This window comes from Manacus candei, unplaced genomic scaffold (genome assembly GCF_025592945.1).
Source record: "Manacus candei isolate 608988 ecotype Guabito, Panama unplaced genomic scaffold, ASM2559294v1 h1tg000018l, whole genome shotgun sequence".
NCBI classification, from domain to species: Eukaryota; Metazoa; Chordata; class Aves; order Passeriformes; family Pipridae; genus Manacus; species Manacus candei.
The window spans coordinates 7,740,402-8,157,481 of record NW_026138066.1 but is presented as its reverse complement, the minus strand read 5'-3'; the positions used below and the strand labels follow the sequence as shown (position 1 = coordinate 8,157,481).

General features: G+C 44.8%; 15 protein-coding genes and 2 long non-coding RNA genes across 48 annotated transcripts; 6 read left to right on the top strand and 11 right to left on the bottom strand.

The window, feature by feature from the left end:
* Positions 1–16,004: 16,004 nt before the first annotated feature.
* MYH9 (myosin heavy chain 9) lies at positions 16,005–88,262 on the bottom strand. Its single transcript, XM_051784565.1, has 41 exons — positions 88,096–88,262; positions 72,431–72,783; positions 67,101–67,257; positions 56,745–56,772; positions 56,068–56,161; positions 50,985–51,077; positions 50,240–50,303; positions 49,608–49,706; positions 48,597–48,740; positions 45,192–45,287; positions 44,000–44,118; positions 42,767–42,919; positions 41,409–41,582; positions 40,441–40,614; positions 39,706–39,820; positions 37,124–37,317; positions 36,668–36,789; positions 36,224–36,293; positions 35,114–35,274; positions 34,289–34,397; positions 32,062–32,193; positions 31,202–31,408; positions 30,573–30,710; positions 29,951–30,074; positions 28,957–29,128; positions 28,156–28,368; positions 27,578–27,722; positions 26,875–27,081; positions 25,801–25,905; positions 24,434–24,586; positions 23,838–24,086; positions 23,131–23,343; positions 22,240–22,452; positions 21,725–21,886; positions 20,914–21,042; positions 20,482–20,570; positions 20,152–20,275; positions 18,855–19,063; positions 18,262–18,370; positions 17,780–17,952; positions 16,005–17,591 (listed from the first exon to the last, which is right to left on the bottom strand). The coding sequence occupies exons 2-41, from the start codon at positions 72,761–72,763 to the stop codon at positions 17,474–17,476; spliced, it is 5,883 nt and encodes a 1,960-aa protein (XP_051640525.1). The 5' UTR covers positions 72,764–72,783; positions 88,096–88,262; the 3' UTR covers positions 16,005–17,473.
* Positions 88,263–96,323: 8,061 nt separating this feature from the next.
* On the top strand, positions 96,324–105,753 carry LOC127469827 (uncharacterized). Of its 2 annotated transcripts, XR_007904091.1 has the most exons (4): positions 96,324–96,578; positions 96,874–96,935; positions 99,209–99,537; positions 105,556–105,753. It is a non-coding gene; the product is annotated as an uncharacterized LOC127469827 (long non-coding RNA). The 2 variants fall into 2 exon arrangements; XR_007904090.1 differs by lacking the exon at positions 105,556–105,753 and having other exon boundaries at positions 99,209–99,810.
* Positions 105,754–112,113: 6,360 nt separating this feature from the next.
* On the bottom strand, positions 112,114–119,927 carry TXN2 (thioredoxin 2). Its single transcript, XM_051784643.1, has 4 exons — positions 119,841–119,927; positions 119,196–119,380; positions 117,114–117,237; positions 112,114–112,262 (listed from the first exon to the last, which is right to left on the bottom strand). The coding sequence occupies exons 2-4, from the start codon at positions 119,378–119,380 to the stop codon at positions 112,146–112,148; spliced, it is 426 nt and encodes a 141-aa protein (XP_051640603.1). The 5' UTR covers positions 119,841–119,927; the 3' UTR covers positions 112,114–112,145.
* Positions 119,928–121,525: 1,598 nt separating this feature from the next.
* Positions 121,526–130,440, bottom strand: FOXRED2 (FAD dependent oxidoreductase domain containing 2). Of its 2 annotated transcripts, none has more exons than XM_051784581.1 (9): positions 130,310–130,440; positions 129,268–129,798; positions 127,511–127,762; positions 126,743–127,012; positions 125,876–126,042; positions 125,059–125,224; positions 124,317–124,558; positions 123,279–123,449; positions 121,526–122,544 (listed from the first exon to the last, which is right to left on the bottom strand). In XM_051784581.1, exons 2-9 carry the CDS (start codon positions 129,774–129,776, stop codon positions 122,279–122,281), a joined length of 2,043 nt encoding a protein of 680 aa, XP_051640541.1. In that variant the 5' UTR covers positions 129,777–129,798; positions 130,310–130,440; the 3' UTR covers positions 121,526–122,278. The 2 variants fall into 2 exon arrangements, with proteins under 2 accessions (XP_051640541.1, XP_051640540.1); XM_051784580.1 differs by lacking the exon at positions 130,310–130,440 and adding an exon at positions 130,088–130,195.
* Positions 130,441–130,620: 180 nt separating this feature from the next.
* Positions 130,621–138,149, bottom strand: EIF3D (eukaryotic translation initiation factor 3 subunit D). 3 transcript variants are annotated; one of them, XM_051784590.1, is made up of 15 exons: positions 138,020–138,149; positions 137,577–137,710; positions 137,231–137,276; positions 136,711–136,847; positions 136,517–136,602; positions 135,949–136,021; positions 135,697–135,812; positions 135,347–135,479; positions 134,627–134,774; positions 134,245–134,375; positions 133,709–133,794; positions 133,352–133,481; positions 132,874–133,016; positions 131,775–132,055; positions 130,621–130,751 (listed from the first exon to the last, which is right to left on the bottom strand). In XM_051784590.1, exons 2-15 carry the CDS (start codon positions 137,697–137,699, stop codon positions 130,738–130,740), a joined length of 1,647 nt encoding a protein of 548 aa, XP_051640550.1. In that variant the 5' UTR covers positions 137,700–137,710; positions 138,020–138,149; the 3' UTR covers positions 130,621–130,737. The 3 variants fall into 3 exon arrangements, with proteins under 3 accessions (XP_051640550.1, XP_051640552.1, XP_051640551.1); XM_051784592.1 differs by having other exon boundaries at positions 135,697–135,809; XM_051784591.1 differs by having other exon boundaries at positions 137,577–137,707; positions 138,020–138,141.
* A 14,494-nt stretch (positions 138,150–152,643) lies between these two features.
* CACNG2 (calcium voltage-gated channel auxiliary subunit gamma 2) lies at positions 152,644–205,338 on the bottom strand. 2 transcript variants are annotated; one of them, XM_051784637.1, is made up of 5 exons: positions 205,032–205,338; positions 204,345–204,490; positions 157,884–157,967; positions 154,196–154,336; positions 152,644–153,713 (listed from the first exon to the last, which is right to left on the bottom strand). In XM_051784637.1, the coding sequence occupies exons 2-5, from the start codon at positions 204,484–204,486 to the stop codon at positions 153,178–153,180; spliced, it is 903 nt and encodes a 300-aa protein (XP_051640597.1). In that variant the 5' UTR covers positions 204,487–204,490; positions 205,032–205,338; the 3' UTR covers positions 152,644–153,177. The 2 variants fall into 2 exon arrangements, with proteins under 2 accessions (XP_051640597.1, XP_051640596.1); XM_051784636.1 differs by having other exon boundaries at positions 204,345–205,338.
* NCF4 (neutrophil cytosolic factor 4) lies at positions 205,228–285,663 on the top strand. 9 transcript variants are annotated; one of them, XM_051784624.1, is made up of 12 exons: positions 229,418–229,600; positions 232,096–232,218; positions 276,892–276,976; positions 278,150–278,303; positions 278,603–278,673; positions 280,052–280,179; positions 281,164–281,221; positions 282,753–282,851; positions 283,590–283,720; positions 283,814–283,879; positions 284,676–284,900; positions 285,277–285,663. In XM_051784624.1, the coding sequence occupies exons 1-12, from the start codon at positions 229,560–229,562 to the stop codon at positions 285,284–285,286; spliced, it is 1,191 nt and encodes a 396-aa protein (XP_051640584.1). In that variant the 5' UTR covers positions 229,418–229,559; the 3' UTR covers positions 285,287–285,663. The 9 variants fall into 9 exon arrangements, with proteins under 9 accessions (XP_051640590.1, XP_051640584.1, XP_051640592.1 ...); XM_051784632.1 differs by having other exon boundaries at positions 229,430–229,638; positions 232,092–232,218; XM_051784626.1 differs by having other exon boundaries at positions 229,507–229,600; positions 231,996–232,218.
* Positions 222,319–229,420, bottom strand: IFT27 (intraflagellar transport 27). The gene is made up of 7 exons (XM_051784641.1): positions 229,286–229,420; positions 225,946–226,025; positions 224,829–224,888; positions 224,099–224,158; positions 223,035–223,152; positions 222,624–222,733; positions 222,319–222,424 (listed from the first exon to the last, which is right to left on the bottom strand). Exons 1-7 carry the CDS (start codon positions 229,317–229,319, stop codon positions 222,326–222,328), a joined length of 561 nt encoding a protein of 186 aa, XP_051640601.1. The 5' UTR covers positions 229,320–229,420; the 3' UTR covers positions 222,319–222,325.
* PVALB (parvalbumin) lies at positions 240,481–252,499 on the bottom strand. 2 transcript variants are annotated; one of them, XM_051784646.1, is made up of 5 exons: positions 252,389–252,499; positions 248,731–248,798; positions 246,626–246,758; positions 246,051–246,160; positions 240,481–240,698 (listed from the first exon to the last, which is right to left on the bottom strand). In XM_051784646.1, the coding sequence occupies exons 2-5, from the start codon at positions 248,789–248,791 to the stop codon at positions 240,670–240,672; spliced, it is 333 nt and encodes a 110-aa protein (XP_051640606.1). In that variant the 5' UTR covers positions 248,792–248,798; positions 252,389–252,499; the 3' UTR covers positions 240,481–240,669. The 2 variants fall into 2 exon arrangements, with proteins under 2 accessions (XP_051640606.1, XP_051640604.1); XM_051784644.1 differs by lacking the exon at positions 252,389–252,499 and having other exon boundaries at positions 248,731–248,816.
* A 1,258-nt stretch (positions 285,664–286,921) lies between the features above and the next one.
* Positions 286,922–301,972, top strand: CSF2RB (colony stimulating factor 2 receptor subunit beta). 4 transcript variants are annotated; one of them, XM_051784115.1, is made up of 14 exons: positions 287,042–287,325; positions 288,022–288,292; positions 289,739–289,868; positions 291,859–292,043; positions 292,373–292,521; positions 293,575–293,746; positions 293,831–293,963; positions 294,065–294,225; positions 295,109–295,254; positions 295,356–295,530; positions 296,557–296,647; positions 296,931–297,000; positions 298,140–298,243; positions 298,519–301,972. In XM_051784115.1, exons 2-14 carry the CDS (start codon positions 288,223–288,225, stop codon positions 299,702–299,704), a joined length of 2,772 nt encoding a protein of 923 aa, XP_051640075.1. In that variant the 5' UTR covers positions 287,042–287,325; positions 288,022–288,222; the 3' UTR covers positions 299,705–301,972. The 4 variants fall into 4 exon arrangements, with proteins under 4 accessions (XP_051640073.1, XP_051640074.1, XP_051640072.1 ...); XM_051784113.1 differs by having other exon boundaries at positions 286,922–287,325; positions 288,162–288,292; positions 293,575–293,963; XM_051784114.1 differs by having other exon boundaries at positions 286,922–287,325; positions 288,159–288,292; positions 293,575–293,963.
* A 20,722-nt stretch (positions 301,973–322,694) lies between these two features.
* On the bottom strand, positions 322,695–338,320 carry LOC127470039 (thiosulfate sulfurtransferase). Of its 3 annotated transcripts, none has more exons than XM_051785100.1 (6): positions 337,623–338,320; positions 326,113–328,648; positions 324,870–325,197; positions 324,436–324,583; positions 323,072–323,182; positions 322,695–322,863 (listed from the first exon to the last, which is right to left on the bottom strand). In XM_051785100.1, the coding sequence occupies exons 1-2, from the start codon at positions 338,206–338,208 to the stop codon at positions 328,350–328,352; spliced, it is 885 nt and encodes a 294-aa protein (XP_051641060.1). In that variant the 5' UTR covers positions 338,209–338,320; the 3' UTR covers positions 322,695–322,863; positions 323,072–323,182; positions 324,436–324,583; positions 324,870–325,197; positions 326,113–328,349. The 3 variants fall into 3 exon arrangements, with proteins under 3 accessions (XP_051641060.1, XP_051641059.1, XP_051641058.1); XM_051785099.1 differs by lacking the exon at positions 324,870–325,197 and having other exon boundaries at positions 326,113–326,301; positions 327,815–328,648; XM_051785098.1 differs by lacking the exon at positions 324,870–325,197.
* MPST (mercaptopyruvate sulfurtransferase) lies at positions 336,146–341,096 on the top strand. 6 transcript variants are annotated; one of them, XM_051785085.1, is made up of 5 exons: positions 336,146–336,530; positions 336,925–337,003; positions 337,414–337,487; positions 338,854–339,506; positions 340,083–341,096. In XM_051785085.1, exons 3-5 carry the CDS (start codon positions 337,447–337,449, stop codon positions 340,379–340,381), a joined length of 993 nt encoding a protein of 330 aa, XP_051641045.1. In that variant the 5' UTR covers positions 336,146–336,530; positions 336,925–337,003; positions 337,414–337,446; the 3' UTR covers positions 340,382–341,096. The 6 variants fall into 6 exon arrangements, with proteins under 6 accessions (XP_051641045.1, XP_051641046.1, XP_051641047.1 ...); XM_051785086.1 differs by lacking the exon at positions 336,146–336,530 and adding an exon at positions 336,546–336,661; XM_051785087.1 differs by lacking the exon at positions 336,146–336,530 and having other exon boundaries at positions 336,880–337,003.
* Positions 341,097–341,208: 112 nt separating this feature from the next.
* KCTD17 (potassium channel tetramerization domain containing 17) lies at positions 341,209–354,461 on the top strand. Of its 6 annotated transcripts, none has more exons than XM_051785097.1 (7): positions 341,209–342,591; positions 348,139–348,247; positions 349,935–350,026; positions 350,941–351,036; positions 351,393–351,518; positions 352,571–352,867; positions 353,782–354,461. In XM_051785097.1, the coding sequence occupies exons 2-6, from the start codon at positions 348,235–348,237 to the stop codon at positions 352,832–352,834; spliced, it is 591 nt and encodes a 196-aa protein (XP_051641057.1). In that variant the 5' UTR covers positions 341,209–342,591; positions 348,139–348,234; the 3' UTR covers positions 352,835–352,867; positions 353,782–354,461. The 6 variants fall into 6 exon arrangements, with proteins under 6 accessions (XP_051641057.1, XP_051641052.1, XP_051641053.1 ...); XM_051785092.1 differs by lacking the exon at positions 341,209–342,591 and adding an exon at positions 346,643–347,529; XM_051785093.1 differs by lacking the exon at positions 341,209–342,591 and adding an exon at positions 346,646–347,529 and having other exon boundaries at positions 352,571–352,794.
* Positions 354,462–354,853: 392 nt separating this feature from the next.
* On the bottom strand, positions 354,854–373,732 carry TMPRSS6 (transmembrane serine protease 6). 2 transcript variants are annotated; one of them, XM_051785081.1, is made up of 18 exons: positions 372,927–373,732; positions 371,208–371,364; positions 370,896–371,038; positions 370,639–370,706; positions 369,222–369,406; positions 366,511–366,552; positions 365,436–365,640; positions 364,958–365,094; positions 364,287–364,399; positions 363,711–363,820; positions 362,601–362,746; positions 361,558–361,656; positions 359,467–359,580; positions 359,064–359,180; positions 358,180–358,348; positions 357,505–357,776; positions 356,678–356,814; positions 354,854–355,987 (listed from the first exon to the last, which is right to left on the bottom strand). In XM_051785081.1, exons 1-18 carry the CDS (start codon positions 372,987–372,989, stop codon positions 355,829–355,831), a joined length of 2,436 nt encoding a protein of 811 aa, XP_051641041.1. In that variant the 5' UTR covers positions 372,990–373,732; the 3' UTR covers positions 354,854–355,828. The 2 variants fall into 2 exon arrangements, with proteins under 2 accessions (XP_051641041.1, XP_051641042.1); XM_051785082.1 differs by having other exon boundaries at positions 373,026–373,732.
* Positions 373,733–375,085: 1,353 nt separating this feature from the next.
* On the bottom strand, positions 375,086–412,008 carry IL2RB (interleukin 2 receptor subunit beta). Of its 2 annotated transcripts, none has more exons than XM_051785083.1 (10): positions 411,967–412,008; positions 389,987–390,084; positions 389,533–389,659; positions 387,907–388,042; positions 386,607–386,715; positions 385,483–385,631; positions 384,875–385,061; positions 383,006–383,102; positions 381,141–381,225; positions 375,086–379,763 (listed from the first exon to the last, which is right to left on the bottom strand). In XM_051785083.1, exons 2-10 carry the CDS (start codon positions 390,066–390,068, stop codon positions 378,942–378,944), a joined length of 1,794 nt encoding a protein of 597 aa, XP_051641043.1. In that variant the 5' UTR covers positions 390,069–390,084; positions 411,967–412,008; the 3' UTR covers positions 375,086–378,941. The 2 variants fall into 2 exon arrangements, with proteins under 2 accessions (XP_051641043.1, XP_051641044.1); XM_051785084.1 differs by lacking the exon at positions 411,967–412,008 and adding an exon at positions 391,339–391,609 and having other exon boundaries at positions 387,907–388,018.
* On the top strand, positions 384,184–386,751 carry LOC127470040 (uncharacterized). Its single transcript, XR_007904146.1, has 3 exons — positions 384,184–384,369; positions 385,234–385,327; positions 386,643–386,751. It is a non-coding gene; the product is annotated as an uncharacterized LOC127470040 (long non-coding RNA).
* C1QTNF6 (C1q and TNF related 6) lies at positions 403,421–408,956 on the bottom strand. Its single transcript, XM_051785091.1, is given in 4 exon segments — positions 403,421–406,451; positions 407,833–408,070; positions 408,749–408,805; positions 408,808–408,956. Coding segments are annotated over 4 exon segments (969 nt in total). The 5' UTR covers positions 408,934–408,956; the 3' UTR covers positions 403,421–405,903.
* Positions 412,009–417,080: the final 5,072 nt, after the last annotated feature.

The following is a 417,080-nucleotide window of genomic DNA, read 5'->3' as shown; positions in this document are numbered from 1 at the left end:
GGCCGCCGAGCACCGCGACCCCCGCTCGGAAACCTTCGGCGGCGGCGGGCGGGGCGGGGCGGGCGCCGGGCGGGGCGCGGGCGGAGCGCCGGGCGGGGCGGGGCGGGGCGGGGCCGCCGTGGGGCTCTGGCCGCCCGCGCCCGCCGCCGCTGCGGAGCCGCACGGGGCGGGAAATGGCCGCCCGGGCCCGGCCGCCTCATCCCCACGGCCCGGCTGTTTGCGGCGGGGCTGGGCCAGAGGCGCTGCGGTTCGGGCCAGTGCCGCCCTGTGAGGGCCCGCGGTGGGTGCGGGACCGCCCGGCGGGGATGGGGTGGCCACCTCGGCCGCAGGAGCGTGGGGCACCCTCCCCTCGGGCACAGCCGGGACTCCCGTCACGGGTTCGCTTGGTCCTGGCCCCCGCTGGCGCGGGGCTGCTCTTTGGGGTGAGGTTTTCGCAGCTCTTCCAGTAAGGAAGTGGTACTGAAGTGAGGTGAATCTGGGGTGAGGGGTACTGGCTAGACCCCCAGCTTTAGGAGCATCCATCGTCGAGGCATATGCTGCCCAGCTCCACTCAGTCCAGGCTCACATTAATCAGTGCATGTGTTCTTCACAGCCTTTTCCAGGCCTCCTTACTGCTGTTCTGGGCACATCAGCCCAGGCCTCATCCCACAGCCCCAGACTGCATCTGATCCCTTGAGAAAGGGGCTGCTCTGCTTTCCTGTTCCTAATAGCCTCCATGGGTTTCTCCTGCATTTTTATATATACATCTCCTCGTTTGTTCTGCTTCAGATGACTTCCAGTGAGATGGAGACACCAGTCTTCAAAAACCCTGTTCATCAGCCCTCTTGTATGTCTCCACATTTTTGATCTTGAGAAAAAAATTCGGGATCCTCAGTGGAAACATAAAGTTGGTTTTATTACACAGCTGTTGTCTGGTAGCACCAAGGACGATGCCTGCTCTAGGGAGCGTGTACCGTCCTGAAAGTAGTCTGGAAGCCATGGCAACTTGATGGGGAACTAACCTGTGGATCATAACACAAATCCGCAGTTGGCTTTATTACAGGATGGGAATGTCACTCTTCCTGCAAACGATTTGGAGAAAAAGGAAGAAACTAAAAGTGGAGGTGGGCATTGTGAGTCAATGCTCATAGGAGGAAGCCCTTCCTGAGTTCTCGAATCTCACCATGTGTGAGCCTGGGGACCAGTTAGATTATCTTGGTGTCCCATATCCCCCGTGCATGCTACATCTGACAATCTTCATGAAATGATAGAGCCTTTGGTTTTGAGTGACGGTTACAATACATGACTCCAGTCTTCCCTTACACCACTTTTTTTGTCATCCAAAAATAGTTTTCAAGGCCACATTAAAAGCTATTTTAAGTGGTATGTTTTGTGCTGAGGTGCCAGCTTGTCTCCTCCAGTGACAAGGGAAAGTCTCTTTTTTCAAAATGATTACAAATCCCCACGGAATGGCAGGCACCCAGAGGACAATTACATGCAGCTTTTGTCTGCTCGCCCACCAAGGGTAAACACGTATTTCATTCATCTTGACTGGGTTTGATAAAATGAGCCAGACTGTCAAAAAACATTGAAGGAACGTATTCAGTCCACTCTTGGCTTGAAGAGAAGCTGAGATTCTTGTGACTGGGATGCTGCTCATAGAGAGAAAAGCAGCATTTCTGTGTTTGTCTTCCCTCTAATTTTGATGAGGGGTTCTAGATGAAGGGTACAGGAAAAGTTATTGCCTGTGAGGAGCTGCAGAGGCTTCAACCTTCGGACAAGCTTGGAGTAAACAGTCTGGAGACAAATCTCTGTACACTGGGAGCGCTCCTCTCACTGCGGTCTAGGTGTCTGTCTGACACTCCCCTTGAGAGATATCAAAGGAAGGAGTTGCTCTACAGAACCCAGCCTCCACTTTTCTCTTCACCTCCCCCTAACCCCATTTCCACCACCTCCTGCCATGTGGGTGCCAAAGCCGCTGCCAGCTCTCCCTTGCATCCTGCGTGCACATGGTCTGTGCTGCAGAGCAGCTCCTGGAAGAGCTGGCAGTGCCATAGGTATGTCCCTTGGCGAGGCATTTTTGGCTGGCTGTGGTCTGCAGCCTGCCAGGGGAGCAGCCAGGACCACTGCAGAGCACAGAGCACCCTCAGTTATGGTGCAGGTGAAAAGAGCTGAGGTACTGCTCCCTTCCTACCAGTGACCTGCAGCTGCCACTGCCATGGGCTGTGGCATTGTGTGCTTGCTGACATTACTGCCGGGCAACTATGTATTATTATTTCTCTAGCTCTTTCCTTTTCCTCTTAAAAAAAAGATTAATTAATTAATCTTCATGGTGTGTTCGGGGGATAGGTATTATTTCAATTTAACAGATGGGGTATGAGGCATTCCTGAAGTCACAAAAAAGCTTTTGAGCTGGGACCACAATCTTAATCCATTGATTTCCTTTCACACAACCCAGCTGCCTTTTAGGTATTTGTATGTGACATCTGAGACATACTAAAGAGACAGCTGACTCCTCTGTTAACCCTTCCACTGCTGCACAGCGCGCTTGCCAAAGGCCCCTACATGCTGTGATTTTATGGACAAGTTTGCAGAGTGCTCTGTATTTAACAGATCAATGAGAGGAACTCTAAAAAATGTTATCCTACCAGAGAGCTCCCAGAAGCTGGAATGCAGAATATATCCTTCCTGAACAGATTAATATCATTTTAGAGTAAAGTTGTGAGGTTTTTTCTCCCCTCCAAAAGACACCCTCTGAAGAGATTCCTTGAAGAAACGTGTGCTGGTGCTCCCACTGGGCTGGAGATCAGGTGGCATTGGGATGCTGGGTATGAAACATCGATGGAAGTACAAAGGGCTGGGTCCCAGAATGTGCTCGGATTAAGCAGAGGCAATGACTCATGCAGGTTCTAAGGCACAGGCGTGAAGAGAGGCACAAGCTCAGCTATTAGTCTTTGGCCTGAAGGCATAGAAATCATTAGGAGACAGTTCAAAGCAAATCTCTCCTCTCCACCACCACAACTGAACTGTTTCTTGCTGCTTCCATCATCCACACACAATGTCTCATCCTGCTGACCAGCTCCCTCTTGCCCTTGCAGCCTCACACAGCTTTGTCCCTGGCACCTTCACAGTGTATTTGGTCTCTCTGCTAAGCAGATCAGGGGAGGTTTAGCGGCTTGCCCAACCCAGCTCATTCCTGCTATTTCTATCCTGCCAGACAAACCTCCAGAGCCAAATGCTCTTCCTTCTCACAGCAGTGCACCCCCAGGTAATGAAGTTCCGCCAAGGTAAAGTTTCAGCCTGGACTTTGGTCCTGGTTTCACAGGAAGCGGCGATGGAGCTTTCCGTAGCAACGAGTGTGGGTAAATGTTTCTTCTTGCTTATCTCCAGCCAGCTCTTTGCTACAAAATGTTATTAACAGAAGCTGCCTTTTCTTGTCACCAATTAGCACACAGCCAAAAATACATAACCTAAGTCAACAAAATCCAAAGACCTTGTCACCTGACTCAAACTGTCTGCCGGAAGGATGCCAGTCCCCAAGCAGAGGCAGGAGGCCAACATCGATATGTCACTGTGGCGCAAGGGTGCTGGCACCTGTCAGTCACTGGGTCAACACCCACAGTGCACCCAGTGTGTTCCCAGTGCCACCTCTTGCAATGAGGGCATCTGGCGTCAGCAAGTGCCACAAAGCACCTAAGCGCTGCAGCATGGTAGCAGCTGGGAATCAACCAGAGAGCTCAGAGCAAAACTTTCCTGACTTGTTTTCCTGCTTCCTTCAAACATCACTGCAGCACATTCATCATTGCTGTTTACCTGCTCTGTGGTTCTGTGGGGTATCAGCGTGTACAGCAGTTGTGGCTTTTCAGGTGTAACAGTGCTGCTAAAGCAGGACGGCACCTGCAGTGCAGATGCAGTTACCTGCATGTGTGCAATTAGCATAAAAATGCCATCTGCCTGCCTGCTTATGCCTGGGGGGATGGGAAATAAAGTAGGTCCTTCAGCACTTCTAATATGAAAGAGCATCCCACTATATCCCCAAAATGTATAATAGCAGAAAACTGTGAGAGAAGCATACCTGGGAGATGAAAGGTCTTTTGTTTTCCTGTTGAGACAGCAGGGCTCAAGATAGTGTGAGCCATGGGGGTGCCACAGGGACCTGTGGTACCTCCCTGCATGGGGACGCAGACCAGAAGGAAAAAAAACACATTGACTCTCCACTATCCTCTGGGTGCCAGAAATCAAGAAGGGGGGAAATGCCTGGCATTTATTCCCCTCAGCTGCCTGTCATGAGTGAACCAGAAGTAGTTGAAGGCTGGAGTTCACATCAAAGGGCCAGCAATGGCAGCTGTTGATGCAGTCCTCTGGTAGCCTGGCTACATGTCCCTGGCTGTGTCTCTGAAGTACCTCATGGCTGTACCACCCTCTCCTCTCTCAGACATGAGTCTGTAGCAGCTGAGTGGCCATGACATTATTATTCAGCTTACAGGGGCACACAGACAAACAGACAGCATGAATCATTATTTACAACTGCTCATTTCCAAATAGGCTGGAGGCCGCACAGCTCGAGAAGGGCAATGCCCCGCCAGAGGCAACGTTCATTCCTGGTGTAACAGGCAGATGGAGCAAAGGACAAAGCAAAACACCCACTGTGGTGGCTGCGCATATCATACAAACAGAATGGGTGTTATCATGTAACTCCTGTTCATTTTCAGTGAAGCACCCTGTTTATTAGGGCCCTTTAGCTGCAACTCAATTTACTACATGGCTGATCTCTGGAGTTGAGGCTGATTTTTCCTCCCTAATGGGTTTATTGAAAAGCATCTGAAAGTGCATTCTTATACACAAAATGCCAAACTAAGCTGGCCCTTAACAGGACTCAATAAGTGAGAGAAGCCATCTCACAGGGCAGAGAATAGCCTGCAGATATTTTCTGCAGCAATCTTGGTATCACCTTTCACTTCTGTGACTGATTCAGGGATAAAGAAAGGGTGTGCGGTTGAAGCTGGCCCACACCCTGATGTTTCCCAGCTGTTCAAGCCTTCCCTTGAGACATCCGCCATCTGTGCAAATTACAACAGCATGAATTACGCCTCGGGATCCAAGCCACAGAAGTGTTTCCAGGATTGCTCCAGCTTTTTGCTATTCCAAACATTTTGCAGGTCCCTCCTCTTTTTCTGCTAAAGTTTTAGCTCTTTGTGTCCTCCACACTCGTGGCATTTTCCAGTTCCATTCCTTATATTTTCCTTGGTCTCAGCTTCCAACTGAAATTTCCACGTGTCCAGTCGTACTTATTCAACTTTTTGGAGCACAGCACATCCATTACGGATGACTCCACCTGCTGGCTATCCAGCAGTTCGGCATTTGCATCGCAGGGGCTGTGAGACACAGTACTACCTACTCATATAAACATGACCATAAAATCGTGCACTTAGATTGTACGTTTGCTACAAACGACGACTGGTTTTCCTTTGTGCAGAAAAGTGCTCTGTGAATTTATAATAATATCACACCAATAAGCACTTGCAATCTGATTTTACCCTTTCACAATGTTATTTGTTGCTGATACAGCACAGATTTCAAATAAGATTTGAAAACATACTTCTTCTTTTTTTTTTTTTTAATGATTTCTCCTCTCTAAAAATAGTTACCGCCTCTTTGGCTTCAGATCCAATTTAGAAACGGCGATAAAGCACAATAAATACTCTACATAGGAGCCAAGAGGGTATCTTCAAAGTAAGCCAACCCCCAGTTTGTAAGAGAATCCCCCCTACATGCTACATCTTCTTAAATACTAAGAGTTCAGATAAAATCCCGATGCGTGCACGAACACGGAGCCAGCTAGGTCAAGAGAACTGACTCTGTGAGAGAGCGAAGAAATCCTTTGCTTGTGATTCAGTGTGACATTTAAGCACTTGCTTAACTTTAAGCATGAGAAATATCATTGTAATCAATGAGGTTATTGACGTGCTTCTGGACAAGGCAAGTTCCCCAGTGCCCGTGCCTTGCGCACACGGCCAGAGCGGCTCTGCAAGTGGCAGGCGGGGAAGCTGCCTACATCTGTCTCTGAACATGTCCGTCTGCCCTGCCAATTGCCAGTGCTCTCTTATCTCCAAGAAGATGAAATTATTTCAAATGCAATTTGTAGCCCCTCCGTGAAAAAAAAAAAAAAGCTAATCCTCTCTCCCGGAATCATCCGAAGTCCAGACAACATATAATCCACTACAGGAAATATAAACGCCTAATGCAATTTTATAGGCAGCTGGAGGGTGCCAAGTTTGCTAGCCCACACAATAGGTTGCAGATTTCTCTGTGGAAAACAAAAAAATAACAGAAGAAGAAGAAAAAAAAGGCGGGGGGAGGAATGGACTATAGCTCTCCTCAGTGTTCCTCAAACCTTGGGAACTTCAGCTGTGGCTGCTGGCAAGAAGGGGCCGCTAATCCCGCAGTCTGTAGCAATCAGAAACACAGCCATATTTAGTCATGTTTTCCAGCCCCTTCTCCTATTCCTGCCTGCTGAACAGCCGTTTGGAAGGTGATCAGGGCTACAGATTCAAACCAAAATGAAATGTTACCAGCCCATGCAAAATTCAGAAGGGGATATCCACAGCCCTGCAAAGCTGATGATAAAACCATGGTGGAAACCCCTGTCTGAGTGACACTGGAGCTGGCCGGGGATACCAGCCCCATGCCGTAGGGTCTGGCTGACACAGAAGTCAGCTGAATGACTCAGGATTACCATTGTTGTGCAGGCCCCACTCCCTCCAGACACTTGCTTCCCACTTTGTTAATACCGCTTTTCTTCATACACCTTGCACTCAGCGTTTAGGTGGTTTGGGTAACATGGGTTAAATGCGGAAAGGGGAAATCACCATAGTCTCTCAAATAAGTGCTATAAATTCCAGCAATTTAGAACAGAAGGGAAAGCTGGAAGCAGTCTGAGTGCATTCTTCAGAAGTGAGAATGCACAGGTAGGGCAACCAAATAAATGTAATTGCGGTACCAGGTTATAACCGTGTCATTCTGGAGGAGTCACTTCAGTTTTATCTCCTGGAACCTGCTTATACTGATTTTTAAAGTCACAGTATATCTTTTTCTCCTCTTGTTATCCATTCTCCAGCCATCAGCCTGTTTGGGTGCCTTAGCTGTACAGCTCTTACCTCATACACTTACCAAATACACTTTGTATTTGACTCCCACACTGAGTTTCCTCAGTTTGCAGTATGTATTTAGAGGTTAATTACAAAATCCATGTGACAGACTTTACGCTGGATAACATCTATGTTCTACTTAATGCAGACCTACATACATATGTCAGTTTATGCCCATATGTAAGCTTATCTATGCACGTGTGCTCACACACAAACACCCATGTGCACACACATACACGTAAGGGTTTAAGAAAGCCTCAGCACTGCTCTTTGCTCCTTCAGGGGCTGCTTCATGCATGCAGGCTACTCATCCCTCACTGGTGCCTCTCCCTGGGCCTCCATCTCTTCCAGCTGCTTGTCTTGCCCAGAGGGGGATGCTCTGGCCGCCCACTGCCAGATACAGTCTCAAGGCAGCCCCTGGGTTCCTGTGGTTAGAAGGTCGCTGGGGATTTGGGGACACATCCTCGACTTGCACCCTCCTGTGCAGCTCCCTGCTGGCCTAGGCCAATGGGAACCCAAGCCTGGATGGGGGGGGCAGGCAGGGGGTGTCTGTCCCCACTGCCACTCCCTCTCCAGCATCCCTGCATCTGCTCCAGCAGGCCAGCCCCTTGGGGTTGCTTCCCCCACTGCATCCCTCAGCCCTCTGTTTTTGTGGTTTGTCTTTTCATCCCCCTTACTGCAGCAGGAACTTTCCCCTGGGAGCCATTAGTAGGGGAAGGGAGATGAGGAGAAATGAGAGCCAGAGGTTCAGATTGTGAGCAGGATTGTACTCATCCCTCTGCTGCCAAAACCTCATTGAAGGCTCTGGAGCTACCAGGAGTGTGAGCCTACAAGGGCTCACTGCCCTGCCTCAGGCTCAGCCTTCTTCTTCCCTAGAACCCACTGAGGTCTCTGCAGTGTGCCCAAAATCCCTGCTTGGGCTGCCTGTGACCATCCTGTGTCACTGAGCCCAGAGCTCTGCTAGCACAGACATCATGCCAGGTAATCCGTTCCATAAATTGCTCGAGCTCTAACTAAAACCACTCTTAAAGCAGTTTTCAACTCCTCCACATCTGTGGGGCGGCCTCTTTAAAATTAACTTATAGCACAGATCTCCATTTAATATAAAGCTATTACCAAGCTGTTGCTTTGTTTTAAAGAAGGACATCTCATGCTATCGGCTCTGTGCTGTGACAAAGTGCCAGCTTAGGTGTCAAGGCACCAAACCGGTCAGAAACAGGCTGAAAAAAAAATTACCAGCTGAAATAAACTTCCCCCAAGTGCTTTAGCACTCACAGGCTACCTGAGAGGCGTGGGATCCCCAACCCTCAGACCCCAAGCCCCTGCTGCAGTGTGCAGCCAGTAATCACATTTCATCCTGGCACAGACAAATTCCTTTTGCACTTCCTCCCTGCCGCCGAGCGCAGCATGCTCGCCCTGGAGAGCGGATTATAATCAAGCTCAGCAGGGCTCATAATCAACACAGGTAAGTACACATCGCGTCTCGCTGTGCTTCGGAAATAAATAAGGCAGCCCCTTTCACCTGAAGTATCGTTGATAATTCATCTCCTTCCTCCAGTTTTTGACCCACGAGAAATTTCTTCAGCTGAAACCATTCTTCATTAGTTTTCGGAGATACCTAATTTTTAAATGCATCCCAGTCCATTAGCCACAGCTGGTATTCTCCATCCGCAATTTCCACGTTATCCTCTAAGGCTGTAATTTAGCAGTAGGACCCTACCAGATGCTCATGTCCCCAAATTTTACCCAACAGCTTCTGCATAAGCCTATGCCCAGCTGTGACAAGGGTGTGAGTACTTGCAAAAGACAGATTTATATTTTCATCACTGGTCTTTCTCCCATCAATATTTGTCTCTCTTTTTTTTTTTTTTCTTAAGAGGACAGAAGTTTAAATTGCAGAGCAGGATTTGCCATGAGCACTTCCTATTTTCTGTGAAATGTTGTACTGTGACTGACTCTTTCATCAAAGGATTTGCTGGGTAGTTCAGAAAAGAGAGAAGAAAAAAGAAAGAAAAAAAGTAGAAAAGACAGTAAATATTTTATCTATTCACTGCTCAACAGAACCAGAAAGCAGTAGCAACAAAACCACATGAGAACTGTCACCATCCTGATGCAGTAGCTGCTCAGGTTAGCAAGAAGGGCTGTGCCAGTTGCATCCAGGGAGAAAAAAACAACAGCATCCAAAAGCTAAGCAGGTAAAGGGAACAAATGTCAGAACAAAATTTTTTTGTCTGGGCAACCCATCTCTGCTGCTTGGTTCACTCTACCCAGTGACTTGAACACGACAGGTGAGCCCTGCACCTTCCAGAGGTGGACACAGGGCTGGTAAACCTGAGAATAGGTGGCTGTGATCATCCCTGGCAAAGGTACTTGGGTGGTGGCAATCAAGCCTTTACCCCCAGCCTAAACAAGAGCCTAAGTGCCTTGTTTTTAGTGATGGTAGGGGGGTTACCTGCCCACAGAGTTGCAGGGTCCCTCTTGGGCAGGCAGAAGGGTTGCTGGGTTCAGCTCGAGGGTTCTCAGGGAGTCTCTGACCTATGCTGGAGGAAACTGAGTGTAGAAGGGAGCTGTTGGCTCTTCTGCCTGGCCCCGGGGTGGATTAAAATCCTACCAGCCCACTACAGTTCACAGGGAGCGCTCTCTGCCCTGGTGGGATGGGGCTGTTCAGAGCTCAGCCTGAGCCCAGAGAAAGCACGCGAGCCGGGCGCAGGCACAGCCCGTGGGGCTGCTGGCGCTGGGAGTGACCCGGCTGTGCTTTGCCTGGTGCAGGGAATATCGGGAAGCGTGGCTGTAGTCGTGTCACACCCTTTGCAGCGTTATGTGCCTGACACTGCGAGAGCCAGGCAGGAGGGTTTCCTGCTTCTGAAATACCCCTGCCCCAGAGACACCAGCACAGGGCTCAACCCCGTGCCCCAGCGAGCTGGACTGTGGCCAAGAGCTGCACCATGGGCTCCCACCCAGGCACCTCTCACCCTTCTGCAGCACAGCCGTGGCTCTGCCAGGGCCAGGAGGAGAGCGCTGGCATTTCCAGTCCCAGCTCTTCCTGCCTCGGTGCCTGCTGCGAGGTGTTTCCTTCCTCCACCCCAGTGGTCAGGAAAAGGCTTTGTTGGACAGGGGATAACGGAGCCAGCTGCCCGCAGCAGTGCTGCTGCCCACACACCGCTTGCCGATGGAGAAGTGGGTCTGGGGAGCCTCCTGCCAGCGTCGCTTGAGCGCCTCCCAGGACACGTTCCTTGCCTGCAAACACAGATTAACTTTCCTGGGAAACGAAGGAATCCAGCTCGTGTTTTTTGTTTGGAACGAATGTCCCATGACAGTTTATTTTAATCATGCTGCTTTTAATAGTTCGCGGCAGAGTTGTGAGGCAGCCTCTCCTGCTGGGCAAACCATAGGTACTGCGGCTGTGCGAGCGTAGCTCTAGCTATGCTCTAGCTGTGCTCTGGTTGTGCTCTGGCTCCAGCATAGCTCACAGAGGTGCCAGGGGAGTGCAGAGGGAAGATTTTGGGGGACTGATCTGCCAGATCGTAGACAGCAGAGCAGGGAACAACTGCTCTGTCTGCCTAAGGGGCAAAGACCAGGCTTGGCTCATCCTCAGTGTCCCCCTAAAGCTACGCCCTATGAGAGGATGGTCAGTCCTGCAGGCCATGCTGCACGTGGTGCCAACATCCTCAGCCACTGGAGTGCCTATGCAGATCCCATCTGTGTCCTGAGACCCATGGGTGGCAGTGGGGAGTGTGCCCTGCACCAGTCAGCCCCACAAATTCAGGTGCTGGGCCCTAGCCAGTCCACTGGCTTTTCTGCTCGAGCAGCTCCAGTTTTCTTACCTTCTGCTCCAGGGAAGCGGCACAGGCCAGTGACCTCTGAGGTAGGTGAGGTTTAGGTTGGTGTAGATTTCCTCCTGTGCTGTAGAGATACTGGATGTTACCCTCCAGTGGAACAAGCCTGCTGGCTGTCTCTCCTCTGAACCAAACTCCTTGGCTGCAGTAGAGAGGGGAGCACTTCCCTTAGCAAAGGAAAGGGGGTGGGGTGCAGATAAACCCCCTTCAGCCTCACAACAAGGGTCCAAGTAAACATGGACAGCACAAACCTGGGATCTTTCCTTGTGTTGGGTGACACTGCAGTTAAAGTGTGGACCTGTGCTGGAGCATAAGCCATGTCCTTGAAGTTGCCTCCCAGAAACTTTCCAGGTGAGAGGGAAATGGTGAGCTGAGCTTCAGGCAGAAGCTGATCAAGGGGTTTATCCGTGCCTTACCCACAAGGGCACATCAGGGCAAGACAGCTGGGTGCCTCGTGCTTCTGAAAATGATGAGCTGGTGAGCTGTGCACCACACAATTACATCAACAGCAGAAAGGATCAAAAGCCTGCACAGCAAATTGGGCTGTGTGTTACCTCATTAAAACCTGTTTTGGCTGTGCCGATACCTCAGCTTCAAAGCCTACTGCAGTTCCTAGCGACAACACGAACACTCAGGCAAGCACAGAGACTCCTCTGAGTCTGGAGCCAGTCCCTCCTCCAGAGATGAGCTGCTTGCACCTGCACCGGCCACAGGGGAAGCTTTGGGAGGCAGAAACACAGTCTGAAAGAGCCAGTTCCAGCCCAGGATGGACTTGGCAGCACGGACATGGTGCATGCAGACCCCATATGTCCCTCACAGCCCCCAGTGGGGAAGTGCTGAGAAGGAAACGAAACAAGTTTTCAACACATGCCCACAGGCTGTGGGGCAGCCTGTGGAGGCTGCATTCGTCCAGCAACTTACAGGGGCTGGAAGTTTTACCAGAGTCCTCTGTGGAGAACCCCAGGGACAGCCCAGGATTGAGGAAAGCCTTCCAGGAGGGAAGAGCCTGGCCTAGGTGGAAGGATGCTTCCCATTCTGCTACACTAGGAGAACTCAGTGCCAGGAGTTTGGGGGAGGAAAAGTGAAAGGTGGGCTCAGCTCTGGTTCGATGCTGTTTCTTTATAAGGCAACACAGGGAGACGTTTCCCTGGATACAATGGGAATGAAGAGCAGAAAGTAAGTTTCTTTGATCACAGCTCCAATGGTTTGCCTTTTTTTTTTTTTTTCCTCCTTTTCTTTTCTTCATCAAGTTGTCACTTCACCCACAAAGCTGGGTAGGCTGCCCTACAAGGCCAGCTGCTCAGCACATCTCTTGGCTGTACGGTTCAGCACCTTCCCTCTCATGGCTGGTACCACCACTCTCTGCCACTAGTACTTCATGCCTAGGGAGACTTTTTCTGGCCACAGAGCCCTGCTTCAGCCTCAGTCTTACATGAGGTCAGGGATTTGAATGATGGCTCCTCTCCTAAGAAGGAGCCTAAGCAAGCAATACATTTATCCAGAGTGATACACCCTGCCACAACACCCACTTCCATGAGATCCCACACAATTTCCATCAGAAGTCACTTAGGGTTGCAGTGAATTAAGCCATCCACAGTATAATTCCAGCTTAATTAGCAGCAAGCAACCACATTATGAGTAACACAGCACTGTGAGGCCAACCACTCCATCATCATCAGTTCTCCACTTCCTCCCTCATTCTTCCTTAGGGCTCGAGCGCTGAGCAATAGTGAAACCTCCAAGGCAGACCTCTCCCGCAGGGCACGTGTGCACCAGGCAGCACCGAGTCCCACAGATCTCTGCTGCCTGCACGTGCCCTCAGCCGCTGGAGGTGAGTGGAGAAGGCAGCCTGGCCTGCCTAAAATGCTCCTCATGCACAACTGAGCCATCGCCCAGTCCAAAAAGCAACTGTACTTTTGCCTAATCAACATCTAAGTGTCCTCTGCAGGTTTTACCCAAATTGAAAGTCTTGGTGAGGGAGGCTGCCCTAGCACAGGGAGACAGCTTGAAAAGAGACTCCAGCACCTCTTCTCTCGTGTGCCAGACCATCATGCCTCAAGACATTTCACATTTTTCTTTTCCTCTCGCTGCGTGGCCACTCAGCTGTTTGTTTTGCTCAGCCACACTGGCTCAAAATGGTAGTGAGGATGGAAGAGTCACAAATTTAGGACAGAAGGTTTTTTTGGTTTCTGTTTGGTTTTTTTTCTAACCTTTTCCTTCTGCTTTCACTCCCACTGCTAGAGCATTGGGAAAAGGCAAAATGAAGTCCAAAAAGATAGCATGCAGTTATCTACAAGCATTAACTCTCTGTCCTGAAACTGGGAACAGTCTCCAGCTGCACTTGAAGACAAGGTTTAAAACTACGTGCCCCCAGCAAAGTTCAGATCTAAGCTCTTCAGGGAAAGCAACACAGCTGGGATCTTGCCAGCAGGGTGGTGACAAAGCATCTCCAGAACAGGCTGAGCTGCCTGATTTCTAGTTGGGCTGCAGCAGCCTGCATTTTATTTTCAGATCACTCAAACCACTGTCCTGAGAACTCTCTCACCACACAGGCAGGGCAGGCTGCACATTTCCAGCATAGCTCTCCCACTCCGGTGCCTGTCACCGAGGAGTCCCACTCCACAGCCATTGCATCTGCACTGTCATTCTCTGTTTACATTAAGTGGTACTTGATTTCAGTTTGTGAGAGAAATGGAAGAGGGCTAAATCCTAAACCCGTCAGGTTTAAGTTCCTGCTGTGCCCAGGAACCCAGAAGGAACTGGCTCTAATAGCCACTGTTCTTGCTCTGCCCTGGGGGAAGCTGTAGCAGGAACAAGCTCAGCTGCTCTCCACAGGGGAAGGCTCCTGGCAGCAGGATGATGCTGCAGGTTGAGCGATTTACCTTCGTTTCCCAGAGGCTGTGAAGGGGCTGGTGGCTCTGCCTCTCAGCTGCACTGGCCCCATGAGGGCCACACTGTAACCTGCATCAGTGTATTTTCTTTTTTTTTTTTTTAGCCAGGTTTATTACATTTAATGATCTGGTTTGCAGATCCTTTGTGCCAGCAGAACTGCTTGGTGCAGGGACAGGAATGTTTGAAATCAACATCATCACTTGCATTTCCTCAAACTATCTCTATGCCCTCCCTCTCATTCAGGCACTTCCAACACTGGCTGGAATCAGCCCTGAGGCTGGAAGGTGCAGACAACAGAGCTCCAGCACCAACTTCCAGGAACTATTTTCTTGTAGGGCCCACAGATCAGGTCCCAGCTCAATATCTTTTGCACCATTATTACAGCCTTTGTAACCACTCACCTACTCATACTGTTCCCAAAATCCTGGGAAAACCTCTATGAAGCACTTAGCAGCTCTGGAAATCTACAGAAGAGCAACTAACCTGGAGCCACAAGAACTTCCTAGCTCAAGGTTGCATTCTGCAAAGTGGTAAATGCTGTAGGAGGCAAATTTTGTCCCTTCCATGAGGATGCACAAAGAAGTGCTAAGTTGAAGGAAAATACTGTGCCAGTGGAAATAAAAAGGACACAACTCTCATTTTGCACAGGGGAGAGCAGCAGCAAAGGACCGGCTAACGCATCACAGTGCAAAGGACACAAAAAGCAGCCTGAGCTTAAAAGGGTTCTGCTCTGTACCACATCAGTGCCTGGCCAGCGGTGTCATTTCAAGTTGATCCTATGATGGGAAGGCAATTTTAATGCAATTTAGAGGGCACACTGGTCACAGAGATACCCTGCAAGTTCCTGGTAAACACTTCGGAAAAAGATTGAAGTAGCTGAACCAGTAACCTCCCTGATGACAGTAAGTCCAGTCCTGTTTTTAACAGTGTATGTGCAGGACATCAGCACAGCAGTGCCTGTATTCCACACGCCATGAACCCTCTCCAGCCCTTCATGCCTTAATCCCTATCAAAGCTTTCAAAACCTGTAGCTCATGTAACACAACTTCAAAAGTAGCTCATGCTTACACTGACCCCTTAATGGGACTGCACCCACTCATGCAGCAGTGCGTGGTGAATCTTCATGCCCCCCCCTGGCTGCACCCCCCTTGGATTTTTTAACTTCTACTTACACTTATATTTCTTAATGAGAAGACTTTTTTCCCCTCCCAACATTTGTTTAGACAGAAATCCCACCCTTTGGGAGCAGCAGACACATGTGCTCCCCTGGGAAGGAGTTTACTGTAAGCTGCACCCTCCCTGCTCCTCGTTTGCCAGCACTGACCTTGGCAGCAGCACTTGCTGGCTGCACCAAGCCCTTCATGGTGAGTGCCAGCACTTCCTTCCCCATCACTGCCTGTCCCAGCCCTGACCACAACTTGTAACTCAGACTTTCTCATCAAGGTTTAAATCTCTGCCAACACAGGGAGGGGACAAGGTTAGAGTTAGGAGATGCTGGTGTCGCATGCCAGCTTTTCATGCTGTGGCTGTAGGACCAGAATACACCTGTGGCACTTCAACGGGCCAGAAAGACCAGAACACCAGCGCATTCTTCTTCACATTTCTTCTCCATTTCTAGTGAAAATGCAACAAAAAGGAGATTTTCTGGGGACAAGCTCAAAGATGAGTGAAAGGCAGTTTTGACAATCCATTCATTAAAATAGACTTCCAGACATATCTACTGCCTCCTCCATTATCCTTACCTTCCAGCGAGCAACTCCAGAGATTGGAAATAGGAGCAAAGCAGAGTCTGTTTGCATGTTGTTAGTTACAGACTCAGAAATACCATCTTCAGGCCAAGAACAGAGCTGGCTCAGCTTAAATTCACAGCCTTGTGTTTTGAACTGGAAACCCTCAGAAAGCGCACGAACAAGGTGCATCATCTCCTCCAAAATGCCCCGTGCTGGGCACTGCCAGCTGCCCTGGTGGTACACCCAGGGTGCTGTAACAGCCCAGTTCAGCTACAGAAGGTCACTCGGTGTCAGGGGGGGTCTGCAGTGCTGTGACAGGACAGGCCAACGCTCCGACACCAGACACCACCTCCGGAGGTGACGCACAGGGTCGTCACCACACCCAGGAAAGGAGAGAAGGGCAACACACGCACAATGACTGCAGCACATGGATAATCTTTATTGGTAACATCAGTGGAGCACCAGTAAACCATTACTGACTGTAGTGGTGACACACAGCTGAGGCACATGCTAAGGCACTTTTATTATATAAAAAAATTTTAAATTCTTCTGTGACAGCAATTGGGACACGAGGCTCCCGCATTAGAGAGCTTCAGGCATACAGTATGGTGCTTCATATTTAATTATTTTTACTTTGCTCATAAGTAGGTCTAAATGCAGCATATACAATATGGTTAAGAATACAGGTAAATCCAGCAACCAGTGTACGGTGTAGAAAAGTAAAGACTATCTATATATAACCATGGTCCCGAGAGAAAGGCAGTGATAAAGACCTTTATTTTTTTTCTTAATTACTTATTACAAGAGATACAAAGGCCTTACATATATCTGTGCAGATTAAAGGGTTTTTAATATACTCTTAGTCAATGGTGCACAATAACTAATCCCAACCCCTGGTTACAGAGCAGGTGCAAGAGGCTTGGACATGTCAATAAGAGGAATTTCCCTCCCCTTATCCCCACCCTCTGCCCACTACCCTATTAAATTCCTCTAGATTCTGTCTATTACCATTAAATATATTTGGTCCCCCAGAGATTCTTGGACAAGCACAAGGACATTGTTCTGCTTCCCCAGCCTGTCATTAACTACTGGTCCACACTCAGATGGAACCGCTCAGAGGCAGAGACACTAACAGGACATCATTGCACTTAAGAGATCTGACCAGACAGGAAAAATAAGAAGAGGGAAAAATGACGAAAAAATAAAAAGAAAAAAAAACAAAGGAAAAAAACAAAGGAAAAAAAAAAAGAAAAAAAAGAAAAAAAAAGAAGAAAAGACAACTTTGGCAAGTCCTCTAGGTAACTGGTCCCGAGAGGAGCTTCCCTCTTCACCCCTCCCTGGAAACACGTGAAAGTAGAAAGGGCAAATTGCCATGGCCAAAGCACACCGTTTTTCCTGAAACTGCTCCCAAACCATGTGGGTGGGCAGATTAAAAGAGGCAGAAGTCTGAGGTCACTGAACATGATTGCCGAAAGCAAACAAAGAGGGAGGGGAAAAAATACAGGAAGGAGCTTCCCTGCAGCTAGAATTGAAGACAAAAGGAGATTTACAGCAAAAATAATCTTTCCCTAAGCCCACTCCCTCCAAACTGTGTAAGGATGTACCAGCAGACATGGCACAGACAGTTCTACAGGCCTTTGTAGTAGCCAAACTGCTGGTCAGATTTCAGAACCCTGACTCTTTGGCATTAAATACAAAGAGGATTAGAAACTGGAAAGAGGAGAAAACTAGGAACACAGATGCCTGATGGCTCCAGATACACAAATCTGGGCTTGCTCTGCAGATCCCCAGCCAATTTAGGAGAGGGTTTGCCGAAAGTCCAATGGAAGAGGGGAGGGGGATTGAATGGGTCACTCCCTCACGTGTAACCTGGGTCAAATGGGAGGACTTATTCAGTAGCTTTGGCTTCACCAGCATCTGCCTTGCCGTCCACTTCCTCATCGGAGCACTCTCCCGCACCCTTCCTGACAATACGACGAGTCACGACAAATGGCAGGTCCCCGCGCCTGGGGAAGGACAGACAGCATGTCAGCAACACAAGGGTTCACTGAACTCACCACACAGGGCAGCCTCTGGATAGAGGTAAGGAAGCACCTGGCATGCTGTTTGCTGCAGGCAGCTGCCACCGGGAGCAGCTGCAGCAAGACTTCGCTGGACTGGCTGCCAAGGAATGGCCCAAAATGCTCTGCCTTACCTGAGTTTGCTCTTCAGGGAGCTGACTTCTCTATTCATTGCATCGGCTGTTTCGGTGGCATCCTCCAGCTCACGCTGGAGCTTCCTACGGGATGCATTGGCTCGCTGGGCCTCCTCTTCTGCTTCCTCAAGCTGGCGTTTCAGCTGCTTCAAGCGCATGTTTGCCTTGTCCGCCTGAGTGTGTACAGAGAAAAAAAAAATAAGAAATCAATGTTTCTCCAGAGTTACAGCACAGTAGTTAAAGCAGCAAAAAGCAGAGTTTCCAAAGCCCTCTCTTCCCTTTCTGAAGGGAGCTGCCTAGGACTTGAGAGGTCTTTTCCTTAAAAGCATTACATTTTCATCTGTCTCATCTTGCAATTATTACAGTGACAGAAAAGAAGAGAAATCCGTAGGATGGTTAATGCTAGACCTCTGTTACACGCAGACAATGCCTCAGTCATAGCAGGGAAATCCTTCCCCCATGCTGCAGGTCACTATACCCACCTGATCTTTGAATTGCTCAGCATTACGCCTCTCATCATCCACCTGCAGCAAGATATCTTTCAGCTTCTTCTCGGCACGGCGCACTTGCTTGCTGGCAGCCTGGCGCTCCCTACACACAAACACAGGGATGCTCAGACAACACCGCCCATTGCCCCCAACAAATGACCTGACTTTGACAAGTTAGAAACAAGAAGATAGCAAAACCTTCCTTAATTCAGGAAAAAAAGGGATGGGAAGCAATGTTTCTCAGAAATGACCAAAAGACACTGATGTCACACAGATATGAGCCTTCCTGAAGCTACAGAGGGGCAGCAAGCGTATCACAGCTGCAGTTTTAGGAGTGGTTAAGTCAACAACAAGTTGTAAGTCTCTACTGTGAAAAACAAGGAAGGTTTGCCAAGATCTTATTTCTGTATTACTCAGTATACCTAGGATGAAGCTCTCACTCAGACAAATCAAAATTTTTTCAAAAGAGCCTAAAATTCCAGAGTGGGCAGAAGCCGGTAAAACAGAGTTTCTACTAGAACATACTTTGTAAAACAGAGTTTCTACTAGAACATACTTTGTAAAACAGAGTTTCTACTAGAACATACTTTGTCTCCATGTCCAACTGCTCTTCCAGCTGTGCTATCTTTGCTTCCAAGGCCGTGATGGTAGCCTTGTACTTGGACTTCACAGCACTCTCCATCTCCTGCAGTTTCAGCTTGAGCTCCTTGTTCTGGCGCTCCATCTGCTGGCGAGCGTTCTCGTTCTTCTGCGCGTTGCTGCGCTCGGCGTTCAGGTCGGCGTTCATCTGATCGATCTGCAGAGAGAGGTAAAGGACTCAGCACAGCCAGTGCTCCAGCCTGAAAGGCTGATTTATTTCTCAGACTTGCAAAGAAAAAGAACCCTCAGGGTGAGCTGAATACTTGGAATAACTGATGCAGAGGGAGCTGTCTGCAGGCAGGGCACTTCTCAAAGTATCTTAGTTTACCCAGATTTTCAAAATAATTCCTTGAATAACAGGTTTATCAACCTCCTCTTAGGGCTAACTAAACTTGCCAATCACGTACACTGCTCTCTGGAGCGAAGACCATGGTCTCACACTTCAGTCTTTAAATTACAGTCTGAATTACAGTCTCTGAATTACAAAAATCCTGAAGCAAGTGGATCCAATACATGTGCTTTACTAATTTATCATTTATTTGCTGTCTGTCTACTTCCACTACAAAGAAGCAGCTTAAAAATACTGACTTGCAACAGTGAAAGGGCAAGAACTCGGTCTACTTCCAAGCCAGGGCTCTGGCTCTCCTCTATCAGAGCAAATGAGCCACTTGGAAAACCATCAGCCTCCTTGGCTTTGGAGCACTAAGAAAACAACGTACTTGACTCTCAAAGTTGGGCAGACAAAATATGGCAGAGAACAGGCAGATTAAGATCATGGTTTCTATAGCAGCCTAACAAATTTCATATGGTTAGTCCATTTGAAATAGCATAGAACTGGCAGAAAAGTAATTTTCCAAACACATTGTGGCATTGTTCAGCATGTCAAGCTGGAGCAACATGCAATGGATCCTCTTTCTCAATACCCCTTAGTAGAGAAAAAAGGGACTGGGAAGGGTTTTTTGGGTGGGGTTTGTTTGGTTGGTTTGTTGTTTTTCTTTTTAAATAAACTTGGGAGACTATTCCAGATACCTAATGATTTAAAATTATCAAAACCAGTGAGTTAACATCAGTTTTGGCTGCTAATTTCTGTATCATGGTATTCAGCAGTTTCACCTTGCTCACACCTCTGGACTTCTGAGGGCCTGTACTGTACAAAAAGCAGCAGCTGGCATTACTCAGAGTGTGGTTTGGCAATTTACACAGACTGGAGAACCCCTACTGGCATGGTGCAGCCTGAACAGGTACCTGAAGATTTGCCTTCTTGAGCCGGTCATTGATTATCTCTGTGTTGCCCTGTTCTTCTTCTAACTCCTCCTCCAGCTGAGCTATCCGTGCCTCCAAGCGTCTCTTCTCCTCCATGGCCAGTGCTCTATAGGACACAGAATCATGAAAGCATTAAAGCAGCACTGATGGCATCAATGCCTTGGGGAAAATTCACCACTTGTATACAAAATAAGCTCAGTCTTTCCAGAGCAGAGGGGATAGAGTGTGTGCTGCAGTCTACACAAAAATAACAGCCTGCAAAGTATTTTCTCAAAGCAGCTCCTCCTCCTTTAAATGGGGAACATTACTCACCCTTTACCGCTGTTGTTGGCAATCTCATCAGCCAGCTCATCCCTTTCTTGCTGGGCCTGGCGCTTGGCACGCTCAGCAGCTGCAAGTTCCTGGAATGGAAACGAGACGGTCAGTGATCCAATAGGAAGCTACCAATTAATGCAGCATAGGAAAAAGTAGTTACTGGTAATGGCTGGTATGGTCTCTAGCAAGATCCAAAGTTAATTATATGACACAGTCTGTCCCTTCTCCACCCCACAGCTTCCTTTGCTTTGCACACTCCTACCACAGCTGTCAGGAACAGGCCAAATTTTGCATTTTGAAGTGGACCTCATATTTGAGCAGAGCAAAAAGCACAGAAGAAAGGAAATAAAACACAAGCTTAGACCGCTACATATACTTCTTGGCCAAAGAAAACAAACCAACCCTTGACTTGTATGCATATTCCATTACCTCCTGCAACTGGATCATCTCTGCCTCCATGCTCTTCAGCTTCTTCTCATTTTCTTTGGCCTGTGCCAGGATCTCTTCTCTGGAAGTACGTGTGTCCTCCAGTTCCCGCATGTAATCCTTCATTTGTGCCTGAAAAGGGAAAATAGAAATGGATGAATTTTAGAGCATTCACATTAACAACTTGGGTTTATTTGTCTTATGGGAAACATGGATGGAAAACGGAAATACAGATTCATTGCTCTTCAGCCACCAAAAAGGCTGCTGTAAAAACAAAAGGAATCATACTTTTCACTTTTCACAGGTAACAAGGATAAATATAAATGGAAGCAAACAGGACTGCTTATTTGCAGGGAAAAAAGTTTTCTCAGATAAAGGGAGAGAGGAAGGGAGGTACAGGAAGCTTTCTAGCAAAGCAACGGAATGGCCATTTTAGGGAGGATTTAGGGTTCCAACAACAGATCAACAACTGCCTGCAGAAATTAAAGAAAGCACAACAGAACTGTCTTGGGGCAGGTTCTAAATGTTATTTATAGTCTTCTAGCTTTGCAGCTCTGTAATCCTTTCCAAAAACACTGACCTGAGGCAAGCACTAGAGCGGACTTTGCCTACAGCTTGTCTCCCAGGGAGTTAAAACAGGCAGATTGGGATTAGAAGGATGTTTGAAATGCCAATAAATATTTTGTGGTAAATTGCTACAAGGTTCTGCTGCTCTTGTGACACTGATGCATGGTTCTCGTGAGGTGAAATCCTGTACCCTGTTTCCCCAGGTAAATGCTCTACGCTGACAGTTAAAGCCGTTGCAGTGTCTCACCTGCAGTTTGCGGAGCTGCTTGATGGCTTCTTCACGATTCTTGTTAGCAGTGTCTATATGGCTTTCCAAGTCCTTCAGGTCCAGCTCTAACTTCTTCCTGGCAGCCACAGCCATGGATCGCTGTTTTCGTTCATCTTCCAATTCCGCCTCCATCTCCCGAACCTGTGTGAAGAAACACAGGCATCAGCATTTCAGCTCCTTCATTTCCCAACACCCACTTTTCACATCCCCCTTTCAAACGCTACATAAGTGCAAGCATGTGACTTGTCTTCATTCTTCCTGGCAGGGGGATGGGGCTAACATTCCTCACTAATAAAGCCTCACGGGTTCCTTTGATAGACAAAGGCTGTTTCAACAATCACACACACAAGGGAGAAAGTCTCTCACAGCTTTGCAGTGCTGCCTGGAGTGTTACCATTAACAACACTCTGGATTGGCACTGTCTGTCTAATCATCTTTGGACACAAGTGCTTCTATGTACAGAACACTTTCAGGATTTACAGAGCAATTCTTACCTGTCTGATCAGCTGTTTCTTCTTCTCTTCATTCTGTTCATCACGTCCCTGGAGATCCCGGTCAAACTGTGCCTTCATAGCCTGTTGGTTCACTTCTAGCCGCAGTTTGGCATCCTCTGTGGCCTGCAGTTCATCCTCCAGCTCTTCCAGCTGTGTCTTCATCTCCTCCACCTGCTGCTCCAGGGCTCTCTTAGCTTTCTCCAGCTCATGGACCTACAGCACAGTACCACACCACATGAGGTTTCCTCAAAGAGTGCAGACAATTTAATCTACCCTAACAGCAAAAAAGACTAAGAACAGCCACCCACATCACACAGAATACCAGAACACTGCATCTGTCCCTTGTATTAGGGCAGGTGCGAGCTGCCAGTCTGAATCACAATTACTGTTAGTTCTGGTCATGTATATGTGGTGGTGGGGAGAAAGAGAAAAGCATCTGTCAGCCCAGTCCTGATTTACTGCAGACTTATCAGAGCCAGACACCTCCAGTTCTGAAAGAATTCAAGAAAATACTTCTTGGTCTCTGATTTTGTTCTTTTCCTTCCATACACATAAGGTTTTTTGTCTTGAAATATTGGGGTTAATGTCTTCCACTGCCTGGCTAATCACTGTATTTTACTTATCAGGATCACAGCATAGGGATATCTGCACAAGGATACCAGTTAATTTTCAGTTTGTCAGTACCTCATTTGGGCCATTTCCAGGCTCTTCTAACCCATTTTTCCCCCTTATTAATGTAATACAAACATAACACTCACAAACTCACAATGTATCCGGTGTTCTCTACAACATCCCTCTGTGTTACCACGAGAATAAGCTTTTTACAGTGTTAAAGTAACAGTATCACCTGTGTGACATTTCCTGCCCAAATAAATTTAGCTTCATACTTACACTTTTCCCAACATCATCCTTTGAACTCATCAGATCTTCCATCTCCGCGCGGAACTGCTTATTGACTCGCTCCAGCTCAGCCTTCTGCTCTATGGCTTCTTCCAGGGCTCTGGCCAAGGAGAGGGCCTTAGTCTCCTTCTCACGGGCTTCTGCCTCAGCGCGGTCCCGTTCTTCTGCATACTTGGCAGAGATGGTCTTCTCCTCTGCCAACAGCTACAAGAGCACAGCATCAGTATTCTGAGAAATTACTGATAATTTTCTAACAAGGTAAACATGCATCTTTTCATCAGAGCCTTCTTAATAGTCTTCTTCTACAGATAGAAGGAATCAAGAAAATGCAGCTTCACAGAATGAGGCATGGACCCCATTTTTAACAACTGTGATGACCCCAAGTAAACAACTCCTGATTCCCTAGGCCTCCAACCTATTATTTCCAACTTTCTCTCAGAGATGATCTGCAAACAATGCTTCAAACTCAATCTTGGTTTTGATATAAATGTTATCCCTTTGGGAAAAGGAACGTTACTAAGCTTCCTATGCATAGAACAGAACTGATTTACTTCTATTAAAGTTTGTTTCTCCACTCTACGTACTCTGCCTTAGTTCAGAAATAAATAAGCATTCTCCAAGCCGTATTGCTTTAATATTTTTAAAGAAGACCTGTCAATAAGATCCACCTACTGAATACCCAGTGACTGAAGCCATACCTGATCAAACTTCTTCTGCTTCTTCTCTAGGTTGGAAACGATCTGCCGCTGATGATCCAAGTCCACAGCGAGGTCATCCAGCTCTTGCTGCAGGCGGGTCTTTGTTTTTTCCAACTTGTCATATGCAGCTATCTTCTCATCATAACGCTGGCTCAAGCCCTCCAAGTCCTTCTGCAGCTTCTTCCTGGCTTCCTCTGCTGACTCAAGGCAGCCCAGACCATCATCCATCTTCTTCTTTGCATCTATTGCCTAAAGGACAAAGATTGTTCATGAAACCAACACCACGAGTAACGCTATGTGCAGTTTACTGTCACCAGAAGTTTAGGATGTAAGTCTGCTCATTTCTGAAGGTACTACTACCCCCTCACATAATACTGTATGATTGAATGCCCAAAGGAGTTTCTGAAGAGAAATCTACAACCAATTCATATGATTATCATCAGAGATCTCCTAATTTCTTCTTTCACCCAAATCAGCAGGATCACCCTTTCCCAGGAAAGGTTGTGTTATTAGAAGCCAAGTCTGCATTTAGATTTTACTTCCCTCAAGACACTTCTACTTCTTCTCAAAAATCACTGGTTTATGGGATTCTGTACCTGTTGCTGAAGAACAGAGATCTGCTTCTCCAGGTTTCTCTTTGCCTCCTCTTCTTCTTCCAGCTGCTCCTTGAAAGCATTCTTCTCATCCTCCATTTGCTTCAGCTTAGTGCTGAGACTCAGTTTTAGGCGAGTCTCCTCCTGCAGCAGCTCCTATAAAGCAAACACATCAGTGGAATTCAGCACCACTCCTTGGCTTTAAAGGCTCACAATCCTCATCCACTCTCTCCAGAATGAGTACTTCTTAAGTTGAGTTTAAGTATGCAACTTAATTCACAGATAAGACAACCGAAGGCAGAATTTAAATAATTGTCTTCCAGTGATATAGTATAGAAATAAAATATTCAGAAGGGTCTTATTGTCTCCTACAGTCAAATCATTAAAGTATACTCATTACCACACAAACCTTTCCACAGTCCTTTCTCAAGTCCTCCAAGTAGCACACAAAGTATTAAAACCTTTCCCAACAATAGCAAAACTGTACTCTGCTATGTGTCTTTCTCATATTCCAGTACCAAAGGAACAGACAACAGGCCAAAGTGCTCTAGCATGGTCAAAACCAACACCGGTATTAGCAGAAGTGTACAGCACTGGTCATTTACCAGCTTAGGGCACAACAACATTGACTGACTTATGCTGCCAGTGCTTGAGCTGAATGAATCTTTATACTAGTGCAGAATCTTTATATTGTGCCCTATCTTTGAGTCTGTTTTTTAAAAAAGAGTAGTAAGTAGACAGAACATCAAGGACTGTTTGAGGTCACTTAGTATCTGAAGTTTGATGCTCCTCCTTTCCCTTCCAACCTGCTTAGTACTCCATGCTTTACCGAAAGTGTCATGCTCTACTAACTGTAAATGGCTGCTTCAATCTCAAAGTCTAAGGATTATTTATTTCCTGAAAAAATACCAAGTTATTTGAATCTATCACTTCCCCAACATCCACTGAGAATTAAAAAAAATTCTGCTTGACAAATTTACTGGAAATCACACACACATGCACGCACAAAAAACCCTGTCAAATACTTGACTACGAAGACCTCAAACAAGAACCTAGCATTCCAGTCAGTTCTAGCACTAAAGAGCTCTCAGGCAGAAAGGTGATAGAAGAGGACTTCTAAATCCAAGATGGGGAAAAGTCACACATGTTGCACATACTGAGGAAGCAGAAGGAAGATAAACAGCTTGTTTCTGTACAAGTGCTCCTAATACCACGTAATATAACCCCTAAGCAAAAAAAATCCAGACTCAAAGCTTTGAATTGCTGTATATCCAGTACTTAATGGTGTCCAGAGTGATTTCTCACTTTAACAATTTGTAATGGATACTGGCTGCACCACACACAGTTGCCTTGGTTTCCAAAGCTCTCACCTGTGTATCCTGAAGCTGTGATTCCAGAGCAGAGAAATCTTTTGCTAATTTGATTGATTTGCTGTCAGATTGGTTCAGAAGACCTGTGACATTGTCCAACTCAACCTGAAGGAGAGATCAGAGTATCAGTTACTGAATGCATCAGCAAAAACAAAGACAGGAACGGATGAGCAGCTACGAGACCCAAAAGTGAAAACTGAGGCACCTCTCAACAGTAAGGCATGTGTACATAATCTCTCAAGGAATGAATACAAAACTTCCAAAATCCCAGGAATTAAATATGAGAAGTTGAAAAGAGAACTTTACTTGGGATCACCTCTGTTGCAACAGCCTTCTGGTTTTGGTTGTTTTGGGTTTTTTTAAGGCCTATATGGGATTTTAGACAGCCTGGTAAGCAATTGTAAAAGCTTCTATTTAACTAACTCTCTTCTATTTTAACTGCTTCAGGATTGTATCTAGAGTCTCAAAATTACATTTTCACACTCCAAAAGATAGTGCATACACTGCAATGCTCAACTTTTAATGACAACTCTCCATAAAGGAGAAGGCCAAAGACAACATTTTATGTGACTCAAAGGGATTTGTTGTTCCTTTGAAGAAAGGAGGAGAAACCCTAAGTTTCCACATCACCCTTGAGCCACTCCTCAACACCATCAACCACATTACAAAGCTTCAAGACACTGTCTTCCAGGTGAGTTGCACGATCACCAGTGTGTCTGTGCCACTCTAGGTCCCCAAGCAGCTGAACACTCACAGAACTGTGCTGTGCAAACCACTGCACACTGAAGGGGTGCAGACACGCTGACTCTTTCAGGCTTACAAAACTCAAATGGCAACTGGTTATTTCACCTTCTCAGGGCTGCTCAAGGTAAGTGACATCAATCCAAATATCCTGCTCTGGCAGTGAGTTAAGGAATTTGCATAGTCCTTGGGAAGCAAACTGTGGATTTGCTTTTTGTAGGAACCTTATCCTCAGGAGGAACAAGATTTGTCAAATAGTTATGAGGAGGTACCACCCTACAATCTTTTCTCTCCAGCCCTGGGCTGAAGCTAAGGAAAACCCAAGCCACTCACCTGCAGTTTGTTCACCCTCTCAGCCAGTTCAGTCTTCACTCTTTCGCCTTCTGTGAATTTCACCTGCAGTTCCTGGAGCTGAGCATCGACTTTTTTCCGCTTGTGCTCAGCATCCCCTTTGCCCTGCAGAAGAGCCTTCACCTCATTGGACAGTTCAACCTTCTCACTTTCCAGAGCTTGTTTTGCTTTTTCAAGATTTGCTTTCACCTGAAGAGGAAAACAAAAAGCAGCAAAACCCCTCAGACTTTAGATATGGCAGGATCCTTCCACTGAGTACATGTTTTTTCCAACAAGCAAGCTAAAGTTCAATGTTTAGCAGCTAATTGGTAGACTGTTTATTCGGAAAAAAACAATTTGAACAGCCTGCTACTGATAAGTAGGAAACAATCTAATACTCAGAGAAGACAACAATACAGAAGAAAGTCTTGCACCATCAGATTTCCTAATTAAAGGTGGTACAAGTCAACAAGTGCTAGCAGTGAAAAGAATGTCTTGGCTGTGTAGCATAACATGCCTGATGGTGTAAAAAAGAATGAATGCAACTATTTAAAACAGCTTTATATATGCTTCATAGCAAAAAATGATCTAGCAAGGGAAGAATACATGCATCAGAGGCCTAGTATCATGAACACTTCATGCTCTTCTGCAGCTCTCATTTCAGGGAGGTTGACTGCTTTGGCCTTGTGTTTTCTGTTTCACATACCCGTTTGGTTTGTTCTAACTGCTCTGCCAGCTCTTCAATAGCTTGTGAATGCTTCTGCCTCATCTCTTGGATTTGAGCCTCATGAGTCTTTGCCTCATCTTCAAGAGTTTTCTTCAAAACCGTTACTTCTTGTTCTCTCTTTGACCTGAAAAATTCACAAATTCCACTTAGATGCCAAGGAAGGAATCAAGCACAAGTGTATATCCACCAACAGTACCTCTAATGCAGGAAAGTGCCATGGTCTGTTTAGCCCTACAGGCTATAAAGACACTTTTCAAAGTCAGCACTTAGCATTGCATCCTTCCTAAGCACAAGCTGGCAGCATTACTTTCAGCCTGAAAGTATGAATGTTTCCAGGGTACCACTAACACTTTGGTTAGGAAGCAAATCAACTTTCTTACATCAGGTGAGGTAACGCAGTCTGGACTACAGCTTGCACACTAGTCCGAGGCTGCCAACCAGCCTACCCTGACAAAGGCAAAGACTTGCTATGGTAAGAGACTGAATGCACCAGCATTTATTAAAAACAGTCAAAACCAAACCCAAATAAAGATAACACAGCTCCATGTTGGAGTTACCTCAGCTCTTGCTGAGCAGCTGTAGAATCTAGTGTGTCTTCTAGCTCTGTTTTCAACGCTTCCAGCTCTTCTCCCAGATCCCGCTTCTGTTTTTCAGCTTTATTCCTGGATGCTCTCTCTGACTCCAGGTCTTCCTGCAATTCAGTGATCTGGGATTCAAGTTCCCTGATCTTTTTCAGGGCCATGTTCTTCTGAGCTGCCTCTTCTTCCACTCTGTGTTCAACACAAGGTTTTGGTCAGAGCCAGACTTAAACCATACACAAATTAAAACGACCTGTCTTACCAAGAATAATCAAGAAAAAAAGCTGGTTTTGGTCAGCTCTACAATATTACATTCGGACTTTGATCCATATATGATCTACAAACTCTAAGCTCTATTTCCCAATACTTGAGAGAGCACAATTTCTTACGTCAAAGAAGGGGACAGAGAGAGACTGATAACAGAAGAAAGCAGAAGAAAAAGTACCATTTTACATTGGAAATTGGACACTTAACTGAACAGATGAATACAGCAAGTACCAGAGAGACAGTGTGTTGACACTACTTTTTAACCCCATCTGAAATATTACTGCTCCAGTGAAATGCATGCAGTGCCCATTACATTCATAGTCTAGTTCTGTATGGAGAATGTGGCAGTGAGCAGCAGCCAGAGAACTCTAATGTTGAGGACATGGATCTTTAACAGTGCACAGGCTAAAATACAACATCCACAGACTGCATTTAGTCCCTATTCCAAGTGACACAAGACAAGAAATACTTCCCAACCTGGTGGTCCCTGAACCCCACAGGTCAGGTTCTCACCTAGCTAAGGCTGCCTGCAGCTCCTCTTCCTTCTTGGCCAGCTGCATTTTGAGTTCTGCAATCTGAGCCTGCAGCTCAGCAATCTGGTCATGCAGATCACTGGAGTCCCCTTCAAGCTTCCGACGAGTCTTTTCCAATTCCTGCCTCTGCTTTTCTTCGCGTCGCAGGCGTTCTGATGAAGATGGGGACATGTTTAGTTACACGGATGACACATACTCAAAGAACATTGTAGGAACAGAGAAAAATAGATCTATTTAAGCAATAGTTTCTTTCCTAATAATACAACTGTCCAAACTGTAGCTGGAGTGCATTGTTCTGTCAGGACCTGTACATGCAACTACCCCCATATTTTGCTCTCAAACCACATCTGGGCAATTCCCTTCCCCTCACCTTACAGCCAAGCCTCCTTCTCCCTTTTTGCTGTAAGATTGGCAGCACAATGCCAGTCTCACACCACACAGGCATAAGCACTCATCGAGTGATGCTGAACACAAGGTCTACTCCCCCTTTACTGAAGCTAAAGAGGCTGGCTCCTGCTTTATTAACCTGGGCAGTCTCCAGATGAAGAGCCTCCTAGAACTCTGAAGAACTTGTGCAAACAGGCTATCAGAAACAGCACTAACCCTGACAGACTGATGCTGCTGGAAGTAGAAAAGTGGAGACACTTCCACAGCAGGAGAAGAAAGAGAACCAGCCTCTCTTCTCCATTGGCCTGCTGCATTAGAGAGGATTTTTATTTAGATCAAGGGCTCAGCTGACAAGCCACATAACCTTCAGCTGGCCAGTGCACAGCTCTATCAAATCAATCGATAGCTTACACACTATGGACTGATTTTTAACCCCTCAGAAACTGGGGAAAACTAAAACTCTAGAAATGAAACTGAAGTTCAACAAATTTTAACAACACCTAAAACTAATTAGACAAGGTCTTTGCAGAATCTGTCTTTAATCTTAAAAGAAAAAGAAAACCCAAACCAAAAAAACCCCAAATCACCTTCAAGGTCTGTGATCATGGCCTCATGCTTATTCTTGAGTTTGGCTAAACTCTTAGATTTCTCCTCTTCCTCTGTCAGGTTTGTTGTAAATTCAGACATTCTGTCTTCCAACAGTTTCTTTTCCTGCAAAATTGAGAGAGCAGTGTCAAAGCAGTAGCTGGAATTACAGGATATTTTGCCAGAGCTGACTGTGCATAGAGATGTCAATGTCATGAGTGCCTACTCCTGCTACAAACTCAGAAAGAAAAAAATCCTTTCAGGATCACAGACAGTATTCAAATAAATTTGAATTTAAATTAAAGATTTGTATTTGATGGTCCTTTCAAAATTGAAAGGGAAGTCTGTTAATGAAATAACTTGATACTGCTTGGCATAACAATGTATCAGAAAATGTTTGCTCATGGATCATTATTTAGTCAAGGCTACTTAAATATCACACAATAGTGACTGTCAAGAATACAACCAGGCAGGTAATTTCAAAAATTCAGGTCAGAATTCTCAAAGACAACACTGAATTAATTAATAAAATTCCCTGTAAGAGGGGAAAGGTCAGCTTTTGGAGGGTGGCTCCAAAAATACTTGTGTATTTTTAGCTTGTGGAAGAAGCTGCAGGAGTCTTACCTTAGCCAATTTGAGATTCTGATCTTCCAGAACTAGCACATCTTCTTCCAGTTTCTTCAATTTGGCCTCTGTGGTCACTTTTTCTAGCTGCAGCTTCTGCCTTGCACTTTCCTCTTCTTCGAGCTGCTCCTCTAGTTCCTTCACAACACACACAGAAAAGCAAGGTGTTGGTCAGTGCTGCTCACCTACCCATGTAACAGCACAGGGGCAATACTAAAACAGGTTTCTTCACCCTTCCTTCAAGGTTTTATTAGTAGCTCCTAGAGTGACATCTCTGTCATGACATAATGCAACATACTGCATCCTAACCAACAAGTTTTCTAGCAGAATAGACAATGCTATATTTTGCAAAGAGCACTACCTTTCCTAAAACAAAGCAAAGACTCCTCTAATTATTTGAGAAGTGGTCATCATCTTCAGGAACGGAACGGCTCGTTCCAGATGACTGACTGAACGCCTCAGGCTCAGCACCAGAATCGCTGCATTCTGTTGCTGTTTCCACTGATAGATTTTTCTATGCCTTTTTTTCCCCCTGCTCTCTTTCATTTCCCTCCAAGTTGAGACAAAAGAACCACTCTAACATTTACTAACCTCTTTACTGACAAGAGATAGCATTCCTAAGGCATTACCTGGATGTTCTGCTGCATTTTCTTCTTTTCAGCCTGAAGATGTTGACACCGTTCTTCCTCTTCCTCCACCCTTGCTTCCAGGTCATGACATATCTCCTCCAGTTCTTGTTTCTTGGCTGTCAGGCGGGCTCTTATCTCCTCAGCTTCAGCACAGAGTTCGGTTTCTGCTTGCAACTGTTCCTGCAGCTGCATCTTCTCTGCCATTAGCTACATTGGATGCAAAGCCACAAGTAAGACAAGCTCCAACTTACCAAAGCACTTAGCAATCTGTGTTAAGTGAAGTTATGTGCTCCTGTGTTCCACGGTTACAGTTTTAAACACTGCAGCACTCGCCTGCTCCTAATCAAAAGCTAAATATCAAATCACAGTTTCAAGTGTTGGTTCTCCTTCACAAACCACACGATGCAACCCCATATCATGTTAGCCTTCACAAATTTTTCAAGACCATATCCATTTGAAATAAGGATATTGTCTATTTCCCCCTGCAAAAGTAATGAATAATTAACAGCCCTACAGAAAAACAATTCTGCTTCCACCTTCTGTGTTCCAAACAGAAAGGATTCCATTAAAGATGAGACTGAATTCAACCAGCTTGCTACAAAACATACCCAAAGGAGACTTTTCCTCACATAATGTCTCTAGAAGAGCAATAGGTGGTCACTGTACAAAATGACCTGCTGGAGGAACTAAGCTGGGAAGAGGGGCAAAGCAAATTGACCAAGATGGCAGCCAAGTCCCATGTTTCAGCAAGCTGCAATCCTGCAGCTTGTCCATCAGACCAAGAAAGCAAAAGAGGTGTTCTCAAGCAGTTAGACAAGTATAGAGAGAACAACTTTTACACATCATATTTTCAAACTCACTTGAGCCTGGAAGGTCTCCATCTCAGTCAGTCTATTTTCTGCAGCTATCTGCTTCTCCTTGACCTTTATTAGTTCTTCTTCCTTGGCCATCATCTCCTCTTCCTGTCTGCTTACTTGCAGAAGGGGCTTCACCTGAAAGGGAAACCAAGGGAATGAGATGTATATAAGGAAAAAAGGGAAACATAAAGAAATGCTCTTGCACTTGATAAGCATTGAATAAAAAACCATTTTACATAAGTGTCATACTTGAAGGACTGACCAGTTCTTTTTTGTGAACATCAGGGGAATCAGAGGACTAGATATCATCTACTCTGTCAACAGCACACTTTCTGCCTGTCCATCTATTCCTCCGGAATGGGATGCATAAGGAAAGGGTTCAGTAATTTCCAGACCCTCAAGGGTTAAGCAGTAATAGGAAGAGAATAAAAAAGTTGCAGTACAGGGGGGAAATTTACATCCAAGTCAATGTCATATACATGGACTTCTGTAAGGCCTTTGACACAGTCCCCCACAACATCCTTCTCTCTAAATTGAAGAGATATGGATTTGATGGGTGGAGTGCTTGGTGGATCAGGAACAGGCTGTGTGGTTGAATCCAGAGGGTAGTAGTCACCAGTTCAATGTCCAGATGGAGACTGGTGACAAGCGGTTCCCTCAGAAATCCTTACTGGGACCAGTGTTATTTAATATCTTCGTTAATGACAGACGAAGGGATCCAGTGCACCCTCAGTAAATTTGCAAATAACACCAAGCTAAGCAGTGCCACTGATGCACCAGATGCCAACCAGAGGGACCTGGACAAGCCTGAGAAGTGGGCCCATGGGAATCTCATGAGGTTCAATGAGGCCAAGTGTAAGGTCCTGCACCTAGGTCATGGCAATCCCCTGTTATCAGTATAGGCTGAGAGGTGAAGGGATTGAGAACATCCCTGTGGAGAAGGACATAGAGGTTTCTGGTAGATGAAAAACTGGACATGAGCTGGTAACATGTGCTTACAGCCCAGAAATTGTGTCCTGGGCTGCATCAAAAGCAGTGTGGTCAGCAAGTCAAGGGAGTGGATTCTGCCCCTCTAATCTGGTGAGATCCCACCTGGAGTAGTGACTGTGTCCAGGTCTGGGGTACTCAGCCTGCTGGAGTGGGTACAGAGGAGTGTCACAAAAAATACCATAGGGAGCACCTCTCCTATGAAGACAGGCTGAGAGAGTTGGAGTTTTTCAGCCTGGAGAAGAGAAGGCTACAGGGAGACCTTACAGCACCTTCCAGTACTTAAACAGGGTTTCTAAAAATGATGGGGCCAAACTTTTTAGGAAGCCTGTTGTGATAGGACAAGGAATAATAGCATTAAACTATCAGAGGATAGATTTAGACGACATATAAGGAAAGAATTTTTTACAACAAGGCTGGTGAAACACTGGAACAGGTTTTTTTAGAGGTGGTGGATGGATGCCCCATCCATGGAAACTCACAGTCAAGTTGGATGGGGCTCTAAGCAAACTGATCTAGTTGAAGATGTCCCTAGTTATTGCAAGGGGGTTGGATTAGATGATGTTTAAAGATCCCTTGCAACCCAAACTACTTGATAATTCTATAAAAAGACAAACAACACCCATCTCTGTGCCTACCCCATAAAACCCCTTAGAAGTAATTTTATAGGAAGAAGAAAAGTTTAAACTCTGCTCTCAACTCTCATTTAGCTGCAAAGGCTCAAGGCTAAAAAGTAAGAAATCCCATGGATTTAGAAAAGAGACCATTTCTTCATGTGTTCATTGTCTTTATAAAGGTAAAATATCTAGAAGTATTACAGCAAGATCAGACCTCAGTGCTTTTCCTTTGCTCTTACAACCCTGGACAAAGAGATGGCAAGCCACCCCCATAATAATAATTTTTGCCTAGCTAAATTGACTAGTCACATGGCAAGTGACTCTCTGAAGTGCCACACCATCAAAGCAAGTGATCCCCTTACTGTTCTTAGGCATAAAACATTAAAAGATGACTTCTGCTTTTCCACAACATTACTTGGATATGGCCTTGTATCCGATTTATGCATAGATATGCATGTGACATATTGCATAGCTATAAAATGTACTATGATATGCTCTGCCTGAACAAATCAAGGTGTAGTTTCAAGCCAGCCCAATTGCAGAGGGAGTGCTTTTTGTGCTCTGGTTCAACCTGAGAAGCTGAAATTGCAACCAAACTGTCGAAATTGCAAAGGGAAAAATATTACCTTGGTGAACAACCTCCACCACTGCCAGTTCCGCAGTTTCAAATAGGCAGCACAGTTTCTCTGAAGCACTTTCATAGCTGTCAATTGCTGCTGGCGCTTGGCAAATGCTCTGCAAAGTAAGGGCAAGTCAGACAAAGGAACACACAGCAGCACACAATTCTCATCACCAAGCCCTTTCCAAGATACTTCTATGTTTTTTCTTTAGAAGGTTCTCTCCTAAAAAAACAGCAAAGTTTTCAGTGAACTTTCTCTCTTTTCAAGTTTTTTTCTGCTCAGGTAAGAGTGGCTATTCTTTCCTTTGTTCAATTTCCTATCTAATAATTTTTTCCCTAATGTCTTCTAATCTGAAAAGCCTCACTATTTTCACTTCCAGAAAGGGAGATCTGGAACAGAGGTGTGTTTTCCCACCAAACTGACAGGTACTACTTTTGTTTTTACAACTGTACCATTTACAGCCCTGCCTAGTAGCTTATGAGAAATCCTACACCTCCTGGATCAGTACTGTATTAAGACCTTTTCATTTTCACCTTTGCAATTTGCAACACTTTTGTCAAAAACCTGGTCTGCTGCATAGTACTCTTATAAAGAGGAACAGACTTCATTGCTCAGGTAGTTTCTGGGATAGCAGCACACAGAGATTCCGGCAGGTGCCAGAAGTCTGGCCTTACAGAGATGAAAAAGCCCTAAAAGACCACAAAGTGTTAATTATACACAAAAAATAAATCATGACCTTTCTGGCAAAAAATAATTTCTAGCTACCTTTTACTGAAGATAAACTTGCACATGAATAGGAGAAATATGTACTTGAAAAATTATGGTACTTACTTTCTGGCCAGGTAGCCTCTGCAGCATGCCTGGAAGCCAATAATGACATCTGTGATCTTCAGGTCTCTCTCTTCTTCAAGATGAGCAAGGACTCCAGCTCTGAAAAACACTTTACTCTGCCCAATTCTGTAAAGGTTGGAATCCAGCTCCAATGCTTTGATCTAAAATGAGAGAGGGAAGAACTCAATGTCCTGCAAAGGCTGCTTCATGTGAAACATCACAAAACATATTTGTGTCCCACGACTGTATGACATCCCTTCCCTACAATGAGCTGCTCAGGCCAACCAAAGTTGCTAACTCCCAATAAAGTCCTGCTCTGTCCTAATTAAGAGGAGTTTGAGCTCAACCAAGCACAGCATGAAATGGAGGTAAGCACAGACAGAAAATATGACAGAAAACACTGTTCTATACAACATCACATCAAGCACCCAGAATACAAGGAAGCTGTGACGAACATGTCTAGTCCCTAGAGTCCTCTTCCTTTCCTAGAGGAAACACATCTGTTGATCCTTCCTAATCACTTTTCCCAGCCCTAACCTATGTCAAAAAAAGACACCCCAACCCAACCTTCCTTCAAAGGATTTGCTGTCAAGGCTTATAATGGTTAAGAATAATAAGCTATACTCCCTTCAGACAGAAAAAAAGGGAATCCCTTACAGTCAAATTCAATTCAGTCTCCCCTAATCATCAAGCTAGAGCCAAAGCTTTTCCTTTGAAGCAGGTAATTCTGCGGAAATTAATTGGAGCCTTCACTGAAAGCATTTGTCAACAGCAGGCCATTACAAAAATTTTATTGAAACTTATACTTTAAGAATGTGCTAAAGATAACATTAATGCTTCTAAGCATTTGGATTCTATGAACACTGCTGGCATCTTAAAGTGTATGCACCTGTGGAAACAGAAAGATCCTCTTTGCCTAAGATTACTGAACCTCATGCTAGCCAAAAGCCTCCATCCATGAAGCCAAGAGAAGGCTTTTTGCACCCCTCTCTCAGACAAAACATTTGACTTTGGAATTTTGGTCTGATATATTTAGCATTCACAACTCCAACTTTTAAACCACACTCCTAAAGCTTATTCTATTCAAGTAGAGTTTCTGGGATGTCTTACCATCAGCACGCAAGCCTGCTTTCCGTCCATAAATCCTTTGGGAATTGCATTTGGAGTTAAGATTTCATATCTGAAAACGAGAAAGCATCAGACCAAATATACACAAGTATATTTTAAAACAACAACAAACAAAATAAATCAGTATGCATTCCTATGTCATTATGAGTTTGGCAGTTCAGAGAAAAAAATTCTATGAATTCTCTCTATTCAACAGAGTATGAAGCAGCAGTCTCGGATGGAGTCCTCTACACCTCACCTTAACCACATGCTTACTAGAGAAGTCAAAGATGCTTTTGGAAGGTTTAGTGCCAGGGAATACCAAGATACAGATGTGCTGCCTTTGAAAAATTGGTGATCTAGTTGCAATAAAATACTTCAATTTTTGTACTTATGTCTAAACTTTGCCAGGGCAAAGACTGCTTTGGATTCTTTTCTAGGGCTCACCTTTGTCTGAATTCCTGGAATACAACTCTGTTGGGGAAACCTTGACGACAAATACGGATTCCCTCCAGCACTCCATTACAGCGAAGCTGGTCGAGGACCAAGTGGGGATCTAGTTTTCCAGCCTAGTGAGGAAAATGTATATTTTATAAATACCACAAAGCTTTTACAAAAGGGGCTTACCCCCTTGCCTCTCTCTCTTTTTTTGTAAAGCAGTCAGTTCTCTCTTTTCCAGTTAGAAACAACTGAAAGCTTTTATGCTACCTTATGAAGAACTGCAAAGATCAGTCTCCAAAATTTTAGTAAGTATACAGTTATTTAGAACAACCTTAAAAAGATACCCTGAGAAAACAGGACCTCTTCAAGATCTTTTGCCAAACCTGACAAAAGATAACAACCCAGCCACATGCCCCAGGAAGCCCAGGTAAGACTGCCTGGGCTGTGCTGTTTTGACTGTACCTTTTTCTCATGGTTGGGGATAATGCAACGGACGAAGTTGGGGTTGGTGTTCCTCAAGGTAGCCATCAGTTTAGCCAGCTGTTCTTTATAGAGCTGTCCCACTGTTCGGAACATACCCTTCCTGGTTTTAAAGGCCCCTGGCAATGCTGTATCTGACATACCAGCTACCTGATCCAGCCCAACAATACGGTCAACTAGAGAGAGCACAAGAAAGAGTGTTAAAATTCAGCCACAAACAAAGGAAGCACTGGAACATACAAAGAACATCTGGGTAGAACAGGATCAATGAGAGGAGCTGCAGGATCCTTTTTGCTTCATCTCTACACAGATGTCGACTCCTGTACAGAAGTTGTGCAGGGATAGGAGCAGGAAGGAAAAGAAAGCATCAGCTCACTACAGGAAGTTTGAGTGATGGAGTTAAACTTACTCCCAAACATATTCCACTGATGCCCTGGATGGCAGCTCTGGAAGAGCAATCCAGAAATGAGTTTTGGATGCTTCTACTTGCTTAGCTTACAATGTAAGACAACAAACCAAAAGTTCTAGCTGCTAGCCCAGCAGAGTCAACTATTAGTTAACTCTGATCCAGAAATGGCCACAGACAGAGAAAAAGCCCAGCTTCACTCTCGCATTACAGGCAGGACTGGTGATCAGAAAAGCCGCATCCACTTGTAAACTGAACAAACATGGTCAAAGGCATGACAGAAACCAAACCTGAAGATACCACTGTTTGAGTTGGTTTTGGAGTACAAGTATTCTATGAAAGACATGAACAATACCACTAGGAGAGAGTCAGAACTCTCTGCCCCAACAGTTTCTCCACTATGTCACAGTGACATGCAAGCACTAATAAAGTCATCACCTTGATGGATGGACTCCACAGATCCTTTTCTTTTTTTTTTTGCCTTAACAGAAGCCAGCTAAATCTGATAGTAGCAGGGGCAAAAAGAAACGAAAGCATTACTTTTTCCCATTGCTTTTCTACATGGAGAAAAAAATTCACCCATCCAACAAAAGCTAACTGTATCACTATAAATTTCCATACCCCCAGTACATTTTTATTAAGTGCTTCAAGCTACTTTTCACTATCTTGGTTGGTTGATGCCTACACTCAGGCTCCCAATCTTCACTTCAGAAAACACACCAGCTTGTGTTCAACTGTCTTCTGATTAAAAAAAACCCCCACAACTGCTAAGAGACATTCCTACAAAAGAAAAAACAAGAAAGAATATTCTGATTTACAGTTAATATTAATTTAGAACTGCTCACTTTTAGAGCAGTTGTTAGAATAGGGTCAAGGTTGCCTTATCAGAAAGAAAAGAAGGTTATGTTACTAGATGACATCACAGGGAAATCCACAGAAGTGTGTCCCAGATTGTGGCTTTAACAATCCTCTCAAAAATCTTGAGCCCTGCCATCTACATCAAGATAGCAAAAAGGACAGTCATTGCAACAGGAGATCCAGCAAAGAACAATAAATGAAAACTGATAAGCTGTAGTCAGTTGACATTTCAAGTCCAAAAGGAGCATCACACAGCAAAGGCCTTGAGAGGCACAACTTGGTGACAGTCATTTTTGATCCAGTAAAAGTTCCCTTCCCAAACTAACTTTCTCTTAAATGATCAGCTGCTGAAGTTAAATTCCAATTCTAAAACTAATGTTAAACTGGATTTCAGTTTATATGCAGTCTTGAAAATCTTCCTTTCAAATCTTGCAAGAAATACAGCCTTGCTAACTCTACATTCAAACAGTTGTCAGGAACTTGCCTTTAGCTATTCCTATCCAAGTCTTGCAAGAGCAACTTTTAGCACCTCAATATATTCCTATTTTTCTTGTATTCACTTGTAAGGTCAGTTTTACTTTTGTTTTAAAATCCATGAGGAGCTACTAGCACAAAGCAGAGGAAATGAACAAGAAAGACAGGCAGGTATGACAAAGGGACAAAGAGAAGTTAACGGAAGCATTTCTTGCATGGCTCTAGGATGCATCACACACATGACACGACAGCTGGGTTTCTCAGTCACCTGGTTCTAGATGAAGAATAGGAAAGTGTTGATAGAAATAGGCTCTCTGAACCTTCTGCATCTCTGCAACAGACAGAGACGTCAAAGAAAACCTACCACAGAAAGTGACAGTAACAGTAAGACTCAAAAGCAGATAAACCCAGAGAAGATAAGAGTAAAATACTGAACAACACTGCAGAAAGAGCACACTAGTTGCAGGATTGAAAACACAGGTTTGACCTCAGATCTTGAGTTTGAGTGCTGCAGCTATGCAAGCTGCTGGGACGTAATGGCACATTCATATTTTATCCCGGCATTCTTGATTTTGAGAAATAATTGCGATATATATTCAGGAAGTTTAATGTATGTTGATGGAAGTGAGCCTTTCTCTTGAGTTACAGCAAAGTTTTAATGAAATACCATAATCTAAGCAAAGGATGTTCCAGACAATGCTCATGTTGGCGGTTTAGTCTTCAGAGGAAAAAAAAGCAACACAGCTCATCATAGACTTTTGATGATCAAACAAACTCTTCTACATAAAACAAGAGAAAACAAATTAAATTAAGGTTAATTACATACCATCTTTCCACAGCTCAGACACAAACTTATCCGACGACTGGTGGAGAAGAGTAGCGATATTATCATTCAGTGGATCCATGTTCTTCATCAGCCATTCATCCGCCTTATAATCCACCTGGAGAAGACAAACACATCAAGAAAACTGGAGGGCAATTTTCTGCACCCTAAGATGCATCAACATCTGGTGCAGTCAGTAAAAGTAGCTGAGGTTTGCACAATCAACAACAGATTACCTCACCATTCTTGGATTTGCCATCTAAGTAAGCATACCTACGGATTTCAAACCCTTACAAACAGCTGCATGTTCTGTTCTGTCAGTAAAGGGAATGGATTTGCAATGCTAGTTTGCACCACCCAGAGTGTGACACAAAACAACTGCATTATCATTTTTGCTGAAGAAGCCTTGATGCAGGTTTCTGAAAAGCACCTCCAATCTCACCAAATCACAGAGAACAAATTTAAATTGCTGTCAGTTTGACATGTCTTGAACTATAGATATATATTTCAAGTTTGAGATTACAGATAGATAGATAGATAGATAGATAGATAGATATAAACTTGCAGGTAAATCCCCTTAGGCACTGTAAGGTCCATAGCAATGGAACAATTTCATGGAATCTTCCAATGGTTTCTCATAGGCAACCATTTTGGTGAGTAGCCATTTCTAAGAAGCAGTGGTTATACATTACAAAATACAGTAGACATTCCAGTGGTCACATTGTAGCTATTCTTTACCTTGCCAGCATAATGTATGATACAGAAGTCAGCTTTGTCTTTCAGTTGTTTTGGCTTCTGAAATTTGGGGTGGGTGCCTTGTTCTTGCACAACTTTTTCCACAAAGCTTTTGTCTGTCGCTTTTGGGAACCAGCACTCTTCATCCAGCAGGGCCAGTATACCAGGAGGCCCAGCCTTAAAGAAGGGAAACATCACAACATCATTAATACATGACTACACCAATAACTAACACCTTTAGATGGCTAGAGGAGAAAAAAAAAGGATTCCTAAGCCTGATCCACATCAAATTCACCTGTTGTGTGGTATCAGTTTAACTACTTCCTTAATAATAGAAATTGTTAATAATTCTTCAATATCCTCATCTGAATTCTGACCACTTTTATGAGAAAGTCTCTTCTGTGACATTTGTCTAGGTTGTTTTTTGGGGGAAAAAAAAAATCTTTTTTTAATAAAAGAAACATTATCACACTGTTCTCTAAATATATCCAGGTGTCTAAATGCAGAATGCCATAGGAGAAAATTTTACAAACTAGTTCTTACTATTCTAACATCTATTAGGAAATTTATAAATTTTCAAGTTTCATTAGAGCAGAATGAAAGCAACAGTGATTCACAGCTTCTCATCACACCTGTAGTTAAGTAACTTTACACTATTTATGGTAAGCTACACATACATCTAGTACTATGCAGATATACACAAATGAAGACAATTTAGTGAGAGGAAAAAGTGGCTGACTATATCTATTTTCATGCAGTATTTCCTACAGAACTGATACTAACAGCTCTATTGGTAACAGACTTTCAGACAAAGAAGAAACTGTTCATTTCTGCTTCTAATCATCACAGTATCAGTAGAAAATCACAAAAGCTAGAAGGTCAGTTTCCAGTCTACAGGTAGAGGTGATGTCCTCAGTGACAAAATCAGTGCAGCCATTTCTTGCTGCTCCATGGTAGAACAACAAGCTTACCGGTTTCTCTATGAGGTCAATGCAGGGCTGCAGATCCAGGCCAAAGTCAATGAAATTCCACTCAATGCCCTCCCTCTGGTACTCCTCTTGCTCCAGAATGAACATGGTGTGGTTAAAGAGCTGCTGCAACTTTTCATTTGTGTAGTTAATACACAACTGCTCAAAGGAGTTCAGCTAATGAAGAAAAAGGCAGAAAGATGTTTGAACAATTGCTTTTGTAGACACACCTACTATTCTCTTAGCACAAAAGATTGTATCTGTAGTTGAGGAATTTAAGCCAGTGTTGTGTGTGGGGCAGACAGTCCATTGTCAATAACCTCTTTGGTTATGAACTGCCTGTACTGTCACGTGCCACTGCATCACTGCTGCAATCCCTAGGGAAGTTCATACACTTTGTTCCTCAGACTTTGCAAAAGAATGTTTAGTTGTAAACAGCAGAAGAATTACTGCAGCTGCTTAACCCAGGAACAGAAAAGACTCTGGTTTTCTCACAAATGCAGAGCTGACAAATCCTCTTCATACGAAGAGGAAGCAACAGAAGTCTGAAGACAAATTCCAAAAAGCGTAGGGACTGGAAAGTCCCTTTTTAATCCTCATATATAAAATCAGAGCAAGGAAAGTGAGAGAAATTTCTTCAAAATTTCTAAAATTCTTCAAACAGTAAGGACAAGATAAATAACCTACAGTGCATTTTTATGTTAGACCACACAAAAGATAACATAGTTTCTAAAGAGAATGTCCAGTTCTACTTTCTCCATATTTCAGTAATTCCTAACCATGTTATTTCTGCTCTTCTCCAATTTATGAGATCCACCAACCATGAAACCAAAGGTACACCAATCAGAGAGGGGGAAGGAAACAAAATAAACAAACAAACAACAACAACAAAAAAAGTAGAAAAAAAAAAATCAACTTTTCTGTGCCCTAGTTTTCCATTTCATGAATAAATGGTGCAATTGCACGTGAACTAGATCCAGCATAACACAGGTTGACAGGAGCTGCCTGGCTGGGATAACAGCAGAATACTTCTTTTCTGATGGTAGTCTGTGGTTGCTTCAGATTAAGTATAATGCAAAGTCACATTCTAAAATTGTTTCATAGAATCTGATAAAGGTTTGACCTAACAGTTCACTGTCACCTGTAGAAGGAGCTCCCACTTCCCCTCTCTCTCATCTCTTCCTCAACTTTCCTTCAGCTCTTCCTCTCCTGCACTTATCCTTCAAGAGATTTTATGCTTTTTTTGTGGAATACACATCCTTTCCCAAACTATGTTATTTTCCAGTTTTAAAATTATTTCCTTCAGTGGTCTTTGCTCCATATTAAACTGTACTGAGTGCAAGGACCTGACATCTCCTTACCTCAAAAATCTCAAAGCCAGCAATGTCAAGGATTCCAATGAAGGATGCACCCTGTCGCTTGGTCTTATCCAATGCTTTGTTGATCCGCATAACCAGCCACCGGAACATACGTTCGTAAGTGGCTTTAGCCAGCGCTTCAATGGCAAAATCAGCCTAAGGAGCAAAAAGATGAACATCAGGAGTTACATTATAAACCAAAGAAAGGCACAGAGTACACTGTTTCAGGACCTAACAGCCCAACTGTAGTCTGAGATTTTTCTCTCCACCACCAAATTCAGCAAACAAGGCTTATTTCAGAGGTTATTCCCAATGAAAAGCAGATGGCATACAGCCCCATATAGGAGAGTAAAGAATTTGTCTCTAAATTAGCATGTCAAAACAAAATTTCAGGATCCTGACTGTTGGAGAAACCAAGAGCTGGAATTAAAGAAAGAAAAGCTAATCACCTCCAAAAGACACCATGTAATAACATGGTGTTTCACAAGCCCAAAGAAAAGAATTTAAATTCTTTTGTAACTTTGGATTTGTGAAGCCAAATCCCTCCCTGACACCACCCTACCTGTGTTTGACATAAATACCATGTGTACTAAGAAATTAAACATCAAAATGCAAAGGCAGTATGGAAAGGCAATCTGTGACTGTTTCTAGCCTTCAATCTCTTCCCAATCCCTTCCATGTTATGGGGGCATGTTTCATTACTTAAAGAATAAGGATGTGTTCATAAGGAAGCTGGGCAGTGAGTAAGCACAGGGGCTTTGCTCCATTCAAGCAGCCACTAGCTCCTAGGTCAGGCTTCATTTAGAGAACAACCAGACTCAAGAGCATTACAAAATTTCCAATCAATTTCAAGGGTGAGAAGCAAATTTTTCCATCCTTGTAGCTGACCTACTCGAAGACAGTGCTTTTTGTATTACACCAACTCAAAAATGTCACCCTTGCACACCACACTGAAAGAACTTATTCCCTACAGACAGCCAGTCACCAAAATTAGGGGACTTGGGTTTTTTTTGTTGTTTTTTTTTTTTTAAGACAAGAAAAAGTGCTATAGGGGCAGGGTGATTTCTATCTTTACACAGATCAAATGAGCAAATACTAGAAAAAATATATATGCTACATTATTATGTGTAGTCATAAAGACGGTTAATAAACACTACAGAAACCTCTAATACATTCATTAGCTTTGTGGTGGTAAGATTAGACCAAAGTACTCGTTCATTTTTAGAGAACACATACCTGCTCTTTGGTCTGAGCTTTCTGCACATAATCTCGTCCAACTTTGATGCGAGGAGTCAGGATGCCTCTAGTGAAATCTGTCACATTGATACCCAAAAGGTGAGACACTTTCTGAGCCGCTGAAGATGAGAAGAGGAAACAAAGAGATTAATATTATTTTGTTTTTCTCACAGAAAACAAGAGAAAAAGAAAAACATTCAGGGAAAAAGAAATTTAGAAAAGCTAAGAAACAGCTTACAAAAAAATGTTAAATGAAGAACAGGTTGCTGAGACAAAGTATCTTCCTAATCAAAAAAATCCAAGAAAACTCTCTTGCCCATTCTACAGGTTACTGATTTTCTCGAGAATCCACAAGAGCAAATTTGAAGCAATAGATTCATAACACTAAATCATAACACAGAAGATTTAGAAAATTAGTCTGTAATCAATTTAAAAATACATCACATAATAGATTTCTTAATCAAGATAATTGTTCTGTCCTCATCCACTCATTAGTCTTTGAGGCAACTCTGTATTTCAGATTCAAGATCCAAAACCCAAACGGTTTACTCTCCTCTGCAAAATGGCAGTTAGAGCATATTTTCAGTAATATAGCCAAAAAAATAAACAGTGATAAATTAGCACTTTTTCTATTTCTGCATTACATCTACAATGAAGGTCTAAGAGTTAAATCTTCCAACAGATAGTCTTCTATCATATGAAACACGGTACTATTTACACATGCAACAACGGGCAGTGCAATTAAAATACGTACACATACTTTATATCCACCACAAAACTATTCACCACTTCACTCTTACAGTTACAAGACTACTACTGTCAGCAAAGAACATTCCTTAAAGTCTGATAATATAAGTTTGAAGGAGCAATTATTCCAGCTTGGTTAAAACACACAAGCACTCAACATACTCCAGTAGAGTAATCCTTTTCATCTGGTCATCACATGTACTTCCTGCCTAGCCCTGACACAAGAACAGTGCCACATTCCTGCCCGTGGGTGGCTGCAAACACACGCCTGCCAAACAGTGTGTATTTGTATGGAGCATGCCAGTTCCTTTGGCAAATAATTCACCTTATAGAAAAACAGGATTTCAGCATTCCATACATACTGTAATACATTCTCCTACTTGCAAGAACTTCCTGTAGGCTTTTTTCTGCACTTTTCTTTGGTGGGGAAGAGGAGATTGGTTACCTGTATTGTCTGGCATAGAGGCTTGGTCTGTATTACGCTCCTTCTTGAAGACTATGTTGCCAAGTTGAAGAACACCTGAGATAACCTTCAGCAGACCTTTTAAAATAATAATAATAACTCAGTGTCAGACATCACCGAAAGCCCTGATATGACCCAGTTACCTTTCCTGACATGGTTAAGAGGCCCTCCTCAACATCCCAAAGATCCTTCTGAAAAAAAACACTACAGGCAATTCCTTTACATGACTCCCATTCAGGACACAGAACTTGCCTTATCTTTTCTGTGCAAGATTACACAGCCTAAAAATTTACCCATTCTCAACATCACTATAGAACAGTGAGAGATGAAACTGAGGGCAATGAGGCACCTAAATCACATGCATTTTTTGATAAAACATTTGTTCTCAGTTAGAGGGTCAAAACTCACTCAATGAATACAATACTCAATTTTCCTCAATGATTACTGTTAAACATAGGAAAGAGATAGTTAAGAGCACAAACCAATTAAAGAAGAATTTTTTCTTTAACCCTGTTACACTTTCAGCTCCCTGACCAAGATCTGTAGTCCTTAGAGACATACAATATAACATATGGAAGGCAGCAGGATGTAGGAGAAAGTGCCCATACTGTAAGTATTATTAATTACATGCTGAAGCACCCCACCCTATTGCTAGTGATATATTCATACTCTTCAAATGGTGCACGTCATAAAAGCAATACCAGGTGCCAGGACAGGAAAGACATTTTTTGATGCCACAGTCTCAATTCAATTTTGACCGTGTCTCAATCAAAGCTCACAAGGCTTCTAGTTGCCTTGAGCAAAATAAACTGCCAGTCACTTGCAAACGGGATCTTATACCAAAGATTTTTTTATCCCCCAATTTCTACCTGTTTGTGCTGGTTTTGGGTGAGATAGAATTAATTTTCTTCACAGTAGCTGTTCAGGGGGTGTGTTCTGGATTTGTGCTGGAAACAGCATTCATGACACAGGGATGTTTTAGTTACTGCTGAGCAGTGTTACATAGAGTCAAGGCCTTTTCTGCTTTCCAGTGAGGAGGCTGGGGGTGCACAAGAAGTTGGGAGAGGACAGAGCAGGTTCACGTGACCCCAGCTGAAACAAGGGGTCCCTACAAAATGACATCACGCTCAACATTTAAAGCTGAGGAAAGAAGATGGAAGGGGGGGAACGCTGGGAGTGATGGTGTTTGTCTTCCCAAGTCACTGTTATGCATGATGGAGCCCTGCTTTCCTGGGGATGGCTAAACACCTGCCTGCCCATGGGAAGTGGTGAATGAATTCCTTGTTTGGTCTTGCTTCGCTTGCATGTGCAGCTTTTGCTTTACCTGTTAAACTGTCCTTACCATGACCCACAAGTTTTCTCCCTTCTACTCTTTTCATTCTCTCCCCCATCCCACTGGGGGAGAGTGAGTGAGTAGTTGCTGGTTGGAGTTAAACCACAACACTATTACTGAAAGATTTGTTTTAAAACAAATATCCTTTTGTAAGAGAGCAGACAAAGGTTCCATATGTGCTACATTAGGAGTAAACATATATGTTTGTGATTGCCCTGCTCTACTCTGCACTCATGGAGCCTCACCTCAAGTCCTGTGTGCAGTTTTGGGTGCTACAATAAAAGAAAGATATAAAGCTATTATGGAGTGTCCAAAGAAAGGCTATGAAGATAGTTAAGAGCCTTGAGGGGAAGCTGGAGGAGGAGTGGCCGAGGTCACTTGGCTTGTTTACCTTGGAGGAGACTGAGGGGAGACCTCATTGCAGCCTACAGTTCCTTTACAAGGGGAAGTGGAGGGGCAGGCACTACACTTCTCTTTGGTGACCAGTGAAGGACCCAAAGGAATGGCCTGAAGCTATGTCAGGGAAGGTTTATGCTGGATCTTAGGAAAAGAGCATTGGAACAGGCTCCCCAGGGAAGCAGTCACAGCACCAAGGCCATCAGAGTTGAAGTGTTTAGAAAATGCTTTCAGGCACATGGTGTGATTCTTGGGGTGGCCCTGTGCAGAGCCAGGATGCTGATCTTCAATGACTCTTCTGAGTTCCCTCTAACTCAGGATATTACATGATTCTATGTTCCTAGAGGCATGTTATGAAATTCAGTGGTTTGACGGCTGCATCTGGAGTCCTAGCACCTGAACAGACATCTTATTTTGATATGGTCTTATAAATAAAGATAGTGTTTAGATTTTACATCTACCACGCAGCTAGGCAGCTCTTCCAAGCCTTTAAGGAACATTAAGGCACTTGACCCTTTGAACAGCAAGTACAAAACACTAAAGCTATTTTTGCTGTAGTGGCTGGAACCAATAGCTCATCTATGTGACAGCAAAGACATGCCCTAGAGCATACATTAAAAAACTCAACTCAAAAAACTGAGCATAGGAGGACATCCTGACAATGAATTAGGCTGCCAATTTTTTTATTTGGTTTAAGCAAGTTTCTCTTCACGGCCATACAGCAGTTTCAGCCTCAGATGATCCAGAATATCAAGAAGGCTATTAAACTGTGGATAACAACAGCATGGATTTTTAGTAGGCTGGACTGTGAAGAGCAATATTTAAGGCAGAGGCACATATTCCCTACAGCCACAAGAGCTGCAACCTCCAGCAGAGGAGGTGGTGACCTCAAACCACCACAGATGCTTGCTTGCTTCAGCATAGAGAATAATAGTCCTAGTTTTAGAAGACCATATACATTTGGAAAGTGAGATTTTACAGAACACTGATTCTGAAACAGTGAGGCAGATCATGAAAGAGAGCACAGAGCGCTGGTGAATACATATCACTGCACTTTGTGCTGGCTGAATGCAATTCCATCTTCCCTGTCATGGAACTGTGCTCCCAGTATCAGACAATATTAATTTCTGATCAGCAGTTCAGTGTTAAGCTGAAAAGAAAGGCACTATGACCAGCCCATTCTCAAAGGACTAATCCAGCAGTGGTTGGATTAGATACTTCAAAGCCACTGCTTAGGGATAAGGGGGAGCACACAAGCCTTGCATTGCACAAGAGAATTGAGGGGATTCTTGTATCTTGGATGTGTCATTCATAAACTGGGTATACAGTCCTCAGACTGGGAACAAAAACAGCAAGAAGCATGTTTTCATTAGCTGCTTGACTCCTATAGTGAACTGTATAAACTGAAACTGTGCTGGTAGATCCAGAGGTGGGTCACTCCAAAGCCACTAAATTTTATTACTTGCACACTGTTCACTTGGAGCACAGGGGGCAGGAATGAACACAAGCAAAACTAAACAAAAAAAAAATCTAAACAAAAAGCAAACAAACAAACTAAAAAAAAAAACAAACCCAAATCAAAATAAAAAAAGAACCTCAGAACAAAAAAGCTCCAGAGACATGATCTGTTCCCTCTTTTGTTCCTTGCATATTCATACCTATCTGCTCTTCATCTGGGATGCCCATGATCTTCATTGCCTCCATGGTCTCCAGAAACATGTCTTTGTCTTGCTGGCCTGGGATCGTAACATGCCCATTGGAAAGGAAGCGGTATTTGTTGTAAGGCTCCAGCAGCAGATCATCTTAGGAAAGAGTTGAGAAAGAAGTTACTATGTTTTTGTTTGTTTTAACAGACAACAAGCTACCACAAAGAAAAATTTCTGACTCTCATATACTACCAGGCACTGGATGAATATGGGATTAAGCCCAGTTTTACTGTGGGTTGAACATTTAATGTATTTTAGATAAAATCAGAGTTTTTCTGTCTCATTTTTTTCTATTCCTTCCTCTGGACTACTCCACCAAAGCAGTGTCAATCATCATTATGCCCTAAGTCTATAAGAAGCAGGGATTAATTTGAAAGTAAATTTGCCTTTAATTTCAGATACCTCATTTGTTTCAAGTTAGATAAAAGTTAATATATAGCTCTTGAAACAGTAGCTACTATGAGAAAGTCCTCTCCTTGTGTCCTTCCCTCCAGATCAATTTGCAGCTCTTGCATAACACAGACCCTGGTTACTAGGCTGACGTATTAAAGCTAGGTGTACTAGGATCTCAGACTGGTAGAGCTGCTTAGCTGCTTGCAGATTTGCTCCACTCAGTTAAACACTGAGTACATCCCTGTAGGACCATTCCTGCACTAGAATAGTTTACATCATGCAAGACTAGACTAAACATGGGACAGTGATTTAGATAAGGAAGGGCGTAGAGTCATTGCTGGCACAGAGACAAGTGCAGGAAGGAACCAGAGAAGCAAGTTTTCAGGAACTGAGAAGTGCGGGGGGAGGGCAGATAGATGTATGAGTGCATGAAAGAAGTGGAGGAGAGCTGACCATATCTAAAAGGCCAAGACAAGGAATTGTGAAGGAACAGGTCCTAGTCTACAAGTGTTTTGAACCCTCTGTTGTTGTAATTATGGGATTCATTCATCACAACACAACCATACTTACTCTTCAAATGCTCCCCTGCCCCAGAGAGCAGGTAGTAAAAGATGTGGAAGGTTCTCTCCTCTTTGGCCTGGCGAATTGCACGTGACTTCTCCAGTAGATCTTCAGAGAGTCAAGGCATATGACAGGACATACAAATCACTTCCTATTCTATGGTAGGAGAAAAAACTCATATTGCCTGACATTCTCCTCATGCCAGTTGACAGGGGTATTGACTTAGCAATCATTATCAGTCAACAACCCCCTGTGCTTCTGGTCTTAGTTTTACTAGCCTCTGAATGATGACTGTGGTAAGAGAGACTTAACTGATAAAAACCAGAAAAACAGTGGCCATCCATCCCCACTTGCCTTAGACAGAAACAAGAATGACTTATTCCAAACCTATTCATATTACTGCAGTTTATGCTTGCATTTCAGTCCCCTAAGATTAGAATTCATTCATTCAGAAAATACCCCACCATGATCACAAAGGTCACAAACGACTATATGAGGAAACAGGAGATTACAACAGTGATCTTGTTAGCATGAATTTAGAGTGCTTCCTATTGCTTTCTCAAACAGGTAAAGTCGAGAGTGCTAGGTGCCATTATCACGTGCCTTTAACTTCTTCTTTCAAGTGGTTACAGAAAGGATACAGGTCTCAATATTGGCTCCAACAATGTAGCCATTGACATCAAAGTTGATTCTGATGAATTTGCCCTAAGAGGAAAATAATAGCATTAAAATTAGTATTCATTCTATCTGGTAACACCAATAAACAAAAAAAGTAAACCTCCTGTTTTTAATCCAGGAAAGGAAACTCAGAACAGGTCAGACAGGTTTTGGGCAAAACCTAAGGTCAGCCAATAGGCAATGCCTGCTGATCACAACAGCGATTTAACAAGACACCAAACACCTCCAGACATCTCTGACGTTCCGGCAGTCTACAGTTCAAACTCACTATGTTTCCACCTAGATTTCCTACAACCAGGGTCCCTTCAGTTTCACATGTTATCTAGACAGTTCCACCTCCTTCAGTGTTAGCTTCAACCATTTTCAGTTAGCTCCAGCTCCCCCACCTGCCCTCTCAGATGTTGCCCACTGCTGTCCAGAGCAAGCAAAATAAGGAACAGTATTTGCTCTCCAGGATAAAACTGACTAATTACTTACAATAAAAATCAGCATAAGTGATCCTGGCATAGGCTCTCGTTTCTTCATTCTAGAGACCTAACTGATCTATTCTGGATAATTGACTGAATGAAACTGACTTCCCAGATTAATTTGAAGGAATCACTCACAGTCAGTTATCCTGTCCCTGACAGCAATTCATCAAAAAGCAGAACAAGTCTTCCCTCTGGAAAGTACAGAATACGGGCACTCATGACAGACAGTAATACTCACGAATCTTGAGGAGTTGTCGTTCTTGACTGTCTTGGCATTTCCAAAGGCCTCCAGGATGGGATTAGCCTGGAGCAACTGTCTCTCCAGTTCTCCCTGGAGAAAAATCCAAAATTAATAAAGTAGGTAGCAGTTCATTGCATTAACCTTGGGTCAAACCAGCGCTGCAGTTTCAATTCACACTAGTTGGCATCTGCTGTAGAGAAGCCATATTAAACCTTAGGAGATGATCACTTAAACCTTCAAAGGAGACTCATTAGTTATCTGGGTGAAGCAGAAACAGTCACAAATATGGCCTTATTCCCTTCCTCAACACAAGCACATCGCAGTGCTGTCCTTCTGTTAACAAGAAGCCCTTCAAAGCCATTTGCTGTAACATCCCGCAGACTTCCCAGGATTAAAGTGAAACACCATACCATCCAAGACCAGGCCCTCATCCCAGAAGTGTACTGCCATATAGGCTGGAAGAGTGAGGAAAATCCTGTCTTGCTACTTAAAGACAGCTCTGAATGCTGCTAGTAATAGTTAGCCTGAAAAGGTCTAATGTTTTATAAAAACCAAACAGAAGGCAAAAATGCTTGCACTTTTGTAAGAGTCTACATCTTCCAAAATACAAACAAGGAAAAACCTCCTTTGTAAAGAGGCACACACAAAAAAGAGAATTAGTGGTATCCCACAAACTGCATGATTGCTTGCATTCCGCTGCCATATTCACACACTCCTCCCCTCAAGGAACACAAAATGCTGGAATTGTAGAAAAAGAAATTCAGAACCTTTATCCCTGCCAAGTACTAGACCACTGCAGCATATTCACCTTTCCCTGCAGGCTCTAGATGTATCCCTGGCTGTTGTAAAAATTACTTGTCCTCTGTGCTAAAAGCATGGAGTTCTATATATTTCAAGATCACCTAAAAAGCCTCTGGAGACAGAAAATTACAGTTTAGATTAATGTTTCTCTTTTTAGCAGTTATCAGTAAGTACTCAAGACTGCCTGTGCATAACAGATGGAAATGAAGTTTGATTTGTGAGAGCTGGAATTTATGGGAAAACTATTTAAGGTTATTTCTAAAGGAAAATTGTTCCCATTTGTTCTCAAAGAGATTAGTTCTTACACAGTGTCTCTCAAAATACATGCAATAAAAAAAGGTGGAAGATATATGAGAAACTGTACAATGAACTACAAGTCTTTACTTTTTACTTCCGCAATCATTTCACTTCATGCTTGCAAAGTGCAGAGCCAAACAAGACCCTCACCCCCTACAGAACTGCACAAGTACAGAAGGGGCGGCTGCTACAAACACCTTCATTCACTGTCAAGTATCTACAACTAGGGGCTTAGCCCTGGTAAGGGAACCTGAGCTGGACATCAGCACAGACCCAGAATGTGGCACTGTGAGGAGAAAACCTTGAAACTAGGATTCAGTCCTTGAAACTAGGGTTCAGTCCTTGAAACTAGGGTTCAGTCCTTGAAACTAGGGTTCAGTCCTTGAAACTGTGTGGCAGTCACATTTCCCCTTGTGTTCTGGCACATGTATTGAAGTTGGAGTGCTCTTCCCTCACCCCATTCCTCTTCCCCATCCTGCAGTGAAGTCCTAGACCTTTGTTTGTGACTGCAATCTATTATCATTCAAGTGAGAGATGACAGCAACATAGCATTTAAACCCAACTATGGAACAAGAAAGGAAGAGAAATCAGGCTTTGATAACAGATCTATTTTAATTATTTGGCTAAAAATAAAACCAAGGTCATACTTAGCTACACAAAGATCAGAAGTTTATGGAAATCCATACTATAGTGCCTCCTGTTATTTAGTACCTCAGGAAAAAGTGTCACTGGTTTCAAGGTGGTGTTGATAAACTGTGGGCTAGAGGTGCTTATGTCTCTTTAACACCAAGGTAGCAATAGGCATAGAGAATGACAGCTCAGGCTCACAACAATACCAGGCTACAGGGAGAGGAAAAGGTTGAAGAGTTGGTTAAATCAGTAAGCCCTCCTGACCTGCCATAGCACCATGATACAGTGGGAAAAATCGAGTTCTTAGCATGCCACAGCAATGGCACATAAGATTAAGTGTCTACAATTACCGTATCCATTCCTCACTAGCACGCTTTGTTTAAAAGTCAATTTCATTATGTTTAAAATTTAAAAGAGGTTTTTGGGTGGAGTTTGTTGGGTGTTTTTACCTTAAATTTTGATGGCTACCTTCCACTGATGGAAGATACTTCATTGTTATTTATATAACGGGTATTTTGTAAAGCAAAACCTGTACAACACAGACCTGTCCATCACAAGCTTTCTAGAAATTCTAAGGTTCCTATCATTAAGATGCTGCCAATTTTCTTGCACCTGTAATTGCCATTCCTTGACCTGAAACAAATTTGTTTAATACTTGGCGTGCATTTGAAGTATGTACTATATTCCTCATGAAAACAGAAGCTGTAAAAGCTATCGGATCTGTTACCCTGTGGCTGGGCAGTGTCCAACACTCTTCTATTTCTACTGCTCTGAAGTTACAACACCAATTTAAAGCAAATAAAATCCTTGACATCTACCTTGTACTCTGAATTTTTTGCATCTCATACACTTTCTGGAAAATTTTGTATGCAAGGTAGAACTTCTGCCAGTCATTTATTCTTCAGAAAGTATAGAGAAAGGCATCCAGAAATCACAGCTACCTGTAACAGCATGCAATTTAAAAAAAACATATGGGTGAGGGTGTTTGGGCTATTTGTTTGGTTTGTTGGAGTTTTTTGTTGCTTTGTTTTTTACACTTCAGGGATTTGCTTTTGTATTCTTCTCCACAGTCATGGGAGAGATTATCAAATAACTGAATCCCAACAACAGTGGCTGGACATGGAAAGGAGAAAGGTCATCAGTAACTTAACCTTTGTTACAAATATTTAAATAGATTTAGTACACCCCCAAAGGAGCCTTAATGTGCTTAGTAGTCACACCATGCAGGTAGAAGCTATTTAGCTGAATATACTAATGCACTGGAAAAGAATGGTGGAATGCATCACTACCTCCAAAATGAGTGAGCTAGAGCTGAAGAATATGCTTTATAAATCTGATTTTGTTCTGATACTTGGAAAAACAGGGGTTTACATCCCAAACTTCTATAGGTGACAATCAAGAAACCTTCATGGTAAATAAAGCACCACTACTCTCTATAATATCATTGTTTATGTTTCATGGCTAGTCTTGCAGCATAAAGGTTCAACATTATCATATCCTAATTAAAGACAAAGAATCTGCCATGACCAGTATACCTGAGATCATCAAAAAATTAAACGTATTCAATTTCATGAACTCTTATACTCTGGTTCCAAGTTTGCTTTGTAAAGAGTTTTTGCAGAGAGCACTCTACCGATTAACATTCAAAGACTCCAGCTCTAAATCCCCTCTGCTAAGGCCAGTTTAGTCACAAAGCTGGAACAAACTGTGAGCTGCAAGACTTTTTGGAAAAAATCAAAACTTACGGGAAAAAATTAAATATCAAACTTGGGCAAATCACCAACCAGTCCAACTGGTCCTGTCCTGCTTCGGTGGTTCAAATTTTGCTCAAGGACAAGCAGTGGAAGAATACTTAACTCAACCCCATGATTCTATTTTCCACACTTAAAAAAAAGAAAAAAGGAGAATGTTTCTAAATACAGCTACTGACAGACCATGGAAAAAGCCTTCATATGTCTGAAAGTTTGGCACATGGAACGTTTTTTTTTGGTTGGATTCCAGAAGTTAGTTACTACTGTGTGCGTGCGCACACACAGTGTGCCTGCATGCAGAGATGCCTTCTTATTTATATACTCTACACACATAAGACATGCCAACACTTTAGGCTACTATGGGAAAACTCTTATGTAGAGATATAGTGGACACACTTGGCACCTGGCTTTCATTACACAGCTCACCAGTGAACATTTCCAGTGTGTTCAGCTCTGGCTAACAAGCCCACAGTCCTGGAACACCCTGTCTGCAGAGCAGCCTTCCCTGTGACCTTTCTTTGCAACCCACAGCCACAACTCACTGCAAGGAATAGAAAGTTAAATACTTCAACTACATTAATCTTACTAGGAACACACACACATTGTATGCTTCAGGTTCTAGTAAAGCCTTGTCCAGTCCTATTGTCCTGGATGAACACTTCTCAAATGGTATATCTCAGAAAACCCTGCAAGAAAAACTTTAAATGCAAACTAGTATTGAGCACACAAGTATTCTTGATATCACTATAGTCTCCAATTGAACATCCTTACAAAAAAATTACTGTGCACCACACAAAAAAAAATAAAAATTGTGAATTGTCTATGGATTTGTTTTAGCTGCAGAAAGTGATATTGGTGTGGAGTGAAAAGCTGCTCAAAAAAATCACACAATGGGACAGAAAATGCATTCCTGGTGCAGAACGTGCAGTAAACGTGCAGCTCACCTACGAGGATACAACTGAAGAATTCGGCAATAGTCCATCGGGGGAGAGGGAGGGGAAAAAAATATAAGTGAGACATCTTTAAAGTCCTCCCACCATCATCACCACCCTCCTTTCATGTGCTGCTAACACTTGGCTGTTTTCCCCCCTTCTAATGTTTTTGTAAAATTTCTAAGTTTTCAGTTGATGTCCACTAGCCTATCACTGTATTCTCCAGTTTTGAGACAGTATATATAATAGCCAGACCTAATCTTTGATGGTACAGAAGAAAGGAGACAAATCCTCCATGGACAAATCAGTTTTAAACTGCCTAGACTGGTTATAAGCAATACATCCATGTGAAAAGATCAGTACAGGTGATGTTTCACTTACAGCAGCTCTTGCCAATGCACTGGCCCATGAATCCAAGAGGTTGTGGATGAGCTTATCCCCACTGTAGCTCCATTGAATCAAAGGAATTATGACTTTGAACAGTTTTCCCTAGCTTGCCATTTTTTACAAACTTTTATTGTTTCACAGTTCACTGTCCTCCTCAGTTCCCTGATAGATGTTAAAACCTAAGCTTCTACAGAGCAATATGGCTTTTACCAGCATCAGCCAACACATACTTATTGTCCAAAGTCAGCACAGCAATAAAATGTCAGTAAACCTAGGTCTTACCTGGTCTTTTTTAGACTTGTGTGAGGAAGCAACATGAGCCAGATACTGAATGACCTTCTTGGTGTTCTCTGTTTTACCAGCTCCTGATTCACCTCTGTAAAGAAAATATGCAGTTCATTCAGAAACAAGAGGTAGGGGGACATATTTATACTTCTAACCCCAAAAGGGTTACAGACATTTTTAACTGCATTCTGGCCATTGCAGCACCTCCCTCAAAAGGAGAAAAAGCTGGACTGCAGTTGTACCCTCAGCCAGTTTGCAGCTGGGTGCAGGTTCCACATGTAAGCAGGACTGAGGGCCAATCAATTTTACTGTGTCTAGAAGAGAAATTGCTGTATCAAGAGTATCTGTTACTCTATCAGCCTCAGCAGTATGAATGAACTGAAACATTACAGCTGCATCAAATCTGAAGGACCACTCGAAGCCTTTTCCATTGACAAAGCTGTATTACTTCAGTAGTTTGAGCACAGGGGCTGTTTCAAAACCATCCTTCTTCCACTTATTTTGCAGAAAGAATTATATATTGGAGGAACTGTAGTGGGACCCTCCCTGACTCTCCATTATTACCTGATTTTGTAAGCCTACTACCAGCACTCAAAATTAAGAGAGTCCTTCAACCAAGAACATAAAAACACAAGCTTTGACATGCAGACAAGCTGGCAACTGTAAATACTCACGTGCAAAGGATGGACTGATCCTCTCGATCTAGAATAAAATATAAAAAAGTAGTCAGACTAGGACTCTAAAACTGAATTTCTCTGACAGAATGAAATCAATATCAAAGACAAAACCAGGAACTAGTAAACACTGACAAGTATCTTTAGAAACATGGCCAGGTAACCTCCTCTCTGGTAGAAGACCCCAACCTCCTACCATATGCCAAAGGATAATGGCACCACAGCAGTTTAGTTTTCTTCATCCAGAAAGATTATTTGCATTACAATTTTTCTACAAACAATACAGAAGTCTCCCATTGAATGTTTCTTTACCACAGAGCTACAGTTTGATGTGCATCTCCTTGTTCTTCAGCTGCCTCGCCCTTATTATACTGGGCCCATACTGACTTACCAAAGTTATCAGCAGAGCAGTGAAAATGGAAGGGGGAGAGGGGAAGCGGGACAGCAACTGTTACAAATCCTAAAGTGCCAAAGACTCATATCAAACAGAAGCTTTCACTCCAAAACAAACACTGGAAGTTCAGTGAGAAATATTCGTTACTTATTTTGTACAGAATGGACTCAAAAACTACGACACTAAGCGGCAGCTTACATCCTGTACAGCTGATTGTTTGTGGCACCAACCCCTATTGTATTAACACAGCAGCTGGTAACAGCAGAAACCTTTTCTTCTTCATGTTTACATACCACCACACATACTAATGCCTGTGTTCAGTTCCCATCTGTGGATGATATCTTTCCAGTTACAGAACTTAACTCACCCAGCCTATTCACCACTATCTTTTCCCACATCTTTTAATCTCCTTTCAGCTTCCACCTATGATTCCACTTCCTTATGCACACTCCTGACTAGTCCTTCCACCATGCCTTCATTCCACAGCTCCTGCACCATTTCTTTGTGAACACACTCCCCTGATTCTGCCTTGTTTCACCTTTCATTTACCCCTCTACCCTGTGCCCGCTTGGGCCCCCAGGTTGCATCCCATTCCTTCTCCACAGCACCAGGAACGAGCTGGGAGCACTGGGCAGACTGGAGAGTGCCAATACCTATACCAGAACAGCCTTAGTGGCTTGTAGTGATCACAAGGGCAGCAAGACCTGTTCAAACATGGAACAAACAGGCACAGCAAGTCATTCACTGACAGTCCACAAGAGCCATTGGGGCACTCACAGAACACACTGTGCCACTAAACTCAAAATCCCCACTAGGCTGTGGCTTTTTTTGTTTTGTTTCATTTTAGGTGTTTGTCTGTTTTAAAATCAAGACTGGAGGACTGTCAGATCATCCAGTTTGAGAAGCTCAGTAATACAGCAGTGGTCAGATTTCATTCACTTATCTCCACTTTTCTTTTTCCGCCAAGTCCCAATTTTGCATTGGGTTGAGGTCTAATTTGTGAAGAAAGAAAAAGCAAGCTTTAAACATCCCTAAGTATACAATTCACTGCTCTAATACATTATTTCAGCAATTGGTAACCTTTGTCAGTTATGTTGATGTTTGTGACTGTCTCCACATTTTAGCTACTGGTTCTTTCTAATCCTTTTTCCCATAGCTTAGAGAAATCAAGTGCACTCATTATTCTTCCCACCACAGAGTACTTAGACGATATAATTAAGTCACCATTCAAGTTGTTTTGTGCAAGATAAAGAGATTGAGCTGTAATTAGGGAAGGTTTTCTAGTGTGATAGATTTCAAGTACCTGAAACCACTTTCTATACCCTTAAATACCGCTGCTGCAAGTGAATTTAGCATTTCAGTTTTAACATCAAGAATGCCATATTCATCAAGAAAAATCTTCTAAAAACTCAGTTTATAAAGAGAGGAGTATAGTTAGCCTGTGGACATATTTTTATGGAATAAGGAAAGCTGATAAACCTGCCAAATTTGCGATTCCATCTTCTCTTAAATTATTCTGAAACCAATAATGAAAGCATTAGGTTCACGTGCTACAGATACACAACTCCTGCTCTTAAGCTTCTTTACTGGAAACTGATTGTATGTAGATAAGCAAAAAAAAATGAGAGAAAAATAATCAGCTCTTTTCCTGCTAATACTCAGAATGTTACCTGTCATTACCCTGCTAATGTTCTCAGAAAGAGCTGATCAGCCCCAAGTCTGGAAGAAAGTAAGCAGAAGAAAATCACTACTCAAACGGTTTTGGCCTGGCAAATTCTTAAGCCTTCAAAGCTAGATGCTGCTGCTTTACTTGCATTGCATATTCATTTTTTCAAGTGTTGAATTTAATTCACTGTCTTTGAGACATGTACCCCTTTTGCTGAGGGACAGGGCAAGAGTAGAGGTTAGCCAGCTTCAAAAGCCCCACACATTCAAGGTTCCCAGTGGGTCAAGGGCTCAGAAGGCGCATGCCAGCCCTCTGCATGACTGGGCACTTTGAGGGTGGATCAGGGGAATAACTAATGACTCATTTATGGATTGCCTAAGGAAATGTATTCTTGGGTAGTGCAACACCTAGGTACAATCCTCCATTGCAAAGCAGCTATGTGAAAGGACAAGACTGTGCCTCTGAATAACATTTGACTTTCAAAAGCTTGACTATAAACAAGCAGTCCACTTGTCTGAGAAAATATACTTGCATTCAGGTACTAGAGGTTTTTCTAAGAAGTCAATTTGAGAGAAAGAAAAAAAAAACATTCAAAAAGATAACTCTAAGGAAGGTGCTCCTTACTCCTGGTAGCCAGCTCTGATCCTGGAATATGAGCTGGGGCTTCTTAAACAGGCAGTGGAGCCTCAAGCACTTGAATAGCACATGCCTTCCCATTCCCTCTCCTCCAGATGATCCAGTAAAAGAGTACTGGTAGGCAGACAGATAAACTGACTGCCCAACAGAAAAAGAGATGATCAACATCGAATGAAACCAAGAAGCTCTTTGGCACTGAACACTTCTTGATCATGCCAAGTTTTGTTATACTTAGTTGAGAAGTTCTTTCAAGCCTCATTCCAGTGAGGCAAGGTAACAACAGCACCCTGAAGTGATCCTAGGAAGTCTCAAAGGGGCGAGTACAGGATTTTTCCCTGCCTTAACACAGAGCAAGGTGTTGAAAGGTGCTCAGGCAGGAAAAGTCACAGACAGTGTTCAAAATCCTCTTGGCACAGTATTCCTCCCCCAACATACCTTCCTGGTGGCCCACTGCAGCTGCCTTAGTCACCTCTGCTTTAAGTCAGCAGGAACGTACCTGCGAGTGCAGGCAAGTCACCGGGAGCGTGCAGACACTGCCATAAAAGGCAACATTCCTGTTTGCAATCCGGGGGAAATTCTTTCCCAGGACTGCAAAGCAGCAGTCATTGGGATAGCTGGAATTCTTCTAATTGTGTACAGACAGACAACTCAAATAATGTGTTGAGCAACAGGAAACTAGAGCCGACCAAAGGGCCAAAGAGCTAATGCATACAAAGCATAACTCTCAGATACAATTTCAGTTAAGAATCGTTTAAAATGCCAATAATCATTCTCCATACCATGCTGACTTGAGCCATCATGAATCAGAATTCAGTTGTCCAGGCAAGAGGCCACCTCCACCTCATTTAAAAAAAAAAAAAAAAAGCCAAGCATTCAACATGGGCGTTCTGCACAACTTCAGTCAGCACTTGCCTGTATTTTACTGTCAGTTGTGCAAGCAACCTACTCAGCAAAAGAGAATGTGCTGGGTACAATAAACTCAGTTGCTTATAATAACACAATCAAGAAATGCCTGATTAAAAGAAATCTGCATCTGCTTTTCAATCCTAAACAGAGTTACTTATTAAAAATAATCCAGAATAACAACTCATTAGTTAATTATAGCAACAGTTCTGTATTTCAAACCAGCTGACAAGGAAAGCTTTTTATCTAGGCTCTTCTTCAGCTCTCATCACCATAGTATTCAAGTGATCATAAGATGCAGCAGCCTCAAGCATCCAGAAATTCAAGAAGTAAAACATCCTTTAATTTTAAACTGTACAGCAGTATTGTATAATAAGATCAGTAGTTTAATTTTACTATGTAAAAAACCCCATAATATCTAACTCATTCTTGACTTTCTTTAGTCCAAGAATAAAAGACTGCATCTTAGACAGGTGACTGCTTCAGCATATACTAAAAACTTAATTAAACCAAAATTTGTTTTCACAAGAGGAAAGGAACTTCTTGTACAAAGAAAGTCCTCAACCAAATATTCTAGTGCAAAACAACAAGTCTGAATGAATGCTGAATTGCTGTGGTCGAATATATTGGCATAACTGATAAATTAATGCAGCTCCAAACTCCTGACTTCTGTTTTTAAATGTTTGGGGATGGGAGAAGAAAAAGGTTGGAAGGCTAGAAGAGAATATGCAATTTAAGCTCTCCATCTCAGTTACAGAACATCCTACCAGGCTTTTATCACCCACTTCCTCTGCATGAGTGACTCCCGTTTCAGGCCTGTTCATCTCCATAAAAGGAGAAGTATATAGCATTCACACAATGGTGACATCATCTCTCCAGCTAAGAGGAAGTGGAGCTGAAAGGCAAAGGCTTGGCTTGCAGTCCCCTGCCTATAGCTGACTCATTAAGGCTAAAAGCTTAACCATAGCTCGATGGTAACACCCACCTCCTAACCACGGAGCATCTGGCAGGATGGAGCAGTCTGGCCCTCCTAATTCCTGCTACTACACTGCTCCGCCAGCATCCTGGGGAATGCCTGCAGCCCAACTTAGCCAAATGGCTGGCCAACCAACTTATAGAGTTGACCTAAAGCAAGAATTTGTCTTAAATGCATCTAAGTGCTTCAATCATACAGTATTTTCAGCTTCTTATTGCCTCCTCAAATTTCCCTTCCAACATCAACATAATTTTACAACCCATGTCCTTTCCTTGGGGCTCTTGACACAGGAGGAACCCCAGGCCCCTAACACACTGTGCTACACAGAACAACCCCACTGGCATCAGATCTAATCAAATGTGTTCATTGTGGTGCTTTAACCTATATGTTGGTTTGAGCAAGATCAAAAACACTCCAGGGGAACACCAGAGCAGAGCCTGAGAGCCTGTTTTTGCATTATCATTTAAGGAATGCATTATAGAGAGCTTTCAAAATGCTAATAAGCTATCATCAAGCACAAAAAGAAAAAAAAAAAGAGAAAAGAAAAATCAAATGAAGGACAAACACAGCATATTCATGATAGCTCTCAACAACAGAAAAGATGTTAAAAAAAAAGATGGTTAAAAAAAAAGAGAGAAAAAAACCCACTTGAGTTGGCAGGAACTCTGCAGCGCCAAGATCCAGCTCTGCATTAGCTGAAGTCTGAGGACAGCCACAAGGAGAAAAATAAGTTTCATTTGAAAAATGAAATATATCCTACTGGGTCAAATGCAAATATTTATTCCCCCAAGATATATTTGGACTAGAGCCCATATCCCTTTCTCTAGCACTCCTTAACTGAATCTGGAGATGGCAGAAAACAAGTTAGGCTGTAATTTTAGGTTACACAAATGTTTATGAAGTTCTGACAGAAAAGAAAAACTGGTATACAGCCTGCAAAAGCTCAGGCAGCTCATGATACTAAAACAGTGAACTGCAGGGAGACTGACAGCAGGGGTTGGACCATTACATAAGTGACTGCCAGGGAGCTCCTGCTCTGGTTTACAGGAATGAACTGAAAAGGGTGTGGTAGCTACTAAAAAACAAGTGGGCAACGGATTCATTTTTAGCTCCTTGTTCTATTGGAAACCACATTTTGAGACACAGATTTTGAGAGCTGTATTTAGAAATCTCAAGTAATTCAAAGCACGTAAAACATTTCTTAAGAAAATGAGAAACTACGTACGTATTTTCTCGCTATTTGTATCCAGACACCATCAAAATTAATATTCTCCGCAATTAGTATCCAAATTTAATGTTGCCCTTTGCATCAGAAATGTGGACAAATCTTGGAAACAAACTAGTGACACTACAGTCTGTATTCTTTTGCGTTTAGTGAAAACAGAACTAGACCTTTACATGCAACTTGAAAGAGACATCTGTGCCTCTGCATAATCTGAGCAGGTCTGAATTGATGAGCACTCACAGAATCTCATACAGAAGAGAAAGATGCACTTTGAGACAGTGTATTATGCAGTGTAGCACAGCAGACCAGTGCTAAGAAGTAACCTGAGAAATTACTTGGCAGCAAGCAAGTTAAAACAGAAGTGTTCTGCTAGCTCAGAAACTTAAACAGATATGCAAACATTTAAGAATTACAAACAAAACTCTTGAAGGTCTCTGTTCTATAGAAGCAGATCTACAGGACTGCCTGTAGTGAAAATCACAACTGGTCCCGAGGTGCATGAGGATCTACAGTGGCAAGCGATTTGTCTTAAAACACTTCACACTGTGTTTCGTCCCTTAGTATAACAAGGCACCAAAAAATGAGGTTACTGTGCTTCAGGATTTTTTCTTTTAAACACCAAACCCAGAGACTACCTAACACCAAAGTGAACACCAGCAAGGTGCTGGCTGCACAGTCTCCTTTGCAGACTAATCCATCAAGGTCAAGGAGGGTCTGTACAATGATTTTCAGAGGTTTGTTAGGTGAAATGTTAGGAGCTCCCCAAAAAATGTGGAGAAAACTGGGTAAAAAAACCCCAGAGTATGTTCATTAGCTATGTACTGCCTATTCCCTCTCCTACTTATCTCTTCATTGAACAGGATGAGCTTTGTAGACCAGAATAACCATACTGACCTAATCTATTACAGAAGTTTCAGATACTTTTCAGGGCATTAAAACCAAAACCACGCTCCAGATACCAATGACATTTCTAGCTTCTATCACTATTTGACACAGAAAATTCCCTGCATGGGTTCCAAACAGACAAATGGGTGCTGTTTAACAGTTTTAAAGTATGTTTTTCTAAATTGAGGCCCTGGAGACTATGAAATGAGGTAAAGGATGTACCTCTTCAGTATACATCTGCTGCCTTAAAATAACGATTTATTTGCTCAAGACATCTCTCCACTTACAGGCACCGTGCTTCAATTATCAGCATCAGAAGACTAACTCTTCTGAAAGCAGATTTGAGGTTTCTGGCATCCAGGTTACCCAGGGAGCAGAAACATTAAGACAAATGGTTGTTTTCTCTAAAAGCAAAAATGTTATGCTTTTTTCAGAGTTCTGCTCTTGAAGCACAGTCTCTCCAAGTACCATGCAGCAAAGTAATGTTCTCACCTCATTTCTGAGAGTCAAAGTCTTGGGTCAGAGAAAAAAAACAAAACCAACAACAAACAACCTACTTTGAACAAATTCTCCTCCATTTTATTGCTTCAAGAAAGTACTTCTGGGAAAATTAACAAAAGCAATATAATCTCTTAGAATATCTAAGTGACACATGACACTTCTGTCAGTGGAGTAACCAGCAGACACAAAAAGAGGACCAAGCTCACCCACAGTGTATCAGCACAGATGCCTGAAAAGGGTTAAATAGTTTCTGGATTAGCAGAGGCTGGAACAAAGCTCTCATCTTCCTCTCCCCTTCCCAATTCCTTTCCTGATGAACCAGCCCTTTGAAAGGCCTGCTTACTCGAATACCATAAACTGACTGAAAACCAACAACAACAAAAAAAAATCAGAGTCCAAATCAATTAACAAAAAAAGCTTTTGCACTCTGTCAGCTTAAGAGATAACTATACCCCATGTGGACAGAAGTCAGAGCCAACAGCCTGCTATCCTTCTTCAGGCCACAAAGGATGCCCAGTCTTCAGGGTTCTGAAAGTAACCTAGGGAAGGCAGCCTAATCCTAAATGCCTCTGGCTCATGTGGAGCACCCGACCCTTTCATCTTCTATTCTCTGTACAGATTCCTGCCATACCACCGGCTGCTGCACCAAACCTCCCCCACCGCTGAGCAAAATGAGAAAGTGGAATAGGAATGCTGCTTTCCACTGCCCTAGAGGCTGGCCAGGACCAGAGACATACTGCAACAACATACTCTCCGTCACCCCCAGTAGCAGACATTGGAATGCTACTGTTACCCTTTGCAACAAGAAAATAAGGCAGCAAATAACCCTAAAATAATCTCTAGGAGTCTTGTTAGCACACATAGGCTACACATAGCACACATGTGAAGCCACACAGAAAAATCCTTCCAAACCTAGTTAAAAAGGTCAAAGTAGGTTAGTTCAAAAGCTAACTGGGAATGATATTCACAACAAGCATTCCAAAAAGTCAGCAACGAGGTATCTCAAACTAGGCAAAGAAGAGCTGGGGTAAACCTCTTGACTATCAATACTGGTGAGAATACTGCATAGTTAGAATTGTTCTGGGAAAGGCAAACACTCCAGTAGAGCTCATAGCAACTTTCCCATACTTGGAACACAGAGGTAGGGCTGCCATTCTTCTGCTTTGTACAATAAAGCAAGTCAAGTCTGGGATTTCCAAATTTTAGACATGGTTCAAGCAGTGGTCTGATGGAGACATCTTCTCTTTTCAACAGCAAAGAAAGCATCCATGTAGCTTAATCACTAGCTCTGAACCACCATTAGACCAGGGAAGGTCACCCATCCCTTGTTGCAGAATTGCACTGCTTGGATATCTTCTGCCACATAATGATATACCTGGCAGAGACAAAGGACAAGATGCATGCACAGGCAGTTTCAAATGGTTTGACTGTTGTCTGTAAAAGAAAAGGACTTCTTCAGTCTCCTTACAACAATGCCAAAGAAACCATTTCTGATTCTATATAGAAAAGATTTCTTTTTAGAGAACAATAACTTTGGTACAATTAAGTCAATAGCTTGTTTAAGAAAAATGCAAGTTAGTACTTGAGCTGACAATGAGAGGGCAAGAGAGAGAAGGAAGCAATAAGGGATGATGTTTATGGACAACATTCTGCCATGTGTAGTACAGGTGGAGCTTCTCTTCTTGTCCTTCATGGCAGACCCAGTCTTTCTCTGAGGGAAATGAGGTCCTATATAGGTCCAGGTTCACAGGTTTTTTTCTTCTGGATACAGCACTCATTTCACAGTAACACACCAGCAGTATAGCTGTATTTTGTCAAGACCTGCCACATCTTCAACAAATCACCATCAATACTGTGCCACCAGGCCACTGCAGCACGTCTGTATGCTCATCCCTCCCCACCTCGGGCTTTTACAAATACAGATTTACTGATCTGTCTTGTTAGCTCAGCCCTGTGCTCTGCTCTGCATGGCACCATGCTTTAGCAACCTTTCATAGCCTTCTCCACACAAAGTTTGTTTGAAGCCACTAGCACAGGTAGGATGGAGATTTTCTTGTCCCCTTCCCACTCTGCGAACCTATATTACTACAGTCCTCCTGTGCTTGGTGGTGCAAGTGGTAGTGAGGGCAGGTGAAAAGCAGAACTCGAAAACTGAGTCTAATGAGAATTTTAAAGCATAATTTTATTATATCTGGCCGCTGTTGAAAAAGGTGAAGCTAATGACAAGACCTAGGAGAGAAAAACACCTTAATCACTTCTAGTCATCAAAAATTAAAGGAGTACTTACATTCATACAAGTCACGACAAATCAAACTGTCCATTACACCCTTTAAACCCTACAAAGCATGCTTCTTCATAAAACCCATCGACAAACAGGAAGAAAAGCACAAAATACCCCCACACCTGAACACTCTCCAAGCATGCAAACACAAGCACTGACTCTGTAAAAGACCTCCTCTCAGAATGAGGGATATGCACAGGATATTCAGAGCTCCATATTTAAAAGTTCTCAAGTGACAAACAAGCTGCAGATACTATATACGGTTCTCTAATTCTCAGCTGTATATGTGAGGGTGGGGGTGAAATAGGTCAATCTGCTTGCTGTCTTTTATTCCATGAAAAGCCAACGGATGTACTTAATATTTCCTGATGGGAAGTTTTATTTTTACCAGAATAAGAATGTAACCAAACAACTCTCAATCAGTAAAGCTACCACTGACCATCACACCTAAAAATATTAAGCTTGTTTCGCCCAACTAGATTGTACAATTGGATTTTAAGGTGGTTTTTGCTAAAAGCCTCTATCAATCAATACATCTGCCTGCCCACCTATAGCTATCTTGATCTATAAGCTCATCACCAAGAGGGAAAATTTGCTACCTCAGTTCTGCTTGCTTCTCTGAACGTTGTGCATTCACACCAACTTGTTCTTCATGTCAAATTTAGCTCTAACCAGACTCTTTGTAAGGTTCTTCAATCCATTAGAGCAGGAGAAAGGTATTCACCTGAACACAAAAGGTGGTACCAAGTAGGTGTCAGGTGTCTGTAAACAAGGACAGAGTGGGCGACAATGTCTTTTGATAGCAGTGAGTTGTTGTTCTTCTACAGTGTTCTGACTGCAACCTTGATTTGGGATTTCAACAAGAGTCATTATCTCAGTCAGCACTTACCTTGCATCATACTCCTGTAGGCTGTGTCTGTGATGGCATAGATATGAGGGGGCATCTCATGTCTCTTTTTGCCTTTGTACATCTCCACTATTTCTTCTGAGTATATGGGCAGGTTCTTGTAAGGGTTGATTACCACACAGAACAGGCCTGAGTAGGTCTGGAAAGAAAACGCCCCAGCAAATAAAGACAAGAATTAAATGTTGTATAGTTGCATATTTTAACAGTATATTGCTTGAAAAAACAAACAAACTGAACAGTGCTTTTTTAAATACTTCTTCCAGTGATGCCACGTGGGATGCTTCCCACTACGCAATATTAGAATCTGAGCAACACCTAAAGTCATATCAACTTGACCAGTACTCAACTTTTCCAAGTATGCACAGAGCATCAACTGACACATTAGTCACACTGATGTGACTGGCCTGCTCCTTGGCTAACTAATAGTCCACTAGGACTGGCTTTTCTTCCTTTCAAGGTTCCTATATTCAGGTCAAGTGCCATTTTATTGTATAAGGTAGGTGCTCAGCTCCTAGAAGCACACATTTTATTATGTTCTGCCTCATGTTTGCTATGGATTTATCTAGTAATTGATCAACTACAACACAATAACACTTCAAGCCAAAATAGTTACTAAAATTAAAATTAGACCAGTGTACTCCTGAAAGGTTTAAGTCCACTGGACTAGGCCAAATTCAGTGCTACCCTGTTCTGAACAGGAAGCTGGATTAGATGGCCTCCTGAAGACTCTTCCAGCCTGAACACTTTCCTCATTTACAATGTAATGAGTATGACTCAAACTAGATTCAAACCATTAGGTCATTAATGTCGTATAGTCAGCAACATTTACTGAAGTTTACTTCTAATTAATTTCAAATGGTTAATTCATTGATCTATGACAGCAAACCTCGATTTCCCAATTGGTTTCCATTGGCTTAAATTATACAATTCTAATGGAATACAACTGACAAAATACTTCCAGTGAAAATATTAAGCTTTTTTTAAAAACAGGAAAAAACCAAAACTCTGAGATTTGAATACCTGAAAGAAAAAGCCCAACCAACTTTGTACTCACAAAGGAAATAGGAGAAGCAGAGACTTCTTGGATATCTCCTAGATATTCTAAGAATAGCATTCCAAGCCTTGCTCCTGGGATTTAGAGCTATCCTACTTCCCTGTCAACTTCAGAAGCAGCTGTTTGAAACATCTGGAGATGAACAGTTTTCTACAGCAACTTGCACTGCTACCAGAAGAGAGTACCTTTGGCGCTTTTTATTTCTACTGTCAACATCTCTTCTATTGTTTGCTCAATGAAGAAAGAGTGCTTTGGAGTGGTAAAGAGTTCTCCACAAGGAGCACAGAGAGTACTTAATCAGATTTAGCTCCTTAGCTAGATAAAGGTAAGGATTAGACTGCACTGATCAGAAGGGTGAAAATAGCATCTACCACACAGTTTATGGTCTTATATCTGAAGTTTCTACATGATGGCTTCATGTTAAGTAACTAGTTCACTCTTCTATGCAGCAGATTCAGATATAGTTTTCACTCAAAATTTTTTATAGATAGTTAAGGTTCCTTTTCCATACCCCAAAATAAACTATCAGGATGTTTCCAGACCTACTCTTTTTCTTTTTCCTCTTTTTTCACTCATTTTTTTTAAAAAATATTTGAGCAACATTTGAATGGCTTACAGAAAATACTAAATCTCTTTCCAAAGTGGAAAACCATGAAAGTTGGCTAAAAACCTAAAAGTTCCAGAAGCTAAACTTCCATGAGACATTCTAGTCAGGTTAGGTTTCAGGTAGTGCTGGAAGGGAACAGTTTAAGGGATTTACAGAACCAACCTGGCAATTCTAGTTCCTTTTGCCTCAGCCTTAGCTCTCCATCAAGTCCAACGGTACTCGTACAGTACAGAGTATCAGCTGAAAGTCTGGGTCATACTTTCCTGACCTTTGACTTGTGGAAGACAGAGCAGCGCCAAGAGGTAGAAAGGAGTCAAGGCAAGAGCAGCATGTTCACAGTACACACAATACAAGTCCACAAGGAACAGTAAGTTTTCTTGTCTGTATTTGTGTGACCCTTCACAGCTGTGTTTGCTGACAAATCAGAACTGCTGCTTTTCAGGTAAGTACAGTGCAAAGGTCTGAAGCAATCTTACGGATGAGAGTAACAGTTTAGAAAACGGAAGACATTCATTTCACTTAAGAGTGATGAAGCCATGAAGCAATTATGCAGGAAGAAGCCACCACTCTCTTCCAGCATTCTGGCTGCCAGGAGAAATACCTAAGGGAAGTTTCCACGCAGCATAATGATCTCAGATGTATGAGGTGATATTTTTGTTTAATAAAGAGAAACAACTAATCATGGCTGGGATAGGGAACTGAGTGAGACCACCATGTCACAACTGCTGGTCAAGCCCATTGACAGAGTTTTATAGGAAGCAAGTTGAGCTGTATGGAGCAGAAGCTGCCAGCCCTACCACAGAAATGACAAGAGTCATCTTCATCCTGCTGAAGTAACGACTTATATGCATAAATCCCTGAATTGAACCCAAGGTTCCAGTTTAAAGGCTCACCTATCATAAGCATAGCTGGTTTGGAAATCCGTACTTTGTCTCAAACATTGCTATCTAAAAATAGAATTCTGGCATTACTTTTCACTAACTATTTCAAATGACACACAGGCCAAACTGGAATTAGTTTCATTTCTCTAATGGCTAAACTAGCTCTGAAGAGTTGAAAGGACCATCTACAGCACAACACAAAGTTGACAGCATTAGAAAGTTTATTTTCCAGCAACTGTTAATTTGAATAAAATAACTGGAACGTGTAAGGTTGAGTTTTGAGTTTCACACTGAATACAAACAGGGCAGTTCAGGTAAGCAACACAAAAGCTGACAATGACCTTCTGATAAAGGATTCCAAATAGAAAGGGTTAATAGAAAGCCAGTCTACTAGCAAATCACCTCAGTGCAGAACCAATCTACACACAGAAACAGCACATTGGTGTCAGACTCAAGCTCTTAGTTCTTGAACTGTTTGATGCTCCTTGCCTGCACCAACGATAAGATTTCTCCCTTCCTTTTACAGGATGGGAAGACAGAAAAATAAAGTTTAAAAAAAAATCTGACATGTAGCCCTGATGGCAAATGAGAGAGAAAGGACAAGAGCAGAACTAAATTATGCTTATGATCCTCCCAGAGACATTTATGCTAGAGGTGCATTGTGTGTACTCCCTTTCTTTAGGCGGATTAATGATCAACTAACAGCCACTCCAATGAAAGTATTTTAAGCCTTCACATTAATCTCCTGACTTGCTGAGAACTGCTGACAGGTGAGATCAGTCCATTTCACAAGTGCACAGAAACACAGTTTTGGCAGGACTAAGATTCTGTAATAGGGAATTACTATGCTAGGTTTTCTTGGGTGAAGGGTGTGGGGATTTTTGAATACTTCTTACAATCCAGTTAGAAGAACTCACTTTATTACAGTCACAGACTACGTCAGAAATCTCACGATATCTTGCAAGATATGTGAAACAGCCCATTGCACAGTGTGCAGCAGACTGAGATACTGCTGAATTATTTTCAACAACTTACTATATAAACTAGCAATGTTTCCTATTCTAAAAATGTTACACATGATCTTACACATCACATTTCATCTCAATACCAAGATTATTCCCTCTGAGAACAGATTTTGACCAATAATAGGAGGTGTTAACCACAAGAATAATTACATGCATTAACCTCCAATCACATTAGCTCTCAAATTCTGACATCAGACAGTGGGAGTCAGACTAAATTTATATCAGCCCTGCATCTTTTAGATGTTCTTTGATAATTTCTGCAAGAGTCAACTCTATGCCTTCATGCCACTCCAGAAGAGCAGTGGTCACAGAACTAGTCAGTCATGAGTTTCTCACTTGTGTTCATACTCCTCAACTTGGAAGGTAACAGTCCACAAAGGTTCCTACCCAAGATGTACAGCTAGAGTGAATTCCTGCTATGTGGTGTCTTAGATAACATCAGTCCCTATTAGGGCAGAAGAGAACATCTACAGATTCTACATAAGATGACTACATGAAAGACTATAGCTCTAAGGGGATGATAAAGCAGTAAGCATTCAAAAGAACCATCCCAAACATACAAAAAGATATTGCAGAGTTTTTACTTATGTTGTCTTCTCCATATGACAAGAGAATCAGCTTTTAAGTTTTGGAAGCACAAGAAGTGGTGGGGGGGAACCTAGACAAAATTTCTTTGAGGATCTTATTAATATACATGTTTACATGCGAAATTTACTCTTTAGTACAATGTATTTTACTAGATCTTCTAATATACTGTGAAGATGATTTCATACTGCCTAAAAATACTGAACATCCAGTACTTCTCACAATTCCATCTCAAGAAGTCCTATTTCAATCCTGTAAGCAGAGGCTAGTGTGAAAATGAACAAACCAAGGTACACTAATTCCTGTTTTAACCAGTCACTGCACCCAAATTTTACATTACCACTGGGTTTAATAATTCATTCTATGACTGTAGAGTATTAATAAAGATTATCACAACCAACATCTGTTGGTTAAACATAGGCAACAGGAAGAGAAAAATCAGAAGGGAACTGAAGAACCAGATCAAGGTTCCAAAGTCTCCTTCCCCACCTTTCCCTGTTTATTGCCGTCGGTATTCAGTGAAGTGTTGCTGCCTGCTTCATCGGGTATAACCGTTGCTCCCATAAATGGTACCTTTGTCATTTACAGAGCAGTAAGAAGCAGGAATCTCTGCTCTTGTCCATTTGGGGGCAGAAGGAAAATGAAACATTTCCTATCTGTAAGCACATGCAAGCACATATGTTCCATCTCTGACAAGACAATCTGAGATCCAGAATTTTTATAACACAAAGCTTGGCATTAGCATTCTTCCCCACTGAAGCTCCAGATATGGAAAACACAATTCAAACACTGGGTGTATTAGAACTGTGTTTTTATTATTATTTAGTTCAGTTCAGATCAGACTCCCTGTCTACCACTATCCAACTGCTCTTGCTTCTTGCTAAAAGAAAGTTCAAAGGCATTCAAAACACCCTGCAAACGAAGACATTAAAACATTAAAGGTAAATTTACCATAGTATTCCTTGAAAGCTTCAATATTAATAGCGAGGGGTTGGCACAGTTTAGTAAAAAATTGTAAGTAGAGGGAAGAAGCTAAGTCACACAGGAGTTGCGATAGGGGCAATGAAAGGTTAACACACATATTTAGGAGTAAAGTGATTACAGTAAGTTCACACAGTATGTAATCAAGAACTCTCACCCCAATACACAAGATTACTTACATAGATCAGTCCTGAGTAGTATCTCTCCTTCAAGTTGTGAAGCACAGAAGCTTCATTCAGGCACGTCAGCTCTGCCATATCTTCTACTTTAGAGAATTTCGGGGGGTTCATCTTCTGGATGTCATCCTTATTTACTTTCACTTTCTTCCCATTCTCTGCCAGTTCCACGATAGCTTCATCTCCTACTTCTTCCTTCAGGCTAGCTGCCTCAAACCCATTCTTCTCTGAAGGAACCCATACCAGCTTCTTAGCTGCCCAGTCAGCCTGAGTCAAGGGGTTATTAATGATGTTTTTGTCCACATAAAGGTACTTATCTGCATCTCTTTGCGCCATTGTGGTTTACAACTGGGGACCTGTGAAGAGAAGGGAAAAAAAAAAGGATATTTTTAAAGCCTCAAGTTGCCTTGCAAATTCCTAGTGGCAGATAGGCACATGCTAAGTACTCTGAATCGCTGGTCATCAGAGCATGCCTCCCCCTCCTTTAGTTTCATGTTAGTAAGCACTGCTAAAGTTGTCAAACTTCCAATAAGGTCAAGGTTTTGCTTGCCAAGAGGATGAAAAAAACCCAACTAGCAAGCAGTTTTAAAAAAAACCCCTACAACACAACACTGACCGTTAAGCATTTGGAAGCCATTATTTGGCAGAAAAGAGAAAGCACATTAAAGTGCCAAGTACCAAACAATTTGTGCCAATCCTCATAGCATCAGACACTATGTCAGTAACATTCAGGTCAAGATTAGCCCTTCACTGCTCTACTTGGTAGAGATACTAGCTCAGAAATATAATCATAAATGTTTAATCAACACTTTTACTTTGTATCTCCTTCTTCTGATAAGCTATAAATCAAATACCATAACTTGTTAGAAATGCCAACTACCAGTCTAGACAATGAGGCACACTTCGCTTCTAAAAGATAGCAATAATTTGAGGACACCAGTTAAGACTGATGTTAGATACTTTCCACCACCAGCTTAGTAGTAATACCCAGCCCACCAGTTTCTTTCTTTTTTTTCTACATAACGTTCAGTAGGAAAACCCTTCAAGAGAGTAACAGAATAAATCTGTGTTCAGGAAATTTTACAGTTGAAAATCCTCTAATGGGAGCCTTCTATGAAGCTGTGGTCAGACAGAGGAGAGACTTCCACCCATATAAGAGGGAGACAGGCAGCATGCTCGAAAAATGGCACCCCAGATTCAGTGTTTCATCAAAACCAGAACACTACTGCCAGGGATTTTCCAGTTTATAAAGCAGCAATTTTATTAGTGCCATTCAGGAATTCTTTCAATCAGAAAAGGGCTGCACGCGTCAAGGCTCATTAACCATGTAACAGCAGCCTCTTTACAAGATCCCATAAACATAACTTCTTGGAGCCTTCCTCACAAAGATGCCAGTGTCCTCAATATATGTTTTTCATAACTTGGATAGAAACTAGAGCTCTTTACCACCTAAAGAACAGGAAATGAAAATATCAATACTCATGTCATAGAAGGCCATCAGGATCTAAAGGGTAACTTTTCTACTGAACATACCCATACATACAAACAATCCAGCAAATCAAATAAGTGAAGTTTCACTGGAGGTACTGCAGACAAAAAAGTATTGAAAGCAGGACAGAAGCAGCTCAATTCCCAAAATATGCATGAGAGCAACAATAGATGTTGAGTCCCAGCATTAGTAAGCAGTGAATGAAGCCAGAAAAACATCAGCTATAATAGTGATGGGCACAAATGCCCGCACCAGCCATTTGTAAGCATGTAGGGAAATTCCTTTCAACAAATGTATTACCGTAGGTGGGATGTAACTTTGTGTCAGAGACTGTATGGTTAGCTGTATATTCACAGTCAAAAATTCTTTAGCAAATAAAAAGAAAATTACTCTATAAATAATCATTTCCTTTAGCTTGAGTTTAAAATCTGATCTAAGCCTTACAGGATATGCCAAACAGCTATCCCACACTTTACCTTGTCTTTCCTTGCCCACAGGGTCCCTGACACTTCCACCTCAATCACCACAATGGTCATTCTCAGAGCAACTCCTCCCCGGCTTTTCATATTTTCCCTGAAAAACTAGATTTTAATGGGTACATGATGAAGAGATTTGTTGCAGAGCTAAGATGTAGCAACCTGGAGGCTGCCATTAAAAACTGCAGCTGTCAGGAGAGCTTCAAGACCACCCTACAACAGCAAGCCTGACAGACTATATAGGAAGTAGAGAAGACTAACAATGCAATAGAAGATATTAGGACTTCATGACACTGCAGAGTATCATCTGCAGGTTGTGGTCAAAGGGTTAAAAAAAAGGGAGTGGAGGGAAGGAGGGGGAAAAGAAAAAAAAAAGAAATAAATATTCAGTTGTGTCCAGAGTTGTATCAGGTTTGGCAAGGCAACAGCTGTGCTCTACCCTCCATTACACAGTTTCCTGCCTATGCAACTCCCAGAATCTAACCAGTTGCCTTTTTTGGCTATAATCAGGCAGGACAGAGGCAGTATGCTTCAGCTAAATTCAGTTTCATCATTTCCTGAGGAATCCTAAGTAACCAGCCATCTGAAGTGTCCTACATTACACTGAAACATATTCCTCACTTCCTTACTGCTAGAGTAAATGCATTCACTATATCTTGGAGATACATTCCAGGACAGAGTAATTCTTTTTGGCTAAGAAATATATAAGATTACAAGAAATCTTTCCAGACGTAGCCCCAGCCAGTTCTAGATCTGAAGAGAAGTAAGGAAAGAAGATAGTTACAGAGACAGTAGTTGAATTCCTTACAGTAGGAGAACCCCAAATTATCTCGCATACAAAAGGACTGTATTCTTCAACCAGTAAGGGATCATTCTATCCATTTTTATTTTCAGGACTGAAAACAACTAACATAATACCTAACACAGCTATTCTAAAATCTCACCAAACACTAAGCTTTTGAAGCTACCAATTAGTAGTGAGGAGATTCAAAGAGAGCCTGCACCCCAAACTTGAAACAGACTTGAAAACTACCCTATTGCATGGCAGTAGCAGTCTTTTTATCACCATCTTTAATTAGTCTTCATATGCTCCAGAACAGAATCATCATGTACTAGAAGTAAAACACTGGAGGCTCATGGTAAGATAACATGGCATTAGTGCTATTCTCGAGGCTGACTTCTAACCCACAGGGCGTCTAAACTAGCAATACCACAAACCAACCATTAATTTGTCTTCTCCATAAGAACAGTACCAGAGGAATCAGATTCAGCAAGTTCCATCTTACAGGCTCCTAAACTTATCTCCCTACCTTATGCTGCATTTCACTGGGCATTTCTAAAAATCCCTTAAGTGGTCAAGGAAGGAAGCAAGCCCAGTAAGTTCTTGCAGCCTTACAGCCACTCACAATGAATGCAAATCATTGCCATTTTAGGAACAAATTAGGAAGCAATTTGTTTGCCTGGTAGTTTGCATTTGGGGTGTAGATAATTGTGCAGGGCAAGGACATTTATCTTTACATGGCTATTGTGCAACTGTCGGATGGGAATACCGTTAACAATATTCTTTTTGATGCAACACCAGTCTACAGGCAAGACGACCAAAAAATACAGAAGGAAGACAGACCATCCTTGTTTTGAGTTTAAATGCCTCCTTCCTAGTATTGTTTCCAAAAATGACATACTACAGTCACTTCCCTGTTAACCCAGTATGTTCCCTTATTGTGGTTTGTCGCAGCCTGAGGAAGAGGCTGGTCAAACTTTGTTTGTTTTCCATTATTTCAGGAACCAAAAGACATTCTTTGCCATATAACTAACTACATAGTTGCCATAAAGATGCCATACAGTTACAGATAGAGACAAACACATCTCTACAGTTATGAACAGGACAGGACCAAGACATAACAATATGTAGTCCCACCTTAAAAAAAAAAAAAAAAAATCAACCCTCACCCCCCTTTTACATACATATTTTCCAAGAGATTCTTTTGAGAGGAATAAGTTAAACACTGGTTTTAAGATGACCTGCATTCCCTTTGAACTAGGTAGAATTACCCAAAACCCTCACTGGAATACAATCTTTTGCCTTAGTCTTCTGCAATTTCACAGCCCTAAGGCTTAGGTTATAAGACACTTCACACACTCCCTACATAAACCTGGAAACGAACACGTTATCTAGCTTGGAAAGCTGCCTCTGCTGTAAGGTCCAGTGTTTTGCAACTGCTAGAAGCAAACATTACCTGTTTGCAATTTCATTTTCCAGAACTATTTGTATTATTACATCCCCCCCTCCCAACGTTTACTCTGTCAGCAGCCACAGTATTGTTCTAGGACTGAGCCACTGCTCAGTAAGACGAGCTTGGGCTCTGCTAAACTCTGGAGGTAACAGCTGAAGTAGAAATAGGATCAATATATTCAGAAGAGTATTAATGGCAACAGTTAAAGCATCATGCTTACTACTGGCTAGAAAAGAGAACACTTCCAGTTTGAGTTACCTGAAACACCACTAAAGTAGGGATCTCCACATTGTTCTTTTTCAGTTTCAGGCTCATTCTTAGCAAAGATGCATTACTACATTGCAACAGACAGCTTTAATCACACACTATTTTCCTATTTTAATGAATTATGAGAAGTTTGTGAAATTGTCTGTTTCATATCCACCATTAAGGTACTGTTATAAACTTCATGTGATTTCACATAAAATGGTCCCCCCACATGGTTTGTCTAGTGGCCTTTCTGCTAGCACTGCAAGAGGAACAACCCTGAAGATCAGTGTGACAAAAAGAATGAACAATAAATAGCAAACATTTTTAGACTACAACACATTAATTTCCCTTTTTTCACAGGGTTCACATTTCAAAAGTATTTCAGGAACACAATTCTCACACCACTTTCCCAACTGGTTTACCTGAGGATGCAATATGAGACAAAACACCCTTTCGCAGAACAAAAGGAATGTACACCATTTCTATAGGCAAGACAAGACTTTTACACTAGAAAATTGCAGCACTTCTGGTCACTTACCGCCCCACTTCAGTTACAACTCAATTGCACTCAGTGAAAAAATTTAATTCTTTGTTAATACACAGCATTTAAAAAATAATCTGACTTCGAGAAGCTACTAATAATTCAAACTCAGTTTGGTCATTAACATTCATATGATAGGAATCCTTGCTAAGTGTATGATCTGAACAGCTAATACTTGCATTATTTTTGCAAACTTAACTATTTCATGTCCCCCAGCCAGCTGAATACAGTTCATCAAATCAACAGATTTAAGAGCAGCTAGAAAACTAAAGTAGTCTAAGGTAGACTTTACTGGCCAGGTTACCTCCAGTGAGCATGAACTGACAACATAAAAACCCTAACCCACCAAGAAAAACTTGCTATAATTCCCTTGTATTCACTAAGAAATTGTTCAGATTTGTTTAGAACATAGTAGACTGACACTTCGCAGCCCCATGTCCCAGTATGTTTATGGGAAAGAAAACTGCAAAGTTTGTTAGCCCAAACTGCTCCAATTTGTAAGTAACACCTACATAAAAACTGAAGTCTGAACCACTAAGGGCAAGAAATGAATCACAAGTGGGAGGCGGAGAAGAAGGGAAGGCAAAAATCTGGCAGGAAGCTGAACTGATGGACTGGTTATAGCTGCTTATTTCTCAAGTTCAGTACATTGTGACACACCAGTGCTTGATGCTTCAGACTGAACTCAAGAATCACGAATTTCGGTTTTCCCACTAGAGAATATATCAGGCAAGTACGTGAGTTGGCAATTAACACTCCCTCACAGATAGCCCTGGAGCTGAAGGCACTGAGCTACCCTTTTCCTTCAGAATGCGGTGCTGCCATGCAGACTCATTTTTTCTAGTTCAGCTTTATTTAGGATTCATAATGAGTGCTATCAGGCTTACTGGAGTTCACTGCTTTCCTCTCCAGTCACCGTCTGACGCACACAATACATTGTTGAAAGACTTATTTCACAACTGGAATGCAGATTGCTGGCAATTATTGTTGCATATTCAGTTTGACTGTAGTGCTGCCCAGACTTGCCAGCTACCCTGTTTATTACTGTAAATTAAACTCAAGGTAGAGCACAAAAGTGCCCTCTCTGTATGCAAGGGGCTCTAAGAATCAAGAAGAAGGAATCTAATTATCTAATGTATAAACGATACCTGTATTGCACAAAAGTGACCTACTGGCCAGACTACATGTAAGACAAAAGAAGTTGAAGGGAATTCTGTATCTTCCAGGTGGCCTAAAGGCACCTGACACACATCCTCAGAACACTGAACGTGGGATAAATGTTTCTCAGTTTCTGTGTGTCCATCTCTCCTCATCAGCTGCCAAGCACCACTCTGGTATGTGTGAAGCAGCACTTGCATATATTCCACTGTAACAGCTGACAGAGGAGATTTGCTCTGGTAGCTGGGACTTCCCATGGCGAAGTGCAAAGGCCACAAAGCCCTGTGCAAGTAAGACATTGCCCTCACGTGCTAGTCACTTTTTCTCTTCACTGGGTTCAAATACGGCAAGACTGTGAGAACAGAAGCTACAAGCACATGTACATGTAACATAAACCAATACCAACCTGAAGAGGCTACTTTTGGGTACCAAAGAGTGAAAACAGGGTAGTACAGGCTTCACCACAGGCTATAGAAACACAGAAACAATCTTGAGCAACCACAGTGCATACCATAAAGTAATTAACCACTGTAGGTCATGGGCAAATAAGGCCTAACTTCCTTAAGTTAATGCTAGGGAGTGTATGCTTGCCCCTATTTTAATTGTACCTTCTGAGTTCAGTGAGACACCAAGATACACTACTGTGTAGATGGCACCAATACAGTTAATCAGCTCTATGAAGCTTGTGCACATTGTTTAAACACACCAAACACTGATTTAGGAAGGGGGAGGGTAGCCTTCTGTTGATTTCAAATCCAGTCTTTAGCATGACAAAGCTAGGCTGGCTGCCACCCAACCCCATTCACTTCGAATAAATATTCAAAGTTTACAATCCTGCATAATACACTTTCTGCAACTGTTGTTTCTCATTAGTGCAAGTACAGTACATGCCTTCTCAGCAGAGGAGAGAATTCCTCTTACAGAGACAGTGTGCCCACAAGGAAAACATTCCAGGGGGAGAACACATTCTTTGTGACCACTCAGCAAAGTAATCCCACTTAAGGAGACAGCTGTAGTTCAGAAAACTGCAGCCCATCCCTGCTGTTCAAGTTGTTTTGCTGGAAGACTTGTTTTCAGGAGGCATAATGGCCTGCAAAAGTTCTGATCAGGCATGCAGAATTCCCTAGGGACATCGCATGAGAGAGGGAGGAAGAGCTTGGAAAGTTTCAGCCTGTCCTTGTTACCTCAGGGTCACTTTTCATCTCTTCCCTAATATTCTGATTTAAGGCTAAAAAAGTATCTACCAAGAACTCTGAGGTGCTATGTGAGGTAGCTCTACATACTTCTATATCAGTTAGCACTCCCTCTCATCTTTGTCAGTGCCAGGTTTCAATTCATTGCAATAGGAAACAAGGAATAAAACAATTACACCTAAACACAGAGAAGAAAAACATGGTTCTGGTTCACTCTTTTAGATGCATGTAGCATGTATGTGGCTAAGACAAAGTCATCTCACAGGAACAATTACTCTTGCTTACATTAACCAACAAATTGCTTTGATCCCAGCATCAATACTACTAATCTTTTTCCATACTGGAAAGAACCAAGAGTCGGTGCAAATACATCTGCTTAGTAATTTTTGAAAATATTACATTTACATTGCAGCAGAAGGTTTTCTAGACACTTACGGCTCAACCTACCGTGCCAAACTAGGTCTGTGTACAAACAGCTTTCTGCTACATCTCACGTTTTCATTTTTGTTTCAAATAGCTCTGCTCCACTATTAACAGGAGCTATGGGAACGGTAGGCAAAAACCCTGGCAGAGAGAAATCTACCACCTTTACAGGGTCCAAGTTTGATTCTCAACTTTTCCAGCTGTACCTGAGGGTTTATTAAGAAGACCTACCTCTCTGTTTATGACGGTGATCTTGGAGGTGAAGGGCTGGAAAAGAGTGACTCTTTCTGGACATGAGAACAACAATAACTCCTGCACTGAAGAAAAACTTACATAGCCTTTAAGTTCCAGGATGTATAAGGAGGCCAGATTGAAAATATTTATTGATTTTTTATTTTATTATTTATAGAGCATAAATATCACCTTCAAGATAGTCTGAAAAACTTCATAACATTCAGACTGTGACATTTCCCTATTGCATTCAAGGTCTTGCATAGCTCCATGACTCCTTGCTTAGCTCTCCATCATAACCGATATTCCAGAGAAAGCTCCAGTGCAGCAGAGCGCGTGAGGAACACTTGTCTGGTCTGTACACTTCAGCCTCCCACTTGTCCTCTGGTTAGCTTGTTGCTTTCCTGACCTGTGCTTTCTTCCCTAAATGTCAAATATATCACTCTTTAGAAAGGAACAGCATTAGCAATCTCTAATTTTAGTAGTCACCCAACCGTGCCCGCCTGTCTGGATCTGCTGAAGCACTGATTTCTGTGTTAGAAGAGAATAAAGGACTCATCTTTTAATGTCAAATGAGTGGTAAGAAGGGCACCTGAAGTAGGAACTTAGTTTGAGCTGTTATAATCATGGCTATATGGCTTATAAAATTCTCTCTATTCTAGCATTACAAGAAGAGACTTCTTTGGAAAAAAAAAGAAAATTATCTCCTTCTGACAGGAGACTGACATACTATGACATTCCATGGTTCCAGTATGAGGAAGCAAATAAAATTTGAAAGTTTCCAACAAAGTTTTGCTTTCTGGTCTAATAAGATAAAAAACAATATCAGGAAATGCTGACCATGGAATAACAAAACTGCTTCATGTGTTTCCACCACAGTTAATAACTTTGTTCACAGCCATATACACTACAGTGCTGTGGCGGTGAGGCACTGGAACAGGTTGTCCAGAGAAGCTGTGGATGCCTCATCCCTGGAAGTGTTCAAGGCCAGGCTGGATGGGGCTCTGAGCAACCTGGTCTAGTGGAAGGTGATCTTTAAGGTCCCTTCCAACTCAAACCATCCTATGACTGATTCTCTGATATTCTTCCCCTTATCTACATGAGCAAGAGGTGAACCATACAAGATGCTGATATTTATCAGTTAAATCTACATCAAGGTTTTTTAGTATTAAAGAACTAAAATCTACCTATATAATCCTGCCCATTACAAAAAAAAAATTAAGATTTTGTCACATAGAAGATTACCTCCCACTGTGTGGAGGAAGAAGATAAACTGATCATGCACACATATATGCCTGTGCTATGCAGACAATACATAGGTAATTTTTAGAAGTTACAGCAGTTTGTCTAAAACTGGCGATCCTTTTTTTGCAGAAAAATTATGACTAATACATCTTCCTCGTCACATTTGTGTTGTTCTCATTTTACTTTTCCCATCATATACTGCATTAAACTTGGGAAGGGCCATTAAACCAATTCATAATAATTTACTGCATAATGAAATGTCAAAGATTTTAGTATCTGCTATAAAGATTCATACTGCAACATAACCAGACAATAAAAGCTAAGTGAGCTGGTTTAAGTCACAAATCTTAAATCACAGTTTAAAGAGAATCTTTCTGCTTGTAGAGAAATCTTACTTGGTATTCATGCTTCCCTAAGAAAGAAAATTCCCTTTGTCAGTAAGCAGACACGTCCATTTGAAACACAGCAGTTTCAAGTATCCAACTATTTGATTATTTTACATAGTCAACTATATATGTGCATCCATACTCCCATTTATTTAAACAATTCTGTACGGTCTGAATACATTTTATTTGATGTCAAAAAGAGACAAAACCCATCACTATCTCTGAACAACAGAGAAAAAAAGACATCTGAACTACAGCTATGAGGAACAAAACATATTAAGTGGTATTCTGCTGAAAAAAAATAGATTCCACTAATACAAAAAAAATATATTTCTTGAACTACTTCAGATGCATTTATAAGCAAAAAGTAATTAAAATTGTTTTCTAGATGGTTACCTGTAATGAGGAATTTATTAATTAAACTGCCTGTTTCTGGATAACTTCATCTCAATTTCCCCCCTTCTGAGCTGTTTCACTAGCTGGTAAACACACAGCTACTCATCCTCACAACCACCCAAAAAAAACCCCAAAGAAAAACATCAGTATCTTTCTCTACATTTAAACTATAACTGACATAGCCGAAAAAGAAGCCAGAGAATATTTTTCTTCATCACATTTAAAAAAACCCAAACCTGTCAAAAATCAATTTACCTCATCAACCAACTAGTTCCAAGTGCTTAGCCAGAAATTCTCTAATCCAGTTCACTGGTTTGACTTCAGATTTACATTCGGTATTTGTTGTGAAGTTCTTACATTTAAACACCATATATTTGTTCTATATCCTAAGATGGGCTATCAATTTAAGAAAAAGAAACCCTATCAATGAAAACTAATTTGTACTCAGGTGTTTCAAAATAATTGATTTTATCAATTCTGACACAGAAAGACTGGAATCTCTTGCACTAAACGCTAAGCAGGCCTACAGGTTAACAGTCCCTGCCAAAAAGAGCTTACTCACTAACAATTTACCTACTACAGATGTTTTAAGTCAGTCACACCTGGAGAAAAAGAAGCAACTGAAATTATTTTTTTCATTGACATTTGGCTGTAGGTTTCCTTTTTTTTTTCTGGAATATTTAAAACCACTCTGTCACTGAAACGATGGGTTGGTTGCTGGCCACGACCAACTTTAACCAAAGTCAAATCCAACACAGATTAAAAGAGTCTAAATTCAAGTGAACTGGTGAAGTCTTAAGTTGAAAAGAAAAAGTCTTCAGCTGAAAAGAAAAACATAGGTGAATGTTCTCTCATCACTACAAACAATAAAAAGGGAAGTAAACTATCACAAGAGCATGCTTTAAGTCTTAGATTTTAAACAGGAAGCTGCCCAACAGTAAAAAAAGACCCAACTCTGACTGCACAGAACTGTCAAAATTGAGTTGTAAAATTTCCCTAAACCTCTTTTCTTACAAGTCTGAACGCCCACTTGGCTTTCAAGCAAATCAGAACTCCAGTTGTGTGTTGAGGCATATATCACAATGGATTTCCTGCCGAGACCCATTAAAATGGTAGTTCTTGATGAATAGGAGTATTCATCAGTTAAGGAAACTTTATGATACAGATTTCCAAGTTACATTTCCCTCAATATATTAATTATTAGCTTATTAGCTTTACTGAAATCGCTCATACATGTGGTTTTATTTACTACTGTCAGTAGAGTCAGCATTAAGAGAAATTTAAATTTCTAGTCATGAAGACAAGCAGAATCCAAACCCCATGTACAAAACTCTAGAGGCACAAATTTCATAAAGAGGTCACCGAGTCAAACCACAGTATGCAGAGTTACATTTCATTATACCTCTCCGCAACCAGCAGCAATACATTTGTAGGACTTGTACAAGAAATAATTTGCAGTAGACAAGTATGTTAGATCAATTTTACATTTTCCACTTTGCTATGTTTAAAAAGGGCAGGATTTAGCAGTACTAGCTCCAGAAGTATCATACAACGAAATCAGTCACAGTGCCATCACCAGAAAATTGTAGACACTACTAATTCTTTAGACTTTTTAGGATGCTCAGAAAGGCAACATCTTGTGATGAACAGTAATAGGTCAAAGGATCATTAACTGAAAACACGGACTAGTCCATTACACTGAACACGACTGGGCTGGAGTGAGGTCCGAAGGTGTTAAGCCACTACAGTGGCTTAGAACTGCAAGACAAATTGGTGTTGAGATTATTACTTCAAGTACTCAGAACAAGTTCTCACAGTCACTGAAGAAAAAAGTGAAGCGAATAAACCATAATTAAGATGAACTTGTAAACTGATGCATTTCATGTAGTTGGACAACACCCATTTGCATTAGCTTCCAGGGCAGAAGTTGCATTTGTGTTTCTTGTCTCATCATACTCTATGAAAATCAGATTGCTAGTTTCCATCTCTTTCTATGCTAGAAAACTCAATTAGAACCATGGTGTGTTTAAACTGAAAAGAAATTTAAGGTACAAGGTCACCAAGCCACCATTAAGCTAGAGCAACTGCCAGCAAAAACAATGCTGCTGTAGGCAATCCTCTGCTATTATAGTTCTGTTCCAACCCACAGAAGACTTAACGTCAGGCATACAATTTCTCTACTTAACATGCAAACAGCTCTGCCTCAATTACAAACTAAGAAAACAAAGACTAATAAGATATTTATACAAGAAATCAAAGACAAAAAATGTATGTTAGAGGGCACCGAGTGCACTACTGAGTCAAACCAACAAAAATATATTAAATCACACACTGAAGATTAAAGTTTTGGACAGTTTTAGTAGATGTGCACACTAACTCTGAGCCTCTAAAATGCAGTGTAGTCATCAGTTAACTTCAACACGTTACCCAATAACCCGAAACTACCACACAAAGAAGTAGATGTAGTACACAGAGGTGGGGGATAAGATGACCTTAGCTTTTTTTTCGGTAAACCCTGCATTAACTAGATGGGTTCCTGTACCTCCCATGGGTCCACTTATAATCTCACCCTATTAGAGCCACACCAATCCACAAGTGACATAAATCTAGGCAAGACACAGGCCTAGGGATGGGGGTGGAAGCAGAAAACTAAGTAGAATCAGCTCAGAAATCACAATACCTCTGACACGTGTCCAGTCTCCTCTGTTCCGTACCCTGGAGATTAACAGAACAAAACCTGAAATTTTGGGTATGAACAGACTAATCTCCCAGTAGAACTGAAGTATATTTTCACATAGTAGTTGATATACATGCACTCCCTTGTACCTATATGTGAATAGTCTAACAGAAGACTCAGTTGTGAACTATTAATTGCAAACATTTAGTACATTATTGTTAAAGGCTTTCCAAGATAATAATGGTTCACATTTTCAAGATAGTTTGTTGCAGCAGTAAATGCAAGTCTCACATTTGCAGCAGATACATTTGCAGTGCCATGTACTGTTGAAAAAAGATTTAAGCACCTGTGGCATCTGACTCCACCACAGTTTTTAACTCAAAGAAGAGTAGTAGAGCTACCACCCGCTACAGTTTGAACACTCTCCAACATTTTGCATAATACCAAAATAATGTGCCAGACAACACAGATTATTTCAGCCTCCTAAGTGAGAAATTCTTCTAATTTCTTTCCTACAACTTTACTGACAAGTATTTTTTCATTATTATTACCATTACTTATTAATTAGATTCACTTAAATTATTGTGGTGCAGCTCTCACAAGCTATTTGCCAACTTAAAATGTTCTGAGGCACATCAAAATCTACCTAGAGGAAATAATGAAAAAAAGCTTACTCTTTATCTCTTCAGATGAAAGTCTCATCCTGGCAACTTTTTTCCAACAAACACTTGAAAGAAAAAAAAAACAACCCAACCCAGAACCATGGTAGAAATATCCTAACAATCTATGCAAAGCTGAATAAAAGGTCTTCAGTTTCTACACTCATTCTTCTGGGGCAGACCGAACTTGACTATTAAGTCTTCCTGTTTACACAGAAACAGACACAGGGCTACCCAGCATAGCTAACACTGAGGTCGAAGAGCCTTCTCCAGAGATCTTCCAAATTCAGATCTTGTCTATACAAGTCAAGCAATCAAGAGATGACACCATATTCCAAAAAGAATCACATAACTCACCAGCTTGGTGCCAGTCATACTCACTTTGACATTTCAGGTCAGAAAACATGAGAAGTCCTAATCCCCCATTCCCAGCCACTGCTACCAATTTTGCAGCTACCTTAGAGTTACAGAAAATTTTGCCTGTCCATCTCTGGAAAGACAGTGTACACACTACGAATAAGTGCAATTAATAGAGCTATAGAGAAGAAGAACAAATCAACTTAAACACTTCCACCTGACATGGAGCATCACAGAACTGCTGCATGATTTCATTCTAGTTATTTTTATAACGTCAGATTAGTACACTATCTTGTGTTTACAGAGTTTTGTTAATTGTGATTAGCAACTTGAAAACCTTTCTGTGCTAAATGCAGTCCCACTTACATTTATCAGTTGCTTTCCCCTCACTATAACTTCCTAGTTTACAAAATACTCGTTTATCTCATTTAAACTTTGAGAGCACCACAGTTGCAGACAGTGCATTTATGGGTCAACACGTATCTGCACCATGATTTGCTATTTTCACTGGAATGCCATCGATAAGTGAACTTAGTCACATGTGACCTAGTGACTAATTTCAAAAGCATTTTACAGAAGCAGTAACTGATTAGAGGGCTGTTACTTTGGAGTTAAAACTTTACCATAGCTAGCCTTACAGACAGGAGATGTATACAAGAGCTAAGAATGTGTAATTTAATCTTCCAATCCATGGTTCAACAGCCTCCACGTAAGTTACCTTGTATTTCCTCCCAGCGAAGGGCAGAGGCAGAAAAATCATAGATGGACTTTGACCTGCAGACTACTACAATATCTTTACAAGCACAAATATCTTTGAAGCAAAGGTTTTTTATGCATTACTTGAGAGATTTTTTTTTTTTAGTAAGACCTGCTCACTTCGAAAAAAAGTTTAGGTTCTTAGCTCGCTCTGATGGAGTTTGGTTCAGGACATCATGATGTAGGATACAGAAGAAAAACCTATGGAAGAACAAAGGTGAAGAGCACAAACAGAGCTTCAAGAGGGAAAAAGAAAGAAAGAAAAGGAGGAAAAAGAGGAAAGGGAGGAAAAGAAAATGGAATTTAACAGTCACTGCATGCAGTGCTTGCTAATCAATGAAGTTTACTTCTGAAAAATTCCCCTCTATTACTAGAAGTGTGTTATTCCTTTAAAATTCATTTCACCCTGCGTTTAGGCAAATTAGGAGCAATGCTCATTAAACCCACTGGGCAGGCGCCACCCTCGGGGGCTATGAAACTTGTTACTTTCCACACCTACGGGAGGACAGGCAGGTAAAAGATACCACTAAAAGCCGGAGAACTTTTACTCCTCGCTTGGAGGTGATGCCTGAAAGCACAAGCTATCTGCAAGAGCTCTCAGTGCAAGCTTCATCTTGCCCTGTCACTCCCTCCCTCCCTTCCTCCCTCCCTCCCTCTCTCCCGGCCCAAACCGAACGAGGAAGTGGGGCCGGGCGGGCGGAAGCCAAGCCCATGGCGGTGTCTGAGGAGGGCTGTCAGCCCGTGACTCAGGCTGCTGCCCTGACAGCTGCCCCGCCGGCCCCGGCCCGCTGCCTCCGCGGCGCGGGCACCGGGGCACACGCACCGGGGGAGGCGGGCAGGGCACAGGGGTCGGTCCGGGGAAAAAGAGCGCCAACTACCCGCCCCACCCCAGCCCAGCCCACCCCACCCCACCTGCGGGAGGCCGGTTCGCAGGGAGCGGAGGGAGAGCGGTAACTCCTCAGGCACAACGCGACCGGCACGCACGGCCCCGGAGGAGAGGGGGGACACGGGGAGCACCCCGGGCACGGCAGGTCCCGCGGGGACGGGGCAGGAAAGAGGCGGGACAGCAGAGCCCTCTCGCCCGGCCGGACAAAGAGGCGCCAAACCCGGCGAGAGAGGGAAGGAGGGAGGAAAGCGCGGCGCCAGGGGCGACAAACCGGAGCCACCCGCGCCCACCGCCCCGCCCGATCAGCTTCACCTGAGCCCGGCTACGGCGGAGGGAGGGAAACGCCGCGGCGGTGGCGGCTGCGCTCCTCGCGGCGAGAGTGCGGCGTCCTCCGGCTGCGGCTCCTCCCGCGGCACCGCGACCGCCGCTCGCTCACCGGCACTGCCGAGCCGCCCGCCCGCCCGGGCGGGGCCGCCCCGCCTCCCGCGCCGCCGACAGCCAATGGCCCCGCCGCCCCCCGCAGAGTGACGGCCGCGGCGGCCAATCAGAGCAGGACCGCGGGGGCCGAGGAGGCCGTTGATGAGCCGTTAGCAACGCCCGAGCGCGCGCCCCGCCCAGCCCCGCCCCGCCGCCGCCCGGGCGGGGAGCGGCGGCGGCCTCGGGGGCTCGGGAGGGGTGGGCAATGCGTCCGGGGCTCCCCCCGCCGGCCGCCGGGCTGGGCTCCCCTGCTCCGCTCTGCCCGGGCTGAGCCGTGCCGAGCGGTCCCCACAACACCCCGCGCCGTGCCAGGCCGGGCCCACAATGCCCCGCGCCGGCCTCTGCTGCTGCCGAGGGCAGCGGGTGTGCCCGCGCTGTGAGCGGAGAATGCGGGTCAGCGGGGCGATGGGTTCGGCCCCGGCCTCCGGAGGCCATGCCAGAAGTCCTCGGAAATGGGGGCTGCGGGGGTGTCCCGGTGAAGAGATTCCCACTCGACTCTGTTGTCTTGTAGTGCAAAATATCCGCAATAGGAAGGTGCCAGTCACAATTTAATTTCCTTGAATCAGTTGGCTTGGAAAAGGCCTCCAAGATCATCGAGCCCAACCTGTGACCGAACGTTAGCATGTCGGCTAGACCATGGCACTAAGTACCACGTCCAGTCTTTCCTTACACACCCCCAGGAACAGTGACTCCACCACCTCCCTGGGCAGCCCATTCCAACGTCTAACTACCCTTTCTGTGAAGAAATTCCTCCTAATGTTCAGCCTAAACCTCCCCTGGCTCAGCTTGAGACCATGTCCTCTCATCCTGTTGCTGGATGCCTGGGAGAAGAGGCTGACCCTGACCTGGCTACAACCTCCTTTCAGGCAGTTGTAAAGAGCAATGAGGTCCCCCCGAGACTCCTCCAGGCATAACAACCCCAGCTCCTTCAGCCACTTCTCTTAAGACTTGTGCTCCAGGTCTTTCACAGCTCCATTGCCCTTCTCTGTACTCTAAGGAACAGAACCAAGGCAAGCAGAAGCACGGACATAAGCAGCCCCTGATGCTGCTGAGGTGTTTGAACAACCAGTGTATATGTTTGTGGAGGCCTGAAATGTATTTAAAAAGGCATGCTGAAACACAGAGGTTTGAAAAGACAGAAGCAGTGCAGTTCTGCCTCCTTGCATTTACTGAAACTTCAGGATGAGCAAAAGGAGGAAGCAGTAGCCAAGATGACAGACCAAAGTCCTTCTGAAAAGGGTACAACATATCTAAGTCCAGATGTCAGAACCAGCCACACAGATAAGGTTTACTGCACATTTTACAAGTATGCAGAAATACAAGGCTCCTTCCCTCTGTGACTTCTTACTTTGGTACAAAGAGGGCAGATTTGCAGATGTAGCTGCCATTGACAGAAAATGCAAGGTCAAGTTTACCTACAAGTAGAAGAGGCAAATGAAGTTAAAGAAGCTTGAATAAAGAGGGAACTTAGTGGAGAAGTACCTAAAGTAAACATTTCTTGTCCAAGTGAAACACTTCAGGCTTAGAAATATTCATGGCAGCAGTTTGGAAACAAACCTTTGTATTTCAAGACACAAATGGCAGAAATCACTGAAAGGTTGTACAGCTGAGTATTAGGGACACAGAGGTGTCACTGTTAGAGGCATCATCATGCTTAGGCTTCGCAAACGAAGATTTGGGAAGGGCTCTACCCACGTTTGTTACAAGCGCACTGGTGGCTAAAAAGGCCAATACAGGCTAGACAAGTCCGGTTGCAAAAGGCACAGCAGAAAGACTCCTTAGGTGGTATATTCTGCAAGACATGATTCTTTCTGCATTATCTTTTCTCCTCGAGAGCGATCCTGCGTGCTTTCTCAAAAGCATCCGCAGTGTTATAGATGGTGTGTCTCCAGGCCTCCCGATTGGAGGCCAGAGTAGACCAGTTATGATGATCAATATGGCCAAGGCTGAGATGTTGTTTCAGAGAGTCCTTGTATCTTCTCTTTGGGGCTCCTCTCTCTTGCAGCCGGTGGCAAGTTCACCATAAAGCAAGATCTTAGGGAGGCGGTGGTCCTTCATCCTGGAGATGTGTCCTGCCCAACGCAGCTGTGTTCTCAGCAACATGGCCTCAATACTTGTAATATAGAGGCATAGGTGAGAAACATAAATACAGGTTCAAAATAGAAATTAGAATTTAATTTGGCAGTGAGAAGGGAACATACAGGGTAGGTCTTCCCTAGTACTTCATGGCAGAAAATGAAAGGAAGCTAGAATTGTGACTGCCAGTTACCTACATAACCAGATACCTTTGGATTTACTGTGAGGGTGGTGAGGCACTGGCAAAGGTTGCCCAGAGAAGCTGTGGATGCTCCATCCCTGGAAGTGTTCAAGGACAGGGTGGATGAAGCTCTGAGTATCCTGGTCTAGTGGAAGGTGTCCCTGTCCATGGCAGAGGGGTTGGAACTGGATGATCTTTAAGGTCCTTTCCAACCCAAACCATTCCGTGATTCTATGGTCAAACGATCCAGTGATTCATATTGAACCATGAAAAAAGTGACCAACATATGGAAAGGATATTTACTGGCTGAACAACAGAGTTTTAAATTCTCCCACCAAAATGAAGCAGAATAAAAATAGCGAAGGTAACTACATATATCAAAAGCTTTTTAAGAACATCAGAGGCTGCATCATCAGCCAAAGTGGCTGAGAAAGGAAAGGTAAATGAAGGAAAGCAGTCAGTATCAAGTCTAAAGAGAGCTTTTAAAGGAGGAAAAGTAGGACATCTTAGCTGGAAAAGCAAATACAAAAGGCAGAATGAACTGACAGCAAATAGTAATATTGGAAATAAAAGATAATGACTGCAAGCATGAAATGCAGACATAAAAAGGCTGCCACAAAGTCATTTTTGAAGAGCATATGATACTGGACATTTAAATTTTTTTTATTCTTTTCTGACTCTCACACTTGCATATGTACTCTGGTCTTCCCAATGCTAAGATTTGAGGCTAAGGTTAGGCTAGACTGCCTTCTTAAGGTTTGGCGTTTTTTTTTCTATATAAATTTGAGAACTTGGTCCCACTCATGTTTAATTGGTATCAAAACTTTCTTCATGGCTTCAGCAGTAAAGCATCAGTTCAGAACAAAGATTGGTGCAGGTTTACATCATCCTTCCCCCTCACAAAAAGTGTATCCCACCTCTTTAGAAAACTCTGTGTATTTCCCTAATGGTCAGATTTGTAGATGTGCCATAGTTGAGGCAAGTCAGATTTTAAATGTCTATTTTCCACAGCTTAATTACTTTGAAAATAGGTTTTTGTTGGCAGGAAGTTACCCAGGAAAGGGGACACACCTCAGAGAGAAACAAGTATGACCAAAAAAGCTATCACACTGATTTTATACATCTGTTACTTTCTACAATTTCACATGATGTTTATATGAAACCTTCTGATCAACTTCACTCACATTTTCCGTCAGTGTTTGCAAGCCAACATCCTTTGGAAGAACACACCTGTAATGGTCACTGAATTCTGAAAAAACAACAGCACAGAGATTTACCAGTTTGATGGGAGTAAATTAATGGTACTGTAATAGAGGGAAACAAATCTATTAAACAGAGAGCATCCAGAGATACCTCTTCAGTTTGCAGCCTTAACTACACACCAGACAAATGGCCACTTTGCTGAACTACAGTGTTTTCCCCTACACTGATCTAATACAAGACCAGTTTGGTCTTAAGTGTGTTGCAAACAAACTTTGCTTAAGTTTGTTGGCAAATAGCAACCCCTGGGAGAAGCCTGACCTTCTGTGATCAATAATAAATGCAGGGAGATTTGATTTCTGTATCTGACAAAGAGATAAAGTGGTTAAATTCATTTTGGTGAGTAATTTCCAATGCTTTGCAGGGCAGAAAAAATCTTTTCCAAAACTAGTTACTTACTGACAAGCTTGAGAGAGTGAAACAAGAAGAGTGACAGAGATGAAAAGGTGTTTACTTCATTGGAGAAGTCACATTGCTAAATGCTAACCACAGTGGCCTTAGACAGAAACCGCACATGTACAGATCTGGAGAATGTCACAATCTGGTATTGCTAAGAAGCCTCAGCTCTGCTTTTGCAAAGGCTTGAAACATTAGTCGATTCAGTGCACATTCATAATTGGAATTTTAAGAAAGCAGCTCTGGAGTGGCTTTAATGTGTACACCCATACAAAGCAGCAGCTATAAATGCAGATGAGAACTTGGAGGGTTTTCAAGTATTGTAGCAAAAGGAAATGGCTCTTTGGAGGTGGGTCTGTAGAAGAAAGCCACGTATGTCTGTCGACTTCATGCCTCCAAGCAACCTGAAATTTGTCTGCAATTTAAGCACCATCTATTAGCACATAACTTCCTTTTCCCTTTAAACCAGTTCCTTATTGTTCTGCTCTGGTAACAAATGCCACATCCAAACTGTGAGACTGTGGAAGGTGGAAAACCATCTCAAGAGATGCGGAAGGAGTGAAAGCAAGTGATGTTTCCCCTGGTGGGGGCTGGTGATCAGAGAAGCAGTAGGGAAATGTGGCCCAGTAAGCTGTCTCAGAAGCAGCCAGGAGCAGATTTTAGGAAGAGAATAGCCCCTTTTCTTACACAATGATGTTACCCTCAGCAGGACTACCCACCTTCTGGCATGGCTGTGGAAAAGATATGGCTTAATAGTCTCACTTTCATATGTCAGGGTGTGAGTCCATCATGCCTTCTTCATCAGCAAAGCTGGTTTAAGGTGTTGTCTATTCTCCCACTAGCCACTTGTTTTTAGTGCTGTGTCACAGCTTACCACTGCTCCAGTGGTGCTGATGAAGATGTTTAGAAAGTCATATTGTGTGCTGGATCACTGCAGAACAGTTAAAAAAGAAGGTCAAGAAAAAAGATCAGTTCACTGATCTAGTTTATAGGCCCACAGAGAGATACATCACCACAACTGAAGGGATTAAACTCAGGCACTGTGACGGGAGTCTTTTAAATTGACTTTGCTGATGGAGAAAATTTAAGAGGGAAATATATGTGCGCCCCAAGACTGGGGAGGAAGGGAGGAGCCGTACCTGGCGTACTCTAGCATTTAAAACAGTTATTCTATTTTTCACCTCTCCCCAGCCCTCCACCCACGCAGTCCCATGTGAACAACCTGCTGAGGTCCTGCTCCCTCTTTGTGGTTCTTGCTTCAGCTTCAGTAAAAGAGGAACATGTTTTTACTTTCTTAACACATTAATGACAAGATCTGCAGCTGAAAAATAAAGCATTAACATACAGCATCTCTGGTCATTTGGGATACCATTAGAGACACACATCTCTACCCTTCGGTTAAGTAGTGCAGTGAGTATATCTATCACATGCCAGAGTCCCTCCTTTCAATAAAATGGGAGTGACACCATCTTGTAGAAGGGACCTTTATTGGGGAAGCAGGTTATCAAACAGCTGTGCTCTGACTGAAGTCATGGAAGTATCCTCAAAAACACTCCTAGGCAGGAGAAAACTCTTCTTGGAGCTTGTGAGTTCATCCAGTCCCTGAGATGAGATTACAACTCCATGTGGTGTGGTTACAGATACCACATTCCTGATCTGACATACTAATAATAATGGCCCAGAGCTCTTTATCTCCAAGAGATACCTCTGACATTTACATGGAAGCACAATGCTAAGCAACAGACAGTTTTCAGTTCATTATATCCCCTTCCAAACCTTGTTTCCTCTAGCCCTGTTCTCTTGCTGCTCACTATGTTCTGTTCAGCTTTAAATTCAGAAAAGCTGGCATCCAACACCATTATACAAAATGGCCAACAGGAATACAAGCCATCCCTCAAAAGTATCTTTGTCCCAAAACTGAGATTTGGAATGTGAGTTTCCTGCCTTGGACCTACCCTGACTCATACAATATGCCAGCAGAAAACATCCTGTTACCTTCCTTTGAGAAGTATGGTAACTTTTTTTTTTCCTGCAGAAAACAATTGTTTTCACACCTTAGGTTCTTCAGCAAGTACAATGCCTGCAATTTTAGGCTTGTCTGCCCTGGCCTCACAGCTCCCTAGTTCAACAATTGCTAAGGAGCTTTTATTAACATCTCAAATACCTCCTTTCCCTTCTCCCTTTCTCAGAGGGGGTAAGAAATGCTTCAGATTCCTGAGTTTAGAAGAGCTTGGGGGCATTCTTCTTAGCAGAAGATAAGCTGAAAGGAGAACCGAATCCCTCCCCAGCCCCTCTGTCACCGTGCACCTGTCAGGCTTATGACTTGCCAGGTTTGGGTGAGGTACTGATAAAGCAAACATACTTTAAAGAGACTGACAAATCCATCTAAATGCTGTTTAATTCATCTTGATAAGGAAGGGCTATGGAGAGCTTTATGCCACCTTTGCTTCTCTTTTCCTTCTGTAGTTCTCAGGCTGTGCCATGTTTTCACAAAACCAAGATTTCAGTAGCAGAGTGACTGTACTATTTGAAAAACAGGACTAAGTTCGGAGAATACATAAAAGTGATAGCATTTAACTACTTCACATTTTTTATTCACTGTTTTAATTGCTTTTCAGCATCAGTCACCGTTAACAGACCCCTAAACAAAAGGCATCTAAATGGATGTTCACTTCCCTCTTCCTCTCCCGGTAGGAATTTAGTCTCCCATTTTTTCCCCCCCTCCTTACAAAAAACCATGAGAGCCCCCTTACATTCATCTTGCTGCCTTTCCTGAGGTTACTGTGTGAGCTTTTTCTCCACTAATGGTGCCTCTCAGCTTACCCCATGTTCGCTGTTTGTTTTTGGGCTCAGCCTGCAATAGTAATCAAGGCCAAATATTTGCTCAAATGAAGTGGCTCTGTGGTTCTCATTCCAGGAAGCTGGCTGAGGACAAAGTGAAACTAACTTGAAATACTCCAGTATGCCCAAGAGATGCTAGGAGCAAGGGATTTTTCCAGTGCTGTAGAAAGTCATCCAGATTCTCATTGTAGCTTTGTTGTGGGAACTGCAGGGGAACTAACTCATTTATAGCCTGCCCCAATGAAAGACACCACTTTTATCTGCCAGAAACCAAAGTCAGTCCAGTTAAAGCCAAACTTTAAGACCGTTCTGTTGGGCTACAACCAGAAAGAAGACCCAGTGTGAAGTCACGCAAGCATTCATTCTCCCTGTTCTGCAAGGCTAAAGCCCACATTTTTCTGATAAGAGGAGGCTATATCCTTTGTGCTTGCAAGTCAGTGGCAGGTCTTATAAACACACCCACAGATTCTCAGCCTAACATATTGCAAGCTCTGTGCATCTGGAGCCAGTGCATGCTTTGCTCAACAACCCCCCTTTCATTTCTGCCAAGATTCCCTCCCACATTTGGGACTTTTTTCCTGCTCCCTTGAGAGCCTCCTCAATTCTCCCAGCTCCTCCAACCTCCCACTGTCAGAGTGGACTGTTCTGTACAGCTTTCCTGGTCTGCTCTGCCTTTGGGAACATATGGACCAGTGCAGGAAGCTGGGCACAAAAATCTGTGCATTACCCTTATTCTCAGCCCTGTGTTTGGGTCAGGTGGATGGACCAGAAGACTGAACTGACAGTGCTGACACAGAAAGCAGAAAATCTCCAGGACCTACTGGGGCATTAGCTTTGTAGGATGTGAGAAGTTACCAACAGAGATACATGACGTGCCATCACTGTGGGAAGCCACCTTTTAGATGAGGTGCAGACAAGCTCCATTTAACACAGTCACATTCTTTCCCATTTATCAGACCATCGTTTCCTGGGAATATTCTGGAACAAGGAAAGCAATTCACTGGGCATCCTGTGTGTTTTCATAACACACCACCAATTCCTGTCAAAAATCAATAGCTCACTGAGGAGCAGCAGACTACTGAGCTGCCCAGGCTAGCACCTGCTCTGCAATATTTCTCAGCTACCAAGAGGCAGGAAAGCATTAGAGGAATCAAACCCACAGCACAGAGGTGCTCAGGGCCTTAAGAACTCCTGAAATTCCTCCATGTGAGGTAGCAACTTGTTTTAGTCCAGGGCGTAAGGAGTTCCTGCAAGCAGTGCTGCCTTCTTGAACTGGTTCAAGGACAAAAAAAAAAAGGAAGTTAAAAGATTTTCTGTGGAATAGAATATTTGGACTTTGAGTTACAAACATAAGCATGACACAGATCATAAAACATGAAATAACGTAGCTCTGCTCTCTTCTACGCAGTGGGGCAAGGCATTTAACCTGTCGTAAATCCTGTCCACTCCCTCCTTGTCTTTTCTGTTTATACATGGAGTTAAAGCATCCTTAAGCCTCTTACTACTCTACCACTCTCCTGATTACAGCCGCATCTAACACTGAACTTGAAGCACACACCTGTAGGTAAGTTTGCGGCTAATTGCGAGAGAGTGCAGAGGCCTATAATTCTTTGACTCTTTATAGAGGAATGTACATGTATAAAAGCCTTTTGAATTTTCATAAGCCGGCCCTTAGATGTGGGACAGCAAAATACAAAAAGATGAAAACAAGATGCTCACCCGATGATTCAGCTTTCCTGCAAAGTTTCTCCTACCAGCCATCGTAACCCTGAAAATAATCATCCCAGCCCCTTTTTTCCTGTGGGCTACAAACACATCAGCAATGGGGATAATAATTTAAGGTTTTTTGTTCCTACTAGGAATTCATGAGAAAAAACTTTGCATTACATGGAAAAAAAAGAGTCATATGCAGAAAAGGAAGGTATGCATATGTTTCGTTTTCTTGCCTTTTGGTTTTTGGAGGTTTTTGGTTTTGGTTTTTTTTTTTCGGTGGTTGTTGTTGTTTAAGGAATGCTAAATCTTTGCTAGGGGACATACCAGCTGTCTCCAAGCTCTTTTTATGACGATCTCTCTTGTACCTTAATTGAGAAAGCAGGGCGTGGAAGTTTCAACAAAGGCTGCCCTTTGTAGTGTGTTAATTAGGCACAGGAGTTAACAAAACCCCTCAGTTATAAACAATTACCTTTCCCCAGGCTTACCTTCATTTTCATGCTATTGCATTTTTACTAATTTTCTGTTAGATTTCCAAAGTGGACAAGACTAATTTCTAAAATTAGTCTCATAATTAGCAAAGAAAAGAAAAAAAAAAAACAAGCAGGAAAATATGTAAAGCAGGAGGGGAAAAAAAAGGTATAATTAGAAACACTTAAAGATGCCTTTTTTTTTGTGCTTCTTCAGGATATAGGAGACCAAGGTCTTTTAAGTTCACTGTAAAGTCCCCTTTAAAAATCTAGATTATGGTCCCCTGGAATTGACTCCTGGGTGTAAATGCCTGGGGATGGGAAAGAATGTGGTTAGGGTTTGTGTGCCCTGAAATGATTGCTACCCTCACCCCCACAGGAGGAGAAAACAGAGGAAAGCGAGAGAGGCTGTAATTCCTCCAGACCTCTCCATCCATTTCATTTGCAAAGCAAAGTTTGCTTTAAAAAGATGGCCCTGCTTGGCCCATAGGACATCTTGCCTGCTGGTATCCTGGCTGGCTGCTCAGCATGTGCTCAGACTCTGAGACACACAACAGCTGGGAAGGGAGCGGCCTCTGCCCTCCTCCCTGCCAACATTTGGTCCTGATGGCTGTGACCTCACCTCTTGGCACCAAGCTGTCCCTGGCACTGGCTTCCCTCCTCCTCCCTCTGCCTCCTGGCAAGGGAAGGAGGAAACCCAGGGGCTTGGGGCAGCCCTTCTGCCTCAAAAAGAGGCAATCCCCATGATGGAAAACTGTACTATAAGGACAACTGCCATCTTAATGCTAAACATTTTCCACCCTGCATTACCATGAAACCTTTCACACTGCTGCTCTCTAACCTTGTTTTCCAATGAATTTCTGGAGAAAGGTCAAGGAAGGCCCTTGAACTCAAGGTATTGGGAGAAGCACATTATGATTCAGTCTCCGGTCAGCGTCACACTTCTCTTGTCACCTGTGATAGTGCTGTTTGCCCAAGACCTTTACAATGTAGATGGCCCCAGATATTCAAGCATAAGTTGCCTTTGTGTCCAAGGAGCTGCCCAGAAAGCAGGGGAGCAACATCTCTGCGGGACTGGGGAGATAGTAGTTCAAGCTACATTCCCAATGGGGGCTGTGTCTCCCAGCCGGCCAGCAGACCTGGAAAAGACTGTCTAGGGGAAAACTCATAATTCTTAATGGCAGCTTCCCAAGCATAGCATTCTTATTGGGAAATTGCCTCTTCTCTCTGGAAGAGACTGCGGATAACCTAGTAAAGATAGGCATTCCCCCCTTATTACTGCACGTCAAACCACAGTCCTCCTTTCTCGCTGTGTTGCAGTAGCACAGACTGATTCTGAAGCCAAGATCAGCTCCTGCTACTTTCTCCAAAGAGTTTTCAAGCTCCAACAGACCAGATAAACTCATTGTGAGAGAGCAATCAGAGATGAAGAAAGGCTGAGGCTGGCCTCAATGCCTGCAGCCGGTCCCAGGCAGGAGACAGGTACAGGTACTACTGTGACTGACCAGGCAAGTCAGGAAACCGAGGACCCCATGGCAGCACAGAGCTACTGCACGTAAGATGGAAAATTTTTAAACTGCTGTAGATGGGGCCCACAGGAAACTTTTGGGAAGCGTGTGCTGGGTCTAAGACAGGAACCAAGAGAGTCAGTGTTTAAAACATGCATTGACAATGAATTGCTTCATTACTTAGAGAAAAATTGAGAAGGGGGAAGGAGCAAAACTCAACCACATCAGGAAACAGGCAAATAATTGTCTGATGGATACACCACATCTGATTGCTGGTCTTGGGCTTTGCTGCTGCTCAGCCCACTCCTCATGATAAGCTTCTCCTTCCAGGACACAGCAAGGTCTGCCCTACATTTAGGTACAGATCTTACACTCTGGAAAAGAAGCAAACAGAAACATCTTGCATAGGGCTGCTTGCTGTCTCTGCTAGTGTCTCATTTTGCCCTGCTTTACTGTTTTGCTTTCTCCTCCAACACCTTTCCTTGTCCATACACTTTCAATTGAAGAAGGAAAGTGCTACCCTTCAAACTGAAGAAAGTTTTGGCCCATGAGCTGCTGAAGAAAGACACATAGATGTGTGAACTTCAACCCCTCTCCTGCAGCACTTTGTGAAGCAAGTGAGCAGTCCCAGGCAGGAGGAGGCTTTCTGCATTTTGAACAGGCCAAGGTGAGGAGTCGTGCAGGGCAGAGCACCCTGAGAAATTGGACCTCATGACCTGGACTTGCACATCCATGAGCAGAGACATGGGAAATGCTGCCTTTCTGGAGCTGAAGTGGGGAGGGGAGTGCTGGAAGCTGCAGACAGGAAGAGCCTGACTTGGGAAAAGCGAAGCAGGTAACAATCATACAACTATTTATGGCTCTTTTTCCTTGTGACAACTGCAGCCTTATAAGGGCAAGAGCGCTTTACTCGGGGCAGAGCTGCGGAGGTGGAGCCTCCAGGGGCACTCCTGATGCTTGCTCCCAGGCTATCTGCCTGCACAAGCCGCTGACCTCCTTCCCGGGAAAAACCCTGGGAACCCTCGCTGAATCCAGCTGTTCAAATTTCAAATTACAAAACGCCTCGGCTCCCCTCCCCTTCTCCCCATACCTCCTACTAGCTGGAGCTGTGGTGAAGCAGAAATGTCTGCATTTGTAATGTTGTGGGTATCTGGGAGCAGTGGGTTGGAGAGCCCCCCGCAGCTGACGTGGGAAACCTATTCCCATCTGGTTGTGATAGTACTGAGAACTGGAAGAAACAAGAAAGGAAAAACAAACAACCCTCCCCTCGAACCACCCCCCCCAGTGTTGCTTGTCGGCCACTAGCAAGTGTGTGAAAGGCTACAGCTGGCAAATCTGGCGCACAAACTCTGTTGCAGATCCTTCTGCCTATGGTTGTGGTTCGGAGCCCCCCACTAACTGGCGGAGCTTCCAGTGTGTGTGTGTTGGGTTCTTACACATTTCAACCCTGTCCAATCCACCCAGCTGAACTATGCTGGAAATGGGTTGCAAATAAAACTAAACATAAACATGCTAAAAATGTCACTGTCATCAGATAAGGTTGCTATGTACATAAAATTCCTGACACGAGTTCATTAGACCAAGGACATGAAAAGTTAAGCTACATGCATATGTTGGCTGGGATGGGGAGGAGGGTATGGTGAGGAAGGATTCAGCCTGAAGCTTTATTTTTTTTGGCCTTCTAACAACCCATAGCCATCACCCAGTGTGTGTGACTCAATTTCTCGCAATAGGAAGGGAAAAAGGGAAAAAAAAAATAACAAATGTTACAGCACCCACTTCCTTCTGTGAACACAGGTGTGATTTGGGAAGGAGCAGGAGGCAGGGTTAGCCATGTCACTTGTGAGCTGTGGAAGGTTGGCTTTCCAGAGGACAAAGCATATGCTGACAAAGTCTTTACTCAGCAGTCTTTACCAAAACCAGTCATTTTTAGCACTGCAGGAGGCATTTATCTCTGCATTATAAGAGGGGAAACAGGCACCAAGAGCTTCCTCTATGATAAACTTCTTGTAGTTGTGGCTATGTTCAACTTGCAGAAACATGGGATTGCCTGGGCTAGGTGCTCCCACATGGACTTACCAGTCCTCGGACACTCAGGTTTGCAGAAGTGCCTGAATGGAATGACCTTCCCTACCACGTACTGAGTTGTTATAATTCTCAAGCCACATATTTTAAGAGAGGGGTAAGAGCTGTGAGAGGGATTTCAGGTGATCCCCCCCCTCTCCCGAGCTTACCACAACAGCCACCCTTTGGCTGCTTGCAGGCTGGCTGTGGCTCAAGAAGGAGAAACTGTGCACCCTTCGCCCCAGGATGAGCAACGTGGGTTAGATTAACCTGCAAAGGTGTAACATCATGTCCTCCTCAGCCTCACAAAGGTCAGGGTTGGGGCTTCACGGCTATGTGAAACCAGCACAAGTCTGAGCAGCCTCTGAAGGAGGGCTGTTCTCCTTCCTCCTCTGATATTCATACTACCACTGCTAGTCTCGTATGACAGCCAGCTGATCCAGCTGGAAACAACCTTGAAACTAAAGAAAGGCAGATGTTTCCAGTTTGATAATTTCTTTGATCCATTTGACTACCTGGTTGCTACACAGGTGCTGAAAATGTACAGTCATGGGAAGCCAGACACAAGCTGCTCAGAAACTATGAGGGAATTGAAGCTCAGGAGAGGCCAGAAAGCCTCCTTTCCAGAAATATCATGAATGAGTGGAATTCAGATGTGTGGCTGGTCACAGGGGTTCTTTTAGCATCACACAGGCAAATGCTTGCAATCAGTATCTGAATTAAGGGATAAATTAAGGGATGTCTATTACCAAAAAAGTAGAATTACCAAAATCACAGCATCATTTAGCATAGACGGTAATTTTGAGGTCTCCAGATCAACATCCTGCTTGGAGCAGGACCAGCATTAATGTTGGATCAAAGTGCTCAGGGCCAAATCTCTGAGGATGGCACATCCACTATCTCTGTTCTTGCCTCTTGTCCTTTCACTGAGCACCTCTGGCAATCTGGCTTTACCTTTCAAATAACCCCCATTTGGGTGGTAGAAGCCAGCTGTTACATAGTCCCCCTCCCAAGCCTGCGTGTCCCTTTGCAAACCAACCCACCTCCCTCAGCCCTGCTCATGTGTCAGGTGGTCCAGCCCCCTTAGTCAGCTTTGTGCTCCTCCCCAGAGTTGCTGCAGTTTGTTAGTGTCCCTCCTGCAAAATATAAAGGATCCTCCTGAAGGAGCCTGAGGAATGGTCCATCTCACTTTCTGGAGGAGAGCAGGTGTCTCTGTCTACCTGTAGAAACTCGAGTCTTTGCGAGTGTGTTTGTTGGGGTGTGCATGCACAGAACCAGCATCTGTCAGTGCGTGTGCACAGTGCCACACAGGGAGGCCATGCATCCGCCTCTCGGGTAAATAGTGATTCAGAAGTTTAGGTCATAAAAATGGGTGCAAATTCACTCAAGTCCCTGGAGCTGTGGTTCCTGTGAGCAGAGCTATACTGCAGGTATGCTGTGTGAGTGCCATCTGTATTGATTTCCAGGGACGTCTGTGCACTGTCCTTCTCCTTCAGCATCTCTGCACCTTAGCAGGCACAGATTCTCCTTCCCATTGTCATTGGCAAAAATGTTTACAATCAGGTGTAAATCTGGTCAGGTAGCTTCTTGATTACTCACTTCTCAGCTATTACTCTGCTTCAGTAACCCTGAAGCTCAGGAGACAGGGTGTACCAGGCAGTAGCTAGGACTGGAAGACAACAGAAATCACGTTCTGCTCTGGTGAAGTTGCTGGAGGGCAGTGCATCACTGCTGTGATGTCATGAGCATGAGGCACGGCCTTCAGAGCATAAAAAAAGAATTCCCTTTACTCAGTGGGCCGACAGGTGATTTCAAAAGATGCAAGTGAAAAGTGAGACATCAAAACTTTTACCTGCTTGCTGTCCTGAGGATATGGTGGGTAAAATGATGTGTAACTGTGAATCAGCGGTGCTTTTTGCAATATCAGGATTGTGGCATGATGAGCAATCCCTCTGAAGTCTTTGTAAGCCTCTTGCTTATGGTGCAGATGGACTGGGCAGGGTAGAGCCCAGGGTAGAGCCAATGCTGGACCAGTGGCTGCCCCAAGCTACAGAGGCAGCAGCAGGAGAAAGCCCCAGGGTGCTGGTTCTCAGTTGGTCACACCCACTCCTCATTTTACTGCAAGAACTGCCATCAAGCCTCTGTCATAAGGAGTTTTGTCCTGCAGCCCAGGATGCTTGGATGCCTGGCACATAAGGACAAGAGGTGCTGGGTAAAGACCCAGTTTTACTCAGTTAGTGTTAAGCTCAAGGCTAGAGCTGTGGTCTTACAAAGAAGAGGAAGCAAAGCAATGTAATCTGCTATAGGGAACAGAGATGTAGATCTGGGTTAACACAGAGTGAGGTGCTCAAAGGTCTGATCCAGATCACAGTCAGGCAAAGTTTACTCCCCAGCTATAGAAAATTATTACAGAAATGCAATAAAAGAAGGTTTTACTACAAGCCAAGGACAAGAATCACCAGCTGCTCATGTCACCCAGCTCCTTTATTCTGAAACAAACAATTTAGGGACTGCCTTATGCGGCACAAGGAAAAGGCCTTCAGGACACGTTTGAAAGACAGAGTTTGTTCCAGCAGTCAACATCTCCTTTTGAGTCCCTTTCATAAATCCCAAAAGCAAGGTGGAGAGGTAAAATGCAAACTCAGCTGATCTTCCTCATCGGTTCCACCTCTGGTGGAACTGGTCCCAGCTAGGATCCTATGGGATGTGTTGGGACAAGAAGTGGTGTGTGCACCAACACTGCTGCTAGATATAGGTTGAAGGGCCCAAAATACATGTGCAGCCACCATAAGCCATGGGACCTTGTCCGCTGCCCAGGGCAGGGTGGCCAGTCTCATTTAGCTCGGCAGCCTGGCATACCTTACCAGGCTTATTTGGTCGTGTGCCCTTCTCCCTCCTCAGCCGTACCCACAGGGCCCGGTTTTCCTGCTTCACCCCAAACACTTATTTTTCTTATTTTAGAACAAGCAGAGTTGTGTGTGTTTTGATTTCTAGAAAAAGGTCAGAGGGAGGTCAGAGCTGACATCTGGGCTGGAGATAACATTCCCGTCTAATTAGCAAACCCTGGATAATGAGGGCCTTCCTGTCCCATCCCCTTGCCCTGGTGTGGGAGAGGGGAGACCCAGTGGAGGCTGGGGCAGAAATGAGGCAGGAGAATACCCTGTAAGGCAGCATTCCATTTTCTGGTGTCCCCAGCCCAAGCTCATGGGCTGCTGATAGGTGCCTGTGGGCAACGGCTGGAGGCTGCCCCTCCTTCATCTTTGTGTGAGGACACCATCTGCAGGCACCCAGCCTCTGCAGGCTCTTTTTCCAAGGCACTGGCCATGTCTTTCCAAAGTGCCGATGGTGCTGCCAGTCCCCTCCAAACCTATTACCTGGGGAGAGCTCATTTGCCCTTTCTGCAAAGCAGGGATTATGGATTTATACCCAGGTGCTACAGGTCCTACCCGTGCTGCTGTGTGAGCGGCAAGAGGAGACACCAGCAGATATGATGTTGGAGACACAGATGAGATGCACAGCGAGGTCTGCGGGCTATCTGCTGCCCTCCCCTCAGCCGAGGGAGCTGTACATTGGCAGTTCCATCCCTGCTCTCCGGAATCGGGTCATTTACCAGGGCAGCACAGCCCGCCGGGCTGACACGATGCAGCTGGTTGTGTGCAGCAGTACCACAAAGAGGAGACAGCCACGGCTGGAGTCAGCTTTGGCTGGAATGCTGAGCTGGGGGAGCAAAGGGCCAGAAGTGCTGAGGAGACCCAGTTTGTGAGGGTTCCTGCAAATTCTAGACATGTACCCCTGCAGCAGGACATGGAGGTGCTGGAATAAAGCCTCACTCAGCTGGTAGAGAGGCTCCCTGACTGAATCACCTCCAGCTCTGTGCTTTCCCTGCAGCTCCCCTGCTGTGGGCTGACTCTGTGCTTGCAAAACCCCATGAGATCAGGGGCGCAGGCAAGCGAGGCGGGGGCTGAACTGCAGCCAGGCACTCTCCAGGTGAGATTAAAACAGCAGGCACATCCTGTCCATGGAAAACCCCGGCTGACACCCCTCAGCAGAGCCGGTGACACACCAGGCTCTTGCCTTGTCAGCTCCATGGCAGGGGGATTTGCTGCCAGCAGCCTCAGATGCGTGTCCGCCCTCACCGGAAATGCCACAGCCTGTTGATTCCTTGGAGGGGACGTGACCATCATTCCTGACCTCAGTATAAAACCCCAGGGAGGGAAGGAAAAAAAGAAGGCAGGGAAACAAGGCTCGGCATGTAACGCTGGCAGAGCTCAGCCATCATGACCCCGGCTGCAAGCTGGAGAAGATGAAGCTGGGAACCGTGCCCTTGGGTCAGTCATGTGCTGCTGGTCACCACGGGCTGGGTACAATGTCACAGGGAGGCACAGCATTGTGGGGGAGCAGCAGAACAGGGAGATGACAGCAGCCTAAGGAGTTTGCTTGTGGACATGGCCACATGCTCCCAGCTTCCTTGCTGCAGGCTCCAGTGAGACCAGCAGTGACGGGTCCCTCATGTTCCCACATCCTTTTGTCTCAAGGGTGCTGCCAGCTTCTGCCTTCTGTGCAATGCCAGACAGATTAAGAAAACCTTAAATGTGCTTCCTCCTGAGAGTTGTCAACAAACTGAGAGCAGAACTTGAGCCCAAGGCCAGGGAAAGGGCCCAGACAGGAACAAGGGGGTTGGTGTGCTGGGCAACTGCACAGTTTAGCATTAAAAATGCAATGGCAGGCATGACAGCAACAACCTTTAATATTGCCTGAGCTCTATGAAAAGTTTCTATGCTTCTTCCAGGATCTTAGGGTGAAGCCCATGGGACCTGGCCCAGATGGGAAGTGGAAGCTGGATCTTCTCAGGTGGTGAGCTTAGCTGAAATAGCTAGGCTGAAGGATCAGCCCCTTGGGAGCAGACCGGGCGAGCAAGAAAGAAGAATGTGAGGGTTTTGTCTTGTAGCTTCCTGCCAAAAACTGGCATGGCTGTAAACACAAGTGCAGAACAATAAGGTCTCCTGTCCCAGCAGCTGCTAAAGCCGTCACCTGGGAAGCTTCCTGCAATCAGCCACTGGAAGGACAAAAAGGAGCTCCCACATGCTTTCCTGCAATTTGTCATATGTCTGATCTCTGCTCTGCTCAGTCTCTATCATCCTCCCTTCCCCCAAACCCTGTCTCACGCTCCAACAAGAGGATGTGGTTATGAAGGCCAACCTCTGGTTAGGAGGAGCAGTCTCATTGTTCAACCTTGCTTCTCCAAGCAGCAAGAAGTGCTTTTCTTTATGACTTCTGAGTCACCCTATAGTTTCTCCACAGAAAGTATTTCCCCTGGGCTGGTTCTGCAGGCACTGGGTGAACTTCCCTGGTGCCTCAGAGAGTTCCATAGCACTCTGCAGATCCTCTCTGCCTGCCACGTGTTGCAGCTTCAGGGCTTACAGTGACCAGAGTTGGCACAATGCTGCCACCGGCTTCTTTTTCAGACCACTGCACCTTTCCAAGGCGTTAATCTCTGGGTCTGAACACTGCCATGCTGGATCTCTCCTCCCGGGTAAGTATTTTTAGAAAGTTTGAGCTCAGACCATGCAGTCACTCCTGAACTATGCCAGGATGAAAAGAAAACAACCACTTCTGCCTGAACAATAGCAGCGTGGAACAAAAAGCCACTGTACGAGGGGTTTTTCGGCATCACTCAAAACTAGCCAAGCTTTGAAAGATGAAACTCGCAGTCAAAAAAAAAAAAAAGAAAAAGGTTCCTAGTGAACAAGTGAACAGAAAGGGCTTTGACAGTTTACTTAAAAAAGCCAGATTAAAGCAAAATGATGTTATATAAATACGTGGGCGTGCTGGAGCTTGCATGCAGTACAGCACTCCATCGCCATCTCTGCCACTGCCCTGGCCAGACCCAGGGCTGGGTTTGTCACCTGCTGCTACCTGTGCCACAGCCCTGCAGGTAAAGCCACCTGCAAGTAAAGGAGCCGTGCAGTCCCTGCGCCCACGGCTACGGGCCCTGTGGGGAAGTGTTATTGCCTCATGATGGAGCCAGAAAGCAACCTCAGGGGATGCAGATCCTCTCCTTCCTGAGGCCATGAAGCTACGAGTGCAGAGCCAGCTAGGAAAAACACCCTCTCGCTGCCAGCTGTGTGAGACCTGTGTGAGACCAGCATGGAGGAGCGGGAGCCAAGCGGGTGACCGGAGGTCACCATCTCTGGAAAACACCGAAATCTCTGGTGCATTTTGTACCCTCTGGATGACTTAAAGTCAGTGTTTCTGAGGGCTCTCACTGAAAAATTTCCTGTTTTTCAGGAAATTGCTCAACCACTTGTCCACTCCGAGAGGAGAGATGGTGCTGGGGTGCCTTTAGCAGCAGAGGGATGAGGAGTCTGTAGTAGCTGAGAAGGGTACTGGGAGCTCAGCCTTCCCTTGGGTGGGAGAGCCAGCAGGCTGGCTCCTGTCCTCTTCTGTCAGCAGCTACAGCTGCTGGGGACATCTGTGAGACCCAGAAGCTCCTGGCACTCTCCACAGCAGACAACAAGAGTACGTGAGTGGATAAAGATGTATATATACGTACAGGGACCTTACTTCACAGAAGCTGCAGACCATGGAGAAAACCCGTCAATTTTAGTGCATTTTTATTGTGACTGTTTGGATTATGAGGGCCTAGGAAGTCAATGCAAGCAGATGGGAAGTTGGGTGCTGCCCTGTTGCCTGCAGCTGCCAGCTGTCCTTCACTCACACAACATGAGCAGCTTCAGTGTCCCACTCTAGCCTCTCCTTATAGGATCAGTTCCCTTCACTACCCATCAGGGACCCCTTGCCACCAGGAAGGCAGCCACAGGGTTTCTCCTCCCTCCGTTCCCACTGGGCTGTGGGCTCACACATTTTTAAGCTCTCCCTGGAGGCCTCCATTTTCCACCCATTTGGCTCCTCTGGGTGAAAGAAATTAGGGATTTCCCCTGCTGTTCCTGCCTCTATCCTTCCCTGGGTGGTAGAATTGAGGAAAAAAGCAACCAGGCACAGCTCAGCACAGCAGCCCCCTCTGACACCACATTCAGCCTCTGGCTACCACTCTCCTGAGAGTTGTAATCTTTGGTTTTTGCCTGAAAAAGGTTTTAAGAGGAAAAGTGTTGCTGAAATTACAGAGCTGCAGAGGCAGAGAAACCACAAAGCTCACAAGTGCACCCCATGTCCTTGACAAGGGTGGCAGGACATGGCAGGACACCACCCATGTGTGGTGATGGACTTTGGCCTTGGTTTTGACTGTAACTGGGTTAATTTTCTTCCTAGTAGCCAGTACAGTGCTGTGTGTTGGATTTGGTATGAGAATAATGTTGATAACACGCCAATGTTGTAGTTGTTGCTAAGTAGTACTTACTTTAAATCAATGACTTTTCAGTTTCCTGTACTCTGACAGTGAAGAGCTGCAAAAGACACGGGGAAGGAGTGTGGCCAGGACAGCTGATCCAAAATGGCCAAGGAGATATTCCATGTCATAGAACACCATGCCCAATATATAAACTGGGGAGTTACCTGGAAGGGGTCAATCACTGCTCAGGGATGGGCTGGGCATCGGTCAATGTGTGGTGAGCAACTGGGTTGTGCATCACTTGTTTCTCTGGGGTTTTCTTCCTCTTTTTGTTGTTTCCCTTTTCATTAGCAAGTATTGCTATATTATTCTTTTATTTTAATTCCCTGTTCTTATCTCAACCCACAGCTTTTACCTTTTTTTAATCCTGATTTTTCTCCCCATCCCACCAGGAGAGGGGTGAGCAAGCGGCTCCATGGTACTTAGTTGTCAGCTGGGGTTAAACCACAACTTGAGCTTGGGTGTGTTGCAGGGGCAGGTAAGGAGGACGAGAGTGTGTAATAGGTGATCTAGTTTGGTTTTAGTCTGGAAGTAAAGCCTATGGTAGTTTTTATCTTATCTTTTTATTGCCTAGGATATTGCAGCTGTTACTCTTTAACTTGCAGGAAACTCACAGCAAGCACTTGCCACCATTCAGCAACACTGAATAACACTGAGCTTAATGTTGCTAACAGCCTTGCAGAGCTGGAGAATTTAATTGCTGATTCTGTCTGAATCCTATAATTACTTGGATGGGAAAAACGAGGTGTGTGAGGGAAAGCTCAAAGTGATTAACAAACTGTTAGGGTAAACAGCCTGGCCGGGCTGGTGAAAGGCCCTGCCTAGGGCTGGTCAGTGTCCTGTTGACATCGAGCTGGTCTTTGTTTTGTTCTTTGCATAGAAGGAACCATATTTGTTGATAAAGCAAAGGATTTACTGGCTGGGCTGTTGAGGTCAGACTTCCCTGGAACCAAACTGGCCAAAACTGTCCCCTTCAAAGGGCCACATATACACAACCCTTTCTGTGCTGCAAGCCAGGCAACCTGAATTTTTCATCTACCAACTCTTGAAGTTGGTCCTGGCATAGCCCCTCTAGCAGAGAAGATAGCACAGCTCTCCCTCCTTCCTTGCAGATCTTCACTATGACCCGGAGCAGCTGAAGATTAACTTGGAGTTCAGCAGGCAGGCACAAACATCTTTGGGAAAGGAGCAGCTATGTTAGAGCTTGATTCAAGTGTAAAGCCTACAGAAACAAATGGAAAACCTATGCTTGCCTGGAATCAGTCACCTTGGACAAGACTCTGAGGACAGGGGCACTGTGCCTGACTTTGGGGGAATCTTGGTGCTAGGTTCAAAACATACATGGGGAGGAGAAGTGGGTTTAGCTGAGCTTTGCTCCCCTTGGGAAGGCACTGATCCCCACGTCCTCTTAAAATACAACAAGGAACATTAAGAGCTGAGAAAGCTACTGTAAAATATAGACAGGCTTGGGCGGGAGAAAGCAAATGCTTAACAGATCAGAGCAGCATTGGATGTGCTTAACTCCAAAAGGGAAAACAAACTGTATCCTTGCTGGACTGAGCTGAGAGGAAACATTTTCCCAGCTGACAAAGAAAAACAGCTACTGCTGAGGAATTACCCATTGCTTCAGCTCTCTTCAGTCGGGAAAGACCAACATCACATCCAGGTGGCATGAAAATTGCTTTTAACCACTACATAAATACACTGCTTGTAGTGCTTTCCACTTGCACCTCCTCTGTTATTAACACTGCTGTGGGAATCCCTGAAGCCTCCCCTAGCCGTTGGCAAACAGGGAGCTGAATTAAGAACCTGGCACAGAAAACATCCTTGTGCTCTGAGTCCTGTCCTGTGGTGAAAACCTTGCAAAGTGCTTGGGGAATCTCAAGCTGTTCCCAAAACTCTTTTCCTCCTGTCCACCTGTTACATTGTTCTGATGGATTCCCACAGGGCACCACGTACATGGATCTTCAGCATTTATCTCAAAGAAACAGTTGTGGCTTTCATATAATGCACTCTGAAGTGTGCTGGCACTTTAATAGCTGAATACACTTTAGCTTTTCCTTAAAAGGAAGTGATAAAATAACTAATTTATACTGCCCCGTAATTACACAATGCAAAGTCACTGTGTTTTTTCCTGTTCTGTGGGATGGTAAGGCAAAAAAGTTAACTATTGTCGGGTATGTGACGCTGTTCCCCTACTTTTCCTGCTCATGCAGGAAAATGGAGAGCCTTTACTAGAAGTGTTTACCAAGCAGGAACACCGAAACTGCAGGGGAAATTGCCCACCCTGAAACACGAGGAGGACAGGAGCAGCATAGCTTCTGTGATCTCCAAAATAAAATGAAATGCCAGGTTTTATTGATCATAACTGACCAACAGTTCTTTACCAAATTACACCCAAGTGACATCACCTCTAGCAGCATGCCAGGGGTGAGATCAGCCCAGCCTGGATGGGGAGGCACCCATCTCAGGGGACCAGCACCACCTCATGCTGCTGCCCAGGCCCCAGGGGTGACAGAAGGAGGTGGGAGCAGTGACACCAGCAGCACTGCAATTGCAGCAGGACTTGGATCACCACTCCCCTGGCTCCTGCAAAGGTCATAAATCGTCATTGCAAAGGTGCAGAAAAAAAAATTTCCTCACTGCTCATAGCAACCTATGCCAGGGAGGTGAAATGGAGCAGAGCCAGAGCAGATTTAAGAGTGACTGAAGGAAACAGAAGCTGTGAAGAAAAAAAAAAGCAGCTTGTACATGGTTATTAAGCACTTACAATGTTCTCATGCAGCTTAGATAAGCGAACTGGAATTAAACATTACAGTAAGCATCAGTGCTGGTGCTGTACTCTGCCTACAAGCACAAGAGAAGGCTGGGAGCATTCAGAAGCCAGGCTGGCTGGAAACAGGTGTATATGAAGAGGAGGAAGAGGTGGGAAGGGCTGAAGGCTCTTGCAATAGGAGCACAAAACTGGCACCCATAGTCCAAAGGTCAGGGCAGTTGAAGTCAAGATCAAGACTGCCTTCTGGCAGGGCTCACCTGCATGAGCAGACTTAATAATACACAAAAGGGAAAGGGAGGCTCTCAGGCTCCACAGGCAGGAAAGGAGTGAGAAAAGCACAGGGGGAGCGAGCACAGCTCAGGTTCCTTGTGCACAATGAGCAGCTGCTCCTCTGCACATGGGAGGCAAGTCCTCCCTCTGGCGCCCTGGATCCAGCAGCACACAAAGGAGGTCCTAGAAGCTCCACCAAAAGCCCTGAAAGTAATCCCCTACTTTGTTTTTCAGCACATTACCTTTTAGTAGAGATCAAGTCATAGCCTGCACTCTCCCGACCCATCAGCCCACTGTGCTGCTGATACTCCCTCTCACCTCTCTGGACAGACAAGGGACTTCCCTGTGATTTCTGAGACTCAAGTTTTATTCTCCAGCCAGACAGCAGTGACTGATAAAGTTCTCTATTGCAGGCATACAAAAGGAGATCCATAAAATACTTCTTTATATTTTCTCTTATAAAATTATGATGGGAGCCTATGGATTTGTGGAGGAGTTGTACCTGTCCCCGCAACATAAGGGCAGAGAAACAAAGAGACAGGTTTCACAGGCAAGGCAGAGGCATTCTCAGCTTTAAATGAACCCACCCAGGGCAGGTATGTACCATCATCTTGTAGGGAGCAGCTGCCCTCTGCTCTGGGCTATCAGATGTGAGGCAAAGAGGAAAACATTCCTCCTCTTAACTCAGCAGCAGCAGCTCTGCACGTCAGCTCTTGGCTGATAAACACAGGCTCCTAATTCCAGCCACATTCCCCATTTTGAGAATAAGCAGCCCTGCTCCTCAGCGCCCTTTACAACTACTGCTGCTCACGAGAAGGGGGAGAGGGAGGGAAGGGTTACAACACTGTCCATCTCCTAAAATCACCAAACCAGAAGGAACCCCCAGGTTGTAAAGGGCAGGGAGTTGACCTGCCCTCAGCTCTCCCAGGCAAGGAATGCACAACATGGACATGTCCAGAGGAGAGGTACAAGCCACCCTTTTACTTCAGGCTCCAATGAGTTTCTTGAGGAATGCCTCCAGCTGATCCTCGTCCTTTATGCCCACGAACTTATCCACAACGTCTCCATTCTTCATAGCCAGCACAGTTGGCACTGCTGACACCTGGGGGCAAGAGAAACAGGGAGACACAGGTTGAGCAGAGGCTGTGGGGAGCCCAGCTGCACTGAGTCCCCAAATGGAACTCTACAGAAGTGGTTACAAGGGAGCAGAGCATACACTGCTCTAGGGTAAGATGTCCACTTGCCAAACAGGCCAGCTGAGCTCCATGTTCCTCCTCTCCCTGTGGCCTCATCTCTGCACTGACTTACAGCACACTGCTTAAGTCAAGGCTGAGCTGCTTTTTGAGTTTAAATTTTTAAAGACTATGCCAAACCTAATATAAAAATGAGGCAAGGCTGTTCCCACCTCTCCAGTACAAATTCCTCTTCTCCTTCCCTTTTGTCCTATCATAAGCGAACAAATCCAGGACACCTCTCAGACATGATGACCTTTGGACATTTTGTAGCCAGGGCAGCATCAGACTGGACCTGTGTTCTTCTCCAGACAAGACTGGAACTGGAAGATGGTCCCGCCCCATCACTGCACTGGTAGATTTCCTGCTCCATCATATCATGGTAAAGACAATTACCAACCCATCTTTCCGTTTCCACTCCTGTTTTCAGTGGTTTCTCTGGTCACACATCAGTGGCCACCCACTGCAGATCCCTGACAATTAAGTAAGAAGTGAAGAAGTCCCTCTGACCAGAGCCAGCAGGCAGCTGTGCTGCTCTGGGCACTGCTTTTTTAGCTCAGAACAAAGTTTTCTGGGAATTATTCAAGAGAACAGTGTTGAAAATGACAACATTCCCCAAGGACTTGCTGGTTGACTGGTGACAGCAGAGACCCCAGGGACACGACTGAGAGAAGGAACAATCAGAGTTGGGAGAGCTGCAGCACTAGAAGATCTGGTCACATTTCTGACCCTACAGCTTCAATACCCTTATCTCTGCAAAGTCTCCCCCCCAAAACATGTCCTGTCCTTATCTCACCCGCTGGCTCTCCTCCAGCCTGCAGGGCCTTCCCATTTGCACTGCCAGCCTTGCTGCCAAAAAGAATCTGCAAATCCCTCCTCTGGGAACCCACCAGAGGGCTGGCTTTTCTCCCATTGGGAGCCCAAGATGAAAGGGACATTTTGTCTTCTTCCCTTCCCACCCAGACTCTGCAGTCTGTTCTTCAGGGCTTTGCAGTCTCATCTGAAGCGACGGGAGCGCCGGGGCTGCTGCAAAGCAGGATCTTCAGCTCCTCCTAGTGACTGGAGGGAGCACATCCACAGGGCTTGGGCCCCAGCGCTGGCGATGGTGCCATCAACATGTTCCCCTGTGGTTTTAGGTGCGAGAAAGGACAGTACCAGCATGGCACTCAACTGGTTGCTCCCTTCCTGAGAAGGGCAAACCTCCATTGAGCCTCCCTCTGCTTTGCACAGTGGGTTAATGTCGAGCAGAGTTGCCCCAGCTCCATCCAAAAAAACCAGCAATGGCAAGCATCAGGCCATTAGGGCCTGGGTGAGGAACAGGCGAATCTTGGAAGCACTACAGAGAAGCAGCCAACCAGAGCACCCATGAGCTTCACACAGCCTCAATCTCTCCATCTCTTTCCCTCTTCGTGCTGGTGAGCAAACCCCGAGGAAGAGTGGATGGTCTGTGCCTGATGCTGCAGAGCCAGGCAAGAACCAGGGGCATGGAGCAACTTGCCTCTGCCCAGAAAACACGATGGTTTTGTCAGCTTTCTTCCTGCCAGCTGCAGCAAGGGCAGCCCATTAATGGAGCATGCACTTTGTTTTGCTGGTTGAGAAGCAAATGTCATGAGAATTTTAGAATGCAAAGTTGAGGGTGTTTTTTTATTTTTTTTCCCTTCTTTTTTTGGGTCCCATCTGCACTGAACCTAAACAAACTTTCTTCCTCCCTCAAGAGCATTTCTACAGAAAAAGTCAGTCTGCTTTTGATTAGTGCTGACCACACAAATAAACAAACATGGACATCCAGGTTATTCCTGGCACCACCCGCACCAAGGAAATTCTCTCCCATCTAAAACTGGGGCTTTCATACAAACTTGGATGCCACACAACAGAGCAGAGAGGATTTCACCCAGGCCTACAAATGAGGTGGTAACACAGGATGGAGCTCTGTTGATGAACGACCGTCTCTGTACCCAGCAGCTCTTCTGAGCTGCCCACCCACAGTGGCTGGAGAAGGGGCTGCCCTTTCCCAGTGGCCACACACAGAGGCAACTGGCCAAGGCAAGAGATGAATCTAAAGAATTTTAAGAGACTGAAGATAAACAAAAGTATTTCTTCCCCCTTTCTGCTCTCGAGGTGAGAGGTCAGGAGCAGGCTGGAGCAGTGGAGACAGGCCCCAACCAGAGATGAAAGGTGTTAGATACAAGGAGGAGTCCCCAGAGAAAGAACTTTTGTGCTGGGCATAACTGGATGGGGAAGGGCACTGGAGACATTACTAGTGGCAGGAAATGCATCCGTGGTGCTTCGTGCTAAGCCAGGATGGCTGGGAGCCAAGGGCAGCCGGCCACTTGTGTAGAGGAATGCGCTAGCATTCCTCGGCTCTTCCACAGGGTCTCCCCCTCATCCTGCCTCCCCCTGTACCAAGGAGGCTGCTGACGAGGACATTGTGCAATCAGGCAGCAAGATGGGGGCTGTGTGTGTACGTGGGCAAGGGAATAAACATGGATGGAAGGAGACTTCCTGGGAGCTAGTGAAGGAGTTGTGGGGGTGGCATGGACACTGAAAACCCCCAAAACAAAAATTTTCGCCTGCAGACATCTGATCTGCAATGGAATGGCTTTAAAACAAATGTTTGCTGATCCCTCCTAAATATCACCTTTGGTTTTCCTGATCTCTCCCAAACACTATCTTTGGTCCCTCTTTGATGTCGACTTGGTGTCTTCCCATCAGCCCTTACACCCACATCTTTTTAAGTGGCAACTTCCCAAAAGATGAAGCAAAACCAAGCACGTGCTCAGCACATGAACCAAACTTCTGCCTTGGAAAGGATGCCCCAAACTAGGAATATCAAAGCAAAAATTTCTCCATTACCCCTGCCTGTTTGCAGCTTCCTACTCACAGACACTGCCTAGGGTTGGGGCTTTAGCCATGGGGATAATGGCCCAGACAAGACATACGCATCACCCCGAAAGCAGAGGAGGCAGCGATAATCCCCAGGCCCTCTTACAAGACAAAATCTTCATCATGTTTGTATATAAGGCTCCAGAATGAACTGCTAGAAGCTGACCCTTCCCTGCAGCCTCAGTCCTGCCTGCCCCCCTCCCCCAGGGCTGCCAGACAGGCAGACCCTGCACACAAACACGTGCACACAGCAGACAGTGCAGCTGCTCACTCACCACCCTGTGGGAGAGCACACGCAGCGTGTCATCAAACCTGCACAACTTGGGACTTTCAGCCTCTTTTCACAGAACTTCCTTCATATGCCCACACCCTGCTTGCCATTTTCCACTCACCTGAGATTATCCTCTTGTAATCCCAGCTAATTCGATCTACTGGAAGGCTTGGAACAATACAAGACTTGAGATAATAATCTCTATTCTCTTCTTAGCATGGCCGCTACCAGAGCCTTGCCTGCATCTGTTAGGATTTACACACTTCTTGACCACCACTAAAAACACCTCTCCCTCTTCAACTCCTCACCAGGACTCTTCTGCTACACAGCCTACGGGCTTGCAGTAGCCAGCCCTGCTCAGGAGCCAGTAGCCACCTTCCTTGGCCTGGGGCGTATCTGCCAGCATGTGTCCACCAACGAGAACACCAGAGGCTCTTGTGCTCAGCCTATGGGAGCTGCAAGTCATGACTGTAGGCACCAGCTGTGTGGACACACCACCACAGCACAGGCAAAAACATCTCCCTCAGGAAAGAGTGGGAGGGAACAAGCTGTTTCCACTTCCGTCTCCTTCTGGCTTGGCAGGGTGTGGGAATGGCATACAGTGTCTTCTCCAGGCTCAGCAAAATGACAGCTTGCTCAAGAGATGGTTCACACTTTGCAGGGCAGCTTGAGGAGCTTCCTGAGCTAGCATCCACCCTGGGAGCAGGACTTCATCTGCAGAGGGGGAGCAGATCCATCTGCGTGACACTTAATTAAGCACTTTCTTCCCCGTAAAAGACAACTGCAAGATGCCCCAACTCCACAGACAGAGTTGTTATTTACAAGGAGAGAAAACAGAAGTGAGCACAGTAGTCAGAGAAGCTTTTGTATTTTTTAAACTACCTAATCACTGACACAGGGAAAAAAATAACTAAATCGTGTAAACCTAAAGCCTTCTCCAGTTGTTCTCTCCTTCCTTGGAGAAAGGCAGCACAGGGAACACATCCAGCAGTGGTGTTAACACACTAGTGTAAGCACCAAGGTCCCTCCTCTCAAGAGCAGGATGCATGCTCCTGTTGTTTATGTGTGTTTCCTGACCTGGCTTCTACCTGTCCAAACAAAACTCACGGTGTCTCTTTGTGCTATAACTCAAGGATGGGATGTTATGACCCAGCTACAGATCCTGAACAAGGAAGGGAAAGAGAAGATGGGCCAGTGGCACAAAGAACCACTTTCAGTAGCAGAGCAGATTGGGGATTGTTACTTTACATTCTTGCCCTGCACTTGAGCAGCCCAGGCTCACAGCAAAACGCCGCATGCGCTTCAGGCTCCTCAAGGCCAGGCAAGTGACAGATGCCTGCAAGGCCTAGAAGACACCTTTGTGCAGAATCAGAGGGGGGGATGCTGAGCATGACCAGCAGAGCTGGAGAAGAGTCAAGCAGCAAAATCCACCTACTAACAAGAGATCCAGTAGGCACTGGGCTTCCCCTCCCCTCCAATGCTGCTGCCATGCAGGCACAGCTTTCCACAGGGAGGGACATTCTTGGTGCTGCCAGCCAAAGGAAGTCTGTGCTCTTCCACCTCCTACCTCGTACTCGATAGCAAGGTCTGTGTGATCATCAATGTCCACCTTGGCCATCACCACCTTCCCCTCCTGCTTGGCCACCATCTTCTCTAATCTGGGGCCTAGGATCTTGCAGGGACCACACCACCTGATGGAGCAAGAAAAGAGAGGGGACATTAGAGGAGGCAAGCACAGCAACAGCCATGGAGGATGTGCTGGTATGCCGGTGCTGCTCCATTCGGGAGCCAGCCTGGAAACACCATTCCTGAACCACAGCTTTGAAAAACACTCCTCTCACAAAGGAGCTGCCAAAGGCATTAAGGAAGCTTCATGTTCAACCATCCAGAAGCCACTCTGGCAGTCACACTCGAACCACCTGAGCTGGGACCGAGGCCCCTTCACAGCTACACACCCCACACTCGCACTCAGACCAGGTTTCCTTGCTGGCTCAACCCCAGGTTTCCCACAGCAGTGCCTCAGATGTCCCCATCCTTAAAACAAACAGATGAAGCTGGTGCCTTTGAGGAAGAACCCTGAACAATGGAACCCTTGGGCTTTTATCCTCTCACAGTCTAAGCCCAGGACAGGCAGCTCCTGCTGTGTCTCTGAGTGTCAGGTCACCTGGCTGGGCCACATGTCTCAAGGCCCTTTGTTGTGTAAAGGGTCAGCAGTTCACGGCCTCTTGCCTGGGGCTTCCAGAGGTCAACCTGCAGCTCCCCTGCAACTGCACCCTGAGAGACACCTGCACTGAATGTATTCCTCAACCAAGGGTTTTTTCTGTGTGTGTGGTGGAGGGGCTGAGTGTGAGAAGAGGTCACCATCCAGCATTTGTGGTGCTTTAGATGTCATTTCGATCACACCGCAGTCTGCTTTGCCAGCCTTGTTGGTTCTCCTGCCCTCTTCTTGTTCACCCCCACCGGGCTTTACATCCACATGCAGAGCTGTGATCCTGCTGCCCTGGAGCCAGTGTTGCTGCTGGGCACTAGGCTTGCTGACCACACCCAAATCAGTTTATGCCAATCACCAAATCACAGATTTCCCCTCCATGCTCATTGCAGGGTTTACAGAGACCCCCTTTAGCTGCAAAACTTGCAGAGGCATTGCATCTGTTCAAAGGGAGACCATCTAATCCAGACCCAGGTGCAGCAGTAGCAGGCTCTGTGAGGCCCTGGACACTCCCTGCATGCTCTAACTGCATCAGCTAGGATACTATGAACTTAGTTCAAGCAAAACATGAGTTAAAGCTCTAAGTGCCCTTTTTTTATAGAATTGAAGCTCTGGTGAACTTTGCTCCTCCTCAGCCTCCCTCCCTATCAAGTTTCACTCTTTCAGTTATTTGTCCTCTCCTCCCTGGATGATCCCAGCTAAACTTCACTTTGCTTTGCCAGCTCGGTCTGTTTAGAGCAGAAGTTTTTGGGCTGTTTCATACTCTGTTTGCCCTCAATCAGCCATAACAGGCTCATGTGACAGCACTGCAGGACTACATGAAAACACATGAAAAAAATAATCAGTGTCGTTAATCCAGCAGATAACATCTAGGAATATTTTTACTGGCAAGAGGATGACAACATTTTTGTTGATGACAAATGCTGCTGTTAGTGTCACAGGGCTGTTATTAACACAAAGGCACTTGCTGTCAAGAGCCTCAAGAGCAAGCAGCCTTAGGAAACCTGGAAAGACACAACGTGGCAGTGCTGGGGCAGAGCAAGTGCAGAGCTCCTCCACGGCTGTTAACAACATTTAATGCTTCTAAGAGGACATTTCATCCCAAAAGCTAAATAGGGGAGAGATCAGAATTTTTTCCTGAGGTATCTTTTGCAAGATGATGCAAGGCCGGGGGTGGGGTGACACCTGAGTGCTTGGGAGGTGCAAGTACGCCACCCTGGGGAAAGCCTTCCTGGCACTGCTGTTTGACACCGCTGCAGGGCACAGCTGTGAGTGAAATCTTTACGGACTGAGCTCCATGGGCAAAATCACCCTGTAACACCAGACCCCACAGCCTGGGAAGCCCTCGGCCCTGCTCCTCCCTGGTGTGCCCGGAGTGCCACCGTGCCAGGAAAGTCAGGGCACACCTGCACATGTGACGGTGGAGAGGGGGGAACTTACTGTGCATGGAAATCCACCACCACGGGTTTGGGGCTGTTCACCACCCGGTCCTGGAAGTCGCTGCCGTCCTGCACATTGAAGGTGCTCCTGCGGCCCGCCGAGGTGCCAAAGGCCCTGCCGGGGGGTGCCGGGGGACCCCGCGGGGTGAGGGACAGCAGCCGCCGCAGCGCCAGCCTCTGGGCCATCTGTGGGGACAGCGGGAGGTTCGTGGGGTGGGGGGCCCTCCACGGCTGGTCCCACTGCGGCAGAGCCCCGAGCCGAGTGCGCTGGGCAGGGCAGCCCCCAGGGCAGGAGGTGCCCGGGAGAGACACTGATGGGATATCACACGGGAGCGCTCCCTGCCCCTGTGCTCAGCCCGACAACCCCTGCAGCTCCGGCCCCACGGCCACGGGGCCTCCACCGGGATCCCAGCTCCAGGCGCAGGGCGCCGTTTCCCCGAGTCCCCCCGCCACAGTACGTGCCTTCCCACCCCCAGGGCAGCCCCGGTACCGCGGGGCTCCTCCAGCCGGTGGGTCCCGGCAGCTCTCGCAGTGACAGGGCCCCGAGCCCCCCAGCCCGGTGAGGGAGGACAGTCCCCCTCTGGCCCCTGAGGACAGGTCGCCTCAGCCCGGAGTGTTCCCCCGGTCCCCCCCGATCCCCTCGCACCTTCCCGGCCCGGAGGTGACCCGCGCCCAGCCGCACTTCCGCCCGCCGCCCCGCCCACCTGCGCGCTTATTGGCCGCAGCCACCGGATGGCTGCGAAAGACGGCACCACCGCCCCCTCAGCCGATTGGCCGCCGCCCCAAGGGCCGGCCATCTCTGACTGGTCGCCGTGCCCGTCCTTCAAGCCGCTTCGCTCCGCCCCCGTGGGCGCCGGCGGGCTGCTTCACGCGGGGCAAACTCCGAGCGCTGATTGGCGGCGGAGCCCTCCAATGGGCGCCGCCCTCCGCACGTGCCCCCATTCCCGGTCACGGCCCTGCGCGGCGGCCCCGGCCGGCGGCTCTCTTCAGGTCGGAGCTGGGCAAAGGGCTTTCCTTGAAGTGCACAGCCCTGCAACCCCCCACACAGCCATCAGCTCCCTTCCAGAACGCACCCTGCCCCCGCGGGTGACACAAAGCAGCGTTTGTAACCACGGTCCCTGATGGAAAACAATTCAGAGCCAAGGCTCCACTCCCTGCCACCTCCAGCACTGGGGGGAGCCCAACCGGAACAAGGCTGAGAGGGCAACACTCATTTGGCAGCACCCAAAGCAAGGAGACTTGGATCCCGGCTCCCCAAGTCCAATTGGAAGTGAGTGGCAGCAAAACCTCTGGGGTTTGAGTCACCAGATCAAACCCTGGAGACATGCAGAGCATGCTGGAAGAGTTGGTAGGTGCTGGTTTTTTAGACCATCACTTTTCTAAAGGAAATCACAATGTAAGGCAACATGTACACTGTGAATGTACAGATTCACGTTTTCCTGAGGGAATTTGAGGATGGAAGAGGAAACAACTGCAGAATGTGCATGTGTGTAGGTACAACAGGGATGCACTCTGTGTCAGCACCCACAGAGAACAAATGAAACAGGCTCTTGGGGACAGCTGGTCAACCCAATTCAGCCACAGGCCCTTTTCTTCCCCTGGACAATTCCAAAATAAAATGCCCATGGTGCCAAGGATGTTGCAAGTAGTAACATCACCCAGGCAACTACAGGCCACGAGAGCCATTCCTGGTCTGGCCTTGGAGCTGCGGCAATGGGATGTAAAACCCATAGAAGGATGCTGATTGATGCCAACTGAGGTGATTGTTTCCCCTCTCCAGTTGCACATGAACAGGTGAGATCTTCCAGAAGCAGCAGCATTGCTAGCACAGCTCAGTGCTCCCAAAGAGTGCAAGAAATCCTTTGACATGTCCTTCACCTCTTCTGCTCCCCAGCCTCTCCAAGAAACTGGGGTTTTACAGAAACAGTAACTGAATTCAAAGGATTGGGAGAGCTTTAGGTACATGTAAAGTACAGCCCCCTCCAGTCTGGAAGCACAAGTGTATATTTTTCGAGAGGCTAAGGCGTTGGAAAACATGTGTGGAGGTAAACGCCTGTTCCCTCTCACCTCTCCTCTATTTCCTAGAAATCACAGGGATATCATAAGGTCAAGCTGAAAACTGCTTTTGCTTTGCCACTCCAGGGTCATGGAAGAAGCCCACAGGGAGGAGACAGGCAAGTGCATGTGGCTGACAGGGGGAGCAGCAAAGTGCAGCCAGCCTCCCAGACACTCCCTGTAGGATCTCAAGGTGACTCAATGGGAATAAATTAGAGAAGGAGCATTTTAACAACGTCAAACTTTCTTGATGGGACATAGTGCAAACAGCAGAAATATTGGTCATGCTTTATAAAAGACAAAGGGCTAACCTTCCAGGCTGCCTGGTGTGGGAGAAGAAAAACATGAGGACAGCATAGCTGAAGTCAGTGTCAGTCTCTGTGTCCCAGGCATTCCAGGCAAGCTACTCATCCACTGTGGAGGGAAGGGTCCCTTGTAGTGCTCTCTGGGAAATGACAAATTATCTGACCTATATGGTAACTAAAAAAAAACCCTCCCCACTGAAGCTACACAACTGCCCTAACTCAAATGCAAGAAAAATACTGGAAGTTTGCCCAGAGTACCACTTCGGGACCCGATGCAGGAGCAAATCTTCAAGTATACACAGGGTATAGCATCCAGGGACCAGAGAGCCTGCACCAGGCTCCACAGGGTGCAAGCAGGTCACCTCCAAAGGGGAACATGACATTTTAAGTTTCCCAGGTGTTCCTGAACTCTCTTCTGTGACCTCTGTACGTCACTGCAGATACTGGTCAGTCAGATAAACACAAACACCACTTTCAGGCAACTCTGAGCTCTGCAAGGACAACGCAGGAGCCTCAGCATCACTGGATTTTGGCCCGTTGCTCATTATTCAAAAGATGTTGGTCCTCTTCGTAACAGCAAGATCTGAGCAGGTCTTTGGCAACTCATGATTAGGGGAAGGCATGAGGATGGAAAAAGGGCACAGGAAAAGGGCAGAATCCTGCTGTGGATCTCTGTTACAGTGCTGTCACAACAGCTCTAGGTTTCAGTGTAGAGCAAGAAAGGTTAAAGCTCATCCTTGGCCTTGACAAGATGTTGCAGTGGACGAACTGGAATGACTTGATCTCTCAGCAACTGGTCCCTTGACCTGTCATGGCTGTCAGGGGGTCTGTCACCCGAAAAGTCTGTGAGAGTGTAATCCTGCAGTAGTCCAGCTTGCACCGCGTGGCGCCGGAGCCCCTCGCTGCCCACAAGCCCCTGCATCCTCACGTATCCCTGCTGGCAGAAGGGGGGCAGCTTCTGATGGGTGAAGGCAAACAGGAAACAGGACTCTGCAGGGGAAAGGATCGAAAATCAGATTCAGCAGAGATACCCTGTAGGGAAAAATTCCCATAAAGTATCAAGGACTCATTCAAAACAAAAGGCAGAGAGGACGAGGGAAGACGACTGCAGCACAGCAATTGAGTTAATTCTGCAGAGCTCAGGAGATGCAGAGAGGGATCTCCAGTCTGCAGTCTGAGAGAAAAAGGATCTGGATTTGAGGTTGTGTCCATCTGGCATCCTCTTTGTACCACAGGATTGCTTCTCTCTGTTGCCATGTGGGCTTCCTGCAGGAGGTTCCTCGACCAGTCTTCAGACCAGGAAGGGAGGCAGCAGAGGCTGTCTTCAGCTTTCACACCACAGCACTCCCATTTCCCATGGGAAAGCAATCCCATCATCAGTACATAAGATCTAGTACCCAATAGTACAAAGAAATGTTCAGATAATGGAGAAGGGAAGCTGCAGCTAGAAAAGGGATTGAACCCAACCTGATATACCTTTCCCTAAATCCTGGCATGCCTGGGCCAGTCTCTTTCTAATGGTGAGCAAGAGCAAAGGCTCTTTGGGAACATACACATACAGAACGGCACTTTTTACTGTCTGGGGATTGTGCTGAGGTGTGACTGATGGTGAGACAAGCAACTCACCACAGGAAGATCTCAGCTATCTGCAGAAGAGATCCTTCCTGTCTTTTGTACCTCACATTCCTCCTCCTCCTGCCACCTGGACTCTGTGCTCAAATTACCTGCAAAGAAACTGCGCAGGTCGGTGCTGAGGCAGTTCTCCAAAAAGCGCCTCAGTGGCAGGATGTGAGCATTTGGGGCTGTCCAGTCTGTCAGAAAGTCCTCCACAATGTGATGGATGGCATCTGGATGAGGGAGAGGCCACTCTGGCGGCCGGAGTTTCATCTCACGCTCTGCCAAGAGAACATTAAGGGAGTCTCTTAGAAGCAAAATGGCATTAAAAAGAGCTTGAGGAATGGAAAGCAGCTGTGACAGCTGTTTCAGCTTTTGTCCTGACCTTTTAATCCCTACCTTACTTTCATTTGCAATCCCCTCTGCTAGCTCTGTCCTCAACAGCCCTGCCACTGCACCAGCTGCCCTCTGTCCCCACTCACAGCATTCCTGTCATTTCACTCCTGTTCCCCCTGGGCAGGGACTGCCAGACGGCCTAAGCTGTGTTTAATGCTGCTACACATCATGCTTATTTCCGTGCAAGGCAGGCTGGACCATGACCCTAGGTTTCTGGGGATGAAGACTCAACACACTCACTTCCCAAGGAAATCTATTCTGATCATGTTTGCTTGCTGGATATAACACTCCTCTTCAAACCCTTGCCTTTGGCTGCCTCTATGGCTGTGTGACCTCTCAGACCAGGGTCAGCCACATAGAGAAGCTTTCTTTTGGCAGCAGCACTGCCAAACAACAACAGCCCAGCCTCATCTGCCAGGCTCTGCAAAACACACACAGGGTGCCAGCCAAAGGGAAGCAGTGTTCCTCTTTTTGGGAATGGTGAAATTTCCAGCACATCTATTTGCTCCTATTTTCAAATGTGAGGTCTCTGGTACCAACCTCCTATCCCCCGTACTGACCGATGGAAATTTCTTGCCAACTGCCAGCTTCTTTTTCAGCTCATGCAGTGGTGGGCGGGTGTCTCAAAGGATGGACATGAGGGAAATGGAGAAGGGGGAACAATGCCTTCAGGTACCGCCCCTCCTCTGGCTCTGAACTATCTTCATCCCTCTCTGTTTCGCTTGTATCACATAGCTAGCAGGAAAACTCACCTGTTGGGAGGCGTTTGTAATAGTAAATAACAGGGTGTAGAAAGTTGGACTGCCAGGCATGCTGTGCTTCTCCCACGGCACGGTTGTAGTAGAAGACATCCTTGTCAGCCCCAGAGAAATTCCTCCCATACTCCATGATGATGACAAAGAGCCCATTGGGAGCCTTTCTCCCAGTCTGCATTTCCAGCTCTGCTAGGACTCCAGTGGGGTACTCTTCCAGGTATTCAAATGCTGTGGCATTCCTGTGAATTGCAACCACACCATCAGACTTTCCCACCAGACAAAGCCAGCTGGGATCCAACCCACCCTCAGCTGGGTGAAGATAAGGCCAAAAAGCCATCAGATAGTAATTTTTTTTTCTGGTCATTACAGATCTGGGCTGGACTTGATGCAGAGCTTATGAAGGCTGCAGATATTGTTACAAGACTCCATTATTTTCCTGGATTATGGGACTCTTCTTTACATTAGAACTGCTCAAGGAAACTCTTTTCCTGGGGACAGTAAAAGAGTATTCCATTGCTGAGCCTGGAGGGAAGGTCTGTACCATTCCAGCCCTTTAAGAAAGGGAAGTAAGGGGCAGAAGTAACTGGCACCAGTTGTGGCAGTGGTACAGGTCTGGGGTGGCTGCCTACACGACTTAGGCAGCAATCTGTGTGGTGTCACCATGGGAAGCAATGGTAAAGAAAGAGAAACAAAATGATGGAGTGCAGTGCTGGGAATAATTACTCACTCACTCACTCACTCTCTCAGCAGAATGATGTCAGCCAGGACACTGAACATCTGGTAGAGGCCTGAGGCCTCGTTCACCCGCTTGATGATGGAATTGGTCAGCTGTGTAATAGGGTAGACTGTGGATGGCCAGGGGACACCATGGTGACGGTTTTCCAATAGGCGATGGACCGCGCGAGCTAAGACATCGAGAGAAACAAAGACAGCTTAGTTAAAAATCCAATCTTACGCTTTTAAGAAATCCAATCACTCTGCTGCGGCACAGGACTCAATAAATAAGCTTTACAGCTCCTCTGTGCTCAGGATCTCCCACCCCAATCGCTGGTAACTGCAGTGGAGACGCCCTCTGAAAGCTGATGTGATGCTAAGTGGTGGGGGAGGGGATGGTGGGGTCCTCAGGTATATTTCTTTACTTCTGGAAAGTCCTTTAATGATAAGGATGGGCAAACACACATAAAGAAGGAAATTTTCTCTACTGCCCACAGCTGCTGGGTTTTAACTCCACAGCACAGACCTCTCACCCACAGCCAGTCACGAGGCAGAGCATCTGGCAGGAAGAAATCTATTGTGTTACATAAATAACAGACAACAGGCAAGAGAGACACAAGACAAAACAAAGACAGACAACCAAAAACTTCAGATATGACCCCAAGTCACTTCTCCTCCACTTCAGACAATGCAGATGCAGCTGCAGCTTGACTGTGTTTTGTCATTGTTATTGCCAGAACAAGACTAAGGGTGATCTCTTTCCAGCAGTAAGCTATGGACTGTTCCTTTGAAGAGAGGAACAATTTCCACCTCTGCCCTTTCTGTACACCCCAGTTACTCACTTGTATACCGGAATCCATGGATGAAGCCCCCAGCAGATTTCCTGAAGTCAACAGAATGGCTAGCAGTGCCGAGAACAAAGAGCCCCTGAGTGCCTCTGGACTCATAGCTGGGTTTGATCTGAGGATACTTTTTAATATTCCCTTTTCCTGGCATCATTCTAAGGGATCTGATGTGCAAAAGAGAAGAGCAGGCTGTCAGGAACGATGGGGGTAGCAAATAAAAAGGGTTTCTGATACACATTATATTGCAGCCACTGCAAGACTTTGCTTCATACCCCTGCTGCCCTCAGTGGGGTTTACTACTAAAATGAGGATCTTCAGAAGACAAGGGTGCTCATCCCAAGGTAGCTCTGGACAAGATCCAATTCCAGGCTGAGCCACCGACAGTGAATTCCGGAAGACAGTGAAGTTAGCAGTGTAATTTTCAACCGCAGGATGCACCAAGGTGGAGTGAAGGTTGCATCCTCAAGGAAATTTGTTTTCCCCAGAAAAAACCTTCCTGTAGTGATCTGCACCTGTACCATCGTCATTTCAAAAAAACCCCAAAACATTGCTAGCCTTCTCCATGTGATCTGACAGGTCAGGATGTTAAGTTCTAAAGGCACAAGTTTTTCTGTGTCACTCGGTCCCAGCACTGCCATCTGCTCAGCCTTAGAGTCTGTTGGTCAGAGGGCAGCAACAAACACATTCCCACTGAGACACAGCCTTACTTGCAGGGTAAACAGAAGACTGTGCAGCACCAGGTAGCTCAGAGCACATGGAGGTCCAAACAATGCTGCCAGGAGAGGACCTGCCCTTCCTTTCCCCCCCTACTCAGGCCCTTCAGTCTAAATACCTTCTTCCCTGGAGATCCTGGTTCCCCCTCACCTGTTATAGATGGAGAAGTCAAATTTCCAGCCCAGGCAGCGGATGACACGGTCGTAAGGTGCCCGGGTGGCAAAATTGTCCAGTTCATCCTGCGGGAGGGTGATGGAATCGATGCCTGCGCTGATGTTCCCGTTCTCCAGGTAGAACCGGAGTGTGATGTGCAGCTTTCCTTTTTTGTCCTTGACAATAGCCAGATCTTCCAGGTCACCCTCCAGAAGCCCATCCAGAGATTTCAGCTGGTAGGTGTCCAGCAGTCCATTGTTAATTGCTCTATGAAAAACAGGAGAACATAAGAAGGGCTAAAAGAAGGGAGGTTCTGTCTTAGCTGCTGAAAATGGGATCAATTGTCAGGCATCCCAACTCCTCTTCAGTGTAAAGGTTATCCCCAGAGCCTCAGGGCTCAAAGGAAAGGCACAGGTAACACAGCCTCACTGCCCCTGCAGGGTGTAGCCAACCTCTCAGCTTTCCTCTGTGATTGCAAGCAAAGGAACAACTTGAGAGCCAGCACTTTTTAATGATACAGTTTCCAAGTGGACATGTTTCTATCTCACACAGCTCCCAAAAAGCTCTCATCATGCTTCTGTGTTCAGCAACTGCAACCTGGATTGTTTTAAACCACGGATCTACAGAAGGCCCCACGTTTCCCCTGTGCCTCTCAGGACCACAGCAGCACTACCTGCACAGTCCAGCCTGTCACCTGGGAAAGAAGTGATTCTCCTTGTTTGTACTTCAGCTGCATCACAAAGAGGAACAGAAGCAGTTTCCTACCTCAGATCCCCGACGTAGTGGGTGGCCCAGGAGAGGCGCACGCGGGACCGGCTCACCATGTGGATGAAGTTCGTGACCCCCAGAATGTTCTCTGCCGTCTCAAAGGCTGAGTTCCCGCGTCCCAAAATCAACACGGTCTGGCCAGCAAAATCCTCCGGGTTGATGGACACAGTCTCGTAACCCTCAACATATTCTGAGCCAGGGAAGTTTACCACATTGGGGACCCACGTCCCAGTGGCAACCAACAAAGAGCTGTAAAAACAGGGATAGCACTAGGGAATGCTGGAATTAGAGGAATGGGGCTCCATCTCAGCACTCCTTCCTCCTCCCGCTGTGAAAGATGGATGTGATGTGCCCCCCACAGTGATGCTGGATCATTGGCACAAGCCATGGTTTCAAAAGAAACCTCTACCCAGTTCCACCTAATGATCTGCTCCTCTCGTCCCTCTCCTCAGGACAACTAGGCATGTTCTTATATATAGCAAAAGTCAGTGTGGATGCTGTACATACACATCTTACTCCATTGTTCATGAACGCAAGCTCTGCTCATATGTATTCACTAACTATATATATAATGCTAAAGTTCCACACATTGGTTATATGATGCATAAAAAATGACTTTGATTTAAAATTTGAGTTGCCTTTTAGTAGAGCAGGACAGAAGTAATTTTTAAGGAGACAGGATATGGTTTTGATATTTTGAAATGTAACTCCCAGCCATAAAAACATGTTAGCAACGTCACTAATTGTTAACACCAAAAATGAGTACAGTGATCTTTTTATATCTCTGCGTAAGAGCTTTTGCTTGATTCTTGGGGAAATGTTTGTGACTTAGATGGAAACGCCAGGCAGCTGAGGCGAGCAGCACTGTCTGCTGTCCCAGCCTTGATTACACAGCTCCAAAAAGCAACTTGCTTGCAGTACGTGGGTGTCCGGGATTGCCTTCTGTCCCCCCTGAGCCTGCCAGCAGCACACCGGCAAGTGACAGCCAGCACGACCTGCTGTCATAGAGCTGAGGTTCTCAGGAGAGGTGGGAAATACACTCCATATGTTCACATGAGTAACTTCTAGGTTTTTAGGAACGTAGCTCAATGACAGTGCAGGATATACATGCGTAAATATGATGAGGGGAAGGGGAGTTCAGGGACCAGCAGTGTTGAGGGTTATTTCTTATAGTCAGCCCCACTTTCCTCTGGTTCCCCTCTGTGTTCCAGCTCTGTCAGCTCACGGCTCAGCTTGGCTGGGACACAGTTCTGAGCTGAGACCTAGGAGTGAGGTGTCACTGCACTGACTCACTCTCATTTTCAATAAATGAAGTGGTGGCTACAAGTACAACTGTGTTACTTTTTTCACAGACAGCAGTTATCTAGTGATAAAACAGAAGTGATTTCAAGTTTACCTATCAAGGATGGACCCTGCCATGATGGCCAGTGCAGCCTGTTCATATCTGCTCTGCCCTCAGCTGCTCAAGGCAAAAAACATTGCTCATGGAAGGCAGTGTCTTCCCAGGAGCACTTATTCCACTCATCCACCCACTGACCCCACAAAATGTTTTTCCCTGTGATGGTGGTTAAGGCTCTAGGAGGCTGTGAAACCTCCATCACTGGAGATATACTCATGCCTCAACAGGGCAAGGCTTTGAGCAACCCAACAAAATGGCCTTCATGGGCCTCTTCCAACTTAACTTATCCTGTGATTTTATGACCTCGAAGATGACCATGTAGAGCCGCACGACAAGCCCCAGGTTTGCCCATTACCTGCACTTGTAGTTCTTCCTGTCCTGGTCAGTCAGGAGGAAGTAGTGGCCATTCCAGGCCTGCTCGTTTCTCTCCAGTGTCACGTGGATGATGGCTGTGTTGTACTGAACCCGCAGCTCCAGCAGGGATGCAAAGTCCTCCAGGTAACGCACCATCGTGTCAGCGTGAGGGAAGAAGTCACGCGAGTAGTGTCGGAAAAGCAGCCGCCTGTCATGGCTGAGGAGCGAATTCCAGTCGTGGCGGAGGTTGAACTCGCTGTTGGATTTGCCCGTGTACTGCTTGTTGATGCTGATGAGCTTGCGGTGGCGAGGGTAGAGGGCGAAGAAGCTGCCAGGTGCATGGCTCCGCTCGAAGACAACGTAGTCCCGCCCGGCTTGCTGGAGGAAATAGGCTGCCTGCAGGCCCGCGGGGCCGGCCCCGATGACACAGTAGTCGTGGTAGAGGAAAGTGGTGCTGCTCAGTGCACACAGGGCCAGCCCCAGGAGCGTCCCACAGACCAACGTGGCCATGGCAGGGCTGGCACCGCCACCCCTGCGGGGAAGAGCACCATGGAAGCGTCACCTTGGGGACTACAGCCTCCATGCAAGAGACACCTGATCCCATCAGTGCCCACCTGCCCCTGCCCAGAGACCCCCGGCCCCGCCAGAGCCCACCGGCCCCTGCCCCGGCCCAGCCGCCATGACGTCCCCGCCCAGGGCAGGGGTGCTGAGGCGGGGCCCTGCCCCCTGCCAGCCAATAGCAAAAGGGGCCCCAGGTTCCCCAGCCAATGGGCGCACAGCGCCCCCGGTGGCAGCGTACAGGTGGGAAGGTGGGGCAGCACCTGTGGATTAATGGCCGCGAGCGCCTCTGCGCCCCAACAGCCAATGGGAGAGGGCGGCCCAAGCCCACCAACCAATGGGCGGCGGGGCGCCCCGCGCTGCCCTCGCTGCCCCGCCAATACGGCCCGGCCCCGGTGTCCCCGCCCCCGCCAATGGCGCGCGAGGCGCACGTGACGCGCGGGGCCGCCGCCGGCCGCGCAGACCCGTCCGGCCCGCGGCCGCACCTGCGCCACGGAGCCCCCGCCGCTCCGCTGCTCCCGCTCCGGGCTCCTCCCGCTCCGCTCCCTCCTCTCTTCCGCGCCGCCCGGGCGGGGCGGGGCGGGCACGGCGCCGCCTCCCGCGCGCTGCGGGGGCGAGCGAGGGGGGCGGCGCGGGCCCCGCGCGTCACGTGACGCGACCGCCGCCGCTTCCCGCCGCCGGCACCGCCGCGCGCGCACCACGTGTCCGGGGGCGGACCGCGCTTAAAGGGGCAGCGCGGGAAGGGGGGCCGGGGCACATCCACACACACACACACACACACAGAGCGCGGCCTCACTCCGCAAAATCAACTTTATTTCGATCGCCCCCCCGGTTCTCATCGATGTGCAGCCATTGCCCGCCTGCAAGGACGGGGCTGCCTGTCACTGCTGCCCCTCGGTGCTGGCTGCAGCATTCAGCTCTCTTCCTCTGAAACAGAAGACAAATAGCAGTGAAACGAATGCACCAGGGGAAAGAAAACCACCCAAAACCCCAGAATAAACCATGTCTGTCAAGGAAATGCCACAAGGAACATGAAAAACCAAGGCTGTCACTTCAGGGAGATTTATCCCACCTCTGACTGCCTGTCCCTCCCTCACCCCACCTTCCCAACAAACCTGTCCATCAGCCAAGACCACACACACGTAATTTGGAATTACACAATTTACATTCCTGAGTAAATTACACAGAGACCTAACTAACATTTCCATAATAAAATCCAGAGCAGCCATGCCAAGTTTACAGCCTAAGAAGCTGGGAGATACTTTTATTATCACAAAAGCAGGAGCCCTAGGATAAATGGTGTCCCACTGACTGAACAAAGCATACAGAGATCTTGTATCAGGGATCGCAGATGGTTTTAGGCAGTGAAGCAAAACCAGCTGTTGTCCACAGGGCACCACCAATCCTCCAAAACTCTCATCCTGACTAGCCAGCGATTGCTCTGCTTCAACAGTCACTTCAGGAAAGCCTTCACGGAGTTACCTCAATTGTGCTCCATCACCACGCATTTTAAATGTGTCATCTGATAGTCACTGCCATTTCTAAAACTGTAGTCAAAAAATATCCCAGTACCAACAGAAATCAGCACCCACCCACTCCCGCAAATCTTGGGGCTGCTGAATGAAGGCCTTGGCAGGCTTCATTTTCCCAGCCAGTGTTCTGGATCTGGGACCTCTCTCCCCTACCCCTGGTAAAATCAGTCCTCATTAAGTATCTGTACAGAAGCACAACATCTACATTTCCAATTCTCTGTTCTTTTTGCTTCCAACTGAGTACTCCCAATGTCACCCACACCTTTCCTTGCAACCACATGTTCTCTGGCCTTGCTCTTCTCCTGCCACTGCACTGGTCAGATCTCATCCTCTGGCTCTGGTCTTTACCACAGGTCACCCCTTTTTATCCAGACCAGTACATCACTTAGAAGCATAAATCCCCAAGTACGCTACAAACCTTCCTCTTCCTCTTCTTCCTCTTCATCCTCCTCATCTTCATCAGAGCTGAAGGTGCCATCAGGCAAACTGTAGATGCGGATCACCTGCTTGTTGGGGTCCTTGAGGATGAGATACTTCCCCTCATCCAGCTTCATGCAGATGTCAATGACACATCGCAGGATGCCCCAGGCATTCTCTATGCTCAGATTAATCTGGCTGGCAAACTCATTTGGCTTGAACTGCTGCGTGCCCAGGATCACATGGCGGGCAGAGTCCTTCACGTGGTAACGGGATACGTACCTAGGGGGGCAAGAAGAAACCAGAGGGGTATCAGGAAATTAAGCTCCGACAGCAGAAGAATGGCAGCAAGAAAAGCACTGTGATCATCTTAGTTTTGTTTTCTGGGCTGAAAAATCCTAATACTCCAACACTGAAAGCTAAGAGGATCTCCTGGCTACAAACTGTCAATCAGTAATGCACCTGGAAATCCCCAAATCGGATGGAGTGGTACAAAAGATACAGAAGAATTAGTCGCATAGATAAAAATTAAGCAATAGCATGATTAGCTGGGAGTTTGGAATTAAGCATATGCAAAAGTATCAGTCCTGTGTCTGAGGGTGTAACCTAGGATTGCAGAACCACTAGAAAAGAGTCAGCAGATGCCTCCCGTTCATTACCCACAGCACAGACTCAAATGATTTTAAGCTGACAGTTCAAAAAGGGCTGTGGCCATACCCTCCCCCACTACCCAATTTCTCAGTAACAGGGCACTGAGGAGGATGTCGATCGGATTCCTGACAGGCAGCACACTCGCTGCGTTTATTTTCCTTGCTGGTGACCTCCGCAAACAGGCCGACAGCCACAGAGGCCACCTGCCCTTCACATGTGTGGGGTCTCACGAGGTCAGCCACAGCAAGGGCACATCAGCCTGATGCTGATGGGTAGCAGCTCACACCAAGGCTGGTGTGCTCATCACGAGCTTTCCCTTCTTGGCTACTCCAGCGTTTGGTTGTTTTATGATTACTCATTCTATAAATGCTTCATTTAGACACATATAAACTGCGTTTAATCATGGAAAATGCACCTTGAAGACGTTTGGTGTGAAAACCCCACCTTACCCAAGTTTAAGATACTCTGATCCAGCCAGCAGCGCACAGCATGTCCAGCGGGCTAATTTGTAGCTGTTATTTTTCAGCTCCGTGGCAATCACAGCTCCTCGCTGGGAGTCCAACTTCTGGCGCCAGTCCACTCCATTGCAATACTGAGAGGAGAATCAAAACTAGTGTCAGTCTGACAAGCTGGGATTGCCCAACTGGTTAGAAAGGGTAGTTTGTGAGGGAAGAATTCACGAGGGAAGCATGGGAACAGACTGGCCACTGTGCTGAACCCCTGGAGACAAGAGTGTTAAAACCAGCTACATCTCATCTGGGGGAGAATCCCATCAGCACTGCTTGTCCACCAAAGTTATACTCCTTTGGTGGAACATAACACACAGGGGACACCGCCAGATGTTTGTCTTATCTTCTCTGCTGTACCTGGCACGTCAGGCAGCAGTGAAGCAGTTAGAGCTAGCTTTGGAATCCCATTCTTCCTCACCCTGGAATCCCACTCGTTCAGTGTTTTGATGTTGATGAATGACACTTCTCCATTAGCTCCTGTCATCACTCCATCATGTTCACAGCGGACAATGAGATCTATATCATCTCCCAGCTTCCACCTTCGGTATCTGCCAACAAACAATCCAGCCGGTTATTCTGACCTTTATTCTCTTCCAGATCCATGCAAGCACTCAGCAGAATCTTTTCCTCCTCTATCTGTTCCCTGTGAAGTTATCCACAAATCCCTCTCAAGGTAAAGCTCCTATCAGTAACACTCCTAATTTGTTTTGCCTCCGTATCACACAGACCTCCTGCCTCCTTGCCAAACCTTGGCATCAGAGCAGTATCAACATACCTGTATGCAACAGAGGCTACTTCGTTTTTATCCATGTCATCCTCCACAAAGGGGTTTGGGTTAGGAAACTTATATTTCTCCTTTCCCTGCAGATGAAAACAGAAGGGCATGTTAGGAGAAAAAGCCTGAGACAGCTCTCCCCTACCAGAAAAATATTCTTTTACGGCAACAGTTTTTCCCTTATATAGAAAAACACCAAAACATAAAACAGCTGATGAGAAGCTTCATGTTCATGTTAGTCACAGTGCTATAAGCAGTACTTGTAATGGCACTTCAGCTTCAGTAAGTGTACTCAGAAGCCTGTCTGCATCACCAAGGGCAGTGAGATGATTTCTCTGTGAAATAAGGATGAAAATTTTTCTACAACAAAGTCACACTGCTCACCAGAAGTAATCCCACCTCCTTCAAAACTGGAAGAACATCAGTGTAATATAACTGTCAATTAAAATCCTTCTGTGCTGTATTAAAGCAGCCTTAATGAAGTTTCAAGACTCTCTGAAACACAGGCCCTACTATTTAGCACTGCTCCACCTTACCATCCTCAGACACTGCTGGGAGAAGTTATGATTGATGTAGGTAGCTTCCATGGCAAGGTTGCGTGGAGAATTAAAGGAGTTGCCCTCTTCCTGTGGTGGTTCATTGGCTGTTTCACTCACTGTCAGGAGGTCTGAGAAGAAAACCAGACACAAGTGGTTATACTTGGGGGAGAAACTATGTCAGCTTCAGTGAGTCTCTAGCCACACAGTGGAGCAGATCAATACTGAAGTTCCCCCCACAGCTATCAAGTGTACTGCAGTAATCAGATTGTTCAGTGCTCTTAGTCTGGACACTGAGACACAGAATAAACTCAAGTAAGCATAAAGAAAATTAGACCCTTTAGCTACTGCAACAGAAATTTCTTTCAGGACTTTTCCTCACCAAAATCTGAGTTGTCCCTCTTGTCAAAGAAAAGCTTGGATCCAACTCTCTGGACAATGATGTCCCAAGAATAGACAGAGCGAGTGCAGCTCATCAGTGTGGCCAGGATGGCATCTGTGGCAAACACATTCCCTTGTGTCTTGGCCAGCTATGGATACAAGAGGAGGAGAAAACTGTTTCAGCAATAAGAACAGATACCCCTTCCCTAGCCAGAATGAGAAGTGCTAGCAAACCAGATCCCTGATTTCTTCTCCCATTCTGAGGAAGCTGGACCAGTAAGTACCCCACTGACTATTAGACAAAGCATGAGGTACTACCCAGCAATCCTGGCCCACCCTCATCCACACAAGTGGAAAGCAAGAAACCACTATGAAATGTGTGTTGGAAAATGCACAGCTCTTTATTGCCAGTGAGGTCACAAGAAAGAAATCTTTGAGCCTTCCTCACCTCCAAAAGCAGAACCCTCAAGAATCACATCTCTTGACATAAGAGTTTCCTTCCCAACAAGTACCAGTCTGCCTGACCCCCCAGAATTAAAGCTTTTCCTTGGCCAGTGTTCTTAACTTTGCATTAATCTAGCTCTGCCTTGGACCTAAGAAAAATGATGATACCAGCTAACACTTCTTTATTTTTGCCCTTTGGTGTGACAGTGACAGCTGGTCTCCAACAACAGCACACACTGAGAAACACACTACTGGGTTTACAAACCAGCAAACACACCTTTCGGATAACTGGGTCGTCTGTAGTGGTGACGGTATGGAAGATGCGCTTAATGCTCCTCAGGAGCTTCTCATTCCTTGTTGTAATGCGGTCAAAGGCTTTGTCATAGTACTCCAGGGCTCCACAGCACTCTCTGCAGAGGCAAGAGAACCATCTTGACATCCCTCCTAGGGATAACACCACCCATGAACTGCACACGACTGAAGAGCCTGTTGGGTGTTCCATTACCTCCCTGTGCTTTGGGTACCTCAATGAGAACACTGGGACCAGGCCAGGAGACCCTTGCCCTCCTGCTTTCCAAAAATCTGGTCACTTCAGGAAGCAAACAAATGGCTTTTTTAGGAACTCACATGTCCTGTGGCTCTGACACCTCCAGATAGCGCATTTTCATCAGCCGAGGGAAATCCATCTCCTCCTTCACCTCCCAGTCACTGCGAACTTCAACAGAGGAGTCACGAGGTTTCTGCTGTGCGGCCAGAGGTAGCACAGATAAAGAGAGAAATGGAGACACAGCACATCAGGATTTGTGCAAGAGGAGCTGCCCCATGAGTGCAGCCAGCAAAACCAAACCCTCACCGGTGGCACAAAGCTTGTCAGTTTACCTGTGATTTTTGGTCCCACTTCTGCCTCACTCCAAACTGTTTTTGAAACTTCTTTTGTAGGCGCAAACGATCTCTAAAATGACAAACGTGAGAAAAGTCACGAAGAGAAGTTCTCTATTCCTATATGCCACAACCATTCCTCCACTTCCAAACTACCACCTGAGGAGCAGTGCTTTCAGGCACTGAGCCGCTGAAACATTTGCTGAGCCATCTGTTGATCAAGATGCCCAAAGCATTAAAAAGTCTCTTCTTTGCTCTGAGGAGCTCTTTACATAGTTTTGTATCTAAAGACTGCAACGTACTTTTCAGAAAAGATATTCTCTGTTTGGAATGCCATGTTTACTTTCTAAATACGACTCAAAAATTCCCCTAAATTCTCAGATAGCTGTTTGAAATCCAGTTGTATGTACTGCTGACACCAGCAGAACATCGGACTTGAAACATCCTGAAATTCTCCTCTGATGACTGTTTGCTCCAGCAGGTTCTGTTACAGTAAGTTTGCAAATTTACCAATGGTATGTTCGTGCATTCCAACCAAAGCTTGGTACACTCGTCTCTGCAGCCTCACCTCTCCTTCTGCTTGGCACTCTTTGGCAGTGTCTGCATGCTGAACTGCAGCATGTTCCGACGGTCCTTGTCTCTCCGAAGATTCCTCTGTGGAAATGATGGAAAGGAAAAACAAAAAAAGGAAGACATTTTACTCATGAAATACTTCTGTGCTACCGAAGGTCTCCTCTGAGCCTGTCTCTGAGAACACGGTACCTGTGCGAATCGCATGCGGTTCCTCTGGTATGCCGTTTTCTGCGTCCGTGCTGTATCCACCAGCTGGAAGCTGGTCTCATCCTCCTCATGGAAATACGCATATTGGCTACCGCCACCAAACTGCGAGGAGTACTTGTCTGGAAACAAAACAGAGCATCTTGACACCAAGCTTCCAAGAAAAAAAACTCTGATACTTCGCCCCTTTCTCTCTCAACTGCCTTCACCTAAGCCTGATGCCTCGGTTGGGTCTCTTGCCTTACACCTGCATGTTTTTCCCTCTGCAAGTCTCCCTCGGGAGCCCTGGTCATCAGACAGTACAAAAATCCAGAGTAAGCCCCAAGGACAGGGAGAGCCCCACAGAGCTCTCCCAAGGGTGAAGCACACTTCCTAAATTAAGATGCCTGTCTTGCTGAGGTGTGCAGTAATCACAGGGTGGGTGTGAGACATGAAAGCAGGAATGACGCTTGAAGAGAACTTTGTAGAAAATAAACCACAGCAGCAGCCGCCAGACAACACGTACTTGTGTATCTTTTATCCTGATACGTGGCTCCTGTCCAATCAGCCACCTAAGGACAAACAGAAACAGTCAAAGTAAGTGAGTGCTAACATAACATTTCCCCCCAACTCCGACTTTGTACACGCAGGACTCCAAGCAGAAGAAGAAGTGCTCTCCAGAACTAATCCTTCTGACTCCCACCTCTGCTTGCCAGCCCTGCCAGCTGTTCACAGCCATGCCCTGTGTTAGGAGGCACTGAAAAGGGTGCCAGAGGAGCAGCCGCGGTGACAAGCAGCAAACACCAGCGGCAGCGTGCAGGGGTGGCAGGCCAGAGGGCACACAGAGCTGCGGCCCAGCACGGCCGAGGTACCTTGCCCAGGCGGTCCCCTTTGCTGAACGGCTGGTAGGGCATGTCCTTGAACTGCTCGGGCACAGCACACGGGCCCCATCCGGAGGGGTTGTCCTGGATCACGGGTGTCACAAACTTCGCCATTTTTTAGTCTTCTGGAAGGGAGAGAAAATAAAAAACCCCAAACCTCTCAGCAGCCGCACGGCGAGGCACTGAGGCCCGCGGCCTTGCCCCGCACAGGCCTCGGCGAAGGGAAGGCGCCTCCGGCGGCTGGGCCCAGGTCGGGTCGGGGGGTCCCAGTGGGGGCTGCGAGTGCCAGGGCGGGGCGGGGCGGGAACGCGGCCCCACCGGAACCGGCGGCAGCGGCAGGGCGGGGCTGGGGGGTCCCGGTACGCGCGGGCGGGTGTCGGCGGGGCAGGAGACCCGCCCTGGGGCGGCTCCGGCGCCCCCCGCGCCCCCCTCACCTGCGCGGCCACGGCGCGGTCCCGATGGCGGCGGATCCAGCGGCGGATCCGGCAGCGGATCCGGCGGCGGCGGGCTGGGAAAGGGCCGCGCGCAGCCCCGGCGCGCCCTTCTGGCGTCAGCGCCGTGCGACGGAAGTGCCGCCGTCGTAAAAGTTAAAAAAAAACCCAACAAGCCAACCAACAACTAAAACCCCACACCAACTCCCCCCAAACCCAAACAAACCCCAAACCAACAAACCCACAAAAAAGCAAAGAAGCGGAGTGTGGCTGCCTTAAAGCATCAGTGTTGTTTCAAAACGTGAAATATTTAAAAATATTAATAAAGGATGTTCTTTGATATCTGATCTTTGTGCACTTTCAAGTCTAATCGAAAAGAAAGGAGATTTAATCCGTGAAACAGAGAGCAGCTAACAAGCTCTAACTGATGTCCAGGTGTTAGAAAGACGAATCACTTGTCTGTAGAATTACCTTGTTACGGTTTCGGGCTCGTGTTTCAGATCTCAGACCTAGGGGGAGGTTAACAAAGCTTGGGGAAAAGGATGTACCACTGACAGGGGACACAAAGAATGTAGAATTAACGGGCACCCAGGTCATTAGGCAGAACCCCCAAGATAAGGAAGAAACTAAGACAACTCAGCAACTGTGTTGAATCAGCTCTGACTGGGTAAAAGGTAATTCTGGCAGGGGGAGATCATGACCACCGACCCAAAAAACCCACTGACTTTAAAAAGGAGAAAGACTGAGCAAGAAGACTAATTGGTATGAGAAGTGAGACAATTGTTAACCAATAGGAGATAAAATATTGATTAATAAGAGAACTAGGAAACTTGTAGCCAAGGAACATTAATGGCTTTGTTTGCTAAAATGTATAAACAGTGAGTTTTGGTAGTAGTTGTGCTGGCTTTGTGGATTTCCTCCCAGCACCCCTTTCTGCACAGAATTGTAAATAAATCAAATACATCGACTGTGTGTGTGGATTGGCCTATTGCACACCATGTGAAAGAACCTATTTTGGGACGACAGTGTCATTTACTGAAATTTTGCTCCTGCTTAATCGCCGCTTAATAAGAAAAATGTGTGGGAGTGGGAAGAGAGTGACATTAATGATAGTAAATTTGCCCAATGGATTAAAAAGCTCGAGTTTGGCTTTTAAGTGTAAAAACCAGGGATGACACAAAACAAATCCATTTTGGGTTGTACCTAGATGTCATAAAGAGGATGAAAACATGGTTTTCTGTGTCTGCTGATGGCTCAGCAGAACACAGCAGCTCAGACAGCAGTGGTGTCAGAAACATCTCCAGTGCTAATGATGATTACACTTCCTGCAAATGTGGAACTTTTGGCAGAAGTATTTATCCTATGGTAGGTAAATGCCTGCTGGAAATGGTTTTGGTGAAAATGACTCGCCTGCTAGCAGCTGGGTGGGATAGGCTGCCTAACAAACTTCCTCTATTCTCTGTCTATCCTCTATTCTCATGAAGATAACTTGAGCTTTACGACCACACAAAGGCCTGCCCAACCTCGAGATTTTTTTTCTTTTTTCATTTTGGAGAAACATGAGTTCAATGTACCTTACAAATCATGTATTGAAAGATTACTGTTCCTCAGTTTAGTCAAATGTCAGCTACTGGTGTGCAGTTCCTGTGTGGTTGTGCCAGGTTGATTTACAGACATGAGATGGAGTTACTGTGAAGTCTGGTAGGTAAATTCCTGTTTTCACAGATAAAAATGGAGGTAGAAGTTAATAGATGACTTTGATAGAGAACAGTATTACAGGGCTCTGAACAAGAAGTATATCCATAAAGTCAGGTACCAGGACAGGAAATGCGACTTAATGCTGTGCCTCTTCGTTTCCTCACACACACAGCTTCTTAAAATAAAAATATATTCCAAACTCTGCAAAGGTTTTGTAGAAAATTGAGTACTTTTTGGTTGTAGTTGTATGATCATTCAACTGACTTTGTTTTGCAAGGTGTTACAAAACACTTGATTTTGAGAGTTAAAGATGTGTGAAGAATGGGAATTGCAGTTGCTCTTGCTGTATTTATAGTGTAATATTCAAGTTTTTGCATTGTCCCTGATGTCTTCCCTGGACCTGCTAGAGGGGAGACCTTGGGCTGGAAATGAGGATGCAGCCTCTCTAGGAGACCATGAACCAGTGATTTAATACAGCATGTGCCTCAGGTCCCTGTCTGTGTAATTGGGAGAGTATTTCTTCTCAGGAAGTGAGGGCAATAAATCATTAAATCCCAGATGTTCCCGTGCCAGAGTGATTGAAATTTTCTCTACACCTAAAAAGAGCAGGATCTGATTTATAAATCTCTTTAGCTCACAGGCTAAAATCTAACTCTTTAGAGAATTTTACTGGGTATCTTTTACCCAGGAAGAATCCAGATCAATATTTTCTGGGCAGAGAGGTGTGCATTTTCTTCTTTGTTTACCACTTGTAATTCCTCCTCGAGGAAAAACCAGAGCTGCAGCAGTCTTTGCTTTGACAAGACACCCTGCCATTAATCAGAAGTGGGATTATTAAAGTGCCTTTCCCCGCTAGCGAAAAAAATCCACTTATAGAAATACAGTTTATAAAATACAATCTGTAACCGTCTCACCTAAACAGCCTTTTTGGAGACAAACATCATTGGTGCTGGAACTGCCTTGCCAGTCGCTTGCAGTGTCTCAGTGTGATACCAGCTCCATGCAACGCCCATAGCACCCGGCCCTCACACCCCCCCCAGCTGGGGCAGTGGGCCGAATGGGCTCAGAGAGACTGACAGCTTAGGAGGTGGTGATGAAAAGAGCAAGAAGTTCTGAAAAGAGAAATAGATTAAGGAATGAATGAAGAGAAATAGACTGATAAACCACAATCCCTTGCTTTCCAAGGCTTCCTCTTCACTCCTGAGCCTACGTGAGATGCACACAAGAGAATGTAGTGCTGCTGCTGCCTACCAGATACAGCAGATCATGTTCAGCTTGGGTTTAGCCCATCAAACTTCCTATTCTGGTGTCAGAGTTGGGTATAGTTGTGGGTCAGAGGAGAGAGCATGCAAAGGGAGTGGCTGGTGTGGGCCATGGATCCCCTGGGCACAGATCTAACCTTCCATTTTCTTAGCAAGGCAAAGAAGACTTCTAAGAAAAAAAATTCAGTCTTAATCAGGTGAGGTTTGCTGCCACACTTAGAATCATAGAATGTTAAGGGTTGGAAGGGATCTTAAAGATCATCTAGTTCCAATCCACGCTGCCATGGCCAGGGATACCTCCCACTAGATCAGGTTGCCCAAGACCTTATTCAACCTGGCCTTGAACACTGCCAGGGTTGGGGCACCCGCAGCCTCTCTGGCTACCTGTTCCAGTATCTCACCACTCACACAGTAAAGAATTTCTTCCTAATGTCTAGCCTAAATTTCTCCTCTTTCAATTTGTACCCATTACTCCTTGTCCTATCACTACAGTTCCTGACAAAGAGTCCTTCTCTGGGTTTCCTGTAGGCCCTCTTCAGATACTGGAATGTTGCTATGAAGTCACCTTGCAACCTTCTCTTCTCCTGGCTGAATAGCCCCAATTTTCTCAGCTTCTTTTAGGTCAAATTTACTAGAAGAGGGAGTGGATCTGTCTTGCTTCATACCAGGCACTGCACCTCCTGTATCCTGTGCCATGCTGTGGCTGGGACCCTGCAGCTCCGTGCATCTCTTGTCCTATCTTGGTGACCCCACACACTGCTGCCACAAATAGTTTGCCACCTGACCTCTGGCTTTCATTAAAGACACGTGAAATACATAATTTCCTGGAAAAGTACTCAAAATACACTTGCTTGCAATCATTTGATCCTCGATCCATAATTTCAGTTCATCAGTTAATTAATCATTTAATCAGTTAATAAGACTAATCATTCTTCCCTGGAAGATGCTCATGAGAACAGCCAGGATAAATTGCTCCCATCTGTTTTTTCATTCTTGTCTCCCACTTCTCTGGTTTTGTGCTCTGTGTTGGTGTTAGCAGATCTGTAAAAAAGGGGCTTCTTCCAGCACTGTAGCTGTTCCAGTCCAAATCCTTCACTGCCATCCTCCTCCCCTGCAGTTTGGGGCCTGTTGGAGAGCTGTCGCCCTGTGAGTTGTCGCTGTGTTGAGCTGCAACCTCCTCCTGCTGAGCTCGGACAATATACAGCTCAGGCAGTGTTACCAGGCATTTGATAGGTTTAAAGGGAGGAGAGCAAGCCCAAGCACCCAACCCGTCAGGGGCCTTTCCTAGAAAACAGATCATCTCTGCCTTGAAAATGCCTAGGAAAGCCTTAAGACAGGGGCTGCTTTCCAGCTTGCATGACTGTACTTCCACTCAAAGAGGCAGCTGAGGATTGGAAGACTAATGTTCACATTAAAACACTATTTTCCAGTAGTTCCTTTTATCATTCCTATAATAAATGCATCAAAAATAGACATTTGGGTTCCTTTTCCTCACCAAACACCCAACACCCTGTGTACCTGTGCCATATGCTTAGTCTCCACTTCTCTGTACTTTTTGACAAACCCAGAAACCAAGGGAAATAGTCCTCAGCCTTAACGCCTTCCCACTGCAGAGAACTCTGATGTTTACACACACCTCTTCAGGTCAGGCTCTTCTTCTGCAGTCACTGTCATCATCTTTAAAGCAGCAAAACTCATTGCTGGCTCCAGGGCTTTTGTTGCAACCAACCTTGGCCGTGTATGAGCTGGCTCCTGCCACAGGCTGATGTTTACAGGCTGGGAAGCCCTCCATCCTTCCCTGTCCCTCTCCTTTGCATCCTGTCTTTCCCATGGCACTTCTATCTGCCTTCTCAGACTGTTTTTCTCTCAGTCCGGGAACTTTGCTGCAATGCATGGCCTCCTTTCCGGCACCTTCATCCCTCTCCCTGGTGCTCTGGAGGCTGAACTGCCCTCCTCACGTGGCAGTTGCTCACCAGCTTTTTCAGGGAAATGCTTGATCGGATTTTCAGGAACCCTGGAAAAATGGCCATAAAACAATTTTACTGTGTACATGATGTGAATCTGATTTTTAATTTGCTGCTTGTATGATCTAGTGAGGCTGGGAGCAGGTGGCACCTGGCAGATTCGCTGCACGTGTTCAGACCAGCCATGTCCATTCAGTAAGGTCCACACAAGGAATGTGCTGAGTTTATTGTTCTTGGTAGCAGATAGTGCTTTCACTGTAAGGTTTTTTTTCCCTCTTCGTCCTCCTGCCATTTTGAGCTCTCGCTGGCTGCTGGGTGGACCATCTTGCCCTCATGGACAGATAGAAACTGGGCAAGGGCAGGCTTACCCTTCTTAAACCATGCTACTTTCATAGGCTGGGCTCAGAAAGCATTGTCTACTCCTTTCATGCTACCAGGAAAAGCAACAAATTTTTGGTGCACCCAAAAATTGTCTTTCTCTGAATTAGTGCTGTCTCCTGCCTGGTTTTGACTCTTTTTACCACCAGTGTCAGAGCTTTTTCAAAGTTGCTATAGCTTTGATCATCAGGGCCTGGACCACATGTATCATCAAAGAGGTAGTGTGTGTCACACTGCATCCACACCCTTGGCTGCTGAATACTGCCCTTTTCAGAGCTGTAGAAGGAGTCCAGGTCCAGCTGCCTCCCCGCAAACTGTCAGCAAGATTGCCTCCTTTGATCTGCACTCAGCGCTGGATTTTATCCCAGCAGCCAACAGGCTAATTCCACAAGTTTATTCTACAAAGCTCAGTTAGAGCAGTTGGTGCCAGCAGCATCCCTGCTGGCTACAAGCCTGCATCAGGAGATGAAGGCTGGTGCAGTGGCTGGAGTATGAGCTTGGGAGTCCACAGGCTCAGCTGTAAATCACTGCTCTGTGGCTGTTTTCTAGGCCACACCAGTAAGCTTCTGCAGTGGGAACTTGTGACCTCCATGTTGCACAGGGAGGGACAACATTTTCCTGCCTCACCAGAGGAGAAATGCAGTGGAGACAGAAGCTATTGTGAAGATGGGGAACCACATCAACAGAGGTAGAAGCAGGCAATGGCTGCTGCAGCTGGGAAATGCTGCATAGATCCAGCTGGACCTGCAGAAGGCAAGAGGATGGGGCCCTGGGTGATGGAAGGTTCAAGGCACACCATGCCTTCTCAGCACTTAGTGGTTTGCTTTTCAGCTGCAGGAGCCCTGCAGTTATCCAATGCCTGCATTACATGCAAAACTGCCCTCAGAAGTGATGCAGATGTGAGCAGAGCTATGAGCAACACAGGCTTTCTTTACAAGGGCCCTTGCCCAGCACAGAAATGCCCACGGTTATTTCCTTCAACATCATCAGTGTTAGAGTAACTTCTGTGAAAAATCAGAATCTTCTGGGCTAAGCACGCTGTGCAAATGCTCCTGCCTGGCTGGTCCCTCTTCTACTAAGTTTAATGTTTATGCCAGCCAGGAAAAGGGGTCTAAGGAGAATATCAGGAGGCAGGAAGAGAGTCCAAGCAATTTCTGCTAGGGAGCAGAGTCAAATCCCATTTGCACAAGACCTGATTATTGTGGCAGTAAGGAGTGAAAAGCAGATGCTACCTATATATAATATACTGTTCCCCTCCCAAGGACTCTCAGGAAGGTCCTCACAAAAGAGAACAGCAGCAAGGGACATGCAGCAGTCCAACATGTCTGTGGTTGCCATTCCCTTCCCTGCTTCTTGGTAAGTCAGAGACAGGGCTGGCCGACACGCTTGGCCGCGGACAAATGTGCCTCTTGGGGTACGGGGAGTGCGGAGAGTACAGGGAGTGCGGAGCCTCAGGGCCATTCCTTTCTCTCCTCTTGAGCAGATTTCAGCGCCATCTGCTCTCTTCTGTCTTTGGAGGAGTCAGCCGGGTGCTTTTGTCCCTTCTGGCAAAGCTGTGCTGCGTATGTCCCCCATCGGGCGTCAGGTACCCTGAGGCAGCTGGGAAGGATGCACACTCTCAGCCTTGCTCCAGAAAGCTCCCACTGCAGCAGCCCAAGGTCTTTCTTTCTCTCCTTTTCCCTATCTGCAGCCTGTTCCTCTGGATGAGGCACTTCCCAAGGTCGCAACTGATTCCCAAGGTCAGGCCCAGGCTTTGCTTGTAGCCCCTACAGGAGGGGATGAGAAGGGGTTTAGGCTGGGAATCGACCCCTCTGTTCATCGCTTACTCCCCAGAAGGGCCCATGAGCAGTGCCAGGTACTTGGGGGAGAGTAATAGGGGAGAAGGAGACATGGGGCAGCCATGGGGCTCACTGACCTGGGAACTGCGCTATGGGATTGGTCTTTACTCTGCATGTGTAAAGTATCACTTCACTAAACACTCCTGGATGATCCCTGGTAGGCATCAGTCAGAGCTGCAGAGTTTAGGGTAGGAGAGGTGGGTGGACTTGCTGATGACATGTGGCTTGCTGGGACATGCTGCCTCGAACCTCATGACCACACCAATCTCACAGTAAGAGCTTTGTTGTCTGCTCTCCCCTCCGAAAATCATACCTACCTGTCCCAAGTGGGACTAAGCTGAACCCCCAGGTAAATTACATCATTATGTCCTCTCTGAGCTGCTGGAAGGAGAGGGGAGGGAATGAGGGAAAGCTGGTAAAAGTGAGGAGCCCTGGCAGAGTAGAAAAGGCCACTGGTCACCCCTGTGCATCAGGGGACAGCGGGCAAGGGTCCCAGTGCTGCATCTCCTGTGGGAGCTGTGGGGCTGCTCCAGCTCCCACACAGTGCGGCTGTGAGGCTCCGCTGCTGTGCCGAGTTCGTCCCACGGGATGGCACTGCCTGCTCAGGAACAGGCAGCCCGGCCAGCGCTCCTGGCAGGCATAAATGCAGCAAATTAAACGGTGCTGGCAGATTCTGATTGACAGGTCCCTAGAGAGCAAAGTCCCTTGTTTTTTCCATCCCTGAGGGGATCAGGAGCAGCAGGAGGAGCAGCAGCAGAGAAAACCCTTTCCCAAGCCCAGTGCTTTGCCCTTGCGGATCTGTTTCTGGGACTCAGCCCATAGCCGTGTATCTTGACCCCTTTGCTGAAGCTGCCGGTATCGGGCCAGCCAGCTCCTTCACTGCGGACTTTCCGCAATGTCAGGGGCTGACCGCTGCAGAGGATGCTGAGGCTGCCTCATCTGAGCCCTTGTTGCATCCATGAGCCATGGCACCCTTGTCGCTCCATGCCCGGAGTGCAAGGCCTGGAGGTTTCAATAAAGGGCAAGCAAAATGAGGCCAGCAGTGTTTGGCGTCATTCGCACGTTACTCCTCTCCACGGTGTAAAACAGGCACAAATGACAACGCTCTGCCAGAATGGTTCATGTCTGCGTTGGCTCTACCAGAGCCAGGTCAAAGCTGGGATTTGAAGCCAGGAGGATGAAGGCAGTCACTCACCTCCTGCTGCTCCAGTAGTGGGAAGCAGCTTGGCCCGTTGGGGTCCTAGGTCCTCTGTAAGGGTCCTCATTGCAGCTCCATGTCCGAGAGGTCCTCAGCACCCCTTACCAGCCAGTGGTTGGTGGCTTTAGAATGGAGTAGCCACTATAGACACTGAGACATCATAGATGCCCTGCCTACCCTTTTGGGCATAGATCCCCAGTTAAAGGTCTTTTTACAACCTGTCCCAAGTCCTGGGGGCTGGTCCCTGTCCCCTCTCTCAGGCTGGAGGGGAGTTCCTCATCTTCATGGGGCATTTTGGCTGCACAGCTGCTCTAGAGCTCTGTAGAGCCACGAAAGTGTGGTACAGGTATGCTCGGTTTGATCAGGACTCCTTGTAAATGCCCCAGCTGAGTGAGGAGCTGCACACTGTTCAGCAGCCCACACATGGTCCAGCTCCATGCTTCAGTTTAGCAAGAGGGATGACTTGTTCCACATTCTTGGAGGTAAAACTCAGGGTGGTGGCATTTAATTCACCTCTGCTTAATCTGTATAGGCCCTACTCAAATTTTACCCTTCACCTGCCTTCCTTCCCTACCGAAACTCTTCTTTCTATCTCTCTGGAAGGTGTCCAGAAGAGCCTAGGGAGATGAGGGGAGAAGCTTCCAGCAGCTGGAAGGTACTTGGGAAGGGGATGCCAAGTTTTCTGGAGCCATGGGGATACTTCCATTCAGATAGCCTGTCCTTTGCCATCCTTGCTCACCTAGCAGCTTTTGCTATGTTGACTGTACCTCTTCACAGACACCCTTTCTTCATTAGCTCTCATTCTCAAACCTTTCTCTGTCCTTGGCCTCAGTGCTTGGCTTTTAAAAGGTAAGATATGGAGCTGTCTTCTTTCCTCATGGCAGTCCTTGCACACAAGCAAGACAGCAGGCTTCTGTGTCTGATGCTTGGCCTCTCTCTGTAGTCATCTGGCACTAAAAATTATCTGCAGAGAAAAATACTGGGCTCCATACCTGGGTCTTAATATCCTCCTTACCAAACCATAATTGCTAATTACCACTCCTAGGTGTTTAAACCATTTCAATGATGCTATTAAATGCCCAACGTTCATTTAATAGCCAAGTATCTGGGTTTCCCCACAGAGGAGCTCTCAGAGCATCTCCCACAAAAGCAAAACCCAGCCAGCCCTGGCTGTGGTCCATAAGAGAGAGGCAGCAGAGGAGCGGCAAGCGCATGTTGACAGCAGTTCCACACATGTGAGGACCTGGGCATTACTCAGTAGCAAGTGCTCCCTTGTCCCATACCATTCCCCAAAGGATCCCCCTCTTCAGCCATGCTCTGCCTCTGTGTGATGAAGACCTGGCACCCCTGCCAGTGCAGGCCAGCATCCCCTGGGGAGTGCCTGTCCTCTCAGATCTTTTACCAGAGCCATCCTTGCAGATTGCTCTGAGTAGGGCAACACTCTTCCTGGCAGATGCCCTGCCTGCCTTCTACCCATCCCTTGCCAGCATTTCAGAGCATGTCCTCAGATTTGGAGGGGGGCTGTCAGAAAGCAGCCCCATGCAGGGCAGGCACTGCATTCCTCTGGTACCTGAAAGCAGGGAATGACCATTGGCCCCAAATAGGTCCTGAGGCTGGAGTCTGATGGGGATGTAGCTGAAAGGCAGCAGACCGGACTTTGCTTGCTCTGCCTCCACTCCTGCTGTCCTGCAAGGGGCCTGCTGTCTGGGGCTTGGGACTGGGGCAGGAACTTTTCCAACACAAATATTTTAACTGACCTCTCAGTCACGAGTCTCTGGCATCCACAGGACCTCAGTGGCTCAGTGCTGTGGTGGAGAAGATCCTGGTGCCCTGCTCACCTCTGGCATACCAGAGCACACAGTCAGAGCCTGCCAGAGCACACCTTCCACTGGGAGAGGCAAGCAAGTGACGGGGGGAGCACTGAGACCTAGAGGGAGCACAGGATAACATTTTAGGGTCTCTCACCTACCCAAGCATTAATGTGCTTTGGGAGAGATGGGGAATGAGGGCTTCTGCCCACGCACAAGTTGTTTGCTTTCAATGTTGCCCCTCTAAGACATCACTTAATATGACATTAATTAGTGTTTGCAAAGTGCTTTGAACATGAAAAGGGCTGTGTAAGTGCTGAATATTAGTATTAATTATTATGGCATGGAGGCTGGCCCTGTCTGAGGAGCATTCCCCATACCTAATTTCAGGCTGGTGCTGTTTCCCTGCCTCTCCTACTCTGTTGCCTCATCCACAAAAGCCAGATAGAGAAGGGCAGAAGCATGTGTACAGTACGAGGAAGGAACCCCTCGTGGAGTGGTGCAGGAGGGCTGAGCCATACACTCCCTTCACTCCAGGCAGGACACTGTGTGGGAAATGTAACCACATCTCTGCACTGCCCCCCTGTCACGAGGGAGGATGAGCGAGCACCCTCTTGACCCAGGCTCTGCAACAGGCAAGGATTGGAAACATTACAGGAAGGATGGAGAAGATGCAGGGGGATTCCTCCAGCTCATCCTACCCATGCCTGAGTGGAAGCATCCAGCACTGGTGGAGGTTTCAGACCCAGGCAAGGGGATGAGGAGGGGGGTGAGAAGGTTTTGGGGTCTCTGAGCTAGATGTGGTAGGAGGGTGGCTGCATCCTAGACGTGCACGTGGCAGGGCTGGGAGCTCCCTGATGTCCCCCAGACAGGCGCCTGGCCTGCTTTGCTGCCTCTCCCCTCCTTGTGCCCTCCTTCTTGGTGAGGTTGCTCATGGGAAGGGTCCCTGGAGGAGGAGCAGAAGTGGGTCGTTGGGTTGCTCCAATTACCTTGGCAGTGAAGTGTCCTGCCAGCGGGCCCATGAAATGTACAGGGCAAGTGTTAGGTGCTACCAGGGGCCCAGAGAAGAACGGTGAACTGGGGGAGGTTGTCCTGGAGAGGTCCAGGGAGGGCCTGAGTGGGGACCCACATGTGCTGGCCAGTGGATACAGATGCTGAGCACCAGTATCAACCTGTGTGAGGTGCATTGGGTGGTGGGTAGGACCGTGGTGCTGTGATTGCACTGCAACACATCAGTGTCTGATGGGACACCTGGAGCCACATGTGCCTTCACCCTGCTGCCCCCCTGCTGCTGACAAATTAACTCCCCTGGTCCCACCTGCTCATTCAGCCTGTGGTCTTACTTGCCTACCATGGGTCCGACCCTGGCCACACTTCAGAGAAGCTTTGTCACTCAGGTGGCTGTCCTTCTGTGTCACCCCTCTGAGTTAGTGGTCACAGAGTCTAATGGGGATTCCGGTCTGCTTCAGAAGGCCACGGAGGGTCTCATGCAAGTGAGAGCCCAGCACAGGGTGAGGGGATCTCAGCTGGTTGGTGGCATCCCTGGGGCTGATGGTGAGCGAGAGGTGAGGGGACATGCCAGGAACCTAGTCCCTTTTGTGGGGATCTCACCTCCCTGTGCTGCTGCCACCTCACCCATTTCTGGGTCTGCACCTCCAACTGTAAGTAATCCCCCTGCTCCGGGCTCCTGCGCTGAGCATTTCTGCCAGACAGCCACTTCCCAACTACTGAGGACATTGCCAGAAATCCCATGAATGGCTGAACAAAACCTCAAAACAATGCTAGGCTCACTTTCTTTTTCCCTTTTGAGCCCTCCAGCCTGTGTGAATTCTCAGCTTGCCGGTAATCCTTGGCTTGCTGCCATAGATCCACTGTCTTCCAGTGGGAGTTGGGGCATCAACCCCTGTGGTATCTCAACTCTGAGAAGAATGGAACAAGAGGGAAGATACTGGAAGCTAAACAGGGGCTGGAGCAGATGTTTTGGAGGGCAGCAGGGAAAGACCACATGTGTGACTTGAGTTTACCCACACTTACTTCAAAAAAAGTTGTGGCAAAGCCCTCTCCTCTTGCTTTGTCCGTTCTCCTTGTATCTTGAAGGCCATCTTGAAGCAAGACTATCCACTGAATTGCCAATGAGGACAAAATTATCCACAATAGTTGATTTTCTTGCTTGGTTTTGAAGTACTCTTCTGGCACAGTGAGACAATAGATGCCCCCAATAAATCCACATAAACAAGGACCAAGTTATAAAAAAAAAAATCTTTATTTCATGTACCAGGATTTTTTTTTTGTTATTTTCTCTTTTTAAAATTTTTTTTCTTTTTAACAGTCTGAAAAAAACCACGAGATAAAGAAAATGGAGGTTGGTTTCTTGTACTGGTTTGAGCTGGACATGAGCAACATCCCGGGGAAAAATCTTCCCCTCCAGCTCTTACCTCCTGCACACACTCTTCCGGCGCACTCCCTCACTCTCTCTTTCCCATCTGGCCCTGGGGGCGTACTCAGCCCTGTGAATGCTCCCCAGCTCCATTCAGTGTTGGGTGGGTGAGGGTCGCTGGGGATGGAAACCCCAACACTGCCTTCCCTCTACATTGGGTTCTGGGGAACTGGCTTTAATTTATTCCACAGGGGGCATTGGAGGGGGTGGGATGTCCCCTCTGAGTCTTTTTTAAAGGATTGGAGGGCCATGGGGGGGGATGTCAGTGGTGCTGGGGGGGGTCTGAACACCCAGCCAAGGGGCTCCCATCCAGCTCTTGCCCTGTGATGCTGTTTTTGGGGGTGATCCTGTCCTGCTGCTGCCCCCTGCCATAGCCCAGAGCAGGGAAGGGGAGTTAAAGTATCAGTGGGTCGGTGGGAAGCAGGGAAGATCTGGCTGCTTTAAAGCAGAAACCCCACTGGGATCTGAAGTGAGGACTGTGCAGCTCCTAAAACTGGAGCAGCAGGAATGGGGACGGAAAAAAAGTCGAAAAGTGGGTCTGAGTTGCCGAAGGGCTCGGTGGACCCATCCTGCAATCCCTTGGCTTTGTGCCTGCCCAGAGCACTGCCACTTTTGGGTAGCAGCCCTAAAGGGGGCCTGTCCTTGCTCTGGGCTGGCCAGTGTCTCAGGGGGTGTCACAGGGGTCCCCCCACTCTCCCCTGCTGCCACCTCCCCTCCTGCCTCTGTCAGCAGCGACTATTGTGGGGGGAGCTGGATTAAAAGCTGGCACCCCTGTGCCCTGTTCCCCCATCATGGCAGGGACAGAGGGGGCGGCAGCCAGGCCAAAGATCCCAGGGCAGAATGGTGGGGACCCAGTTTGCCTTGCTGCTGTGGGGGAGACCATGGCAGCCATGGACCATCAGGAGAGGGGTGGGGAGAACGACAAAACTCAGCAGGCATGGAAACACCCGATGGCTCCGCACCTCTCCCTGGCATGGAGACTGGGACGTGGGGGGCTCAGGCCCGGAGCAGGGCACTCTCTGGGATGGGGACTGGGAGGCTACATGAATCAAGGCCAAGCAGTCTGCAGCTGACATTGGCTCAGGGTCGGCTGGCTTTGCCCAGGGGAGGACAGGAGCTATTTCAGGGGTCTGCTGGGTGGGCCTCACCACATCCCCACATGGCTGCAGCCCCACTGGTGGGACGTAAGGGGGATCTGGAAAGATTTGGGCAGTGCATGGCCACCCTGGGGAGCCTCTGGAGCATTCACAGGAGAGCACGTGCACACCAGGGCACAAGTGTGTGAGCATGGGCACACATGTGTGTGCGTGCTGCCCCCCCCCCCCCAGCATCCCATGTGTGTCCCCCCAGCATCAACATCCTGAAGGGATGAGAGCCCTGATTCCCATCCACCAGCCCCCCCCTCTACCTGTGCCTCCCACACAGCTCCCCATTGCCTCTTTTCCTTTTTTTTTTCACAGTTTAAAGCTGAAGAAAACAAAAATGAAAAGAAAAAATACTATCTGTTCTTCTTGCAAGTAAATCCACTTATTATATTTACATTTATTTATAGCTGTTTTTTCATTAAAAAAATTGCCACTTTTTTTAAGAAACCTTTTTTGTCCTTTTTTTTTTTTTGTCTCTGTGTATGTCTTTATTTACTGTGTCTGTTTGCTTTTTGCACTGTCACCATTGACCCCGGGGTCCCCAGGGCTGGGGAAGTGGAGACCCCCCTGGGGACACTGCGGAAGGGTGACTCAGCATCAGCTCCTGCACTCCCTAGGGGCAGGAGTCACTCTAAACCCCTACAGACCTGTGGAGGACAAGCAGATCCCCACGGATCCCAGGGGAATGGATTGGATCCCCATGGATCTTGGGGGGGCAGAGTGAGTCATGGTTGATTCTGGCATCCAGGATCCTCCATAACTGGCCCAAGGACACCGAAGTCGTCGATGGCTGAGCCCTATGCTCTGTCCCCCAAGGAGCCTGTGATGGGTTAAGGGTAAGTGGGAAACAAACGATAAAATTAAAGAATAAAACCCCCCAAAATTCAAAAAGCTGCCTCCTCCTCCTCTTCCTCCCACTTGATTTATTGTCATTTGTTATTTCTTGGTTCCCTTTTATTTTTTTAATCTGTTTTTATTAAATGTTAAAATAATGGTACATGGGAAATCATGCATTTTCTTTTAAATTTATTTCTATTTTTTAAATCTCTTTCTCTCAGTTTTAAAGTTTTTCTTTTTTTTCCTTTTTTCTTTTGCTTTTTTTTTAAGAATTTTTTTCACTGTTGTCTCTTTCCTCATGTTTCCTTTTCATTTGTCTGTTTTTTTTGTTCACTCGCTTGTTTGTCTGCTTGTTCGTTCGTTGTTTTTTTATATTCTTTTTTTGTCAGTTTTTTGTTTGCTTTTGTTGTTTTTTTTTCTGGATTTTTTTTTTTTTTTTTTTGCATTGAGAAGGTCCCCACCCCACCAAGGGGCGCTTCCACCTCCTCCTTCCCACCCACCTGCTGCCCCCTGCCCCTTTCCACCCTCCCCACCCTGCAGCCCACCCCATCTCCTCCTGCCCATTCCTGCCCCATTTTCAGCTCCTGGCGACGGCTTCATACCGGGGTGGTCCGGCGGTTGGCTGTGTTGGTGTGGATAGAGTCCTTGTTCTCTTTCTGGATACAGTTGTGAACCTGGAGGAAACTGTTATCCCTGTCAGAGTTGTAGGTGGCGGTGGGGGTGGTGCTTGCCTTCAGCGGGTCCCTGGTGAGGGTATACATCGAGATCTCTGTTGATGGGAGGGTGTTGAACCCTTTGATCCCGACGGGAGAGGCATCCCTGGAGTGTGAAGGCTCAGTGGAGCGGGAGCTGGAGCGACTGCGTCTCTGATAGCGGTACCGGTAGCTGGGGATGCGGGTGATGGCGGAGGACTGGAGGTAGTCCGTGGCACGAGCATTGGCGCGCAGCTGTTTGTGCCGGTCTATGAACATGTGGACAGCCAGCACTCCCACCATCTCGGCTATAATGAAGGACAGGGCCCCAAAATAGAAGGACCAGCCGTAGGAGTAGCTGTTCTTCTTGGAGTCACTCTTAGAGGGGTCTCCAGCGTTGGCTGATATGTATACAATGATGCCAATTATATTACTCAAACCTGCAGGGGAGAGAGAATGAGATGCCAGGAGGGTCACACAGGGCAGTGGCGGAGGCATCGGGTTGAATCCCTGCTCCTGAGAGGCAGGGATGGGAGGCGCCCCAGTCACCCATCCCCTCCCAGGGGGCAGCTTTCCTTGGGAAAGTCAGGTAAAACTCTCCTCCTGTGCCTGCTGCATCCCCGGACTGCACTCCCGGCTGGTCCCTGAGAGATGTCAGATGTAGGGAAACACACCCTCCATCAGCTCCCAAGCAGTTGGAAAGCCCCTGCCTGCAGGGCACTGCTGCCTGCCTCTGCTAGACAAGCAGGGTGGGTGGCGAGGCATCCTTGGGAGGCTGCTTTCACCCTGAATAAGGCTCATCAGGGCTGGGAAATACACACACTTCTGCCTAGGCAACTGTACTCCGGCGGATACCCCAGCTAGGCAGCCCCCCATTCCCTGGAGCCCACCTCTGGGGCATTCAGCCTCTGCATCCCTTTACCTGCAGACACGAAGAAGATGCCGGCACTAAGGATGATGTTGTGTCGGGTTTTGTAGAACTCGCTGGCTGCAATGCAGAGTCCACCCATGAAAAGCAGAATCACACTCAGGATCGGGAAAATACTAGAGGCTCTAACAGCCCCTGCAGAGGACAGAGGGAGGAGGGGAGGGGCAGAAAGAACAGCAAGTACGTTTTGTGAGTGGGGGTGAAGAGGAGAGACAGAGGGTAATGTGCGGTAGAGGAGTAATTTAAGGAGAGATGAAGGCATTGAGGGAGGGAGGGAGAGAGAAACAAAGTGTGTCAGAAAAAGAGAGTGGTCCACAGCAACTTTCCCCTGCCCCGGCCACTGCTGCTGCTGTGAAGCCAGTGGCCTGGCACGGGGAGGCAGAAGGGGCTGTGAGACTGGTGGCTGAGCTGGGAGCCCAACTGTGCTGTCTGTTCCCCTTCACACTGTCTTTTCCTCTGCTTTTGAGGGGACTGGAGGGGAAGCCCAGGCACCATTCAGCTTCTATTCCTGCGGGGTGCTGCTGCTCGAGCCTGCTCTTCAAAGAACAGCAACCCAAATGCTTCCTACAGAGCTGCTCAATCTCGAATCCTCCTGAAAGGGCATGAGCATCTCAAGGAGAGGTTTTTTTTCAGTACTGAGGAGCTCCTGGTGCTGTACACTGCTCTGCAGCTGCAGAGAGGACTGAAAAGTGAAAGTCCCAGCCCTGTGCACTGAAACGCGAGGCTTATCCTAGTGATTAAATGACTGGGATCCTTCCAGAGGGCAGTGATGGGTTTGGATGTGCCAGCTCCCACACACGCACACTCTCCATCGGTCGATACGGGAAGAGCTCAGCCAGCAGAGGGCAATGGCATAGACGCATGTATATTCTCATATGTGCATGCAAAACATGCCCCAAAGCTTCTGGGGGGCCTCACTCATATTCACGCAGTGAAAGGCCAGGACTGCGTGTGCGCACACCCACGCACACATGCACACATGCACACACTGCTCATGGGCAGTTCAGGGGGAGCCAACGGTCTGCTGGAGCTTGTGTTGTGAATATTCGTGGTTTTTTTTAACTAGGAAGGCCTTCTCTCCTCCCTTCACAAGAGAAAATAAGCTGTTAAAGTGTGAAATGAAGCCTTGCTTGATAAAGGAATGTATCAGACGGGCTGGTGCAATTCTGCTTGTGGAGCAAAGATCTGTAAAGGGGGATGAAAGCTAATCCTTCCTTGCCTGCAAGAATGAACCCTACTGAAGCAAACACAGGACTTTTTCCTAAGGGGTCAGTGACCATGCTTCAAAGACCCTGTTGGCTCTGGATCCTACCAGGCTCTTTGAGGGGGGCCTAGCCCACTCCCTGTGCATGGGGAATGCAGAAGGCAGGGACAAACCTCTCTTGTCTGGCTGTGTGTCAGGGAACAGGATAGCAGAAATAACTATTTTAACAGCTTCTGGAATGTAAGGTGGGATTTGACAATGGGAAGCTTAAATGGCAGGAAGCTAACATCAAGCCGACACCCACCGTTCAGAGGGTTTCTAGAGGATTGGTTGCTCAGTCCTGCAGCCTGATCCTGACTAGGTCAGTTTCATCTGTCTTAATTCTAAAATTCACCCTTGTTGAGAGAACACAAGGTTGCTGACTGACATGGGGAGCTGCGGGTGTTATATGACAGGGGAGAACAGAAGCCTTACTCAGCCCCTCAGGAGAGGGGCCAGTAAGAGAGGGGTAGAATCTCCTCCAGTCTTCCTGGAGCCTGTAGCCTGAAGAGAAGGGGATGGTGTTCGTATGGTCTCTTACATCATCTGTGTCTTCTAGCGAAGAAATGCAGAGATGCTTCTGCTTCCTCTCTGACAACAGGCATTTGATTTCAAAAAGCCCAAGACACTTTATGTGGATGGCTAGCAGAAGTAAAGTCTAAGCCCTTCTAGCCAGGCCATGGACACTGCCCCATAATTGTCCTTGTCCCCTGAATGAGGGAACTGCCTAGTCCGATATTGTTCCTGCCAGTGCCACCAGGCATCGCCCATGCAGAGCACCCAGGGACTTTGGTTTGGCAGAAGTTCTGGGAAGAAGCTGTTCAGTGGGGTCCTTCTCCAAGCACGTCTAAGCCAGAAGAAATCCCACTTCCCTCAGGAATGACCCAAGTAGTCCTTAATTGACTTGCCAAATCCCTCTTTGAACCTGGTTCTTTCTGAAAGAGGGCTCTACCCTGGGGACAATGTCAGGTCCTGATGCTGGGCCAGTTTTTGTCTTCAGATCTTGTTCTCTCCGAGGGAACAGACCCATCCTTCTTGAGATGTTTGGCCCCTTCCCCCAGCTCTTTTTTTCTGAAGTGCAGCTGATGCTGCAAGCACCTTCCTCGCTCCCAAACAGCTCTGCAAGGGCTGGTTTGCCCCCGGAGGCAGCCTGCACAGTCGCTGTGCCAAACTGGATCAAACGCCTGTCTTCAGCTCTGCCGTTCAGGGGCCGTGCAGCAATTAAGAGACCAGTGCTGCAGAAAGGCAGCTGAAAGAAGCAATCTCCCTGTGTTATTTACAGTTTACAGTGGATGGAGAACTGTTTGAGAAACCAAGAGGAAGCAGCATAAGATCTGCCTCTTTTCACATACAAATGAGCCTCACAGATCCTAAATTATCTCTCTCCTCCCTGCCGCAGGGCTGGGTCTCCACATCTGGCTTGGAGCACGCCCAGATGACAAGGAGCTATTCTGAAAGACTCCTGGTCTTTGGAAGCCTTTGATGCTTAACCTTGAGAGGTCAAAAACACTTATCTCAGATTTCTGAAGAAAGAAGTTCTCATGATGTCAAAAGATGCTGGGCTTGTGAAGAGAGGGCAGGATAGCAAGGTGGGAGGAGGAGTGTTCCCTGTTCAGCTGCACTGAAGGAAGAGTAAGCTCCTGCCTCTGGGGTGGGTGGAAATGCTGGTTGGGGAGGGCAACCAGGGAGGGCAATATATGATGTGGATCTGCTCTGCTAGTCAGGATGCCGCTGTGCAAAGCAATGTGAGATTCCCTCACTCATAGGCTGGACTTGGAGCTCAGGCAACATTTCCTTACAGACATGCCATATGCCTGGGATATAGCACCTCTCTCAAGGGCTCTGGGTGAGCACCAGGTCTTTTCTTCAAAGGGCTCTGACTGTCCTTATTCCTACTCCTTGCTCCCATCACTAAAATCTCTTAAACCAGCAAAGATCAGATCTGCAGCCTCTATAGGGAAGTGGTATTTGGTGAAAAGTGGAGACAGCAATAGGTGCTCCTCAGACACAACCCAGCCAATTTGTTCAGTCTGATGCCACTGGAGTATCAGTATAAGAAAATATAAACTTTCTCTGCTTTAGGAGGACACACACACTCACACACACATTGGCCCCGCTAGCCCAGTCTGACCTCATGCCCACTCAGCAGCTTTTCAATGGATTTGAATTCAGACTTTGAATTTATATCACAATTAATTGCTGTTAATTAAAAAAAGCCACGGTTCGTTACTCTGAGTTTGAAACTTGCACTGTCTCATGGGCAGGACCCAGGGAGGTGAGAGTGGAGCCATTTTTAGTGGGTGAAAAGGCTCTGGGGTCACCTCCTCTGTCCTGGTGAGCCTCACAGGTCCCAGTGTCTTCACCACCCTATCTTTAGAAAACAAAAGGCACCCGACGCTAGCACCTATGAGCCATGGCAAGAAGAGCCTGCGGACTTACGGAGGAAATATTCTGCTGTATCGGCTTCATAATCTGCATCCTCAGGGAAGTGATCGATTTGCTTACACAGACCTTTAAAATTCCCTAGGGAACAAGAAAAAAAAAGAACAAATGAGAACACCAAAGCCTGCCTTGCAGGAACAGCTGCCCTCTCCATCACCCTTTGTGCCCACCCTACCTTCCTTCCAGGAAGCATACCCACTCGTGTGTGGATGCCCATTAAATGCCCAGGTCCTCTCCTTGCACACTCACACATATATCTCCTTATTTACACAGGAATATGGGGTTTGCTGTCTGGATCCAGCCTGATGCCCACCTAGTCCAGCACCCCCTCGCTTGATGGAGAGAGCACCAGAAGCTCTGTGACTCCTGCTGCAGATAGGCAGGAGAGCACTGCCCACCTCTGAGGGAGGTGGGACAGGAAAAGGAGCCAGAGTCTGAGTCACACTGCAAAGTATAAGTGTCAGGGTCCCCTCCCTCAGCATTGACTGGTGTAACTGTGGGTGTTTCTGTTTCACCTGGAGTGGCCTCAGTAGATTCCAGCAGTGCTGTGTACATCAGGGTGATCTGTTTTGGGTACAAAAGTGTTTGTTTCTTTCAGCTGTGACTTTGCTGCCTTTTCACGTGGTGGGCAGCATACGTCTCTTTGTTCCAGTGTGGTGGGGGAACAAAAGTTCTTAATCTACTTTCTCCATATGTATGCGTACCTTTGCCAGGCCTCCTCTTGTTACCTGTCACAGACAAAGGCTACAAGAAGCTTGGTGCGAGTGTATATATGCAGCTCAGCAGCAAAACATCCTTTGCATTGGGGGAGCAAAATCTTCCACCAGAAGTGGGGTAAACTGGACTGGACACACTCATTTCCATCAGGCTGGTGTATGTACAGGGCCTTCTGCTAGCTTTAGTCATGGGGCACCCTTTTTCACACACTCCATGGCCAATAAAGCCATTCCAGCAGGAAGCCAGTGACATCTTCCAAGTCTTTTGCTATCTGGGATGTCTATCAGATTCTTACTTTCATCATTCGTGTCTCCTCTTGACATCAGGTATACCACTCCAGAGAGGTACTCCTCAAGCCACATCGTAATTTTCATCATGACCACTGCTTGGTTAGTGTCTCAAACGATCAGGTTGTCCATGCATGTACGGGACTGACCGCATGAAAGGCAGTTTCAGTATACTTCCTGGGGTTCCCCCAAACTTTTTCTTCTACCTTCTATTCCATTTCCCTCTGGACACTTGCACTGACTGGCCATTAACACAGAACTGATAGACACATTCTGTTCAGAAAGGAGAAATATGGTGTCTGCATGATGTGCAGATCCCATGGGCCTCCTCACCAGAGGTCAACTACCAAAGTAGCTCGGGCTGATTGATCCCTCAGCAGAAGCATTCGGAGCCTGAGTCTGGAGAATGGCAAATGCTGTGGCAACCTGGGAAAGCCTCCTGCCACCCTGATCCTGAGCCCAGCTGCTGAACCAGCTGGGTGTGTGCAGGGTGAGGGGAGAGTGAAGCCACCACATTTGTGATTGTTGCCTCTGGGAAGGATGGCTGGTGAGCAACCCAGAGCTCTTCCACGCCAACCCTACCCAGGCTGAGACCTTCCCGCACTATGTCAGGTCCCCAGATCATACCTTGGAAGTTTTATTCCAGATGAATTTGGATGGTCTTTCAGCTATTTGTGAATGGCTGGAAGAAGGACCAAGCTCAAAGGATTTTCCCCGAGTTTCTTTTTGAGGCCAAGCCTGGCTGGATCAATGTTTGGGATGCTTTGGGAAGCAGTGCTGAGCAAATAGTTGTAGCAGGCAGATAGGCGGGTTCCTCTAGGTCTGCCTTCAGGTTTGATTTTTTCTGTATGCAGTTGGCTTGTGTCTGATGCCTCCAAGGTACCTATCACCTTTAACTACTAATTCAAAGAGCTTCTGTGAAGAGGCTAGAGACAGCAGAGAGGAGTGTGTGTGTGCATTAAGAGGTAAGCAGTAGGAGAAGAAAGTAGGAACAGCGCCTCTCTGTGTACCTCTGACGTGCTATTCCAACATTGAATCTGTGAGTTATGAAATAAGGCTATTAATCACTCATCCTCAATCCAGTTATCTCATTCAAGAAGTGTCTGCTTCTCAACCATGGCTCTTCTGGAAGGAAAGTTTCATAGCCAAGCAGATTCCCTTGGCACACTCCCACCCTGCTACTTGCCCACTAAAATACCTGTGAGGCAGGCAGATACAGCATGAAGGGGGTCCTTTCCCTAGCTTGCCCCTGACTGCCTGGGGTCATCTGCCTGTGGCAGATGAGCAGTTCGTCATTCTAGTCCTTTGGCTGTGGTCACTGCTGTACAGTGCAGGTGAACACTAGCACTCTTTGGGGCATTGGGGAGGTCTCCAGCCTCAGATTTCAGCTCCTTGCCCACCAGATCCCAAACATTGAGTTCCTCCTGCCCATACATGCTGGGAGAGCAGGCAGAGCCTGCATGTATCTCCCAGGTGATGCTCCCAGCACACAGCTGGAGCTTCTTGATTGGAATTAGCCAGGGAGGGAAGAGGCAGTGAATCTGGAAACCCCCTCACTGTGTGCCATCCTTTCCCTGCTTCCTTTTTTCTCCCTCTTCCCTGCTCTGTTTCATGCTGAATTTGAGCCTGATTAATTCCTATGTAAAGAATCAAGCTGCTTGGAGAAGATGCTGCATCTTGTGCAGGTTGTCTTTTATATGGACTTGCGTGGGATAATTAGTTAGAGGCTCAGCTGCCTAGGCAGAGTGAGGGGACATGCAGACTCCTCAAAAATCTGCTCCCGGGGCTGAGTGTCTCAAAGGCTTTGCTGACCTGGCTCAGCAAGGTGCTTGGCCACTGGGGTGTTCAGCCTTGGCTTGTTTAAAATGCTATGACATTGTGGAGCTGCCCTTCTCCACAGGCTGATATGCTGTGCCAGGTTGATCCCTCTCCCTGGCTCAACCCTGCTGGGGTTCATGAAGGCAGTGTTGGTCCCACTTTAGCCCCTGCTTTGTCTGTGCTCAGCACAGAGCGCCGTGGCTCTGGATGCTATTTGCCTGTGTTACCACACCCTCTCCTCCAATGCCTCCTAGCTCCTCTGGGCGATGGATGGGGAACGGATGCAGAATTTAGGTCATTAATGCGCTAACTGGGAATATAAGAGAACAAGATTCAGTTTTTGCTCTGCCACAGGCATGCTGTTAAAACCACTTCTCTCTGCCTCAGAGTCCCACCCTGTAAAATGGGGGTGACAGCACTCCTCTGCCTTGTGCTGTACGGGGACGCGTTAAAGAGGGCATGGTGTGGGTGCGCTGGTGCCGGCGGCTGTGCGAGTGCACAGGGTAGGTGAGTGATGGATGGCAGCGGTTCAGAAACCCGCTCTGTGTGGGGAAGGCCTCCATGTCACTTCTTGCGCCAAGGTCACTCGGCAATTCTCTGACGGACATCTGTGGCCTGCTGAGATGGTGCAGCAGCCTCCCTGGCACCTGTGCTGGTAGAAGCAGGGAGGGGAGATGGAGCAGCTCAGCAGTGCTGCTGAGGTCTGACACAACAGCCTTTTGCTGTGCTGCACGTGTGGTTTGTGGAGGGAGGGTAAGAACTGTATGCCACCCTACAGTTATTACTCCTGAATGGCTAAGCAAGAGCAAATCATTATTTGGGAGGGCATGTAGGGCTCTGAGAGCCCCCCAAGGGAGTAAGAGCAACATCTCCTCTGTACTTTGCCCTCCCCATTCTTCCCGACTCAAGCTATTTCATGCTGTGAACCTTGAAACAGGCATGTGTTGAGCTCTCTAGCTTCTCCCGTGCTCCTCTCTGAGAAACTTAAGCCACATGCTTCCACCTCCTCCCTGTAGCTCTCCCACTGCTGTTCAGGCTCTTCCCTCATCCTTTCTCATGCTCACCCACAAGATCTTCCTCCTGTTTCTCAGTCTCTCTCATTCATCACTGCCACTTCCCTCTCCTTCATGTATCAGTGTGGACAAACTCCGAACAGGGTTGTCCACACCCTGGTTTGGGGTGTGCAGGCTGCAAAGGAGGTGGGGAGGAGTACTGTCTTGTTTCAGGACAGAAGGGATGCCCAGGTCCATGGAAAATCCCCTGTAAGCAATCCCCATATCCCCTGGAGATTACTGGGAGTCTTTAGACAAGATCACCACCGTTTGCTTGTTGCCTTCCCAAACTTGGAAAACACAGTCTGGATGAGCTAGGATTGGTGCAACAGGCACCTCCCCAGTGCCTGGGCTAGGACAGGTCATTAAGAGCAGAGACAACCTACCATACCGTCAAGATGGACTGAATGTCTAAGATGCATGAAATAAAATGTCAACTGCGCCTTCATCCTTTAGAGAGACCTCTTCCAGTGTGGCCAGGTCATTATTTGGGTCCATGCTGCCTATCCAGGACAGCTGGCAGCCGTCAATTCTGCTGCAGCGAGACTCAGACCAAGTTACCCCCGATGAGATCCTGGCTCAGTATTGTTGGTGATGTGGTTTATTTTTGTGCCACTTTGTGCAGCCCTGTCTCTTTCAGAAGTCTCGCTTGCCTGCAGAGTGCAATCCATTGCAAAATAGTAAGTTCCAAAGAATGAAAAGCTACTCCCTTCCTGCAGGGTAGGAACACTTTTAAATGGTCAGGACCATACATCTGAAAACTGGGAGCCAGAGGCAGAGGCAAAGACATCCAAAAGGAGAGAAGCAGACAAAGAGGGATAAGAACAGAAAGACCTGTTTTCCCAGAATGATTTGTGATATTTCCATTTATGGAGAAAAGCAATCCACTGAAAGCTTTTCTTCAGTATCACTCTCTAATTTAGCAGAGGTTTTGGCATGATAGCTTCTAGAGAAATAAATAAAGGGGACTGGATATAGCTGTTGCCTCTAAAAGCTGAGAAAGATGGCTTGGTGTTGGCCAAAGATTCAGTATCTGTTTCCATCACACACTCCCTTTATCATTTTAGGCAAGCCACTTAACCCCCCTCTTCTTTCACTTGAAATGGGAATAATGGTGTTTCCCTGCCTCAGGAAAATAGCCTGAGGATACTTATATTAAACATATGAAAGTGAACAGACACTGGATCATTTGGGCCAGATAATTGTCCCCACTGTCTAGGTCAAATGTAACATGCTGATTTTTGATGTAACATGCTGATTTTTGATGCGACCTTCTCCCTACATGAAGGCTGTGCACAAGTTCTTAGAAGTTCCCACTTGTGATTCCTGCCTTAGGAGTAAACTTTGTTGCAGATTGAACTATATTTGATATCTACCCATGAAAGATATACGAGAAATGGCAGGTAGTCAGCCACAAGCACAAACATTTCTTTCTGCTCCATGACTCTCTTTCTGAGCAGAGTCCATTTGGTACCAGGTGGTGAAGTGGGGCTCAGAGCCAGCCTCTGGGCTACAAAGACAAATTCCACAGCTATGTAGCATGCTGGCATGTCTTTCTTACATGCATTGGCAAAAGGCTTCCAAACCAAGAGAGGAGGTCTGGCATGCCTGTCAAAAACTGACATTGGTGACACTGAGTTGTTAATGCCCAACTTGACATGACTGTAAGAGGAAGGAATGAGGTTTCATGAAATGCAGAAGAAAGCACAGGAAAAGCCCTTTGAAGGCGCTTTGATTGCTCTCCTCCCTCCCAAGAAAGAAACACTCGAGAGCACTCATCATTTTGGGGGATTTGGAGCTGATGAAAAGCACAGTGGCAGGGAGCACAGACAGTGCTCGCAGGCATCTGCCTTTACCCACCTGTGCTGACGTGCCCAAAAGAAGGACTGGTCCTTCAAAAGAGCTCATTATCCCTCTTGGGGAATTTCTCTATAGATAGCACCTTACAAAAATGAGGCCATCTCTTCACATGCCTCAGAACACAGGTTACAGTGTGTAGGGTTAAAACAGCAAATGTAGCCACTGTGCACAAGACATGGTCATTCTGGGGCTTGAGCTGGTTCTGCTCTTACAGCTCTGACCCTGCACAGCAGCAGGAGATGCTGTGCTAGTGGCAGTACTTTTTGACCCAGGTGGATAATTTTCAGACCGAAGAGTCTGAAGTCCTCATTAGGGACATGTCCACTACAAGGTGAAGCTCAGTGGGGCAGCAAATGGGGTCTGTGGAGGTGAGCCTGGGACAATAGCAGAGATCCCATGGGAACAATGAACCATCAGAAATCTTGCCACCTTCCCATCTAAATGCAATATACCTGCTTTGATGTGGTCTTCTTCAATGCAAACGTGCAGCAGTGCATATGTTAAAAAAGCCAAACAAAACCCTAGCAACATAACCAGTGTGTTGCATATATAATTCTCTCCCTGGGGAGAGGATAAAAGAACAAACCACATGTGACTGATATCAAGCCCCATCACTTAATATGCCACTGGAAATCATTCAGATATTGTGCTGAAGAAGCCTGTAAAAGAACTGGTGCAAAATAGAAATTGATCTTATAGTTATGAAAGAATATCTGCCCTGCCTACAAGGTAGAACCATTATACCAGCTCTCCTCACATTATTATTAATAATCATGTTTATTACAGCTGTTGCCAAGGATCAGATTATAAAAAGAGTTGCAGTAAAAATGGTACAAACAGTGCCTTACAGACCACTGCTGCCTTGATGAGCATGAAGGAAGAGGTTTATCACAATGCATTAGCAGTGACCAAAGCTACAGCAACAAGATGGCCTGAACATACCAGTTCTGGAGAGATTATTTTGGTCAGGAGGTGGTTGATACAAAGAAAAATAAATGCAGACATAGATGGGAGAAATAAGTGGGAGAAACCAGTATGGGGTAGCACTGAGGAGGAGATGAGATAGAAAAAGAGTGGTATAGAAAATAGCCAGTGAGCATCAGGGAGATTAATTCCATCCAAGCTAACACCAGGCTCTTGTTCTGCCTTTTTCAGCTCTTCTCACTTACTCCTTGCAGCCATCCCTGACAATCACCCTGCAAAGGAGAGGGGTTGATGACAGAAGAATCATGGAATCCTTAAAGTTGGAAAAGACCTCCAAGATTATTGAGTCCAGCCTTTGATCCATCATCACAATGCCAACTAAACCATAGCTCTAAGTGCCATACCCAGTCTTTTCTTGAACACTTTCTGGGGTGGTGACTTCACCACTTCCCTGGGCAGCCCCTTCCGATGCTTAACCACCTTTTCAGCGCAAAGGCAACACACGTGCTGCTGTAGGTGCTCAGGTCCCTCCTGTGGAGCCCCAGCAGTGTGGGAGTGCAGAAGAGCCCCATCACATCCTGGCATTGCCTGCATGGTCCCCTGCAGCACTCTGCTGCGGCAGCCAACGGGGCCCACGCTGCGTTACGGCCGGACTCTGTGCTGCTGTCAGCCTTGATCCACTTTGCATTTTTCCTTGGAGGCGGCAGCCTCCTCTCCTTCCCACCCCGCTCGATACTTCTGCTGCGTGCTGCTAAGTAGCTGATAGACTCTGCCTCAGAGCTGGCTATAGCTGTTCCATGGACGTGGGTGGAGATGCAGTGGTAGCAAAACCTTTTATTAAGATTATATGAAGATTTCCATTTATAAACACCCTTTTTTTACAGGGTTGTAATTTTCAAAAATATCCTTGCTATGGCTTGAAATTTCCCATGCTTTGTCACAGGCAGAGAGTGAGATTGTCTGGGAAAATTGGGCAAAGGCTCTTGAATGCATTTTGGTGCAAACACAAATCCAGCACATTTGAGTTTTACAAGCTGAAATATTGCGGGTGGCTGGATTTCAGAGACTGCTAGACATCTGTCCAAGTCACAAATGAAAAACCTCAACACAGCAATAATAAAAATCATTCAAAAAATCCTTTTTTTGCAGGCATCCAGTACAGACGTCTCCCACGGTAAACAATTGGCTCTGTTTTCTAGACTTTGCCAGAATCAAACCTGAGCTGAATTTCTTCTGAAAATAGTACTAAACACAAAAATGTATTAAGCTTATCTAAATAATCTAAAGCTGTGGATAACTGTGCTCCTCTTAATGTTCTATTTCTCTCATTTCCCATCAGTGCTAGCATTCTGGAATTGAAAACAGTTTTATAAATGCACGTGTACCAACTGCATGTTACAATTTAATTTATTTGTCAGTGAAATAATTTGGTTTTTGTAAATGATATTATCCTTTGTGATTCAGTGAATGAGTAAAGCATTGACAACATCTCTGATTCCTCAGCAGAGAGGTCAGAAACTATTTCTACAGTTGTTAGAGTGACTAGTGTCACTCTAGGTGGGAAAAACATATGAACTTTCTGGCATACAACCTCTGTTGCAGAGTTTTCAAGGTATATTTGCTGAGTTAGTAAAAGCTACTGCCTTTGCCTTGCAAGAAGAGACAGAACTAGATTTTAAATGAGCTGGAAACCAGAAAAAGAATTGAGAAAAAGGCTTGTAAATAGTTGTGCTCAGATGTTGTAGCATGATGTTGGCTTTCAAACTCCAAGAACACAGCTTAAGTGCTGAAGCTGCTGTGGTGGATGTTGGAGAAATGAAGGCAGAAGTTGATAAGGACATGGAGAAAAGTCCAGGCAAAACAGAAAGGGCAAGCAGAAGAAATCAAGATATTACTGTGGATTAAAAAAAAAAATCTGTCAATTTGTAGCAAGAACATTTATGTGTGTGTGTGTAACGAGTCAAATGTGACACTACAACTGTGAGCCGAGTGACAGGGAGGGTGATGCAATTATCTACAGTGAGAGAGAAGTGATGTGCATAAGGTGTGGGAGGAGAGGAGATGCTCCATATCTATCACAGGCAATACCAATCCACAGCTGCCCATCCAGATGTTAGAGGAAGGGAGACACCAATGTAAGCCTGGAGGGAAGGGGGTGGATGGGATGGAGGGAGTATTTAAGAGCTGTTGCATCTCTTTTCATTTTTTTTTTTTTTCCCTATCACAGCAACAATATTGTAACTAGGACAGGTTTTGCATATAGGGTTACAGCATCAAACTCTCAGAAATCAGAGCATGTAAACAACATCCTAGCTGGATGAGGACCTAAGGACTGAACCATCTCAAACTTGGACTCAAAGACCTAAAGCTCAGACGGATTAATGTCTCCTCAGAAGTATACAGAGGAAAACCACGGGCTAGAATATTTGTGACTTAGTCCATCCTATTGGGTTGCATTTTTCTGCTCTGTGTTGCTTATCTATGAGTGTGCATCAGAGGACAGAGTCAGGCTCACCTTGTACAGTAGGTCATGTTTTGGGTCAGTGACAAGACTGTAACTCTAGCGGTCATTGGAATTAACTGTGCACAGGCACAGATTTAACTGGCAAGAAAAGAGGATGAAATAGCCCTCCTTACATGGTGAAAAGTGTCCTGTGCAGTCTGGGACAGAGCCACAAACGGTGCATGCCTTGGTTCAGATACAAGCTGACCCTCTAGCTCAGTGGGAACTTGGGCTTGGCAATTCCCAAACTCCAGATCTTGAATCTTGTAATTGTAATGCTGTGTTCACAAGGTTTTTTGAATGCAATTTCCTTAGTCACTTTTAAATTATGAAGGAGGAGAAAAGGCACTTCAAATCTTTCATCTCCAACTCCACAGTGCATTTGTCTCTGACATATCCAACTGGATCTATATGGAGACGCTGTCCTTGGTTAAACTGGTGTAAATCTAGTGTGACTCTGAGCTGCTCCTTCAGCAGTTATGGCCACAAACAAGAGAGAAATTAGGCTTGCAGCTGTTAATTAGCTCATGAAGTATGTGGTGTGCTTTAGGGTCCTTCAGGATGCAAAGCACTATGTAGCAGTTTTTATTAGTTATTAATAATAAAAATACCCGAGAACCCCAGGGAAATAATGAAATAATCCAAAGAATGGAACAAGTCGATGACAGAGACAGCTTTCAATACATCCTCTCTCTTCTGTGCCACTTAAGCTCTCCTCCCCCTTCTCCTCCAAGGCTCAGACACATGCAGGAAGGGAGAGCCCCCCATCACACGTGTTTAGCAAGTTGGCAGTCTCAGCAAGTCTCCTGTATTCTCCCACACGATATCGTCAGCCTGCAGTAGGAATTGTGAAATCTGTAACAAAATTGACATCCAGCAGTAGAAATTTTGGGGAATAGCAGGGTGTGGGATATCCTCAGCTCTCATGGAAAATTGCAACCCTGCCCCCACTGGTCCCAAGCACCTTTCATTTTATTGCCCTCCCTTCCTCTGGGAAAAGGACTGGGGAGGTGGGCACTGCTTGCTCTCTTTCAAGATCTCTAGGTGAGAGCTGGGGGTCCTTCTGCTGTTGCCTGAGTTGGAGTGAGTGGCTCCACTGGGGATTCACAACCTGTTTTGGCTATTCCAGCCCAGGAGATGGGCATTGGAGTCTATTTTAGGTGAGGAAATAGAACAAGGGAAGGGCTGGGTTTTCTCTAGCACTTTTTTACCCCAGGGAACCCAAAGCCCTTCATGCAACACTGAGAAAGATTCCCCAGCGAGGTGACTCCACAGATGAGTGTGGCAGCCATTACATGCTCACTGAGCTCTCACTCGCCCGCCCTCGGAGAACAGAGGCGGCTTTGCCCAGGCAGGGAATATTGGTTATCCCTTACTCTGTTCAGAGAATGCTCTGGGATTTTTGCTATCCCTTCAGGCAGCCCACCAGAGATGGCCGGGGGGAAATGGGGGTAGGATTTCCTTGGCAGAAAGCCCTGCTGACTGCAGCGCTTCAGGTTGAGCTGCAACGTGCAGGGCCATGCACTCACAGAGCTTCTCTGCACTGTGTCCTTTGTGCCCTGAAACGCACCACTTACAAATCAGAAAATTAAAGCCACAAGGAAGAGGTCAGGCCTTTCCAATTTTGCAATATCCTCTGGCAGCCACTTTATCTTGCCCTGCAGCACTGGTGGTTTGTGAGAAGCTCAATCCAGAGCAGATTCCTCACTGTGCTCTGGGGAACACCCTGGGATGAGGGGAATGTGAGTGTCCTGAAGCTCTGTAGGATGTTAACCCCTGGTAAATCCACTCCTGACCTGGACCTCACTCACAACACTATCCAAAGCCTCCCAAATGTTCCTGAAGCGATAAAGAATAAAAAACTGGAGGGAAGATGGGGCTGATGTACAGCAAACCCCTTCCTACAGACAGCTGAGGAGTAAGCCACTGGTCTCCAGCTATCCCAGAAAGGGGAGTTCCCTACTTTGGCAATGTCTCCAGGGTGGAGACAGCCTCCATTGCCACCCTTCCCAATCAGCCTGAATTCTGAATTCAAACATGAATTAATATTGTTTCTTACATTTCCCAGCTATGCTAGGATTTGGGATTTGAAGAGTTGTCTGGATTACATGTATGGATTCCAAAACATTATAGGCTCATATCTCCCTCATGTTTTGGTGCAATTGTTGGCAAGGCGAATACCCAGAGTAACAACTGGACTGATCTGTGAAAGTTGTAGGAAAGCATTGCCCTCTGTGCTAAAAGAGCCAGGACACAGAGTTTGCTTTGTTACACAGATCATGCTTGTTTTGTACTTGGGTTGCTGGAATTCAGAAAATGTTGGTAAACACAGCCTATATCCCACAGGGCTGCACAGGGTAGCTGGCCCACATGAGTATGATCAAATTGTGTTAGCACAGCTATGCTGTGACTCCCAATGTCTCCAAACGAGCTGCTGCTGCTTTTCTAACTTGCTGCTTTACTCATAATCCATATCAAACACTAGGTGTTAAAGTAGATATTGCACAGATTTGATTTTAGGTCCCTTTTTATGCAGCTGAGCAAAAAACAAATGCCAAGCCTTGCTAATGCTGTTAGCTTTTAGAGGCTGCTATTAGAACGTTAATAATTTTATTATTGTTATTTCCTCAGGGTTGCAAGTACCTCAGTGATTTACAAGGAAACAAAGTCACTTGGCCCTCTCTTGAAGCTCTTACAACAAAAGTTAGACTTAAGCACAGCACTGGGCTTATTTAACAAGGAAACAGTGCCAGCAGGGTGTTTGGAAAAGGGAAGTTTATAGCAGCACAGGATCATGAGACATTTATGGTTGTGTGCACGAGTGTAGCCTGTTAGTTTATGCTGGCTTTTAAAAAGAGAAGCATGGAGGGGAAAGGTGTGCTAGATTTAGGACAAAACCTGCAAGAAAAATGAGAGGAGGTCAGTGAGGGAGGGATGATTTGGAAAGCGGAGATTGAAGAGGAGGCTGCAAAGGAGGTGTGAAACTACCTGTGGCACAGCCAGAGAAGGCATACGGGGGAGCAGGTACTGCTGCTCAGTCATAATAACCCCTTTGAAGCTTGACTGCAAGTCGTGCTTCTCCACCAATATTTTTTCATCCATTGAGTACACTAATTTATTACAGAAGAGTCTGTAGGTGTGAGCTATGTGCTAAGGCTAATCTCTGAAGCGTTTTCAGCTACTCTACACATTACATCACTCTTGCGTCCCAGGGAGGAGGCAATTCATACTGGGATAAAATTTACTCACAATATTAGACTGGGGAATATTATTTCTAAAGTGATCTCGTCCAGTTACATTCAGTTAGAAATGTGAAAGGCTGTTTCAGGGTTTTGAATCATGCCCAAGCAGGTACCAAGTCACCTTTGTGGTCTGGATTGTATTACCCAGACACAAGCCCATGAGAGCTTCTTACATCAAACTGTACCTCTGTACCTCCCCACCCACACCACACAAGGAGTAATGTACATCTCAGAACTGAGACTTCCGTGCTTGGAAGTCTATAAACAAGAGCTTGCCTCCTAAAGACTAGCAAAACCCAAATCCCTTCCATATTTGCCCACTTTTCCTTGGAAAAAATTGCCAGTTCTCCACTGGAATCACCTCCTCAGTTTCTAATTTACTGCTGTAGCTGCAGTAGTCTGTGAAGTAACAACACAAGTTGTGCTGCATCCTAGATCTTAACCTCATTCTCTTACCTTTGAACTCAGCTGCCAGACAAGAAATGTGCCAAGATCAAAGAAAGGTAGCATCTCAGTCTCACTGTGTGTTTGTCTCTCCATGAGTAAATCTCTTCTCTTTTTGTTTGTGCCACAGCCACTGCTGAAAGTCATTCTTGAAGCTGGTCAGCATTTTTCAATGAAAATTTCTCAGAGAGATACAGTGTCTTTGACCTGATCATCTGAAGCCCAGGGGAATAAAGTGAATACCTGAGCTATTTGCTTACTGACAATTTCAGTGCATCTAGCTCATGGTTTTGGTATTTAAAAAAAAAAGGCTTTAAAAACCATCTTTGTTCCACCCCAGTGTAGAACAGGAAGCTTTGTAAATCCAGAGTTTTGTGGAATAGGAAAGTACTTCTACATTTTTTTCCAGCCTGCTCTCTGCGTCTACTTGACTTCATGTCAGCTACCATGCACCTTACTTAGCATGTGTTTGCAGCTTCTCTTTGGGTCCTGCTGGGACAGCTGTGGCTGCTGAAGGCACAGCTGGCCAGCTCTTCCCTGGGGAACAAAAGCTTCCCTGGGGAACAGCTTGTCCATTTAGCACTACTCACAGTTGTCACCTCGCAGTCCATCTATCTGTTTCTTCAAAATTTACCTCTGAGATCCATTGTGCATCAAGACCTCTTGATCAGCACAGCCTTGGAAGGCTGTGGCCTTGGTTTTGCTAAGCCAATATTAGAGTCATGTCAACCTCAAACATGGAATTCAGTCTATGCATTAGTCCCTGGTCCAAACTGTCTTCTGGAGACCCTTTTAGTGAACACCTAAATGAGTTTTGGCCAAGCTAGAACTAAAAGTGTGCAAGTTTTCCACTTGTTTCCTCTCTGACCTGACATAACAAATGGATTGTGCAAATGTCTCTTCAGGGCTGCCCTCCACTCCTATTGAAGGGCTCTTTTTTTCCTGTAGTGCACTTCATGGTGTGCTGTGGAGCAGAGGCGATTAATACATTAGAGCAAGAATGAATAATTTTGCTTAACACTGGGATCCTGTAACAACCCCGTCACTTGGAGATTCCCCTGCAGGTGGGGAGGGGAAGAGAGAGCATTTCTTGACTAGCTGGAAGCCTACAGAATACCTGTGGAGACTGGCAGGGAAAGCGAGTGAGCTGGGACTGGATACCTTCCAAGCATCAGAGCAAAACTGAGTCTCTCAGTGGAGGATGCTAAATTTTGACAACGGGAAAGAAACAGATAGACAAGGGGTGAGTGGGAGGGGAAAGCCTTTCCCTGATAATGCTGTCTGCTCGTAGTGTTAAACATTATTATGTATTTCCACATGCCACCATGTGTACACGGCATTTTACTGGCAGCTGAACAGGCAGAATTTTGTGCCCAGGATTTTATAATAAAAAGACCACAGCCTTTGGGACACTAGCAAGTGAGGATGCTCATCTCCTCAGAAGAGGCTCTAAGCAGCTATTAGGCAGCAGCTATGGGACCTGGATCCTGCTTCTGGTGAGGTCAGCAGAAAACTGTGGGGACAAGATTAGGCTTGAGACATTCAGGATGGAATGAGGGAAGGAAGTGCCTGAGAAAGGTCACAGGCTGTTATGGCCTGTTCATGTCTTGTTTGCTCCTGGCTTTAGCAGGGTATCTCTGAATCATTCCTTATTCTAAAGATATAATACAGTAAACAAATTTAATAGTCAGAAGGGTCAAAGCTTGCCAAGGGCATAGGAGAAATGGAAGTCACTTATGCAGGAAGACTAACTGCAGTAAATGAGTCCTGAGGGCAGGCACGAGGGAGGTGAATAAGGTTGTGCGGTGGAAGGAGAGGAAAGGACAGCAGGCGAGGAGGAGCAAAGTCATTGCTGCAGGGTGATGGAGGGGAGTTGGAGAGGGGCAGATGTGCTGAGTTAGCACCAAGGAGGATGGGAGAGGAAGGAGGGAGCAAGCTCCAACAGAGCCACGTGAGGCCTTGAAGCTGAAATGAGGAACTGAACTTTGATGTAGGAGACTACAGAATTCAGCACAGGGATTCAAGAAGAAGGAATGACACAAGTGGAACAGCAGGTAAGGAAAAGATAACATAGCTGCTGCACACTGGGTGTTTTAGTGCAAGTTTTAGGACTCCTCTATAGTCCTGCTGGGCCTCTCCAGCTCTAAGAATTGAGTGGGTTTGTGCTTTCATGATCTGGTCTAAATAGCTTGGTGAAGCATTTTCTCTATATCGCTTTCACCTAATCAATCAGCCACACATTAGGAGTGTTAACTCGTAAGGGGAGGCAGTCACTGGGAAAGGGCTGTCTAAGAGTGCTAGGATGGGCCACCACAGCAGTGGAACAACACGTCCCTGAGGGACTGAGGATCTCCCATTGTGGCCCACAGCTCGTAGGGTGCAATGCATTTCAATAGAGAGGAAAGCAGTGGGATCACCTCCTGACTTCCACGACTTTCCCAGAAGTGGATGAAGGGGATAATCCCAGCAGTAGAGCATTCCTCTGCAGCTTCCAGAGAAGATCTGTACCACTGTCTTTGTTGTTTATTGCATCTTCCCTTGGTCATGTCCTATCAAGGGTGGTTCCTGCAGGACAGAACTGCCAGAATAAGCAAGGAACATGGCTTCTTTTGGGAGAATTTCCATCTCCCATCTCTGAAACCTTGAGTAGATCCTATGTAATTTTTTTAACAGCTCATCTCTCCTTTCACTCCTCAAGCAACAGCCTACATGTGAATTTCTTCTATTTTCTCTCCTTCCAAATCTTTCAGACTTCTTGCAGTCTTTAATTTATTTCTTCAACTCTGGCGACTATTCATGCTGCCTCTTCCTCCTTCTTTACCTTCCTTCCCAAATATTGGCATGCAGTTTCGCCCAACTTTTCTCTCCCCACCCAGTGCTGCCTTGCTTAATTTGCAACAATCCCTGTTGTCTCTTCATCTCAGGATTACACTAAACTTTTGAAGCCCTTCAAACATTTTCTTCATCTGCCTATTAGTGCTCAACTGCAGTTTGACTGGCTCCCTCCTTTCATCTCTCAGTCCATTATGGCAATACCAGCAGTGCTGTGTTAATCTCCATTTCTGTCCAACACCATCTGCATTAAAAACCAAACTCAAAACTAAACAAAACCCATCACTTCAAGATCTTCTTCAGGATGCCTTATCAAGTCTCTGATTTTCAATCATTTGGATTATACTTTCAGGAACAACAGTATGAATCCCTCCTCCACATACACCATGAGACTCAGGGCAGTTTATTAAGGATAGTCTTGTTCCTAATCCTTTTTTGTTTCTTAAACTGTATTAGCCCTTACTCCCTGTTCCTCTGACACTGCTTCTTTTCCAGCACACCCATGTTCTCACCTCCTAGCCCTTTTCCAGACAGGTACAATATACTTTTTCATCTTTCAATCACAGATTTCCCCGATATATGTCATTTAGGCTCAACACCCCCCTTTCCTGAGCCTTTCTCATGCTTTTCTTCCTACTCTCCTTGCAGCCCTGGAAACATCTGACATAATTCAGTCACTCAAGAAAACAACTACTTCTCTTGACCCTGGAACCTCTCATCATTTAGGCCTTACTCCGTCTTTTTACTTTACTCCTGTTTCCAGTAATTCCATAGCTTCTGGTACTCTGCTCAGCTCTTTGAAAAGAAGCCATTATCTGCTGTGTCCTCAGGCTCCTCCATCGACACTGCTGTTCCACTTAACAAGCACCCAGAGCCTCCTTATTCTTCGTAGAGCACTTAAGAGAGTCGCTCCCTCCTGTCTCTCCTACATGACTGTCCTCATCCATTTTCTCTGTAGGTTCATGCAGACCGTAGTGCAGAAATCTAATGATCTCCTTTCTGCTAATGATGTTGGTCCCATTTCCTTTTTACCTCGTGGCAGCCGTGTGAAATGGTTGCCCACTTCATCTGTCTCGAGGTATTCATTGTGATGAAGGTACTCTTGTTTCTTAGCAACTGCTCAACTTTCAAGTGGTTCTTCGGACAGGGATGCATCTTTTGTGCTGGGATCCCCTCCCCAGAGATAAATGATCCTTTAAAATTTTTTTTCTAATAAAAATTATGATCATACTTAACATTCATACTTCTTTTCACTCCTGGAGCTCAAAGCATTTTGCAATATCAGTAAGCATTGTTTTCTCCATTGTAGGGACAGAAAAGCTGAGTCACAGAGATATTAGGGCCAATATTTTCATGTGTTCATTCATTTTATGCATCTTCATTTCTGGGAACCCAGTCTGAAATAACTTAACCTAATTGCTTTGCTGTAGGACTTGAAAAGGAGCAGTAGGTCTTGAGCACCTTTGAACAATACAGAATAGAACAGTAGGTGCAAAATATCTCAGCTGAGGCACAGAGAACTGAGTACCTATGAAAATGTAGTTGTATACCATCTGATCAAGACCACAAAAGAGCTCCATTACTTTTGACATCAGAGCCAGGGACCTCCATTCATAAGGATACTGCTGCTTCAGGGTCTTCTTTCTGCCTTAAGTGGTGGAGAGATGTGATGGTGCAAAGCATCAGGGTATTTTAGAAGTTTCAGAGTAACTCTTCTGCTCGTACTGTGACATATCTCTTCAGTTGTTTTTTTTTCTGCGAGGAAGGGAGAAAACAACACTGCCCTAGAAGAACTGGTGGTCTAACAGCTAGGCTTAATATTGAAATGATGGAAACTGCTTCAAAATTCTTCTCATCCAGCAAAGACTTCACTCTGGATCTTTTGTATTCTAGATGAGTTAATTAATTATTTGATTTTTCTGACTGCCTCTTCTCTTTCTCTTCTTCTGACTAGTGATCTCAGATCTAAGCAACCTTTTCCCCTGAAACTAGAAAGTATTTTCCTGTGACTGTCAGCTTCAACAAACTGACACTCACAGAAAAAAATGTGTTTCAGTAAAAAAATTTCTGTGAGCTCCATCAGCCACTTTATTGTCAATAGTCCTCAAAAGCACACAACTTTTATAACTGCATTGGCTTGTCCCTGCTTACCTGCAGCCTCTCTTGCCTAAGAAACTTTCTAGATTTGTACCAGCTTTTCTCAGTTAACTCCTTCACAGGTAGAATAATTCCTCTTAATATAAAACACTTGAAATAATCCATATCACTTTCCTGTCCCTCTTTGAAACCTGTTGTGCATACGTTATGTGATGATTGATGAAAAACTCAACATAAGTGCTCGCAGCCCAGAAAGCCAAGGCCAGAATCCTAGGCTGTTTCAAAAGGAGTGTGTCCAGAAGGTCAAGGAAGGTGATTCTGCCCCTCTACTCTGCTCTTGTGAGACCCCCACCTGGAATACTGCGTACGGCTCTGGCGTCCATAACATAAGGAAGACACAGAACTGTTGGAGAAAGTCCAGAGGATGGCCACAAAGTTGATTAAAGAACTGGAGCACCTCCCCTACAAAGACAGGCTGAGAAAGTTGGGGCTGCTCAGCCTGGAGAAGAGAAGGTTGCGAGGAGACCTCATAGCAACATTCCAGTGTTTGAAGGTGGCCTACAGGGAAGCCAGAGAGGGACTCTTCATCAGGATCTATAGTGATAGGACAAGAAGTAATGGGTACAAATTGAAAGAGAGGAAATTTAAATTAGTTATTTGGAAGAAATCTTTTATTGTGAGCATGGTTAGACACTGGAACAGGCTGCCAGAGAGGCAGTGTTCAAAGCCAGATTGGATAAGGCCTTGAGCAACCTGGTCTAGCGGGAGGTGTCCCTGGCCATGGCAGGGTGGGTTGGGACTGGATGATCTTTAAGGTCCGTTTCAACCCTTTAACATTCTATGATGCTATGTTAATTAAAACCTGGACACTTTTGTGAATTTTTAACTCATCTTCTCAGCCTAGGTATATCACAACGGCAAATCTACCAGTCATCATGTCTACTGCATGGTCTGACTTTTGAAATATTCTTATTCAGGTCTTTTCCAAATCTGTGTGTGCAACTGACTACAACTGGTATTACATCTTTGCCTTTTCACCTCAAACTCTTGGTTTTCTGTTCATTTTGAGGCAGAATTTTATATTCCTCTCTTTTATTTTATGAACGGACTTGTTCCAATCTATGCTGTTTCTCACATTTCTCTGCTAGAGCTGGCTTCCTCAGCTCTAGCTGTTGACACACCTTTTTCCAATACTGCTTCCTTGGCCCAGACTAACATTTCTGTCTCTCTGCTTTTTGGACTCTCTCTTTCCCCTCTGTCTTGATTTCAATTGATCACAGGTTTGTTTTTCAATTGTTTTTTAAAATTTTAGCCCTGTGTTTTTCCACTGTGAACCCAAACCAGTCTGCATTCTTCTAGCACACAATACAAATGTTACAAAATATAAGACTGAAAAGTAATGTAAAACTGCAATTCCATGTGTGATGAACAGAAAGTCCTTATTTCTTTTGAAGAGCTTGGGAGATACCTACTCCCTCAAAACTATTAACAGTCTCTCCTGAGTGTTTTCAAATAATTCTTGGAGAAAAATAATGGTTTCCCTTAATTTGTCTGTTGATTGACATTTTTTTTGACAGTACAAGGGCAATTCAACCTCTGACTTGTTTGCTAATCTGTTTCTGCCAGCATTCCTTTAAGTATATGAGATGTGAATTTCAGTTATTTTCTGACTGGACACATACACTAAATGACTTTTATCCTATGCCATCAACTGGAAATGGAAAATGTTTTGGCTTCCAGTTCCCCCTCAAAAGAAAGAATATATCAAAAGTATGCCCAAAAAACCAGAGGCTTTTGCAGCTTTTGTTATTACATGTAAATTTTAAGTTTCCCTCAGACAAAAATTTCCGGTAACAATTTGGTAGTGGCTTTAACTCATTAATAGTAGTGTCTCATCAGAGCAAATACTTTTTGATTATAGAATCAACATTTGCTTTTTATGAACGTGTTCTCTTAAATGTTGCTGTTCGAGGGAAAATCCGTGCCAGTAAATATGTTGCTGGAACAGTCACAGAAGGCAGACAAATGGAGTGGGAGCACAATTGAAGCAAATTTGTTTAAAGTAAACTGAATGATCACACACAAATATTTTGTGTGATATTTACTAAAACCTATGTTCTTGGCCATCTGATGACAACTACATTTTTTTTGCAAAGTAAGACACAACATCCTGACAACAGGCTCATCAGACCATAACCTGTCCCTTCAAATGGCAGGAGTTAACCAACAGTGCGAGATGTACCAAGCTGAGTTTTGATTAAAAGGGTAATCTTAGGGTTTACTCTAAAATTCAGGCCACATACACTTTTAACTCCAAGTGCGTGTATACGCTCGTCGAAGTTTGACTACAACCGCAGAATCCCTCTTTGATGAAGAAAATGCAGAATCAATACTTAAAGATAGAGGGCATGAATAGCTCCCTTCTCTTGGTGGAAATATACCAGTTTCTCAATTATTGGTCTGTCCAAACATGTTTCTTTTCTTGGCTGCTTCAGGAATACTACTGTTGTAGCAGAGAATAGTCTTACAGGTGCTATTAAGGAGCACCACGTTGCTATCCTGTTTATTGGACAGCAAGGGGCAAGTGTGGAGGAGTCCAGTGGTAGTTAAGATAGTTTAAACTGTGTGAATTATGTACTGGCAGGACAGGGAAAGAGACACATTGCAGCAGCTCACACTGTCTCTGATTCACTCCGTTCAAGCTGTGAAAGCAACCAAATGTATGCCTTTTGCTGGCATTTTTATTAGTTACAGTTTTATTAGTTACAAAATTCCATCCAAGCCAGTGAAACAGCTCTTTTAGCTTGGTGGATGCAAAGGCTTTACTCTTGAGTGGGGAAGCCCTGGAATTAAATCCCAGATGTTGTGTGCACTGAAATGGCTGCAGTGCAAAATAATGGCTGCGGGTAAGTAAAGTTGGTATTGGAAACTTATGTTGCAAATGTCCGATGAACTGTTCAAAAGAGAGATGACAGAGATAACAGTGTTACCACATCTAGGTTTGGATAAATCCTGCTACTGTACAGCATTATATACCTAAAATATAGATTATAATCCAGCTATAAAACTGATGAGCAGCCCTGGGAATCACATATATTTCAAAATGAAGGAACCATCAAGTGCTCGTCTACCATATTCAGTGCAGTGACACCCTGTGCCATGGTGGGTACTAGGGCTATTTGCAAAGCCATATGACTGGGTTCCTCTAGCTGCACAGAATTAGATTTGGAATACAATATCTCTAACATAGCCCCATTTCCTAGCTGGCCTGGGAAGTCAGCTCCAGGCAAGTGGGATTAACAGCACACTGATATGCATACGTGCAAGGAATTAATAGAGGTGACAATAAAGAAGAGATGCCTGTGACCAGTGTCTGTGACCAGTGCAGCCCCTGCTATGACAGAGGGGGAAGTTTCTGATCATATAAGAGGCTCAAGCTGTTACCGGGGGGTCCACACAAAACTGTTTGCAGCCCCATGTCTGGAGCATCAGTGTGCAGTACCACCCAGACGGGCAGCCTCTCCCAGGAGCCTGGAGTTTGGAATGGTTCCTCTGGCTGCAGGTTTGACTGCCCTGACCAGGATAGATCCAGTGGGACAGCCTAAAGTCTGTTTTGTGTGTTTGTCTAACGTGTCACAGTAGGAGATACTGCTTTATGAAATGCTTACTGTTTCTAATTGCAACCCAGGGTTTTCCAGACCAGTGGCATTGGCTGACAGACATTCATGTGTTCTCAGATTGCCTTTCACTGTGTTTCTCATCCTCTCATTTGTCCAATAGACCATTGAACTATTGAGCAGCTCTGGCTGACACAGTTTTGCAGCTCTGAGACCTACAGCATATGATTTCAGCATATGGGGACTATGATCCCTTGTCACATTTAGGGAAAAAATCCGAAAACAGCTAAATTGGTTGGTGTTGCTGTTAAAACTTTCAGTCCACTTTGCACTGCATGATGAGAGTTGTATAATCCCTGAGCTGTTGCGCAATTTCCTGAATAAGGAGATGAATAAATGGGATTTCAGAGTGGTTTTTTTGTTCTGTTCTTCCTGACAGGGCATTGTACCTCTGTGCAGCAATTCAAATTCAGTAGCATCCATGCTGACCAGAGACAACTTCACTGGGTTTATACATCTGCCCCTGCTCCCAGTACTCTGGGAATGTGTTATGATGTGGTGATTTATCCAGCCTAACCCTTTACCAACAGTAAAGAGTAAGTTCCTGTTTCATGCACAGAAGCCTCTAAGAGGCAGCTTGCAAAAAGAAGTCCACCCATCCCCAGGACAGAGGGGAGCCCCATGTGCATTTGACTGCAGAGACTAGAAACAGGGTGCGTGGGATTTCACCAACTGGTGCAGAGAGGCACTGGAGATGTTCTCATGGGTTCACAGCCTTCAATTTGCACACAGTGAGCTCCCAAGGAGCTTGATTCTGCAGATCACATTTTCCTATATCTCTTACTCTCTGGCTACTTTCTAGTTACTGTGATAAGGTAGATGAAAGACTGCTTTCTCTCGTATGTGAAACCTAGGAAAAGTCATACGAGATCCTTCCTTTGGCTTTCTTACAAGTACGTGGCCCAAGCAGGGCCTACAACTTATGGAGATATAAGATCCAAGAGAAGCTATTTTCAGTTCTTGATCAGTATCCACTGAGGACTGCTGGAGTGAGGAGCTGGGATAAGTCTCAGAGGTGCGATACACACAGACAGAAGTACAAGTTTTTAAAAAAAACAAATGTCTTTGGGAGTTCAGGCATAGCTGTTCTACAGTGATATACCATATTCATTTGAAGTTCTGCTGGGACAGGACATCCCTGAAACCTGGCCCCGACTGGGTAAAGCCCTGGGCAAACTGACCTGGCCTCACAGGTGACCCTGCTTTGAGCAGTAGCTTGGACTAGAGAATCTGTGAGGTCTCTTCCCACCTGAATGCTCCAGTTCTCCTGATTCACACTTAAATAACACACACAAATATCCGACCGACCTTTTCTTTATTGACATCCCCCTGCCCTGTGACTTGGGGATGTATATAAACAAACATGACTGAAGGTGAAAGCCAGTGCTATGCCATTGCAAAACCTGGCAATACAGGGATTAAACACGTACACAAGATGGTAATGACCAGACTATAAATACCTATGGAGCAACTCTAAAATTCCATTCTACCACAGGATCCAGCTGCTGAAATTTGTTGTATAAGTAGGACTTACAAAGAGAAAAGGAATCAGATTGAAAAACATGTTGACAGATTTGACAGCATTTTGACAGCAAAAGAAGCTTCCATGCTAGTCTAAACATATGAAATGAATGAATGCTCCAGTAGATCCACCCCATTGGCTGGTTGTGATGTTCTTCAGAGCTGGTAAGCCTCTGAGGACATTTTGTAATGGAAGCTCAGACTTCACCTAAGATTTATGATGCATTATTATTATTTCCAACTCACCAGTGAAACTGAATCAGAGAAAAAGAACTGAAACTGAATTCTGACTCAGGCCAAGGGTGTTTTGTTCAGCTTGGGGTGACCATGGGTCTCACCACATCTGAGAAGATCAGGGAAATTGGAATCTCAGAATCCCAGTGAAGCAGTCTCAACATCCAAAAAGCAATGCATTTCACTGCATGTTGTTGCATTCTGGTGGAAAGTAAGAAAACGTCTTGTAGTTCACATGAAATTGCAGCAAGAATCCAAAATTTATTGACTGTTAAAATCACCAGGAAGCCCCAGTTCCTTGCCTATCCAGCCTGGGGCATAAACTTTCTTCAGAGGCATGTCAGGACATTTCTGTGCATGCACTTGCTGTAGAAGACAGAACTGGGATTATCAGTTTTGTCCCTTCTCCAGTGGGGCTTGTAAAAGTTCATTCCATTACTGCACTGATGAGACTGGTGCAGGCAATGAGGTCATGACTGCAGTTACCTTGGACCTTCGAGGGTCTCTGGGGAATCACAGCCCTTTTCTCTAGGAATGCAGCTGCACACTTTCAAGTTGCATTTATCTTACAAAGCAGTGTGTCTCGATTTGAGGTTCTGCACAACAGGATTCTTCATAATGGACTTGACAAATCTGGGGCAGTGCATAGAAAATCTCCCTTCAAGGGAACAGGTTCAGGTGCACCGACACCAATTTTCACTCTTCAGCAGATGGAAGGCTATTTAGAGGTGGAACACTGAAGATGGCATTATTTGCCAAGACTTGTACTCTGGGGTTGAAAGAAAGGGAGCTGTCAAACAGAAAGGTTATGCTGGAAAGAAACTCCCAGACCACCCCAACTTCATTGTATCAGGAGAACTGAATCATCAGTGACCTTGAGTAGATACTTCTCTAATGGTGGTAGAGGACTTCATGAATACTTGTTGTCCCTCTGGAATGTGTCCAAGGAGAGATATGAGGTATGTCTGAGGAAAGAAACTAAGATGAAACAAGAAGATTACAGCCATCCCAGCAGATGGAACGTGGTAGCACTGACTGACCTGACAGACTTGTTTGTATGTGTATGGTGAAGCCTGGAAATAAGCTGCCAGGGATGGCTGAGCACATTCTGTCCCTGAGGATTTCTGGATGGGATCCTTAGACTGGGATGTGTCTCCCTGTGAATTCAATGAAGCATACACCAGTTCCAGACTATGTTGCCATGCTAAATAGCTTGTGGGAGAGGAGCAGTGTAAAGACAGTCTTGCCACTCTGGACTTAAGAGATTACTCTGAGTGGGAAGGGAGGTCAGGATCTTCACTCCTCTGCTGCAAGAGGGAAATGTTCAAGGTAGGAATAGAGTCCTGAGGGTGTCATGCAGAATAAAGCTAAGATGACCATACTTCTTATGAAAGGCAAAATAAGAGGGCTTTTCCTTTCATTGTCCCATCCTTCCAGTAGCTGTTGTTCTCTTTGAGGCTGCTAACTAACTGTGTTAGAATCTGCTTGTTAACTCTCTATGGAGCTAATGAGAGGAGTGAGGGTACATTTGGGAAAAGGTAGAAAGAGAGAGAATATGGAAAAGATCTCAGAAGGAAAGCCAAGGACAAGCAGATATAGTCATGATGCTTTGGCTGGGATGTATGTTGAATAATACTTCCAAGTTGCCCATAAAGTCAAAATCCTGGCAGAGGATGGATCTGGATGCTAACTCAGCATTTGTGTGCTATGGAGAGAATACCATGGGGATTCAGTCCATTTTCCTCATTGGAATGATCAACTCAAGTGAATTAACTTGGTTTCCAACTCATCCAACCTTAATCATCCTCCTTTGAAGTTCTCCTTCCTCGTTCATGCTGTAATTGTGCCCTATATATAAAATCCAATGTGTCTCAAAGGCATCTGGAGTAGAAACCACAGAAGGGACACAGAGGCCTTTTATCCAAAACAGACCTACACTGAAAATTAATCCTGGTTTTGGATACTGTAATAGCTCTCAGATTAGAGAGACAGAAGAAGGTAGCATGGCTGGACTGCTAAGTATGCCTCTGCTTGCTGCCCTTGAAAGGGACTGATTCAGGGGACTTTGTTCACCTGCACTAGAATACTTGGTGACTTAAAGGAGGGTGGAAAACCTTGTTCTGATGTTACATAAGCACACCATGTAACTTAAACTGAGGGATCAGTTCAACTCTGTGACTGCGAGCAAGCATAACTGTAGTGAAATAATATTGTTGTAAGAAGGAGTGAGAAGGGGTTTAGGGACTGACTTCTCTGCCATATCTCTCGGGGAGAAAATCTCAATGAAAGCCACTAGTATTAATGAAAGCCAATTGGAACTTGATAGGAATTATTTTGCTATTTTGTCAGCGTTGGTTGGAACACAGGGATTTAGGAAGATTTCATTTGTAGAAGCACATCTAGGAACACTGTGCTGTCTCCTCTGAGCTGTGAGATGCACAAGCCTTTGGGAATTTCTGTTTCTCTCAGGATCTGGTTTGTATTCTGCTTTTCACATTTTCACGGAAGACCAACAAACTCACATTACTGGCATCTGTTGACTGGATGAGAACACACAAGCAGAGACCCAAATCCTATCTACATTTTATGAAGGATCTAGAAAGATGGAAGGAAAATTCAGGTTGCCTGGAATCACTACATCTCTTCTAAAAATTGTCCCCATGAGCTAAGGAGAGGACAGCCAGGATGGACAAACAAATACCTTTTCACAGTGGGGTAAACTTTCAAATCCCAAATGGGCTTCAAGAAAGTCCTTCTCAAATCATTAAACAGGTCATGTCAAAGAAATGGTGAATGAGAAAGTTGCTCACCGTCATGATGGGTCCAGGAGTTGGAATGGGAAGGGAACACAGTAAGTGGGGACCAGCACAGCATGTAGGGATCCCAGAGAATGGTGCATGCTACAGTTGAGATATTTCCTAACTGCATTCGCTGGCATTGCACCTGGCTCTGGACAGTGCATTTCATTGCTCTTTATTGGGAACACACAAACATTTCCTCCCATTTCAAAGGAAGGAGAGGGAAGAGCTCAGCTGCAGGGGAGAATAGAGAAATCAGAGAGTGAGGGAGAGAGCAGTGAAGGAAAGAGCAGGTATAGTGCATGTCCGATGAGGTCCATCTGTTCCTCATTAACCAGATGTCCCCCACCCACCTCCTGAAGTGCCATTGACTGTGTATTGTCAGGACAAGAAGGGGATAACAATGCTACCACGGCGCAGACATTCATACACCAACAGGAGTCCTGCCATGCAGACATCCCTCCCTCTACTACCCTTCTAGATTGCATGCCAAGTCCCTCTTTTTCATAATCGGCTTTTAAACAGTTACATCCTCATAAAGCTTTTTGCATTATAATTGCCGTGTGTTTTGTCCTGCTCTAAAATGGCAAGCTATTTCAGCCCAGTTTATCAGAATCAGACCTTTCTTCCTGTGTGTCACCACTTCCTGCAGCATTTAGATGAGAGAAGAGTGAACCCTTGCTTTAAAAAGTGATTTCTGCTTGCCAAACTTCATTATTTTAAGAGTCAGAGAGTCCTTGGATTCACACCTGTATCCACAGCACAGCAGTAGATTTATGGACAATTCAACCTACTAAAGATTATTTAGAAATACGGGAAGAAGCATAAATTACCTTCTCTGTGTTGTTAGCCAAGGATCATTTATAATAAGAGCCCATCGAGTCATCCTTACTCCAAGGGTGATCTGTGCATTGGTCCGTGTGTGGGCATGTCAGCCCACACGGGAAAACTCTATCTCACTCCCTGGACTGTATTCACACCCTGTTCATGGGAAGCCTTCCATTACCTCCACGTCCCTGCTGAAACCAAAGCGCTGTGTCCTCAACCCTCTAAATCATACTGCGGCACAGCTCATAAATTGCAGTGTGCAAATGGAGCATCTGCTGAGCTGCAGGCACAGATAATGTGATGCTTCCACCTATTTTCCTTCATAAAAGCATGCGGGTTGTGCTGTGTACTGGGCCCTTGTCTCAGGGAAGCTAGAAGATAACCTGTGTCTTGGTCTTGTCTTTTCACTCTGAGCTCCTGCACATTGCGCTTGAATGGGTAGAGGAGATCCAGGTGGGCATGTGTCCTCCAGAATCAGCAGCTCTGAACACTTGCCAAATGAGCAGCTGAAAGCCTCAATTGCTTGTTGAGATAAATATCTGTACCTCTTTCAGAGTCACTGTACTTAGTGAGCCTGCAACTCTACTAGAATAGCACTAGGTTTAAATGCCTCTGCCCTGGGTGCCAGCTGTTGAACAGCTGGTCCTGAGCCTTATGTTGATGTGAGACCTCTGCATGAGTTGTGTGCTCTCCTCGATGTCATGGTGCTATTACTTTGCTGTAACTGTGAGAGTAACTTACTGTGGATGCCTGCTCACTATGACGCAGAAGAGTCCTTCACACATCATTGACAGCAGTTGGTCCTTGAACCCTGGAGGGCAATAATGGAGACTGAACTCAAGGGTGGTGGGGCTGCTGAGCCCTATGCACATTGGAAAAAGCTGAACAAAGCCATGTAAGGATGGAAAAGATTAAAGAAAGACTTGGTTGAGAAACAAAACAGGAAACTCCATCAAGAAGAAAGAATGGATGACAGAGAAGGGAGTGAATGGTTTTTCAAAGAAAAAAGCCTAGTTTGGTGAGGGGAATAACCACAATCAAAAAAGACAAATTATCAACAGGCATCTGAAGGGAGGAGATCTCCCATCAAGTCAAAAGGAGAGTGTTTATTGTTTTCTCATGATCTGTATTTCCTGAGAGATGATGGGTTCATCTTTATTACAGATGTGTTACATCTAGCAGTGCCTGATAAATGAAAGCATAAGCCAAAATGCTCATGTCTCATGACAGGATTCTGTAAAAAGGCTGCACTTAAGCTACCTGGGAAGTTGTGTGAGCCTGCGGGGAGAGGCAACGGCAGTAGGAGGTCAAGTTGTCAGGAAGGGATGGTCGATAGAGGCTCCGTGCCCCTCAAACATCCCTGGAGATACCCAGTCAGGTGTAGTGCTTTTGTCTCTCTTTATGCCCCAGAGGCTAAAAGCACATTGGAAACTCAGCAGCTGGATTCTGTGGCAGCAATCTGATTAGTGTCCAACAAATGGCTGCTAGCCAGGTTTGTGACAACCTGATCAATCAAATTCAGAAAATCCCTTTTTAGCTCCACAGCTGACATTGGAAAAGATCTGGGAACATGTTTGGGAATTGGAGACACCTGCTGAACATAAATGAGAAAGAAAAAAAAACCACAGACAAGCAGGTGGAGAAAGAAATGAATAGAGGACGGTGAGATTATTCCACGTGCTGGTGTGCGGAGGAAACACATGAGGTGCCAAACCATGTCTTTGCCTGCATCACATGGCAAACATAAGGCTGTTTGGCAACTTAATGTGCATGTATTTCCATGTCTTGGTTTTGCAGTAGGAAGTCACACCTGAGAATTTCTCCAGGTGAGTTACAACTGACATGGAAACATTGAGGAGAAAGCTGGGATCCAGCAAGATGTGGAAAGACAAACCCAGAGTTCCCGTTGTTGCTATTAAACACCATCTGTCACAGATGTATGCAGGAATTCAGTATTGGATTCTTCTTACATCACAAGGGTTAAATTAGATAATCTGCATCTTAGCCTTACATGCATCATTGCTGAACATAAGAATCAGTGGTTTATGGTCACTTGTAGTAGCTATGGATTGGATCCAATATGTCAACTCCAGGCCTTACTTCCCTGACACTGCCCAAGACTTAAACAGCATGGATTTTATTTTTCTTTTTTTTCCATGCTGTTTTCTTCTTCTCACTCAAAGCATTGTAGAGTTGTTTTTTTCTTCAAGAAAATCTTTTTTTTAGGTACCAAATAAGTCTGCAACTGCATCAAGAACAATACCCTGGTGTTCTCTCTTTCCCCTTTGGTTCTAACAACCTCTGAGTATCAAACAGGCTTTGCTTTGGAGAGAAAAAAGATAATAATGAACAACTTAAAATAGCTCTGCTGAGGAAAATATGAGTTTGATTTCAATTGCAGAGGGAATAACTTTTTTCCCAGCTCTCTTACTGGCTCTAATAGAAGACCAGCAAGATCTGATGCGATTCCTGCAGAGACCTCCTATGTTCAAAGGATCTGGGAGCTTGCAAGAATTACTGTAGGGCTTGAATCAGCTCTAATACATTACTGATTGCAAGCCATGACATTTCCATGGTGCTTTAGAGATCACCTATGTACTTCACACTTGGAAAACAGACAATGCCCTTCTGTGGTCTGATAGGCAGTGGGGCCAGGTAAACAGCACTGTGGAAGGATGGTGGAATGATCTGGATATGGACTTAAGACTTGATGAAAAGTGAGTTGAGCTCTGCTGCAGTCTTTGTGTATACTTGGCTAACCACTTAACCTTCCCATGTCTGAAATTTTCCACATATAGAATGGGCATGGGACTATTTTCTTGTGCTCCAGGGACACTGGGTAATGAAATGCATCAAGGGGTGAAAAAACATGCACTACCAGAATGGCTTCTATTGCTCTGAGCAGAGAACAACATACATAGACAGCACAAGTTGAAACATCATCAGCAGCATCAGTTTTACTGACGAAAACTGGGACATTGCCTTCACTAAATCATCTGTTAGCTTTTGTTTACCTGACCAGGGAAGGCACTAGTGAGTTTGGAATGTCATCTTGATTGGTACCAGCAAAACTTTCACACCATGATCTGCCACTCTGTATTCTGGAGGGGCCATGTGTGTAATGGAAAATAAATTTATTTTGAGAGGTTTAAAAATGTTATTGAGACTATTCTTACATTCATTTTCTGTGAAAGTAAACATCAGTTGTTACTCAACAACTACACAGACCTCACAGAAGGCCATAATTATTCTTAAAAAAATATCCTAAAATAGTCTTTTTATGCATAAAAATGTCAACATTTTAAAGTCCTGCCATTTAAAACGACCTCTGTAGGGAAGCTGTGGATTTCCAGCTTTTTCAGTGGTATCTGGAGCAGGATGGATGGTGTGGGGGTTAAAGGTGGCTTTGTGCCATGTTGGTATTTTTCTGAGCATCAGACCAGAAGAGATTGGCTTAGTCTCTGATGCAAGTTGGAGTACCTCAGGGCTGTTGTAACATATACCTGACCAAATCATAACTGAAAACAAGGGACCACTGAAGCAGGGGACTCCTAGGACATGATGCCTTGTTTCTTGTACTGTTCGTCTTTTGCCCACATCCCCTAATTGAGGGGAGGTTTATGCATTTCTTGGCTATGTGAGGGTTTCTGATAATAGGAAATTTAAACCACCAATGTGCAGCAATGTTAGCAGAGGGCAGGATCTCTTTCCGACTCCATGGAGTCGGGCAGCAATACAATTAACTGAAATAGCATGATGTTTTCTGTCTGAAAAAAAAAAGAAACCACTGCCTCGAGACTAGATCTTACTTGTTTTGGGCCTTGGGCTGGTGTTGTTTTAGAGGAGAAGATCACAAATGTCACAGTGTCTGTTCAAACTAATAAATGAGACAAACGCACATTTTCCAGGGAAGAAATACTTCAGCCATAAGAGGAGGCCATAACCAGGTGCACTAGAAGGCTGTGCAGCAAACTGTTCTCATAATTCCCCTGATGTGCTCCAACAGGGATCGTGGTGAGTTCAAGAGATGGTATCTGAGGAACACAGCATGACCTCGAAAAAAACTGTGTGACACAGCAGTACCTGATATAACCAGTGCAAAATCACCATGATAACCTAGCATGACCCACAAGATTGACCCTGTGACAACGTTTGATTTATTACAAATGACATGGATTTAATCACTCACTGGAGAATGCTGAATGACGCAGCACAGCGTTGCTCACTGTGGCTCTACTGAACTGGCACGCTCCGATTGGCTTTGGGAACACACCCATTGGGTGATTCATACAATTAAAGAGCTGCCAATCCTCCCAACACTAATGAAATACATCTCTATTTTACTGGTAGCACTTTCTAGCAAGCCATTTAGGCTTTTCTGCTGCTCTCATCAGCCTAAGGTATGAGCACATCACAATTGATGGACAGCTGGTTTGCAGTTGAGGTTAAAAGGAAAACCTGGTCCTGAATAAGATAAAATTGAATAATTCATGAGTTTGTAAGCAGAATACAAATGTTCAGACAGATAATTAATTGCTGTATTGGCTTAGTGAAGGTTGGATGATGGACCCCACCTTGCAGGGGAGACACACAATAACGTTAATATAGAAATGTTAAGAACTTTGGTCTAAGGAAACCAGTCTATAAAATTGTTGCAAAATGTCTAAACTATATCTCAAATATGGCTTGAGATTTCCTACAGATCATGGGAAAGACACTGTGGTTCTTCTCCACTGGAAGGAAAATAAAGATAGCTTTAAGGTGCACAGCAAGCTGCCCACTAAAGTCACTAGTGTATGAGCATATGTCAGCCAGAGCATGTGTATAGGGCTCAGTCCTAAAATTCATTCCAGTAGATCGTCTCATTTAAAAGCACTAAACAACAAATAATTTTGCTTATATTCCATCTGAAGACATTGTATATTTAGGGGTAATCCTGGAGAACATCAATTCAGGGACATGTGAATGTGATGGCAGTTTAAGACTCTTTTCTTCTGTTTTTCTGGACCGAGTATGATCCAGACATGCTGGAAGATTTAGTCCATCTAGGACAGCCAATAGACTCTGTCACAAACTAAACTAGTTCAATACTATTGTCTCAAACCTTGCAATAGATCTAAATTTTCCTATTAAAGCTTCAGTTTCCCTTCTTTTGCATGTCCCTTGGTCTAACATCCATGAGGATCCAGCTCACTTCCTTCCCTGCATGAAAATTAAATCTTCCCTCAGCTGTAGGCTCTATCCTGATTCTCTACTCATTTTGCTGCTGTAAATTAAAAACCAGATTCTCCCTCATTCACTCTCACCATCCTCCTAATCTAATGCCCTGGTGTTATCCTGATAACAGCGTGTAGAGATGTGAACTGATCTGCCTCCCATCTTGTCATCTTCTGTCACGTATCCAACCCAGTTCCCAGGGTCTGATTTTGTACATCTATGAACATTTAGTCTTGAAAATTGATCACTGGCCCAGAAGCCAAATGTTTGTTATCCGGAAAAAAAAAAAAGATGACGTTACAATTATTCTTATTTTAGGTCCTGAAAAGGGCAGGAAGTCCTACTACATTAGCAGTGAAAGGAACAAGAGCGGCTCAAGAGGGTCTTGGTAGGTTCAAAAAGTCACAACACTTGAAAGCATAGTCCATATTTGATCACCTATCAACAATTTATCAATACCTCAGTGATTAAAAACAAAGCCCTTTCACTTCATTAAACACATTCAGTGCCATTTGCTCTACATTCCAAATGGCTGAACTGATGTTCCAGTGCAGCCTATTTTTAGTCTTTCTGATTAGTTCATTATTTGGGAAGAGCTACTGACTGTGTATCTGTTGCAGAGATCTAATTCTTCATATGGATCCCAAGGAAGAGCAGGGCTTCATATAGGTCTTGAGAATTTGCTTGGATGTGGGTTTAACCACTGTCACTGCTGTGGTGCAGCTCAGTGAAGTGATGAGCGTGGAGCTTTCCTCTCCTTGAGTCCTTTAGTCTATTTTTGTTATGGGGAAGAAGCTCTGTAACATACTACACCTTTTTTTCTTTTTCCAAGAAAACTAAGATCTAGATTGACAAAACTAGCAGTCTCAGTGAGAATTAAACAAGATGCTCAAAATAAGTGATCTCTTGGGTGTCTGAGTAAATTACCACCTCCAGATCAGATTTTATTTATTTTCAGAACAAACTATTTCTTTGCTGGTAAATCCTGCAGTTTTGTCATGAATCCAATGAATTTTCACTGGTAAGTGACAACCCTAGAGACAGAAGTGGCCGTGTATCCCCAGGGCAGATACCACATGGGCAAAAGCATTCCAGCATTGCCTCTTCAGCAAGCTTCAGTCCTCATGTGAAAAGACAGGATCTGCAGGTCACATGGAGATTAGTCTCTGTGTCCTTCAGCCCTGCCTGCTAAAACTGCAAAGGAGAAATCCAGCTGTGATGGCATCTTCTGGCTCGGGATTTCTCAGGCACTTGCAGACACATCTGGGCCAAACTCCATTTCAGAACCCCAAATAATACAGTACTCCTCCCATAAGAACAGAATAAGACATGATCATTCATTTCTTTCAGACCACCTGTGGTTACCAAGCATGGGGAAAAACCCCTCCAACCACATAAGCATACCTGTTTGGGCTTAGGGATTTAGATTTGGGTTGAGAACTGACAGAGGCTCATGTCTCCATGGTACAATGTAATGTGACCTTGCACGGGTTTTGGAATCGACACACCTAAGTAAGCTCTACATTATGACAGCTCTCAGACACACGGCTAATTTGCCTGTGCAGAGCACCATGCTTGAGTAGCTGTTAGGGCTGGAAATACCTAAGCTAGTTTGCTTAGAGTTGTTTGGATATCTCTTTCTGGCACTGCCTGGTGCTGGGCAGGCATGCCCTCTTCTGCATTCTGCTCTGCCTGGATAAGGAGATGAAGTCAGGTCTATGTGTAATACCCTCTTACTGATGTCGAAAGCAACAACAGAGAAACAAGTTCTACACATTTGCTGTCTTCTGCTTTGCTGTCTTTCATATGTCATTTGTCATCTCAGATTGTCACTTCTTTAATGTAGGGACAACAGCTTTTGCGTATGCACAGTGTCTAGCATAAAGGTGTTTCCACTCTGTGTGAGATATTTTTGGTGCAGCTGCAATGGTACATAGGCAATAAAAAGTAAAATACTCAGAAAACCTCTGCCAAAGAACAGCAGCCAGAGAGGAGCATTAAGTGTTGGTTCCCCTGCTTTACCGAAGACAATTTAGCCAAGCCATGGGTTTTCTGCCGTGAAAACTGTACCCCAGGCCTCCAGAAGAAGGACAAATTCATGTGACTAGTCTCAGTGTAGGAAGTTGTCATGTTGCTTTAAGTTGCTTACATAGGTACATTTCTTGGCATCATCAAGTCAAGCCCAACATTTTATACTCCAGCTTCTTTGTTTCTTTCTTTCCTCACCTTTTCCTTTTTCAGCAGTGCATGGAGCTGCAACCACTGGTCACACTTTCCAGATTTCTGCAGGTTCATGGTTGGTTGGTCTACATGATTGATCCTTCCCTGTCTATATGTGTCTGAACCCTTCTTTCTCCCATGGGCTGGAGCAGTAGGGAGTGAGAGAAAAGGCCTTCAGTGGTGGAAGATGCTGACATCAGCAGGTGAAAATCTATCCCGTTCCACAATGCAGAGAAGATGGGTGAGGAGGTCTGTCTCTCCATCCATCAGCTCCAGCTGATATTCCTGCTTCTCTCAGCAATTCAAGGCTCTCCTACCTCTGAGTCCCAGGGTTTCTTCTGACTCATCTTCCTCTTTCAGACTGTATTTCTTAATTATCTCCTTCCAGCACTCACACTGCATTCCTATTAGCACCTTCCCTTGTTATGACGTGGCCAAGTCCTGGGTCCCCTCTTTCCTAGTGTTTCCTTCTGGCCAGCTGTTCTTTCTGCTGTGACAGACCCTTCCAGCCCCAACTGTCCCTCTGTTTCCAGCATGCAGAGATGCTTTCCTCCACAGCTGAGTCAGTTTATTCCCAGAAACAACCCATCCCTTCAGTTTCTGCAGAAGAATAAAAGCCCTCCCTGGTCATGGTGCCTTTATATCCTCACAATGCCTTTTCTCGCAGTCTTGCTTTGCTCTGAATGCTTTCCCCCTCACTATTCCTGTAAATGTGGGCCAAGCTGCAATGATGCAGCACACAAAAAAACACCTTTCACCTGTGATCTTAGACAGCCTCTGGAATTAATTCCTGGAAAGCCAGTCTTGGCCTTTCTGAGTTATGCTTTCCTGCAAACAGATGGGTAAAGTGACGGATGAAGAAGACAAGAATGGAACAATGATTGGGAAAGAGTGGCGCAATGACTAGGCAGTCACCTGAAATTTAGGAAAATTGTCAATCCCAAGCATTTCCTGTGTGTTGTGCTGCTGTTTACATTGCAGTTCACTCGGCAGGGTAGACATATTATTTTCTCTGTTGCTCCCTTTCCCAACAGCAAAACAGTTCTGCTCTGCTCCTGGCAGTTGTTTCCTTTTAGACTACTTAGTACAGTTTCAATGGAGATGTCTCAGCTAGGCAACTGTGCAATGTTCAGCTCCAATTAATCTTCAACACTGAGCCTGTTCACTGCTGCTCTGTTGCCCGAAACCCTTGCGCTTCATGAGAGACCCTATCATCCTCACTGGTTTTCTCCCAAATCTCCTATGAAACTTCTTTGTGAATTTTCACTTCCTTGAAAGAAATACATGGCTCCTATTTTTGAAGACACAAGGGGAGCAGGAGACATTAAAACAACTCCATGTTTGGAAGACTTAGGGGTCTAGCCCACTGTGCAATCCCTTCAAACCTCAAAGATATGAAGGAACCTAACCCTGGTTATTTCTTGAGCGAGCAGCTATATGTCTCCACTTGTTATGTCACAGGTCAACTTAGAATTTCTCTTTGTGCTGCATACACTGAGATGATAGGGCTCCAGGCAGGCAAATTATTTGAGGAATATCTGGGACAGAGCCTTCTACACCAAACTGTAGCATCCCCCATACCAGAAGCACACTCTGCAGTAGTGGAGAGGAGGAGAAAGGAGTCTGGAGATAGCTATTCCTGTACATTTCCTCCCCACGCCCCAACTCCATTTCCACAGTGCACTTCCACAGTCTCTCACTCAGTTGTTTCCTCTGGACATCAGCCCCTCCTGCTGTCCCCAGAATACACTAGATCCAGCTCTTCACCCTGTTTACAGCGTTCCTGCTGTCTCTGGCCAATTATGAACTCCCAAACGCAGGGAAACAATCCGTCCTGTGGTCATGAAATTCAGTAAAACTTCAGAGCGGCTTCCACATATTCCCTGTACTTAATTTTGTTTAGTCTCTGAATATTTGATTTCTGTCTCCCTCCCCCCTGCCTTCACACAGGATGACATTCTTTTCTGCTCAAGTCCTTTCAGGCACTACTGATCTTGAAGCTCCCCAATTACAACCAGTTTTCTTGTGATGGTGACACCTTAAGAGACAACAGCAGCTGCCTATAAAGGGCCTCTGCCATCTGTTTCCTCTGCCACTTCTTTGAGACAGCTCTAGCTATATACAGAAAAATATTTATCGCAGTTCATTCACTCCCTCACTCAAAAATGAGCAAGAGAAAAATGTCTTCTTTCATGGTTCTGCCGCTGCCCTTCAAAAACCCGTGACCCTCAGCCTAAGGAAAAGGGCAATGCTTGAATCTAAAAGGAAGCAGCAGAAATTCTGGATGATTGATCCCTTGAGACCCTGTAGTCTGAAGGCAATTCTGGGGGCCATCTACATTCAGGAATGACTCCTCATGGCTGTCTGAAAGGCAAAAGTCAGAGCCGGCTGCTTCATCTCAACCACGAAGCTTTCATACCAATTGGATCTGGAAGGAGATGCACGTGTTCACGTGTGCACACACACACGTGTGAACACACTTAGTCATGAATCCTTTTACACTACCTCTCCATAGAGGTCGAATGGGATGGAATCAAGGGAAGTAGTTCCTACCCAGGAGGACTATGGGTTGGAAACGTAAAGGGAAGAGAAAAAATGTCGTCAGGGGTTAGGGTTGGTAGAGAAAAATGGAAACATGAGAGATCTTGCAGACAAAAAGGGAAGAAAAGAAGAAACAGTGAATTCTGAAGAGGACTGATGAAGATAATGAAGAAAAATTAAACCAAGAATGAAAAAGAAAAAATAGAGGAAAGAAAAATATTAGGCAGCATCCTCAAGCGGAGATAAAGCTCCAGTAACAGAGTCTCAGAAATTTACTGTTTACAATGGACAGATCACAGTAAGGTTGCAGGAGTCAGTAAATAGGGTTAGAGGAAAAGTCATTTGATTCACAGTGCTTGGTCTATGATACTGAATGAACACGACCATAAGCCTGGGAAATATTCAGTGTTCAAGCATGATTCATTGGACTGCAGCTACACTAGTGGTATAAACAAGACCTAAAGAGAGAGAAATTCTCTGAGTGATAGCAAATTTAAGAATGAAATGTAGTTATGAAGCAGTGGGTGGAGAAAAATAAAACAGGCACTAAAAATAAATATCATGTTCAGGAGGAGAGTGAAAACTGAGAAATAGGAAGAGAAAAATCAGAAAGGGATAGAAAATCCAGGGGACGGAGGTGGATAGTGTTATTCTTTATTTGACAGAATGTATACTTTATACAACAAGCCAAAACAGAAATTTATAGTTGTTTGCTTCTAGCAAAAACACACATGAGAAAAATCCCTACCCATGAATAGAATGTCACTGCATTCTCAGGTTTTTGTATACCATCCTCATTTTCTGTTTTTCACAGCCAGCAGATAGGAGTATATGCTCTGGGGGAATAGGAGGTGCAGGATAAAGTCCATATGCTTCTCTGGGGAGTTATAGATTTGATAGGAAGCTAGTATAAATACTTTAGCAGCCTGAGACACAGAAACAAGTGGATTTCACCTATCCTGCAGGGCTTGGTATGAAAATTCTGATTGTGTAGTTTGGAATTTTATGGGAGAGCTTTTCTGTAACACAAGGAGAACAAATGGGGCTGGGAGACACAGAGCTGTCAATAAAAAAAAGTAGATTCAATGAAAGATAGAAATGCAGACAGAAGAGAAAAAGAAAGGTGAATGCCAGCAGGTTTGTGGTCACCACTGGCATTTTACACGCTCACCCATCCAGGGTGACAAGTCTGTAAGAGGATTCTTGCCCCAAGAGGGGGGCAGCCAGGTTGAATTTTTCTAATGACGGTGAAAGACAATGAAAATATGAATAGTTAAAAGAGAAACTGCTGGACTGGGTGAGCAGCTGGTGTAAATAAGTGCAGAATCTCATTAACTTTAGGGCTGTCACACCCACTCACACCAGAAGTGAATTTAGCCCCTGGTTTATTGGGTACGTCACTGGCAAAGCAGGGACACGCAGTGACCTTGGGGGCATGGCTGTTTAGAGCACGCACAGCCCTTCCTCAGCCTCATTCTCCCCTTGCCTACACGGACAGCGTAAGCAGCGTGGCTCCCTCCGAGTCAGTGAGGTTACATCAGTGCAAACAAGGGGAGAACTGGGCCTCCATCTCTTGTGCATAGAAACACTACAGTATTGTACGTCATCAGATGCCAGTTCAGTAATCATTTCCACAGATACAAGAGAAAAGAGACAACCTCGTTTCTAATTTAGTCGTGATAGCATCAAAGAGACCCAAAGCCTATTGCTTTCTGGGAAGCAGGGACTTCAACAATAATAATTCTTTGCACATATATAGCACCTTCATTGCTAACTACTTATTTTATACCCTGGGGTGTGAAGAAAAAGGACTCCACTTAATTCATATGTTCTTAATTGCTCTCTATCCCAGATCCTTCCTAGAAAAATATGATAGAAATACCTAAACTCGCTGTTAATTTGTCAAATTAGGGCAGTCATTGACACCAGCAGAAACACAGGCCTAGTTTGCACCTTACATTGCAACGGCATAGCATAGCATCTAGAAACAAAAGAAATGCCAGACTAAGTAAATCTGAGCTCTGTTTAATCCCTGACAAATGTTTCAGGGAAGAGGCAAGAACCACATGGCAGTCAGATAGGGGATAGACTGCCCTTGTGAAATGTTATCCTAGTTTTTATGGCGACTGGCTTAATTGCTGAACTACAAAACACCCCAAATGCTGTTCACATCCATTAGGAGGACGCTTAATTTTTGTGAACTCTGTCGTAAATGCCCACTTGCTTGCTAAATGTTAAAATCTCGGCCACGAGAGCTCCAGTGGCAATGAGCTCCACAGCCCTGATATGCATCAAATGAGAAAGCTCTAACTGGGTCTCTGGTGACTCACATCAGGTCCTCTTGTCTGTGTGTTACAAAATGGGGAAATCAAGAGCTACTGATCCACCTTCTCTAACCCATTCATTATTCAACACAATCCAATCACTTTCCCTCTCATTCACCTCCTTTTCCAGGCAAACTTGTCTAGTCTTGCAGACTGCCTTCATACACACAGTTGTTCCTACACTTCCTTGTCCCTGTCCTCCTTTTATGAACCCTATGCCGACTTAGCAACACCCCACCCTTGGGCAGCCCTTGCTCTTGTACTCTCTGCTATCCCTCCTGTTCTGTTCCTTATGCCTGGGTACTTGATGGTGGTGAGTTTCCTGTTTGCAGCCGTGTGTGCTGCAATGGACCACTAACAGCAATATCCCTGTTTCTGATATCCAGTGAGTCACCATGGTTCATGTAGAGCCCTGCACAATATACAATCCCCCCTTTCTCCCCAGCCGACAATACCCTCTGCCCTTCCTCACTGATGTTAATTCAGCCAACCATCTGTCCCGGAGCCTCCAGCCCCATTCACCTTACCCCCTCAGGTGTTACTGAAAATTCCAGAGAAAATCATCCCCCCTGTAAACAGCTTGAAAAGGATGACTACTCGCTGAGACTCTTCTTCCCGACAACCAGAGATCCTTTACTGTAGCGCACAACAACTGCCCCAAGGTTATGGTTACAGAGACCCTTATTTTCCATTTGGATCCTGGCCTGATCCATGTCTGAGGGTTGCCAAGGAGGGTATTTAGGGCTGCCATGAGCTCCTTCCAGCCCAGTTGCTGACTGCACGCAAATGAGCCAGATCATCAGCTGAACTGCCAGTGAGCCCTCTGGCCATGGAAGGTTGGAGGCAGCAAAGTGGAGGGATGTTGTCTTGACCACAGGCAATGAGCACTGAATGGAGCAGAGGGAGGGGCTCGGTTCTCACTCCCCTCAGAGGTAGCTGAGCTGCCCCGGGGGTAAGAGGAGACAGCGACTGCAACTGGTGTCATACACTACTTTGAGGAGGGGGCACACTGGTCAGAGAAAGGAGGAGGGGGACAGCCAGAGAGGGGTTGGAAAATGTTGCTTTAGAGCATAGAGGCAGCAGAGCTCCAAAAGAATGGGGTCCTTTAGCTGCGGGGAATGACTGTATGTAAGGTGGGGGAAAGCCGGAGGGAAATGATGGCAGGGAGAAGAGGAAAGAGGATAGAGAGGTGAGATGGCAGGAGCAAAGGGGACAGAGAAGAGTAAGGACAAGATAATGTAACAGAGGAAAAAACAAGGGGGATGGGCTTCAGAGAACTTGGAGAGAAACAGGGAGAAATAATGAAGGAAAAGATGCTTTTGAGAGAAACCACAGAAGAGACATGAAGATGAAAGGGAAAAATAAAGAAGAAAAACAGGGGAGGGAAACGAGAACAAATTAAAATGGAGATGGATAGAATGAGTCAAAGATGGAGGGTGAGAAAAAAGCTGGGGTCATACGGGCAAGGGAAAAATAACTTTTAGGTGTATTGTATTTCCCATACGTTCTGCGTACACCTAAACTGTTCTGTGCTCTGTGTTTCCCCTGCTGGGTGGCTTTTGCTCTGGGATGGGGGCTGCAGGGGGAGGAGATGAAGTGAGACCCCCGCTGTAATCCATTCCCCCGGCAGCAGCCTCCTTCCCTCCCCGAGAGCCCCTTGCAAGGGGGAAGGTTTTGTGCCCGTGAAAGGCAGCAGCACATCCCCTGAAAACGAGAGCAATATGGAAGGGAGAAGCAGCGCAGAACAGAGCAGCGAGGGCTCCCCCTGGGATAAACCGGGTATGCTTGATTGGGAATCTGCTCTTAAAACAGGGGCAGGGGGCAGAGTCATCAGAGAGCTTGAAATGTTCCCTGCTCCCCCCGGCAACCTCCTCGCTACTGCTTTTAAATTAAATAAATATGGAGATTCTGCTGTCAAACCTCAGCAGTTCTCCTCCCCTAAAACTCTTGCTTAGATCGTACCAAACCGCAGCCAAGTGAGATGGGGGCTCAGAGGGCTGCATGGGGAAAAAGATGGGATAAAAGGGAAACATTGGATAGGAATAGCTCCTGGTCTCCCTGGCAAAGAGGCATTTGTTCTATCTCTGTGTAATTTCTTTATACATTACTGCTGCCACGCTGCACCTCCATGTCCCTCCCACTGCATTTCGCTCTCACTCTTCAGCAAGGCAATTTCTGGTGCATTTCAGGACAATATTAACCCATTCCTCTTTCTCTGTCAGCAGGAAGACTCATAATTTAAAAGCAATTTAAAAGTCAGTTCTAGCAACTTACTAGTCAGGAACAGCATTTCCTTGTCAAATCTTACAAAGGAGTTGAGCTTGCAGTTCTCAGCCCCTCAAATCCCTGTCTTCTTGGTGACTTCAGTCAAGTGTGAATTTTAGCTGAGAGGAGAACCAAACTGACCCAAGTCTGGGATCCTGAGTAATTCTTCCTCACCATCTGCCACCCCATTTTTAAAATCCTTTGTCTTCCTCTTCATCCAAGGCCTGTCCAGCTCTGAATCCTTTTTCTCCCCGGCAGATGCAGCACCAGCAGCAATCAGCTATGTGCCGGGCCATTTCCTCCTGCTGCATCTCAGGGCTGGACTAGGATGCTCCGGTCCTGAACTGTGAAAACATGGAGACCCTGACTTAATCTACTGCTATATCCACTGAATTTTCAGAAAAGGCCCTGGATTAGGTCAGCAAGGATCAGGGGAAAGCACCCAGTAGACTTGTGGATCCTTGGAAGTAGGATGGTAGGCAATTCTGCAGAGCAAAACTAGGGATGCTGACAGAAATAAGGGCTGAAATAAAGGAAAATTGGGAAAGGTAAGAGGGAAATAGGGAAAACCCCCTACCCATAAGATGGACATGAAAGGAAAGAGCTGCACCAGGAACAAACAGCAATGAGAGAAGGCAGTGAGAGGAAGCGACGCAGCACCAGAATGGTCTGGCAGAAGCTTGTCCACTGCCTGTGCCCTGCCTCACTTTGCTGTCAGGTCTTGATTTTTGCAAACACTGAATCTGCACTTAGCTCTCATGCACTGTTCGGATATAACAAGCTGGAAAGGGAACAGATCAGCTCGTTAATTTTCCTTGGGAAGGGTCTCTAGGCAAGAATTATTTTCTCCACCAACATTCATTCAATTACTTGCCTTCACACCAGTCAGATCTACAGGGATGTCTAACCTCATGTGCATCACTCATGCCTGCCTGCTCTGGACTCTTCTCTCTCTCCTTCTCAGTATAAAAGCCTCCCAGACCTATCTCTTTCCTAATAATAATGACAACATGACAAAACCAATAACCTGCAGATATAAAATACAATTCATTTGCTTGCTTCATAAGACCCTGATAAGGCATTGTCCCTCACTTTTTGAGATCCTATAGGAGATCTACAGGAGTTAATTAAAGAATTAGGTAAGGCATCACTCATAATAAAAAGTGGTTTTAAAGCACTTGGTGCCAAGAAGGAATTAGGTTGGAAGATCTGCAGCCATTTCGAAGTTGTAAGAGGTGCAGTATCCATGTGGGGCATGAGCTTGCAGATCTCAATTGCTTGGTGTACGTGTGTGTTTTGTGCCTACACAGTCAAAGGGCTGAGAAAAGATATTTTTCTTGAAGGGTAGAGACTTTTGAATGGCCTGGGGACACATTTGAGCAACTCCAATATCTGAGAAAGAATCATCTTAAGGAAGAACAGAAAAAAAATCAGAATTGCGATCTGACACCACCTGTCTGCTTGAGTCCCACTGTGGAGCAGGGGCGTCCTGTAGGACACAAGAAAGGGGGGAAAGAAATCCCAGGAGAGGAGGAACTTCTGAAATAACACTCCTCTCTGAATCAACGCAAAGATCTGAAAATGTTGACTGAAACTCCTTTGTGGGGAATAGAATGACTGAAGAGAGGGGAACTCAGAAATTGAAAGCCTGGGGACAAAATTGTCCAAAAGGAACTTGCAATTCTGACCATAACATATCTGTGTGTACAGTCCAAGACTAAGTTCTCACATCCGTTTTTGTTACTGGATCTCTTGGCCAAGAAGAGAAAAGATAATTTAACACAATAACTTGAACATGAGGTGTCTACCATCTCTGACAGCCTACAGTGTTGACTAGTGTCAGTTTTCTTCCATATCCCCAGAAATGAAGGCAAGGTCATCAGAGGCTTCTTACAAGTAGTAGATGGCAGTTTGGACTCCTTCTTTGATTATTTTCTTGTTATAAAGCCTCCTGCCCTCTTCTTCACTACCTTCCCTCACCGTATGGACCTGCCCTGACACCCAACCCAGGCAGAAGAAGAGTGTCTGCCCCACACCCCTTGTCAGATGCCTCTGCCACACTGTGGGAAGGCTGTGAACAGAATCCAAGGGTTTTACTCTTTTTTCAGCCTCCTGGGACCAAACCCTTCCCTCCACAAATCTGCCCACCCTCTGTATCACGGGGGAAAGCAGACTTTGCTGCATGCTTCTCTCTCCTGTTCACCAGCAGGCAGCTTTCACCAGGGAGAGCAAATCAACCAGGGACACCTTTCTGATTTGTTCTGCCGAGAAAGGAGATAACCCCTTCTACGGTGATCAGACATGACAGTAAGAGACCTGCCATCCAAGGGCTGGTGGAGATACTTGGTTGTGCTGTCCTGGGACTAAGACAGTGTCAGCCACCACCCAATGCAGGCTGTGGGGCTGCTGGAAGCCACGTGGAGGCATCTCAGCAGTGGCAGTGCCAGACCTGTGCTGTGCCACCCCATGAAGCTGCCCAGACCTTTATCAGCATGTGCCTATGGCGATGGTTTTGCCTTCTGCTGAGATGCTCTTGCTACCAAGACTTTATCCAAGTTTTAATGCAACCTGTGCCCACAGGCAAGGGGCTCAGAGCTGGGCTCATCTCCCCCGTGGTGCATTGCACCCTCCTACCCCAGTTGCCAGTACTGCCCAGCATTTAGGGGTTGGGGGAATGGGCTGGCCCAACCCTCACATGTCTGGGGCAAGGGAGAGCACCCTGCCAGGGCCATGCAGCTTGTGCTCAGGCTGCACTTCACACCCCTCATGCGGGGCTGCAGTTTGAGCCCACTGGAGAGCATCAATAGAGAAGGCAAGGGACCTCAGCTGGCAGCAGTGTTGTGGGGGCTGGGGGCACTACAGAGCTTTTAATTGGAAGCACCCTGGCACATTCTTTTGCCATGCAAGCCGCTTCTCCACAGTGCCTGTGGGGTCCTGTCAGACGTAAAGGAGAAGGAGCCCTGAGCTCCTCCAATCTGACAAACCTCACCCGCCCCTTCCTCCTCCCCCTCAGACCGCGTCCCTCTGGGTACGGCTCTGTGGGCAGATAGACATGATCTGAATTCACTGCCTCTCCTGGCTGGGGTCCTCATACCTCCTATCTCCACCCCAGCCTCCCTCCTCCCTCCAGCTTGGGGACATGGCTCAGGGAAGGGAGTTCATCCCTGCAGCCTCTCTTCCCTGCATGGCTTTGCATTTGAGCTTCTTCTTTTTTTTTTTTTTTCTTTTCCCTTCTCTCTCTCTTTAATTTTTAATTAAGGAGATGTCTCCTTCCCTGGTTGTAATGAATATCTGTGTGAAAGGCTTTTCATTTTTTATTAATATACAACTCTATATATTTATCTATTTGGAGGAAATCTGTGCGTGTGTGAGCAAGTGTGTTTAAAACATCCCCCATTAATTTACTGCTATTGATTTTCTGGCTTGGATACAGCATATAGTATTCAGCATAGAGCTCCTCTGCAGGATATGTTAAAAGGCAGCAGTTTGGGTTGACAAAGGGCACTAAATGCAGTATGCGTCAAATAGACCATCGCTCAATGAAGTCACTTAGCTATTCAAAACATGTTCAGCCATCACTCAACCGTTTGCACCAAGAACGGGGGAGAAATTCATGCTTCTTCCCGGACACAACCATTTCCAACCAGCAGCTTTAGCTTGCTTTGGTGAGAGACATCAAAACATACATAGTTTATTCCCCCCTTCCCCCTGCCTTCCATCTCCCTGTGCCGGGTTAAGAAAATCAGTTCTGCGGTACCCACTCCCCCTTCTCCCCCATCAGGGATCTCCAGGCACACCCAGCTCCGGTGGACACCGGTAGACACAGATCTTATCCCTGGATGTCCATGAACCCCCAGCAGCCCACCGTCCAGCTGGGAGCTGATTCATAAACAGGGCTTTTACAATGGGCTGTAATGTGCTCCTGTGCTCTCGCTCTCTCCTTCTCACTACGTGTGTAACATAAACCACGCATTTACATCAGTTGCCCCTATCCCTTCAGCACAGGCTGAAGACCACCTCCCCAGCCCACACGTACACCAATAGCAGTACTGAGCAATACGTATTTAAAAGCGAATCACTGGCCCCTCTTTTCTTTCCCCCTCCCTTAAGAACGTCTGATTCCAGAAGTTGGCTGCGGCGGTGTCTCTTCTGCCATCAGACATGTCACTGAGTTGCTGTTCAGTTTCACCACATCAGACTTGGGCTGATTTTTCCATTCAGAGACTTGTTTATTTTTAGCCTTCACCATAAACCTTAAAAAAAAAAAAAAAAAAAAGAAGCCCAGAACACCCCCCCCCTTTCTAACAACAAACAAACTGGGGAAAAATTCCAGCCCCAAACCAAACCAATCAGCCACCAACTAGACCCCTTTCCCTTTTGCATCCAGCCCAGTGAGATGTGGTTGCTTACAGACATTACAAAATGCTCTGAACTCTGGTTGAGATCACTGGTATTATTAGATTTACTGTGTGAGGCATTTTGGACATACCAGGGTTGCTTCCCTTTCTCTCTTTTTCCCTCCTGAAAGGAACTAATAATTGCATCCAAAGTGATTTGCAGTCACCCCCTCCCCACGCTGCCCCTCACTCACAGTCTTGTCTTTGCAAATAAGCCATTTGCAAAGAGAGCAATTATTTCACTCTGTGGTTGCAGCCGGAGCACAGCAATAACACAGCATTTTAGCATTGCTTACCCAGGCAATACAAACAAGCTAAAGACAGGCAGACTGCACAGTTGCTTTTTGAAAGGGTCTCTCGGTGGTTTTGTAACACACACATTATTCCAGTTGGAGAGAGGAAGTGAATTTTTGGGGAAGGTGGTGGTGGGGGGGGAGGGTGGTAAAGAGGAAGGGAGAAGGGAATGGAACAGTGAATGTTTTGCCTGTCTTCTTGCCTCTGTGCCCTGAGTAACTGAGCCCACCACTCTCAAACCACGGTGAAAGGAATGAAGTGAGAAAATGGTGGAATGTGGAGGGATTTTTTGGGGGGGAGGAGGGAGAAACGTGGGGTGGTGGGAGAGGAGGGGGTGGGGGGGTGTGGAGGTCCAGAATCAAATACCTTCCAGGCAGCAGGTTCTCCATAATCCAGAATGGGTCATGACTTCCTCATTCTTTTTGCTGGTTTCGTTCTCACTGACAGTTTTAGTCTTGCAAACCCCTCTGGAGTAAAGCCAGTAGTCGGTCCCCACAGCTATGGTCATCAGGCTGAAGGCAGCGAAAGCACCAACGGTGGTTAAAAGCATCTGAACACCTCTGTCAAAGAGCCCCATAATTCTTCATTATACAAATACCCAACCGCCTTCTGATTCTTGGGGTGTGTGTGTTTAATAAAATAAAAGAATAATAATTCCGACTAATAATATAATGGGTATAGAGAGAGAGATAGATATCAAAAAAGGGAGGTAAGAAAGCCCACGGAAAAGAGTGTAAATTAGAAAGACCACACGGGAAGAGGCTTGCCTTTTAAATCGGAAACGTTCTGGTTGAAATATAAAAAAAGGAAAAAGGAAAAAGAAAAAAAAAGAGAGAAAAGAACCAAGAAAAACCAAACAAATAAAGAGAGAACCCCCCCCAAAATGAGACGCCTTAATCCCTTTTTCTAAAATTCTGGTCTCCAGTTTCCATATGTAATGGCTAATTTGGAGATGGCTTCCACAGTGAACAGGGGAGCAGCAGCAGCATCCTCAACACAATCTCTCATTATCTGGACCTAGACAGTTAGAGACTGTAAGAGCAGAGATGCAACCTTCAGTCTTCTTGCTTAGCTCTGCAGCCTGCGCCATGAAAATCCTTTTCCTTCCCAGTTATCTTCCTTGGGTTTTTATTTTTTTTTTTCCCGGCAGCGGCAGTCGCTCCAATCCTCTCTCACTTTTTCTTCCTTGCTTCTCCTTCCTTTCGCTCGCTCCTACCACCAAGCCAGAGTGCCCAGTATACTGTAAGCCCTTGATTTCAGCTGAACAGGTGCCGAGGTCTCGCCTCCCATGGCTTTTCCGCACAGCCGCGGCGCTCGCTCCCGGCGGAGGTGGGCGAGGAGAGAGGGGGGCTCCTGGGGCTGGAGGGTTGGGGGGGGAGGAGGGGGACGGGCGCGGCGCCCCTCCCGGGCGGGGGGCGCAGAGCGGAGCCCAGCTGCGGCACCCCCTGCCCCGCGGCGGCCCCCGGCGACTCCCGGGCCCCGCTACTGCATCAAGGCGGCGGTGTCGGCGCGGCGCTGGACGGCTCCCCCGCGGCGGTGTCGGCGCTGGCCGGCGGTGCTGCAGGACAGCTCCCCGGGCGGCGGGGCGGGCGGAGCGCTCCCGGGCCGCCGGTGCTGCAGGACAGCTCCCCGGGCGGCGGTGCGGGCGGAGCGCTCCGCGGCCCGCGGTGCTGAAGGACAGCTCCCTGCCCGCGCCGCCCGCCCTGCCCGCGCCGCCCGCGCCCCAGCATCCGCGGGCGGCAGCCGCCCTCCTCCTCCGCCCCGCTCCGCTCTGCGCGGGCAGGCAGCAGGCAGCAGGCAGGCAGCGAGGGGCGGGGGGGCAGCCTGCCCCCGCCCTGCGCCTCGCCCGGCGCTGCCGGCCCCGCGAAGGGTCGCTCCCCGGGGACCGCCGCCGAGCTCAGGGGAAGGCGACGCTGGGGCTCTCCCTCGCTTTCCGCCTTTTAGCCCCCCACCGCCGTCCCCCGGCTCAGCCGCCTTCGCATCCCCGCCGTAGGTGCCTGGAGCCGCGAGTGCGACCCGCACACCGCAGTTAGACCCGCACAGAACTTCAGTCAGCCGTTTCTCTCCCCAGGAGATGGGTGAAATGTAACGTGGAAGGGTAATTTAAAAACAAGCATGTATTTCTGCTCTTATTGCTGTTGTTATGATTTTTAAGTGCTTCCTCTTCACTCTTCTCGGGTTCGCTGCAAGTTGCATATGTCTTGGTGTTGCTCGTTTTCTGTCCCTCTGCCTCCTCCTGACCAGTGCTATATGGACCCAGTGTGTGCGTTCTGACTTTGTCTTTATAGCTTTCTGTGAAATCCCAATGCCTGCTCCAAGAAGCAGACATTTTGGGAAGATTCTTCATGAGAAAGGACGTTTTATGGTAATTACTATCATTTTGTTATGGAAAGGAACCACCAAAACTGAATACCTCCACCCCCACAACTCCCGGAAAGCAATCCACCTTTCACATCCTTGTTTTACACATAAAGATGTATGAGCTGAATGGATGCAGCCTGAAATCTATCACTGCTTAAGTTTCCTGTGTCAGACACAACCTGATAGTACCAAGAACATACACAAAATTGTGCAATACTGACATCTAAGTATGGTATAATCCTCTCTCTCTTCCTCAGCAGTATCATTACACCAGGTTAATTACATTAGTCACCTCCTGGTTCTATACATGTAGCTGCTCATTAATGCAACAATCATAAAGAAAAGAAATAATCTAATTCTTGATGCTACCGATTTTGTTTCTCTCTGATCAGGTTCATTGTTCAGTGAAAAGGAGACCAGAAGAGCTGCTTTAGGTTCATTGCTGTTCTGTGCGGGGGAGCAGGGCTGAGGGAAGTGGGTGCTGGGAAGTTGAACCAGTTGGAGGGCTTCAGCCATGCCGCAATTTCATAACTCCATTTATCTCTTCTCCCTTCTCCCTCTCTGTGTGCTGACTGAGACTATCCTTTCAGGACAATCTGCCCCAGGGACCATTGGAAATGAAGGGCTCTGTAGCAAGCAGCCAAGGGGCCCCTGGCTGCCCTACAGACCCTTGATCATTTCCCCTATTTGGAAGGTACAATCCAGGCTGCCCTCACAGCTGAGAAAAAGGTAGAGGTGTTTATCAGCAAGCACTCATGGTGTCTGGCATCAGCCATATGCAGATCACCACCAGCAGGAAGGAAAGGCTCTGGGGAAAGCAGAAGGGAGGGGTAGTAGGAGACATTGCAGACTGAGGCCACTGAGATATTCTTTGGGGATGAACAAACCCTGACCTAATCTGAGGGAATCCTAGCCTTGCCCTCTGCCATAGGAGCCTGCAGGGCCTCTTTCTGCACTCACAGAGCTGCCAAAAAGCTGGGGATAAAAAAGGGGGGAGGTGTCTCCAAAGCATCTTTAGTACCCTGAGTACAGCCTGCTGCAAGAGTGTGGAGGATGGTAGCTTGTGGACAGGCTCTCTGAACTGTTATACTTGGTGCAAAGGAATCTGAGAGGTGGAGAGATGCAGAGAACACCTCTAAGATGGTGGGAGATTAGGGCTATACAGGGATGGCCTGTGTTGAAGAGGAGGCTCTGTGAGGGTTTCTCTGGGAAAGCTAGAGAAGATCACTCAAGGACCTTCCCTTCTATTTTCACTGGAAGAAGGAAGGTGCCTTGAAGAGGGAACGCATAAGGGAAGAATAAGTAGTTCTTGGGACTCTGAGTATTTTTGTGTTGGTGGTCATTCCTCTCCAACTCTATCCAGTATTCAAATGCTCTCATTCTTCAGAGGAAGGTAGAAAATCTGGGCCAGGAGCCTGAAAAACTCTGAAGAGGAAAAAACTTCATCTGGTTATTCTGGCACTCAAATCCATCAGGCACAAACATTGCATGTGTGGATAGGAAAACCACTCTGGAAATCTGTGGAGCTCATACCTCCAAGGAAGGTGGGCTCCTCAGTTACTCTGTACTCTCAAAAAATGTGTATTACAGCAACAAGAGAGGGGTATGTTCTCCCAAAAGAAATTGCTAGTGTAAGAAGGCCAGGTTTGCAGGGTGACGATTTCTTTAATGTCTGGCTAAGAGAAGTGAGACCTATGAGAACTCAGCACATCTCAGGATCAGAACCAAATACGGCTTCCTGCCTCACACTTCCCCATTTCCAGAAATAATTCTCTTCCTGCTACCCTACTTATACACTCTTAGACCATTCACAATAATCCCTCTACAGTTCTAAATGCCACAGGAGAAGAATGGAACAAAGGCAATGCAAATGCCAGACTGTCCTGTGTGACTGCTTGTGCTGTGGATAGATGCTGTGCTGAGATTTCATCTTTCCTACAAAGAATCATTAAAAATGATAACACAAAACAAGAACACAGAATAAAAACACTGTGGCAGATTTTTACAAGTCGCATCTTCCTGAATAGCACAACACGGAATGACATCTATAGAAGAGTAAGGAGAGAGAAATTAATAGTCTGGAGGAAATAGAGAGATTTTAAATTACATTTTAAATTACTTGAAATGAGAAGCTGATGAGACAGGGAGCCACAGGAAGTCTGCTTCCAATGGCAAACCAAGAGTGCTGCTATTTGTGGAGAGAAGGGGCAGTGCTGTAGGAAAAAAAGGGGCATGAGAAAGATACAGGAAGCAAGATGAAGGGCACAAAGTCAGAAGGAACTCCATGGGATGGTAATGAGACTGAATAGAGTGTTTGTGGATTGAGTGCTGCAGTGGAGCTCTTTGGCACGTAGGATAAAATCAGACAGCAATAGAGTATAAAAATTGGTATCCAGGAATCTTCATCCTGGGGAGGCCAGCTCAGAAGGAGCTGCTGTAATGAGATGTAAAAGAGATGGAGTTGATGCAGCTGTATTTGCAGGCAGAGCAGAGGTGTTAATAGGCAGATGCACCAGCAGAGGAGATGTTAGGACAAACAAATTGGGGTTAGGGTGATGATCATAGAACTGGAAGCCAATGGGGCAGAGAAGATAAAAGTGAGATAAGGTGCAGAAAGAGAACTAAAATGTACGATAGTTCATGAAGAAAGAAAAATGTCACATATCTGTATGGTTAGACAAGCAGAGGGTGCAATCAGAGCAGTCATCACTGATATCCAAAGCTGAGGGTCCCAAAGCACTTAAGAAACGTTATTCGCATCGTATCTTCATGCTGGTGGTTTTCTCAGACCAATTTAACAAACTAGCAAGCTAAGAAAAGAAGATTTGTGGGTTTTTGCCAAAGAATCACAAGTGAAGGAGCTAGAAATTGAGATGAGATAGAGATAGGGAGATGAATACACAAGGAAAAAGCCTCACCGGTCCTCTTTTCTTATCTTCAGGTTCATATAACTTGAAGATCAACTTAAAAGACAGTTTAAACGTCAAATATTCAGTCCTACAGCAAAGTTATCTCTAGTGTAACACTTTCTTATAGAAAGTAAGAAAGAAATCGATATATGGGATACAGAGATCTAACAGTTAAAATGAGCATATTTCCATGCAAAACTGATGTGGGTACTGCCCTGAGAGTGCACAAAAAACTCGTGATAGACAGGAGTGGAATTCTGGCAGGCACCAAATATGAGGTTATAATGCTGCCATACATAAATCCCTCAGTTTCTGACCTATATCCTCTTCCAAGCTAAATGTTGTGCAAACAGTTCAGTTAGTCTCTCACAATCCTCTTACAAAGTAACATGTTCATTAGTTTGCAGAGGCACTGAGGCACAGAAAAATTCAGAACATAAACACAAAGCCCACCCAAGTGAAAGTGTTCAAGCTGATTTTAGTAGGATCTGGGTGCTGTTATGAATGAGTTGGGCACCCATGGATACCCAAGAGATCTGCTTCATTTTGAGTTTTGAAGTTAGAACTCCTGTGCTTTCCATGTGAGACTTCTTTTTCTCATGCAACCTTTTCTTCCATTGAATGGTAACCTTTGAAATGTTTGCTATTTGAAGATGGTTGGGAAAAAAAAAAGTATCATCTCATGAACCCTGTGGGTTGGAGAAGACAGAGATTCCCAGGATGAATTTTCCACCATGATGAGTTGCTGGGATGTGAACTATTTTGCCTCCCTTTCTCTTTCCATGCTGTGCTAAGGTTTGTATGTACAGCAGCCTCCTAATCAATAGAAACAGAAAAAAAATCAATGCCTGCAACCCATTAGCTCTAACAGAGGGCAGGCTACTAACAAGTCACTCTAGCTGGAATTCTAGTATTTGGTAAAGTACCCACAATAAGGATATATGCATACATATATATACAAACTTACTGAATAAGACTAGCAGAGAAAAGTTGTGAGAACATTCCCCCTCACACCAGCATGTCTATCCCTATGTATTGGCATAACTATGCTAAACTAAAGGCACTATCCCCCACTCAGATGCTGTCCCTCACACTTATCCTCTCCAGAGCATGTTTTTCTACACTTGATTTATAATCCCAAGCTACCTTCATGATGAACCATCTTGTGTATAAATAAATACGTGCCTCTACACACCCTTACCCCTGCATAAACCATACACCACAGAAATCCAGCTTGAGACCCACTTATTCACAAGCATACAGCCATTGCTTTTTCCGTGCTGTATTCCCAGATCTTCCATGGAAATCCTCTTTTTTTCTTCCCATTCATGTCCAAAACAAGGCACAGACAGTTCCCGCTGGCATCCATATAAATCCAACCTTGAAACCATATGCTAGGCAACAAAAAGTTGGTGAAAAGGTTATGCCACAGGGAAAGGTCTCCAGAATGCATCAGAGAGGCGATGGGTCTCACTGCCCACTGTGCCTGAAATATGGGCACTGTTGCCCCCAGTAAAGCCTTTGTCCATCCATCCACTGACTGTAGGTAGATTAGACTCTCACTCTTGATCTGTCTGTTATGGAAGTGATGGTCTCTTCTAGTCAACTTCAGAATCCTCAAGTTAAAAAAAGTCATCGTTTCATGACAAATAGGTTTATGAAACACCAGTGAGGAAATGTGCATTGGCTGTGATTTAGTTCTTAAAGAAGAAAAAAAGCCTATTTTCATGCAAACATATCAGTAATCAAAGAATTGCAAAGAATAAGGCAAAAAAGAGAAAAGCCTTATTTTTTTCTGAACTGAAGGTTTTCAGAATCTTCCTGGAAGCATCAGCACAATGATAAATGCTGAGGCAAAGGTGAGGCCTACAGTGAGGATGGTTCGTGTTGACACTGATCGATATTCTGTGATATCAATCTTTCTTTCAGTGTAAAGGGCACAGACAGGGACAGTCCAGAGGATCCTGTGCAGCTTCATCTATTCAGTATCATCATTTAAAGCCACAGCCCAGCCCAAATATGAGCTTTTGCCATCTAGTCCTCTGCAGCTACAGAGGTATCACTGGGCTTCCTTCATGGGGGCAGACTTGCTCTCCTAGGTCTGGTGGTACTGACACAGGGAACCCTTCAGCAAGACAGCTATGCAGACTTTTCCTCTCCTTTAGGACATCCCTAGCTCTTCTTCTGTCAGATAGTTTAGGATATCAGGGAGAGGAATATTGAACTTTTAACTTCTCTGATGCTCAGTAATAAATCAGAGTCAAAAGAGATTCTTGAAGGAACATCCTAAGAAAAACAAGAGAAATGGTTAGTCCCTAGGATAGGTTATTTTGTCACTCCGAATTTTCAGAGGGACAAATCAAGAGCAGCCCATATCCCAACACCTATTCAGGAGTTCAATTTTTAAGAATTTTCCTAGAAAAATTCAGAATTACCATATCGCACTGATGTCAGTAACAGGCTACCAATTTTAATGTGAGAAGACTTTATTTATGTAGTCCCGCATGGTCAGAGTGGCATCCTGTGAGATGTGTATGTACCTAAAACACTGTTTCAAAGAAAGTCAGCTGATATATTGTGTCCTCAGAGCTATTGTATGAATTCCTAGGATTTGGTTTCACATTACCATTGTAATGGCTTAGGATCCCCCATGTGAATTCCTATCGAGGAAGTAGGTTAAACACATCAGATTAAGCCAGTCAAATGCTAGACTGAAGCATTATGGTGATGCACGAAAGAGTATTCCATGGATAGAAATTCGATAGAAAAGGTGGTATTCTCTGCCTTGGGAATAAAGGTCTATTTTAAAAAAGCAAGCAAAACACATATGTCTATTTAGGTTTCTAACTCCATGTTTAGACATCGAAGAACTGGCCTGATTTTCAGTTGTGCTGAGCAGTCAGCATCTCACATCGAATTCAGAGAGATGTAGGGACTCCAAATACCTCTGAAAACGCGGATTTCTGTTTTGATATTTTAATGTAATTTTAACAGATTAACTTTGGCCTCATAAACCAACAAATTTCTTAACAGAAATTAAATCCCAAGGCAATAGGTGGGTTCATCTGTATTTGACACTTTCAGTCATTCACTGCAGCTACTGACCACTTTTGAAAATTTCTGGGAAAGATCTGAAAGCAGAGGTTACTCATACGGTGGCAAATCATGGGAAGTGAGGAGTCTACTGCAGAGCAAAACAACTCCCAGCAGTGCACTTGGCTCCTACAGCTCCATCAGACCATGTTCAGGGCCTTGATGATGCTGGCTAAGTGGGTCTCCTTGGCAGCACCGACCTCAGCAGAGGCTGACCAAGCACTCCAGTCCATCCTCCAAGGGTGTGGAGTTAGGGTTCTCCTTTGTGTTTCTCTAATTTGTTTGCTCTGTTGTTGTCCACTTTGGCACAGTAAGCGAGTTTGTCAGGGGGCACAGAGAAATGTATCTCAGCCATGCTCCCCACTCCATATCAGGGACAGAGGAACATGCACAGGAGAAGACAGGTCAGAGCAGGAGAAAGGGTGGTTATTCCCTCCTAGGTTATGGGGGTGGCTGGAAGATAAGCACTGACCTGTGAAGAGCTGGTCCTCCTCCCATGCTCATAACTACTGCATTCTTTGAGAGGACACTTTTCCAGGCTGCTTGTGTCTGGTAGATAAAACTATTCATTTGCCATCTTTCCACAAGCCAGTCTGAAGCGACAAAGCACTTCTCTATTTCACAGACCATTGGGACTCTTCTCTGCAACTGACCTATATTGGTTATAAGCTTCATTCGTTCTGGCCTGCACTCCTCTCTCTTCTCCCACATGGAGCTCATGCACTGCTCCTCCCCTTCAAACAAACACCTTTACACATCCAAGGACATTGTAAAAATAAAATGATCACAACCTGGCCCTCCGGGAACCTTGGTTTTACAGTTTGTCCCGCTCCGATGCCAACAGAATTCACAACCCAGTTCAAGAGAGACAGACAGTGAGTGAGAGAAAGCAGGCAGACAGGCACAGACAGAAGGAGATGGAGGAATCAGGGAGAGAGAAAAAGGAGCAGAAAAAGGAACAGGGCTCCTAGTCTGGAACACAATAGAGAAAGGGGGATGGAGATACAGGGAAGAGTAAAAATTTAAAATTATAGAAAGTTGAAGGAAGAGAGAAAGACATGAAAAAGGCAGAGGAAAGAATAGAACAGAAAGGGTTGAAGGGAAGGGGGGAAGTCAAGTCAGGCAGGAAAGCAAGGAGTTATCTGTGACATAAGGTAGAAGAATCAAGAAGGTGCCTGTCAATTTGGGCACTACTTTTTCATCTCTCCTTTTCCACTGTGAGTACACTCTGAGGAAAGGGCAAGAGGAGGGGGAAAAGAGGATAAATTAATGCCTGAGCTGCCATCTTTAACAGCTTCTAGTAGTCAAGCAAGTATGCTTGAAATAGGCAGTCCACAGGTTGCAAATGTTCAGGTACACATTGCAGTTCAGCAGGCAGGAAACAGTCTGCACTAGCATAGTGGCATTTACATTCCTGGGTCCACTGGGTCTCTCTGTGCACTGGCAGCGAGCCCTGCATGCATAAGAATGCTTCTGTTTAGTAGCAGGGAATGTGCTCTGATCTCTGCCCTGTGTCCTCTGTCAGGTTCCAATAAGAAAACTTCAGCCCCAAACATATAAGTGCTTTCAATCTCCCTTCTTCTCATACAAATTCCCCTTCCTCCCCTCTGCCCAATTCACTCCAAGGGTTCATCTCTAGCCTTGTTTTTTCTTCCTCTGCTTCATCTCTCCTCTTTCCTTAGGGCTTCTCTTCCTCACTGTCATTCAATAAGCTTACCCTTACTCAGTCCTGTATAAACACATGGACACCCGTACAGACGCACACACACACAAAATTTATCTCTAGCTCTGTAGTAATCCACTTACCTATGACTGCAGTACCTGGCTGGCACAAATCTCTCTCGCACAGACAATCCATCTATCTCCTCACCACAACCCTGCCAAAACTGCCTTTCTGCCAAATCTTTCGTTCCTTCACAGCCTTTCTCTTCCTGTCCCCCAGCCAGTCCATTTCTTTGTCTCCTCCTGCACAGTTCCTTGTGTTTTTTCCTCCCTTCAATCAATTCTTCTTTCCTTCTCCCCACCTCTGCCCATCTGTCTGTCCCTCCTTCCCACAGTTCTCTCCAGCTGACACACATGTACCCCCATGTCTCTCTCCCCTTCTCTCCCCGCTATATTTCATCTCTTTGTGTCTCCTACACGCCCAGGCCCACACTTGTTCTCTCCCATACTGAGAGGAGGCGGCAGCAAAGAATTTGCTGCTGACCGCTGCATTGCTAGGAGGCAAACACATGGCCGGCCTTGTGCAGGCCAGTTTCTGCCTGAGTGCCCCAAGTCACATATCCCCAGCATCATCTCAGGCACTGGGAAAACAGATGGTATAATAAATGAGCGCAGCCTGATAAAAGGAGGAAAGGGTGCCTGCCTTGGATGCCCCTCACCCACGCAGAGACAAACATCTGACATGGGCACAGCTCTTGCTTCCATACCAGTCCAGCTTTGTGCCAGAACTAGCCAGCTGAATCAGGCACAAGGTCTTCCCTAATACCAGATGGAGAGGAGAGGGGTAGGAGAGGGTGGTAGTGGATGGAAGGACCAGTGGTTATTTTTCTGACCACAGCATAACCCCAGAAAAAAAAGCACATGGGAGGATCTAAGTAATCTTAAGGTCACGGGGAGGGCTGTTATCATGGGAGGTGTAGCAGAATTGTGGGAACACATAGTTGTAAGGTAAGACCTCCATGTGCTGAGACAGAAGGAAAAAGGCAAGAGGCACAGACAGTGAAGAGGAATTAGATATCAAAATAGCTATGGACAGAGATGGCATCCAGTGATCACTTCTGTCTCAGTGATGAGAAAGCCACCCTACTGGCAATCAGCTGTGAAGGCCAGCAAGAGAAACTGCCTAAGGGAAATACTCCCCATACTTTAATAGGTGCAAAAACTAGAGGACAGGGTCTATATTACTCTGCTTTTGCTCATACCAGAAATGTCCTCCTGCCCTTCCCCAGTTTCATGACATTGTTCAAGAATGCTACTTTACCTCCCCCACTGCCTCCCCAGATATCTGCATCCAGAGACTTGCAACATCCTTTCTTCTGCATTTACCTGTTACAAAAAACCTATACTCGTTTGTTACTCTTTTCCAAACCCACCAGCCTTCCTTCCTCATCTAACATTTTCACATTCATTGCAGCCTCTCTCTGCTGACAACAGCACTGAAAAGCATTATCTTAACCCTGTAAGACATCTTTCCTAGATATTCTCTTCTGTTGTGCATACAAGCTGATTTTATGCCTGATGCTTCAGCTACAACCTGAATTTCAAAACCACTTTTGTGGGCCTCAAACTGAAGCCACCCAATATAACAGAAACAAAGTCATAGATATCACACACAGTGGCCACACACAACTGTTAGACTACGAGAAAGCAAGGCTTCACAGGAGTCAAAATGAATTAGCAAAAGCAGAGAAGGGAATCCAACACAGAAAAGAGATTCCTTCCATGCAGAGTGGAAGGCATTTTTTATTGTAGGTACTTTTACTCATGAACAGAGTAATTTCTACCTGCCTTCCACTGACCTCACACACATTGCATGTTTTCTATTTTTTTTTGAGGTTAAATATTGATATTCTTGGGAGGTTTTCTGCTGTATGAACTGATCATGAAGTTTCTGTTGTGAGATGCCAGTGCTCAGTTTGTAGTGGGCACTTCTGCTTGCTCAGATGAGGTGCAGGTTCTCTTTCCATTCCCTGAATAGATGAACATAATGTATTCAGGATGCTGCAGCCACAGTTAGGTATAAGTGCATGTGTTGTTCCCCCCACCGTCCAAAAATAAAGAGTTTAAGCAGAAAAATCATGACACTTTCTGGCAAAAGAAAATAGAGATAGTGCAGGAATTAATTTGTGTTTTAAATATGTTTATGAAGATGTTTAGGTAACAATTGTAGACATTTATTTCCCTCCACTCAGAAATCCTTTCTGAAGAACTATACTCAAAATGAATTTCCAACACCTCTTCACACTCTTCCACCCTGATAGTCTGACGGTGCCCTTAGCTTACCTAGTTTATTTTTTCTGGTCTCATCTGGATATGCTGTCTCCAGCCACTGCTGCTCACAGCATCACAGCTTGCTCTTCTTATCTCCCCACACTACTCCTCGGTTTATCATTCTGGATTCTTGCTATTGCCAGTGTCAATCCTGTCACACAGACTTTAACTCTTTCTGCCTTGTTCTAACACAGGCCTCATATCTTGAATCTAAACTGATGGCTACCACTGACCTGTCTCATCATGGTTCTGAATCCCCCAGACTGACCTTGGCCCCGAGATCTTGGTCCTGAAAATCTTCAGTTATTTATACTTACCACCTGCAAGGTCATTCAGCTCTACCCTGTATCCCCATTTTGCCTCAATGGCTCATGCAAAAACTACTTTTCCTCCCACTTTATTCCATGTATCATTCTACGAGCTGTGAAAAGCCTTAGGTCTTCCCATCCCTAAATCCCATGCTTCCACTCTGCCTCAGCAAATCCTTTGTGCTCTTCATGAACGAATATAGACCTACATATTTTCTACATGTTCCTTTTCCCCTACTGCTCCTGCATTTCCCCTGTTTGGGACACAGAAGTGGATCACTTCTGCCTTTATACCCTTTTGCTCACAGTCCTTAACTGGAAGTCCTCTTATTGTCTATTTTTCCAGTACTTGTGCTGAAAGATTACAGGCTCCACATTTCTCCAGTTGATGCATATCTGGCTGGAGGGAAACTCATCAAACTGACCCCTTCCCTGACCCCAACTTGACATGTAGGGTCTGTTACATTTCCCTTTTAAACATTGCCAATTCAATCTCAGAGACCAGGAAAGAGAGCAATTCCAGGCTTCTCTTGACAAACAGTTCTAGGGGAGGAAATATGTGAAGTCATGGCAGAAGAACGAGAGGAAGACCCCCAAGCAGTAAAAAAAAACAACCAACCATCCAAAACCCCCACCAAAACTCCCAATTCAGAATGAGAACCGCCAGTGTCTGTGAAAGTTACACTGCAGTAAGCTCTGAAGAGCCAAGACGAGGCTGCCAGGACTCAGCTGGTGGTCTCCTGCCAGGAAATTACACTCTAGTCTGAGCAGCATCCCCATCTCTCAGGTGACTTCGACAGGGAGTCACAACAGCTAAAGAGCCCTGAAAAGCCTGGAGACTGAGTAGCTCTCTTCTTTCTCCCTCCCCCAAGCGTTGTTGTTCCGGGTCAACAGAGCCAAGGGCAACTGGCACAGAAGACATTGTTCTCAAGGCAAGATGACAGCAGGAGAAGGAAATAGGACACAAGAAGCAGAGAGATGATGTGCCCTTAGGCCAAGAGAGATGTTGCAGGGGCTAACATGGCCCCTGAAGAGCTCCTGCTCAGACTCCATCTCCACTGCAGAAGGTCCTAGAGGTCCCTCGGCCCCAGCTTCCAAGGAGTACCATCTGCAAGATGGAAAAATTACTTGCTAAGAACAAACAGAGGCGGATATTCTCCATCAAGGAGCAGGAACGAGATGGGAAAGGACTGAGAATGCATGGGGACAGAAGGGTCCCATCATGCAGGTGTCAATAATAGGAATGTCTTCCTGCTACTAGCAGATAACCTGCCATCACACTGCTGGCTTTGCACAGGCAGATGAGACCACGACTACAAGCAGTTGCCACCTGAACATCATAGATACAGTAATTATTAAAAGCAGAGCACAGCCTTGAGCGGGGTAAGGACCCCCACAGATCTGTGTAAGCACCAGTAGAAAGCAGTTGCTGCCTCCAGAACAGAAATGCAGTGTTTTCCCTGCTGTCAGCACCTGCGTCAGGCTCCTAGTTTCTCTTGAGATACAGCTCTTAATTGGGATAGATTGTACGTTTTCTGCTGCAGCCCAGCCCAGCTCCCAATTTAATTGCTAGTTTATGACTTAGCCTGTTTTGTGCTTTCCATGCTACTTCTTTCCCCATTTAATCTAATAGAATTATAGAAAGTATTTCTGGGAGGACCTCAGGAGGCCACACAGTTTATCCTTCTGCCCCAAGGCAGTATTTCATTTTCAACAACATCATGTGTCTTTTGCTATCAGGTCAGATTGATCCAAGATGTATAGTGGGTAAAGAAATGAAGCTTACCCAGGGGAGTCAATTGGCATAAAAGACTAAATCCAGCCCTTTAAGTCACTGAAGTTATATCAGAAATAACCCTGGTCCAAATGGTGTCATTTATCAGATCAGTCTTCTAAAAGATGTCCTTTCTTAAGTTTTAAGTCTCTAAAATGAACAAATCTCTAAAAGAAACTGTTTTGACAGCCCCATTTCAGTATATTTAATGCTTTATTATGAACAGCAGTGACCACTCCATTGTTAACAATGAACAGATCTTATCACAGTAGGATCAGCTTTGAAACTCCTATTACTCCCACAATAAAACCTGATCTTTCTGGAATTTTACATCCTGCATTTCACTGCACAGTAGTCTGGCAAGACAAAACAAACCCATTAAAGCATCTTTAATATGACAACTTTACACAAATGAATTTCCAGTAAAATTTCAGAATGTCAGACAGCTTCTTAAGGTTCTTTCTTCCAAGACAATTTGACTAAAAATTCCACTTTTGTTTTCTTTCTTCTATTAATCTCTCTAAGAAGAAATGTCTTGCAGCCTCGGGAATAGATAATGCAGAAATTAGAAGGATAAAAAAAAAAAATCATCTGGTAATGTATCAAGCTAAGTGAAGCAGGGCACAAGTATAACAGGGATTCTGAGCAAAACCATGAGGACCAAAGGAAAGGTAAGAATGAGAGGCTCCAAGGAAGAAAGAAATGGTTTTGCCTAATCAAATAAGCAAGAAGGAAAAAAGACTACATATCTATTAAAAACAGCTAAAGGTCTGTTTGTTTCCTCCTCCTTCTTTTGAAATTTCAGTTCTGGTTGAGTTGGGTCTTTTCTGTGCTGTAACGCTCATGCTGAGCACCTGCAGCACTGCACAGCTGGACAAAGCAGGGGAGCTGTAAGAAGACAACAAGCTTCCTGGTCAGCAGACAGGCTTTCCGTCTTCCTCCCACTGTTCTCCACAGCACTCGTAATTCTGACTGACGCTAAGGCTGTAGGCAGCAAACACACATTCTCACCCTATAGATGTGACCACAACAGTTTGTAAATACAGTAAGAGAAACTTAATAATGGCTTCAGACTCTTACTCATCCTGCTCGCCCAGCTCACCTACTCACCACCCTGAACTTCTTCACACAGACACAAAACTATTTTCCACAGCCTTCCCATGTCTGGCTCTCGTGTTCTCTTCCTACTCTTCACTACTGGCCTCTACAATCAAGGTCACAAATAAGCTAGGAAAATAGCAACAAGCACCACCTGCATCATGCTTGTATTATATAGCACATTAGACAGGAAGGACAATATACTGTGCTTTTAAAATGCATCGAACAGGGGCAGATGGTTATTGTCAAACACACCCTTTTGAAGGACATTAAACTGTGTCTCTACATTAGTGCTTGAAATAGTCCTGTAAAAAGCAAGTTAGACAACATGCTTTAGACATCACTTCTTTTCCAATTGTAGTTATGGCCTGTGGAAGAGGGAAAGGGGTAGTGGGTGAATCCCTACTGCTAGCTAATTGGATCATACATTTTCTCTCTCAGGCAATATATCTTTCCCTGCATGGGATGCATTTTTCTTCACTAACCTCTCTAAAGCAGCTTCCCCATAAATCACAAATCACAACTGCAAGCATTCCCTTAATGAGATCCTCCAGCTTTTGCATTCATTTAATAAAACAGAATTCACCAATCTTCATCTTACTGGTGTGTTTAAAGTGTTTATTTGAAGTTATGGGAGGTCCTTCTGGTGCAGAGAGATGGACTCCCTGGTTAAAGATTGCATAGGATTCATTTTATTATCTATTCCCAAGGCATTCATACCTCCTATGTACACCAGGTCACAGGTGGCATACACATCTGGTATGTTATTTTCAGTATGAAGAAACATGTGTCTTGTTTTGTAATCATATCATCAATAGAACCAGGGGGAAATGAGCTACCAAATCAAAACAAAACTTCTTTAGTTCTTTAACTAGATCAGCACAGCATTCAAAATAACTTTTATCCTCAATAGTCAGAGGTACCAGCACCTGCAGGCAAGAGTCTACTCAGCCTATGTAAACCAACAGACAACCCCCAGGATTAACAAGACAACCCATGTGAGATACATATGCCAGTAATGCCAATCCAATTAAAAAATGAGTGAGTCTTCTGGTTACCCTAAGATCATGGAGGACCCTTTCCTTCTTCGGAGAAAGCAAGAGCTTCCCAGCTGTTCTGCAATTTTTGAGGTGGCTTCTAGCAAAAGAACCTCTTCTTTTTTGTTTCGTGTAGGTTGAGCTCCTACTCAACCTCTTTAGCTGGTATTCATGTTTCCTAGTTAATTCCCAGCATCAACACACTGTTGTCAGTGAAATGAGCCCAGCTGCTTCTCCAGATTCTTGAAGTGCTTCATAAACTCTGCTACAACATCTGCAGCCATATTTCTTACGTTCAATTCAATGTACTTTTCCTAGCACTGAGCATAAAAATGATTATAAACCATAAGTATAGAAGTTTTGAAACACAGATTCCTGAAAAGCCTGCCTGAAAAATCACTCAGTGCTTACTCTCTACAAAATTCAGCTTCTCTTGCTCAAGGGAATCTACCATAATCTGGGAGAAGGGAATAGTTAAATTTTTTAAACTCTTGGTGTTAGGCTCAGTTACAAGCCAGGACCTTACCACGGATGCTTTTGCATTCTGCATTAGCAACGAGCCTTACACATGCAACGTCAGTGCTCCACACAAAAGAGCAGCTCTCTCTAGGCTTCCACCTTTTCTAATATGAAACTTCTACCCAGACATGGCTGAGTCAGAGTAACTTATCCAGGCTGTCTTTCATTTCCCTAGTCCCGTTTCCACTAGCAACACCAGAACTGTGGTCTTTAATCCTAAAGTCAATGACAAGCAGAGAGAGTTTAGTGAGAAACAGGACTCTGACTTTGAGATTGAGAACTGAACTTAATCAGAATGGTATTGCCAAGTTCAGCTGACAAAAATGATACAAAAATACATAAGATGACAAAGACATAATGAAGAAAAGGTAATTTGTTCTACATTTTGGACTCGTCTTTAGAATAGAAGAGGTATTCTTGCAATTTGACCCCATTTTGCAGATTAACAAATTTGGATGTGCCTGCAGGAAGTCCTTCCCGCTCACTTCAAGGGAGGTGGCAGCCTCTGTAGAACTCCTGTGACCTGGGACCAGCAGAGGGCACTGCGTCACCAAGTGACAGCGGTACGGACGCGAGACAGTTCCCACCAGGCACTGACAGTGAGCCATGTCGAAGGAAAGAAACATTCTAGAAATCAGAAACACGTATTAGTCACCAGGATATCACTCCTACAACTGCTAAGGGCAACACTGTTAAAACAGGCCTCAAACTGTGGGCACTCCTAGAAACACACCTAAATCCAGCTCAGTCCCCACACATCTCGGTCTCCAGGTGCTGATTTTAGGGCACAGGCCTCCTCCAGAAAATGCTTTTCAAGAGGTAGGGCCAAATCAGTCCTGCCCTGCAATGTATGTATCAGGGCTGGGTTGCTTAAGTCGAAAAGAATCCTGTCAGCTTCCTCTCTCTGTTTCCAAACCTCTAAATCCTTGTTTGCAGCAGCAGGAAGTCTGTTCAGACAAGAAGATATCAAAGCAAAGAGCTGGCAATTTCCATTCTGCCCTTCCCTTTTACTCCCCGCCTCCTCCAACCTAGCAGATTTTCAGTGAGCAGAGAACTAAGTTACAGGACATGAAAGGAATGCTGAGGTAGCAATTTCAGAAGAGTGTCTTTCCACTTGCTTATTTCTAGTTTATTTTGAATTACCAGAAGATGACCATGAAGAAGCAAATAGCTCATCTTTTTTCTTCTCTCTGTATTCCATCCAGCAGGATTCTAGGCACCAGAAGAAGCTTAGAGGATAAATAAGTCATACCAGTCATGCTAGTGAGTGAAAAGTTTCCACTTTCTCTTTGTAGAGTTGGTGGAATAACTTTGCCAGGATGTGGAAAGGGGTCTCAAAATTTTTCATCTCCTTCTGTAAAGAAATAAGAAAGTTATGAATGACAGATGGAATAACCACGTGACTATTTATGTTCTGCTTCACAAAAGAAGGATTAAACCCGAGTTAGAAGGCAAACAAGGGGAAGAGAACCTCCGATTATCTTTTTTTACCTGAAAGAGAAGATAACTACAAACATCCACTTCCACAGGCAGTGAAAGGAGCAGATACTCACCACTGACATCTCACAGTATTCCAGGCCATGTTTCTCAGCCCACTTCTGTGCTTCTTTCTGCTCCACAACTCGGCGATCAGCTAGGTCTGTTTTATTCCCCACTAAGACACCTGCAGAAAAAAAGACATGAAACAAGAAAAAAAACAGCCCATCAATGCTGACTTGTTAGTAATAAAGACTGGAACATCTGTAGAAGTAGCTGAAAAAGCTGGAGGTATGGAGAAAAGTCTACAACTACCTAGAAAAGGTTCAAAAAAGGAAACATATTCATGCCTTACATGCTTTGTGATAAAAGCAAATGAGTTGGAAGAAGCCCTGACTTAAAATAAACGCTCTATGTCACATCTCAATGGGAAAAACTGCTGTCATACAAGAGGGGAGTACACAACAAGAATCACGGCCATTTCTTACCTGGGATGTGCACCCCAACTGCTTGAGCCCTCAGCTTCTCCAGCCATTTGGGACAGTTGTTGAAAGATTGCTCATTAGTGACATCATACACAAGGCACAGAACGTTGGGTTGCTCCCACTGCGCAGCAAGAAAGGAACATTGTCAGCTCTAATGAAACTGATGTTGTCAACAGCCTGGCTGTAAACACAGCAAACAGCTGCTAAGATGAAAATAAAAAGCCGAATATATAGGAATCCTATGCCCTGGCTGAGGTTTCGCATTTCAAATGACCCAACTAAATGGATCACTGGCACTGGGAGAGGTGGTCTTGCTCTCTTTCCCTATTCTTGTCTGTACAGTCCTGCTCCTTTACTTGTATCTGCTCTGGCTTTCATCTGATCACTGGGGAAGCTGATTCTTCATGCTGAATCAGCACAAAATTAATCCTAGAGAAAAAAGTAGAAAGCTTTTCTTCCAGTTTGAGAAGCTGAGCCAGCTTCTAAAGGAGTTCCTTGCAAACCAGACCTAGTGCAAGGGCAAAAGTGGAATTGCCTCTGGTAGAACAGTGAATCATTAGGTTGACTTAGCCATCTTATGAAACCTCACATCAACTGATTCTACCTCTCAAAATGAGATAACACAGTAGAGAACTGTGGCTAAGGCCACAGATGTGTGAAGGAAAAAACCCAAGGACAGTATTATGCTCAAAGGACAAGAATGAATCCTGTTAGATCAAACACATCACCGTAACACAACCCCCTCCCCCACTATTGAAGTAGCAGCAAAATAGGTATTTTTCTAAGAAATAAAAATTACTTTAACCAACAGTACACAGAAATTCTCAGTTAACAAATCTGTATTTCTTTTGTGAGAAAACTGCCTATCTACTTTCCTTCCTCTGGAAAGTATTTCTCCTAATACTTCTACAAGTTTTAGAGAGGTAGAACAGGATGTGTTGGCAACTGAGGTAATTGCTCCCATTTACACTAAAGACAAAGTTTGCTACATCTGCCAGACTGAGGAGTTCAGATCTTCAAAGCAAAAGCGCTTCTTTGGAAGAAGAGGACTGTTACATAAGACTTACCAGTTTCTCCAGCATCTCAGAAAATAGATCTTTTCCTGCAGAGTCAAAAATGAAGAATTCCTGAAAGCGGAAACAGAAAGAAGGCTCTTGCCAAGAAAAATGCAGTATAGGGAAAAGATTTTGAAAGTAAATACTGCAACTTGTAACTCCTACGTTTTGTTCAGTACAGCAATGTCATGTCCCTAAGGGACAAATTCCCTGTACTGAGAAAACTCTAGATAGTGTGAGAAAAAAAAAAAAGCTGTATTTCAAGTATAACCAATCAATGGCTTACCTCCAAGGCTCCAAGTCTGGTTTTCATCTCTACTGGAAACAAAATATGTGGAGTGGGACAGTAACCTGTACTATTTACATGAAATTATACATGTGGGTACATTCCATTAGTGGGGGTATAGGGCATTAAGGGAAAATAACAGATAAGTTTCAGCTTCTTTAGTTTCCAAGAAATGTGAACTAAACCTGAATGCCCTAAAGGACAGAACAGAATCTCAACAAAGCTGGCAACAACTTTGATTTACAATGTTGTGTTGGATATGAGTATGTAAAACTTATATTTTTAAGACTGAACCAACCCTGGAGTATCAGCAATCGTACACAGTCAGGCTTAGTTCCTTAATGCAACCTAATTGCCATATGAACATGCATAGTGATCTTCCATCATCATGAGACTCGTGAGGTTTGAGCTCTGGATGTCTCTTTCTGACCCAATTTATGTCGCAGAAAAACTCACCACACTATCACTTGTCTCTGGAACCGAAACAGCCTTTACCAACAGATCTATGCCCGTTGTCTGTCAAGAAGAATCAGGAAAACGAGGATCAGAAGAGTTTTTAAGAGCCTGTCCAACTGCATACCAACTATGCATTGGATTGAGGCAATTCTCGTGAATTATTACAATCCCATCAAACACAAACTGCTGGGAACTCAGCAATACTCCTCAGAGCTCTGGTAACATAATCCCACCAACATGTCAAAGACTCGTAGATTTGCTCAGCTGGGGGAAAAAGGAGGAGAAGAACCAAAGAGATTTGCTTATATACAGTTAAGAGTATTAGCTGAAATCTGCAGGGCTACATCTACTCTCACATTGCTGCTGTAACACACGCCTGAGAACGTTTTGCACCAACCATGTGATCAGCTAACATATGGAACTGAGGTTATTTGTGCTTCTTCCACCTTTTATCTCATTCTGCTTTGTAGCTTGTTTGTTTGTTCTATTTCTATCCTTAACTTCTGGTTTCCATCTTTATTTCAATGAATAAACAAAATTTAGGGCTTTTTTCCTCCACACTCATATTTTCCTTTTTTTACTTTACTTATATTTACTTTTATTTTTATACTGATTCTGATTAGTCATCACCATTGATTCTTACACTGAAAGACTGCAAACTGTATCCTCTTCATCTGGGAACAGTTTCTGTAGATTATAATTATCTTGGGGCTATGCAGCACATCTTCGTGTTTGCATAGTGATAAGCACACTGTCCACATGCACATTTAATAGCTGCAATTAAAAGCCTTCTCCTTCAGCAAGGCTTTTTCATAGAGCACTCCCTAAAGGGGGAAGCTCTCCAACACCACAAAAGCTTGTGAAAACATTGGTTCGTCAGAAAAATCAACTAAATTACTCTGCATTAAGTTTCAACACCAGCACCCACATAATGTAGACTTACATAATATTAAAGGGTTTCCCTTCAGAATCTAGGGTGTAAGAGAAAGAAAACCCTACAAGATTCTACACTGAATGCCTTGACTAAAAATCATACTGATTTTGCTCTAGGTCTCCTAATTTCCTCATTCTACTTAGAAAAATATTAGACAGCAATCAGAGCCTGTTGTATGCTTACCAGTGTGTAGTTCTTCTGAAAATGAGCCCCATCACTGCGAAACATCTGGGCTAAAGCACTCTTCCCCACAGCCGGATCTCCTGCAAAACCAAAACCATAGATTTTTGTTTCATTCCAGAGAATCTTATTTTCCCTCAGTTCTGTTTACTATCACATGCCCTAAAAGCCTGGATGCTCTAACTCTGACTACAGGCAAGATAACTGTCATAAGAAGCACACAGCAATCTAAAAGGTAATACCGACATGAGGAAATGAATATTGCCATCATGCATGCTGGTGCTGACATTAGATTTATGATCTATGAACAACAGCAAAGGACTGCCAGATCAGGGTGGAACTGCTGCTTGTTCTAAAATTCATGCCTACGCCACAGCCCTTATCTAACAATTAAAATTTCCCAGATATGCTACCATGTAGAAAAAATAGCAATGTGATAAGGGACAGTGGGCTGCATAGGAGGCTATTTCCTCTCCTTATGTTACCCATTTCCCCAGATTCAAATCCTTGTTATATACTGAGACAAAGCTGCTTAAGCTGGTAACATTCCTCAATGAACTCTTCTTGCTGATCCTGCTAAGAGAGCAGCTCTTGCTGACTCAATGCTGCTGGTGGCTCATTAGTTGCATCCTGGGCATAACAGAAGCAAATGTCAGAGAGAAAGAGCCTGCTGATTCATCCCTTTATGGAAGGAAAACCAAGGGGCTTTAGTTTTTGCTCTTCTAGAGCCAAGGCTTTCTGATATGGCTTGCACAACACTTAGGGCAAACCTGGCAGCTGCTGGCTTTGGCTGCTGCTACAAAACTCTGTAAGATCCAAAGCAATGGCAGAGAACTGCAGAATTCACATATGCCCCTATTACTTCATGAAAAATATCATAACCTTTGCAAAACAAAGACTTAAGTTAATGCTTCCAAAGGGTTTATAATCTCTTCACATAATGTCCTTCTAGGCTGGATAGTTAAAAGGACAGGAGCCAGGAATTAAATACCTCAGTGGTTCAAGCTTTACCCTTTAAAGGCACACTCATAACAGCCAAGCCTGGAACACAAATCTTTTACATTATGTTGTTAATAAATTAACCCAGAAAGGGGTATATTTTGACCCTGTTACAGCTTCGTAGATGGTGTTTTGAAGGAAATTGATAGACTTATCTGCCCACATAATATTACAGAGGAGGAAGGAGGTTTTGGATAGTAACAATTGCTCCTAGATGCATTAACCAAACGTAGCTCTTGTTTAAACATTTTTAGCAAGCTTACTTACTTTGAGCTGAGTTGGGCTCATAATATTTAGACAGGAAAATCTGGTAAGTCAGCTTGTTTTTTCTCTGATCAGTTCAAGCTTGTGCGGAAGACAACACTGTTCTGAGTGGAAGCTATTCCGTATTTCAATAGACAATTAGATCGGTCTTTGTAAAATGAGAGAAGTACACACTGCTCCAATCTTCGAAGGCATCATCCAGCACAAATTCTTAACTAATGCGTTGCCTTTTTTCTATCTGACAGCCCCAGTTGTTCTTTCTCTTTCCTTATTCTTTGCCATCCTCTTTAGCCCGACATCACTATACTTCCTCAAAATAAGTTTCCTTGCCCTTTTCAATTAGTTTGGTCTCATCTGCCAGTACTGCATCCCACAGCATATATTCTACCCATGTTTCTGTTATTTTGCCAGAATCTGTAGTGTGTCCAAAATGCCTCCTACTGCCAACTGTCTCTGCAATGAAAACCTTTGTGTAGTGTCTCCACAGCAAGCTCAGACAAGAATATCTCTTACTGTGAGTCTGTAAATTACCCTTGAGACAACACAGGGATCACTTCTACTGTCAAGTTAATAGTCTCTGTTTTGCTAATAAAAGCCCTTTTCCCCTTTGACCTTGGTGCAGCTCCCAATTCTGTGAGCCGTTGACTCTTCATAACCATTTCCTTAGGTACACAAAAGCTCCCTGTTCCATTTCTGATCATTTTGCTCCTACCTATGTAATTGCATTTTCTTGTTCACTTTAGGTTGTTGTGGTTACTAATCTCTTATGTCTCTTTCACTATATTGGTCTCTTCTGCAAGAGAGAAGCGATTTTGGCTGGTCTACTTCATTAATTTATTATTTTTAATAATACATGGATATTATTGTAGCACATAGGAAAACTACATAAAGGACGGGATCTTCCTGTTGTGTTGCAAATAGAATTGAAAAGGCAGCCCCAGACCCAATCAGGATTAAGCACATAAACATGCCACCCAAAGAAAACCTATGTGATTTAAAAATGGTTGTAGAATTGGCCTTGGCAACAGTAAACAACAAAACTAGAAAGACTTTACAAAGCCTATGTATTGGAAGCAGGAAACTTCCAAATTGGAAATGATGTGTAAGTTTCAAATCTAGAAGACATGCAAGATATTCATGCTGTCCACAGCAACAGAGGCACAAGGGAGATTAACTTTTGCATTTGCCAAAGACCACACATGACTTTGTGCGAGTTCGTGGCCAGCTGCTTCCAAGGTTAAAACAGGTAAACATTTTACTCTGTATAAAAGAATTTGGAGTGAAGAGTTAAAGCTGGGAGTTGACTGCACACAAAGGTTTTACGGATTTGTGCTTCTGGCTGAGGCTGCACAGAGTTTCAGTGTAGAGGGAGGGAAGAAGAAGTTTTCTTCCTGCGGTGTTAACAATCATCTGTACTTACTTTCAACAGCTCTATAATACATCCTGACTAAAAAAATCGATATCTTCACCTCACTTTTTTCCCCCAGGTTAACCTCCAACTTGCTTGGGGAAAAAGACATGTCTGTGAAGTGCACGTGCTTCATCCTTCTATTCTTTACTTAGGCTTTACCTTTCTATCACACTCAGAATCACCCCGATTTCTGACATGAATTTTTCACATCAGCCCAAAGCAGGACTCCGGAATGAGGCAGGACTCAGCTGTCTACTCTGCTCCCTTCACACTTTCCCCACTTTTCCACTTTCCTTTCCACACTGCAAAAATACTCTTTTTGGTGAGGTTTCTCCCCCACCTTTTTTTTTTTTTTCAGACCCTTTCCTTGCATTTCAGCCGGTCCCACTACGCCTCACACCCTCCCTGGGCACAGCTCTTGACTCCCCGCGTGTCGCAGGAGGGAGCGGACACCGGGCTGGCAACGATAAACGGGATTTCCACCGCTGCCGTCCCGAGGGAACCGAGGTCCTCACTCCTCTCCCCACCTCTTCTCCGTCGGGGCGGCCCCTCCACGAGGGGCTGCGGGAAGCCAGGCCGGATCGGCTGCCGGCCTCGCCGCACCCCATGGCGCCCGCTCTGGGCCCCTGCAGCCAGCAGGGCGGACGGGACCGGGCGGGCCAGACTCACCTGCCAGCAGGCACTTGGCAGCGAGCTTCACCATGGCCCCGGGCAGGCGGCGGGCCGGACGGGAGGGCGGCCGAGCCGCCACGGCGCTGAACCGCGGCCCTGGCAACCGCGCGGCCCTGGCAACCGAGCGACCGCCCGCCCATCCCGGTTGGCTGCGGGCTCTGCTCGTCAACGCCTCTCGCAGTTGTTATTGGTTCTCTTGACTTTTTCCCGCCCACCAGGCGCGCCGTCGTTCAAACCCGACCCCCGCCCCTCCCGGTGGCGCCGCGGCGCTATGGGAGGAACGGAGCGAAATTCCGCCCGGCAACTAATTACGTCATCGGGACGCGGCTTGTTATTGGGTAGAGCACAGGGTACTGTACCACGGGGTTGAAATGAACCCTCTGGGGACGCGGCAGAAAATAGTAAAAGTAACGGCAAAGGGCTGCGGCAGCACCAAGGAAGAAAGAGGCAAGCGAGGGTGAGAAACCTCTATTTCGTGCCTATGAACCCACGGAACCCGATGTTCCGTGCGGAAGGGCCCTGGCACCCGTGCCTTCCTGCGCATGCGCTCTGCCGGGCGCTCGCCTCTGCCCCCGCCCGCAGCCGCCCCTTCCGCCCATAGTTTGGGTCACTTTTTCCTCGGGGCTGGGAGGTGGAGCGGGAATTGCACCAGGCTTTGTGCTTTGCTGCGGCAGATTTATAAGTCGGCCACGAGGCTTGATCAGCACGTTTAGAGCAGGCAGTTTGTGAGGCCGCTGTGTCTAGAATGGAAGTTGAGCTGTGCTTCTTCCCAGCCCGGGCCAACATTTGATCCCTTATCCTTTCCTCCAGTTCGCACTTTTCCTTGTGTTTGACTGTTATCATACTGATGGCGAAAGTTCTCTTTCTGATTTCTTAGTTGCTTTCTTCTTAATATCTCAGGATTTTGGTCCTTTTTCTCCCCCTTTGTTGTTTTTGTAGTCTTTCACACTGCAGTAGGTTGGTTTCTTTATTGTTTTTCTTAATTTTCAAATATTTTTGCTAAGATCTCCCTTGACTACTATTAAACTATTTCTCTGCCCTATTCTTATTCTTTGAACTGATCTTCTGTCTTCCTTAAGCAATCCAGGTCAGTGGATTTGGGTTGGAGCTGAAAAAGGTGATAATGAAGCTTCCTGTGTTTTCCTCTCCTTCCAATGTCTTACGCCATCAGCAAGCATACCATTAAAAGCAAAGAAAATTTTTTAGGGTATAAACTTCTTAGGGTATAAACTTTGCTTGTCTACACTTTGGGTTGTTTACTCTGGAGCACAGAATCTACTTGCTGTGAAAAGCAGTGAGTAAGCTGGGGAAGAAAAGAATAATTAATAGTGCATCTATATTGGGGTTATAACATTGAACATTCCAGAAGTACTGTTGGTTGAAAATAAATTGTTCCAAGTTTTATATTAATTTCAAGGTAGTGCCTGCTTAGGAGGCAGCTTTTTTTTACCTTTGTCTAGGATGAATGACCCATTTTACATGTTTGGGACTATGTGACACATCTGCCAGACACCTAACCAGGCAAGAAAATAACATAAAAATAATGAGATCCCATAGCAAAATCAAAGAAGTATTTTATATGGACATAAAATAACATTGTTTCTCTTAAAAATATGAAAGGGACTTCTCCAGCCTGAGTGGGTAAACCCTAGTTGTAGATGATAACTGTAGTGAAGTATAGTGATGGAGTCACTACTGAGGGTTCTTTTAAAAAGAAAAAGAAAAATCAACCCCAGGTCTCCCTATTGCTTTCACTGTTTTCCATCTCTGAATCCTCCATCACATAAGACAGGTGTGGGTTATTGATGTTCTCCATCACTTATGTCTAAATAGCTTCCCTCCCCTTTCATCTTTTCTGCCTTCCACTCCATCTTCCAAGAAATCCACTTGTGTCTGTGTTGTTCCATTTTTGCAATCTTTGCATTATCCTTTGTTGTCTATTTGTAATATTGTCCCAGTTTACTGACAGGTCTGTATGCGAAGGCTTTGAGGCTCCATTATGATTTACTTCAGAATTATTGATCGTGGCTGCAATGTAGTAGTATCCATCAGCATTTGCTGAGGTAAAACATCTCTAACATTTTACACTGGGATCAGTGTAATAGAAGGCATAGATTATGTTGGAAGTGAGATTTTTATTGCTGTTGAAAAATTCTGCTTGGAATCTGGCTATGCTGCTTTCCTATTAGCACCCTGGTCCTTTATCCCATTCCCTCATTTTCTACTTACCTCTGCATGCATGTGTGCACAGAACTCTTAATGGACTTGTATCCTCTCTATTTCTTCTGTCCTTTTGCCCCACACTTTTTTTTTTTTTAACTCAATCTCGGTCTTTTCCTCCACCTGAGTTCTCACAGGTAAAAGTTGTTCCATTACCAGCTTTGACAGTGATAGATTAAGGATGGAATTACTTATCTGTGCCTTGTAATCCAAACAGAATCACAGTCTGCTGTTAGCAGTCCACAGGGGTTGCTGCTGAATAAATTGGAATACTGGTAGCTGTGCTCACTGAAGCTTCTCTCATCTTAAATATGTGAGAAAGAGGGGGAGAGAAATCCTGTGAATTTAAACATCACCCCCCCCAACAAAGGATGATGTCCTTACCCTAGAGAAGTGTTTATTTGGTTAAACCCTGTATTTACCAGCTAAGGAGAAATAGAGCACTCTTTTTATTCACACATTTCATTTCTTCCTCAAATAAAGCAAGATTCCTGTGAGTGGAAAGCACTCCTTCTCTCATGTGAGCAGGATAAGTTGCCCTGACAGCCACAAGACCCTGAGATTTAAAGTCACATTCCTTTAGGCAGTGGTCACAAAACAGCAGATGAACTGCACGTGTCCGTGTGCGGCTTGCATTTTGTCAGGGTACAGAAGGCAACGATGGTGGAACTGCAGCTGCAGCGGGAGTGGCAAGGAATTTCAGGCTCAAGGTAAGGCTTTGCACTGAGGATTAAACCAAGGTTGTACAGTCTTTTAGATTGATGCATGGTTTGTGTTTCAGGTTTTGTCGGGCACTTCACAAAACATACCTGTTAAAAAGTGATTTTTTGTGAGGCACAATTCACTGATATTCCTAGGACTTGTTTTTATAGTTATTCATGTATCAATGCAAACATTCTGGATATGTTCAGAGTTGGGCAGGTTACAACCTGTAACTTGAGCATGCTGCCTAATAAAAGCTACTGAGGAAGTACTGTAGCTTTCTTTGGAGTATCAGTGCTTCTCAGGAGGGCATTAATGTTGAGGAAAAGGAATTAGTAGGTCTTTCTGTAAGAAATCTCTTAAATACAAAGTATTTTGTCAATTCTTTTTTAAATCTTATGTTACTAAAAGGAAACAGTGTGACAAAACGGCATCAGAATTATCTTGCAAATGGACGAATATTCAGAGTTCATGCAGCTTTTTTAATCTGTATAGATTCTTACAGGATTGGCTATGAATGTTTTTTGATATTATCTGGAGAGCTTTGAAAAACTGTAAGAACGGATGTGCAAATTTTATTGTAGATTTCTGTTCTTTACACTTTCCCCAGGCGGTGGAATAAATAGAAACTTCATCTATTTTGAGGGCTACTTCATTTGGCATCCCCCAAAATTGCCGTTTGTTTCTCAGAGTGGGGCTATTAGCACAGAAGTGAGAATTTGGATGCTTTCTCTATCACTGTTGATAATGCCATTATAGTTCCAGGTCTTCCGATTTTGCTCTTTTGTGGCAGGGACTGAGACACAGCTATGAAGGCTTTTTGGCTGAGAGTCGGTGCACTGAAATGTAAGATGATTATAAAATGGTTGAATCAGCCAAAGGATTTGTTGGCAGTTACAACAACCCTTCTGACTGATCTGGCATATCTGTCACTTGTTTCTGATCTACTCTGTTGGGAGAGTGGAAGTTAGAAATGGATGGCAGTTGTGGCATCAATGAAAAGTGGTAAATTACTAGATGTAGGGTAGGTGCCTCCAAAAGGCATAAACTTGGTTTGAGTATGCTAATTGAAACTGTTGTGTCCTCTTTTCTAATGAATATGGAATGAGGGAAAGATTTCTCAAGGATGCATTCAAATCCACAAGGATAAAGATAAAGAGAATTTTCGGGGAGTAATTATTCTGCATATGCCTGGAAAAATTCCAGCTTGAATCTTTATTTTCTTGTTCTTGCACATGGAAGCTAAGGAAAAGTGCTGGGAGCAAACCCTAAAGTCTTTATTTATTTTTTAACAATGTACCCCAAAGGATTAGATGTGGATAGTTGATCGGGGAACCAGAACTTCATACAGAAAGTTGTCTGGATCTCTCCATGGGGGATAGTCTGTGACAGACTGAGGGCTTGCTGTGGCCTTGTGTGTGGCCTGAGCCTTTCTCAGCTGTGAGTGCCGTTATTGGAGCAATTGTGTCATGCTCCTTTGCACAGAGCCGTGCACAGGGGGATTGGATGCTGGTAAGTGAGCATCGAGCACGCTCCTGCATCACGGGGAAGGGGTTAATCTGCCAAACAGAGAATATATGAATACGTGACATCTTTAAATGAGCTACCCACAATTCCAGCTCTCCAGTCATTATGTGGTGATGAGGACTATGATAGCAGCTGGGAATCTTTTTTTGGATCTCTAGCTACTGTCTGCTTAAAAAGCAGCTGCTCAGTTTACACTAATGCTATATCTTATGTTAAAAACCGCAAGACAGATTGCATTCAAATAAAATAATGAGATTTATTAAAAAATAAAAGTTTATGTTTTGCTTTATATTCTGTTTGTGCTTTTAGGATTTGAATGTTCAAGGTTCTCCCTGCAGGCATGACAGCTAGAATGCTTTTCCCTTTGCTGAAGACTAAGTGTCAGCCATGTGATTCCGGGACTTGGAGTTTTAATGGAGGAAGGAGAAGAGAAATGTTTGAGACTCCTTATTGGATTTGCAGAAGTTTACAACACTCTGTTTTCTATCCTCTTCACTTTTATAGCAGTGTTAAATTTTTAGGCACAAACCTTTTCACCTTAATTATGTCCTTTCTTTTCAAGGTCAATTTATTATAATGAATTTATATTATAATAAAATATCTTCTGTTCTAAGCTTTTCAAATCCTCACTCTAATCATCTCCAATCCTTCCTGCACTGGATTTCCTTTTCCTCAGACCCTGAATTTCAGTTCACCCTCTGGCCTCTGTCTCAGAGCTCTCTGTCCATTTATTTCCTACTTCAAAAGCAAGGCTCCTGCTCCTGCCTTCCCAGTAGCTGTTCAGACCAGGTACTTCCTTCCCGTTTGCTGCTGAGCTTTGCTGGTCAAAATCTTTGTGGCTGTCTTCCTACAGCTGTAGGGCTTTGGTTCCTGCTTCTGATGAAGTCTTAAACTTCTGGGCTACACAGTGAACTGATAAAAATTCTGAACGAGAAGATTCAGAGCTTGTAAAAATAGGATAAAAATTACGTGGGAGCCCTTCATTGTTACTTATTCTGTGTTTTGTATTCAATAGAGTAGATGGAATTTTGGGTTAATTTTGACCTATCAGACCTTCAGTGAGAAATCATTTAAGTTCTGTTGTATCAGTTACCTCTCTTTTGAGCATTCAAAATGAAGATGCATTTGAACATTAGGATCCTCAACAGCCCCCCAAAAATGTAGGCTCATTAAATCTATGGGCAATTGTCTCTTAAGACTCTGCTTTGCTAAGAAGGCTTTCACGTGTGAATGAGGAAGTTAATATATGCAGAGAGGAACAGCAAAACACTGGCTTTAGTAATGGAGGTTGTTACAGAACATAATTGAACACTCACTGCAGCAAACCTAAAAGGAGACTTGCATTACAATGACATAAAATCTTTATTTTTTCCCCTAACCTCTGATTTCAGCTGTCTGACTAAGAGCAGGTGCTGGGCAATAGCTCAGTTTCAACAACCCATTGCAGCTGAAAGAGTAGATGCAATTGTGCTGTATCCAGCAAAATTGAAAATTGCTTTAAAGGAGGGGAATGCAAATGTTTTTAAGATAGAAAATCTTCATTCATCTGCAGAAGGAAGCATAAAATTAGCATAGCTACATAATTCTTATTCCTCTTTATATTAAAGAAGTAATAACTGTGAGATAATTTGCTATTACCTATATATTTTAGCATCTTTCTAGTGATTCACTTTTAAAATTGCATTGCATTGCGAAAATACAGGAAAAAGAATTTGTTAACAATTAAATGTTATAATTAAAAAATTCTTTCAGGCAAAGTTTCCGAAACTTGAAAATATCTCTGAACCATTTGTATTTTCAGCAACCCATGGACCTTCCCTCCAGCAATTAATGGTTAAGCCTTTAACATCTGATCCTGAGCCTCTCATGACCTGTCTAGAGTCATAGAATGATTTAGGCTGGAAGGAACCTTAAAGATCATCTCATTCCAGCCCCCTTGCCATGGGCAGGGACACCAGGTTGTTCAGAGCCCCATCCAATGTGGTCTTGAACACTTCTAGGGTTGGGGCATCCACAGCTTCTCTGGGCAACCTGCTTAATTAAAGAATTTCTTCCTAATATCTAATCAAAGCCCACATTAATAGAGAGTTACCGTGTTCTTGCCAACTGAAGGCCTAAGTATCCATTTTTAATGCCTGTTTTGTGCTACTGTAACACCAGTGAAACCAACTGTATTTTTTTACATAAACCATTAACTGCTCACAAAGCATTTCCTGGAATTAAAAACTCTAGTTGTGATATGAGTTGCATGATCTGATTCAGGCAAGATCCTTTCACTTAGGTTTTCCTAGGTGAGGGACTGAATGAGTTTGTGAAAGAAACATCTTTTCTAGCTGCATGTTGCACAGGGTCATCAGCTTAGGCTTTCCTATTAGTTTCATAGGCCTTTCAGTATTTATATTTAGGTTGTGTGATCCATTTGTTGTTGTAGTTCATGCAGTCCCTTCTGTCTTTCTAGTGGCTGTAGAAGGGACTCTAGTATTTATATTTATATTTGTTGTCCTTAAATGTGCATCAGCCTTTGTTAAGCTTTGTTACTTTATTGACTAGAAGAGCAATAAGGAGAAAGGTACTTCTGCCCTTGTTAAGTAATTATCCCACATTAGAAGATCCCGCAGTCAGACAGTCAGGGATTTCTAAAGGGTGTGTCTCTTTGGAGAGCTCTGCTAAAATGGTCTCTCAGAATGAAGAAGCAGCAGCTCAGGTTCAAGCCCATGTTAGCAATGAGAGAGCCCAGGACCTAGAGGAGGTATTTTAATCACCAGCATATGCTAAAGCCTGGGCTCTGCTGTCTGTGTTACCCGTGGCTCCTGAGTGGTGTTAGAACAACGTCAATATGTGCTTTAACCTCAGCTGGAATTGATTGAAATTGGTTTGCAATTGATTTGTAAATAAAAGAATGGGTTCTTTATCTGCCAACCATTTAAATCTCAATCTAGGATTTTTTAATAAAATGAAGTTGTTTTGTGCATTATGCTCATTAATAAGAATTTTGTGGGTTAATTTGTGACTTCAGTGAACCTTTAGGCATAATTTTTTATGTTATTTTGTTAAGGCAGAGCTTGCTGTAAATATTGTGCAATGCTGCAGTTTCTAATTCCGTAACAATATTAACTCTGTTTTGGACGGGATGTTGTTAATGTTTAGATGCTATAGCACAAAATTCTTATGTGTGTTGCAGGAAAGGAGAACATGAACTGCATTACCAGTCTTCAAAAGTATTTAGTGTAGTCAGAAAAGGCAAAAGAAGCAAACAACAGTGATTGAAGTGTGGAAGCAATTGCAGGAGAGTAGACAGTGTTGAGCTCGGGACTGGTGAATAGACTGTAAATATAGATCCTAACTCAGCTTCTACAAAGTGAACAGGTGTTTGGCCTCCAGTCCATTGATTCCCAAAATAAGACATGTGGGAAATTGCTGATCCATGAAACTCCATTAAGAGCTTGGCACGACCCTTAAAGTATAAACTATTATGCATTTGTTGATAAAGATTTAGTAATGGTAAATGGTGATTGGAAAAATCTTAAGAGTTGGTGATAGTCTTGATACAAACCCTTTTTGTTAAAATGCTAATGTCAGGAGGTGATGGTTTAGCTATGCCTCGAGGATTTGGCTATTCTTCCTTTTGAGTTGTAGCTGAGCATAAGCTGTATTTCTTCCCTAGCAATATAGAATACCAGTATGAACAAGGAGGGTCTATTTTTTTTATCTGTAAACATATTTTATGTCATCCAGTTGTTTCTCATTACAAACCATTGGATATGAATCTAAGGAAAGGATGTGTATTGATTATTTTAAAATTTGTCTTCAACATGATGGCTGAAGTCTTTTTTTTTTTTTTTCATAACTTCTTCTGTGTTACAACAGGGAAGATAATTAAGGAACACTTATTGTTCAGGGCAAAGAAGAAGATGTAAGATGCCAATTAAGAAAATTAAGGTAAATGTTTTGTGGGAAAAAGCAAATTTGCTCCTTTGCTTATGCATATGAAAATTAAACCACCTTTCTTCACAAAATAGTACATTGCAGGGTAATGTGGATTTTTTTTATTTGTCAAGCATGCTATAATCCACACTCTGCTGAAAGCTTGATTAAATTTTGTAGCAAATTCTGCTTTCTTCAGGCTTTACAGCAGTTTCTGTGACAGTCTTAAAGACATTAAAATAAGAGCAATATGAAAATGAATAATTTAATATTTTGTGTATAAAATGTTTTCTTATTTTGTCATAACAGAGTTTTGCATTTATTTGCTGCATTTTGAGTTAAAACTAGATAACTTCCACCTACCAAGAAAATTATGAAAATTTTTTAAATTGGAAATAGGACAATTCAAGATTTGGAGAAGGTTTGGCAGAAACTTGGATGGGAAAAGTAAGAATTTAAGAGAAACATTGAAGACTCAGCAGTGAAAAAAATAATAGTTTGATGATAATTGGTAAAACAGTAATTTTGTCTCTCGGCAGAGATTTACTTATATCACACATGTATTTGAATTTTTTTTTCTTTAGAATCAGAGACATGAAATACTAAAATTTGAACTTTTAATTTAAAATGCAGTTAGGGGAAAAAGTGGGTTTAAATAGATTTTTTGAGAATTCTGATTATAAGATCTCAGAATACAGAATTTGAGTATAGGATCTGATTATACCAGATATTTGTATATTTGAACTGACCAAATGCATGTTTAGAATATCAAGTACTGTCACCATGAAATGTAAAAATGGTATTTTGGAGGTCTCTCTACCCATTGCAACTTTTCCAGTTTGAAAGTGGGAGATATTTCTTTTTGTCTTATCCATTACTATATAGCTGAAATTTTTCAGGCCAAATTAGGCACTCAGTGTTGCTCGTTCCAGAGTGATTGAGGGAATAATGTGAAGAAAGACTGAAACAGGGGTCATTGAGGTCTTCAGACTTCTATGTTAGTGAATTATTCCCATTAATATTGTTGTAACTTGCTTTATTTCACGTAATATGCTACTAATATTTTTTTAGACTCATTAGTGGCTCTGTTTATTTTCCTATTTGTTCTGTTGTCCTATTTTTTTGTTAAAGCCCTGGATAAAATTTCAGCTTTCATGCCATCCAGTGAAGCATTGAAATACAAATCCTTGCAGCTTCAAAGAATAGGAAGGGACTATAAAAGGCTTTGTTTATTTAGTGATTTTTTATGTCGATTCTCGAATTCCATGGATCTTCGTTCACAGTACTGCAACAGCGGAGTTCCTGAGGCTTTTTCCGTAGCCTTGCGTGCTCCTGTAATGGCGCTTTATTGCCACGTGAGGTCAGCAGCTGCCGAGGAAAAGCAATAAATAAACTCGCTCCACTGCAATCCATTTTCTTTTGCTTTATTTAGAATACTTAAAAATCAATACATCCTTCAGAACCGTATATACATTGTGCAAAACCAAAGGATTTCTTTTTAACGCACAGCGGCTTCAGCAAAAAGTCTTCCTTGCAAGTTACTACAGAGTGAAAATCTACAATGGCTTTAGGGAGAATTTATTGGCTTCCCGAGCAGCATTGGGTAATCGCTGTGGCAGAGGATGTGTTCTCTACAGTGCGATGGTGACAGGGTTTCAGCCTTATCTTTTTGTCTGTGCTAAATTAGTGATAATAAATCTAAATTGAATAAGGTATTATTGCTGCAGGGTTTCATTTGGAACACAGAAATGGAAAATATCCTTCCTTTTTTTACTGCAGTAGTAATCAGTGTTCTGTCAAGATGTGGGGAAGACGTTGCCTAAAAGGATTTTCCCCCTGCTTTAATCTTTGCTTTAAAAGCAACACAACAACAACGACGACGACGACAGAGGTGAAAAGCGTGAACTTGGTGCCAAAGTTACTGAAGGGGATTTAGGAAAAAAGTGTTGAGCTCTGCCATAGGCTTACTGTTAGTTAGTAATTTCCTTGAACTGCGCCATAGGCTGACTCTAGTCTAGTAATTTCCTTAGCTTGAGTCTCAGTTTCCTATATGTAACTTCAAAGAAGATAGTCACTTCTCTGGTAAATGTTAGAATAAATGTTCTTTGGTGGGATTTTTTGATTTAGTGTTTTAACAGAGGGAATGTCAACAGCAGCATCACACCTGAATCTTGGTGTCCCCTTTCCTGAAATACATATTGTTGTTTCTTGTGAATATTCCATTCTTACTGTCCTAGATAGTTGTGTAATGCTGCTAGTAAACATGCCCTGTGTTTTAGAAGTGACTGCTTTTTAATAGGTTGTGAAGTTATCTCGATGTATGATTGGCACCAACTGATATTCCTGTCAAACCTTTTATCCCAAATTTCTCCTGGACCAGGCAAATTTAACAAATTATACAGACAAGGATCAATTTACTGATCACCAAACTGCAGCAAGAGGGATGTAGGTTAAATATTAGGAAATACTTTTTAGCTATAACACTGATTAAGTTGAAAGAACAAACTGCCAAATTAAGTTGGGTAATTGCCATCACTAGAGATTTTCCATCACTAGAGATTTTCCAGGCTATGAGTATGCACCCATTTAGCAGGGATAGCTTAAAAATAATACAGTCAGTTTTGTCACAGTTCAGAACTTGGACTGAATGATTCATTATATGCATGTTTTATCCCAAATAATATTTTAAATTTCTTCCCACTTTATCCTAGCTAGGGGTAAAGCAGCAGGGATGTCAGCAAAAAAGAGTAACATTTTCTCTCAGTGTGTGCCAAGCCTACACAAAATAAGAAACAAGTTGTAGTGAGAGAGAAGAAAGCCCAGATTGATGTGACCTTTATTATTTTAACAGTATCTTTCAGCACAATTACAGAGTTGCAGGATTGCAGAGAACAGAGCTGGAGTATAAAATAACATAAATAAATAGAACAGGAGCCAAAGCAGTCAGCAGGAGGTGGTTGGAATTGGGCAGTGAAGGATGGGTGAAGGGTTTGCATTGGTCAAAGCCTTTATGATTCAGCCACCAGAGCTGCAAATTCTGGAGAAGGGAAAGAATTTTTAAAAATATTAAAAAAAGAAAATGTAAAGAAGGAGGAAGCATATTACAATGATTACAGAGTCACTGCTGTAGCAAAAACATCACAATAACAGAAGAGCAAAGAAATCCAAGTTAATTAAAGGGAAAGTATGACTTGGGAAATCTTACAGTGAAATGAAAGGATTTTTGAGGGTAAGGGAGAAATGCTATACATGCCAGACTGTCAAGACTGTCCACTGCTATTCATCTGAAGAACTTGATTAGTTCCCTGTTATTCCTTTGTAAATCTCAATGGGATGAAGGCAAGAACTGGAAATTTAATCTTGCAGTAAGATAAATTTCCTTTATATCAGAGTTTGGCAAAGAGAATCATTAATGAGTCTTTCAAAGTATTCTTGTCCCTATATTATAATTATATTGCATTTAAACTCAATTTTGTAATGCCAAATTGACTGAAAATGACAAATTACAAAAACAGAAGGCTGGTACCAACCTATGTAGCAATCTTGACCATATTGTTGAGAATGAGAAAAATTTCTGTGGTCTCAGAGGGCCAGGACTTTACCCTGTGGCTTTTATTAGTGTTACATCCATAATATTTACATAAATGTATCTATGTGCAATTTGGGGTTATTTTGTACTTTAGTATACATAATGCCTTTCAGCAGGGAGATAAAGCATGGAAAAAGCGCGTTTGTATCCCAGTGAATAGCTGGCTGGTTATAATTCCTAACTCCATCTAACCTTGGAGCGGTTACACATGAGAATACCTTGCACAGTTGTATGTGCCTCAGCGTGTTAAAAATGACAGACTGGAGGGAATCCCAAGAAGGGCAACAAAGATGATAAAGGGATTAGAGGGTATGCAGAGAGAGTGGTTTATGGGTTTAACATAATCAGCTGAGAGGAAAATGAAAAATACGGGAGGCAGTCGTCGGTGAAGGCTCAAGAAAAAAATCACTGAAGTTTGACACAGTGAAGAGTAATGTCTGGCAACTAAGAAAGATAGAAGGTGAAAATTAGGCATTTTAAAGAATATTCTAGTGTTCAGTTGAAAAATGCTAGACTATGAACCAGTGAGATATTAACTGACTGTTGTGTGCAAACAGACAGCACTTTTGATATGTCCAAAAACGGTTGCCAAATGCTGACAAACCAGACTGAGAAATAAAAGTGTCAGAGGGTCTAAATTAATTCCAATTTATCCATCATTTTGAAAGATGTAAATCCAAATTAGGATTAGTGATGCAGATTAGTTAACACAAAACATGTATAAATCCTGTACATGGTGGGTACATAGATCGAAAGTGTTGCAAACTGAATTTAAGAGATAACATAAAGTGCTTGTGATAGACACCCTGAATATTCTGGGCAGAAAAGGAGAAAGGGTATAATTATTAAATCACTGTGTGAATAAATCCTGCCGGGAGAAACATGAACTGCAATGGATGAGACCTTTCCAAAAGGGAAAACTAACTATGTGTATACTGTTAGAAAAAATTGTCATTCTTGCTACAGCTAAATTAAATCTTTTTTGTAATAATTTGTATCTATAGAATATATTTGGAAAAGGCTATTCAGACTTGCAGCCAAATATTTTCTAAAGTACATTTTGATAGTGATATAATCACTTAATGGCAATATATTTCATGGGTACTTTCTGATAGCCAGCAAACCATAAAATACGCCTTCATGAATAACTGATGAGTTATGAATGCATGATTTATACTTTCCCCGGGATTTTCAATATACTTTAAATATTTCAAAGATGTTCCAGGTGAATAATCTTGTAAATTAGTTCACTGTTTTCTTATGAAGGTTAGCCCAACCACAGGTGGCTTGTGGAGGCACTGCTATGAAGGGTATTCACGTATGCAAAACTTCTGAGATAAGGCACTGTGTATGGTAGCCCCTGCCTGATGGTCATTCTTGTAAATGTTTATTGCCTGTGGCCTGTTAGTAAGGGAATCCTTGTGATTGACTACATCCTTGTTTCCAGTTGTAGTTATCCTTCCAAATAAAATTATGTCTTTCTTTGCACAAATAATAGCCTTAAATTATGACCATTTAGACTATTTTGTCATGTAACATAATTTACTAGCTGTCTTGTGTCAAAGCTCTGATTTAGGTGAGGATTATTTCACTGTGTTCAGTACAGTTTAGTAGTATATACCAGCCTAATGCATACCCTCTAGTATTTTACTAGTATGACAGATGCAGTTACAAAGAACATGTTGTAGGCTCACGATTTCTCTCATCAGATTATGTTTTTTATATTATCTTTGCAATAGCAAATCTGTTTAGGAAACTTCATAAGTAATGACTGACAGTAATTGTTATATAAGATACAAGGGCACAAAGTGGGATAAAAAATGGAGGACTACCAAAAGACTTCATTTTTGTCATGACTTTTACCTGTGGTAAGGTCATGACTTAACAGTTGTTATTTTGAATGCTTGATGTCACATTTTTACAACATTTAAAGGAAATAATTGAAACACTTAAGAATATTTGCAGGAGTTGAACTGTGTGAAGGAAAAGATTCTGATTTACTGGGATAAAAATTTGGATTTGTTCTGCCTACAGTGCATGATCTTTGAAAAGTCTCTATGTACTTTCTCAAGTCTATTGATATCGAAAAACTGAAAGGCATGACTTGCATGTCCAATGCTAATACACAAAATAGATTAAAACCAATATTATGAGCAGAAATTTTAATTTTCTTTTCTCCTCTTTCTTATAAATATTTTCCTGAAGCGTGCAGAGCTGCTTCAGCATCACTTTCCAGTCCAATCTGGAAGCTAATGTTGGGAGCATCATTAGGTAACCTGTCCTGGACCTGCAACTTTTTTCATATTCATCATCTTCTGTCCACATTGGTGGGCTATGGTGGGGGTTTGACACCGCACAGAAGATGATCATGTCTTACATGAACTGGCTTCAGGTTTTCAACTGTTTGAAACTGGCACATCAGCCACAAGCTAGAACTCATGATCAGACGAGAGGTAAACTGGTGAAACTATTTCAGAGCTGAACGGTCTTGCAGGAATGAGAAGAGGTTTAAAGCAAGAGACTTAAGAGGAAATTTGTAATGTGAGACCCTAGCTAGAAGGCGGCTGATTAGGCTGGGATTAACATTTGTGGTGTGTATCTGACAAAGTTGGCTGTGTGGTGTTAGAAATCCCTGAAGATCAGTTCTTACAACTGCTCTGGGCTCCTGAGGGACAACATTCGAGGGCCATCTGGAGAATTAACATTAACCCCTGTGAAAGGCTACATGCTTGTGACCATATAGCGTTGTTTGAAGCTTGAAACAAGGGGTAAAAGGGATGCCTGACAATTCAGTTACAGGGAAACAAACAGTTTGCAACAAAAATACAGCATTGCAATGCTGAATATGAATGCGATGTACATCCGTGACTTTATGTTTTATTTACCTATGTGGTTATATTCTGGAACTGGATTTATGAACCAAAGGAAAAGCTGGGAAGTATCTATCCTCCTCATCTTTTGGGCACAGTCCCAAATGGGGGATGTATTTCAAGCATTTCTGGTGTAGCAATTTGCTGTTGAAGTCGAATTTAAGAAATGGAAAAGAAACTTGATAGTGTTGTACGGTAGGGATATAGTCACAAGAAGCAGAAGAAAAAACCACATCATTCTCTTCTCATTATCAAGTATAAATTCAGAGTAATTCCATTTCAAAGTTAAGGAACAATAAAAGTTGTAGAAGACAGAGATAAGGAGAAGAGGCATTTCATATTGCTTTATTACAATGTATTGGCTTTCAGGCATTGTTTCAACTTTAAGAAAAAAGTGATCAACCTTAAGTAAAAATATTAATTCTGTATTCTCTTGTGTAAGCCAAAATCATTCTGCAATATAGTTCTTTTATTCCAGTTGAGACTGATTTTGATTTGGTTTGCAGTCTTCTGGAATAGCTGAAAATTTATCTAATGTGAGGTTGGTGAATCAGCTATAGGCTTACTTACCTGGATTAGGTATTCTTTTGAAAATCTTGCCCAGTAGTACTATTGTCACTAATTTTAATGTGTATAAGGAAGACCCATATAATAGAGAATAATGAATAAAATTATATTATAATGAAATTTTAAATAATTATACCCGTATTGGATTCAGCAGTGCTGCTAAAGTTTAGCAGGAGCCTCCTTGAAATGCTGCACAATTGCTCCTCTGCAACCATACTATAGTCATAATCCGAGAAATTAAGAGACTTTGGTCTAGGAACAGGGGCATAGTCACTGATATGCCAATGTGCTATGAATGGGCAGTTCAGCTAATGTATCACCTGACTAATATGTCAGTGGCTGATTTTGTGTGTTATTTTTTCAGCTTCTAAATTAGAGAGTATGTTAGTTTACTGTATTTTGCTTTTTACTTTTTGTTTCTTTTTTAAATTCTGTCTTCTTACAAATCCCAGAGATTAGATAACACAGAGAGATATGAGCATTTTACGTATTTTTTTAGATTTTAACTTATGATACGGGTTATCAATATGGCAAAAACTTAGCAACTTCCTGCTTCTAGGTGACTTAGTATTCTGGCCACAGACTTCTACTATCTTCTGCAATGAAGAAAGTTTTAGTTCAGAATCGCATCTCTTCATGTCTCTTCCAATATGTGTCACTCACTCTCACCTCCCAGAAAGAGGAAAAAGGAGAAATTTTTTATATGAGCTAAACTGATTCATCTGAAGGGGGAATAGGAAACAGTAGTTTTTTTGAAGGTGAGGAAAAGTTGTTCTTTTCTTGTATTTCTCATATTCAGTAAAAGGGAGTAACAAGCTTTCTTAGCTGTAAAGACCCACATAAACACTAGCATAAGCTGGATAGACTGTTATTGTATAGAAATTCTGTAGCAAAATGGGTGTACTTTGAATTTTAAGAGCATTGCTTTGCTAAGTCATGCATTACTTTCCTGCTAACTAATCAAGCAGAAATGCTGGTGCCCAGATTTTTTTCTTTCTAAATTTTATAGTCGAGCCTGGACCTTTGAAATTGAAGTGTGCTGATCCTCACTCCACTGATAACAGACAAATTAAACTAATCGAACTAGAATTTGGATAGGTACTTAGTCCTGCGCTGTATTGTGCCTGAACCACAGCCTGGGTTCTGTGAATTCTTGCCCCCTCTAGTGTCAGAACTCCACTCCTCTTCCCTAAAAGCCTCCAAGCAAGGCATGGCAAATGTAGCAGGACTTGGCATTTCATTAAACCCAAACTGTGTCCTTCAGAAGGTCACAGCCCCCAGTGATTCCTAGGTTTTCTCAGTTCTTATATGTAAGAGTAATATTCGAACGTTACTGTCAAAGTTTACTCCTCTAATCACATACCCTCAGCGCCAATTTTACCATCACCGTCCTTGTCTCCAGCAGCCAGAAGAGCCTTCGTTTCTTTGTCTGATAGGTCTCTTCCTTCTGGGGTAAAGCCCTTCAGTACAAACCTGAAGAGGAGGCAAGGAAAAAAGGAAAGTTGGGTTGTTTTTTTTTTTCCCAGAGCAATTACACTGCATATTATTTTTTACCACTGATTTGATATGCAAGTTGGAATCCAGGGTTGTATCTTCTGTCCCTGACCTTCTTTAACATTCAGGAGAAGCACTTTACTCTGAAACTGCATTTGGCTGAAGAACTATCTGTAAGGTATTGACCATTCATGTGTTTCAGGCATCCTACAATTGAAGTTACAGCTAGATATCTCCAACACACTTTAAGATCATATGCTTAGCAAACAACTCACGTTGCACACAAATACTAGTCAAGAGCTTGAATTGTATGTTATTACCTAGATTCTTGTTAACAACCCCCCCAAAAAAACCCCACCAAGCAAAACAAACAAACAAACAAACCCCACAGGGAATTAGACTCTTAAGGTGGGGTTATTAGAGAAAGGATGTATCTTTACTTACTTCAGTTCTTCCTCTTCAATGAAGCCGCTTCGATCTTTATCAAGAATATGAAAAACCTTCTTCACATCTTCTGGGCTCTTCTTTTTCAATCCTACCATCTCGAAAAACTTCTTGTAGTTAAAAGATTCAGCCGCTATAAGAGATGAAAACCAGAGAAATGCTTAGAAAAATAATTGGAACATACACCAACACACACCTGTGGTTTTTTTTTTTCCATGCTGCTGTTTGTCCTGTCCTGGGAGGTACAGTCGAGCCCAGCTGTGGTAGGAGCTGGATGTGACACTGTAGGCAGTGTAATCGTCCATGCTTCACAGGTGCTAATGGAAATAAACGCAGGGGGAGAGTGGCAATGCCTCCGTTTTGCAAATGAAGAGCTGAGCCACAGGGGTATGAGACTTGCTCAAGGTCATACAAGAAGTCTGTGATAGAGTTGGGAGCTGAGTTCTAACCTGCTTAGTCTCATTTCAGTGCCTTAAACATTTTTTATTTATTTTATTTTTGCTAAGTTTTAAGTCAGAACAGACAATTGAGGGCAGACTGACTATTACATAGCTGTCACTTTTTGACATTTCCACCTTTGGGAAAAAAAACAACCCAAAAAAAAGCTCTTGCTCAACCATGGAGCCTAGCATTGCGAGAAGTGTTTCAGAGCACACGACTGTTTCAGCTCTGTTTCGTTTTTTTCCTGGAGACTTACTAGAAATCAATGTTGCACTTCGACCGCTAAAAGGTATGTGCAATCGTGGTGTGTGAGCTCAGATCCTGCAAGGGAGTGCTGTACGGCGCGCTGCCTGCAAGACCTTGTGAGGAACGGTCTCCGGGGAGAGAAAAAAAACCCTAAACAACCCGGAGCCCTTGAAATCGGAGCCGAGATAAATGAGTTTACCTGCTCCACCTCTCCTGTCCTTTAACCGCACCCGCTTTTGTCCCACCCAGGTAGCGTAATGACTGTGATGTGGATTAGAAATCCGATACAGTGACCTCCAAAACCTGCGGTGGACTTTTTTTCCCCTTCCCCGTGCATTCTTATTCCCGCCGCATTAAATTTTCCTATTACATAAAATTAAGGAATCTCAGTCTTTCGTGATCTGCCTGACTGAGATCTGTCATTACTTGCTGCTAATTGCATCTGCTCCGAGATTTGGAGATGGCCATAGGACAATGGAAGCTAATGAGTAAAACAGCTGCTCAATTGAGCAAAGCAGTTTGTCAGTCTCTCCGGCTCTCCGGCTGCTGAATGAGTCGGGCTCAGCGGGTTTTGCGCTTCTGTCTGTTCGGGAAGGTCATCGCACAGACCAGGATAGACAGAGGCGTCTCTCCGGGTTGGTGCGGTCAGCCAGGTAGTTTGGGGGAGGGGGTGGAGAACGTGCATCCGGGAGCACGATTTCTAGCTTTTCTTTGAAAGCAACCTTAACTACCTGAATCTCTGTAAGCACAGAGAAGAGGGTTTGCTGTCAGTTTTAGGGGTCGCGATGAATGAGATGGATAAGGAATATCTGAAACCCAGAGGAGTCTGAGAAGAAAGTGTGGACCGCTGCAGCTATTCGCCCTGCAGAGAGCTTCTGCAGTCGAGCAGTGCACCCGCTTGCTCTACTGTTGCCTTCTGCTCCATCCCGAAAAGCTAAATCCACCCGGAGATTCCGCATAGGAAGTACAAGAGCGGTTTCTTATCTCCTTGAAATGGGAAACAGAGTTCTGTAATACCTGAAACTGAATTTCAGCAATGAGTGGGAAGCTGCCGACATCCACTGCTGACTTCCCATCCCACATCAAGATATAATGCAGCGTGGTTCGTCGAGGGTTTTATTCCCTTTGAAAGTATCCTCTCCGTAGAAGCAACGTCTATCTGCTGTTACTGCTTGCTTTCCTTTAAAAGAAATATTTCACCTCTGTAACGTGCAGGACAACTTTGCTGAGAATGCAGCCTTGTACTTCATAAACCTGTCAGAGGCATTCACTGCACTTCTGAAAACACATCCTCATTTGAAATTTTGTCTAGCCGGTTCCTCTAATCTTCCCATAGCTTAAATAAATGCACTGCTATCCTAAGCTGAAGAGATGAAAGAGGGAAAAGAGAGAAGAAAAAAAAAGAAAAAAGCACTTACCTGAAAAGGCTCCCACAGCCTTCTTGATATCCTCAGCGCTGAGCACGTCAGTCATAGCCATCCTGCAACTGTTTGAACAGGGAAGCAAGTGCGAAAAGATTAAAAAGTGCTTTTCTCATCATTTCTGCTCATATGACCAAAGCTGCAGTGCTGTGTGGGGATGGCACACCGGGAAAGGCTGGACCTGTGCCAGCTCTATAGCTCTGCGTGGAGAAGTGCCGTGGGCTGTCGCTCTTCAGTTTGCAGAGCACCAAGTAGTCCACAGACGCGAGGGTTCAGCTAAAGAGAGGGCACGGGGATGCCTTTGAGGGGACTGGGGTGGGGGAGGACGCGAGTGGGGGTCGCTCTCTGGGAGGCTGGAGCCTAAGGCTTACTGGAGCAGTGCCAGAGTCTGCTGAGATACCGGCTGGAGAAAGAGTTTTGCCAAGGTCAAGTCCTCGGGTGCAGTGGACAAACTAGTGGTGCAGAGCAGAGCCTTTTCCTTTAGTAAGTCAGGACGAGCTTTACCCGTTATATTCGGTGATGAGTAAGGAACTGCAGCATATGCCAAGCTTCAAGCTGCTCTTGAGGTCGAGAAGCAAATATAATGTAGCTTTTGAACATTTGCCTTATCGTTCAAACACTTCAAACATCCCCCCCTTCTCCCTTCCCCCTTCCCTTCACACACATATTCCTTTTAGACCTCGTTTCTTTCGGGCCAGTCCATATTAAGCATCATCCTCGCTGAATTAATTATCACATGCCTGCGAATCCTACAGATCCCGTTTGTAATACACAATATGCTGCAGAATCTTCCGTGATATATGGCAAAACGAGATGCTCGTGCGGAGCTCCTGTGAGGTAGTGGGCTTCTCAGGCGGGACCGGGCACTCTACGGCAGCGTCAAAAAAAAAGGATTTAGGATTTGTAATGTGTTTTCTAGGGTTGTTTCTTCTTCTCCAAGAATCTGTGCCCATTTTTCAAGTGCAATATGGCAAGAAGTCCAACTTGCTCTCAGAGTTTGGGCAGGAGCCATTAGGCTGAGATAGCCAAGGTTCGGGCCCAGTAGTAGGGCAGATCTCTGCAGGAGTATTGGCATCGCTGCTCCAGGAGAGACGGGGGAGGACAGAGCGGAGGCAGCGAGATCCCCGGGCGCGATCAGCGGGTACAGCCCGGTCCCGCTGCCACGATCACATCTTTCCTCTGAACGGGGCCGCCGGAGAGCGGCCTCGAAAAGGGGGCGGCTGGTGCAGAACCTCGGGTCGCGCTGCAGTAATTGCTCTGTACTTTTAAAAGTCCCATCCTTTTTTTCCGCGGCCCAAGTACAGCTATAATGAGTGAATCATTACCATGCCGCTGAGCGCAGAAGGACGGAGGAGGAGGTGACATTGGGGTCTCCCCCCCTTTTTTTTCCCCTTTTCTTTTTTAAACAGCGTCTCTTCGTTGTGGGAGGGACTGTCGGTTTTCTCTCGTTGGAAGTCCCCCTTCTCCCCCCTTTTCCGTGTATTTCCTGAGGTATGAGGGATGTCTAGTTTTCTCCGAGGACAGACAAGGAGACGGATGGGGGAGCCGAGTCCCTCTCCCCAGGCAGGACGCATCCTTCCTTGACCCACAGGGAAAGAGGGGCTGAACGCTGGGGAGCTGAAACGAGATAAACCGCAACCCCACAGAGGAGCTCCACGCACCTTCCCACGTGGGTCAGCAGCCCCCCTTGTTTTGGATATGGGAGATGGAAAGGTGCAGTAAAGACAGTACTCGGCGTACTTGGGTCTCTTGCTTTAGTGGAGTTCAGCTTGGAGAGCTGAGTTGAAAACGCCTCGTTGTAGAACAGGTTAAAACCTGGTCGTTAGTCCATTTTACACATAATTTAAGTGTAGACCAACCAAAATACAACTATCTGCCAGAGATAAATGTCGAGACTTTATGTCATTGACGTTCCTTTACTTCTTCTTAGCTGAGGGAAAAGAGAAGAATCCCTTCTTGCTCCCAGTGCAGGTGGTGCCTGCCCGATACTGCATCACCCTCCTTCGTTGCGTACAGCATCGGTGAGATCTGAAGAGGAGATGGGCCTCAGTCTCCGCAGGTTTTTCTCCTTTATGAACCTTTTGCAAACCCGTTGTTGAGGTACCCTCGGTCTTGGAGGCACAGAGCCTCCTTTTAGGTCCCTACCAACAGGAACGCATCTGACCTCCCGCCAGTGAAGATGCTGTCGTTGCGGGTGACTCGTGTTTCGGTGTTAACCCCGCTCTGCTGACAAGGCAGAGCACATTTGGAAGGCTGCCCTGGGGGTAACTCAAGCAGGTAGCTGGCAGAAGCGATGCGCAGCGCTGCCTGCTGTGCTGTCAGACGCCTATCAGGTTAACTAGCCTCATGCCAAGGAAACCGGCCAGAGGCGCATTCTGTGTCTGTGTCCTGGGGATGGGAGCCCGGCGGCTCCCTCCGCATCCCTAACGATGCGCGAACTGCCCAGCTTTCCCTCCGTCATCGGATCTGTGAGGGCTCTACGGCCTAATCATGCTGTGGAGGCGAAAAGTGAGAGGTGTCAGAAAAATGAGGCTTCAGATCAGGTGGAGCCATCTGTAGAGCGTAAATAACATTTCTCCCAGCTCCCTGTCCCCTGCTCAGAAGCCGTGTACCCTCCATGGCCAGAAAAGTGAAAGCAGCGACGCACAGGTTTGCAAAGCGGACAGCTGGGAATCTGACATGGGAGAGCTGCTGAGGCCCATCTCTAAGCTCAGCACTACCCCTGTTTAAGTACAACTAGCAAACTTCCAGAAGCTTGTAACACCAAGCCGTAGTCAAAACTGTTATTCTAATAAAAAAGGCGTTTCACGAATTGGCAGTTTCACACTCGACCCTTCACCTTTTTTCATCATCCCTGAGAGATGAATGACGCGTTTTCCTTTACCTCTGAGATTTTGCCAATTTTCCTGCCCGAACTATTTGCAAAATCCACACCGTGGATTTCCAAGTTGTCTGCCCAGAAGCTTTCATGTAGATCGACTCCCCCTTCCACCAGCGCCAGAATGATGAAATTCTTACTAAGTAAACGACCAAATAAATTAAGTAGAAATCGACCCACCCTCGCCAAAGGCAAACAATTCAGGGAGAGTTTCCTGAACATCACGAAGCCCGCACGCCAAACACTGAAGCAGAAAGACGGTGGTCCTTTGCAAAAAGAGGGAAACATTTCCTTTAGCTTCCTAATGACCACACCAAAGAGATCTTCATCTCATCGCTTGCGATCGTGTGTGCAGAAGGAGAGATGCCATTTCTCTATGTGTTTTGGATGTTAGGGGTTTTTTTGCCAGTTCACGGCTGGACATTTCAGTAAATTCTGCTCGCCGAGTCCTTGCTTGCGTTCTCGTTCACTTTCTTTTGTTATTTTCACTTTCTCCCCTCCTTTTCTCCTCATTGTCCCCTCAATGTGTTCAGTTATTTACTCCTTTTTAATGGTCTTATCTTCTCCTTTGAAGTCTTCTCTGCGGGAAGCCATTCCTCAGTGTTTGGGAGATTTGCATCTCTTTGTTTCCGAGCTTTTGTTTGTAGAAAGGGGGATGGGGTCGGAAGGATGGAAGATATCCTAGTCTGCTTTCCTTCGGGCGAAGGTCCTGCTTCTTGTCAGGAGCTGGCGAATCCACGTTTGCTGTGGAAGTTTGAGCATTTTCTTACTACTTACCACTTGGATCTCTGCTAAGCACGCTTGAAAAGGGTGTGAGATAGGGAGGTGGTCAAAAAGAGGTGGAACTCGGGGTAGGAACCCCACTTATATAATCTCTCTCGCTCTTTCTATTTTCGGCAGGTGATACCCACTCCTCACTGGTATCAGATATTCAGGGGGTTTGTTGGCGGTGTCACATTTATCTTTCCCTTAACTAATCGAAGAACACTATTAATAATCCTTGGCGCTTACCTTCCCCTGGCTGTGAAAACTCATTACCTTGGCAAACTGATGGTCCGCTTGAAACTTTAGTGTTAAGGGGAGAGGCAAGCGGTATAAATGAGCTATTTCGGGGCAAATAGGCAAACAACAATAAAAATGCCATTGAGACCTATTTGCCATTCTGTAATCCATCTGGCTACACGTTTCCTGATATTTAATGTATTTCTAGCAAGGGAAAACATTTTATAAAGGGCCGTGAATCATACATCAGATGAAAGTGGCATCGGGGAGATCACGATGAATCAGGACGTTCAGTTCGAGAGATGGGACTCTGCTCGTGAAGGAAGGGGATAGGAAGATGTAATGCCCTCATCCGAGTGAGGGGAACAAAGACACTCTCGGGAATTTGTCCTTTTCTCTCTTTAGCCCTGGCAGATACTATTTGAAACAAAATAGAACAGCTCTAAATTGCCTCCTACGCTTGAAGCTGCAACATTCAGCCTTACCGCTTGGCCTTGAAGGAAGTCAGAAATATTTTTTTTCCTGCAGGCAACAGCAAACTCAATTGTGTAATTCTGATTGCTCATACTTAAAGGGGCATCCAAAATCTGCATTCAGGGCCCCATTGGGCAAGATGCTATTGAAGTCTAAAAAATTTACAACCTGAGCTTTCTTAGGAGAGACAAGACATTGTAAATGAAGAGATACGATATATACAGGCATAATACATTGACCGTAACTTTTTCAGCATATAAATTTTCTTTATGTTGAGTTGCTCATTCCAGGGAAAGACACCTTTGAAGACACTTCTATTTTTACTCTGTCAAGCAATAATAACAAAACTAAAAATGCCATTGAGAGGTATTTGCTATTCTGTAATCCATCTGGGGACACTTTCCCTGATATTTAATGTTTTTCTGGCAAAGGAAAACGTTTTATAAAGGATTATGCATCAAATTTACCTGGAGTATATTTATGAATAAAAAAAGATCTTTTCTGTTTCAGTAGTCAAACCCAACATTGCTAAGGTTAAAAAGCAACCAAGATTTTTGTGATTCAATGGAAATTATCTTTGGGGAAGGGCAGGTTTCTGCAAAACTGAGATTTGATTTTTCTAGCTTGGTTAATTGATCCTAGAAGTGAGGAAGGATAAATGAGATATGTATGGGATAGGAATATTTAAAAATATTTCTCTACTGCCAATATAATTTTGACGCTGAGTTCTTTGATAAATTGGAGGTACTCCAGCAGCTTTAGATAATTTCTAAAGAGGTAACTTTATTGAATCAAACATCACAAAGGTTAATTCAATCATTTTAGTGTTTTCTCTCTCTCTCTCTCTCTCTTTTTTTTATTACACTTCCTGTAGTGGTTTTTGAATTTTCAGTGTGCTTCAGTAGTAGAGGAAATAATATTACTTTTCAGTAGCCTCCTTTATTTCTCACAAACACTGTGTCCGTGCTTTAGCTCAGAGCAGGTGATAATTACAGTGTGAGACAGCTGACTCATGTGGGTTCAGATGTTTCAACCAATCTGTGTGTCACCTTTGGAATAGTGTAATAATAGTATGCTGTTTGCTAAATTCAGTGATGTGGGGTTTGCCTTAAACTGTCACATATTATAAACCCTTGATGTAGTACCAAGATTAGACTCTGGTTTAGGGATACCAGTATTTCATGGTTGCTAGTGGGATGCTTCATTTCCGTTTGGTAGCTGGCAGAACAACTTTTCTCTTTTACCTTCTTTTGGCAGCTTAGAGAGGATAAGGATTGTAGGACTGTCCTTTTTGGCTATTGGATTGTGGCTTCCATTTCTGTCTGCTCCACTGGAATGAGTGCATTTGTCCACTGGTGACAGAAGAGCAAGTGCAGGACTAGTCATTGTGATTCCTCTGTGTAATTCAGCCATGTGAAAGCAATCCTGATTAGTGGAAATCCTTTCTTATCCTTTTAGTTAGTTCTTACTAAAGCTTATTTACAAAGGGAGAAGCAGATTTATGACCACATTGGCCATACAGAGAGGTCTTTGTTACATGTCAGGTATTTAATTAAAAGACATTTTGTTCATTTTTTTAAAATAAGAAGAATACAATCAAAATCAGACACATCTAGATTATTTGTAAAAATCTGCCTGAAACTGAAAGACACAGAGAATTTTGGCAACAGGCTCACTGAGAGTTCACCTGTGTGAAATGATAGAATTTAGGGAGGAAGTTTGTATTACAGCACTTCTTAGTTTTGGTAATGTGGTTACATATTACTGTCATCTCAATTGTGTTCATTCAGGAAAAGATAAGGACTGGGTTTCCCCTTTAGGATACATGTACAATGCAGAGTTGGGGATGATCAGCCATTATAATTTTTTTCCTCTTTCCCACCACACATAAATAACTGTAGTCTGAATAATAAGGTGGTCAGGTCCCTATCCGCCAATGTACCCAATATTCTGCATGGTGTCATCACAGCATTAGCATAGCACCTTAAAAAGGAAGGTGCTATCTCCCATGTCTACTACTTGTGTTATAAGAAGCAACTTCAGTCTTCAGGTTTACCAGCCAGCCATCTTTTACTCACCTTTCTTTTCCTTATTTGTTAAAAAATAATGGAATGATAGAATGATCAAGGTTGGAAAAGACCTCCAAGATCATAAAATTCAACCTTTGGCTGAACACCACCAGCACTAAGCCCCACATCCAGTCACTTCTTGAACACTTCCTAGGATGGTTACTCTGCCACTTCTCTGGGCAGAATGTTCCAATGCTTAACCACCCTTTCAGGGAAGAAATTTTTCCTAATGTCCAAACTGAACCTCCCTTGGTTCAACTTGAGGCCATTTGCTCTTGTCCTGTCACTGGTTGCCTGGGAGAAGAGACTGACACGCACCTGGCTACAACTTCCTTCTCTTCTGGAGGCTAAACAACCCCAGCTCATTCAGCCTCTCCTCATGGGACTTGTGCTCCAGACCCTTCACCAGCTCTGTTGCCCTTCTCTGGACACGGTCCAGTGCCTCAATGTTCTTCCTGTAATCAGGGACCAAAAACTGGACACCGGATTCAGGGTGCAGCAACGTCAGTGCTGAGTACAAGAAGACAGTCACTGTCCTAGTCCTGCTGACCTCACTGTTTTTGACACAAGCCAGGATGCTATTGGCCTTCTTGGACACTTGGGCACACTGCTGGCTCAAGGTCATATGATTTTTTTTTATTTGAAAGAGTATTCTAAAATTTTAGAGGCTTTATTGATAAAAGACTTTATTGATAAGAGATGTTTCTTGGTTACCAGCTAAATTTTCTCTTATATATTTTTATTGCATCAGTAGCTCATATAAATCTCTGGATCAGCCTTCTTTTTCTTGGTGCTTTTCATTTGATTTTACAAACAGTTATAATATCCTTCAGTCCTTGGGTAAGCTAAGCTATACGGAATTATTTATGTTACACCTTTTCTCATGAATCAGCCTCTCTAGACCTGTAATAATTTTTCTTATTTGTTTTTTTGTATTCCCCTTGTTTTGTTGGCATCTTCTTGGTACTGTGGTGCACAGCATAATATGGAGTTCCTTTGCTGTCTGAGCTTGTAGAGTATTCCAAACTGCTTGTTATAGACTCCACCCTGTTATATAAGAATGATAAATCAGGTACTAACCCATCCACAGGACAGGTAGATTTGGAAAGAATTCGCGCGACAATTTAAAATATTTTAAAAAAATATTTTGTATGCCTGCAGTATATTTTGTTTAAAAAGATTTTGAAGCATTTTATAGCCAATATTTACTATACAGGAAGTTCTTTATTTCCTCTAAGACAAAGCTCAATGCTGGTCTCACCTATGTTTAGAGGTAGGACAGGAATCCTTACAATAGCAGTATTTTCTTTGGTGTTTTGTCTCTAAGTTATGACATAGGTGTACATTTCTTCCTCCTGCTCCTGCTATCAAACCTGCCCCTTTTCACAAGGTCCTAGGTATATTGTCCCCTTTCATCTTACTTCTAAAAACGGAACAGATATCATATTGCTATCCTTAGCTGAAATGAGACATCTTAGGTGCTCTCTATAACCATAAACCATACAGTACATTGATTCAGGATTCCAGAAATCCTGTACTGAAAGTCTTTTGGAGGAGTAGGAGTAAATATGAGTTTTAATTAGTATGACAGCAGGTAATTATTGGGAAGATGAAATGTTGATACCCACATTAGAAGTTTTCCAGAATTTTAGGAGAAACCTCTCATTACAAAAGTACCACTAAACTTCAGGTTCGTGAATACAACCTGTAGCTTTTTCAAAAGATAAATTTACTTACTAAAGAATGTAGCATCTATTACATTTAGTCTGCCAAGGCTGTTGTGATGATGAGTACTTTTATGTGTTGGAGAGGAGAATGGGTAAATTCATGAAAGAGATCCACTGAAGGTGTCCAAATTCCTACAGGCCACATCCAGCTTGTGAAGCTGAAGCAGTTGAGATTTGGGATAGTATTAGGTGAAAGCATCATAATGTTCCTTCAAAGGCTTTTTTCTATGTCCACTGCTGGGGACAGGATGCTGGGTTAGAGAATTGGAAGGAAATAATTTTGATCCACAATGGTAGTTCTTATTTTCCTCAGTGTAGTTTATAATACCACATGCATGTGAAAAGTGGAAGGATCAGGCGGCCAGAATGTGTATGGAAAGTAAATCAACTAAAAGAATGACTTACAGTACCCATAAAAAAAAAAGTCTTTTTTTTCCTAATATAAACCATAAATGTTCACTCCATGTGTACTCTGACTCTTTGCTTATACGATGCTCTTGAGTTCATATATGCCCTCTTTAGGCTTCATATGAGTATATTCGTGTAGGTATATATGTATTTTATACTACTACTCTGTGACTGAAAATGTCCATTATTTTGCACATACTAATCATCATTTCCTTCTGCAATGGCCTGTTCTTTGGTTTACCTTGGAGAAGTCTGTATTCCTAGGACAGAAGCTTAGTGGTTCCAGTTTTACTGATTTTTCCATTCCTCTGATTATTGTCTCAAAAGCTGAAAATAGCAAATGGCTGCAAGTGATATCCCAGAGGTGAGAAACAGGTCACTAATAGTCCATGCTACCAAGGGGCTTTGGGGACTCTCCAGCTTGTACTGCAAATGGTGTGGAAAAGAAATGTGAAATGTCTCACCCAAAGGAGATAATACAAATGAAAAACAGAGATAAGTGTAAACCCCTGGGGAGAGTTAGGCTCAAATTACCCAAGAAGAAAAAAAGCTAGTGCTAAAAGAGTAGGTCTGTGTATCATAACACCTCCTAGCAAATCTCAAATGGATATTTACAGCAGGAAAAAAAGCTGTTAGTCCCAGTGGGAAACCTTGACCCCAAGGTTAAGAGAATGGAAACAGTTGGTTTTCTTTACAACAGACACTTGTGGGTATCAGACATTTGTCATAATTGACACTCTGGTGGTGTTCACACTGGGATGGATAAGCCCATGTAATTATTACCACAGGGGTTATATTCCAGAAAAACTAGCACAGCAGAGCCATGGCTTCATTACTTATTCCTATTTATACTAGGCTGCTGGTAGGAGAACAGTCAAAGTGTTTAGATCAGGGTAAACAGCTTTGGGGGAAATTGGACTTTAGTTTTAGCAGTTGGAATCCTGTGATAACCCAGATTTAGATAGTTATTCTTTAATTAATCTGTTGGGGTTTTTTCTTTTTTTTTTTCTTACACTCTTATAATTCATTTCAGAGCTGTTAGTGCACAGTGAGATGGATTTAAAAGTTAGAGGTTTGTGAGGGAGTCATATCTTTCTGGATTAACAGCAAGTGGGAAGAATTTTATAGCAGTGATGCTCAAATGGCAAGTTTGGGCTTTTCCTGCCAACCTCCCAGGTGGAAATTGCTGGCTAAGGAAGTCTATAACTACTAGCAGAACAGGAGCACTGTTGTGTCAGCTGTTTATCTAGTGCCAATATTTCATTAGAAAACAATTCTTCCATTTACATAATTGGTAAATGAGACATCTTCTCAAGTTTAATTCATGATTTAAATCCAACCAAGGAGAATAACAGTAAATAAATCTGTAGTACTGTTTCAGTCACCCTGATGAAATGAGTTGAACAGCATCAGTCCAGTTGTTAAAAAGCAGATACACACAAAACAAACTTATGTGCACTAAAAACATGTATCCATGTAGTTCATGACCTAAATCAGACCCAAACACTGAATTCTCCTGTGCTTTCTCTTCTTCATCTCTTTAGACTGCCTAAAGAGAAGACTTCAGCAAGGAAACCTCTAATCTTGCTGCCTATTCTAAACTTCTTAAGAGAATGGACAGATATTTGAGTGTTAGCTTGTCCAGCAGCATTCACCTGGGATTCCCTCAGGTAAATGTCAAATTGAAAAATTGAGTTTGTTTCTTGTAACATCCCTATCCTCTGAATTAATGAGAAAAAATTATTAAAGAAAGACTCATAGGCATATTCCTAAGGGAAGTATGTTTTCTCTGCCATTTCCAGTGTATCACAACTTCTTCTTACAATTTCCTTTTAGATATTCCTTCTGATAATCATCTTATCACCTTGTCCATAATCTTATGTATTGGGATTTCTTTATTTTCCTCAGAAAGCGAAAAAGTTTATTCTTATAGTTTAAAATATTATTTGCAAAAAAAATATTTATTGGACTAACCCATTTTATAGAAACTTATGTTATGTTTATATTATGTTTTTTATATTATGCACACCTGAATCGATCCTCATTATGGGCATAATTTTTTTTGTTGGATGTTTGTATTGTTTCTCCTTCCCAAAAAGGTTCAGAGTGGCAATCTCTCATAGCAGTCACGTTACTGCAGGCATTTTTGCATTCCTCCTTTCAGAAGTTGTGTAGGTAAAAGAAGGCTTATAATCAAGAAGTGGTTGTAATCTAGAAGTGGAGCATCCACGCAGCATGTGGTACAGATGCATCAGCACTTTTAGCTCGTGTTATGGTATTTTGACAGTTATTTGTAAGAGGCAGTATCCTCCCAGGGCCTTTGAGTTTTGATCTCAGTGGGACATAGAAGCTGCTGTCTTGAAGAAGAATGAAATATTTCAGAAAATTGAACATTAATATCTTGCTTGTGGATGAAGGAGAGACTCACAAGACAAAAATGATGTGTTGGTTGGCAGCATTTTGCCTCTTTGAAATGTATAACTCTGTTATTTTTCTGCACTTCTGTTGAAAAGTCTGCTCTTCAACTGGGGAAGGAGAAAACAAGTATCAGAGCATACTAAAAACCTTGTTGATCTCTGAGGTAGCACCCCTCCATGTCTTCCATTACTATCGCCTGGCTGCCTAAGAACTCATTTTTCCAACACTTACTCCTGTTAAAGGGCAGACAACTGAAACACCAAGAAATCCACTGTTTACATGAGACCACACAGTACAGTGGCACAAGAAATTGCATGTTACATCCTGTCCTGGGATGATATCTTCCAGAATGGGCCATTCTTTCCGTTTTTGTTGCTCTAGGTCTTGATGGTGAGAGGTATTGCTTGTGGCAGCAGTTTGACTTGTGACAGCAGTCGAGCAAAGGGATCATCCCTTTCACGCAGAGGATCTGTTTGTTACTTGACCTTTTCTTTGCTACCAGGTTCACCCTGTTTATTGCACAGCATGTTTTCACTTTTCAACTGGGCTTTTTTTTACTCTTTCTTAATAGAGATGGATTTGTTCCAATTATTAATATTATTCATTAGCATGAAATATAAGCATATTGTAACAATGCTTGAAGCTGTGGTCACAAGAGACAGGGAAAAGAGAGTGGTTCTGCCTTCTCCTAGGAGAGGGAAAGTTTGCTAATGCCCCGTGAGGGAGTGACAGATGATTTCTCTCTCAGGTTATACATGCTCTAAATCCTCGCCACCATTTTTCTCCGGCAATGAGGAGACAGATGCTACTCTAACAGCACAGAACTTGTGCAAATCCCTTACAAGAACCTTTATTACTGCTATGAGTAAAAACAAGTGACTTGCTTAGCCTTTCATCCTATTTTTAGATGAGCTTACATTTCTGAAGGACACATTTGATCCCCTTATATGGTTTTGGCTAGTTTTCTGTTGATTTATTTTTCCCTTTTCTTATAGTGTGATATGGGAGGATGAAGGTGGGAGAAAGTGTCTGTTTCTCTGAGCTGTTGTGTTGGTATTTGTTAGCCTGACACTTTATGTGATGTGCCCAGCTCCCTTTCTAGCGGTTTCTAGTAGCCATGGGAATACAGACAGCAGAAATCACACTTTAGACACACAATTTCTCCCCTAAGAAAAAACAACTTATGGAAAGGATAGACAAATGATTTTGGAAACAAATCTTTGATTTGGCCTCAGAGTAAATGCTATGAAGTCTCTGGGGAGGAAGTTTGTTTTTATTTCACCAGTTTAGTGTAACCTGGTTTACAAGAATTGCTTTTACATCCAGGGAGCTGCACTCTCAACTCAGTTGTCTTTTTAGGATCTGAACCATCTTCCACAGTTGTCGTTGAGACTCTTGTGATGTTTTTAATGGAGATTTCACCAGGCCCCTTTTCTAGAGCTTTTGTCAGGAATTGCAGTGCGATGGGGATCAATTAATACCATTGAATAATTACTTTGTAGACAAAAGGCCAATTTGTTAGGGACTTCATTGACCCCATAAATCTATGTGGGTACTGATCTCTTGTTAGATATCAGTGACTTCTGAAAACTACTGATGTTTTAGATTGCAATTGCTGTCTCTCAGGTAATAAATCTCTATCATATGCCATTTCCTCTTAAGCTTCCATATTTAATGCATGTGCTTTTTTCTTTATAAGAAAGAGTATGTACTGGACTGTCCTATTTATGTTTTGGTTTGGGTTTTTGTTTTGCATGTTTTTTTTTTATTGTGGTGTTTGGTTTTTTTGTTTGTTGTTTTTGTTGTTTGTTTTTTAGTGTGTGTGTGTATATATGTAAGGATACATAAGTGTCCATCTTCTGACACAGAAGAACCACAAAATTCACAGTTCTGAAATAATAGGGGATGATTATAGATTGTCATCAAAACTAACCAACTATTGATGTTGACATGCAAATTTTTAAAAACACTGTATATTATTACTCACTAAAGGCAGGAGAGATATCTCTTCTGATAAGTACTTATGAGTGTGTAAGAGAAGCAAACAAGGGAATGATTGAGTGTGTGAGGATGAAGACTGGGGAACACACTGAGAGAGAGAGATGTAGATAAATACCTTTCACCATGGGTGTCAGTTGGACCAGATGTCTCAAACGTGCACACAGCCTTAACCTAAGTGTCCATGTGTACACACCTCCTCCATATACAACATACACATTTGTAGAGGAAAGTATATACCTATGTGAAAAATTATGGGTATGCATGTATGCACACACCTGATGTGGAGTTAAATGACAAGTTGTTTCCACAGTGCAGTGCTTGCTCATATAAAATCAGGGAAATTGTTGCCATCTTGAAAAATGTATGGAAGCTTTGAAAAACCTGTAGACAAAATCATGGTTCTCCTACCTTTTGAGAAGTAGAACATTTGGAGCTTTCTGCTCCCTACCCCAGAAGTGCATCTGATACACTGTACAGGGATTTCAAAGTTTAATTTAGCTTAACTCTTGGCTGCAATCAACTGCTGATAAATTTAGTTGGGGGATTAGGGAACCGTAAAGACTAATAGCTCCTTAAAAGGAGCCTGAAGATGAGACAGCAAAACAAAAACATCTGCTAAAGTCTGCCTTAGAATGATAGCACACCATACAGTCTGAGTTTAAAGAAATAAATAGGTTGGTTTTGGGCAAGAAGAAATTTTTGTAGATATAGACACTTTGAAAAAGAAAGCCAAATCTGTAAGTATTTAAGGGAGTTGTTCACTTTACAAAGTGAAGGAGAGGATATCTTGACTGGAATCAATAGCATATAGCAAACATCCTTCTCCTGTAGTTCTAGATAATTTGCTAGCCCTTTAAAAATAGCTATTGTTAACTCCTTTTCCCCATTATATCTTTCTTAAGGACTGTCACATTTGTATAAAGTCTTTGGACTTCTGTGGTAGCATTAATTCAAGTGTAAATTCTTAGAGCGTGGTTACCACATCTTTTTAAATCTACCTATGGATAGTAAAAGAGACGAGTTGACCAGTACTTTATATGTCCAGCCAAAAATGGAGACTCAAACCAAATCAGTACAGAAAAACTCAGACACATATTTATTTGCAGAATAGACTTATTAGAAATTACTGGAAGTTTCTCTTCCTAGATGCTCCTTCTCACTTTTTTTATAGTGCATCACATTTTCTATATTGAACTGTAACTGGGGCCTTTTGTAAGTATTGTACTTCTATGTCTCATAGCGAGAAACAATTCTTATGCCAAAGGCACTGTGGTCTTGCACAGTCTTCTTTATCCTTAACTTTTAAACCGTGAATAGTCCCTCTCAAGCTAGATTTATAACCTAAATGAGAATCCAGTAACTATTTAATGCCTTTTTTTCCTGCCTTCTTCATGTTGCCTTCTGCTATCCTGCTATCTGCTATACAGATTAGTTTTTTTATTGGCCAAGAGCCCAAGAGAGAACTTAGGTGAGAAAAGGTTAAAAAGAAAAAAGTATTTGAATAATTATTATTCAAACTAAGAGGGAGTAATCATTTGATAAAATTTAAATCTGCTTAAAAAGAAATGTCCTTTCACAGACTGTTTAATTATCTTGTGAGTTTAGCAGCTGGATGGCTATTATCTCAACAAAGAGTTTATTGAGATTTGAAGAAGGATTATATGTTAAAGTAGAGTGTCTACTGTTAGCCTAGCTAAATCTGATAGACTTTGAAAGCATAAGACAATCATCAGTAAGAATGTGAACTGCATTGCCAAGGCAAGCGTGTATTAAAATTTTTTTTGTTTCATAACTATTGGAAAGACAGTATTCAGAGTAGAAATACAGGTCTGCTTTGATGAATCAAAATATGGATTCAAGAGTGAGAGAAACTAATGATTTTTCTAGTATAAAAATTTCTGATGTTCATAAACTCTTTGTATATTTACATCATGATGTAGGTGGACTGGTAAGCCCTGTATCTGGTGTTCAAATGTATGTCAACAGTGACTTTTCTGTAACTGAGAGCAAAATGTCCCTGACTTTTCAAGTTATATCTCTGAAATACCAATTGGAGTTATGTAGTTATATGGTGAAAGTGTTATCTTCTGTGATTCTTGTTCTCTGAAGCAGGTATATCCATAAAACTCTGCAGACTTTCTGAATGTTCATTGGTTAACAGACTAAAGAGTCCAATTTCAAGTTGTGTAAATTTTTCTTCATCCTTTGTTTCACTGTGTCAGGCATATAGCCAGGCATGCTAAGTGTCTATTACCCTTTTATTTCTTACACTATGACTCTTGATGTCTAAAGGCCACAACATTAGCAGGAATAAAGAGACTGAGGGTAATGGGAACCAAGTTACTAACGCAAAAGAAAACCTGAAGAAGTTTATTAATTACAATTAATTAATTAGAAATTAATTAATTACTAATAAAATTAGTGCAGGTCTAGTGCTTGCTCTATTCATTTTCATGGCAGACATATTTCCCTCCTCTCCCCATTCTGAGCAGTGAATACTTGATGTGTCAGGCGACATTTGAGGAAGGCTGCTCTGAGGAACTTTAGGCATTTAGCTCCCCTGATTATTTTACAAGTATCATTAGTGCAGACCAGGTTTTCCCTGGGATTACCAGGTCAGTTTATGGCTTTCTTTGTCATTCCAAAGCTTCCCCACACACTTGATAGACTTGATGACAAGGGAGCTGACAAAGCAGAAGCAGGCCCAAAGCCAAATAATTAGCTTCTCTTTGCCTTAAGAAATTATTTTCCAACTCAGAGATTCAAGACTAGAAGAATAAAGGGTGAGATTGGGATCAAAAAGGACAATAAAAGGTGATGTAAAGAGGGAAGCAGGTTGAGGAAGAAGATGGACTTGGAGAGGGATTAGCACCATATGGGGAAAATGGTGAAGAAGGAAAAGTTGGAGTTCAAAGAGAAAAGTATTTTCAGATGCATGAGGTAGGTAGTATATGCAAGGCATGTAGATCAGTTGATTGCTTCTTCCTGGCAATCCAATCTGAGAATATCTATCAATACATTTGTCTTACCTCCCATTCCTTCCTCCCATTCCTTTTTTTTTCTTTTTATACAAGAAATTTAATTTTATAGCACAGTACTATAGACTATCTGAAGTGTTCACAGTTGCCAAATGCATGTGAGATTTTAATTTAGGTCAAGCAGATTGTTTTGGATAAGTTGACGAGTAACTGATGGAGACTTTGGTTAGCTGAAGATAGCATCTGATATCTAAATATAGAACAAATAAGGTTAGAAGGGGCCACTGGATGTGATCTGTGCAATCAATTGCTCAAAGCTGACCTAATATAAAGGATAGGTCAAGTTTGTCTAGTCAAAGTTTACACATTTCCCCAGATGGAGATCCCATAGCCATTCTAGGCCCTTGTTCCAGTGTCATGTTGAATTATTTTTTCTCATGTCCAGTGAGATTTTTTTGCTTGTTGCATCTTGAGATTCTGTCTCCTGGCCTTTCGTTGTCCACCTAGGAGAAGGGTCTAGCTGTGTTTTCTCTTTAATCCCACTTTGTTTAGTTGGATTAACAGTTATATCTCCCTATCGGTCTTTTCTTTTTTGCACTAAACAAAGATAGCTTTTACTTAAGCCTGGTCTGCAAAATCACATGTATTGTGGATCTGAAAGTATAGTTGTGCTAGGCAGACATGCTGTCAGACAGTGGAAAAAAAGGCTGTGATCTATTAGCTTTTATAATGGAAAGGTCTTGGCAAGGCATATTACCACCTCAGGACACCTACAGACTTCTAGGTACCAACACAGTATATTCCAGGCAGCTCCCTGAAGGGTAAGATCAAAATTTTTATTCATCAGTTTCCCCTTCTTATCTCCTAATGTAAATTATCCTGGTGTATCTAAGAGATATAATTTATGGTCAGCCTGCTGGCTGGGCAGCTTCATGTCTCATAAATTAGATAGCCAGACACATGTGGGTCAAGTTTAGAAATACACTGCACTTTTTTAGAGGAAAGATGGATTCTTCCCAATCCTTCCTTACATTTGATGTTTCTACACATCCCTATTTTTTCTTCTATATTCCTCTTTTTGTCAGCTGTGCATTGTCCCTATTTTTTCTCTCATTCTTTTTCTGCAGTGGAACATGTTGATGGCTGTAGCAGATCAGTATATGAAGTTATCTGACTTTTATGCCTCATGTTTTGTTTATCTGACACCCAAGATATGGAATAAAGGACTACATTCCTCTTCCCAGTCCTTCTTCCCTTCTTCTCTCTACACAGGCACGTATTTCACGATGGGACAAACTGCTAAGAAAGTTCTCTGGATGCTAAAGCTTGTGATGTTCTCTTGCAGCTGAACAACAGTAAAAGAAGTCCCAGCTCTTCTCAAATTCTCAAGAAAGATTTCATTTAGTCTCAGACCAGGTTTCTACTTAATACTGCTGGTCAACATAATTATCAGAGAACCATTAGTGAGGAGGATGCTGTACCATCTAAAGAAGTCTTTAGGCAGTGCAGTTTATTTTGTTCCGGCATGAAGTGTTTGCAGTAGAAGTTATTGATATAATTCCGTTATCAAAGTTCTTTCTTGTTTTTCTTTTCAACCTGAAGTCCACTGACTATGTGTTGTGGATACTGTCAAGAGAAAGAAAGTTGGAGTGGGGAGAAGACAGTGGTATGGTATTTTCTCCTTCTAGCATTATTGGCACCAAAGTAGAAGTAAGTATTATTGAAAATGGGTCTAATTCAATATTTTCTCTACTGTGGAAAGTAGATGATTCCAATAAAAGGCATCAGCAAAGATTTCTTCAGTTAACTGGAAGCAAAGAGGGACATCTGGCATAAAGCCTTTTCTGATCAGTTAATGGGGATACATCAGGTTCAATCCCCTTTTAAGTACATCAGCCCGTATTTTTAAGGTTACTTGTTCATCCTCATTTAGTGGAATATATTACAGTGCAGGCTATCTCTGTGAGATGCAGAGATGTTAACTAGGGTGGGGAAAAGAGAAACCAGATTCTCTTTTAAATCCTTGATTATAATATTGCAGAAATCACTTCTTTCTCTATCTCATCAGGGTAGTATTAAAAGAGCATTGTGTCCAAAAGCCTGATTTAGTTTTAGAGCAGCGAGACTTAATCTAATGTGGGAAAAAAAGGGGAAAAGTGTGCATCTTAAATTGAATGAGTGTTTGTAATTGCTGGGAAATCCACTGGACCATCTGTTGACAAACAGGACAGAGAGAGCTGGAGATAGATCCCTGGTAGATCTAAGAGCCAAAAATCAGCTAAACATCTTGGACAAGTTTGGAAGCTTGTTTTTTGTTTCTTGTTTGGCTCATTTCCTTCTCCCATCCCCCATTTCTCTATAGCAGAAGCAGTGTTGAAGGGTGTGCACTCTGTCTGGCAGGCTCTTGGAGGAGTCTCTGGCCTCAAATTACTCAGCTTGAGAATTCTGTGCATAAAATTAGCAGCAGAGTTCTGTGTATTAGGTGCCAGGGAAAAATGTCACATTCAGCAGAACTCAAGAGGCGAGACGTGGAACAGAAAGAACTGGAACGGGACATCAATCCCCCTCTACCTTTTACTGTTTTGCAGCAGACATATCTGAGAGTGTCATAACTGGCTGGTTTGGAGTAAAAATTGTTTGGGTAATAAATAGATTTTATTGCATGCTTTAGTAACAGGGACGTTTGGTTTTTATTCCCTTTCTCCCCCCTTCACTTCCTGCTTTTCCTTTATTCTGAAGATTTTTTATTCTTTGCCTTTTCACAAGGAAGGTGCTTTTCAATCATGAAGTGCTGCTAACATAATTTTCTGCCTTCCTTTCCACCTTCCTGTGGTCTGATTCCTGATGAGAAACCCACTGTTATGGCACTACATTTACGTCAGGCAACAGCTTATACAAGTTGTTTGTAGTGAAATCTGGAAAAATAAATAAAGTGCAGGCAAACAGGGCAAAGGCACTGAAGTAGAGAGGAGCAGCTATTCAAGGACTGGATTCCATAGATACTATCTCAGTAGCAACTATCTCATTCAGGAAAGCTATTACAGAAGAAGTCATGGTTAGAGTGTGTATTTTGGCTTCTTTCTTACATCATAAAAGTAGTAAAATTCTTGCCACACCAATGTTATGTTGCCCTGAAGCATATGTGTGAAAGAGGTTACATTAGTATCTGTATGTGGAGATGGATTGTCAGGAGACATAAATGAATTTTTTGGAGATGTACATGTGCACACATACATTCGCTGTGTTTTTCCAAGTGCCTTTGTAAGACAAAGTTATCAGGCAGTGCTGGTTTAATGTATTCCTCCTCATTCGTTCTCCCTGTTGATGTCTGTGCTGTGAACTGGGCTGGGAAATTGATCTGCATCTTAGAAAAAAACGTTTTTACAGCTGGATTAGCTAGCTGATGTATTTTGCAGCAGAGCCTAAGACGTGCCATGCTGTGGGGCAGGAAAAAACAAGAGTATGTGAGGACAGGGAATTTCCTAAGCTGATACCATCACCACATACTCATTTCTTGAAATCACAACTTCACAGTCCCCCACTACCTTTGTTTGGCTCAGATTATTGAAGCAATCTGCCAGCAGAATGATATTCCCAGATTAGGTAGCACTCTAGGCAGAAAGCTGTTCTTAGTTTCCTTTCCTTGTTCTTTTCCATGGTAAGACAGGCCCATTAGCTACTGCTGTTTAACATATGTGATAGTTTAGCCACTACAGTCTTTTTTAAGGGTTTGGGTATCTGTTCTAAGGCCTGGCATTGGAGCGTTACTGGCACATTTTGAAAGAACTACATTTTTATATTGTTTTTTTGTTTGCACTGCAGGTGATTTTGAGTGCAGGTGGGTTGCTGAGGATAATGGCTGTAGTTTCTCACTTTTCACCTGACTTTCCCAAAGAATTATACCTCTATTGAGCATTTTTCCTTCTCACTTTCACCCTCATGAGAAAAGTATTAGTCAACCCTGTTTTACAGATGGCAGAGCTAAGGCAGAAGGAATCACACATAGCAAGCCAGTGGCTGAACTGGCTGTGGCAGTTGAAAGATCTCTTATTTAGAGCTGGCTTCACATAACAAGGCAGCCTTCTGCCTTTTGAGGTATGGGAGACACAAACTCCAGCCTTCCACACTTGAAATGGACAGACTGGCCACTGATTTGGGATTGAATTTCTTATTAGTATAGTAATTGGCGGACTCATTCTACAAGTTTATCTTTCAAGAAATAAAGGCAATAAACGACCAGTAGGTGAGGCAGCAGATGAGACAGGCTATAAGTATATACTGTGAGGAATACTGGTAGAATTTTGAAAATTACAGGACCTTGATATTTATTGCCTCTATATTTGCCACTTGCCTGCCTATCCTAATCTCTAGCCCCCTTGCCCCCTGATTTTATTAAGGAATATTGTCCCAATTTATGAACCGTTAGAAAATAAACTCTCTATAATGAGCAGACTGGATATTTCTGCACCAGAAAATTGTGGTTCTTTGACTATATCAGTGTAGCTTAAGTAGTACAACTCCCCTAGGGTAAAGACAATTATACCAGTGTAAAAGTGCATATCCAAATATAGCTGAGTCCCGAATGGGAAGGTACCTTTGTACCAGTAATAACTAGGTCCACAGTAAGGGATAGATTTAATTCCTTACCTTTAGAAACCTGAGGTGACAAAACTGGGAATATAGCTATTTTATAATTTATGTATATCCCTAGGGGACAGATAAAACCTTCACAGGTGGAGTTGGCCCACTTGAGGTCTGATTTACTGACCAGTGGTACCTGTGTCTGTTCACTGTTCAGAAAACTTCACTTAACTAAAGGCACTCCCCTAAAGTTTCTAAATTAAGTAAAAGGATTTTGGTCACAGGATTTTGTCAAATGGTTGGGGAAATTAAACTGTTAGTAACAGTGTTGGATGGTTTGAATGCAGCACTGCACAAATTTTAGCAAATCCCAACCCTATTTTGCAACTTGGGAAAGTTCAGTGAATTTTTTTTTTTTTTTTGAGTAATTTTAACAGGTCTTTTGAACTTGTGAAATAGATGAAGCAAGATTTTCTTTGTCTTGAGCAGCAATAACTCTGACAGATTTTTGATTCTCAAGATAACTAGGAGATTTAAAACACAAAGACTCTCCTGCCACAAAGATGCACTGCTGCTATGTGCTGAAACTAGGTTTTAAACTTCTGGAGGAATGGTTGTAGACATAGCTCTCTTAGAAATTCTTTCCTACTTCTTTGTCTGCAATGACCAGTTACCAGATTTTGACATTGATGTAGCTGACTGGAGCACAGGGATACTTCCAGCCCACATCTGTCATGCACAATAGTAGTGACAAGCTCTGCCCTATATCTTCCTTATTTGCCTCTTATCTTGGAAGTGATATGCTATCTGGATGAAAGAACATTCTGTTGCTGTTCCTGAGCTTCTATTTTTCTCACTTAGCCTAGTCCTGGGCGTCAATATCCACGCGAGCTATGCAAGAATAGAAAGCCCGATTGCTCATTAATGAGAAGTTACTTCTAACTCTTCCAATCCAAGTTATTCTACTATGTCAGAGAGAAATCCTATATATTGTTAAAGTATTTCTAAAGGAAATGGGTTTATTTTAAAAGAAGAATTGTTTTCCACAGTGAGGAAGATCATAATACTGCTTGTGATATTGCTCTACGCAAGAAAAGGTGACAAGATCTGGCTATTGCATCATGAACTATCAAACGCCAGAATGGCACTGTTGAATGCATATTTCCAAGGTGATATTTCCTAGCTGATAAGGTCTAAAGAAAATCCTCACTTTTCAGAGTGGTTTTTTTCCCTGCAATACTTATTCCTTGCTTTGCTAAAGGAATAGAGGTGCGAAAGCCAAGATTCAGGTACGTGATTTAGTTTGAAGTTTGGAGAAAAATGTCATTTAAAAAAGGCTGCTCTTTCTTTAATATTTGGTTCTGTAAAGCCCTTTCATGTCGAGTAGTAATTTATTCTAGAAATGGCACCATTAAATTCGCTGCCAGGAACAGTGTTAGATGCTGACCTTTAAATTTCTTTAGTTCAAGATGGATTATTTAGTTGTGTTTATATCAGCAGGGCATGAACAGAGTCCTTTTTTGTAAATGACTACTGGTTACTTTTCACCCTAAAAAAACAGTAATGGAAGCTGTGTCCAGATTTAAGTCAAAGCAAACTTCCAAATCTCTATATATCTATACTACTGTGCCTTTTTTCCTCCCAACACAATGTGTGACCAGGAGAGTATCCATGCACTCAGACATTATGAGCTGAGTTGTTATCTAATGAATAATACAAAACCAATCAGCTCAACTTATGTCCTCTTTGTTTTTTTCCCAAGAAGTTCAGAAAGGTAGGACAACTTCAATTTTTTTTTTTTTTAATGGGTTTATTTTCAGCTGTCCTGAAAGCATATAGCAAAGAAAGGGGGTCTTGTTCCCATTAGGCCTCCTAAGTATTTTGGAGCACTACCTGCAAAAAAGCTCTGAAGATTGCAGGGCAGACATGAGTAGCTTATCTTATGTAACTTTTGTCCAAATATTTTGCGGAGCTGTAATTAATTATTCATGTGCTGTAATAGTGAGTTTAAACATCTCTATATTTGAAAATAAATATTGTAAAAGTCTATTAAAGCATACTGTCAAGCTGATGGGAACCATAAAAGAAATATATGTACAAGTATTATTAAAGAATCCAAAATCAGTGTTATCACAGGTGCTGCTCAGTCTCAAGCATCAGTTAATGATGTGTATGGTACAGAAACAAATATTCCATGTAACCTTTGAGAACAAAATGTTGAATGTAAGTATCTTGCAAGCCGATGTGTTTCTACTTGATGTTCAGCTTGCTTGCAGTGACTGTTAAAACATTTTTTCCTTTACAGATTAATCTGTGGTGAGATCAGACATATTTTAAAAATGTTATTCTTGTTTGCTTTATCCTATCACTTAACAGATTTATTCTATGGCTGGTGAGCATACAGCGCTTTTCTAATGTTAGGTGCACCAGAGAGAAGCCATTATTCTACAGTGTACAGACATGCACAGACAAAATGGTATAGTAGTGCTGTCCTAGTAGAGATGGTATGTAGTGCTGTCATCAGAACTTGACTCAGCTGGGTATTTCTGCTACGTTTTTTTTTATTTACCTTTTACTAGTGGTTCACGTATCTTTAGTGATTTGGGACTACATTCTTATTTTTCACTAAAATTCCATGCTTGCTCTGGTTGTTTGGTTATAGCTGATACTCTCAGGTTTCCAAGGTGCTGGATATCCTTGTACGTGTATTTTCTAACAACTTGTGCATTAGACAGAAGACCATGATTTCACAGCTCACAGGCATACATGTCTAAAATAACATAGTAGGTTGTGAACTGTGAATAGGTGTGTAGTGGTGTCAGCATATGGTCATGATTCAGTCATCTGAGGATTTTCTTAGTAGTCTCCTTTAATTAATTAATTTATTCCTATTTCTTGCACTTGGATGGATGTCTGCTTTCTCTTGCATATGTATAAGGGCCGGTGCATAGGGCCATAATGACTGCCAGACACGGTGTATCGGTGGGTTTTCTCAAAACTGGGAGTTGACCATGTCAGCTGATGACATGGGTTACTTTTCTAGTAGAGGCATATTTCTTGATGTGGGTACTGTCATTAAGGTATCAGTTTTGTAATGGACATTTATTTCATTCGTAGAGTAATTATTTTAGCAGAGAGAGCATGTGGATTTGACTAGACCCAGACTATTTTCTCAACCTAAATAACAGAAACTGTTACTTCTGCTATAGTAGCACAATAGATGGAATAGAGAGAAAACTGCTGGTACTGATTGAGGCACTGATTTGGCAAAGCAGTGTTTCCAGTCTTAGTCTCACAGCCTTGGTGATTCCTCTAATCAATCAGCTATGCAATCTTCTGAGGTAGGAATTTGCCTTTTGTCAGAAAAGAAAGTCTTGGCTCTGGTTGAGTTTAGAACAAGAATACATTGCAGAATCATAAACTTTCTTAGCAGGTTTAGCATTGTTCTGTCAGGTTAGCATTATTACTGGCTGTAACCTCAAGTAGAGAGTAGTGGAATTGAGCTGCTCTCAATTTGTTTTTCGCTTACAGCAAAGCAGTTGCATAGACAATTTGTCTGTGAGGTTGTCTGTCGACTTGTTCTTAAAAAGCCACATCTCCAGGTAAACAATGAGCAAGTATTTTTGCATTATGTCATATCCTCTGTCTACTAAAAAAAATGTATGTGCATTGTATCTATATTCTCTTCCAAGAGATTTGAAAACATTAGAATAACCTTTTTACGATTTTCTTATCAAAACTATGATATTCATCAAATAGAAAGGTACCTTAGAAGCACCTTTCTCTTTTGTTTCTATTAAAGTTTACACAGGTCTTGTCCTTTCCACATCTTTTTGTGTGTGTCAGGAGGGCTCCCCTGAATTTTCATGAGTTCGTATACATCGATATTGTGATTAAGAATTCTGGTCAAGGTGATCTCTTCCTATTTCCTTCTGAATGTCAGGAGAGAGCAAGAGGACCGCAGTTATAAAACTTGATTATTGTCTCTCTCACTCAAGGGAAGAGTATAATGAGCCTGATTTAGGGTTACATGAGGATTGCACATTTAACAGGCCTAATCAAAAAAACAGAGTATACATCAGAGTGTGAAGTTCTGTGGAAATACTTAGGTCCAACATCATCACTTAAAACAGTTCTGCTAAGTCTGTGTTGGAAGCTCAGAGTAGCACTCAGAAAATGCAGTTCAGAATTTTGTAGGTTCTCCTGGTCCCTTCTGATCAAGATGCACTATCTCCCCTCTCCAATTCTATAATGGTGCCTTCAGTTACCCACAAAAAAGAGACGGGTGAAGAATTTACTTCATTAAAATGCAGTGAAATGCAGTTACTCTCAAGGCTGATAATTACAGTTGTAAATAGAATTTTATTTTCAGGGATGCCAGTTGATTTTTGTCCATTCAGATGGGAATTTTTGTGCTTGACAGCGGAAGGAGGAGAAGGAAGCAAATACGTATTGAACATGAAAACGGAAGAGTCTGAAATGGAGAGGCAGATACCCATGGCAGCTTTTGACTAAGGCGGGTAAGCTGTGTTGCAACTTATCTACAGTGTTAGCAAATGATGACTTCCTCATCACTTTCTTGCTTTTATTTTCTTCTTGAAAAATTGTCAGCTGATTTTATACAAATGCTCTATCCCTACCATTTGAGTACAAGGCAGAGTGAGCCATTACCTTATTTTTGTATGTGGCAAATGTGGATTGTTTTGAGTGCATGAAGCTGAAAAGGTCTCTATCTTTCAAGGACTTACATCTCCCTTACATTGATCCATCCTTCAAAGCTCGTCTCCTGTGTCTGATACCCTGGTACCCATATGTTTGACAAGGTTGAATTTTCTGATGACACTTTCTGTTCCCATTTGAAAATTTATTCTTTAGCTCCACCTCCTGGCTCTTGGTCCATGAAAAGGAGGATTCTCAGGAATCACAGAGCCTCAAGAAGGGATCAGAAGTATTCATCCTAGCTTACGAACATTAGTGTAGGGATGCATATGGGGACATTTTAGCTGAAAAAACAGAATTTGTTGAGCCCACTCATGCTGGCTTTCAACAGAGGCAAATGTTCTGGTGGTGAGGTGGACAACAATATGTGGCTCATAGTTTCTGCTTTTTGTTGGACTTTTGGTTTCTCAACTGTGGCAGTTTTGATACATGACAGACATCACAGAACAGTCTTTATGACTGTTTTTTCTCTGGTACTTCCTCAATCTTGTGGGGGTGGGGAGGTACAGGAGAAATCGTCTGACACTGAACCATTAAAAAAAGATCTCTGAGGCCTTGCAAAGGAGTCTTGTTTCACACAGGAAGAATTTGACTTTGTTCATCCTATTCAACCAGGGACTGCCTAAGAAGCAGAGTAGTAGAGCTTAGCCACCTGGATTCAAGAAGCTGAACCCATGTCTCTTCCCCGACAGCTGCGAGAAAAGAGGTAGCGTGTCTCTCCCTCCTCCTGCTCCCCCACAAGCCTCATGTAACTGCTGTGATCTGTTTGTTTAATTTGGATGCAAGCATCTTTGGTCATTCTTCTTGTTATCCTAACTTCCACACTATTAGGCCGCTCGGTGTGGAGCAGTCCATTTCTTAGGTTGGAGTGGACTTTCTTCTTTTTGTGAGGAATAGTCAGCACCTAGGCCATAACGGGTAATTGTCCTCTTTATAGCTACAAACAGTTTCCCTTTTACTGGGGTTTGTGATATGACTAATTTTATCTCCATAACCACATCCCTCTTCACAGTAAGGGATAGTATTTACTGTGTTGTGGGTGGTGCTGATTCATGGCATTCTCCTCGAACAGCAAACTATTGAAGACCTTACATCATTACTTCATCCTTTCGAATGGAAACACCTGCTTGGGATATTCTCCTGGCAGGATAAACCTAGAGAACTGACAGCTTTTTTTTTTTTGTATTATCAGAATATTTAACATTATGTCGACTTGGAATTTCTTAGATGATCCTTTTAAAAGTTTCTCTCTCCCTCATTTGTTACCCTTTTTTCCTCATTCCTGATGCTTTTTACTTAGGTGTTAATATAAATACCCCTCTAACAACACTGAATTATAAGACTGAAGCAAAGGTGAATTTGTCTTCTGCTTGTCAAAGCTGTTGTACCAGGGAGAAGGTCACAGACAAAAAAGCACCTGCCAATTCTTGCTGTTATGTTGTGTGGACATTATAGACAAGTAATATGACTTTGCAGTAATATGGCTGCAGCGGCTGAAAAAACTCACACTCAGTCAGTTGACAGGCAGCGAGCACTTTATTTACAGAAGGCTTAGTTTTATAGTTTTTTCCTTCTGTCCACAGGCAAATATACCATATCTCATTGGGTAGGTGTTCTTGTTTATGTGCCTAAGCTCCTTTTCTAATAGGTGGTCAGCATTCCTTCATGTGCTGGCAACTCTCCAAACAACACCTGTTATTTACTGCAGTTCTTCTTCCTTTTCTGTTTTTTCATCTTCAGTGTTTACATTCCTTTACAATCTCATAGCTGTAACTGCTCAAATTCAAGGCCTAAGCTGTCTACAGCTCAGTTGTTTCCCTCATATGGCTGCTCTTTAGGTGTTCCTGCAAGGATCCTTCCTTCTCTTTTGCTTCAAATCCAATACTTTCTAAGATCTGCAAAGCTTTTTCTAACCCTGCCTACTGTCATATGTTCCTTCACATATTTTTGACATTTTCAAACAAGTGTCTTTGCTCTTACTTCAGGTTGTCTGCTGTGAAGGTTAATGCCAAGGTCACAGGTTTGATCCCCGTACGGGCTTAAGAGCTGGATTCATTGACCCTTGTGGGTCCCTTCCAACTCAGAGTATTCTGTGATTCTGTGATGAATCTTACCTACTGTGACAGAGAGATCTCCCTGTAAATATTTGCTAGCCTACTCATTCTTTTTTAAAGCCCCTTTAGGAGTTTGCTTTATTGTGATGTCTACAAGAAAATGTAACAACATTTTGACAACTGGTGCAGGCACCACTAGTTATGATATAGAATAATACTATGTTTGTCTTTCTTTGCTCTTTTTCTGTTTGTGCTTATCCTTTGTTTCTTATCCACAATGTACAAGGTACATTGTATGAATCTTGCACACAGAGTGTAAGGTTTTTAGGAATTAGCTTTGTGCTGTCAGTTTCTACAGCACCTGGCACAACAAGCTCTTTTCTCAGAACTGTTTCCTATTCCCTACAGTAATGCAGTAATAATAACAGCATAAATCATGATATATAATGATCTCCTTAGAATAAGATATACTGCTGCAGAGTTATTACTATAAGTCTTCTAAATGCTGTAGGAAGGATTAAGAATGCATCCACAATTGATCACATTTTACAGGAAAAGCTTAGTAGCTCAAGCATTTTTTTTTGTAGTTCTACTCCTCTAGAAAGCCTAGGAATGATAAGGGTGGTTTTCAGACATGTTGAATCCTCACAGTGGTCACTGACTTTGCTGAACTTACAGAAACTTGAAATCTTGAGATCAGGCCTCCAGAGGAAAAGAAAGACACCACAGGTGTGTGATTCTTGATTTTGGCAGTAGATAATGTGATATTGCCTTTGTTCTGTATGGCACAGAGACCTCGAAGGCTAATACCAGTATGAGTAACCTAAATCTTTTGTTCTTGCTTCACAGTGATTTTGACCAGCTTCCAGATGATGTACCTGTTTCAGCTAACATTGCAGATATTGAGGAGAAGAAAGGCTTTACAAACTACTTCGTAAGAAGGGAGATTCATTCTATCTCTGTGTGCCTTCATCTGTGACTGGTTTGGTTGTGGGAAGTAAATGCAGTTTATCTGGTGTAATTGCTTTTTGCTATGAATAGTTCCATGTAGAAAACTTCCCAGTGCTTGTTTTTTCTAGAATGGAGGATAGTCTATCATAGATTTAGTTTAAAAATTTATTTTCTGAGTGAAATGTGACAGAGGTATCCTCTAACATCATTTGTTTTCTGAATTCTTATCTAATCTCCAATTTTTTTCCTGTTGGAGTGCTGTACCTTTGCTGAAGAGAGTGGTAAAGGAGTTCAAGAAGGGTAGAAGGGCAGAGTCGTTATTCCTTAGTACTGGCAAGTTAGGATGCTCCCATCTCCACAGAAGATAGCATATTAATAAAATATGAAAGAGCACACAAGAAGGGAATAGTAGGGAAAAGCACTAAGGTCCTGAAGATTTTGAATACGACCAGCTCAGTCTGACTTCTGCTGGAGACTTTGCTCATAAACCCTTCCCAATGCAGTATGCAGGTTTTAGTCTGGAATGTAGTGATGTTTGATTGCTCTGTTTTTATGTTTTCTGAAGGATCTGGCTGCAATGTGACTCAAAGGTCAGTGTATGGAAATCATAGGTTTCTTTAGAGCAAAGCAATTTTGTCAGGAGATAAGAAATAAAATACTGGTTGGAGGCAGTCAGACCATAATTTCTGAAATTGTGTACCTTAAAGTCAAAAAGAAGTATGAATGCTTTCAACTCTGAAAATCAATTCATTTAGATGCCTGTCTATAGACTTAGATGTCCAAAGCATCTCACTGTAAAATATTTGTATTTACCTCCCTAATGTGTTTTGTTTGTTACTGAGGGAAGGTGTGTAAGCATAAAGTAGAATCTAGTCATTTCATGTTTCCTTTTAAGATTATATAACATAAAGTAAAGCAGCCACAGGGATATGCATCTTGGGAAATCCGGACCCACAAATATGCCAAGCTGGTGCTAACTTGTTATTTTCTAGTTCTTGAGTCTGCAGATACTTAACTGAAAGCTTGCTTTCCACTCTGCCCCTAAGAGAATATTCCCTCTAATGGAGCACTGATCTTATGATCCTATTGCCTTACTTTCATTTGGTAAGTATTTATGAGTATGAATATCAGCCTGAATCTCTCTTCTCTGTTTCAGATGTTTGTCATTGAAGTAAAGCTTAAAGGTCGTGGCAGATACCTGATTTTCCGACGCTATCGTGAGTTCTATGCCCTGCACACCAAACTAGAGGAGAGATATGGGCCAGAGAGTGATAATGGCCCATTCACCTGCACACTCCCTGTATTGCCAGGTAAGCTGTCAGTACCAAGTCTTTCCATGATTAGCAGCTTTATCAGCCCCAGGCTGTCCCAAAGAGGAGTTCATTGAGGGAACTAGTTGTGACAAGGAACTAGTTCCCAGCTGTAGATGCCAGAGAAGTCAAGCTCCATTGGCAGTACCTTCACTTGTGGTAAAGTTCATTTAGAAACATAAAATGCTTTAGAAAATATGTATTTTCTTGGAGATCCTATTTTCTCCTGATTGCTTCATTTCTCTGACAACCTCCTTTGTTTTTTCTTCAATAACTGTCACAGGTTTTATATTTTCCAGGAAAAGTTTTTGTTGGTGCCAAAAGGGAAATTGCTGAGAACAGGATTCCTATCCTAAATGTCTACATGAAGGTAAAACTTAATTTTAAGGTGGAGAATGCACTGAGCACTGCAGATATTTACCCCTTGAAATCAGCTAAGAGAGACAGTACTGCTACAGTCCTAGGTATCTGCTTCTCTCTGTATTGATTTTTCTGAATACACAGTGCACACACTGTGGTACAACCTGCAGTCCTCTTCCCCAGATTGTTCAGACTGTAGGATCTGCTGGAGTACACTGTTCACAGAGGCTCACTCACTCCCTTCGTGTACAGATAGATATCCTTAGCAAAAAAATCCCCCAACATGAGATGTATGAGGAAATGGTGAATCTCCAGGTGCTGCATGAATACAGGATTGGTATGTATGTCTAAAAGACTGGGAGAATGGTGTGTGGATTGTGTTTTAACCTTGCCCACCAACTAAATACCGTGCAATCACTCACTCACTCCTGTAACAGAATAGGGAGGAGAATCAGAAAAAGGTGAAACCCGTGGGTTGAGATAAGAAAAGTTTAATAATTGAGATAAAGTAAAATATAATCCTAATAATTGTAATTTAAAGGGAGATAATGAAAAAGACAGAGAGAAATAAAACTAAAGAAAAAACTAAACAAGTGATGCACAATGCAATTGCTCACCACCTGCTGACCCAGCCAGTCCTCTGAGCAGTGACCAGTGGCTCCAAGCCAACTCCCCACAGTTTATATACTGGGCATTCTATGGTATGGAATACCCCTTTGGCCAGTTTGGATCAGCTGTCCTGGCCATGGTCCCTCCTGGCTTCTTGTGCAGCTCCTCACCAGCAGAGCATGGAAACTGAAAAGTCCTTGGTTTAGTAAGCCACTGGTTAGAAGCAACTAAAACAGTAGTGTGTTACCAACATCATTCTCATGCTAAATCCAACACACAGTACCGCTACTAAGAAGAAAACTGGCTCTGTCACAGCAAGAATCAGGACAGGTGGGCTTCTGGTTATACCTGCTCTGCAGTGAAGATGCATCCAGTAAACATCAAGGAGAGAAATTCTTTGTGTGCAGGTTAACTGAAGACCTGACTTTAAATCACTAAAAGCTTGAAACGCTGGCCAAGGCTTACATGACTTAAGATTGCCTTCTTTCCACAGTCATTCATGTTCTGAAGGGAAACACAAAAAACAATTTACTTCTGCAGTAAATCAGGTACAAAAAGAGTGAAGCAATACATTGGCCAACTCCAGGAGTAAAGAAGAGAAACTGTCAGCTGTTCAGCTGTGTCCTGATGAGTGAGAAGAGAGAGGAGAGAGATTTCTGGCAGTAATGAATATCCTTCATGATCCTGTGGGTCAGAGAGGCATATTTGTTGCATGTAAATAAATAGAGAATTGGTCTCTCCCACTGCTACACTCTGCTTCCTCCTTGCTCTTGGCACAGAACCTACTCTGCCTCCCTGCTTGGGTGTTGATGGATGAAGATGTACGACTGTTCTTCTACCACTCAACCTTCGATAGCGAGCAGGTGCCTCACAGACTGAGACGGCTTCGCCCACGGACACGCCGAGTGTAAGTGATTGACATGTTTTTTCAGCATTTCTTGGTGTAAAAGATGCTGTCCAGTTTTGGCGGGGAGAGAGAGACATGAGGGTCACCACTGTGTTTCCCATGTGAATCCATGAATTCCCAATATGAGGATCTTTGTGGTAGAGTGAACACAGAGTATATCTTCTTTTCAGTAATCTTAGCTTTTTAAAGTGGATGTGGTACTTGCATTAAAGGAAAATTCCAAAAGGAGAGTATAGCTTGCTTTTAAAAAATACTGTCCAGTTCTATCTGCCTGTATTTCTTTAATGGTAATCTCTATTATAATGTGCAGAATATACAGGCCAAGCTTAATGACATAGGCTTGCACCACTGAAGTCAATGTGAGTTTTGGCAATTAATTCAGTGAGATCTGGTTCAGACACTAAATGAAACTGAATATTTAATTTGTTTCTGTCCTTTGTCCAAACAGGGGCCTGTCCTACATAGCAGCATTGACACCCCTTTGGAGAACTGTTAAGTAGACGCCATACTTCATTACCCTTTAGACAAATTAATTCTCCTTTCAGCATAGCAAAGATGGACCCGCTTCCTTTTCACTTACCTCAAACACTGCAGAAATTGCATGTGTGTATGATGACAGAGTTTGAACTAAATGCCATAAATGCTAGAAACAGAGATGCCCAGAAGGCAGAGTAGGGGGGCTGAGCAGTGCTGTGGAAGTCCAGGATACTGACTATATTGAAAATTCCATCTGTTCTCAACAGCAGACACCATCAGATTGTTGCTACTCTGAACTGAAACTGAGGGAACTAGGACAATGTTGTTGCATCCGTATTTTTTTACTTCAGTGCTGCACACAGATTCATTTTCATGCAGTTTCTCCAGTGGTCTATGGCTTACCTGCCTCTTAAATAGTAAAAATGCAGACATTGTACTACTGATTGTGTAGCATTTTTTATGACTAGAAAGGCATGTTTATCTCCCTGCTGTCCCCTTTCTTTGCAGTAAAAGCATTTCACATCAAGTACCTATTTTTGACCGCACAGCAGCTCCGCGGGCTGAGGTGAGTACTCTGCACAACCTGTCACAGGATAGGAGATTAAACTCCATTTTACTTTGGTACCTCATCCATCAAGTTGCCTTTTCCAATTAAAACCTGGGGGAAGAAAGTGAAATCAACAGAGAAAAACAATTGATTTTAACAACAGGGAGTGAAACAAAGGATGGAAAGAAGTGTTTTGTTCCTCATCACTTGAGTAGTAAGAAGGTCCATTGTGAAGTCAGAGCGACAGGACATTCAAAAATGAGACATGTACAGCTTGCTGCCAAATGGTGCATATTTGCATAGTGATAACCATAAATTAAATTTATAACAGGCACAAGCTTCAGCTTCATTGACTTCAGCATATCTTTAAAAGCTTTGCAGGTGAGGCATCTCAGTATTTTCTGTAGCACAAGTGTTCTACTGAAAAGTGCCTATACCCTTGTCTTTTGTGGTATATTGTCTCACTATTAAGCACATGGGACTGCTTTGTAACCAGTACTTGTCTGAGCATTGTCTTGCTTCCTGGAACTTTGCTATGTAAGATTAAAAAAAGCCATCAAATGCTTTGAGGTTTGTTGGTTTTGGTTTTCACACTGACAGTGACAGGTCTTGGAACAGTCATGCCTCCTGGGTTTTATCTATGAATTTATTAATATCCATTATACCTGCCAAAACTTTTCAAGAGGTGAAAAAAGCTTTTGAAAGAGCTATTAAATAGACATATGAACTACGAGCACAACATTAATAAGAGTGAAAGAACTATCTCAACACAGAACAGAGAACACCTTTTCGTTTTTGTTCCTCTAAGAGTGTTTAAATTGCTATCATGTTCTCTAAGGACAATGGGGGAGCTGTGCATTTTTGTAACTCAGCAACATTAATTGTCCAAGAACAGTTTGTTAAGATGGTAGCATGTACTTCCTTTTTTTTTTTTTTCCTCCTGAAGAGGACATCTAAGTTCCATTTTAACCACATGTCAATTTCCCAGGCTTCCCCAAATCTCTCAGTTCAGCATATAGACCTGAAAGCTAGATGTAAGAGCAACGGTTACTTACCCTTAAATTAGGACACAACAGTTCTGCAATTTTTTAAGACTTTTTATGATATTTTCCAGCGAATCTAAAAGTTGTAAAGCTTCAACCAGAAATAATATATCTCTTCAATTCTCAGGATTTCAAGCTGTCAGTTGTCTTCAGCTCTGTTGTCTTATTTGCTCTTAAGTGTTTTCAGCTTATGTATATTTATTTCTCTGGTGCTCAGGGTTCTGTCCCTTTAAGAATCCTAACATGCAGTTCTCTCAGGCCCATGTTTATCCTAGTGCTTTCACTATTTCTTCAAAGCATTTTTGTGCGTGCTGAGTAGGAGAAGAAATTGTGAGAACTGCAGACTGTGGTCAAATATATGTGACCTTATCCCAGAAACATGTCTGTGACGACAAAATGCACACTACCTTGCTGCTTTATGCTTTCACCTCAAGTACAGAAAAGAAAAAAAGGTTTACTTTTGTAATTCTGCAAATTAGTAATTTCAATGTTATTACTTTCCATAGGCACTGTTTGATTTTCCTGGAACCAATAAGCTGGAACTCAGCTTCAAGAAGGGAGACTTGATCTACCTACTCAGCAGAGTAAATAAAGACTGGTTGGAGGTAAGACTGCAAGAGCAATACTGAATTATTAGCATACCTTGACATATATGAGTAGAAAGGGTTCTCCTAATCCTTGTGACCTGTCTCCTCCTTTCAAGGAGAAACTCTACCATAATCAAGTCTTACTGTCAAGAATAAATCCTTGATTCCAAATTTGTAATTGCTTTGTTCCTTGATGGTTTTAGCTTACAAATTTTCTGCCCTCCAGACTTCAGTTTTCATTTGCATTTTTTTCTGCTGGAATGTTCTTAAATTCTTTGGAAGTGATTAGAACACAGAAAGGCCACAGAAAGGAGATGGAAACTCCATTTCAGTGATTAATTGGTTTCTTGCCTCAGGCTGAGTTGCTGTATGCTTCATGCTTCATACCACAACACACGTCAGCCTGATTAGAGAGAACTTGGGTAATGCAGCAGTCTTCTGAAAGAGGATGAGGAGAACATACTGCGTGTTTGCTGATATGATATCTCTGCTTGCTCAAACACCACAGCCTTCCTTGCTAACCATCTGACTTTCATTTTTTACACGCTGTTTCACTCTCCTGCCTGGTATTTGACTGTGCAATTGTATAATCTTTTTGTAGGGATGCCATCAGGTCACTTCCATAGCCTTTCTTTTCTGGATTATAGTAGAAAAATTCTTATTGTTGTTTCTGTGGAAATTAATTGAATTCCAGAACTTATGCATGTGGCCGAAATGGCGTGGTTTTCTTGATTCTAATATTTCCCATCATTCCAGGGAACTGCTAATGATGCCACTGGGATTTTCCCATGTGCTTTTGTGAAGATCATAAAAGATTTACCACAGCAGGAAGACACAGTCAATAAAGTCCGCTGTTATTACCACAGTGAGACTGTGAGCACTATCAGGTAATAAGAAAATAGTATTCCAGATTATTGCTGAAGAAGCACCAATAATTCTCTTTTCATGATATGTAATGAATAGATTTGTTCTGATTACAGGGATATCTCAGTGGAAGAGGATCTAAGCAGCATTCCATCATTCAAAGATCTCATGGAATTGATGAGGTACAATGCAAGCAGTTAGTTGTATATTTAATACTTAAACATTTGTCAAGCTTATGCCAGTCCTAGATTTTTCACATTCTACTTGGTCATCACCAGGTTTTGGGTGTGAAATACTTTTCAAATGTCTTGAAGAAGTTGTACTTTGACTTGGCCTAGGGCCATCTGTGCAAACACCTATCTTCCTTGGGATTGTCAATAAGTATGGAATGACCCACACTTCTGATTCACTTATGCTGTGTAGAAGTTTCCATTTTTGTTCTAAGGTAAAAGCAATGACCCCTTGAAAACATCTTTTGCCTAATACACTTCTTCAGGATGCAGGACTCCACCTTCTAACACCTGCTAAACTAGTGTTAAACTAACTTGATCTAGTGTTGAATATCAACACTTTAGAACATCAAATATTAGTAATAGAACACCTATGCTAATACTCTTACACTCCTCAGAAAAAAAACAACTGTAAGTACGCAAAAGTGGGTAAGTAGGCAAAAGTGGGTAGTAACTACAGTCAGCATTTTTTGTATGGGAATTTTATCAAACATACAGATTAATTGTGCCATTTGTGTGGTGTTACTGTAAAAGGCTCTTGGTTCTGATAGATTTCTTAGCTTAAACACAGCGCAGCACGAATGTGGCTGTATAATTTCCAGTACTAGCTGTATCAAGAATGCCAACACATGCAAGGCTTTATGTGGCTTTTAGCAGAGTTAATTAGATTGTCAGTATATTGTTCATCATGTAGCACCTCCCAGGCATTCCTTTATTTCTGGGGATCAATCCATTCCTTTTCTACCAGGCGGGAGTTTGACCAAGATGACATTGCTTTGAATTATCGGGACCTTGACGGGGATCTGATCCGGTTGCTCTCCGATGAGGATGTTGAACTCATGGTATCTCAGAGCAGGAGAAGGCCCTCTGAGAAGCACTTTTTTCCTTGGAAGTTGCACATCACTCACAAAGATGACTTGGGTGTCTACAACACTAGTCCAGGAATAGATGCTACTCAAATAGTAGGAGCAATGTAAGTGCTATATAGATATATTCCAGTAGGTAGCTATACAGTCCTTTAATAATCCCTCTCTTCAAGCAGTTTCCTTTAATATGGCTTTGAAGTGACCTTGAAAAGAGTAATTTTTAGTAATATGTTACCTTTCAATGTAAAATCTGTACTTAGCTTCTACAGCTTTTTAGCACTCCTCTGCAATAGAGACATCTACATAGAGACCAGAGAAGGTGAGGAATAGATAAATAAAATCACTGACCATATTCACAAAGCAAGTCAGTGTTAGCCTGCAATAGAGATGTCTGGAGTCCCAAGACCTGCTCTAATCTCTATACTCACTCCCAGAGCTATTATTTGTCCAGAATGCCTTCATAAACTTTTCTTTTTTTTCTAGATTGCCATAATTTTCTCTTCATTTGCTGATATGAACATTTGTGTGCCAGTGCATAATTATTTCTGTCATGTTGGAGTCTGACCAGGCATTCAGAGTTTCTTCTAGAAGGATCAAGAAAACTTTATTGTACTTCAGTGAAGAAATTGCAGCCCACCTTAGCTTTCTTCTTTCCACTGCCCAATATATTGAATTTTTTGAATCAAACTTAGTACACCTGTGGTGTTCCTCATAGACCTTTTTGTAATTGTACAGACTACTTATTTCTGCATTCTGGGAAAACATGCATGATGCCTATTCAAACAGGAGTTTATTCTCTGTCTATCTTCTGCTTTTGGACACTTCATTTCAAAGGAGAACTAACAAGAAATTACTGTATCAGATTCTTCAACAAATAAAGTTAAATATGAGTTTATCAATTTTTATTTAAAAGTGGGTTTTTTGGGGGGAGGGATTTGGTTGACATTATTTTACTGAACTATTACAAAATGTAACTTCCTGCTTCAAAGACATTACAGTTTAGAAAGGAGATGAAGCAACATGCGATGATAATGTCAGTGATCTTACATGTTGTGATACATAAGAAAATATATTGTAAGTTTGAAACCTAATGGCATGCATGGTCTGCAAAGCTTCTGGTGTGCAGGATTACTTGTTACCTGTTCCTGGAGTTTACCAGAGCAAATGACATCTGAAGATTTTCACTTACAGCTAGATCCTGTGATGTAAACCGCAATGCAGCATGTATGTCTGAAAACGGAGGAACATTTTCAGAGAGGAAGGGGAGGGAAGGAAAATGTCTGTTGGGAAACAAGAAACCTCTTTTCTAAGGGTGGGGGAAGAAATAAACATACTGGCCTCTGAAAATCAGAGCAGGATAATTCCTCTCTACCTTTATACTCCATACAAAGTAAATTCTACCCATCCAGCAAAGTCACATATTCCCCTTCTTGTCTGCAGGTTTTATATAGACACCTCCTGACACACAGTTTCCTCAGATATTCTCATGTTCTTCATCTTGCTCTGCATGTTTCTCTTATTCACATTATACTTTTTTTCCCCTTGTTTATTGCTGCAGTTCTGGTGAGAGCATAACTGAGCTGACTGTGGTTTTGGTCAGTACTCCAGGAATTTAGAGGAGGTGTAGTATGTATCAGTGCAGGATAGACAGACTCTAGCAGTTATATTCTGTATCTGGGGGCTCAGTCTTCCATAGTTTACCCTCCAGAGCAAAAACGTGAGTGTATGTTTTCCTTATGGCTACCTAACTTTCCTGGAGATCTTATTATTGAAGGCTACTGGCCTAAATTTTAAAGTTGGATTAAAAGAGCATGGTTGCCTTGGTTGTAGGATGACTTCAGATCAACTCTTCTCATCAATTTTCTTTTGTTTCTTCTGTGTACTCTAGCACTTATTAACTGTTGTTGAAATAGGTAAAACTTGCTTTTAGAAATATTGCTCAAATTAAAGGGTTACAGAAATAAAGGTAGTTCACTAGTCCCCAGTATAGACATACAAATGAAAGTCCAGTGTGATCCCTGCCATGAAGATTATCTAGTCTAGATTAAAGCAAGAAACAGCACTGGAGTGAAAACTAGAAATTCTTTCTTTGTCTTCCTTACTTCTGCTGCAGTCAATCCCTTCTTTTTCTTAAAATACATTAGTCCCATGATCTGGTAATTGCTAACACGCAGATTGACAAACTTCCTTTCCCTCCCTTCCCTTAGTGCCATTTAAGTGCATACTCTGGGGGCTAAAATAGGAACTACAAACTTCCTATTTTACAAGAAATTGCATAGACTTCCCTTGAAGGGGTGGGGTCTGCTTCTCCGAAAGTGGCATTTCTGATGCACGGAAGATGCAGCATTTATTTTGAAGACTTACTTGCCAAGGAAATCCTGTGCTTGGTTGATACCTTCTGTCTCCAGTTCTGGGCAAGTGTGGGTTTGCTGGTTTCTGCATCAGAGGATTCTGGTGCTGTGGGGGCAGGCTGGACAGGGAGATTCACCCATCAGGTTGAATGATCTGCCTCACAGACATCTCTGGGTCCAGGTAAGGGAATGGTTTCCTTTCTGGGGAAAGCAAAATGGCAGAGTCTGCCCTCATACAAAGGCTTGTGAGTGACTAAGGGATTCCTTAGCAGTAATGACTATTCAATATCATTGGCTCAGCCAGTTGTTTCTCGCATAAGGAATTGATGTTCAAGAGTCTGAAAGTCAATAGGAATTTAAAAGGAGTTTTTCCATGCTCCCCTAAAGTAGAAAAGAGTCTCAGATCTGTAATGTATTTAAGTAGGTGAGTGCATTATGCTTTTGAGAGAGCAATGAGAAATGGCCAAAAGGACTTGAATTCCAGTATGAACGGTGTGGTCCGTGGTCTTGGAACTGCTCAATCTACTCTCACTCTCTAGAATCACCAAAGAAAATAGTTTCTTTGGTATTATGTCTACAATTTGCAAATTGTTTGGGGAGCAGCTAGAAAAGTAGCATGTTGATGAAAAATCTGAAAGTGAATGAATATGGAAATTCAACCACTATAGCTCCCAGGAATTACGTGGTTGGAGATCATATTTTTGAGGAAGGGTAAAAAACAGAACACTGTAGTGGCTCATTAGGAAGGCTTTGAGCATAAAGAGGAGAAGGATAAATAAATTTGAAGGCTGAGTTCTCTTCACAGATCAGGAATGTTTCTTGTTGCTACTCAACAATGCAAATGTGCATTTGCTTCATTCTTTGCTTGTATTGCAAGCTCACACAACAAGAAGACATGAATTTTGTCCTACAATAAATGCTTGGTAGAAGTTCTTTCTGAATGCCACTCCAACACAAATATAAAAGAAGTTCCCTCATTCAGTTTTACTTCTCTTTATGCGAAATGGAAACAAGCAGCTCTACAGTAAGCAGAAGACTATGATCTGAATTAGGATCAAGCCTGCAGGCAAAGGACAGTATGAACATGAAAGAGATTTTCATCCTGCTGCTGAACCTGTATTTGGTCTTCAGTGTTCAAGCCATTCGAGGTGAGATTCAAATTTATATTCTCTTTTATCTTTCCTTCCTTCATTGCCTTTCTTTTTGTATCTGTTTGCTTCTTTCAACTAATGATCTTCCTCATTTTTTGCTTGCTTTTCTGCTTCCTTCTATACCGTCTTCTCTACTACAGGAGAACAGACATCGTGATTAAAACCAGTGTGTAGCAGGTGCATGTGCAGACAAATCAGTTGTATGTTGGTGGTAAGGACAGGCGAAATACTGGATAAATGGATGAGATAAATAAGCTGACTGGATAATGAGTGAATGGAAAGGAGGAGTAGACCCTGGTAATTAGTGAAAACAGGAAAATGAAGGGCTGCATAATTCCAATGGAACTGTACAGGAGTGTAGTCATGTGGACAGACACAAGACAGGGTGGTGGGGGCTACCAAGAGCAACATCCAGATGACCTGATTTTCTTCCTGTGGAATTGCTGACAGATAAAGAGACCATCTGCCATATCCATTGCTTGTGTTTCTGAGTTTAATATCTTTCCTTTCTTATGCAATGAGAGCTACTCTTTACCCCTAAAAAGCCCTTTGAATAAGCTGATAGTAGATCTCATCATGAAAAACTACTGGAGGGAGCACACTCATGTACGCACACTGATATCTTTGTCATCTGAAGCTGCAATATCCCAATAGCACAGCACAGATATTACCTTCAGAGAAAATAAAGCAGGATAAGAAAGCAACTTGCCTCCTAGTGCATGTGCTAGAGGCAAGTCTGTATTTTCCAACTTAACAATTGTGAACTTAAAAAAAAAAATTATCTCTCACGAGAGGTCTGGCTGTTTCTGGATCATGAATCTAGTTCCAATAAATTAGTTTGGTCATTATTCTGAGTCTTAACAAGACTATTCTCAGAGCATCTCACTTTTAAATATACCTTTCTAACATCATCATGTTTACTAGGAAGTTAGTGGCAAAGAAGTCTATATGCCAACGCAACAAAGATGAAATGATTGCTGTGTGCCTGCTGTCCATGGTGTCTACTAATCCTCGGAAATAATCAGTGTTGGAAAAGTGATACCTTGGCTGGAATTATATTCCTTGCAGGCACAAAGATCTCAACAATGGGTAGTTATAGCTTGGTTTGGACACTTGTGTATTGTAGAGATGTGCAGAATGGCCACAACTCTGTACATATTTTCACCAAGTTGTGCCCAATCCCTGGAGGTGTTCGGGACCAAGTTCAGGGCTCTGAGCAACCTGGCCTAGTGGAAGGTGTCCCTGTCCATGGCAGGGGGGTTGGAACTTGATGATCTTTAATGTCCCTTCCAACCCAAACCATCCTACAATTCTATAATTTTCTGGTGGCAAGAGGAGAGTGCTGTTATCAGTGCCTTACCTGTTTTGTACTCCTACTATCTCTCACTATTTACATTTGTAGTCACTGCATCCTTTTTTGTTTTGCCTGAATTCCTTTTTCAGAGAGCATCCCTATGAAAAGCTTGAGCTGCTTGAATGACTACAACTCACAGGTCACCTGCACATGGATGGAGCATTCAGATGCTCATGACCTTGTTGGTATGATTCTTTACCACAGGGATGATGTTTTAATGTAAGTACCTATAATGTGCTGAGCTGGATAAAAGACCAAAGGGAAACTGGCCATAACTTGGAACCCTAGAGACCAGCAGGCAGATTTTAAGAAAACATGCCCACCTCTTTCTGTCATTGGGTTAAAACAAAAGTTGTACCTGCTTCTGAGGCCTCATTTAGGAAGGGAATAATGAATAGGCCATGCTAGTGGAGTTATTTTTTTCACCTTTACAATTATTTTCCATGATTTTGTTGTGAGATAATAGATTAGAAATAAGACGGGGCATATAGGATGCTAATAATGGAGGGCAGAAGATGGTGTCAGAAAAATGTGAGCATAAAGGACAGTTTTTATAAACCCAAAAGGAAGAAGGCATTCCCCGTGTCATTTTGTCAATTTAGAAGCATCACTGAGAGTGTGGTTTTGATCACTTCTGAGCAACATGTATAGATTCTGTGTTTGTGAGATAGAGAAGACTGGTAAGTTCATCTGTGCTATTGGTTTTCCTCCCAGAGATACTGGTGTGTTTATGAGAGTATCTCTCTGTTACATCTGTTTCCTTTTGAAAAGGGAACCGAATCATCAGACTGGATCGATTGTGAGGGTAAGAAAGGACAGAAGGGAGGAAGAGTTAGGGGAGAGAGGAAGGCAAAGATGGATGGCTGAGAAGAAAATGATTTAGAGTATGGGGATACAGGAAGGAAAGTAAAGAGAAAGAACTCTTAATTTTATTGCAAACAAGAGAGAATTAGTAGATCTAAAAGCAACTGAAATCAGTGGAAGAACTTTGGAACAGGACCTTGAAGTTAAGGCTTCTGAGAAAAGATGATATAAAGTTACTTGGACTTTTGGAGGATTCTCTGCAACATTGTTACTTGATGGAGTGTGTGGATCATGAAACATGACTGAACTCATCAGATGAGTCAGTATTAAACACGGACAATCACACAGCTGAAATCAAAACAGCCAGCAATTAAACACCATCGGCTCATAGATGAAGAATAGTTGATTAAATCCCAGACTATAGGGTAATGGTGAGTGGACAGAAATTTCTTTAGGACTTCACAACCCTTGGGCTGACTCTTGTTTAAGGTTATGCACATGTATGGTCAGTCCCACCCATATTTCAGCAATTTCCCTGGTTTCCTTGCTAATACTCAACTTTTAAAACTAGCAATAGTGCTGAATAATGCTTGCTGACATATAGTTGGCTAGAAGACTCCATCTTATCCTGGAAGACAACATTTGGCCTTAAATATTTGCAAGTTAATATTTCTCATCTGAACTGGAACAATATAATATACTGGGCATGAAGCCACAAGCACAAAAAAAATTCCAGAGAGTACAAAAAAACCCAACACTTCTCTCCAGCAGCTAAGGCTACTGCAAACACACAAATATTTCCCTCTCCTGCCTAGTTTAAAATACTGTTTCTAATTTTCATGATGTTCCTTGGACTGGAGAAAGGCTATCTGAAAGAATGATTAACATTTTGGATCAACTCTTTAATGAATGTTTGAGGTCCCTTGTCAGAACAGAACTACAAAGGATACAGAAGTACATTTTGGTTGGACAATCTTTTTTTAAGTGTCTTTTTGGGACTGCAAAATGAATGTCTTCAATAAGCTAAGGATCATCAGAACTTTACTGCCTTTCACTTTGAGTAAAAGGTGCATTTACATGACATTAATTTCCATCATACTATTTCTCACCTAAAATATGAGATTACATAGAGCTAGGCTAAAAAGTAACAATAACAGACTGGTACTAAAATATAGCATTCTGCTGTACAACTTCGAAATGAGGAGGTATTTGACAAAAATCGTGGTGTTAAAAATATTTGTCATATCAACTGATGCAAAACAGGACTAATAGATACGGTGAGAAGAGGATATAAGTGCCCTAGTAAATTATAACAACAGAATGGGATGAAATTGGTTTCAGGTATTTAATTTCGTGTTAACTGTAGGTCTCCAGATCAGATCTTTATAGATGACTTTATACACAGGGAGAACAAGGAGATGTATTGCAAACGCCAGACAGAAAATGACTTACATGAGACTCCTGATGTGTATGTGCGCTGGGTTTGTCGCAACTCTACAGACTATTTTGGAATGGGGGTAGAAGATATTTATGGCTTCAAACCTAACAAGATGCTTCAAGCAGAACTAAATGTTGATCTTTTCCAAAATGGTAAGACTTAAATACCAAATTCTCATTTTCCAATGAATTTTAAGGATCTTTGGGACTGTGTTTGCCATTCAGCCAAGAACTGAATTCTACTTCCATTGTGAAAACTGCCAAAGAGGTTCACATTGAAAGGGTGGGTCAGGGAGAGGAAAAGGCAAGTTTCTGGGAGCAGCTGGACCTGGTATCATCTCAGGAGCTAGTCAAGCAGAAGATACTTGGTGTGGCAGGGATAACATACTCTGGAAATGGGGAAGCTTACCTAGATGTTCTCTTCCCCTCTTTGTGTCCTTCCCTCACTATCTCTACTCATGTGTTGTACTAACACCTTCCAGTTCAGCCCCTTCCACCTCAGAACCTCTCAGTCAGCTTGATGACATCAGGAGACTTCTTGCTGACCTGGAAAACAGCTGATGAAAGCCAAATGCTGGGCAATGCACTGGAGTATGAAGTCACTTACAAGCGGGAATGGGAGTCCTGGGAGGTAAGAGTGGAGGAGCTGAGCTGTCCTGGGTTGGACTGCACCATTTTGGGCAATTGAAATTCTGTGGTAAAAGTTGTGTGAATTAATGACCTTTCCATTCTCAGGTACTAAGAAGATGCAACAAATATTTTTTGGGTCAGGCAGAAGGGATTCTCTTTCTATTTGCAAGTGACTTGCCCAGTGAAATACCATTTGTCCTGAACTGAAAGCAAAGTTCTCTTCTCCACTGAAAAAAACCAAAAAGGGATGCTGTGCTTGGGTTTTGAGTTGGAATTGATTTTGCCCTGAATCCCTTCCAAATAGAATTAAATCATGTTCCAACAGGAGGCTGTGGGTTCATGAGGGGAAAATGGCAAAATACATTTGAAGTTGCTCCCCCATGGACAAAGATATGTTTTGGAGTTTTTTGGTGGAGTTTTTTGTTGTTTGTTTTTTTGTTTTGTTTTGTTTTGGTTGGTTGGTTGGTTGTGTTGTTGGGGAATTTTTTTTTAGTTTTTTTTTTTTTTGTTGTTGTTGTTTTTATTTTTTGTTGTTTTGTTTTGTTGTTGATTTTTTTTTTGATTGGTTGTTTGTTTTTTAATTTTTAGTTTTTAGAAGTCCATATCCTTTGCTCTATTGTTTCCCTGGATCTTCATATGTTTCTCTTCTGTATCTGTCAGCTTAATCTTTAGTTTTTAAGGGAAGTATCCTGTCCAGATTCCCACATAATTCTGCACTGAGAGTTATGAACATGTGTAGCTGGAGGTGAACACAGTCAGGACTCTGCAAGCTACAGGAGCTGGCCTACTTGTTGGGAGAGGTTGTGCCTGAGAGTGCCTGTGCCTCAGCCTTCCTGTGCCATGCTGGCAGCATGCGTGCTGAAGCCCCTCTAGTATGGGAGTAAGGACGACTGCATGGCAGCATGGACATGGACCACTGCATGTGTGGGACTGTTGAGAGATGCCAGCTGGCAGTCACATCCTCTCACTCTTTCCCCCCTCCACCCCTCTTCTCCATTCCCCAACTCCCCAATTTCCTCCCTCCCTTCCATTCCCTTTTATCCCCCGACAACAGGGAGCTGCCTCACTCTTGCTCTCCAACACCACTCACTGCAATCTCAGCCGTGAGGACCTCGTCCCAGGGAGCAGCTACATTGCCCGTGTGCGAGCCAGACCGGGGCAGGCCAGTGGCTTCTCTGGGCAGTACAGTGAGTGGAGCATGGAGGCGTCATGGAAGACCCCTGAAGGTAGTATAGGATGGAGAGGGGCTGTGCAGGGTGGGAAGCTCTGGCTGAGAAGCCAGACCTTTCCTGTCACTTGTTTCTCTGAAGGTGGCCTTCAGCCCAGGAACCTTCGCTGCCTCTTCAATGGTGGAGATCGTCTGACCTGCAGCTGGGAAGTGAAGAAAGCGATCACCACCTCTGTCCTCTTTGGCTTGTTCTTCAGGGCCACTCCATCATCAGAGTACGTGCTCTGCCCATGGCAGCATGTCTGTGCCTCTCCCATGGGGTTTCTGCTCTGCCCCATTCCCCTAATCTCAGTTCAGCCTCTTTTTTTCCCCTCAGAGAAGAGGAATGCTCTCCTGTGCGTGAGAAGACTTTGCCCCACATCCCGTATGTGGTGCAGAGCTGTGAGATCCTTGTTAGCAATTCCAGCAGCCAGAGCCAGTACAATGTGTCTGTCCGGGCCAAGACGGAGGAGAAACTGATTGAAAGCTACAAGAACAGTTAGTTACTGTGTTGTTTCTTCCTTCTTCTCTTTCTTTCCTTCTTGGAGAGATGCCTGTCTGAGCAAGTGGGGCTGAAGACAGTGGCAAGGAAGAAAAGGGAGTAGGGAGAAGAATCAATTACTGACAAAGAAAGGAACTGTGTCAGGTCAGAGCTCTGGGATGTAAGTGTGGAGTTCCTCAGTGGCACTCTGAGGAAGGTGATGGTGACAGAAACTGCTGTGCAGAAATTCAGGTTGTAACCCAGAGCTTATCAATGAGTGATTTTCACCCTGCTGACTTCTCTGTGATTGACCTTCAAGAGTGTCCCAGGTGACAGGGAGCTGTGGTGAGAGGTGTTTGTGGGGAGTGTGTCACTATGTGATTTCTCAAGAAGCCAGTGGAGCTCTTGTGGGTTTGTGCCTTGGCCCCTGGAATACTCTATGAGGTAGGAATCCTCTGCCCAGTGAGGTGCACCAGATGGATCATTTCTGCCTACATATATCTGGAGGTATTTGAGCTATTTTTTGCAGACTAAAGATGGGAGAGCTCCTTGCAGAGGGTGAAAATATCAGGAGGTAACTCCAAGAGAGATGAAAATCTCTGGAAATGTGGTGGACCAGTAACAATGTTTTACCTATTGCTTCACTACCTCCCTGTACCCAGGGAGTCCTGTCAACATTCATGGGTATGGATTTTCTGTTATTTAGTGGTCTACTGGTTTATTCTATTTGAGTAGAAAATGAAGATGTGGAGAATTAAGAAATGTTAAAAAGCTGAGACTTCTTACATTGCACAAAACAATCGTGTTTTCAGTCTCTGGAAGTGATTTGCAGTGGGGAAAAAATGAATCACTTTTTCCAGTGGCCCAGTAGGTTGCCCTGAGACATTCCATGTGTTCCAGTTCAGGTGCTCCCGCCTGCAAACGTGTCAGTAAAAGCAACAGAGAACCAAGAGTATGAACTGAGATGGGTAAAACACACCATGGGATACAACTTCATAACACAGAGATATCAAGTTGAATACTGGGAAAACAACCAATATGAAAAGGTAACTTTCACAAAGTGCAGGAGTCCTGGATATTTCTTTGCTAGACAAATGGAACGAAACTTCTTCTTACCTTGTCATTTGTGCTTATTTCCTCTTTCCAGACTCTCCAGAAGTTAAGTATCAGCAATGATGAACCTCCTTTCATCTTCACTCTGCAGATGCTGGCAGCATCTACAGAATACAGGGGGAAAATGCGCGCAAGGGTGAATACGCCCCTGGATTATGAGGGGCCTTGGAGTGAATGGAGCGAGGAGTTCACCTGGAAGACTGAGAACGGTACTTTTCATGCAGGCTGCTTTTGTAAGGTTTGCATGGACTGTTAATGGCTGAAATGCCTCTTGAGAAAAATATATGCTCTCAGCTGAGGTTGGAGTGAGGTGCAGCCATGAGTTATCTGGAGTCACTTAAGGCAGCTTCTCTGCCTGCATCCTTGCAGTACATCAATGCCAGTGAATAAGGTGAATGACCTTTTAAGTTTCTTTCATACTTGCCTTCATAAGGTGAGTACAATTAACCATAAAGTTTTCGACATGGAAAATGAAACAGAGATCCTGCCCAAAAGATCATTCTTGTTTCCTGGTTCCAGTAATCCATTCTGCTGTCAGTGACTGAAGAGCCTGAGACTGAAAGAAGACAGAATATAAGCCATCAGTTTTTTATATTTGCACAGTGACTATAGGGTTGTGTAAAACACACCGTAGGGTATGCTGGAGATAAAACCTTTACATGTTTTTACTGTTTCTTGACTGAGAGGCAGAATATCTGCCCTCATACAGTCTTGTGCCCAAAGTAATATGATCTGACATGATTTGTTCTGAGGAAACTTGTAGCAGTGATACTGTTAGGCAAATTTTGATGAGTATACTCAGGAAGAAATTGGTGTGCTGTTGTTGCTGATAGCAGAGAAAGCTCTTAGAAAATCTCTGAGACCCCATTTCTTCAGAACTGTAGAGTCAGGCAGACCTAAGATGCCTGGAGACATGCCTGTTGTTCAGGATGGACTGAGGTTTCTAACCATCTTCTTAATAGCATGAACTGTTTACTCTGAGGTCAGTCAGATCTAAAAAATGTATCAGTAAAGGTAACAATGAACTCCTTTGGTCAGTTAGCTGTACAGGCCATGTTTGATCTGTCCTGCTTTGGAGGGTATTCCAACAGTTTGAAAGCCTTATGATCCTGTCTCTTGACATAACCCCTGCGTTTTCCTGATCTTCCTGTGTGAAGAGTGACCATAGTGAAAAATCTGTTATGGGAAATGGCCACTCGACAGGTGGATACCTATTTATCTTTTCTCTGTTTCAGTTCTGCCACCAGTGGTTCTCCCAGTGATGCTCCCAGCTCTCATCATCACTTTGCTAATAGTTGCTTGTTGCAGCTATAAATATTTCCTCAGGTAGGTTTGTGTTGCAACTAGGACATTCAGCAGCCTGTTTGCCGAGTGGGTGGCATAAAGGCTAAGGCACTTCTTGTCCCCCATGAGATAGAGGTCTATGTGGAGATGAACCTTGGTGGGCAGCCTTGTCCATGTCTGTGCAAGGGTGAGAGTTGAGTTGGTGCTGTGCCATTGCCTTGGCGGTGCCTCGCTGTGCAGAGCAGCACAGTGTATGGGGTGCAGTCTTTTCTGGTTGCAGTCACAGTGAGAAGCATATCTTGAAAACTCTATGTTGTTGCTGCAGGAAGAAGAAAATGTGGGAGGAAAATATTCCAAACCCCAGAAAGAGTCTCTTGATCCAGAGCTACGTGGGGGTAAGAGGGAACTGTACCTTGAAGGGTTCATTATTTCTCTCTCTTTTTCAGGACTTCCAGAAATCTTAAGAGCCTTTCTTGTTTCGTGGTCCACAATGAATAGTTATCTTCATTAGCTGATGAATTATTTTTAGGAGAAGTGCTGGTCCTACTCAACGTAATAGTGTTCTTATATTTATACCAGCAGACTTCTTTGTGCTGCGCTTGTCAGCACCACTGTGATGTAAAATCAAGCTAGAAAATTTTCAGTACTTTAAAATTTTAACTGACTGAAATAATCCAATGTCATTAGCAAACTTAATTAGCTAATGCTGATCACTGAATATCCAGAAGAAGAGATCAGCACCTCCCTCTTGACTTTCCCTCCTCATAAAGCTATAGAGAGAGGTGAGGTTGCCTGACATGCTCCTTTTCTCCAAAATAGCCTTTTTACCAGCTTTGTTGTCCTCCTCTGGATGCATTTGAGTACCTTAAAATCCTTCTTAAATTGTGGGACCCAGAACTTCACACAGTACTCAAGGTGAGGCCACACTATTGCTAAATACAGCAGGATAATTGCCTCTTTGACTGGCTGATGATGCCATCTTTGAAGACCCCCAGGACAGAGTTTTCCCTCCTGGCTGTCAGGGTGCACACTGATTTGAGCCAGCACCCCCAGCCCTTTCTGCAGGGCTGCTCTCCAGCTACTCCTTTCCTAATTTGTACTTGTACCCAGCATTATGCTGTTCCAGGTGGAGAATCTGGCATTTGCACTTGTTAAATTTCATTCCATTGATGATTGTCCAATGCTCCAATCTATCTAGATCCCTCTACAAAGCCTCTTTTCCCTTGAGAGAGTCAACAGCATCTCCCAGCTTGGGATTGTCAGTAGATTTGCTAATGGTGCCTTCAAATCCTGCATCCAGATCATTGATAAATGTATTGAACTGGCCCTAGAACTGCATTCTGAGGTACACTGCTGGTGACTGATCACCAGCCATATGTAGCCCCATTCACTAAAACCTTTGAGGCCCTGCCCTTCAGCCGGTTTTTCACACAGCACACTGTACCTTTGTCCATGAGGAACGTACAGTTCCTGATTCTGATTCTACGGCCAGTGAGACACTGCTCTTTGGTCATGTCTGCTTTTTCATTTTCAGAAAGCACAGTTGGGAAACTGGCCAACAAGCAACCAGCTGGACTTCAACAAATACAGCCTTTCAGAGAAGACGGAGCAGGCTAGTTTCCTTCAAGTTCTGGACAGGTGAGTGAACAGCACAGTGACACTGTGGATGATAGCCTCTAAGAACTCCCTGCATCATGGCTGGATACAATCAAATGCTCTGTCACTAAAAAGCCTGTACAGGTTGCTTTTGAGGAGGGGATACAATTGTTTATTACCTGGGTTAGACTGCATCTCCAAGAAAACTTTTCTAAGCCTGTGTTTAGCTATGTGTGTTTTCAAATAAGCTTGTTTTATGTTTAATGTTTACCACAATAATCTCTCTCATGAGCAACTTTTAACTTTCCCCCTTTCAGGCAGGCGAAGACTTTGGCAGAGTACCCTGAAGGGCAGACTGAAAAGACAGATGTTTCCCTTGTTGCACCAGACCTACAGAACTCATACCATGCTTTAAATGAGGCAGAGCATGCCCCAGTTTTCTGCTCTAGTCAGATTGCTGGTCATTCCTTTCCTGTTTCAAGGAAAAACAGTGATGACGAAAGTATTGCTCCCCACACAGCAATCCCTTGCTTTGCTTTCAATGGTCCATACTTGTACAATCCAGTGATGTCCTCCCACCCTGACATACATCAGTCCTTGGAACTGGACCAGGTGGGACTCCGTAAGAAATCAGTTTCCCTTCAGTATGTGACTCTCCCAAGGGAAGACTGTCCTCAGGCTCCACAGAGGCAAGAAGAGCCAGGAGCAGGTCCTCCAAAGCCCTACCTACTTACAGATCAGAAGGAAATGATGCAGCACCTCAGTGATAAGGAAGAAGTCTCACCGGCCCCACCAGCCTGTGGGAAAGGCACCAAGATGGAAACAGAAGAAGAGAGCTCTCCAAAAGCTCCCAGCTGTACCACATCTCCTCAGCAGTGTCCCTTGGAGTACTTCCCTACAGAGAGCCTGTTACTGCCATCAGCCAGTGCCTCCACCCATCCTCCACTTGTCACTGCTGGGGAATCACCTGGTGGCTCACAGGAGCCCCAGCCCCCCAGTGACCACTCTTGCCATGGGAAAACTGGTGTCATGGTCCAAGTTTCAGGTCAGGCACCAACCTCTTCTCCTGAATTGCACCTGGAGAGGTTTGGAGACTATCTTACTGTGCCTTTAGGCCTCAACGGACATTCAGAAGCCACAAAGATTCCTTTACCTGTCTTACAGAAGGAAAATGGTCTTCCTAGAAAGCAGCCTTTGTCAGAGGGTAACTTAGTGGTGTTGAACCCTGACAGCACTGAGCCAGTTTTCCTTTGCCAGGTTGGTGACTATTGCTTCCACAGCCTAAAACCCAGTGTGAAGATGGATAATGGTCAGGAAGACCACCAAGTCAAGAAACTTTCTGAGGGCAAGACAACACTTGGGAAGCCTGTATCTGATGATGGCTCCATCACTGGCAAGGAAAAGGATGTATCAAAAATGCAGGCTATTCAGCTTTTCAAAATCCTGAAATCAGATGACTACTTTTCCTGGCAGCAATCTTTGAGGATTAAAGAAATCTGTTAAATGGGTAAATACTAATCAATACTGAAGAGACTGATAACTGAAAGAGGCTGCAACTGTCTGATGAAAATGAACCTTCAAACCAAGGAACAAATAAACACCAGTTTCATTTTCAAGCTTCCAGTCCAACATGTGGAAAAACCTGAAGTAGCTCAGTATCATTCTCAGTGCTCTTCACACATTTGGCCTGAAATACATGTATTTGCCTTTCGTGTTTTTTAAACTTTTTGACTTATCCACAATGAGCAGTTTATCCTCCTTATGATCCTGTGACAGATCACAATCATCTTGCAATTATACCAAATTGCCTGGCAAAACTGATGGCAGGAAATGCAGACTTAACAGAAGAAGACAAGCTTGAACACCTTGGAAAGAAAACTTAGATTCTTAAGAGCAATTTTGTTGAACTTCTGTGTGTTTATAAAATAGATCTAAAAGTCACCAAGGAACTTTCATATCTCTGCCTTTCCACTATGGCATGAAATAGGTATTGTCTAAGGCAAAAAACTCCCCAAAACCAAAAAACAGGATAGTTATAGAAGGGTAACTACAAAATGTGAAAAAAAAATGTTGAAGTCCAGGAAAGCTTTCTTAATGTTAATGTGCAGTACATCACAGCAAATGCTAAGGATAAGAAGGTAACGCTAGTGGGATACATAAAGTAGGCTGTAGAGAACCATTTGGAGGAAGAAACATGGCTGAAAGAAAACCCAAGGACTCTTAAGGTTCAGTGAGAGAGAGGGAGTGGGGCAGGTAACAGAAAACAGCACGCAAGAAATGTTGGGAAGATGCACAAGTTTAAATCTGCTGCAGCTTTTCTATTTATAAGTGTTAAAATACCATAGTATTTTAAGTTAATTGACTGTTTATACATAATATTCTTAATCTTAACTGTGTAATCGATTCTTTGGGGCTTTTTTTTCTGAGTAATAAGATGTGTTGAGAAAGAGGAGACATTTTTTCCCAGTTTTACTGTAAAGAAAGTGGTGTAAGGAAAGAGCCTTTGTTCAGAACTGTGAGTTTGTGACCAGCAAGAAGGCTTTGATTTCAGACCTGAAGGTGGACTTGCATTCAAAAAAAATTTCTTTTTTTCAAATATAAAATCTGTACTAATAAAAATATTATTTCTTCATATAAATATTTCCTTTCACATGTTAAAATATTGTGGTTACAATAAAATTACTATTAGTTTGTTTGATCAGACCTCAAAAAATTCTGTATGTTAGCTATGCCACCTGTGAGGCAGAACACTTTCTCCTGACTTTGCTATATTATTTGACAGAGATAATGATTTCTGTGTTTCTGCCAGCTGATTCCTCCTGTTGAGTTAATGGGACAGCACTGATTCAGAAATTGCAGTGAAATGAATTGTTTTTTGAGGATTTTATTCTCAGAAATACGATTTTAAATCTGAAAGGTGTGCAAATTGAGTTTGGTGTTCTTGACAGCAAAAGATACGCAGTTATAACCTCTGATAGAGAATATTGATGACCACTTTGAAAGATTTTCAATGTAGACCTTTTGTAATCAATGTATTTTTTTGGCCTTTCTAGAGTGGCACAATTAATTTCTTCCAGGCTGTATGATTGTGATCTAATTGTGTCCTAAAAGGAGATGTTTAAATTCATATGCAAATTTTGTATCTGGATTCACATCTTAGATATGCATCACTTTCCTGGGCTTTGAATTACTGGGGTTTGATAATCAAGAAGATTAGTGAGTGGGAGAACTTTTATTCAACTCAGTGGCTTTTGAATGGAGCCCATTTGCATTGTCATCAGCACTCTAAGAGCTCTCTGTTCCTTTTGTCTCTCTGCACTTCACTGGGCATTTGCAGAGGCTGATTTTGGAGACACGATTTACAGACAGAAGCACATAATATCCACAGAGCGGATATTATCATCTGAAGATCACTTCAGGAGCCTGGAACTTGCAGAGTAACATGCCATTGTCAAACTAGGGGAACTGAGCAGTGGTTTTCTTTGCAACTATAACAATCGGTTTAGGGCAGAATGAATTTCTGCTCTAGGGACTCCTTGTTCAATATCCATTTAAGTATTATTAAATAAAATCTGTAATGAATGTTGGAAGCAGGGCTCATAATCTACAGCTCTGCTGTGCCAGAGGAATACACTTTTTACTGGGTTACTGAATCAAAACTTCCATAAACTTCTTCTGGTGCTGATCCTATGAATCTTCCATGCTCTTCTGCATGAGATCCAGGTGCAGTGCTGGTGGTAAAAAGCATTTTACAATACTGTAACCTGGTGTGGTGATTCAAGACTTAGAAGCTGTCATGAGTCCCAGGTCTTCCACTTCCTGATCATTAACTTAAGCCCCAAAGTTACTGTGCAAAAGCAGGTTGCTGCTACCTTTCCCAGTGCTAGGCACTGATATGCAGGAGAGGAATCATCATTGTGATGATTCAGGAGCCAATTATGACATGCCCCTCTCTCTACAGCTTCTCACTAAGTAGTTCCAGCCCCACAGCCTTTATATCTGTGTGATGAGCCACTGATGTTTCTGATATAGTCAAAAAAAGAGAGGTAAGCATCACAATACTGTAAATCACATTTTACAGCTCCCTATTTACACTGCAGTGTATATACAGTTATGAGATTATTGCAACCCTTTCCTCACTGCCCACTCAAGCATAAAAGATTCTGCCCGTGTTTCAACAGCAGACATTTTTCTTTTCATTGCTCTGAAGTAATCACTTTATTATTCCATATCATAATCTTCATCAACCGGAAACATATTACCTGAATTTGCATGAGATTAGGGGAGGAAGTATATTGTGTTCTCAGTGGTTCTAAATAAGGTCAATGCTGAACTGCTCTGTTGTTTTGTTTCTGCTATCTCAGGGTTTGTCTTTTATGTAAGGAAGGAAAATGGAGCTAAATGGTTTGCTAGAAAAAGAAACCTGCAGTGGAAAGCCCTCCAAGACCTCAGGGAATGACAGCTGGAGAATTTCTGAGAACCATAAAATCATAGAATCCTGTACCTCTACAGGGTAATGGAAAACAAACCTAATCGATCCTGCAGTCCTTTTGGTTTCTTGTTCACAAGCACGTTGTACACACAACCTTACTCCCATAGAACTCCACTGAATGATCTCTGCCTCTTCTCCTCACTCTCTGCTTGCTCCCTTCTGCTCTCACTCTGGAGATGAAATTTCCATGAAAAGAAACACAACGTGCCACATTCTCTACATGGGGAATAAGTAACACTTGTGCCTCTTTTGGCCCTTTTTACAAGCCTTTTCAAAGGCCTACCAGGATTCCATATGCTACAATCTGGATCCTAACAACTCCTCATATTACACAATAGATGTTTCACCATGATGTTCAGTGAGTGAGCCCAAGCTCCTCTGCAAACTCACTCAACATGAGCCAGTTTTAATTCAAAACCTCTGCAGATTTGTTTTGTACTTTCCAGCTCTTTGATAGAGAAGCATATGGTCCTCCTTCTTGAAGGATAATTTGTTTGTCTAGAGAAGGAGTTCTAAAGCTATCTGAAACAACTGGGTAGGTTTTCCTATTCTCCTTTTCAAAATTTTCCAGCTCCTGGTTCACAGCATGCACATACACTGCAAAGTTTTGAGATGAGTACTTTTTCATCTTCTAAGCTGTTTGTCCTGCAGCATTCAGACGTATATAAGATGTTGACACACATTTTCAAGTTTATTTCATTCACTGTAGGTTCATGAGAGATTCATGGTGTTGTTTCAGCATCTAAAGACACCCTTTTTCTCCCTTCTACTTGCAGCAGAGACTGTAGTATAGGAAGATAAGACTAACACATTAGATCTAAACAATCATTCCATCTAGCCCAGTATTCTGTCTCTGCCAATATTTGCAGTGGATGCTTAAAGCCTGGGTGTAGTAAACATGAAACAGTATCCAGCAAATAATTAAATCCTCAACTTATATATTTACCTGGTATCTGACCCAGAGCATTCCAGAATTGGAGGTTACATCTAAGGTGTTGTAGACAATATGTGCTCCATGTCTCTTGCCTTTAGAGGTTCAACTAACTCCTTTCTATAACCACTTAATTGTTGGCTTCATAATGTCTGATTGGAAAGTATTACTATATTTGTTTATAAATAAAACCATACAAACAAAAAAATAATACCCACATTTTCCTGAACTCATTTTGTGCCAATTGCATGGTAAGTCGCTCCTTAGCTTTCGTTCTACAAGAATTTATAAACCATCATTCCTTATTCACCATCTCGTTTGAGATGCTACAAACTTCTGTCAAATAATTTCTCAGTTGTTTTTTTTCCAAGCTGAAGAATTCCACAGTAATTAGTCTCTCTTCCTGTAGATCATGTAACTCTTCTAACAACTCTGTACTTTTTCTGTTTCTGCACAGTATTCTACAATATTCATTCAGATATGAGATAACCAGAACTGAATTCAAGAAAACATGTTGTTTAGACAGCCTATGATAACTGGACTCTCCCATTATTATTTGTCTGCTCTAACGGGTTCTTAGGTCTTGTTATATAGTTAGAATTATTTTTTTTCAGTCACGTGAATGTCTGTGTTTCTATATTTCAGTGTGCACTTACAGGCCAGAAAACCAAGAGTATCCTGGGCTGCATCAAAAGCAGTGTGGCCAGAAGGCTGAGGGAGATTATTCTGCACCTCTGCTCTGCTCTCATAAGACCCCACCTGGAGTGCTGCATCCAGCTCTGGGGTCTCCAGTGCAAGGAAGATGTGGACCTGTTAGAGTGGGACCAGAGGAGGCCATGAAGATGGTTGGAGGGCTGTAGAACCTCTCTTCTGATGACAGGCTGAGAGAGTTGGGGTTATTCAGCCTGGAGAAGGCGGCAGGGTCACGTTATTGTGCTCTTTCAATATATAAAGGCAGTTTATAAGAAAGATAGAGACATTTTACCAAGGTCTGTAGTGACAGAAAAATGGGCATCAGTTTTAAACTGAAAGAGGATAGATTTAGAAGAAGAAATTTTTTTAAATGAGGCTGGCAAGACACAGAAACTGGTAGCCCAAATAAGTTGTGGATGGCTCTTCATTAGAAGCTTCAAGGCCAAGTTGGATGGGGCTCTGAGATACCTGGTCTAATGGAAGATGTCCCTGCCCATGGCAGATAGTTTGGATCCTTCCAACCCAAAGCATTCTATGAACCCCTGGTTCTATGATTCTAATGTCAAACCCATTTATACCTAATAACTTAGTGTTTTTCCCCTTCATCATTAGAGCTGGAGTAACCCAGATAAAATTTTGCCTTTTCAGTCACTCAGATCTCTCAGGTAAGAGATTTCTTATCACTCAGTCTTAGAGATAATTTATAATTATGTTGAAGATCATAATTTTCCTGAGAGAAATCACTTAAATCTTTCCTGCAATATGAAAACTAACCATTAATTTTTTCCACTTGTTTTCTCTCTTTAGATGACTTTAATTTCCATGATAACCTTCCTTTTATCTCATTGTTTCTTAGAAATGCATTTTTTAGAGACTTCAAGCTTTTTAGACATCTAGGTATGATGCACTAATTGGATAACCCTGTACCCATTTGCTTCTGGAGTTCTTCCAAGAACTCTACCAGCTTTATAAGCACGACTATTCTCTTTTATAGGGAGATGTTAATTCTTCCCCAGAAGATTTTTCTCTACTATTTTTATTTTTCATTATAGTTTGTGTCACCTATCCTGTACAAAAGTCAGCCTGATTGGTCAGCAGTTGCCTGGATTCTTTTCTGAGTACTCCTCCAAAGCTTTCATTTGGTATTTCTTTTTCTCTGATGTTGAGGCCTGTTAAAGCCTTTGATTATTTATCTCAATTATTTGTTTGGCAACTAACTGTTCAATTTCCTTTACAGATTCATATCATAAGAAAGCAATTGAGTAAGAATATAGGTTATGCAAGGTTTGTAAAGAAAGTAATTATGTTTTATTAAACAGAAGGATGTAGCTGAAAAAGATCATTATAAGTTATCCTTTTTCTCCATGCGTCTTACCTCATTTACTTTTTCAGAACATTAAGGATATGATAACCATAATTTCATAGCATGGGTAGACTTATGAAAGGCCTAAGTGCACTTCTAAATTTTTGTATGATTCTTTAAACAGCTTCTTTGTCACTGAAAACATTTGATTCTTTAACAGTTTCTTGGGCTTATTTTATTTTTGCCAGTCTTTTCCTAAAAATATTATTGTAGAAAACTTGTGGCTTTCGCTGTTTCAGCTTGTACTAGGTCTTGTATATTATTCAGGACTAAATCAGTTTCTTTGAGTTCTCATGTGTGCTTTCACAAACAACTGCAAGAAGCAATCATTCACAGTGGCTAAAAAGGTAGACTCTGTGACTAGATCCGTACTAGCAAATAAAGTAGATCAAGGTTCCTTTCTGGCTGTAAGAGCAGTCATGGAAGATTTGTGTATCCAGTCTCTTTCCCCAACAGTAGAAGGCCTTTTCCACACTGCATATTGGAAACTATCCCTTGCTTGTTCTTTGGTGTAGACAAAAGCCGTGTCAAAGTGTTCGCTAGCAGTTGAGTGGAGTCTGTGGTCCCATTCCAGAGCTCTGACCTTTGCCTTGTCCTGGAAAATCTGTGCATTAGTGTTCTACTGAATCTACTCTTTTCATCAACATTCCTTAATGCCTATTAATTTTTTTTAAGACATTTGCCAATGATCCTGCCATTTAAAATGTATTTTAAAAAGCAAATATTTGTATAGACATATTTGGGCATTTGTCTTGATTTGGTTGTACAGTTTTATATGCTCTGCTTACCCAGGTTGTTTTTGGTTTTGTTTCTGTTTTTCTCACCTTCTGTTCTATCCCTTTTTCTGAGTCATAGGCTTTCTGTGGTTTCAGAACACACAAATAGATCAATCTGAACAATTTACTTTCCACATCTGGCATAATTTCCTTGGTTTTCATTTTAGAATTGCCTTATAGCATCTTTAATCTTAAATTCAGCAGCACTGATTCTGTTTTGATTAGGTGGAACCCATCTTATATACTTAATCTGCTTTGAAATTTTACCAGATGTGAATAAATATAATCCCTCTTTCCCTACATGGTTTAATCAATCATGCACTGAGACTCTGTTATCTGACAGAGTGTATAAAAGCAGGACCATTGAAGAATGCTACTATGTAGGACTGCCTTTTCAGCCTCTCAGTTTAAACTTTGCTTTCGGGACCTCTCGCCTGCTGTTTCTTTGTTGGCAGCGTGGGTATGAGCCAGCACCACTGGGTCTTTCTTGGCACTTACTGAGGGAATGCCTAGATTCCTTGTGCTATATCATCTTTTCAACTGCGCGTGTCTTTTCAAGCAAAATGTTTGTCCATGTTTGTATTGGTCATGAGAAATGAAGGAGATATTTTCCACTTTTCTGCTCCTGAAGGGAACCCGTCCTACCAAAGACACCTATTAGCCCTTGCTGCACATGCTACTTGTTGAGTAACTCATTGTGCAGTGTTGGTAGTGTTCATGTAACTCAGGATCTCCTTTTGGGAGGTGACCTGCTCCTGGGGGTGAAGGCTAGATCCAGCAGATGATGCCTGGCTACTGTGATATCAATCCATGACATCACATGCCTGACAAAACTTCCACTGAGTGCAAGAGAGGCTATGGATGGCCTAAATGGATATGTCAAGCCCCACACAGTGTCTAAAGGATGATTTGTCTTCATCTTCATGTCTGCCTTGGAGCTGAAAGGCTTGACTTGTCCATCTATTCAGTCCAGTTAAGTGTCTCTTTGGGATAAAAGCTTTTGACAGTTTTACAAATGGCCTTTTTGTGTGTCTTGTCAATTCACAATTCTGTGTTTTCTGAAAGGATTAATCAAAGTGTTTCTGGTCAGAGCCCATCCCAGTAGCCCTGCTTTTTATATATACCCATGAAAGTTGCTTTCACTATGCATCCGCAAACAGAGCAGGAGAAGCCAGGGATTTAGACTGATCCCTCCTACTTGGTCATTGTATCAGAAGAGTTTTCTTGAACCTCTGCCCTAAGGTGCTGCTAAAGGTTCTTAGTTGATACCACTTTAGATAGAAATTAGCACACCAGTTAATTTTGTGCAGCCTTTAAAAAGAAAGGCTTCACAGCCTGACTATACAGAGGAAGTTGCCTTTCACCTTTCCCAAGCCAAAGCTCTTCAGGCCTTTTTAGCACAGTTATGTCTTGGAACAGTCATTTTTGTGCAAACTAACAAGGTAACTGCTAGTGCCAGACTCTGCCATGAGACCAGCATGGTGAATTTGCTGTCAGTGATACTGTCACATTCCATGCAAGCCCAAGTTATCGTAGCAGCTCTGCTGAACAGACATGCCTCAGTTCTACTCAAGGGAACTTTAATCTCATGTTCACCAAGTATTGCTCTGTTGCAGAAACACTCCATCTGATAGGTAGTTTCTTTGTGTCTAGGGATGCCAAAACTTAATTGGAGTAAATTAAGTGAGGGGAGTAACAAAGTATTGCTTGGAATCACACACAGTGCGGGTGTGCTTAACAAGCATGAAAAGGATAAAAAGCAATTACTTATGAACGACCGAAGTTTCAAGAGACATTGTGCATGGATATTCACTACCAGTCCTCATTTTTCACCACTGAGGTATCTCCATCTAAGTGGGATAATTCTTTTGCTTGTTAAAAAAAAACTGGAAGGATAAGCTTACACATCTCCCTTTCTCTCTCTCCATTTTTTTTTTTTTTTTTGATCTGGGAAAGTATGAAGAAGGAGAGTGCTTGTGTGTCCTTTGGGAAATGTGAAGATGAGAAGTCTTCACTCTCAAGTTCATGTCTGTACACTGTGTACAACATTAACTTTTACAATATATCCTGAAAATCATTGTCAAGTGCCTTTCCCTTCTTCCTCTCTTTGGCCCACTCTGTTTTTCTTTTAGCTTTTTAATTTTTTATTTGTAAAGCACTTCCAGCTGGCACTGATTCACAAAAAATTTTCTATGCTGTGGAAGATGTAATCCAAAGTTGCCTGAGCTCCGCTACTTTCAATTGCTGAAAGTACTGCCCAAAACTACAGTGCTCTCTTCAAAGAGGTTGCAATCTAGGCTGGAGAAAACAGTAAGAGACTTCACTGCCTCTCACTTATCTAAATGCCACCACTCCCCTTCCTTTTTTTCCTAAGATTAAAAAAATCTAAATATATGTTAAATTACACTGTCTCCATTTGAGTGTATTTTCCTCACTTCTACTGATGCAGAGTGATATCACCTAAATTAAATACGTAGTCAGAGTGTGGCTTAAATTTTTATCTCCCAACTGTGTGGGTTTGGTTTAAGCAGAATCCACAGTTCTAGTGCTACTGGATGGAGACAATTTTATACATGTCAGGCTTAGCAAGAATGTGTCTTAAGGACAACATTGACAACATAAACTAATATTTTATTTAATGACCATTTAACTTCATGGAAATGAATTTTTCTTTCAGAAAGCATTGCACACAAGGAGAATGATGATTTAAAGGACAGGTTCTGAGTGCAGATCAACAGAAAAGGGAACAAGCGGTAAAGTTCAGCCTCTGTCGAGAGATCATTACATCTCACTTGCAGAAAAATATCACTTTTCTGGGAAATTGTTTAAGCAAAGTGTAACAGTGAACAGTGAACTTCCCTATTCCTCTTAATTTTATGACATCTGATCAGGAACCTAATTGCAGGACCTATGCTAAAGTCAAGAATGTCAGAGAGAACAAATCTTTTGGCAGAAACTGATGTGGAACAGTAAGTTCCACATGAGCATGAGGAAGAACTTTGTTGTGTGGGTGACCACACCCTGGAACAGGTTGCCCGGAGAGGTTGTGGATTCTCCCTCACTGGAGATATTCCAGAACCACCTGGATGCAATTCTGTGCAATGTGCTCTAGGATGACCCTTCTTGAGCAGGGGGGTCAGACCAGATGATAAGTTTGGTCCCTCCCAAACCTACCCGTTCTAGGATTCTGTGAAATCAAACCTGCTGCTGGTGCTGAAGACTACAACAGCACAACTGAAAGGGAAAAATGGAGTCCAGGCTCGTCTGGAGTGGTTGGGCTCTGGGTGTCCCACGGACAGTTACGTCTGCACTGACTCAGTGTGTGAGATGAGACAGTCAAATAACACCTGCCTTGAAGACCACTCAGCATTCAGGTGAGTCCCACATGCTGTTACTGTGGGGAAGGAATTGGCAAGGGGCCCTCTCACCCCTAACAAACAAGGGTGAGCCCTCTCCCCCCTAATAGCCCTGTGAATCAGATCTTAAAGGGAAGAAATAGGAGGACTGGATCTCTCAATTCACCAGTAGTGTGTTTTTGAGAGCAAGAGTGATAAGAAAGGCAGGGAAGTGGTTCTTTTTGGACAGGTTTATGGTTCAGTGGAACTATGTTTCAGTGGAGTGTACTTTTTATGAATCAGATGTGTGAATCAACATGGATAATTAATTCCTTCTCATAACCTAGGGGTTATTTATTACTCTAAAGGTGAAGGGAGAAGGTAGAAATTCCTATCATTAGTTCCAAACAGCAGTCCTTGTCCTGTGGTGAAGAGGCAGAAAGTTTGCCTATTAATCAATCATCTACATATGAAGCTACTCTGAGACATGATACCAGTGCTGATTGAAGAGGTGATTTGGGGCCTAAAAAGCCCAAGACTCCCACCTAACCACAGAGTTTTGATTTCAGCTATACTCAGTGACAAAGAAGGAACAACAGTGACTGCTGAGCATTCATTTGAGGAAGAACAGTCAGTGATGCCAGGAATTGTCCTAACATAAAATCATGCTTGCGTGCAAAGCTGTAAAGATGAGAGAGCTCATAATCAATTTTATTCTGGCTCCTTGTTTGGGTTTGGGGGTTGGAACTAATAGATGTGAGTTTCAGACTCTTTTTTTCCTCCTTCCTTTTCTGTTATTGCTCCTTTTCTCTTAGCCTGGCATTTCTTCATCCTGCCTTTATTTTCTACTTTCATCTTGATGACAGAAAGAGAAGGAGACTCTGTGAGAGTACACACATATCCCAACTCTCCCCATGTGTATCAGTGGGAGAGTTGTGAATGGTATTTAGGGAAGACCTCAAACTTCGTGGGCTAGACAGTGTTCAAAGCCTGACAGTATATTTACTTAAACTGACTAGTCATGAAGTTTCACACCTGAGTAGGCCTGACTGTTACCAGCGTGAGCTGTGACTTTGCCTGTCCCATTGTTAGGTGTCGTTTTGATATGGATTGTAAGAAAATTTTCTTCCATCCTGCCTTTTTATCTCAGCAATAGGTGTCTCTTCCTTATATCTGTTGACTTGTCCTACCTCTAAGGTTTCTGTTTTCTTTAGACTTCTTTAGAGTGAGGTCTGGCTGCTTCCTATGAGGCACGAGTGGAGATTCGGTTGATAACACAGCTGACGGAGCAGAGGCACAGGACCTGCACAAGGGAGGAACTTGGCCATTACTCATAAGTGTTGGAGGCTTTCTGGTGTTTAATAAAAGGTATTGAAAATGTACCCGTTTGTGATCTAACTCCACTTGGCAACTACCACACAGCTGCTCACTCAGTTCCCTATGGCAGGGAAAGGGAAGGGTAACAGTGAGAAAAATTGTGGGTTGAGACAAAGGCAGTTTAACAGGTAAAGCAAAATCCAGGCACAGAAGCAAAGCAAAACAGGGAACTAATTCACCACTTCCTAAGGGAAGGCAAGTGTTCAGCCATCCCCAGGAAAGCAGGGCTCCATTTGTTACATGTCATGGTTACTTAGGAAGACAAAAGCCATAATTCCAAACATTCCTCTTCCCTCTTCTTTCCCCAGCTTTCTATGCTGAGCATGATGCCATACAGTGGGGAATATCCCTTGAGTCATTTGGGATCACTTGTTCTGGCTGTGTCCCCTCCCAACTTCTTGTGAACTCCCAGCCTACTCACTAGTAGGATGGGGTGAAACAGAAAAGGCCTTGACTCAGTGTAAGTACTGATCAGCAGGAACTAAAACATCCCTGAATTATCAACACTGTTTCCAGCACAAATCCAAATCACAGTCCCATACCAACTACTGTGAAGAAAATTAACTCTACCCCAGTGCACCATTGCACACCTATCGTTCCGAAGACAAACACGTATCTCTAGTACTTGGGAGGATTATAATCCCTTGCCTAACATGTGATTTGCAGTACTGAATGCCATGGACTCTGTGGTCTCTCAAGCAATAACTCTATGATGGCTGAAACAACCTTGTCTTGGCAGCATGTTTCACTTTTTGGATCTGAAAGAACCTTGGCTTGGGCACAGGTATTTCTTGCAAGATTAGGCATCAGCTGCCCTTGGGCTGCTAGGAATGGCAAAATCATTCCTTGCCATCTTTTTTTCTACTGTTTCTGAAAAACAGAGCTCTCTACCAAGCTGACCCCGGGCCAGAAGTTCCCATGATAGCAGAGACAAATTCAGCTCCTGTTCTCGGACTTTGAATTCTCAGGGGACAGCACATTAATTTTCCCTGTTTAACAGTGACCTTCCTCAACACAGACACAGCTTACCCTTGCCTAGATGTTTTTCACGAAAGAAAAAGGAAAAGCAGGTTCTCTGCAAATCCACCCATGAGGTATGTTTGTTTACTGATAGAGGGATACGAATTTTTCAGCTGCTAGACTTTTGAAGTACATTTTCCTTGACAGAAAGCTTTCTCTTTTCTGTGACTTCGTAGTTAAACAGAGCGGATGCCTCTCATTTTTGTATATAACCTCCTAGTGCATATGCACTTCTGCATATGACTTCCTAGAGCTAAGCTTCCTTGCTAAGGCAAGTGGGCTTATTCAGTGAGCACAGGAATGTATTCACCAAATTAAAACAACCCACAAAGTCAAAGCTGAATGTCCTGCTTAATAAGACATCTGATGTTTTTTTGCCTTAAACAATAAATTACTCACTCATATCTTGCCCTTACTGACTTTTTGCTGAGACCTTTTTCAGCTGTTAGAAGAGTAGTGGATTGGTAAGAGCATTTGTTTGGCTTTTAAAAAAATCTATAATTTTTTTTAGAAGTTATGTCTCTAGATGTTTGCCAGACTCTTTCTCTTGTTAAGGGGTAGAAGAGTCAACACTACACTGCTTAGGTCCTGAGGGTCTTCCCATTCAGCTTGGAGCCTTGTTTATTGCAAAACATGCAGAGAATTACCAGGACTCAGAACTATGCTTATCCTAGGACACTGATGCTGATGTGAGTGCTCTGCTAAATTATTCCCTGTTCAGCATTATCCAGTTTGTCATTTCCTCCAACAACAGGCTTCTTACTGGGGAGAGCTGCTCTGTCAGGCTTTCTGTGTTATACTCATACTTGCTGGACAGTTTTCCATCTGTGTTGGACTTTCATGGGGCATTGGGCCTCTGCAGCTCAGGAAGACAAACAGAGGTACAATCAGAAATCTTAGATGATAGTTCACTGTATGGGAATGGCTGTGATTCCTGTCTGGGGGTGGGGAAGAGAAAGAGAAAAACGTGTTTGAGGTTTTAGCCAGTGTTATAAGGCCCTTTTGATTCAAAGGCATGAAGTCCAATGAATTCCAAACCTCAAGCTTAACCCTTTGGTTAATCTTTTGAATTAGAATATTTATTGAAAATTAATTTTACCAATTACAAAACAATTCCAGATTTTCTTTGCAGGTTGTAAACCAGAATACTACTTTTTTTGCATGACCATTTTGATTTACAAATGTGTTCAGAAAGTTGAAACTTTCTCAGTTCAAAGACTCACAATAAAATTCTGATAAATGACAATGTAGCAACAGTCCATCAGCTCTTAACAGCAGCAGCTGATGCTGGAGACTTCTTGCCACTCTCCCACGAAGGGCCAATTTTTATTGGTGAAATACATGCAGTAGGGATCAATACCAGGGATATTCCTCACAGATCTCATCACCCAGCTCCTCATTTCTCTGTCTCTGCCTTCTCCAGTGTAGAGTAACTTGTGTTCATTTTACCACTTCCCACTGTTTCCTTTAGCCTGATCTGTCTTCTGATTGTTTCCTCTTTTCAGAGAGCATCCCAATGAGGACCCTACAGTGCTGTCACAACTACATACCTCTTACAACTTGCACATGGATGGAGTGTTCTGAGGCTCATCAATTCATGAATGTGATTCTGAACTTTAACAACTGCTGTGAAAACTAAGTTCCTGGATGGTGTTCTGTGAAGGGTCTAAAGAGGCTTGGTTGATGAACCTAAGAGATGGAGCTGAGCAAAAGGACAGTGAAGTGATCTTGCAGCCAGCACAGTATCCAGCTTGCAGACACCAGTGTTATGTCCAGGCTAGGGAGAAAGCTGGATCTGTACAGGATGAGGAAGAACAGAAAAGAGAGCATGCTAATCCAGTTGGTTTCATTATCTTTTCAATCTCCCCTGCCTTTGCTGTGATAGCATACACACAAAATATAGCAGGACATGTTAATTATTGCACTCAAGTGGAGAAAAATGTGTTACAGTAGAGACAGTGGTGATAAAACTAATCAGATTGGTAAAGAAAGCTGCTTCTTCCTTATGCCAGCAAGAGCATAGCTATGTTAAAATAATTTCTGCAAAACAAACTGTGAGAAAAACAGAAGTTGTTTTTCTCATTGGGTTTCCTCTCAGAGATAGTAGATATGTCTTGCACTATCTTTTTGTTACTTCTGCTTCCTTTCAAGCTGAAAACAGAAGAGTCAAACTGGAGAGTATGAGGGAGAGGAAGGAACAGAGAATAAGGAAGAGAGAGGAGAAAGAGAAAAAAAATATAATAGTAGAAGCTAGAGATGGAGGAATAAACAGCATAGAGATTGGAGGGTGGGAAGAAAACACATGAAATAAGAATAGGGAGAAGTCATCTTGCTATTATTCTTGAGAAAGAGCTGTAGGATTCATTAATGACTTGACCTTAGAGCTGTGAAGTCAATGGAAAAGGTGGCTCTTACTATCCCTTCAGTATTGAATCACATTCCAAATGTTAGCAGTTTGCTGTGGATTGAAGTCTCAAACCACAGAAGTGTTCCTGTGGCACAAGGGACTCCACAGTGCGCCAAAAAAAAAATAAATTCTGTTTGTAGGAGCTCTGCAGTCCCACAGTCCTCACAAAACCTCTGTCCCAGCTGGTGGCTACATTTCTCTGGTGTACCTTCTTTGACTTCTCCAGTGTAAGCACAACATAACAGACAAAGCTGCAAACTTTGCTTGCTTGGGAAAGGTGAGCTGGGAGCTGAGGGTGACAGCAAGGCATTGGCCTCATTGACAACGGTTTAATCTCACAGTAACAAGAAAAGCAGAACAGCTTTGCTGCTTCCCCGTACACAGGGAATGCTGTCAACATTCATGGGTATGGATTTTCTGTTATTTAGTGGTCTACTGGTTTATTGTATTTGAGTAGAAAATGAAGATGTAGAGAATTAAGAAATGTTAAAAAGCTGAGACTTCTTACATTGCACAAAACAACCATGTTTTCAGTCTCTGGAGATGATTCACGGTGGGGAAAAAGAGTAGGTTGGTAAATGCACTGAGACATTCCATGTGTTCCGTTTCAGGTGCTGCCGCCTGTAAATGTGTCAGTAACAGCAACTGCTAATGGCTGAAAAGCCTCTGTAGAAAGCTACATTCCCTCAGCTGGGGTTGGAGTGAGGTGCAGCCATGTACCATCTGGGTTCACTTAACAAGGTAGCTGCCCACCCTACATCCTTGCAGTACAGCGACATTGCTAGTGAAGATCAAAGAGAAAAGGATCTCAGCTTGTTCCAGCTAGAGAATGAAGGCTGAAATGTAGAAAGGAACAGCAGATTGGAGCAAGGAGCAAGGATGAAGGAGGGAGAAGTTGATTGAAATGTTAGAGCAAATCCAGGGGCTATGAAGGTGCCAGGAATACTTTCAGAGTGGTAGTTTTTTTAACCTGTGTCCATCTATGTGAGACTGCCTCTATCAACGTTTCTACTGTGTTTACATGGGCAAACAGAATGGCCCTAAAAATCAGAACAGCAAGGTTATTTGGACAAAAGTTATTTAGGAAAGATTACTTCTAAAACACAGGTTGAAAAGTTTGTAAATCTAATTACACAGTGTGAATGCCTGGAAGCTTGTTCTTGTCCTAAGTGTCTATCACAAATGTGCTGCTGGTGTTCTTGTGCCCATGGCTCCTGGCTCTTCCTGGCCTTAACACGATCTCTCTTTTCTCAGAAGTATTGCAATATTTATTTTTGGCCAGTGGCAGCCAGTCAGGTGGTCTTCAGTTGGCAGAACACTTCTGAGGAGTTCAGTAATCTTCTGAGGCAAATAAACTACCTTCAAGTGCTGAAAGGGTGAGTAAGCAGCCCACCCCCTCTTCCTTTCTTGAAAGATTCCTTACTAACCATAGGGGGAGAGCAGGCTGCACATGGATATCACCCATTGCAATAGGAAGAACAAAGCATTCTCACCTGTTTATATCCTAAGCCTGTGTACACCTTTTAAACATCTATGGAAGTTGTAAGGAATCACTACAGGTCCAGACCTTGACTTCCCTGGATGGAAGTTGGAAGATAGAAACCTGATTCCTTTCTTCCTCCATATTTCCTTTGGAAATAGGTTTAGATAAAAGACATTGACCTAATAAGGTGGTAAACATGTTGGCTGAATTTCTCCCAGCCTGTCTGAACTCAGCTTCCCTCTCACAAAAATACACATATTCCCTTACCTCCTCATCCCCTAGAAATGACATACTTTTTGTTCCTTGAAGCAAAGTCTGACTTTGAAAGTGGAATGTAAACAAAGAAATGCTGAATTGTTCCTAGCTAGTGTGATCAGAAATAGCTCCAAATTGTCCATAATGCCTCAAATTTGTGTCATGCCTTCAAAGACAGAGTGGGAAGGTGACTATGATGCTCTATTTGGGAAAATATCCTAGCTTGCAGAGCAGTCGAGGAAGCTGACACAAATTAAATTGACTCTTGGGTTTCATGATAATCATCTGGCTCTTAGGAGGAAGAGTCAGCTCTTTTAATATATACTTTTCTAAGTTGTGTGAAGGAAAGATGGGTTTGTTTGTAACTTGGAAATCGTTGTCTTCTCCCTTTTTCTTGTCTCACATTCGGTGCTTGTAAGAGACAGAGGACCTTTATTTTGAAAAACTAACTGAAAAGTATCCCTGAAAGCTTGTGAGCTTCATAAATGCTGATGCTAGCAGTCACATTGCCTGAGTTATTACTCCTAAATAAGTCAGGGCCAAGATGTAGTATCACACACTGCCTCGTAACTGCTTGCACTGCTTTGTTGTCAGCACTCTCCCTGCCATGGTTTGGCCTGTGCCAACTAGTGCTCTCCAAGATAACAACCTGGCACCTTTTGGGAGATAGCACAGCATAGCAACCATTCCCACTGGGCAACATGGACACGACTGTACCAGGGTAGGCTGTGTCCAGTGTCCTTCAACAGTATTCTGGAAGGCTTTGCACCCAGGCTGTGCAGCACACATCCCTTTTCACTGCCAGTACAGCTATAACACAGTGGTCACAGTGTGCCGTGCACTTTGAAATGAAAAACAGACACAAAACTTTAGCTGTGTTTTAGACTGCAGAGACTCTGTGGGAGACCAAGGAGACCAGCAAGTCTGCAGACATAGCTGGTCTGGGTCATTTTACCAGGGGGCCAGAGAATGGTCCCTGGCCCTGCTTTATTTACAGGAAAAATATAGTTTTTCTCAAAAGCTGAATTGTGCTTGCATATCTTGGAATTGGAACACTTGTAGTTGGCAGTAAACAGTTGATCTTTTCCTGTGGCACAGAAAAGTTCAAGGCTTGCATCTTCTGAGGAGTGTACAAGAGATGGGGCCAAAGATTCCTTGTAGCTTCCTGGAAGACAGTATAGGTCATCTTCTGTTTTATGCAGTTAGCACCTTAGAGAGCTGCTAGTTAGAGAGCTGTCAGTAGCAGCTAAGTCCTGTGCTTTTTTCATCCAGCCCCTCAGTGACCACCCTTGCCTTGAGTTTTCTCCTGGGAAAACTGGTGTCATGGTCACAGTCTGAGGTCAAGCACCAACCTCTTCTCCTGAGTTGCACCTGGATGTGTTTGGAGGCCCTTCAAGCCCCCACAGACGCTCAGAACCCACAAAAATATCCTCACATATTTTTTGAAAAGGAGTATTTTTTTTCCTGAAGAACCTGTACTGGAGATCTGTGTAGTCATATTTAATTCTGGCAGCACTGTAACAGTTTTCCTCTCCCTCTGTCCAGTTGAGGAGGGCAAGTGGCAGAGTGGCTTAGTAGCACCTCTCTGATAACACATCTAAGAAAGGGTAAAAACTGCTGCACAACTGGGAGGGAGGGGTGAGAATATATGGCATCCGGATGCCAGCCATGGTCAACCCATCACACCAAGTAAATAAGTTTTGTAAATGCATTAAAATGATCAGAGAGCCTGCACATGATGGTGGGTCCATCAGGGACAAGGAAAAAAATGCACAGAATATTGAGATCTTTCAGGTCTTCAGAGCCCTAAGAAAGCTGTTGGAAAAGGAAACTAGCCAGCTTTGAGATTCAGAAAAGCCTTCTGGAGTTGTAGGTGTCTTAGACAACCAATCCAAAAATTTGAAAAATGACACCATCATAATCACATTTTCTTTCCACAAATGCTACCTCTCCTCTCCTGATTCTAATCCAACATGGTGAAAGATCTCAAATAAACCTACCTCTTTCTTAGTTATATTAATGCATTTGGTAAAAGGGACAGGTCATAATTTCCATGCACCTCCATTTAGATAGGCTTGTTTTGCACTCCCCTGATAGGTGAGATTGGCAGGGGAAGAAGCCAGATTTAGCTAGGGCTTCTTTCTAAAAATAGTTAATCAATTTCAGTTCAAGGCTCTCAGGTTATAGGAAAAGAAAATGATTTTGCTTGGGCACATAATGAGCTTGGATAATCAGTTTTCCTGCTCAGGAGCAATGAATCCAAGGGTTTAAACAAAAAAGAATGTTATTAAAAGGGGTAAAATAGCAACTCAGCATAAAAATCAGTAGGCCTGTTTACTAATCAGAAATAGAACCTGAAAGCTTCTTGGTAATGTAGCTCTCGCCCCTGTTTTGCCCAGAGCTGAGAGAGCCCATTCTCCATCCGTAGGGAGATGATGTTTCCAAGTGCAGTGATCCCACCTCTCCTACCAGGTCACTGCTCTTGGCAGCTTCAGTCCGTGAAGTCTTGGCTCTGTCAGAGAGGAGTCTGTGGCAAACGAAACCCAAAGCGAACCGTGAGGAACGCACTATTTGATTTTGGGGTTTTTTTTTAACTTTCTTGCTGCATGGCTCCTTTGCTCTACCAGTATCAAGGGGAACTACACTGGTAATTCCTAACCCTCAAATCACCATTCTCTCTGGATGAATAACTGTTTTGAATACCTTCAAACATAAGACACAATTGTATTTTAAACCCAGTGCCCAAGAGTGAAATCCACTGAAGTCCACCCACTCCCTTTTTTGTTGTGATCTCTTGACACTTCAAGCAGTGCTGGATTTCTCTTTTATCCCATTATAGGCAGGATCAGCAGTAAGTACTCCATTCTTTTAGGAATACTGGGCTTACCTCAGGATAGATGTAGCTCTGAATTTAAGTTTTACTTCTGTGCAAGCTCTACAGCACAAAGGGTTGAATTGAATAGCAGGCTGAAGACTCTGATAAGAGTTTTTTGCATTGACTGTCTTTTGTTCTTACAGTTGTCACCATCTCTTTATATGAGCTATTCAAAGTCATAGACAGTGGAGATACCAAAGGTTGGAATTGTTCAGGATAACGTGAGATAGGCAGAGGTTAGAGGGTTAAATGAAAAGAAAAAAATATTGTTTGGAGAACAGGAAATCCTTATTAAAAGTGATATCCTGCAAAATAGTCTATGCCTAGACTGCAGGTATGCATAAGCCTGAACTTGGAAATAGCCATTACTGCAAGAAAAAGTAATGAGGAGAGTGCTGCAGAAGCTTAGATGCAATGGATCCCTTCTGTTTCAAATCTTTATAGTATAATTATCTTTATTTCAAGTGCATTGACTGTTTATAGATGACCAAAACAGTTCTTAAAAAGCAATTTTGGTGAATGGCTTAGCTAAACCAGAGAAAAATCTCACTTTTTTCCCCAAGTTCTGCCCTGTCAGATAAAAACATTGGCTCAGAGCTGCCACCCAATGACCAGACCGTGTAAAATCACTTAAATACAGGCTACCTGTGCTGCAAAGCACTGAGTCCAGTGAGACAAAATAGTGGAGGCAAATTAATTTCTCACTGCATTAAAAAGGCAGGGAAAGGCCATTTCCCCGTCCACTGTCTTTCCACTCCCTTTCCCCAACATCTATATCTCTTTGTCTGCAACAAGGTCCTTTGCTTAGAAAATTTAATTTGTTAACCTATTAACTTGGTTTGTGTTTTTGTTTTGCTTTGGTTTTTTTTTCTTCTGTATTGATTTTCTGGTGGTTTATCAAGTTGACTCAGTTCAGAGGATGCGTAGGGAAGTGTCAACACCAGCACAAAGCAAACAAGAAGGAATGAGAGCAGAAGAATGAATAGAAGAGAGATTTCAGCTGCAGTGAGCACTTATTTTGGCTCTATTCTTGTCTAACTTCATATGGCATGATACTTGGGGATTCCAAAGCTGGTTTTGACTACACATGTTCAGGTTGCTAAAGCACTCTAGTCAACACAGAGTGCACACAGGGCAATGGTCCAGACGAAGGTTCTGGCTAAATTTGTCTGTTCAGCACTCAGAGACTTCAGTTATTGATTGTTCCCAGAGGCTGCGCTGCCTCACTGAAAGCTATCATCTCAACTATCTCTGCAGCTTTCAGTGTGTCACCTCTCTAAAAGTGTTTGTCCCTGGCTGATCTGTAACAGTTGGCAAAGCAAAGAAGATGAAGGGGGATTGCCACATCTATGTTTATCATGAAACAGCTGTCACCATTTGAATGCATTATACAATGCCAAGTATTTTATACTATTTAAGTGCTTATAAAATATTGTAATTTGTAAAAAGCACACCAAGTGACTTCATTCCACTGCAAGAGGAAATGCACAGTTTGTGCACAGTGGTGCACCAACAGGACATTTCAGTCCATTTCCCTTCTGATCCAGTCTCTTTATGAGCCCTTCACAGATAGCAAAAGGGTATTTACCTCAAGCTGTACCATAATCTTGCAGTCTGCCTGCCCTAGTGCCTATTTCTAATGGCTAATAGGCATTTTTAATGTCTAGTAGAAACAGATCTGTAATTCTACGTGCAGATTCAGCCCACATTATGTGTTGTGTATTAGCTGCTTGTGCCCTGAACTGCCTGCTTCCAGTATGCCAAACAACGTCAGTAGATTTCTGCTCAGCTCCATGTTTTCTGGATTAGGACCTGCTGTGGTCTCAGAAGACAGCGTTTATTATGTACCTGGAGTAATATTGGCCATCAGAGCTGGCTGCAACACAGAGAACAGGCTGTTCCTACAGAGCTGCGCTTTTTCAGCCGGAGCTAGTGTGGCGTGTACTCAGGCAGGAGCCAGTTAGTACTGATGTACAAAGCAAACCCATAGGGAGGTTTCTACAAGCTGCCGTTTGGCCAGTTTCCTTAATTTCAAAGGCTTGGACATGTGCCTGGAAATATCAGAAGTCCAAATGGTTAATTATTGGCGGTGGAAAATGATTATCGCTTGATTATTATATTATATTAAATTTTAACCTCCTTCACTACTTTAACAAAGTCAGCATATTGTTATCTAATCACCAGCCAATGGTGAAATAACAATCCTAATTCTATCCCAACACAGTTCATATCAGGGAGCAAAGCATCAATCTTTTAAAGTGTGAAAAGCTTAGGACCAGACGGGAAAGATCAGGGCATTGCTATTCCCAGAAATGTACTTTGTGATTGCCACACCAAACTGCTACACTTTGGAGCTGGGAAGCAGAATCCTGCAATAAGGACCATTAAACTTGTGAGAAAAACACATCAGGAAGCTCTAAAGACCCTGCATGTCCTGTATCATTCAAGCCCTTGTGTGGTCCTTGCTTACTGTCCAAATACACTCTTGAATTTCAGATTGTACAGACTGTATGGTGGACATGTTTCTCTCTGAGAGACATTTATCTTTGAGTTAGGGAAAGGGCTGTCAGAGACAAGTAAGGCTTATGAGAGCTTCAGTAAGGGTCCGTGCACATTGTGGGGTGATTTGCAGATTGGAGAAGCTTCTTGCAGCTTTCCTATTCTCTCTAGGTGGGATAAGCTGTTGTTTGGTTTTTCATTTGCTTGGCCTGCAATTAGTGTGGGCTTTAGTGAATGCACTGATGCCTCCTCTTCTCAACTGAATTTCCATTTGCTTTCACACATTACTGCTGCTCCCTGAAATCCTCCATGTGACAGATATAACAACAGAATTAGAATGGTGTGCAGAAAACCTTCCTTGCCTACCCCATGTAGGGTGCCAATCACACAGAGCCGTGCCCAGGTTATTAAGTGGACATGGTTTGGTGCCCTTCTGGCAAGAGAGCCCGAATTCACCCTGGAAGTATCAATAAGGAGCTGGTTCTTCTGGTGTGTCTAGCTGCCCTGTACACACAGATCTGAAGCTTTTCTGTGTGGGAGCTTTCTAGTCTTCAGTGAGAGAGGTAGACAGCACTCAGGTCCTTGGGCAATTTTGGTTTGTTCCCAGTGCATCCTCTGTATTTCTCTCTGGACTGCTGGGGCAGCTGTCCACGCATCACAAATCTTCTGGCAAACATGAGTTTTCTCACACACACACATGCACCCCTTCCACCGTCACCCTCTTACACCGCTCACAGGTCCTACTCCAACTTAGGTGCTGAGTAGATGAATTTCTATATGGGCTTCTCTCACCACCACATCCCTCTGCAAAGATATGTGCCTCACACACCAATCATTCCTGCTGTACTAGTGACCAACAAAGTGTTTTGGGTTTTTTTGCATTTATATTCAAATTTATCTTGCATTACTCTCCCCAGAGATACTCTAATAGAGGGGGCAAGAGAGAATCAGCAACAAACCTGCTGTTGACAGTTAGCAAGCAATGGGTTCAGGTTTTACATGGAGGTTTATTAGATGGCTGAGGAAAAAGATCACTTGCTGAATGCACTCCAGTCTTCAACCTTCATCTTCTAAGGCTTGCCTTTTTTATCCCCGTATTTGTCCTTCATTGCTTTCTGCACGTTAAGATCTAGGAAATATTTCTCATACCATTTCCCTGTAAAGAAGGCAAATCATAGTTCAGATACAGCCTCCTTCCTAGCGCTATTATACCCCAAGGATTATTCTAGCTGCAGAGCTCCTCTCTTCTTAAAATGCTAATTTTTAGTCCTCTTGTGACTTTGCCCAAACCCATTCATTGTCCTTGGCAGAAGCAGCACCCATCTAAGGAATTCAGCAAGGTACTTTTCCTGCAGAAGCCATACCTAGCTCATAAATCCTCCTTCCATGCCAATTTTTGGGATCTCTGATTGCCTTCTGAATTACATCAGGGGTGTAGGAATCTCTCATCAAGCTTCGGCTCTTCAGTGGGCCACCTGCAAGGAACAGCAAATAAGGAATTGTATGCAGAAATCACCCTACTGCAGTCCTGGAATTGATCAGGGGAGCAACACCAGCAGTTTCAAGGGCTGAAGAAAAGGCATGTGTTGACTGCAGTACCTTTGACCAGATCTGTGACTAGTGCTGAACAATAGCTTCATTATCTCCCAGGAGGGAGCTTGTGTTTGCCAATTTATCTGCTTTTCATCCTCAAGTATGAGATACACACAGAGGTTGCTGTAAGGTATCATCTTTATTTGTATCCCAGTGCCCTTTCTTCTTTAGTCGAGTGCCCACTTACCTCATGTTGAATCTCCTCATTCACGTGAGTAGCTTCCTACTCAGCAGCACAACTCCACAAAAAAACTACCATCTTAACACTCCAGCCCTCCTTGATCCCCTTTTCTGCCACAATACTTGACAGATAATTCCCAGCTGTGACTTCTGTATTCATCCCCTCTTGACTTTTAGCCACGAGGGGGCTTTATTTTAATCTCTCATCCTTTCCACTTCACCTTTCTTTTTATCACACCTTTTTCTTGACAATAATGATTTTGAGCTCCCTGAGGAAAGATGTCCTTCCTTTCTGTGTGACTACACAAACCGAGGACAATGCAGTCTTCAATACCCAGCAAGGTCTTGACATGGAACGTACTGTACAAGGAAAAGGAATGTGTCTTATGCTGGTACATGAGAAACTAGAATCACAGACAATTATTTCAGAGTTTCTTGGATATGATGGTAACAAAATGGGATGATTGCTCAGTTTCCAATATTTGTTTTGATGGAAGGATCCTGGGGAACCTTGGAAACAGAGGTTTGGGCAAGATATTTCAGAGCCCCACATCTCTAAAGTCTTGAAGAGAAATAAAGTCAATACTGGAACTGGAGATAACTAGCAACTGGAGATGACAGGGGACATTGAATTCCAAATGGTGTCCATTTGGACAGGTCTGAACATGGAGGACAAGAGTCATGACTCATGTTTGCTTTTCACATCTTGGAAAAAAAAGAGTGAATGAAAAGAAAGGGACAGGATACATAGAATAGAATGGAAGGATCTAGATTCTGTTTCCTCAAGTACCACAGTCTGGAAAAGCAGTGACTGCGGATAGAAGGAATAAGCAGAGAAAGTGAGTATCACCTATAGTCAGATGTCTGCACATAGCAATGTGGCTGCCCTGAGTCCTGGCAAAGTGTAGATGGAATCAGCTTTGAAGGTCAGGGATAGGCATGTGTGTCCCCTCACCTTGGAAGAGATTTGATCTCAGGTTGTAACCCAGCTGCTCGTAATCTGAAAGAGATGTCCAGTCCAAGGACTTTTTTGTCACTTCAGTACAGTCAGTGAGTCTTTTCTGTCCTGTGTCTAAATCTGCATTGCACTGAGCTTGACGTTGCTGAAAACACAAACAACAGAGAACCACTGTCATTCCACATTTCCTAAGTGCAAACTCCTGGTATTTCCGCCCCTGCATAGCTCTCTGAGCTATGATTAATCCCTGAGACCTGGGTCTATCCTTGAGTCTCCCTCAGTGCTGTTAAAACTGAAGCCATGGCCCATGGTGATAAATATGGTAATTGTGAGTCTGCTGGCACTAGCAGCAGTTCAAATGGGATCTGGATCAGGTAGGGATGTATGTTTGGATTTGTCAAATTAACTCAGGACATGATATACAGGCTTACCTTCTGCTCTTGAGGCAGTCATTGGAATGAAGACATCAGCCAGAGGGGTAGGAAGCCTAGTGCTTCACCAGGGCTGACTTGAACCACCACCAGCTTGGGTTTTACACTGTGCCACTTCTTTGCAGCAGCATGTCTTATACGATATTGGGATCCTGAAGCTGAAGTTACTGTATCAGTCAGACTCCAGGAGTCAGTGCTGCATGCTCTGCAAAGGTATTAAGGGACAGATCCTCTTCCACAAAAAGAACAGGGCCACAAGAGATGAAGAGAGGAAGCCAGTCCTAACTCACAGGGCACAATCTGCTTCTTTTCTCTATCACTGTTGATTCTTTTTAAAGAAGAACCATACAGTTACACATGATCAAAGTGCAGGAATCTGTGCTGCTAAATAAACTGCTGTGTTAACTTCCACCTCCTACGTAAAACAAAACCAGGTCTGTTTGTTATTATTACTATATTCAGTGGAAAGAACTTTACAGTCTGCTAATGTAGAAATTCCTCCTCTTCTCCCATTTCTTCCAACAAAGCAGAATTTTTGTGTAGTGAGGCAATGTGCCTATTTCCCAAATCCCATTCATCAATAACTTTCCTTTTCCCAGTTACTCCTGGACAAAATGACACTGAAGCCTGAAACTGTTCCTACTTTCTAGTTTGTAACTGTATGTGATGTTATTGTCATGCTTCTTGTTTTGCTTCTGACTCCGAGGGTCCAAAGTCAAAGCACCGCTCAGAGACTCCTACATCTTGATGCCAAGAAGGACTTTAAGGCCATTTTACCATCCTTCTCAATAACAGAAGTCACAAGAAGTATGTCTTATTCCTTTGCTAAGCCAATCCTGTGACGGGCAATAGACAATCAATTAGAAAAGACATATCTTGATCAAAGAGCTAAAAATGGTTAAACTTGATCTTTCTTTCTGAACGAAAGATTTAGTATAGCCTAACACTCTGACTTTCTTGACATGCAGCCTTGGAGGAAGAGGGAGCTGTCTTTTGAGGTAGAAAACTAACCTCCTCAGATAGGTGTAGGAACTGGCCATTCTCACCAGCCACCAGGTGTGGCCAAGAGTGGTTTCATATGCCTTCCACATTTGACTGGGTGTCCAAAATATGAGGAGGTTTCATTGACTTTTCAGACCTGAGGAGCCCCATGAATGTCAAAATGAGACTGGATTTTTTTTTTAAAAGGAATGATCCATGATTTACCAAGAGGAAAAGCCTCTTCCATAACTACCTATCTCACCTGGTCCATGATCCCTGGTGATGTCACAGTGATTTGTACAAGCAGGTAGGTCCTGCTGAAGTCCAGGTGTAGAGGTGGGATGGAAACTGAAGAGTAGAGATGGTTGCTGGGGAACAGCATTCCCTCCTTCTATGAGCTATGAGCTCCCTCTCCATGGGAAACAGAATCCACATGGTGTAAAGGATTATCCTGGCAGATTGAAAAAACAAACAAGGAGCAGAGTAAAAGGTCCATGTCTCATGAAATACCTGTACCCAGAAGTTCACATCACACACAGGATTTCTTGGAGACTCTCCTAACACAGTCACGATAATCAACAAGACTGTATGTCAGCAGAATTGGATCTTCTAGCATCTCCAAATGCTTCACGTGAGCTCCTGACCCTGATCAGAGAGGAAGGAAAATCATAGAATCATAGAATAACCTGAGTTGGAAGGGACTCAATAGGATTGTTGAAGTCCAACTCCTGGCTCTGTATAGGGCAGCCCCCGGAATCATACTATGTACTTGAAAATGTTGCCCAAATGCTTCTTGAACTCTGTCAGACTTGGTGCCATAACTAGTTCCCTGGGGAGCCTGTTCCAGTGACGGATCACCCTCTGGGTGAAGAACCTTTTCCTAATATCTAACCGAAACCTCCCCTGACATGGCTTCATGCCATTCCCTCAGGTCCTGTCACTGGTCACCAGAGAGAAGAGATCAGTGCCTGCCCTTCCGCTTCCCATCAAGAGAAAGTTGTAGACTCCAGGCTGAACAAGCCAAGTGATCTCAGCCACTTCTCATATGGCTTCCCCTCTAGACCCTTCACCATCTTTGTTGCCCTCCTTTGGATGCTCCCTAACATTGTTGTGGTGCCCAAAACTGCACACAATATTCAAGGTGAGGCTGCCCCAGTGCAGAGCAGAGTGGAACAATCCCCTCCCTTGACCGGCTGGCGATGCTTTGCCTGATGCCCCCCCAGGACAAGGTTGGCCCTCCTGGCTGCCAGAGTACTGCTGACTCATATTCAACCTCGCCTGCCCTGCCTATCCCTCCTGAAGAGCCTGTAAACATCCAACATTCAGTCACAGGACTCATCCTCTAAGTTTCATTTATGCCAATGATGTCGTATCTCTGGGACTGGGCCAAAGGTTCAAGCTGCTTGTTTGTTCCTCATGCTGTATGCATTGGTAGAAACATTTTGAGTGTGGTTCATTGTAGCTGACACCTCATGGAGCAGACTGAGGGATCTTACTTCCTCAAGTTTTGGCATGCCACCCCATTGCTTATCACTGGTAAGCCTGGTTTTGTCCCTTTCCCCCTTCCAATCTAGCTTAAAGCTCTCTCAATAAGCCCTTCTAACTCCTGAGCTAAGATCCTTTTCCCCCTTTGAGACAGGACAACCCCATTTATTGTCAGCAGGCTCCATGTTGTATAAACTGACCCACGATCAAAAAACCAAAAACTCTGCTGGTAACACCAGTCTCAAAGCCAGGTATTCCTCTACATAATCTCCCCGTTTCTTGCCCCATCATTCCCTGCAACTGGCAGGATGGAAGAGAACACAACTTGTACTCCAGATCCCTTGATCTGTTGAGCCAAGACCCTGAGGTCCCTCTTGATTGTTTGCAGCCTTCTTGTTGGGACCTCATTGCTGCCTATCTGGAAAACCAGTAGAAGTAATAATCAGTGGGCTGGGAAGTTCCTCTGTGATGTGCCTTACCTGAACACCAGCAAGGTAACACACATCCTGATGGGTTGGATCTAGTTGGCATGTGGAAGGCACCCCCATTTTCCACATTACAAATGGGAAGAGATTGGGCTGGTAAAAAGTCTTACATTGAGTTAATGACAGAACCATTGCTTGACCCTCCCGTGTCCCGCATCCAGTCCAATATTTTAGCCCCTGACTTTTCATTCATCCTGCTCCTGACTCGAACTCTCATCAGGCCACTGGAATTTCTGATAGTCTCCAGGGAATTGTGTAACTCTCCTTCATGTTGCAAAGGTGCTTTTCCCACTCAGCACAAGCATGTTACAGGTAACAGAGAAGAGTTCAATATATTCACAGATGCATCATCTTAGATTTTATTAATTGAGAAAACCCAGAAGATTAATAGAAATCTACTGATCATTCTTCGAAAAATTTGCAAAATACAAATCAGCATATTTTTTCCTTACTTCTATCTCCTCCCTTTCACCTTACTCTGGGCTGGAAAAAGCTGCCAGACCTCACTGCCCAAGACAAAGCTCTCACTCTAGGCCTTGTTGCGCTTCACCTCAGAGACCTTGTAGTGTGGTGGGGCACGGTGGAACCACTCTGACCAGGAACCATCATAAACAGCCACATCCTGCTTGCCACACAGGAAGGCTGCCAAGGCAATCTGACACGCCGTGACACCTTTGCGGCATGTGGCCGTCAGTGGCTTTGAGAGATCCACTTTCTTCGCACGGAATATTTCTTGGATCTCCTCAATACTCTTCTCATGTCCGGTTTCGGATAGGAATGAGTGGAAGGGTATGTTCACAGCACCAGGGATGTGGCCGGATTCCAGCCCTGCAAGAGTAAATAGGAAAAGGAAATGTGAGCAAGGACACACTAATGTAGGTGGTGAAAGATGCTCAAGAAAGAGATATTAAAGAGGCATCACTGCAGATACTTTCACTCTCTCCAACAGACTCGCTTGTTTCACTTGATGATGAAGATGCAAAGCAGTACAGGACTAAAAGGAGGAGGACAATGATTATTCAACTTTGCTGAAGTCAAAGCTTCCAGAATATTTAGCAAACTCTTTCCCCACTGAAAGCAGTGAGAAGTAGAAATCTGACAAAGCCCTAGACATGACAGGAATCAAAGAACCAACACAGAAAAAGCTCTAACAAAGGCATTATAGGCATCTATGTAAAGATGAATGCAGCAGCACATTTTTGAGCTTCCCCAAGTATGCTAGCAGTGCATAGAAACAGTTTTCAGAAGCAGGAAGCATGGTCTCTACATGGAATTTGTGAAAGCAGTTATATGTTCACAGTTTATTTCTGTGTCACCTTAAAATCATATTTCAGAAAAGTAAATAACAGAAATCACAGTAAATCATAAAGCAACTTTAAAGTCAGTTATATTATTGCTGAGGCAGCTGTCCTGGGACAATGGGGTCAGAGAAGTGAGAAGTCAGATTTTGTATCACTTTTTATCCACTCTATGGATGAAATCAGCATGGGTTATGTTTTTCTGCTGGTATAGTTGACCACTTCAGGCAAGTTGAAAGCTGCATTTCAAAATAAAGTCTTTAGAGAGAAGCAGATAAAAAAATATGATGGATAAGGTTGTCATCATGCCCTTCAAATACAAACTCTGTCACTATAGGCTTAATCAATAGAAGCTTTTCCACTGATTTTGAGAGGCTTTGGATCAAGCCTTGCTGGAGCCAGAAAAACTATATATTACGTTGAAAATGCATTTTGGGGAATGATTCCTTGCTAGGTTTGAACTTCTAATGAGACAACCCTGAGAAAGTTACTTACATAGTAATCTATTTCACTGACAGCTTTCCAGTTGCCCAAGTCACCATGGTAACTGATGTCAGGAGAAGAGACTGGGGCAGGAAATGTGTCACAAATGATTCTAAACTATACCTAGTCAGAGATTGACATCACACATCATAATGACACTGCAGTCTCATCATTCATGCAGACTGATGTCATGACATGACGAGATATAGAGAAAACAGGGCTTTGGTAGCGTATCGAGGAGGGGAATTTTGCTCTGCTGGACAAAGACAGAGCCTAAAGACAACCAAAGATGTCCTGAGTCAGCTTCACAAGTTCTCTCCCTATTCCAGATGGCTCCTCTTTGTCTCTTGATTCATCCACCCTGAGTGCTTTAGAAATATGGCACAGTTGTCTAGTAGTCACCTCATGCATCCTTCAGAAGTGTTTAGCATTACTGAGAGAAGTCAGGAGAAAAACTGCTGACTTCTACAGGGACTAACATCTAAAAAGGAAAAAAAAAAATTAGAGACAGTGTTTTGGACCGATGCTTTCACCACATTTTTCCAGTTTCAGAAAACAAGTTTATCACTTCAGTACAGAGAACTGCAAAACTCACTTATCAATATAGTGTCTGTATGACAGAGAGGAAATAAAACCTGAGTGTGAGAAAACGTCGTATGTAGTTCTCAGACTGCAAAGCTTCTTACTAGAGAAAGCCTGGGTTAGGCCACCAGTCTCCCACAGAGTGAATGCTCCCGACCCCGTCATTCAGCAAGGAATTTCTGTGGGGCTCTGCTGCAGTACCAGTGATTGCCCCAATACAGACAAGTCTGTGAATCACAGAACAATGCTCTCACACCATCCTAGGGCACTGGGAAGTGAACTGAGATCAGGAAGTCCTGGAGGTTGAACTAGAAGAGAACTCTTGCTCAAAGGGAACTCTTACTCAAAGAAGCTTGCTGGGCCATCGATTCAGGTCCTAGGTGACCCAGGTACCACGGTCATTATCACCTGTCTAGCCTGTTCACACACCTTAAAATAGGTCTGTACCCCTCTCTTACTGGAGATTGCTGTGACAACTCATCACCCTTAAAGAACTCTTTGGGTAGGAGCTGAGCAGATCTGAAAAGAACACTCTCATTTTAGAGCAGTTTTGATTTTGATCTGTAGGGAGACTTCCTTGCTCCAGAGATTCAAAACTCTGTTGGAGTCAGAGACCAGTGCTTGCACTCTGCGGTTGAAAGATGGGGAATTCTGTAGAAACTGCATTTACTCATCTATGTGGGTGTTCAGCTGAAAGACAGAGCTGAAACTGCACAACCACAATCCCCTGGGCTGCCTAAGAAGTGCTTTTGAGTGGTTGAGAAAGTTTCATCATCTCTCTCTGCTAGGTCAAGAGCAGAGAAACACAGGTCTGGAAGGCAAGGCTGGATGCAGCTGGGATCTTAACAGGGGAGAGGATACATCTGCTCCTGCCTCAGACAGAGCATACTCCATGCCAGATTCTTGCAGTCACCCTTAGAAACTCCAGAAAGGAACACTAGGACTAGAGAGCCTGGGTCCCAGCTACTACAGTGATCACTTTATAGGCTCCCTCTCAAAAAAAGCATCTATCTCAGAAACAGTTTGGATTCTTGTCACAAAACTTCCCACTGAGGCACCTCCTTGCTCATGTGAGGAGGAATAGTGATTTTCAATATTTACTTCATCACGGTCAGTCCATACACCATTTATCCTTGAGCTAACACTGCCCTACAGCTGAAATAGCCTTTTCCCCCTTCTGCTATTGCTCCAATAGACTGATGGTAAGCCCTCAGCACTCTCAACAACCTTACGTCCTCAGCCTAAACCCAGTAAGAGCCTGTTAGAAATGCTTTTCTCTGCTTTGGCCACCCTAGGAACAGTTCTAGGTGTCCACTAGGCTTCTGGATAAGGAAGTGACATTTCCTAGCATCATAATTGGTAGACAGGAGGTTAATGATTGCTATTACCAAGGTTAAATTGCATCTGAGGTTCTTGCATTCAAGTCTTATCATCTTCTATTGCTTCCAAACGTGGGTCTTCAGCTCGTAAGACAAACATAAGTAGTTAAGTGTTTTGGGCTACTAAGCACCCAACTCTGCGTAGTGTTATACTTCCTGTCACTTCTATATTTGCAGGTGCCACTTCATAATATTCCCCATATGACCATTAAGACCTTCCCAAGGCTATGCCAGCAGCACATTTCAATAGCAACCCCCTATTTTCAGTGCCTTGATGATTCAGAAAAACATGAAATAAAACACAGAAGCATAATAATGGGACCATGCTGGCAATTTCCAGCCCCACAGATCTCCTTTCAGCATAAGCTTATCTCCCTTATCTCCTTTCCAGTCAAATTTTTAAAAAATCTAACAGTACTTGTGCTATTGGCCATCTCCTTATATTGAACTAATAACTGCCCCTCTAATGTCATGTCCAAAGTATTAATGAAGTCCAAATGGAACAATGTTACCTTGTAGGTGCTTCCAATGGCTGAAAGAAAAGATCAGACATAACTTCCAGACATGCATGTTCCCATTTTTCTTATCTAGCCAATCAATTCTGCCGGCAAGGAAATAAAGCCCTTGGCTGCAGGGAGTGTTTACCAAGGTATTTTACTCAAATTTGCCTGCATTTAAAATAATTTTTCTTGAAGTGTTTTTTGAAAGCCTTCTAGTCTATCCATGTTAGGGTAATAGTCCAACAGCTGACTAGATTGTGCTGTATCTCCTATCCAAAATATGCCCTTTGCTAGTGTTTCTATCCTACAGAACCATTCTCTGATTAAATGTATCAAATTCTTGCCTCATGGAGTTGCAATGTCACACAACTAATTTTTGACACATATTTGGGATAGAGATCAGCTGCCTCACAGATTTGAGCATGGGGATATCTTCTGGTTACACTCTCTCTTTATAAAAAATAATTTAAACTTATTTCCCCTTATTTCTGCTCTCCTTCTGAAGACTTATCTTTAGGATAGAAGAAAACACGGTAGCACAGACTCAAGACTCAGTATAATCCTGAGACTATACACAAATAATCTTTTACCTGGAACCCCTGTTAACTGCATAGCAACCTTATTTTTTCTTTCTCTCCATGTTCTCTTTTTATTCACTTTGTTCCAGAAGTTTTTGTATTTGTTTTAAGTCCTTTTGCCAAGTCTCACTCAGCTTGGTGTCTGGCAATCCTTCCTCACAATTTGTAACCTGTAATATGTTATCTTCTTCAATACTTAATCCCCTTTTCCACATCTGTTAGACTCTCTGTTTACATGTAGTTTTTATTGTTGGCTATTTATCTAGCTAAGACTACAGCCCCTCCTCTCCAGCCTTCCCTTTGCAATGAAAGCTCCAGATGGAATTTTTTAATGTCAAAGAGGTAAAATATATGCTCTGTCCATATTTAATTCCCTGTGGTTTTGGAGTGTGCTGGCTGCAGATAGCTGTTCTTTTCCAAATGCTTCCTCTCTTGCCTCCTTGTTTGTAGCAATCTGAAACTCGCATATCAGCAGAAAAGGATTATGTAGCAGGCCATGGACTGCAGGAGCTGGGAGAAACTCCTTACTCTGAGGAACTTCCTCACAAGACCTATTGATATTTAACTATGTTGATTGTCATGTCTCCTTCAGCAAGATATGGAAAGACTTTGTGATGATGTTATCAGACCACGTAGAAACCTCTTTGTTCTTTTCCCCATGTGGTCCTAGCTAAGGGAAAACATTAACCAACTGCGTAACTGTAGCAGAAAATTGTGTAATCCTCTAGTTGGCATAATCCATCCCCTAGTTAGCATAACCCCTCCCCCTCATTAACATGTCCTGCCCCCAAAACCCTTATATTGTGAAGCATGTGTTCAATAAATATTCCAGTTTTCACCCCCAAACCTGGGCTTGTTAGTTATTGACCTCTTCACTTGTTTATCTCTCTCTTCCATCAAATGGTATTTCCTGGAAGGGACAATTACTGATCTTGTCTAATCTACAATGAACACATTGTAAGGAACACTTTAGGCTTGGTCCTGGCCTGCTCCCTGAGAGTCCTCATAGGTTCCTGTGGGTTGAAACAGACTTTGATGAAGTCTCTCACTCTCCATTGTTGTGCCTCAAGTATTACTACATGGCAAAGGTAGAGCCAGCCCACTCTCAACTGCAGACTCCTCTCGGAGAAGAGAGGGGAAAAAAAAGCTACATTTCATTCTCACTCCCACTGAACGTTCAAGCTGAGCAAAAGCTTTATGTTTGGGGGAGGCAGGACTGAGAGCTGGGAAAATGGGCAAAATCTGAAGAGTTCTGTATGCAGAAGGGAGATAAGGACAACCCCAGGGCTGAGAATGAGAAGAAAAGCACATAGAAGCTCATGAAATTGTTTTGGGTTTGCTTTCTTTTTTAGAGGATGGACTTCTTGTCTGGCAACTTTCCCCTCTTTTCTCAGATGTCTGTAAAGGAATGCAGAAATTCACAACTCTTCTGTATGCATTTGTTTAGCTGTAATTCTTGTTCATCAGTTTTCAGTGCCCAGCGCTCAGAGAGGGCCAGCACTGGTAACCATCCTGTAATTACTTTTATCATCTGCCTCTGGGTCGTTAGTTCCTCCAGAAACACAGCACTGTGCAGGGACACCATTAACTACTCGGCGCGTAGGTCAGGAGTGCACATCTGACAGGCTTATGCTGCACACCACGCACGAACAACCAAAGCAACACCTGCATTTAAGACCTATGAGACCTGGCTTACAGAAACATCCATTTTTTCTCCACTTGGGCAACTGAGGTAAGCTTTTCCCAGCAACCAAAAATTAGCCATGTATTATGGCTTATCTTTACCGCTACAGAGGTCTTAATCCCAGCAAGGTAGCTGCTGCATAAAAATAAAATGGGAACAATTAATTCTTACCACAAAGAACTGAAAAACCAAAGAGGTAAAAGAATCAGCTGCAATTAGCCTCTTCTAGAGATGGAGTTCACGGAGCTGGAGAGATTAATTGACTTAATTAGGAAGTCAAGAACTGAGGCAATAATTAAACTGAAATCACCCGAGAAGGCACCAAGTTCCTTAACCTGATGACCATTTTTCTTCTCTAAATTGCACCCTCCCTGATTTGATGACCCCTGCAATTAATCAGCATTGATTTCAAATTGCTCTTTTAGGTGTAAGCGCTGTCTTTTACCCAGGGCTGGCTGATGCTCAGATACTGGATAGCCTGGTCCAGAAGGCTGTCAAGCTCCTGTGGAACCAGCAGCTGCAGCTGGAGAGCTTATCCTGCTGGATCTGCTGTGGGAAGCAAAACTGGACCACCTCAAATAAACTGTTTCATGCTGACTCATTTCAAAGGAAAAATCTGTTTTGGAGATGCTGTTGGGGCTGTGGTATTTGTCACCTGGTGACAACCCCTGCTTTGGGAAAGGGAACACAAAATCCACCAGCTCCCAGCAAGGAGCATTTTACTCACATCTTGGGGTTAAAATGTAACCTTCACTTTGATGGGCTGCAGTAGGCGAAGAAGTAGAATGTAGAAATCATGGCTAGGCTTCGCGAACGAAGATTTGGGAAGGCTCTATCCACATTTGTTACAGGCACGCTGGTGACTTATGAGGCCAATAAGAGATAGACATATCCGATTGCAAAAGGCACAGCAGAAAGACTCCTTAGGTGGTGTATTCAGCAGGATACGATTCTTTCTGCGTTGTCTTTTCTCCTCGAGAGTGATCCTGCGTGCGTTCTCAAAGGAAACGGCAGCGTTGTAGATGGTGTGTCTCCAGGCCTCCCGATTTGAGGCCAGAGTAGACCAGTTATGATGATCAATGTGGCTGAGGCTGAGATGTTGTTTCAGGGAGTCCTTGTATCTTTTCTTCGGGGCTCCTCTCTTGCGGCATCCGGAGGCAAGTTCACCATAGAGCAGGATCTTAGGGAGGCGGTGGTCCTTCATCCTGGAGACGTGCCCTGCCCAGCGCAGCTGAATTCTCAGCAACATGGCCTCAATGCTAGTGACTGCTACTTGTTCTAGAACAGATGTATTGGTCACATAATCTGACTAGTGGATGTTTAGGATTGTACAGAGGCAGCGTTGATGGAAGCGTTCTAGGAGACGCAGGTGGTGGTGGTAGATGACCCATGATTCGGAACCGTATAAGAGAGTAGACAGCACTATGGCTCTGTAAACACTGATCTTGGTGCTTTTCTTCACGTGTTTATTACGCCATACTCTTTTATGGAGTTTTCCAAAAGCACTATATGCCTTTGCTAATGCTAATCTGTTGTCTATAGAATGTAGAAATAGAATAAGCCTAATTCCCCCTTTCACCCTGCAACACTGTCCTCTATCACTCCCATTACCTTTCTCACCTTCCACATTGTCTTGCACAGACACTTGTCTCACTGGAGACATTTGGGCAAACCACGTGCAGAGTCATTTACAGCCAAACACTCCTGAGGTGCGGATGCAGGAATTTATTTCAGGACATGGTGTCACACTGACAGGCTGTACAGCAGCACACACTAAGTAAACAGCCAGAACAGAATGCCAACAACCTGCAGGGCAGCAGTGCAGCACTGCCTGGGGATTGCAGAAGCCCACAGCATGCCAGCTCCAGCAGCACTGGGCTCTGCTCAGACTCAGCAGCTGCTGCTGAGTTTTTCTGTGCTTTCTTCTAAAACCTCTGCATTCCTTTTTTAAACCATTTCTGTGATTCCCTTACTGAGGAATGCATTCAGTGCAAGTAGCTTGATGTGCACCTGCAGTGTCAGCTGCAGGTTGAGCTCTAGGTGGTGGAAGCCCGAGGCAAGAGGCCATGAACTGGCACTGATCCTTTGCACAAAAAAGGGCACGGGGACCTGTGGTGCCAGCCAGGCGACCAGACACTCAGAGACACAGCAGGAACCGAGGACACTGGAGGAAGAGCCAAGACTTTGTCATGCTTCGGCTGTGAAGGTAATAAAGTCCAGTGTTTCCTTTGTTTGTGCTCTCTCCTCGGAGGCACCAGCTCAAACTGTTTCTGTGTTACTATGCTTTATGGAACTAGACTTTTGAGACTTCGCTAAGGGAAACCCAGGGTTGAGCCGGTAAGGAAACCTGTGTGAGTGTGGTATGTGTAAGGGGTCAAGCAGGGCACCTGTTGGTTCACTGGAGCTGCCTGCTGCAAAGGGGCTTTAGTTCCAGCAGGTAAAGTCTCTGGTGGTGGGAGTGTGACTGCCGGAGTGCCTCCGGAACGGTCAGTCAGGGAAGTTTCTTTTCCACCCTTTTGGAGAAGTTATTCTGGGATATACCAAGGCTTAAATTACACAGCAAGGGTCTCCTTTACCAACCAACTTGAATTTCATTCCAGGCACGTTGCTGTACCAGCTGTCCCCACTGCGCAGGATTTCTCCCACCCCTGCTGCTTGTGCATCCAGTGTTTGACCAAGGTAACAAAATCAATTTTTGTTCCTGTAACTTGGGGCATCCAAAAGAGAGAGGCTGACACTCCATACATTTGGTAAAGGTTTTGGGCTTTTCTTAGTTAAGCCAAAGAACAAAGATCAGCTCAGGCAAGTTATCTATTTGCTGGGAATCAGAGTGATAAGAAGAATGTCCCTTGGGTTACTGTATTACCTAAAACCTTGGCTTTTGCTGGTGCATTCATTATGGTGAGAGGTGCCTGTATGAATACTGATAGTTTTTGTGTGTCTGCTGGTGGTAGATAGGACCCTGAACAATCCCCTGGGAGCTCTCAGCTCTCATGTTTGCATTCTGACTGATAAACTTCTGCAGTGTGTGGGATGGAGGATCTTGGAACCAAATGACTGCAGCCCTCTTCTCCTATTTCCTCCTACAGCTTTATAGCCAACTGCAACAAAAGCATTCTGTGATGGCACTGGGATCTGAACGCTCAACTGCGGATCCTTTAAGGTAAATCAACAAGTCAGGGTGAGGTATGCCTGTGCATTAGGAAAATCTGTTTGCCAGCTGCCAGGAGCTGTTACACCCAGACTAGTATTGACACTCATCCTGCTCTGGGGCAGGTGCCGCTCCCACCTCCATTACCTTGGTCCAGCTCGGTCCCCCGGAACCGGCCCTCAGGGCGGGAATCCACCACCTGGAACTTTATGGACGACACGTTCTGTACCATCTCCTCAAAAGTCTTCACCAGGGCCCTATTTAGCCTGGCCTTGAAGACAGCAGGGGTGGGCTGGCTGACCTCTGCCGTGACGGGGTGCCCCTCCTTCACCCAGTTCTTGAAGCCACCGTTTAGTACAGAGACCTCCTTGTGCCCAAAGGCCCGGAACATCCACCAGGCGCGGGGGGCGTAGAAAGTGCCCACCTCGTCCCCGTCGTACACCACCACGTGGGTGTCATTGCTGACACCCAGCCGCCCCACGTAGTCGGCGAAGTGGGACTCGCTGGGCAGCATGAAGTCGTAGGGGGAGGACTTGTCCCGACACTCCTCGATGTCGAAGAATGACGCCCCGGGGATGTGCCTCTCTTTGAACTCCTGACGGGCGTTTCGCTCCTTCGGGGGGTACCAGGAGGCGTCCAGCACCCGCAGGCCGGACCCCACCCGCCCGGCCCGCACCGCCTCCGACAGCCAGGCGGCGGAGACCAGCGCCCGGCTAAGCCCCTGCCGCGCCATCTCCAGGGACGGGCGGGGGCGCCGCGACCAGGATCCCGCACCCCTCACGCGCGCACGAAATGGCGGCAGGGCCGCGGGCGGGAGGTGCGGCCGAGGGGCGGCGCGGAGGCGGTGGCAGCGCCGGGACCGGCCCGCTGGGAGCGCTCCCGCTCCCGCCCTCCGGCGGCGGCCATGGCTGGCGGGCACTGAGGCCCAGCGCGGAGGTACGGGCGGCGCGGAGGGAACCGCGGCCCCGTCGGGACGGGGAGCTCGCAGAGGGAGGCGGCGGGGCCCCGGCTGCAGGTGTGCTGCGGGGCGGGCACAGCCGTGGGGCAGAGCCCTCCTGGTCGTGGGGCCGTGCCTCGCCCCAGGACACTCGGTCTCTGGGGCTGCCCCACGCCCCTCTGGCTGCTGTCAGCGCTGGCTGGGGTGCCTGGAGGTGGAGGGGCCAGGTGACCTGGGCGCAGGGCAGGATTGCCGTGGTGTCCCGCTCGGGGCAGGGTTTGGGCTGAGCTCTGTGAAACTACTTTCAGGGCTGGAGTACTTCAAGCTCCTCATCGTAAGCTTAGCCAGCACCTCAGTGCAGCCAGAGGTCCCAACATGAATCTTAGTCCATTTGCTTTTTGAAAGGCTGGTTTCTAATTTGTGACTTTCTACCTTTTGCAGACAGGTGGATTCAGGCAGACTTCAGGAATTGGCTAATCTCGGCCAAGACTCCGGAGTGATGTCGCAACAACTCCTCTACCGTGCACTGGTGTCTGCAAAATGGCTTTCAGAAGCCATCAAGTCCCAGCAAGCTGGGCTGGCCTTGAGAATCGTGGATGCATCCTGGTATTTGCCAAAGATGAAGCGTGACCCAAAGAGGGAGTTTGAGGAGCGCCACATCCCTGGTGCAGTTTTCTTTGACATTGACCAGTGCAGCGACCGAACCTCACCTTACGATCACATGTTGCCCAAGGCTAGTGACTTTGCCGAATATGTGGGGAAGCTGGGTGTGGGGAATGATTCCCATGTTGTGGTGTATGATGGCAGCGACCAAGGTCTCTTCTCAGCACCCCGGGTGTGGTGGATGTTCCGGGTCTTCGGTCATGAAGCTGTTTCCCTTCTGGATGGTGGCCTGAAGAACTGGCAGCGAGAGGGGAATGCACTGAGCTCTGGGAAAACCCAAGTAGCTCCATGCGAGTTCCACGCCTCCTTGGACAAGTCCCTGGTGAAAACGTATGAGGATGTCTTAGATAACTTGGATTCCCGTCGCTTCCAACTAGTAGATGCCCGTGCTGCAGGACGGTTCCGGGGAGTAGAGCCAGAGCCCCGAGATGGTAATGTGCCTTCTGAAACACTGGCATTTTAAAAAGGATCTTAATTTAAGGTGCCCATCACTTTGACTCCTGTAGAGGTAATGAATATGGTTGTCCCTTATGGGATGGGACTTGAGGCAGTGTGTCCACCTGTCCTCCTCTCCTTTTGACTAGCAAGTGCTGCTCTTTGAAAATTCAGGAGTGGGGAAGTCACGTATTTTTTTTTTCCCATGAGAGGCTGGAATGAGGAACATAGCTTTCCATACACCTTGAAAGATATTAATTGGTCTCTCCATGTACTGGTGCTGCTCTTCGCCTCAGATCGGCCTGTGGAAGTGCTTCATCAATGTGGGTTGCTCTGATGTGGAAAAAGATGTGGGAGAAAGAACAGGGTTGTGTCCATGTGGTAACCTGAGGGTTAGAGCCATCCTTCCTGAGTAATCAGTAATTTAGTAAAGAAAAGTTTAACAAAAATAAATGTTTTTGTTTTAACAAAATACACTAAACAATACATATTCCTCCCAGTGAAACAGAGGAGGTTTTGCAATAGATTTGTCCCAGACAGTAGAGGTTAATTCCTATCTGTTTTTCCTCCAGGAATTGAGCCTGGTCATGTCCCTGGGTCGACGAGCATCCCCTTCACTGATTTCCTCACGGAGTCTGGCTTAGAGAAGACCCCTGAGCAGATCCGCACTCTGTTCCAGGAGAAGAAGGTGGACCTCTCAAAGCCGGTGGTAGCCACGTGTGGCTCTGGGGTCACTGCCTGCCACGTGGTTCTGGGCGCATACCTCTGTGGCAAACCAGATGTTGCAGTGTACGATGGGGCCTGGGTGGAATGGTACATGCGGGCACAGCCTGAAAATATTATTTCTGAGGGAAAGGGGAAGACTGTGTAATAAACTACTTTGTCTCCCAGCTGTGCAGGTAATGTGCCTTGAAACAGGATTTGGAAAAGGGGTTTAACATTCCTGGTTAAGTGTCTTGAGCTGAAGATGTTGGATAACAATTATGCGCACATGGTGCTTGAGCACTTTCTCCTTACCCTACTGTTGCTGCTTAGGAGGAGAATAAAGATGAGAGCAGTTCTGGGCAGCCAGCTCTAGGTGACCCTGCTTGAGCAGCTAGGGTGAAACAGATGTCCTCCCAAGGTCACTTCCAACCTCAGCCATTCTGTGATTCTGTGCCTGTTTTACCCTATTGGATGGAAGGGAGAGAGTTCTACTGCCAGCATGGAGAATTAATTGAGTCAAGCCAAGCTCCTGACACAGAACATTCCACCATGTTCATTCATAGAATGGTCATACTTGTATAACTGTGCCTCATAATCCAGCTCTCTGCCACTGTTCTAGAAGCCATCTATGCACTTTATAGCCATTTTGAGTTCAAAACTTTGTGGAAAGACATGGCTGTTAAAAGGAGGAAGTATGGCTTTCAGGTTGGCACTTAGGCTAGAGACTTAATTTGGATTTCTTCTTTTACTTGGACTCTAACCGCAATGTGTACTTAGCCAGCCTTGTACCCCCATGGTCCCAAATCCCCCTTGAGAAAAAGAAAAGATTCTGGGATTTAAAGAATGTAAATAAACATACGTTTCAAGGTCTTTCTGCTGAATGGATCTTATGTGAGTGTTGTTTGGATGATTCCTTTTCAGGAACTCTGCTTTTATGGGATCACTTTGTCTTGATGATTCAAATGAGGTATTTTCTTCTCTCTGTGAGTAGAACTATGCCTCTTACCCTCAACAAGGTCATTCATCCAGGAAAGACAGTGACATGCCTCTCTTTTGGGTCTTTGCAGTCTTCCTCTTTTGAGTTCTTGCCCATTTGCTTTCTTAGCCTGAAAGTCAACATTAGTTAGTTACAGCTCTCTTCTTCAAAGACTGAATGTCACCTCATTTGGTTGAAAATGGATTGCATGGGTGTTTTCATTCTTTCCATGAGACCATGTAACCTTTCCCTAAAAGCTTAGGGGAACTGAGACCTACAGAGGAATAGCCCACAGTGGCACCTATTTTTCCCCAAGACCATTGTCTTTTATATCTGAAAGCTGAAAGCACACCAGGTATCCCTGATAACATTCAAGAATTTGTTCTTTCTAGGATCTTCTCTAGAAAAAAAAAACCCCCAAAACCAAAAAACCATAGAACCCTCCCACAAAAAAGCCTGCATCTAAATTACTGCATCTAGTAATTTAGAAATTAATGAGACAAGTTCTGTTCTCTTGGGCTTGCAGCAACAGGTACCTGTACATATCTACGGATGACAGAATTGTCCTTTCTGGGAGATGCAGTGGGTGCTTATTGTCAGAGATTTGCAGGGTACCCTCCTAGCCATTGATTGCAAGGATTGAATTATTTCCTTTTCCTGAGTGTTTATTCTTTGCATTTCCTTTGGTCTCTGTTGGCTGCAGCTCTGGCTTCTTCCTGGCTTGCGTGCACGCAAACTCTATTTCTGCTCACCACCTGGGGAGCAGGAGTTTCACTGTCCAGTTTACTCCTTCCTCTGTCCTCCCCACTCACACATATGGTCTGACCCTTCTTTTTACTCAGTGACTGAAAGCATACAATTTCCCTGCTTGCAGCCAGCCTAACAACCCAACTGTTCAGAGACTTGGGGTTTGTGTTACAGCAAGTGTTGAGTATACAGAGTGCACAGGGGTCTGAAACAAGTGACCCTTTAGTATGCACTGAGGCTGATTTTGTGAATATGTGGCCAAACTCCTAAATACAAACTGGAGGGCTGTGCCTGCTCTGTTTCTCCAGCAAATTTTAGTTGTTAGAGAAAATGGACATATTGTTTCATACTTTGTTAATCATTTGCAATGGATGGCGGGAGCTGGCTTTTGCTCCTCCTTCCAGAATGTTTGGCAATGTAGCTTAAGCACTATGTTTCTTTTTTCCCACTGACCCAGCAGTCCTTGGGAATCTCTTTGCTTCCTCTTGAGACTGAGCTGCTTTTATCTGTCGTTTGTGTTTCAGGGAGCTGTGTGGCACAGGCCATCCATCCACCTGGAGATCACAAACTAAATGAAAAGTTTCCTTCTCCCCTTGCTCTACGTTTTGACTGTGTGGCTGGATGACATCTAGCAGGGCCCTTCCTCCTCTCTGGTATGTGTGCCAGGGTTGGAAATACTCAACCGCTCTTCTCCAGGCTGAATTTTGTGCTACATAGTCTCAGTGATTCTTCAGTTTCCCAGCTTTTGGCAAATCTTTTACCAGATGCGTAGTTTTGGCTTGATTTCCTCACAGAGCAGAAATTGAGAACTGCTTTCCCACAGCAAGATACTTTGTCTTTCTGGGGTATGCCCTGTTACATCATGTATCAAAAATGTATCCAAGAGTGTCTTCCGATGTTTTCCCTCCTTTAGCTGAGAGCTGTTCTTGTGATGCAGGCAAAGCACTGGGAGTGTTGTGAAGACCAAGACAATGTTTTCAAAGCCTGGAGACTGCAAAAACCTATTTTGAGCCATAACAGATGCTACTGGACATATGGAACAGCTGAGGGGACTTGCACCAGGACTATAAATGTTCTACAGATCTTTATGTTCCTGACTCAGTGGGTGGGTTTCCTATGGGAACTGAAAGCTGGGGAGAAGTTGGTACAACGCAAATTACTAATGTTCATTACTTTCCTGTGGAAAATTTGCCACAGGGAAATGGGAATAGCATATCTTTGGTGGAATAGGGCTCATGGTGGCCAATAAGTAGCCTAAACAACAGCCATGATGTAGGAGGAAGGTCACACTGACCTGTGGCTAACTTGAGACTGGAGTTTTTACAGCTCTCTATACAAATTTGAAAATCTCAGGCCAGCATCTAAACTCTTTATTGGTTTATTGATAAATTTTACTATCTGCAATACTTTTGTCCTGAAAGAGTTTTGGGCTCTGTGAAAACAGTCTGGTCTGGTCAAAAGTAATCCCACAGTCCACTGTTCCTCACATGTCTTCTTTGTCACCTGCCTTCCTCTCTCTTCCCTACTGCTGCCTAGCAGTCAGATTGCACTGTTTCACACTTCATTTCCCAGTAAACTTTTTGTTCCCTTGCAAACTTTTCCAGATTCTAAAGCAGCCCTTCTTTATAGCACCGCTGTCCCAACCCCTGCATGAGCAATGGTAATTGCTGTTACCTACAGGGATTTTTCATGTTCCTCCCATCTCTCCTGGTCCCAGCTTGCAACCGGGTGCTACATGACCATTCTCTCTCCTTCTCCCAGCACTCGTCCAGCAAAGGTGCTGAGTGATGCACATATACACTCAGACTTTACACACTTAAGGTACATTGCTCACAGACCTCATGCAGCACAAGGAGCTGGAGAAAGATTAGCCCACCTGCATGCCACGGGGCCTTTCTCTCTGCTCCAATATGCCTGGCTCAGCTAGCTGTTGAGCAAGGCTCTACTGTCTGCAGGTGAACTATGTTCCTCCCACATCCAAGTCCAGTGCAGGGAGTTTTCTGTGCCTGTTCATGTTGGCTTAATGGCAAAATGTCAGAGCATTACTTGTCCTCCCCTCTCCGCTTCCTATAGAAAAGAGAGTGGCACCAATCCTACATGGACGTGTTGACTAATTCTTTCTGGTTTCTTCTTTGATTCCTCATGCCACATAATCCCAGATATGTGTTCCCAGCCTGTCAGAGTGGTGACACTGTCCATGCCAACACACGGCGATACCTGCTCCCACTGCTGCTCCACAATACAATTCCCTAAGAGCAGCTCCACAATGTCAATGATGCGTCATATGCCATGGGCACGGCTGACTTGTCAGGCTGCAATGGAAGTACAGAGCGCTGCAGTGTGTGTAGCTTTCTGCAGGATTGCACTGTAGGCCTGCTGGCTGCTGAACCAAGAAACTCTCAGTTTACCCTCTGCTCTGTTCTCTTCTGCTCTTGTTCAGTCCAGTATTCAATGTCTGTCAAGTTTTTCCTGCTCCCAGTGTGTCTGTGCAATGGTCCCTGTGATTTCACCGGGTACTTAGCGGTGTTACAGTGTTACACAATCACACAGCCCCATGTAAGCTCTTGATTGCTCTTTTCTGTTTCTGTGATGTGTTTTATATATAGTTATCATCAAAGCAGGAGGAACAGCTGTAGGATCATAAAACTTTCAGGTTGGAAAAGACCTCAGAGATCACTGAGCCCAACCTTTGACTGAACACCACCGATTATTTAAACTTACCTCTCCTGTGTTCTATTGCTTGATTTTAATGGACCTTAACAAGGGCATGCTAGTTGCTTCTCAGAACTATGTCTGGTGATGATGTGCAATCAGGTCTGTATTTAGCCCACACCACCAACTCATTGGAGCATTTCAGTTGGTAACTCACCACAGACTGGCTTCTCCCTAAAGAGGACTTCCACATACTGTGGGGAAATCCCTGCCCCGGTGAGTTTCCAATAAATTTTGTGCTGTATGTTGCAGAAGAGAGGGTTCTGGTATTGGAAGTGGTGTTCATTGACATCTTTCCTTATTCACAATATACCTCTTTACCAATTAACTGCTCAACCCATGGCCCTAGAGTAAGCAAGACTTGAGGTGTCAACCACAGGTGGAGGCTGGTTTTGATGGAAGAAATTGTGCCCTGAATACAGACCATCCTGGACTCATGAGCAGCATTGTCATGGGAGAGGCTGGAGAAAAAGGTGTTGAGAGCAAAAGATGGACCCAAAAAGGAGCAAGAGGGTGAGGGGCTGTGAGAGGAGGAAAAGGGGAGGGTGAACCGTTGGTAAGAGAGGGAAAAAAATTAGGGCAGGGCAGATTTCTTGGAGGGGGAGATAAGGGGCTGTAGGCTGCTACCCAACTGCTGCATTCATATCGGAGAGCCACAGACCTCACCCTAATTCTGTGCTGGAGCTGCAGCCAGTACAGACTGCATTCCTTACACACCAGGGCAGAGGTCTCCAATTTGCCAAGGCTTGACTTGGAGCCAGAATTAGGAGAGCAGCAGTCTGACAGCCCAGAGCTGTGTTGCACTGTGTGATGTTTCAACGCAGGTCGGTATTAATCTGAGAATCTTTGATGCACATTATTGCTCAGTGGAGACTGGCCCAAGGTCTGGGCACGAATTTTGGCCATAGTCTGCCCCATATAGGTGGGCAAAAATATTTTTTCATCCTCTCTCTGCTATACGTCACTCTAGTGCTGGTTAAAAATTATTCGAATTTACCCCCTGGAGCAGATGAATTGCTCCTGTGCTTAAATTAGCTAAAGGTCAGCAATCTTCAAACCTTTTCTGTGTTATACTCTCTCTCCTCTTTGCACTCCTTCACAGAAGGAGCAAAGTACACGTGCAGTCTTTGTGAAGGAAACCCTGGATGATTTAGGGAAGGGTGGCACTGCTTTCATATCCTGTAGTAATAAAAGGAAGTAACTTTCAAGTAAAAGAGGAGGGAAGAGCAAGAAGAAAAGGAATGTAAGAGTAAAACATAATGTTTCTCTTTAAACAGCCTCTTCCCTCAATAATCCCCCCCCAAAAGACACTAAGTTCTAGATGCAAGAACAATAAAGTGTCTGCGAGGCACCATTGTGTTTCTGCAGTGCTGCATTGCCTGGCAAAGAAGAGCCAGGAAGTTACTTAGGTGAAGGAAGGTTTTGGGCCACATAGAGGTGAAACACTGGCCTTTCCGTTCCATTCTTAGTGTGCTCAAGCTGCTGGCAAGCATGACTGTGCTTAGATGGGAGTGGGAAAAGCAGAGCTGCCGGAGAGAGAGCTTGTTCAGGTTGTGTCCGTGCCCAGGAATGTGTTTAAACAGAGTCCCGTGGGGCACAGGCTGCTGAGCGCCAAGTTCGACCTGGCAGGAGCGAGTGACAGAGGCAGGGCTAGATTCCATACTGTGGGATTGGCACATAGGCCTCAGCGGGTGATATGTGCCTGGGGCAGAGGTAAAACTTCACACAGAGCTAAGTTACAATCTGAGCTCTCTGTTGCCCAGACACAGAGGTGGCAGGAGCAGAGGAGAAGGATGCAGGAGGGTCTCTACCTGTCATGGTTTGTGCTGGTAGAGCAGCACAATGGGGGAAGTGTTCTGAGTCAGTGACTCTTTTGAGCTGGAAGAAAAATTATTCCTGACCCCTGCCAGCACTTCATGCAGATCCAGGATACAGTTCCCAGAAGTGTCCCTACATATGTTAGCAAGAAGGCCACTGCATATTTTGCTGCGAGAAAGCATGGCAACTGATGCAGCACTGAGCTGTGAGCCTGGGGTAATGGATCTCCTGAAGGGAATGCTGTGAAGCACAGCTCTGAGGAGCTTAATCTGCTGACTGTCAGGGAGCAGGTTGTTCTTCCCGTCTCCGAGGAAGCTTGCAGACAAGACCAAGGACTGGAAGCAGACAGAGTACCAGCAGCAGAGCCGGGGTCAGGTAGTGCAGTGCAGCCCCCCTCGTTACAGCATCCTCATTGCAGGAACAGCGAGCTGGGAAAACTACAGTTCCCATCACCCTTTTGTGCACCCCCCTGCGAAACTACATTTCCCAGAACTTCTTAATGAGCCAGAGAGGATGTCTATGGAAATAAATGCCGACGATTTTTGCATAACACTCTGCACCTCCGGAGTGTTGGCCTGCCTTTGGCTTGCGAAAACGGGAACAGGGGAAAAGCCAGGAAGTGTCAGCGTTGTGGAGTTGTGGTTTTGCCCACCCCTAATAGCCGCAGTGATATCCTCCACTACCGCGCATCCTTCCTCCGCTCAGGATTCCCTTGGTAGTCACAGGGAAGATCCTGTCCCCCAAGAAACACGGCTGCTGCGGAGGGAGAGGCAGATAAACTACAGATCCCAGCATTCTCCGATAGGCAGCACCTGCGGCAGTCCCTGCACGCCGTGGGGGAGGTGGGGGTGAGGATGAGGATGGAGGGCAGGGAGGAGATGCAGGGCGCCGTGGGGCTACGCTGCACCTGGGACATCCCGCCACCCGCTGGCACCCAGGCCAAGTGGGTGAGGCTTAATGTGGGGGGCACCGTCTTCCTCACCACCAGGCAGACTCTTTGTCGGGAGCAGAAATCTTTCCTCTGTCGCTTGTGCCAGGGCGAGGAGCTGCAATCGGACCGGGTAAGGCAGCTGGGTTGCCTCCCGCACCGTGCCCCACCGAGCATGGGGAGGGCTGGAGGGATGCAGGGATGGAGCCAGACCCAGACAGCTGCAGGAGCAACTGAGTGAGGAATGCCTGCTCTTTTTCCCAGGAAAGATTTCCTCTTGCTAGATTCCACCTTGCTGTGTTGTTGCCTGGCACCTGTCTTCTGGAGCTGGGGAAAAGGGAGGCCATCTCCCCTCTGTTCCTGCTCTCCTGCCTCTCTGTCACCCCACATCCTGGGACTACTTCCCAGATGTGTCTGCCTGACTCAGCCTCGTCCCCTGTTAGGGGATCTCTGCTCTCTCACGCCAGGCCTGTATGCACAGTTGCACAAGGAGACTGATGCCTATTTTTGGGCTTTTTCAACTGGGTTGATCCCTGCTGAGGTGGGCATGCTGAGCAGATCAATACAAGAGTTAAAATCCAAGCTGGGCTGACTTGGCTAGGGATTCTCAGGTTTCCAAGGAATCTTAAAAATAGTAGACATTTTTGCTTAGATTTGTATTTTCTTATAGTCTAGGGCATTCGATGGTTGGTTACAAATTTCCCTTGGGTGTTTTCTCCTCGTGGTTTATCTCTGCTGCTAGGATGAGACTGGTGCATACCTAATAGACCGGGACCCCACTTACTTTGGACCCATCCTGAATTTCCTCCGTCATGGGAAGCTGGTCCTGGATAAAGATATGGCTGAAGAGGGTGAGTCTTAGAGCTCAGAAACCTCATGCTTAACATTGTTGCTGTAGCCAGGACACGACAGGACTTGTCAACTGTGTTGTCTCTTGTTCTCCTTTTGGAGATTCATGTGGGGGAATTTCAGAGCTGTTCCTGCAGCTCTTGGGAAGCATACTTATGTTTCCTTTACTAGAGGGGAGTGGGTGAGGAAAGCATCCTGTAAGTGTTGTGACTTCATGACTGTTTGTCCAGCAGAGATGTCACCATGACATAAGTAGGCAATAGCTCAGAGTCTCAATACACCATTCTTCATGTGTTCCAGATCCACTTTTAACCCGGTTCTGTGACTGAGTTTTCTGTTAATAATTAAGTTTTCTAATTAGGAATGAAAACCCAGAAGACCAAACAAAACCAATCTCATCTCTTCTACTAACTGTAATAAAGACCATCATTAATCAGTGATATGCAATTATACTGCTTATGCTCTGATGAGTTGTGGACTGCAGCAGTTCCATTTAAGCAAGCCAGACAAAGCAATCCCTCATTTGAGGTTGACAGTGGGTCCAATAGGATAACTCGGTAACATCACAGTGTTACCAGCCAGCAGTCCCCAATGCCTTGTTATTTTTTGATGCCAGTGCCTAATAAGGAGCCAATTCCAAAGACAGGCTGTGCTGTCTAGCCCTTGCCAAGCACAATTTCTGCATGTTTGTTAGTCTTTTTGCCTCTCTTACACATTTTTACCTAAAGCAAGGAGAGTTTTCTTCAGAATCGTCTTATCAGTTACAATTCCAAAAATATATCTAAGTAATGGTACAGGATTGTAATAAGCACAATTCTGAGATATTTCTTACTTGACATTTCTTGTAAATCTGACATCAGACAGAGTTCATCCACAGGTTTTAATATCAAATCTAAAACATAAACAGGAGACCAGTTCATAGCTTAGCATTGCCTTTTGTTCCTGCTGCAGACAAGCTGGCATAAAACTAACCCATTAGACAATTCAGTGCTGAATGGGGAACTCAAAAGAGGTCTCAGTGTGTCAGGTAGCGAAGGATCAATCTCCCCACCTGCATTATCTGTGTACTGTCCTGGGGACATGTGAATGTTGGCTCCTAGCCACCTTTTCCTCCCTGGCCCTCTGGGAACCACCTCCCTTTTCCTGAAGGCCTGTTAGCCAACTGGTGAGCCTTAGGAGAGGTGATGGATGCAGACACTATAGAGAAAAAAAACAAAACACTTCTTTGTTTACCTGCTTTGAGGTGAAGCACAGGGAAGAGAGCCAAAGATCATCTGAAGTCACAGACTGTAACTACAAGTGTCCCAGGAGGTAAGCTAGCTTTTCCCAGGGTCTTTTGATGACTTGTCATTGAGAGAGGCTGGAGCCTACATTTGTTCTCCTTGTCCAGTTATCTGGGAAAGATTTTAGCAGTCCTCAGCACAAGCTTTCACTGGCAGTGCCTGTTTCTGTAGTAGCAGGCAGCATAAGGAAAGCATTGGGGTGAGCATTAGAAACATGGTGCAGAGAGCCAAGGTTCAATTCTCTGCAGTAAGAATTTCAAGCAGTGGAAACCTCTTAAAAAGTGAGGCTACTGTGTAATTTCTCCCTATGGACCTTGGGAAGCTCAGAATTGATCTTTTGCAAGTCAAAAAAATGGAAATGGATTGTTAACTTTCTGTCTTTATGATCCTTTTGTCTCTTTCTCAGGGATCTTAGAAGAAGCTGAGTTCTATAACATTGGTCCTTTGATCCGAATAATCAAGGATCGAATGGAGGAGAAGGACTACACAGTCACTCAGGTATGGCAAGGTACAGTGGGGTGGGCAAAGCAGGGAATGTAGAAAGGGAGAGATGAGTCCAGAGGGAGAGCAGACTTGGGAGAAGCAGCAAGGAATGGAAAGGAGCAACTAATTAGAGATTATGTGCTGGTCCCTACACATCAAAATCTTGCATGGGACAAGCTACCACCGATTTAATTACAATAAACAAGTTACAGGCTTGTTTTGCATCCCCAGAAGTAATGCTGGATGTAGGCCCTGAAACTAAATCAGCTCCTCTAGTGTTTAGAACAGGAAGCTGATTGCTGTGGAATATAGAAAAATGTGAGGAGAGCAACGGTGTCGTGGAGAGGAGGGCTCTGGTGTGGGGAGTCTTGGGAGTGTAACCACATTGAAGAGCATGGGGATACCTGTAGAGAAACCTGAAGGGAACAGGTGAAGAAAAGTCTGTGAAAGAGTTAAATGCAGACAGTGAGTCACCAGGAATCAACCCTGTGGCAAAATCACACCTTGTCTTGACCTTTGAAAATCTGTCTTTGAAGGAGCATTGGCTGCTATCTCACTTTTTATCATGTCTGCCTCAGGTTGTAAGCCTCCAGCAATACAGTCACTTAGTGTTGCAAACCCCCATCAGCATTTCTAGCATTTGCAAAACTGATTTTGTAATGACAAGTGCAAACTTTCCATCAAAAGAGTCCATATCTTGTGAGGACACTTCAAGAAGCACTCTGCTCAATCCCTCCTTTCCAGAAGAGTTGTTCTTGCTCCTCATGACAGCACAGTAGAAAGCTGGGTTGTGGTTTCCACTCTCCCTTCACCTGGGACGCGGGGAGAGGACAGGTCTGTCCAGGAGGGGTACTACCACTTCATTCTGCAGGAGGGCAACAGCCTTAACATCTGACCATTGTCAACATGCTCTGCAATTTTGCTGTCAGGTGCCTCCTAAGCATGTCTACCGTGTGCTACAGTGCCAGGAAGAGGAACTCACTCAGATGGTTTCCACTATGTCAGACGGATGGCGCTTTGAACAGGTATGGATAAGGTGGAGCAGGGTGGGAAGGAGTTGCCTTTGAAAAGATCATGGATGTCATACAGTCCCCACATAAGACTCCTTACATCTCTGAGAATATTGGGTAAGTCATTGACTGAGCCATCACACTGGCTCTCTTTTACCCTTTTTGTAGAGGTTTAGAGGATACTGTGTGAGGCCAAAGTGTTTTGCATCCTGGCTAACCTCTGGTTCTCTGTGCTGTCTCCTCAGCTTAGTTATAAGGACTTTCCACTGTGGGTATGGACTGGACTCCATGCTGCATGGTGGACTTTCTGCCGTGCTCCCGAGATGTTTGCAGGAACATGCGCTTGTGATTCTTGCTCTCATCTTTTTTAGCTTGTGAACATTGGCTCGTCCTATAATTATGGGAATGAGGATCAGACAGAGTTCTTGTGTGTGGTCTCCAAAGAGTTGTACAACTCCCCCAGTGGCCTAAGCTCTGAGCCCAGCCACAAAGCCAAGGTGAGATCAACTTTGCTATGGCCCTGCTCCCCTTGCCTATGAGGTCCTTCACTCTTGTTTGCTCTCTCTCTCTTTCCTCTCTCACCTGTGACCATGGGACACCTCAGTGGTGAAATACAGGGACCTGCCCTGGTGTTCAGCACCATGGCATTACCCCCGTTGCCCAAAAGGAGGAGTGTGTGTGTTGGAGCGGTGGTGTCTGGCTGTGTGTAGCAAATGGCTTTAGCAAGTGACCCTGGCACTTCTCATGCTACTCTAACATCCCCCTCATGCCTTCTCATGCCCATGCTGTGTGTGTCACTGCCTTTAGGGCATTGTTTCCCTGAAGGTTTTGCGGCATTCTCTTTCATTTTTCTGAGTCTTTGCCTAAGGGGCCAATATCTCCTGCTCCCCTTTTGAGGGAAGGACAGAAATGTGTGGCAGTGCATGGCATCCTGCAGACATCTAGGATAGAGGAAGGAACACTAGCAACTGATGACAGTTGTTTGGCAGTGGGGTCACAGCACTTGTAAGTGGGTTAGATACCCCTGATGTGATGTTCCAGAGGAAAAAAAGTCTCTCTGCTCCCTGACCCAGAATTGTCTTGGCCATGGGGAAATGTCCCTTTTTATTCCAGTGTCATGACAATTGCTTTATTCCCTGTGTGTCAGAAAGAACTGCCATGGGTCATCTTGCAAGTATCTCCACTCTTTCTTCCTTTTGTCCTGCATGCTGGGCCACAGAGCACAGAGGAGGACCTGGAGGAGGAAGAGCAGGAGGTGGAGGAGGAGGCAGAGGCAGAGGCAGAAGCAGAAGCAGAGGAGAAAGGTGCAGCAAATCCTTGAGGAAAATGATAAAAATATCCCCCCCAGGCATAGACCCGTCCACCTTTCTGGTGAGAGCTCACAGCTAGCAGCAGGGAAGGACTAGAGCAGGTGTGGGGTGTGGGGACTGTCCTCTCCAGGAGTTGGAGTCTCTCTGGAGATAAAGCTGAGAGGGGAGACCTGTTACCATGGCTGCTGCTTTGTATTTTAAACTGTTTGGTTTATCTATGGTTTTATTTTTATTTGCAGACTGTCCATCTATTCGGGATTGCGCTAAACTCTCTTCCTGCGGACCCTCCCTTCTGCTCCCCTCCGTGTCCATCCCAGCACTGTCATCTACCTCCTACATTGCCCCACTCGCCAGCCTCCAGCCTCCAGTATCCTTCCCTCTGCTCTCTTTGTCTCCCAGGGCTCAGAGTGGTCTCTGCCCAGGGTCCTGTCTCTCTCTGCTCCTCACTTTTCCTCCTCTGCAGGTATGTTACCTGTCTGCACTCCCAGCTCCTGCCAGCCTGAGCTCTGCATGAGTGACTCACTTCCCTCTTGTGGGTATGGCCCTGGTTTGTAGAACTTGGGGAGGGGAAGGAGGGAAGGGAGGTTGACTCATCCCTAAGGTGGCTCTACCTATTCTCATCCTATGTGTGTTTTTACTTGCCAAGCAGATCCTATGGCTCTGGACCAGAGGCTCTGGCAGCAGAAAGGAGAGTGCAGCTGGGGAAGGGGTGGAAATGAATGCAAAGCAGGCAGGGGTGGTTCGGGGAAGGGGGGGAATTTTGCCACGTGTCTGCATGACACGCATACCAGATCACTCCTCCAGGCTGCCGTCCGCAGCTCTTTTGCCTGCCAGCAGTTTGCAGAAGGCAGCTTGTTATTTTTCCCTCCCTGCTCCCACTTCCCTGGGCTTTTCCCCCACTGGCCCTGCCAGGGTGTGAGCGCAGTGGGAAAGGGTGGTGAAGGCAGAGCAGAAATGACCAATCCCCACTCCAGATGTTCTCACAGCTGCAAACAGAATGAGCCTCTATGCTTTGCCTCATGCTTAGGAAGGCTGTCTGGCCAACATGAGTGGGACAGGGTATGGAAACCTTTAGAAGGGGGTTTCCTCTCCATACTGGAAATCTGTGGGGATCTAGTTAAACTGAAGGTGCTCAGTGCCACTCTCCATCTGTCCTGGTGCTGGGCACTCGTTAGCTGTCTGACATTTCTCTCTCCCTCTCTTTGAGAGCCTCCTTGTCCATGGTTGTGGGACCTGTGTGTTATTATTTTAAAAGTCAGTGTATGTTAATCACATGGACTTTTGCTTCCTTTTGCTCTGTTTTTCCACCGTCACTCCACACTTCTTTTCTTTTTCTTTTGTTCTCATTTCCTCTGTCATTTCCCTTTTTCTGTTTCTCACTCTCCCCTCTATGCTCAGTTGCTCTTTTCCCTACCGTTGATTTTATTTCTCTTTCTCTCTCCTTCTATAGCTGTTACAAGCCAGAGATCTGAGGATGTGATCTCAACACTCCAGCCTTTTCATTTCTTGTTTGTACCTTTATTTTTGTACTGCAGTGTATGGCAGCCCCTTGCCCCACAGTGACGCCCTCCAGCCCCCTTCACTCTTCACATGCAGTCATGTTTTTTTTACAAACTCACCTCAGAGGCCTGAGCCTCCAGCCCTGGAGGAGGGCAGATGCTCCGTGGAGCCTCTGGGCTGCTGTAGGAGCTGGAGCCCACGGCCCCCTCCTATGCCTGGCAGTCTGGCTTTCCTTAATGTCACAGTGGCCCCTGGTGGGGACATCTGCAATCAGCCACTGCAGCCTGCGGTCCCTTCCTGAACACCCTGGATGCAAATGGGAACCCAAGGTGGTGGCAACTGCAGAAGGACCAGTCCTTGCCCTTTTGCTGTTGCAGGCAGTTGGTCTGGGCTTATGGCCAGAGGGCAAATGCAGAGCCACAGTCCTTTTCTGGGTTACCTGCATTGCTCCTTGGTGCCTCCCTCCCTGTCCCCCAGAGCAGCCCTGTGTCAGCAGGGTGAGGAGGAGACAGGTGTGCTGCCCAGGTACCTGATGTTGTGTCAGCCAGCACCAGGAGATCCCTGTTTTGGGGAGCAGGGTGTTTGCTTCACTGCTGTGTCTGAAGACTCCTGAATAAAATTCACAGTCTGTTCCTCCTTGCTGCCTCTCATTTCAAGTGGCAAGAATTTGTTGCTGATAGAAGGGGGTGGGAGTTAGAGAAAAGGAGTTTGGATTCATCATCTGGAGCCATCAGAAGCTGGTGGCTGGTGCTGCACCTGTTTTCTGGGGGCTGGAGGTACTTCTCGCTGCATCTGTGCTTCATCCCCACTGCAGGCAGCTGGGCTACAGAGCGGGTTTGCTTATTGGTACCTGCACCCCTAAATCATAACAATAAGTGAGGACCACCTGTCTAGCTAAAGGATTGACCTCACTGTGCTAGGGACACCTGGGGTGGGCAGGGGTGTGGAAACTTTTGCCAGTTGCCAGTGCCAGGACTGGACCTTGGTCAAAAACATACAAACCTCAAGATAGGTTTTAACAAAGTGAGGCAAACTAGAGCCAAAAAAATCCTTGGATTAATTTTATTTCTAATTCCAGAGAGCAGTCCATTGTATATATATCCATATACACACACACACATACATGTATCTTTAGTAAAAAACTTGAACCCATAGCAGTTGCAGTTCAAGCACTGTGCCCTGAAGCCTTCTCCTTCACTTCCTGCATTACCTGAGATAGGAGATGGAAGCAGTTGAGACATCCTTATGTTAAAGGTATTTAGAAGGGCTGAGGGAAGGGAATGGGAGGCTGCTCCAGTGTTTTCAGTGAGGGAAGTACAGCAGTGGAGGCTGGGTGCTGCTCCAGCAGGAAGGCAGGACACGTGCTTGGGGGTGCAATGCTGGACTCGTGCCTGGGAGTCAGTGAGACGTGAAGAGTTGCCTGGCTGAGCTGAACAGCACACTGAACAGCACACGCCAGCTAAGAAAAGAAGCAATTAGGGAGATGGAAGAGGAGGAGTGATGGGAGGGGAAGGGGGATGAAGGATAAGCAGCAGGAAGGAAGAGGGAGGCAGATTGATTTCACAGTTACTGGAATCTCTAACTACATCAGTCACATTTTCTTTCAGCAAATGTTCCAGCATAAGACTGTGGCTGAATCACATGGTTTGTGGAAAGTTCATGAACCCTCTTATTCCTCTTCTCAGAAACCATCAACTTGGGACTATTGCTGTGTGTCATGTCATTGCCCCCAACTCCTCCTCCCCCCTCTTCCCTTCCCCCCTCTTTTGGATGGATAGCCTAAAAACCCCTTGGGATGCTCCCTGTGAAGCACTGATAGGGAAGAGGGTCTGCCTGTTTTTATCTACAGTCCCTACGGCACCCTTCTCTTGCCCTATTCAGAAAAGCATCCTGGGTCTGACTACATCCCACACTCTCTGAGAGGCAAGTGAGCAAGATCAGAAATGAATGCCATGTGAGTGTAGGTGTGATGGGGAGAAGATAGAGATGCACTTTTCTCAGCTCATGGTTTGCTTTATCCAGCCCAGCACTTGAGTGATCCTGGTGTATACTCCATAGCTATTTGGACGTGCACATCCCATTCCCCAGATGACCAAACCAGCCAGAAACCATCTGCCACTGGGTTCTTTGCAGGCCAGCGGACCTCCAGAATCACCCTAGAGAAAGGAAAAGTAAAATGGAGTGATGGCGATCCACCAGCTTCTCCTGCTGCATGATTACACTGTCTTTGAGTCCCTCCATGTGCAGATTCCTTTATCCCCTCAGCTCATGCCTGGGACATCTGCAACATTCCTTGTACCTTAGGCAGATGTCAAAAACAGTCCCCACTGCAAACAACTAACACATTCATTCCTTCATCATGCAAATTCCTCCCCCTTAGCCACACCCCAAGAAGCTGATTGCTCTACTGTTTCCTTCTGCTCCATATGGCATTTCCAAATATGTGGCAAGCAAGGAAGCTGGTGGAATTTAACTGGATACTGGGAGGGATGGGAGAGAAGAATTCCTGGAGATTGATAGTAACGAAGGAACAGACAGGTTACTGTGTGTGACAGGTGCTAAAGAGGCTGTAAGAGACTAATGTAGACACCTTACTTGAAAGTGGGAGGTTAAGAGTGGAGAGTGGGCTGAAATGAGAAAAGGGTATGTTTAACTCTATTTGGATACTGCCTAAGGGAAGAAGTAGCCCTGAGAGCCATTGTTGGCCACTTAGATCAGAAGAAGTGTTGGGGAAGGGACATTCTATAGTCTTTTAACCCTCATTACAGGCCGTGGATTGCATCCGTGAGACTAGGGACACACCCCACCTCTGGCAGTCAACCCTGATCCCACAACTTCTCTGTCACCTGGCAGGCATCTTTCTTGCCCTTGTAGTACCCAGCACACAACATCCTGGGAGTAATCGTGTAGTGATAGGCCTCACTGCAGATGTTCTGCTGGATGAGCTGCACGTCCACCTTCTGTAGAATATTGCTGATGTGCCCTGAAAGGTGGAGCACCAAAAGCAGTGCAGGTGAGTTATGGTGGAACTTCCCACTGTTTACTACGATCCCCCAGCCTATGCCTATCTCACTGCATGCTGAAACCTGCCATTGTAATTTCTGTTCTGCTCTCCACTGGCATCACAATCTCTGACCTTCAGTAGAGCACTTCACCTTCATGGAAGGAGCAAATTTCCTTTCAAGCCTTTCCTTACAGAAATATGTTGTAGGCACTTCAGCTTTTGGGACAAGGGGGATTCTGGTTTGGGGAAACCTCTAGGTTCTCAGGAGTCCTAAGTTTGTTTCTCATTGAAATGGATGTTAAGCTTTTCTGTCTAAGTATGCAAACCAGGAGTGTCCAGCTCTGTATAGTCTCCTGAGTGTTTCCGTTCAGGAAGCAGCAGGAGCAAGTGTGTGAGTGGGTGAAGGCACTAAGCTGACCTGAAGGACTATTCTAGTCTTTGAATGAAGAAACACATGCTTTCCCCATATAGATTACCAGACTCTCAAACCTGCTTCTCTAAATGAGGTTTCAGGGCACTCAACAGGTAATTTTGATTTGTTACCCAAAATTAAAAGGAGTAAAGGACGTTTGGGATGAACAGAAGCCTGTTCTGCCTACCACACATCTGAACCTATGTTTCTGCCTTGGCATTGCTACAGTAATCCACCAACAAAGACCTTCAACCTACCGCCTTCCTTGAGGGCCCCCCAGCCAGTGATCCAGCAGTGAAGGCCAGGCTCAAAGAAGTGAGAAGGAGCAGGCAAGCAGATAGGCTGGATTAAAGGTGAGATGATCACAGGATGGTCCAGCTGGAGCAGGGCCACGTCGTAATCATGGCTGTCCTCCTCGTAATAAGGGTGGAGGAAGAGGCGGATCACCTTGAAGGACACCTCTGTGTGGCTGGTGGCATTTTGAAAGTATTTGCCCAAGTAAACGGTCCATATGGAGGGGGAAGCCAGCCTGTAGGATGCAGCAGAGAAGCATGGGACCAACACAGCATGCTCTGCTGGTAATGCTATCTCACCCCATCTAGCACCGGCTGACATCTCCATGGCTGGAGCCATGATAGCAAGGAGCCAAAGGAAAGGTGGAGCTGTGAAGCATTTTCTGCTAAAATTGCCCCCTCAAAGCTGTTCTGTGAATCCCAACATTGCTCCTTTTTCCCTGCACACACACCTAAATACTAATGCATGTATCCATACCCCTTTCTCCTGTTCCAAGCCATGGAGAAGCATGGCAGGGGTGTCAGATGAAGGGTGCAGCTGCCCCACGACATTTTCACCAGTCAGAAGAGCCTCCAATTACGCATGACATGGCAAGCAATGCAAATCTTTCTATCCAGAACCCTCCCATCTCCGTTTACCTCTCATCCTGGAAGCAGTGCGCAGCTGAGACCACCCAGCGATCAGCAATGAGTGTTCCCCCGCAAATGTGTCGGCCCCGAACTTGTAGGCTGGCCTGCCATGGCCATTCCCCTTCCACAGAATTCAGACCGCCCACAATCCTGCTGAGAGGGGCTTGCATCCCACAGTCTGAGGAGGAGACACGGCAGGTACTTCAAGGAAGGAAGGGAACATGATATACTGTGCCTTCCCTTTGTTTCCTACTTAGTTGACTGAAGAGTTTGACCTCTAATCCCCTGCCTTACCTATTCAGCTTTATGTACTGCCCAAGACAGGTGTAGTGAGCACTCCCTCCCAGTGTGTGTCCCTGCTGACGCCTGCACAGTGCTCCCCACCTCCAGCTGCAGCCTGGGCATGCCTTTGGGGCAGCGCGCTGACTGTGCTGTCAGGAAACCCTCCCAGTCATTCCCTTTCACTGCCTACCGAGGCTCCAGAAAACAACAAGTAGAGAAATCAAAACATGAATTCTCTCCCTGTCAGTGGCCATGCAGACATGGGTGAGTTTTCTGGCTGGAGCCTTGTATGATGGTATTACTTCACATAAGCCAACCCAGGGCTCCAACAGGAAGCCTGTGGGCTGAACCTGGATTGTGAGACATGTCTATCTGGCCTGATGCCTCTGCCTGAAGGAGATGAGTTCAGCACAGAGTTGGCTCGTTGTGGCTGACCCTGTCACCTTAGGATGGAGCAGGAGCACTGATACTGTGGGACTGGGGTGGGGAGAAGGTGGTGGAACAAGGGAGGGTGGGTGCTTCTTCTGGGGTGGAGGGGAAAAATGGGACCACCTGCAGCTGCATGTCATCCTGAACCTGCCTGAGTGACACGCAACGGATCATTTCCTCACCACAGCGCTTCTCATCAGACAGGTCCTTGCAGTCTGCAGTGGTGTCACACAGGGGGTTGGGTTTCTTCAGACAGGTCCCGTCTTCACAGCGATAGGTGAAAGGACCACAGGGGACCCCTGCAAAAAGGAAGGGGAATCAAGGCTGAAGGAGGGCATCTTGTTGTAGACATAGCCTGAAGTCCTTTAAGTGGGGGAGAAAAGCCAGCAGAGAGCTTGAGGGAACTCCATAAATGATGACAGGGAATTTCCTGAACAAACAAACAGCTCACAAACATTGTGAGCAGGTCAGGCAAGTTAATTCCCAGCTGGTGTCCTTATGTCACATGAAGGAATTATGCTTCCAACAGCCTTGGCTCAAATATAGGGGAAGGCATTTTTCATGCCAGCACTGCCCCCTCCCTACCTTCGCTGCACTGCTCCTCATCGCTCCCATTGACACAGTCCAGCTGCTGGTTGCAGACCCTGCTGAACTCGATGCAAGTGCTGTCTTCATGGCACTGAAACTTTGCAGGACACACTGCATGGAAGGGAAAGACACGCAAATTGGGCATGCAAGACAAGGTGTGAGGTCAGGGTCCTCAGTGCACCAATAGTCTCTACAAACTTCCCACACCTCATAAGCTGTGTTTAAGACCAGCTCTAGTATAGTGCAGCTGTGTAGTTTTTGCCTGACCTACATTGTAGGTATGTCTGCACCCTGTCTTAACACTGTTGTTGCTGACTTTTCTTTCTTGGCCTCAGACCTGCCTCAGCACTATATACGTGCTTTGAGGTCACTGGACTTCTCAAGTTACCATCACCAGACCAGGTCTGCTTGCCTTGTTAGGGTTCTGTAGGACTGCATCCTGTCTGGTGAGGTCACTGTTCCTCCTGCCTTGCTATCACCCTCAGCACATGGATCACCATCTCATACAGACCAGTGGTTCCCCTTGCAGGTGAGTCCTGAGCAACAATGGAGTCCATGAGCTCTGATGGCCACTCAGGATGGAGATAGGCCTGTCCATCACAGAATTTGACTTCTGATCACACATTTCCATAGCAGGAACTTGTCCTGTGTTTGTGCATATTTATGTGCAACACAGAACATGATGGGTCAGTACCTCCTGGGCATTTTCTTACTCCAATGACTGTAATTTCTTCATTAATTAGCATGAGGATTCCAGATGACTAAAGGCACATGAAGGTCTGAGGCAACTTGAACATTGATTTCAAAGACAGGAACTGTTCCATACAGACATGGAGTGAATAACCAGAAAAGCAACAGTATAAGAAAGGAAGGAAATCACGACATTTCTCTTTTGTTTTTCAAATATGAAGGGTTGTTTGAAAACAACGAGAAAGTTTTTTTTGTTAGTTTTGGTCTGTGTCAACCTGTGAAACTGAATGACACAATATCACTGGGGCCAAGAAGCTACCAGGCTTCAAGAAAGGATTAGATATTCATAAGGATGCAAATGTATACATGTCTAGATGAAGGAAGCACACAAACCCTGATGTCAGACAGATGGATGATGGGACAGAGAACACTGTCAGCAAAACTACAGACAATACAAAACCCAGCCTTGGTGACCCTGTGAGAGCTCTCACATTTCTAGCACTGTCTTAAAACTTCCTTGAGAAAGATTTCTCCTTCCTTTTTGTTTAGACTTTTCCTATACCTTTCTCTGAATCTTTTAGAGTTGGCCACTGTCTCCAGTAGCTCAGGGATCTTTGTCTGAAAAAACAACCATAGGGGACAACTAATGAAAAGTTAGTGATGCAATGTTAGTGATGTTGGGGCAACAACAAGATGAGCTGCCCCCTTACACTGGAGATGGGAGAATAGATGAATTAGGTGTCATGTCTAAACCTGAGTCACAATTCCTATAAAAATGGGGCTCTGCAGGAGTGCTGGGATGTTAAGGATGGTGTTCGTGTCAGCACTAACTGCTGTTAGCATGAAGAACTGACTGGGGCTGATCAAGGACTTTGACGCTCCCAAACTGGGGCACAATATGTGACTGAGGATCTGTACAGATCAAATGTCACAAATGGCCTGGGGGGAAAGAAGAGAGAGAAGGGCAGCAGATGGGCTTGGGTAGGTGTGAACTGGGAGGGGGATGCTGAGTGTGTGACAGCAGAGTGGGCTGTAGGCTAGGGCTGAGGTTGATAGTAGACCCTGGGTGGGAGGAATGCAGGACAAGGTGGGGGACAGCCTGGGTAGGGGGCTTCTTTCAGGCTGCCTAGAGCTCTTGGTGCATGGGTACTAGGGGGTTCTCCCAGGAAGACTGTGCTGCTCACAGAAGCCAGAAGAATTGCTGCTCCATCCAGAGCAGGCTAAAGCCAGACAGCAGTGGGATGAGACTTTCAAGGACGCAGAGGTTTAAGTTCCTGGGGGGAGGTATGAGGCTATACCTAGGCTGACCAAATCTTTCCCAACTCTCCCTACTTTTGGAGGAGCAAGGGACTGTGTCTTGCTGAGACTGAGGACCAGTGGGGAGAAGAAATCACTCACCACAATTTCTCTCATCCAGCCCATTGGGGCAATCTTTGATCCCATCACAGGCTGGGACGCACAAGCCATTCACCAAACACAGGAACTCCCCAGGACAGGCTGTGAAACCAGCAGAGAGTGGTTAGTGCCCAGGGACTGGAAACCTTGTGCAGCAGAGCACCATGGCTTGAAAGTGAAGCACGGAGCTGCACACTTTCCTGACCACACAAGTTCTGCTGCAGTGTGCTGGCAGCACTCACTGTGCTCCCCAAAATCTGCCTCGTCATCTGCTCTTAACAAGGGCAAATGGAGCCAGGCTATGCACCTGGCTCTTTCCTGTTCTGCATTGTACCAATGGGCAATAGCCAGGATAGCCACCTGCCTGGTAAACCATATCTCTGGTTTAGTACTCTTTCATGTCTCCTGAATGCTGTGGGAAAGCTGAAATAGGCTCTTTGGAGTTGTTATTAAAACTTGGTTGGGACCTTGAAAGGGTTGGTGTTAGACACATGTTGGCAGCTGCATGTCTTCAGGGACTGGTATGCATTACTGGCACCCTTTAGGAGGGAGACGGTGAAACCTTGGAAAGACAGACTGTGGACAGCACTTGTATATGTGTGTACATGTATTTGTGTGCAGTTTTATTTGTCTCTTGTTTGCGTGGATTCCAAGGTGAGCAGGAAAAAGCTCTAAGAGCTCTCATAATCAAAACAAACGTTGCTTCAAGCAGAGATGATTTCTCAATGAATTTCCAAGGCCAGCCTGTGATGTTGGCATGAGGGTAAGATTTTAGACAACTCTCTGACCTTGGGTTTTGTCACATGGGTGCTCTGGCAACATGAGGCAGGGCCACATGTGCAGAAGCAGCTTTGCACGTGAATGCCTCTCCTTTTGGGGAGATCAGTGGTGTGTGCGTCACTGACTTGTGAGCATGTTCCTGAAGGGTGGATGGCGTGTAGGGCTCACGGAATGTGCCTTGTGTTTTCCCCTTTGCACAAGCCAAGTGCACAGGGGCTGCTAGTACCCACCACCCCACTAAGGAGCAGGGAGAAGCCTGAACTCACGGTCAGATTGGTTGTACAGGCTGTAAGCTGCCTGTACACCAGGGCCAGTTAAGGAGATCTGCGAGGTAAAGGCGATGGTGATGTCAGCAGAAGATGAGACTGGGATCCTCTCAGCGTAGGCTTGTAGGGTCCGCAGCCCACACAACCTGAGGAGCAAACACAGACAGGATGGCTTGGACAGAGAGGGAGGAGAAGACAACAGAGTGGGGCAAGGGGGCTTGGTGGGAAGAGGGCCACGCAGATTGGGTGTTGGGGGAAAACCAGGAAGGGAAAATGCCTTAAATATGCATGAGATAGAGAGTCCAGAGTGACCCCACTATCCCTGGACACTTCCCGCTTTCTGGCAAGCACTGACAGTTTAAGAGTTGAAGGTGGGGAGAGAAAAAGTAGAAATCCTAAGCCAGGGGAACACAGCTTCTTGATCATACTCATCAAAGGAAAAGTTACGTCCACAGGAACAGTGGAGAAGACACTAATGAGATGGGTCGGGGGAGGTTTTGGAGGGAAAATGGCAATTTTGCAATAAGTGGGAGGAAAACCAAAAGCTGTGGGTCCATCTATCTCAGAGCCTGCTTTGGGAAGATGAGAGCACAACAGCTCTCCACCCTTTGCACCTGGGCAGTGGTGAGCCCCAGCTAAATATAGATGCTAATTTTGAGAAGTCCTGCAGGGGGAAGTGGCTGCAGTTGAAAAAGGAGGATATGGAGCTAAGGGGAAGATCTGCACGGAGGTGGATGTAAGGCAATGGCACACACAGATAATATTGCAGAGGCGGTGACAGGCAGATTTGCAAACACAGGAGATGTGGGAGGACACCAAGGTTACACACACAGGAGAAAACTAAGAAGCCTGATGCAAACAGCAAGACAGAGAAAGCAGGCTGGTAGCTCAAAGAAAATCCATAAGAAATTTGTTCACGGGGGAGACAGTGAACAAGGCAAGCTGAAAAAATAGAAAAGCAAGAGGCACCAGCAGAAGCAGTGGCCACTGAGTGTAGGCTTGCCTTTGTCAGGTATGGTGGCTGAAGCGAGCAGGGAACCTGCAGAGGTTTAATACGAGTTTAATCCCAGGTGGGAAGTGAGAGACAGAAACCAGGACCCCAACACACACCTTCTGTTCTGAATTATCCACTGGCCTTGGGTACAGGGCAGGTCGTGCTTCTGTCTGCTGAGTGCATAGGCATCGAACCAGAGGGTGACTCCATAGTCGAGGGAAGGGACCTGCAGACAAGAGTGTCCAGAGCAGAGGAGAGATGGCTCCTATATGTGTTGCAGCACACTCCATAAATCAGAAATGAGCAGCGCAGATGTGAAGACCAGATGTGTCTGGCCACATCGCAGGGCAGAAGGAAGCACTCTCTAAACCGGGGCCATGCCATAGCCCAGGGTGGCTCTGCTCCTGGTGTTAAACCTGGCAATTCCTAGCACTCTGGTTCTGCTTTGAAGAACTCCTCTGGAGATCAGACTTCAGATTCCTCCTCAGCTATGGCATCTCTGTGCTGGTATGCAATATTAGACTCCTTACCCTTCAGAAACACACTTTATGTGGAGGCTAGGCAGGCTGTCACTTACTGCTTGCTTCTCCTGATAGTCTGGCTCAGAGAAATAGCTGTACTCCCCACAATGCGTGGAGTGCTGCCCGGGTTTCAGGGATGGGTTGGATGCTCTTCTGGGAGCTGGCTCTTACCATCATGTGCCAGGTGCACTGCGTGTTGGGCGAGTAGTAACTGGGGTAATGTGGGGTGCCAATCTTCCCCTGCAGCTCCAGGTCCTCCCGCAGAGTTATATTCACTTCACAAGCTGTAAATACAGACATTCAAGGCCCTGCTATCTGTCAGCTCAGTCTCAGTGTGGAGATGCCGTGTATCCAGCCCATTAGAGAAGAAGATAAAAGGGACTGATGCTAAAGGTGATTGGGGTGTTCTGCCATCTCCCTTCAAGTGGCCATTTCTACCCAGCAAGACTTTTAGCATCCTCCTCTTGTCCAGAGAAGGGTAATAATAATGTCTATTGCTGTCTAAGAGTCTTATGTAGAATTGACACTTATCTACGAGTGCATGTGGATGTGATGTCCAGGCCACATCTGGTCTGTCCATGTATGAGACCTTTCTTTTAAAGTATCGTGATCTCTCAGGCTCTGTCTGCCAGAGCCTGAGCTCTAAAGGCTCGAGCCACATGCTAGTGTGTGAGTACAAGTGAGGGAGCAACACCTAACTTGCCTTTTACTGACCACCTCTACCCTTGCAATTCAGAGTGAATTCTGCCCCTCATAGGGATGACGGACCTCTAGGAGCTGTGATGTTGTTGGAGATGACCTGTCTTCTATATCTATAGCTGCCCTCCTCCAGCCTTCCTCACCTTTGAGGGGCACCGCCTGTGCTGAGAGGATGAAGGGGTCAAAGTAGCTGTACATGGCTTTTTTCCACACGATGGACATGACAGGGCCAGACGAAAGGATTTCCACAATGGGCTCCTGCCGGCTGCACCCATAGATCCTCAAGGGAAAGAGATAAAAAGATGGGAGTGCAACAAGCAATAAACAAATGAAAGAGAAGAATGAGAGAGACAATGGAGGTCTGTGTTATCCATACACAGCCTATGCCTGCTGTGAGGCACAACTGAACCAAACAAAGGGCCAACAGCGAGACAGCTCGTGCTGCACAGCTGCCTGTGCAATACATATCCCACATCAGTGGCTTCAGCTGATCAGCAAGAGGCAGGTTCTGCATCAAAGAGAATTTCCTCTGATGTAGTCTAACACCTTCCTCTGCTGCGGTGTGTCACGCCATCCTGCCTGGCTTCCCCACCGTGTTCCCCCAGCTCAGGAGCTACCTACGAGGTGATGAGGTGTTTCTCCAGGGGCCCAGCTGCATCGTACATCGCCAGGCGGTCCCTGCAATCAGGGAGAGTCCACTCCAGGTGTAGCTTGATCATGTAGCCCTTGGGGCCACGAAGGTGCCAAAGACAACTGGAGGCCAGGTAGTCAGGGCCCTCCAGCCTTAGGATGTCATCCTCCTGGACATAGCTGTACCTGTAGCAACCTGAATCAAAGGGAAAGATAGAGGGATTCAAACGTTCGGGTGATATAAATGGAGGCAAAGGGGGGCTTAGGGATGGTTGTAAGGGAAATTAAGATGTGAGATTGCTAGGGACATCAGTGTGAACCCCATTTTAGGGTAAGGCTGTCCTTGATTAAGCTAATACTACCTCAGGTTTTAAATATCAGCACAGCACAGTTTTCTTTCATTGGTTTTATTTTCTTTTTCACCTTTTTCTTCTCTCAGCCTCATATTCTTCCTGACTTTACATCTCCCTCGTCTGATTTCCAGGTTTCAGAAGACTTTCACACTAGAATTTTTGAGTAAATATCAGCTTAAAGGTGAGTTTCTAATAGCATATCTAATGCAAGCTGCCAGCCACAGCACTTACAACACTGGCCAAAATTACTTAAAGCATCTTCAAACATTGCTAAGACAACAGACTCTTAAATGACTGACAGCACAGCCAACGCAGAGCCACGCAGGAAATGCCCACCGCCCCCGCCCACACACACGTTCAGCAACATTGCATGGGGCCTGAAATTAGCACTTGTACCAGCTCACCAAGCTACTTAACAGTTCTCATTAGGACCAGGACAAGACTAAGGTGGCTGCACTGCCCCTGGTAGCTGATATCTCTGCCTAGTGGAGGCCTACAGGGGCAGCATTGTCAGGATGCTCAGAGCCATCCACCATACAGCTGAGTCATGTAGTTTGCATCTGGCCAAGCAGCAGCACTGGTGCTCCCTTGCTCCTACTCTCTTCTTCCCTTCCCAAGTTTTACAGCTCCAGGAAGCCAACAAGCTTTCTGTCCCCTGTGAAAATCCCTCCCACAAAGTCATGAACTCAAAAGGAAAGGAAAAAGTAGCCTACCCAGAGTGGATTTCAGCACTGCTATATCTTTCACACTGGATTCTGTTAGAAAGAAAATATATAAAGGAAGATAAACTGGTTGGATCTGAATGCTAGCACGGCAGGTGAGGACTCCTTTCCTTCCTATGTAACTGGTTCACTCACAGCTTTGGCATGGGGCATCCTCCAGGTACCTCTCTGTCTGCTCTTGGGGACCTGTTTCAGCCATGCCTTCCCCAACCCACCTCTCTGCCCTCTACCCCAAATCCAACAGCCCCAATTCATGCTTTCCAGCCCACCACGGACTTCTCTGCTTTTTGCCTTGTCCATTTTTTGTGTGCTATTCCAGAACCTCTTCCCAAGAGGGATAGGCATTGCTTCAGGCAGTCATTTCCCTCCTCTGGCAGTCACACCACAAGCACAGCCCCCCTTCCCAGAGCCTTCACCATCTGCTCTCCCAGTTTAAAGAACCCTCATTGAAAAATACAGGAGTTACTGAGGGTGGAGAAGGAGGTCTCTTTTGATGATCACTGGTTGATGAGCTACTCAACATCCTTATAGAGTCCTACTTTGGAGAAGGGAGATGCACAGAAAGTCACCAGCAAGGACTGTAAATCTGTGCAAAACAGAGTCACAGGGTGGCCAACACTTTTAAGAGAGCTGGGCTTTCCTCCAGCCTCCCAGCTGAACTGGAATCAGCCAAAGATCAGGTGCTACTGGGAGTAATTGCCAAAATAAAAGGCACTGTGAGGTCAGCTGGGTGTAAGAATTGCTGTTGGGGGTTTGCCTAGGTCAGGGCTTTGGTTTTTTGTAGCTCCTAAGCAATTCTGTGGGGAGAAATGAATGGTTTTGTCATAGCAAAAACAGATGTTATGGAAAAGAGGATCCTGCAGGCATAAGGCAGGCTCCTAGAGAAGCTTATGTGCTGTAGGGAAGAGTGTGTGCTGAGCTGATAGTAAGTATTCTTGTATCTGAAGGCAATATAACTGAGTTCCTGTAGGGAAAAGGATGCCCTGAAAGACTTCTGGGGAAAGGGGAAGCTGGTGTCCTGGGGCGAGTGTAGCTGCTAATAAAAATAAAGCACTGGAGATGTTGGAGAGTTTCCTGCACTAGTCAATGGTTTCCAGCTCTGTGTCTCAAGGCAGAATGAATGTTTAGAGCTAAACAGGCCAGCAAATGAGTCTGTCAGAAAGCAATGAAGTGCTAATGACATGCTATTAGCTAGCTATTTTTTTCACTCTAATTTTACAGGGCAGAGGAAGCCAGAGGTTAAGTCAATGGCTTGAGGTCACCCTGGCCCAGCAGTATAAGAGGTTTTTGGCTTTTGCCTCAGTTGCTAGACTGTGCTCCTGACCGAAGAGGGAGGCGGAAAGGACTAGGGAAAGCAGAAGGAGCTGGAGAAACTGTAACTGGTGTGTTAAGTCCAAAATAGAAAGAAATGTGGTCTGATGAAATGAATAAAACAGTGAAACAGATGTAAAGGGAGTAAGAGGGAACTGGGAATAGCTAAAAGTATGGCACCATAATTTTTATTTGTTTATGAGTTACATTATGAAGTGAGGAAATAAAGGGAAAATGCTAGATGGGCTCGCTTGGAAGCATTTAGCATATTTCTTTATGATGTCTTTGTCAAGAAAGTTCATTTAGATTGGCTGAACATAAGGTCTGGTATGCTGGAAACAAATCATAAGTAGAAGGGACTGATGGTAACTGCGGGAGGAGATGTCTTCATGAGATGCTAATGCAGCTTCAGAATAAGATCTTAAAATGATGGTCTGGATGAGAGAGTGAAAATCATTTTGAGGAAATAGAATTTTCTTTACACACACCAAAAAAAATGACCCACAAAACAATTGGGATGTAGAGGGAAAAGTTAAAGAAAATATGAGTGGGATATAATAAAAGAAGCTTCATCTTAGAAAAGTGCAAGTTAGCACGTCTGAGGGAAAAAACCCTGGGATGTAACATTTCAAGAGAAGAAGAAACTTGGAAATAGGACTCCCAAGAGGAGAGAAGAAAAATAATGTATTTTAAAACCTGGGAGATTTGGAACTCTGTAAGAGGGATCAGACCAGGCTGAGAAGTTAAGCTTCATTATAAAGACCAAATATAAATTCCATTGAACTTGGATGCATTGAATATAGGCACATCCCTAGTCCTTTTCCTAACACTTATTTTAGAGCAGTTTTTGTATGGGTGGCTTTTTAAACAGGCTGGGACCTTCTTTGTGGGCAACAATAAATAACCCTTAAAATCATCAGATTTAAAATCAGTCAGGTACTGAAGTGGCAACGGTACTTTGTCTCAGAAGTCGTCTTAGTGGTGACTCAGGTATGTTGCTTTTGTTCTCTCTATCAAATAGTCTGGAATAATCTCCCAAAGGAAAGTAGGAAACCTAATTGCTTGCTATTTTCAAGCTGAGCTGATCAAAGTCATGACCTGTCTAAGATCTTGCTCTGGAGAAGCCAAAGCTGATGGGTAGAAAAAAAATTACCTAGCTGATCATGGTCTGCTGTATCTCCAATAATATTTAGTCCTTCAAAGGAACAATGATTTTTTAAAAATCAAACTTCATTTCTTCTCTATCAGGAAGAAATAAATGTAGTTGTATTTCTGATCCTTACTATTTCTTCTTCAGGTTTCCCCTGTCCCCTTCAGTAGTGACTCCTAACCTTACAAATCTTGGGAGCATTTCTGATAGCTCAGGCCACAGGGGAGCAGCTGGTACTTACCCAGGAGAACCAGCGAATCTGGGTTGACCCTGTACTCCGTCTGGTAGGACAGGCTGCCTGAGCTGTTGAAGCTGGTGGAGAGCTCTTGGTGGAGCACTGTGTTTACCCTCTCAGCAGTTATTTCCTTCTGCTGACTCTCAGGGATTTGGAGGGTGAACCAGAAGAAGAAGGTCAGAGCCCCCTCCCTAACAGGGAAATATCATGTCAAATATTCTCTACATCTCCAGAACAACTGGAGAGACAAACCCTAGAGATTAACCCCCCCAGACTGTTTTTCCACAAATCAGACATATCTGTGTGGACATTCCATCTCGCTGCTGTGACCCAGAGCAACATCTCTGAGTGGGGCAGGAGAGCTGCAATGTCCATGGTTTGAGTCAATGCATAGTGCTTTGTGGGAGGAAGTCTTTTTATGCCATCTGGCTTTAGTGATGACCATATGAGCTCAAATTAATGTGATAATTAATCAGGACTAGTCTAATGAGTAGTCTCATTTCAGGTAGAAATGATCTTTGGATACTACTGACCAGGGATTGAAAAGAAACGCTCAAGACTTCACTGTCCCACCTCCCAGTGCTGACAAATGGTGACAAGTGGATGATTTATGACTCAGTACCTTAATACAACCCATTAATGCTAGGCAGGATCAACCTGCAGGAGACTGTGACTGGGAAAGCTCTGTTCAACCAGCTAGTTGAGTAAAATGGGTGGGGGAAGCCAAAGAGTTGTTGAAACAAACCTTTGTTCAGTAAAAGGCTAGAGGAAGAGTTGCAAGTGAGACCTTTCTTTCCCCAACTGAAAATGGAATTACATCAAAATTGGAATTTTTTTTAGGTGAAGGACAAATTTAGGGGTGCATAGAAAAAAAAATCAGAAGCAAATGACCATTAGTCTGGAAATTATTTCTGCTATCATGATCTATTGTTATGATCTGTAAAGCTGTAGTCTGACATCTGTCCCATTCCACTGTTATCCTGTTCCCAGGTGGTCCACGCTTCTTGGCTGGAATACCTTTTCCATAGTGCATTCTGACCTCTCCCTTCTGGTGCCTAGAATCAGGCCATAAAATTACTTCCTGGGATTAATTTCCAGCTGCTTAGTTTCTACTGATAATGCCAAGCCAAAAATTTTTTTTCATCTCTTCCCAGTGAATTTTTTTTCCTCCCTTGAACTTTTGCCTCTCTGAAAAATTTCTCAGTTTTGGCTTTTCATCATGGCCTGAGACGAACAAGAACATCAAAATATCCTCAGCTGTGTTATGCTGGAACCATTCTGAATCTGGACTGTCCAGCCTAGTCTGGAGCTCGTGTGGGGGGACTGCAGAAATTTGTCACGGCCAGGTTTCAGTGAAAGCAGAGTACAATTGACTGGAAGCTTTCACACACGAACAAGCAAATATGCTGTGGGTGCTACTCACCCAAAGGCATACACTGTGCTAGAGTTGTAATATCGACCCAGCTCTGTGGCACGAATCAGTTCCTTCAGCTGAAAAGAAAATGTCATCTGATTAGTAACTACAGTGCAATATTACAGGGCAAAGGACCTACGGCCAGTTTGGAGTTTCACCCCTCTTGCTGTAGAGACCCACCAAGTCTGTCCTTGGATGGGGGTACCTGACCCCTTCCTCTCTACTCACTGAAAGGCCTCAGGGACTGTTCATGAAACTGCTCTCACCATGTTCTGGAGCTTAGCTGACTCCAACCAGAAGGCTCTGGACTCCACCTGCCCAAGGTCCGGGGAGTACCAGCGATTGAGGACCTGGAGGCTGCCACAGTAAAACTGCAGGATGGATGGTTCCAGGTGCCATGGTCTGTAGTCTGCCAACAGAAGACACTACTGGAATACCTTGGTGATATGTAGGAGAGTGGGGTTTACCCCTGTGTATGAGTGTCTAAAGATCACTCAGAGTCACTAACATTGGGCTGGGCATTGCTTTGACTACACCCCATCCACCTCCTGCAGGGGGGAAAAAATGTGAATTTTTACCTAGGAAATACCAGGTTGCTGCAGCAGCTCCAGCTAGCACAAGAAGGGCAATCCCAAGGGGCACATAGCAGAGGCAGTGATGTGAGTTACTCTCCGATTTGTCATTTGAGAGGGAGCTGGAGTCTTCCTCCTGTTCCTCGGCCTCCATCAGGGGCATCTGGTGACACAGCATGTCATTGTCAGGCTGGGTTTTATGTTTCCCTTTACACTTGTCTCTGCAGGTGTTATGTCATCTCTGTCCTCCTCTCCCAAGATCTATAGCCCCAAGAGATCTCTGGAGCCAGCCATCAAAGACTTTGATCAGAGCTAATGTGAGTAAAACTCCTAAATCAGTGGGAGACTGGCTTATAGAACACCATCCTGTCTGCACCTCCTGGTAAATCCTTGGTTTTCAAAGGTATTCCCTGGGTTTTGCTTCTGCCAAAACCACAAATGAATACAATAATGCATTTTTCTGAATGCAAAAGTGTTGTCCTCCCAGGCTGGGAATTGTTTTAAAACTGGTATTATACTGACCCAGAAATAAATGCAAAAGAAAACGTGTGACCTCAAATGTATGCAGAAATTGCACAAAGCAGCCACAGCCTGGGAGCCCGAAGTTGCACTTTGCCCACTGTGCCATTTTTATCTTGATCCCTTAAAGTAAGCAAACCTTGCCATTCCCACCAGACCATGTGTTCCCAGGCAAAGATGATGCTGGCACTGATTCACTAGCTGAGCTGATGAGAAGAGAGCACCTGGTTAATGTTCAGCCCTCCACCACTCTCTGATTGTGCCAGGGGACACCTTCTGTCTTCTTTGCCCCTCATCTACCCAAGGCTGCTTCTTTTTTTTTTCTCCCTGACTGCTTCCCTTCTGTCAGCCCCAGACTCTGAGGGTAAGAAATGTCATTGCCCAAGAGACCACATTAATACTGCTTATCTCATCCCCTTTACTTTTCCTTTCCTTTGCCACCACCCAGTGCATGCCTTCCCCCAAAGGCATTCTGTGTTTCTGTAATTGGAGAGGAAAGGGATGTGAATGCATCCGCATGGGAGGGGACAGAGGTCTTGGGGAATGCCTGTGTCCTGTTTATGTGTCTGTGAGTCCTCTTTGTGCCCAGTGTATGTGCATGTGGATGTGAGCTTGAGGGCAGGATTGCATGTGAGGGACTTGCTACAGATGTGGGAAGAGATGGCTGGCCTCATGCACATTTTACCCTGTGTGGATGCCATTGAGCATCACTTCATAAGGGCAAGGGGGCTTTTCAGTCTCGTTTCCCCCGGTTATGGAGCTCCAAGCCCTCCAGGCTGCCTTGCAACGTGGGAACACATTTGCAGAACATAAGCACCAGGTAACTCACTCTGGAACATTAAACGCAGCCTGGTGAACATCATCACTCGGACAAACAGTCACACATCCTCTTGCTCCAACACACCCTTCCAGAGAGGCAGACAGTATAAACAGGCCCAGCACAGGCTGCCCTCCCTTGCTCCTTGTGGAGCACCTCTCTGTGCAACCCCTGGGAAGGATCTCCTTCCCAAGGAGTCAAGTCAGGCAGTGTAGGAGAGCAAGGGCACTTCTCCACTATCACAGCATCCCTTCAGAAACAGCAGGCATAAGCACAAAACCACAGATGGAGAGGCAGTGAGAGTAGGGCAGGAAGCAGCAGCAGAAGAGCCTCTTTGTTAGTAGATTTGATGGTAGGCACTGGGGTTTCCCCCAGAGCTGTAGACCTACCTTTAAAGCCTGCTGCTTCCTGTGAGACCTGGCCCATACCCCTACACCAGCCAGCTCACACATGCATGGAGTGGGGGAGAAAGAAGGACATCTATTTACCCAAGCTCAAGGTCTCCGCAGCGATCAATAACCTGTTGTCACGTCCCTTCAGCTCGGCCTTTGTCCTGCACCGTCCTGCCCACGATGGGTCAGAGCGCCCCGTACAACCACTTTTTTCTTTTCTGAAATGGAGGGTTTGGAGGCTCACAGGGACAGATGATGTACAGGATGAGCAGGGGGGGTCCAGAAAAAGTCAGGGTAAGAGAACCTCCAGCTGTGCAGAGAAGAACAACCCAGGAGGCTGGCACAGGTAGCTTATGTTGTCCTCCTCAGGGGACAGGGAGTTGCTGAGCAAATGCTGTATTCCTTGGCCACCCTCTTTGGTCCCACTGGAGGGAGAGGTAAACGATAGGGTGTGCTCCCCAGCACAGGGATGGAGTAGATTCTGTCTGGCAGGTATAGATCACTGGATGGAGGGAAGATGGCAGTAGACAGCGTGTCTGGTTACCACAGTGGTCAGGCAGATGAAAGGAAAGCACAGTGCCTCTCAGTCCCAGCCTGCAAGTCTCCCTCTGTCTTGCACTTCTCGCTGTCCAGTCTCCTGACACTGGGCTCCCTGCACTCAGTTGCACGACCACTCACTCCTCCCTGAAGCATCTGCTTTTCTTCTAGCCCAGGTCCTTCTCAGGTACTTTTCCTGTACTACTGTCTAGTTACAGCCCCACAGCTCTGTATGTGCCCCTTCGTTTTTCACAAAAAGCAGCAGCGCTGCAGCCAGAGCAGAGTAAACAGAGTTATCTTGTCAATAAATGAGTGGAGGGGATGGGCACATGGCTGACTCTTGACACGGTGCTGAGCTCCAGCCAGTGACATCGACCTGGGCCAGGGCTCATTTGGGCTCATTTTGGCAACTGGGCAGCGATAGATGTTTTTAGCTCTGCCACTAGATCATGTTTAGTCTGGGACTGCATGAAGACCAAAAGCCATTTCTGTAGTTGCCTCATGGTGGATTCTAGTAAATAAATGTTAAATGTGGATAAAAAGCTGTAGTGTTTGACTGGGAGTGCTTTCAGAACTGCTTAAGAGATTTGAGATCTGATTTCACTTTTAAAACTTACTCTGAGCCAAAATTTCCACAGATAATGAGGGACTAGCTGCCTCATTAGACATATATGTATTCATATATAGCTTTGTTTAGTTTACACTATGAGGGCAGTGGGTCATAACACAGCTGAGGGTATTTCCCAGTGCCAAAGACCTTACTTTTTGCATTCAACTTTCCTGGAAAGAAGAATCTTCCTTCTCTGGTGTTTTCATCAGAACAAAAAATGTAGAATCTCAATCTGATCTATCTAAGCAAGGATACCACATCTGTCACCACAGGCTTTTGAATCAACCAAGGACCCAAAAGCTTGATCAGATCTGACTTCAGAGGAATTCCTTTACAGCAAGCACCCTTTACTTTCTGTTTCTTCACAGTAAAAAAGAGGGAGGGGTGTGGGAGGAGACTGAGAGTGATGTCTATTTGTGAACAAAGTACCTTGGAAAGAAGGATATGAGAGGTGTGACAGCTGTCTCTGCTGTCTCTGGGCTTAAGATAAAGAGAGGACTCTTGTCTGTGGCTGTTAGCTTAATATTTTCCACACTGATATTTTCCACACGGTGTTGTTGTTCAGCTTGGGTTTGCCTCTGGTACCGATGGACACCATTGCAGCACGTTTCTGTGGTTTTGTGAACCACACACCATGTTCGTACTGGTTCGAGACGAGACGGCTCCCCGTGTGACATTTCCAAAGAGCTCTTGGGGACCCCGAAGCAAAAGGGCCCCAAATCACTGAGAGTGTTATGCCTTTGGTATTCACAACCTAGGTTACTCACATACGAGACCACATGATCTCATCTTCCTGGAAGAAAGGTCCGGTTATCGCCAGATCTGACATCGAGCACTTCCTGCCGCAGTGTGTCACACATTCACACCCAGCATGGCTGCAAAAGCTGTCACCATTTTCACAAGGGGGGCAGAAAAGCCAGCAGGATGGTCCTCAGGGGCTTGCAGTAGGATCACTTCCAACTCTGCTTTCTGTTTTAGGTGGCTGAGGGAAGGGAGCAGGAAGGAAAGCTAAAGGTATATTGGTCCGAGCAAAGCTTTACCTAGTTCCCTATTTAGAAAAGCTGTTAATTGTTTCTCCCCATCCCAAAGGACAGAAGAACACTATAGATTACTTAATTTTTTTTTTATTTACAAAGAGGCAAGCCTTTTCTTTTGTACTCAGCAGCAAGATGTAATCAGGAAGAGTACATGGATGTCATTTGGCCATGCAGAGAGAAAATTAGAAAGGAGAAAGCCCAGTTGGAACTCAATCTAGCCACTGTCATAAGAGATAACAAAAATGTTTTTACAAATACATAAATAACAAAAAGAGAGTCAAGGAGAATCTCCATCCTTTATTTGATGTAGAGGGGGAACATTGCCACCAGGATGAGGCTGAACTACTTAATGCCTTCTTGGCCAGATGTCGTCAGGGTACCCAGCCCCCTGAGCTGGAAGACAGAGACACGGAGCAGAAAAAACCTCCTATAATCCAGGAAGAAGTAGTTAGTGACCAGCTGTGCCACTTAGACACTCACAAGTCCTTGTGGCCAGATGGAATACACCCAAGGGTACTGAGAGAGCTGGCAAAAGAGCTCATCAAGCCACTCTCCATCATTTACCAGTAGTACTGGGTAACCAGGAGGGTTCCAGATGACTGAAAGTTAGCCAGTGTGGCACACATCTGCAAAAAGGGTCGGAATGAGGATCCAGGGAACTACATGCCTGTCAACCTGTCCTTGGTGCCAGAGAAGGTCATGGAGCAGGTGACCTTGAGTGCCACCATGTGGCACGTGCGGGACAACCAGGGGATCAGGCCCAGTCAGCATGGGTTTGGGAAAGGAAGGTCCTGCTTAATCAACCTGATTTTCTTCTATGATAAGGTGACCCACTCAGTGGAAGAGGGAAAGACTGTGTATGTTGCCTACCTAAACTTTAGCAAAGCATTTTACACTGTCTCCCACATCATTCTCCTGGAGAAACTAGCAGCCCATGGTGTGGGTATATGTACTCTTTGCTGGGTAAAAAACTGTCTAGATGGCTGAGCCCAAAGAGTTATGGGGAATGGAGTTAAATCCAGTTAGCAGCTAGTCACTACTGGGGTTCCCCAGGGCTCAGTGTTGGGGCCAGTCCTGTTTAACATCTTTATCAATGACCTGGATGAGGAGATTGAGGGCTCCCTCAGTCAGCTGGCAGATGACACCAAGCTGGATGGGAGTGTTGATCTGATGAACAGTAGTATGGCTCTACAGAGGGATTTGGACAGGTTGTCTTGATGGGCTGAGGCCAATTGTAGAGGTTCAACAAGATGAAGTGCCAGATCCTGCACTTGGGTAACAACAACCCCGTGCAGTGTTACGGGCTTGGGGAAGAATGGTTGGAAAACTATGCAGCAGGAAAAGGATCTGGGGGTGTTGGTTGACAGCTGGCTGAACATGAGCCAGCAGTGTGCCCAGGTGGCCAGGAAGGCCAATGGCATCCTAGCCTGTACTGGAAATAGTGTGGCCAGCAGGACTAGTGAGGGGATTATCCCTCTGTACTTGGCACTGGTGAAGCTGCACCTCAAGTGCTGTGTCCAATTCTGGGCCCCTCACTACAAGAAAAACATTGGGGTGCTGGGGCATGTCCAGAGAAGGGCAAGGTTAGTGAAGGATCTGGAGCACAAGTCTTATGAGGAACAGCTGAGGGAGATGGGGTTGTTCAACCTGGAGAAAAGAAGGCTCAAGGGAGACCTTATTGCTCTCTACAGCTACCTGAAGGCAGTTGTGGCAATGTGGAGGTCAGTCTCTTCTCCCAGGTAACAAATGATAGGTCAAGATGAAATGGCCTCTAGTTGCACCAGGAGGAGTTCAGTTTGGGTATCAGGAAAAATGTCTTCACTGTTAAACATTGGGATAAACTCCCTAGGAAAGTGCTGGAGTTACAATCTTTGCAAGTGTTCAGAAAACAAGTAGACATGGCACTTTGTGATGGTTTAGTGAGAATGGTAGTACTCAGTCAAAGGTTGGACCTGATGATCTTGGAGATCTTTTCCAAGCTTAATGATTCTAGGAAGGAAAATTGAAAAGCTTATGAAGATCTACATGGGGACAAGATACCCACCAGTGCAACTAGGGTCCCTGGCCCATGTAAGATAGCAAATTACTCATCAGGGGCAAGGGATTCAGTGTCTCTTTTTGAAGTTCATCTTGGAAGATTCTCAAAGTACATGAAACAGCTGGGAAAGCCTTGCGCTTCCTTATCTGGGAAGCCGAGGGGTCTTCTTCACCTGTTGTCTCCTGGAGACAACAGAGTAGTCCACGTGTTGAGACAGGTAGTGAAGAAGCTGATGAGAGGAGAGGTACAGTTCCCACAGCCCTCTCAGCTACAGGCAGACTCAACTTCTTTGAGCAGCTCTTTTGAGGGGAAATCCAAGCCAGTAGGTGACCCTGTAGCTGGGACTCCTAATTACATTCAGGATGCATAATGCAAGGTCAGGTAACAGTGTAGGACCAGGACAAAGTGGAAGCTCGACGCTTGTTCAGACAGAGATAGGAAAGAATTAGTTTTGTTAACGCTCACAGGTGTGACAGAAGTACTAACAAGTTCAATATCCTTGAGTTTTGTGGTATAAATACTCTTAGAAAAACTCTTAGAGGAAGTCTAAGAACTCCTAGCATAGGGTGGTATTCTCCCACTGCTGAAAAGTCCAGACATATGGCAAGAAAGTGGACAGATGGTACAGATGTTGAACACAAGGATCGATGTAACCAGAACAACTTGTCTTCCTTTGCTTGCCACCTTTCCTCTGTGGTGTGTTGCTTTTTCTTAACCCAGATAAGTGCACGTAGAGGAAAAAGAAAAACAAAGTCTGTGCTATCTCCATTTTTTATGAGTGGATTGAAGTTTTCTTTTCAGTAAAGGTGCTGATTTGCGGGTTAGTTTTCTGGTCTCATTCATTGCATCTTTGCTACTAATTAGGTAATGGTTTCTCTTGAGCAATGGAAGGAATGGGCAGCACGGTTGTGATGTTTTCCACTAATACAGGATGTGGGATGAACTATTCTGCAATCAGCTTAAGGTAGTCAAGTAACTGTAGTTTGCCAGAAGGGCAGAGAGGCTTTCGATTTCATGAAAAATATTGTAGCAAGAATGGGAAATTGTGTGAGTTCTTTCTACTGCCATTATCAGAGCTGGAGGAAAGAAAGAGAGGGAGGGGAATTCCCCAGTATTTTTAACGCAATAATGGGGATTTCTTTTTTACACTGCACTGCTGACACAGTTGTGGCTCTGAGCTGACCTTGGGGACTCTAGTCTAAAGCTGGACTGATTAGTTTAGAATGTCATCTCTGATTAAAACCTGAAGTGGGGACACCATAGGAAAAAATCACACCCTTGGTCAGTCAGGAGGAGATGTCTTCATCCATTTCATCATCAGCCCCAGCACTGACTGGTAGTGATATTGTCCCCTGTACAAAACCTCATTTCCTCCTCTTCAGGCATTTCTCCCTCCCATTAGAGGTTTTCAGGCCAGAATAAGGCAAATGGACCATATGCCTGCTCAGCCTCAAAGCTGAGTTATATTTTATACCAAGTTGCAGAGCATGGAAATGCTGGCACAGCCTCCTACTGGGAGCTGGGAAGGGAAAAGCAAGGTGGTGTGGTTCGGGATGTTCCTTGAGCATTGTGAGAAGCATTTTCCATACCATCAGAGCCAATAATAACAGAAAACCAGGTTCACCTATGAAGATGAGTCTTTGCTGGCCTATGTTCTCCAGCCTCATTAATGAGCAGTCCCAATAGGTTTGCTACTGAAGTCCCATTCATGTCCTGAATAGAAAAACTGTCAATCTAGCCTTCCCTGAAGAGGTGGCTTTTACCATTTGTGGGTTTCCTCCAGACCAATTCTAGATCGAGCAATGGCTATACTGGCTTTGGAGGTCCTTCAGAGAAAGGTAGGAATCAGTGTTTGGGACCTGGCTGGAGAAGGCTGTTTTGCATGGATCCTCATCCTGTCTTTGCCTTAGAGGTGGAAGCTGGGAGAGAGAAGAGGTAGCATTTGCTGCTGGTGTACAGGGGTCAGCTGGAGGGTCTGCCTTCCCACTCCCCTCTGTTGCACTGATAGTATTGCTGTCATGCAGGTCCAGTGGATCGGGAAAGTCAGTGTTCAGCTGCTGGCACAGGGCCTCATCAGGTTGTGAAACTGCTTTGTCCATCACTTTATCATCCTGTTTCAGAGCTGGTGTTGGTGAGGTGCCTTCACTTGACCCAGAAGTAGCCATGGCCTGCTGGGCTTCACCTTCTGTCTCTCTCATGACGGAGCTGTTTTGGAAGCCCTGGGTTGCCTTGATACAATGAAAGAAGTTGCGGGGCAACATGGTCATGTCCTCTGCCAGTGAGCAGAGGTCTGGAGAGGGGAGAGCATGGTGAGACTTGCCATCCTTGCTGCCACTGCCCTCCTGAGTGAAAGGCTCGTAGGTGAAGTAGACCTGACAGGGCTCGATCTCAAAGGAGTTGGGAAGGTGGAAGAAGAAGTAACCTTGGTTGGTGAAGCAGCTGGATACAGAGTGCACACTGGTTTCTGAGGGAGGATCAGGAGTCAGGGATCCCTTGGAAAGTAGAACCCGGGATTCCTGGTCACTCTTCTGCATTACTTCGAGCACAGAGATCTCTGGGATTGTGCTGTTCACACAGTAGGAAGATGTGGAGAATGGGGAGGAGAGCCATTTCTAACGGGAAAGAAACACAGGAGAGAGAGTGAGAGAGAGACTGTGACACCCAAAGTATAGTACTCAGTGAGGAACAAAAGGTTTCTTTTCCTGAGTGACCACAACAATTAAGTGATCTGTTCTCTGTCCAAGCACCAGTTACCAGGAGGAAATTCATGACATTCATGATGTCTCATCTGTAGGATTTTCAGAGAGACTATGTCTTTCTGTCCCTTTGAAATCAAGAGTGGATCTTATAAGCCTATGTTTTTAAATTTCTGGAGCAGGGAATGGAAGACGGAGAATTAAACTGAAAGGAAGGAAAAAACAAAGAAGGAAAAAAGCCTTAGAAGACCATAAGATGAAGTGAAGGTGGAAACATGAAAAACAGTACTGAGGTGCATCTCATGCAATCTATTCCTAATATATCTACATGGCCATATGCAGATTTCTCATCTAAAGTGCTCTTCCAGGCCCCTTGTGTCTAATTTCCACATTCATCTGGTCAACATCCTGCAGTGCATCATTATCCTTAAAAATAAACTGGTTTTGATGACATCCAGCTTCATTGCCTTTATGGCCCATAAAGGCAATTTTTCAAGTTCTTTCTGCACTGATAAAGTGTCCTCAGTGCCTGCTGCACACCCCTGTTCCCCTGCTCTGCACTCTTTCCCTGTAGTTTAAGCTTTCTAAAGCTTTTTGCACTTAGGTTTTTTCAGAGCTTTGCTGTCTCTGGACCCTCTGCAGTTTGTTTCCATCTTTCTTAAAGCAAAATGCCCCTTGGGATCACCTCCCACGTCTTGCATCTGACACTCCCTTTAATACTGCACAGAATGGTAATTGTCTCCTTGCAGCTGCCCATACTCACAGTGAGACTAGGGGAAAGGAAAAAGTGGAGCGGAGGAAGAAGGGAAAGAGACAAGAATGCAGAAATTAGCTAAGTGCCACCCAGTGGGATGGCAATTCACATTAGGAACAGAGGAAAGGCTCACAGTTAGGAGGAGGGGATCACAGCAGGAAATCTGGGGAAGAGCTGGGCAGCCTAGGGCAAGCAGGAAGACACCAAAATGGGGTGGAAGGGGATCTTGAGAGGCCAATCTCCCTCCTGCAGGTCCCTTGTTTTCTCTCAGACTGCCCATTATGGAAGCAGGGTGCTGAGATTTGTGTGGTTTGCCATTTCTCAGTTCTGTAATTAGAGATGCCTCAGCTGAGTGTCAGGTTTAGAAGGTCAGAAAATAGAAGTCAAGCAGAGAACCCAGCAGCTGGTGCTACAGGCACAGATGTCGTGTGTGCACGTGTAGGTCTGACAGGCTATCTGTCCTGGGCATGTGCAGCTGGACACTCCTTCCCCTCATTTCTCCCTCCTGGAACCACGTGGTTCCATCCCCAGTTCAATACCTGAATGTCACCTCCGTGAAGCGAAACAAGTGGGGGAAAGAACTTCTCAGGATCTGGGATGTGAATCTTCAGGATCTTTTTAAGCCTTGACAAAAGAGAAGGAGAAGAACAAATGAAGCAGGGCCTGACCCTGATCTCTCTGTCACTGTGGAGGGGTAGGAGAGGGCATTGCAGCTCACAGGTAATAGTCCAGTATAGAGGAGAGGTAAAAAAGGAACAAGCCTGAACACTGTCCTTGCTTTTGAGTGGTCTGACATGCAGTAGCTGAGGAATGAGAGGTATAGAGATGAGACAGTTAAAGCTGGCATTGCAAAATACATTGCTCTCAGCATCTTTAGGGAAGGGCAACCACCACTTCACTGGTTTCTCCCATGCCTTGGCTGGTTGCTTTAACCTCTCCACCTGCCCCCTTAAGCCTCTGTCCTGATGACAAGCTGAGCAGGTTTCCCTTGTTTCCAAGCTCCAGCTGTTGTGAGCTACCCCTTCTTTGCTTTGCTGCCACCACAATGACTTGGAGGACCACCTGGCCTGAGCAGGACCATCACCAGCAAAGCTCTGCCACAGCTCTCTGCCCTCTTAGTAGGATGCTGCAATGGTATAGCTGGAGCACACTGGCTGTGCAAGCCATCTGAGTGAGTATGCCTTGCATCAGTACAGAGGCCTCTGCTTTACTGGAACCAGCGTGTTGTCATCCTGGGGCAGCATGAAGTGATCTAATCTGATCTTATGTTCCTCAGAGAGGTAGGCTGATCCTGTTATCTCTTTCCTGAAGCTTTGCTCTTAGGAAAGACCCTCCTGACCTCTGGAGGCAATCAGTGTACTCTCTGAAGCATTAGAAGTTGCTAGTTCTTGCATATAAACTACCTTACATCATTGCAGATGCTATTTTTATTCATGCATGTCTAATCTTTTCTTGCATCTTACCTCAGCATTATTCTCCATTCAAATCCCCTAGGCTAAGGAGGCCTTTTTAACTCTCTCTGTGCTGTACAGCTAGCACTTTCTCAACTTTGTGTTATGATCAGGGTAAAACAGTGACCAGTGACTTTCTCAGTATCCATCTTCCTTCAACATGGTTCTCTCTTTCCTTACAGAGAAACCACCCTGCTGCTTCATCCCTGGAAATATTTCTCCCTGCCCCCTGTCATGAACATCAGCACCCTGCTTCTTCACCCCTGATCCAAGATGGGAAAACCTGTAGCTATTTCTAACCGCATCATGCTGACAGGTCACTGTTCCTATTATTGCATGGGGTAACCTTGTGAGACACTTTCCATCCTGAATAAAAGCAATGCCTGGGTAAAAATGCTGGCAAAGAGATCTTTAAAGCATCATATAGAGGTTTATCAGTGTGTGAGGACTGCACAGACCAGGGAGAAGAAGAATTGTACTCCTCACTCAGGAGTTTTGCCTGCAGACCAAATGTCACCATGTCCTGCCTGAGCTCTTGCTGGAGTGTTTAAATGAGAAGGTAGTGGTACCTAGGCTTGCTTGGTCCTCGCTACTGAGAGAGTGCTCAACCCAGTGACCCGCTTTTGAAGAGGCAATTTTGATGCGTCTCTGCCAGGAAACACCACTCTAAGCCCTGGGCAGCAAATGTGCTGAGGTAGCTGTTTTAAATTTAGCCGGGACATGGCACCAGGTCACAGCAGTGTGGCACAGTACAACGATGGTGGTGAAACCACATCATCTTGGGTGGTGATATGTGTCCCCAGGCAAATGTTAGCCTCAAAAGGTTGGCCTATAAACCATATTTCAAAGTCATCCCTACCTTGACTTCTTACCAAGCGAAAAATAACCCAGATTTTGAGAATACATACAAGATACAGGAGAGGAACAGAGATGAAAATTTGATTCTCATTTACCATTTCAGGTTCCGTAAGTTAATAAGGAAGGCAGTCCCAATGATGACAAAGAGGAAAGTGCTCACTATAAGAGCTTGCAGGGCTGGCCAGGACGTTTCTGCAAGATGAGAAAGAACAAAGAAATTGCTGTGAAAATTTAACCAGGATTCTGGAGGTAGAACCTGCAGCCTTTTCATGGCTGTTCAAGGTGATCAAAATGAGCCTTTGTTATAATTTTATATACGATTACAGTATACAGAATTATAATATACAGGTCAGATACTTGAGTTCTGACATGTTGTGTAGGATGCCTTTGAGCTGATATGGGTTTCAGAGTCTAAGCATTGCTTAACAGATAACTTCAAGCTGAAGAGCTTGAACCCCCTGTTCATAACAGCACCACCACTAGGGTTTGCCATACATAAGGTATCACAGACTGCTGTTTGAAGTGTCCATCAACCTGTCTATCTCCTTGCAAAGGAAAGCAGGTTCTCCTCAAAACAGCTAAAGTGGGATTGGAGACTTGAAACAGCATTATGAGTCGGGGGGGAGACAGAGTCATAGGGTTCACAGGTCTCTGAGAAGGCAGAAGGACAAGGATGGTTAGGGATCAAGGGGTTGGCTTCTTTCTTTAGAGAGCTGTAGCAAAGCTTTAGAAGACTAGGAAGGTTACAGCTTTACACCATATTTTAGTACTTGGATTGTAGCGTTAGGAGAAAGAGACCGAGTTCCCACAGTACCAGGGCTGCCAGCACTCCTCAAATTTGTTTGGCATCATCTCAAACTTTTCTTAATCTGTCACTTTCAAACATATCTCCCCAATCCACCTTTGTTTGGTCTTGCTATTCTGGTGCCTGTTTCCCCCACCTGCCCCTCATTTCCATCCCTCATGTACCTTGGTCTGGGCATGCAGAGCATCTCTGGAGTAGTTTTTAGGGAATAGAGAAAAATAAAAGAAGGAGGAGACGTTTTTAGTACATTCTTTCTTTCCTTGTCCTTGAGATGCTACTCAGATCACTTTGACTCCTCTGCCTCGGGTATCCTGGTTATCTTTGGGTCTTGGTTGCTATGACAACTGGTTGCGGCTGTATCCTATTCACTGACATCACACACTGTCAAAATTTGATTGCCACAGCAACACAGTGCCCTTTCTAAACATAGCTCCTCTGTTTATATCAGCACCAGGCACAACAGGGAGGGCTTAAGCAGGGGCAGAGTGGGGGCGACATGAGAAGGAATAACATCTATCTGCTCAATTCGGAAAAAAAAATGACAGAGACCACAGCCAGTGACTCATCAAAGGGCACTATTTTTCAAGGCTGGAGGTTCATGCAGTGACTGATGCAAGTCTCAGCAGACCTTTTTGAGAGGGACTTAACATGCATGTAAGTCTGTCTCTTCCATTCTCCATGAGACTCTGCTTCTTAGGCTCAGGTGTCATTCAGTTTAGGAGCTGAGAGCTCTGTTTCACTGCATTTCACTGCATTTTACTGATTAGTACCTCCAGTGAACCGAGCCATTTTAGGAAGCTGGATGTATATTCCTAGGTAATGTTAGCATCTGGGAAAATGCCAGTCCTGGCCACTGCTTCTGCAGGTCAGACATATGGCCCCACTGCTCTGGAGAAGCAGTCCCTGATTTACACCTTGTGAATTTTGTCTGGCTTCTGGACGTCAGAGGGGCTTTGTTGGAGTCAGGGGGTCTTTGCCTTTAAACACTGCTGAACTGGTCTGACCTAACTGATTATGAGGGACAGGTTGTTTCCAACCTTTCTATTGCTCTTTGGCCAACACAGTACTCCCTACCCATTTTCCTTCAGCTTCCCAGCCTGCTTTGGCCCTTCTACCTTCTTTTCCCTGAGTCCCCATTTTCCCCTCCAAGTTAGACTACCTGACTGATCCTTATGGTCAGCATGTGTCGTCCACAGTATCGGCTTGCTCCAGTCACTCCACACGCCTTTGTAGGTGCTTCTGGCACTTGGCCTTGCACGGACAGCTGCCTCATATTTCGAGTTGGGTGAGAGTCTCTCAAAATTTGCCCACATCTGGTCATGTTCAATGGGCAAGTTCATGGCCTCCTGGGAGTAGGGCAAATTTAGAACATCATCAACACCCTGGTTTACAGCCTCATGTAGTCATCTTTTCCAAAGCCCTCAGAGAAGACCTGTCTCAAATTGCTACACCTTGTGCACTGCTTTTTCACCCTGGAGGAAAATTTTTCTTCACTTTGCTTTTTTTCATCCCTTTCAGGTCTGTCCTGGAACTGTCTGAATTTCTTTGCGACAGCACTGAGTAAAATGGGATCCCCATCTGCCTCCTTGTCATCACCAAACACTGGCAGCAGGTGACAGAGATAAAAGGGTGGGGGTTGTCATCCACTCTCCAGCTTCACTAAAACTGGTTTCATCCTGAAGAGAGGCCCAGGAGCAAGTCTTGGGTGATATAAAGAAGACCAGGATTAGTATGGTAACAGGTCCCAGTATCCCACTCTGTACTCACCTCCCAGGACTGACTCATGTTTCGGTACCGCACTTGGTATTCCCGCTCCCCATTCAAATAGTGAGAGGAAATATTCAGGCTCCATGTTAAGTTGGAGGTGTTTTCAGTTATGTTAACCAGATGAAGATTTCCTGGAGGTCTCAGCTTTACTGGAAAGAGAGAAGGAGTAGGGCTGATATCTCCACTCTGTCCATAGCAGGACTGCACGCCAAGCCCCATGACAGCAAGGCTGGTGTCTTGACTGTGCTCACAGACTCTAGCAAGCTACAGCCACATGAGAGAGTTCATGAATTCCCCCTCTCTGTTCCTCCTTTTCCCCCACTGTCACTAATTGCAAAAGGCCTATTGCCTCTGGGCTATGTTAAAGGCAGCTCCTCCTGTGAGCCTGTGAGAGTGGCCCCTGCAGTCAGTGCAATCAATCCATGGGGCCAAGCATCCTGTCTTATATGGGTGATCTGCATGGCAACTGCATGGATAGGAACAGAACATGGCTGGGGAGACAGTTGCTTCCCAGATGCTTTTTCAGAGAGCTACAGCCACAGGGATGGAGTTACATGGACTGTCTAGGCTGAATCTTCCTGATCCTTGACTCCAGCCGTGCCCTCTTATACCTCATCTCACAGCAGCTCTATTGGACATCTCCTTGAGACAGGTAAATTCACATATCCAGCAAAAAAATGTCCCAAGCAGATGTTTTGCTTTTGGATTAGTGAGGGGAATCCTTTCAGCAAAGACTGGTGCGTGCCAAAGCTGGCTTAAAGGAGGGTGGAAGCACACACCTAGTAGGAGAGCAAAGGAAGAGCTGCAAGACTCCTTGCAAAACATTTTTTGGAAGGGGAGCTGAGCTGCCATTGCCTGTTTGAAGCAGAACTTCTAGGGCAAAGCACTCTCATTTAACAGTGTCCCAGACACAGGACAGGACAGGATGGGATTGGCATGAATCTGCATGATAAAGGTGCAAGTGGCAGAAGTCAATGTGTTCCACCTGTACTCATAGCAGGGGACAAGCAAAAGACAGAAACCTAAAATCAGGTATGGGTATTGCATAGGGGTGGATGGGGAAGAAAAATTAACCATCCTTTCATGGGGAAGTTTCAGAAACTGGAAGACAGATGAGTACTCACTATTTGCAAGGGGACTGAAATTTTCTATTCTCGCAGGTACAGACTTATTCTCTCCAATCTGGCAATGGACAGACATGGCAAGACGGTCTGACCTGGTGAAGCATTGAGTCTGTAAGGAAAATTAACCACTAGTGACAATGAAGCCTCATGAATATGCATTCAAATTTCAAAGCATTGCCTGTGTATAAGATATTTAGGAATATTGGACAATAAATATGGAAGATATTTGTGGCTGAAAGGCATAAATCTCAGTGGTGAATGAGGAACCAAAGATTTATACTTTATGTAAGATTTATACTATATGTGGTCAGATGTTTTTGTGTACTGCAAGAAGGGCACAAACTAATGTGATATGCTAGTTTGCTAAGATTCCTATATGTGCTGACTAAGCAGTAAAAAAAGTTACTTTCTATGAGTGACATTTATTGAGAAAAATTCTTTTTACTAAATCATTTTATGTTCACTGGTAAGATTGAAACCATTTTAGCATTAAATGTTACACTTGAAATGGAATGATACTGAAGGACCACGTGCATCATACACTATTGAATAAGCAATAGGGAAATTAGCTTGATTAGAAAGAAGATTTTGGAACTATTTACCAACCCTGCAATTTGTCTTTGCGCATGATATGCAAATGTAAGAAAGCTTATCTATCATTAGAACTGGTTGTGGCTTTAACAATAAGGAGAATTAGCTCATATTTGGGTGGGCATTTTCTGAAATCACAGGGACTGCAGTAACTGGGTATGACTGAAGGAAGTACATAATGAGTCTAAAATAAGATTGATCCAAATAAAGAATAATACTTAGAAGGTTGGTATCACCATTAGCTCTAGTGATGTGTTGCTGTTGCATCTTGCAGCTGACACATCTAACCAGACTTCACAGTAGTTAATAATCTGGAAAATGATATTGACTTCTTCAAGGAAAATGAGATCAAGAGAGGACTTCAGAGCTGGTGGTGATGTCCTCCCTCCTCAGAGGAATGGGTTAGGGCCAAACCCAGCAAACTGAGACATGGGATACTGCATATGATCTGTCTGTCCTGCACCTTTTCTGCATAGTCAGGACAGCATGGCCCAGCTAACAATGAAGCCAATCCCTCTTGCAGTGGAACCCACAGGAGCAATGCATGTCAACAACACACAGCACCAAGCCCAACTCCAGAACTGGAGTCAGGGATTAGGTGTGGGCTTTTTATACTGCTCCTGAATGTCACACTCCTTTTACACCAAAATACACATAGAAATCTTTTCCACCTTGTCATTAGCTAGGCCATCCCAGATGAATTACTCACATTACTGTCTTGGCTGAAGGTCTTGATGCATCTCCTCAGTCCTCTCTTGTGTTCTGCCTTGAGTAATTCACAGTCCTTCTTGTTTTTTCCGGGTAAGGGAGATGACATGAGACTCAAGGTAGAGAACAACAATGAGCTAGGGAGGTTGTTTTGTATTTAGTCAAACATTATGTAACACTAAAGGGCTCTCAAAGCATTTTGCATCCTCATGTATTTGCTCAAAAGGTTGCAGCAAAGATTTAATCCTACTTGCTCTCCCCACTGCACCACTCAAACAAATTTTATGTGCTGGCACATGGAGAGTCAGTGCATCCCAGTTATTTCAGGCCAAAGATAACAGTAGATTTCCAGTTTCAAAGACTTTACAAAACTCTCTTCCTACCCTCGCTGCATCCTGTTGATATCAGAGGGCATGCAGAGCTGCCCACAACCGCACCCTGCAGCCCTGGAAGACAGGTGCCTTTTCCAGCCCCTCTAGGATTTACAGGTCTCCTTCAAACCACTGAAACTCCTGTAGGATCTCAGATACTGAGTAACATGTACCTTCTGAACCAAGTCACATCCCAGTCAGTGAGGACTGTACATCACACATGGCAGCACCACACCATGACCTCTCTTCTGCTCTGACAAGCAGCTGGACAGCCTAAGCTGAGCTATGGCATGGCGGGGGACAGGATGGGAGAGCATCTGTAGGGCTGCAGCTGAAGGGGTATCTGACTGAGGTCCCTGATCCAGCTGTAAGGTCAGATCAGGCCTGAAACTTGCTGAGAGTGGGGAAAGGTGTTGTCCTAGGGCCCCGGTCAAGGATGGTATAGTGACAAATCCAGCCCAAGTTCCAGCCCCAGCCTCTGTGATTCACACCCATGGAACAACATAAATGTTTTAGCTTTCTAGGTCCATGCACCAGGCCACAGGATATACTTGCCCATCTAACCCCATTGGAGGTGTCTCTATGACAGTCACAAGTAACCCACCCCCTGCCAGAATCACACTGAGCCTCTCCTGATGACAGGCACCCAGGGAAGTTCTGGGGTTGGTTGGTAAACCTCTTGACTAGAGATGTCTTATTAGGAAATGACACAGACTCAGCCAGCCTCCACTACAGCACTGGCCACACACCTCCCCTCTGCTGGGAGGCATATGGGAGAGGAAAACATCATGAACTGAGAGAGATAAAAGGGCCAGGAAAGGAAAGGGGGATAGTATTTTTCTTCATTTGTTCTTACCCAGGGTGAAACATTGCAGTTATTTCTGGCAATGGGCAAATGGCCTCTGCATAACTTCAAATCCACCCTTCTCCACCCCCATGTCTATACATCCTCCTTTTCCATTTAAAATGTCTTTCAGTCCAGAGGGTGGCTAACAAGACATGAAAGAGGGATTTTTTTTTTAAATGAAACATGGATAGAGCCGTGGAGCTGGAAGATGGGTCATGCAAGACAGTTTGTGACTGTCAGATGGCAAACATTAAGCACTGGCTGCCAGCATCTTAGCCCACATGGGTTAGAGACAGAGTACAAGACAAAGCACCTCAGCTCTGTGACTCCACTACACCTGGCTTGGGACGGGGTAGCCTACATTTTTGTTAAGTGGCATTGGCTTCCCTCAGCCTCTCCAATCACCTACCTGTCACAAAAACCTTGATTTGATAAAATCTCCAGCTGACACGATGCTTCAACCAGGTCCCTGCCTGGGTCCCAGTCGCAGAAGAGAGCCGCCCGTGAGTCATACCAGCAAGTTAGGCTGGAGGCACCTGCCAGCAGAGAAGAGATGGACAGCAATGTGGTTCAGTTAGCTTGGCATTAGTTAGTCAGCCATCACCCTGAACAATTCTGCCCCATCCCAAACCACAGACTCCTCTGCTGGATAACTCCAACAAAAAAGAAAGGCAGAGCCACTCACTTCTCTGTGTCCTTGGAGGCTGATGTGCTCATAAGAGACCTGTGACTCTTGCAGCCTCCTCTAGCTGTATGTTACAACAAGAACATTGCACAGCAACATACCATGGCACACACATGCCTTCGGCTGACTCCCCTCCCTGCCCACCCAGCCGGCACAGGTCAAAGGAATTGCTTCTTACCTTGTGCTGAGTCTGATGCCCACAAGGGATGCGTGAGGCTGAACAGGCAGAGGTGAGACACAAGCAGCAATGAGGGCTTCATCTGTACTGGTGACACACTGAAAGAGAGAAGACACCCCCACAACATAGCTCAGCAGCGTAAGTAAGGAAGATGTCAAGAAGTCATCTCACAGGAGGCATCCACTGTCCTGGGGCAGGGCTCAAAGCCACTACCAGTCTTCTAGGCTCAGAAACCTATATCCCTTCCACTCTGGAGTCTGTGCTCTTCCCTCAGCACCTCACTGTTTTCCAGCCTTGGGTGCTTTTCTCAGCAGTGAAACTGTTCACAGGGCAGCACAGATAGGCTGTTTGCAGGAATCGCGCCTTCTGAAAACGCGTGAGTGAGTGCACAGCAGTCCGTGTGTGTTGTTTCAGGCTGCTTGCTGACTCAGGTAGAGAGTGCTGCCTTGGTTGCGCATGTATTGTGCTTTGAAGAGCTTCTTTTTTTGGTAAGCCCGAAGGCTGAAATAACTAGGTGCTTGATGAGTAAGAGGGGTCTCTGTAACAGATAAAAGTTAGTTGCAGAGCCCATGGCTTAGAAGGCAGATTTTGAACAGCACGTTTGGACCAGCAGGGAAATCAGGAAGAAGAAAGAGTTTTCCAGGTTCTAGAAATTCAAGGCTTTACCATATCAAAAAATATTACAGAGTCATACACAAACTACATACCATCTGAGTAGACCTTGCTTTGCCTTGGAAGGAGTCGTGCTTTCAGGCATATCAGAAAATTTGGGCTTTGTAATAAGGAAACTGCAGCACCCCTCATGCACCCCTGGCACCCAGGGAGCCTCACTGTAATACAAAGCCTGTACAGTCATGCTCCGTATTAGACAGACTGGTACGGACTTCTCTCTCTCTCTCTCTCTCCCCGCATCCACCTGGACACCTGTCTCTTGAGATCTGCCTCTGCCCGCAGGAGAAGGAACTACCCTCACCTCACACCAACCCTGGAGCCCAGGCAGACCTGAGCAAAACAAGCTGGAGTCCCACTAGACCTTGCTGGGACTGCCAGAGGAGCGGGAAGAGAGGGTTTATAAATACCAATTCCCGTTGCGATAAAAGATTAGGTTCAGAGGAAGAAAAACATGATGATGATACATGAGCAGACAAAGTGAAGAGAAAGAGAGAGAAAGCTGGTGGTGTGGTTGTGAGATGTGGGGTATGATTTGAGAAGATTGCGGACAGACAGGGAGATAAATACGTGTTCAGCCCTCCCCAACGGCAAGATTCAGTTTGTCAGACTGAAACTCCTTCAAAGATGCTTTTCAGATCAGCCACCCCCATGTGGGAGAGAGCTGGCATTGCCCCCTTTACCTTCCAGTTCTAGTCACCAAGTGGTCCAGATGAAGGAAGTCGCTGGGGTCGTGATGTTGGATGGAATCAGATGTTGAATGTCAATGGGAATGGTGAGTGCAAAAAGGGAGAGAGATGAAGGCAGATATCCGAGCTCAGTGTAAGTCCATAAGAGGAGAGGTGCCTCCAGCCCAGCAGTTCTACTCCAGAGCTCTTCCTCTCATATGTGCATGGTCTCTGTCTTCTCCCTCTCACCTTTGCACAGGAAGCTGCTGCTTGCTTGCCTTGTCAGACTGAGACAAGGCCCTGAAGTATCGAAAAGGCTAGCGAGGCCAAGAATAAAAAGCCCCAAACCACGTCCTACTTCCTGCTGGTAAAGCAATAGGTGCAGAAACAAGGGTGGAGGGGTCAGGTGTTAGCTTGAAGTGCTCAGATATACTGGGACCAGTTTCAAACCATTGCTGTGAGGCAAAAGAGTGAGTGGAAAGGACTTATCCTCTTGAGACACTGGCAAGTGACCCATAGCTTCCTCTTTCAGACACCCAAACTGATCACTCATATTGCTTTCAGGGTCTGCACAAGTTTACAGATTGCTTTGAAACTGGGGACAAGAGTCTGTATAGAGTAGAAATACCACAGACCACTTTGTGAAAAATAATCTGAGTTGTTGACCTGAGCAATACAGAATGAAACCAGATTCCACATCAGTGTCCCAGTTTCAGAGGATCCATCCTGGGTCAGAGCAGGAGTGGAATGAGGGCAGTGCTGACAAAGATTGAAACACACCCTCACACTTGCAGATGGTGTGACACCACAAGAACACCCATCCCACGGCCTCCCTACCCAGCCAAGCACCCCACTCTCTCCAGAGAAGGAAGAATCAACCCCTCCCACCTGAGACTTGCAGCTAGTCCAGATAGGCAACACTGCCCTGCAGTAGCTGCAGTGCCTGTTCAGCAGACAAGGATGCAAAAAATATTTTCCACCTTCCAAAGCTTCGTGTGCCCTCACCTTTGCAGAAAGACAACCCCTTAATTTGCCTTCACATCCAAAGCTGAGACAGACACACAAATGCAAATCTACAGTCTGATAGCTACCTCATTCGAGGATAGATATGGACCTGCATGTGTCCCCACACCCCTCTCTTTTTATCATACATGAATACGATTCTCTGAAGTGCAGCATATCACATTTCCTGTTGGTCTGGGCTGCATGATGATGGCCGCTGGTGTGGGGCCAGATGATGAGAATCTCTTACATATACAGTGGTCACCACACTCTGTGCTCCTCATCTTTCTCTCCCAGGGCAGTTCAAAGCCCAAGCTCAGGTCTGGCAAGAAGGTTTAGCTGACCAGAAGTTGCAGGAGGCTAATCTCAAGTTTCCAGGCAGTTTCTTTTTGAGGACTCTATAAACCTGGAGGATGGAACCTCCTTTAACAACAAAGGGATCTTACATTCAGGTAGTGGAAAAAGGGTATGGGAGGAGGATGAGCTTTTAGCCACAAGAAACCCGGCCCAGAGACTGAATCTCAGAAGATATCAGACCTCAAAAAGAAATAGCGTTGGAGGAAAACAGTAGTTTGAACACGTGGGCAGAGCCATTTTGCAGGAGGCTGCAATAGTGGATCCTCATGGCAATTTCTGGGGAAGCACTGCGGTTAATCCAGACCAAGCCCTCACTTAGCCAGCGGTATTGGAACACAACACCTTTTTCTTCACCACATACAACAAGGACTGAGAGTCTGAGAGATGTCATCTGGATTCTCTTGCTAGTCATCTGAAGACCCTTGTCGTGGCCAATCTTTGGGAAGACAACCAGGGAATCAGAACCAGTCAGCCTCGGTTGAAGAGGAGCAGGAGAAAGGATGGGCTGCGTACTCCCCTGCTCTGGTAATCACTGCCTGTGTATGTTGGGCCTTGGAGGCTCTACCGGGGTGGAGCAGTAATGGCATAGATCATCAGGCCACAGCCCACCTTTCCCAGGAACTCTTAAAATGAATGCAGCTTATTCTGGCACAAAGTCCTAAACTGAAACCATGAAGTCCTCTGTGAGTAAGTTCTTGGTATCACCAGTGTTGCAGCTGCAAAGGAGCATTCATGTTAACCATATATTTTCCTGTTTATCCTTCAGACTAGAGAAATCTGCAGCTTCCTTAAGACCAGAGATAACTTTGGGAAAGGAAGAGCACAAAGCACCCACTTTTATTGCTCAGTTGATTTTTTTTTAGTGTATAAGAATCAGATTAGGTTGGTTGTGCACTGTGATACCTGAAATAGCAGAAGAGGAAAACTTACAATGCAGTTACTTCTTATAGAAGATGAGGGGTTGCAGCAGTTGGAAACAAGGATTTATCTGGTCAGCCACTGGAGACTGGTTTTTTATGGATCCATGTCTCTATGATAGATGCTTATGCAGATTTTTTGCTATCTAGTAAGAACTGATGTCACATTGAAGACTTACCCAATGAGGCTCCCAATGGAGAGCCAGAACTCTTCTATTCAGCCATCCTTGCTTAACAGTAGTAAGGGATATACCTCTTTCTCAAGGGCAACTGGAATTGATTGACTTTTCCAAAATTGTGAAGGGAGAAGGAATGGTCCGATGGATCAGACAGCAGACAGCCAAATCCCAATGTGTGAAGACACAAACTGCCTCAACATATTTTCATTGGAAACACAGTTTACAAGGTACTAAAGCAACAACTCTGTGGCATAAATAATGGTATTAAGTCCAGACCCCATTTGGCACGGATAAATATGCTTGCTGTCAGCACAGTTTTTGGACTTGATTGCCCAAGACATTGTACTACTGAGAATTTGGAAGTTTTTATCTCCTTTACACCAATATTGTTAGGAATTGTGCCATTTGCAATGTGAGAAGCCAAACAAAACCACACTATCAGCAACACATGTGAGGTGTTCTTGTTACCACCTTCCTGTCCCCATAATGGTGACTGAGATGGGTGAACTCCGTAGTCAGCGTTGTTGTTCAGTGTTAAAGTGGCAGGTAAAAGTGTGGTAATGGAAGTTTGGTTAAAGGTGTTGTTTGGGCCAGATCAGTGTTTCAGGGGCAATGTAAGTTTTAAAAATATTCAAGACTGAGGCATGTGCTTACGCACATTTTTTTACACACAAGCTTGTTTTTTCCCCTCACAGAGAGGGGAGCAGTGCTGCTGAAACTGCTCATTTTCAGTTGCGTGTCTACTGAGAGTCTGCACAAAATGGCAGAGGTGAAGACAAGAACAGAGACAGTGAAGAAGTGTGAAGTGCAAAAGTATTGTGTGGTGTCAAACTACCCCACAATTCATCAATTCATCAGGTGTCATCAGGCTGGGCACATCCCTTCCCTTTGCTGGCTCCCAGTTGGAACCAGAGTGCCAGGCTAACTGGGATGCCTTGCCTGTGGTTTGTAAACCACCCAGCTCACCAGGAGTGAGCTCAGTGAAGGGCTCAGTAGATCCATCCTGGTGTCCTGTCTACAGGGCCCTCCGAAGTGGAGCAGTGGAAAGGGTCCAGAACCAGCAGGAGGTGAAGGGATGAGGGCAGAGATGCCCTGATGGACACTAAAATTCACTTCCTGACAGGATACACAGTGAAATCTCTAGAAGCTGTGTTAGTTATTTTTGGTACTTTCCAAATAATGTTGTTTTAACTATAACCTTTACATTGAATTTCCTGCCAATCGTATATGTGCGCTTCTCAAAACTCTGCCATTGTTCTACAACTGCACTTATTTTCCCCTTAAATTGCGGTTCTACTCCGAAAAAAGTCTGTAAAAATGGCCTTGCAGGAAACCACTGTTTAGTGTATCAGTGAGCTCTCTACTGAATTTGTTCACATTACCAATCTAAAAGAGGCTTTGCTTTGTATCAAAATGGCAAATTTGCTCCGATGTTTTTTTCTCCTGCTCCATCATCCCAAGGGATATTGCTGCTACAGGCTAAACACTGCCCTCAGGTTAATCTCCATCATTGTGTTTAAGTGGAGAGGTATTTAAGCAATGGAGTTTAAGTTCTGGAATCAGGTACCACAACAAACGATGCTGGGCAGCAAGTACTAAGCCTAACTATGCAGTGGATGATGTTCCTGCACTTCTTCCCTTTCAGCTTCTGCCCTACAGAGGGTGTCCTGATAGATCTGACCGATAAAAGCAGTAGGCATCAAATATACACATGAATACACAAAATGTTCAAAAGTAGGAATTCCCTAGCCCTGTAGGCTATAGAAGAAAATGGACAAAATTGGTAGGAAGCTGAGGCATTCACAGTCACTCATTTGAGGCAAGTCTGGGGCCACAGGTGGGAGGCAATGGAGGAGGTGTTCACTTTCACTCCTTGACAGTGATGGCCACAGGCCCAGAGAAGTGGGGAAACAAGGGTGGGAGGGAAAGCATGCTACTTTCAAGCAGTTTCACTCTTAGCTTGCCTGGCTGTGAAAATGCTGCTATGACTTCATGAGCAGGGGCATGAGACAGTCACGAGATGCCCCCGCCCAGGATCTGAGCCCTAACTGCTCATAATGTTTGGGTTGAACTAGACAGTGTCAGGACTTTGGTCAGAGAGGCTGGAGCCCAGCAGTAAAGTCAAGCCTTAAGAAAGCTCTTAGGAGCTTCCCTGATGAATGCTTGTGGTGCCACAAGGGCTGCTCAGACCCAGAGTCCCTCCCTAGAGATACTCAGTGAAGACCTGGGCTGTCACCCTGGGCTTGTCACTCTGTGTCTCTCAATACCCTTAAGCATAGCAACATGAAGGCCAGTACCTACACTCTTGTCTGAGCCTGTGGATGTGGTGCATGAGGCACTGCAGGCATTTGAGCCACAGCAGTGTGGCAAGTGTTCTCTGTCAGCATAATCATGGTGCCTGTGTATGCAGATGGTCTTATCCTGGCACACTTACCATGGAAAACTCAGCAGTGTGAACTGGAAGGAAGGCAGCATACCCTTGGAACTATCACCGTATATGTACAGCTCTCACATCCTCTCTGCATCTCAATTTCTGCAGCACAGAGAGGGGCATAATTGACATCCTTCCATCTTCAGAAACAAATTCACAGACCAGGCACCAGGTCCTGCATCACAGGTGTCCATTGCCAGGGCCTGTAGGGCCATTATTGACTTCTAGTATTAAAACATGCCCATGCAAGTTCTTAAGGGTTCTCCTGGCATTGAATGTTGATGATGCATGGCTAGAGTGCCTACAGAACTTTCTCACTGACCTGTATTGAAGAGGGAGGGCCTGTGCAAGTTATATGTTGTACAGGAAGGCAGCACTGAACTCAGAGAACAGCCTTACACCAAATCTATGACCAAGCAAGGTAATGAGCTGAATGCTGCCTGATTTGCTATTCAGCATCAGCGACTGCTTTCATCCTTGAGGGAAATCATTACCTTGTTACCTGGGCAGTCTTGAAGAGATAAAGCCCTGCTCTGTTTTTCAGCCTGACAATGTGTTACATCTCTCTCTATTTAAAGTTAGAGGGTACAAATGCTTGACAAGCCTAATATGAAGCAATGATGGCTTCCAGACCTAATAAATTGAGAAAAATTCAGAGATTTATTGTACATTCAAAATTGCTTGGAGGCAAGACACGAAACTGTAAGGAGATTCTTGAGAATAAACCCTCAGGTACTTTGATTAGCGAGGCTTGGTCCCAATTTAATCACATTTCCCTTCCTTCTCTAGAGGAAAAAATCATTACAACCACCACTCCCATTCTGCTTAGAGCTCTCCTTCCTCCTCCATTTTCTTCATCTCTTTGCCTGAGCAGTTTCTAGAAAGGGAGTTAATTAGATTGTTGATTTTGTTTTAAAATATGCTTGATGATGTCATGCTTACCCAAAGGCCAACTTCCTGCTCCCCCTTAAGCCCTTACAAGGGTTACTGATTTGTGACTGTGGCAATTATTAACTTTCACGTTATTAAAATGCTTGTACAGAAATTACTTGTTTGGAGACAGCTTCCTGTCTCCTTACAGCTTGCTGCTCAGGAATTGCGTTCCTGTCTCTCCCCTGGGATCAGACAGGAGAGCCATTTTTCCCCTGCTCTGTGATTTCCCAGGTTCAGCTCTCCCCCCATTTGCCCTCTAGTGTCGCTGCTCCCACCTTGGGAGGCAGAAGGCATGCTGAGAAAGGCACAATCCGTGTGCCTGGTTGTAAGGAGTGGAAGGGAAGGGTGATGTTCAGGTCCATCACCTGACCCAAAGACTTGAGGTCACTTCAAGGTGATGTACCACCTTGTGAAACAGGTCAACCCAAGGGGCTCCTCAACCCTCTCGAGAGACTATCTCTCAAGGGTTTCAGCTGTGGGCTTCCTCCTCTAAGGACTTTTCCTACTAGGGAGCCTACTCTGAGGTGAACTGCCTGTATCACAGTGGCTCTGCAGCTTGATGAGGCTTTTGGATATGGCTGCACACAAGTGAAAAGCCCATTTTTTTGGCTATAGGTAGGCAAGACTGCTTGTTAGTGGAGATTACTGGCCAGATCCTGGTGAACACTGCAAAACCACTACTTGAAAAAAAAAACAAGCAGTGTGGACGTTACTATTTTCACCACTATGGTCTCTGAGGAGCCTGTAGTTTCTCCTTGAGAGATGCAACACAGAGCCCTGTACATGTGGTATTTCTCAGGTTTGTTGCCATAGCACAAAGTGCAAGCCACATCTCCCCACATCTGCCCCATTGGCTGTGCCTGTATTTAGAAAATGGGATGTAGAGGTCTCAGGGGAAACGGGACTTGGTTCCCTGGTAGAAAGACTTGCAGGGTGTCACTTTCCTCCTCTTCTATTCCTGACTGACATGCATGGGCAGAAGGGGAATCTCCTTTTGAGTATCACCATTCCCTGCTGCTCCAGTACCTCACACCGAAGAGGCAGGAAATGGCACAGAGCATTGAAGAAGTTGATAATTTCATTCTCCCTCTCCCTGCAGCTCTAAAGAGCAATTGCAGCCATCACGGGGATGGGAAGGCTATTTTAGGCAGGTTGCTGCGCCCCACAGTTGGGAGCAGACTGCGGGGAAGGTCCACGGAGGCACTGCCCTCCGCTTGCACCTGTGCACACATTTGTGCACACAAACACATACACACAGTTGGGACAAGTGGGGAAGCACAGAGGGCATCAAGCACTTGGCTCCACTCAAATGCTTACCCTGGAAACTGGCCAAGGACAATATGTGTCTGCAGGCAGCAGGGTCCTTTCGCTTAGCCATGGTCTCAGGTGAGACTTATTCTAATAGGAAACATGCACTGTTGCTTTTATGTTTCAAGGATGAGGGTGTCACTACATTTCCCCAGTGCTGACCTTCTCTGCACCCCAAGAGAAAGGATCCCCCTCTTTCTTCTTACACTCGTGGTGACCTTCTCTGCACCCCAAGAGAAAGGATCCCCCTCTTTCTTCCTACTCTCCCAATGCTCTTTGCAGGCAGCAGGTTCCTTCATTAGAGATGCTCAGTGTTCAGAGGGAAAGATGCTGATGAAAAGGACCGGTCAGGGCTTTTCTCCCCGCGGTCTTGGAAATTATGCTGGCAGCCTGGTTCAGTCTCTCTCCCTCCTCCCCTCCTCCCCTGCCTCAGCCCCCGTGATGGGGGAGGGAAGAGCGTGGGTGGTGGAAGGAGTTGTGGTCCGCAGATGTGTGAATTGTTGCTGAGTAGAAATAACACACCACGGACAAACAGAGCAGCTCAGCTGAGAGCCATCGCTTTGGGCTTGCATCACTGACCTTTTCCTTTTGCCCTTCTCAGTCCTCACCTGACCCTCCCCCTGCTTCCCCTGCACTTTGCACTCAGAGAGCTCTCTGCACAGTGCTTCGAAATGGTGAGGAGAGCTGGCACAAGAATGTTAAGGTGGGGGGAGGGAGTAAAATAAAAAAAAAGCTCTGCAGCAAAGAGAAAGCTATGCATTGATCCTCTCTCCATATCCTCAGGGCTCAGGTTGCCATTCTGCAGGACAAGAGAGTTGTGGTCTGAGCCAATGCACCACTGTCCCTGTCTGGTCAAGCTATTGAAATGAAGGCACAGCTGTTCTGCCTCCACAACTGGCACGTTTGGTATGAGGGAGGAGAAGCAAGCCTGTCTGAGGGTCAGGGGAGTGCTTCAGTCTCTGGTGTATCACGAACAAATGGAATTACAAAAAAAACATTTTAAAGCCTTGATGGACCAAGACTGAAAATGTGGTACAGCTGTAAAAACCTGCATAAGTATTTTTGAGTCAAACAATGCCACCAGCATACCACACAGAGAGAAAGTGGGAGTTGGGGCAAAGCAAGGGCTTGGGAGGTGTTTTGGGCTGCGTGTGGAATGGTAATCCTGTGGGCCCTAAAGATCTGCTGAATTGCTGGCTGTGACTGAAGGTGACAGGACTTGGTTGCCTGGGACATGTGATCTAGTGATCTGCCCCACTCCACTACTTCAGAGGAAGAACTGAGGACATGTGAGGAAAAAAAAAGTGTCTGTAGGAGTGAATGTGAGAATGCCATGAGCCCAGGAAAGCATGTGTGGGGGCAAACAAGAGAATGCAGTGACCATCAGGCACCTCACGGAAGATGCTTGGCCCGGGTGTTGCTCTAGGACATCATTTTGTCAAACACCTGAAAGGTGGTTGGGGCTTCAGAGCAGGGGACCAGAACAGTGAAAATGATGCCTGGAGGATGAAGGTCAGTCTGATAGGAGACCCATTGTCCTCCTTCCTCTAACATGGACCTTTTCTTCCTCTGGCTACTTTGAAGCCACAAAGTGGACACATCTTCCCCCTCAGAGGTGCACTGCAGTTCACACTGTCTGGGTTCCCCAGTTGTGCAGGCACCTCAGCAGCTCTGAGACTGATGCAGGTCAGCCCTCAGTTCTCCATCCTCACCCACACTGGCATGGGTGCAAGTATTTTAAAATGAATCAAGAAAGAACCCATCCTCCTGCCTCCCACTCACCCAGGGCTGGATTTCCAGCCACCCCAGGTGGATGGAGAGTTCCCTACTCCTTAGCTTCTCCCAGCCAAAAGCTCTCCATCCTTCTTCCTTCCATTTTAACTGTTGCAAACTGAGGGTGGGACAGGTGTGAGACTTTGCAATAATTCCAAAGTCATTTGTGAGTTAAGGGACACAAACTCAAGAGATGGAACAGTCTGTGGATTGAAAAACTGTCAGAAGCCTTTGATTTAAACCTTCTGCCCTGGCACACAATTGTGGTATAACTGCAGGTCGAGAGATCACAGAAAGCTTGTGGGTGAAGGATAAAGCATATCATTAGGTGAGGGAGCTGTGCTTGTACCAAAGAGGCCTGGAACCTCAGCCCCCCTTTGCCCACCTCCTGATAGCATCTTCAGAGCGAGCCAGGCTTGCAAAGGGCAACAGTTTCCGTCGGCAGGAAGGTGAGAGATGTCCATCTGGGGTTGGTATGTGTGTACACATGTGTGGGTGTCATAGCAGAGTGTGCACTGAGCTGGCCTCTGAAGCCTGGCATGGCTGGGCAAAGGCCTGTTTTCTCACTGTGGTCAGAGAACGACCCTGCCACACAAGGTAGTGGAACATTTGCTGTCAGATGTGCAGCTGTGCTGCATCACCCATGCAGCAGGGTCCACTTCCTGACCTATGGCATCTCCCAGCCAGCAATGGGAAAGCGAGTTCGAGAAAAAGGAGTTCTGAGGCAGGTTGAACACACCACTGGCATCTGGCTTCAATGTGCCAGATGGAGGGAGGCAGTGGCTCTGCTTGTGGCACTGGGTGATGCTGGCTGGGGTGTTGCATCACCCCTTCTCCCTCCCTGGACTCTGGGAGATAAACAAGGCTGAGTTGTAAGTGAAGCAGGTTGTCTAGGTGGTTTGGGAGAGGAGGAGGGACACCAGGCTGAGGCAGAGGGGAAACCTGCTATGATACAGTGTGGCAGCCCCCTGAATAGTGCACTGATGTGGGGCAAATCTTGCACTATTGCTGGCAGCTGGTGCAAGGCCTGAGGGGCTGCCAGAGATGCTTCTCATGACTGCACTCCCTATGCTGTGTCCCTGTTCTCCCTGGAGCTTTGAGTGCAGGCACATTCACCTGTGCCCATCTGAGTGCCCCCAGCAGGGTCAAATATCTCCTTTTATGTTCCTTTTCTTGCCCTGCTTCTCTTTTCTCCTTTCCCACAGCTATCACGGGGCAAGGAGCTATTCAGCTTCTCCTGAGTTTTCCCTCACGTGCTTTCTTCCTGAGAGACAGCACCATATACTGCCCTTCACCTCCTCTCTCCCACTCCCCTCCTTTTATACCTGCAAGACCACAAACCTGCAGGAAGCCCGTTTAAAGGGCCAGGCCCATGGCAGACACCTTGAACAAGCCTGAGATGCAGCCACAGAGCCCCTTGCAGCAGTTTGGACCAGTCTTTCAGGGGAAAAGAGAGGCACAGCTACAGAGGTAGTGCTATAGCTGCACACCCCAGGGCACACTTGCTTTGCCCAGGAGAGATACTAGCTGTCACCAACCCCTGAATCACATTCCCCAGGGCAGCTCCCTTGCATGGAAAAGAACACATACTTGTGGTGAATGAATTGGATGGAGGTTTTGTGGCCTTCAGGGCATGGGTGCACTCACTGGCAGGGCAGCAGGGCTAGTCTGACCCAGTCTAGACCTTGTTCCTTGTACAGCATTACAGGGTCCACCTTGCCTGAGCTGAGCCTGACCTACAGTTCTGACTCCCCAGTCAGGCATCCGTGGTGTGATGGGTGGCACCAGCTACAGACCCTGCCTGTCACCATGCATCTAAGCCCCAATGGATTTGGCTGAAGAGACTCTTCAGGTGGCAAGCTGCAGGACTGAATCACAGAAAACTTTTCTTGAAGGTCTGGCTGCACATTTCCGGTCCCCCCTCCTCTCTCACTCCTCACCTTTTGTAAGCGTGACAAAATCACCTCCAATCTAACATCATCTCAGCTCAAGGGGCCAGGAACATGCACAAACACAACCACTGCACTTCCTGAGGACACGTTTCTATCTGTTTCCTCAGAAATAAATAAAAAATGGGAAGAAGGCTGGGCTCTGACATGAGAGAGTATTGCATTTGCTAGGATATATATAGCCCTAACTTTGGGCCTGACACAGGACCAAAGATGCCTGTAAGGATGCATATGATTATGTTTTCCACCCCTTATCAAATGATGTGTCTGGTACACATCAAACCACAGGAGAAGCTGTGTAAAGACAAATTAAACTCAAAACAGAATGGCCTATATGGGCACCTTGTCGTATTTTCATGTCTATTCTTCCACCTCAGCAGGAGACCTCTCAGTCCAAAGATGATAAAGAAAATCCCATGTACCTCTTTGACTTGCATTGAGACCTCCAAAAGGTATCTCCCTGTCCTTAGGATTCTAATCCTTCTAGATCGTCCACTCAAGCTTCCAAGACTCCACTCCCTGCTCATGTTTCCCCTTTTCCCCCAACTTTATGGGCAATTACTACTTGCCTTTCCACCTCTGACCTGAACCTCAAGCCTTTCTCATCACACACAGGTCTTCCAAATATGCATGTCCAGCTTAACCCTGGAAATCCTACTCACCCCAGTGTTAGGGAGCACAAGTGTTCAATCAACAGTTTAATGTCCCTCTTTTGTCTGTACTTTCTGGCCTTTACCTCTTGGCAGAGACAAATGAAATGCTACAGGGAAAACAGAAAACACACATGCTTACTAAGTACTTGATAGAAGGATGTGCTAAAAATTTCACAAGATAAAGGGTCTGATCTCCCTTAAGAGAACTTCCACAATAGCCCAGCCTTCTTCAATATAATTAAGTACTTGAAGCCTACTCCTATAACCCATTGTATTGTCTTGGGTTTTTTGTAATTTCCAAAGATTCCTTCTTTGAATTTGCTTAAAGTTTTCCCAGAAAAGAGGAGAGGGTCATCATAATTAGAAGTGTTCAAGCAGTAAATATCTTCAAGGTAATGGTTCTTCATAAAGGAAACAGACACAAGACTGCCAAGGATTACCCAGGGAAGTTTCAGAGCTGAGTTAGACTTTGTACCTGTCTCTTTAGACCTTGTAACTGTCTCTTTTGGGTCCACATCTTTTACATCACACCATTCAGCAATAACCAGGGCTAGAAGGAATGGGTTAGGAGAGAAAAACAGATTTAAGTGCAAAACAACCAAGGAAAAAAGTTTAATACCACTGAAAAAAAAAATATATATACAAAAGTTCTTGTAGGTTTTTTTGTTTTGTAATATAAAGCACCATTAATTCCAGAGTACATCACAACTCAGCCTACTACACCTTCCAGAAAGCACCCAATACTCCTGAAATCTGATTTAGCACCAAGGGAATGCTGTCTTATTTAGCACCAAGAAGCCTGTTAAACACACCCTTTGGTCCCCCTGCCCTCCTCTCTCATGTGCATCAGGCACCATCTGGCTGCTCATGGGTAGCACATGAGACCTGTTACCAGCATTCAATCACCAAATAGAAAAAAGGAGGAAGAATGAAGCTTGTTTCTGGAGATATTCAGTGTTAGAGAGACTTTCTTCGCTTCAGGGAGGCGTGGGGCTCAATACACTGTAAAGAGACAATATCTCATTTGCAGCCTGTTGAGGAAGAGAGAAAGAAATTCGGTCCTGAGCATCACTGCCAGCACGCTGCTTCCTCTGTGCTGTCTGAAATCCTCTCTCTCAGCAATTTCACATGCTTGGCCTGCTAAGGTAGGGGAAGAAACTCACAGTCTCCTTTAGTTCCCATGATCCCATAATCAATGTTTCTCTGTGAAAAAAACAGGCTTGCCTCAGAGAAACCTTGTTTTTATACCCATTGCCTCATTGACAATGGTGGGTAGGATCCACAGCAGAAAGTTCCTGAAACTCGTTAGAGTCTGTACAGCTTCCTTAGCAAAGAAGGGAGGGTAAGTAAACAGGACAAGAGAGAAAATGTCCTGCAATTTTCTCAAGTTCATTTTTAATATTTGGCCTGAGTCCCTGTTGCTTTGCCATCTCCAGCTGAGTGTACCAGACCTAGTCCTGTATAATGATGCACATCTCCTATGGGAGAGCTCTGGTAGTCCCAGGTGCTATAGGCAAAGATCGTGGTTAATCAAGAGACTTTAGAAGCTAGGTAAGTCAGAAGATTTCATTATCAGTGATGGGCAGAAGAGAAATACAGTTTCTCCTGCTTGTCCTGCCCTGATACTCAAAAAAGAGACAACTCTTGGGAGTTTATGGAAGCATTACAACATGCGGAAGTAGGTTTCCTAAAGTGCTGAGCCAGCCTCACCTGCTCCCAACAAGACTGTAGCATACCCCACAGAGGGATGCAAGTGAGAGCAGTGTGAGACGAGTATAAATAGTAATAGAAAACCCAACCACTGACATTCCTTTCTCACTGCAACATCTCCAACCTGACAAGAAGAGCGAGGGTTTGTTTTAGTCACATGCTTTTCTAAGTTGCTCTGATGAGATTGCCAGAAAAGGGCACAGAGTGTAAGGCAGGGAAGCTTTTAACCCTGGGGTGAGGTGCTGTAGTCTCACCTCTATCTCTTTTCCATCACAGAGGCAAAGAGGTGGCAGTCTGTCCAGGTTTGGAATTGACTTAACTGCAATTGCCCCTCCAGTCTCAAGCTCAGGTCCTGAAACAGCAGTCCTTGAATACCAGTGTGGGAGAACCACCTTCGGGGGGACAACGAAATGGCACCTCTGCCAAAGAAGAGAGCAGATTCTAGTTCACTATCTGGACTAGCTTTCCACAGCTGGGGAGCCAAGATCAAGTAGCACACCAGGGGAGGTGTGGGAGGGAGGTTTTCGAGGGTTGTCTCTCTCTCTCTCTCTTTCTCTCTCCTTCTTTACTTGTGATCTGTAGTGGTAACGGAATGGTGGGCTCTACTGATTCAACAGTAGATGTGCATAAAGGGTCTGGCCAAGTGTCTGGCCCTTTATCTCTTCAAAGAGCTAGAGCTGGCACAGAGGAGGACAATCCCACCAGGCCTAGATTTGACAGCCAACTCGGACTCTGTGACACAGAAGGGCGTCTAAGGATAGCCAGTGACACACTTCAGAAGGCCAACAGTTCCCTTTTTGGAAAGACACTGTCCTCTCTTACCGGTCCTACAACTTTCTTGTGCTACAGGAGACCATCAGACCCCAGTCCGCTCTCCAGACTACAGGTGTCAGAGGTGACATTAAGACCATGTTTCAGGTTGCAAAACTGGTATGTCTAGTTAGGAAAGAGAGGAGCCAAGATGTACATGGGCAATGGGGACTTTCTAGGCCTTTCTACAGGAGTCCTTTGTGAATGAAGCCCCAAAGAGGGACACATCCTCAGGAGCAGCATTTTAGCTTTCTTCTTGCTCTAGGACTCCAAATTCCAGAGGCAACTTGCTGGCAGATTGGGAAGAAGCCAATAACCTAAGCTGGTTTAGGAGGTAAGGCGTGAGAGATGGCAGTGTCACGATGTAAGTGGACAGACACAAGTCTGGCTACAAGAGGGCATGAGGTGGGAGCTGGTGTGGCAAGTTTCACACTCAGTGCCTGAGACTTGACAGGCTCATTTCCAAGCGGTTTGCAGTGTTTGTGGGCAGTAAAGAGAGAGAGAGAGAGAGAGAAAGAAGGAAAAGGCCAAAGAGGCCCCAAGGAAGAGGAGAGGCAGTTATTCAAGACTAGGCTTGACCAAGTACCCACTAAAGGTGATGTACACATCAACATCATCACTGTAAATGGCATTCTCCCGCTCCCGCTTGTAGAGCCTCACCCAGATCTCATCATTTTCCTGAAGCTCTAGCATGAGGCTCTGGCTTTGCATGATGCTGCGGTCACTGGGTTGGGCATACAAGATGACTGCCTCTTCTTCATTGTGCATGATGTGCATGTAGGTCTCCTTGAAGTTCCAGGTGTGGACATTGAGGCTGAAATAGTAAAGTCCACCTACTGAGCAGTAGAATTTGCCATTGAACATGTCAAAGTGGCTGTAGAGGTTGACAAAGACGGTGTCAAAGATCAGGACCTGGAAGCCCTCACTGCTGTGCAGAGCTTTCTTGCGACCGACGGAGAATGCAGCGTACTGATGCTTGCAGGGGTCTCCCGCTGTGCCCATCTGTCCTTTACTGCCTTTCTGGCCCTGGGCACCCCGCTCACCTCGTGGTCCTTCTTTGCCCCACTTCCCTGGCATTCCAGGCTCTCCCCGGTCTCCTTTCTCTCCTACAAGAGGAAGCAGAGGACACAATTCCTGTGTGATACCAGAAGGAGATGTGGAAGTGGTGGTGAGAAAGCCTAATGAGGAGGCAGAGAACTGCACAAGAATGGGGTAATGCCAGGAGAAGGAACAGTCCTGAGGGTCGTGATATCATTGCTCTTCATGGGAAAGCAGCTAGCAGAGCTCGGGGTGTGACTGGAGTCTCTTCTCTTACGAGTCTCCTGCCCATAAAAGTGATATGGTCCTGCTGGAGGCACCAGGACCTGTCCCTAGGAGACTTCAGCCTGAGAGGGAGCTCAGCAGTGCAAAATACTACTGCGGCTCTTGACCTCTTCTCCCTCCCCCACACTCCTTTACCACCATCAGAGATCCTACCCTCATACCCACCTCTCCTATGACCTAATTATCCACCTAAGATGCACACTTCTTTCTGTAGGCTGGAGAAGGAAAAGAAATGCTAACCCCTGTGGGGAAATATGACTAGAGACAGACAATGAGGTGGGTCAGAGGGAAAAGATCCAAGCTGGACTAGGCAGATGGAGCACTGCAAGTTAGAGGGCTGGTACTTTGACAATACTGGCATGCTTAGGGCATCCTATATAATTAATATTGCAGCTCTGCCCTGGGGTGTGTGCACTGCCTGTCCCACACTTTGCCATGCATCAATACAGAGAGAGACCAGCACCAGAATGTACTTTGTGTATAGAGAGAAGAGATAGGGTCAGAGCAGCCTCCAGCACAAGTGACAGCATCCCAAATTTGTGTCTTGTTGTTTTCCTTCTTTCCCTCCCCTGCATGGTATTGCAGGTCCTGCTACAACACCCCCACTCTAGGCCTCTATCTGCCCCGCACACCCTTCTGAATGTTGATGGAATGCAGTTATTTCCAGGCTGGGCAGTTAACCCAGAGGAACCACAGAGCTACAAGGAGTGAGTGGAGCAGTATCCAGCTGGGAACAGGCTTTTGCCCACAGCAAAGGCTAAAAGGGGAGCCCTGAAGGGAGGAGCTGATCTAAAATAGAGAGCCTTTTCCCGTTAGCCAAGCCAGCCACAGCAGGGTGGAATGAGCTGGGGGTCACTGCCAGTTTAGCCTGGAGGTGCTTGCAAATAGCTGCTGCCTCCCTTTGCCCTCCTCCATGTGACCCATGGATCTGGAGAAGGTTTCCCCACAACCTTTCTGAGTGAGGGATATGCACTGACTTCCTTCCCCCCAGACTACTCCTCATAACAGCACAAAACATCTAAACCCTGGGCACATATCCTCAAGGATGGCACCTGGCAGCCTGTTAGCATAACCAGCATGCCAGTAATCCAGTTGTCACCTCCAGTGCAGTGCTGTCAGCCCCTGAGCAGGCCTTGGCATCCTGAGGCCAAAATGGGCACTTACCCTTCAGTATGGTGATGTTGATATAGGGACGGACCTCTGGCATTGGGTATGGAAAGTGGTGGTGGCTGGGAGGGAGCGGTCGGGCATCTGTGGAAGAGTCCAGTGGGTCACAACAGCGCTTGCAAGCACCAGGGGCTGGTTCTTTGAGATTGGGTTCATCAGTGGGTGCCCCAAACACAACAAGAGGGAGAAGAAGGAAGGTCAGGGATGTGCGCAGGTAAATTACGTCCATGGTGACCTAGGAAGACATGGGGAAGTGCCAGAGTGAGGTATAAGAAGGGGAGGACACAAGGGATGGAACAGAGGTTACCACAAAACATCTTTCTGTGGTTAGAGCCAGGGATGGGATGAAATAGCATTGTCCCATGGAGGCAGTTTACATGCTTGTAGCGCCTGGATGTTCAAGGCTGCAATCTGAGCAGAAACCACATGGCCCAAGAGGATGTCCCACACCCTTCTGCCCAGGCCAGTGGAGATTAGGTGCTGACCCTGGAAGAAGACTTGATGCTGACTAGGCAAACCATTGGAGCCACTAAAAGATTCAGTCCCCGGGCTGGGATAGAGGAAGGAGGCATAGAATCATGAAATCATTAAGGTTGAATAAGACTTCTAATATTATTTAGTCCAACCTCAACAGTCCTTTAGCAAAAGCATGCTGTGGTAGGCTGCTGAATCTGCAAGAAGGGCTGTAAAAAATTCTCCAACCCTCCAGTCACTGCACATCAACTCTTTACAGGAATCTGATCCAACAACACCCATGTCCCAGAGTCTGACCCACATCTCTTGGCAGAGAGGTCTCTTCTGTGGGCTGGGAACTTAACTTCAGTCTCTCCTTTTTCCCACTCAATCCCACCCCTCTCTGTGCCTCAGCCCCCTCCCAACAATGCCCAGGGGATTCTCAGGCAAAGCCCAGCACCTTCCCAAGGGAACAGTTGGCTCCCTGACTGCAGCCTTTGCAGGCAGACCAGAGGCGAGAGCTTCTTTGTTGCCGAGAGTGAAGGACGTGGAGCTGGGAGCAGGCAGCTTGCACAGAAGTATGCTTACGAAAGACAGACACGCCAACAAGCTGAGAAAGCCCCTGCCCCAGCCTGTGCCCCCCATCCCGCTGCCTGCCCCCGGCGCAGCGCGGCAGCTCACCCCGGGGGCCGAGGGCTCCCCTCTCTGCTTTCCGGCCCCTGCTCGCCGGCTCCCCTCCGCCTGCGGGGCCGGCCCCCGGGCCCATGGCTTTAAGGAAGCCGGCTCTTGGCACAGGCACTGCTCAGCGCTGGCTGGGTGCGCAATCCGGGCTTGGACCGGCTCCCTCCCCTCTCCTCTCCCTCCTTCTCCCTCCCTGGCTTTGGGCGCTCTCCATCGCAAACCGGCTTGGGTTTCGGCGCCTTTTAACTCTTTCCTAGGTAGTGCCTTTTCCTTGTATGTGTTGTTGGGTTGGTTTCTTTTCCTCTGCCTTTTTGCTTCCAACCAGCACAGCCCTGCTCAGCAAAATGCAGGCAACACAGATTTGCACCCTCTGCAAAGGGTGGGCAGGCAGCAGGGCAGTGTCCCACCTTTGGCAGCTCAGGATGGGCAAGGTGAGGTGAATCCATGCAAGAGACACTCTCCTTCAGGCAGGAGGCTACAGGACCCTGCCTTCACTCCTGTGCACTAGTCCTTTTTCCCATGTATTAGCCCTTCACTTGGCTGGCCATGCTCTCTCCCCAGCTGTGCCTTTCCCACTCCTAGTCTCCAAACTTCATCTTTCATTCTCTCCCACATTTTTTTTTCTACACATCACTGTGGCCTCTTGCCCCAGGCATGATATTTGTAGCAGACGCATCTGCCAGCTGGGAGAGGCATCAGTATTTTCCCTCTCTGGTCATCCCCTCTGCCTGGGCAGAGCCCCAAGCCTTGCACTCCTGCTCGTGTCATCCCCTGGTCATGTCCCCTGCTTAGGTCCTGGGCTGAGCATTTTTGATGGGAGGGGTGTGCCTGACCTGAAGCATAGCCTGGCTGCTGGGAGCTGCCTGCCAGAAAAACTGGGGATCTGGAAGCAAACCCTGGATGTGACCTTTGCCCCCAGCCTGGCGCTGAGCTGACGAGCTTGTGTTGTTGGGGTAAGCACGATGTGGCTGCACCAGAACTTGGGAACAAAGGGCATTTTGGAGGACAGAAGAGTGCAGGGTGGGACAGATAGGAGACTTTTCTCATGCTGCAGAATCTGTTAGGAAGAGAATTTGAGGATTCTATGCTGTAGTAAAACTGATCTGTGAATTTATACCCCCTGTGTGTGTATGTGTGTGTACATATGTATCTTTGGGAGGCAGAAGGAAGGATGGACAATAGCTCTCTTCTGCAGGGACCAGAAGTGCCAAGTCAGCACTGTGCCTCCCACAATTTCCAAGAGAAGCTGGAGAAGGCTCCAAGGTTTCTGAGGGGGAAAGGGTTCTGAGTGTGTCTACGTGTGCTTGGACTTTTTTTTTCCTGTTTCCTTTCTCCCATTTGTTTGGTTTGGGAATGGGAGGCCCCACTTCCCAGAGAGTGGCTGGCGTTTGGCAGGACCCCAGCACCACTGGAGAAGCAAGCGGAAAACTCTGGGAAAATATGTGCTGTGAGCTAGGGGGGGAAGGGAGGAAGGGGGGCTGGGAGGCCTGGAGATATTCTCAGGCTGCCTGTCAGCCTGGAGCTCAATGAACATGGAGTGGACATGCTTCTTAGCCAGGGTAAGAAGAGGACCAAAAAATTCACTCCAGCACTGACATGCAATGAAACCCACTGCAAGTTGCCCACATTTTCCTGTGCCTCAGTTTTCCCTTTTGGGAAATGAGAGGGGGGAAGGTTAGGTCAATATGTCTTGCTAATGGAGCCTTGCCAGCTGACAGAAGTGGGGGTTTGTGATCAGTTGTGTTGTCTTCTCCTGACTGCTGCTGGTGGGGATTTTGGCAGCTGGCAGTACTATTAAAGGCAAATAAATTTTCTGGGGTGCATGAAAACTCAGAGACTGACACTGAAGACAGTTCCTCTCTGTCCCAAAAAAGCTGCTGCAGTTCCTTACTTTCTCAGGTTTTCCTGCCTGGCTTATTTCCAAACATGACATTACCCATTTTTGCAGTTCTTGGCCCTATGCCTGGCCTCCTCCACCTTTCCAAGGGGAACAGGTAGCAGGGAGTCCATTGTCCTCATTTCCGTCCCACATTTCCATCTGCATTCCTGAGTTGCTCTCAGCCAAGCAGATGTTCTTCATGGGGGACCTCATCAGCTGGAGTCTTTGCCTGTGCCTCATCAGACTGCAAGAACAGCTCACAGTGGGCAGTGAACAGGACTTTGTCTCATCTGGGCTCAGTAGGGACTCACTGGTTGCCAGCAAACAAGGGCTTGCCCTAGTGGCATTGTCCAGCTGAGCAGAAGTTTACGCCAGTAAAGACACTTTTGCCTGGGTAATATTGCCCTGTTCTCTGAAGAGAACTGTCTGTACCAGCAATATTTTGCCAGGGCAGCCACATTTGCAGGAAGTTTTGAGAATTGTATCCAGTAAACCTGTGCCAGCCACACTTTTAAGTGTAATCCAAGTCTGAAGGGACACTGTGTGTCCAACAATCTTCCTTCTCCCTCATCACACACTTTGCCTTGGAGGCAGCCCAGGGATGCACTGGTTGGATTGTACCACAACAATCTCTGCTCAAAAGCAGCTGCTTCCTCCTTCTTCTACATTTCCTCCTTTGTCCTGTAACCCCTACCACACAGGCGAAGTAGGGGAACAAAACCTGACTCTCCTCCAGTGGCTGCATCCATCCTACTGACCCTCTCTGCCACAGGTATAGAAGGAAGGAAGTTGATGTTTTCTCCCCTTTCTAGCCCCTGTGTACAGCTCAGCTCCCCTGTGATACCTGTGGATCATCTGTCCTGTCTCACATACACACCTACTCACATCCACCCACAAACACCCACACACTCACCCTTCACAGCTCCTCCCTCGCCAAAACCTCAGGAGCAAAGGTATCATTCACACCAAGAGGCAGAGAAACAGCTCCTTCTCTTCCCCTTCCTGGCTGCTTCCCCTCCACCACAGCTGTCTTTCCTTTCCCTTCCCTATTTTCCACTCCTCTGCCCCCACTCTCCAAGAGCACCGCAAACCAGGAGGGGAAGTAGAGGACCTCTTACCTACGCTCCCCTCCGGAGGGGTCCCACGCTGAGTTATGTGTATCCTCAGCTGCTCCTGGTTAGCAGTGCGGGAGGGAGGGCAGGCAGGGCCCAGCTGACTCCAGCCAGATGCTCGCCAAGTGCTCTTATGTAATTACTGTCTTTTCCATCCTGCCTCCAAGGTCTTTGTGAGTGCCTCCCCTCCTGCTCTGGCCCGTGTCAGGCTTGGCTCTCCCTCCCTTCCTCCCGCCCTTCTTCCACCCACCCTGCACAGCATCACAATTTGCTCAGCTCAACAGCTGATCCCTTCTGGAAGCAAAGTTCAGGCTTTTGGCTACTGCTGTTGCTACCCTTGGAAGGAGAGCTCGTGTGTTTCAGGAGCTGGGAAGTGATGAGCAGCACGGCTCTGTGCTCACCTCCTCTCCATCGCAGCCCGACTGCTGCTGGGTACCTTTGCCTTGCACTTCCATAGTGCCTGCAAACACGGGGAGGGGGACATCTGAGACAAGGAAAGGTGGCAATGTGTTTTCATGCTTCAGTACTTTGTGATGCCCTCAGATTATCCTGTAACAGCAGCTGTCACTCTTCCATACTGGGATCACTGATCACCTCTGGACAGGAAGCAGAGGAGGGTGGGAAGAATAGATGACCTTTAAAGGTCCCTTCAACCCCAAAATATTCTGTGGTTCTATGATTAGACAAATCTTTTCCAGCTGGTGGACTACATGGCTGTGCACGAGGCTTGTGTAACAGCCAGCTCTTGTTACTCAAGAGCACCAATCCGGTAAAAAATTACTGGCTTACAATACTTTCTACGTCTCTGAGGATGGGCAGGCCTATTGGATGTCAGCTGTATGGCTACATTCCTCTTGAAACTTCTGCCCATGTGGGGCCTGGATAAAGCAGGAATGACACGTTCTCTGGCTTTATGCAGGCTTCTGCTGAGTTTGAGGGCACTTGTGCCAGCAGAGATTTCTGCTGTGGGCTGCTTGGCGGCCTGGACTGTCTCACACAGAGATCAAGGCCTGGCAAAGACTCTGCTTTTTTTCCTTTTTTTTTTTTTTTTTTTTCACTGTGCATTGCTGAAATGCCACGTGGCTGAGGAGCAGCTGGAAGAGCCCTTCATCTGGACTCATCACTTGAGCAAAGCTGTTTCTAGACCTGGTAGTCTCTGTTAATGAGCATAAAAGCATGAGCTTGTCTCCCACCAGTGCCCCCACAGCCAGTCCGAGACACTGTGCGTCTGCCAGCCACAGCTGAGCAGTGTATCAGACAGTGGCTGACAAGCTGCATCAGTTGGAGATGTCTCACAGCTAAAGGTGTATCATCCTGGCTCCCTTTCCCCATCAGTAGCTTTTCCAGCTTGAGTGTCCCACTTCTTACCCCCGCCTTGTGACTCTGCCTGTGAGACCATCGAGACAAGAAACCATTGTGGTATTCACCCCAAACTCTGGCACACGACTACAAGGACTAACCCTACTGCAACCAGAAAGAGTTTGCTGCCTTGTGAACATCTAGAGCCAGCAGTTTGGCTGGGTAGGAGATACCAAGTGACACTGCAGCCTGTTTGAACCAGTCCTTAAAAATAACCTTCAGCCAAGCCTACTGCCTTCTGCTTCTATGCATCTGAGTGCATCTGAATGCCTCCTCCTCCCATCCACTCCTGTGTAGGCCCAGAAGTATTTACTCCTGTGCTGTCATCTTCTGTACACACTCCTAGCCCTGCCCTGATCAATTATCGACAGCAGACCACTACTGGGGGCATAACAACTCTCATGAGGAGTGCTGAGAAAGGTGAATGGTGGTTAGGCAAGAAAACTTTCTTCAGTGGTACCCATGAGCTTTCTCACCAAAGAAATAAACACTTTGTGGCGGGATGTTGGGGCAGTGGAGATGGAGTGGCGTAGGTGGACAGGTAGACGGGGAAAGAAGCTGGTGTTTAAGAGCTCACAGAAACTCTTGGATCTGTGACAGGTACTTTCCACTAAGGGAACCACACTGACACCATAGAATCATAGAATCACAGGATTGCTTGGGTTGGAAGGGACCTTCAAGGTCATCTAATTCCAACTCCCCTGCCATGGGCAGGGACACTTTCCGCTTAGACTAGATTGATCAAAGCTCTATCCAGCCTGGCCTAGAACACTGACAGGGATGGAGCAGCCACAACTTCTCTGGGCAACTTGTTCCAGTGCCTCACCATCCTCACATTTTCCTAATCTCTAATCTAAACCTACCCTCTTCCAGTTTAAACCCATTCCCCTTTGTCCCCTCACTACATGTCCTTGTGAAAAGTTCCTCTCCAACTCTCCTGTAGGCTCCCTGTAGGTACTGGAAGGGGCTATAAGGTCTCCCCAGAGCCTTTTCTTATCTTAGCATGTTTTCATAGGAGAGGTGCTCCAGCCCTCTGATTTTCCTCATTGCTCTCCTCTGGATCCGATCCAAGAGGTCCACACCATTTTTATGTTGGAGGCCCCAGGGCTGGACGCAGCACTATAGGTGGGGTCTCACCAGAGAGGAGTAGAAGGGCAGGGTCACCTCCCTCGACCCGCTGGCCACGTTTCTTTTGGCGCAGCCCAGGATACGGCCGGCTCTCAGGGCTGCGAGCGCACACCTCTCGTGCTCGCACATGTCCCCCTCAACAGCGGGGTTTGGCACGGAGGGGCTCCACCGCCGCTTGGTAGCACTGTCCTGAGCCTGGTCCTGACACCAGCTACCAGGGCAGGAGTCCTGCCGCGTTCTCCGTCTCCCTGCATCTCCGTCCACCTCCGTCCCCCTCCGGGCACGGACACCCCTCTGCAGGACGCACCGCGCAGCGCTCTCCTCCCCGCCTGCTCCCGCCCGCCCGCTCGGCACCACCCGCGCCCCTCCCGTCCGTCTGGGGTCCCGCCCGCGGGTGTCTCGAGTCCCCGACGGTAGTCGGGACCGGGACGGCCTCTCGCGTTCCTCCCGCCCGCAGCTTCGCGGCCGCTCCGGTTGGTGGTTCCGCGGTGGTTCCAGGGAGCCGCGGTGGGGGCGCAGCCCGCGGAGGCTCAGTTTGTCGGTCAGAGCAGCCGTATTTCCGTGCCCCGCGGCCTTGTTTGTCATGCAGGGAAGGCTGCGTGCTGCAGCCCAGGCACGTGTCTTTGGCTGGCTGCACTGACGTACTGGGAATGCGTGTGTGCCTGTTTGTGCGTGACGTGGTGAGTGTGAGATCTGCGTGAGCCGGCTGCGGTGTGCGTGGCGTTTGCATATTTTATGCTTGGGAAGGCAAAAACCAGCAATTTTTCATGAGCAAATATTTGCATATTTTCCACTCGTTCGAGCAGATAAAGCATTTCAATTCTCTGCTGGATCCTCAGGAGAGCCAGGAGCATCTTCTCTTCAAAGGTGTTTCCATTTCTTCTATCTCCCCATCTCTACAGGCTACCCTATTCCAACAACAATTAACTGCTTCCTGCCCCCTCCACCCCCTTGTTCCGTATCCGTGTAGAACAGCTGAATCAGAATGTGGCCTGGACCGTTTTGCTGTTGCCTGATCCGAGCTGCTGTGATTCCCTGCTGATGACAAATACAGTGGCTCCCTAACAACAGCTCCAAATGACATAAGTGTGGGCTGCGTTGGTAACAGCCTGGAATGCACCCTCACTTCTCCACACTGAAGCCCCTCCGCCATCGCCTTTCACTGCCCTTCCAGATTCTCTCCTGAAGATCCATCGCAGAGCAGAAGGGTCACACTAAGTGGGTCCAAAGCTGCCGCGGACCACCATTGTGTACTTGGGTTTGCAGGTATGGTGGGTGGGTACGTGTGGGGGGAAGGTCATTTGGAAGGTCCAGATGTCATCTCCCAGTTTGAGCCCATGCCTGGGCTATGTGCATTAAGGTGCGTGTGCTGCATTCTTGGCGTTCATGCTTAGGCCAAGAGATATGTGCATGTCTGGGTCCGTGTGCGTCTGTGCGGGTGGCCACATGTGGTCTCATACATACATCTAGATGCCCTTGAATCAGTGTACCCACAGAACACGAATATGTACATATATTTATACACATTCACACAGTTGCAGGTAGCCACACATACAGGCATGCAATCACGTAAACACACTTGTATGCACGCATGCACAACAGATAGGAATGCCTCTCTGTATCTGCTCTTGTGCACTCTGATGTGTGCATGTGAACTCTCTGAGTAGCTGACACAACATGTTCCCTGTGTTTCTAACCCCCCATTTATGATCACACGTTTACTGGGAGGAGGCATTGCACAATGCTGCTGAAATCATTGCGGCCCTTTCTGGTCTTGCAGCTCCGATCGCTACGTGACAAGAATAAAATCTTTTGTGCAACACGGGGCTTGATGGAGCCCTTATCTCTGTGTCTCTGCACTCAGAATAGTAAACTCCATTTCCATATCTGACTGGAAAAAATCCCCCTGAACATGTCCAGAATTTCACTTAGCCACTGCGCATGGTCCCTGTGGCCTCTGGGTTGCCTGGAGTCAACTGCACCATTGTTAAGGAGAGAGAGGGATCACAGAGGCAGTCAGATTAATGCTATTACTACAGGAAAAGCTGGGGATTCACCAACAGGGAGACAGAGATGAGGAGAGAGCAGGGGTCAGAAGGCAGCAGGGTACTGTCCATCATTCCAAACACCTGTTCCTATGAAAAACAGCCTTTTAATCAGTGGTGATATTTTACAGAATTTTGTAGCATTTGTTTTCTCCTCATGAATTTTGGACAAAAAGAGCCCCTTTTTTTTTCCCCTCCTCCAGTCTTATTTTCTGTTCATCTTCATTTTTTTTCAGCAATTTGTCACTGCAAAATAGGATTCAGCATAGGGGGGCGAAGAAAACACAAGACAGAAAAATATGATGCTTGTTACTTTTCTTTTAAACTCCTATTTAAACCTCAGGTTTTTTTGCAGGTCTCCCTGGAAGGTATCTTGTTTTCCCCAGCAGGCTCCCCTGCAGAGCTGCCTTGGGGGGGGCTCGGATTCTGTGTATCAAAATAATGTCTCCTTGGCACAATTGCTTGGTGCTGGCATTGCAGTGCTTGGCTCTAAGGGATGTCAGTATTTTAAGAAGCCAACCAGTCGATGGAGTTTCTTGAATGGTGATTTACAGCAGATGGAGCTGCAAAGGCGTGTGAAATGAAGTC

Bases quoted from the DNA above. Each gene is read 5' to 3' on its own strand.
- MYH9 (XM_051784565.1), bottom strand. From the start codon at position 72,763: ATGGCGCAAAGAGATGCAGATAAGTACCTTTATGTGGACAAAAACATC. The intron at 42,920-43,999 runs GTATGTGTTCTC...TTTGCTCCTTAG, and splicing joins AAGCTCAGACCAAAGAGCAG to GCTGATTTTGCCATTGAAGC. The intron at 17,592-17,779 runs GTAAGGCAGAGC...GTCCTTCCCCAG, and splicing joins TCCCTGAAGAGCAAACTCAG to GCGCGGGGACCTGCCATTTG.
- TXN2 (XM_051784643.1), bottom strand. From the start codon at position 119,380: ATGGCCCAGAGGCTGGCGCTGCGGCGGCTGCTGTCCCTCACCCCGCGG. The intron at 117,238-119,195 runs GTAAGTTCCCCC...TTGCTCCATCAG, and splicing joins GTGGTGGATTTCCATGCACA to GTGGTGTGGTCCCTGCAAGA. The intron at 112,263-117,113 runs GTAGGAGGTGGA...TCTTGCCCCCAG, and splicing joins ACCTTGCTATCGAGTACGAG to GTGTCAGCAGTGCCAACTGT.
- FOXRED2 (XM_051784581.1), bottom strand. From the start codon at position 129,776: ATGGCCACGTTGGTCTGTGGGACGCTCCTGGGGCTGGCCCTGTGTGCA. The intron at 126,043-126,742 runs GTGAGGGGGAAC...TTTGCACATCAG, and splicing joins GACTTCTCCATCTATAACAG to ATCCCTTAGAATGATGCCAG. The intron at 125,225-125,875 runs GTGAGTAACTGG...TCGATGTCTTAG, and splicing joins CCATGGATTCCGGTATACAA to CTCGCGCGGTCCATCGCCTA.
- EIF3D (XM_051784590.1), bottom strand. From the start codon at position 137,699: ATGGCGAAGTTTGTGACACCCGTGATCCAGGACAACCCCTCCGGATGG. The intron at 134,775-135,346 runs GTGTGTTTGCTG...TTGTATCCATAG, and splicing joins ACGACCCAGTTATCCGAAAG to CTGGCCAAGACACAAGGGAA. The intron at 133,017-133,351 runs GTGAGGAAGAAT...TTCTCCTCTCAG, and splicing joins TGAACGAGTGGGATTCCAGG to TATTGCAATGGAGTGGACTG.
- CACNG2 (XM_051784636.1), bottom strand. From the start codon at position 204,555: ATGGGGCTCTTTGACAGAGGTGTTCAGATGCTTTTAACCACCGTTGGT. The intron at 157,968-204,344 runs GTATTTGATTCT...CTTGTTCCCTAG, and splicing joins GAGAACCTGCTGCCTGGAAG to GGAATTTTAAAGGTCTGTGT. The intron at 154,337-157,883 runs GTAAGTCCGCAG...TGTCCTCTGCAG, and splicing joins TACAGCAGAATATTTCCTCC to GGGCTGTTAGAGCCTCTAGT.
- IFT27 (XM_051784641.1), bottom strand. From the start codon at position 229,319: ATGGTGAAGCTCGCTGCCAAGTGCCTGCTGGCAG. The intron at 226,026-229,285 runs GTGAGTCTGGCC...TTGGTTTTGCAG, and splicing joins TGCCAAGTGCCTGCTGGCAG to GAGATCCGGCTGTGGGGAAG. The intron at 224,159-224,828 runs GTGAGTTTTTCT...TTCCGCTTTCAG, and splicing joins CAGAGACAAGTGATAGTGTG to GAATTCTTCATTTTTGACTC.
- NCF4 (XM_051784623.1), top strand. From the start codon at position 229,660: ATGAACCCTCTGGGGACGCGGCAGAAAATAGTAAAAGTAACGGCAAAG. The intron at 276,977-278,149 runs GTAAGAAGGGAG...TCTCTGTTTCAG, and splicing joins AAGGCTTTACAAACTACTTC to ATGTTTGTCATTGAAGTAAA. The intron at 282,852-283,589 runs GTAAGACTGCAA...CCATCATTCCAG, and splicing joins TAAATAAAGACTGGTTGGAG to GGAACTGCTAATGATGCCAC.
- PVALB (XM_051784646.1), bottom strand. From the start codon at position 248,791: ATGGCTATGACTGACGTGCTCAGCGCTGAGGATATCAAGAAGGCTGTG. The intron at 246,759-248,730 runs GTAAGTGCTTTT...CATCTCTTATAG, and splicing joins GGCTGTGGGAGCCTTTTCAG to CGGCTGAATCTTTTAACTAC. The intron at 246,161-246,625 runs GTAAGTAAAGAT...CCTCCTCTTCAG, and splicing joins ATTGAAGAGGAAGAACTGAA to GTTTGTACTGAAGGGCTTTA.
- CSF2RB (XM_051784113.1), top strand. From the start codon at position 288,223: ATGAACATGAAAGAGATTTTCATCCTGCTGCTGAACCTGTATTTGGTC. The intron at 289,869-291,858 runs GTAAGTACCTAT...CTTTATACACAG, and splicing joins CACAGGGATGATGTTTTAAT to GGAGAACAAGGAGATGTATT. The intron at 297,001-298,139 runs GTAAGAGGGAAC...TTTCATTTTCAG, and splicing joins TGATCCAGAGCTACGTGGGG to AAAGCACAGTTGGGAAACTG.
- MPST (XM_051785085.1), top strand. From the start codon at position 337,447: ATGGCACTGGGATCTGAACGCTCAACTGCGGATCCTTTAAG. The intron at 337,488-338,853 runs GTAAATCAACAA...TACCTTTTGCAG, and splicing joins TCAACTGCGGATCCTTTAAG to ACAGGTGGATTCAGGCAGAC. The intron at 339,507-340,082 runs GTAATGTGCCTT...TTTTTCCTCCAG, and splicing joins AGAGCCAGAGCCCCGAGATG to GAATTGAGCCTGGTCATGTC.
- LOC127470039 (XM_051785100.1), bottom strand. From the start codon at position 338,208: ATGGCGCGGCAGGGGCTTAGCCGGGCGCTGGTCTCCGCCGCCTGGCTG. The intron at 328,649-337,622 runs GTAATGGAGGTG...TTACTCTTGCAG, and splicing joins GGGGACCGAGCTGGACCAAG to GGCTGGAATCCGGCCACATC.
- KCTD17 (XM_051785092.1), top strand. From the start codon at position 347,323: ATGAGGATGGAGGGCAGGGAGGAGATGCAGGGCGCCGTGGGGCTACGC. The intron at 347,530-348,138 runs GTAAGGCAGCTG...CTCTGCTGCTAG, and splicing joins AGGAGCTGCAATCGGACCGG to GATGAGACTGGTGCATACCT. The intron at 351,037-351,392 runs GTATGGATAAGG...CATCTTTTTTAG, and splicing joins ACGGATGGCGCTTTGAACAG to CTTGTGAACATTGGCTCGTC.
- TMPRSS6 (XM_051785081.1), bottom strand. From the start codon at position 372,989: ATGTGTGAGCTGGCTGGTGTAGGGGTATGGGCCAGGTCTCACAGGAAG. The intron at 369,407-370,638 runs GTGAGTAGCACC...TTTCCCTGTTAG, and splicing joins AGCACAGTGTATGCCTTTGG to GGAGGGGGCTCTGACCTTCT. The intron at 357,777-358,179 runs GTAAACGGAGAT...TGCATCCTACAG, and splicing joins CACTGCTTCCAGGATGAGAG to GCTGGCTTCCCCCTCCATAT.
- IL2RB (XM_051785083.1), bottom strand. From the start codon at position 390,068: ATGAAGCCCTCATTGCTGCTTGTGTCTCACCTCTGCCTGTTCAGCCTC. The intron at 385,632-386,606 runs GTGAGTACTCAT...CTCTCTTTCCAG, and splicing joins TTTCAGTCCCCTTGCAAATA to TAAAGCTGAGACCTCCAGGA. The intron at 385,062-385,482 runs GTGAGTACAGAG...CCCTACTCCCAG, and splicing joins ACATGAGTCAGTCCTGGGAG to GAGGCCATGAACTTGCCCAT.